Below are 421,167 nucleotides of genomic sequence, written 5' to 3'. Positions count from 1 at the left end.
ACCTGGGTTTTCTCCACAGAGAAGTCACTCCTCCTGGTTTCCTTACCTATATACAGTATACCATTTAATAGGAGCGCTACATGAAATAAGCACCTGCTGTAATACCTGTGTATAAACCCACTGACACAAAGAAAGTACAAACTGGTTTCCTCCCCTCACCTTGTCTTAAGATGAGAAATGTCTGAATTTTAGGCATTTATTGAAAATTTGTACATGTCATATAAATGGACTAGACTCCTTAAGCTGGTACAATGTTTCCACAAACTGTCTACTCTATAGAGGTCTGGCAGCCTCTGGAGTGCCTGCAGCCTGACCAAATTCTCTGCCATTGCCCACAAGGGATTAAGAAATGTGGCACATGGAAGATGGTGGGCAGACTCACAAACACTAGTTTAGGATGTTGCTTTCCTCTTCATCTTTTATTCCCATCAGTCCTAGGCCAGAGAGCGATCCATGAGTGCTGCAACAGACGAGGAATAAAGATAGTTTTTGTCGACAGAGTTGAATGAATGGTTATAGACTAAGGTAGAGGAAAAAGGTGTTTTTTTTTGATATGTGTATGTGCCATGGGGCAGGGGGCAGGCAGGTAGACAGCTTATGGAAAGCTGCCTGCTGAAAATGGTCCAATGGAAAGAATATTGACTAGTCCCAGATGCCTAGAATCAAATCATAGCTCTGCCACTTAACAGATGTGAGGCACATCTCAACTAAGGGTGAATGATCTCAAACTAAGACTCAGTTTCTTCAACTATAAAGAAATATTAAAATTACTATCTCACAGGGCTTTTGTGAGGACTACAGACAATAATGGCTAACATGTTAACATATATGGAGCACTTACTGCATGTCAAGCAGTTAGGACTCTGTATGTGTTCTCATTTAATCCTCCAAACAGCTAGTGTACCTTATATAGATACTGATATAGATACAATTGTTATGTCCACTTTTCAAATATAAAAACAGGCTTATAGGCATTATATAACTTGCTCAAGTCACACAACCATTAGATGACAAAACCAGGTAATAATGGCAGTCTGTCATCAGAATCCTTTTAAACTGCTATTAGAATTTTGTTTGCTTTATTTAAAACACTTTTGTAGCACCTATCATGTGCCAGGCACTGTTTGAAAAACTTTACAAGACGTTAACTTTTAATAATGTATGTTGTAAAACACCTAGCACAGTGCTTAGAATTCAGGAGTCATCTGGTACATATTAGTTCCCTGCCACCATGTAGTGAATATTCTTGGAATTGGGTTAGAGCGCTGAGGTGCTCTCCAAGGCAAAGGAGGCAGAAATGAGCAAAGACAAACACAGAATCTGTCTCCACCCGATGTCTGAACTTAAGCTAACAAGCCACAGGCCTTTTGGCTATGGAGGACTGGAGCTCTAAGTGCTGGAGAGTGGCTCTGGACCTAGAGACCATCAGAATTCAAATATTAATTGTGCACTTACTAGCTGGGTGACCGTAGGCAAGTGGCTTAATCTGAGCCTTTTTCTCATCTTGTTAAATGGAGATTCAACAACCTTAACCAAAACTGCATATAAAAGCACTTAGCAGTACTTGACACATTAAGGGTTTGATGAATTATAGCAATTATTAATATTTTCAGTATTAATTTTAGCAGTTACCAGAAGTATAAGGATTAAGAGCTGAGTCAGGCTCCCAGCACGAGGAAACCTTCTACTCTCCTTGCTACTCCTTCTTCCTGAGCCACTTTTACCCTTTCCCAAGTGTTATCTGCTGGCGTCATGGAGACAGCTGCACAGATGAGGCCCAGAGAAGTCAGTCACACAGCAAGCGTATAGTCTGGGGAAATACGTGCTCCTGCTGCTGGGTTTGATCATTATGGCTATGGAAATCAGAGTGCAACTTTTAAAACAAAGGAGTAACAGCAGGTTTTGTTACTACAGGATTTGCTATTTCCAGAGTTTTCTCCTGACTTGTCAAACATGCCTTAGGACCTCTGCCTCAGTCAGAACCTAAGCCTTTTTTGCTCCCTGACCCAATGCTCCCTCCTCTAAGCCCTCATCCCCTGAGAACACCCCAGCTACTTCTGGGAGAAGAAAGCTTTGGCCCTCTCTTGGCTAGTCTACCCACACGATGGGGACTACAAGCTAAGTACTCCACTTGGTACACGGAAACCCCTATTTTACCCCTACCTCCATACACTGGCTCTGAGAAGTTTTATCCAGGCAAGTTTGCCCCTCAGGGTCCAAGCTCTTAAACAAAAGCTTTCTTTTTTCTTTCTCTGGCAAGTTTTGGTCACTTTTAAACCTCTTGCTGTTAAGTCTACCCATAAGCCTGTTTGAAGTATATCAGTCTAAGATTTTTTTTTTTGCTGTAAAACCTAGTACTTATTTCTGTTTCTCAGAGACAGTAATTCTCTCAAGCTGCCCAGCAGGTAGCCTGTTTCACTAGTGGCCCTAATACAGGTTACAAGAATTTTATGACAGGAAGTTAACTTCTGATCCAGGCTTCAAGGCCTGAGGCATTCATGTTTTGCCACCTGGGACCTTGGGCCTGTGAAAGAATCCTAGAATGTCAGAATTTTAAGGGACTTTAGAAATAATACAATCCAGTGGTTTTCAAACTGTGCTTTTTTCAAAAAAAGCCCTCTTTCCCTCTTTCTCTCCTCCCCCAGCATACACATTCATTCATATATATACTCATCCATTTCAGAATTGCTCATCTTTATGCCTTAGTAAAGATTTAACATCAATTTTTCTTTTAAAGAAAGGGTTTTATAGTTTCAAGCATTTGAAAATGACTGATTTACTCCAAATCCCTCATTTTACCAAAGGGAAATTGAGATCCACAGTGGGAAAGTGGCTTGGCCACTACTTGTCAGCAGAGACAGGTGATACAGCTGGGACTGGACCCAGAGTCCTGCTCCAGTATTCCTCAGTCTTAGAAACAGCAAAACAGGCCCTATCTCTTAAAAGTTAACATAAATGGTAAAGGGGGCAAGGGCAGGGAAGGCAGGAACACACTCCTGATATGTGGGAAAGGTAGGTTATAGTCACATCTAAGCCTGGGCCTTGCCCTAGAACTTCTTGACCATTTTTACTCAAGTGCCTCTTGTTCCAGAGAGGCTGCAGAACCTAAGACCTCTGCCTTTAAACTGGGATGAGCTGTCTCCTTGAGGGACCACTAAGTGTAGTTATAAAAGCAAATACGAGTAACATGGGGATACAATACCTCTCTCTTAGAACTGTGAGAGTTAAGAGATGATTCATTTCAGTTTTCGTTTATGTGCCTGGACGTCAACAAAAGGCTTTTCTCCAAGAAAAGCTTAAGTCCAGAGAGTCCAGAGGTCAGAATCATGAAGGGGCAACCCTTTAGTCCTTACCTCTCAGTTCCTGGCAGCAGGATGAAGCAGAGGGTGCCTGAGCACAGGCTGTGGTAGAGCTTTCCTATCTTCCTGCCCCAGCGCCAGGCTGCTATCTTTGGGTGGTCCAAGTTCAGCATCTAGAATCAAAGCCAGGTGTTGACACTCAGTCAGAGTACCCACTGCTGACCTTTGGAGGGACTGCAACATTCCTCCTCAGGCTCCCGGGAAAGGCTCTGTACAAATCCTCAGTCTGAAGCCAGAGTCTATACTGCAGGGTTCCTTCTCCACTCCAGCATCCCCAGACCTCCAAGTCAGTTTAGGGTCCTGAGTTAGGGAAACCAAATCACTAAGGAGAGCTCTAGTCTGGCCTCTGACATTAAGTATCTCTGTGACCTGGGCAAAGTCACTCACCAGCTCTGGTGTCTATTCCTCATCTGCTAAGTGTGGGACATTAGACCACGGCAGGGCTTCCCAAACTTAAACCATTCACCTTCCATCTCCACCCTTCTGTTGCATATTCCCTAATGGTTTTCTTTAAAGTGAGTCAATTTCTTCCTTAGCTTCGTCTAAGTAATACTATCCATGAAATCACACGTTCAATGTGGTGGTTGCATACTTTAATGAATGTTAGAAAAACAAGTTCATAACAATAAAAGTGAAAAAAAGAGGTCCATCTATGACCACCAAAAATCATATTGTGTATGTATGTACTACACTTCAGGAAGCCCTAGATCACTAAAGACTTGTCCAGCTCTCCAACTTCCTGTATTAACCTCTCAAAGTCCCTTGGAGAGACACCTGGAAAACCTGACTTTAGCAAGTTTGGAGGGGGCAAAAGTATGAGAGATCTTGGAGAAAGAAAGGTGTGTCCAGGGCTGGAAGACACTGGAGAGTGAAGTAAGACTAGTGGCAGGGCAGGAAAAAAAAGACTGAAGGCTTAAGTGTCACTTGAGCAGGACTATCCTGTCTAATTTCCATAAACATCAGAAGGCCAACCACCAGAGCCAGCAAACCAAGGTAGCTAGCTACCTCTCCCCCCTAACCCCAGGATACATTTAATCACTCACCTGCACGGCCTCCTGCTCCGAGGGAGGAGGTATGACACGAAGCCCTGGGGGCCTCGATTCAGGAGGTAAGCCCCTGAGCCATGAATGGAGGTGCCTGGGGGTTAGGGCATGCCTGCCTTTCAGCTTCCAGTTCTTGCCTGTGAGAATGCCAAGGGCCCTATGGGCACTGCCAAAAGTTTTGAATCCTGAAAACAAGAATACCCCCTTCTGTTATTAAGGACCAAAACCAAAACCAAAAAACCTGATCACCATCCAAGCTGGAGCCCATCCAGAGCCAAGGGAGAAGGACAAAATCAGGAGATGTTGACCTGGTCCAGCCCAGGAGGGATTACTTGTTGAACATTTCCTTTCTCTGACCTCATGTTACCACCATGTCTAATCTCCTTTCCCAAGGCTATATTCAATGGCATAGACTTACTCAAGAAACAGTAGTTTTTCTGCTTTCCATTTTTAAGATCTTTAGGCAAGATCAGAGCTTCCAGGCCCAGGAAGAGGCTGGACTGTTGCAACAGGTGTTCCTTGAAGGTTTCACTCACTCCAGACAGGTATATAGTACCTCGGTTCTCAGAATCTTGTTCCAGCTCATTCACAAGGATGTCACAATCAAGGGTGAGCTCTGTCACAGGCCTCTGCACCTAACCAAGGAAAGATGGCATTAATGGTAGAAAAGTCACCACTTCAAACCCCAGGCCTGTTACATACTAGGAAGTAGCTTAATTCTGCAGCTTCCTTATCTATACAAGGAACCTAATGATAACTGCCCCAAAGGACTATGGTAGAAACTTAATAGATAAATAAATACAAAATGTAAATATTTTTGTGTAAATAATACTCTCTTCCCTTTCCTTCTCTCCCCCACCAACTGCCATCAGTTCTCTGCCTTCTATACCAATGAAATTCTGTTTAATTGCATAAGAAACATCAAAATACCATTTGATTCCCCTGAAAGCTAAAGGGCAACCACAAAAAAACCACCCTGAAAAACCATTTGGGGTCTAAGTAGTGATAATGAGTACATGGAAGATGTAGCCCAGGCTGATTTTGACAAAAATGAAAAGCTATCATGTCTTAGGTCACCACTATAAGAATGCCGGCCTTGGCTGAAGGCTTTCCATTACAGAAAATCTTGTTTCTTAAGCCTCTCGAGGGTGCTTGTCTAAGCTGTTATGTCTTAGGGTGCTGTAAATACAGGCTTGAGTAAATACAAGTACTGAAAATACAGGATTGAGTGAAGTGTACTACTTTATGCTTTCTCTGGAAACCCTACCTTGATGCAGGTACCTTCCACCAGGCTGCCATCCAAAGACTCTATGGCCAGCTGGGCACCTTCCAGGACTTCGTATTGTATACAGAGATGTGGCTGCAGAAAAATCAAGATTTCCTTACTTTTGCTTTCCAGGCTCAAACTGCCAGAGACGGGGCTAGGAACGGGGCCCACCTAAACTACAGTGGCCAGAGCCACCAGAATGGATGTTCTTGCTGTGCTGGGCTAGACAGTGATCACAGACCATCAATTTTAAGTGGAATCATCATGGTTTTCAGAAAATAATCTTGTGACTTAAAATTGAAGCCTTCTCTCCCTAGGTGGTATGGGGAAAGCACTAACAAATTCTTTACTACCCAACTTGCTGTTCATACCATTTATTATTATTATTATTTTGCGGTACGCGGGCCTCTCACTGTTGTGGCCTCTCCCGTTGCGGAGCACAGGCTCCAGACACGCAGGTAGCAGCCATGGCTCACGGGCCCAGCCACTCCACGGCATGTGGGATCTTCCCGGACCAGGGCACGAACCCGTGTCCCCTGCATCGGCAGGCGGACTCTCAACCACTGCACCACCAGAGAAGCCCCCATACCATTTATTATAAATCACTAAAGTTACCGCTGCAAGTCACAGGTAGAGATTCCCATTTGCCTTATTAGCTTAATTTTAGACAAGCAGCTTTCCTACAAGCTTGGGGAGGTTAAGTTCTTCCACTGGATTTGCATCTTCAAATTGACTTATTTTGCACTTGATTAACACCAGAGTATCTAAATCTATGTGATGGTCTGAGCCACAGCATCATCATGGAGATTAAAGTGCTCCCATAGAAAAGCTTCATTTTATTGGATTTGGCAATGATTCCTGAATATGACACCAAAGGCACAGGCAACAAAAAAAATATGAGAAGTTAAACTTTATCAAAATTAAAAAGTGTATCAAAGAACAACCATCAACAATGTCAAAAGGCAGCAGAACGAATGGGAGAAAATATTTGCAAATCACGTATCTACTGAAGGATTCATATCTAAAATATACAGAGAACTCCTAAAACTCAACACAAAAAAATCAACCCAATTAAAAAATAGGCAAAGGACTTGCATAGACATTTTTCCAAAGAAGATATACCAATGGCCAATAAGCATACAAAGAAATGCTCAACATCACTAATCATTAGGGAGCTGCAAGTCAAAACCGTGAGATACTATTGATACTTCACACCCATTAGGATGGCTACTATCTAAACAACCCTCCCCCCCCAAACCAAAAACAAACAAAAAAAACCAAGTGTCAGGGGAATTCCTGGCGGTCCAGTGGTTAGGACCCCCTAGCTTCCAATGCACGGGGCACGGGTTCATTCCCTGGTCGGGGAACTAAGATCCCACATGGGGCGCAGCCAAAAACAAACAAACAACAAAAAAGACCAAAAAAAAAAACCCAAGTGTCAGCTGGAATATGGAGAAGTTGGAACCCTTGGCATTGCGGGTGGGAATGTAAAATCGTGCAGCTGCTATAGAAAACAGTATGGCAGATCCTCAAAAAATGAAATGAATTATCATTTAACCCAGAAATTCCACATCTGTGTATATCGCCCAAAAGAACTGAAAACAGGGACTCGAACAAATACTTGTACATCCATGTTCATTTCATAGTAGCATTATTCAGAATGGCTAAAATGTGGAAACAATTCAAATGTTCATCGAGGGACGAATGGATAAACAAAATGTGGTATAATCATGCAATGGAATATAATTCAGCCTTGAAAAGAAATGAAATTCTGATACATACTACATCATGGGTGAACCCTGAAGACATTATGCTAAGTGAAATAAGCCAGACACAAAAGGACAAATATTGTAGGATTCCACTTATATGATATACATAGAGTAGTCAAATTTATAAGACAGGAAACACAATAGTAGTTAATAAGCCTGGGAGAAAGGGGACTGGGGAGTTACTGTTTAAAGGGTACAGAGTTTCAGTATGGGATGATGAAAAAGTTCTAGAGAGAATGTACTTAATAACACTGAACTATACATAAAAATGGTTTAAAAGGCAAATTTTATGTATACTTTACAAAAAGAAAGAAAGAAAAAAAAAGACAAGACGACTTACAGGAAGGAGTGACAGTTCCTTGAATACCCTTTCCCATCCCTCAGTCTATGTTCCCAGGGATGATCTTTTTATTTCTGTTTTTAGGTGTAGGAAAGACAATAAAAGATTTGGGGAAAGCACATTTTAAACATCTAGGATTCTGCAGTTAGATCGCTTTAGAGACTTTAATTTTTGCTTCACTTTAATAGTTACTAAACCTAATAGTTATTAGTTGTATTATTAGCTATTACACATAATAGTTTAATGCACCAGATTAATAGTTGCCTATATCAAAATTCTAAAGGTACAAAAAAATTTACAGTGAAAAGTCTTCCCCTAACCCCTGTTCCCAGTCACCTAGTTCCTCTCTCCCTGGAGGCCTTCATTGTTACCAGTTATTGTATATCATTCTACATATATTCTAAGTTTTTATTTTCAATTCTTTTCATGGCTTCCTGTCTCATAGTGCTTATAATGTTGTTATTGCTTCATATAGTAACTTTAGTCTTTATCTGACTTCCTGCTATGACCATGAAGATAGAGGCTTACTCTATCTATACAAAAGGAGGTATCTATACATCCTTTTAAAAAGTATGAATTTTTTAAACCATATACAAGTATTATTTCTTAAAAAGTAAAAATAATTAAACTCTTTATAGGGTTTTTATGTAAATAACAAACTAATAAACAAAACTTACTCCAAGAGATTGGAGAGCTAACAGCAACAACAAAAAAAAGCCCTACTCCTCTAGTATCTCAACCCAGCTATGAGCCTACTTTGGATTTAAGCCCTGCAGACTTCCCGGCACATGGAAGCTACTGCTGTTTTTGAAAGGGCATTTTATCATTTAAAGCTGAAGTCACAAGCATGAAGCCCATAAACTACATTAAACCACTAGACATATTTTTTGTCTGGCTTACATAATATTTAAGAAAATTGGAGCCAACAATATGAAAATTGGCAGATTTCTTGATTCTCAAAACAAAAAAATCAGACGATCTGGCAATATGGGGCACACATTCTTATGGGTCAACACTGTTCCCATGAGACAGAGCATGTCTCACATTCCAGTTGGTGACAATCAAGCTCAAATCACTAATACTTGAAGGACCCTAGAAGGCATCTGAATTTCCCACACTAGATTAGAAGGTCAAAATCTAAGTTTTCTTGTCTCATTACCTGATGGGATTCAAGAGTAAGAGTCACTGACAGGACTGGACCAAAACTCTCAAACAGCCTATTCAGAGCTCTAAGGTTACAATTTTTGCTAAATGGCCCAGCATAGACAGTTGACATCTCCATCCACTTGATCTTCATCTATAAGAAAAACAACAGAATAGTAAGGAGGTGGATGTGGAAAGAGAATTAAGTCAAATCTAAAGAAATCATGAGTCAAAACATGGGATAATTCCTTTCAAGGAATTTCTTAACACAAACACTTGCCAAATGTACAAGGATTTGTATACAGGGATTTCATTGCATCATTATTTGGAATAGCAAAAATTTATAAAGTGCAAATGCTGAAAATAGGTATATCATACAATGGAAAACTATGTAGCACAAGGGAAATAAGATTATATAGTGTTATGAACAGATGTGTAAGATATACTGTTAAAGGAATAAATAAAGTTGCAAAACAGTATATATAGTCTGATTCCCATTTTTATAAAAATGAAAATGGTAATATATTGATACATATAGAAAAAATTTAGAGAAGTATACAGTAAATTTAATGAAGCATGTATTACTTTCCTTAATGGGGAGAGATTATAATAGGTCAAATAAATCATCTAGCAGAACCCATTCACTTACTCTTTTGCTCATCTCCTCACTGAGGTTGGGTGGAAAGGGTTCAAGAGAGAACTGCACGATGCTGAAGGTAAACAGGGGGACTTCCACTCTAGCCTGCTCAAGAACCTGCAGAAAACAGCACAGCCTGGATGAAGCAGGAACCTAATAGTCTACTGTGGCTCATGGAGGTGAGCCACAGTAATATAAACAACGGTTGTCTTTTTACCCATATTAAAAAGCAATATGAGGCTGACTTCAAGGTCCAGAAGAAAATGGTGACACCACACAGTCTTGTAGAAAAACCATATAATCAGGAAAGAGAATAAATAGAATCACATATGACCCAGATCTTCAGCATTACTAAGAAGCAGGCTACTACAAGCTTCAAATTACCTCTAAGTAAAGAAACAAGTTAAATTCTGCAAGCCTATGAATAAAGAGAGGGAGAAGAGACACAAGAGACTCTGGGGGAAAAAAAAAAATCAAGGGGCATGGAAGACTTGGATGAAACAAACAAAATCAGCCCCAGCAAGAAAGTACAACAAAATGCCAAAATAATGAACACAGGTCACAACTTTAATAGTTCAGGCACTTAACTACAAGGAAGAGACTTGACAGCCTCAGAGAAGCAGTGCTTCTGGGGAAGAATCAGATATATAGAGAAGAGGCAATACCCTGCTGGAGACACTGCAGTGAAGGAAAAGAAGGAAATAAAGAAATCAGGAGGGAAATTAAGGATCCTGCGGGGGGAAAAAAAAATAAAACAAATACCAGTCCCTCCCAAGAGCATTATAAACTTATTTTTCCCAGCACATCTTTCTCAAAAAAACCCCAACACTTTAAAAAAAGAAAAAGAGAGCATGACATCAGCAAGATAGAGTACAAGGCAGCTTTAAGCCCTCAGTTTTCCATAGACACCGAGTTAACACTATATAGACCAGAATACCTTTGCAACAACTCTAGAGACCAGTTGAGAAGTTACAGCACCCAGAAACAACAACAACAACCAGAAGGGATTCCAGCAAAAGGGAAAGGAAAATATGTAGTTTTGTGTACCCATCCGTCCCTTCCCCTATCTGACCCAGCAGGGCTCAACACAGAGGAAGTTTCTCACACTGGAGATCTTCCCTCTGGACAGAAACAAGAGTGGACCATGCAGCCAATGTCATGGCTAGGCTGGGCACTGCCTGAGGGACTAGTTTCTGTCTCACCTGACTCAGAGCACTGATAGGACTGGCAGCCTTGTCTGGAAGCCACTGAAAACATATGCAATCACCACAGCACATTAGAGCTGCAGTTACAAAAGCAGATGTCAGGAGGAGCAACAGATTGCAAGCTCTGAGGAGAAACAGGGACAAGCTGCTCAGGGAATATGAGACAACTAAAAGCACCTGCACAAGCTCAGAGAAGACACATCCTCAAAGTATGTTCGAGAGGTCCTGAAACCTCAGGCTGAGCTGATTAGTGAAAGTCTTCCCTTCCACCATGCCAGGCACTAACAATTGGAGAGGTAGTTGACAAAAAAAAAAAAAAAAAAAAAGAACTAAAAGAGAACAAAGATAGACAGACAACTAATGAAATCAGGAAAATTATGCATGAACAAAATAAGTATTTCACTAAAGAGACAGCAACTATAAAACAGAACCAGACACACACTGTGGTGGCGGAGGCAATGGCGGTGGGGTGGAGCGGCCGGCCGAGCCCGGGCCAGCAGGGCCACGGGCTGCCAGTGTGCGGTGCCACCAATCCGCCTGCCTGCCCTCTCCTCGTGGAGTGGCGGTGGGGAGGCAAGAAACAGCTACTATTATATGTTGTAAAATGGATGTCTTCTAAAAATTTCCTGAGAAGATGGTGGAGTAGAAGGACACGCACTCATCCCTCTTGCAAGAGCACCGGAATCACAACTAACTGCTGAACAATCATTGATAGGAAGACACTGGAACTCACCAAAAAAAGATAACCCACATCCAAAGACAAAGGAGAAGCCACAATGAGATGGTAGGAGTGGCCCAATCACAATAAAATCAAATCCGATAACCACTGGGTGAGTGACTCACAAAATGGAGAACAATTATACCACAGAAGCCCACCCATGGGAGTGAAGGTTCTGAGCCCCATGTCATGCTTCCTAACCTGGGGGTCTGGAAACAGGAGAAGGAATTCCCACAGAATTAGACTTTGAAGGCTGGCGGGATTTGACTGCAGGATTTCGACAGGACTGGGGGAAACTGAGACTCCCCTCTTGGAGGGCACACACAAAGTAGTATGTGCATCAGGACCCGGGGAAAGGAGCAGTGACCCCATAGGAAAGTGAAACAGACCTACATGCTAGTGTTCAAGGGTCTCCTGCAGAGGTGGGGGGCGACTGTGGCTCACCCCAGGGACAAGGACACTGGCAGCAGAAGTTCAGGGAAGTACTTGTTGGCATTAGCCCTCCCAAGAGTCAGTCATTAGCCCCACCAAAGAGCCCAGGTAGGCTCCAGTGTTGGGTTGCCTCAGGCCAAGCAACCAACAGGGAGGGAACCCAGCCCCACCCATCAGCAGTCAAGTGGATTAAAGTTTTACTGAGCTCTGCCCACCAGAGCAACAGCCAGCTCTACCCACCACCAGTCCCTCCTGTCAGGAAGCTTGCACAAGCCTCTTAGATAGCCTCATCTACCAGGGGGCAGACAGCAGAAGCAAGAAGAAGTATAATCCTGCAGCCTGTGGAATGTAAAACACACTCACAGAAAGACAGACAAAATGAAAAGGCAGAGGACTTTTTACCAGATGAAGGAACAAGATAAAACCCCAGAAAAACAACTAAATGAAGTAGAGATAGGCAACCTTCCAAAAAAAGAATTCAGAATAGTGATAGTGAAGATGATTCAGAACCTTGGAAAAAGAATGGAGGCGAAGAGTAGATGCAAGAAATGTTTAACAAAGACCTAGAAGAATTAAAGGACAAACACCTAGAAGAATTAAAGAACAAACAAACAGAGATGAACAATACAATAATTGAAATGAAAAATACACTAGAAGGAATCAATAGCAGAACAACTGAGGCAGAAGAACGGATAAGTGACCTGGAAGACAGAAAGGTGGAATTCACTGCTGCAGAACAGAATAAAGGAAAAAAGAATGAAAAGAAATGAAGACAGCCTAAGAGACCTCTGGGACAACATTGAATGCACCAACATTAGCATTCTAGGGGACCCAGAAGGAAAAGAGAGAGGGAAAGGACCCAAGAAAATATTTGGAGAGATTATAGTTGAAAACTTCCCAAACATGGGAAATGAAATAGCCAGCCAAGTCCAGGAAGTGCAAAGAGTCCCAGGCAGGATAAACCCAAGGAGAAACACGCCGAGACACATAGTAATCAAATTGACAAAAATTAAAGACAGAGAAAAATTATTAAAAGTAACAAGGGAAAACCAACAAATAACATACAAAGGAATCCCCATAAGGTTAACAGCGGATTCCTTAGCAGAAACTCTACAAGCCAGAAGGGAATGGCATAATATATTTAAAGTGATGAAAGGGAAGAACCTACAACCAGGATTGCTCTACTCAGCAAGGATCTCGTTCAGATTGACGGAGAAATCAAAAGCTTTACAGACAAGCAAAAGCTAAAAGAATTCAGCACCACCAAACCAGCGCTACAACAAATGCTAAAGGAACTTCTCTAAGTGGGAAACACAGAAGAAAAGGACATACAAAAACAAACCCAAAATAATTCAGAAAATGGTAACAGGAACATATCGATAATTACCTTACATGTGAATGGATTAAATGCTCCAACCAAAAGACACAGGCTCACTGAATGGATACAAAAACAAGACCCATGTATATGCTGTCTAAAGAGACCCACATCAGACCTAGGGACACATACAGACTGAAAGTGAAGGGATGGAAAAAGATATTCCATGCAAATGGAAATCAAAAGAAAGCCGGAGTAGCAATATTCGTATCAGACAAAATAGACTTTAAAATAAAGAATGTTATAAGAGACAAGAAAAGACACTACATAATAATCAAGGGATCAATCCAAGAAGAAGATATAACAGTTATAAACATATATGCACCCAACATAGGAGCAACTCAATACATAAGGCAAATGCTAACAGCTATAAAAGAGGAAATGAACAGTAACACAATAACAGTGGGGGACTTTAACACCTCACTTACACCAATGGACAGATCATCCAGACAAAAGATTAGTAAGGAAACACAATCTTTAAATGACACAACAGACCAGATAGATTTAATTGATATTTATGGGACATTCCATCCGAAAACAGGAGATTACACTTTATTCAAGTGCACACGGGACATTCTCCAGGATAGATCACATTTTGGGTCACAAATCAAGCCTTGGTAAATTTAAGAAAATTGAAATCATATCAAGCATCTTTTCCGACCACAACGCTATGAGATTAAGAAATAAATTACAGGGAAAAAAACGTAAAAAACGCAAACATGTGGAGGCTAAACAATGCCTTACTAAATAACCAAGAGATCACTGAAGAAATCAGAGGAAATCAAAAAAATACCTAGAAACAAATGACAACAAAAACACGACGATCCAAAACCTATGGAATGCAGCAAAAGCAGATCTAAGAGGTAAGTTTATAGCAATACAAGCCTACCTCAAGAAACAAGAAAAACCTCAAATAAACAATCTAACCTTACACCTAAAGGAACTAGAGAAAGAAGAACAAACAAAACCTAAAGGTAGTAGAGGGAAAGAAATTGTAAAGATCAGAGCAGAAATAAATGAAAGAGAAACAAAGAAAACAATAGCAACAATCAATAAAACTAAAAGCTGTTTCTTTGAGAAGATAAACAAAATTGATAAACCTTTAGCCAGACTCATCAAGAAAAAGAGGAAGAGGACTCAAATCAATAACATTAGTAAGGAAAAAAGAGAAGTTACAACGGACACCCCAGACATACAAAGCATCGTAAGAGACAACTACAAGCAACTCTATGCCAATAAAATGGACAACCTGGAGGAAATGGACAAATTCTTAGAAACGTGTAGCCTTCCAAGACTGAACCAGGAAGAAATAGAAAAAATGAACAGACCGATCACAAGTAATGAAACTGAAACTGTGATTAAAAATCTTCCAACAAACAAAAGTCCAGGACCAGATGGCTTCACAGGTGAATTCTATCAAATATTTAGAGAAGACCTATCCTTCTCAAACTCTTCCAAAGAATTGCAGAGGAAGGAACACTCCCAAACTCATTCTACAAGGCCAACCATCACCCTGATACCAAAACCAGACAAAGATACTACAAAAAAAGAAAATTACAGACCAATATCACTGATGAATATAGATGCAAAAATCCTTAACAAAATACTAACAAACTGAATGCAACAACACATTAAAAGGATCATACACCATGATCAAGTGGGATTTATCCCAGGGATGCAAGGATTCTTCAATATATGCAACTCAGTCAATGTGATACAACATATTAACATATTGAAGAATGAAAACCATATGATCATCTCAATAGATGCAGAAAAAGCTTTTGACAAAATTCAACACCATTTATGATAAAAACTCTTCAGAAAGTGGGCACAGAGGGAACCTACCTCAACATAATAAAGGTCACATACAACAAACCCACAGCAAACATCTTTCTCAATGGTGAAAAACTGAAAGCATTTCCTCTAAGATCAGAAACAAGATAAGGATGTGCACTCTCGCCACTATTATTCAACATAGTTTTGGAAGTCCTAGCCACAGCAATCAGAGGAGAAAAAGAAAAAAAGGAATACAAATTGGAAAAGAAGAAGTAAAACTGTCACTGTTTCCAGATGACATGACACTCTACATAGATAATCCTAAAGATGCCACCAGAAAACTTCTAGAACTAATCAATGAATTTAGTAAAGTTGCAGGATACAAAATTAATGCACAGAAATCTCTTGCATTCCTATACACTAACAACGAAAAATCAGAAAGAGAAATTAACGAAACAATCCCATTCACCACTGCAACAAAAAGAATAAAATATCTTGGAATAAACCTACCTAGGGAGACAAAAGATCTGTATGCAGAAAACTATAAGACACTGATGAAAGAAATTAAAGATGATACCAACAGATGGAGAGATATACCATGTTCTTGCACTGGAACAATCAATATTGTGAAAATGACTATACTACCCAAAGCAATCTACAGATTCAATGCAATCCCTATCAAATTACCAATGGCATTTTTTATGGAACTAGAGCAAAAAACCTTAAAATTTGTACAGAGACACAAAAGATCCCAAATAGCCAAAGTAGTCTTGAGGGAAAAAAACGGAGCTGGAGGAATCAGACTCTGTGACTTCAGACTATACTACAAAGCTACAGTCATCGAGACAATATGGTAGTGGCACAAAAACAGACATACAGGTCAATGGAACAGGATAGAAAGCCCAGAGATAAACCCATGCACCTATGGTGAACTAACCTATGGCAAAGGAGGCAAGGATATACAATGGAGAAAAGACAGTCTCTTCAATAAGTGGTGCTGGGAAATCTGGACAGCTACATGTAAAAGAATAAATTAGAAAACTCCCTAACACCATACACAAAAATAAACTCAAAATGAATTAGAGACCTAAATGTAAGACCAGACACTATAAAACTCTTAGAGGAAAACATAGGTAGAACACTCTTTGACATAAATCACAGCAAGATCTTTTTTGATCCACCTCCTAGAGTAATGAAAGTAAAAACAAAAATAAACAAATGGGACCTAATGAGACTTAAAAGCTTTTGCACAGCAAAGGGAACTAGAAACAGGATGAAAAGACAGCCCTCAGAATGGGAGAAAATATTTGCAAATGAATCAATGGACAAAGGACTAATCTCCAAAATATATAAATAGCTCATGCAGCTCAATATTAAAAAAACAAATAATTCAATCAAAAAATGGGCAGAAGAACTAAATAGACACTTCTCCAAAGAAGACATACAGATGGCCAAGAGGCACATGAAAAGATGTTCAACATCACTAATTATTAGAGAAATGCAAATCAAAACTACAATGAGGTTATCACCTCACACTGGTTAGAATGGGCATCATCAGAAAATCTACAAACAACAAATGCTGGAGAGGGTGTGGAGAAAAGGGAACCCTCTTGCACTGTTGGTGGGAATGTAAATTGATACAGCCACTATGGAGAACAGTATGGAGGTTCCTTAAATAACTATGAATAGAATTGCCATATGACCCAGCAATCCCACTACTGGGCATATACCCAGAGAAAACCGTAGTTCAAAAAGACACATGCAACCCAGTGTTCATTGCAGCACTCTTTACAATAGCCAGGTCATGGAAGCAACCTAAATGCCCATCAACAGACGAATGGATAAAGAAGATGTGGTACATATATACAATGGAATGTTACTCAGCCATAAAAAGGAACGAAACTGGGTCATTTGTAGAGACGCAGATGGACCTAGAGACTGTCATACAGAGTGAAGTAAGTCTGAAAGAGAAAAACAAGTATCATATATTAACGCACGTATGTGGAATCTAGAAATACGGTACAGATGAAGCAGTTTGCAAGGCAGAAATAGAGGCACAGGTGTAGAGAACAAACGTATGGACACCAAGGGGGAAAAGCAGGTGGTGGGGATGTGGTGGTGGGATGAATTGGGGGAGCTGGGGATTGACATATATACAGTAATATGTATAAAATAGGTAACTTATATAAGAACCTGCTGTATAAAAAAATAAAATAAAATTCAAAGAAAAAAGAACCAAACAAATTCTGCAGCTGAAAAATACATTAAGTGAGTTGGAAAATTCACTAAAGGGGTTCAACATCAGACTTGATCAGGCAAACTTGAAAACAGATCTTTGAAGTCATTAAGTTAAAGCAAAAAAAAAAAAAAAAAAAGAAGAAGAAGAAAAGGAAACAGAGTCTAACAGCCCTTGGGACACCATCATTAGGACCAATTTACAAATTATAGGAGTCCCAGAAGAAAAGAGAAAGGAGCAGAGAGCTTATTTGAAGAAATAATGGCTGAAAACCCTCCATATCTGAGGAAAGAAATGAACATACAAATTCAATAAGCTGAAAGAACTCCAAGAAAGATAAATCCAAAGACACCCACAGAAAGACACATTACAATCAAATTGTTAAAAGTCAAAATTAGAGAATCTTGGAAGCAGCAAGGGAAAAGCAAATCATCACATACAAGGAAGCTTTCATAAGATTATCAGTGGATTTCTTAACAGAAACCTTGCAGGCCAGAAGAGAGTGGCATGAGATATTCAAACTGATAAAATAAAAAACCATCAACCGGGCTTCCCTGGTGGTGCAGTGGTTGAGAGTCCGCCTGCTGATGCAGGGGACACGGGTTCGTTCCCCGGTCCGGGAAGATCCCACATGCCGCGGAGCGGCTGGGCCTGTGAGCCATGGTCCCTGAGCCTGCACGTCCGGAGCCTGTGCTCCACAACAGGAGAGGCCACAACAGTGAGAGGCCCGCGTACCGCAAAAAAAAAAAACAACAAAACCATCAACCAAAAAAAAGAAAACAAAAACAAAAAACAACCATCAACCAAGAAAACCGTATCCAGCAAAACTATGCTTCAAAAATGCAGGGGAAAAAAAAGTTGAGAAAGTTTATTATCACTAGGCCTGCTCTTATAAGAAATGCTAAAGGGAGTCCTTCAAGACGAAAGGATACTAGACAACAACATGAAAAAGTTTTCCAGTTAAGGTAATACATGGACACATATAATAACCTGTATTAATGTAACTTTGGTGCATAAATTCACTTTTAATTCTTATTCAGAACTTAAATGACAAAAACATGAAAAAAATAACTATATGCCTATGTTAATGGGCATATAACATATAAAGATGCAATCTATGATATCAGTAACAAAGTCGAGGGGGTGGATCTTATAGGAGTACAGTTTTTGTATGCAATTAAACTGCTATCCATTTAAAATGGAATGTTATAATTTTAAGATGTTTTATGTAACTGCAATGATAACTGCAAAGGAAATATCTATAGAACATACACAAAAGGAAATGAGAAGGGTATCAAAGCACGTCTCTACCAAAAAAAAAAAAAAAATCAAAACTCAAAGGAAGACAGTAGAAAGGAGAGGAGGGACAAAAAGCTGTAAGACATACAGAAAACAACAAAATGGAAATAGTTCTTCCAATCTAGTGATTACTTTAAATAGCAAAATGTCAGCAAACTGAATTCAACAGCACATTAAAAGTATTATACACCATGACCAAGTGAGATGTATTCCTGGAATGCAAGGATGGTTCAATGTATGAAAACAATTCCATGTAATATACCACATTAACAGAATGAAAGACAAAACCACATGATCAATCAACTGATGCAGAAAAAGCATTTGACAAGATTCAAACTCTTTCGAGATAAAAACACTCAACAAACTAGAAATAGAAGGAAACTACTCCAACATAATAAAGGCCATATATGAAAAGCCCACAGCTAACATCACACTCAAAGGTGAAAGACTGAAAACTTTCTGTAAGATCAGGAACAAGGATGTCTGCTCTTGCCACTCTATTCAACACAGTATTGAGAGTTCTAACCAGAGTAATTAGGTAAGAAAAGGAAACAAAAGCCATCCAAATTGGAAAAGCTCTCTCTGTTCACATAGGACATGTAGAAAACCCTAACAATTCTACAAAAGCAATGTCAGGACTAAACAATGAGTTCAGCAAATTTGAAAGATTCAAAATCAACACACAAAAAATCAGTTGTGTTTCTACATACTAACAATGAACAATCAAAAAAGGAAATTAAAAAAAAAAATCTCATGTACAATAGCATCAAAAAAGAATAAGATACTTAGGAATAAACCGAACCAAGGAGGTGAAACATTTCTATGCTAAAAACTACAAAACAGGGCTTCCTTGGTGGCGCAGTGGTTGAGAGTCCACCTGCCGATGCAGGGGACATGGGTTCGTGTCCCAGTCCGGGAAGATCCCACGTGCCGCGGAGTGGCTGGGCCCGTGAGCCATGGCCACTGAGCCTGTGCGTCCGTAGCCTGTGCTCCGCAACGGGAGAGGCCACAACAGTGAGAGGCCCGCATACCGCAAAAAAACAAAAAACAAATAAAACCCTACAAAACAATGCTGAAAGAAATTTTAAAAGACACAAATAAAAGGAAACATTCCATGTTCAGGGACTGGAACACACTATTGTTGTCAACAGTATACAAAGCAACCTATGGATTCAATTCAATCCCTATTAAAATCCTAATGTCATTTTTTGCAGAAATAGAAGAAAATCATCCTAAAATTCATAAGGAATCTCAAAGGACTCTGAATAGCCAAAATAATCCTGAAAAAGAATGAAGTCAGATGACACAAACTTCTTGATTTCAAAACATATTAAAAACTACAGTAATCAAAACAGTGTGGTACTGGCATAAAGACAGACAAATAGACTAATGGAACAAAAGAGAGTTCAGAAATAAAGCTCTGTATATATGGTCAAGTGATCTTTGACAAGGGTGCCAAGAACATTCAATATGAAATGGATAGTTTCTTCAAAAAATGAGACTGGGAAGACTGGATATCCATATGCAAAAACGGGAAGTTGGAACCTTATGTCCTGGTAATGATTTCCAGGACATCTTGTTAAGGGAAAAAAGCCAACTGCAAAAGAGTTTATTTATATAGTATGTTAGCTTCTGTGTAAGAAAGAAAACGAAATAAAAAAGCATATATATATCTACTTTTCTTTACAAAAAATGGAACAAAGGAAGGATAAATCAGAAAACAACAATGTTATTTACTTACATGAGATAGGTGGAGGGTGGACTGGGTGAAATAGATATGAGAAGGAATGACACTTCTTTTAGTATACTTGTTTGTGTAGTTTTGCCTTTGGAAGCTTGTTAATGTTCTATAGATCCAAAAAATAAATCAACAAGGATGGAAGAGAGAAAAAAACCCTAAAACTAAAAGCAAATTGAAACAAATGAACCCAACTGTATTCTAAATGCATAAGAGCTAATCTGAAGGGGAGGAAAAAAGGAATCCAGGTAACTTATAAAGGGAGATACAAAGATGAAATGAGGAAAAGCAACGAAGAATCCTGTGCAAGGGCTGAAATTAGAGGTACTGGTATAGACACTTGATTTCTTAAATATTTATTTGTGTGTACATACAAATTTGTGTGTGTGTGTGCGCATATCCTACCTACATGCATATATTTCCTAACTGTCTGCTTTGAGGGTCTAGAAGCAAAGACATCCCAGTAAAAATATGCACATCCAGCATCCAGATCTTGGTTTCAAATACCAAGATGAACCTGACTTTCTTATTGTGCCAGTAGGAAGAAAATGCTCAAAAAAAATTATGGGTGCATGTCACAAGAACAGAGGGGCCAGCTTGAAGGGGCTACTGCTTACCAAATCTGAGAAATGTGTAAACCAAAACAATTTAGTACAATTATAAATTATAAACCACTAAAATAAACAGGAATCCGTGAGTCCACACGGAATGAATGAATGAATGAACAAATAAGGTAAAGGGAGGACTCTTGCTCATTACTGAGTAACAACTAGTTAATATGGAGGAAATATAGAGAGTTGGAAAACCATCATTGTACAATAAAAACTGGCTCACAGTAAAAACTGGTTCAGATGAGAATCATCAGTTTTTGCTAAATATAAGAGGAGGTGGGGATTTTGATGAAAAGCAGGATATTTGCTGTTCTTAAAGTGTATCCTCACATATTATTCAAAGCAAGGGGAAAAAACAGTAACTCTACAGTGGAGAAACTAGACAACACCTTGTTAAGGTCATCAAAATAAACAGAAGAGAGGGACAGACGGACAACATATGCCTCTTGTTGTGGCATAACCTGAATCTAATCATGAGGAAACCCAAAATGAAATTACCAATGTCATGAGACAAAGAAAGATTGAGGAATGGTTCCAGACTAAAGGAAACTAAAAACTGAAATGTCATATAGACATAGGAAGAGAGAGCGAGAAAGTGTAAAAAGTGCAGGAGCAACCCAGCACACACACAACTAATAAAGCAAATGAGGCAGAGTATTAACAGAAGATGAATCTAGATAGAAGGTATACAGATATTCCACCATTCATGCAAGTTTCCTGTAAGTTTGAAATTATTTCCAAATAAAATGCTTAAAAAAAATTACAGAGCCTCTGAACAAGATGACATAAGTCCATGCTTTGATGCATCCCTTCTGCTATACACATATAGCAATGAGAGGTAAAATATAAAAAATATATATATATATAGGAAAACCAAAAAAATATAGTCAGGCTAAAAACCAAGATAAACATCTCCATGAACCAGAAAAAAGAATAGAAATTCAAAGTGGTGTGCAAGGCCAAAGCCACAGGCCTGCTGGAATCCGGAAACAGACACTGGCAGCTGACAGTTCTGCTCCTATGGGGTAATTGAGACTAAAAGTGCTCCACACAAAATTTGAGATAGAAGCCAGACTGGCTAATGGTAGCTAAAGTTGCTGATGAAAAAAAGCTTGATACTTGCATGGGTTGCAAAGGGTTACATTACCCTCTACTCTGAATGCAACCTTCAAAGAGATACTGGGTCACTCACCTCTTTATTTGACAAGCACTTAATAGTTTGACAGTTTTTGGAAGAAGAAATTTCAGTAGCATCTGCCTCCCGAGTCAAGAAAAGCAGCTTCTGGCCCACTGAGTCCAAGCATTCTAAAACACTGTACAGAAGGAGAAGAGATCAGGTAGGAACAACAGTTTTCCCTAACCCAAGAATTACTTCTCTATACTTGCACTGTCTAACCTGGTAGCCATTAGCAACGTGTGGTTATTTAAATTAAAATAAAATAAAATAAAAATTCAGTTCCTTAATTGCACTAGTCACATGTACTATAAGGTCTACATGTATGGACCTTTTTGGACAGCAAAGATATAGAACATTTCCACCATTACAGAAATCATATTGAACATTGTTGTTCTACATTTAGGGAAAGGAAGGATAAACAAAAAATATACTCAAAACTCTTTACCAAAATTTAGGCTAGATTCTAAGGATCTGAAACGTTTACTATGGTATAGAGACAAACCTCTTCTGAGTCTGTTTTTTGTTTGTCTTTTTCCCAATCTGGGCAATACATCAAGGCTATAGCCGACTCTTCTAATCAAAATACTCACTAGTCTATCATCTCCCCTAATGCCACTTAGTTCAATGTATTTCAATGTCTTACTTTTTTTGTAAAGTGAGTTATTTTAAGACCAATCAACAGATTCAGAAAATTAGAAAAACAGATGCTATTTAGGGCAGTACGTGGTATTTTTCCATCCATGGTTTTTCTAATGGAAGAATGTTACTCATATTATTGGTAAATATTTCTCAATAGACTCAAAAGAGGAAAAAAATATTCCAGGTTTTGTTATTAAATAAGAAACCAGATACTCCATTTGTCTTTGCGACCATTTAGAACTGAAAAATATTACCTTGTGTTTAGCTGCTGCACTACTTCTGCTGTATTTCTCGGCTCTAGGCCTGCTGCTTCTAGTTCTTGGTGACTAGCTAGTGCCTCCAGATTTAGTTCTGCAATCTGAAGGAAAATAAAGTGGTAAAATCATTTAATATCTTGCAAAGTATTTGAGGCTAAAAAAAAAAGAAACCAAACAAACAAAAAAACACCCAAACCCCCCCAAAATCCAAGAAAAACCCACTCAAGTGGTGTGCTCTGTTTCTGTAGACAGTGACTTTGCTGTTGCCACAGTCCCAGGCTGGGTTCAATAGTTACCAGATGGTTTCTGGCTGCTTAGCCAAGAATGGCAATCTGTTACCAGCTGCTGATGTTGTGACATGAATATGGGAAAGGGCCAAGTAGGGCTAAGTGAAAAGCAATGGCAATTTTGGCTCATGATTCATTCCAAAGTCACTTAAAACTTACTTCTCTGCAAACATGCAACTTTTGGAAATTATAAAAGAATGGCTTTCATGGCAATATGAAAAAAAGACTTTATTGGACTAACACAAAATCATGAAAAGTATTCTAGTTTATTCTCTTTCCATAAAGTGGGAGCCCATTTGGGAGTTCTGATGTGTAGAGATACAGATATTTTTTTTTACTTAGAATCATTTTAGATTTGCAGAAAAACTACAAAGACAGTACAGAGTTCCCACATATATCCAACTGCCATTTTCAACTATTATTACTATCTTAATTAGTATGGTGTATTTGACACAATTAATGAACCACTATTGATATGTTATTTTTTTTCTTTTTAAAATTTTTTATTGGAGTATAGTTGATTTACAATGTTGTGTTAGTTTCTGCTGTACAGCAAAGCAAATCAGTTATACATATACATATATCCACTCTTTTTTAGATTCTTTTCTGGTATCTTATTATTAACTAAAGTCCATCCTTAATTCAGATTTCCTGAGATTTTACTCAAGTGAGATGCAATTTTTCCTGGAAATCAAGTGGCAGCATAACAAAATGTGACTGTTCTCAAAGTGTGGCTTGAGAACTCCTAGGGGTTCCAGAGACCCTTTCAGGGGGAAGTTTGCAAGGTCCTGTCTTCTCCAACTATATAACACAACAGATTGGACGTAAAAGCAGATATGAGAGAGTCACTAGTCTCCTTAACAGGAGCTTAGTAGCTAGACATTAAAGAGATTTGCAAAATATGTAAAACAATGACACTCTTCCCATTAATTTTTTTGAAAATGCTTTTTTCCATAAAAGTACATTTTTTATGTTAACATGTAATGATTTTTAAAAATATTTTCAACAAATTAGTAAATATAATTTTTCTCATATGTAATTTCTAATATGGTAAATATTGATAGATATGACCCACAAAAACAAAAGCTCTTTGAGGATAAATGGGTACTGAGACCAAGTTTTTAGAACCTCAGTGCAGTGGTTTAGAGCAGGGGTTGGCATATTACAGTCATTGGATCAAGTCCAGCCCAATGTCAGTTTTTTGTAAATAAAGTTTTACTGGCACACAGCTGTGTCCTTTTACTGACATACTGTTATAGCTGCTTTTGCACTACCAACAGCAAGTTGAGTAGCTGTGATAGAGACAGTATGGTCTGTAGAGCCTAAAATATTTACTGTTTGGCCTTTACAGAAAAGGTTTGCTAATTCCTCATGTAAAGCAAAGACAGGCTTTAGAATCTGACAGACCCTGGTTTGAATCCTGGTTCTGCCTCTAATTGTAGGACCCTCAATAAGTTATTAACCTTTCAAAACCTCTGAATGATCATATATATAATAATATCAATAGTTAACTTACAGAGTTGTTATAAGGATAAGATAATGTATATAAAGCATTTTAGAATAGTACACTTCGTAAGATCTCAGTGAATGTTGGCCATTACTCACAAGCCGCATAAGATATTTTACAATGTCTTTCTATCACCATGACACAAAATACTATTCTGGCTTTTTATTATTCTATATGGACTACCATTTATTTCATAATGGGGTCATGCTAGAAAATATCACAAAATGGGACAATCTAATAGGTTAGAATGTGTTTTATAACACAGTCTGTCAGAAACTACATCCTCTTCAATGCCTCCTTTATGTGCTGTTTTAATCCAGGCCCACTGAACTGCTTTTGAAACAATGATATGCTACTCACACCCCAAGAGAGCAAAAATCTATCTAGATTTTTATAATTATCACAATTATTAGCATCAGCTACAATGAATTAAAAGTGGCATGCGGGATCTTTAGTTCCTCAACCAGGGATCAAACCCGTGCGCCCTGCAGTGGAAGTACAGAGTCTTCACCACTGGACCACCAGGGAAGTCCCTCAGCTACAATGATTAACACCACATTATGGTGCTTAATATATTCATGGCACTGTGCTAAGAGCTTTATACTACATAATATCTCATTTACCCTCACCAATATCCCAGAGAAGTGTGCTACCATGTTACAGATCTGGAAACTAAAGTTGATCAGAGAAATTGCCCTAGATAGCATACAGCCAGACCTATTTAAAAACAAGGAAGTCCAACTTCAGAGACTACATATTTAACCACTACATGATGCTAGTGATACAGGTCTTAATTTCAAATACATGTTCACCTTGAATTACACTGCCATTTTTGTAAAGAAAGGTAACAGCAGGATATGGTGGTCTGTGACTCTGTTCTAGTCTCATAATTTTAAGGAAAGCAAAGGTACTAACCTTCTTTGGGCCATATTTGAGGAAATACCGAGCCAATTCAAGGGCTGTTCTAGCATCTTCTGTGGCATCATGACCAAACCTATCTGGACACTGTATATCCTTCCTGGAAAGTCAAGGTAAAATTGACATAACTGGGAGCATTTTTAATGATAGAGTCTTTCATACCAAATATTCTGGCTACATGTAGAATTTCAGCATTCTAGTAATTAGATTTGAGTCACAATCAAGATTCCTTTATTACTTAGTGCCAGGACCTGAAAGGTACTGAGGGTACAGAATGATCAGGAATGGCTTTGTTTACAGCGAGCATATCATCAAAGGCTACTCAATAAAAAGTCTCTGGTCCACTCCCCAACCAACACCTTGTCTCACTTTTTAGACGTAGCTGTTGTTTTAAAGTTACCTTCCAGAAATTTTCTATTATATACAAGTGTCTATTATATATTTAAAAATCCTTTGTTCTTTAAAATCTTAAAAAATACATATGTTTATGTCTATAGATATATCTAAATCTAATCTACATCAATCAATATCTCAGTATCTACGCATCTTGTTCTGCATCTCCATTTTGTTCTCAGTAGCATCTTAGAGGTCCCCTTATTAGCACATAAAGATCTAACAAAGTATTAGTCACGCAGATAACCATAATTTATTTAACTAGTCCTGTAGAATATCTGAATTCTTTTGGGCTATTTTAAATCATACTATAATGAATATCTTTGTACAATATGTGTTTGTACATGATACATTCAATATAGGAACGCTGTTTTGAAATTTTGGGTAACTTTTCTGCCTCTTCTCTGTCTAGTTCTATCCATCAACCTTCAGCTATGAATGCAACTCCTTTTTGTATTCCCACAGTTTTTTCATTTCTGAGTCATAATTCTCTCTGAAGTTAGGATCTCAGAATTCATAATAATATTTATAAACTAAGAAGGAAAGGAGAGAGGCTGAACGTTGCAATATGCATTAAATAAGATACAATATTCTAACTTATGTCCAGTCTATCAGGACAATATTATAATATGCAAACAAACCTACCCCAAAATAACTTTGGCTAAGAACTTGAGCTTAAATCTTCTGCCCTGCTCTCTGACATAAAGCAATGATGTATCAATAACATATGGATGTATCATCTGAGAAGGAAAGAGAATAGAATGAGTAGCATCCTATGCTGAAGGAAAAAACAGGTGGGTTGGGGGACAGAAGGCTTTAGATCTGAGATTAATGAAACAGGCACATATGCTAGATAAACTAAGTCCTAAATCAGATACTCACTTTCAGTGCTCTGAGATCTAAGTCTAAGGAGTGGCCCACTAACACAGCGTTGGGAGGAAGCAGTGCTTTTAACTGTCTCTGTACATCTTTGAGTTTGGTTGTCACTGGGTTAAGAATCTTCTTTGTGATTCCTGAGAAACTTTCAATAAAAAAAGAGAAATGGACAGACCAGGATATTAATAAGCTTTCCTCCCCCGAAAGTCATTTCAAAAAGAATATTTTAAAAAATAAAAAATTAATAAATGCTCAGTGTAACAAGGTTGAAAATCAAATAACAAAGAAGAAATTAAAAACTGCCAGGCTTCCCTGGTGGCACAGTGGTTGAGAGTCCGCCTGCCAATGCAGGGGACGGGTTCATGCCCCGGTCCGGGAAGATCCCACATGCCGTGGAGCGGCTGGGCCCGTGAGCCATGGCCGTTGAGCCTGCGCGTCCGTAGCCTGTGCTCCGCAACGGGAGAGGCCACAACAGTGAGAGGCCCACATACCGCAAAAAAAAATAAATAAAAATAAAAATAAATAACCTGCCCATAATCCCACCACCCAGAGATCATTTTTTACACTTTAGTAAATATTGTATCATATTTTTTGATACATATGTATTCATGTATATGTTTCATTTTTATAATCATGGGTATTCCCTGGCAGTCCAGTGGTTAGGACTCCATGCTTTCACTGCCATGGGCCTGGGTTCAATCCCTGGTCAGGAAACTAAGATCCCGCAAGCCACATGGTATGGCCCAAACAAAAGGAATCATAATGCCTATACTACTTTATAGTATGATCATAACATGTGCTATATATCATGAACAAGTTTTCACATCAATAAATCTATTTCAGCACATCCTTTTAAATGGTTAGTACTCCATTAGATGAATATAACATTCTAACCAACCCCCTACTTTCATTCATATTCCCATGTTTCTGCAACAGTATGACAAATACCCTTATACATACATCTTTGTCACATACGACTGTTCCTTAAAAATACTGTCTAATTGTCATGTCGGCCAACAGGAGTCTTTATCACCAACATGGCCTCTCTGTGCCTAAGTAAGCATGAATTGATAGGTGCAACTACAATGGGCAGCAACGGTAATGTTTCACTGGCTTTTCTTTGCCTAATTACTGTAGTGTGTACATTCTGAAATGACTTGCTAATCTTCGGAAAGACAGAGAAAATTTTTTGAGCTTCCAATTTCTGTTGTGGAAACACTTAGTTTTGTTTTGGTTTCTGAGGTCAAGGCAGATTAAGCTCTAAAATCATCTGACTGCCAGAAGATGATTTACAGATTTTTCAGATGGTGTCTCATCAGACAGCAAAGCTGTTTGGCAGTTACTAGGTAACGATTACAACTGTCAGATTCTATGACAAGGAAGATAATATTCTGGTGACCTAGGTCACAGGAAGATTAGAGAGCAAGAAAGGTAAGAGCATTATACACCAATATTGTGTAATTTCAGTATTAAAATTTCTAGTTGTGGCACCCCAGCCTTTTCTTTGATAATAAATAAGTAGATAATACCTAACTAAACAGAAGCTACAGGCTATTCCTGTTAAGTCTCATTCCACTCTAGCGAGCTGGAGGCAGGGTGAAAAATACCTGGTGAGGTAGTCCACAATCTTGTTGTCAGGTTTAACAAGTTCATCCATAACACAGCAGCCTCCTTCAGCAACCAGTGAGATGCGTGTTAGTTCTCGCCCCTTGGATGTCAGGCACTGAAAGACCAGGATGTAGATAGGCTGCTAACCCGTGGAAACTCTTGCTTCCTCTCATTATTCAAGACTACATCAACTGCCACCTACTCTAATCTACTCTGCGACAATGGCACAGCCTTTTGCTGACTAGAGAATCCAATATGAATGAAATTAAAGCTAAGCAGGCTGCTGAACATTACACTTAAAGTAACCAACACAGTACAATTTCTCTGGGAAGGATGTGCCCGAGAGGGACAGAAATAATAACATCAATTATAATTGTACTATTTACTGTGTACTACAACCCAGTATTATGCTAAGTACCAAAAAAATAATTTTTATTAGCACACTCTATTATCTAACACAATACTAAGCATTTTATATACCACCTCATAATAACCCCATGAAGTAGCCCCTAATATTATCCCTGCTTCACAGAGGGAGAATTAGGGAATTTGTCCAAGGTGACAGGCAAGGCCAGGATACACAACCTGATACGACAGACTCCAAATCCTTAGCTCTTAGCCACTCTGTTCAGTGTCGAGAAACTGTTACTTGAGTACTAAGTGAGAGGGGATACACTGCCTCTGAAAGGAGACTTACTAATTAGACAAAGTAAAACACAAGGGGAGCTTAAGCAGGAAAATCCTACTTCTGATCTTAAACGCGTAAAACTAAGCCAAACCAATGGTAATTCAGGCAAAGTCTTCAAGGCAATAACAACAAAACACTTGTTCAAAAGACAGAAGCAATCAACTTCTAGTAATATTCAAAAATTAGATTAAATATATCAACTAGTTAGAAAACTTATGTGATATTTATTTCTCATCCTGGAGTAAAGATCCAATTTTTCTAAAATGTAATTAAATGGGTCTACTTTCAGTTATTTAAACTGAATACTAGAACTGAACGCACTCAAGAAAACTAGACCCTAGCTTGCAACACTCCAGCTGAAAAATCAAAAGTAGTACTTACCATTTCACAGTCAAGCCCAAAGAGAGGACTATTGTTGGTTATAGAACCACAACATTTTATAGGCACAAAGTTTTCACAGTCAGGAAAACCTAGGAGGAAAAGGAATAAAATATTTGCCTTTAGAACTAGAAATGGTAAAAATTACTCCTGTATTTATCCAGGGGAAACTGAGATACCACATTTGTGGGGACCTTCTCTATGTTAGACACTTGAAATATAAAATTAAATAAGACAATTTCTGTCCTTAATTTCTTCTCCATCTACTCATTTTTACATTTTGGGAGAATAATGTAGGCTGCTGTTAGTGGAGATACTAGGGCCTAGACTTCCTTGCAGTTACCAAGTAACAATTTTTTCCTCCTTATTAGAAATTATAATTAAATTGTGGCTAAATCCAAAGTCACTGGACCTTTCCCATATAGGCACTAAGGAAGGATGAATAAAGTATGCAAATGACTGCATGTGGCATCTTTCTTTCCTAAATAAAACAAGAAAAAGTAGGAATGAGATTCCACCATAGCAGAGATCTAAAAGGATTTCATGGTAGGCAGAATGTTTAACATTCACCATATGCACTCTTGTACTCAACTCTACCCTTAAAATTTCTCCAAGATCTCTCTTTAGAAACGTGCCTCATTTTCTGGAATCATAGCCTGAAAATTCCCTACAGAGGCTCAGATATAGGCTTAAGGTATCCCTTCCATTGTGTACCCTAAGTCAGTAACCAGGCACATTCAGTTCAGAGGCCCAAAAGTGTCTGAATCATTGAAGATTCCTACCTTCAGACAGAGGCTGAAACAGTAAAGGTAATACCTAGATCTTATTTGACAAGAAACTGAGGGGAGTATGAAAAGCTTTGACCAGTTTCTATGTCACAGTACCCTGAAATTTCCAACTGATTACAATTAAAAGAACCAAAATACAGTCTAGACCAGAAAGGAGTACCCCCAAATCCTGGAGACATTATACTTGCTGCCCTCCTTATCTATATTATTAGTACCAATAATAACAAAGAATAACTTTTTAAAGCACTATGTGCCCCATGCTAAGCTCGTTTTGTACATTAAATCAATTAATCCTCATGGCAATACTATGATATATGAACTATTAACTCCCCAAAGACAGCCCAATTAAGAAACAGACAAAGGATCTGAAAAAATATACAAATGGCCAATAAGCATATAAAAAGATGCTCAATATCATCAGCCATCAGAGAAATGCAAACGAAAATCACAATGAGATACTACTTCACACACACTAGGATGGGTATAATCAAAAAGGCAGAGCATAGCAAGTGTTGGTAAGGATGTACAGAAATTGGAACCCTTATACATTGCTGGGGGGAATGTAAAATGGTGCACCTGCTTTGTAAAACAGTCTGATAGTTCCTTAAAGGTTAAACATAGAGTTACTATAGGATCTAGCAGTTCTACTCCTAGGTATATACTCAAGAAAAATGAAAACATATGTCCACACAAAAACTTGTATCTGAATATTCAAAGTAGCATTATTCATAACATCCCCGAGGTGGAAACAACCCAAATGTCATCAACTGATGACTGGATAAATAAAATGTATAACCATACATGGAATATCATTAGAATGAAAATAAATGAAGTAATGATACATGCTACAACACGGATGACCCTTGAAAATTTGATGCTAAGTGAAAGAAGCCAGTTACAAAAGACCACATATTGTATGATTCCATTTATATTCACATTAGGTAAATCTATTAACAGAAAGTAATTAGTAGTTGCCTAGGGCTAAAGGGCACTGGGGGGAAACAATAGTACAGGGTTTCTTTTGGGGTGATGAACATGTTCTAAATTGATTGTAGTGATGGTTGAAAAACTCTGTAAACATGCTAGAAACTACTGAAATTGTATACTTTAAATGGATGAACTGAATGGTAGGTTAATCATAACTCAATAGGGCTTTTTTTTTTTTTAAGGAATTTTAACATGACTGCTGTGATTAAGAGGTAATAAATCAAAGGATTTTTATTAAATTCTTGCTACATAACAGACCAAGGCTCTGAGCCTAGACTTGTCCTATTTATTAAAGAAAATGGGGGTGGGATGGGTGGGAGGAGGATTAGAAGTACCAGAGAAGTGTTAAAGTTTTAAAGACATATTGACTTCTTTTCAATATACTAAGGAATGAAAGAAAAATGAAAAAGGAATAATTTTCCCACAATATTTAAGGTCATGTTCATGTACTACCTAAAATCAATAATGGTACACATCCTACACTTTAGGAAACATTGCCCTGAAAGTATTTCCTCTTTAGTAGAAGATGGAATAAATCACTTGGAAAGCAGCCCATAAAAATGAACTTTCAACAGGAATATTTTTAAATAAACTGATAGATATTCTTCCATTGTTACCAACATCAGGTTAAATCTAAACCAACCTTGTAACGGAAAGTGATATGTTTTCATTTCCTCCTTTGTGAGAAGGCATCTGGTCAAGCTTACTTTCTTAGAGCCATACTTTTTAACGATGGGGTCATTCTGCAGGTTGATGCTGACTTCTGAGCTGGAAGAAGGTAAAGACCCTGAAACAAGGACAATCATACATATGTTAGAATCTGTGTTTAACAGCCCTCAGAGGACATGTCCTTTTAATGTTGTATAGGGTAAGCATGATGAAGATCAAAAGATTTTTAAGACCCAGCCCCAACTTTAAAGGAGCTTGCACTCTCATACACTTATAAAGAACACAAAGAGAAAATAAGTCTCAAATGGGTTATAATAATAAAAGCTATAAAAGGGAAAGGGAGAATATACTGGCTGAGATGGTTAGAGATGGTTCAAGAGAAGAAAAGATTAGCTGAGTCTTAAAGAAAAGGCAGAATTCAGATATTTGGTGTATTAGACCAGTCCGTTACAGTGTCTGCCACTCCTAATAGCCCATTCTAGCTAAATCTACTGCACCCCTAACCACCTGGCTCAAGCACCAGCAGGGGTGCTGGTTCTTTAAGTAGGGCTCGTTACTGATTGGATTAAGAGTGGGGACTTGGCTAAAGAGGGAGCTATCTATAAACTGACCGGTGACTTGATATTCCTTGTCAAGACATGCTCAAAAGGGACAAGGGTAATTAGCTAAGCTGATCAGATTGCTTGCTTCCAGAACTGAACTAGGAAATAAGGAGAACACACCGGTTAGAACAGAAAACAAAGAAGCTAAGATGCCATGAAAGGGATGGAGAACAGCTCTTCACCAGAGGCATTTAGATTCTTGATGACTTTCTAGTCCACATGTCCTTCAAATAATACCCTCTCACTTAAGGTGGCCTCAGTGAGTGCCTGGTCCTTGCAAACAAGAATGCCAAAGAATCAGAAGTAAGGAAAGAGGGCATCCCAGGTAAGATAGAAATGTACAAAGCAAACTTGGTATGGTAGTGACTAGACCAGTCGGGGAGAAAAAAAGGTCTTTGTAGAAGAGCAGTATAAGAAACAAGGTTGAAAGAGGAGGATAAAAGTGAATTGTAGACCACTGCTAATGCCAGGCTCAAGAGTTTGAATTTTAGTCCATCATTTCATATATAAGGTGGAGCAACAGAAAGTTCCTGAGAAGGGAAGTGGCATAACCAAACAGTACTTTAAGAAAGATCAACCTCAAAGATATGTGGAAAATGAAGTAGAGAGAGAAATGAGAAATGGCAAAAAAAAAAAAGAGTCTGGATTAAGATGATGGAGGGAGGAAAAAGGTTATAAGAAAGAAACATTACACAAGAAAAACTGGTAGAGGGACTTCCCTGTTGGCTCCCAATGCAGGGGTCGCAGGTTAAGACTGCACTCCCAATGTAGGGGGCCTGGGTTCGATCCCTGGTCAGGGAACTAGATCCCACATGCATGCCTCAACTAAGAGTTCTCATGCCACAACTAAGGAGCTCCCAAGCCACAACTAAAGGAGCCTACCTGCCACAACTAAGGAGCCCACAAACCGCAACTAAGACCCAGCGCAAACAAATAAATATTTTTTTTAAAAAAAGGAAAAACTGGTAGAGCATAGTGACAGAGTAATTCAGTTCAGTCAACAAAATATTTACTGAGTACTTATTATATGCCTGGTATTGCTCTAGCCAGTAGATTCCCCAATGAACAAAATCAACAAAATTCTCTTAAATTCTAGGTGATCTTAAATTCTAGTTGGGAAAATGGACAATAAACAAACAAATACATAATATAGCAGGTGAGGATAAGGACTATGGAGAAAAGTAAAGGAGAAAAAGGAGGAAAGGGAGTGCTGGGGCAGGAAAAGGGTTAATGTCATATATTTTATAACCAGGGAAGGTCTCTCTGATAAAGTAACATTTGAATAGGTTCTTAATAGCAAAGGGAATGAGCCATGAAGATTGGGTATGGGGAGCCAAAAGAAAAGTAATTCTAAAATTCAATACTGGTGGCTTAGAGAAAAACAGTACCAACAGAAAAGGGGATTTGAAGTTGGGAGTCTGTTATTTAGGGATGAGAAAAATGCTTTTATATATGCTATGATTGAGGGTACAGTGGAGTATCCAGGTAGCAACATCCAGCAGGCAGTTGAAAATGCAGGCCTGGAGTTTGGGATATCAAACCTAAAGACAGAGGAGTTATCCACAGAAGAGTGATGGATAAACTGGGGAAGAACAGATGAATATTTCAAAAGAGAACTGAAGAAAGATCAAAGTATATGGACTATATCTTGGGGACTTCGATATTTATTTAGGTTGGGAAAATGAAGCAAAATCCTTAGGAGGACAGAGAAGTAGCTATAACCCTCTAGCTCCTCAATGCTTACAGGATAAAATCCAAAGTCCTTAGCATAGCATTTACAGCCTGCAAGACAAAGCTTTAACCTACCCCTAAGCCTCATCTCTCACCACTACCCGCCCTCTTATTCCATCTCCACCCCCTAATCACCCTCAACAATCTATATTCTTCAGTCACATCAATTTCTTTTTTCTGATTACATCCTTTCTTTTACAGCTCAATGTCTTTACCTGAGTTTTGAATCTCATAATGACTACTCTGTAATTCACTCAAAGATGTTTAAAATACAGTGGATGTCAAATTAAACAAAGCTGCAGGTCCGATATAGACATCTATTAGAAGGAAAGGGGAACAATGGAAAGGTAGGAAGTTAGAAGCTTTTGAGACAGAAGATAACAGGAAACACAGTCATGGAGGATATGGAAAGGAATCACTAGTTATTCCTCACCACTTTTTCATGTCCCCTCAGTGCAACTATTCAATAATTTAATTATTTCTGAACAAACATACAAAAAGCATTATTGAACAATACTTACCTTACTATGTGCAATGAACTGTTAAGGTCTGTTCCATCACTCACCTCCTCTCCCCCCAAAAGAGAAGGTCAGCTATAACTTGCTAACAGGACACAACCCAGTTTGAAAAACACTGCTATCATGGATATTTATACTTTAGCTGGCCAGCATCCTAATCTGCCACTGTGAGTAGTATTAGTGAGTATCCCCTACATTAGTCAAAGGCAAGATCTTCCTTCCTATGTGTACACTTGTGGGTACAAAGACCCAGTGACAGTTTGAGTCCAGTGTCAGTGATATCCAGGGAGCAGACTTAGCTATCTAACCTAACCAAATGACTTCTGAGGCATGAACCCTGGTTATGTTTCCTGCTATCTAATCCGCCTTGGTACTTACCCATTTTTTCCTTAAAACACACACACACACACACACAAAATTGCTTTTCTGCTTAAGTTACTTATAGTCATACCTTCCATTCCTTTAGGCAGATCCCCAATTATTTGTTTCTTTTGCAGCCCAATGATATCAGCTAGGAAATCAGATGATGGGGGAGGCAAGCAGAACTTCTGAAAATACATAATAGGTTTTTACAAAAATGCTTGAAAACAGTTAAAATACTGTCACCTAGACTTTTATTGTCAGCTCAGTGCTATGAAAGATCTGGACCTTAATTGTTTGCATTGTAAAATGAGGACTGTTTCCTTAAGTTGTAAAAGTGACTAAATAAGTGAAGCCATATTTATCCTACCACAGTTTTCTTTGCTTCTCTAATTACACACTATACAAAAGAAACAAACATTACAAAAATGTATAACTTAGAAAAGCAAAGTTCCTTATATTTTTCAAAGCACTTTCATATCTATTACTTTAGTGGATAACATGCCAGGTAGATGACACAGAAAAGCAAAGAGATTGAGAGTTCAAGTCTCAGGCTCACCTGGGCTTCAATTCCAGCTGTAAATTCCACTTACTAGCTGTAACTTGGGTGCGTTACTCAGTTTCCTTATGTATAAAATGGGAATAAAAAAGTATCTCTTGGGGCTTCCCTGGTGCAGTGGTTGAGAGTCCGCCTGCCGATGCAGGGCACACGGGTTCGTGTCCCGGTCCGGGAAGATCCCACATGCCGCGGAGCGGCTGGGCCCATGAGCCATGGCCACTGAGCCTGCGCGTCCAGAGCCTGTGCTCCGCAACGGGAGAGGCCACAACAGTGAGAGGCCCGCGTACCGCAAAAAAAAAAAAAAAAAAAAAAAAAGTATCTCTTATAGGACTATTGTAAGAATTAAAGATGATGCATACAGTATGATTAATATAGGGCCTAGCACATAGGTAGTGTTCAATAAATGAAAGCAAAAAAAGAAAATGGAGACCCAAGGGGGTTAGGTTAGGGCTCACCAATTCAAATGCTCTCAGGGGTAAATGGATGAAACAGTCTGATAAAGAATGGAAGAGGCTATGGTAAAATGGAGAGCACATGCCTTTCTAAAGACAGCTGCTATTCAGCTCCAGATACTGTTTCAAGGGAAACTAATCTTGTGATGTTGTCAAGAGAAGCCAAAATATATAGGTTTTATGTAAATTTTACAATTTTTGAAAACACCAAAGCCCAAATAAAATGTGACAATATCAACTACAATCTGGGAACTAGACTGCAATCTGGGATTAAGGGTTTTGCCTAGATTACCAAAGAAAAAAATGAGAGAGAAATCTAATTTCAACAATCTAATCTCAGGTATCAAGCGTAATCTTTTTAGCTTTCTAAAACTTCTATTGCTTGTTCAATCAGGTTGCCAAGGAGCACAATTTGAGACATGTGCACTAATCTCTGAGTGTGAGGACCTGACTCAGGTCCGAATACAAAGTTTTCTTAACTTACGTGTCTGAATGCCTTTCGGAGAAGCCCAAACTCCAAATAGAACCTGTAAAAGTGTAGCTGACTCATTCCCTGCAGTATAACAACCACCACGTTGTTCAGGTGGTTTTGGTGAAAAAGTTGGCACCAGCTGTTGAAAAACAGAACCAACAAAGCTAAGACTGATACCGTCAAGTCAGTTACAGACATACAGAAGGGAAGTATGAAAAAAGCACTGAGCAACAGATATTGGAGTTTATCATCACTCACTGACTGCCTGGAAACGGAGAACAGCTATTACTGCACAGAATTCAAATAAAGATCTCCTGAGATTATTATTTATTCCATTCAAATCAAGTATAATACCAAGTGAAACAAAATGCATTCAAATCCAAAATCCTATTAAGATTTGCTTTAAATTGGAACTAATTAAGCTCAGTTTACAAAGGCATATCTTCAAGATCCAAATCTGCTCTACAGTCCTTCCTAAGCCAGTAACGTGACCGGCTTCCAGAAAGCCAGTTCAGATAAAGTGACAGAGCAATGATAGTATCTGTTAAGGCAGAAGCGGGCTTTTGAGGTTTGTAGCCACTCCACCCCCAGATGGAAGTGTACATATGAAAATCTCTCTACTGTGTATTGGTACATACAGAAATGCAATTTTCATTAGACATTTAATAATGGCATTGAGGATATCAGAACAGTAAAATTCTCTTTGCCCTTGATTTGTAAAAGAAGAAAAAAGACTGGGATTCTTAATACATGATTATGTTATTTCAATCAGGTCTCCACTGGAGGTTATAAACAAAATACCTATAGCAGCCAGACAGATACTGTAAATAAGGGAAGCAGGCCAGGTGGGACACTGAAGTGTACCTCTGTAATAGGAGGCCACTATTCAGCTTCAACAAATTGTTGCCATAGGGACAGCTGCCAGAGTTTTTCGAAGTAAAAAATATGGATATAAAGGGATTCCCAATTTAAATTGTTGGCAACTTTGTAAAAAAAAAATTTAGGACGTTCCGTGTGGCAAATAAAAAACGTCAGGTAGACATGGTCCTCTAGATACCAATATGAAACCTCAGGTCTATACCCACCATTTATGTTCTTCTCATACCTAGGTTTAGGAACACTGGATTTGCCCAGAACTGCATACTTCAGCAATTCACATAGCTGGCCATGAGTTATTTCACGGGTATCAGAAAGTAAAATGGTAGATAAGCAGGCTTTCTGCAAAGATAAATCAGAGTATAACAAATTATGATTATAAAGAACATCAAAAAAACACGGCAAATTTTTAAATATTCTAGTTTCTATTATTTTAGCATACTCTAAACATAAGGAGGGTTCTTACTAATTAGAAATGAAGGTCTAAAACAACAACCTGTGATATGACATTATTAATAGGATATTTAATAAACACCGATACAGAACCTTAATTATAGACACTTGGTTATGTGCTAGGGATAGCAGGATGAATAAAACATGACTCATGCTCTCAAGAAGTCCATTCTACTAGGGGGAAAAATGCAGAAACAGGTAATTCCAATATAATGTGGGTGCTACTATAAAGGTAAGGGAGCAAAAGAGGCTAACTAACTGCCTTGGGGATTGGAGAGTTTTGGAGATAGTATCACTGAGATGAAAATAATGGAGTTGAACCTTGAAAATAATGAGTCAGCCAGGTAGGAGGAAACACTGTGTCTAAACACTTAGTTTGGTTTGGCTGGAGTCAAGACTGCATGTTGCAGAGCAATAGAGATATGAGAGAAGAGAGAAGTGGGAGCCAGTTCATAGATGATCAATGTGGTCTAACCTAAGGAGTCAGACTTTAAGCCTCTCCTTAAAATAGCTTTGTACTTAGATATAGTTACTAAAGTAATTCATGCTTGTTAAGTCAGATAATAGAGAAGGGTAAAACAGATAAAACACAACAAATAAGTGAAAATAAGTCACCTGTATTTGTACAATTCAAGTAATACCACTTTCATTTTGGTCTGGGAGGCAGCAGAGTAATAGTGGTTAGGAGTTCAAGCCCTGGAGTCACGCTACCTGAGTTCAAATACCAAGCTCTACCATTTTTTTTTTAATTATTTGGCTGAGTTGGGTCTTAGTTGCAACATGCAGGATCTTCATTGCAGCATGTGGGATCTTTCATTTTGGCGCACGGGCTCAGTAGTTGCGGCACACAGGCTCTCTAGTGGCGGGCAGGCTCTAGAGTGCGCAGGCTCAGTAGCTGCAGTGCGTGGGCTTAGTTTACCTGCAGCATGTGGGATCTTAGTTCCTGGACCAGGTATCAAACCCACGTCCCTGCACTTGAAGGCGGATTCTTAACCACTGGACCACCAGGGAAGTCCCCCAAAGCTCTACCATCTTAAGTGCCTTAAGGTGTTAAGAGCTTAGGGGCAAGTGCCTTGATCTCTCTAAGACTAAGGTCTTTTCATTTATAGAATAACTACAATTCTACCTCATGAGATTACTGGGAAGAGCAATGAGGTACATTGTAAGTGCAATGTACTGAGGCCAGTGTCTGACATACCCTAAGATAAGTACTTAAACACCAGGTATTATTATTATTGCTATTTTCCCCTGTGACTGTTTAAAGCTAATGTTGAACACTTATTATTAGTCATTTACAGTTCTGAGCACTTTATATCTATTAAATCATTTAATTCTTAAGTCTTCTCAAGTGGGCACTACTGTTATCCCCATTTTACAGATAAAGAAATGGAGGAACAGATAAGTGGCAGAACCAAGACCAGAATGCAAGCTACAGATAAAGAAATGGAGGAACAGGGACTTCCCTGGTGGCACAGTGGTTAAGAATCCGCCTGCCAATGCAGGGGACACGGGTTCGAGCCCTGGTCCGGGAAGATCCCATGTGCCGCGGAGCAACTAAGCCCGTGCACCACAACTATCAAGCCTGCGAACCACAACTACTGAGCCCGTGCACCTAGAGCCCATGCTCTGCAACAAGAGAAGCCACCGCAATGAGAAGCCTGCACACCATAACAAAGAGTAGCCCCCGCTCGATGCAACTAGAGAAAGCCCGTGCGCAGCAATGAAGACCCAACGCAGCCAAAAATAAATAAAATAAATAATAAAAAATAAAATTAGAAAAAAGAAATGGAGGAACAGATAAATGGCAGAACCAAGACTAGAATGCAGGCTGCAAAGCCCAAACTCTTTTCATCTCTACTTTATACGTTTCCCAAGGGATTATACATTACATTGTTTTGTAACCAACTCCTGCCACCGAGAAAAAAAAAAAAGCTGGGGCATTCCCTAGCAGTCCAGTGGTTAGGACTAGGCGCTTTCACTGCCATGGCCCAGGTTCAATCCCTAGTCAGGGAACAGAGATCCCACAAGCTGCGTAGCATGGCCAAAAAAAAAATAATCTGTAAATATCTTTCCATATCTGTTAAACATAACAAAAGTCAATGTTAATAATAGTCCACTCTTTCAATTTACTTAAAACATAATTTATTTGAAAAAAATTCCCTATTGATGACACTGTTGTTGTTCTAAAAAATTATGAACAGTATTATGATAAGCATCCTTGTACACCTATTTTCTCAGGATAAATTCCTGGTCAAAATAAGCATGTATATCTTATATTCTGATAATATTGCTAACTCCTGAAAGAATATACCAATTTATATTTACCAAACAAAACTGTATGATATTGATAATGTATGAGTAAGGAATCTATATGGCAGTGAGTAATCATGGTTGCCAAACATGCAATGTCAGAGGCTGAGCAGGGTGAGGAGGGCATCCTATAGGGGAGAAAGCCCAGGACTAGGGGTAGGAACCCAGGATATATATGCAGGACAGTGGCCCAATGTGAAGTGTCAAAGCCTGAGCGGTATGAGGAGGGCATCCATGCAGTGGCAACTGGAGAGCAGTTAGGCTGGCATCAGATGTCAGAAATTGTTTACGGTAAGGAGGGCATCAATGCTGAAGGAAAAAGAGGGCTGTCACCGAATTCAAAGCCTGAAAAGGGTGCGGGTGTCCGTGTGAGAAGGATGAGGGTAGTAGCTTGTCACAGCAGCAATGAAGGCATTCAGATAGGAGAGTGACCTGGTATAAGACGCAGAATGACAAGGGCCCAAGCAGGGTAAGGAAGGTGTGAGGGTGTGGGGCAATGGCAGCAATGGGGGACTGATCAAATATATTGAAGATAATGGGAGTCAGGTTTCTCACTGTTATATAAGGAAGTTATAAATATGAAAAGGGAGAAAACTAGAATGAACCCTGTGGAATTGGATTGGAAGTAAAGATACTGATATGAATTCAGTTTTTCAATATGTATACAGAAAAATATTTAAATGTAAACATACGTATGTGTGTATAAACATATGCACACATATTACCTAGCTCTCTTTTTGGGAGTAGTGACATACCAATAGCAATAAACACATCTAACACCCAGATCTTGATTTCTAAATGTCACTCTCCACTAAAAGAACTAAGTCTCCTGGCAGAAGTAGCCGATTCCAGGGCTGGGGCAGGGAAAGCACAGAAGAGTCTGGAACATTTTTTTGTGCCAGAAAAATAAGGAAATGCTCAAGCATGATGGGGTCATGTTAAAGGGACACAGAAGCTAGCTTAATGGCCAAATCTGGGATATTTTGAGCAGCAAAATACAGTAATGGATTATAACTCAATGAATAAAATAGGTATCCACAAATTCATACTAATAAAAAAATGAATAAACTGCAAGTTTAATGAGGAAGCATCTTCCCACAAAACAACAGAGAAAAAGAGTAACTTTAGAGAAGTTTAGCACACACGTTCTTAATCAAGTTATCAAGGTTAACATCACCAGTAATGGGACAAATCAAACTTGTGTACAACCTGATAAAATACAAGAGAACAGAATATCACTTCTGTGATATTCCTGCCAAAGATGTATAATCTGAATCTAATTAATGAGGAAAAAAACAAACCTAACTTCTACAAAATAACTGGTCCAGGATTCTTCAAAGGTAGTAATGTCACAAATGTCAAAGAAAAGACTGAACAGTTGTTTGGACTGAAGGAGACATGACAACTAACTGTAACACGTGATTCTAGACTTGATCTTAATGCTAAAAAGGACATTATTAGAACAACTGGAGAAACTTGAATGGGGTCTGAGTATTAGATGGTAGCAATATATCCATGTTATTTCCTGATTTTGATGGTTGCATTTTAGTTATGTAGATTGTTTGTAGGAAATATGTAAACACTAAAATATGGGTGGGGGGAGGCATTCTGTTAGAAACTACAGTACTTTCAAATGTTGGCTGGGGGGTAGTTTTTGATACTGTCCTTGCAAATTTTCTTTAAGTTTGTTTCAAAATAAAGTGATGAGACTGTCAACTTCTTTTGACTTTCTACCACGTTAACCTTTAAAAAATTGCTTTGCCAATCGGATAGGCCAAAAAAAAGAAAAAGGAATCCCATTTAAAAAAGTTTTCATAGCACGAATTCCCTTCTATATAACTGATTTATCATTATCTATTGTTTATCTTCTTTCTCTCTCCACTAGTAAAGGTAGTAGTGATCTCTGTTTATTCACTGATGTATCCCAAGTGCCTAGGAAGACAATAGAAATCTAAAGGGATGAAAGGCATTATTTAGCTCTCAATAAATGACAGAGATGATCATCAATCTTATTCTCCTATGGGAATGTAAACTGCACGAGTGCAGGGGATTTTGTGCTTTTATGCACTGGGATACTTCCAGAAGCTAGAGCAATTCCTGGCATACAGAAGACTTCAATAAATATCTGTTGAACGAACATTCTTCTCGTGTGCCAGGCACAATACCTGTTTTAAACCGCCAACATCAGCCCTAAGGTATGTGGTATTGTATTATCATTTGGGAGCTCCAAACTGCCTCGGGCCGCCCATTCGGGATCCCCCGTTGCTCACCTTGGCCTCGGGCTGCTGCCTCTCCTCAAGATCCCAACGGTCTCTCATCACCTCTGACGCCCCGACCAGCTTATTCGGGACCCGCCCCCTCTTCCTGCCCTTCTTGGGGGTCCTCCCGGTCCTTTCCTTCTCTGGCTCCATGAACCTGTGGAGAAAGATCGGTTAGAGATGAGAAAACTACGACGCGCAGATGGCCCGGGCCGTCTCCTGAGTGGGGAGCACAAGGGTTTCGACAGCCTACAACCCTCCTCAGATCCTCTCCTTAATTCAGTTTACGAAGCGCTCCCCGTCCCCCTCGGAAAGGGAGGGTGCCAACGGTCTTCCCCGTTAACGCGGCAAAGAAAACCACGCCGCACCAACCCAAACGGTTTTACAGTTGACGCCGGAGGCCGGATTCGATACGCTTCCCCAACCGCAAACGCGCCTCCGCCTGTTGGAAAAGAGGGAAGGGGGGGCGCTGTCTAGCTGCTTCCCTGCCAAAACCACTCCCCACGCCCCAGATTCCCCGAAGACGCCGAAGAGAAGCAGGGCGGAAAACACCAACAAACGCCGCCGCGCCTCCGGCGGAGCCGACGGTGTAACGCCCTCCGCAGCGGCGCGCAGCTTTTGAATGGACCGGAAGAAGAAGTACAGCGACTTCCGGCAGTTGGGCTGTGAAGAGAAAGGAGCGTCGGGAATGGCAACCAAAAGGCTTGCACGGTACGCTAGGGGCTCCGGGCGGCGGGGGGGGGGGGGCGGGGGTCGGTCCTGGTCCGGCGCTGGCGTCCGCAGTGTCAGCCTCCGTTCTCTGCAGCTCGGGCGTGCCAACCTGTACTGGCCAGCCTAGCCTGAAAGGTCTCTGCCTGGACCTGTCTCGAGCCTCTGGCAGCCCTCTGCGCGAGCGTGGAAGGACCAAGGCTCTCGACTCTGTGCCCTTGAGCCACAGTCTGCCTATACCAGGCCTCGGGAAACTATTAAGAACGACCCTGGAGGGCCGTTCGGAGGTCGCAGGGAGCCCCGGCCGCACTCAACAAGCCGTTCACTCCACGACTTACTCGTGATCCCTTTAATTCACAATGTGAATCATTGTGGCCTTTTTCCTGATTCTTGGACACGCTGTTCACGTTTGTGATTAATAGAAGCAGTGTAATGCATTAGTGAATAGCATGGGTTTCACAGTTGGATGATCCTTGGTTCACAGACTAAATACGTGTTTTCTGGCAAATTACTGAGTTCGTTTTCTCATCCATTAAATATAGGTAGCAAAAGTGACTACTTTGTACAGTTGTTGAGGATGAAAGGAGATCACCATCTTAGTTCAGTGCCTACTATGTAGTGAGCAGTCAGTAGGTGTTACCCATTATTCTCAACTCCCCATCACAGGTCAAACAAAAAACTAGAACAGGAGGTGTCTACCTAGTTAAACTCTACTTAGCACAGTTTTGTCTCAGTTTTACCTCAGTAAGCATGTAAGCTGTTAGGGTAGGGGTTCCCTGGAGAAAGAGAACCAGGCATGGCTTTCTTAACATAAGAGAAGCCATTTTTGGCCGAAGCCATTTTGTAATCTAAGCCTGGACACAATGCTTGTCCTTGAAGAGGTCTCAGTAAGTAATGATCTTAAAGGAACAAAAGAATGCAGAAACGAACGACTGTTAGGCAAGAGAAGCAACAGTGGCAAAGATAATGTATTAGTTGTAAAGACCAATGGTTCTGGGAATTCCCTGGTGGTCCAGCGGTTAGGGCTTCACGCTTCCACTGCAGCCGGCACGAGTTCGATCCCTTGTTGAGTAACTAAGATCCTGCAAGACACGTGGTGCGACCAAAAAAAAAAAAAAAGACTCCTAGTTCTGTTTCAGTGGTAAAGATGAGCCTGAGGTGCTCAACCACCAGATCAGCTGGAACCCAAGGGATGATAATGTTGACCTTTTTTGACCCTCTTATATCAGCTAAAGCTTGGAATCTTTCATGAATATGCATGTACCCTTAGCTGAAAACTTCCCCAATTTTGCAGTTGGGAGAAACACTGCTTTGGAAAGGATCCCCGCTGTTCTACTTACTTGCTGCAAGTAATAAATCCTTCCCTCTCCTGCTCTTTTTTTTAATTAATTAATTTTATTTTATTATTTATTTTTGGCTGCGTTGGGTCTTCGTTGCTGCACGAGGGCTTTCTCTAGTTTCAGAGAGTGATTGCTACTCTTCATTGCGGTGCGCGGGCTTCTCATTGCTGTGGCTTGCCTTGGTTGCGGAGCACAGGCTTTAGGCGTGTGGGCTTCAGTAGTTATGGCACGCGGGCCCAGTAGTTGCGGCTCACCGGCTCTAGAGCACAGGCTCAGTAGTTGTGGCGCATGGGCTTAGTTGCTCCGCGGCATGTGGGATCTTCCCGGAGCAGGGTTCGAACCTGTGTCCCCTGCGCTGGCAGGCGGATTCTTAACCACTGAGCCACCAGGGAAGACCCCCTTCTCCCACTCTTTGCCTTGGTTGTGTCTTTTGGCTTGACAGCCACCAAGAGGGGAGCACAGTTTTCAGGTAACAAGCTCTTCCCTTTCTGTGGACTCAGCATGTTGCCCTTAAAGATCCTTTATCATATATTACCTTTCAGTAGTTTGCTATGGATATCTAGTTTCTTTACCCAGATATTTTAAGCTCCTAGAAGACTGGACCTGCCCTGTCTCCTCTCAGCTGTGCTGTACACATAGCAAGGGCTTGAAAAATGCAAAAGAAAAAATAACTTAGCTTTTCAATGCATCTTTAAAATCACTTGAGTTCCTCAGTATTACTGTAAAATAAGGGGAGCACAAAGAATTGGTCTAAGTTTGCAAATATGCACTTTGAGGCCCATGCAGGTAGAATGACTACTAAAGTCAAGAGTGCAAAGAACCAGTCTAGTTCAATTTCCTCTCAATCACAATACCTCAAACCATTAATAATGAGGGTTATACCATCAGTTAGCTTATATAGGCAGGAGTATGAATGAATTTGTTGAGCATACCTGGATTATTTTACATTTTTAGGCAGCTTGGATTAATTAGAAGAAAGTCAATTGCACCGCCAAATGGAAATCTAGGAAGAAGCAAATCTAGTAAGTAGTGTGCTTCATTTCTTTATTTTCTGTAGCCTTGCATTTTTAACACTGGTAAAAGATAAGGACACTCTGATCTTTTGCAGAGCAGTTGTTTGACTACTTAATTGTCATTGATTTTGAGTCGACTTGTTGGAATGATGGGAAACGCCACCGTAGCCAGGAAATAAGTAAGTCTGAACTTGACTGCAAATGGCCAAAGGTAACACTAGATAAGTTACTTTAAAGTTTATAGATATAAAACAGTTAACAGTTAAAGAAAACAAAATGATCTATGAATTGGTAATTTACTATAAAATCTGACTTGACAAAAAAACCCAAAAACCTAATACCTAATTGTGTCATCATATAAAATAATTGTTTTAGGATTATATACAAAATCTCAATTGCATAGAAGCTGAAAAGAACATAATGCCTTTGCAAAAAGAAGTATGTTTCAATTTTCATATGGTCTTCATATTTAATTATGGAAATATATTCAAGAGTTTTAAGTAGATATACCTGTAACTTGAATAGTTTGACTTATTCTTTGGCATAACTTTTTTTTTTTTTCTTCTTTGGCATAACTTTAACCATTACATTACACTGCTTTGGTCATTTTAATATGCTTTTACTAAAACAATGATTGTTTAATAATGAATGCTATATGATGGTAATATATATTTAATTTAGAGTGATTGCAGCATTAATTTATCAATTGTATATTCAAGTGTCAATTGATGATTCTTTCATGTAGTTGAATTTCCAGCTATATTGCTAAACACATCAACTGGAGAGATTGAATCTGAGTTCCATGCTTATGTTCATCCTCAGGAACATCCAATTCTTTCTGAATTTTGCATGGAACTAACAGGCATAAAGCAGGTATGCCCTTCTCTTTTCCTCATTTCTCTTCTCCTCCTCCCACCCCAACAAAAAAAAAGCAGGCGAGATGCATATATTAAAATTCAGAAATCAGTTTCAAAAAGAAAATAAAAGCTATATGCCATTTGGAATTAGATTTATTCACTGTTAGGAGATATAATGTCCCCTCCAGAATCTTGGAATCTTTAAAAATTAGAAAGAATTGGACTTTCCCGTGGTTAAGACGCTGTACTTCAAGGGCACAGGTTCGATCCCTGGTCAGGGAACTAAGATCCCACGTGGTGTGACCAAAAAAAAAAAAAAGAAAGAAAGAAAGAATAGTGTTATAAAGATGTATATCAATTTCCATACTTTATGGAAATTAAGTGACATCAAATTTCTGTTGATCAAGATATATTTATTGTATTTCTGTGTGATTTAGATTGATCAACCGAATTTTTCTTACCTTGCAGAATTCTAACCATTATATTATTTCTCTCCCATGTGTTTTAACATCTTTTCACTAGATGAACTCTTTGCCAGTTAGAATTTCTTCTTCTTTGTTGTATATCCCCCACACACTGCCTACTTATATGCTCAATAATTATGGAATTCAGTTGTTGAATTCAGATTTTATGACTCTATTCAGGCTCAAGTTGATGAAGGAGTCCCTCTGAAGATTTGCTTATCTCAGTTCTGTAAATGGATTCAGAAGATTCAGCAACAGAAGAAAATTACTTTTGCTACTAGGGTTTCAGATATTTCTACTTCTGAAGTAAAATTATGTGCATTTGTTACTTGGTCAGGTAAAAAAAAAAAAAAGTTGTATCAATCATAAATGAGTAGTGTTGCCACCGTATAATTCTTTATCTCTGGTAGGAATTATACTTGTTAGCTTCCTGGGCCACGAAAAGAAATCTAAGTGTCTAGCAGATGTTAACCAAGAAAAGTAAATTTATTCATATTTTAAATTTTTTAAATGCCTTAAAAATTTAAGCCCTAACTTTAAAGAATCTTTCTAGACTGCTCCTCTCTGTTCTCCTGAATCCAGGCAAAGACTGGTGAAAACTCTTAGCATGCTATTTTCTATAACTTTGAAAAAAAACAGTCCTTATTCAACTCACAACCTTTGCTTTTATACTTTCACACTTCTAATGTAGACATCAAGGAAAAAATGGGCCATTTAAAGTAGACCTTTTCTATGCCCATGTTAGAGCATTCCCGTTAATAGTCATTGATAGCAGTGCTGTGCCATTGATAGCATAGCACTGATAGTCTTGGGTCTGTATGATCAGGCCACTCAAGATGGCTGTTCTCTTGTTCTCTGTACATCCCCTGATTGACCAGTCCCTGCTTTACTTAACACCCTACTCATATGACTGACCTCCCCTCTTAATACATACTTGCCCCTGGCCCCAGCTAGTGATTGTTCTAATCTTTAGATCAGAATATCTCCACCATGATAGCTTATCAAAGGGGCATAAGGGCTTGCTCCTCAGCTGGTTTCCCTGGGAACTCATGAGCCAACCTGATGTCAATTCCCCCGGTAACACTTAGCAGAAGACTGCTGCCATCTGCTTCGCGTGGTGGAGTTTCGCTCCAAGACCTTGCTTCAGACATGTATGATCCCCCTGTTCATTAAATCCTTGATGTCTGTGTCACCGATTCAGGCTCTTCATTCTGTCTTGAGGTTGGGCAAGTACAGGGCTTGCAGGCCTGTGGGGTATAGCCCAAAAGGGTCCCTGTAAGATGTTTGGTTTCTCCATTACATTAATATTTTCTAGAATGTTGAAAGCAGATAATCTTTTCCATCTAGACCTTGTAATGTGACACCTTACTCTTCTTCTGAAGTATCTGTGTTTTAGTGTGTTTTTAAGAAATCATTTTGAAACTTAATTACCAACCTAATTTCTTAATAGTAAGTTTTGAATAATTGTTAGATATTACCAGGGCAATTAAATCTTACTCTTCTTTTATATATTATATAGTATGTTATATATACCATATGTAGTATATATTATATTTAAAATATAGTATACTATTATAATATATGCTTTCATATATTATTCTAAGTCCTGCTATTCTGTTTTATGTCATCTTTCACCATTTTATTTGTAAATGATAGCATAAGTAAAAACTGCTGGCATCATTGACTTTGTTCTATTTTAATATACTTAATGCAGACTGGGACTTGGGAGTTTGCCTGGAGTATGAGTGTAAAAGAAAACAGTTGTTAAAACCTGTGTTCCTTAATTCTTGGATTGATCTCAGAGTAACTTACAAGGTAAGGGTCAAAGATGGGGGCACGTTCACTTTCTTTCTATTAAAAAATGATTAAACTTTATCCCACGCATGGGTATGAGTTTCTACAAACAAAATATTTTGTTTTAAAACATTCACATAAATACTTTTCTTAAAGTATATAGAACAACACAAAAATAAGCACATTCCAAATCTAATAGAATAAAAATTATGAGAAGTAAATGGTTAATACCTAGCCCCTAAGGGACCTCCCTGGTGGTCCAGTGGTTAAGACTCCACACTCCCAATGCAGAGGGCCCAGGTTCGATCCCTGGTCAGGGAGCTAGATCCCACACGCCACAACTAAAGATCTCACGTGCTGCAACAAAGATCCCACAACTAAGACCCTGTGCAGCCAAATAAATATTAAAAAAAACTGTTTTAAAAAAATACATAGCCTTTCAAATAGTAATCATTTTTTAAGACATATTGTCTTTTATTTGACTAGATTTTCTACAGAAGAAAACCAAAAGGACTAAGTGGTGCCCTGCAGGAAGTGGGAATAGAATTCTTGGGACGAGAACATTTCGGTTAGTATAATTTAAAATTTTATTATGTAAGTCATTCTATTTTTATACAGTCTTTCATTTGAACCTCATTTTTTGATGATATCATTAACAAGGAATATGCTTCAGCCTGAAAAAAGCCCTAATCTATACAATTCAAATTGTTTCCAAGATTTTCAAATTACCACTTTCATAAAATATTGTGAGATAAAGACTGTCATGTAGTGGCTTTCTACTTGCTAAAAAGAATGAAAAGAATTAGCCAAATCAAATGGAGATTATAAACAAATGCCCAAATAATACAGTGGACTAGGGAAAGAACTGAGCAAGACTATTAGATTACTCATAAAACATGGTCCCTACAGAATGTTGGTCATATATTATTTTTTAATTTTAATTTTATTGGAATATAGTTGGTTTACAATGTTGTGTTAGTTTCAGGTGTACAACAAAGTGATTCATATATACATATACATATATTCATTCTTTTTTAGATACTTTTCTCATATAGGTTATCACAGAATATTGAGTAGAGTTCCCTGTGCTATACAGTGGGTCTTTGTTGGTTATCTATCTTATATATAGTAGTGTGTGTATGTTCATCCCAAGCTCCTGATTTATACCTCCCCCCAACGTTTCCCCTTTGGTAACCATAAGGTTTTTTCGATATCTGTAAGACTGTTTCTATTTTGTAAATAAGTTCATTTGTATCTTTTTTTAAAAATTAGATTCCACATATGACCAGTATCATATGATACTTTGTATTTTTCTGTCTGACATACTGCACTTAGTATGATAATCTCTAGGTCCATCCATGTTGTTTCAAATGGCATTATTTCATTCTTTTTTATGACTGAGTAATGTTCCACTGTATATATGTACCACGTCTTCTTTATGTATTCCTATGTTCATGGACATTTAGGTTGCTTCCATGTCTTGGTTACTGTAAACAGTGCTGCACTGAACATTGGGGTGCATGTATCTTTTCAGATTATGGTTTTCTCTGGATATATGCCCAGGAGTGGGATTGCTGGATCATATGGTAGTTCTATTTTTAGTTTTTTAAGGAACCTCCATACTGTTCTCCACAGTGGTTGTACCAATTTACATTCCCACCAACAGTGTAGGAGGGTTCCCTCTTCTCCACACCTTCTCCAGCATTTACTGTTTGTAGACTGTTTGATGATGGCCATTCTTACCGGTGTGAGATGATACCTCACTGTAGTTTTGACTTGCATTTCTCTGATAATTAGTGATGTTGAACATTTTTTCATGTGCTTTTTGCCATCTGTATGTCTTCTTTGGAGAAATGTCTATTTTGGTCTTCTGCCTATTTTTCATTTGGGTTGTTTGGGGTTTTTTTGACATAGAGCTGCTTGAGCTGTTCGTGTATTTTAGAGATTAATCCCTTGTAGGTCGCTTTGTTTGCAAATATTTTCTCCAATTCTGTGGGTTGTCTTTTTGTTTTGTTTATGGTTTCCTTTGCTGTGCAAAAGCTTTTGAGTTTAATTAGGTCCCAATTGTTTATTTTTGTTTTTATTTTCATTACTCTAGGAGGCAGATCAAAAAAAATATTGCTGCAATTTATGTCAAAGAGTGTTCTGCCTAGGTTTTCCTCTGTTTTATAGTATCCAGCCTTGCATTTAGATCTTTGATCCATTTTGAGTTTATTTTTGTATACGGTGTTAGAGAATGTCCTAATTTCATTCTTTTACATGTAGCTGTCCAGTTTTCCCAGCAGCACTTATTGAAGAGACTGTCTTTTCTCCATTGTATATTCTTGCCTCCTTTGTCATAGATTAATTGACCATAGATGCGTGAATTTATTTCTGGGCTTTCTATCCTGTTCCATTGATCTATGTATCTGCTTTTGTGCCGGTGTAATACTGTTTTGATTACTGTAGCTTTGTAGTATAGTCTGAAGTCAGGGAGCTTGATTCCTCCAGCTCCCTTTTTCTTTCTCAAGATTGCTTTGGCTATTCAGGGTCTTTTGTGTTTCCATACAAATTAAAATTTTTGTTCTAATTTTGTGAAAAATGCCATTGATAATTTGGTAGGGATTGCATTGAAACTGTAGCTTGCTTTGGGTAATATAGTCATTTTGACAATATTGATTCTTCCAATCCAAGGACACAGTATATCTTTCCATCTGTTTGTGTCGTCTTTGGTTTCCTTCATCAGTATCTTACAGTTTTCTGAGTACAGGTCTTTTGTCTCCTTGGGTAGCTTTATTCCTAGGTATTTTATTCTTTTTGATGCAATGGTAAATGGGATTGTTTCCTTAATTTCTCTTTCTGATCTTTCATTGTTAGTGTATAGGAATGCAAGAGATTTCTGTGCATTAATTTTGTATCCTGCATCTTTACCAAATTCATCAATGAGCTCTAGTAGTTTTCTGGTAGCAACTTTAGAATTTTCTATGCATAGTATCACATCATCTGCAAACAGTGTCAGTTTTACTTCTTCTTTTCCAATTTGGATTCCTTTTATTTCTTTTTCTTCTCTGATTGCCATGGCTAGGACTTCCAAAACTGTGTTGAATAGAAGTGGCGAGAGCCTTGCCTTGTTCCTGATCTTAGAGGGAATGCTTTCAGCTTTTCATCATTGAGAATGATGTTAGCTGTGGGTTTGTCATATATGGCCTTTATTATGTTGAGGTAAGTTCCCTCTATTCCCACTTTCTGGAGAGCTTTTATTATAAATGGATGTTAAATTTTGTCAAAAGCTTTTTCTGCATCTATTGAGATGATTCTATAGGGTTTTTTTTTTAACTTTTTATTTTATATTGGAGTATAGTTGATTAACAATGTTGTGTTAGTTTCAGGTGTACAGCAAAGTGATTCAGTTATACATATACATGTGTCTATTCTCTTTCATATCCTTTTCCCATTTAGGTTGTTACATAATATTGAGCAGAGTTCCCTGTGCTATGCAGTAGGTCCTTGTTGGTTATCCTTTTTAAATGTAGCAGTGTGTACATGTCAATTCCAAACTCCCTTACTATCCCTCTCCCCACTCACCCCTGCCAATCATAAGTTTGTTCTCTAAGTCTGTGAGTCTGTTTCTGTTTTGTAAATAAGTTCATTTGTATCATTTTTTTTTAGATTCCGCATATAAGTGGTATTTGATATTCATCTTTCTCTGACTTACTTCACTCAGTATGACCATCTCTAGGTCCATCTATGTTGCTGCAAATGGCATTATTTCATTCTCTTTAATGGCAGAGTAATATTCCATTGTATATATGTACCACATCTTCTTTATCCATTCTTCTGTCGATGGACATTTAGGCTGCTTCCATGTTTTGGAAACAACGCTGAACATTGGGGTGCATGTATCCTTTCAGACCATGTTTTTCTCCAGATACCTGCCAGGAGTGGGATTTCTCTATTTTTAGGTTTTTAAGGAACCTCCATACTGTTTTCCACAGTGGCTGCACCAATTTACATTCCCACCAACAGTGTAGGAGGTTTCCCTTCTCTCCACACCCTCTCCAGCATTTATTGTTTGTGGATTTTTTGATGATAGTCATTCTAACTGGTGTGAGGTGATATCTCATCGTAGTTTTTTTTTTTTTTTTGCGGTATGTGGGCCTCTCACTGTTGCGGCCTCTCCCGTTGCGTAGCACAGGCTCTGGACGCGCAGGCCCAGTGGCCATGGCTCACGGGCCCAGCCGCTGCGTGGCATGCGGGATCCTCCCAGACCAGGGCACGAACCCTTGTCCCCCGCATCGGCAGGCAGACTCTCAACCACTGCACCACCAGGGAAGCCCTCATCGTAGTTTTGACTTGGCATTTCTCTAATAATTAATGATGTTGAACATCTTTTCATGTGCCTTTTAGCCATCTGTATGTTTTCTTTGGGGAAATGTCTGTTTAGGTCTTCTGCCCCTTTTTTGATTGGGTTGTTTGTTTTGCTGATATTAAGCCACATGAGCTGTCTGTAAATTTTGGAGACTAATCCCTTCTCAGTCACATTGTTGGCAAATATTTTCTCCTAATCTGTGGGTTGTCTTTTCGTTTTGTTTATGGTTTCCTTTGCTGTGAAAAAGCTTTTGAGTTTAATTAGGTCCCATTTGTTTATTTTTGTTTTTATTTCCATCATTCTGGGAGACAGATCAAAAAAGATATTGCTGCGATTTATGTCAAAGAGTGTTGTGCCTGTGTTTTCCTCTAACAGTTTGATAGTGTCAGTCTCACATTTAGGTCTTTAATCTATTTTGAGTTTATTTTTGTGTATGGTGTTAAAGAATGATACTAGAGACAAATGAAAACAAAAGCACAACGATCCAAAACCTACAGAATGCAGCAAAAGCAGTTCTAAGAGGGAAGTTTATAGCAATACAATCTTACCTCAGGAACCTAAAGCAACTAGAGAAAGAAGAACAAACAAAACCTAAACTTAGTAGAAGGAAAGAATTCGTAAAGATCAGAGCAGAAATAAGTGAAATAGAGATGAAGAAAACAATAGCAAAGATCAGTGAAACTAAAAGCTAGTTCTCTGAGAAGATAGACAAAATTGATAAACGTTTAGCCAGATTCATCAAGAAAAGAAGGGAGAGGACTCAAATCAATAAAATTAGAAATGAAAAAGGAGAACTTAACAACTGACACCACAGAAGTACAAAGAATCATAAGAGACTAGCAACTGTATGCTGATAAAATGGACAACCTGTAAGAAATGGCCAAATTCTTAGGAAGGTACAACTTCTCAAGACTGAACCAGGAAGAAATAGAAGATATGAACAGACCAATCACAAGTAATGAAATTGAAACGGTGATTAAAAAAGTTCCAACAAACAAAAGTCCAGGACTAGATGGCTTCACAGGTAAATTCTATCAAACATTTAGAGAAGGGCTTCCCTGGTGGCGCAGTGGTTGAGAGTCCGCCTGCCGATGCAGGAGACACGGGTTCGTGCCCTGGTCCGGGAGGATCCCACATGCCGCAGAGCGGCTGGGCCCTTGAGCCATGGCCGCTGAGCCTGCGCGTCCGGAGCCTGTGCTCTGCAACGGGAGAGGCCACAGCAGTGAGGGGCCCGCGTACCGCAAAAAAAAAAAAAAACCATTTACAGAAGAGCTAACACCTATCCTTCTGAAACTGTTCCAAAAAATTGCAGAGGAAGGAAAACTCCCAAACTCATTCTGTGAGGCCACCATCACCCTGATACCAAAACCAGACAAAGATACCACAAAAAAAGAAAATTACAGGCCAGTACCAGTGGTGAATACCTGCTCGTGGGTCTCCTATGGGTGACTGCTCTTCACACACTCCCGAGACAGTGGGGGCAGGGCTTGGTGCCTGCTCTCGGATCTTGTATGGGCAGGTGGTCTCCACGCATTCCCGGGACAGCAGGGGCAGGTTTGGTGGCTTCTTGTGGATTTCCTAGGGGTGAGGGCTATCCGCGCGCTCCTGGGACAAAAGGGGCTGGGCCTGGCATCTGCTTGTAGGTCTCCTATGGGCAACCGCTCTCCGTGCACTCCCAGGACAGCGTGTGCAGGACTCGGTCATATATTTTCGAACTGTCTAACAAAATTTCACCTCCTCCCCTGTAAATGTGGGAAATCTTTCATTGGTAAGGCTGCCAGTAGCCTTACCAATGAAATTAGTAGATGATCAGAAAACCAACAGTATGTTCCAATTTCTGCTTAAGTGGTGGTATTTTTTTGCTATATTTCTTTACACTGGTACCACTAAATTCAGTGTTTGATATCTCTTTTCTCAGGGTTGGATGATTCTAGGAATACTGCCCTTCTTGCTTGGAAAATGATCAGGGATGGTTGCTTAATGAAAATTACAAGGTCCTTGAACAAGGTTAGTAGTGTCTTACCTCTTTATTCTGTTATTTCAAACTCCAGAAGTAATCATGGGCAAGTTGAAATGTAGATGTCATGTATGCTATCATTTATAAATCAATCAATGATGACATTTTTCTTTTTTGTCATACAATGCGTACTAAAGAAATTATGAATGCAGAATGTCTAAAGCTGTTGGATTTGTCTGTGAAATCATAGGTTCCCACTAAGAGGAATCCTAACATTTTCACCAGAAATTTGAATATGGATCAAGTTGAAGAAATATCAGCCTGCAACAGTAGCATTCATGATCCCAGCATATATGGTACGGAACCTAAAAATACAATAAAATCCTACGAGAAAGTGCAAATGAAGTCAGTTGATGTGAATTTTCCTATAAAGGTACAGCAAGATCATTTACAACTAAAGGGCAATGTAAAAGCAGGCTGTCAGAATGTCAAAAGCTGTTTATCTCTTTTTAATACTGAGTCCTGGACCTCTCTGGGGCAGTTACAGTCTTCCAGTTTGAATACACCTATGCAGAAGCAAATAAACCAACATCTTGCATTTAATACCAATTCTGAGTCTTCAACAGTTGGTTCAGAATTGATACTGGTTTCAACTACCATTTCATCTGTTAATAATGTTTCTGATATGGAAATGAGTTCTGCTCTTGACAGTTTACCTATGTTGGCTGATTGGGAGGATGTAGCTTTACTGCCATCATCTCAACCTGAGCAGAATATGTATTGTATGCCTCCTATTAGTGACTCAAACTTAGACACTTCATTTAATTCTGGAGAAAGATTAATGGTTTTAGAAAAATCTGAAATGTTAAGTCAAGAAAATTTTGGAGGCACAGAAGAAACTCCTCAAAAATCTGATACCTCTAAGTCTATTGTGTATAAGAGTCCACATACTACTATTTATAATATAAAAGAAGCCAAAGATCCAGGTTCAGATGCTTTTGACTTTAAGTTACCTGAATGTAAATCAAGTAGCTTCAACAGTGTTAGTGCCAATATGTCTCATCCTTTAGTTTTGGGGAAACTTCCTCTTCATTTAGGTGGTGCTAAGAGGAATCCATCCAGTCCCCTACCTTTCCCACCAGCAAAAAAACAGACCTTCACTATTCATGAAGAAAAGCCTACATCATCTAATGGCTCCCCAGGGGGAAGTTCTTCCAGGAAGGTTCTCCCTTCTATCTTAACTTCTACAGTTAATGTACAAGATCCTTGGAAGGGTGGGAAAATAACACCTCCTTTATGCAAGTGTGGCCGAAGATCTAAGAGACTTGTTGCTTCTAATAATGGACCGAACCATGGAAAAGTCTTCTATTGTTGTCCTATTGGGAAGTACCAAGAAAAGAGAAAATGTTGTGGTTATTTCAAATGGGAACAAACACTTCAAAAGGAGACAGCCAACAGCATAGTTCTGTCTCACTCCCCAGGGGGACACACTTTTAACTCTCCAGAAACAAGCCATATTTGTGACAGAAATGTAGATTTTTCTACTAAAAATTCATTGAGACTCAGACCTTCAATGAGGAATTGACTTTTTTTACATGTAAACTATGTTTTTACCTCAATGTGACTTTTACTACAGTAAAGAGAAAAAAATTTGTATAGGGCTACAAGTTGTGAGGACATAGTGTATCTGAGCTCTGTAAGCTACACTGGGGCTATTCAACACATTCTCACACATATACACACTGAAAATAGAAAAAAGAATTTCACAGGCTTCTAATTTCATTCACCATTTATCTGATTTGTCTTCTGTTCATGTATGAATCCTGATTGCCCCTTGAATTCCCACACATTATGAGTATTCTGATAATGTCTTATACTATTTTATTTATATTTCACATATTAACCCATGCCAAATTTATCATACTTTTTTGAAGAGCCACAAATGAAATACTTGGTAAACTGTATTTATTAGATTAAATGTAATAAGCAGCAATACTAGTATATGATATCCTTGTTTCTTTTTATTGAATTATAATTGCCATGCAATATTATATTGGTTTCAGGTGTACAACATATGATACCCTTCTTTTGCAGTTAGACCTTGAAACAAATTTTAAACTATTTTTAATTATTTGAATAAAAATGTGACCAATAAAAATCACTAGACTGTTTTCAGGTAGATGCTTTTGTACTTTGAGAATTATGATAATCTAACATTTTAAGTTTTTCTGAAAACTTTTATAACTTACTTAGTTTTATTTCAACCCTTGAAAATTGGTTCTGATTTGTATGTCAACATATCAGAAGAATTATTCAACTAAGGTTTGAAATCCAACAGGTCAGAGATTCGGTTCAGAAACGCTTCTGTACTGTATGTTTAAAAGTTCCATGGCAGCTGATGGTATTCTGTTTATATTGCCAAATTATAAGAACATTGACACTAATGCAGAGGAATTTACTGAATATTTTAGTTCAGAATTCAGCCTATGATGTTATAACCACAAGATATTTTAAATCAATTAGTTTATAAGCATACTGTCACATTTTGAAATCACCTTTTCATAATCTTGTGGTTTTACAGAGCCTTATTTTATAGATACCATGATAAGTAATGAATTTAAATTGTTTCCCATTCTTTCTTCCTCAGTTCATTTCTTATCTTCCCACTAATAGTCTTTGGCAGCTCTTGAGTAAATTCTACCTGTAGATATCAAGGGAAGAAAATTAGCCCAGAAGTTTTCATCTTTAGACAATTAGTAAAAGTCAATTATATAAAAGTTCTATTATGAACTCTAGGTGGAAGAATCAGGACACCCATTGGGGTGAGTTTTTGGTAACAACCAAAAAAGGGAGAGGGGTATTGTTGATATTTTTCTTGATATTTAGTACAGTAAGTCCCCTACACACGAACCTTCAATTTGTGAACTTTCAAAGATGCGAACATGCATCTGGTTCCAGCAAGGAACCCGAACCTGTGCCATCAGCATCAGGCGTGAGTGACATTGATGCTCGCCCTCTGCCTCCTATTGCTGACAATCCTTCAACTCTACCATCTCCCACCTCTTCTCCCTCCTCCAGTCAGTAACTCTTTTTGCCTATTCACTCGATGCCAGCCCCTGTATGCCAGCTGTTGTACTGTACTACTGTACTTTTCAAGGTACTGTACTTAAGATTAAAAATGTTTTCTTTATTTTTTGTATTGGTTTTTTATGTATTATTTGTGTGAAAAGTATTATAAACCTATTACAGTACAGTACTATATAGCCGATTGTGTTAGTTGGGTACCTAGGCTAACTTTGTTAGACTTAACGAAAAAACTAGACTTAATGAACATGCTCTCCAAACAGAACTTGTTCGAATATAGGGGACTTACTGTATTTACTATAAGTCAGGTAAGCCAAATGACCCAACAAATTAGTTTAAGGGTTTCATTTTAATCTCAAAGATTCTGATTCTTATCCGTGTCATTAGTTTAGTTTGGAATATTTGGTATAGCATGTTTGAGGAGAATGTTCATTAAAATGGAAAAAATAAACAGCTGAAAATTTCCAGAATACTAAGCAAATATTGTTCATAATCAGAATACCTACCTTCCTGGGATGTTTGTAAGGTGCTGTAGCTCTTTTTACATGCTCCTGAATCTCCTTCTTCAGTTGTTCTTGATCGTTTGACTTCTAATCAGGGTTCAGAACAATAAAAGCCTTTACTACCTAAAATAAATATTTGAACACCAGGAAGATGAGTTGTATATTCTTATGTTTTAGTGCGTCTTTTCTTTCTCTTAACTTGGGAATCTAATCTAAATACCTGATGCAGTGGGCCACAGGGTTTATTAGGGTCTGATCCCAGCTCTATGCCCTTAAGCCAGCCAGTTGACTCCCACACCTAGATTTTGTATCTAATACTAGAGCTTCTGGAACCCCTGCTTTGATTATGATCTATACGTGAACCTCATCTAACTACATCTTAAACTCTACTTTCTGACCTGTTTCTGATCATCTCTGCTCTTGACTTCGTGCCTCATCTTTTATCTCCTTCAAAAAAGTTTTCTTTTGGAAACTTGGTAATGCACTAAGCACAGTCTTTTATATAACAACCCAGCCTGATATAGTCTAGCTCATAGGTCACCACCCTCAGTGTGGCCCTAATAAACAGTATTCTCATGGGTTTGCCATATCCTTATTGAAGGGAATAGTTCACTGAGTGAGACCGTCCACTCTTTATTCCATAGACATTTCTGCTGATGCGAGACTATGAAGATTCCAGCAGTCACTTTGCTATTGCTCTGACCCATTTACCTGGCCTTCAGTGATAAGGGTAAAAGTGGTGATGGTCCTTGCTCTATAATTGGCAGAAGACAGGGAAGAATTCATCACTTCATGCTCACAAATCCTGTTCCCCAAAGTTCACCCTTCCTTGAAATGTTTTAGGAAATCCTGCCCAGAAATTTTGGACCTTTACCGGAGAAGACAGAGGCCGTTCCTCATGTGTAGTCCCCTTCAAGAGTGTATTGGAATTCTAAATGTTCTCTCCTGGGGCACTGCCAGCACTGCGATTTACTGCCTTCCCCAGAGGCAGAACTCTAGGTGAGTCAATTAGTATGCACCACCAAATCCAGAATACCAGCCTAGGGTTTGCCATGGAATGATGCTGCCTTGTGGGCATAGTTCAGGAGAGTCACCTGTAAATTTTATGATTAAATATTCAGCACTTAAGAGGCTTAAATCTTTTTGAATTCACAGATTCATGTATATAGCTTGAAGATAAGTTGGCAACATTACCTATCTACCTTGGTCTGGAAGTAAATAGTTGATCAAAAATGGATTATTTGAGAGACTAAGTCACTCAGGACAACTAGTTAGTGAGAAGTGAAGACTTGCAGTTATAAAATTTTCACATTTTGGTCATTGCTTACCAGTGTGCAGTTTTACAACATTTTATGAGCAAATATTTCTGTCTTTACCAAAACACCTTGAAAATTTCTAAATTACATGTGCCATGGAGCAGTTGTGTGTGTATGCATGTATATAATTTTATCCTATCCATTTTTTGACATTTCGTAGAATTTATTTGTATTTATGCCTGCTCTATTTCTTATCAACATTTTTATGAATAAAATAAATTATCCTTGCTATAAGTGAATTGTTCAAAGGCAAATTATTTTAAGAACTAGTGTCTAAATACTGGTTTGCATATTGATGACTTGTACACCTTGGGTAAAGTCTAATTTATCTTTATAAAAGTCTTTATAAACCATTACAGAAAATGATAAATTATTAAGGAACAATCTAACATGGTTAAGAGCATGAACTCTGAAGTCAGACAACCTGGGTTCAAGTCACACTTTGTAATCTCAGGCAAGTTAGGATACCTCTCTCTGCCTCAGTTTCCTTCTCTGTAAAAGGAATTTGTGAGGATTAAATAAGTTGACATAGGTATAGGCCTTATAACAACATCTGGAACATATTAAGTCATTAAAAATATTAGGTATTAGTTGTAGTAATTTCTTTTGCACAGAATTTCAGAAAAACTTTGAAGCCCACTTATGGATTTTAGGTTAAAAAAAATCTTGTACTTCTACTACTGAAACTAATACCTAATATTTTTAATGACTTAATATGTTCCAGATGTTGTTATAAGGCCTATACCTATGTCAACTTATTTAATCCTCACAAGCTTTCATTTTAAGAAATTAAAAATCATTTTTAATTCTATTCTCCAGAGAAAACCAGTAAAGTGGTATAAATTATTCCTGTTTTTTCCCAATACATTTATACTTAAAAATGGAACCATGCTATACATTACAGCTTTGAATCCTTCTCTCTCTCTTTTTTAAAATTTTTTTATTGAAGTGTAGTTGATTTACAATGTTGTGTTAGTTTCAGGTGTACAGCAAAGTGATTCATATTTTTATATATATATATATATATATATATATATATAGACTCATGAAACCCTACTGGTGGAGTTCAGAGAAAAGGGACAAACTTCAATAATCATTGAATCTGTTCCCTACTCTCATTACCCGGAATATTGGAGGCCCTGCCTGGCAAAGGGGGCCTGAAGAGTGGCATGGAACCTTTAAACCCAAACTACCACGTGATCAGCCCAACAGAAGTGAGCTTTGAGGACTCCTGTCTTATTCATAGTTTATTTCCTGAACCCTCTACTTACTGACCGAGCCAGACTACTTCTGGTTACTTAGTTCCTGTCTCAGACCTCGTTCCCACTCCTGATATCTGATGCCAGCCTATCCTCCTCAGCTACACCAAAGTCCATGTTGGTTTCCAGACCTTCTGGGTAAACACGTGAGCCTTCTAGCTGACTTCTGGCGCCCTGTCCTGGTGTGAGCCTGGGTTGCCGGCATTCACACCATCTTTGCCCCAGCGCTCCATGGAAAGGATTCAAATTCTTTATAGTATATATTTTCCGTCTCATTCTGTAGCAGTTCTCTCTGATCAGCATATTTCTATCTGACTTGCATATTTAGTAACATAGTGAATGAATCATTTGGATAATTCTGTTTCAATGAACTACTGTTTAGAAGTATGTTAGACTGCCAACAAACTATAAGATAGAGACGAATCAGTTCTCTTACCTCTCCTCTGATGGGGTCTGGACTGCTGACGACAGCTAACTCTGCAAGTGCAGAATGCTCAGTCAGGGCACTTTCTATCTCAAACGGTCCAATTCAGTAACTGGGAAACAAAACATATGGCAGGACTCTGTAAAGGTGAGCAAAAGGTTAACTCCAGAATACCTACAGTCTGTTAACACAAACATATCCACAGATGAAAATTACCCAGAGGATAATATGATATCATCCACTCTTGCAACAAACCAGAAATGTCCATCCTCATCCATATAGCCCCATCCCCAGTGATATAGAAATTGCCTCATAGAGTTGAAGCTGTTTCTGTAGGATTATCCTATAAAACTCATAATTAATATTATTTTGAATGTGACTCTTCTGTTCAGTTGGATTTTTAAATATTTAAGGAGAAAGAAAAGTTTGGTGTTTTTGAGAATCCTTAGAATGAAGAGGAGCAAGCATGGGAAATAGGGATGAAAGTCTAGCATTGAGCCAGCCCAATAATCAGAGAGGTAAACTGTAATTACAGAGACTAGGCATGCTGCCATCCTGAGAATTTTCTTAGATTGGTCACAAAGTAAATATTGCAGGTGCTCAGAGGAGAAGGCTAAATAAGTCTTTTGCTAATTGGTTAATATCTAAACACTTGCAGGAAAAAAGAGAAGTCAATACTCAGCGTTAAAAGAAAGTACCAAATGAGTCAACAGAGAGGGGTTTTTTGTGTGTTTGTTTTGTATTTGGTTTCGTTTTACACAAAAGTAGAGAATTGATTCTGTAGAAGGAAAGAAAAAGGAAGTATTTTTACATTATGTAAAATCCACTGACAATTAGAACCTGGGCCTTTGATTATACTGATGTAAACTTTTCTGTAATTTGTATACTGTAATTAGAGATGAAAGTTGTTTGCAAACAGTAAGGAGCTTGGGAGAAAGAAAATTACTTAAGCGCACTGCACCATTCTGTCTCTCTCACTCCTTGCATGAAGGGAAACCACTAATCAGATTTCAGGAAAATTATTGGGTGCTGATTTACAGCAGAGAGGATTAATGATATTAAGAGGGCTGTCTTCTTTCTAGGGCCCCCTTCCTCTTACCTTCACGGGCTTGGAGCAGTGATCTAGCCTGGGGGGACCAGCGTGCCCTTCTCTAATAAGCATTTGAGTATTTCTTCAGTTCCCTGTCTGAGGGATTACCGTTCAGGACAATGAATCTCTCAAGAAAAGGCCGAATACCTATCCTAGGTGTATTTTGTGGCAAATAGAGATCGTTACCAAGCACTTTTGAGAAATAAATAGAAAATGAGATGTTATTTAATAAGTCTCTTACCACATAATGTGTAAAAAGGCGAAATGGTCGGTTAGGTAGAACTCAAATGCCAATATCTCCTTGTCTAGCTGGGCCATTTACATCTAAAATCTAGAATGAAACAGAATAATTTATTTAAGGGAATTTTTATTTAATGCCACATCTGAAATCTTTGCACGTTTTGTTTTGTTTTGTTTTTGCCATTTAAGAATGCAGACTTCAGAAAATTTTTAAGTATACTTTAAATTCCTAAGAGAAATGTATTTATTTAAATTCTTACTGCAAAATATATTGTAAAATGCAGGTTAGCAAAATGTGAAAGAAAAATAAAATTTTTCTTTAATTCTATCATCCAGCAATAATCACATTTTGGTAATATCCTTTGAGATGATATAGACATAGAAAAAAATAGGATCACTTTATAATATTAGTGTTTTGCAACCTGCTTTTATCATTTAGCAATACATCTTAATTGTCTTTTCCTTTCAAATAAATATTTCATTACTGGTTTTCAAACTTTGTGAAACAAACAAAGTCTTACTTCAGAAGCCCAATATGAGTAAGTAGGAAAAGGGGAATGTTCTCTGGCTGAGACAGTGGTGGGTAATCCGAAGCCTTGCTCTCTTATCCTCTCGTTCTCTGGTACCTAATAGTAGCTAGCATCCTAAATAATAAATGCTAATGCTCTAACTACTTTATATGTACTATCTTCTTTTGTCCTTACAACAGCCATATCTGGTTAGGAGTATTATTCTCATTTTGTATATGAGGAAACTGCGGCGCAGAGAGTTTACGTAGCGCCGCAGTGCATGATTGAGCTGGAATTCAAATCTCAGCAATCACACTCTAGATCCTATGCTTTTCATCATTATACTTCTCTGTGGAATCTCTCCAGGGAGTTCAATCCATTTTCTAAAAATCCAAATAAGCATTTCTCAGATTGATTGCTCATCTCATATACCAGATTTTGCTCTTACTTTTAGCTGTTTCTAAATATGAAAACTCTACTCTGCTTTTATACACACCCTTCAAACCTGAGATGTAGCTTGTTGGAAAATAAGGGTATGATGTTTATCTGGCCCTTTCCAGAAGGAAAAGCGCTTATGTCCCTAACGAGAAACTTGAAAGGCATTCTAAATGATAAGAACTTATTTTTAAATTCTTGCAAATAAAAAGTATAAATTCCCACCCAGTCATCTAAAGAATTATTTGGTTTCAGGTATCAAGAAGAGATATGTTAAGAGTTCCAATTACTTAACACAGACTACTATTTAATAGATGGGAAAATAGATAAAATATTCTATCTCTGGGGAGAATCTAATTCCTCATTGTTCAAGGGGGTCCTAGAACGTTTAAACATGAAAATTATGAGCTTTGATCTTTGAAGTTGCAAAAATCTGATATCCAGCTGGATAGAGTACATCCCCGAATGTCAGAATGTCACTAAAGATGCTCTTAGCTAGGTAGGGAGGGGCCCAATAATAAAAGCCCATGGGAAAGAGTTAAAAATGAAGGTGGCTGCATGAGGGAAATGCAAAGCAAAACTACAATGAGATGCCATCTCACACCTATTAGTATGGCTACTATCAAAAAACCAAAATAACAAGTGTTGGCAAAGATGTGGAGGAATTAGAACCCTTGTGCACTATTGGTGGGAATGTAAAATGTGGAAAACAGTATGGCAGTTTCTCAGAAACTTAAAATTACTATATGTATAAATGATTCACTTTGCTGTACACCTGAAAGTAACATGACGTCGTAAATCAACTGTACTCCAATAAAAATTAAAAATAAAATAAAATTACCATATAATCCAGCAACTCCACTTCTGGGTATGTACTCAAAAGACTCAAAAGCAGGGTCTCAAAGAGATATTTGTATGTTCATGTTCATCACAGCATTATTCACAATAGCTAAAATATGGAAGCAACCCAAGCACTCATCAACAGATGAATGAACAAGCAAAATGTGGGGTGTGTGTGTGTGTGTATATATATATATATATATATATATATATATATATATATATATATATATATATATATATATATACAATGGAATATTCAGCCTTAAAAGAAAGGAAATTCTGACACATGCTACAACATTGATGAACTTTGTGGACATTATGCTAAATGTAATAAGCCATTTACAAAAAGACAAATACTGTATGATTCCACTTATACATAGTACTTAAAGAGTAGTCAAAATCATAGAGGCAGAAAGTAGAATGGTGATTGTGAGGGGCAGGTGGGAAGAGGAATTAAGGAGTCATTGTTCAATGGATATAGAGTTTCAGTTTTACAATATGAAAAGAATTATGGAGATGGATAGTGGTGACACCTGCACATTATTTAATGCGGTATTATTTAATACCACTGAATTGTGTACTTATAAATGGTAAAAATGGTAAACTTTAAGTTATCTGTCTTTTACCACAAAAAAAAGAAATCTGGATAAATAAGTGGAAGTGGAGATGCTCATGGGGGATGCATGGGGCCATGCATGGCTCATGGGGCCAATCCTCTTGGCCACACGATTTTTGCATTCAAAGATAGTTACTCCAATAAATCACTGGGCTTAAATGAGTGGGGAACTGGTGGTACACTGCAGTTGGGATGGCTGTGAGTATAGCTATGCCCGTGAGACTCTGATAGCCATGCATGTTGGGAATTGTCATCAAGAGAAAACATCTATGTGAAATGCCAATTTTTGATTACTCGTAATGCATATATGATAATGCTTAATTATCAGTATTTCTCTGACCTAAGGCAGCCTATTAACCAATGAACTATTGTTACGTCTTTTTACAGAATGTAACCAATGCTGCTCTACCATCTCTTCTTAGAAAAGTTTTTCAGAGGAAAGGAATTCCAGGGAGAGGTGAATAACAGTGCCTATCTTTTGGACCTTTATTATGTGCCAAGCGCTTTGCTATACTCTTTAGAAATATTACCTCATTAATCCTCACTAGAAACCTATGAAATCAGTTCTGTTATTATTAGGGTTACCAACCATCTTGATTTGCCCGTGACTAAGGCAGGGGGTGTATCCTCAGGATGTGCTACTTTCAGGGCTAAAACGAAATAAGTCCCAGGCAAACTGGGACAAGTTGTTCACCCTGGTCCCTGTTTTACAAATAAAGAAACAGACTTTAACAGCTTAACCAAAGATACTCAGCTAGTGAATAGCAGAGCCAGACCAAAACCATCAGGCAATCCTACCTTTAGACAAGGTTCCATAGCAAAGTGAAAGTGAGGGAAAGGAACCAGCATCTGGTTTATTCCATAAATAGTGACATCAGCAACCAATCTCATCTAAACTTTCTCAAACTTACCTGATTATAAGAATTACCTGAGGTGTTATTAAAACACAGAGTTCAGCATCCCACCCTAAGTTTATTGAATCAGGCTCTCTAGAGAAGGAGCCTGAGAATTTGTATTTTTGACAAGTACCCATGTAATTCTTTATGATCAGATAAACTTGGGAAACATTGGTCTCATCTATGACTAACCCTCAGTTAAGATTGATTCTGAGGTCTCTGTAAACTCATCCATATTGTGTTTTTGTTGCTATTGTTTTCTTTTAGGTATTAGTATAAGTTCCTTTGGCTATACTTAGCTTTGGCTGGGTTGATCCGAGAACAAGTCTAACCCTGTACAAAATGTGCTGATGGGATAATAAGATGCCCCCTAGGGATCAAGTGATGAAAATGGCAGTGGTTACATGACAGCCAGGAACTGGCCAGGCAGGCTTAGGAAGAGAGAGAGAACGCTGCAACCATTGTAAACTGTAGCCTCTTTTGACCTACTTGACCCTTTTAGGAGGTCTGGAGCTCCCTAACCAGAAGGGACAGTGTGGTGTCACAGTTAAGAGTATGGATACTGGAACCAGATTCTTTGGGATTGAATCTCAGCACTAGCAGCTACTAGCTGTGTGACCTTGGGTGAGTCTTTTAACATCTCTGGGCATCATCTGTAAAACGGTTCTAACATTGCCATGTCTCTCATAGGTTCCTTCTGGAAAATAATATTTATAAAATGCTTAGAACTATTTGGCATAAGAACTGCTTTTGAGAGAAAAAAGAGACAAATAAACTAACATTTCTAACCCATTTCCATCTTTATATGGAAGTTAAGATATCATAGAAGTAACATGATCATCACCAAAACTAGGAATGTAAGGGAGTAGAAGCGGGGTAGGTGGTAAACAGATTGGGTTGTTAAATATTTTCCTGGGAAGGGATGTACAAACCTTAACATCAAAAGCAGGAGAAGGCTTCCCATTGAGCCAGGCTTAATTTTCATTCCCTTAAAATTTCCACAGATTAGTACCTAGTTAAGAAGAAGAAAGAGTAAAGTAACATGGCAAATAACTTAAATTTATTCATTCATCCACCATGCATTCATTCAACAAATATTTATTCAGAACTTACTGTGAATCAGGCTCAAAATAAAACAAATTCTATGCTCTCATGAAGTATAGAGATAGACACTAAACAAATATAATAAAGTTATAACACTAAGTAAATTTATAATTGCTAAAATATCCACATTTATGAAAACATTTGTACTCAAATTCGCATGATACTTGTTATGCTGTTTCTATTTAATACGTCAATTTTTGTTTTTATTTTATTTTTGGTATTCTAATTTTTGACCAGGTACTACTTTCTCATGGTTCATAAATTGAAGCATTATAAAAAGACACACTGAAAAATTTCTTTCAGCCTTTCCCTTATCTGCTCCATTTTATCCCTCCCTTTCCTACATAATAACCACTTTTGTTATTATGTCATTCATTTCCTCTAGAATTTCTTCTTATTTCTACGAGCTCTTTAGATAAACCTTTTTAGAGTGTGCTTATCAAGGAGTTTTCCAGCAAACTTAATATTTCAAGTAACAAGGAGCTCAGCATTTTCTATTTTTAAAGTAGCCCTAAGAAATTTCCTCATTACATAAGGGGAGATCTTTTTGTAGATCTAGTATTTTTTAATTAAAAAAATTTTTAATGCCCTGGTCCTGATCAATTATATAGTGGCTTTCCTCAATGAATGGCTGTTTAAACTGTATCTGTTACAGAGCTTTTTTGCAACTATCTTCCCTCAAGTTTTTTTTTTTTTTTAACTGTTCTTCTAATCACGCCACTCCCTCCCTATCCCTCAACCACAAAGATATAATAAACACTTTGGTTTTTATTCATCTGACTGAATTGAGTCCAGCCCTGTCTTTTCAGTGAAGTCTGTATACCGTTTCAGTCTGTCCATATCCTTCGTGGATATCCAGACCTGTCCTGTTTCTCCATTGTTCAGTCACTTCAGAGTTGACTGACTCCCCAGCACTTACACAGTGCTTTAAGCTCTTGAACTTACAGTTTCTCAGAAGATAGATAACGAGTTAAATTTAGGAGGAAAATGGAGAAAAAAATAGAAATTAGGGTTATTTCTAGTGAAATTTCATACAAAATGTTTTCGTTTTTCCCCCAACTCCCTTCTCCAATACAAACTAAACAAAACATTCTACCATAAATTGACTCCCGAAACACCAGTTTTTATTTTTTTTCTTTTTCTCCCTTTTATTTGGGGCGGGGGTGGGGTGGGGGCGGGGGCGTGATTTGTTGCAGAGAAAAGCCATGCCATCCCTAGGGAAGGTACCACATAATATGTTAAATCAGTGATGAAAGGTTTACCAATTGTCTGGTTAAATTGTGGAGTATTTATACAATAGAACACTCTACAGTTGTTAAGAAAAAAGAAGCTCCTGGACTGTACTGTTCAATAGCACTTTTTGTTATGATAGACATTTCTATGCTGAGCTGTCCACTATTGTATCCTCTAGCCCTGTGTGGCTGTTGAGCACTTGAAGCATGACTAGTGCAACTGAGGCCCTGAGTTTTTTTCATTGAGATATAATTGACTTATAATGTTGTATTAGTTTTAGGTTTACAACGTTAATGATTTGATGTTTGTATATAGTGAACTGACCAGCACAAGTCTAGTTAACATCTCTTACCCTACGTATTTACAAGACTGTTTTTTCTTGTGATGAGAACTTTTAATATCTACTCCCTTAGCAACTTCAAATATGCAACACAGTAAGTCCCCTGCATACGAACCTTCAAACTGCAAACTTTCAAAGATGTGAATGTGTGTTTGCATGTCCAGTCACATAAGTTAGCTCATGTGTCTGGCATACATTGTCACGTGCGCTCATCCTCTACAAGTGGTTGTGCTTTTGTGTACTTTACTGTGCAGTACTGTATAGAGGACAGTAGTACAGTATCTTTATTTCAAGCTCAGGATGTCTGGAAGCAAGCGTAAAAGCAGTGGTGATGTAGCTGGTACTACTGTACTTTTCAAGGTACTGTACTGTAAGATTTAAAATGTTTTCTGTATTTTTTGTGTTTGTTTTTTATATATTATTTGTGTGAAAAGTATTATAAACATATTACAGTACAGTGCTATATAGCCAATTGTGTTAGTTGGGTACCTAGGCTAACTTCATTGGACTTAGAAACAAATTGGACTTACGAATGTGCTCTTGGAACGGAATTCATTCGTGTATGTGGGGGACTTACTGTACAGTATTATTAGCTATAGTCTGGAACTGAATTTTTAATTTAATTAAAATTTAAATACCTACATGTGGCTAGTGGTTACCAAATTGGACAGCACAGTTCCAGGATGTATTGTAGGTGAAGAAAGGAAGGTCAGAATTGTGTGCATATCATGTTCCCATTATAAAAGAGAGGGGGAGAACATATGCATATTGGCTTGTGCATGCATAGATCTCAGGGAGAGGGAGAACTGAGACTGAGGACAAGGTATGGAGGAAGACTTTCACTAATATATTCTTATATACCTATTGAATTTTATGTCATGTGAATTGTTTCCTGTTCAAAAATCAAATAAAGTCAATTAAAAGTAGTGATCAATCCACACTTTCAAATGGAATCAGTAATAAAGGACATTCATCTTTCCTGTTTGCTGGAATAGGGTTTTAAATAGGGGTGACATATATTTTCTCAGCTCAGGTAGCAGTCATCATACAAAGGATAAACACCTTCTTATCCATAACCACTGGGCTGAACCCTCCCTTTCCTCTCCTTGCTTGAGGGAAACCACCCTGGATATAGTAATTATCATTTACAGAATGTAAGCAAGAAGGAAGGGGAGAAGAGATTGCTAAACCCCAAACCTACTGGCCTGGAGCTATGTTTTTAGGCAGAGAGATCTTTTATTTTATAAAATAAAAATATTTTATAATATTTCTTATAATATTTCTTCTTCTTCCTCTCCCCTCCTCCCACTAAGTGCCCATTCACCAACCTTTCTTATCTGGTCTTATCATTCTGCACAAGTATTCTATCTGCAATTGGTGCTGAACAGAAGACTGTGATGGGAAACTTGCGAAGTGTCTGCAATTTAGAAGAAGTGGTCTTACCACAATTTTTAGTAAGTGCCTAAATGTCTGTGGTAGATACAGCACAACTTAAAACATTGTTTATTCTAACATAAACTCGCTCACACCTTTGCTTTGTATATCCTTTCAGGCTTATTGATTTTACAGACATGAAATACTTTAAATCATGTTGTCTACTCTGATTTCCGCAAGTTACTTTATTCACCAGTCCTGTCAGTGACAGTACTAATGCATTTCTAAATGTTGGCCTCTTTTGCTCTGCCTTACTTGTAAGATGGAAGTTGGCTCAAACCGTGGCAAATAACGTGCAAGTACACATGCTCCCTGGATCCGTGGAGAATAAACACTACTCCATGCAGATTTTGCCCAGCCTGTGTCTGAGGTATTCCACATGACATCCGAAGGGGTCAAATCCAGCCAGAACCTGGGTAAACAAAGAATAGACTTTATATATATATATATATATATATATATATATATATATATATATATATATATATATATATGAAAAGAAATTTAAGATACCAATAAAGGAATCATCACCTTTGTAGCACTGACACTTCAAGCTACAGTCCTGTGAGAGTACCTTCCGTTTATAGATAATCCTAAACCAAAACTGCTGTGGGTGTGTCCGGTCATTTTAGGAGATCCGCTTGTTCCGCTGGTGAAGAAAATGGCCATCGTCTCATTGTGTTTTGTCTTCACACAGGTGTTGTTGTCACTGGCATGTCTATGAAGAAAGAATTACAATGATTCTGCACATTAAACACAGCATCATATTTTTTGTTTTAGTTTTGATTTTTTCTTGGCTGCACCACACAGCATGAGGGATCTTGGTTCCCCGACCAGGGATCGAACCCATGCCCCCTGCAGTAGAAGCGCAGAGTCTTAACCACTGGACCACCAGGGAGGTCCCAAACACAGCGTCACAGACTGTTACCACAGAGAAGGATTTACTCAGACCTCTTCATCTCATTGATCAGGTCCCAGTGACTTAGGGTGAACTCCAAGGTAAAAGCCATCTCTCTCAGGACCTCCCTGGTTACACAGTGGTTAAGACCCTGTGCTCCCAGTGCAGGAGGCCCAGGTTCATCCCTGGTCAGGGAACTAGATGCCACATCCATGCTGCAACTAAGAGTTCACATGCCACAACTAAGGAGCACACTGCAACTAAGACCCAGCATGACCAAATAAATAAATATTAAAAAAAAAAAATAAGCCATCTCTCTCTGCATCTTTTAAGGTGCTTTCCAGAAGCAAACTAAACTTTGTTGTCAATAGCCCATTTATAACAAGTTGACTTCATAGCTTTGTACTGTATAAGGAAGAGTTGAAGCAGTTTAAAAACTCAAGAATTTTATCATACCTCCAACAGAAAGAGGATTCTATAATCTTATAATCATGGATATGTGAAGAAAAATGTGATTTTAAAAAAAATGGGTATGTTAATAGAAGTCATGGCTAATGGTATAAGGCAGGGATAATCAAGCTATAGCCCACAGGCCAAATATGGCCTGCCTTCTGTTTTTGCAGATAAAGTTTTATTGGAACACAACCATGTCCATTCTTTTACATATTGTCTGTGACTGCTTTCTACACTATGACAGCAAGGGTGAGTAGGTATGATAAGAGACTGCATGGCCTGCAAAGCCTGTATATTTACTATCCATCCCTTTTATAAAAAACATTTGCTGACCCCTCAAAAGGATGGTTTTTCTGTTTCTCAAAAAAGAGTCTACATAGTTCTGAATATAGTAAACAATAAGACTGAAGAGGATCTAAGTATCCACCTAGGGAAGGAAGGGCCTCAGTTAAAGAGAAAAAAAATTTTGGTTCCAAAGGATAATTGGGCTTTGATACATGTCATACATCAGGGCAGCTGAGAGGAGGTAAACTCTGCACATTTGAGTGTCTAAGAAGCATACAGAATTTTATTTGGGAATATTGAGCTGAGAATGAATGAATCAGAAATATCCAGCCATGAGAAATATAGAAAAGCTATTTTTAAATCCTAACAAAGATAAACCAAATGTTTAGGCTATAATTCCATAATTTTTTTCTTTAAAAAAAGTTAGTACTATAGCTGTGTACCTATCCTTCTATCATAGATATGGTTACTCTTGAAACCTAAGGCAGGTTTAGTGTACCAGTCCCTCAGAAGCATTATACATAGCAGTTAGGTATGTGGGCTCAGAAACCAGACTGCCTAAGTTTGAAACCCAGTTCTGCCAGAGCCTAGCATTTGACCTTATTCATCTGTATAATTATAGTTCCTACTCCCTAGGTTGTTGTGATATTTAAATGAGTTAATATATCTGAAGTGCTTGGATTCGTTTTTGGCACATAATCAGTGCCATATAAATGTTAGCTATTGTGCAATTATAACATTTTTATTAGAACAGAATTTGGCCTTTGATAACTCAATAAATGTTAACTATTTTAGAAGAGGTAGGAACAAGTCCATAGTTGCCAGCATGCTCCAAAATCACTGAGTAAAGGTAGGAAGCTCATTCCAGAAAGGGAATTTGCTGCCACCCTAAAGCTAAAATATAACCAATACTTGGCGAGATTTCCAAGTGACCCCAGGAAGCACCCCAGAGCAGGGCTTGAACGTCAGTATAATTCAGTTTTGTAATTGCATCCATTAAATATTCTTCATACTATAACCTGATAGAAATGTTACTGTCATCAAGGGAATGATGCAGCCTACAAAGAAGGATTGACTGTGATCAATTTCCCTGGGAGATAACAGCTCTGTGGTTGATGCTGTGATGCACCTCCTAGGTCCTGCTTCAGGATTTAAAACATACTCCCTCCAGGAGCTAGGATCCTTCTTTAGATACTACCTTGACTGAAGACAGCTGCCTTGCTCAAGGTCATGCCTCCTAAGGACAGCCCATACCCAGTTACTGATCAGCATAGGACCTCTTGCTTTAGCTGGGCAGAGCTTTGAAGGGCTATCCAAACTCCACAGATCTCAGTAGGCTGGCTGAGGGCTTTTTTGGAAGTACAATCCCACATCTTTCCCTTTCTTTCACAGGTGTTTAATGCAAGATAACTCCTCAGCAAACTTCTTACACAACTAATCTCTGTCTTAGGTTGTGCTTCCTTGAGATCCCAACCTATGAAAAACACTGCCAGCTCCTTATTGCCTCAGAGCTTTGCACTATAAGTGCAGGAATAATCACCAGTTGTTCCCTTTGTCAAGAGTCCAAGAATTTAATTAAATTTTTGTCTATCGTTTTAATTTTCATTTTTCTGGTCAGTCATGGATTGACTGTCTTATCAATGTTGCGTTTCTTCTTGGGAAGCTGTTCTACAACAATTATGGCTACTCACTTCATCATCTCCTTGAGGTTCTCCCATCCCTCTCTGGGGCTCTGAGACACAATTATCTTGGAGTGCAGATTTTCACATTTAGATGCAACACCATCTACTGCTGGAGCTAAAACATCATTGGTAATAATGCACTTTGATTTTGAAGATGGTAGTCGGTAGAGGATGTCTTTCTGGGTCATCTGAGTGGTTCCTGGATTAAAACTGTCCCTAAAGGAGAAGAAAAGAAAATGTTTAGAAAGGATTTCCTTCACCATGTTAGGGTAGTGTAGATAACTCATGTACATTCTGTATTTCTCAGAGTGAGTTAGTTGGTTTTCTAGGCAAGGTGTCTGTCTTCCTTTCATTATTATGCTTTTGCCTTTCAAGGGATCTCAAAGTCTATGACCCTTTTGACCTAACATGAAAGGGTATTAAATCCTGGATAATTATCTTCTATCTGGAGACCCTTCATAACATTCAGCTTGAAGAGGGTTTTGATTGAAAAGTAATATTACCCAACATTTATTTAGTACTTTGAGTGCCAGGTGCTGTTTACGTGTTTTGCATGTTTTAACATTTAATCCCTACCCAAAAACACAAAACTCAAAAGCTATTGTCAACTAAAAAGAAAATACACAACATAAAAGTTGAGAATTATGTTTTATTGGGAGGACTTTCTCAGGATGTTAGCCTGGGAGCAGCGTCTCAGATAGCTCTGAGGGACTGCTCCGAAGAGTGAAGGGAGAAGCCGGGATATATAGGGGTGGTTTTTACAACAAAAACCAGGTAGTTGGAACATCAAAAGATTACTGTTAATTAAAGAAAACCTGACATCTCAAGTTAATGAATTTAGTGCTTTTCTGTGTATGGGAAGATGCAAGAGTCTGGGCTCACTGAAATCATTCCTTTGATAGGCACCTCAACTGTCTAGGGCCAAGATCCTCTTCTTTCCCATCCTGAGTTCCTTCAGGGCATTACCATCAGGGGCAGCTACAGTGGCTGATGGCTTGATGGCCACAACATCCTTTGTTTGCTGATATAGCAGGTGGCATTCTTAGTCCACCCTATAAATAATATGCCCAAGATCACTGAAGTAGCAAGTGGCAGTGCATGGACTGAACCCTGCAGCCTGACTTCAGAGCTGTACATTTAACCACTTCGGTTCAGTGCCTCTTAAAACATACATGAATATTTTATGGTTTCTTTCCAAAGAGAAAGATTGAGGCATTTATCTCTTCTGTGCTTCTGCTCCCCACCTGCTGTAAATTACACTGTAAGGTGTATTGTAATGGTTAAGAGTGTGTCCTGGAGCCAGACACTCTTAGTGCTTGGCCTTGAGCAAGACTACTTCACCTCTGGGATTTTCAGGTTCTGCATCTGTAGAATGGGATTATAATAACACTACCTTCTTTATAGGATTATTAAGGACTAAATGAGTTAAAATGCATGTAGAGCTTAGAACAGTACTGAATAAAATTTAGCTATTATTTTCTCTAAGGATTAATGGACTTCCAAGAATATATCTATATCTGTATCATATTTCTATCTCTGTCTCTATCTGTGTTCCAGATTCCACCACTCAAATTCCAGACCTTCAAGTAGGGGTGGAAGGCATTTAGTTTATAATGATTTTTCCTCTTCCTAGTGACACAGCAGGCAAGGAATTTTGAAGAACATATATCTGGTCATTCCTGGACTCTTTATTTATTTAAAACTTTTTATTTATTTTTAAATTTTTGGCTCTGTTGGGTCTCCATTTCTGCGTGCGGGCTTTCTCTAGTTGCGGTGAGCGGGGGCTACTCTTCGTTGCAGTGCGTGGGCCTCTCATTGCAGTGGCTTCTCTTGTTGCGGAGCACAGGCTCTAGGCACCTCGGGCTTCAGTAGTTGTGGTACACAGACTCAATAGTTGTGGCTTGCGGGCTCTCGAGCGCAGGCTTGGTAGTTGTGGTGCACGGGCTTTGTTACTGTGTGGCATGTGGGATCTTCCCGGACCAGGGATCAAACTCATGTCCCCTGCACTGGCAGGAGGATTCTTAACCACTGAGCCACTGGGGAAGTCCCATTCTTGGACTCTTGACACTGGCTCATCTTTCCATTTTGGAAAGGACAAGTCCCTCCCATGGAGTCCTTCAAGAAACAGACAACCAGGACCAAAACATAAGGTTCTTTAGAATATCTTCCCTTTCTAATCAAAGCAATGCAGCAATTTTTATGAGGCTTTAACTCCAAGGTTATTCCTTAGAGATGTTGCACCTAGAGATAAGTAGTAAGCCTGCCATGGCCAACACTTTTCCATAATTTAAAGGCACTTACAACAAACCCACTGTTGACATTTCATGACCAAGGAGAAGTACTTTATTTAAACACATTACCCTTAGATAATTAAGTTCTGCCAATACATAATTCCTAAAATATCTTTAAAGGAATCTATTAACAGTGATCAGTCTTACCTATTAAACATCTTCCTATCCAAATTATCATTTGGGAAGCATTACACTGTTTACTTTAAATATAAAACAATCTTCTGGTATTGCTCTGAAGTGATGTCCCAGATGATTATGTAACAGGGAAGAGCCAATTCTGACTCCTTGTTGGATCTGTTTCTTTAACTTTTGCTTTTCGTTGCTTTTGTTATTATAATCACTGTCTATAGCTGTAAGCACACATAATGGCCTGCCACAGGGAACCCTGCCCCCCTGCCTGACTGTTAAACTAAAGTGCCTTTGTTCAGCGCACAGAGAGACACTCTGACCCTGCCCACCTGTGAATGGCTGCAGAAAAGAAGAAATTAACACATCCCCTCCCCAATGCAGGCCATTCGAGGAGATGTTTTGCAAGATAAATGGCCTTTTTACTTTACTTCCTCACCTCATCCCCCTCCCTGTTCTTTAAAAGAAACTGGCATCCAGACCCCAATAAGATGGTGTTTTGGGGACCATAGCCCGCCATATTCTCCATCTGCCAGCTTTCCGAAAAAAGTCTCTATTAGTTGCCTCAACACCTCGTCTCCTGATTTATTGGCCTGTCCTGCAGTGAGCAGAGAGAGCTTGGACTCAGTAACAATTATAAATACAATGGATACCTTTATTCATTAAAAAAGTATATTGAAGCCTACTATGTGGTGGACACTTTTCTAAGTGCTAAGGATACTGTAGAAAACAAAATGGACAGAGGTGCCTGCCCTCATTCTAGACAGACTGGAAACACATATACAATATCAGATGATAATAAATTTGTTAAAAAAAATAAAGAATGAGCACTTTGGGTGAAGGTGGGGGAGGAGCTGTTCTAGATAGGTTGGCTGGGGATGGCTTCTCTGAGGAGGATACCTACTAATATTTAAGTTTCATGTAAAAAAAAAAAGTTCAAAACTTCCAGAAATGAAATGCCCGTTTCTGCTTCACAGTTGTTATTTTGTATAAATGTATAGACATCATATATCTTTTCAAATTAGTGTTTTTATGTTCTTCAGGTAAATACCCAGAAGTGGAATAGTTGGGTCATATGGTAGTTCTAAATTTTTTGAAGGAATCTCCATACTGTTTTCCATAGTAACTGCACCAATTTACAGTATCACCAACAGTGTATGAGAGTTCCTTTTTCTCCACATCCTCTCCAACATTTGTTATTCCTTGTCTTGTTGATAATAGTCATTCTAATAGGTGTACAGTGATGTCTTACTGTTGTTTTGATTTTTTAAATTAGATTTTATCGGAGTATAGCTGCTTAACAATGTTGTGTTAGCTTCTACTGCACAGCAAAATGAATCAGCCATACATATACATATATCCTCTGCCTTTTGGATTTCCCTCCCATTTAGGACACCGCAGTGCATTAAGTAGAGTTCCCTGTGCTATACCGTATGTTCCCCTCATTGGCTCTTTTATACATAGTTATCAATAGTGTATGTGTGTCAGTCCCGATCTCCCCATTCCTCCCACCCCACCCCTTTCTCCCTTGGTATCCATACATTTGTTCTCTATGTCTCTATTTCTGCTTTGCAAATAAGGTCATCTATACCATTTTTGCTAGATTCCACATATATGCATTAATATAAGTAGGTGTCTGTGGCTTCATTCAGATGCAGCCCATCACTGTGTCTTTTCCCTGTTATGGTTGCCCTAGATGTAGTGCCATGCTGTGGTGTGGAGTGAGGGGGAGCTGGTCAGCTTGGGCTGGGGTGCACGGTGAGGTGGTCTCCCAAAACCTGATAGCCACCAGGGTAGACCTCTCTCTGCCCTGCCTGCGGGCAACCAGCCCCTGTGTGCTCCTCACAAGTGGAATCCAAGCTTCTCCAGGCTTTCTGTCTGTCCCAGTGGCTCTCCAAGCAGCCAGTGGGTCTTGTCTCCTCCACAGGTCCCCAGGGCTGAGCTGCCCAGTCTGTGGCTTGACCTACTCACTCCCTAGGGCAGGTGTCCACCCAAGGAATCTCCCTTTTCCTCTAAGTTCCCTCCCAGGGGCACAGGTCCCAACCCAATCCCTTTTTTTCCCATCCTACCCAACTGTGTGTGTGTCTTTCTTACAGCCTTAGTTGTACGGGAGTCCTTCTGTCAGTTTCCAATTAGTTTTCAGTGAGAATTGTTCCACAGGTAGATGTATTTTTGATGTGTTCAGGTGGGAGATTAGTGCCGGGTACACTTACTCCACCATCTTCAAGAAGTTCTCAACATTTCTTCTAAGGCAGGTGTAGTGGTGAGTTCCCTCAGCTTTAGTTTGCCTGGGAAAGCTTTTATTTCTCCTTTGTATCTGAAGGAAAACTTTGCTGGATAGAGTATTCTTGGCTGACAGCTTGTATCTTTAAATATTTTGAGTATGTCATTTCACTTTCCTCTGGCCTGTAGAGTTTCTGCTGAGAAATCTGCTGATAGTCTAGTGGGGGTTCCTTTTAGGTTACTGTCTTTTTTCCCTGGATGCCTTTAAAATTCTTTATCATTAACTTTTGACAGTTTTCTATAATGTGTTTTGGATAAGGTTTTTTTTTTGCATTGAGGTAAGTAGCTTCCTGGTAATCAACTTCCTGGACTTGTACGTAATTAAGGTAATTAGCTTCCTGGACTTGTAATACAGTTCCTTCCCCAGGTTTGGGAAGTTCTAGCTATTATTTCTTTAAATAAACTCTCTGTTCGCTTCTCGCTCTCATCTCCTTATGTTGCCTTCCTAATGGAATGAGATGGTTCTCTTAGAAATTATTCATTAAAGAAACAAACAACAACAACAAAAAACTTAATTTTCTCTCTTCTCCATCCTGGGTCATTTCTAGATTTCTGTACTCATGCTTGCTGATTCTTTCTTCCATATTGTCTGCTCTATTTTCAATGCTTTCTATTGTATTCTTTATATCATTTATTGAGTTCTTTGCCTCCAGAATTTCTATTTGTTTCCTTTTTAGAGGTTCAGTCTTTTCGTAAAATATTCCTCCTGCTCATTAATTTTATTCCTGAGCTCATTGAAATGACTTTCTGAGTTTTCTTATAGATCATTTTTTAAAAAAACATCTTTATTGGAGTATAATTGCTTTACAATGGTGTGTTAGTTTCTGCTTTATAACAAAGTGAATCAGTTATATGTATACATATGTCCCCATATCTCTTCCCTCTTGCGTCTCCCTCCCTCCCACCCTCCCTATCCCACCCCTCTAGGTGGTCACAAAGCACCAAGCTGATCTCCCTGTGCTATGTGGCTGCTTCCCACTAGCTATCTATTTTACGTTTGGTAGTGTATAGATGTCCATGTCACTCTCTCACTTTGTCCCAGCTTACCCTTCCCCCTCCCTGTGTCCTCAAGTCCATTCTCTAGTATGTCTGCATCTTTATTCCCGTCTTGCCCCTAGGCTCTTCATGACAATTTTTTTTTTTTAGATTCCATATATATGTGTTAGCATACGGTATTTGTTTTTCTCTTTCTGACTTACTTCACTCTGTATGACAGCTATTTTTAGTTCTCTATCAGATTGCAATCTTCCGTGAGTTTAAGTTTGGTTTCTAGAGAACTGTCACTTTCTTTCCTGATACCTTGCCACTGTGCTTTTTCACAGTGCCTGATGACTTGTTCCTCTGCCCACCCATTTGAAGGCGTGAACACCTTTCTTATTAGGTAAGATTTGTTTACTTTGATTCTAACGATTCAACAGGTTGGTAATTAGAGGACTTTCTTTTGTTTTCCAGTAGGTGGCACTATAGCACAAGTCTTTGGTTTCCCTAACCTGACCTGCCCGTGACTGTATTGTCGAATCAGTATTTTCCACCCTTCACCACCCCTGCCAGAGGTGTCACTGGAGCCCTCATTGTCTCTGCTTGTGCCTTTGGGGTCCTTGGTGCCTTGCTGCTGCCAGTGTTGCTGCTGTTGCTCAGGTCACCCCTGGGGCACCAGGATGGCAGGCACCTTGGCCACATCTGGGGTTGTTGGGCTTGTCAGGTTTGCGGGCACTACGGCCTTGGGCAGGGCAGCTGGAGTCTTGGGCACCACTGTGGCTGGTGGGGCCAGGGTTGCAGGCCCTGCTGCTGCTGCTGCTGCCTGGGTCCCTTTGGCTGCATGTGCTGCTTCCGCTGGGAAGCTGGAGTTGTGTGCACCACCTCCCCTGCTACCACTGGGTTCTTCATCCACTGATGGGCCAGAGGGCCAGGGTTACGGCACCCCCTCCACTGTTCCCTCGATTCCACCTCCTATGTGCCATTCCACCCACCTTCAGATGTACAGATGTGTGGATCTCTCTGGTGTTCCGGTGTACTGAGCAGAGGAACCTTTGTAGAGTTATATATGTTTTACTAGTTGTAAATTGAAGGGGAGAAACAAAGGAAACATCTCACATTGCCATGATGCTGACTTCCCCCACCTAGATGACTTTTAAAAATTTTTTATTGGAGTATAGTTGATTTTTAAGAACTGTTCCTATTTCAAAATTTTGTAAAACTTCTAGAAAGTTCTAGAGAGTGCACTGGGCTCTACACTGACTTTCTGAATGCCTTTGGGCAAATGACAATGTTCCTTTTCCCCCATCTATGAAAGCTTTGCCTTCCCTGTTTATAAAATGAGACTTCCCCTTCCTAATCATAAGGCTCTTGTGAAGATAAAATGAACAAATGAGTGAACGTTTATTATAATTCCAGAGGGACCACGTACATTATAGAAACTTCTTCAAGACCTGTAGGCTGAGATTGGGTGTTATACTAGCTTTTTGTGGTAAATATTACTTAAAGGAACCAATTCTTGGCAATTAATATTTTTTAATAATTATATACTGAGGGCTCTGTTGTAAAGGGATTTGGCCTACAATACATACAAAAGAGTTTGAAAACTAAGATGTGATATGAGCTTGTTGTTGGCACTGGGGACTGACTACAGAGCATATCTCTCTGAGAACTTGGAAATAACGGAAATAGATTGACTTCCAGGAGCTAAACTTTAAACTCAACATAAAATAGATCAGAACAGAGATATTCATAGTCAGTGTAAACAGACATAATGATTCACAGAGAAGCAAGATTAAACCATACCCTGATATATGATATATTAATATAGAATTGGTCTCGGAAAGGGATATTGCAGCCGCAGAACATAGAAAAAGGAGACTTACTAGGGCAAATCCCGACAGTACTCATCCAAGCCTGTCTAGAGGAGGAGTCTCTGTTAGGGGATTTCACTTACTATCGTCCCTGGAATGAGGTGGCCCCTAGCCAGTACCTACATTCACACTGGACGGTTTTGGTTTTCTCAAATCTACAAATTCTCTCTTGCCTTAGGACCTTTGTAGAAACTTTTCCATTTGCCTAGAATGCTCCCATTACCCATGCCTTCTCCCATTGGCTGACTCATCCCTCAGGTTTCAGCTTAAATATCCCCCTGACCTTCTCTCAGTCTATAGTGATACTGCTCTTATGCATTCTGATGGCTCCTGTGTTATTTCCTTTATAGCACTTGTCACACTATGTGTTTACGTGACTCATGACTCTCTTTCCCACTGGACCCTAAACCCCGCAGCTCCTAAAACATAGCAGGTGCCCAGTAAACACTTATTGCTTGAAAGGATTGTGGGTATGAAGGGATGGGTGGATGAACTGGGCTTTCAAACCCCAGTGCCAAGAAATTGAATTATGAAAGTTACTTGTTTTGTCCACTAAACAAACTTCTGGCTAAATTTTTTCTTCTCATGTAGGTCTGTTAACAGGGAGAGAGGGGGCTACTCATGCCAGTCTTTTGGCCCTTCAGGCAAATTAATAAGTTGGTAATATCATTTTATATACCTTGTATCATAAACATGGTAATGAGAGGCCTCCCTCAAGATGCAGAGCTCCACTCTCCACACACTAACATAAGCCAATTAGTGACCAGTGGCCAGATCTCCTCAGTTTACCAAGGTCTCGTCATTCTCTGGGCCCCCAGTAAGATAAAGGCTCACTTCCTCTAGCTCGGTGGTTCTCAAACTTGAACATGTATCAGAATCACCTGGAGGGCTTATTAAAACATAGATTTCTGGGTTTTGTATATCTCTACCCTAGTTTTAGATCCAGTAAATCTTGGGCAGAGCTGAAGAACTTACATTTCTCCAAGTTCCCAGTAATTCTGATTTCAAATGCTATATTTTAATATTATCCCTTTTAGTACTATGTACATTTTCTTTTTTGAAAGCACAGTAACAGTTATCTCACTACTCTCCCCTTTAGTAATGCATTTCCAAACATTTTAAGACTCCTCCTAAGACACTGTTCAATTATACATTTTTCTTTTTTTATTGCAAAAAATACCAACTGTGCAACAGAATTCATGTAGTGTATATCTACAATTTCCTTTAAAAAATATGAAAATAAGAATTATCCACCATCTAGCTTAAAAAAGAGAATTTAACAATATGTTTGATGCCCTCTGTGTGCTCTACCCCAAATTATCAGGTAGCCATGATCCAGAATATTGTGTTAACCATTCCTTTGCCTTTCTTTATCATATATGTATATAGCCCTATGTAATACATAAACAACTTGCAGATATTTAAATTAGCTAAGGCTTATTAAAAGGGAAAAATTATTAGGAAATTCCAACTATGAGCTCATTTCTTTTTTTGTTTTGTTTTGTTTTTGTTTTTGCGGTACACGGGCCTCTCACTGCTGTGGCCTCTCCTGTTGCGGAGCACAGGCTCTGGACGCGCAGGCTCAGCGGCCATGGCTCACGGGCCCAGCCGCTCTGTGGCATTCTCCCGGACCAGGGCCCAAACCCGCGTCCCCTGCATCGGCAGGCGGACTCTCAACCACTGCACCACCAGGGAAGCCCATGAGCTCATTTCTTATTCTGCCCTGAAGACTAGCACTATTAGTATATTAGATTTACCATTTATTGCCTCCCTCTCATTCTCTCTTCTAAGAGAATCTGCCTTCCTTCTGCCCACAGCCCCAGTAACCAAGCTTTATCAGTTGAAGCTGCCTCTGATAACTTCTGACTGGCCTAAGCCAAGCTGTGCCAATCAGATTCTGCCTTAAATTTTAAGAGACTGAGTGGATTAGTGGACACGACCTACAGTGTTAAGGCCTGAGACATTAGCCTGGAAAATCAAAGCCATGCACCAACCAAAATGAAGAGAAACAATGTGTTAGCAAGAAAGAAGAGGTCAAAGGAGCAGGTGATTGTTGTTTTTTTGGAGCAGGTGCTTGAGAAAGGCAGAGGCAAGGCAAGAGGCCCTGTGGCTTCAGAGCGAAAGAGACAGATAGAAGCTGCCTGACGAATAGCCTATTCTCTTGTAGAGGCCAGTTTTTCTTTCTGCAGTTTTTTCCCCTGTAAGATTCTCCAGTAGATGTTCGATAATTTTCCTTCATTATTGAATTAATATGAATGGATTTCTGGTCCTGGCAATCAAGTAGTCTGTTACTAAGACAGTGAGCTTAAGCAGCATTCATGAAAGCAGTCATTTTGTTAAAAAACCGTGCAAAAGAGGACTGTGCAACTCCAGTGTATAATTTATATGTACACATGAGATTAGAGCATATAGCTCTCCTCAAATGCCAATGATTATAATAAATTAAGAATGGTTACTTAACATAATGATTTATTATGATAATAAGGATGTTAATTCAACAAATATTTCACTGAGACTTACTGTATGCCAATCTTTGGATACATAGAGATGAATATATCAGTCATTGCGTTTTAGGAGCTTTCATAGTCCTATGAGAATGACAGATTTATAAACAAATAGTATCGCCAGACAATACTGTACAGGTTAAAATAGAAACACATGTGTATTTCTTTGGGGGATCCCAAAAAAGAAAGCATCTAGACTGGGACATCAGGGTGGGGCTGCTGAGAGGTGACATTAGAGCTGAGACTTTAAAGTCTAATAGAAGTTGTCCAGGTGGTTAGGTGTGAATGAAAGGCTTTCTAAGCATAGGAAATAGTGTGCACAAAGTCAAGGAGATGAGAAAGATCACAAACGTTATAGGAAACCATTTGACGTGGTTGGAGCAAAGAGTATGAGGGTGGGGAAATGAGAAAAATAAAGGGAAGATAGCTAGAGCCTTCCATGACACACCTAAGGAAGTTCAGATTTTATCTGGTGGGCAACAGGGAGTTATTAGATAATATCAAGCAGCAAAATAAAAGGATAAAAATATGTGCTCTAGAAAGAACACTGGCTATGAATTGGATTGAGGTGGGGTGTGGACACACACAAGACCAGAATTAGGGATTCTTTTGGGAAAATGCACTCAGGAGACGGTAAAGATATGAAGTAAGGCAATGGCAATGAAGTTGGAGAAGAGGAGGCATGTAGGAAGTCAAATTTACAAGTAGGAACTGATTAGGAAGGAGGAGTAGCAGATGCCTGGCTTAGGGCACCAGATTAATGGTAATTAACCAGGAGACAAATAAAGGTTTGAAACAAAAACTAGGGTGGGTTCCTTGAGTTTGGGACTGATTGAGTTACAGATGACCCTGGGTCCTATAGGAGGAGAAAAGCAGTAGGTATAAAGGCGTTCAGTTGTTGCTTGGCATTCACTTAAACTTGTTTCATTATGAAAAACCCAACTCATAGTTTAGGTTAAAAGACATGGCATGTTTCCAACACATTTCCAAGGTTCGTGAGAATAATACTATATTTTGTATAGTTCCTCAAATAATTTGCCAAAACAAATGTCTCGTGATGACTTACACGTTTTGGAAAATCTCTCATTAAATATGATCAGATCGCAAACACTACTAGCCTGTTTGCAGACAGGCTACATATGCAAGCTACCATTCGGGGATCCTGGGCAGAATCACAATTACTCGATCTCCCCTTTGCAGGGCACAGGCTTCTGTAAGTATATTTGCAAATTTCCTTGAAAAAGATCCCATTCTACAAACTCCATCTCACTTCTTCTCCATTTCCATTTATCTACCAGAAGGCTAGATTGGAAGGTCTCTTTCCAGCCTGCGGAAAGACAAATCAGTCATAGATTTAAAGGTGGTTGTGCAGCTAAATTCTGTTTCAGCTGACTTAGTGGTATATTTTCTCTGAAGAAAATTCACAGGTCATTAGTTAGGACATACTTGTAGTATTTGGGAATAACTCTGGAGTCCTTATTTCTAGATGTTGGGAGCCATGTCACTTCTTCCAGCATACATCATTTCTCATTTAGCCTTTTTCTTTCCATAAAGTTAGAATTCTTGCATCCCTCTGTATTTCTCTCAATGCCCTTTCTATGCCTCATTTCCTACCATTTCTTACTCTTGGATTCACTTTTCACTCTACTCCTTTTTGTTTTTTAAAAAATTAACCTATAATCGTACATTTTTGTAACCCAAGCTTTTTCGACCATGGAACTCTTAACATGTTGAACCAGATGTCCTGTGCATTACAGGATATTTAGCAGCACCCCTGGCCTCTACCCATTAGCACACACCCTCCCCCAAGTCATGGCAACAAAATTGTCTCCAGACATTGTCAACTGTCCCTTGGGGTAAAATCACTCACAGTTAAGAAACTGCAGTCTGACTGGCCCTTGCTCCAACCTTTTCCATATTGGTCCATTGGTCTAGGACATCTTTAGCAAAGTTGAAATACTCTGGAATCTCTAGTTTAAAGTCCTGCTTCATGGATTCATAGTTGGAGAAATCCTGAGGGATTACTGTTCTATAATCTTTATGCAATGCTCTCAAAGAAAAAGGAATTGCTAGGCACTGAAAATACTTGGCACGAAGTAATATCTGCATGGTGACAAGAGCTAGCCTCAGTCCTGCTGAATGTTTTAGCACTCAGGATTTCTACAGAGACCAACTCATCTGAAAGACAAGCAGAAAGACATGCATTTGTTTCTGGCTTGAAGGTAGCCATGTCTCCAAACAGCTAAGTTTTATTATTGTTAATCATCATAAAAGTACCATTTTCTGAGAACTCACTATGTTCCAAACACTTTGCTCAGTGTCTTACTTACATACAATTTATCATGAAATCTTCAGCGTAACCCTGTGAAGTGGATAAGATCGTCTGTTTGCAGATAGAGAAAATGATGAGTAAGAGGTTGTCTCAGTCACCTCTGGCTGCCATAACAAAATAACATACATTGTGTGGTTTAAACAACAGACATTTATTTCTCACAGTTTTGGAGGCTGGGAAGTCCTAGATAAAGCTGCCGGCTGATTCAGTTATCTGGTGAGGGCTCTGTTCCTGGCTTGCAGATTGTTGCCTTCTCTCTGTGTCCTCACATGGTAGAGAGAGAGCGAGCTCTGGTCTCTCTTCTTCTTGAAAGATACTAATCCCATCAGGGGCCTCACTGTCATGACCTCATCTAAACCTAATACCTTCCAAAGGCTCTATCCCCAAACACCATCACATTGGAGGTTAAGGCTTCAACATAAGAACTGGTTTGGAGTGAGGTACAAGCATTCGGTCTGTAACAGAGGCATTGGTTGGCTTTGAACCCAGAACTGTCTGGTCCCAGCCCATTCTTCTGACTACTAAGGCTATTGCCTCCCATATACATTTCTAAAGAAGTAAAGATCTGGGTTACCCAGTTACTCTCAGTGAAAGCAAAGGGTTAAGCTTTTAATCTAATATCTTACACCTACAGATTTCAAAAGGAGTGCAGAAATGTTTAGGAGAATTTTTCACAGTGGATAATCCATAGATGAAGAAACTGAGGTAGCTCAGTACCAACTATGCATGAAAGCACTGTCAAAGATCCTCTAGTTTATAGGGTACGGTTCCCATACTCCAAATAGGAGCCCACGCTATCTTTGAGTCCAGGCTTGGAGTTTCTTTACCAGAGATATAGTAATAGGGCTTTAGCCTTCAGGACTTTTGTCGGGGAGGCCTCTCTGGGCCACCCAGCCTTCCCGGCTTCTGTGGGAAATCATTTGATCACAATGGCATTTAGTTGGCTGAGGTCTCATAAATGAGGCTGTTTAAAAACACTGTTCTAGGGATTATAGGGTTTTCTCTTTTATACTTTCTGTAATCTTCTGAATTTCCTACAATGAAACACTACTCTCACAATCATTAAATCATCATTTTTAACTGCAATTCTAACTGTATGGTATGTAAGGCAGAGTATCTATGTGGAAGCATTTCTGTATTGATAAATTGCCAAACAATAATTAATAATGGACGCCAGCCATAAATTTTAGCCTAAATGGACCTGGCATTTGGGCAGCATTCTGTTGCACCCAATGCATGGGGAGACCTGGGTACTTCTTCTGACTCTCCAACCTATTTGTGTGAGGACCTGACAAGGCAGTGAGATTGAGCCCTCTGAGATCATCTGATTTGAGCCTACTCATTTTTCACCTGCAAAGAAAACACGGCCCCAGAGAGGGGAAGCAACTTGCTTTAATGTGATATGAGAGTTAGAACTAGACCGTTGGTCTTTGAATTTTCTCTTTACTATAGTTCAGTAGGATTTCATTAGAGTAGTGATTCTCAACCCTGGTTATATATTTGAGTCATGAGGAAAGCTTTATAAATGTACTGATGCTTGGGACATGAAGCAATTAAATCAGAATCTCTGGGGTTAGGGCCTGGGAATCACATTTTAAAAAATTTCCTCGGAGGATTCTAATGTGCAACCAAGGCAGAGAATCACTGATCTATAGGTTGTGATCCGTGAACAAGCAGCAACAGCGTCACCTGGAAACTTGTTAGAAATACCCATTTTCAGGCCCCAATTTTACATTTTACCAACGTAGAGACTAATAGAACCTCCCTCAGAGAGTCATCCCAAAGATTAAATGAGATAATGCATGCAAAGTGCTTATCATGGTGCCTAGCATATTACTATCCCTTAGAACAGCAGTCAGCAAACTTTTTCTGTACAGGGCCAGATAATAAATATTTTAGGCTTTGTGGGCCCTTTGATCTCTGTTGCAACAGCTCAGCTCCATTCTGGTTGAGATAGCAGCCACTGACAACACATAAATAAATAAACGTAACTGTGTTACTAAAAAAACGAATTATGGCTACTGAAACTTGAATTTCAGGTACTTTTCATGTGTCATGGATTGTTATTCCTCTTTTGATTTTTTCCAAATATTTAAAAATGCAAAAATCATTCTTGTTTCACTGGTTGTACAAAAGCAAGGGGAGGACTGGATTTAGCCCACGGGCCATAGTTTGCTAATCTTTGCACTAGAATGTAAAGTCTTTGAGGGTATGGGCGTTGTTTGTTACGTTCATGGGAATTATAATAGCATTTGGCCCATAGTAAGTGCTTAATAAATATTTGCTGAATCAGTAAATGACTTTTTCAGAAGGCAGAACTTTTGCACACAGTTTTTGGTTTTTTTTTCCAATAACTCAGAATTATAGCAGACCTGAGAAGTGCCTCTCCTGCTTTAACCAGAAATGTATGACTACTTGCACTGCTCATATGTGGCTAATTTAGATTAATTTAAATACTATTTAAAAATCAGTTCTTCAGCCACACCAGCTACATTTCAAGGGCTTAATAGCCACATGTGGCCAGTGGCTACCATATACAGGTCAGTGCAGTCACAAAACGTTTCTATCATTGCAGAAAATTCTTGTGGATAGTGCTAATCTATATTGATAACAGCTCAGAACTGGAGTGATATGAAACATTAATATACAGGAAAATTGAGAGGAAGCATTCCCAAGATAAGATTTTTCTAAAAGTTCAGGTTTAGTAAAGTATTACGCGTCACTGTTCTCTTATCTGAGGGCCGTGGGAGGAAAAGTGTTAACCAGAGATCCCTTGGCAGTTCTCTCAGGCTCTAGAAGAGGCTGCTCTTTAGAACAGAAATAAGCCCCTGAATCTTCAAGCATCATTCTTTTTGGCAGTGGGGGTTGAGTAAGAGGGACCACCCTTCTCTGCTCTTTGATGGCAAGTTACATCCTGCACATTCGGCAGGTCTCTCCCTTCTTAACAGAATTAACAACTTACTTCAGTGGGAAAGAGGAAGTTAAGTAGTCACCACTAAGATTTTAGTGTTGTAACTTTGTTTTTAATTTTGGGGCATAATATCTTCAAATGCTTCAAAAATCATACAAGGTACACAGTGAAAAATCTGCCTCCCACCCCCAGTCTCACAGCTGGTCAGTTTCATCCCACCCTCACTTCCTCAGAAAACTACTATTATTTCTATGTATCGTTTCAGGGTTTCTTTATGTGTATTCAAGTAAATGACTGTTAGTTTCTTTTTTCTCCACCACTTTTATATAACATGTAGCCTAAAATATACACTGTTTCGTCCATTAAATTTTTTTTTTCTAAGAATAAAACTTTGGATGGCTTTCCATATCAGTACACAGAGATCGTCCTCATTTTGCTTTCTTGTTTTGTTTTTTAAACAGCTGCATGGCATTCCATTGAACAGCTGTACCATAATATCTTAAGCCAGTCCCCTATCAATCATCATTTGAATTATTTCCATTATTTTGCAATTAAAGTGAAAATTTCAAACTATTTTCTCCACTGCATTCAGAATCCTTCAAACATACGTTGAAGAGAAAACTGACCAGTCATTTGGAGCTTAAAACGAGCCTAACCATTCTGTTCCACCTAAAAGAAAATCTCAACATCCTTGTCATCAAAACTGTTAAGACTGCCTTTTTCCCAACAAAGTTCTTTTCCTGTCTTTTCAGTGATTTTAGCATTTCATAACATACATTTTCCAGGCTTCTAATATTCTTTGTAGGTGAAAGAGCTGAGACAAGTTTGCCAGTGTAAGTCCAGATTTTTATACTGAGTCACAGAAAACTCTTCTAATAGAAACAGTACCACTACTGGTCAGATGGACTTTTGAATGTATTTAAGGTCTCACCTGAAATGCAACCTCTACATCCATCTAAACAGCAGTGCCAAGGGGGTGTTCACCTCCCCACATCTCCATAAATACTTTCCCCATCAAGTAATCCAAGTAATAGCAGTGGCTTGGCATATATGGCCTCAAAGCAAGACAAAGCCCCTACTATTCTCCCCAACCTAACAAGACCCTGATGTAAACTTCTATACAGAGTTTTTAGATCTACGCTTGACCACCTAATGGAGAAAAGTGGCTGCCCCCAGGTTATTTCCCTGAGTTTGCATGCATATGTTTCTCAAAGTTTCCTAGAGGTAGTTTGCATACTTTCTGGATGATGCAGAAGATGGATTCCTATTTGCCACTGAGCAGGGTAGGGAGTTAAGTAGACAGTACAGTGAAAAACTCAGTTGCTACTTGGACTCAAATGAATTTTTTTCTAAAACATTTTTTTTTTTGCGGTACACGGGCCTCTCACTGCTGTGGCCTCTCCCGTTGCGGAGCACAGGCTCCGGACGCGCAGGCTCAGCGGCCATGGCTCACGGGCCCAGCTGCTCCGTGGCATGTGGGATCTTCCCGGACTGGGGCACGAACCCGTGTCCCTTGCATCGGCAGGTGGACTCTCAACCACTGCGCCACCAGGGAAGCCCCTCTAAAACATTTTAACAAGTTAACATATGGACATAGTTTTTAAACAATTAAATAGCACAAAAAGCTTAAAATGAAAAAACTCAGCTGCTCTGTTTATAGGCTTTTGTGTGTACATACTCCTGGTTACTTACTAGATAGTATTATACAACAACTGAGAAATTCTGATAGCAACACCCCAGCCGCCCAAGATTTCATTGAGCGCATTCGATTTGTTGGTTTTGTTTGCTTGTTTGTTATCTTTGCTCAAAAGTACATGTGCCAGCCCAGAAAACCTTACATAGGAGACAAATAAGGTGATACTCGCTAAAGTGACAGATTCCGACACAGCTGGAGATGATGGCAGATCTGCTTCCTAGGAGAGCATCCCTGAAACTTGACCTCTCACATCTGCTTTGGTCCTGGTAGTAAGCAAAAGAAGAGGGAAAAGTAGTCTGACAGTTGGAAGAAGTAAGATATACCCAGAGTGCCTTGCCCGGATTGGTGGAGACATTCTGGAGGGAGGAGCAGAAGTTCTGGGCTAAATTTATGCTGGAAGTTTACACAATCCCCCAAGGTTATCCCTTTTATAGTTAATGATTTACATACACCATAAGCTTCTGGGGAGCTGGGAAAGTAATGTATTTATAGGAGGAAAAGTGTCCGTGAAGTTGCTGGAGAGGTTAGTCCGGTAAAGGGATTGAGGAAGTTTTCTCTCAGAAGGAGGAAAGAAAAAGGGGTGGAAGAAGACATAAAGCTGTTTTGAATGGAAAGGAAAGAAAGTAAGGTGTAGGTTGCTTTAGGTCTCAGTGAACCAGTTGCTGTATTTATCTTTTGGCCTGTTGAACTGGTCAGGACAAAGCATAAATGCTATCAGGTTGCTCTTCTGCTCACATCCTTCAGCACTTCCTAGTTTACTCCGGGTAAAAACTCAGGTCCTTACAAGAAACTGCATGATCTGGCACAATGTCACCTCTGACCCACTGCCCTCTCCTCTTCTCCCTTACTCTGCTGCAGCCACAACAGCCCCCTTTCTTTTCCTGCAACATACACATGTCCCGGCCTTGGGATCTTTGAACTTACAGTTCCCACTGCCTAGAACACTCTTCCCTGGGATATCCCCTTTACCAAATCCCTCATTGAATGAGATGTCCAATCAAAGAGGTCTTCCCTATCACATTTTCTAAAATAGCATCCCTCATGTTTGTCTCTTTAACCTGTTTTAACTTTTTACATCTCTTACTACCACCCTTATGAGTAAGCGTTTGTTTTGTTTGCGGACGTATCACTATTGCCTAGAACAGTTGTTGGCAAATTTTAGGCATTCAATAAATATTTGATGGGTAAATAAATAAATAAATGACTGAGTTACAAATGACAAAAACCCAAGTCAAATTCACTTAAACAAAATGAGGAATTTATTGGCCCCTTTTTAGTTCTAGGAGTTTTTTTGTTGTTGATTCCTTGGGATTGTCCATGTAGATAATTATATCATCTGCAAATAGGGACAGGCTTACTTCTTCCTTTTAGATCTATATGCCTTTTACTTCCTTTTCTTGCCTTACTAGACTGCCTAGAATTTCCAGCACTACATTGATTAAGTGTGTTGAGAGCAGACATCCCTGCCTTGTTCCTGATATTAGTGGGAAAACATTCAGTCTTTCATGTTCAACTTGATAAAGAGCATGTACAAAAAACTTGATCAAGTGTAGGAAGTTCTCCTACACCATTCCTATTTTCCAGAGAGTTTTTATCATGAGTAAGTCTTAAATTTTGGCAAATGCCTATTCTGCACCAATTAATACCATCATGTGATTTTTCTTCTTTAGCCTGTTAATAAGGTAGATTACATTGATTGATTTTCAAATATTGAACAGCCTTGCTTCCTTGGAATAAACCCCACTTGGTCCTGGTGTATAATTATTTTTATATATTGCTAAATTCTATAGGTTATTTTTCTTGCCAAAGTTTAGAACTTTTTAACCATTCTTTCTTGGAGTAATTTTGCAGCCCTGCCCTAGCTTTCTCAACTTCTGGGATTCTGATGATACAAATGTTACATTTTTTTCTTTTTTTTTTTGGTGATAGTCCCACAGGTCTCTGGGGCCCTGATATTTTTTTAATGATATAATTTTCAGGTGTACAGTATTATAGTTCAACATCTGTGTACACTACAGAGAGATCACTACCATAAGACTAGTTACCATCCATCAGCACACAGTTGACTCCTTTTGCATTTCACCCACCCTAAACCCCCTTACCCTCTGGTAACCACTATTTGGTTCTCTGCATCTATGAGTTTCTTTTCATTTATTTTATTTGTTTGTTTTATATTCCACATATGAGTGAAATCATATGGTATTTGTCTTTCTCTGTCTGCCTTATTTTACTTAGCATAATACCCTCAAGGTCAATCCATGTTGTCACAAATCGCAGGATTTCATTCCTTTTTATGGCTGAGTAGTATTCCATTTAAACACACACACACACACACACACACACACACACACACACACATATATATATATATTTTTTTACATCTTTATTGGTGTATAATTGCTTTACAATGGTGTGTTAGTTTCTGCTTTATAACAAAGTGAATCAGTTATACATATACATATGTTCCCATATCTCTTCCCTCTTGCGTCTCCCTCCCTCCCACCCTCCCTATCCCACCCCTCTAGGTGATCACAAAGCACCGAGCTGATCTCCCTGTGCTATGCGGCTGCTTCCCACTAGCTATTATACGTTTGGTAGTGTATATATGTCCATGCCACTCTCTCACTTTGTCACAGCTTACCCTTCCCCCTCCCCATATCCTCAAGTCCATTCTCTAGTAGGTCTGTCTTTATTCCTGTCTTACCCCTAGGTTCTTCATGACATTTTTTTTCCCTTAAATTCCATATATATGTGTTAGCGTACGGTATTTGTCTTTCTCTTTCTGACTTACTTCACTCTGTATGACAGACTCTAGGTCCATCCACCTCACTACAAATAACTCAATTTCGTTTCTTTTTATGGCTGAGTAATATTCTACTGTATATATGTGCCACATCTTCTTTATCCATTCATCTTATATGCACATATATATTTCCTTTTAAAACATGAATTGGTTCATACTACACATACCTCACTTTGACTTTTATCCCCAGTTTCCAATGTATCTTGTAAATCTTTCCATATTCACACACTAAGATATAATAAGGTATCTCTCAGGTCCTGGGAATCAGTAAATGGTGACTGGAGATACTTCAGGGCCAACTGACCAACACAAAAAGCCTGGGCCTTAAACTCAATTCTGGTTTGATAAAAATTACCCTCATCAAACCTTCCAATCAGCAACAGCTACAATGAAACAGCAGCAGCTAACATTTATTGAATATTTTTATCTGAGACTGGCATGAATTAGTCAATACTCACAATGACCTATAAGGTGTATATTATAGCTATTCCCATTTTACAGATGAGGAACACGAAGTTCAGAGCAGTTAACTTTCCCAAGGTCATAAGGCTAGCAAAGTAGTGGAGTTAGTATTTAAACCCAAGACTGTTGGACTTTCAAAGTGTGTTCCCAATCAGTTTGTCTCTCTGTTCATCTGTACACTGAATGCTGTATTCTAATTGACTTCCCTTCAATTAAAAAAAATATTTATTTGGCTGTGCCAGTTCTTAGTTGTGGCATGTGGGATCCTCGTTGTGGCATGCAGGATCTTTAGTTGCAGCACGTGGGATCTTTAGTTGCAGTATGCAGGATCTAATTCCCTGACCAGGGATTGAACCCAGGCCCCCTGCATTGGGAGCATGGAGTCAACTGCTGGACCACCAAGGAAGTTCCAACTTCCCTCCAATTTTTAATTTAAATACAAATTATTCAAACTGAATACTCATGTAGATCATTCTTATTTGGCCTCATCTGTGCTAAAAGATCCTCTATACCCGAGTTACCCTGGGCTCCTAAATATTGGGCTGGCCAAAAAGTTCGTTCAGGGTTTTCCGTAACATTTTACTTTGGCCAACCCAATACATACTATACCTACTCTGAATTTATACTTCTTGCATTAGTGTATTATTCAAGACTAGTGTTATGTATTGGTGGAATGTGCAGTTCATAGTATGATCGGAATTGCAAATGGAAACATTTCTAAGTTATAAAACTGCCTGAGATTCTACCATTAGGGATTCATTCTTAGGAGCATTGATTAAAGTGGAAGTAAGGGGCTTCCCTGGTGGTGCAGTGGTTAAGAATCTGCCTGTCAGCTCCATTTACAATAGCCAGGACATGGAAGCAACCTAAGTGTCCATTAACAGATGAATGGATAAAGAAGATGTGGCACATATATACAATGGAATATTACTCAACCATAAAAAGAAACGAAATTGAGTTATTTGTAGTGAGGTGGATGGACCTAGAGTCTGTCATACAGAGTGAAGTAAGTCAGAAAGAGAAAAACAAATACTGTATGCTAACACATGTATATGGAATCTGAGAAAAAAAAAAAAGGTCATGAAGAACCTAGGGGCAAGACAGGAATAAAGACACAGACCTACTGGAGAATGGACTTGAGGATACGGGGAGGGGGAAGGGTAAGCTGGGACAAAGTGAGAGAGTGGCATGGACATATATACACTACCAAACGTAAAATAGATAGCTAGTGGGAAACAGCCGCATAACACAGGGAGATCAGCTCAGTGCTTCGTGACTACCTAGGGGGGTGGGATAGGGAGGGTGGGAGGGAGGGAGATGCAAGAGATATGGGAACATATGTATATGTATAACTGATTCACTTTGTTATAAAGCAGAAACTAACACACCATTGTAAAGCAATTATACTCCAATAAAGATGTAAAAAAAAAAAAAAGAAAAAGAATCCGCCTGCCAATGCAGGGGACACGGGTTCAAGCCCTGGTCCGGGAAGATCCCACATACCACGGAGCAACTAAGCCCGTGCGCCACAACTACTGAGCCTGCGCTCTAGAACCTGTGAGCCACAACTACTGAGCCCACGTGCCACAACTACTGAGCCTGTGCTCCACAATAGGAAAGGCCACCACAATGAGAAGCACCACGTACCACAGCCAGGAGTAGTCCCCACTCGCTGCAACTAGAGAGAGCCCGTGTGCAGCAACGAAGACCCAATGCAGCCAAAAATAAAAATAAATTAAATAATAAAGTGGAAGTAAGAAGCAGGAGGGGGATCTAGAAATACTCAAAGAAGTAGAACTAAATAATAAAACAACTAAATTTAAATGTAGATTATTAAACAAAATCTCAAATGAGTAGGGAGAAAGTACCCATGAAACGTCAGGAAAAGTTTTAAGAAAGATTCATACATGTATAGGGTATAAAATTGGAGAAGAAAATTGGAGGAAAAAAAAGATTCATTCACTTTTGCCTTTAAGAACCTAGGTCCACAAAATGCAAAATTTGCCTTAGAGAAGCATACCTGTCAAAATTGAGACTCCAGCAATGGTGGGATGAAGCAAACTGGGGGAGGCCAGGATCAGGAGTTTTGAACACCCAGTAGGGCTGAGTGAAGAGACACATAGGAGCAAAGAGCCAGGCCAAATGTGGTTCTCCAGGGATAGACCCAAGTTCACATGCGTTCAAATTTAGGTTCCAGCCTGTGGGATGAGTCTGTTGGACATCTTTCTTAAGTAGCTTGCAGGTGTAACGAAAGTGCAAGTATGACACAAGCGCTGTCAGCTAAGGAGACAAATCCAGTGAAACACCTGGGGTGTCATTCAATCAAATATTGGCAGGAAAAAAAAAATACTGGCAGGAGCCAATTGGCAGAGGTAAGGGCATGTTATGTATTTTATCGTATTTTACTTTGCACTATTTTATTTTTTGATTTATTTCCCTTCTAGCTTCTTTCCTAAAAGGATTAAATTTAACTTTCAATACGTTACACATACAAAAGAAACATTGAAATAAGAGATTAAGAAATAAATAATGAATTTAGGAGACTGGATTGGGGAATGGATACTAGTGCCAAAAAAAAAAAAAAAAACTAGGCTTTGATGAGCCACAACTGTTTTCAAGTCCACATTGGTTGAACAGTAACTGTGAACTTAGCACTTGTCATGCCTGACCTTAATGAATTTTCCCAGTAGCCCATGATGTGGGTATTATCATTTCCATTAAAGTGTTTTTCCATTAAAGTCAATGAAGAAACTTGACTTAGGTAACTTGCTCGGACTTCCACAGCCTGGGCATGGCAGAACTGGGATTTGAACTTGATTTGACTTTAGAATTTGGGCTCTTAAATCTTACATGATACCGACTCTGAAGGTGGCAGGTGTTGAGCAATCAAGTCAGGAGGATACTGGGGTTCAGTATCAGAACATCTATTATCTAAAGATGCTGGGTATCAAGAGAATAAGGCAGGAAACCCTGGATGGATAGCGAGGTCAGAACATGAAGGGTATCTAAGAGTGTGGTGCTCAGGGCCAGAACGGATTCTGTACTGAACATACAAGTATAAGTTAAATGGTAGTAACTTTGAAGGTTAGGAAGATAAAGCAAAAGGAAATTTAGAATGTCTTACACCAACCCCTCACTTGTTGGACTGTAAGCCCTCCTGAATATGTGAAGCAAATAGGTTAGTTAGAATAAAAGGCAAATTCCTCAGAGCACCATTATACACTCCACAAGATGTCAAGTGCCACTTTCTATAATGTCAACATTTCTTCTTTAAAAAACACAAATACAGGAGTCAGAAGAGGGGTTTACAAGGCACATCATAGAGCCCGTAGTGTCCAGTGATAGATATTAGTCCACTGACCATGATTGGTGCCCTAAGGAGGTGAAAGTTCACATAAGCAGAAACTGTGTACAATTGTGTTTCCAGCATTGCCAAGGAAATCTCTCTCTAAATGAAATAATGAAGTCATAGTCATGAAGAAAAAAATGAAAAAGAATAAAGAAAAATCAAGAATAAACACAGGCTGAGTTATTTAGAGCTGGATTAAGGGCCTAGTTCAGAAGAAAGTGGAAGTGTCAATGTAAAGTTGCCACTGGATGAGGGGGAAATTTATATAATTCTGATATCTAGAGTGGGGGTTGGAAGTTTGCATATTTCTCTCACCTAATAGGGTTTCTCCCAATATAGCAAACGTGAAATACAACAGAGTTTGGTTTTCAAGTTTGCCTCCTGATTTGCACCTCCAGCATGTAGGACTCAAATATGCTTAGGGGTCAAACTACATATCTTAACTTTTATCTTATGCTAACTTCTAAGATCCTAACGACAGAGGGTAGTGTATGGGCAACTGAAATTCACCTAGTGAAAGAGAGGTTCTGGGGGAGACCAATGCTGTTTTCCAGCTTCTATGACATGGTTTAATGGGATCAGGACTGGGGCGTACTTTCCCTTTCAACAGCATGAGTCTTAACCTTTTTTGTTTATTGAACATTTTTTGGGTGGAATTCAATTCAAAAACATTTTCGAGCACCTACTATGGGCAAGGCATTATGCTAGGCACTGAGGATGAAAAGAAAAAAGTTTTCCAGCCAGCTCTCTCTATGCCTTCTGACACCACAGCAAGGCCAGTGTAACGAGACTGCCTTTCACAAGCAACTCAGGACCTCCAGAAATATATGCTATGCAGTCTCCACAGATGACACTCTGAAAAGTAAAGGCAGAAGCAAAGATGAAAGAAGAAATGAGATGGTGATAAGATTTTTGGAAATAATGGTAAATCTGGGGTTAGAATCAAAGATTATTGACTCTCAGGTCAGTGCCCCTTTTGCAGATCACCTCCTCTAGGATTCGTAGTAACTGAAATCTGGCAACAACTTTGTACCTGAGGAGTAGTTGGGGCTGAGTGTGGGGACCACTTACTCCTCCTGAACACATTCTTCAAGAGTGGCATCTTTTCAACGATATTTGAAAGACAATATATTAACATGATAGTTGCTGAGACTAGGGATAAACCCCCAGAGAAAGCAGTGTGACAAACCACCATTCTTGGTTGTAAGTCACATAGAAACATATTCTGGCAAATTTAGGCTGAAAAGGAATTTATTGGGAACTTTTGGGAAGCTGACAGAATTATAGGGTAGGCTGGGGGAACAGGTGCCAAGGATGGTTGCGGAATCTAGGAGGCTTGAACCGGCATCAACGTTCTGGAAAGTGCCACTACCGCCACTTTTGGAATGGCTGCAAAGCCGCTGATACTGGACGCGCAAAGCCGCCTCCACCTGCGGCAGGCAGGCCACTTCCCTAGAGAAACACTTTTTTCCGGCGGTGAGGTGAAAGCGAGTGCCTGTCAATCCTGGCGAGGGTCGGGCCTCACGCCACCTCTCGGCAGCCTGCCGCCCACCGGCTTTAGGACCCGGCGGAGCCGGAAATGAGGCTTGGAGGCGGGACTAGGTGAGGTCATCGCGCACACCTGACGTAATCAGCCCGCGCCAGCAAAAGTGAGGGCGCGAGGGCCGTGGAAAAGCCCGTTTCTTGCTTGCCTCAGCTCTCACGTACCATGGCATCCCCCGTGCAGCAGTCTCCTCAGCCTGGCGGCGGGAAGCGCAAAGGCAAGGCTCAGTACGTGCAGGCCAAACGGGCTCGGCGCTGCGATGGCGGCGGGCCCCGGCAGCTGGAGCCCGGGCTACAGGGCATTCTCATCACCTGTAACATGAACGAGCGCAAGTGCGTGGAGGAGGCCTACAGCCTACTCAACGAATACGGAGACGACATGTATGGTCCAGAAAAGGTACCAGCCCCGGGGAGGGCGGGCTTGAGGGAGGAGGGAAGGGTGGCAGGCCGGCTCCCTGTATACGCATGCGCGAGGTTGGCAGCTTGAGTGGCGGTGAGGGGGCGTGTCCTTGCCTCTGTGTCCTCTCCGCCCCCCGGCAAGGTCTCGGCTCCCGACCCCTACCCGGTCTTGTGCTTTAATGTTTGCACTTTGGGCTTTTTTCCCCCATCATTAATCACGGTTGCTCCCATGTATAGATTGCTTCCTGCGGTTCAGGCCTTGTTTCTGAAGCTCTTTCAGAAACATTTACTTCTCATCGTAGCTTTGTGAAGTGTTGCTCACCGGGACACTGAGGTTGAAGTAGGTTAGGTAGGTACTAGCTGGTCCAAGTTCACAAGGGCACACTTCATTCGTCCTTAAGGTTTTTGCCATACCTTACCACCATTTGAACATTATGGCCGTAGTACTGTGTTTGTCCTAAGCAATAACATCTCTAAAATAGTGTTTTTAGTACTTACTAGTGCTAGTTACTTCTCAAATGCATATAAAAATACATTTCAAGAAGTAAGAACTTTTTGAAACAATACCGTATAAAGTCTCATTGTCCCATTTTGGAAATAATTATATTATTGGCTTAGGATTTGGACCAGTACACACATGCACACCCCAAGGAATTAAGTGGAGGAGCATAGTACAGAGGGCATTTAAATTCACGTACTGTCATTTACTAGCTCAGGGGATAGGCATGTTATTAATTCTGCTGAGCTAGGTAAAAAAGAGAATAATGATAGGACTTAAGAAGGTTGGCTAAAATAATTGCATATGGGACTTCCCAGGTGGCGCAGTGGTTGAGAGTCCGCCTGCCGATGCAGGGGACACGGGTTCGTGCCGCGGTCCGGGAAGATCCCACGTGCCGCGGAGTGGCTGAGCTAGTGAGCCATGGCCGCTGAGCCTGTGCGTCCGGAGCCTGTGCTCTGCAACGGGAGAGGCCACAGCAGTGAGAGGCCCGCGTACCGCCAAAAAAAAAAAAAAAATTTCATATGTACATAAAATAACATCCTGGTATACAATAAAATCTCCATAAATGTGTAAAATTACCATTAGTGCCTGATTGGCAATCCCATTAGTGGAGCCGAGTGGGCAACAAGTGCATGTCTTGTCTACACCGACAGCTTGAGCAAGTTCTTGAACTATTTCAGTAGAACAGGAGTAAGGATTTTTAACTTCATAACTATTCGGTTCAGTCTCATGAAAGGAGAGTGTCATATCAGGTGCAGTCATATCTATTGATAGGATTAAGGTCCACCCTGAAATGATGCATCTGACGAGCACATTTCCCTCTGCCCCAGACTGTCAAGATGCTTTAGAAAACATTTTCAAATGATATGTACCACAGTCTGAGTGAACTTCCTTCTTCCTCCACATTTTGGAGGGAATGGTGTCTGAATAAAAAGCTTTATTGTCAATATTGAATCATCTGCCACTGGGGGTTTCACATGAGTAGTTAATTAAGAGCTTTTAACATAAGCTGTTGTGGCATTTCTGCTCATTAATTTTATGCAAACAGTTTGCAGACAAGGATCAGCAACCCTCTGGAAGTGAGGCAGAAGATGATGATGTGGAGGCCGCCTTGAAGAAAGAAGTTGGTGACATTAAGGCATCTACAGAGATGAGGCTGAGAAGATTCCAGTCAGTGGAGAGTGGAGCAAATAATGTCGTCTTCATCAGGACACTTGGGATAGGTGTGTCTGACTAATACGTTTTAAGATGATTGATCCTGTAATATCTGGACACCTGTCTCCGAGAACACTGCCTACAAAATGGCTTGATGGGCATGGCTCAGTTAATCATTTGATTGCATCCTCTCTACACTGTGTTAGCACTAGGCATATGGAGACGTAGAATGGGGTGGTGGACATAGGGCTTAGGAGTAGAAACCTGGCTTTGCCACTTTATCTGTATGTAACTTTAGGCAAAACAAGAATACACGGTTCTGTCTAAAAGGAGCAGCTGCTACTCAACCCCAGGCAGTTTGGAATGGCTCCAGTCATTTGGGAATGTAGTCTTAGGGGAGGCAGATCTTCTGATTTTTCAAAAGAAGTTGGAAATCTGGAGAAGTTTCTAGGTTTTTAAATGTAGCTAACTACTTTAAAAATATTGAAAACACTGAGCAGCCCAAAATAGACTCGTATATAGTCAGGATGCCTCCTGAGTACTACATTATGATCTTGTGCATTCATGGCTCTGGGGCTCCTCTGAGATCTGAAATCTAGACTTCTGTACAAACTTAGCTAATGGATTGATTAAATCTTTTTAAGTGACTTGCAGATTTTTGTTTTGTTTTTGTAAAAAAGCATGTACTATTTAATGTTTATTACTTCGATAGTTGCTGCTGATACAGGAAAACAACAGCATGGTGTTGCCATCAGGTAAATTAGACATCACAAATAAGTTAACTCCAGTGTCTTCAAGAACAATTGTTTTTGATAAAAGCAGAGTTAAAATATGAGATACAGTATTAATACTAGGCACCAAAGAAATATTAATTGGGAAAAATGGTTGGTTAAACTTGTTTAAAATTCATTATGATGATTTTTTCTACTCTACTGTCAATTTATGTCACTGCCAATGAAAATTCATTTTAGAGAGTTTGAAGAGTTTAAAATGAGAACTCTTAAACTTACCTGTTTGTTCTGTGCTGATTTTTTCTTTTTATTTTAGAACCTGAGAAATTGGTGCATCATATTCTCCAAGATATATACAAAACCAAGAAAAAGAAGACTCGGGTTATTCTACGAATGTTACCCATCTCAGGCACATGCAAGGCTTTCTTAGAAGATATGAAAAAATATGCAGAAACATTTTTGGAACCCTGGTTTAAAGCTCCAAACAAAGGGACATTTCAGATTGTATATAAATCTCGAAATAACAGTCACATGAATAGAGAAGAAGTTATCAAAGAATTGGCAGGTATGTTTCTCTTAGTGATTTTACAGAGGTGTGCCACGGTAAATACTTGTTTATAAGATTTCTTTTTTTTTGAGATTTAAGGCTTACATTTTTGAGTGTAGAACAAGTATATTAAAATGCTCTTAAATAATATCAAACCTAACTTTTCAATATGTTGGGTATGAGATTTTTTTTTGGTAGTTAGATACTAAAGTCTTTTCCAAATCAAGATTGAATTTTCTTTGGGGAAAAAAGTGCTGTTGTTAAATGTCTCAGGATTTTATTTGTATTTATTTATTGAAAGCATTCAGGGAATTTGATGGAAGTCCATGTAGAAGAGTAGAATTTGATGAGTGGACTAGTATATACATATTGTTTTAACAAATTCTAAATAGGAGGAGATGAAAGATTGTTTTTGTATCCGCCAAGCTTAAAGGTATCCTTCTTAGCCTGTTTTCCTGTTATTTTTGTTACAGGAATAGTAGGCAGCCTCAATTCGGAAAATAAAGTAGATCTTACCAATCCACAGTACACAGTGGTAGTAGAAATCATTAAAGCTGTCTGTTGCCTGAGTGTTGTGAAAGATTACACGTTGTTCAGAAAATACAATCTCCAGGAGGTGGTGAAGAGTGCCAAGGACTCGTCACAGCTTAATGCAAAGCAGGCAGCGCTAACAGGAAATGGGAAAGAAGCTAAATTGGAATCTGGTGACAAATCAAATCAAAAGGACGCAGCAGAAGGAAAAAATAACCAGCAGGTGGTACCAGAGGATAGTGAGGAGCTGGGTCAGACAGAACCAGTATCTGAGACACATGTGGTGAGCGAGGGGGCCGCTAAACCTGAACTTGGAAGTCAAGTCACAGAAGGATCTGAGTCACATGGAAATGACCTTTCATAGGAAAAGAGATCATTTGGTGTTGGAGGTGGATTTCTCAACTGCGGTCCTGTGAGATGTTGCTGGGATTCTATATAAAATTGTTACTAAAAATATTGTTTTTGAGTTTGTGTGCTGCATAATGCTGTACTCATAATAATTGAGCAGCCCCGTTAATAGCTTTGTTAGAGATCTTTCAGCCCTATATGGCAGTGTGCATTTGGTTGAGCTAGAAGAGGCTATGGATAAGTTGGTGAACACTACTGCACAGAGCGGAGGGTGGCGGGAGGATGATGTTGGCCTCTCCCTCTTGATTACCTTCCCCACTCCCCCACTTCTGCACTGCCAGCTGACTTACGGGAGTGAGCAAGCTCTGTGAATCAAAACTCAGAGGGAAATTTTCATTCTAAGGAAGAAATTTTTGCATTTTGCAGCTCAGCTGTCCCCTGCCACTTTGTTGTAAACATTGCAGAAACATGGGCCATATAGGTTAGAAGTGTATTGTTTTGTGAAGTTTTTGTACCTTTTGTGATTTTCTTGTTTAGTTTTTATGCCCCGCCCGCCTTTTTCTTTGGCTGCTCCGCGAGGCATGTGGGATCTTAGTTCGACAACCAAGGATCGAACCCGTGCTCCCTGCAGTGGAAGCTATGCCCATTTTTATGTTTTCGTAACATTTGTTACAACCAAATCTGATGGTGCATTGCTGCAATTTTTGGAGGCAAGGTGTGAGATAGAAGTGTTCATTCTAGGCATAAAATTACAGATATTTCTGATGAGGTTAGTTATGAAGAATTAGTCTTCTGAGCTATTACAGTATACTAGTGCAGCAAGGCATGCAAATTCTTTACAGTGTAAGCTACTTTACAATGTAAATGGACTTATTCAGGCTGTTCCATTCCATATCCTTTGTGAAATGCAACTTACAAACGGAACATTTGCTTCAGCAGTTGTAACTATAAATCATAGCTCCCTGACAAATAAAGACAATTATTTTAATGGCTTTGGAATATCAAGACAGTAAAGCTTTTGTTCAAAAAAATCATGTTCAGTGAAAAGGTTTAGGAAGCAAATTATGTAGTAGCAGAACTTTTTCCAGGAAAGAAAAATTCACATAGTTGGTAAGAATCTAACAGTACTAACATTAAAATGCTAGGTCAAGAAGCAGGTCAAGAAATTGAAAAGACTTTTCTCTCAATGTAATAAATTGACTTATGTCACATGATACTAAAGAGGTTTTGTTTAAAAGCAGCAGTTGCTGATGAATCAACAGATTTCATGAATATTTGTCATGCTATAGCAAGATTTGTAAATTATGAGGAAATTCAAGGAAACTTTCGCCTGCTAGGAGCCTCCCAAAACAATGGTCAGTATAAATTTAATAGGTCCTCATATCTGAAAAACAACAGTCTGCCATCTGTACTCCTGGTGCCCCATCAGTGGCTGGCTCCATGACAAGTTTTGCCTCATTTTAGTAAAAGAAAATCCTGACGTTGATGTTACAGCACACTGCTTTCTTCACAGAGAAGTGCTGATATTAAAAACTTGGAGATGAAATGAAGAAAGTTTTAAATAATGTTGCAAAAATGGTTAACTTAATTAAAGACCCATTTTATGCAAGAATGTTTAAAAAAAAAAAAAAACTAAAACCTGAACAAAGAGCACATAAATCTCCTACATACAGAAATCCAGTACTTACCAGAGGAAGAGTTCTCTACAGGATATGTGAGTTGAAAGGTGAATTACCAGTAAATTATAAGTACAATAAAATACTAGGCCAGATTTTGCTAAATGCTTTGAAGACGAAGAATGGCTACAGAAACTAGTCTATTTAGAAGACATTTTTTTCATTGCAAGAACAAATGAACAGTTTTCTGCAAGGGCCTGGAGAAAAATGTTTCTTCTTAAAAGTGACAGGAGTCTTAGATTAAAAGAAACTGACTCTTTGGAATAATTATGTTGCATAAGGCACTCTTGAAATGTTCCACAGCCACTTGGGTTTGAGAATGAAGAAAGCAACAAGTCTCAGGTCTTATTTAAACTCCTCTTGCAGAACTGCAAAACCAAATTAAATAACATTTCCCCTCCTTTTCCCAACACTGGTGTGTGACTGGGTGAGGAACCCTTCCCAAAAATCTCAGCCTGGGATTTCTTCACTGAGAGAAGAGGAAGAACTCAGAGTCCTCTTCTGACAGTTCTGGATTTCTGTGAAACAAGAGTATCTTTCAACTTAGTGCTCACACTCATATACATTGAGGATCCCCTTAATTTGAAAGTTTTTTCAAGGGTTCCTCCAGGGTAAAACTGAAAAAAGATGGAAGAGACAGACACCAAAGAGGGCTGCAAAATTAAATGTCCGGATTGAGAATACTAAGGGGTCATGAAATTAGCTTTTGGAGTTGGATTTTATTACGTTTTAACAAGTTCGGAAGTACTGTAAATGTTAAGTCTTCCTGCACCAATGGCTATGTTTGTTTATTGGCTAGTGAACATGGAAATATATTTTTATCCTCCTAGCTAGTGGTCCTGCTGGTAAAACGAAGGATTTTGGAGGAGCAAAGAGAATAGAAAGGGCCTTGCTGATGCAGATGAGGCTGGAACTTCCTTATATATCTTTAGATATTTAGAATGTTAACTCTTAATAAGTTGAAGTTATCTTGAAAGGATGATAGGAGCATTGTAACTATCATTGGGGGAACACGGATGATAGGATTTTGGTGCCTTCATCAGACTTTTTCCAAGACAAAGATACTTTTATTTTGATAGTACAAGACTCTGGGAATAAAATTGGCTGTGTGCTTATAGAACGTACAACCCTGTGGAACTGGGTTCCTTTTATTTTGTGAAAGCTGCTACTCTACAGAAGGATTTTGATTTAGTAGTTTGTTTTTAATCCTCTTTTGTATTTATTTTTATCAATATTTGGTAAGACCTTAGTGTGACAAAAGCTATTCTTCCCCAAATGTAAGGTAGTACGGTGTTCTGTTGGAATCTGAATTCAGTCATTGAAAAATTTGTTTTCAGGTTTACTAACTGTTTATTTTCACTGACATCTGAGCATGTTATTCTATAAATGACAAGATTCCAGGGTGGGAATTGAGTGCTTTTTGTCCTTTTAATTTTTATTTAAAAAAATTATGTCAGGGCTTCACCTGGTGGCACAGTGGTTGAGAGTCTGCCTGCCGATGCAGGGGACACGGGTTCGTGCCCCGGTCCAGGAAGATCCCACATGCCGCGGAGCAGCTGGGCCCGTGAGCCATGGCCGCTGAGCCTGCGCATCCGGAGCCTGTGCTCCGCAACGGGAGAGGCCACAACAGTGAGAGGCCCGCGTACCGCAAAAAAAAAAAAAAAAAATTATGTCAGTTAAACTCCAGTGTTGTGGTTTAGTAAAACTTGTTTTGCTCTGTGGAGGAAAGAGTGTTAAATTTGATATTTTAAAACATGTTTCCCTTTAGTTAAACATGGTTTCTAAATGTTATTTTTACTTGTATTTTGCTTTTGGTATGGCCAGATATTCAGCTTGTTTTTCAGTTTCTGATGTTTTCAGAAAAATCAAAATAAATCTGTTCCCTAAAGACTGGTGTTCTCTATCTCTCCTTTTTCTTTCTGCCTCTTAGTAAATCTCTTGCCTTATTGTCATAAAGTAGATGTATCATAAAAGATGTTTTTATGTCAAATTATGTATCAAAAGTCATGTACATTGTCCAAAAAGTAAAGATACAAAAATTTATTAATTGCTCTTGAATAACTAAAAACTCTTAAGCGTTTTGTATCTTATTCAAGCATTAGATATTTTACAGTGAGTTTGCTTCAAAATGTATAGTACAGTACTTAATTAAGTTCATTTAATTGGCTTTTGAATTCTGTACATTCCTCACTTTAACAGTAATATTTTAATTCACCTTAAAGAATTAGTAGCATATAAAGATTTTAAGCAGGAGAAATTCTGTCTTGAGCATTTCTGTTAGAATAGTTCTAATCTTTATTTTGAATTAATCAGGTAGTAGATAAATTCATTGTCTATTGTGCTTTTCTAATTAATCATTTGAGCCCTGCTGTTTTAAACACTACAAGTTGTTGTTTGGTCAGCGTAACAATTTTCTTCCCAAATATTTTTAGATTTTTACTTATTTATTTTTTGGCAAAGTACAAAACAAAAATTCAGTTGAATTTTTCAACCAGGAAAAATCTTAAGCATTTTAAGAGAGTAGTCACTGAATTATCAGGAAACAAGGACTAAAAGAAAGCAGCCCTGTTAACTACTTAATAACACAGTGTTCTTGTCAGGCTATGTTCAGCCCCATTCATGGTCTCTTAAAACGTTGCGTTTGATTTTCCCAGTGATCATCTTTGGGAGTTCTTTAACAAATTCCACCTAATCAACGGAAAAACATATTATGAGACACTTGATTCCATTTTTACTCTCCCAACTGTCAGTATAATAGGGGAGAGCTTTCATGAAACTCTATTGAGTTTCAGGGTCTGGGTGTTGTCTTAACTGAAGCTAATTGGATGTCTTGGTCACCAGAAACTGTTCCACTTATATATAAAGATGACAATGGAGCTCCATCATACTGGTTTTTAGTGCAAATTCACCTGTATGCTTTGACAGAAGAACAATCCCTTTATTCTATTGCTTTCCTCCAGTTCGAACCAGACCTGGGTCTCTACTGCCCCAGTGAAATGGAGGCCACAACTAAATGCAAAGAGAAACATCAAGTTAATTCTTGGCTTTTGACCTTTTAAGAGCTGGGTCCTGGAGGTTACCAAGGAGATTTTTAGAGATAATTTTGAGTTTATACAATTTTCCCCTTATGCCCTGACTTGACAGTAAACTATTTTTGTTCTCCCTCAGGATATGACTACTGTATTTTAAAATGTCCTCAAACATTTCTGAAAAGCAACTAGTCACTAATTTAGTGAATTGAATGGAGAAAATGTAACTAGTTCTTAGGTTGAAATTAACTACATTTTAGCTGAAATGATGCCAGTGGAAATGGAATTCTCATGTAGAGGATCAGTCAGTATCAACTAATAGGATTCTAGGACTAGAAGGAAATTGCAGTGCCATCTGTGTGTCTTTATACAGAATTATGCTTAAATCCCTCCTTTGAAGAAGAAGGTTTCAGGAAAGATTCCACAGTTTCTTTGGATAATATCTTCATCCGGAGCCTTAAATTTGGTCACTTGATACTTAAAGGCACATGCTTTGAATTTATGAGTGTGTAATGGCCCAAGAGTAGTATGATAGATAAGTTAGGTGCTGTCTTTAAAAACAATTTGCTGTCTTAAAAAAACAATTTTTTTTCCTCATATAGAATGGGACTGATTAGTCTGATAAGGATCCTTAGTATTTACTTAGTATTGCAGAGTTGACCAAAGATTCTAGTTCTTCAAACATTTGTAGTGTCCTAATATAAAATATTTTAAAGCAAAATTCTTAGGGCTAAAGTTGAAACAGTTGTCTTCTACTTATATAATGAGTTACTATAAAGTCAAAAGCTAATAAAATCTATATACTTACTAGTTTAGATCCTTATTTGGTAACACACACTTAACTTTTGCGCACAATACTTGCCTTTCTTGGATATTTGTAAGGTGCAGTTGATTTTTTTACATGATCCTGAAGTTCAAGAGTTAATTTCTCTGGGTTGGATGATTTAAAGGGTGCAGATAAGACAACAAAAGCTTTCACTACCTGCAGGAAAAAAAATCAATTTATATTGATAGATTTGCTTTTCAGACACATCAAGAATTTGGACCAATGCTGAACACTAACTGGTTCTTTATTGAACCAGTTAGATATTACCCACCCGGACTACCCTTTCCCCACTGAGCCTGGTTTAATTTCTTGCCCTTTCTGATTGGCACAAATTATTCCTTATTAAGAGGACATGTTTTATATAACTATGTAAAATTTCATTTTCTGTAGCTATATCATGACAATGAAATCCAAGACGCAGCTTTGACTGATTTTCCCAGTATTCAGTCTCATCTTCTGAAATATATTATCTGAGACTAGTGGTTCTCAAACTCGAGTGTGCATCAGAGCCACCTGGAGCATTGTTAAAACACAGATGGCTGGGCCCCATCCCAGTTTCTCATTTGTAGGTCAGGGAAGGGGCAGGGTATTAGAATTTGTATTTCTGCCAAATTCCTGCGTGCTACTGATGCTGCTGGTTTGAGGACCACACTTTGAAAATCACTCCTTTTGACTAAGAGTGCCATTAAGTGCACCTTGTAACTCCCCACTGGGGCTCTCTGGGGTCCTTCCCAGTGCACTGGAAAGATGAGCTACTCAATTCTGAACCTCTTCAACCCCTAACACCTCTGAGACTTATCCTGTGTGAGGAGGAGGCAGGAACACCAAGTAATAATAATTCCCCTTCAATCAAACGTAATTGGGCAATTTAGAAGTTTTGGGAAACACCATCACAATTTAGAGCATGGTGGGAGCACTTCAGGGGCTCAGCTGGCAGTCTTGGGGTTGAAGGGTTAAACTTAAGCTTTGTCCATTAAACATACCACCTGTCTGTCCGTAGCCCTCATACAGCATTAGCCCAGTTTGCACTTTCCACTGTTCCAGCACCTCTGGATTGAGTGGCTCCCCTCCCATCAGGCAATGCGGAAGCTTCTTGAATTTACATCTGAAGAGAGAGTTGCATGGGGTCTTTGGGGAGAGAAGTATGAGTGGCTTTCATTGCCAGATAACTAGGACATTAGCAACAAGCAAAGAGCTAGGAGAGGCAAGTCTTAGGAAAGTTCATTCAGTGAATATTTGTTGAGCACCTACTCTCTAACCAGACATTGTTCTAGGCACGTGGGGCATGTTATGATTAAAACAAAGATTCCTGGTGGAGTTTACACTTTAGCAGGTTATTCAAGAGAGGAAAAGGTTGGAGAAAATGCTAATAAGGATATTAAGCACTTATTATGAGCCAAGAAACATGGCAGCTAATATTAATTGAACATTTTTTATGTTCCAAGGGCTTTTAGAGCACTCTCATAATCTTCACAAACCCTATTTTTTAAATGAAGACATTGAGGCTGAAAAAAGTTAAAGAACTCTTCCAAGGCCTCCCAAATAATAAAGAACAGAGTTGAATAATCTGTACTCTGCACTTATCACTTGTCAAGTATCTCACTCACCACGCATGCTGCCGACATTGAATTCTTACCAGAACCTCGTGAGGTAGCTCTTAACTATCTCTTATGGATGGAGGTAAGGCAGGCTTAGCAAGGTCCACTGTTAGAAAGTAGCAGAGCCCTGCCTGTTTGACTTTGGAGGTTGAGCTTTTAACCAGTGTCTTACTACTCAGCTGCCCAACAGGACTCAGGTGAGAAAGCTTGGAACAGCCCGACCGATACAGTGAGCCCCAAAATGGGTATTAGGGTTTGGTAGGACATGAATTGTGTCTATTCCAAATAGAATAGCCCTTGAATTAATCTTGAAGTGTGAGCAAGATGTTCACATTCTGAGGGCCACAAGGAGTTGATCAGGAAAAGAGAAGATTCCTATCTGCTTTATTCTGTTTCTCATAGAATTCTCCCTCCTAGATGTCTACACCTTGGGGAAACAAAGGATGTCCTTTTTCTGTTTGTTTTGTTTTGGCTTTGAAGCATCCACGTTTAGGGGAGAAAGGGGTGACTGTGATGACTTAAATTGTTTCTCTCTTCCTTTCTCTTATGTATTGAATTCATATTAGTTAAATAAATATACTTCGTAACTTCACCTAATGTTCAGGTGATTTGGCTAAGTTGAATATAAGCTTCAAGTCATAAGACTTTATTAACTTCAAGACAGTATAAATGTAGTTGTGGGTTCTTTTAGGGTGGGGGTGATGGGAGTGCTGGGATTGTAGAGCTCTGGTTGTCTCTGGAAAAATGTTCAGTTGCCCTTAGAGGCTTTCCCAGGGATTCTTAAACTGGGGATGCGGGGGGTGGGTTGCCCCCCAGGAGACTCTAGGCAATGTCTGGAGACATTTTTGGTCATCATCACTGGTGGAAAGGGAAGTGCTACTGGTATATAGTAGGTAGAGGCCAGGTAGAATGCTGCTCAACATGCTACAAAGCACAGGACAGCACTCCATGACACAGAATTATTTGGTTCAAAATGTCAGTAGTGGCGAGACTGAGAAACTCTGGGCTATCCTGTGCCGAAAAGGGGAGATCTGTGATGCTGGATTATAACTTTTGTTTGTGGTTCAAGTGGAGATTTCTGCCCAAATACCTCTTAAGGTCTTTTAGCACAAGCATCCAGTACACAGTGGGAGCGCTGCACAGGGTCGTGATGGGATAAGTGGTAAGCGGCTGGATGATGGAGAAAGACACAGATGTCAGCAGTGGTTAATTAAACGTCATGACTGGAGGTGATGTCTACAACCTCTTATTCTCATCCATTAACATGTGCTCATCTCATGGTCATTCAGTAAGAAAGAAAATACAGTAATATGATAGTTTTAGGCCTTTCTGGGTGGGTAAATTTACTTGGCAAAAAGGAGAAGGAGCCAGACATGCTGCTGTGGGGATTGAATCAAGGTCAGTTCCTAAGTTCTTGCTTGATCAGTTGGTTAGATGGTATCATTTACTGAGCTAAGACATTAAGAGTTCTATTTTGTAGATGTTTCACTGGAGATATCTAAGTAGAGGTGCCAACTAGGCAATTGGATACACATGTTGGTAGTTCAGGGGAGAATTAAAAAAAACAGTTTTCCTGCCTACCTTCCACAGAGGGTGTACCCAATTCTGAGGCTGCTCTGAGAGTGCTGGACCATCTTGGGAGAGCCTCTGGTCCCACTGGCGAAATAAATGGCCATTGGTTCTTGAATTCCTGTCTCCACACAGCTGTGCTCTGCAGAGGTGGTCCTGCAAAGTATGGGCCCCAAGATGGTGGCTGAACATGGCAGACCAGTCTAGCTCTGATATTTCTTCTATGGTATTTTTGGAGTTATGACACTCCAAAGTTGTTGGTTTGAAGTGGGGATTCCCTTTATCTTGAAAAATACTCCCCAAATGTGTAAATTTCAATGTGAAATTCATGTGAGTTCAAAGTCCTCTGTCTTCTGTGAATTTTGTGGCATCTTTAAGGTTTCTTGGGGACTCAGCTGAATGTTGCAGAGTTGTTTAGGATAGGGGTCTTAGAAGTGGGGGAACTTGCTACCCAGGGGATGTGCAAGACAACTGGTATGGAGAAGAAAATAGGAGAACTTCAAATTATATGTATTTTAGAATTCATTCTTTAAAATGTTTATTTTTGATATTTGTGTGATGCACAAAAGTACACGAATATAATTTATAAATAAATAAACATGTATTAGGGGAGTGTGGTAAAAAATATTTTACTGAGGGATGTGCATATTCAATCTGAATAATACTACCTTAGGGAATTACTACACTGCTGAATGACTATTAACTTGAGAATAATCATACTAGTAATCATAATTACTATAATTCTTACAGAGTGATTACTCTGTGCCAGGCATTATGCTAAAAACGTCACATGCTTCATCACATTTGATTCTTCTACAACTCAGTTGTGTAGATACTATGCTATCCCTATTTTACGGATAAGTTACAGAATTTTAGAGATGTTACTTGACTTATCCAAAGGTACTCAGTTTATGAAAGACACAAGCAGCATTCTCTGGCAAGGCCTTGGGAGAGAATTTTGGGATTGATCAATAGGATTTGGTTTACATTAACTAGTAGGATAAAATTTTATTCCAACAAAGGAAACTGCCTTCCTTCAACAGAGTTTAGATGGCTTCCTTTTATAAGCTTCTCTGGAAGAATTTTTTTTTAAATGTAAGCTACTTAACAGCTCTTTGAAGGATAATACTATTAATTAACATTTTACTCCCTTTTTTTACAGTTTAGGAAGGACTTTCTCACATATTAGCTTATTTTATCCTCAAAACAACACGATATATGTGCAGTATAATTATCTCCATTCTACATATGAGGAAACCTGAGGTTAAGTGATCTGTTTGTTCATTCATTCCTCAGTAAGTATTTCTTAAGCACCAACTAAATGTAGGAACTGGGGATAGAGTGATCAATCAAACAGACAAACAGTGCCTTTGCCTTCTGGGAGGTTACAATTTAGGACAGGGGTTGGCAAATTTTTTTCTGTAAAGATCTAGACAGTAAATATCTTAGGCTTTGAGGGTCATAGAGTCTCTGCTGTAGCTACTCAACTCTGCTCTTGTAAGATGAGAGCAGCCATAGACAATGTGTACTCAAATGGGTGTGGCTGTGTTCCAATAAAACTTTATTTATAAAAGTGAGTACCGGGCTTCCCTGGTGGCACAGTGGTTGAGAGTCCACCTGCCGATGTGGGGGAAAACAGGTTCGTGCCTCGGTCTGGGAAGATCCCACATGCCGCAGAGCGGCTGGGTCCGTGAGCCATGGCCACTGAGCCTGCGCGTCCGGAGCCTGTGCTCTGCAACGGGAGAGGCCACAGCGGTGAGAGGCCCGCGTACCGCAAAAACAAAACAAAACAAAAAAGTGAGTACCAAGCCAGAATTGGCTCATGGGCCCTAATTTGTCAACCCCTACTGTAGAGGAGAAAAATAGACAGTAAATAAAGGAACAAATGAATGGATATGATATTTGGATAGTGATGAGTACCATGAAGAAAACAACAGGATGTGATAGAGTGGCTTGGAACTCTACTCTAGACAGGTTGGTCATGGACACCCTCACTGAGGATAAAACGTTAGAGTTGAAATCTGACAGGAAGGCGTCAACTGTGAAAAGGACTAAGGAAGAGCATTCCAGATGGAAGAAACAGCAGGTGCAAAGGCCCTGAGATGGGCCATGTTCCAGGAATAAAATGGTGACCAGAGGGAGTCAAGGCAGTGAGAGTGTTGGGAGTTAGGCAAGAGCCAAGCCAGGCAGGATACTCATCTCAGGCCCTGGTAGGAAGCATAGAAATGGAAGCAGAGCTACATCCCTTCCTTCTGTCCTTAAACACGTAAAAAAAAAAAAAAAATTATTTATTTATTTTTGGCTGTGTTGGGTCTTTGTTGCTGCGTGCGGGCTTTCTCTACTTGCAGCGAGCAGGGGCTACCCTTCGTTGCAGTGCATGGGCTTCTCACTGCGGTGACTTCTCTTGTTGCGGAGCACGGGCGCTAGGCATGGGGGCTTCAGTAGTTGTAGCATGTCGCTCAGTAGTTGTGGCTCGTGGGCTCTAGAGCACAGGCTCAGGAGTTGTGGTGCACAGACTTAGTTGCTCTGCGGCATGTGGGATCTTCCCGGAACAGGGCTTGAACCCATGTCCCCTGCATTGGGAGGCGGATTCTTAACCACTGCGCCACAAGGGAAGTCCCTTAAACACCTTTTATTAGGTGATTCTTTCCTGGGAAGAAGCCTAGATCAACCCATAGTATGCTGAGTCCTTGGAATCAAGGAGACTCTGAGATGTAGTTGTGACTGGTGTTATTCCTGGCACTGCAGATGAGGCAGGGAAAATACTCACTGAAATAACTCTTGGAAGCTGAGCCACCGATTCTGGCTGTGTGGAGACAACAGGAATTTGGTCTTCAAGCCGGGACACTCTGAAACAATGGACTCCACTGCTGGGATCACCTCCTCACTGACTACAGTGCACCTGGCTTTGGTTGCTTGCAGCCAATGGAGGATGTCTTTTGCTGTCAGCTGGGTTGTTCCTGGTGTGAAGACAAGCCCCGGGAAAGAGGGAGGGCCCTGAGTAGACTGTGGACTGTGGAAACTTGGACTTCGTGCCTGGGTGGCAAGGAGCTATGAAATCTAGCCTTCAGCTACCCTTGCCTTGGTCCCCAGGGACATCCCAGAGGACCCTGATCCCTGGGAGATCCTTAGAGCACTGGCTTCAGAGTCTGACAGTCCCTGGATCTGATCCTGTCCTTGCCACTTACTAGCTTTGTGACCTTGAGCATCTTACTTGATCTTTCTGTGTGTTCCTTTCCTTCTCTGTAAAATGGGGAAAATAATAGTGTCTGGTATAAAGTAGGCATTATAATGGTGGCCTATTATTATGTATCATTTTTGTGGAACATTTGAGTCATTATTATGTAACACTTAAATAGCATTTTACAGGTTATATCACACTTCATGAACATCATCTCATTCAATCCTCTGAATCAGTGGTCTCCAAAGTGAGTTTGGCAAGAGAATCCACTGGGGATGAGAGAAGAAATAAGAATTAAAAAAAAAATTATTTGAGATATTAGAATTCTGTTTATGGCTTTACCTCATTTTCGTATGTATTTTATAATATACATACTATATTAGCAGAGTAGAACAACTTAAATAACTATATCCAGATGGGAGTATATGTGTCCCAAATATTTTTATTGATAGACTGTGTAACCATAAAAGCTTGGAGACCACTGTTCTAAGCAACCATGTAGGTCCATGTAGTTGTTGCCATTTGATGGAATATGAGATTGGGTCGTAGCTGGCAAGTGGCAGAGTCAGCCCTCAAACCTGGGTCTCCCCGGTGGTCTGGCATCATCAAAGTTCGCCTACACTACTTCGGCAATGCTTAATTTATCCCACCTTCTCACTTCATTCTAAACACTGGCCTGAGATGGGCCTGATTTTAAAGTACTAGTTCCTTATGAGAAGAACATATATGGCAGAATTAGATGAAAAACAGAGGGAAGACGGTTTGCACTTTCTAAAGCAAATCAATGGAAAGAAAGTGGAATGTATGTAAAGCATTACAAACCGCCACTACCATTTATTGAGTACTTGATAAGTGCCTGCTGTCTCACTTAAAATTAATCCCAGCGTGTAGACGACAACCAGCCCAAGGGTTGCAAAGTGAGTAAGTGGCAGAACCAAGATTCAAAGATACACTTCCCAGACTCCAAAGACCTGTGTCATATACCAGACTCCTTATTTCTTGGTGAGTTTCCTAAAGTCAGCTAAATAGGGAGATGTGGAATTGAATTCCTAGGAAGGAAACTTTAATTACTGCATATATTTTATTTTATTTATTTATTTATTTTGCGGTACACGGGCCTTTCACTGTTGTGGCCTCTCCCGTTGCGGAGCACAGGCTCCGGACACACAGGCTCAGCGGCCATGGCTCACAGGCCCAGCCACTCCGCGGCATGTGGGATCTTCCCAGACCGGGACACGAACCCGTGTCCCCTGCATCGGCAGGCAGACTCTCAACCAGTGTGCCACCAGGGAAGCCCTACTGCATATATTTTAAAAACTCTTACATGTCATCCCCTCTTGAGAAAATGAATAAATATGTGATGATAAGGAAGTTAATCAAGAAAACATCTCTTATCATTCACTCAATATAAAAATATAAGATTATTTATTTTGCAAACCGCTTGTTCTTAGTGGCTCAGAAATTATTAGTACTCTTGGTGGATTTGTGATGTGAATGTATTCAATGGATAGGTTGGGGGTCAAGAGGACTAGTAATATCCACAGAAATTCACTCTTGCCTTTAAGAACTTTTGAAAACTGTTAAAAAACAAAAAACAGCAGGGCAGGAACCTAAATTCTGAGACCAAAGGTAAAAGTCAGATTTGGTGGTTCTCAGTGACAATGGGGGAATTTCCAAGAGGGGTGAAATGGTGCAGGGTGGTCAGAGGTGGTTTCTCTTGTTGGCTTCTGTGTCTCACTGATTTTTCATCTTCCACATCCTGCAGCACTTCTTTCTCCTGCTCTTCACCATCACCCTTCATGTCTGAAGTCCATAGTGTCAGATTATCACATAACGATTGCATGATACGTGTAGAGTCCTTGTAGCTTTCTTCAATCAGTGTATCCAGTTCTGCAGCTGCAGCATCAAAAGCTGCTTTTGCCAACCCGCAGGCATGGTCGGGGGAATTAAGAATTTCATAATAGAATACAGAAAAATTGAGAGCAAGACCTAAGTGAATGGGATGTGTTGGAAGTTCTGCCATTGCAATATCACTAGCAGCTTTGTAAGCCACTAGGCTGTTCTCTGCAGCCTCCTTCCTGTCGTCTCCTGTGGCAAATTCAGCCAGATACCTGCGGTAGTCCTCTTTGATTTTATAATTAGAAAACCTTGCCCAGAATGTCCAGAAAACAGATTAACTTCAGCTCAGTCTCAACCATTTGCCAATATTCTCCCATCATTTTAGTTTGTCTTCTCCTCCCTTTTTTTTTTCTTTCTGTTCAATGCTGCTGATTATTCCCCAGGAAGCTCTCCTAGGTCCAATCACATTTTTATATGCAACAGATAGGAGGTTTCTTTCTTCAGTTGTCAACTCCACATCCATCCCTGCTGCTTTCTTCATTGATTCCACCATTGTGTTGTGTCGCCCAGCCTGCTCGGCTAGCTTCACATGGTGCACCTCCCAATCATCCACAGCGGCGGCGGCTCCCGCGGGGTCTGCGGGCCTTGGATGGAAGGGGATAGCTTCTCCGACACTCTCCCACAATTTCTTTTATTTTGTTTGATTGTTTCCTTGGCTTTTCCTTGTTTTTTTCACGGCCCTCTTCACTAGAAAGGAGCTCTTTGGGTAGGGACATTTTGTCAATTACCATTTACTTCCCAGAACCAAAATAAGATCTGGAACATATTTGGTCAATGAGCGAATGCATGAATGAGTGAACACAGGGACGTGTATTCATTTTGTTACTCTCAGTGAAACATTTGTACCAGTGATTCCTGAACAATTGTGGGTCACATTTTCCTTGAGAGTAGTGTGGACATAAACACACGTGACTGTGCTGCAGACAGCATCAAATGCTCTATTTTCCTTATGAAAAATTGCACCTCAACCCATTAGCCTTAAATTGTCCAGGCTTCTTAGGCCAGAACATATGCATGCCTTTAAATGCTTTTGGGAAAAGGTGCGTGTGAAGTCGACTCAGCCCACAGAATACTTTTAACCCTGCAAAACAAAGGAAGCCTTTCCACTGCTCCTTGAGGGAGCCTACAGACTGGTTGAGACCCACAACCAAAATTATTTTAGAATAAGGTCCATACTGCTCTCTCTGACACCAGCAACATGCACCAGGGTATTGGGTTGCTATCCTCATGCCCACCGCCAATCTGGGGATGGTAGGTGGTCAGTTTGAAACACCACAGCCTTCTCTTACATCAAAGCAGCAAATTCTTGCTTTACCAAGTCTTCCTCTGGTTGTGAAGTGATGGAAGTTATTATTTGAAGGTAATAAAATTGGTTACTTGTGGGACTGATGGAAGTTATTTCATCCATCTGCCATCTCTAAAGCACTTTTCATGGAAAACAGCAGCCAAGGATACACGCAGTAAGTTAACAACAGGTATGTAGCTTCCTCTAGGTTTGCATTCTGACCCTGTCATGTGTATGTCACCAAATGCCAACTTTTAAAATAAGCTCTCACAATCAAGATGGTGATGCTAGAGAAATTGTCTGGTATAAACTGAATTTCACATATTTAAAAATGACCAGAAATGCTTTTTTTTAAATGAAGAAGATGAAAGAGAAATGGAAAACTAGTGTAAAGAATGTGAAAATTTGGTTTCACCGAAATATTTTCATGGTTAAACACAATCATCTGCCGTTTAGCATGTGTAAGTAGTAGTCTGTATTTATGCGGCCAGTGCTTACAGCAGTACAAATTATGCAAATACATGCATAAATTCTACGCTTCATTCAACACTCAAAAACCCCAAAGACTGGGCTTCCCTGGTGGCGCAGTGGTTGAGAGTCCGCCTGCTGATGCAGGGGACATGGGTTCGTGCCCCGGTCCGGGAGGATCCCACATGCTGTGGAGTGGCTGGGCCCGTGAGCCCTGGCCGCTGAGCCTGCGCGTCCGGAACCTGTACTCCGCGACGAGAGAGGCCACAGCGGTGAGAGGCCCGCGTACCGCAAAACAAAACAAAACAAAAAAAACCCCCAAAGATTTCTTTGTTTTCCAGTCCCTGGGTAAGACACGGCCTGGTAGAGGAAAGTCTTTGTTGGAGCGGTGCACCAGCTGAGTGACCACCTCGCTGAGAATTTCCCAGGACGTTCCCAGAACGGCCAGGAGGGGGCGCGCGGTCACGGCTAACGGGCACGGGGCGGTTTCCCTCCATGCAGTGCGCAGCGAAAGCCGGCAGGGGACGGGCGCACGTGTCTTCGCAGACCAAAGGCGCCTCAGGGCAGGGCGGGCCCGGTTCCCGCCCCACGGCCTCTGGCGGTGCTTCTGCAGTGAGAACCGCAGCTCCTTTTCCAAAGGTTCCGTGTCTGAAGGAGCGACTGCGGAGGCCCTGGACCAACCGCCGTGCGTAGAAACCTTCCTCAGCTGGCTGAGCGCTGAGCGGGGAGGTTTGTGCGGCTTCCCCGGGACCCTTGCGTGTTCCGCGCTGTTCCTGGTGTTTTATTCTTTATTTTCTTTAAGAATGTTTGAACAAGGCTTATTTTTTTACTTTTTTTTTTTTTTTTTGCGGTACGCAGGCCTCTCACTGCTGTGGCCTCTCGCGTTGCGGAGCACAGGCTCCAGACGCGCAGGCTCAGCGGCCATGGCTCACGTGCCCAGCCGCTCCGCGGCATGTGGGATCTTCCCGGACCGGGGCACGAACCCATGTCCCCTGCATCGGCAGGCGGACTCTCAACCACTGCGCCACCAGGGAAGCCCTGAACAAGGCTTATTGACTGAAGTATCCGTTGGTTGAGGGCTTGACGACTCTAAATCGGAGCTGCAGTGGCTTGTTTCCTTGTTTCTGTACAGATTCCAGGATGTTTCCAGGGAGAAATCCCAGCACGAGCTCAGAGGAAGGGGAGATTCCGTTGAATGGGACGTGAACACACTCAATACTCAATATCGGGACCTTCGAGGAGAATGAGCTGAGGACCCGCTTTCCGAGTCATGTTGGAACCAGAACTCCAGGTAAAAGGCGGAAACGCACTCCAGTGCATACATGCTTTCACTAATTTTTAATGGCTCAAGTTTTCCAACAGCGTTGAAGTAGCTGAAAACTATGGAGAACCTGACAAGTAAGTGTAATAAAACTTACGTTATTTTAAACTTAAATATTTCATATATACCCAAGCAGAATTTATTATAATTTTACTTTACTGTCTTTATTAAAAGCAAGGTCACTAATGTTTTAAGAATATACTTGTTAGCTTGTCTCCTTTTCAGTTGAGAGACTTTGCTGTGTTTTATAATTTTTCATGCTATGACGATCTTAAATAATTTTGAATGATTTCAGCTTACTAAAACCTCATACACAGGACCCCACTGTTACTTATTGTTAATTAAATGATCAAGACCACATTACAATTGGTTAATATGGCACTAAGCAAAATCTGTGCATGAGTTTTAGAAGCAGCAGCATGATGGTGTTTTTAAATATGTGAACATTGATGCTTACCTTCATACATTTCCAATTTCTATATTTTTCTTTTTTGCGTATTTTCTTTTTTTTGGTTAAATTAATTTTTATTTATTTTTGGCTGCGTTGGGTCTTCGTTGCAGTGCGCGGGCCTCTCATTGCAGTGGCTTCTCTTGTTGTGAAGCATGGGATCTAGGCACGTGGGCTTCAGTAGTTGCAGCACGTGGGCTCAGTAGTTGTGGCTCAGAGCGCAGGCTCAGTAGTTGTGGCGCACGGGCTTAGTTGCTCCGCAGTATGTGGGATCTTCCTGGACCAGGGCTCGAACCCGTGTTCCCTGCATTGGCAGGCGGATTCTTAACCACTGTGCCACCGGGGAAGTCCCTCTTTCTTGCGTATTTTCTAATTCAGATATTATATTCATATGTCTTCCTACATTTTACATTCATCACCCATACATTCAAGGCTTGTTTCATTTGCTGTAAGAAAGGAGATAGGCCTTGTACTGAGCATGTGGCTTTATTTAATATCAGAATTGGTTTTTATATATCTTTATTAACTTTCAACTGAGTTGAAAATATCATCCTGTAATGACAAGTTATTATCTATAATATATATAATCTAATCTCATTGCATCAGGATGATTTGATTTCATCATAGTGTATTTCTTCATTTGATATTTATGTGTATGTACTTATTGAATATATGTATATTAGACATGAGACTATCCCACCAGTTCATCGAATTTGAAAAAGGAGAGGTATTTTTTCTTCTTATATTCTCAATATTTTCCGGGTCTAACCTAACTTCCTAGTAACATTTAAAATTCCTTTTGAATTTTATTACATAAATAAGGGCCATATCTCCATCCATCATTAGCTATATGGTTGTGTATCAGCAGTATAATAACCTATAATTCCTCTTAACTCAGAAACATTCTGAGCTTTCAGTATACTCTTATGATCTCCTAAGAAGTAAATTAGTTATTGCATTAAACTTATCAAAATCTAAGTCACTTAGATAAAATATTCTTTTATTCTTTAAATTGATTTTATCACTTGCTGGAAAACATCATCTAGTAAATTATGAATTTGAATAATTCTTTTAAACCCTTCTGTTTTAGAAAAGACCATGGTGTGAAACTGTATCTTTGGGGTAACCAATTCTACTTATGTTCTGTCAGTGAGCCAAAGATGGCTCTGGTGTATTGGCGGGCTGGTATCCCCTGTTAGCTCAAAAGCCTCCTGGTGCTAAACTCAAATTTTTATACACTGAGTTTTTTAAAACATAGCCTCAGTAAGAGAGTTTTAGTCATTTACGTTGTTCCTGATTTTCATATCCCGTGAAACTGTGCCCAACATCTGCTAATTGTAGGTAAGTTCAACCCTGTAGCTCTGCAAGACCCCAAGCTACTGCTGCCCTTCTGAGTGCTCTGAGACTCCCAGCCTGGCTGCGCAGGGACCTAATTTAGGCACGTCAGCTTCCTTTCCAGTTCCCCTCTTCCCAGAGAGGTGCCTGGCCGCCTTCTGCTTCTGGGTAGTAGCCATGGGAAGGTCTCCTGCTGTGGTGGACTTCTCTTCATGCAAACCTTGTCAGAGTTGCCCACATGAAGCTTGTTGCATGTTACTGCCACCTCATGGTCACTTCTTTCTCCTTCAGCCTGAAACCCCTCAAACTCACTGTACATTCTGCCAATCTTTGAATATCTCTTTGAATTGGAAATATTTGATTCTGTTTGTTACTGCTGAAAGGTATTCATGGGGACAAAATAAAAACAAGGATTATTCAGAACTGAGCCAGTCACAATGAATCACTTGGCTATTTGTTCCTTTTTTGAAAATGTTCAGCCATGGTGTGAAATACACTCTCTAAAATCTCAATATTGTCTACCATCCATGGTGACCAACTTTACAGAGACACTTCAAAACCAGAAAACCACATAATTGTATAATACACAATATAATGTTATATGCATATATGTATTATTTTAACATAAAATAGGTAAAATGGATGTTTCTGTGAATTATATATTATTGTGTAGTACTTGATCTAATGTATCCATAATGGCAGCATAAATGCTAGTATTTAAATAAAACGGGTACAATGAGAGTAGTTGTGTCAATTACTAGTTACTAACTAATAGTAGGAGTAAATAGGCAATCACATGTAAAAAGATAAAACAATGATTATTAAAAACTTAATTTTATAATAGATTTATTTTTTGAATTTAAATTAAATTAAATTTTTCTTTTTGGCCGCATTGCATGGCATGTGGGATCTTAGTTCCCTGATCAGGGATCAAACCTGTGCCCCCTGCTGTGGAAGCGTGGAGTCCTAACCACTGGACTGTCAGGGAATTCCCTATAATAGGTTTAGATTTGCGAGAAAAAAAAAAAATTGTGAAGACAGTATTGAGAGTTTCCACATGCCTAAGACTCAGTTCGCCCTAATTGTGAATGTCATAACACTTGGTACCTTGTCACAATTAATATCCAAAATTGATACAATATTATTAACTAAAGTCCACATTTTACTTAGATTTGCTTGGGTGGGTTTTAACTTTTTCTGTTCCAGGACCCAGCCCAGCTGGCACATTGTATTTAGTCATCATGTCTCCTTAGGCTCCACTTGGCTGTGACAGTTTCTCAGACTTGGCATATTTTTCATAATCTGGAAAGTTTTGAGGAGTATTGTTCATGTATTTTGTATAACAGTCCTAGTTGGTATATATCTTATGATATTTCAGATGTTTAGACTGGGGTTATTTTCTGGAGCAAGGAGGGGTGAAGATCACGAGGCAAAATGTCATTCTTATCACTTCATCTCTAGGGTGTTTACTTTCGAGATGACTTGTTGATGTTGCCTTTAATCACCTGGCTGAGGCAGTGTTGGTCTGGTTTCTCCTCTGTCCACAGAGTACCTTCTCTTTGATTAAATCACTATGTGCACATCGTAAGGAGTGGGAAGTTATGTTTCTTGTCTTTGAGGACTGAGTATTTATGTAATCGTGCAGATTTTTTCTCTATGGAAAATGTTTATTTCTCTCCATATGGACTCCTTGAAATTTCTTTTATGTTTTCTAGAATAGTGCAGTACTTCTTTATATGTTTTCTTGCTCAAATAGTTCCAGCTTTAGCCATTGGGTTCTCTTTCAGGTAGCTCCAGTGTCCTGCTTGTGCACCCTGTCTTTGTTTTTTGTTGTTTTGTTTGTTGGTTTTTGAGAACTACCTTATTTCCTGGCACTAAGGAAAGTTGCGGTGCACTCACTTTGCATATCCTGCTTCAGTCTTAGTATCAGCCAGTTCTTCAAAGTGCCCTTGTTTCTCCTTTTGGAGAATGGTATTTAAAACCTATATCAGGGAGTTCAGTCTGCTCATCACTACTAAGGTGTTCTTGATTCTTCGCCAGCTCAGCAGACAGTGCAAAGAAGAGTGTGTCTATATACTAATCTGTGTATATACATGTAACAACCACTATCTGTATGGAACAAGTTGAATGCATATGATGGCAAACATGAATTCATACAGATGACTCCACCTGTAACCTATTACCGTATGGCTGATCCTAGCCTTTTCCATATAAGAGGGTGTGGAGACAAGGGAACCCTCTTACACTGTTGGTGGGAATTTAAACTGATACAGCCACTATGGAGAACAGTATGGTAGTTCCTTAAAAAACTACAAATAGAACTACCATATGACCTAGCAATCCCACTGCTGGGCATACACTCAGAGAAAACCATTATTCAAAAAGATACATGCACCCCAATATTCATTGCAGTACTATTTACAATAGCCAGGACATGGAAGCAACCTAAATGTCCATCGACAGAGGAATGGATAAAGAAGATGTGGTACATATATACAATGGAATATTACTCAGCCATAAAAAGTAATGAAATTGTGTCATTTGCAGAGATGTGGATGGACCTAGAGACTGTCATACAAAATGAAGTAAGTCAGAAAGAGAAAAACAAATATTGTATATTAACACATATATGTGGAATCTAGAAAAATGGTATAGATGATCTTATTTGCAAAGCAGAAATAGAGACAGATGTAGAGAACAAACGTATGGATACCAAGGAGGAAATGGGGGGCCTGGGATGAATTGGGAGATTGGGATTCACATACATACACTACTATTTATAAAACAGATAACTAATAAGAACCTATAGTATAGCACAGGGAACTTTACTCAGTGGTCTGTGGTGACCTAAATGGGAAGGAAATCCAGAAGAGAGGGGATATATGTATATGTATGGCTGATTTACTTTGCTGTGCAGCAGAAACTGACACAGCAGTGTAAAGCAACTATACTCCAATAAAAAAAATAAATAAAAGTTTAATTTGAAAAATGAACCAAATTACATTTGCAGTATAAAGCCGAAAGGTGGGGCTTGGTCAAGCCTTGCCCTGAGCTTTCAGTTCAAGGAGACAGATATTTAGGATTTCCTAGGTATCTTGTCTTGTCCATATAATTTCTTATATGCCCTTCATTCTTATGGAACCTGCAATTTTATGGGGAAAGAAACTTGAATATATATAATACAACAGTACACTCACTGAGAACATAGTGAAAAGATGCCTAGTTCCTTTGTTCTCCATTTCTTCATGCTTAAGTGTCTACAAAGAGTCTTGTCATTCAGGGCAGGTCTAAAATATAATGTATTAATAGACAATTTGAGGTAAATTTCACAGTAAAAATAAGTTTGACTCAGTAAGTCATGCATACAGTGAATGGTAGACCCACAAATAGTATTTCTTGGGCAGCTTTCAAGGGGCAAAAATCTTAGCTTTCAAATGAGGTAAGTTTGTATCTTCCCCAAATTCTACTTTAAAGACTTGATTTCACCTTACATTTACTTAGATCTTTCTAACTAGCTCCATGAGAGAAATTTGATGCACATTTTTTTTCCAGTGAAAGAAAATTATCTTCACTGAGTCATGCATGTAGTGAATTCTATAACAGAGTTGTAGCACTAGGTTTTCTAAGTCTCCATTGACCTGAAAAAGCCTCACTTTTCAGCAGGGAAAATCTGTACCTTCTTTTCTGGTTAGAGGGAAAGTTTTGTTTCTACATTAGATAAATAGTTGTTTGTGATAAGCTGCTTAAAAATAATTGTATGGTTTTTCTGGAAAGCTTTTTTTACTCAGAGTTTCATGCATACAGTGAATGTTAGGCCCAGAACACCAGTGTTTCCAAGATGGCTTTGAAGCTCAAAATCTTAGCTTTCAAGCCAGGTAAGGATGTATCTTCCCCAGTTCTGCATTAAAGATTTGACTGAACCATATATTTATGTAGATGTTTCTTACAAGCTACTTACTTAGCTTTTAGAGAAATAATCCATGGCATTTTTGGAGTTATAACCCTCAAAAATTGTTTGTTTAAATTGAGGATTCCCTTTATCTTGAAAAAGTCACCCCAAATGTGTAGATTTCAATTTGAAAATCACATGAGTTCAAAGTCTCTGTCTCTTTTCAATTTTGTGGCATCTTTATAGTTTCTTGGGAACTCTGTAGAATGTTGCAGAGTTTTCTTTGTTGTTGTTGTTGTTGCTGAGTTTTTAAGGACAGGAGGCTTAGAAGTGAGGGTGAGAAGGGCAACTGGGATGGGAAAGAAAATAGGAGAACTTCAAATTATCTGTACTTTTTATTCATTCTTTAAAATTATTTTTGATATTTGTATGATGCACATAAATACATATGTATAATTTATAAATAAATAAACGTGTATTGAGGAGTGTGTTAAAAAATATTGTACTGAGGGGTGTACGTATTCAATCGGGATACCGCTATCTTAGGGAATCACTTCACTGCTGAATGACTTTATTAACTTGAGAATAATATATAATAACTTGAAAACAAAACAAATGAACACACAAACAAAACAGAAACAGACTGATAGATACAGAGAACAAACTGGTGGTTGCCAGAGGGGATGAGGGTTGGTGAGGGATGAAAAAAACAGGTGAACAGAATTATAGGTACAAACTTCCAAATATAAAATAAGTCACAGGGATGTAATGTACAGATAGGAAATGTAGTCAAAATATTGTAACAACTTTGTATGGTGATGATGTTAACTGGTCTTATTATGTTGATCATTTTATCTTTTTTTTCATCTTATCATTTTTTAAAATTAATTATTTATTTGGCTGCGTTGGGTCTTCATTGCTGCGCGCGGGCTTTCTCTAGTTGGGGCGAGCGGGCGCTACTCTTTGTTGCGGTGTGTGGACTTCTCATCGCGGTGGCTTCTCTTGTTGCAGAGCACGGGCTCTAGGCACATGGGCTCAGTAGTTGTGACTCGCAGGCTCTAGAGCACAGGCTCAGTAGTTGTGGCCCATGGGCTTAGTTGCTCCATGGCATGTGGGATCTTCCCGGACCAGGGTTCGAACCTGTGTCCCCTGCACTGGCAGGTGGATTCTTAACCACTGCACCACCAGGGAAATCCTGATTTTTTAATAATGTATAAAAATATCAGTTCACTGTGGTACTAATATAATATTGTATGTTAATTACAAATCAATAATAAAATAAAATAAAATATCCACCAGAATGTGAATATACTGTGATATACTCATCTCCTGGAGTCCACTAAAATTCACCAGAGTTTTATGTTTGTCCTAGTCGAGAAACATAATCTGCTAATCAAATAGCAAAACTTTTTCACAATCTGGATTTATCACTGTTGAAGGGAATATCATTTTTAACTGACACATTCCAAATTTTTTTTTTGTATTTGAAGATTATTTATTTATTTACATCTTTATTGGAGTATAATTGCTTTGCAATGTTGTGTTAGTTTCTGCTGTACAACAAAGTGAATCAGCTATATGTATACATATATCCCCATATCCCCTCCCTCTTGAGCCTCCCTCCCACCCTCCCCAAAATTCTAAATCTAGCAGATTGATCATTCTGACACTTTATCTTTCTCCTATAGTGAGAATGATTTTGATCACATCTCCTTACTCAATGCCCATCCTTTGATCTCTTTACCTTCTCCAGGCTCCGGAATGAGTGATGTTGGGAACCCGTACTTTTAGGGAAAATCTATTATTTACCCAAAGTACAGAATCTGCTTCTCTTCTCTTCACTCCATCTCCTTCTCCATTTGGCTTGTATATAGTAATCACAATATAAGCCAGTATGTTTCAGACTGGCTTACTATAACTACAGGCATACTCATTTTATTGTTTCACTTTATTGAGCTTCACAGATATTGTGGTTTTTACAAATTGAGGGGTTTGGGCAACCCTGCGTTGTTAGATGATGGTTAGCATTTTTTAGCAATAAAGTATTTTTAAATTAAGGTATGTACTATTTGAAAGATGTATTGCTACTGCACACAATAGATTACAGTATAGTGTAAACATAACCTTTATATGCACTGGGAAACTGAGAAAAATTTGTGTGACTGTACTGCGATATTTGCTTTATTGCTGTGGTCTGGACTGAACCTGCAATATCTCCAAGATGTGCCCGCACAAGGAAATCACGGACTCTTGTTTTTTTCATGATCAGATAAAAATAGACTACCTCATTCTTCCTGTCTTTGTCTAGTTAAAGCCTTTAAGATGCCCCAGTAACCTTCAGAACCAAGAAGTAATGATTATCAAGTCCCTGTGACCCAGTAAATATTGTACATAACTTCCCTGGATAATCATTAGCTCTAGAGAATTCACAGACTAACTAACTCGTGTATGTGTTGATGGCATAAGTTGCCCTCGGATTGCTGCAATTATCTGTAGATAGAAGGAGGAACTTACCCTGAAAAAGGATAGTCACCTCACTTGCATTCAATATTATTTCAACCTCAGGTTCAAGTTGCGAAATATCAGAAGGGATGGTCATTATATCACATGATAAAAAGTTTGGACTTTATCTGGACAGTAATGAACTCAGTCAACAATTTATTTCTAAATAATTAGCTTGGTAACCGAGTGGTAAATGTATTAAAAGAGAATTTGAGAAATGCTTAGAAGAAGAATTCCTTCTTCTTGGAACCTGGTAACTTAGTGACTAAGTAAGGCAGATAGGGTTAAGGGCAAGGAGACACAGAAGTGTGATGTCTAGGTGTTTGACTAAGTAAACTGGGAGAGATGGTTGTAAGACTCTGAGAGGAATAAGTTTGGAGGCAGGAACACAGAATTCAATTGTGGTCATGATAATTTATCTATGCTGTCTATGAAATACTGAGGTTAGTGTATATTTAGTAATCAGCTGGATTTTTAAGTTTGAACTCTGGGGGAAGTAAAGATTTTAATGTGGTTAGGAAATTATTGAGAGAGAGAGAGAGGGAATAAATGGAATGAGAGAAACTGTTGGGTGTGCATGAGTCGTTGGAGAACAATACTTTAATAAAGAGGAAGAGAATCCTATAATCAATATTGAGAAAGAAGACTGAGAAAAGGCAGGATGTGATAACAGAAAGGTAGAAGAGAGCAGTGAAAGGGCTGATTAACATTGCTGTTTAATTTTAGCTACCCTTAATTAAAACTTCAGTCCACCAAAAGAGCCAGTCTGCCTACAAAAGGAGAGAGAGAAGGGAGGAGTGAGCAGGGCAGGGGCATTTGCTCAGAAGAGCAGGTATATTTTCAGACTCTAAGATCCAGCTTTTTGATGGAGTCATGACTTTTTTCAGTCATTCTTCTCTACCCACCCATGGGCGTCCACGTCCCTCCAGGGCCCAGGTACTCTGAAAAGAAGAGGGTCCTGGGAGAAGAGAAACAGAGACCCCTGGGGCTGTGAGCTGGATATAGAGCCTGTCCCACAATGGGTTTGCGAGGTCCCCAGATGTCCCAGCAAGCCCTGCAGAAGGTATGAGAGAATGTGATATCTGAAATGTGTAATGCAGAAAGGGCCCTACTAGGGTCTATCAGAACTAGGCTGATAGGATCTCTGCCATATTTTGATGCTACTATCTCCCCACACAGCTACCAGGACAGTTGAGTCAGGAGAAGATTATAGAGAACTCATACCAGCTCTTAAATGCCCTAGACCAGAAGTGACTTGTGTCACTTCCACCTGCAGTTCATTGTCCAAAAGTGGAATTCAATAGCCTCACCCTCACTATAGAAGAAGCTCGGACATGAGAGAGACGTGCACATGGAATCTTTAGAGAATTCTACTGTCTCTGAGGGACGAAGGGATAATAAACTCGCTCAGTGTCCCAGAGCTGGTAACGGATAAAAGCTAGACTGAAACCCAGGCTGCCCGGCCCCAGAGCCTGTCTTCTTGACCACAATGCTGGTATTACAGTTCCACACGGGAGATCTACTGAGATCCAGAGGGCATCTTGTGCACTTTCCGCCTGTCCCCTTTCTCTTCTCAAAAGTGACTGCCTCCTCTGCTTGAGTAACAGGGTGTTTTGTACTCCATAATCTTTAGCTCACTATGGCCAGTCAGTCAGCCCTGCCTTCTTACTTGCTCCTCTCCATAAAATAAGAGTCTGTCCTGAGCAAGGATTCACCATGAATGCATCGGCCAGAAAGAGCAAGACCCACCCCTCAGAAGCCTGGCTTGCCCCTCAGCCCTAGCAGGGGTGTTCTAGCTGTCTTCAGCAGTCTTTGGTGGTGGCTTTGAGCAGAGGTATCTTTCTTCCTGGTTCAGTGGAGGTTGGGAGGGAGAAGGTGCTGGGAAAGTTGCACCAGGATACTAGACATCCCCCTTCCCCTTACAACTCCACAAAATGGCTCTAGAAGAAAACGAACAGTACAAGCCACTACTTGTGACGATCTGGACTTATCCAATGCAACATCAATGTCAACCCAGTGTCTACATGCCTGGGCCAGGCACGCTGCAGACTTTACATTGTGCAAACCTTTCAGAGATCCCGTGGGACAAATCTTATTAACAACCATCCACTCGTCCACTTTTCAGATGAGAAGACAAAAGTTAGAAGAGGTAAATGGCTTGCCATGGGCCATCTTATAAGTGTCTGTGCCGGCACGTAAGCTCAAGACTTTGGGATTCCAAAGACCCTGCATCTTGCCAGTACACCACACTGTTTCTCTTAGAATTCCACGTTAGTACAAACAGCCACCATTGATTACGCCAAGCACTGTGTTATGTACATTTCATGAATTATTTCATCTAATACTAACAATGACAACAACAAAGAGCAACCATAGGAAATAGGTGTCACTGTTAGCACTCCCATCTCATAGATAAGGAAACTGAAGTGTAGAAAAAGGACATCCACGAAAGTCAAAGAGAGCGTAAGCGGCAGACCTAACGCTTAAACCCAAATCTCTCTGCCTCGGATCACAGGCTTTAACTACTAGGCAACGCTGCCACCTGACTGTCATTGAAACGAGAACATTGGAGACCTGGGACTGGGAGAGGGGAGCAGGTTAACTACAGAGAACTTGTGAAAGTGCTCCATTTGGCTGTATCTGTTCATTCACACTGCAAGGCCTCCCTACCATAACTGGAGATTACGTTATATAGTTTTTCTAACTGATTTTCTCTCCATGAGGGCTTGTGATTGCTTTCTGACCTGTTATACGTGAGCATCTCCTCCCCCTTCTGAATCATTCAATTCCTGCCAAGTTCTCCACCCCAGCTGTGGCCAGGAACCAGGTTCTGTTGTGTGCACAGAGAGAACTGAACTTCTGATCAGAGAGAACTGAACCCGCAAAGTCCCCATCCAAGACCTAACCCCAGTGTTTCCTAGACAGTACCAGGTAAGATGGAGGTGAATGACAGCTTCTTTCGTGGGGGGGTGTTTATATGTGTGTGTTTATCTGCCACAGGGCAGTAAAGTATATACTGAACTTAAAATCTGAAGACCCAATTTCAAATTCTGGCAGTGCCACTTACAGCCCTTGAGCATATCTTGTAACTTCTCTGACACTTCTTTTCCTTTACTACAAAATGAGGATGGTGATATCGAGAGAGAGAGGGCTGAATGGGAATATACATGTGATATGCCTAGCACCGTGGCCGGCACATGGGTGATTGATTTAATGTTAGACAGCTCTGAATGTGGTGGGCTGTGGGAGGAGGGTACCGAGAGGGGTAAAAAAGACCCAGAAGTTAGACACTGGAAAGAAAACTCCATTATGCAGAAGTTTGTTCACAGTATATAAGGTGAATGCCTTTTATTAAAAAATATCTTTTTAGGGCTTCCCTGGTGGCGCAGTGGTTGAGAGTCCACCTGCCGATGCAGGGGACACAGGTTCATGCCCCGGTCCGGGAAGATCCCACATGCCGTGGAGCAGCTGGTCCCGTGAGCCATGGCCTCTGAGCCTGTGCGTCCGGAGCCTGCGCTCCGCAACGGGAGAGGCCACAGCAGTGAGAGGCCCGCGTACCGCAAAAAAAAAAAAAGAAAAAAATATATATCTTTTTAATATTTAACATGGAAGGGGCTGGCCTCAGAATTTGCTGGGAGTTAGAAGGCATCTCAACATTTATTGAGCCCTTATTCTGTATCAGACTCAGTGCTGGCAAAGTGATTTATATTGACTGTCTTGCTAATCCTTGTGGAAGCCAGATAGTGGGTGTTACTACGATGCCCTCAAGTTTGGAGACATGAATGGTGGTCAAGATCACTCAGCTGGTACCCAGTGGAGCCCAACCTGGCTCTGTAGCTCTAGGATCCCCTATAACACGCTAAGGATGGTGCCTCATAAAATAAACAGCTTTTCAGTCCAAATGCTTGTGAAATCAAAGCTGTGTTGCAAGAACTCTTCAAGGCACTGTGCACCAGTCATATGGGATTAGGGTCCATATAATGACCTCGTTTTAACTTCATTACCTCTTTAAAGATTCTGTGTCCAAATACAGTCACATTCTGAGGTACTGAGGGTTAGGACTTCAACATATGAATTTTGAGGGGACACAATTCAGCCCATAATAAAGGATTAATTAATTTCCTCATTATTTCTCTTGGTGTTGTTTTGGTTTTTAGCCACTTATTAAGGGGTTGTTTGCACTGTCCTTGAGTATTTTAAGGAGGATCCTGCAGTGATGTAAACACCTGTGTATAAAAATAGCAACTGAGTCTGGTTTCTTGCTCTCAGTGAGTTCATGCCTGTGTAGAGAGGTATGTGTTAGAAAAAATAGCAGGAAAAGCAGGTTTTAGAACTAGCTCTGCTACTAAACTTGCCTTGAAACCTTGGGGAAATCCCTGTCCCTCTTGGGATGTTGGCCTAGAATGGGGGTTTTAAGCTCAAATGTCGACAAGAGCTGGATGGGTACAGTAAGTGCAGAAGCAAGTAGCTGTAACAACATAGGGAGTAGTGGAAACCCTGCTGAATTGGACAACAGTCCATTTAATTTTCAGCTCCAACCAGTTGGTGCCAGGTTGAAATAAAGGCCCAGTGTTGCCAGGCCTTCTGAGTTTTCAAGAGAAATCTTCAATTCACATTTTAAATGAAATCTCCCAAATTTTAAATATTGGCAATTCAAATTTTTTCCTCCAAAGGATGAGGGTCAAACGTCTGGGCCAGCTGATTATCTTAGGGTCTTTCTTCCCTTAAGTGCTCTGAACAAAAGACAGCACTGTTTATTGACAGGCACTAAAAAGGAAGGGGACATACTTCAGTTCATGTGGTCTAAGGATCCACACAGACAAGGAAACTCTAAGGGATGAAGCTTTCCCATTATCTGTCCTCTTTTCTGCAGACAGTAGCAGGGTTCCGAGGGCAGCATCAGAATTAATTGGGGTTTGGTTATTGCGTCTAAACAGGTTGAAAATAAATTGAGTCAAGTTTTATTGATCTCTCTTATGGGTCTATTGTCAAACAGTATTATCTTATTGCTGAAACGGGGAGGAGGCTTAACTGTTTGCAGTGATGAAGTGCTTGAACCTCAGAGCTATCTGTGAAGTGGCTTTCTTCTCACAGAACAGAAGTTCTAGCTTAAGCCAATTTTCACAATCAAACTTCAAGAAGCATCCTAATAAATGCGCGTTCTGCTCCCATGTTAGAAGCATTTGCTGGGATCTGGGGCGGCAAAGAAACTCTATTTCACAGGCCAAGTGATGGACTGGTAATAGCTACCTGGAATGCTGTCCTGGGGAAAACCCCGAGGCCAGATCCCAGGCCAGTAAGGAAGGTGCTGTGATATTAGCCTCCTCTGTCCTGAGTGTGCTGGTGCATGTTTGTCAATATTCTTAGAGTCTCAAGTGACAGAAACCCAATCTCAGGCAGGAAAAACTGTTGGCTCATAGAATTCAGGACAGGATATTACCAAGACAGGGGTAGAGATGCAGACGGGCCTCAGGAACAATAGTTCTGAACCAGAGACTTGCATGCCTCTGAGATACTCTCTGCCCCTTATTTCCATGTCTCTGAAATCTTCCTTGTTTTCTTCACTCATGCAGAGCAGTTATCTCCACATGACAGGAATTATAGCCACCGACAGTGTCCAAAGTGTGCGTTTCATGGCTCCCACCAAGGCGAGACTGCCTTATGTACCCTTTGGTAACAAGCACACACACAGATTTTGGAGAAGGATTATGATTAGCCCAGTTTGGATTAAAAAATCATGGGAAATGACTGCTCAGCTCTGGACCAGTCAACTTTGAACAGGGGGTGGAATCATCTAAAAATATGTTCGTTTCCATGAGAACCATACATTTGGGCTCGGTGGGAAGAGGGGTCTCCAGAGCAAGGATAACATGAGGTACAGGACCTTCAAAATGATGAGTTTCTACCAAAACGGGGTTGACCACATGGCTGCCATCCCAGGGGGTACAAAAAGAGAAGGAGACCCTCAGAAATATGTGCCAACCTTATCTGGTAGCTATAGCCCCTCCCCATCATTTTTGGCCTCATCTGGGAGGAGAAATCCCCACCTAAATCAGTAAGTTGTGCGTTCCAAATTCCAGTGAGCGGAAACAAAGTTATCACTCTAGCAGTTAACCAGGAATGTGCCTTCATTTTGTGGAAGAAGTTCCTGCTCTAATGACCGACGTATTAGCCGTCTCTTCTCAAGGCAGGTGGTGGCCTGAGAATTCTGTGCCTGCTTCCTGAGGACTGCTCCACCATGCGATGGCTGATGAAGTTCCGGGTCCTCTGGGACATCCACAGATCCCGCTGTGGCTTCTACCCTGCCCCTCAGTACCTGCGCTGCCAGTCTTTGTCGGGAGCTGGAGCCCCAAGATGGAATGACTATGATACACCTGAGGAATTTAACTTTGCAAGTGATGTACTGGACTACTGGACTCAAATGGAGAAGGTAAGGAGGCACCCATGCTGGGGGGTGAGAACAGGATTAACTTCTTGCTCCTAGTAGGTTGAGGGGCACAGAACTAAGAATGGCTTCTGGCTAAGCTTACAAGTATCATGAAAAGCTTATGTTTTGGGCTTCAATTCTCAGCCTGGACACTTACTCAATTCTCTGAGCCCCAGTGGTTTTATCTGTGAAATGGGGATAATCTCATTTAAGAAACAAGACAGCAGGTGAAAGTATCTGGTACACAGTCAGGTAACTGTGACCAAGTGTCAAGTTCTAATCACAGGTCAGCAAGCTGATGTTGGTCTGGATTCTCACCTTCAACTACTGGAACTGTGAGTCTAACTAGAATTCATCTCATCACACTTGGGCTTGACTTCAGCCTACACCGAGAGGGAGGGTACAGGCAACCTGACTGTGCACATGAACATCTGACCATGTAACAAAATCATGTCATCTATCTTCCTATGAGGATGGCAAGTACATCTGGAGTCTTCCCTATCAACTACCTACTTGAGCGTGTGGCTTTACGGTGTGTCCAGAGAATCCTGTCCCTGTGGTCTCTGCAGAAAAATGCACGTTCTTGGTTTGTCTTTTACCAAGAGACAGACCAAGAGGGGAGCAGTGGTGACACTAGGAGTTGGGGTAGACAGTGGGTGGTGTTCCAGCTACTAGGTCCCAGCTGGTAATGTCCACATTGTGAAAACCCACTGAACACTGTCTTTGTACAGAAGAAAGAATTCACCTGAGATGGAGTCAGAGAGTTGATGTATTTTTAATTTCCCATGAACATACATTCATATGTTAGTATTCAAAGCTTACATGCCTTTCATAGGGACTTTGTTCCTACCTCCATCTTTTTCCTTTTTCTGAATTTCCATAATAACTCCAGGGAAAATAGAGCCCTCAGTTATGGAGAGCCTTTTTTTTTTATGTGCCATGTCAAGTACTTTGCACTTAATATACTGTTTAGATGGACACTTTAATTATCCCCATTTTCCAGTTGAGGAAACTGAGGTTCCAAGGGGTCAAATAACCTGCAGAATTCACATACCTAATAAGTGAAGGAGCAGGACTTGGGTCCAGGCTGTCTGATTCTATAATCCACTGTTTAACCTGGTCTCACAATCTGATGATGTCCAAACAGCTCTGCCTTCAGACTACAAACTGACTTTCATCACTGCCCAGACCAAAACTCAGGTTAGACCTTTTGAATCATGAGAAATGGCTGGAGAGGCCATCACTTTTTTTTCTGTATTTGTCTTCATAAAGTCCTTATTAGTTCACACATCAACCCCTGGAGATTATCACCATGTAAATATTTGCCCACGGAATGCCGCGTCTTTGTTGGGTCATTGTCAGTTCCTCCATATCTCCAAACTTCTCCTACCCCCAGCATCTCCACCCCATTTACATTCATTCTCACAACAGTTCTGATCTGTCTGTTTCTACTTTTCCAATTGCCTTGATCGTGATCAGTGTCTCTCTAGTGACGTATGGTGTCTGACACCTAGCAATCCCTCAGTACCCCTTTGTGGGATACATTAATTTTGAAACTTGCCGTATGAGCACTGTATGGATTGATGTTGCTCCCATGGAAGACCTTCTAGAGGGCACGCCACCATAGTCCACTCTGGCTTTCTGGGCCTCCCCTTACAACTTAACAAGCGTCATTCAGAAACTGATCCGTAGCCTAATCAACAACACAACCCAAACCATAACAAATAGAATTGATTTTGACTCAATTTTCAACACATTTTACTTTTTAAAAATGTTAAGTTAGAAATCCAACATTTTAATGTAACTTTTTTTAGCATAAGCCAGGCAACATACGTCCAGGGGTGGAATATAGTCACTCATTCAGGCCACCAATTTACAACCCCTGACTATCCTTGGGAATTAAACCCTATATTACTCTAGGCTCCAAGGATACTACACTCCAACTGATTCATGGAGCAGCCTCCCAAATCTATTCATGAGAGGTCATGTTCATGTCCAAAATCATTCATTCTGTCTCTTTGATACTGCATTCATTCATTCAGTTAGGATTTAATGAGTACCTAACATGTGCCAAACACTATTCTAGATAAGATAGGGATAGAAAAGTAAGCAACGTACAACGCTCCATCTTTCCTCTTTTGATAGTGTGATTCTCCACTTCATGTCTCAGGAGAGATGAGTACAGCATCTGTGACATTGACTTCTGTTTGTTTGGGCAAAAATCATGACAGGAGCAAATTCTTCTTACCACCTTCTGATGTGATTTAGTAATAAATATTGCTCAATAAGTGTAGTGTCTGATATGTGTATTGTCGCACCAGCTTTTTTTTTTTTACTTCCATTTATATGGAATACTTTTTTCCATCCCCCGACTTTTTCAGTCTGTGTGTGACTTTAGATCTGAAGTGAGCCTCTTGTAGGCAGGATATAATGGGTCTTGTTTTTTTTTTTAATCCATTTAGCTACTCTATGTCTTTTGATTGGAATACTAATCCATTTATATTTAAGTAATTATTGCTAGGTATGTACTTATTGCCATTTTGCTGTTTTCTGGTTGTTTTGGTAGTTCCTGTTTTGTTCTTCTTTTTTTCCTCTCGTCCCTTGTGATTTGATGACCATGTTTAGTATTATGCTTGAATTTCTTTCACTCTTCTGTGTGTGTACCTATTATAGGTTTTTGGTTTGGGGTTGTCATGAGATACATATATATATATATATATTTTTTTTAAGTTGATGATCTCCTAAGGTCAAATGCATTCTAACCACCTTACATTTTTACTGTTCATCCCCATGTTTGTTGTTTTTGATGACATATTTTACATATTTTTCTTTTGCATATCCATTAACTACTTATTGTGGGTATAGATGATTTTATTTCTTTGCCTTTTAACATTCTTACATAAGTGGTTCCTGATCTTGGAGAAGTGGCCTAATGTAGGAGATGTCCTATGGACCCAGCAGCACACTCCCCTCTGGTCACCAGTGTTATATGCTCTAGGGTTATATGCTCTAGGGTCCCCCCCTCTGTGGGCTATGTGGGCCCTTCTGTTGTGGCATGGCCAACTACCGTGGGTGCACTGGTAGTCAAGGCTGGCCCCCAGACTGGTTGGCTGACATTTCCGGTCTCATGTAGTGGTTGCCAGCCTGTAGCCAGGGATGGTCCCTGATGTGGCTGGCCATGTGGCCTGGGATGTTCCAGGGCTGATCTTGGCTCACTGATGGGTGAAGCTGGATCCTGGGATAGCTGGCCATGGGGACTGGGGCACCTGGAGCTGGGGTTGGCCCACTGGTGATTGGGGTCATCTTTAGATTTAATTTAACCCTGAAATTCCTTATTTATATTCCAGAGTTGTTGTTTTTTATTTATTCATTCAGTACATATTTAACGAACATTTACTATGTACCAGGTGCTCTTCTAAGAGCTTTAATAAAGAATTTAAAAGTTATCACTATTTTTTTGTTATTGTTTTATTGAGATATAATTAAAGTATAATTATCACTGTTTTCCTAAAAAAGTAAAAACCAGCAGTTTTTCAGGTCAAACTCAGCACACTAGCATGCATATCAAAATATTTAGACATAAAATCTGGGGTTTTCATTGCAGAAAAGCTTTTAGTAAAGGATTTAATTTTTTTTAATAGGTTATTAAGATTTCTATTCATCAACTTTGGAAAGTTAAATTTCTTTAGCAATTTGTTCATTTCATTCAAAATGTCATAAAGTTATTTTTTGACATAAAGTTATTAATATTTTTATTATTGCTATTTTAATGTCTGTAAGATTTGTAATAATGTACACTTTTTATTCTTGATGTTTTTAATATGTTATTCTCTTTTTTTTTTCCTTGATAAGTCTTCCTAAGAGTTTACCAATTTTATAAATCTTTTCAAAACCAGTTTAGGTTTTACTGATATTCTCTCTTGTGTATTTGCTCTCCATTCCATTGATGCCTACTGTTATCTTTATTATTTCTTTCCTTGTACATTCCTTTGACTTAATTTGCTATTCTTTTTTCAGCTTCTTGAGATGGAAGTTTATGTCCATACTTTTAAGCCTTCCTTCTTTTCCAATATCTGTATTGAAAGTATAAATTTCCCACTAAGCACTCCTCTTAGGTACATTATACCAATTTTGATATGTCATATTTTATTATCATTAAGTTCAAAATATTTTTTATTTGCCTTTTGATTCTTCTCTGGCCCATAGATTACATAGAAATGTATCGGTGAGTTTCCTGATAGTTGAGGTGGGTTTCTCATTGTCTTCTTGTTAATGATTTCTAGCTTAATTCTATTGTGGTCAAAAAGTATACTCTGACTTTTGAAATTTCTGGAGGTTAGTAAACATTCCAAATGCAATGGAAGAGAATGTGAGTTATATCATTGTTGGGGAAAGTGTTTTATCTATGTCAATTAGGATTTAAATTCTATGAAATCTATCATATTCTATCATTAATTTACAGAAATTATAGAAATTCTACTTGTATTTCATTTTAATTAAAAAGAAGCAAGTCCTTTCTATAGGCAATAAATTCTTATGTGTTTTAACATTCAAAAAGAATCATCTCATTCATCAATCACATGATTAATTGATCTACTTTCCCGTTTTCCTTCTTTGAAGTATATTTTAGTTAGAGATTAACAAGGAGTAGCTATGTAGGTTTTTGTTTATTTAAATCAACTGTTTTGATCTATAATTTACCTAGAATACAATTCACACATTTTATGTGAAAGTTTAATAAGTTTTAGAACATTTCTACCACCTTAAAAATTTCCTTTTGTCCTTTCCTAGTCAATACCTTCCCATCCCCACCCTGAGCCCCAGGTAGACACTAATTTGCTGTCACTAGCCCTTATATTTCTCTTTCCTAGTGTTTCACAGAAATGGAATAATATAAGATGCAGTCTTTTGTGTCTGGTTTCTTTTACTCAGCATGTTTTTGAGATTCATTCATACTGTCTTGTGTATTACTTCTTCATTCCTTTTTATTGCTGACTTAGTGTTTTATTTTTTAGATCTATTTCTCAATTTCCATTGGCTTCAGACTTCACTGCATAAAACTGTAAATCTCATATCCAGTTTAAAGGTTGTGTTTTATCTTCTTGAAAACATGCTAATCTTAATATCACATTATCAGATTAATTCTGAGCCCCCCAAACCGTAAATCCTTAAGCAATATCTTCTTCAAGTTGCAAGAGTTAAGAGTCTAAACTTTTATCTGAATTAAAACAATTGTTTTCACCTTGATACGCCAAACTTTCTATCATTTTGTAAACTCATACAGAAATTATATAATCTGTTCCCCTTATATAGACAGTGCACAACTAGTCATTTATACTTGCTAACATTCCTTAATCTGTTGGAGAATAATTTTTTTCATAGCACTGATTTTTCCATAGATGTGACTATATGTATATACATATATCTGTGTGTGTGTATGTATGTATATATGTATATAATTCTTATCTCAGGTGAGACACACTCTTTTGTTCCAATCATATGAGGCAAAGATGGTACGATCATGTTTGCACATATGAGGGAAATAATTTCTGGAAGATTATACACCAAACAGTTATCAGTGTTGACCTTCAGGAAGTGACAATGTGTTGAGAAATTTGAAGAAATTTTTCTGTTCATAAGAAATTTTTCTGTTAGTAAGATTGTGCCTTGCGTGAACTTTTACTCTGAACATGCTTTGTTTGGGGAATTAAAAAAACTTTAAAAAATCGTTTTACTTGGGGAAAATAAAAGACTTGATTTAAACAAGAAAATGAAAATTGTCCATAAACATTTAAAACTGTTTACATACATGTGTATATATGTCTTGTTCACCATTGTATCCTTTTGGTCTAAGAACAGTACCTAAGAAATAATGAGAACTTGGCAAATATATATTGAATGAATGAATGGATACTATTATATAAGTTTGGATTTAATGTAAATGTGGTTTTCCTTTTCTAAATTGATGTTGTATTATAAGATTTTTATTGCAAAAATATTCTGAAAGTTTTTTGATTGGTTTTATCACATTCCATCACATGGAAGTAACAATTCTGTCGACAGCATATAGTTGAATTCTGAGTTTTTTATCCATTTTACCAATCTAGTTCTTTTGATTGGGGAATTTCATTCACTTACATTTAAAGTAATTACTGGGCTTCCCTGGTGGCACAGTGGTTGAGAGTGTGCCTGCCGATGCAGGGGACACGGGTTTGTGCCCTGGTCCGGGAAGATCCCACATGCCACAGAGCGGTTAGGCCCATGAGCCATGGCCGCTGAGCCTGCACATCCAGAGCCTGTGCTCCGCGACAGGAGAGGCCACAACAGTGAGAGGCCCGCGTACGGCAAAAAAAAAAAAAAAAAAAGTAATTACTGATAAGGATGACTGACTATTGTCATATTGTTAATTGATTCCTTGATGTCACAGCTTTTGTGTCCCTCAGTTCATCCCTTACTGCCTTCCTCTGTATTTAGTTGATTTTTTGTAGTGATATGTTTTGATTTTCTTTTCGTTTCCTTTTGGGAATATTCTGTAGATAATTTCTTTGTGATTACCGTGGGGATTACATATAACATTCCAAATTATAACACTTCATTTGAAACTAATAACAACATAACTTCATTCACATACAAAACCCTACTGTTTTCCAGTTGCCTTGCACCTTCCTATATTATGTTATTGATTTCACAAACTATATCTTTACATATTGTCTACCCATTAACATAGATTTATAATTATTTTTTATGCTTTTGTGGTTTCCATACAGTGAAAGAATAAAAAGTGAAGTTATGAACCAAAATTATAACAATACTGTTTTTATATTTGTCTTTGTATCTATCTTTATTAAAGAACTTTATACTTTTATATTTAAGTTACTCTCTAATGTCCTTTCATTTCAACTTAACTCCTTTTGGCATTTCTTGTAGGGAAAGTCTAAGGATAATGAACTCCCTCATTGTTGTTTTTTTTTTTTAATCTGAGAATGTCCTAATTTCTCCCTCATTTTTAAAAAACTATTTAATTTATATTGGAGTATAGCTGATTAACAATGTTGTGATAGTTTCATGTGCACAGTGAAGCAACTCAGCCATACATATTCTCCCTCATTTTTGACGGACAATTTTGCTAGATATAGAATTTTTGGTTGACAGTTTTTTTTTCTTTATCACTTTAAATATATAATTTCACTGCCTTCTGGTCTTCAATCCACTGGTAATCTTATTAAGAATTTCACCTGATGAGTCACTTTTCTCTTGCTGCTTTTAAGATGCTCTCTTTGTCTTTGTCACCTGTAGTTTGATTGTAATGTCTCTCTGTGGGTGTCTGGGTTTTCCTACTTGGAGTTCATTGAGCCTCTTGTATTTGTCTCTCCATGCCTTTCCTCAAATTTGAGAAGTTTTTAGCCATTATTACTTCAGATAAGTTCTATGCTCCATTTTCTCTCTTTTTTCTCCTTCTGATAGTCCCATAATGTGTATATTGGTCTATTTGATTGTGGCCCATAAGTTTCTTAGGCTCTGTTCATTTTTCTTCTTGTATTTTTCTTTTTGTTCTTCTGACTCATTAATTTTAGATGACTTGTCTTCAAGTGTACTGATTCTTTCTTCTGCCTACTGAAGTCTGCTGTTGAGTCCCTTTGTGAAGTTTTCAATTCAGTTATTATATTTCTCAGCTCCAAAATTTCTGTTTGGTTCTTTTTATAATTTGTATCTCTTTGTTGATATTCTCATTTTGTGCATATATTATTTTCCTGATTTGCTTTAGTTCTTTGTGTTTTCCTTTAGCTTTTTCAGTGTATTTAAGACAGTCATTTAAAAACCTTTGTCTAGTAACTGCAGCCTATGTCTCTTTAGGGTCAGTTTCTGGAGATTCATGTTGTTACTTTGAATAGGCTTCTTCTCTTTTTCTTTGTAGACCTTGTGATCTGTTGTTAAAAATTGCATATTTAAAAGAAATAGCTTCCTCTCTCAGTCTTTGCAGCCTGGATCCAAGCAGGGAAAGACCTTCAATAATCTGCTCAGTACGAAAACTTAAGGTCTTCTCTGGCATGTGTCTTTCCTGGTCCTGTCGATGTGTGTTTTTTTTTTTTTTTTTTTTTCGAGTTTTCGCTGCTCTTTAACATTTTAACTTTCTTAAAAGTCTGTTTCTTCTGGGAGACTTAAATGTTCTATTCTTTCTTTGTCTGTAGTCTCTAATCCCTAGGTAACCACAGGTCTACAATTTCCCCACACTGTGACATTTCCCACTGTTTTCAGATACCTCCAATATGCCGTCATACCCATCTGAGCTCCAGGTCAGTCAAGACAGAAACCAGTGCCTAAGGCCGCCTCCAGACAAGCTAGAACGTTGCACACAAGTTTCAGTCTTTTTCATCTATCCCAGGGGAGGGGCTGGGAATTGGGTGGCTTCCTCTGACTACACTGTACCACATCAGAGAGTGGGTGGTGCAAGAATAAGCAAAAACACCACAAAATTTCTTACCATTTTGATTATGACTTTTTATTGTTTGGGCATTTGTTGGTTGCTGTGGGTTTGTGACTCTTTTCTAAATTCCTACAAAGGCATCTTAGTCTATTGTTGTTTACTTGATGTTTTAGTGAGGGAAAAAGGCCCTGGAGCTTCCAAGACTGACTTCTTGCACCTCTAGAGGTACCTTAATTTAAAAAATAATTTCCTCAAATATTCAGGAATTAAATTATCCTCTTTTATTTTGTTGTAATAATAATAACAGTAATTTTATTGAGCACCTACTATATGCTAGACACTGTTATACACACTTGACCTTTTAAAATAATTAATTTGAACTTTACTACATTCTAGGTAGTATTATTATACCCTTTTCATAGGTGAGAAAACTGAGGCACAGAGAGTAACCTACTGTCCATGTGGAACTAAGGCAGACACATGGGGAATAAAATTGTAAGTCTTCAATAAGTAACATGAAGGCTCTTCATGGTTTTATGTGACTTAAGACGAGGGGGTTACAGCAGACCCGAAGACGTTGGCTGGATCACACCTCCCCCCAACTTCTCTTGGCGCTATAAATGCTTTAAAATGGGATCTCAGACCTTGAGCTACACTCACAGCGGAATGTGACTGTGGTAGTGGATTGGCCACATTAGTGCCCCTTTCCTTTGAATCAGGAAATAACATGTAGCATATGATCCTAACCAGGAAGGCAAGAGAGGTCCAAACCCAGCCCTGTGGTGGGTGAATAATCAAGGGGATGAAGTGAAGTGGAGTTTCAGAGAGATGACAGACTTAACCCGTCGTGCAGCCAACGTCTTCACACAGACCTGTGGCCTCCAGGAGGGAGACCATCTAGCCTTGATTCTGCCTCGAGTGCCTGAGTGGTGGCTGGTGATCGTGGCCTGCATCCGAACAGGTCAGTGACCCAAGCAGACCTTTGGGCTCACCTAGAGCCAGATTGTCCTGAAATATTAGGTGCTTTCTCTTCCCCCCAATTTTTCTTCTTCACAGTCTTTCTTTTTCTCAGACTCACTCAAATATTATTTTACTCCTTCTCATCCACTCTCTCCCTTATACTCACACCCTCTCAAACACAATGTCATAATTCTCGCTCTCTCTCTCTCTCTCTCTCTCACACACACACACACACACACTTTCTCTTACACGGTCTCAGACATTCTTGCTTCTTTATAAGATTCATCAATTGTTAACGTTTTCCCATATTCGAGCCCTCTCTCCCAGTGAGTCATTTAAGAATCAGTTGCAGACACTGTGACACCCATAAACACCAGATAAACACTGCAGCATGCATCTGCTAAGATCCAAGACATTTCCTTCACATGACCACAGTAGAGTTATCACACAAGAAGTTTAACACTGATGCAATAGAGTTACCCGATATACATCCATCGTCAAAATTCCTCGAATGTCCCAATAATGTCCTTTATAGCATTTATTTGGTTTAAATCAAAAATCTAATGCATTGCACATAGTTGTTATATCTCCCCCATCTCCTTTAATCTAGAATGTTTCTCTACATTCTACACTGTCTACATGATGCTGACAATTTTGAAGCGTCTAAGCCAGTTGTTTTGCAGAAGGCCCATCAAAATGTGTATTTCTGACTCCTTCTTCATGATTATCTTCAGATTAGACATTTCTAGCCCAGGCACTAGAAGGGCAACATTGTGTCTTCCTTGGTGCCTCACATTGGGGATATATAAAGTTGGTTTGCCCTAATATCATTGATATTATCACTTTAGAAAGGTAGTATCCACCTTTGTAAAGGTACCTTTTCCTTTTGTAGTTAGTAAGTAATCTGTCGTATAATATTTATGGGACTGTGTGAATATCCTGTTCCCCAACTGTCTTTCACCTTATGGTTTGACAATCCACTGATGATTCTTGACTGAATTGAATATTTTAATGGTGGTCTTTTATTAGGATTTTCTATTTATATCATTCCCTCTACATTTATTAGTTGGCATTCTTCTATAGAGATTTTCCTTTCCCTTTTAATTGCTTATCTGTGCATTAATCTATATAATCAGTATGGGACTCATGGATTCTTTTTCGAATCACTTCAGTTGTTCTATAATGCATGCTCATACAACAACATGTCGTGCTCTTGGTCACATATTCTCCGTCTCATGTTTTCTCACAAATAGTTGATTAATCCGTCAAGATCAAGAATTAACAGCAGTGGCTGAGGGAGTATAGAGAAGTCATGCCATCTGTATAGTGAAGAGATGGTCCATGAGAAACCCAAGACATGACTTGAGACCTCTGGGATAAGAAGAATTAAAGAGGAGTAGAAGCAAAGGACGGAAATTCCAAGAATGGTCATAGCACATGGAAATGCTTAGAGTCAGGAGTAGCCTATACGAAGAATGGTCATCTTGAAATAGAGAATAGAGTTGTGCGAGAGAAAGATGGAGAGTGAGCAGTGCCCTCAGAGTCAGGATGGGGAGTGTGGTGTTTTCCTGGAGACAGGGTCCAGGTGTTAGTGGGGAGAAGAAATGTGGAGGGGAAAAAGTCAGTGCTCTCTGGAACTAAGCAGGCTAATAATATGGAAGGTGGGTAGTAGGAAGATTCAGGACAGGGCATCTGGTGGAGAAATTAGAATGCAATAGGGGCACACAAGACTTGAGCTAATTGTTGGTGATGGAAGATGGAAGGGAAAGTAGAAAAGTTCAAAGGACATTGCAGTTAACTTTGGGTATGACGAACGAAGGAAAGAGAGGAAATTCAAGATGACACAAGGAATGATGACAACAGATGACAAGAGATTCACGATGACAGAGAAGGAAGTGAGAGGAGAAAAATGGGGGCAGGGAGGCAGAGTCAGGGACACTGTCCTACTTGTATCTTTCCCAGATCCTGTGTAAATTTGTATGGAGAAGGACTCACCTGTCTACTGGCTAGATCCATTTAGAGTAGAAATTATTAGGGCAGGCTTTTCAAATTTTAATGTGCATAGAAATCCCTTGGAGACCTTGTTAAAATGCAGATTCTGATTCAGTAAGTTTGGGGTGGGGGGTGAGATTCTGTGTCTTAGGGGGTGTTGATGCTGTGGACCATCCTTTGCATACCAAGAAGTTAAGGGATTTCTTTGCAGATAAACCAGATCTGATAGCCAAGGTTGTGAGGCTGTGAAAGAGATACCAGAACAGGCAGTTTCTTTCTCATCCCTAGGGATCGTCTTCATGCCAGGGACCACCCAGATGAAGGCCAAGGACATTCTGTACCGCCTACAAGTGTCTAAAGCCAAGGGCATCGTGACCACAGATACCCTTGCCCCAGAGGTGGATTCTGTGGCTTCTGAGTGTCCTGCTCTGAAAACCAAGCTCCTGGTGTCTGACCACAGCCGTAAAGGGTGGCTGGACTTCCGATCACTGATTAGGTGAGTTTCTGGTCTGATGAATGTGCTTTCTGAGGAATGGCAGGAGAAAGCCACTCACTGCCTAGTGCTGGTACAGAAGCAGCCAGTGGGAGGAAGCTCACCAGGTCTGAGCTTCTCTTCACAGCTATGTCACTGATTTGCTGTGCAACTCTGGGCTAGTTCCTACTCCTCTCTTGGCTGCAATTGTTTTATGTATAAAATGGGGAAATTGAACTTCTATGGCTCTCTCACTAAAATATAATCACCCCTGTGCAAAGGAGATGTGTAAAGTCAGAGGGTTATTGTGTTGCATGTTCCTTGTAGGTGGGGAATCTGAATATTATTTTTATGTAAATAATTAGCAACTAAAGAAGTTGAACAAAAGGTTCAGATGAATTTTTACAGTAAAACATGGTACTGAGGAAAAAATGACAGGCAGCTTTGGGAGCAAACACTTTCCATGTCCTAGGGGGTGGGTGTCTATAGGGACGCCTTGAAGGAAAAGTTAGGGAAGTGCTAAAGGTAAGAAAGACCCCTCCACCTCCAAAACTCTGATTCTGCAAGTCTTCAGGCATTTTTCATATCACACACAAACCATGCTGGATTTGTTTTCTTGAAGTAATTCCACAGTTTTTAAAGCTCTTTACTTCAACCCCCAAGGGCAAATATTACAGTGAAATCACATCTTATGCTAGATTCTAAAGTCAGAGAATTAGATTAAAATAGCTTAAACAAAGAATACTCATTAAAACTCGCCTAAATTTCCCAGACTCAGTATGGTATCATTTCTCCACAAGAGCCAGGGCTCCCTGCAGCACTGGGATTGCCTGCAGCCTCTCTGCCTGAGTACTGTAGGAAGCTTGCATTTACCATTGTAATAGGCCCAAGAAAGAGACTCTCGGCCAAGGAGAAGCTCCCCAAGAACCGAGGCCGACGGAGGGAGCTACGAATTCTACCTTCCCCCTGTAGCTCATGCTAGGGCAGATGTACATGTATACATTCCTTACACTGTCGTTCTCCCTAGCTTTCTCTTTCCCACCCTTCAACACCAAGTTTATGAGGTTAAATTCCCGTGAAGCTAGTCTGTGTAAAATACAAGGTTAGCAGTGTGACTAAAAGCATAGTATATGGATCGCACTGTCTGAGTTTGAATCCTGGCTCTGCAACTTGCTGGCTATATGTCTTCAGGTAAGTTACCTAACCTCTCTGAGCCTCAGTTCCCTCATCTACAAAATGGGCATAAAAGTAGTACTTACCTCTTAGGGTTGCTCTGAAGATTGAATGAGTTCTTATTTGTAAATCATTTAGAGCATTGTGTGGAATCATTGGAAATACTATTTCAATGTTTATTAAAGTAAAAATAATCCATCATATTTTCCCCACTTTTTAAAATGAAGAAATGTCAGTCCACCTATCCAAGTCACCCATAAACTTTGTTTGGTGCCTAATACTGGGAGTTGCAAACCCCAGTTTTCTGACTCCAAGACTCATATTGCTTCTTTTGCTTCCCCAGAGGATGGAAAAACAGGAAACATGACTTCTGTCCTTTTGTATTGAATCCCTTTGCAGATCAGAATCCCCAGTTCACACCTGTATTAAGTCAAAGACCCTGGACCCAATGGCCATCTTCTTCACCAGTGGGACCACAGGCTTCCCCAAGATGGCAAAGCACAGCCATGGACTTGCTTTGCGATCCTTCTTCCCTTCATGGTAGGAGAGAGGGCACCAGCTTAGAAGCTGGGCCACAGATCTGGGGTGAAGTGTGTTTGTATATGTGTATGTGCTGGGAAAGGAACTCTTGGTGGAATTGACCCCGTGCTGTATGCTTTCTGCTCTCTTTGGTTCAGACCCCTAAGGGTATGAGAAGTATAGGCTGACAGAGGCATCTGAATGACAAAGGAGGCACATTTGGGTCCTGCCTGAGCACCTTTACAGGAGGAATGGAGGAGATGTGGGTGGAAACAGCAGGCATTCTGCAAACCACACAAATGACAAGCCCCTGTGTCCCTGTCAGTAGTTCCAGGGTTTGGTGGGGAAAGATAAAATGCTCCAGCAATGTGACCTTACGTGACAGGTCCTCTCCTCTCCTTGATTGTGGACAAATCCGGCATAGAGTTTCCCAGTCATGAACTGTTAGGGAAAAATAATACCTGGAACTAAGCCACACCAAGCCACTGCCCTAACCTGGAACAAACATAGAGGCTGAAACTGGATTAACCATTTAATCAATTTTAAACCAAACTCTTCTCCCTTCTCTCCATCCCCCAACTAGTAATATTCAAACCAGACCACGTTCTATATACTTTGTACCTTATTAACCAGACCAGGGGGACAGAGAAGGCTTTTTGTAGATAGTTGGTATCTGTGCTAATGATAACAACTGAGTAGCAAAATCCTGGAGGAATGCGGGTGGAGAGAAGGGAAGGATAGTATAGTAGTCAGAATAGTATCTGAGGCTAACTGTATTTTGGAGTTAGCAGGAAATTACTGCAGCTGAAGACGTCTGATGTCCTCTGGTGCCTGTCAGACACAGGCTGGGTTCTGGCTTTCCTGGGGTCCCTGCTTGAACCATGGACAGCGGGGTCTACAGTCTTTGTCCATCATCTGCCCCAGTTTGACCCCAAGGTCATTGTACAGGTAAGAAGACGAACCTTTCGATATCAACAAACTCCCAGAAAAAACTCATTTCGAGTTCAAAAACTGGATCCAACTGAGAAAATACTTGATTAGCAAAGAAGCCTCTTAGTATAACTCTTAGCATAATATAACCCTGGCTCTGGGTTTCTCAAAGTGTGAAGCACTGAATCAATCATCGTATCAGAATTACATCAAGAGGTAACTTTGAAGAAAACACATATTCCAAACCTTTCCCTAGACCTATGGATCAGACTTTGTGGACCTGGGAACCAGAATATACGTTTTGAGAAATGAAAGTAAACAGAACAAGCTCAGGTCTCCTGGATCCTGGATCCTGGCTCTACCAGGGCCAGGTAGCTGGTGTGTGAATGTTGTATTTGTGTGGCTACTCAATTTAATGACATATTTAGAAACAAAGGCCTTGGAATATGACAGATCTAGTTTCGTATCCCATGATTGACATTTATTAGTGGTTTGCTTACCACTCTGAGCTTCAGTTTCCTTACCTGTAAAATGAGAGTCTTAATGGTTACTATTTCCACAAAATTGTTGGGAATATTAATGAGACGACATAGGAAAGGTGTGTAAAGTGCTTAGCCCTGAGACTAGCCCAGAGAGAACACTCAGTAAGTGGTAGCAGTTGCTGTTATGCATACACCATGATAATAACTGAGGTCACCTGCGTGAACTCCTTCAGCATATTTCTCTTCACTTAAAAATTGTCTTTGTGTCTCCGCTCACTCCCCTGCTTTCTGTCTCAGAGGCAGACCTGCCCCTTCACCTCTCAACGTCCAACTCCCTCCCGACACCTGCTGCCGATCCTGTTCTTTTCCCTGCCCTTGTGTTTGGAGCCCCTCTCTATTAATCTTTAACTCATTAAACCTTTTCTCCTGTATTTGAAATCTGTCATTTTTCATTGACTCTACTCCCTCAGTCCATAAACATATTCAAAGTTCCTCATCCTAAGAACACCTGCCCTTCACCCTGGTACACCTCGGACCAGCCCCGTCTCTCCTCCCTTAAGGTCAGATTGCTCCACAGAACATTCTCCACTTGCTACAGCTCCCGCCTGTTCCCCCAGCTCACCCCTGAACACCGTAGTCATCCAAGGCTCTGCCCTCAACTTTCCCTCCCCTCTAAGCAGCTTCCTGTACTTCCATTTCTCCAGCAGGTACGTCCACTCGGGTGGCTCTCAAAACTGTCCAGTCCTCCCTCCAGGCTAGTTTCCGCCTGTTTTTCTGCTGGTTGGTTAAGTTCATCTGCTCATCCCTCCAGCACCTGAAACTGTACCTCCCACTTCTCATTCCCTGCCCCTATGTCAACATCTGCCTCTCCGTCATTATTTTCTGCCTGCATCCTGCCAGTCTCTGAGGCATAGAACTGCACAAACCACAATGAATCCACCTCTCTCCTTCCCCCACCAGGTCTAATTCTTCTTCCCCTACAAGGGGTGTCCCCACAGTCTCAGTGTATTTTAAGCTTGAATTATTTCAAAGAACTGAGTCTACAAATTTACCCCAAACCCTGCATTTGAAAGTTCAGTTGTTTAATTTACTTTACAATTATTACTTTCGTGAATTTTTAAAAATAAACTTTTTAACTTACTTGGTTTCAGTCTCTCCTATTGAAGATGGGAGATAGTGACTAAAATGAAAAATGTTAAATTAAAAATTTACCATTCAAATTCACAAAACAAAACTTTCCCTTCATTCCCTCCCTACCCATCCCCTCAACTTAGACTTTCTTGTGTTGCTCCAATAGTACCTGACACATGCCATGTACGGAATTCATGCTCGATTTAGGTATACTGAAAGAATTAACAGATGAATAAATGGGCTCTCCTAGAGGAGAGGTCAGAATTAAAATGCTAATAACAAATCTATGTTTTAAATCTTAATTGCAAAAATAAAATTTTTTCTCTCCTAACTTTCTAGACATTATTCAAATACCCTATTACCCAATGCTTTGCTGCGCCCTCTGTATTTCGAATGATTCTGCAGCAGAATTCCACCAGGTATGGTAGATGTGGCTGCGGTTGGTAACAGGACTCTTCGGGTAGGATTTTAAGTAATCTGATGCACTGTGGTCTGACTGATTTTAGCTATGGTTCTTTGAGGATACTGTGTGTGTGTGTGGTGGGGGGTAAATGTTGGTGGTGATATTTAGCAGCTAATCTAATTGGTTCTTTAAACAGGATTCAGAGAACCAAACGAAACACTGAGTGAGCCTTGCATCATTGTGGGTTTTTACTTTTATAAACATTTTTGTTGTCAAGTAAACATACAGAAAACTATATAATATATACATTTACAGATTAATGAATTGTTGAAAATAAAACAGCTATGTAAGTGCTCACCGAAGGCCCAAAAATAGGACATGGCCAGTGTCCCTAGAGACCTCCTCATGCCTCTCCATCTCCACTGAAGGAATCCACTGTCTTGGCTTTTATGGTTCATTTCCTCATTTTCCCTCATAGTTTACACAGGAAATATCCCTAGACAAATTATTCTACTTTACTTGCTTTTGAACTTCATGCAATCATACATTATTCCATAATATCTGACTTCTTTTTTCAACATTATGTTTCTAAGAACTGTCCGTGTTGTTAAATAATGCTGGAGTTAATTTTCATTGCTGTATAACATTACATTTTATGAAAGTAGCACATTTTAACTCAGTTCTATTATTGGGCATTTGGGTAGTTTTCAGTTTGGGACTATTGATGATTAATGCTGCATTGAATTTTTGAACATGTACATAAACACGTAAACACACATTGCTGTAGATCTTCTCTGGGAGAGGAATTGCTAGGTCACACTGACATTGCACCCTACTACCTTATTTTCCAAAGTTTTGAACCAAGGTATGCTCATCCTAACCAAGGTAGCAGGGTAGGAGCATTTCCATTGTTCCACATCTCTGACAATATTTGTTTTTGTCCAAGTTTTAATTTTTGCCAATCTGATGGGCATGTAGTATCACACTGTCATTTTATTTTTGCATTTCCCCGTGTTTGTGGATTAATTTTTAGCTCACCTGAAATCTGCTCTTTGAACCTTATGGTTGTTTATGTATCTTTTAGCGACTCTGAAATTGAAATGGCTACCTCAGAATCAGAGCTAACATGTTTTAGACATAAGAGACTTAAAATACCAAGGAGTTCAATTTATGAAGATAACTGAAATACAGCTTGATTTTATTCATGAACCCTCAATCTGACAGAATTATGTTTCCAACTATATTTCAAAGCTCAAATTACAGCTACTTGTTGCCACGTTCTTGAGATGGTGAACAAAGCCCATACAAATCCAACCAGGGCATGAATATTGCCTCTATTGGAGACTCTGCCCATTTTATGTACTTTGGATAAAGCTCAAGAAGAATGAGGAACATACCCTCCATGAAGCCAGCCCTGCTGTCCGTCACTACAGGCTCTGTATATATGAGCAGAGGGTGACAAGGGATTCTGCCACCTCCCTCAGCCCTACAAGCTGGCTCAGCTCAGCCCCGGGCAAAGTGGTACTAAGACCCCAATCACTTCTACCCATTTCCTTCAGGGAATCCATCATTATTTTGTGATGGTTTTTGTATTATTTATGGAAATCTTCATGGGGAAAATAGATGAGAGGATTTACATCGCACAACATACCTAGCAAACTACTGCAAATATTCACAGCAGACTTTTCTGTTCTCTCCCAAATTCCTGCTCTCAGGGCTGTTACCTGTGATCCTTCTTCTCTTTACTTACATGAATCCTGGTCTTCCTTGATGTCCCGAGCAATTCATTTCTAACCCCTAATTTGCGTTCTCCAGCCAGAAACACAAAAGGCCTTCAGTTCACATAAGCCCACTCTTCCCAGAAGGCGGTACAGTTCTATTACCATCCTAGCATATCCTTGGGGTCTTATCCCTTAGCCGTTATGGTTTATAAAAATATCCCTCTTAGCCATGTAGAATGCTTAGAATGTGTTCCAAGCACACTTCTCCCTCTTGTTACATCAACATCCTTATTCAGTCCTGATCTCCCTGATTTAACCCATTAGCCTCACCACCACCACCACCTACCCCTGCCAGGTGAGTTAACAGGTACCAACAGGAAATGATTCCACTTGGACTTGACCACCAGGAAAATGCCCAGAAGGCAAGTAAGAAAGCGAAGAAGCAGAAGGATGAATGATCCAGATGACAATGCTCTGAGCTCTCCCTGGGCCTGGGGCAGAGCACCCAAGCCCAGTCTGCAGAGGCTCTGTTGACACCTTGCCTTCCCCTCAGTCTCAGGTTCCCCACCCTGGAGCACTGCTGTACCGGTGGGGAGGCCCTGCTGCCCGAGGAGCAAGAACTGTGGAGAAGACAGACAGGCGTTCTGCTCTACCAGGCCTACGGACAGTCAGAAACGGTAGGTGAAGGGTCCCTCTGGGCCAGTCAGGATGTGCTCGTCCATTGAGCCCAGCAGATGAGCTGAATCCTGCTATGAGTGTGTGCAGAGCACACAGCATTGCTCAAAGCCAGTGGGAGGCTCCAGAGCTCTAGGCTTATTTGTCCCAAATAAATTTGCAGAAAAGACAGTTGCAGCTCGTCAACTTGTCAAAAGACCCATGTGCTGAAAGCTATTGGACAAAAACTTAGAAAGGGGTCTAAGGACATGGTGCCACTGTACCTGTGATAATTAGTTATAATTAAGGGAGCCCAGGAGGGGCACTGGCATAGAAGGCACTCTCCAGAGACATGGAAGCCACCACTGCAAGTCCTGTCCACTTCACCGTCCCTTCCTAGGCAGCAACCACAGGAGCAGGCCGGAGCTAGCCCCGGAAGTTCACTAGTTCATTTCTGGGTGTTTATGAGGAGAGCACACAGCTTTGATGGTGAGAAACTAGCAGGAGGAGAGATCTTCTATATACATGCCACACACACACACACGCACAGACACACACACACAGACACACACAGACACACACACACACACACACACACAGTGTGATCCCAAAGAGGATCACTGACCAGTCAGGTGGGCAGGGCATTCAAAGAATAATGCATGTCTTGAAGCTCAAGGACTTTATCCATGATAGTGTGGGCAGGTATCTCACTTCTAACACATTTTCAATGCATTTCCAATGCTGGACAAGAGCCACTTTCCCCTACTTCCCTATCATCCCTTTAGCTGACAGAGGTATGATTGTCTTCTCAGGGCCTGTAGCAAAATAGCCGTTATAGTTCCAACTGACATACTTTTCTGACATTACTTTGCAAATAAATGATCAGTTACTGGGTCTGCTTCCAGGATTGAGAAATGTTAAGACTCTAGGACTGTCCTTGCTGGTTCAGTTTGCATTCAGACAGGGAGGGTGAGGTTAGAACTACATGCTACACCCATGACACTAGTCCCTTTGCATCAACTATTCATAACAACAGAATACTCCCCGATACCCGGATGGTGCTTTATTTCTCCAAACGTTTTCACACCTGTCCACTCATTTCTGTGACATTTTCCACGTGCCTGTAGTGTAAGCAGTGACATTGCAGAGGGGAAAGTACTTCCTCTCTCAGGAGCTCAGACCCCAGTTCCGATCTCAGCCTTGCCAGTTATGGGCTTCGAGACTGTAGACATATCACTGAATCTTGCAGAGTCTAGCTTCCCCATCTCCAAAATGGAAATATAATGCCAGTCTTGCCAGGTTATGATAAGGTAAAAGAAAGAAAGTATACAAAGCTCTGTCCACAGTGTCTAACCCCTATTGCAGCTATGGTTGTCACTGTTGTTTTTAGGTAGGTATTGTGTTTAGAGGCTGGGGGTGCAGACATAGATGGTACAATCTCTATTCTCTGAATGCTCATTATCTACTGAGGGAAACAGACAAGCAACAATAGAAGAGTGGGGGAAAATACCACAGAAAGAGAATCTCCCAACTTCCTTTGATTAGGGCCTGAATGATAGCTAGTAGTAGTTGTTTACTGAATACTTGGTGTGTGCCTGGCACACACTCACAAGCACTCTGAGCGATAATGTTATAATTACCCTCCTTTGACAGAGGAGGAGATCAAGGGGGATTACTTGGTACATAGCTAGTGAGTGGTGGAGTCAGGATTCAAACCTTGGTCTCTCTGTGTGTAAAGCGCTTAACTTTAGGAAAGTGATGATTTAGAGAACCATAAAGAAGGAATAAGGTTCATCAGGAAGACATGGAGGTAGGGGAACAACGTGAACAATCTGAATAATCTCAGCACAGCTCTGAGAAGCAGTTGAGGCAGCTACAAGTAAATGGTTGTGAAATATACTCATGGCCCTGCCCAGCAAAGGGACACATGCCTGGCATACAGTGGACACTCCACACCCTACGTTACATGCCCACAGCCGGGCTCACTCCTCTGCTTCTTCATGGCCTCTCCCACTGGACTCTGTAGCCCCAGCACCTGGCTGAGGCCCAGCCCATGTCAGGTGCAGTGAATGTCTGCTGACTAGAGTGGGGTCGATGGCTTCTAGCTTCTCCACGAGGGCTCTTTGCACAGCATCAAATGACATCTGTAAGCAAGGATGCTGTGTTTTTGTGATCAGCCTGGACGCTTCGCCAACCCCAGTTCTCTTCTTTTGTGAACAGGGAATAAGTTGTGGCACTCTCCGGGGGATGAAGATCAAGCCAGGTTCCATGGGGAAGGCCATCCCACCCTACGACGTTCAGGTCTGGTGGTAAAGACATTGGCAGACATTAGTGCTCGGCTGGGGTTGGACCATTGTGTGACACGAGGTGACAGAACCAGTCATGCCTCCCGGTTGCCCTTCCTCTTCTCCGTCTACTTTTCCTCCAGTTTCCTGGGGAGTTTTCAGTTGAGAACTGCAATGTCCTGGGCGTGAGCGCAGCTTGCCAGGACAGCCAGAGGCCTCATGCACCGAGCCTGGGAAAGAGTACTTGCAGTAGCACAGGCAGCTCTCTCCACTGCTGGTGCCTTTAGTTTTTCCTGATCCGTGTTTCTCGCTTGAAGACACATTTGTGATGTCTATATATGCATGAAACACATAGACCCGTGGCTTGGGTTCCACCATTTGCTGATTTCAAAGACTTTTGACAGTTTTATTCTATTTTCTTACAGGGCTCCTCTACCACAACCCCCTCCCCCAATAACCCCCACTGTGTCACATGAATGAGCCAGGCAGTGTTTGGGTGGGGCAGGAGTGTTGGGGATCCCTGCAGGGTGGGATTCACAGGTCTCTTGCTCCAGATCATTGATGACAAGGGCAACATCCTGCCGCCCAACACTGAAGGAAACATTGGCATCAGGATCAAGCCCACCAGGCCCATAGGCGTCTTCGTGTGCTATGAGGTAAGGACACCCCATCTGCCCCCACACGGCCCAAGAATCCTTGCAGGGAGCTGTGTAGGTGCCAAGGGACTGGACTCAACTCTGCATCTTGAGACTTCTTCCTTCTTCCTTTATTCACTCCAAGTCAATGAAACCTGTTCTAATTAATCTCAAAGCTCATAGTGTGTTCCCACATCCCTTTCTGTCATAACCCATCTGGCACTTATGGGCTGACTGTTGGGGTAGAAAACAGCCTGGCTTCAGAACCACCAGACTTGGGGTCCACTGATGTCTTGTGGTTAAGAATGCTGGCTTTGACTGGGTTCACATCATACCACCGCACTTACCAACAGGGTGCAAACAAATCTATTATACTCGCTGAACCTCCAGGGGTGCTATTCTCCCCACTTTAAAGAGGAAGAAACTGCAGATTGGAAGCTTAACGTGTCTTTCCCATGTCAAATAAATGGCAGGCCTAGGATTCAAAGTGGTGTGTTTTGGACCCCAAACTCTAAATGAGAAATCCAGGGACTACAGAAACCTACAATAGAGTATAAGGAAACCTGCTGTAACTCTTCATCAGACAAACCCTAGCTAGCAGTGCCCACTAAGAGGAAAACCTCAGCTTCCAAGATGGACTGTAGAAGGGTAGACAGACCCTGAAATTGATCTCAGACTCCATCTCCTTTCTACAAAGTCACAGCCACTGGTGTCACTGTTGTGCTCACACTGTGGCCTTGGGTGGGTGGGTGGGGCCCTGTCCCTCTGTGGTACTATTGTCCAGAAGCAATCATGCAAGCCTTAGCCTTAATTCTCAGTAGCACAGTGTAAAGGTTGGATAAAAGGGAAAATGAACACAGAGTAACAGGTATCTAGATCAGCAGTTCTTAATACTGCCTGCACGTTAGAATCATTTGAGGGATTCTGTTTTTTTAAATACTTGGATCCAACCACAGATTCTGGTTAAATTGAACTGGCATGGTCCAAAGCCATGACTTAAAAAAATTGTACATAACATATTTTATTTAGCAAAGATGTCTTGGCATATGGCCACACTGATTTCTCTCATTTCACACGTTCTCATGGAAATGAGACATGTCACTCTTCCATTGAGATTTGTTGGCTTGTATTCTGTTCTTTTATTTTCTTTTTATTGAGGCATGACCTAAACCTTGCTAATTAGGGTTTGTCTGATGAAGAGTTACAGCAGGTTTCCTTATACTCTATTGTAGGTTTATATATATATATGATATAAAATTTACCCTTTTCACCATTCCTGAGCATACCGTTCAGTAGCACTGAGTAAAATTTACAATATTGCACAACCGTCACCACCATGCATCTGCAGACAATTTCCTCCATCCCCAGAAGCAATTCTGTTCCCATTAGACAACAGCTGCCTAGTCCCCATCTCCCCGCAGCTGGTAACCTCTAATGGTACTTTTTGTCTTTAAGAACTTGCCTATTTTAGTTACCTCATATAAGTGGAATCATACAGCATTTGCCCTTTTGTGTCTGGCTTATTTCACTTAGCACCATGTTTTCAAGGTTCATCCATGTTTCAACAAACTGTCATCTTTTGAGACTGAATAATATTCCATTGTATGTATATACCAAGTTTTGATGGACATTTGGGTTGTTTCCACCTTTTGGCCTTTGTGAATAATGCTGCTATGAACACTGATTGTGCAAGTAACTGTTTGGGTCCCTGCTTTCCCTTCTTTTGGTTATATACCCAGAAATGGAATTGCTAGATCATATGGTAATTCTGTTTAACTTTTTGAGGAATTGCCATGCATGTTTTCCACATGCACAAGGCTTTTCATTTCCTCATATCCTTACACTCACTTGCTATTTTCAGTTTATTTTTAATAATGGCCATTCTAATGGGTTTGAAGTGGTAACTCATTGTGGTTTTGATTGACATTTCTCTAATGACTAGCATCTTTTCATGTTCGTATTGGCCATTTGTATATCTTCGGAGAATTGTCTATTCAAGTTCTTTGCCCATTTTTAATTGGGTTGTTCATTTTTCTGTTGTTGTTGTTTCTAAGTTGTAAGAGTTCTTTATGTAGGCTGGATATTAATACCGTATCAGATATGCAGATTATATGCTTTGCAAATATTTTCTCCCATTCAGTGGGTTGTCTTTTCACTTTCTTGATAGTATTCTATGACATACAAAGTTTTCAAATTTGGTGAACATTTTATGTATTCAATATTTGTCTTCTATTTCCTGTGCTTTTGATATCATATTCAATAAATCATTGTGAAATCCAAGGCAAGATTTTCCTCTGTGTTTTCTTCCAAGAGTTTTATAAGCTCAGCTCTTACATTTAAGTTTTTGATCCATTTTGAATTAATTTTTGTGTATGATATAAGGTAACTTCATTCTTTCGCATGTGGACATCCAAGGTTCCAAGCACCATTTGTTAAAAAGACTGTCTTTCCCACTGAATAGTCTTGGCACCCTTGCCTAAAATTAATTGACAGTATATGTGAGGGTTACTTTTTGGGTTCTCTATGCTCTTCAAGTGGTCTGTATGTCTCTTTTTATGAACGTATCACATTGTTTTGTTTGCTATAGCTTTGAAGTAAGTTTCTGAAATCAGGAGTTTAAGTCCTCCAACTTTTTTCTCCTTTCTAAAGGTTGTGTTTGCATTTTGGGATCCCTTGAGATTTTATGTGAATTTTAGGATGGGTTTTTCTATGTCTGAAAAAACACCATTGAAATTTTTATAGGGATTGCATTGAATCTGTAGATAATGTTGGGCAGCATTGTCACCTTAATATTGTCTCAAATCAATGAATATGGGATGCTTTTCCATTTATTTATGTCTTCTTTCTCTTTTTCAGCAGTGATTTTTAATCTTCAGTGTACAAGTCTTTCACCTTCTATACTAAATTTATCCTTAGTATTGTATTCTTATTGATGTTTTCTTAATTTTCTTTTTGGATTGTTAATTGTTAAAGTATAGAACTGCACCTTAAGTTTTGTGCATTGATTTTCTTTCCTATAACTTTGCTGAATTCCTTTATTAGCTCTAACAATTTGTGTGTGTGAGAGAAAGTTTTTTAGGGTTTTGTACATGTAAGATCATGTTATCTGTGAACAGATCTAGTTTTAATTCTGTTTCATTTTGGTGCCTCATTTCTTTTTCTTGCCTAATTGATCTGGGTAAACTTCCAATACTTTGTTGAGTAGAAATGGTGAGATCAGGCCCTCCTGTCTTGTTCCTGATCTTAAGAGAAAATCTTTCAGTCTTTTACCAGTGAGAATGATGTTAGCTAAGCTTTTTTGCCCACACACTTAACTTTTCCGAAGATATCTTTATATGGATTTGACACATGTCTAGAGTCTTTTCGTTTTAACCTGTAGGAATCCCTTTACCATATCTGCTAGGGCATGTCTAGTGGTAATGAACTCCCTCAGCTTTTATCTGAAAATATCTTAATTTCTCCCATTTTTAAGGAGCGTTTTGAAGGCAGGATAGAGAAGTCTTGACAGATAGGTTTTTTTCTTTCAACACTTTAAATATGTAATCCCACCACTTCTGGCCTTCAAGGTTTCCTGTGAGAATCAGCTGATAATCTTACTGAGGATCCTTGTATGTGATGAGTCACTTCTCTTGCTGTTTTCAAGATTCTATTTGGCTTCCAATATTGTGATTTTTATGTATCCTGGTGTGGGTCTCTTGGGATTATCTTATTGGATTTCTTTGAACTTCTTGTATTTGTAAATTCATGTGTTTCATTACATTTGAGAAGATTTTGCCCCTATATCTTCAAATACTATTCCTGTCCCTTTCTCTGTCTCATTTCCTTCTCTCATAATGCACATGTTTGTCTGCTCGATGGTGTCATGCAAGTCCATTAGGCTCTGTTTGCTTTTCTTCAGTTTTTTTCCTGTTTGCTCCTCAGACCCAATAACTTCTATTGTTCTGTCTTCAACTCTCTGATTCTTTCTTATTCCTGTTTTAAACTACTGCCAAACAGTTCAGTGAATTTTTTGTTTTAGTTATTGCCCTTTTCTAGAACGTCTGTTTGGTGCCTTTCCATAATTTCCATCTCTTTGTTGATATGCTCATTTTGTCCGCATGTCACTTTTCTGACTTCTTGTAGTGCTTTGTCCATTTCTTCCTTTACCTCTGTGACCGCATTTAACAAACTTGATTTAAACTGTTTGTCTAGTAAGTCTTATGTCTGGGCTTCCTCAGGGATGGTTTCTGTCAATTTCATTCCTTTGAATGAGGCATGATTTTTAAAACATATTTATTTATTTTTTACTTTTGGCTGTGTCGGGTCTTAGTTGTGATACACAGGATCATTGTTGTGGCATGCGGGATCTTTTGTTGCAGCATGTGAGCTTCTCTCTAGTTGTGGTGTGTGGATTTTCTCTCTCTAGTTATGGTGCACAGGCTCCAGAGTGTGTGGGCTCTGTAGTTTGCAGCATGAGGACTGCCTAGTTGAGGCAAACGTGCTCAGTAGTTGTGGTGCACGGGCTTAGCTGCCCCACAGCATGTGGGCTCTTAGTTCCCCGACCAAGGATCGAACCCGTTTCTCCTGCATTGGAAGGTGGATTCTTTACTACTGGACCACCAGGGAAGTCCTGAGGCATGATTTCTGTTTCATTGTATGTCTTGTAATTTTTAGTTGAATATTGGGCCTCTCACTATTACAATGTGGTAACTCTGGAAATCAGATTCTCCTGCTTCCCTGGGGGTTGGGGTGTCTGGGGTTTTGTTGTTGTTCTTGTTTTGTTTTGTTGACCGTTGAAGCCTATAACAGTATGTTTGTTTTGAGACGTTTCCAAACTCTTCTTGCAACGACAATTATTGGCCATGTGTGATCACACTGAAGTTTCTGATCATTTAGCTCATGTTCAGCTAATGTTTTGACAGAGATTTTCTTGAGTGTCAAGAGATCAAACAAACAAAAATACCAATAACAACAAAAAGGAGAGAACAACCAATGTACAAGTTAGGTCTGTGCTGGGCTACTCCTTCACCACTTAGCTCAGCTTGCTCTGAGCCTAGAGATCAGTCTGAGGTGAAACCTTAAGGTCTTCTTAGGACTCTTGTGAGCACACGTCTTGCTCAGGTATGCACATGGTTTTCTAAATACTGCCATGTGCACAGCTGTCTTGAATATCCTAATTTCTTGAAAGAATCTCACCCCAGCTTCTCCTCCAGACCTTGATGATCTATTGTATATCTCCACCCATAATTTCTTACCTTAGGCACCTTTTAGTTTTGTAGTCTTCCAGGTAGCTTCTATGAACAGTGCCTATTGCTCTTCCCACTTATATTCTGAGTTACATGAACTGCGTGCCTTGCACCAGTCCTCACATTATCCCCAGACAGTTTACAACAGGTGTGTACAATAATTTGCAAATGAGATCTTCTCTGCTCTCTCTGGTTGGAGCAGGGGGACTGGGAACTGGGCTGCCATCTGCTCAAGACCAAAACTGCCATGCAGGAGAAAGGCTGGAGTAAGGGTGAATAAAATGTCACAAAACTTTGTACCACTTTTAAGATGGCTTTTTCTTGATTGAGTATTTATAAGGTTGTTTTAAGCCTTTGACTCTTTCCCAGACGTTGTACATAGTCAATTCAACTTCTTGTACTTTTTTTTTAGTTTTTTTGGGGAAATGAGACCTTAAATCTTCCTCATTTGCCATGTTTTCTTGACATCACCCACCAGTAGCACTTTTTAAAAGTAGTCAAGGTGAAGAACTCAATTAGGTGCCTCTGTAGACTCTGACCCTCTCTGTGTAGTAGATGTGATACTATTCTCCTACCATTCAGGAGCTCTTCAATGGCTCTGAGATCTACTTCCAAGAAGTTCAGGCCCGGAGAGACAAAGGAATTCCTTCCCTGGGTGTGGGAGTCCCATCTGCAAGGTTCCAATCTCTGACCCTACCTCAGATGATTGACATCAAGAAATATCATTTCCTTCAGGGAAGACGTGTCCACAGGGATGTGTCAGGTCAACTGTATCAGAGTACACTGAGACAGACAGCAGTTCAAATGGTACATGAATTGGGGGTGGGACTTTTTCTGTACCCTTTGATGTGGTGTCTCCTAAATTTCAGTCATTCAAGTCCACGTCAACTATTTTCTGCCACATCCATGCACCATGTATATTATTACTTACATTATTTTTCACTTTAAATCAAATTACTTTAAAGCATTTGTTTAAAACAGAATTTGATCTGGTATCTCAAGTGGAAAACAGTATCTCTTGCCAAAAACCGGAGGCAATGGGCTTCCCTGTTGGCGTAGTGGTTTAGAGTCCGCCTGCCAATGCACGGGACACGGGTTCGATCCCTGGTACAGGAAGATCCCTCATGTTGCGGAGCAGCTAAACCTATGTCCCACAACTACTGAGCCTGCACTCTAGAGCCCGTGAGCCACAACTACTGAGCCCACGTGCCACAACTACTGAAGCTCGCACACCTAGAGCTTGTGCTCCAAAACAAGAGAAGCTGCCGCAATGAGAAGCCCGTGAACTGCAACAAAGAGTAGCCCCGCTCGCCGCAACTAGAGAAAGCCCGTGTGCAGCAATGAAGACCCAACCCAGCCAAAAATAAATAAATAAATAAATAAAAATTTTTTAAAAATTGTTCTTAAAATTGGTTTAACATTGTTCACTAATCGACCAGTAGCATGCATTGAGTGCTTGCATGTCATGAAAGTAGACTCAGAGAGATTATAAAAATTGCCCAGGTGCCAGGTAGAGCCAGAAGCAGGATTCAAACCCAGTTCTGAGCTCAGTGTTGTAGCTCATCATCTCTAAACTCACTGTGTTTGACAGAGTAGTGTCGTTCTCTTTGCAGAGTAACCCAGTGAAGACAGCCGAAGTGGAGTGTGGGGACTTTTACAACAGTGGGGACAGAGCAACTGTTGATGCAGAGGGCTACTTCTGGTTCCTGGGGAGAGCTGATGATGTCATCAATGCCTCCGGGTAGGTGTGGCTGACGCTGAACCAGAAGGTACCACCCTCACGAGCCTGGTGGGAGGTAGCATGCCCAGACATTCCTTCATGCCTTGGTGATGGACTCTCACCCTAACTCCGAACCAAAGTAAGACATCATGCAAGCTAAAGGCACTGGGAAGGAAGACTTGACTTTGGTCCCTATTTGTTGAGGGAGCTTATTCTGTGTGCTCCTGTAGTGAACCACATGTCACAGAAGCACATAACAACGGCAATAATAAAATTCACCTTTCTGGAATACGTATTATGTGACCGTACTCTCTGTAGAGCTTTATACGAACCACCTCCCAATGCTGTAAGGTAGATGTGATTATGCCCATTTTATTTTATTTTATTTTATTTTGTGGGGGGAGGGTATGTGTGTGGAGGCCCCAAGTGCGCGGCATGCAGGATCTCAGTTCCCCGAGCGGGGATTGAACCCGTGCTCCCTGCAGTGGGAGCACGTAGCCCTAACCACTGGATGGCCAGGGAATTCCCATGATTATGCCCATTTTACATGAGCAAACGGAGTCAGTGAGCAGTGAAAAACGTTGCCTGAAGTTTCAACGACAGTACATGGTGCAGCCCAGATTTGAACAAAGGCGGTCTGACTCCAAGTCTGTTGTTCCTAACTCTTACATGATTTATAAAGAAAAAAAATGACACGTTACACTAGAATAACATGTTTTCTTGGGAATTTCAGGAAAATTGAGTTTGTTGCTTTTAATTTCTAAAACCAGTGCTGATATAGTGAGGAACAGGCTGTAAAATTTGTACAAATGTTTAAGCTAAGGAGTTTTCATGCCAGGGGAAGCTGCTTGAGCTTGAGCCAAGCCCCAGAGCTCTGGGAGGATGAAGCATTCACCTCCTCTCTCACCTGGGGGGCACCTGAGCCTTGTATTTCTTAGCATGGAACGTTCAGGACTTCACATTTCAGTCCCATTACACAGGCCCTGGCGCCCTGTGACAGATACCCTCCGTGCCAGGGGAAGTTGTGTCTCTCCAAAAGATGCGATCTGAGGGCCTGGGTCACCCTCGCCCGGGAATTGGCTCAGAAGGAACCATTGGTCCTGCAGGTACCGCATTGGGCCGGCAGAAGTGGAGAACGCCCTGGCAGAGCACCCAGCGGTGGCTGAGTCCGCTGTGGTGAGCAGCCCGGACCCGATTCGAGGGGAGGTGAGGAACGGGACGTGGAGGTCATCGTGGCTGGGCGTGGGGCTGGGAAGGCAGGTGAGGGGAAAACTTCCCGGCCATACCTACCCAGCCTTGGACCTAGGATGAAGCGAGGGCATGGTTGGTGTGCATGTGCACTTACACGATGTGGTCAGCAGGGGGCACTGTGGCCTCATCTGTGACTGAAACGATGCTGATAGTGAATGCTGCTGCTGCTGCCATCTAGCAGTTAATCAGCTCTTACTGGGTGTCAGCTCATTTATCCCTCACAGAACACAATGAATTAAGGACTCTTTTAATACCTTTATGCAGAGAAGGAAACAGAGGCATAAAGAGGTTAAATAACTTGCCTGGATTACACAGCTAATAAGTGGTGGGAAATTGAGCACTCTGGCTCCAGAGCATGCATCCTTGATTCAACAAGTGTTTATTGAACACCTTCTATGTACAATCCGTGAGAAGTTAAATGAGGACATAAATAATAGTAGGAAACTAATAAATTACCAACGTTATTAAATGCCCACAAGGTCTTAACTATTATTAAATGCCCACAGAACTCTACCTAAAATAATAGTGAAAATGGTGATATTAACAATGATAGGAATACAAATACATTTAAACAGGCTTCACGGTTTTTTTTTGTTTGTTTTTTTTTTTGGCGGTACGCAGGCCTCTCACTGCCGTGGCCTCTCCCGTTGCGGAGCACAGGCTCCAGACGCGCAGGCTCAGCGGCCATGGCTCACGGGCCCAGCTGCTCCGCGGCATGTGGGATCCTCCCATAAGAGGGCACGAACCCGTGTCTCCTGCACCGGCAGGCGGACTCTCAACCACTGCACCACCAGGGAAGCCCTGGCTTCACGTTTTATGTGTATTATCTCATGGAATCTTTACGTGAACCTGATGAGGAATAAACCTGTCCTCTCCCCATTTTGCAGAGAAGGAGATCGAGATTAACATAGGTTAAGTAATGTTCCAAGGCAAAGAGTGGAAATTGGAAGCATTGAGATTTGAACCCGGGATTTCCAAAGGCTCTGCTGTCAGTTTGTTTTCCCATTAATTTAGTAAGCATTTACTCTTTATTTTTAAATTTCTATTTATTTATTTATTGGTCACGAGTGTGGCATGGCACGTGGGATCTTAGTTCCCTGACTAGGGATTGAACCCATGGCCCCTGTGGTGAGAGTGCAGAGTCTTAACCAGTCCCAGGCATTTACTCCTTAAACGGTAATTTGGTTGTCACTCGCCCCGAGCCTCCATTCTGGTTCTTCACTGCAGGTAGTGAAGGCTTTCATTGTCCTGACCCCAAACTTCCTGTCCCATGATCGAGACCAGCTCACCAAGGAGCTGCAGCAGCATGTGAAGTCAGTGACAGCCCCGTACAAGTACCCAAGGAAGGTGAGCGAGAGCAGATGGATGGGGTCTGGTCCCTGTGAGTGGTTCTGGGGGCTCCACTGCCTCAAGTCTCATACAGTGTCTGGGGTGAAGCCTAAGTAGCCAAGGGCACTAATATTTTTCTCTGCAGAAGAAGCATTTCAGCTTAGGGGTGTGAGGGAGCCCACTGAATCGGATGGAACCTCGATCCTGTGTCAGAAACTCATCCTTTGCTGGAGTGTCAGCCTAAAGAAAAAAATCAGACAGTTGCCCAAGGATATCCAGGAAGGTTATTTATAATCTTTCAAAATTTGAAAAAGACACCCAAACCAGCAACTTCCAAACTATTAAAAAACATTATTTGTCATGAGAAATACATTCTGTATTGCAACCCAACACACATATACATACATAGCAAACAACAAAGAACAAAATGATATTTACCCTAACAGCATGTAATACATTCTGATATTTTTTGTTCAACTTCATTTGTTTTAAATGCTGTGCACAAGCTATAAAACTGTGCAGCATAGAGAAATGATGAAATTACTCATGGAATTTAATATTATTCTGTAATTTAAACTGATAATGAAGATTTTTAACGTAAAATATCACAATAATATATTATTGAGATAAAAAAGCAGGCTAAGAAATAACATACGTAGTGCTATCTGATATGTTTAAAAACAAGTTAAAATTTCCTTCTTTTGTAGTAATACTTTGCTGCATTGTCTGAATGTTTACAATCAATACATATTATAAAGCTATATAGCTAACATTTATTGAGCATTTACTGTGTGTACCAGGCCCTGGACTCAATGCTTTGCATGCATTATTATTTCATTTAATCCTCTCCACAACCTGAGATAATCATCCCAGTCTACAGAGAGGAAACTGAGGCTTAGAGACTCAAAGTAAGTTGCCTGAGATTAGAGTAAATAGAAGCTGGAATTCAACCCCATGTGTATCTGACAACAGAGTTCATGCTGCTAACATTAGCATCTGATGCTTTATCGAGAGTACAGTAGAGGATGCGTACCAGTCAGGAAGGGCTACATGTTACTGTGGGTAACAAACAGTCCCAAAGTTGCAGTGGATTATAACAAGGACGGTGTCTTTCTTGCTCACGCCACTTGTCCACCATAGCTTTCCCGGAGCCTTTGCTCCACATCCCCTCATCCTGGGACCAGGATAAAGGAGCAGCCACCACGTAGGCACCTCCCAGAGCACTAGAAGAGATGGACAGAGGGGTGGCCTGTCTCAATGACTCCCACCTTTTCTGTTAAATGTGGCACACTTCACTCCTTCTCATATTTCACTGGTCAAAGTACATCAAAGGGCTGCATCCAACTTCAGGAGGTCAGAGGAGAATCTGACATAAATGGTGGACCCCATTAAGGCCCCCACATGGCGCCAGTCTGTCTGGGGGACTGTGAGAGGGCAAAGGAGGAGAGCTGAGGGTTGATAAAAAATGACGGGGGAGACTTAGTCAGAATGTGTTTGCTTTATCCTCAACCAGGTGGAGTTTGTCTCAGAGCTGCCCAAAACCATCACTGGCAAGATAAAAAGAAGTGAACTCCGGAAGAAGGAGTTTGGTCAGATGTAATTGGCAGTAAACTCAGAAACCACTGTGTGATGTTGGCCAAATGCCTGGCGGCCTCAGGTTCCTCACGATGGTGAGGGTGAGGAGAGGAACGCTGAGAGAGTTGACTTGAAAGAGCCAGGAGTGTCAACATTCCAGCATTTTTGTTCGTTTAAATTAATATCAATCACTATCCTTCCTCCAAGTTCCCTGTTCCTTTCAGATTGCCCAGCTGAGCGCTCAGAATGGGGCTGAAGCAAATTAAATACTGACTCAGCATCCACAGTGAGTCTGTTGTGCGTTTATTCTGGGAAAGATCCAGTGCTAAATGCTGTCCCTCGTAATTCCCCCAACCCCCATCAGAGACTGCCCCAGGGCCTGATTCTCCCTCCTGGTTCCAGAGACTCTGTGACCCAGTCGACGACCAGGACATAGAGGTCTAGGAGGAACAGTCCATGTGGCCCCCGGGGTCTGCTCCTGCCTGGCTTGCCTCTACCCAACTGGGGGTGAGGCGGGAGGCAGGGCAAGTGTGGTGTCTGGGGAATGGAGAAGAGGGGAGGGCAGCCCAGCCTGGTGACGACACTTGCCTGCCACACCATCCCTCACCTGCACCCTCCAGTGGACCCACTGCCTCTCGTCCCACCAATAATGCTGCTGCTGTTGCTGCTTGCAGGTCCCAGCCTGGACCAGTGCAGGTGAGTGAGTACCTGCCCTCTGGGGCCCCAGGAACCCTGCAGGACTCGTCCAGCCCTTCCCAGGGACCCAGGAGTCCTCCCCAGACACCTCTCCTTATACTGTGTAATGCCCTCTGCCATCCAGAGCCCTCTGACCCCCCTGGCCTTGGTCCTGTGAACTAACCCTTCACTCCATCCATCCTTCTGGCCTGAGATGGAACCACCAGAGGCTGGAAGGAGCAGAGGCAGAAGAGGCTGAGCCTGGGGGTGAGAGAAGCGCATATTGTCTCCTTCTCACCCATTCCTGGGGGGTCACCGAGAGGGAGATCCCCTCTGCAGCTGCCCTCTTCTGAGGTGCACAGATACACACACTCACAGGGTAATATACAGACATCACAAACACAGAGACGCACAGGTAAAGAATCACCCCCAGCCTCACCTGGGGACTCAGGTGTTGGGCTCATGGACAGCTCACACACAGACCAACGCAGGCAAGGACACCCTGGGGGGAACACACACACAAGTACACATACTCAGGGCCATGTGAGACAGCCCCCCAGGGCAGACCCACACACACCCCAAGGAGGCGCACACACGCGCGCGCGCACACACACACACACACACACACACACACACACATGTAGGCAGAGACATAGACACAGAACACAGCCACATACACACAGGCACAAAAAGAAGACAAACACACAGATACAATCAGGAACACCCAAAGGGACAGCAACTTCACACACAGCACAGTCACACACATATAAAACACAGACACAACTCCACGGACCCATATGCCCTGAGACACACACACACACGGATTTGCACAACCAGCGTACATTCATTCAGTGACAAAGGTGCAGACACAAATGCATACAGAGAAAAACAGAGAGACACTCAATGTCTCAGTGCTGTGCAGTGGGAAATTCACGTTCACAATCGAGATGCTCACAGACACAGAAACTCAGACACACAGGTTCATACATGCAGACTTACACAACCACAGTCACACGCACACATACTCCCAGACAGTTCTGGCACTCCAGTGGATACCTCCACAGGCAGTCGGGGTGAACAGACCCTGGCATTGAGGTAGAAGGTAGACGGGCTCCAGGCTCAGCAGCTGGAGCTTGTCTCCTGCTGACATTTCAAGGAAAAGATAAAGGCAGGAGCAGAGAGAAGCTCAGCTCTGCCTGAGTAAAAAGACTACCATATTTTTCATTCTTGAGGTCAAGGAGACCTCCTGGACTACACATGCACAAAACGGTTCCTCAGGGGTCAGAAAATGGAGGGGGCGCTAGCCCATAATATGTCCTGCCAACCTCTCAGAGACTCTCACGCTGGAATCTATCTTGGCTAAAAGATGCCTGTGCACGTTGGGTAGGACGCTGAGTCAGACCAAATATGGGCACAAAGCAAGATGAATCAAGGTGATTGGCTAGAGGGAACCCGGAGAACTGCAGCCATATAAGCAATTCAAGCCACCCCAAAAGCATGACTCTCTCTCTCTCTCTGAGCCCATCCGTGTGTCTTTCCGCATGGACTTTTCTTCTAAAAAACGCTTTATCTGCTTCACTAACTTCTGTCTCTTTGCTGAATTCTTTCTTCAAAGAAGACAAGGACTGAGGTCCTGTTTCAAGCCCACCGGCCCTCGTGGTCTAGTGGTTGGGATTCAGCACTTTCACTGCCACAGCCTGGGTTTGATTCCCGGTCAGGGAACTGAGATCCTGCTTCAAGCCGCCACACCCTCGAGATCAGCGTGACCTACCCCACCTAGGCTGTCATGGAAGCGGGTGTTTTCCTGGCTCTGAACCCAGTGCTAGGCACCTGTCCCATTGAGGGCCTTCCAGAGGGCTGTGCTTATGCTCTGAGACACCAGAGAATGGCCAGGGTAGGGTGGCTCTGGGAACAGGGCACAGGGGAAGGACTGGGCTATGATAGCATGCACTTAACGGGGTGTTGCATGGGGCCTAGCAGATCCCAAGGTCAAGCGAGGGAAAAAAGTGTGCCTCCCCAGGACCCGAGCTGTGTGTCAGAGTGAGCTGTGCCCTCTCCCACAATAACAACAGTGACAGTAAAGACATCATCAGGACCATTGTATGATAATATTATCATCACCACAGCAATGACTGACCATCAGCCCGAGGTGGAGGAGTGAGGTGTGACCATGGTCGCCTGGTTTGCTTCATCTTCTGAGCAGGGCTGACCCTGAGCAAAGGCAAAGATTCTCTCTGGCCCCTTCTCTCTCTGGAGGCCTCAGCTCCAGCTTCTTCCTCTCCCAACATTCCCCCCACTCCCACCCAGACCCAAGTCCCCCCTGACCCTTTTCTCAGCCTGGGTACAACACCTCTCCCTGACTCTCCATCTGTGCAATGGGGATAGAGATGGTATGGGCCATAAGAAGATGCCTGCAGAGTACAGTGCTTAGCACAGGCCGGTAACAGGAGGGGCCTTTAAAGCCTTCACAGCTTCTAAGGTGCCGGTTCTGGGAGGACAGTCGCCCCTGGGAGATGATGAAGCTGATGGGCACAGGCGCTCAGCACATGGCCTCCCTTTGTCCTCATGACAGTCTTTGGACACAGGACTGGACATTTCCATCTTAGGGAGGAAACCCACCCAGGGTCACACCGCTGGTAAGCAGCACAGCTGGGTCTCAAGCCCAAGGCTCCTGGCCCTGCCTTCAGGGGCCACGGAGGGCTCCTCCCCTGGATGGGAGGCTGAACCCGCTTTGGGGATGCTTCGTCTGCTGCACGAATGGTCTCACCCTTTCCAGGCCCCTTAACTCTGTTCACTTCTCCTTCTTTCCCTCATCCCTGCTTGAACTGTAACCAGGGTGACCCTGGCACTGTTCATGGAAGTCCCCAGTCCCTTACAGGCTGCGTCTGCCTCCCATTCACTTCGCGGCTAGTCTGACTTCCACCCCTTCTGTGCCTAGTCTGTCTCTTTATAACCACACAGCCCAAACGTGGGACTCTGTAGGCAGGCAACTGCATCTAAACAGATTTCAACACTATTGTTTAGTTATCCCTGTTTTTTGTTTTTGTTTTGCTTGGTTTTTTTAATCATTTCTTTGTATTTATGGTAAAAGACATTGATTTTCCATTACAGCAGTAATAGAATGTTTCCTGTTTACAATAAGTTTCCATAATAATAAAATCTATGGGGTTTAAAGCAATGATTTTAAAGCTGTCTTGGGCCTGAATGAGCTGGGAAACCACTGTGTCAATCACACATAAAAGCACCTTTAGGAAGTTCACCTCAGGACAGGGCCCAGAACAGACCATCACCAGTGGGCTTTGTCTAACTACCCGGGTCCCTGGGCCCCAGCCCACCTGCTTGGCTCTCCCCACCCAGCACTCCTGGTACTGCCAAGCTGTTTGGGTGCTGTCCTCAGATCCCCCAGAAAGGAAGCTGGTGAACTTTCTCCATTGAAATTCTCAATTTCTGAAGGTCCCTGGCAATCAATAATGAGAGTCAGACTGGATTTTTTCCCCCTGTTTAGGTTCATAAGCTAAAGCCCATGCTAACAGGTGATGTATCTAGCCCTGTTTCAGGTGTTAAAATGTCTACGCTAATTACGGATGATTTTGAGACCATACCCATACCATCTGTATGGTCACACAAAGTGGAATTCGCAAGCCAGAAGGAAACCTATTTTATTACCATATCATCATGACCACGTAATGCAGTTCAACTGTAACATCTTTCCCTTCGGGTTTTCTTCTTTGCTCATATTTTATTTGTCAGTGTACTTCTCAATTTCCAAACATGGGAAATTCTAGTTAGCTTTTCATCAGGACTCTTCTAGCACAATTGCATTACCAAAAATCATGCTCTGTGTGATTTCATTCCTCTGAAATATGTTGTAATTTGCTTTGTGGCCAAAATAAATAAGGTTAATTTTTGTAATTATACTATATGTGCCTGAAATTAATGTTTCCTCTGCAGTTGTTATGTGATATTGAGCGATATATGGATATAGCTATATGATTAAAATGGTTTGCTAGTAAGATCTTCTACACCTTACAGATGCTCTGTGGTGCTCATTGTATGACTTGTTGAGGGAGAGGTGTGAAAACCTCCCACTCTGCTTGTGTATTTGATTATTCTTGTATCTCTGTCATCAAATCGATTTCAGCCACTGCCCATGGGAAATCTTGGGAGTTCTCCAAGGAAGGAAGAAGCGTCCAGAAGTGGGGGACAGGGGACCTGTGTTCAGGAGGACGAGAAAACCTAAGGTCTGAGAAGTGTCCAGAGAGGACCCGGGGTTGGATGGCGAGCAATGAGGCAGCAGGTAGGGGAGCTACGTTCTAAAAATGGGCACGTGGGTGGTGGTGTCCACTGTGATGGACCTGGGGCAAAGGCAGGGGATTTGTTGAGACAGTGTATAAAGCATCTGCATTGCTATGGCATTGTCGAAACAGGAGAAGACTCGGAGGAACTGCAGATAGGGGCTGGATGGAGGGGTGAATCTGGATGAAATAAGGATTTTTTTTTTCCCAGCAACATATATATTTACCTTAGTAATTGGAGGCAAGAAATGTAAGTTGGCAGGATGTTTTTTCTATTTCATCTTTGGTGATGACACAACTAGTTGAAGTGATTGAGCTTTCTAAGAATGGTATTCATAGATGGGAGAGAATTTAGAAGTCATCTTATTGCTCTTTGGGCCTCTCACCGCCGTGGCCTCTCCCGCCGCGGAGCACAGGCTCCGGACGCGCAGGCCCAGCGGCCATGGCTCACCGGCCCAGCCGCTCCGCGGCATGTGGGATCCTCCCGGACCGGGGCACGAACCCGTGTCCCCTGCATCGGCAGGCGGACTCTCAACCACTGCGCCACCAGGGAAGCCCTCTTCTTCATTTTTGAAAACACTTTAAATAGGAATCCCATTGAAATAATGTTTCTTACGTTTAAAATTCTACTAACTAAAATTTGCTTTTTTTAGGCATAAAAGTAAAGATTAAAAGTCAATTACAGATAATATGTGTCTGCTGCTAGAACATTGAGATAATTCAGTTTTACTGGGTTTTCCTACTAATCTTAGAAATTATTTTATCTCTTTTTAGTTAATTTACAGCAAATATCAGAGAAGATCAATAATTTGGTGAAGGAAAACACAGAGCTTGTAGAAAATATATCCACTTTGGAACAGATGGTATCTTTGTCCTTTGTTATTTTTCATGATTTCACCTTCAATTCCTTCCACCTCTGGGAGTTCGGTTATTTTGCTCTCTTTTCATTCATACTACTGTCCTATTTCATATGTTCCATAAAGAGTCCAGATTCAAAGCAAGCTCCACAGACGTAAAGCACTGTTCTCTGTATTTGTGGAAGGAGTCACACACGAGAAGATAGTATTTATAACTCTGGTTCCTTTTGTACATATTTGCATAGGTGAATGACTCAAAGAAACATCTTCAAGAAACCACTAGACAGAATAAGATGCTCTTTGACGAAGCACTTAAATTTAAGGTAAAAATCCCTTCTCTGCCTAGATTACATTCTGAAAACAGAAGTAAGAATAATGAGTAATTATTATTGATTCAATATATTTTGTTGAAGGATAATATCAAAACAATTGAGAGGGCTAATGAATATCTGAATGACATCCTTCAAAGTACTTGTGCTAGGCTGCAATCTGTGAGGGGTCAGAATGTCAAGAATCCGGACTTGGTAAGAGTTTGGCTGCTAAGTTTACCATAGTTTGGCTTTTGAGGCTTTTGTACGTTGGGTGAATTGAATGCTCCACCTCCTCTTGCTGTTTGCCACAGTAGAGTGTGGGAGTCTGGGAGTTGAATCTCCTTCTGAACAATGATCTGGAATTTCATGTACTCACACCTCCATGACTTTTTCTATTTCAGAGACTAGAAAGTATGTTCTGTTTTCACTATGTAGGGAGTTTTCCCACCTTTCGGCACTGCCCTCCAAGATAAATAGACAATCCCAGGAAATATATGAGGTGAAGGAAGATATCTAGCCAAGTTGTACAGCCCATACCGCTCTTTATGCTGAACAGAGAATTTTCAACGTGAATTTGGGAAAGTTTTCTATCTTTATTTATTTAAAAAAAATTTTATCATCTTTATTGGAGTATAATTGCTTTACAATGGTGTGTTAGTTTCTGCTTTACAACAAAATGAATCAGTTATACATATACATATGTTCCCATATCTCTTCCCTCTTGCGTCTCCCTCCCTCCCACCCTCCCTATCCCACCCCTCTAGGTGTTCACAGAGCACCGAGCTGATCTCCCTGTGCTATGAAGCTGCTTCCCACTAGCTATCTACCTTACGTTTGTTAGTGTATATATGTCCATGCCTCTCTCTCGCTTTGTCACAGCTTACCCTTCCCCCTCCCCATATCCTCAAGTCCATTCTCTAGTAGGTCTGTGTCTTTTTTCCTGTCTTACCCCTAGGTTCTTCATGACATTTTTTCCCCTTAAATTCCATATATATATGTTAGCATACGGTATTTGTCTCTCTCTTTCTGACTTACATCACTCTGTATGACAGGCTCTAGGTCCATCCACCTCACTACAAATAACTCAATTTCGTTTCTTTTCATGGCTGAGTAATATTCCATTGTATATATGTGCCACGTCTTCTTTATCCATTCATCTGATGATGGACACTTAGGTTGTTTCCATCTCTGGGCTATTGTAAATTGAGCTGCAATGAACATTTTGGTACATGACTCTTTTTGAATTATGGTTTTCTCAGGGTATATGCCCAGTAGTGGGATTGCTGGGTCATATGGTAGTTCTATTTGTAGTATTTTAAGGAACCTCCATACTGTTCTCCACAGTGGCTGTATCAATTTACATTCCCACCAACAGTGCAAGAGGGTTCCCTTTTCTCCACACCCTCTCCAGCATTTATTGTTTCTAGATTTTTTGATGATGGCCATTCTGACTGGTGTGAGATGATATCTCATTGTAGTTTTGATTTGCATTTCTCTCATGATTAGTGATGTTGAGCATTCTTTCATGTGTTTATTGGCAGTCTGTATATCTTCTTTGCAGAAATGTCTATTTAGGTCTTCTGCCCATTTTTGGATTGGGTTGTTTGTTTTTTTGTTATTAAGCTGCATGAGCTGCTTATAAATTTTGGAGATTAATCCTTTGTCAGTTGCTTCATTTGCAAATATTTTCTCCCATTCTGAGGGTTGTCTTTTGGTCGTGTTTATGGTTTCCTTTGCTGTGCAAAAGCTTTGAAGTTTCATTAGGTCCCATCTGTTTATTTTTGTTTTTATTTCCATTTCTCTAGGAGGTGGGTCAAAAAGGGTCTTGCTGTGATTTATGTCATAGAGTGTCCTGCCTATGTTTTCCTCTAAGAGTTTGATATTTTCTGGCCTTACAAGTAGGTCTTTAATCCATTTTGAGCTTATTTTTGTGTATGGTGTTAGGGAGTGATTTAATCTCATACTTTTACATGTACCTGTCCAGTTTTCCCAGCACCACTTATGAAGAGGCTGTCCTTTCTCCACTGTACATTCCTGCCTCCTTTATCAAAGATAAGGTAACCATACATGTGTTTATCTCTGGGTTTATCTCTGGGCTTTTTATCCTGTTCCATTGATCTAGCTTTCTGTTTTTGTGCCGTACCATACTGTCTTGATTACTGTAGCTTTGTAGTAAGTCTGAAGTCAGGGATCCTGATTCCTCCAGCTCCGTTTTTCGTTCTCAAGATTGCTTTGGCTATTCAGGGTCTTCTGTGTTTCCATACAAATTGTGAAATTTTTTGTTCTAGTTCTGTGAAAAATGCCAGTGGTAGTTTGATAGGGATTGCATTGAATCTGTAGATTGCTTTGGGTAGTAGAGTCATTTTCACAATGTTGATTCTTCCAATCCAAGAACATGGTATATCTCTCCATCTATTTGTATCATCTTTAATTTCTTTCATCAGTGTCTTATAATTTTCTGCATACAGGTCTTTTGTCTCCTTAGGTAGGTTTATTCCTAGATATTTTATTCTTTTTGTTGCAATGGTAAATGGGAGTGTTTTCTTGATTTCACTTTTAGATTTTTCATCATTAGTGTATAGGAATGCCAGAGATTTCTGTGCATTAATTTTGTATCCTGCTACTTTACCAAATACATTGTTTAGCTCTAGTAGTTTTCCGGTAGAATCTTTAGGATTCTCTATGTATAGTATCATGTCATCTGCAAACAGTGACAGCTTCACCTCTTCTTTTCTGATTTGGATTCCTTTTATTTTCTTTTCTTCTCTGATTGCTGTGGCTAAAACTTCCAAAACTATGTTGAATAAGAGTGGTGAGAGTGGGCAACCTTGTCTTGTTCCTGATCTTAGTGGAAATGCTTTCAATTTTTCACCATTGAGGACGATGTTGGCTGTGGGTTTCTCATATATGGCCTTTATTATGTTGAGGAAAGTTCCCTCTATGCCTACTTTCTGCAGGGTTTTTATCATAAATGGGTGTTGAATTTTGTTGAAAGCTTTCTCTGCATCTATTGAGATGATCATATGGTTTTTCTCCTTCAATTTTTTAATATGGTGTATCATGTTGATTGATTTGCATATATTGAAGAATCCTTGCATTCCTGGAATCAACCCCACTTGATCATGGTGTATGATCAGTTTAATGTGCTGTTGGATTCTGTTTGCTAGTATTTTGTTGAGGATTTTTGCCTCTATGTTCATCAGTGATATTGGCCTGTAGTTTTCTTTCTTTGTGACATCCTTGTCTGGTTTTGGTATCAGGGTGATGGTGGCCTCGTAGAGTGAGTTTGGGAGTGTTCCTCCCTCTGCTGTATTTTGGAAGAGTTTGAGAAGGATACATGTTAGCTCTTCTCTAAATGATAGAATTCGCCTGTGAAGCCAGGTGGTCCTGGGCTTTTGTTTGTTGGAAGATTTTTGTTGTTGTTGTTGTTGGAAGATTTTTAATCACAGTTTCAATTTCAGTGCTTGTGATTGGTCTGTTCATATTTTCTATTTCTTCCTGATTCAGTCTTGGCAGGTTGTGCATTTCTAAGAATTTGTCCATTTCTTCCAGGTTGTCCATTTTATTGGCATAGAGTTGCTTGTAGTAATCTCTCATGATCTTTTGTATTTCTGCAGTGTCTGTTGTTACTTCTCCTTTTTCATTTCTAATTCTACTGATTTGAGTCTTCTCCCTTTTTTTCTTGATGCGTCTGGCTAATGGTTTATCAATTTTGTTTATCTTCTCAAAGAACCATCTTTTAGTTTTATTGATCTTTGCTATCGTTTCCTTCATTTCTTTTTCATTTATTTCTGATCTGATTTTTATGATTTCTTTCCTTCTGCTAACTTTGGGTTTTTTTTTTTTTGTTCTTCTTTCTATAATTGCTTTAGGTGCAAGGTTAGGTTGTTTTTTCAAGATGTTTCCTGTTTCTTAAGGTAGGACTGTATTGCTATAAACTTCCCTCTTAGAGCTGCTTTTGCTGCATCCCATAGATTTTGCGTTGTCGTGTCTCCATTGTCACTTGTTTCTAGGTATTTTTTAATTTCCTCTTTGATTTCTTCAGTGATCACTTCGTTATTAAGTAGTGTATTGTTTATCCTCCATGTGTTTGTATTTTTTACAGATCTTTTCCTGTAATTGATATCTAGTCTCATAGCGTTGTGGTCGGAAAAGATACTTGATACAATTTCAATTTTCTTAAATTTACCAAGGCTTGATTTGTGACCCAAGATATGATCTATCCTGGAGAATGTTCCATGAGCACTAGAGAAAAATGTGTATTCTGTTGTTTTTGGATGGAATGTCCTATAAATATCAATTAAGTCCATCTTGTTTAATGTATCATTTAAAGCTTGTGTTTCCTTATTTATTTTCATTTTGGATGATCTGTCCATTGGTGAAAGTGGGGTGTTAAAGTCCCCTACTATGAATGTGTTACTGTCGATTTTTCCTTTTATGGCTGTTAGTATTTGCCTTATGTATTGAGGTGCTCCTATGTTGGGTGCATAAATATTTACAATTGTTATATCTTCTTCTTGGATTGATCCCTTGATCATTACGTAGTGTCCTTCTTTGTCTCTTTTAATAGTCTTTATTTTAAAGTCTATTTTGTCTGATATGAGAATTGCTACTCCAGCTTTCTTTTGGTTTCCATTTGCATGGAATATCTTTTTCCATCCCCTTACTTTGTCTGTATGTGTCTCTAGGTCTGAAGTGTGTCTCTTGTAGACAGCAAATATATGGGTCTTGTTTTTGTATCCATTCAGCCAATCTGTGTCTTTTGATGGGAGCATTTAGTCCATTTACATTTAAGGTAATTATCGATATGTATGTTCCTATTCCCATTTTCTTAATTGTTTTGGGTTCGTTATTGTAGGTCTTTTCCTTCTCTTGTGTTTCTTGCCTAGAGAAGTTCCTTTAGCAGTTGTTGTAGAGCTGGTTTGGTGGTGCTGAACTCTCTCAGCTTTTGCTTGTCTGTAAAGGTTTTAATTTCTCCATCAAATCTGAATGAGATCCTTGCTGGGTAGAGTAATCTTGCTTGCAGGTTTTTCTCCTTCATCACTTTAAATATGTCCTGCCAGTCCCTTCTGGCTTGCAGAGTTTCTGCTGAAAGATCAGCTGTTAACCTTATGGGGATTCCATTGTGTGTTATTTGTTGTTTTTCCCTTGCTGCTTTTAATATTTTTTCTTTGTATTTAATTTTTGACAGTTTGGTTAGTGTCTTGGCATATTTCTCCTTGGATTTATCCTGTATGGGACTCTCTGTGCTTCCTGGACTTGATTAACTATTTCCTTCCCCATATTAGGGAAGTTTTCAACTACAATCTCTTCAAATATTTTCTCAGTTCCTTTCTTTTTCTCTTCTTCTTCTGGAACCCCTATAATTCGAATGTTGGTGCATTTAATGTTGTCCCAGAGGTCTCTGAGACTGTCCTCAGTTCTTTTCATTCTTTTTTCTTTATTCTGCTCTGCAGTAGTTATTTTCACTATTTTATCTTCCAGGTCACTTATCTGTTCTTCTGCCTCAGTTATTCTGCTATTGATCCCATCTAGAGTATTTTTCATTTCATTTATTGTGTTGTTCATCATTGTTTGTTTCATCTTTAGTTCTTCTAGGTCCTGGTTAAATGTTTCTTGCATTTTGTCTATTCTATTTCCAAGATTTTGGATCATCTTTACTATCATTATTCTGAATTGTTTTTCAGGTAGAGTGTCTATTTCTGCTTCATTTGTTAGGTCTGGTGGGTTTTTATCTTGCTCCTTCGTCTGCTGTATGTTTTTCTGTCTTCTCATTTTGCTTATCTTACTGTGTTTGGGGTTTCCTTTTTGCAGGCTGCAGGTTCGTAGTTCCCGCTGTTTTTGGTGTCTGTCCCCAGTGGCTAAGGTTGGTTCAGTGGGTTGTGTAGGCTTCCTGGTGGAGGGTACTAGTGCCTGTGTTCTGGTGGATGAGGCTGGATCTTGTCTTTCTGGTGCGCAGGTCCACGTCTGGTGGTGTGTTTTGGGGTGTCTGTGGACTTATTATGATTTTAGGCAGCCTCTCTGCTAATGGGTGGGGTTGTGTTCCTGTCTTGCTAGCTGTTTGGCATAGGATGTCCAGCACTGTAGCTTGCTGGTCGTTGAGTGAAGCTGGGTGCTGGTGTTGAGATGGAGATCTCTGGGAGATTTTTGCCGTTTGATATTATGTGGAGCTGGGAAGTCTCTTGTGGACCAGTGTCCTGAAGTTGGCTCTCCCACCTCAGAGGAACAGCACTGACTCCTGGCTGCAGCACCAAGAACCTTTCATCCACACGGCTCCTTAATTTGGGATGATTCGTTGTCTATTCATGTATTCCACAGATGCAGGGTACATCAAGTTGATTGTGGAGCTTTAATCCGCTGCTTCTGAGGCTGCTGGGAGAGATTTCCCTTTCTCTTCTTTGTTCTCACAGCTCCCAGGGGCTCAGGTTTGGATTTGGCCCCGCCTCTGCGTGTAGGTCGCGGGAGGGCGTCTGTTCTTCGCTCAGACAGGACGGGGTTAAAGGAGCCGCTGATTCGGGGGCTCTGGCTCACTCAGGCCGAGGGGAGGGAGGGGCACGGAGGGCGGGGCGGGCCTGCGGCCGCAGAGGCCGGAGTGACGTTGCACCAGCCTGAGGCGCGCTGCGTGACGTTGCACCAGCCTGAGGCGCGCCGTGCGTCCTCCAGGGGACGTTGTCCCTGGATCCCGGGACCGTGGCAGTGGCGGGCTGCACAGGCTCCCCGGAAGGGGGTGTGGAGAGTGACCTGTGCTCGCACTCAGGCTTCTTGGTCGCGGCAGCAGCGGCCTTAGCGTCTCATGCCCGTCTCTGGGGTCTGCGCTTTTAGCCGCGGCTCGCGCCCATCTCTGGAGCTCCTTTAAGCAGCGCTCTTAATCCCCTCTCCTCGCGCACTAGGAAACAAAGAGGGAAAAAGTCTCTTGCCTCTTCGGCAGGTCAAGACTTTTCCCCGGACTCCCTCCCGGCCAGCTGTGACGCACTAAGCCCCTGCAGGCTGTGTTCACGCCGCCAACCCCAGTCCTCTCCCTGCGCTCCGACTGAAGCCCGAGCCTCAGCTCCCAGCCTCGCCCGCCCCGGCAGGTGAGCAGACAAGCTTCTCGGGCTGGTGAGTGCTGGTCGGCCCTGATCCTCTGCGCGGGAATCTCTCCGCTTTGTCCCCTGCACCCCTGTTGCTGTGCTCTCTCCGCGGCTCCGAAGCTTTCCCCCTGCACCACCCGCAGTGTCCGCCCGCGAAGGGGCTTCCTAGTGTATGGTAACCTTTCCTCCTTCACAGCTCCCTCCCACTGGTGCAGGTCCCGTCTCTATCCTTTTGTCTCTGTTTATTCTTTTTTCTTTTGCCCTGCCCAGGTACGTGGTTTTTTTTTTTTTTTTTGCCATTTGGGAGGTCTGAGGTCTTCTGCCAGCGTTCAGTAGGTGTTCTGTAGGAGTTGTTCCACGTGTAGATGTATTTCTGGTGTATCTGTGGGGAGGAAGGTGATCTCCGTGCCTTACTCTTCCGCCATCTTCCTGGAAGCCTCTCGGGAAAGTTTTCTTTATATTCCATCAAGAACACCCACTTTTTTTGTGTGTGTGGCGGTACGCTGGCCTCTCACTGTTGTGGCCTCTCCCGTTGCGGAGCGCAGGCTCCAGACACGCAGGCTCAGCGGCCATGGCTCACGGGCCCAGCCGCTCCGCGGCATGTGGGATCTTCCTGGCCTGGGGCACAAGCCCCCGTCCCCTGCATCGGCAGGCGGACTCCCAACCACTACGCCACCAGGGAAGCCCAAGAACACCCACTTTTGAGCTGTTTGACATGAACTATTTTCCACCTTTGCTTTCTCCTTGTCATCCAGTCATCTCTTCCATTATGCAGTGAGCAAGATATTTGTTGAAGCTACGAAATATTTGTGCCTTAATGTCTTTCTTTGTTCTGCATTTCTTTATGGGCTTGATATTTTTCCTGGGCCCAACCTGGATCAACTACTATCACATGAAACTTAGGGGTCACCGTGGGATATGTTTGGTTGATGTTACACCTTTTGAGCATATCACCCAGTGTTTCCATTGAAATCTCAGTGCAGTTGTTGTTTCTATCCTATGTGCAGATATTGGAAAAAGAAAAATCTACAGAGGACTTGAAAGGTGCTATTTCAATGAACACCTCAGGAATTTTGGAGGTAAGCTACCTATATTTGCTGCAGGATTTCCATTGTACACATTAGCTTTTGCAAGGAACAACTTTTTCATGTCTTAGGAGGTTAAAATGATGATATCTACTTGGCATTTTTTTTCTTGGGAATTAAGTCATCAATGAGAATGTTTTGCTTTAGGTTGAAATTGCCCTCAATGAAGCTTGTGTCAATCATGCAGAAGTGAAACCTGAAGAACCGCATGAACAGGAGAATGTTCAGCTCAACATCAGGAAGGAACAGGTAACAAGTTTTACTCCCATAGACTGTTTAAATCAGAGAACTGAAAATCATTACTTCCTTTTCAATTTTTAAAAAACTTTTATTCTATATTGGAGTATAGTTGATTTAAAATGTTGTGTTAGTTTCAGGTGTACAGCAAAGTGATTCAGTTATACATATACATATATCTATTCTTTTTCAGATTCTTTTCCCATATAGGTAATTACAGAATACTGAGTAGATTTCCCTGTGCTATACAGTAGGTCCTTGTTGATTATTTATTTTATATATAGTAGTGTGTATATATTTAACCCCAAACTCCTAATTTAGCCCTCCCCACCCCTCACCTTTCCCCTTTGGTAATCATAAGTTTGTCTTCTATGTCTGTGATTCTGTTTTTGGTTTATAAATAAGTTCATATGTATCATTCTTTTAGGTTCAACATGTAAGCAATATCATATGATATTTGTCTTTCTCTGTCTGACTTACTTCACTTAGTACAATAATCTCTAGGTCCATCCATGTGGCTGAAAATGGCATTATTTAATTCTTTTTTATGGTTGAGTAATATTCCATTGTATACGTGTATCACCTCTTCTTTATCCATTCATCTGTCAGTGGGCATTTAGGTTGCTTCCTTGTCCTGGCTATTGTAAATAGTGCTGCAATGAACATTGGGGTGCATGTATCTTTTCAAATTATGGTTCTCTCTGGAGGGGATTGCTGGATCATATGGTAGCTCTATTTTTAGTTTTTTAAGGAACCTCCATACTGTTCTCCACAGTGGCTGTACCAATTTACATCCCCACCAACAGGGTAGGTTCCCTTTCTTCCACACCCTCTCTCCAGTATTTATTGTTTGTAGACTTTTTGATGATGGCCATTCTGACCAGTGTGAGGTGATACCTCATTGTAGATTTTATCTGCATTTCTCTAAGAATTAGAAACATTGAGCATCTTTTCATGTGCTTTTTGGCCATCTGTAGGTCTTCTTTGGAGAAATGTCTATTTAGCTCTTTCTCCATTTTTTTGATTGGGTTTTTTTTTTGATATTGAGTTGTATGAGCTGTTTATATATTTTGGAGATTAATCCATTGTTGGTTGCATTGTTTGCAAATATTTTCTCCCATTATGTAGGTTGTCTTTTCATTTTGTTTATGGTTTCCTTTGCTGTGCAAAAGCTTTTAAGTTTAGTTAGGTCTGAATTGTTTATTTTTGTTTTTATTTTCATTACTCTAGGAGGTGGATTGAAAAAGGTATTGCTGTGATTTATGTCAAAGAGTGTTCTGCCTATGTTTTCCTCTAAGAGTTTGTAGCATCTGGTCTTACATTTAGGTCTTTAATCCATTTTGAGTTTATTTTTGTGTATGGTGTTAGAGAACGTTCTAATTTCATTCTTTTACATTTAGCTGTCCAGTTTTCCCAGCCCTACTTATTGATGAGGCTGTCTTTTCTCCATTGTATACTCTTGTTTCCTTTGTCATAGATTAGTTGACCATAAGTGTGTGGGTTTAATCTCTGGATTTTCTGTCCTGTTCCATGGATCTATATTTCTATTTTTGTGCCAGTACCATACTCTTTTGATGATTGCAGATTTGTAGTACAGTCTGAAGTTCAGGGAACCTGATTCCTCCAGCTCCGTTTTTCTTTCTCAAGATTGCATTGGTTATTCAGAGTCTTTTGTGTTTCCATACAAATTGTAAAATTTTTTTCTACTTCTGTGAAAAATGCCATTGGTAATTTGATATATATTGCATTGAATCTGTAGATTTCTTTGGGTAGTATGGTCATTTTGGCAACATTGATTCTTCCAGTCCTAGAACATGGTATATCTTTCCATCTGTTCATGTCATCTTCAATTTCTTTCATCTGCATCTTTTAGTTTTTGGAGTGCAGTTGTTTTGCCTCCTTAGGTAGGCTTATTGCTAGGTATTTGATTCTTTCTGATGTGATTGTAAATGGGATTGTTTCCTTAATTTCTCTTTCTGATCTTTCATTTGTCAGTGTATAGAAATGCAACAGATTTCTGCATGTTAATTTTGTATCTTGCAACTTTACCAAATTCATTGATGAGCTCTAGTAGTTTTCTGGTGGTATCTTTAGGATTTTGTATATATAGTATCATGTCATCTACAGACAGTGACAATTTTACTTCTTCCTTTCCAATTTGGATTCCATTTATTTCTTTTTCTTCTCTGATTGCTGTGGCTAGGACTTCCAAAACTATGTTGAATAAAAGTGGCGAGAGTGGACGTCCTTGTCTTTTTCCTGACCTTAGAGGAAATGCTTTCAGCTTTTCACCATTGAGTATGATGTTAGCTGTGGGTTTGTCATGTATGGCCTTTTTTATGTTGAGGTAGATTCCCTCTATGCCTGCTTTCTGGAGAGTTGGTATCATAAATGGGTGTTGAAAGCTTTTTCTGAATCTATTGACATGATCATATGATTTTTATTCTTTAATTTGTTAATGTGGTGTATCATTCTGATTGATTTGTGTATATTGAAGAATCTTTACACCCTTGGGATAAATCCCACTTGATCATGGTGTATGACCTTTTTAATGTATTGTTGGATTCTGTTTGCTAGTATTTTGTTCAGGACTTTTGCGTCTGTGTTCATCAGTGATATTGGCCTGTAAATTTCTTTTTGTTGTTGTTGTATCTTTCTCTGGTTTTGGTTTCAGGGTGATGGTGAACTGAAACCAAACTGAAACCAAACTGAACTGAATGTGCTTGGGAGTGTTCCTTCATCTGCAAATTTTTGGAATAGTTTCAGAGTGATAGGCATTAACTCTTCTCTAAATGTTTGATAGAATTTGCCTGTGAAGCCATCTGGTTCTGGACTTTTGTTTGTTGGGAGTTTTTTAATCACAGTTTCAATTTCAATACTTGTGATTGCTCTTCATATTTTCTATTTCTTCCTGGTTTAGTCTTGGGAGATTGTACCTAAGAATTTGTCCCTTTCTTCTAGGTTGTCCATTTTATTGCTGTAGAGTTGCTTGTGCAATAGTAGTCTCTTATGATCTTTTGTATTCTATGGTGTCAGGCATAACTTGTTTTTTTTCTTTTCATTTCTAACCTTATTGATTTGAGCCCTCTCCCTTTTTCCTTAATGAATTTGGCCAAAAGTTTATCAATTTTGTTTATCTTTTCAAAGAACCAGCTTTTAGTTTCATAGACCTTTTCTATTGTTTTCTTCGTCTCTATTGCATTCATTTCTGCTCTGATCCTTATGATTTCTTTCCTTCTATTAACATTGGGTTTTGTTTCTTCTCCTTTCTCTAGTTGCTTTAGGCGTAAGGTTAGGTTTTTTATTTGAGCTTTTTCTTGTTTCCTGAAGTAAGACTGTATTACAATAAACTTCCTTCTTAGAACTGCTTTTGCTGTGTCCCATAGGTTTTGGATCGCCTTGTTTTCATTTTCATTTGTCTCTAGCTATTTTTTTATTCCATCTTTGATTTATTCAGTGATGCATTGGTTGTTTAGTAGCATATTGTTTAGATTCCGCATGCTTGTTTATTCCAGTTTTTTTTTTCTTGTAGTAGATTTCAAATCTCATAGCATTGTGGTCTGAAAAGATGCTTGTTATGATTTCAGTGTTCTTAAATTTACCAAGGCATGCATTATGGCCTGCATGTGATCTATCTTAGAGAATGCTCCATGTGCACCTGAAAAGAATGTGTATTCTGCTGTTTTCAGATGGAACACTCTGTAAATATTAATTAAGTCCATCTGGGTTAATGTGTCCTTTAAGGCCTGTGTTTCCTTATTGACTTTCTGTCTTGATGATCTGTCCATTGATGTAAGTGGGGTGTTCATGTCCCCCACAATTATTGTGTTACTGTTGATGTCCCTGGTCCATCACAGTGGACACCCGAACACCCTTCCCCTACGTGCTGCCCAATTGTGCACCATCCAACCCCAAGTCCTCTCTGGAACCTTCTCAGACCTTAGGTTTTCTTGTCCTCCTGAACACAGGTCCCCTGTCCCCCACTTCTGGACTCTTCTTCCTTCCTTGGAGAACTCCCAAGATTTCCCATGGGCAGTGGCCGAAATCGATTTGATGACAGAGATACAAGAATAATCAAATACACAAGCAGAGTGGGAGGTTTTCACACCTCTCCCTCAACAAGTCATACAATGAGCACCACAGAGCACCTGTAAGGTGTAGAAGATCTTACTAGCAAACCATTTTAATCATATAGCTATATCCATATATCGCTCAATATCACATAACAACTGCAGAGGAAACATTAATTTCAGGCACATATAGTATAATTACAAAAATTAACCTTATTTATTTTGGCCACAAAGCAAATTTCAACATATTTCAGAGGAATGAAATCACACAGAGCATGATTTTTGGTAATGCAATTGTGCTAGAAGAGTCCTGATGAAAAGCTAACTAGAATTTCCCATGTTTGGAAATTGAGAAGTACACTTACAAATAAAATATGAGCAAAGAAGAAAACCCGAAGGAAAGATGTTACAGTTGAACTGCATTACGTGGTCATGATGATATGGTAATAAAATAGGTTTCCTTCTGGCTTGCGAATTCCACTCTGTGTGACCAGATGGTATGGGTATGGTCTCAAAATCATCCCTAATTAACGTAGACAGTTTTGACATCTGAAACAGGGCTAGATACATCACCTGTTAGCATGGGCTTTAGCTTATGAACCTAAACAGGGGGAAAAAATCCAGTCTGACTCTCATTATTGATTGCCAGGGACCTCCAGAAATTGAGAATTTCAGTGGAGAAAGTTCACCAGCTTCCTTTCTGGGGGATCTGAGGACAGCACCCAAACAGTTTGGCAGTACCAGGAGTGCTGGGTGGGGAGAGCCAAGCAGGTGGGCTGGGGCCCAGGGAGCCAGGTAGTTAGACAAAGCCCACTGGTGATGGTCTGTTCTGGGCCCTGTCCTGAGGTGAACTTCCTAAATGTGCTTTTATGTGTGATTGACACAGTGGTTTCCCAGCTCATTCAGGCCCATGACAGCTTTAAAGTCATTGCTTTAAACCCCATAGATTTTATTATTATGAAAACTTACTGTAAACAGGAAACATTCTATTACTGCTGTAATGGAAAATCAATGTCTTTTACCATAAATACAAAGAAATGATTAAAAAAAGAAACCAAGCAAAACAAAAACAAAAAACAGGGATAACTAAACAATAGTGTTGAAATCTGTTTAGATGCAGTTACCTGCCTACAGAGTCCCACGTTTGGGCAGTGTGGTTATAAAGAGACAGACTAGGCACAGAAGGGGTGGAAGTCAGACTAGCCGCGAAGTGAATGGGAGGCAGACGCAGCCTGTAAGGGACTGGGGACTTCCATGAACGGTGCCAGGGTCACCCTGGTTACAGCTCAAGCAGGGATGAGGGAAAGAAGGAGAAGTGAACAGAGTTAAGGGGCCTGGAAAGGGTGAACCATTCGTGCAGCAGACGAAGCATCCCCAAAGCGGGTTCAGCCTCGCATCCAGGGGAGGAGCCCTCCGTGGCCCCTGAAGGCAGGGCCAGGAGCCTTGGGCTTGAGACCCAGCTGTGCTGCTTACCAGCGGTGTGACCCTGGGTGGGTTTCCTCCCTAAGATGGAAATGTCCAGTCCTGTGTCCAAAGACTGTCATGAGGACAAAGGGAGGCCATGTGCTGAGCGCCTGTGCCCATCAGCTTCACCATCTCCCAGGGGTGACTGTCCTCCCAGAACCGGCACCTTAGAAGCTGTGAAGGCTTTAAAGCCCCCTCCTGTTAGCAGCCTGTGCTAAGCACTGTACTCTGCAGGCATCTTCTTATGGCCCATACCATCTCTATCCCCATTGCACAGATGGAGAGTCAGGGAGAGGTGTTGTACCCAGGCTGAGAAAAGGGTCAGGGGGGACTTGGGTCTGGATGGGAGTGGGGGGAATGTTGGGAGGGGAAGAAGCTGGAGCTGAGGCCTCCAGAGAGAGAAGGGGCCAGAGAGAATTTTTGCCTTTGCTCAGGGTCAGCCCTGCTCAGAAGATGAAGCAAACCAGGCGACCATGGTCACACCTCACTCCTCCACCTCGGGCTGATGGTCAGTCATTGCTGTGGTGATGACAATATTATCATACAATGGTCCTGATGATGTCTTTACTGTCACTGTTGTTATTGTGGGAGAGGGCACAGCTCACTCTGACACACAGCACGGGTCCTGGGGAGGCACACTTTTTTCCCTCGCTTGACCTTGGGATCTGCTAGGCCCCATGCAACACCCCCACGTTAAGTGCATGCTATCATAGCCCAGTCCTTCCCCTGTGCCCTGTCCCCAGAGCCACCCTACCCTGGCCATTCTCTGGTGTCTCAGAGCATAAGCACAGCCCTCTGGGAGGCCCTCAATGGGACAGGTGCCTAGCACTGGGTTCAGAGCCAGGAAAACACCCGCTTCCATGACAGCCTAGGTGGGGTAGGTCATGCTGATCTCGAGGGTGTGGCGGCTTGAAGCAGGATCTCAGTTCCCTGACCGGGAATCAAACCCAGGCTGTGGCGGTGAAAGTGCTGAATCCCAACCACTAGACCACGAGGGCCGGTGGGATTGAAACAGGACCTCAGTCCTTGTCTTCTTTGAAGAAAGAATTCAGCAAAGAGACAGAAGTTAGTGAAGCAGATAAAGCGTTTTTTAGAAGAAAAGTCCATGCGGAAAGACACACGGATGGGCTCAGCGAGAGAGAGAGTCATGCTTTTGGGGTGGCTTGAATTGCTTATATGGCTGCAGTTCTCCGGGTGCCTCTAGCCAATCACCTTGATTCATCTTGCTTTGTGCCCATATTTGGTCTGACTCAGCGTCCTACCCAACGTGCACAGGCATCTTTTAGCCAAGATAGATTCCAGCGTGAGAGTCTCTGAGAGGTTGGCAGGACATATTATGGGCTAGCGCCCCCTCCATTTTCTGACCCCTGAGGAACCGTTTTGTGCATGTGTAGTCCAGGAGGTCTCCTTGACCTCAAGAATGAAAACTATGGTAGTCTTATCTTTTTGCTCAGGCAGAGCTGAGCTTCTCTCTGCTCCTGCCTTTATCTTTTCCTTGAAATGTCAGCAGGAGACAAGCTCCAGCTGCTGAGCCTGGAGCCCGTCTACCTTCTACCTCAATGCCAGGGTCTGTTCACCCCGACTGCCTGTGGAGGTATCCACTGGAGTGCCAGAACTGTCTGGGAGCATGTGTGTGTGCGACTGTGGTTGTATAAGTTTGCATGTTTGAACCTGTGTGTCTGAGTTTCTGTGTCTGTGAGCATCTCGATTGTGAACGTGAATTTCCCACTGCACAGCACTGAGACATTGAGTGTCTCTGTTTTTCTCTGTACGCATTTGTGTCTGCACCTTTGTCACTGAATGAATGTACGCTGGTTGTGCAAATCCGTGTGTGTGTGTGTCTCAGGGCATATGGGTCCGTGGAGTTGTGTCTGTGTTTTATATGTGTGTGACTGTGCTGTGTGTGAAGTTGCTGTCCCTTTGGGTGTTCCTGATTGTATCTGTGTGTTTGTCTTCTTTTTGTGCCTGTGTGTATGTGGCTGTGTTCTGTGTCTATGTCTCTGCCTACATGTGTGTGTGTGTGTGTGTGTGTGCGCGCGCGCACGCGTGTGTGTACCTCCTTGGGGTGTGTGTGGGTCTGCCCTGGGGGGCTGTCTCACATGGCCCTGAGTATGTGTACTTGTGTGTGTGTTCCCCCCAGGGTGTCCTTGCCTGCGTTGGTCTGTGTGTGAGCTGTCCATGAGCCCAACACCTGAGTCCTCAGGTGAGGCTGGGGGTGATTCTTTACCTGTGCGTCTCTGTGTTTGTGATGTCTGTATATTACCCTGTGAGTGTGTGTATCTGTGCACCTCAGAAGAGGGCAGCTGCAGAGGGGATCTCCCTCTCAGTGATCGCGCCCCCAGGAATGGGTGAGAAGGAGACAATATGCGCTTCTCTCACCCCCAGGCTCAGCCTCTTCTGCCTCTGCTCCTTCCAGCCTCTGGTGGTTCCATCTCAGGCCAGAAGGATGGATGGAGTGAAGGGTTAGTTCACAGGACCAAGGCCAGGGGGGTCAGAGGGCTCTGGATGGCAGAGGGCATTACACAGTATAAGGAGAGGTGTCTGGGGAGGACTCCTGGGTCCCTGGGAAGGGCTGGACGAGTCCTGCAGGGTTCCTGGGCCCCCAGAGGGCAGGTACTCACTCACCTGCACTGGTCCAGGCTGGGACCTGCAAGCAGCAACAGCAGCAGCATTATTGGTGGGACGAGAGGCAGTGGGTCCACTGGAGGGTGCAGGTGAGGGATGGTGTGGCAGGCAAGTGTCGTCACCAGGCTGGGCTGCCCTCCCCTCTTCTCCATTCCCCAGACACCACACTTGCCCTGCCTCCCGCTTCACCCCCAGTTGGGCAGAGGCAAGCCAGGCAGGAGCAGACCCCGGGGGCCACATGGACTGTTCCTCCTAGACCTCTATGTCCTGGTCGTCGACTGGGTCACAGAGTCTCCGGAACCAGGAGGGAGAATCAGGCCCTGGGGCAGTCTCTGATGGGGGTTGGGGGAATTACGAGGGACAGCATTTAGCACTGGATCTTTCCCAGAATAAATGCACAACAGACTCACTGTGGATGCTGAGTCAGTATTTAATTTGCTTCAGCCCCATTCTGAGCGCTCAGCTGGGCAATCTGAAAGGAACAGGGAACTTGGAGGAAGGATAGTGATTGATCTTAATTTAAAAGAACAAAAATGCTGGAATGTTGACACTCCTGGCTCTCTTTCAAGTCAACTCTCTCAGCGTTCCTCTCCTCACCCTCACCATCGTGAGGAACCTGAGGCCGCCAGGCATTTGGCCAACATCACACAGTGGTTTCTGAGTTTACTGCCAATTACATCTGACCAAACTCCTTCTTCCGGAGTTCACTTCTTTTTATCTTGCCAGTGATGGTTTTGGGCAGCTCCGAGACAAACTCCACCTGGTTGAGGATAAAGCAAACACATTCTGACTAAGTCCCCCCGTCATTTTCTATCAACCCTCAGCTCTCCTCCTTTGCCCTCTCACAGTCCCCCAGACAGGCTGGTGCCACGTGGGGGCCTTAATGGGGTCCACCATCTATGTCAGGTTCTCCTCTGACCTCCTGAAGTTGGATGCAGCCCTTTGATGTACTTTGACCAGTGAAATATGAGAAGGAGTGAAGTATGCCACATTTAACAGAAAAGGTGGGAGTCATTGAGACAGGCCACCCCTCTGTCCATCTCTTCTAGTGCTCTGGGAGGTACCTACATGGTGGCTGCTCCTTTATCCTGGTCCCAGGATGAGGGGATGTGGAGCAAAGGCTCCGGGAAAGCTATGGTGGACAAGTGGCGTGAGCAAGAAAGACACCGTCCTTGTTATAATCCACTGCAATTTTGGGACTGTTTGTTACCCACAGTAACATGTAGCCCTTCCTGACTGGTACGCATCCTCTACTCTACTCTCGAAAAAGCATCAGATGCTAATGTTAGCAGCATGAACTCTGTTGTCAGATACACATGGGGTTGAATTCCAGCTTCTATTTACTCTAATCTCAGGCAACTTACTTTGAGTCTCTAAGCCTCAGTTTCCTCTCTGTAGACTGGGATGATTATCTCAGGTTGTGGAGAGGATTAAATGAAATAATAATGCATGTAAAGCATTGAGTCCAGGGCCTGGTACACACAGTAAATGCTCAATAAATGTTAGCTATATAGCTTTATAATATGTATTGATTGTAAACATTCAGACAATGCAGCAAAGTATTACTACAAAAGAAGGAAATTTTAACTTGTTTTTAAACATATCAGATAGCACTACGTATGTTATTTCTTAGCCTGCTTTTTTATCTCAATAATATATTATTATGATACTTTATGTTAAAAATGCGTCATCAGTTTAAATTACAGAATAATATTAAATTCCATGAGTAATTTCATCATTTCTCTATTGCTGCACAGTTTTATAGCTTGTGCACAGCATTTAAAACAAATGAAGTTGAACAAAAAATATCAGAATGTATTACATGCTGTTAGGGTAAATATCATTTTGTTCTTTGTTGTTTGCTATGTGTGTATATGGGTGTTGGGTTGCAATACAGAATCTATTTCTCACGACAGAATGTTTTTTAATAGCTTGGAAATTGCTGGTTTGGGTGTCTTTTTCAAATTTTGAAAGATTATAAATAACCTTCCTGGATATCCTTGGGCAATTGTCTGATTTTTTTCTTTAGGCTGACACTCCAGCAAAGGATGAGTTCCTGACACAGGATCAAGGTTCCATCCGATTCAGTGGGCTCCCTCACACCCCTAAGCTGAAATGCTGCTTCTGCAGAGAAAAATATTAGTGCCCTTGGCTACTTAGGCTTCACCCCAGACACTGTATGAGACTTGAGGCAGTGGAGCCCCCAGAACCACTCACAGGGACCAGACCCCATCCATCTGCTCTCGCTCACCTTCCTTGGGTACTTGTACGGGGCTGTCACTGACTTCACATGCTGCTGCAGCTCCTTGGTGAGCTGGTCTCGATCATGGGACAGGAAGTTTGGGGTCAGGACAATGAAAGCCTTCACTACCTGCAGTGAAGAACCAGAGTGAAGGCTCAGAGAGAGGGACAACCAAAGTATAGTTTAATGAGTAAATGCCTGGGACTTCCTTGGCGGTCCAGTGCTTAAGACTCCACACTCCCACCACAGGGGCCGCAGGTTTGAGCCCTAGTCAGGGAACTAAGATCCTGCGTGCCATGCCACACTGCACGGCCAATAAATAAATAAATAAAAATTTAAAAATAATTTTCAGGGCTTTCCTGGTGGTGCAGTGGTTGAGAGTCCGCCTGCCGATGTAGAGGACACGGGTTCGTGCCCCGGTCTGGGAAGATCCCACATGCCGCAGAGCGGCTGGGCCCGTGAGCCGTGGCCGCTGAGCCTGCGCGTCTGGAGCCTGTGCTCCGCAATGGGAGAGGCCACAACAGTGAGAGGCCCGCGTTAAAAAAAATAATAATAATAATTTTCAGTTTTAAAATTTTTTAAATTTAAAAAAAATTTTTTAAATAAAATAAATGCTTACAATATTAATGGGAAAACAAACTGACAGCAGAGCCTTTGGAAATCCCAGGTTCAAATCTCAATGCTTCCTATTTCCACTCTTTGCTTTGGAACATTACTTAAGCTCTCTTAATCTCGATCTCCTTCTCTGCGAAATGGGGAGAGGACAGGTGCATTCCTCATCAGGTTCATGCAAAGATTCCATGAGATAATACACATAAAACGTGAAGCCAGTTTAAATGTATTTGTGTTCCTATTATTGTTATCATCACCATTTTCACTATTATTATAGGTAGAGTTCTGTGGGCATTTAATAATAGTTAAGACCTTGTGGGCATTTAATAACGTTGTTAATTTATTAGTTTCCTATTATTATTCATGTCCTCATTTAACTTCTCAGGGATTGTACATAGAAGGTGTTCAATAAACACTTGTTGAATCAAGGATGCATGCTCTGGAGCCAGAGTGCTCAATTTCCCACCACTTATTAGCTGTGTAATCCAGGCAAGTTATTTAACCTCTTTATGCCTCTGTTTCCTTCTCTGCATAAAGGTATTAAAAGAGTCCTTAATTCATTGTGTTCTGTGAGGGATAAATGAGCTGACACCCAGTAAGAGCTGATTAACTGCTAGATGGCAGCAGCAGCAGCATTCACTATCAGCATCGTTCCAGTCACAGATGAGGCCACAGTGCCCCCTGCTGACCACATCGTGTAACTGCACATGCACATCAACCATGCCCTCGCTTCACCCTAGGTCCAAGGCTGGGTAGGTATGGCCGGGAAGTTTTCCCCTCACCTGCCTTCCCAGCCCCACGCCCAGCCACGATGACCTCCACGTCCCGTTCCTCACCTCCCCTCGAATCGGGTCCGGGCTGCTCACCACAGCGGACTCAGCCACCGCTGGGTGCTCTGCCAGGGCGTTCTCCACTTCTGCCGGCCCAATGCGGTACCTGCAGGACCAATGGTTCCTTCTGAGCCAATTCCCGGGCGAGGGTGACCCAGTTCCTCAGATCGCATCTTTTGGAGAGACACAAGTTCCCTTGGCACGGAGGGTATCTGTCACAGGGCGCCAGGGCCTGTGTAATGGGACTGAAATGTGAAGTCCTGAACGTTCCATGCTAAGAAATACAAGGCTCAGGTGCCCCCCAGGTGAGATAGGAGGTGAATGCTTCATCCTCCCAGAGCTCTGGGGCTTGGCTCAAGCTCAAGCAGCTTCCCCTGGCATGAAAACTCCTTAGCTTAAACATTTGTACAAATTTTACAGCCTGTTCCTCACTATATCAGCATTGGTTTTAGAAATGAAAAACAACAAACACAATTTTCCTGAAATTCCCAAGAAAACATGTTTTTCTAGTGTAACGTGTCAATTTTTTTCTTTATAAATCATGTAAGAGTTAGGAACAACAGACTTGGAGTCAGACCGCCTTTGTTCAAATCTGGGCTGCACCATGTACTGTCTTTGAAACTTCAGGCAAAGTTTTTCACTGGTCACTGACTCCATTTGCTCATGTAAAATGGGCATAATCATGGGAATTCCCTGGCCATCCAGTGGTTAGGGCTACGTGCTCCCACTGCAGGGAGCACGGGTTCAATCCCCGCTCGGGGAACTGAGATCCTGCATGCCGCACACTTGGGGCCTCCACACACATACCCTCCCCCCACAAAATAAAATAAAATAAAATAAAATGGGCATAATCACATCTACCTTACAGCATTGGGAGGTGGTTCGTATAAAGCTCTACAGAGAGTATGGTCACATAATACGTATTCCAGAAGGGTGAATTTTATTATTGCCATTGTTATGTGCTTCTGTGACATGTGGTTCACTACAGGAGCACACAGAATAAGCTCCCTCAACAAATAGGGCCCAAAGTCAAGTCTTCCTTCCCAGTGCCTTTAGCTTGCATGATGTCTTACTTTGGTTCAGAGTTAGGCTGAGAGTCCATCACCAAGGCATGAAGGAATGTCTGGGCATGCTACCTCCCACCAGGCTCGTGAGGGTGGTACCTTCTGATTCAGCGTCAGCCACACCTACCCGGAGGCATTGATGACATCATCAGCTCTCCCCAGGAACCAGAAGTAGCCCTCTGCATCAACAGTTGCTCTGTCCCCACTGTTGTAAAAGTTCCCACACTCCACTTCGGCTGTCTTCACTGGGTTACTCTGCAAAGAGAACGACACTCCTCTGTCAAACACAGTGAGTTTAGAGATGATGAGCTACAACACTGAGCTCAGAACTGGGTTTGAATCCTGCTTCTGGCTCTACCTGGCACCTGGGCAATTTTTATAATCTCTCTGAGTCTACTTTCATGACATGCAAGCACTCAATGCATGCTACTGGTCGATTTGTGAACAATGTTAAACCAATTTTAAGAACAATTTTTAAAAAATTTTTATTTATTTATTTATTTATTTTTGGCTGGGTTGGGTCTTCATTGCTGCACACGGGCTTTCTCTAGTTGCGGCGAGCGGGGCTACTCTTTGTTGCAGTTCACGGGCTTCTCATTGCGGCAGCTTCTCTTGTTTTGGAGCACAAGCTCTAGGTGTGCGAGCTTCAGTAGTTGTGGCACGTGGGCTCAGTAGTTGTGGCTCACGGGCTCTAGAGTGCAGGCTCAGTAGTTGTGGGACATAGGTTTAGCTGCTCTGCAGCATGAGGGATCTTCCTGTACCAGGGATCGAACCCGTGTCCCGTGCATTGGCAGGCGGACTCTAAACCACTACGCCAACAGGGAAGCCCATTGCCTCCGGTTTTTGGCAAGAGATACTGTTTTCCACTTGAGATACCAGATCAAATTCTGTTTTAAACAAATGCTTTAAAGTAATTTGATTTAAAGTGAAAAATAATGTAAGTAATAATATACATGGTGCATGGATGTGGCAGAAAATAGTTGACGTGGACTTGAATGACTGAAATTTAGGAGACACCACATCAAAGGGTACAGAAAAAGTCCCACCCCCAATTCATGTACCATTTGAACTGCTGTCTGTCTCAGTGTACTCTGATACAGTTGACCTGATACATCCCTGTGGACACGTCTTCCCTGAAGGAAATGATATTTCTTGATGTCAATCATCTGAGGTAGGGTCAGAGATTGGAACCTTGCAGATGGGACTCCCACACCCAGGGAAGGAATTCCTTTGTCTCTCCGGGCCTGAACTTCTTGCAAGTAGATCTCAGAGCCATTGAAGAGCTCCTGAATGGTAGGAGAATAGTATCACATCTACCACACAGAGAGGGTCAGAGTCTACAGAGGCACCTAATTGAGTTCTTCACCTTGACTACTTTTAAAAAGTGCTACTGGTGGGTGATGTCAAGAAAACATGGCAAATGAGGAAGATTTAAGGTCTCATTTCCCCCAAAAAACCACAAAAAATGTACAAGAAGTTGAATTGACTATGTACAACGTCTGGGAAAGAGTCAAAGGCTTAAAACAACCTTATAAATACCCAATCAAGAAAAAGCCATCTTAAAAGTGGTACAAAGTTTTGTGACATTTTATTCACCCTTACTCCAGCCTTTCTCCTGCATGGCAGTTTTGGTCTTGAGCAGATGGCAGCCCAGTTCCCAGTCCCCCTGCTCCAACCAGAGAGAGCAGAGAAGATCTCATTTGCAAATTATTGTACACACCTGTTGTAAACTCTCTGGGGATAATGTGAGGACTGGTGCAAGGCACGCAGTTCATGTAACTCAGAATATAAGCGGGAAGAGCAATAGGCACTGTTCATAGAAGCTACCTGGAAGACTACAAAACTAAAAGGTGCCTAAGCTAAGAAATTATGGGTGGAGATATACAATAGATCATCAAGGTCTGGAGGAGAAGCTGGGGTGAGATTCTTTCAAGAAATTAGGATATTCAAGACAGCTGTGCACATGGCGGTATTTAGAAAACCACGCGCATACCTGAGCAAGACGTGTGCTCACAAGAGTCCTAAGAAGACCTTAAGGTTTCACCTCAGACTGATCTCTAGGCTCAGAGCAAGCTGAGCTAAGTGGTGAAGGAGTAGCCCAGCACAGACCTAACTTGTACATTGGTTGTTCTCTCCTTTTTGTTGTTATTGGTATTTTTGTTTGTTTGACATCTTGACACTCAAGAAAATCTCTGTCAAAACATTAGCTGAACATGAGCTAAATGATCAGACACTTCAGTGTGATCACACATGGCCAATAATTGTCATTGCAAGAAGAGTTTGGAAACGTCTCAAAACAAACATACTGTTATAGGCTTCAACAGTCAACAAAACAAAACAAGAACAACAACAAAACCCCAGACACCCCAACCCCCAGGGAAGCAGGAGAATCTGATTTCCAGAGTTACCACATTGTAATAGTGAGAGGCCCAATATTCAACGAAAAATTACAAGACATACAATGAAACAGAAATCATGCCTCAGGACTTCCCTGGTGGTCCAGTAGTAAAGAATCCACCTTCCAATGCAGGGGAAACGGGTTCGATCCTTGGTCGGGGAACTAAGAGCCCACATGCTGTGGGGCAGCTAAGCCCGTGCACCACAACTACTGAGCACGTTTGCCTCAACTAGGCAGTCCTCATGCTGCAAACTACAGAGCCCACACACTCTGGAGCCTGTGCACCATAACTAGAGAGAGAAAATCCACACGCCACAACTAGAAAGAAGCCCGCACACTGCAACAAAAGATCCCACATGCCACAACAATGATCCTGTGTATTTCACTAAGACCCTACACAGCCAAAAGTAAAAAATAGATAAATAAAATAAATAAATATTTAAAAACATCATGCCTCATTCAAAGGAATGAGATTAATTGACAGAAACCACCCCTGAGGAAGCCCAGACATAAGACTTACTAGACAAACAGTTTAAATCAAGTTTGTTAAATGTGGTCACAGAGGTAAAGGAAGAAATGGACAAAACACTACAAGAAGTCAGAAAAGTGACATGTGGACAAAATGAGAATATCAACAAAGAGATGGAAATTATGGAAAGGCACCAAACAGACGTTCTAGAAAAGGGCAATAACTAAAACAAAAAGTTCACTGAAGTGTTTGGCAGCAGTTTAAAATAGGAATAAGAAAGAATCAGAGAGTTGAAGACAGAACAATAGAAGTTATTGGGTCTGAGGAGCAAACAGGAAAAAAATTGAAAAGCAAACAGCGCCTAATGGACTTGCATGACACCATCGAGCAGACAAACATGTGCATTATGAGAGAAGGAAATGAGACATAGAAGGGGACAGGAATAGTATTTGAAGATATAGGGGCAAAATCTTCTCAAATGTAATGAAACACATGAATTTACAAATACAAGAAGTTCAAAGAAATCCAATAAGATAATCTCAAGAGACCCACACCAGGATACATAAAAATCACAATATTGGAAGCCAAATAGAATCTTGAAAACAGCAAGAGAAGTGACTCATCACATACAAGGATCCTCAGTAAGATTATCAGCTGATTCTCACAGGAAACCTTGAAGGCCAGAAGTGGTGGGATTACATATTTAAAGTGTTGAAAAAAAAAAACCTGTCAATCAAGACTTCTCTATCCTGCCTTCAAAACGCTCCTTAAAAATGAGGGAGAAATTAAGATATTTTCAGATAAAAGCTGAGGGCGTTCATTGCCACTAGACATGCCCTAGCAGATATGGTAAAGGGATTCCTACAGGTTAAAATGAAAAGACTCTAGACGTGTGTCAAATCCATATAAAGATATCTTTGGAAAAGTTAAGTGTGTGGGCAAATGTAAAAGCCAATATTACTGTAATTTTGATTTGTGACTCCACTTTTAATTTTCTATAGTATTTTTTTTAATTTATAAAAAATTCTAAGTCTATATTTTTGGGTACACAGTATACAAAGATATAATTTATGGAATCAGTATCAGAAAGAGGGGACAAAGCTCTATGGAAGTAGAGTTTCTTGTTTTTGTTTCTTTAATGCTTACATGTTTTTAATGAGGTAGCATTGGTTTATAACATCATATGTTTCATGCATACATTATAATTTGACTTCTTTATACACTACAGCACGCTCACCACAAAAACTCTAGTTTCCATCTTTTACCATACAGTTGACCCTCTTTACTCACTTTGCCCTCCAACCCCCATCCTCTCTGATAACCATTAATATGATCTCCATATCTATGCTTTTGTTTTGTTTGTTTGTTTTTTTAATATTCCACATATGAATGAAATCACAGGTATTTGAACTTCTCTGTTTTGTTGATGGTTTCATTTGTTGTGCAGAAGCTTTTTAGTTTGGTGTAGTTCCATTTGTTTACTTTTGTTTTTGTTGCCCTTACCCGAGGAGACATCGCCAAAAATATGTTGCTAAGACCAATGTCAAAGAGCACACTGTCTATGTTTTCTTCTAGGAGTTTTATGGTTTTAGGTCTTACATTCAAGTTTTTTAATCCATTTTGAGTTAATTTTTGTATATGACGTCAGATAGTGGTCTAGTTTCACTCTTTTGTCTGTGGCTGTCCAGCTTTCCCAACATCATTTATTAAAGAGACTTTCTTTTCTCCATTGTAGATTCTTGGCTCCCTTGTCATAAATTCGTTGTCCATATATGTGTGAGTTTATTTCTGGGCTCTCAAATATTTCCATTGATCTATGTGTCTGTTTTTCTGCCAAATTATTTTGAATAGTATAACTTTGTAGTATGATTTGAAATCAGCAAGTGTGATACCTCCCACTTTGTTCTATTTTCTCAGTGAGGATTGCTTTGGCTACTTGGGGTCTTTTGTGGTTCCAGACAAATGTAGAATTCTTTGTTCTATTTCTGTGAAAAATGTTATTGTGATTTTGATATGGATTGCACTGAAGTTGCAGATTACTTCAGGTAAAATGAACATTTTAACAATGTTATTCCTTCCAATGCATGAGTATGAACTAGTTTTCCATTTCTTTGCTTCTTCTTCAATTTCTTTCAACAATGTCTTATAGTTTTTAGTGTACAGGTCTTCCACCTCCTTAGTTAAATTTATTCCTAAGGATTTTATTCTACTTGTTGTGATTGTAAATGGGATTTTTTTCTTAATGTATTCTTCTGCTAGTTCATTGTTATTATATATAAATGCAACAGATTTTTGTATACTGATTTTGTACCCTGCAACTTTCCTCTTTTCATTTATTAGTTGCAATTGTTTTTGGTGGAGTCTTTAGGGTTTTCTACATATAAAATCATGTCATCTACAAATAAGGTGACAAGTAAAATTTGTCACCTTTCCAATTTGGATGACTTTTATTTCTTTTTCTTGCCTATCTGCTGTGATTAGAACTTCCAATACTATGTTGAATAAGAGGGGCGAGGATGCTCATCCTCATCTTCTTCCTGATTTTAGAGGGATGGCTTTCAGTGTCTCACTGTTGAGTATGGTTTTAGCTGTGGGTTTGTCATAAATGGGCTTTATTATGTTGAGGTATATTCCTTCCATACCCACTTTATTGAGAGTTATTTTTAATCATAAATGGATGTTAAACATTGTCAACTGATTTTTCTGCAACTGTAGAGATAATCATATGATTTTTATTCTTTGTTAATGTGGTGTATCACATTGCTTAATTTGCATATATTGAGCCATCCTTGGATCCCTGTAATAAGTCCCACTCCATCATGGTGTATAATCCTTTTAACATATTGTTGTATTAGGTTTGCTAATTTTTTTTTAAAATTATTTATTTTTGGCTGTGTTGGGTCTTTGTTTCTGTGCGAGGGCTTTCTCTAGTTGTGGCGAGCAGGGGCCACTCTTCATCACAGTGCACGGTCCTCTCACCGTTGCAGCCTCTCGTTGCAGAGCACAGGCTCCAGACGCGCAGGCTCAGTAGTTGTGGCTCACGGGACTAGTTGCTCCGCGGCATGTGGGATCCTCCCAGACCAGGGCTCGAACCCGTGTCCCCTGCATTGGCAGGCAGACTCTCAGCTACTGCACCACCAGGGAAGCCCAGTTTGCTAATATTTTGTTGATAACTTTTGCATCTATGTTCATCAGAGATACTGGCTTGCAATTTTATTTGTTGTGTGTGTTATCCTTGTCTGGTTTGGTATCAGTCTAATGTTGGCCTTGTAAAATGAGTTGGGAAACCATCCTTCCTCTTCAATTTTTTGGAATAGTTTGAATATGATAGGTATTAAATCTTCTTTGAATGTTTGGTAGAATTCACCAGTGCAGCCATCTGGCTTTTTGGGAGGTTTTCAATTACTGTTTCAATCTCCTTAATGTTGATCAGTCTATCCAGATTTTCTATTTCTTCATGATTCAATCTTAGAAGGTTGCATGATTCTAAGAATGTTTCCATTTATTCTAGGTTGTCCATTTTTTTTCATAATATTCTCATAATCTTTTGTATTTCTGTAGTATCCATTGTTACTACGCCTCTTTTGTTTTTTATTTTATCAGTGCCTTCTCTCTTTTTTCCTGTGAGTTGAGCTACGGGTTTGTCAATTTTGTTTATCTTTTCAAAGAACCAGCTCTTTCTTTCATTGATCTTTTCTATTGTCTTTTAAGTATCTATTGCATTTGTTTCTGCTCTTATTTTTAATATTTCCTTCCTTCTACTGTCTTTGGGCTTCACCTATTCTTTTTCTAGCTCCTTTAAGTATAAGGTTAAATAGTTTGAGACTTTTTTTGCTTCTTGACGTAGGCCTGTATCACTATAAACTTCCCTCTTAATACCAGTTTTGCTGCAACCCATAGATTTTGGTATGTTATACTTTTATTTTTAGTTGTCTTAAGGTATTTTTAATTTTTTCCTTTAAGTTCTCCCTTGACACAGTAGTTGTTCAGCACCATGTTGTTTAGTCTCCACATATCTGTGACTTTTCTAGCTTTCTTCTTGTAGTTGATTTCTAGTTTCATACCATTATATTCAGAAAAGATGCTTGAAAGGATTTCAGTCTTCTTAAATTTATTGAGACTTATTTTGTGTCCAAACACATGGCCTAACCTTGAGAATGTTCCATGTGCACTTAAGAAGAATGTGTAGTCTGCTGCTTTTGCATAGAATGTTCTATATACGTCTATTCAGTCCATTTGGTCTAATGTTTTATTTAAGGCCATTGTTTCCTTGTTGACTTTTTGTCTAAATGATCTACCCATTAACGTAAGTGGAGTGTTAAAGTCCCCTACTATTATTGTGCTGCCATCAATTTCTCCCTTTACGTCTGTTAATAATCGCTTTATATATTTTGGTACTCCTAGGTTAGGTGTATACAGTCGTTAGTTCCAGGAACCCCTGCAGATACCAAAATTTGAGGATGCTCAAGTCTCTTATAATTTGCATATAATGTACAAACAATTTCCTGTAAAGTTTATATCATCTCTAGGTTACTTATAATACCTAATACAATGTAAATGCTATGCAGATAGTTGCCGGCACACAACAAAGTTAGATTTGCTTTTTGCTTCTCTCTGGAATTGTGTTCTGAATTTTTTTTGATCTGCAGGTAGTTGAATCTGTGGATGTAAAACGTGCCGATCTGGAGGGTTGACTGTATATATATTAATAAATATCATATATTCTTGAAGGGTTATCTCCTTTATCATTATGTAATGTTCATCTTTTGCTCTTCTTACCTTTCTTGGCTTGAAGTCTTTTGTCTGTTATGAATATAGCTACACCCAGTTGTTTTGGCTGCCCTTTGCTTGCAGTATCATCTCGCATCCCTTCACTCAGAGCCTATTTTTTTTAGAGCTGAGATGAGTCTCCTGGAGGCAGAATATAGTTGGATCTTGTTTTTTAATCCATCCAGCCACTGTGTCTCTTTTGATGGGTGACCTTAATCCATTGGCATTTAGGGTGATCACTGATGATATATGAGGACTTAGTTCTGCCATTTTATCTTTTGTTTTCTGGTCGCTCTGTATTGCCACTTTTTTGTTGTTTGTTTGTTTTGGGTTTTTTTTGGGGTTTTGTTTTGTTTTGTTTTTTTCCTTGTGTTTCTTTCTGCCATTTTAGTTTGGTGGTTTTCTATGTTGTTTTTCTTCAGCTTATTCTTTTTTTATGTTTTGTTTTGTGGTTACCATGAGGTTTGTATAAAATGTCTCATAAATAAAACAGCCCTTTTTCTGTAGATAACATCTTATCTCATTTGCCTATACAGGTTCCATCGTTTTCCTGTTCCCCCTTTATATTTGGTGTGTGTGTGCCTCAAATTATCTTCTCTTATACTGTAAGTGTGTTACCAGATTGAAGTACCTTAGTTATTTTTACTGCTTTCCCCCCTTTTATGCTATAACTGTTTAACAACTTATACAGAGTTGCAATTTTCTGATTCTATCTATTTACTCAAAGTTTTGTGTACTTTTGTCTTTTCATTTTGGTAGAAGAGCTCCTTTCAACATTTCTTGTAAGGCAGGTTTAGTGGCGATGAACTCCCTCAACTTTTGTTTGTCAGGGAAAACCTTTATTTCTCCTTCATATCTGAAGGATAACTTTGCTGGTTAGAATAGTCTTGGCTGACAGGTTTTATCTTTCAACAATTTGAGTATGTCATTCCACTCTCTCCTGGCCTGTAGAGTTTCTGCTGAGAAATCTGCTGATAGGGTAATGCGGGTACCCTTGCAGGACAATGTCTTTTTTTCCCCACTGCCTTTAAAATTCTTTTTTTATCATTGATTTTGATAGCTTAATATAATGTGCCTTGAAGAAGGTCTTTTTGCACTGAGATAATTAGGTGTTCTGTTAGCTTGTGGAGTCATATATCCAGTTCCTTCTCCTGGTTTGGGGAGTTCTCAGCTATTATTTCTTATTTTTTATATGCTCTCTGATCTCATCTTCTCTCCTCCTTGTGGAATACCAAATATCCTTATGTTATGTTTTCTAATGAGTTTCTTCATTTTTTAAAACCTTATTTCTCTCTCCTACCTGAATCATTTCTAGATTTCTATCTTTGAGCTCACTAATTCTCCTTTCCATATGGTCTGCTCTATTTCCAGTGGTTTCTAGTACAGTCTTTATCTCATTTTATTGAGTTCTTCAGCTCCAGAATTCGTTTGTTTCTTTTTTAGGGTAACCAATCTCTTTTGTAAAGTATTCCTCTGTTCATCAACTTTACTCCTGAGCTCATTGAATTGCTTTTCTGAGTTTTCTTGTAGCTCAGTGAGTTTCTTCATGATACCTATTTTGAATTCTCCATTAGTTAAAGCATGCTCTTCTGTGATTTTCACTTTGGTTTCTGGAGAATTGTCATTTCTTTTTTGGTATACTGCATTGCTGTCATTTTTCATGGTGCTTGATGAAATGTTCCTGTGCCAGTGCATTTGAAGTATCCAACACCTTTCTTAATAGATAAAGTTTTGCTTACTTTGTTTCTAACAAACCAATAATTGGTAACTAGAGGTTTTTCCTTTGTTTTTAAGTAGGTGGCACTACAGCACAAGTGTTTTTTTTTTTTTAACGTGTTTATTGGAGTATAATTGCTTTACAATGTTGTGTTAGTTTCTGCTTTATAACAAAGTGAATCAGTTATACATATACATATGTTACCATATCTCTTCCCCCTTGCATCTCCTTCCCTATCCCACCCCTCTAGGTAGTCACAAACCATGGAGCTGATCTCTCTGTGCTATGCAGCTGCTTCCCACTAGTTATCTATTTTACGTTTGGTAGTGTATATATGTCCATGCCACTCTCTCGCCCTGTCACAGCTTACCCTTCCCCCTCCCCATATCCTCAAGTCCATTCTCTAGTAGGTCTGTGTCTTTATTCCCGTCCTACCCCTAGGTTCTTCATGACTTTTTTTTTCTTAGATTCCATATATATGTGTTAGCATATGGTATTTGTTTTTCTCTTCCTGACTTACTTCACTCTGTATGACAGACTCTAGGTCCATCCACCTCACTATGAATAACTCAATTTCGTCTCTTTTTATGGCTGAGTAATATTCCATTGTATATATGTGCCACATCTTCTTGTGTGTTTTTTTTTTTTTTTTTTTTTTTTTTTTTTTTTTTTTTTTTGCGGTACGTGGGCCTCTCACTGTTGTGGCCCCTCCTGTTGCGGAGCACAGGCTCCGGATGCGCAGGCTCAGCGGCCATGGCTCATGGGCCCAGCCGCTCCACGGCATGTGGGATCCTCCCAGACTGGGGCACAAACCCATGTTCCCTGCATCGGCAGGCGGACTCTCAACCACTGTGCCACCAGGGAATCCCAATGTGCCACATCTTCTTTATCCATTCATCTGTTGATGGACACTTAGGTTCCTTTCATGTCCAGGTTTTTGGTTCGTTTTTCCAGAGCTGCCTCTTGTGGTATTTGAGAATCTGCACTTTCCATCTTCCATTGTCTCTGTGGAAGGTGTGGCCCCATGCCCTCATAATTGCTTCTTGTGCTCCTGGGGTCACTGGTGCCTTGCTGTTGCTGGTGTCACTTCTGTTGCTGGCATCACCACCAGGAGCACTGGTATGGCAGAAGTTTCCGCTGTGTCTGGGGTTGCCTAGGTTGCAGCCACTGCTGCCCCGGTGGGGGTAGTTGGAGGGAGGGGTAGAAGCTGGGGTTAGAGGTTGTCATGTTCATGGGCACCACCACAAGCAGGGGTCTGGAGTTTCATGTGCTCCTGTGGCTGAAGAGACTGGGGTCATGGGGCTCACTTCTACTGCTGCCCAGTTCTCTGTGGCCATGGGCACTGCTGCAGCTGGAAGCCAGAGTCATGTGTGTCACCTTTGCTGCTGCTGCTGGATTCTCTGGGGCTGTGGCTCAGCCATGATAGCCAGGAGGCCAGTATCATGGGCACTGGTTCTGCCTCTTCTATGTGTTCCAACCCATCCACCTTCAGATTACAGATGTGTAGATCTCTCTTGTGTCCTGGTGTGTTGAGCAGAGGAACCGGTGTTGTGTTATGGATGTTTTACTAGTTGTAGGTTAAAGGAGAGAGACAAAGGGATTGTCTCACACCACCATAATGCTTAGAAGTATAGCTTTTGTATGTAATTGAAGTTAATTTGGTATCAATACAAATTAGATTGTTATAATTTTAGGATGTTATATGTAATCCCCATAGTAACCATGAAGAAAATATCTAAGGAATATAAACTAAAGGAAATTAGAAGAGAAGCAAAATATGTCACTAAAAAATATCAACTAAATAAGAAAGAAGACGGTAGTAGAGGAAATGAGGGGCAAAAAAGCATTAAGACATACAGAAGATGAATAGCAAAACGGCATATGTAAGTCTTTCCTTATCAATAATTACTTTAAATGTAAATGGGTGAAACTCTCCAATCCAAAGGCAGAGATTTGCAGAATAGATGATAAAACATGATCCAACTCTACACTGTCTATAAGAGACTCATTTCAGATTCAAAGACACAAGTAGGTTGAAAAGATGGAAAAAGACATTCCCTACAAATAGGAGACGAAAGGGTGGCTATCTAATAATATCAGACAAAATAAACTTGAAGTTGAATACTGGCACAAGTGACAATAAATGGACATTATATATTGAAAAAAAGATTAATTCACTGAGACTATATAACATTCAGAAACGTATATGCACCTAACAGCATAGTGCCAAAATATATGATGCAAACATAGACAGAATTAAAGGGAGAAATCAAAACTCCAAATTATATAAAATAAACATTGATGGAATTGAAGGGAGAATATACAGTTCTACAATAACACTTGGAGAGTTCAATATATTACTTTCAATAATGGATAGAACAACCAGAAAGAAGGTCAATAATGAAGTGGAGGACTTGACTAACACTACACACCAATTGGATCTGACCGATATACAAAATACCCTGCCTAAGAACAACAGAACACACATTTTTCTCCAATGTACACGGAACATTCTACAGGATGGGTCACATAATATGCCACAAAACAAAGATTAGTACATTTTAGAAGATTGAAATCATACAAGGTATCTTATCTGATCACATAGAATGAAATTAAAAATTAACAACAAAAAGAAAAGTGAGAAATTCACAAATATGTAGAAAATTAAGCAATACAGTCTTAAACAACCAATAAGTCAAAAATGAAATCACAGGGGAAATTAGAAATTACATGGAGATAAATAACAACCAAACTACAACAGACCAAAGCTTGTGATTGTAACAAAAGCAGTGTTGCTTAGGAATTTTAAACACCTACATTAGGAAAAAAAAAAAATCTCACGTCAATAACTTAACACTTTAAGTAACAAGAAAGAGGGGCGCAAACTAAATCCAAAGCTAGCAGAAGAAGGAAATAAGTTTGGAGCTAAAATAACAAAATAGCGAATAGGAAAACAATAGAGGGAACAAATAAAGCCAAAAGTTGGTTCTTTGATAAGATCAAAATTGACAAATGTTTAGCTATATTAAGAAAAAAAGAGATGATTCAAATTATTAAAATCGGAAATGCAAGAGGAGATATTACTAGCCATTTTACATTCCAAAAAAGAAAAGTTTGTAAGAGAACACTAAAACAATTATACACCAAAAGACAGGATAATCTAGATGAAAGAGGCAAATTTCTAGAAACACATAATCTACCAAAAATAAATCATGAAGAAATAAAAAATATGAATAGACCTATAACTAGTAAGGAGATTGAATCAGTAATCAACACTCTCATCCCCCCCCACCCTGAAAAGAAAGCCCCAGACATGACGCCTTCACTGATGAAAACTCCCGAACATTTAAAGAAGAATCAATACCAATTATTCTCAAGCTCTTCCAAAAAATTGAAGGGGAGAAACAAACTCCTTAACTCAATCTATGAGGTCAGCATTACTCTGACACCAAATCCAGACAAAGATACTACAAAAAAAGAACACTACAGACCCTTATGAATAATTGGGGCAAAATTCTCAGCAAAATGCTAGCAAACAGAATTCAGCAACATATTAAAAGGATTATATACCATGTCCAAGTGGGATTTATTCCTGGTTCAACATATGAAAATCAATCAATGTAATGAACCATGCTATAGAATGACAGTGGGGGCTGGGGGACCCCACATCTATTCAATTGATGCAGAGAAAGCATTTAACAAAATTCAGTACCCTTTCATGATAAAAACACGCAGTTTATTTAATAAATAGGAATAGGAATAGAAGGAAATAGAATAGAAGGAAACTAGGAATAGAAGGAAACATCCTCAACATGACAAAGGCCATATATTTAAAAAAAAAGCATAGCTAACATCATTCTCACTGGACTGAAAGATTTTCTCTTAAGATCAGGAACAAGACAGGAGAGCCTGATCTCACCATTTCTACTAAACAAAGTATTGGAAGTTTACCCAGGTCAGTTAGGCAAGAAAAAGAAATGAGGCACCAAAATGAAACAGAATTAAAACTAGATCTGTTCACAGATAACATGATCTTACATGTACAAAACCCTAAAAAACTTTCTCTCACACACACAAATTGTTAGAGCTAATAAAGGAATTCAGCAAAGTTATAGGAAAGAAAATCAATGCACAAAACTTAAGGTGCAGTTCTATACTTTAACAATTAACAATCCAAAAAGAAAAAACATCAATAAGAATACAATACTAAGGATAAATTTAGTATAGAAGGTGAAAGACTTGTACACTGAAGATTAAAAATCACTGCTGAAAAAGAGAAAGAAGACATAAATAAATGGAAAAGCATCCCGTATTCATTGATTTGAGACAATATTAAGGTGACAATGCTGCCCAACATTATCTACAGATTCAATGCAATCCCTATAAAAATTTCAATGGTGTTTTTTCAGACATAGAAAAACCCATCCTAAAATTCACATAAAATCTCAAGGGATCCCAAAATGCAAACACAACCTTTAGAAAGGAGAAAAAAGTTGGAGGACTTAAACTCCTGATTTCAGAAACTTACTTCAAAGCTATAGCAAACAAAACAATGTGATACGTTCATAAAAAGAGACATACAGACCACTGGAAGAGCATAGAGAACCCAAAAAGTAACTCTCACATATACTGTCAATTGATTTTAGGCAAGGGTGCCAAGACTATTCAGTGGGAAAGACAGTCTTTTTAACAAATGGTGCTCGGAAACGTGGATGACCACATGCAAAAGAATGAAGTTACCTTATATCATACACAAAAATTAATTCAAAATAGATCAAAAACTTAAATGTAAGAGCTGAGCTTATGAAACTCTTGGAAGAAAACACAGAGGAAAATCTTGCCTTGGATTTCACAATGATTTCTTGAATATGACACCAAAAGCACAGGAAATAAAAGAAAAATATTGAATACATAAAATGTTCACCAAATTTGAAAACTTTGTATGTCATAGGATACTATCAAGAAAGTGAAAAGACAACCCACTGAATGGGAGAAAATATTTGCAAAGCATATAATCTGCATATCTGATACGGTATTAATATCCAGGCTACATAAAGAACTCTTACAACTTAGAAACAACAACAACAGAAAAATGAACAACCCAATTAAAAATGGGCAAAGAACTTGAATAGACAATTCTCCGAAGATATACAAATGGCCAATAAGAACATGAAAAGATGCTAGTCATTAGAGAAATGTCAATCAAAACCACAATGAGTTACCACTTCAAACCCATTAGAATGGCCATTATTAAAAATAAACTGAAAATAGCAAGTGAGTGTAAGGATATGAGGAAATGAAAAGCCTTGTGCATGTGGAAAACATGCATGGCAATTCCTCAAAAAGTTAAACAGAATTACCATATGATCTAGCAATTCCATTTCTGGGTATATAACCAAAAGAAGGGAAAGCAGGGACCCAAACAGTTACTTGCACAATCAGTGTTCATAGCAGCATTATTCACAAAGGCCAAAAGGTGGAAACAACCCAATGTCCATCAAAACTTGGTATATACATACAATGGAATATTATTCAGTCTCAAAAGATGACAGTTTGCTGAAACATGGATGAACCTTGAAAACATGGTGCTAAGTGAAATAAGCCAGACACAAAAGGGCAAATGTTGTATGATTCCACTTATATGAGGTAACTAAAATAGGCAAGTTCTTAAAGACAAAAAGTACCATTAGAGGTTACCAGCTGCGGGGAGATGGGGACTAGGCAGCTGTTGTTTAATGGGAACAGAATTGCTTCTTGGGATGGAGGAAATTGTCTGCAGATGCATGGTGGTGACGGTTGTGCAATATTGTAAATTTTACTCAGTGCTACTGAACGGTATGCTCAGGAATGGTGAAAAGGGTAAATTTTATATCATATTTATATATAAACCTACAATAGAGTATAAGGAAACCTGCTGTAACTCTTCATCAGACAAACCCTAATTAGCAAGGTTTAGGTCATGCCTCAATAAAAAGAAAATAAAAGAACAGAATATAAGCCAACAAATCTCAATGGAAGAGTGACATGTCTCATTGCCATGAGAACGTGTGAAATGAGAGAAATCAGTGTGGCCATATGCCAAGACATCTTTGCTAAATAAAATATGTTATGTACAATTTTTTTAAGTCATGACTTTGGACCATGCCAGTTCAATTTAACCAGAATCTCTGTGGTTGGATCCAAGTATTTAAAAAAACAGAATCCCTCAAATGATTCTAACGTGCAGGCAGTATTAAGAACTGCTGATCTAGATACCTGTTACTCTGTGTTCATTTTCCCTTTTATCCAACCTTTACACTGTGCTACTGAGAATTAAGGCTAAGGCTTGCATGATTGCTTCTGGACAATAGTACCACAGAGGGACAGGCCCCCACCCACCCACCCAAGGCCACAGTGTGAGCACAACAGTGACACCAGTGGCTGTGACTTTGTAGAAAGGAGATGGAGTCTGAGATCAATTTCAGGGTCTGTCTACCCTTCTACGGTCCATCTTGGAAGCTGAGGTTTTCCTCTTAGTGGCCACTGCTAGCTAGGGTTTGTCTGATGAAGAGTTACAGCAGGTTTCCTTATACTCTATTGTAGGTTTCTGTAGTTCCTGGATTTCTCATTTAGAGTTTGGGGTCCAAAACACACCACTTTGAATCCTAGGCCTGCCATTTATTTGACATGGGAAAGACACGTTAAGCTTCTAATCTGCAGTTTCTTCCTCTTTAAAGCGGGGATAATAGCACCCCTGGAGGCTCAGGGAGTATAATAGATTTGTTTGCACCCTGTTGGTAAGTGCGGTGGTATGATGTGAACCCAGTCAAAGCCAGCACTCTTAACCACAAAACATCACTGGACCCCAAGTCTGGTGGTTCTGAAGCCAGGCTGTTTTCTACCCCAACAGTCAGCCCATAAGTGCCAGATGGGTTATGACAGAAAGGGATGTGGGAACACACTATGAGCTTTGAGATTAATTAGAACAGGTTTCATTGACTTGGAGTGAATAAAGGAAGAAGGAAAAGTCTCAACATGCAGAGTTCAGTCCAGTCCCTTATCACCTACACAGCTCCCTGCAAGGATTCTTGGGCCGTGTGGGGGCAGATGGGGTGTCCTTACCTCATAGCACATGAAGATGCCTATGGGCCTGGTGGGCTTGATCCTGATGCCAATGTTTCCTTCAGTGTTGGGCGGCAGGATGTTGCCCTTGTCATCAATGATCTGGAGCAAGAGACCTGTGAATCCCACCCTGCAGGGATCCCCAACACTCCTGCCCCACCCAAACACTGCCTGGCTCATTCATGTGACACAGTGGGGGTTATTGGGGGAGGGGGTTGTGGTAGAGGAGCCCTGTCAGAAAATAGAATAAAACTGTCAAAAGTCTTTGAAATCAGCAAATGGTAAAACCCAAGCCATGGGTCTATGTGTTTCATGCATATATAGACATCACAAATGTGTCTTCAAGCGAGAAAACACGGATCAGGAAAAACTAAAGGCACCAGCAGTGGAGAGAGCTGCCTGTGCTACTGCAAGTACTCTTTCCCAGGCTCGGTGCATGAGGCCTCTGGCTGTCCTGGCAAGCTGCGCTCACGCCCAGGACACTGCAGTTCTCAACTGAAAACTCCCCAGGAAACTGGAGGAAAAGTAGGCGGAGAAGAGGAAGGGCAAGCGGGAGGCATGACTGGTTCTGTCACCTCGTGTCACACAGTGGTCCAACCCCAGCCGAGCACTAACTGCTCTGTGCCAATGTCTTTACCACCAGACCTGAATGTCGTAGGGTGGGATGGCCTTCCCCAAGGAACCCGGCTTGATCTTCATCCCCCGGAGAGTGCCGCAAGTTGTTCCCTGTTCGCAAAGAAGAGAACGGGGGTTGGCCAAGACTCCAGGCTAATCACAAAGCAGCAAGAATCAAACACAGCATCCTTGCTTACAAATGTCATTTGATGCTGTGCAAAGAGCCCTCGTGGAGAAGCTAGAAGCCATCGACCCCACTCTAGTCAGCAGACATTCACTGCACCTGACATGGGCTGGGCCTGAGCCCGGTGCTGGGGCTACAGAGTCCAGTGGGAGAGGCCATGAAGAAACAGAGGAGTGAGCCCGGCTGTGGGCATGTAACGTAGGGTGTGGAGTGTCCACTGTATGCCAGACATGTGTCCCTTTGCTGGGCAGGGCCATGAGTATATTTCACAACCATTTACTTGTAGCTGCCTCAACTGCTTCTCAGAGCTGTGCTGAGATTATTCAGATTGTTCACGTTGTTCCCCTACCCCCATGTCTTCCTGATGAACCTTATTCCTTCTTAATGGTTCTCTAAATTATCACTTTCCTAAAGTTAAGCGCTTTACACACAGAGAGACCAAGGTTTGAATCCTGACTCCACCACTCACTAGCTATGTACCAAGTAATCCCCCTTGATCTCCTCCTCTGTCAAATGGGGGTAATTATAACATTATCGCTCAGAGTGCTTGTGAGTGTGTGCCAGGCACACACCAAGTATTCAGTAAACAACTATTACTAGCTATCATTCAGGCCCTAATCAAAGGAAGTTGGGAGATTCTCTTTCTGTGGTATTTTCCCCCACTCTTCTATTGTTGCTTGTCTGTTTCCCTCAGTAGATAATGAGCATTCAGAGAATAGAGATTGTCCCATCTATGTCTGCACCCCCAGCCTCTAAACACAATACCTACCTAAAAACAACAGTGACAACCATAGCTGCAATAGGGGTTAGACACTGTGCCCAGAGCTTTGTATACTTTCTTTCTTTTACCTTATCATAACCTGGCAAGACTGGCATTATATTTCCATTTTGGAGATGGGGAAGCTAGACTCTGCAAGATTCAGTGATATGCCAACAGTCTCGAAGCCTATAACTGGCAAGGCTGAGATCGGAACTGGGGTCTGAGCTCCTGAGAGAGGAAGTACTTTCCCCTCTGCAATGTCACTGCTCACACTCTAATGTGGAAAATGTTGCAGAAATGAGTGAATAGGTGTGAAAATGTTTGGAGAAATAAAGCACCATCCGGGTATCGGGGAGTATTCTGTTGTTACAGATAGTTAATGCAAAGGGACTGGCGTCATGGGTGTAGCGCATAGTTCTAACCTCACCCTTCTTGTCTGAATGCAAACTGTGGACCAGCAAGGACAGACCTAGAGTCTTAACAATTCTCAAGACTGGAAGCAGACCCAATAACTGATTATTTATTTATTAATTTATGCAAAATAATGTCAGACAAGTATGTCAATTGAGACTGAAGCAGCTATTTTGCTACAGGCCCTGAGAAGACAATCATACCTCTGTCAGGTAAAGGGATGATAGGGAAGTAGGGGAAAGTGGCTCTGTCCAGCATCGGAAATGCATTGAAAATGTGTTAGAAGTGAGATACCTGCCCACACTATCATGGATAAAGTCCTTGAGATTCAAGACATGCATGATTCTTTGAATGCCCCGCCCACCTGACTGGTCAGTGATCCTCTTTGGGATCACACTGTGTGTGTGTGTGTGTGTCTGTGTGTGTGTGTCTGTGCGTGTGTGTGTGTGTGTGTGTGTGTGTGTGTGTGTGGCGTGTATATAGAAGATCTCTCCTCCTGCTAGTTTCTCACCATCAAAGCTGTGTGCTCTCCTCATAAACACCCAGAAATGAACTAGTGAACTTCCGGGGCTAGCTCCGGCCTGTTCCTGTGGTTGCTGCCTAGGAAGGGACGGTGAAGTGGACAGGACTTGCAGTGGTGGCTTCCATGTCTCTGGAGAGTGCCTTCTATGCCAGTGCCCCTCCTGGGCTCCCTTAATTATAACTAATTATCACAGGTACAGTGGCACCATGTCCTTAGACCCCTTTCTAAGTTTTTGTCCAATAGTTTTCAGCACATGGGTCTTTTGACAAGTTGATGAGCTGCAACTGTCCTTTCTGCAAATTCATTTGGGACAAATAAGCCAGAGCTCTGGAGCCTCCCACTGGCTTTGAGCAATGCTGTGTGCTCTGCACACACTCATAGCAGGATTCAGCTCATCTGCTGGGCTCAGTGGACGAGCACATCATGACTGGCCCAGAGGGACCCTTCACCTACCGTTTCTGACTGTCCGTAGGCCTGGTAGAGCAGAACGCCTGTCTGTCTTCTCCACAGCTCTTGCTCCTCGGGCAGCAGGGCCTCCCCACCAGTACAGCAGTGCTCCAGGGTGGGGAACCTGAGGCTGAGGGGAAGGCAAGATGTCAACAGAGCCTCTGCAGACTGGGCTTGGGTGCTCTGCCCCAGGCCCAGGGAGAGCTCAGAGCATTGTCATCTGGATCATTCATCCTTCTGCTTCTTCGCTTTCTTACTTGCCTTCTGGGCATTTTCCTGGTGGTCAAGTCCAAGTGGAAGTCATTTCCTGTTGGTACCTGTTAACTCATCTGGCAGGGGTAGGTGGTGGTGGTGGTGAGGCTAATGGGTTAAATCAGGGAGATCAGGACTGAATAAGGATGTTGATGTAACAAGAGGGAGAAGTGTGCTTGGAACACATTCTAAGCATTCTACATGGCTAAGAGGGATATTTTTGTAAACCATAAGGGCTGAGGGATAAGACCCCAAGGATATGCTAGGATGGTAATAGAACTGTACCGCCTTCTGGGAAGAGTGGGCTTATGTGAACTGAAGGCCTTTTGTGTTTCTGGCTGGAGAACGCAAATTTGGGGTTAGAAATGAATTGCTCGGGACATCAAGGAAGACCGGGGTTCATGTAAGTGAAGAGAAGGAGGATCACAGGTAACTTCCCTGAGAGTAGGAATCTGGGAGAGAACAGAAAAGTCTGCTGTGAATATTTGCAGTAGTTTGCTAGGTACGTTGTGCGATGTAAATCCTCTCATCTATTTTCCCCATGAAGATTTCCATAAATAATACAAAAACCATCACAAAATAATGATGGATTCCCTGAAGGAAATGGGTAGAAGTGATTGGGGTCTTAGTACCACTTTGCCTGGGGCTGAACTGAGCCAGCTTGTAGGGCTGAGGGAGGTGGCAGAATCCCTTGTCACCCTCTGCTCATATATACAGAGCCTGTAGTGATGGACAGCAGGGCTGGCTTCATGGAGGGTATGTTCCTCATTCTTCTTGAGCTTTATCCAAAGTACATAAAATGGGCAGAGTCTCCAATAGAGGCAATATTCATGCCTTGGTTGAATTTGTATGGGGTTTGTTCACCATCTCAAGAACGTGGCAACAAGTAGCTGTAATATGAGCTTTGAAATACAGTTGGAAACATAATTCTGTCAGATTGAGGGTTCATGAATAAAATCAAGCTGTATTTCAGTTATCTTCATAAATTGAACTCCTTGGTATTTTAAGTCTTTTATGTCTAAAACATGTTAGCTCTGATTCTGAAGTAGCCATTTCAATTTCAGAGTCGCTAAAAGATACATAAACAACCATAAGGTTCAAAGAGCAGATTTCAGGTGAGCTAAAAATTAATCCACAAACACGGGGAAATGCAAAAATAAAATGACAGTGTGATACTACATGCCCATCAGATTGGCAAAAATTAAAACTTGGACAAAAACAAATATTGCCAGAGATGTGGAACAATGGGAATGCTCCTACCCTGCTACCTTGGTTAGGATGAGCATACCTTGGTTCAAAACTTTGGAAAATAAGGTAGTAGGGTGCAATGTCAGTGTGACCTAGCAATTCCTCTCCCAGAGAAGATCTACAGCAACGTGTGTTTACGTGTTTATGTACATGTTCAAAAATTCAATGCAGCATTAATCATCAGTAGTCCCAAACTGAAAACTACCCAAATGCCCAATAATAGAACTGAGTTAAAATGTGCTACTTTCATAAAATGTAATGTTATACAGCAATGAAAATTAACTCCAGCATTATTTAACAACACGGACAGTTCTTAGAAACATAATGTTGAAAAAAGAAGTCAGATATTATGGAATAATGTATGATTGCATGAAGTTCAAAAGCAAGTAAAGTAGAATAATTTGTCTAGGGATATTTCCTGTGTAAACTATGAGGGAAAATGAGGAAATGAACCATAAAAGCCAAGACAGTGGATTCCTTCAGTGGAGATGGAGAGGCATGAGGAGGTCTCTGGGGACACTGGCCATGTCCTATTTTTGGGCCTTCGGTGAGCAGTTACATAGCTGTTTTATTTTCAACAATTCATTAATCTGTAAATGTATATATTATATAGTTTTCTGTATGTTTATTTCATAACAAAATGTTTATAAAAGTAAAAACCCACAATGATGCAAGACTCACTCAGTGTTTCGTTTGGTTCCCTGAATCCTGTTTAAAGAACCAATTAGACTAGCTGCTAAATATCACCACCACCATTTACCCCCCACCACACACACACACACAGTATCCTCAAAGAACCATAGCTAAAATCAGTCAGACCACAGTGCATCAGATTACTTAAAATCCTACCCGAAGATTCCTGTTACCAACCGCAACCACATCTACCATACCTGGTGGAATTCTGCTGCAGAATCATTCGAAATACAGAGGGCGCAGCAAAGCATTGGGTAATAGGGTATTTGAATAAAGTCTAGAAAGTTAGGAGAGAAAAAATTTTATTTTTGCAATTAAGATTTAAAACATAGATTTGTTATTAGCATTTTAATTCTGACCTCTCCTCTAGGAGAGCCCATTTATTCATCTGTTAATTCTTTCAGTATACCTACATTGAGCATGAATTCCGTACATGGCATTTGTCAGGTACGACTGGAGCAACACAAGAAAGTCTAAGTTGAGGGGATGGGTAGGGAGGGAATGAAGGGAAAGTTTTGTTTTGTGAATTTGAATGGTAAATTTTTAATTTAACATTTTTCATTTTAGTCATCATCTCCCATCTTCAATAGGAGAGACTGAAACCAAGTAATTTAAAAAGTTTATTTTTAAAAATACACGAAAGTAATAATTGTAAAGTAAATTAAACAATTGAACTTTCAAATGCAGGGTTTGGGGTAAATTTGTAGACTCAGTTCTTTGAAATAATTCAAGCTTAAAATACACTGAGACTGTGGGGACACCCCTTGTAGGGGAAGGAGAATTAGACCTGGTGGGGGAAGGAGAGAGGTGGATTCATTGTGGTTTGTGCAGTTTTATGCCTCAGAGACCGGCAGGATGCAGGCAGAAAATAATGACGGAGAGGCAGATGTTGACATAGGGGCAGGGAATGAGAAGTGGGAGGTACAGTTTCAGGTGCTGGAGGGATGAGCAGATGAACTTAACCAACCAGCAGAAAAACAGGTGGAAACTAGCCTGGAGGGAGGACTGGACAGTTTTGGGAGCCACCCGAGTGGACGTACCTGCTGGAGAAATGGAAGTACAGGAAGCTGCTTAGAGGGGAGGGAAAGTTGAGGGCAGAGCCTTGGATGACTACGGTGTTCAGGGGTGAGCTGGGGGAACAGGCGGTAGCTGTAGCAAGTGGAGAATGTTCTGTGGAGCAATCTGACCTTAAGGGAGGAGAGACGGGGCTGGTCCGAGGTGTACCAGGGTGAAGGGCAGGTGTTCTTAGGATGAGGAACTTTGAATATGTTTATGGACTGAGGGAGTAGAGTCAATGAAAAGTGAGAGATTGCAAATACAGGAGAAAAGGTTTAATGAGTTAAAGATTAATAGAGAGGGGCTCCAAACACAAGGGCAGGGAAGAGAACAGGATCAGCAGCAGGTGTCGGGAGGGAGTTGGACGTTGAGAGGTGAAGGGGCAGGTCTGCCTCTGAGACAGAAAGCAGGGGAGTGAGCGGAGACACAAAGACAATTTTTAAGTGAAGAGAAATACGTTGAAGGAGTTCACGCAGGTGACCTCAGTTATTATCATGGTGTATGCACAACAGCAACTGCTACCACTTACTGAGTGTTCTCTCTGGGCTAGTCTCAGGGCTAAGCACTTTACACACCTTTCCTATGTCGTCTCATTAATATTCCCAACAATTTTGTGGAAATAGTAACCATTAAGACTCTCATTTTACAGATAAGGAAACTGAAGCTCAGAGTGGTAAGCAAACCACTAATAAATGTCAATCATGGGATACGAAACTAGATCTGTCATATTCCAAGGCCTTTGTTTCTAAATATGTCATTAAATTGAGTAGTCACACAAATACAACATTCACACACCAGCTACCTGGCCCTGGTAGAGCCAGGATCCAGGATCCAGGAGACCTGAGCTTGTTCTGTTTGCTTTCATTTCTCAAAATGTATATTCTGGTTCCCAGGTCCACAAAGTCTGATCCATAGGTCTAGGGAAAGGTTTGGAATATGTGTTTTCTTCAAAGTTACCTCTTGATGTAATTCTGATACGATGATTGATTCAGTGCTTCACACTTTGAGAAACCCAGAGCCAGGGTTATATTATGCTAAGAGGCTTCTTTGCTAATCAAGTATTTTCTCAGTTGGATCCAGTTTTTGAACTCGAAATGAGTTTTTTCTGGGAGTTTGTTGATATCGAAAGGTTCGTCTTCTTACCTGTACAATGACCTTGGGGTCAAACTGGGGCAGATGATGGACAAAGACTGTAGACCCCGCTGTCCATGGTTCAAGCAGGGACCCTCCAACAGCCAGAATCCAGCCTGTGTCTGACAGGCACCAGAGGACATCAGACGTCTTCAGCTGCAGTAATTTCCTGCTAACTCCAAAATACAGTTAGCCTCAGATACCATTCTGACTACTATACTATCCTTCCCTTCTCTCCACCCGCATTCCTCCAGGATTTTGCTACTCAGTTGTTATCATTAGCACAGATACCAACTATCTACAAAAAGCCTTCTCTGTCTCCCTGGTCTGGTTAATAAGGTACAAAGTATATAGAACGTGGTCTGGTTTGAATATTACTAGTTGGGGGATGGAGAGAAGGGAGAAGAGTTTGGTTTGAAATTGATTAAATGGTTAACCCAGCTTCAGCCTCTATGTTTGTTCCAGGTTAGGGCAGTGGCATGGTGTGGCTTAGTTCCAGGTATTATTTTTCCCTAGCAGTTCATGACTGGGAAACTCTATGCCGGAGTTGTCCACAATCAAGGAGAGGAGAGGACCTGTCACGTAAGGTCACATTGCTGGAGCATTTTATCTTTCGCCACCAAACCCTGGAACTACTGACAGGGACACAGGGGCTTGTCATTTGTGTGGTTTGCAGAATGTCTGCTGTTTCCACCCACATCTCCTCCATTCCTCCTGTAAAGGTGCTCAGGCAGGACCCAAATGTGCCTCCTTTGTCATTCAGATGCCTCTGTCAGCCTATACTTCTCATACCCTTAGGGGTCTGAACCAAAGAGAGCAGAAAGCATACAGCACGGGGTCAATTCCACCAAGAGTTCCTTTCCCAGCACATACACATACACATATACATACACACTTCACCCCAGATCTGTGGCCCAGCTTCTAAGCTGGTGCCCTCTCTCCTACCATGAAGGGAAGAAGGATCGCAAAGCAAGTCCATGGCTGTGCTTTGCCATCTTGGGGAAGCCTGTGGTCCCACTGGTGAAGAAGATGGCCATTGGGTCCAGGGTCTTTGACTTAATACAGGTGTGAACTGGGGATTCTGATCTGCAAAGGGATTCAATACAAAAGGACAGAAGTCATGTTTCCTGTTTTTCCATCCTCTGGGGAAGCAAAAGAAACAATTATGAGTCTTGAAGTCAGAAAACTGGGGTTTGCAACTCCCAGTATTAGGCACCAAACAAAGTTTATGGGTGACTTGGATAGGTGGGCTGACATTTCTTCATTTTAAAAAGTGGGGAAAATATGATGGATTATTTTTACTTTAATAAACATTGAAATAGTATTTCCAATGATTCCACACAATGCTCTAAATGATTTACAAATAAGAACTCATTCAATCTTCAGAGCAACCCTAAGAGGCAAGTACTGCTTTTATGCCCATTTTGTAGATGAGGGAACTGAGGCTCAGAGAGGTTAGGTAACTTACCTGAAGACATATAGCCAGCAAGTTGCAGAGCCAGGATTCAAACTCAGACAGTGTGATCCATATACTATGCTTTTAGTCACACTGCTAACCTTGTATTTTACACAGACTAGCTTCACGGGAATTTAACCTCATAAACTTGGTGTTGAAGGGTGGGAAAGAGAAAGCTAGGGAGAACGACAGTGTAAGGAATGTATACATGTACATCTGCCCTAGCATGAGCTACAGGGGGAAGGTAGAATTCGTAGCTCCCTCCGTCGGCCTCGGTTCTTGGGGAGCTTCTCCTTGGCTGAGAGCCTCTTTCTCGGGCCTATTACAATGGTAAATGCAAGCTTCCTACAGTACTCAGGCAGAGAGGCTGCAAGCAATCCCAGTGCTGCAGGGAGCCCTGGCTCTTGTGGAGAAATGATACCATACTGAGTCTGGGAAATTTAGGCGAGTTTTAATGAGTATTCTTTGTTTAAGCTATTTTAATCTAATTCTCCGACTTTAGAATCTAGCATAAGATGTGATTTCACTGTAATATTTGCCCTTGGGGGTTGAAGTAAAGAGCTTTAAAAACTGTGGAATTACTTCAAGAAAACAAATCCAGCATGGTTTGTGTGTGATATGAAAAATGCCTGAAGACTTGCAGAATCAGAGTTTTGGAGGTGGAGGGGTCTTTCTTACCTTTAGCACTTCCCTAACTTTTCCTTCAAGGCGTCCCTATAGACACCCACCCCCTAGGACATGGAAAGTGTTTGCTCCCAAAGCTGCCTGTCATTTTTTTCTCAGTCTCAAGTTTCACCTTAAAAATTCATCTGAACCTTTTGTTCAGCTTCTTTAATTGTTTATTATTTACATAAAAATAATATTTCAGATTCCCCACCTACAAGGAACATGCAACACAATAACCCTCTGACTTTACACATCTCCTTTGCACAGGGGTGATTATATTTTAGTGAGAGAGCCATAGAAGTTCAATTTCCCCATTTTATACATAAAACAATTGCAGCGAAGAGAGGAGTACGAACTAGCCCAGAGTTGCACAGCAAATCAGTGACATAGCTGTGAAGAGAAGCTCAGACCTGGTGAGTTTCCTCCCACTGGCTGCTTCTGTACCAGCACTAGGCAGTGAGTGGCTTTCTCCTGCCATTCCTCAGAAAGCACATTCATCAGACCAGAAACTCACCTAATCAGTGATCGGAAGTCCAGCCACCCTTTACGGCTGTGGTCAGACACCAGGAGCTTGGTTTTCAGAGCAGGACACTCAGAAGCCACAGAATCCACCTCTGGGGCAAGGGTATCTGTGGTCACGATGCCCTTGGCTTTAGACACTTGTAGGCGGTAGAGAATGTCCTTGGCCTTCATCTGGGTGGTCCCTGGCATGAAGACGATCCCTAGGGATGAGAAAGAAACTGCCTGTTCTGGTATCTCTTTCACAGCCTCACAACCTTGGCTATCAGATCTGGTTTATCTGCAAAGAAATCCCTTAACTTCTTGGTATGCAAAGGATGGTCCACAGCATCAACACCCCCTAAGACACAGAATCTCACCCCCCACCCCAAACTTACTGAATCAGAATCTGCATTTTAACAAGGTCTCCAAGGGATTTCTATGCACATTAAAATTGGAAAAGCCTGCCCTAATAATTTCTACTCTAAATGGATCTAGCCAGTAGACAGGTGAGTCCTTCTCCATACAAATTTACACAGGATCTGGGAAAGATACAAGTAGGACAGTGTCCCTGACTCTGCCTCCCTGCCCCCATTTTTCTCCTCTCACTTCCTTCTCTGTCATCGTGAATCTCTTGTCATCTGTTGTCATCATTCCTTGTGTCATCTTGAATCTCCTCTCTTTCCTTCGTTCGTCATACCCAAAGTTAACTGCAATGTCCTTTGAATTTTTCTACTTTCCCTTCCATCTTCCATCACCAACAATTAGCTCAAGTCTTTGTGTGCCCCTATTGCATTCTAATTTCTCCACCAGATGCCCTGTCCTGAATCTTCCTACTACCCACCTTCCATATTATTAGCCTGCTTAGTTCCAGAGGGCACTGACTTTTTCCCCTCCACATTTCTTCTCCCCACTAACACCTGGACCCTGTCTCCAGGAAAACACCACACTCCCCATCCTGACTCTGAGGGCACTGCTCACTCTCCATCTTTCTCTCGCACAACTCTATTCTCTATTTCAAGATGACCATTCTTCGTATAGGCTACTCCTGACTCTAAGCATTTCCATGTGCTATGACCATTCTTGGAATTTCCGTCCTTTGCTTCTACTCCTCTTTAATTCTTCTTATCCCAGAGGTCTCAAGTCATGTCTTGGGTTTCTCATGGACCATCTCTTCACTATACAGATGGCATGGCTTCTCTATACTCCCTCAGCCACTGCTGTTAATTCTTGATCTTGACGGATTAATCAACTATTTGTGAGAAAACATGAGACAGAGAATATGTGACCAAGAGCACGACATATTGTTGCATGAGCATGCATTATAGAACAACTGAAGTGATTCGAAAAAGAATCCATGAGTCCCACACTGATTATATAGATTAATGCATAGATAAGCAATTAAAAGGGAAAGGAAAATCTCTATAGAAGAATGCCAACTAATAAATATAGAGGGAATGATATAAATAGAAAATCCTAATAAAAGACCACCATTAAAATATTCAATTCAGTCAAGAATCATCAGTGGATTCTCAAACCATAAAGTGAAAGACAGTTGGGGAACAGGATATTCACACAGTCCCATAAATATTATACAACAGATTACTTACTAACTACAAAAGGAAAAGGTACCTCTACAAAGGTGGATACTACCTTTCTAAAGTGATAATATCAGTGGTATTAGGGCAAACCAACTTTATATATCCCCAATGTGATGCACCAGGGAAGACACAATGTTGCCCTTCTAGTGCCTGGGCTAAAAATGTCAAACCTGAAGATAATCATGAAGAAGGAGTCAGAAATACACATTTTGATGGACCTTCTGCAAAACAACTGGCTTAGACGCTTCAAAATTGTCATCGTCATGTAGACAGTGTAGAACGTAGAGAAACATTCTAGATTAAAGGAGACGGGGGAGATATAACAACTAAATGCAATGCATTGGATTTTTGATTTAAACCAAATAAATGCTATAAAGGACATTATTGGGAGAATCGAAGAATTTTGACGATGGATGTATATCAGGTAACTCTATTGCATCAGTGTTAAACTTCTTGTGTGATAACTCTACTGCGGTCATGTGAAGGAAATGTCTTGGATCTTAGCAGATGCATGCTGCAGTGTTTATCTGGTGTTTATGGGTGTCACAGTGTCTGCAACTGATTCTTAAATGACTCACTGGGAGAGAGGGCTCGAATATGGGAAAACGTTAACAATTGATGAATCTTATAAAGAAGCAAGAATGTCTGAGACCGTGTAAGAGAAAGTGTGTGTGTGTGTGTGTGTGTGAGAGAGAGAGAGAGAGCGAGAATTATGACATTGTGTTTGAGAGGGTGTGAGTATAAGGGAGAGAGTGGATGAGAAGGAGTAAAATAATATTTGAGTGAGTCTGAGAAAAAGAAAGACTGTTAAGAATAAAAATTGGGGGGAAGAGAAAACACCTAGTATTTCAGGACAAACTGGCTCTAGGTGAGCCCAAAGGTCTGCTTGGGTCACTGACCTGTTCGGATGCAGGCCACGATCACCAGCCACCACTCAGGCACTCGAGGCAGAATCAAGGCTAGATGGTCTCCCTCCTGGAGGCCACAGGTCTGTGTGAAGACGTTGGCTGCACGACGGGTTAGGTCTGTCATCTCTCTGAAACTCCACTTCACTTCATCCCCTTGATTATTCACCCACCACAGGGCTGGGTTTGGACCTCTCTTGCCTTCCTGGTTAGGATCATATGCTACATGTTATTTCCTGATTCAAAGGAAAGGGGCACTAATGTGGCCAATCCACTACCACAGTCACATTCCGCTGTGAGTGTAGCTCAAGGTCTGAGATCCCATTTTAAAGCATTTATAGCGCCAAGAGAAGTTGGGGGGAGGTGTGATCCAGCCAACGTCTTCGGGTCTACTGTAACCCCCTCGTCTTAAGTCACATAAAACCATGAAGAGCCTTCATGTTACTTATTGAAGACTTACAATTTTATTCCCCATGTGTCTGCCTTAGTTCCACATGGACAGTAGGTTACTCTCTGTGCCTCAGTTTTCTCACCTATGAAAAGGGTATAATAATGCTACCTAGAATGTAGTAAAGTTCAAATTAATTATTTTAAAAGGTCAAGTGTGTATAACAGTGCCTGGAATATAGTAGGTGCTCAATAAAATTACTGCTGTTATTGTTATTACAACAAAATAAAAGAGGATAATTTAATTCCTAAATATTTGGGGAAATTATTTTTTAAATTTAGGTACCTCAAGAGGTGCAAGAAGTCAGTCTTGGAAGCTCCAGGGCCTTTTTCCCTCACAAAAACATCAAGTAAACAACAATAGACTAAGATGCCTTTGTAGGAATTTAGAAAAGAGTCACAAACCCACAGCAACCAACAAATGCCCAAACAATAAAAAGTCATAACCAAAATGGTAAGAAATTTTGTGGTGATTTTGCTTATTCTTGCACCACCCGCTCTCTGATGTGGTACAGTGTAGTCAGAGGAAGCCACCCAATTCCCAGCCCCTCCCCTAGGATAGATGAAAAAGATTGAAACTTGTGTGCAACGTTCTGGCTAGTCTGGAGGCGGCCTTAGGCACTGGTTTCTGTCTTGACTGACCTGGAGCTCAGATGGGTATGATGGCATATTGGAGGTATCTTAAAACAGTGGCAAATGTCACAGTGTGTGGAAACTGTAGACCTGTGGTTACCTAGGGATTAGAGACTACAGACAAAAAAGAAGAGAATATTTAAGTCCCCCAGAAGCTGCAGACTTTTTTTTTTTTTTTTTTTTTTTTTTTGCGGTACATGTGCCTCTCACTGTTGTGGCCTCTCCCGTTGCAGAGCACAGGCTCTGGATGCGCAGGCTCAGCGGCCATGGCTCACGGGCCCAGCTGCTCCACGGCATGCGGGATCTTCCCGGACCGGGGCACGAACCCATGTTCCCTGCATCAGCAGGAGGACTCTCAACCACTGCGCCACCAGGGAAGCCCCCTAGGGAGACTTTTTTGCGGTACGCGGGCCTCTCACTGTTGTGGCCTCCTCCGCTGCAGAGCACAAGCTCCGGACGCGCAGGCTCAGCGGCCATGGCTCACGGGCCCAGCCGCTCCGAGGCATGTGGGATCTTCCCGGACCGGGGCACGAACCCGCGTCTGCTGCATCGGCAGGCGGACTCTCAACCCCTGCGCCACCAGGGAAGCCCGCCCTAGGGATACTTTTAAGAAAATTAAAACTTTAAACAGCAGCCAAACCTAGAAAAAAAAAAAAAAAAGCACATGCACAGGACCAGGAAAGACACATGCCAGAGAAGACCTTAAGTTTTCGTACTGAGCAGATTATTGAAGGTCTTTCCCTGCATGGAGCCAGGCTGCAAAGACTGAGAGAGGAGGCTATTTTTTTTTAAATATGCAATTTTTAACAACAGATCACAAGGTCTACAAAGAAAAAGAGAAGCAGCCTATTCGAAGTAACAACTTGAATCTCCAGGAACTGACCCTAAAGAGACATAGGCTGCAGTTACTAGACAAAGATTTTTTTTTAAAATTTTATTTATTTATTTCTGGCTGTGTTGGGTCTTCGTTTCTGTGCGTGGGCTTTCTCTAGTTGCAGCGAGCAGGGACCACTCTTTATCGTGGTGCATGGGCCTCTCACTGTCGTGGCATCTCTTGTTGCGGAGTACAAGCTCCAGACGTGCAGGCTCAGTAGTTGTGGCTCACGGGCCTAGTTGCTCCGTGGCATCTTCCCAGACCAGGACTCAAACCCGTGTCCCCTGCATTGGCAGGCAGATTCTCAACCACTGCGCCACCAGGGAAGCCCCCCGACAAAGATTTTTAAATGACTGTCTTAAATACACTGAAAAAGCTAAAGGAAAACACAAAGAACTAAAGCAAATCAGGAAAATAATATATGCACAAAATGAGAATATCAACAAAGAGATACAAATTACAAAAAGATCCAAACAGAAATTCTGAAGCTGAGAAATATAATAACTGAATTGAAAACTTCACAAAGGGACTCAACAGTAGACAGAGTAGGTAGAAGAAAGAATCAATAAACTTGAAGACAAGTCATCTAAAATTATTGAGTCAGAAGAGCAAAAAGAAAAATACAAGAAGAAAAATGAACAGAGCCTAAGAAACTTATGGGCCACAATCAAATAGACCAATATACACATTATGGGACTATCAGAAGGAGAAAAAAGAGAGAAAATGGAGCATAGAACTTATCTGAAGTAATAATGGCTAAAAACTTCTCAAATTTGAGGAAAGGCATGGAGAGACAAATACAAGAGGCTCAATGAACTCCAAGTAGGAAAACCCAGACACCCACAGAGAGACATCACAATCAAACTACAGGTGACAAAGACAAAGAGAGCATCTTAAAAGCAGCAAGAGAAAAGTGACTCATCAGGTGAAATTCTTAATAAGATTACCAGTGGACTGAAGACCAGAAGGCAGTGAGATTATATATTTAAAGTGATAAAGAAAAAAAAACTGTCAACCAAAAATTCTATATCTAGCAAAATTGTCCGTCAAAAATGAGGGAGAATATGTATGGCTGAGTTGCTTCACTGTGCACATGAAACTATCACAACATTGTTAATCAGCTATACTCCAATATAAATTAGTTTTTTAAAAATGAGGGAGAAATTAGGACATTCTCAGATTAAAAAAAAAAAACAACACTGAGGGAGTTCTTTATCCTTAGACTTTCCCTACAAGAAATGCTAAAAGGAGTTAAGTTGAAATGAAAGGACATTAGAGAGTAACTTAAATATAAAAGTATAAAGTTCTTTAATAAAGATAGATACAAAGACAAATATAAAAACAGTATTGTTATAATTTTGGTTCATAACTTCACTTTTTATTCTTTCACTGTATGGAAACCACAAAAGCATAAAAAGTAATTATAAATCTATGTTAATGGGTAGACAATATGTAAAGATATAGTTTGTGAAATCAATAACATAATATAGGAAGGTGCAAGGGAACCGGAAAACAGTAGGGTTTTGTATGTGAATGAAGTTAAGTTGTTATTAGTTTCAAATGAAGTGTTATAATTTGGAATGTTATATGTAATCCCCATGGTAATCACAAAGAAATTATCTACAGAATATTCCCAAAAGGAAACGAAAAGAAAATCAAAACATATCACTACAAAAAATCAACTAAATACAGAAGGCGGCAGTAAGGGATGAACTGAGGGACACAACTGTGACATCAAGGAATCAATTAACAATATGACAATAGTAAGTCATCCTTATCAGTAATTACTTTAAATGTAAGTGAATGAAATTCCCCAATCAAAAGAACTAGATTGGCAAAATGGATAAAAAACCCAGAATTCAACTATATGCTTTCGACAGAATTGTTACTTCCATGTGATGGAATATGATAAAACCTATCAAGAAAACTTTCAGAATATTTTTGCAGTAGCAATCTTATAATACAATATCAATTTAGAAAAGCAACACCATATTTACATTAAAACCAAATTTATATAATAGTATCCATTCATTCATTCAATATATATTTGCCAAATTCTCATTATTTCTTAGGCACTGTTCTTAGACCAAAAGGATACAATGGTGAACAAGACATACATATACACATGTATGTAAACAGTTTTAAATGTTTATGGACAACTTTCATTTTCTTGTTTAAATCAAGTCTTTTATTTTCCCCAAGTAAAACGATTTTTTAAAGTTTTTTTAATTCCCCAAACAAAGCATAAGAGTAAAAGTTCACGCAAGGCACAATCTTACTAACAGAAAAATTTCTTCTGAACAGAAAAATTTCTTCAAGTTTCTCATCACATTTTCACTCCCTGAAGGTCAACACTGATAATTGTTTGGTGTATAATCTACCAGAAATTATTTCCCACATATGTGCAAACATAATCCTACCATCTTTGCCTCATATGATTGGAACAAAAGAGTGTGTCTCACCTGAGATAAGAATTATATACATATATACATACATACACACACACAGATATATGTATATACATATAGTCATATCTATGGAAAAATCAGTGCTATGAAAAAAATTATTCTCCAACAGATTAAGGAATGTTAGCAAGTATAAATGACTAGTTGTGCACTGTCTATATAAGGGGAACAGACTATATAATATTTCTGTATGAGTTTACAAAATGATAGAAAGTTTGGCGTATCAAGGTAAAAATAATTTTTGTTTTTATTCAGACAAATGTTTAGACTCCTAACTCTTGCAACTTGAAGAAGATATTGCTTAAGCATTTATGGTTTGGGGTCTCAGAATTAATCTGATAATGTGATATTAAGATTAGCATGTTTTCAAAAGATAAAACACAACCTTTAAACTGGATATGAGATTTAAAGTTTTATGCAGTGAGGTTTGAAGCCAAAGGAAAATTGAGAAATAGATCTAAAAAATAAAACACTAAGTCAGCAATAAAAAGGAATGAAGAAGTAATACACAAGACAGTATGAATGAATCTCAAAAACATGCTGAGTAAAAGAAACCAGGCGCAAAAGAGTGCATCTTATATTATTCCATTTCTATGAAACCCTAGGAAAGAGAAATATAATGGCTAGTGACAGCAAATTAGTGTCTACCTGGGGCTCAGGGTGGGGATGGGTGGGTATTGACTAGGAAAGGACAAAAGGAAATTTTTGAGGTGATTGAAATGTTCTAAAATTTATTAAACTATCAGATAAAGTGTGCGAATTGTATTCTAGGTAAATTATAGATAAATACAGTTGATTTAAATAAACAAAAACCTACATAGCTACTCCTTGTTAATCTCTAACTAAAATATAAAGAAGGAAAATTGGAAAGGTAGATCAATTACTCATGTGATTGATGAATGAGATGATTCTTTCTGAATGTTAAAACACATAAGAATTTATGTGAATTTCCCTTATTTTTAATTAAAATGAAATACAAGTAGAATTTCTATAATTTCTGTAAATTAATGATAGAATATGATAGATTTCATAGAATTTAAATCCTAATTGACATAGATAAAACACTTTCCCCAACAATGATATAACTCACATTCTCTTCCATTGCATTTGTAATGTTTACTAACCTCCAGAAGTTTCAAAACTCAGAGTATACTTTTTGACCACAGTGGAATTAAGCTAGAAATCATTAACAAGAAGACAATGAGAAACCCACCTCAACTATCAGGAAACTCACCGATACATTTCTATGTAATCTATGGGCCAGAGAAGAATCAAAAGGCAAATAAAAAATATTTAGAACAGAATGGTAATAAAATATGACATATCAAAATTTGTATAATGTACCTAAGAGGAGTGCTAAGTGGGAAATTTATACTTTTAATGCATATATTGGAAAAGAAGGAAGGCTTAAAAGTAAGGACATAAGCTTCCATTTCAAGAAGCTAAAAAAAGAATAACAAATCAAGGGAGGATATAAGAAAAGAAATAATAAAGATAACAGTAGGCATCAATCAATGGAGAGCAAATACACAAGAGAGAATATCAGTAAAACCAAAACTGGTTCTGAAAAGATTTATAAAACTGGTTAACTCTTAGGAAGACTTATCAAGAAAAAAAAAGAGAATAACATATTAAAAATATCAAGAATAAAAAGTGTACATTATTACAGATCTTACAGACATTAAAATAGCAATAATAAAAATATTAATACCTTTATGTCAGAAAATAACTTTATGACATTTGGAATGAAATGAACAAATCGCTAAAAAAATTTAACTTTCCAAAGTTGATGAATAGAAATCTTAATAACCTATTAAAAAAAAATTAAATCCTTTACTAAAATCTTTTCTGCAATGAAAACCCCAGATTTTATGTCTAAATATTTCGATATGCATGCTAGTGTGCTGAGTTTGACCTGAAAAACTGCTGGTTTTTATTTTTTTAGGAAAACAGTGATAATTATACTTTAATTATATCTCAATAAAACAATAACAAAAAAATAGTGATAACTTTTAAATTCTTTATTAAAGCTCTTAGAAGAGCACCTGGTACATAGTAAATGTTTGTTGAATATGTACTGAATGAATAAATAAAAAACAACAACTCTGGAATGTAAATAAGGAATTTCAGGGTTAAATTAAATCTAAAGATGACCCCAATCACCAGTGGGCCAACCCCAGCTCCAGGTGCCCCAACCCCATGGCCGGCTATCCCAGGATCCAGCTTCACCCATCAGTGAGCCAAGATCAGCCCTGGAACATCCCAGGCCACATGGCCAGCCACATCAGGGACCATCCCTGGCTACAGGCTGGCAACCACTACGTGAGACAGGAAATGTCTGCCAACCAGTCTGGGGGCCAGCCTTGACTACCAGTGCACCCACGGTAGTTGGCCATGCCACAACAGAAGGGCCCACATAGCCCACAGAGGGGGGGACCCTAGAGCATATAACCCTAGAGCATATAACACCGGTGACCAGAGGGGAGTGTGCTGCTGGGTCCATAGGACATCTCCTACATTAGGCCACTTCTCCAAGATCAGGAACCACTTATGTAAGAATGTTAAAAGGCAAAGAAATAAAATCATCTATACCCACGATAAGTAGTTAATGGATATGCAAAAGAAAAATATGTAAAATATGTCATCAAAAACAACAAACATGGGGATGAACAGTAAAAATGTAGGGTGGTTAGAATGCATTTGACCTTAGGAGATCATCAACTTAAAAAAAAAACTAATATATGTATGTCATGACAACCCCAAACCAAAAACCTATAATAGGTACACACACAGACGAGTGAAAGAAATTCAAGCATAATACTAAACATGGTCATCAAATCACAAGGGACGAGAGGAAAAAAAGAAGAACAAAACAGGAACTACCAAAACAACCAGAAAACAACAAAATGACAATAACTACATACTTATCAAAAATTACCTTAAATATAAATGGATTAGTATTCCAATCAAAAGACATAGAGTAGCTGAATTGAAAAAAAAAGACCCATTATATCCTGTGAAGAGGCTCACTTCGGATCTAAAGTCATACACAGACTGAAAAAGTGAGGGGATGGAAAAAGTATTCCATATAAATGGAAGTGAGAAAAAAAAAAAGAAGCTGGTGTGCCAATACACATATCAGACGAAATAGACTTTAAAACAAAGATCGGGGCTTCCCTGGTGGCACAGTGGTTAAGAATCCACCTGCCAATGCAGGGGACATGGGTTCAAGCCCTGGTCCTAGAAGATCCCGCACGCTGCAGAGCAACTAAGCCTGGGCACCACAACTACTGAGCCTGCACTCTGCAGCCCACAAGCCACACCTACTGAAGTCTGTGCTCTTAGAGCCCATGCTCCACAACAAGAGAGGACACTGCAATGAGAAGCTCGCATACCACAACAAAGAGTAACCCCCATTCGCCACAAGTAGGGAAAGCCTGCGCGCAGCAAAAAAGACCGAACACAGCCAAAAATAAATAAATAAAATAAATTAAAAAAAATAGAAATAAAATAATAAAACAAAGAGCATAACGGGAGACAAAGAAGGACATTTCATAATAATAAAGGAATCAATCCAACAAGATATAACAATTGTAAATATATAGGCAGCCAACATAAGAGCACCTAATGCATAAAGCAAATACAGTTGACCCTTGAACAACACAGGTTTGAACTGTGTGGGTTCTGTTGCATTTCTATACACAAACAATTAACTATCACAAAGAAAAATTAAGAAAACAATCCCATTTACAATTGCATCAAAAAGAATAAAAGACCTAGGAATAATTCTAACCGAAGAGATAAAAAACTTGTATCCTGAAAACACATGTAAGGTACTCATTAAATCCTAACTGAATGAATGAATGCAGTATCAAAGAGACAGAATGAATGATTTTGGACATGAACGTGACCTCTCATGAATAGATTTGGGAGGCTGCTGCATGAATCAGTTGGAGTGTAGTATCCTTGGAGCCTAGAGTAATATAGGGTTTAATTCCCAAGGATAGTCAGGGGTTATAAATTGGTGGCCTGAATGAGTGACTATATTCCACCCCTGGACGTATGTTGCCTGGATTATGCTAAAAAAAGTTACATTAAAATGTTGGATTTCTAACTTAACATTTTTAACAAGTAAATTGTGTTGAAAATTGAGTCAAAATCAATTCTGTTTGTTATGGTTTGGGTTGTGTTGTTGATTAGGCTACGGATCAGTTTCTGAATGACGCTTTTTAAGTTGTAAGGGGAGGCCCAGAAAGCCAGAGTGGACTATGGTGGCGTGCCCTCTAGAAGGTCTTCCATGGGAGCAACATCAATCCATACAGTGCTCATACGGCAAGTTTCAAAATTAATGTATCCCACAAAGGGGTACTGAGGGATTGCTAGGTGTCAGACACCATACGTCACTGGAGAGACACTGATCACGATCAAGGCAATTGGAAAAGTGGAAACAGAGAGATCAGAACTGTTGTGAGAATGAATGTAAATGGGTGGAGATGCTGGGGGTAGGAGAAGTTTGGAGATATGGAGGAACTGACAATGACCCAACAAAGACGCGGCATTCCCTGGGCAAATATTTACATGGTGATAATCTCCAGGGGTTGATGTGTGAACTAATAAGGACTTTATGAAGACAAATACAGAAAAAAATGATGGCCTCTCCAGCCATTTCTCATGATTCAAAAGGTCTAACCAGAGTTTTGGTCTGGGCAGTGATGAAAGTCAGTTTGTAGTCTGAAGGCAGAGCTGTTTGGACGTCATCAGATTGTGAGACCAGGTTAAACAGTGGATTATAGAATCAGACAGCCTGGACCCAAATCCTGCTCCTTCACTTAATAGGTTTGTGAATTCTGCAGGTTATTTGACCCCTTGGAACCTCAGTTTCCTCAACTGGAAAATGGGGATAATTAAAGTGTCCATCTAATCAGTATATTAAGTGCAAAGTACTTGACATGGCCCATAAAAAAAAAAGGCTCTCCATAACTGAGGGCTCTATTTTCCCTGGAGTTATTATGGAAATTCAGAAAAAGGAAAAAGATGGAGGTAGGAAAAAAGTCGCTATGAAAGGCATGTAAGCTTTGAATACTAACATATGAATGTATGTTCATGGGAAATTAAAACTACATCAACTCTCTGACTCCATCTCAGGTGAATTCTTTCTTCTGTACAAAGACAGTGTTCAGTGGGTTTTCACAATGTGGACATTACCTGCTGGGACTTAGTAGCTGGAACACCACCCACTGTCTACCCCAACTCCTAGTGTCACCACTGCTCCCCTCTTGGTCTGTCTCTTGGTAAAAGACAAACCAAGAACGTGCATTTTTCTGCAGAGACCACAGGGACAGGATTCTCTGGACACACCCTAAAGCCACACGCTCAAGTAGGTAGTTGATAGGGAAGACTCCAGATGTACTTGCCATCCTCATAGGAAGATAGATGACATGATTTTGTTACATGGTCAGATGTTCATGTGCACAGTCAGGTTGCCTGTACCCTCCCTCTCGGTGTAGGCTGAAGTCAAGCCCAAGTGTGATGAGATGAATTCTAGTTAGACTCACAGTTCCAGTAGTTGAAGGTGAGAATCCAGACCAACATCAACTTGCTGACCTGTGATTAGAACTTGACACTTGGTCACAGTTACCTGACTGTGTACCAGATACTTTCACCTGCTGTCTTGTTTCTTAAATGAGATTATCCCCATTTCACAGATAAAACCACTGGGGCTCAGAGAATTGAGTAAGTGTCCAGGCTGAGAATTGAAGCCCAAAACATAAGCTTTTCATGATACTTGTAAGCTTAGCCAGAAGCCATTCTTAGTTCTGTGCCCCTCAACCTACTAGGAGCAAGAAGTTAATCCTGTTCTCACCCCCCAGCATGGGTGCCTCCTTACCTTCTCCATTTGAGTCCAGTAGTCCAGTACATCACTTGCAAAGTTAAATTCCTCAGGTGTATCACAGTCATTCCATCTTGGGGCTCCAGGTCCCGACAAAGACTGGCAGCGCAGGTACTGAGGGGCAGGGTAGAAGCCACAGCGGGATCTGTGGATGTCCCAGAGGACCCGGAACTTCATCAGCCATCGCATGGTGGAGCAGTCCTCAGGAAGCAGGCACAGAATTCTCAGGCCACCACCTGCCTTGAGAAGAGACGGCTAATACGTCGGTCATTAGAGCAGGAACTTCTTCCACAAAATGAAGGCACATTCCTGGTTAACTGCTAGAGTGATAACTTTGTTTCAGCTCACTGGAATTTGGAAGGCACAACTTACTGATTTAGGTGGGGATTTCTCTTCCCAGATGAGGCCAAAAATGATGGGGAGGGGCTATAGCTACCAGATAAGGTTGGCACATATTTCTGAGGGTCTCCTTCTCTTTTTGTACCCCCTGGGATGGCAGCCATGTGGTCATCCCCTTTCTGGTAGAAACTCATCATTTTGAAAGTCCTGTACCTCATGTTATCCTTGCTCTGGAGACCTCTCTTCCCACCGAGCCCAAATGTATGGTTCTCATGGACACTAACGTATTTTTAGATGATTCCACCCCCTGTTCAAAGTTGACTGGTCCAGAGCTGAGCAGTCATTTCCCATGATTTTTTAATCCAAACTGGGCTAATCATAATCCTTCTCCAAAATCTGTGTGTGTGCTTGTTACCAAAGGGTACATAAGGCTGTCTCGCCTTGGTGGAAGCCATGAAACGCACACTTTGGAAACTGTCGGTGGCTATAATTCCTGTCATGTGGAGATAACTGCTCTGCATGAGTGAAGAAAACAAGGAAGATTTCAGAGACATGGAAATAAGGGGCAGAGAGTATCTCAGAGGCATGCAAGTCTCTGGTTCAGAACTATTGTTCCTGAGGCCCGTCTGCATCTCTACCCCTGTCTTGGTAATATCCTGTCCTGAATTCTATGAGGCAACAGTTTTTCCTGCCTGAGATTGGGTTTCTGTCACTTGAGACTCTAAGAATATTGACAAACATGCACCAGCACACTCAGGACAGAGGAGGCTAATATCACAGCACCTTCCTTACTGGCCTGGGATCTGGGCTCGGGGTTTTCCCCAGGACAGCATTCCAGGTAGCCATTACCAATCCATCACTTGACCTGTGCAATAGAGTTTCTTTGCCGCCCCAGATCCCAGCAAATGCTTCTAACACGGGAGCAGAACGCTCATTTATTAGGACGCTTCTTGAAGTTTGACTGTGAAAATTGGCTTAAGCTAGAACTTCTGTTCTGTGAGAAGAAAGCCACTTCACAGATAGCTCTGAGGTTCAAGCACTTCATCACTGCAAACAATTAAGCCTCCTCCCCGTTTCAGCAATAAGATAATACTGTTTGACAATAGCCCCATAAGAGAGATCAATAAAACTTGACTCAATTTATTTTCAACCTGTTTAGACTCACAATAACCAAACCCCAATTAATTCTGATGCTGCCCTCGGAACCCTGCTACTGTCTGCAGAAAAGAGGACAGATATGGGAAAGCTTCATCCCTTAGAGTTTCCTTGTCTGTGTGGATCCTTAGACCACATGAACTGAAGTATGTCCCCTTCCTTTTTAGTGCCTGTCAATAAACAGTGCTGTCTTTTGTTCAGAGCACTTAAGGGAAGAAAGACCCTAAGATAATCAGCTGGCCCAGACGTTTGACCCTCATCCTTTGGAGGAAAAAATTTGAATTGCCAATATTTAAAATTTGGGAGATTTCATTTAAAATGTGAATTGAAGATTTTTCTTGAAAACACAGAAGGCCTGGCAACACTGGGCCTTTATTTCAACCTGGCACCAACTGGTTGGAGCTGAAAATTAAATGGAATGTTGTCCAATTCAGCAGGGTTTCCACTACTCCCTATGTTGTTACAGCTACTTGCTTCTGCCCTTACTGTACCCATCCAGCTCTTGTCGACATCTGAGCTTAAAACCCCCATTCCAGGCCAACATCCCAAGAGGGACAGGGATTTCCCCAAGGTTTCAAGGCAAGTTTAGTAGCAGAGCTAGTTCTAAAACCTGCTTTTCCTGCTATTTTTTCCAACACATACCTCTCTACACAGGCATGAGCTCACTGAGAGCAAGAAACCAGACTCAGTTGCTATTTTTATACACAGGTGTTTACATCACTGCAGGATCCTCCTTAAAATACTCAAGGACAGTGCAAACAACCCCTTAATAAGTGGCTAAAAACCAAAACAACACCAAGAGAAATAATGAGGAAATTAATTAATCCTTTATTATGGGCTGAATTGTGTCCCCTCAAAATTCATATGTTGAAGTCCTAACCCTCAGTACCTCAGAATGTGACTGTATTTGGACATAGAATCTTTAAAGAGGTAATGAAGTTAAAACGAGGTCATTATATGGACCCTAATCCCATATGACTGGTGCACAGTGCCTTGAAGAGTTCTTGCAACAGAGCTTTGATTTCACAGCATTTGGACTGAAAAGCTGTTTATTTTATGAGGCACCATCCTTAGCGTGTTACAGGGGATCCTAGAGTTACAGAGCCAGGTTGGGCTCCACTGGGTACCAGCTGAGTGATCTTGACCACCATTCATGTCTCCAAACTTGAGGGCATCGTAGGAACACCCACTATCTGGCTTCCACAAGGATTAGCAAGGTAGTCAATATAAATCACTTTGCCAGCACTGAGTCTGATACAGAATAAGGGCTCAGTAAATGTTGAGGTGTCTTCTAACTCCCAGCAAATTCTGAGGCCAGCCCCTTCCATGTTAAATATTAAAAAGATATTTTTTAATAAAAGGCATTCACCTTATATACTGTGAACAAACTTCTGCATAATGGAGTTTTCTTTCCAGTGTCTAACTTCTGGGTCTTTTTTGCCCCTCTCGGTACCCTCCTCCCACAGCCCACCACATTCAGAGCTGTCTAACATTGAATCAATCACCCACGTGCTGGCCACGGTGCTAGGCATATCACATGTATATTCCCATTGAGCCCTCTCTCTCTCGATATCACCATCCTCATTTTGCAGTAAAGGAAAAGAAGTGTCAGAGAAGTTACAAGATATGTTCAAGGGCTGTAAGTGGCACTGCCAGAATTTGAAATTGGGTCTTCAGATTTTAAGTTCAGTATATACTTTACTGCCCTGTGGCAGATAAACACACACATATAAACACCCCCCCACGAAAGAAGCTGTCATTCACCTCCATCTTACCTGGTACTGTCTAGGAAACACTGGGGTTAGGTCTTGGATGGGGACTTTGCGGGTTCAGTTCTCTCTGATCAGAAGTTCAGTTCTCTCTGTGCACACAACAGAACCTGGTTCCTGGCCACAGCTGGGGTGGAGAACTTGGCAGGAATTGAATGATTCAGAAGGGGGAGGAGATGCTCACGTATAACAGGTCAGAAAGCAATCACAAGCCCTCATGGAGAGAAAATCGGTTAGAAAAACTATATAACGTAATCTCCAGTTATTGTAGGGAGGCCTTGCAGTGTGAATGAACAGATACAGCCAAATGGAGCACTTTCACAAGTTCTCTGTAGCTAACCTGCTCCCCTCTCCCAGTCCCAGGTCTCCAATGTTCTCGTTTCAATGACAGTCAGGTGGCAGCGTTGCCTAGTAGTTAAAGCCTGTGATCCGAGGCAGAGAGATTTGGGTTTAAGCGTTAGGTCTGCCCCTTATGCTCTCTTTGACTTTCGTGGACCTCCTTTTTCTACACTTCAGTTTCCTTATCTATGAGATGGGAGTGCTAACAGTGACACCTATTTCCTATGGTTGCTCTTTGTTGTTGTCATTGTTAGTATTAGATGAAATAATTCATGAAACGTACATAACACAGTGCTTGGCGTAATCAATGTTGGCTGTTTGTACTAACGTGGAATTCTAAGAGAAACAGTGTGGTGTACTGGCAAGATGCAGGGTCTTTGGAATCCCAAAGTCTTGAGCTTAAGTGCTGGCACAGACACTTATAAGATGGCCCATGGCAAGCCATTTACCTCTTCTAACTTTTGTCTTCTCATCTGAAAAGTGGAGGAGTGGGTGGTTGTTAATAAGATTTGTCCCACGGGATCTCTGAAAGGTTTGCACAATGTAAAGTCTGCAGCGTGCCTGGCCCAGGCATGTAGACACTGGGTTGACATTGATGTTGCATTGGATAAGTCCAGATCGTCACAAGTAGTGGCTTGTACTGTTCGTTTTCTTCTAGAGCCATTTTGGGGAGTTGTAAGGGGAAGGGGGATGTCTAGTATCCTGGTGCAACTTTCCCAGCACCTTCTCCCTCCCAACCTCCATTGAACCAGGGAGAAAGATACCTCTGCTCAAAGCCACCACCAAAGACTGCTGGAGACAGCTAGAACACCCCTGCTAGGGCTGAGGGGCAAGCCAGGCTTCTGAGGGGTGGGTCTTGCTCTTTCTGGCCGATGCATTCATGGTGAATCCTTGCTCAGGACAGACTCTTATTTTATGGAGAGGAGCAAGTAAGAAGGCAGGGCTGACTGACTGGCCATAGTGAGCTAAAGATTATGGAGTACAAAACACCCTGTTACTCAAGCAGAGGAGGCAGTCACTTTTGAGAAGAGAATGGGGACAGGAGGAACAGTGCACGAGGTGCCCTCTGGATCTCAGTAGATCTCCCGTGTGGAACTGTAATACCAGCATTGTGGTCAAGAAGACAGGCTCTGGGGCCAGGCAGCCTGGGTTTCAGTCTAGCTTTTATCCGTTACCAGCTCTGGGACACTGAGAGAGTTTATTATCCCTTCGTCCCTCAGAGACAGTAGAATTCTCTAAAGATTCCATGTGCACGTCTCTCTCATGTCCAAGCTTCTTCTATAGTGAGGGTGAGGCTATTGAATTCCACTTTTGGACAATGAACTGCAGGTGGAAGTGACACAAGTCACTTCTGGTCTAGGTCATTTAAGAGCTGGTATGAGTTCTCTATAATCTTCTCCAGCTTCAATTGTCCTGGTAGCTGTGTGGGGAGATAGTAGCATCAAAATATGGCAGAGATCCTATCAGCCTAGTTCTGATAGACCCTAGTAGGGCCCTTTCTGCATTACACATTTCAGATATCACATTCTCTCATACCTTCTGCGGGGCTTGCTGGGACATCTGGACCTCCCAAACCCACTGTGGGACAGGCTCTATATCCAGCTCACAGCCCCAGGGGTCTCTGTTTCTCTTCTCCCAGGATCCTCTTCTTTTCAGAGTACCTGGGCCCTGGAGGGACGTGGATGATAGAATGGTGCCCATGGGTGGGTAGAGAAGAATGACTGAAAAAAGTCATGACTCCATCAAAAAGCTGGATCTTAGAGTCTGAAATTATACCTGCTCTTCTGAGCAAATGCCCCTGCCCTGCTCACTCCTCCCCTCTCTCTCTCCTTTTGTAGGCCGACTGGCTCTTTTGGTGGACTGAAGTTTTAATTAAGGGTAGCTAAAATTAAACAGCAAAGTTAATCAGCCCTTTCATTGCTCTCTTCTACCTTTCTGTTATCACATCCTGCCTCTTCTGAGTCTTCTTTCTCAATATTGATTATTGGATTCTCTTCCTCTTTATTCTATTAAAGTATTGTTTTTCTCCAAGGACTCATGCACACCCAACAGTTTCTCTCATTCCATTTATTCCCTCTCTCTCTCTCTCAATAATTTCCTAACCACATTAAAATCTTTACTTCCCCCAGAGTTCAAACTTAAATATCTAGCTGATTACTAAATATACTCTAACCTCAGTATTTCATAGACAGCATAGATAAATTATCATGACCATAATTGAATTCTGTGTTCCTGCCTCCAAACTTATTCCTCTCAGAGTCTTACAACCATCTCTCCCAGTTTACTTAGTCAAACACCTAGACATCACACTTCTGTGTCTCCTTGCCCTTAACCCTATCTGCCTTACTTAGTCACTAAGTTACCAGGTTCCAAGAAGAAGGAATTCTTCTTCTAAGCATTTCTCAAATTCTCCTTTAATACATTTACCACTCGGTTACCAAGCTAATCATTTAGAAATAAATTGTTGACTGAGTTCATTACTGTCCAGATAAAGTCCAAACTTTTTATCATGTGATATAATGACTACCTCTTCTGACATTGCACAACTTGAACCTGATATTGAGATAATATTGAATGCAAGTGAGGTGACTATTCTTTTTCAGGGTAAGTCCCTCCTTCTATCTACAGATAATTGTAGCACTAAGACCTGGAAGACCTGTCTCGGCCCCTAGAGATGGCAGACTGCTTTTCCCTGTGGACTGTCACTCTCCTTGCTAGCCCTGACTTCTAAAGATTGGTTAGTGCCAGTAGGTTCATGCTCCAACCAGGAAGGGAGAAGCAGAGTTCACATTGGCTTGAAGTACGTCCTGTCCTCTCACTTCCTTTAGCCCTTTCCTCCACCTGATTTCCCTCTTACTCTCAGTCTCTTTTAATGATTCCTCCTCATTTCCTTTACTCACACTCACTCCATGCATGATCTCATCCAGTATTGTAGCTTGAACCCCAGCTGCCTTGCCGATGACCGTACATGTGTCTCCAGCCTGGATCTCTCTCCTGCACCCTAATCAGCTTGACCTCTCTCCTCAGATGTCTAACAGGCCTGTCAAACATGCTTTGTCCAGAGCTGAGCACCTGATCTTCTCCCCCTCAGCGAAGCATCCCACTCCGCCTGCCCCCTTGGCCATCTCAGTGAATGTTACCTCTTACGCAGCTCTTTTTGAGTCACAGGGTCAGAAAAACAAAACCCTTTCCAGATCATTGAGTGGATAATATAAAAACTCAGAGTGGAACAGTAACTTGCTTAAGGCCACACAGAAAATCAGTCTCCGGCCTAGGCCTGGAACCCTAGCCTCCGGAAGGGTGGCTCATGCCCAGGCTGCTACTTACAGTGGATTCTCAGGCACAAAGACTGGAAATCAGAGGGCTCTACGCTGCTGAGACAGACTGTGTTCCAGGAACACCCACCAAAGGAAAAGCATCTCAGGCCACCTTGGCTCCTGTATCCTCGCGGATGGGGAAAGGACCCCTGATGCCACGGCGCTTCCCCGCCCGCTCCCCTGCACCCCGTGCCCACTCTTAGAGAGCTATTCCTTCGACGTGCTGGCCACCAGCCATGCAGCTGCTAAAAGAGCCCCGTGACAGGCAGGAATGGGGGCTCCCTAAAAACAGGTGTCTCTGTTGGAGGCTCACAGGCCGGGGGCAAGACGAGGGTGCCGGTTACCTGGCAGTGACTAATTGCTGAGGACACGAGTGACAGAGACCCACGTTAGGGGACATCTAGGGAAGCCAGAAGGGCTTAAAGATCCTAGAAGCCAGGGTCCAGGGTCTGGCGAGACAAGAGAAGAGATATATCTGGAGAGGATACCCGAAGCAATTTGCTTTTCTCTGGGCAACCCTAGAAATAATACGCTTGAGAAACCTGTTTATGTAGAGCAGCAGCTGTGTCCTGGGAAGAATTCCAGACACTTTCTGGAGAAATTCATAGAATTTCACCACCTAGCCCCTCCAGTCCTAAAGGTATCCATCCTTTCTTAAATACCCCTGCAAAAGGTATTTCTGAATGTCTCAAAATCACACAGTCATGAGACTCAACTGTCTTCTAGGAAGTTCTCCCCAATGTCTGCCCTAAATCCCTCTTGCTGTCACTGCTCTGTGCCCTCTCACTACCTACTGACAGAGAGGCTTCAGAGAACCAAGACCATGAGGACAGCTGTACAAATCCTTCCCTTCTTTCCAGTCACTCCCTTTATTTTGACCTATTTGCCACAAAGAGTAGGAGAATACCTAGAGTGGAGACCTAGATCTTGAAGAATAAGACACCTGAGTTGCTGTCCCTGCTAAGGCTCTGTTTAAGAAATAGTTGAAAACGCTTGGAAAGGGAGATGAGGCTTTCTGAAGGAATTTGACGGCAAGACATAAGAATTACCTCCTTGTCAGTTCTTGGAGTCTCTTGAGAATCTCAGGCTCTCTATGGGTCTACCAGGAACCCTGAAATGGTCAGCTGTTTCTCCTGTTGCTTCCTCTCCTTTTAAAGGCTCCCCACTCCGTCTTGGGTGTCTATCAGAGACATCAAGGCCTCTCACCTCTGTTTCATTTACTTCCGTGGGTTGAGGAGGGATTTCACCTTGTCCCATGCATTCCTCCTCACTGCTGCTCTGAGTGCCTTAATTAATTGCCTCTCTGCCTGAGATTGGATTTGTGCTTTCTTCTGTACCAGTCACCCCCTCTTCTGTGTACAAACACCCTCTGGTTCGTCAGCTCCAGTGGTTGGCAATCTCTTCATTCATGACTATGCAGTAGGATTCATGGTTAAGTATCGGGGGCCTGAAATTTGTCTAGATTTGAACTTGGCCTCCTCTATTACTGAATCGTGTGCTCTTGAAGAAGTTCTGTTGCCCTTGCCACGCCTCAAGCCTCAGTCTTCTCATCTGAAAATGGGGGATAATTCTAAAATACCTCTTAGACGTGTGAGGATTGAACATAATGCACGTCAAGCATCCAGCACATGAACATGTTTACAACATTTCTAGTATCAGAAATTGCTAACCTCAGCTGCTTCTGGAGAGGGGCACTAGTTTGACCTTGAAACAGGTCAAAGTGTCCTTTTTTTTTTTTTAAACTTATTCAAATTTGAATTTTTATTTACTTAAAAGTTTTCATAGTTAAAAACTAAACCAAATGCATAGCACATAGTAAGCACTTAGTAAATCACAGTGGGAGAGATTTGAAGAGGAGTCTTTGGACTTAAAATCACACAGCAGCCTGGGCAGGGGGCCTGGGGTCATTGACCTTCCTGCAGACCATGTGGATGCAAGAGATTTGAAGAATGAGTGTCCTGATCCTGGGAACAGTAGTTAGGGTCCCACGAATGGAAGGGAACCTAAGAAAAAGTCATTTGTCCTCCCAGAAATGGAGGCAAAAGGACCCACCCGATCATTTGGTTTAGACCTTCTGGAGCCAAGTTCCCCATGATAAGCCATGGAACACTGTCTTCCCTGGAAATATCTGTCCCTGTCAGTTAGCCAACAAATATTTATTGACTGCTGCTCTCAGATGGACACAGAGGTAACCAAGACAGCTCCCTCCCAGTGCGGAGGTGAGACAGCTAATAACATGTAAAATGATTAAGTTCATTTTAGATACTGTTAAGGATAGGTCAGAGGTCAGATAGGTCACACCTCTACTCATCACCTACCAGTGAATCCTAATTTCATGCAGAAGAAATGGCAAAGTATTTACCAAACCATCCAAGGCCCCACATGGTCTTCATACACACTCCCATCCTCTGGCTTTATGTTCTGTCCATTTACCACTCACTGCGGAAGAGCCCCACTGGCCTCCTGTTCCTTGAAGGCACGTTCTGCCTCAGGACCTTTGCATGTGCTGTTTCTTCTCAGACTACTTTTCTCTGGTATCTGTGGATAACCCCCTTCCTCCTTCAAATCTTTGGCAAAGATTTTTGTCACCTTCTTTGTTACCTTGACCGCCTACTTCAAATTTCCAGCCACTGGCTCTCCCTCCCCACATTTACACAGTACTATTTTTTCCTTAATACTCATTGCTTTCTATCACATTATAGAATTTACTTACACATTATTTTTTATCTGTCTCTTTCCTTTAGAATCTAAGCTACATGAAGACAGAGCTCTTTGCCGTGTTTTGTTCATTGATTTAGTTCAAGAACTCTGTAAAATATCTAGCACCGAGTAGGTGCTCAGTAAATATCTGGATTAGTAAATAAGGGCTATGAAGAAAAACACAGACTGACGTGTAGAAAAAAGTGTAGAAAAAAGACAACACATGCCTTGGGTAAAAGGCAGGGCTGGGGAAGAGGAGCAGCTCTAAGCTGGATTTAAGTTTTGATTTAGTTTGGACTAAACTTTTTTTTTTTGCGGTACGCGGGCCTCTCACTGTTGTGGCCTCTCCCATTGCGGAGCATAGGCTCCAGACGCACAGGCTCAGCGGCCATGGCTCACGGGCCCAGCCACTCCGCGGCATGTGGGGTCTTCCCGGACCGGGGCATGAACCTGTGTCCCCTGCATCGACAGGCGGACTCTCAACTACTGCGCCACCAGGGAAGCCCTGGACTAAACATTTTAGTACCTGAAAATGAGGCTTGAGAAGGAATAAAAAGATAAGGGATCTGCCTGAGGATATATAGTCCTTTGGGTGAGGAAGAGAGAGAAGACATAGTGGCACTGAATATTAGTGACAGGAGTAAAAAATAGAGCTATTTTCTGACAGTAGCCCATCAAGCCCAGCCCACTCAATGTCTCCATCATTTCTGCCACCATCGTGTTAGGTAGGGTATCCTGGGATCCCCCAAAAGTTCCTCACATGGGGATCCAGGGGAGCTTTGCAAAAGGAATGACTTTAAAAGCTGAGCCACGTGAGCGGCTAAGTTGAGCCCTCAGGCCAGGAAGAGGCAAAGTTGAAGAACAAGGGGAAGTTCGGTAGGAAAAGGACAGGGGCGGAGTCCAAGAAGGCAGAATGTTAAAGAGAAAAACCACAGGCCCCAAATGGTATCACTTGTGTTAAAGCCATGATACCAAACTTAGGTTTTAATACCTGACCAAATTGCAGTTTCAACCTTCACCAGAAACGTAATCTTAACCAACCCGTTTGGAATTTTCTTATTAGCACCAATGAGGTAATCCCCTGGGCATCTGCATGATAAAACCCTTGCCCTTGCCTTTCCTTCTCCACCAAAAGAAGATGCCCTGGCCTAAAAATAAGCCTTTCTTTTCTTTTGCTAATAGCTTCCTTTCTCCACCATTCTTCCTTAAAAACCTTCTATTTTGTGCAACCCCGGGAGCACCCTCCAGGTTGCTAGATGAGATACTGCCCTGTTCATAAATCATTGAATAAAGCCACTTAGATCTTCAAATGTACCTGGTTGAATTTTGTTTTTTAACAAGAATTCAGAAATCTTGTTTTCCCACTGGAAAGGTTGGAAGGGGTCTTGGTAGGGTCTCCAGCTCCTGACAGAAAAAGGGGTGGAGACCCAGGGAGGAGCTGCTATGCAAGTCCCCACTGGCCTTCAGTCTCTTTATCTGTTAAACGGAGATTATAATACTTCCTTCTTAGGAGATTATAATACTTTCTTTTTAGGAGATTATGATACTTTTCTTCTTTCTTACTTCTTATAATACTTTCTTCTTATAATTACTAGAATTAGATCGGATCAGTTTTCCCTAAAGTGGGTTTTGCAAGGTGATTTTAGATGAGCAGTTTTCATGTTCATGATTATTTTGATGAGCATTAGAAAAAGTTAACTGAACTACAGACTCCTCTTTCCATGCATATTATATTGCTTAGGGTTTAGATATTTTCTTTGCAAGGTGAGTTGATTTCCAGCACAGATGGTGTGTGGCTACAGCTACAGTCCTGATGGTAGAATGGGAATGAGCACAGTGTGGAATCAGTTGCCAATAAAGTGACAGCACTTGTCATTGCTTTCACTGCCAGTGACTTCTGGGTCTGCGTGTGCCGGGGGCTCCCTGTGGTAATGCAGCTGAGAGCTTTGCTTTTGACTTTTTGGAGCAGAACTGGGCTGAGGTGACTGTGGTGCAGTTGGCTGGGGAGGCCGGTGTGTTGTGGGGTGTGGAGGGCAGTCCTAAGGGGAGGGAAACTGGGCCTCCCCCCACCCCCAGCCCCCCACCCCCCGTCCTTGTTATCTTCGCCTCGTTCTGACTGAAGTCTGAAAAAAGGCCCCTAGGTGGAGAGCTCTGATTATAGCTGGAAAACAGGCTGGTTCAGCCCAGGGCAGGGAGTCCAGAGAACATCAGCCCTGCAGGCAAGGAAGCTGAGGCTTAGAGAAGAAAGCAGTGTAACCACAATGACAGAGATGGTAGGTGCCACTTCCGCAGGTGTCATTTCCATCCAAGCCCCTGGCTTTGGGGGAACTGACATTTTGGAGACTCACTAGGAATTCCAGCAGCACCCAACATAAGACAGCCTCAGCTCAAGAGCACTGGTGATGTTGAGCTGGACCTGCATGTTTTTCTTGCCTCTGGTGCCCCCTCCTGGTAGGTATTGGGCAAATCACCAAAGTCCTCTGAATTTCCACCTTTGTAATAAGGCGAATTTGCCCAGTCTAGGAATGCCATAAAGACAAAAGACATAAAGAACAAGTAAATCACTTTAACAAGTTTTTTTTTCTTTTTAAGAACTAGTGAAATTTTAGGAGGTACATTTCTCTTCCATAAACCTTCAGTGGCTCCCTTGCACTCACAGGAGAAAAACAAAATTCCTAAACCGCGCCATCCTGAATCAGTCTTGAAAAGTGACGCACATGTGGATGGTGGAGCTGGACCACCTGGCTTTTAATTCTGTCTCCGTGAGATACTGGCTGTGTGAACTTCAGCAAACTGCTTAACCTCTCTGTTCTATCCGTAAAATAAAGCATGTTGCCCACCATCCAGTTCTACAAGAATCAAGTCATTAGCCACTGCAGTTGCTGACCTATAGTACACACTGAAAGGAATTCAGAGCGAAGATCAGGAAGAGACATTAATAGCCAACAGGCCCTTAGATAGTTAGATATATTTCGGGAGAAATTTTTATGAACCCAGATCCTTGCATCTTCCCATACTTAGAAAAGCACTGAAATCATTAACTGGGATATCTGTTCCTCGTGACTAGCAGCAATCTTCTGCCGAGATATGCACTTGCGTGCACACACCCCTTCGCCAAAATCACACGCATACTGGCCTCCCCAACCTCTTCTGAGCAGTTCCTCTGAGCAACCTGAGAGACTGTCGCCTCGGCTATAGCCTCAGTAAGTTCCCAAATAAAACTGGAACTCAGGGCCTTCCCTGGTGGCACACTGGTTAAAAATCCACCTGCCAATGCAGGGGACACGGGTTCGAGCCCTGGTCCGGGAAGATCCCACATGCCGCGGAGCAACTAAGCCCGCGAGCCACAACTACTGAGCCCATGTGCCACAACTACTGAAGCCCATGCGCTTAGAGCCGGTGCTCCGCAACAAGAGAAACCACCACGGTGAGAAGCCCGTGCACCGCAACGAAGAGTAGCCCCGCTCACCGCAACTAGAGAAAGCCTGCACGCAGCAACGGAAGACCCAATGCAGCCAAAAATTAATTAATTAATTTCATAAAACAAAAATCAAGGAAAAACTGGAACTCACAGCTTTCATGTGCATTTTTATTTCAGTCAACATACCTATAAAACGAGGGTGTTATCGGTACCTGTCCAACAGGACAGTTGAGAGTTAAAAAATTTAGAATTGTGCTGACTGTGAACTGTTTTTAGAAACACAAAACCTGTCTTTCCCACCCCAAGGCCTTTGCACATCCTGTGTCCTTTGCTCAGGAAGCTCATCCCCAATTTCCTTACTTAGTTCACTTCCACTTTTCCTTTGATACCAGCTTACTGGGGGCTTCCTTATGGAAGTCTCCTCTGATACCCTGAGTCCCCCTCAGTCTCAATCAGTCCCCTCATCTGTGTTTTAACTGTACTCTTTGCTTCATGACATTTATCACAGTTGTGTCTTACTTGCCTTATTCTTTGATGAATAATATCAACCTCCCCGTTAGACTGTAAACTCCACAAGGGTAGTGTCATGGGCCAAATTATGTCCCGTCAAAATTTATATGTTGAAGTCCTAACCCCCAGTACCTCTGAATGTAGCTACATTCACAGACAGGGCCTAGAGAGATGATTAAGTTAAAATGAGGTCATAAGGATGGCCCCTAATTTAGTACGACTGGTGTTCTTATAAAAAGAGGAGATCAGGACATAGACATGCACAGAGAAGGGGCTATGTGAAGACCCAGGAGAACATAGCCATCTACAAACCAAACAGAGTGGCCTCAGAATGAAACCAACACTGCCAACGCCCCTGACCTGGGATTTACAGTCTCAAGAACTGAGGGAATAAGTCGCTTTTATTAAAGCTGCTCAGTCTGTGGTACTTTGTTATGGCAGCCTGAGCAGACTAATACAGGAAAGGACTGGTTGGCTTTGCTTATCACTGTGTTCTCTGAGCCTGGGACAGAGTAGGCACTCAATAAATATTGGTCAATGAGTGAATGGAAGTGCTAAGAGTTGGATAAGCAGCAGTAGGGTCAGTTTCCATCTGTTCTTTTCTGCATGGCTGGTCTCAGCGGCCCAGAGTCACCCCTCTCTGTTTCTGGGCTTCTGAGACATGGCTTCAGGTCCCTGTATCTTTCCTGGGTGAGACATAACACACTAGCATTTGGAGTTGATGTGTTGGTGTGTGGAGGAAGGACAAGACATGAGTCAGAGTATGGTATTGGGTGATTATTTCTTTAAAATAATTTTTTCATTAAAAGAGTTAAATATACTTACTGAGAAAATTTGGAAAATAGAGAAATGTAGAGGAAAGGAAAAATCTATCGTCCATTATTTTCAATACCCAGGAAAATTACTATTAACATTTTAGTGTATCTCCCTCCAGTCTTTTTTCCATCTATAGATTTTCCTTTACATTTCCAAGTGTGGTTCTCCACTATATATATATTATTTTTATACTGATTTAAAATTAATTTAGCTCAAGTTTTCCCCAACACGTATTTTTAATGACCACATAATATGTTATTGAGTTAACCTACCACAATTTAGTTAATCATTGCCCTATTAGTTAGGCATTAATTTTTTTCCCCATTTTTTTCCACTGTTTTAAACAATGCTACAGGAAACATCTCTTGAATACTTTCTTTTGTAGCGATTCCCAAAGATGGAGTTTCTGAATTAAAAGGTATGACCAGTTTTTATGGCACTGGATATGATTACCAAATAGCTTCATCAAAAGGGCCAAGTGGTTATACTCTCCCTGGCAGCGAGTGAGATCACAAGTGCCCCGACACTCTGGTGACCTGTCCTCTGGAGGGCCAGCTGAACGCTCTTAGGAAGTAAGACCAGGGGGCAGCTGCTGAGGATGTCTCCAAATATCCAGGGAAGTCAAGCCACCAAACACTTGCTAGACCAGGCAGTGGCCCTGAACTCTGGGTTCAGAAGAGAGCAGGGGCTTCCCTGGTGGCACAGTGGTTGAGAGTCCGCCTGCCGATGCAGGGGACACGGGTTCGTGCCCCGCTCCGGCGGGAAGATCCCACATGCCGCGGAGCGGCTGGGCCCGTGAGCCATGGCCGCTGAGCCTGCGCGTCCGGAGCCTGTGCTCTGCAACGGGAGAGGCCACAACAGTGAGAGGCCCGCGTACCGCAAAAAAAAAAAAAAAAGCAGCATCTCAGAAGAGAGCAGATGTTCTCTGCTCTCTTCCAGGGTCATCCAATGATTCTGGAGATGCTCATTTGGAAACTGAAAGCCTTTGATGTCTACAGGGTTGAAGGGATGATGCTCCAACCAGTGATCCCACCAGTTCCTTTTAGAAGCTTCAGAGGTCTATGGGGCCTTTTGGGGGCTGCCTCTTATCTCCCCACTCTTGTCTTCTCAATTTACTCCTTTGGATCTTGCCAGAAACCGTCTTTGGCAGTTCTGAAACAAAGCCCATCTAGTGACCATAAAACAAAAACACTTTGAAATTATCATAAACAATCATGAACATCTCCTCACAAGAATAAAAAAGTGTAATGAAATATAAAATATTTGCATAATATTACCCTGTGTGGCTATAATATTATTTATTTAAACACTTTCATGTTATTAGAAATTTGGATTCTTTTTCGTCTTTTCCCTTTCCTTTTCTTTTTCTTCTTTTTCTCTCTTTCTCTCTCTTCTTTTTTTTTTTAATATACAATGCTATAATATCATTTATATAACTAATTTCCCACTGTTAGAAATTCAGAGAGTACCTCCACCTTTTTCATCTGTTATAAACAACACTGTATTGAACATCTGTGCATTTGACAGTTTGTTTCCATAGGAAAATAAGTAGATTCCTTATACTGGGTATAAAGTTGAAATAGGCACATTAATTGACGTGTGCAATCTCAGCTATATGGAATGTATATGCTAATGAGGGGGGAATGAGCTTACCTGGTCAGTCCTACTGACCACTCAGCATTCACAGAGCAACTGTGGCCTGACAATCTCTATGAATTTTCAATGTTCCATGATTCTCATGAAGAGATTTAATATTTTTTTCTTAGTTAAAAATGACCCAGAAAGAAAACTAACAGCTGGTGCTAGTGATGAAAAGAAAAAGTTGAAGAAAACAAACGTTCTTTTTAGCAAATAACTTTACAACTTGACTCTCTCAATGTAATGATCACAGACCAGAGAGGTCCTGTATTTAAGCTCTATGAGGACAAGGGTCTTTGCTTTCCTGTCCAGTGCTGTATACTTAGTGGCATGAAGTAGGCACTCAGTGAATAAGGAATAAATTCTTCAGGGAAGTCAAGGATTTACTTTCACCTACAAAAGTGATTAGAAGAAAATACGTTTAAATTTTCACATTATCTCTGCTTGATGGAATTACGATGTTGCTATTGTCATTGTTTTGTAGGTAGATTTCTATGACTTTCAATAAAATACCATGAAAGAGTATTTCTGTTGTAATCACAGAAAAGCCACAGAATACATGTACAGCATTTCAAAAACAAACGGACTGACTTTTATCTGCTCCTTCCAGTATTGTTGCTGATTGATGGCTCAGTATATGCAGCAGATGGAGTTTCCGTAAAGCTCGGCTGCACGTTTCAGTCACCGGGGAGCTGACGCACATTCTCAGGAAGTTGGCTCTCACTGATGTGGAGCTCGAGGACCAGGAATGGTTGAAGCTTCCAAGGTGCTACTAATGAGCATCCAGGACCGAGAACCATGTCAGCAGAGTTTGTTTTTTTTTTTTGGTTTTTTTTTGCGGTACGCGGGCCTCTCACTGTTGTGGCCTCTCCTGTTGCGGAGCACAGGCTCCGGACATGCAGGCTCAGCGGCCATGGCTCACGGGCCCAGCCGCTCCACGGCATGTGGGATCTTCCTGGACCGGGGCACGAACCCGTGTGCCCTGCATCAGCAGGCGGACACTCCACCACTGCGCCACCAGGGAAGCCCTAAAAAGTCTATTTATTTGTCAACATTAAAAGACCGGAAGGTTTCTTTCCGTAAAAATCCAAGTTTTTTTAATTATAAAAATCAGAAGTTCTGGAAACACTGGCCCTCATTCACACATGGAAACGTGCGTTTGGAGTTTGGAGGAGTGGTGGTCCCTGCTGGGTGAGGCATGTGAGCTCCAGTTCAGCGCAGTCCTCAGCACTCCCTGCTGCCTCACACCAGCCTGTTTTAATCAATTACAGTGCTCTCTGGCCCCTGTACACAATCACGTTTGTGATTGTTGGGCAAAGGGGAAGTAAACAAAACGCCACATGGGGTTCAATTCCCTCCATCTCCCAAACCTTGTGGGTGCTGCCAAAGCTCGGGCAGGTTGTGTCAGCCCCAACTGGGAGTCTCAGCCCTGCTCACTGACCTGTCCGCATACAAGCCACACTGACCAGCCACCACTCTGGGAGCTGAGGAAGCAGCAGCATCATTCTGTCTCCAGGCTGCAGGCCACACGTGCCCCCCAGAACGTTCGCTGCCTTCCTGGACTGCTCCCCCAACTCCTCAAAGCTCCCCTTGACCTCTGCTCCCATGCCATTGACCCATCAGAAGGCAGGGACTGGGGGCCGGTGCCCAGCCTAGGCAGCGGTATTGGCAAAAAAGTAGAAACCATTGGTGAGGAATGTTGTTTGCTTGCTGTTGTTTTTCAAATTTAATTTTATTTTTACAACAGTTATTAAATTCACAGGGTTCAAAAATCAAAATATGAAAAGATATGCTTTGAGAAGTCTTCTTCCACCGTTGTGCCTATCCACCTGCTCCCCACTTCACCTGTCTCCATGAGTAACCAATATTATTAGTTTCTTGCAAATCCTTCCAGTGTTTCTTTAGGCAAATGTCAAGTATATTCTTTTCTCCATACCATCTTTTTAATGCATAAGATAGACTAAAATTTATACTGTTGTGTCCTCCCTTTTTAAAAATTGAGATATAATTCTCCTGCCATAAAATTCACCATCTTAAAGCACATAGTTCAAGGGTTTCTGGTATATTCACAGAGTTATATAACCATCCCTACCATCTAACTCCAGAACATTTTCATTATCCTAAAAGGAACTATCTCACAGATCAGTAGTCACACCCTATTCTCTCCTTACCAAGTCCCTGGCGACCACTAATCTACTTTCTGTATAGACTTGCCTATCCTGGATATTTGATATGAATAGAATTAGAATAGAATAGAATTAGAATAGAATATGTAGCCTTCTGTGTCTGGTTTCTTTCACTTAGCATAATGTTTTCAGGTTTATCCATGTTGCAGCATGTGTCAGTGTTACATTCTTTTTAATGGCTGAGTAATATTCCACTGTATGGGTAGACCACATTTTGTTTGTCCATTCATCCGCTGATGGACATTAGGGTTGCTTCCACTTCCATAATGTTGCTATATACATTTGTGTATAAGTGTTTGTGTGCACATATGTTTTCTGTTCTCTTGGATATACACCTAGGAGCATAATGCTAGGTCATACGATAACTCTATGTTTAACTTTTTGAGGAATTGCCGAACTGTTTTCCACGGCATCTGTACCATTTTACGTTCCCACCAGCAATGTATGAGGGTTCTAATTTCTCTACATCTTTGCTAACCTTTCTTAGCAAACACTTTTTTTTTTTTTAATCGGTATGCGGGCCTCTCACTGTTGTGGCCTCTGCCGTTGTGGAGCACAGGCTCTGGACGCGCAGGCTCAGCGGCCATGGCCCTCTGCAGCACGTGGGATCTTCCCAGACCTGGGCACAAACCCATGTCCCCTGCATAGGCAGGCAGACTCTCAACCACTGTGCCACCAGGGAAGCCCTAGCAAACACTTTTTGTTTGTTTTTGTTCATTTGTTTTATTTTGTTTATTTCTTTTATTTAACACTTTTTTGTTTCTGTTTTGTTTTTGTTTTTAACTGTGTCACTCTGTGTGAAGTGGTGTCTCATCGTGGTTGGGATTTTATTCCCCTAATGAATAAAGATGTCGAGCATTTGGCCATGTGTATATTGGCCATTTGTTTATATTCTTTAGAGAAGTGCCTATTTGAATCCTTAGCCAATATTTTAATTGGGTTATTTATCTTTTTATTGTTGAGTTTGAATTCTTTATATATTGCAGATATGTGCAACATATATATAGGTGTGTACATATATATGATTTATATATGTATATCAGATATGTGATTTGCAAGTATTTTCTCCCATTCTGTGGGCTATCTTTTCACTTTGATCTACAAATACTAGACATTTTCATGAAGTTTGATTTATTTATTGTCTTTCATTGCTTATGTTTTAGAAACCATTACCTAATTCAGGATATGCACTTATATTTTCTTCTAAGAATTTTATAGTTTTTGCTCCTTCATTTAGGTCATTGATCCATTTTTGAGTTAATTCTTGTATGCAGTGTGAGGTAGGGACCACATTCATTTTTTGCATGTGAATATCCAGTTGTGCCAGCACCATTAATTGGAAGGACAATTCTTTCCCCATTGAATTTTCTTGGCACCTTTGTTGAAAACCGATTGACCATAGATTTATGGGTATATTTCTGGATTCTTAAGTCTATCCCATTCATCCATGCCAATCTTTATGCCAGTACCACATTGCCTTTTTTTCTTTTTCCCACACAGTCTTGATTACTTTAACTTCGTAGTAGGCTTTGAAATGAGGAAGTGTGTATACACCAGTTTTGTATTCCTTTTTCAAGATTGTTTTGGTTATTATGGGTCCCTTGCATTTCCACATGACTCTATGGACAAGACTGTCTATTCTGCAAAGAAGTCTACTGGAATTTTTGTAAAGCTTACATTGAGTATGTAGATCACTTTGGGATGTATTGTCATTTTTTTGCAACTTTATAATTTCTGCCTTAATGGCAATTAAGGTTTTAAAAGTGCAGTTCTACTTATTCATACTATTCCTTTATAAAAGGCAGACATCAGGTAAGCTTTTAAATGCATGCATAATGTAGAGGCTATTATTTTCTGTCAGTTCTTTGTTCCTGAAAGTTAAACGTCAGATGTGTTTTAAACTTCTGTCAGAGTAGTCATGAAGGATATGTTACTTCATAATGAGGTAATATCTCAGGGGTGTGCTCACTGAGATACACCAAAAGCGTAACAAGTTTTTCTTTAATAACTATTTCCTGGATTACTCTAGCCTTTGGCTAGTTTCTAGAGTTCTGAAAAGTTGATTATGACCACTTTTCTAAGGTTTTTATTGCTGCTATTTTGGAGAAGAAAATTTTTAGAAAGTCCTTATTCCATCCTTTTTTCTGACTTAACCCTATCTGTTTGATTTTTTTCATTAGAAGAAGTCTTCTAAGGATGAGCCTAGTGTAGGCTCACTCTGCTTACACTCTGTAGACAGGAGAGGAGCTCCCTGACTCCATCTCTTATTTCTCATTTAATTCACACAGCTCCAAGTGGCATATGAGTCCCTTTTTATAGGTTAGAAAACTGAGATCCAAGGAGCCTAGGGATTTGCTCAAGGTCACACTTCGAGCGGATGAACCACATCTACTTGCTAGCAAAGCTTGCTTTTACATCTCAGTCATTCTCATACCACCTCCATGAATTTTACCATATCCACTAACAGTAGACTGTTATTACATCTACTCACAGCAGTACTTGTCTCATCTTTTTTTAAAAACAAGCTCTTCTTAAAATTAACATAAATAAATTTCTTTGAGATAAAGTTTATATTCTCCTACTACAAATAAAAAGTACCTTTAACATAGAATTCGGAGAGAGGCACAACAGACACATAAGGAAGGGAAAATGAAGAAGGAAGCAAATGCACAGAGACACCCGAAGAAATAGAGATCATCTGAATTCAATTCTGTGTATCTGCTGTGATCTGTGAAAAGCCTTGAGCCTTAGCCAAGCTCTCTCCTTATTTAAAAGGGATGTGCGTGACGTGAGGAAGGTACTGAAAACAGACTAGGAGTCATACAAAACTTTCTCCTTCACTTGCTCAGAATGATCGGAAGGGAATCAAAAGGGGCGTAACTCTCTCCCTGTGTGATCTGGGCTCAGGAATGTGAGACACACTAGCGACTGGGCAAGGGTGTCTAAGGCTCAAAGACTTGGTCATAATTGTTCTTCTAAGGTTAAATGCTAACAGTTTAAATTTTAGGACTTGAGAAACTCCCAAGTCAAAATGTCCACATGTCTTGTAGCCCTGAGTCTCACTGGGGTGCCCAAGCGTGGACGGAATCTGATGCTCAAGATGGACCCTGGGGGCTTCCCTGGTGGCACAGTGGTTGGGAGTCCGCCTGCCGGTGCGGGGGACGTGGGTTCGGGCCCCGGTCCAGGGGGATCCCACGTGCCGTGGAGCGGCTGGGCTCGTGCGCCGCAGCTGCTGAGCCTGTGCTCTGGAGCCCGCAAGCCGCAACTACTGAGCCCGCGTGCTACGACTGCTGGGGCCCGTGCGCCTAGGGCCCGTGCTCTGCGACGGGAGGGGCCGCCGCGGTGGGAAGCCTGCGCACCGCAATGAAGAGTAGCCCCTGCTCACCACAACTAGAGAAAGCCCACACACAACAACGAAAAACCGATGTTGCCAAAAATAAATAAATAAATAAATAAATTAAAAAAAAAAAAAAAAGATGGACCCTGGGACACAGTGAGCTTCACTCTTTCCAGCTGACTCCACACGTCCAGCACATCATGGGCAAAGTTGAAGTACTCAGGCACTGGCTGTCTGCCCAGGCTGATGATTTCCCAGGTGGCCACAATCTTCTGAGGGACAGGTAGAGGTGGCAGCTGCCCATGAGACACACAGATACCCCAGGCATTTCTCAGAGCCTGGAGGACCAGTCCTCTGAGCCATAGCCTCGTGTTGCCTCCTGCCTATCACCAAAGAGGAGAGAGAGCATCGTCGTGAATTCTGGGCTTCAGGGAGACTCTGAGGTTGGAGAGAAGCTTGTGGTCAGCCCTAGGGTGAGCACAGCACATATCGGCTTGCAGAGCAGAGTCCTGGGCTTTAGTCTGAGTTGCATGGTGTGATTTTGATCATTTCTCCTCCCTGGACATGAGGTCTAGCCCTTCCACCTCTGCTGCCCGTGGATCTCTGTGGATCTGAGCGCAGGAACTCAGAGCCTGCTTCCCAAGGCTCAGTCCTTCAAAGCGAATCCCTCCAAAAGCCTTTAGCGAATCCTGAACTGGCCTGACAATGCGAAAGAGGACTCCAGGGCAGCACTCTCCAGAAGAAATGTGATGCGAACCACACGTACTCGTGTAATACACAATTCTCTGCTAGTTTCATTCAAAAAAGTAAAAAGAAACAGGTGAAATTCACTATAATGCATTTTATTTAACTAGCTATATCCTATAATTTCAACATGTAATCAATATCAGAAATTATTAGAGAAATTATTTTACATTTTTTGTTGTTGTTGTTCTTAATTCTTTGAAATCCAATGTGCGTTTTACACTTACAGACACACTTCAGTTTAGACCAGCCCCATTCAAATGCTCAAGAGCTCCACGTGGCTAGTGGCTACTGTATTGGACAGAGAAGTTATAGTGCCCGGCTCTTCAGAGTGTGGCCTAGGGACCAAGGACCTCAGCGTCACCTGGGAACAGGTTACAAAGGCAGAACTGTAGACCCCACCCTCGACCTGTGGAATTAGAATCTGCATTTTAACAGGAACTCCGGGTGAGTCGAGCACGTTCAAGTTTGAGAAGCGAAGCAGTGGCCTCGGGACTGTCTCCCCAGTTTCTTTCCGCCAAGTTCCTCTTGGTAATAATAATAATAGAATATGGGAGTAATAAATGCCATGGACTAAATGTCTGTGTCCCCCCGAAATTCGTACGTTAAATCCTAACCCCCAATGCAATAGTGTGAGGAGGCTGGACTGCTGGTGGGTGATTAGGTCATGAGGGTGGAGTCCTTATGAAAGAGACCCCAGAGAGCTCCCTGTTGCTGCTTCTTGCTGAGGATACAGCTCTGAACCAGGAAGCACGCCCTCACCAGACACCAATCTGCCCACGGTGCCTTGATCTTGCACTTCCCAGCCTCTAGAACTGTGAGAAACAAATGTTGTTTAAACCACCCAGTATACGGTATTTTTGTTCTAGCAGCCCAAACAGACGAAGACAATAATCAACAATAATAATGTGTCATGGTAACGGGAAAAGCAATAATAACTGTCATCTACTGAAGGCTTACTGTGTATTAAGCATTTGAAAAGTGCTTTATATTTCCTTAAATCCTCATAACAACTGTATGATGTGTTATATTCTCTATTTTATACATAAAGAGAGGCTTGGAGGGGAAAAGTGACTTCCAGGTCTCACCTCCCAGAAAGCTAGACCCCAGCTTCTGCTGTGGCCACCAGCCCTGCAACAGGGGTCGGCGTGTGAGGCAGGACTTCCTTTCCCTCACCTCCCTCCAGCCCCTCACCTCTCCTGAACTCTGCCCCAAGCCCTTTCCTCTGCCTTTCACTCCTGGATTCTGGGGGCCCCTTGACAGCAGATAATTAGAATCCCAGGCCTCCTTCCCAAGTGCGCAGCGCCATTTCAGGCCCTGTCCTCTTCAGGCTTAATCAGGAAAGGCCTCAGGGGCAACTGACACCCCCTGCTGAAGGATTTCTCTCCACAGTGCCTTGTTCTTGAACCCAGGAAGTGAGAAGACTTCTAGGTTTTGCTTCAGCTGAATGCAGGCCTTAATGCCTGTAAACATTCGGGCTCCTGGGAACGCCGGTAAAGGCAATTTGCTGACTCAGTCTCCCTCGGGAACTTTGGCCCCGAACGCAGCCAAGAGAAGGCAGCGCCCGAAGCCAGCAGGGGCCACGTGGCTTCAGCTGGTCAGCACACTTGAGCCAGCGGGCACGGCCCCGCCACCTGGGAGATAGTACTCCAGCCCCAGCGCCTGCTGGGTGTCCGGACCTAGGGGATATTTTCCCTGAAAATTCAGGTCATCATCTAATCCAAAAAGAGAACAGGAACTTTATTATATTGTAGCAGAAAGGAGACAACAGTGACAATAATATCAATCAAATCACGTCCCCTTTCTGCGCAAAACCCTCTAGAGACAGGAAGTAGATTGGCAGTTGGCTGGAGCAAATGGGCACAGGGATCTCTTTGTTGGAAATGTTCTAAATTTGGAGTGTGGTCAGAGCTGCACAACTCTGTAAACTTACTAAAAGAAATTAATAGGGATACAAATAATTGTACACTTGAAACGAGTGAATTTTTGGTACGTAAATTATCCTTAAATAAAGCTACTATAAAGAACAAAGCCTCCTCTGGCTCCTTGTGTCGCTCAAAGGCAAAGTCTGGAAAACAGCTCTCACCTGGCTCGCTGGGCTGCAGCCACAGTGGTCTCCCTGTGGCTTTGAAGTCCTGGCTTGGGGTGGGGTTGTTGGTAAAGTGCTTCTCTGAGAACAAAAACTACACAAGTGACTTGTAGTGTTTGCCAGTATCTACGGTTAAAAGTTCCCACCATGGCCAGTTTTGATTCCCACCAGTTTCAACTTATCAAAGTTTAACAACCGGCCTGCAAAGTTTCTGAATATTAAGAGGCTCTCAGGTGGCCCTTCAGGCCGGCTCCAGCCAGCACGGATTCAGGCCTTCTTGCGGGCTCCTCCGCCAGGACGCTCCATCCACATGGCTCACTGCCTTGCCACCCACAGGGCTCAGCTCATGGACCTTCAACCAACTGCCTCATCGAAAGTGGAACCCTCTCCCATCTGACATTTCCTGCCCGCCATTCTCTGCTTGACCTTCCTCCCCAGGATTTATCACTTTCTAACAGTCAGTATGTTTTCTTTTACTTTTTATAAATTTATCTTATTTATTTATTTTTGGCTGCGTCGGGTCTTCGCGTGGCTTTCTCCAGTTGCGGCGAGCGGGGGCTACTCTTCCTCGTGGTGTGCGGTCTTCTCATTGCGGTGGCTTCTCTTGTCGTGGAACACGGGCTCTAGGCGTGCGGGCTCCAGTAGCTGTGGCTCGCGGGCTCTAGAGCGCAGGCTCAGTAGTTGTGGCGCATGGGCTTAGTTGCCCCGTGGCATGTGGGATCTTCCCGGACCAGGGCTCGAACCCGTGTCCCCTGCATTGGCAGGTGGATCCTTAACCACTGTGTCACCAGGGAAGCCCTCAGTATATTTTAAAATATGTTTTTATTTTTTCCAGCTTTATCGAGTGATGGCTGACAAATGCAGTTGTATATACTTAAGGTGTACGTTGTGCTGGTTTGATACATGTGCACATGGTGTAAATGATTACTGGGACAGGGTTTCCTGCCTTACAGGTACTATGCTACTCACTTTGCATGTATCATCTCGTCTAACAGTCCTCCTAGGTGTTGTATGCCATTTTACTGGGGAGGAAACTGAGCTTAGAAAGCATAAGTGACATGCCTGAGGCCACACAGCTGCTTAGGAACAGAGCTGGCATCCGAATTCCAATCTGTAGGCACCTTTGCTGCCACACCCAGGACCCCATAGTGTGTTTTGTTTCTGGCCCTTCTTGTGATCTCCAGCCCTCCTCCCCCCACTCAGCATGGGCAGGGCAAGGCCCCCTCTTACTCAATAATGGCCTATTCTTCTCCAGGGCCAGAACCCCAGAACTCAGAACATTGCTGCTGAGGATGTTCTGGCCTCAGTGTGTCCAGGAAGGGACTCCACTTCTGCCTCTAGATTTACACCCAGCTGCCTTCGGGTCCTGCTCTGGTCGCAAAGGGAAGCCAGAAGCCTGCTCTTCAGGCGTGAACTTCCCTCCTCAAGGGCCACAGAGTGTGCTGCCCTGGCCCTGGCTTGGCCCCAGTGGGCCTGAGAAAAACCAGGCTTCCTGCAGGTATGAGCTTGAGTGAAAATGGCAATTCTGACTGAAGGGCCCTGCCCTGGCAGCCTTCCTTCTGCCAAGAAGGTTATAAATTTAAGTGTGAATTTCAGCATAAACGGCTACACATTAGGATCACCAAGGGGGCTTAAAAAAAAAAAAAGAAAAAGATGCCCAGACTCACCAGACCCTAGATCAATGAAATTGAATCCAATGTGTTTGGAGATTGAAATGCACAATCATGATTGAGAACCACTGAAACAGACCATGGGGTTTGTGTGACAATTAAATTAGGTTATTTGTTCATTCATTAATTCGACATACATTGAGCTCCAGATCTGGGCCGGGCACCATTCTAGGAGGAGGGGAAACAGCCCTGAACAAAGGCTCTTATATTAAAAAGTTAGAGATATAATAAACAAGATGCACTCAGAAATAATAATACAAAATTGGAAGCAAGCAGGGGTAATGTGACTGACAGTGCTCAAAGCTGAGGTTGGGGAGACAGAGTGGCCTGGAGAGACCCCTCTGAGCTGCTGGTGTTTGTACCGGGACACTTCAGAAAAGGCTGAATGAAGATAAGGGTAAGGGGTTCCAGGCAGAGGCAAAGGCCCTGAGGCAGGATGTGCTTGAGGAGAGGAAAGGAGACCAGCATGCCTGGTGCCCTGTGAGTGGGGGGAGAGAATGGAGTGCCAGCGTCAGAGGGGAAAAGGGCTGTGGAGGCCAGAGCTGGCCAGAGAGAACACACACAGGGTTGGGTTGTCTGAGACGACAAGCCATGGACCTTTTAGTAAGACAGCAATGTGATCTACATTATGTTTAAAAAGAAAATTGCTAACTGCCGTGTGAGGACTGGATTGGGGAAGCAAAGAGAATAAGTAGAGGGATCAGAAAGGAGGCTACTGCTGCAGCTGGACGAGGGCCGGCGGCGCTGGGACAGGGGCCCTGTCTATGGAACGCTGGTGGAGACAGCGCACACTCAGTGGTCAGTGTACTGGTTGGCAGGTAGGAAGCCCCTCCGTGTTAGCTCTTCTTATTCTCAGTCTTATTAATAAAAGTCTCCCATCACAGCACTCCCCTGGAGTAGGGGGTGGGGGGAGGATTCTGGAATCTGTGGGACTGGGGCAGACGGTGCCTGAGGAGACACAGAGGGGCAGCAAGGGATGCCCGGCCAGAAGGGCAGGTACAGGGGGAACTGAGGTCCACAGGCCCAGAGAACAAAGGGGCCCAGGTGGGGCTGAGGGAACAGTGCCAGGGGTTGAGCCAGGATGTGGTCCGGAGTTTGACAGGAGCCCTGTGATGAGGTAGGACGGCGCTGTGGCCACAGTCAGTTTCAGGAGAGAGTGCAGGAGGGAGAGAGAGACAGAGACAGAGACAGAGAGATTACTCTCCCTGCCACCCTGCATCTACAACCTGCTCCCAGAAAGGCAAATATTTCACTTCTTTGCTCCCTTCAGTAAAATGTCAGCTTCTGAGTGAGGCTTTCTACGTGACCCTATTTAAAATGTCAATACCCCCCTCACCTTATCCCTTTCAAATTTTCTCTGATTTACTTTTTCTCCTTAGCACTTAGCAGCATGTGACATACTCAGTATTCTTTCTATCTCATTCACTTGTTCCCTCTTCTAGAATATAAGCTCCATGGATGCAAGAACTATTGTCTGTTTTGTTCACTTCTGTACCTAGAATGGTACTTAGCACACATGGAGACCTTAAAAAATGTTTGATGAATGAACAAACGAACGAATGAGTGATTGAGTGGATGAATGAATGAGCAGGAGTTGGGAAGACTGAAGTGGGCATAGTCTGACGGTGGAGGGCTTTCTGCACAGCTCAGGGGGCTCGAGCTCCATCCCGTGAGACCTGGGGCTCTGAAAGCGTTTCCAGCCAGCAGGAAACCTGGCTCTTCCCTCTCGGGGGGTCTCGCACTTCTCCCTCCCCATGAATTGACCAGGCGTCCCTGGGAATCCTGTGTCAAAGACCTGTGAGGGGAGAGCGTGGTAGGGCAGCCTCCACTGCCTGGGCTGCTCTCAGATGCTGGGTCACCCGCTGGGCTGGGGGGAGGGCACGGCAGCACAGGTCTCCTGAGTTGGAGATGAGACCCCAGGCCCAGGCTTCCCGTCCCTCTGCCAAGTGTTATCCAGATCTCTCAGAGAGGGTCTAACGACCTCAGGTCTTGAGGTTTCTTTCCGAAAGGCCTATTGGCACGTTTGCAAATCCCTCCCGCCCCTGCCAAACAAGAGATTCTGTGTGTCAAGGGGTTTGGAAGGGGTCGCCGATAGTCAGTTGCGGGAAGGTTCTGGGTGGCCCTCACTGCCTTATGTTCACATAACTGAGAAGTGGTTATTCTAGTGATTTTCTGTAAAATAAAGTTAACTCTCTAGTACTTTGATGTCTCCATCTAGGCAAAGAACTTACGTTCACATAACTGAGGAGTGGTTATTCTAGTGATTTTCTGTAAAATAAAATTAACTCTCTAGTACTTTGATGCCTCCATCTAGGCAAAGAACTTTTAGATGACTCTTTCTTTTGCAAATAAATGATTCAATGAACAAATAAACAGGTGCCAACCGGAGAATGGCACTCGCCACCCAGTTCCACAAAAATTACGTCATTAGTCACTGCGGCGGCTGACCTTAAACGCACCCTGAAAGGAGTTCAGGGCAAAGATGAGGAATGAGGCCCTCTGTGGTCTGGGAAAACCGGCAGAACAGGACTTAGATATTTTCAGGAGAAATTTTTATGGACACAATTTCTTGCATCTTCCCATACTTAGAAAAGCACTAAAACCAATAACTAGGGCTTTGGTTCCTTGCCGAGATGTGTGTTTGATTGCATGTACTCCTTCACCAAAATGACGTATATACTGACCTCCCCCCTTACATCTTCTGAGCAGTTTCTCAGAGCCATCTGAGAGGCTGTCCCCCTAGGCTATAGTCCTCAACAAGACATTGAATAAGCTCAACTCACAGCTCTTATGCTGTGCGTTTTCTCCCAAGTCAACAAAGGTGAATTAATACTAGAAACAAAAGTTCCATCTAATAGTCATTGTGCTGTACCAGACTTACCCAGGGCTAACGAGTGTCATGTTACCTGGTGGGCCGTGGGGCTCAGCAGTAGTGAGCCCTTTGGCTGAAATGCAGATGTGAATCATATATATGCACCACTTGTCTTTCCCGAAAGCCAGGCTCTCCACCGACTTCATCCTTATCTCAGCTCTCTCTGTATTGATTTTATCTGACCGTGTGGTTCTCAGCATACAGGCTGCAGGACAGAATTACCTGGAAGGCTTAAGAGACATGACAATCAATGACAATACGTGGATCTCAACTGGATTCTGATTTAAACAAACTTAAAACTTATGAAATAATCAGAGGAGTTTACTGTCTGGATATTTGATGATATGGGAAATTGTAGTTAATTTTGTTAAGTGTGATAATGGTGCTGTGGTTATGTTTTATTATAAAATCTTCATCTTTCAGAGACTCATAATGAAATATTGATGGATGAAATAATATGATGCCTGGGACTGGCTTCAAAAATAATCCAGGGCAGGGAGTCGATGGGAGTATAAAAGAAATAAGATTGGTGATGACAATAACAGAGGTTGAGTGATGAGCTACCTTGGGGGTATGTTATACCATATACCATTCTATTTTTGTGTATGTTCAAAATATTCCAAATAGAAAGTTAAAAAAAAGAATCATCTGGAGAGCTTTTAAAACCTACAGATATCTAGACCCCACCTTGAGCAACTTTTTTTTAACAGATCTTTGTTAGAGTATAATTGCTTCACAATACTGAGTGAATTTCTGTTGTACAACAAAGTGAATCAGCCATATGCACACATACATCCCCATATCCCCTCCCTCTTGCGCCTCCCTCCCACCCTCCCTATCCCACCCCTCTAGGTCATGGCAAAGCACGGAGCTGATCTCCCTGTGCTATGTGCTGCTTCCCACTAGCTAACTATTTTACATTCGGTAGTGTACATATGTCGATGCTACTCTCACTTTGCCCCAGCTTCCCCCTCCCACCATGTGTCCTTAAGTCCATCCTCTATGTCTACATCTTTATTCCTGCCCTGCCCCTAGGTTCACCAGAACCATTTTTTTTTTAGATTCCATATATATGCGTTAGCATACAGTATTTGTTTTTCTCTTTCTGACTTACTTCACTCTGTAAGACAGACTCTAGGTCCATCCACCTCACTTCAAATAACTCAATTTTGTTTCTTTTTATGGCGGAGTAATATTCCTTTGTATATATGTGCCACATCTTCTTTATCCATTCATCTGTCAATGGACACTTAGGTTGCTTCCATGTCCTGGCTATTGTACATAGAGCTGCTTTGAACATTGTGGTACATGACTCTTTTTGAATTATGGTTTTCTAAGGGTATATGCCCAGTAGTGGGATACCACTTACTGGGTCATATGGTAATTCTATTTTTCACTTTTTAAGGAACCTCCATACTGTTCTCCATAGTGGCTGTATCAATTTACATTCCCACCAACAGTGCAGGAGGGTTCCCTTTTCACCACACCCTCTCCAGCATTTATTGTTGCTAGATTTTTTGATAATGGCCATTCTGATCAGTGGGATACCTCACTGTAGTTTTGATTTACATTTCTCTAATAATTAGTGATGTTGAGCGTCTTTTCATGTGCCTCTTGGCCATCTGTATGTCTTCTTTAATTTTGAATTAATAGTCTAGGGTGAGAGGAGCATCAGTATTGCCTTAAAATCTCCCCAGAGAATTTTAATGTGAATCCAAGTTAAAGAAGCACTAATAAAGCACAAGTTCCTTATGAATCCTCACAGCTACTCTGGGATACAGGACACTCACCCATCCTGCAGAGGGAGGTGCAGTGCTTTGATAGTGGACTTTGCAACTCTGAGGATCTGTGACCACTTCCAAAGTCCAGAATATGAGGGACGGGCATGAGGGCAGTGTGCTATTGTGCTTTAGACCTGAGGGTAGCAAACTTTTCCTGCAGAGGGCCAGATAATAAATATTTTTGGCTTTGCTGGCCACATAGGGTCTCTGTTGCAACTACTTCACCCAGCGGTTGTGGTGAATGCAGCCATAGACGATAGTGACGGAACGGGCGTGGCTGTGATCCTCTAACACTGTGTTTATAAGAAGAGGCAGCAGGCCATAGTTTGCGACCCCTGGTTTAGACCCATAGGCATGGGGCTCAGATATAGCTGAGCTCAAGTCTCGCTCCTTCTTCTTGGATGGGTCCCCACCTTGTAAGGTGGGCATCAGAATTGGACCTACCTCACAGACGTGCTGTGCGGGTTAATGAGATGATGAGTTTAAGCTCAAATACCAGCTTACTACGTAGTGACTGATTTATTACTGTGGGCGGGCATGGGACTGGGGACTGGGTCTGCAGTGGTGCGCAAAAAGAGACAGGGCTGGGGTTTCAGTACAGAGAAGGGACAGAAGGTAGGACCCCTTTCTCAGGACCCCAGAAGCATCAAAGCTCTTGCCACTCCTTCCCGTTCTCCTCCCTCCTGTCAGGAAGGCACACTTTTATCTCCTTTGGGGAAGGTAACTGTTCCTTCTGTCAACATGTTCTTCCAAACCTAGAGTTTATAGCATAAACCTTTGAGTAGTCAAAAACCCTTTTCTTTCTGAAAAGCCCAGTTCTTGCAATTGGAGCTCTGGCTTGCAAGTGTCTTGTCCCTGCTGAGTTTCAAAGGCCTGTTTTGCAGCCCTAAACCAAAATCCGATTCTGTTCTCTCTTGCCAGCCTCGGTCCTCCCCGCTGAGACAGGATGTGATTGAATGGCGGATACCAGGGGTGGTGGTTGGGCGGAAGCCTCAGTTAGTGTCTCAAAACACTGTTCACTACATCAGTTTTGCAGGGGGACACTAGAGAGGCAGTACGTTATTGTGGTTAAGGGCATGGATTCTGTAGCTAGATTGCCTTGTTTAAAATCCTGACTCTGTCACTTATTAGCTGTGTGGCCTTGGGCAAGTCACTTAACCTCTATGTGCCTCATTTTATACTCACTAAATGGGGATGACAATATTACCATACTTACCTTGTAGAGTTGTCATAAGAGAGGTGATGACATGGAATGCATTAAAACAGCACCTGGTACATGACAAGTATGTTAGTTACAGGTATTTATAAAATTTAGCACTTGAGAATTGGTCACAATTCTTTATATATTAGACCAAAAAATAACAATAGAAGATCTACTTTTAAAAAATCCTCAGATAGTGTGCCAAACATGTTTCCCAGGGAAATGTCAAGTATCTATTCGTTCATGTTCATTTTCCTATCATAAATGCCAGGTGCTAGGGATACAGCGCTCAACGAAGGAATTCAGGTCCTTATACGTTTAATCTGAACTTGCTATATGTCTTCTTATTTAAAACACTTGGGTAGTCTGTATGCTACACAGGAAAATGGCTCTATGCTTGTGGAGAACATGCAAAGAACATGACAGTGATCCTATGCTTTAAATTATTAGGGAAAACCTATGTTATCAGGGAGAGTGGAACTTACAGAGCGGCAGCTGCTGACCCAAACCATTCTAACAGATAAGAATTGTAAAAAAAGATAAATAAATAAAAAGAAAAGAATGAGAAAAAAAGAGGAAAGGAAATCATGTTATAGATCTAATATGTACTCTTATCAGAAGGTATCTGGGGTATATTTCATCTCATTGAGTAAGACAATCGGAACAATGAACAGTACACATACCTAATTCCACTTATGTTTACATATGTACATTCAAATATACATTCATACGGGCATTTTCAACATCAGTAAAGATTCATTCCAAACTGTTAAGAGTCACTTTCTCAGGGGTGGTGTTATGGGAGAAATTTTTATTTTTTACTTAACATTTTTTTATTGTATTGCTTGGAATTTTTACAAGTGTGCATTATAGTGATTACTTTTTTTTTTTTTGTGGTACGCGGGCCTCCCACCATTGTGGCCTCTCCCGTTGCGGAGCACAGGCTCCGGACACGCAGGCTCAGCGGCCATGGCTCACGGGCCCAGCCGCTCCGTGGCATGTGGGATCTTCCCGGACCGGGGCACGAACCCGCATCCCTTGCCTTGGCAGGTGGACTCTCAACCACTGCGCCACCAGGGAAGCCCCTATGGTGATTACTTTTAAAAGAAATATTTACACTTGAGAAAATTTGCTCAAAAATCCAATGGGGTACACTGTCAAGTAGTGAGCTGCCCATCAAAAGAGGTATTCAAGCAGGAGCTGGAGGAGCATGAAGCAGAGGCTGTGATAGGGATTGGACCAGTCATCTCTGAGACCCAGAGGCTCACCCTGGGATTCTGGACTGGGTTTCATATCCGAAAAATTCTCACTTAGTGTCCGGGGAGCCACTGGGCTTGAGTGGCTGGCATGTGATTTGGCTTTCTGCTGCTGCAAGTGGGACCATGCTCCTCTGAACTAACCCTGCGCCGTTTCCGTGGGCCCTGAGGTTAACCTGACGCTTTGCCTCTCCTTTGCCAGCTTGCTTTGCTGAGCTGTGGGCACTGCTAGCAGGGGCAGTGGGACATGCTCAGGCTATGTTCTCCACATCAGGACTGACCTGGCAGGGAAGGAGATGGGGAGGGAGTGATGACATGGGGCCCCACCACCTGTGTTGATAAGGGTTCTTGTTCTTGTTCCTGTCGCTGCAGGACAGCAATGGAGCTGCTCTGGATGTCTCTGCTGCTGGTGGCCTCTTGTGTCGGCCCTGTCCAGGGCTCACCAGAGGTGGACGTCAAGGAAGCTAGCATCAACATGTCCCAGCCCTTGCACATCCTGGTGGAGAAAAACCTGATGGTGCTAACACCTGCCGGCCTGACCCAGATGCTGAATGAGACCCGCTTCTTGATGGTGCTCTTCCGTGAGTGTCCCTCACTCCTGGGCAGTGGGTGATGGGTGGGCTGAGACCTGCCCCCTTTCTCCTGGCAGCAAGAGGAGTTTTATTTATTTATTTATTTATTTTTGGCTGCACTAGGTCTTCGTTGCTGTGCGCGGACTTTAGTTGCGGCAAGCAGGGGTTACTCTTCGTTGTGGTGTGCGGGCTTCTCGTTGTGGTGGCTTCTCTTGTTGCAGAGCACGGGCTCTAGGCGCGCGGGCTTCAGTCATTGTGGCACGTGGACTCAGTAGTAGTGGCTCGGAGGCTCTAGAGCACAGTCTCAGTAGTTGTGGCGCATGGGCTTAGTTGCTCCATGGCAGGTGGGATCTTCCCGGACCAGGGCTTGAACCTGTGTCCCCTGCACTGGCAGGCGGATTCTTAACCACTGTGCCACCAGGGAAGTCCCCAGAGGAGTTTTAAATATTGCTAAACACATGAGAACACGTTTTAATAATAATTTTAAAAATAATATATATAATGTCATCCTCAATTTACAGATGAGAATACTGAGGTCCAGGGAAATTAAGCAATTTGCAAGATACTATGTTGCCACTCTTGTCTTGATTTGTATCTGGCTCCTCTGTCCCACTGAAGGCAAGAAGCCAGGATTTACCCTCAGGTGTCTTTACTATTCTGAACCTCAGTTTTCTCCTCTGTAAAATGGGCGTGAACATAAGGGCCACACTGGATGATTGTGAAGACTAAATAAGATCACGTGTTAAGTTGCTGGGACACAGTTATGGGCACGCTCTTGAGAAAGACTTTTAGATCATCACCTCTACTGTCTGAAGTTTGCATGCCCACGCTTATTCTTTAGGCTTTGCATCAGCCCGCATTTTGATAGAGAGAACAGACTTCTTTTTCCTGAGACGTTGGCACAGACCTGTCTGTGCCTTGGGACAGGGTAGAAGGGGTTTTCCTAACAGTCACATAGTGAGCACTTACTGTGGGCCAGGCACTGTCCTTATAGCCCAGTAAATGTCATATAATCCTCACAGTGACCCAGTGTGGCGCCACTATTTGTCTCCCTATTTCGGGACATTTCACAATTGAAATTGAATTTACATCTGCTCTTGAAAAAACAAAAGTTCTGGAAGCACTGGCTTACATTCCTGCAATGTGACAGTTGGCTGGCGCTGAATAACGATTTCCCGTTTTGATCAGAAAACATACTTGTCAGTTTACCACATCTTGGCTGGATAAGCCAATCCCACACAGTCACACCCCTGCCTCACTCCTCTAGTATCTGAGTTTGTGTCCCCTGCCTGAAATTCAGGCCTCCCAGCTCCTTGCTCAATCTTTGTCTCTTCTCATTTGATACATTCTCTCCGAGTGACGCCCCTTCAGTGGGGGAGTCGGGTAAGTGACAGTATCAGCAGTTACCATGGATCCCAGTGCTTCCTCAGCTGGCTTGTGCAGCTACTTCATAGCAACATAGAACAAAAACATTCTTGTTGTGCCCTGAACCTTGGTAGTTCACAGAAGGGAAAATCTAATTGGGTCATTTTGCCTCCATCCAATGTGGAGCATGGCTGTCGTGTAAAGTTCCATCAAAATAGTTCCAAGCCTCTGACTTCCATCCAGCTCAGGCTGTTAATGGTTTGTTTCCTTCAAAGTGTCAGGATGCATGCCTAATTTTACTTCAAGCCCACGGAGCAAAACCTAGGGGAGATCCAGTTTGGGCCACTTTCTTTACACGAGCCTGTGAGCAGGACATGATTTCCACTTTGCTGAACTACTCCTCCAGCTGGTTCCCTGCATCCCTCATCCACACCAAGGCTTGGGCCACTACTTGAACGTTTGTTTTATGGTTGCTTTCTCAGAAGAACTGAGAACTCTGCAGCTGCTCTACCTGCTGTGGATTACGAGTTAATGGTTTGCACAGGTCAGACATCTAAGCCATCTTCTCTTTTTTGCTGCAGCCTTAAACCCTGAATGCTAGACCCTCAGACCCTCAGAAGGATTTAGAGCCACATACTTTGCACGACACAACACACATCGCGACACTCATTTACCTTCCAGAATGGCACAGCAGGTCGCCAAGCCTGGGTAACCTATCCTGTCCGTGTGAGAATGCAAGCTCTGCCCGTGACTACTCTGTTTATTTTTAATGAACTTATTTATTTGTTTTTATTTTTGGCTGTGTTGGGTTTTCATTGCTGAACGTGGGCTTTTTCTAGTTGCGGTGAGCGGGGGCTACTCTTCATTGCAGGGCGCGGGCTTCTCTTGTTACGGAGCACGGGCTCTAGGTGAGGGGCTTCGGTAGTTGTGGCTCACAGGCTCTAGAGCGCAGCCTCAGTAGCCGTGGCACATGGGCTTAGCTGTTCCGTGGCATGTGGGATCTTCCCGGACCAGGGATCGAACCCATGTCTGCTGCATTGGCAGGCAGATTCTTAACCACTGTGCCACCAGGGAAGTCCTGACTACTGTGTTTTAATCAGGGCAGCAGGGCAAGTTCATGGCTCTTTGGGGTGTTAACTGTTGTCTTGTAACTTAGGGACTGGATTGACATCGAACCTGGGGCTACAAAGGAAGTTAATCCATTTTATATACTTTAATTGCACTTGATCACACCCAATTTGAATAGTTTAAATTTAAAGCCTTCCCACCAGCAGGTATTTCAAAGCGGTGACCACCAGCAGAGATGCTATCTAAAAGACACTCCAACTCATTTCATTTGAGTATTTGATGCCTTCAAATACACAGTTTAAATCAAAATGAATTCTCAAAAGCTGGCAGACCCTTTCAAGTCACCTCTGGAAAAATGAATGACTTGGGGCAAGCATTATAAAAGCTTTTTTTCCAGGAGTAAATGGCTTTTTACAAATAGGTCTTTCCAATATTGTCTCCAGGGAAATACTGCCCTGGTAACTCTCAAATCCTTAGCTGCTGCCCACTTTCTCATCTCTCCAAGGACCCCAGGCTCAAGAGCCAACACCCAGGGTGATCTTTGCTCTTGGATATCCCTCGCACATCTCAATGCCACGTGTGTCCAAAATAGACCTCAGCATCTTTGATTTGCTCCAACGACAAGCTTCTGCTCACGTCCTGTCTTGACTGACAGCACTGTTATCCACATGTCAAAGTCAGAAATCCAAGATCATTCTTAACTCCTTTCTACTCTCGTCTCTAATCGTCACCAAATCCTGTTGAAACCACTTCCTGAAGCCCTCTGCAATCACTATTTCTCCCCATCCCCCTGCCATGGCCTTAGTTCTGGCCTCACCATTCCCTACCACGAACCACTGAAGCATCTTCTAGATGGTCTCCCTTCCCCCTCCAGTGCCGTCTCTACAGTGTACCCAGAGACATTTTGTTTTCTAAAATGCAAATCTGATTGGGTCACTCCCTGATTAAAAACCCCCAAAGATTCTCTAAGTCCCCAAACTCCTTAACATGGCTAAAATGTCCTCTGCTTGACCTAACCAGGCCTCCTTCTCCACTCCACTTGAACTCTGTGCTCTGCACTCTGAGTGTGGCCACCAGGTAGGTCACCCTGGCATTGGCCTCCTGGCCTTTACACTTGCAGTTTCCTCCACTTGTAGTGTTCTTCCTGAACTTCTTCACCTGGATTGTGAGGTTTAAGTTCATGGAATTGCTCTGTCAAGAGGCTGTGTCCACCTTACTCCCACCTAGGCCCTCCCACACTCACTCAGCCCTCTGCACACTCCTTTTCATAGCATTTGCCACACTGTATTGAAAATGCTTTTTTTTTTTTCTTTGCGGTATGCGGGCCTCTCACTGCCGTGGCCTCTCCCGTTGCAGAGCACAGTCTCCGGGTGCGCAGGCTCAGCGGCCATGGCTCACGGGCCCAGCCGCTCCGCAGCATGTGGGATCCTCCCAGACCGGGGCACGAACCCGTGTCCCCTGCATCGGCAGGCGGACTCTCAACCACTGCGCCACCAGGGAAGCCCTTATTCATCTCTTCACTGCTAACATCTGGGATTGTGCTTGGAGCGTGGCAGGCCTGAGGAGATGCTGAATGAATAAATGAGCTTTCCTTTGGCCCACGATGTTCCCCATGAATGAGACAGGAGAAAAGGGAAGGCTACGTTTAGCAGAGAGAGGTCAAAATGAGACTTAACAAGAGCTGCTTCTGGGTTCATTAATTAGTAATTAGTAATCATCCCTAAAGCAGAGGTGGCAAGATTGTGCCCTGGGAGCAGGTTAGATGATGATGTAGATGGTGAATGAGAATGATAATGAGGACCACAGTGGTGATGATGGGGACGACCATTTACTGAGACCTGTATTCCAGGCACAGGGCTTGGTCTCATTGTCCCTGTCTTACATTTCAGAGCAGGTCTAACACTCAATCCATCTTAAACTGTGCTGATAATTGAGACATTCATTCATGCACTCAACATTTATTGAATACTTATTACATACCAGATATATTCTAGGCACTGAGCGGTGAACAAAGCAGACAGACATCCTTGCTTTATGGAACTTTTATCCCAGAGAGGGGAGACTCAAGATAAACTGGTAAAGAAGTAAAAAAGGTAGCATATCTTCAGGGTAAAAGTACTATGGAGAAAAAGCAGAACTCTTAGGGAGTGCAAGGAGTGGGTGGAGGTACGGCTGTTGTTGTGGCCAGGGTGGCCAGGGAAGGCTTTCCTGAGAAGGTGACAACTGAACAAAGACCTGAAGGCAGTAAAGCAGCAACCTCCAGGAGAGCATTTCAGGCAGAGGGAGTAGCAAGTGCAAAGGCCCTGAGGTGGGAATCTGCGGGGTGGCTAAGCTGAGTTGTTGAAAAGTAGTGGGAAATAAGATCAGAAGAGTGAGGAGCAGAGTCTTTAGGGGCTTGTAGGTCACTGCAATGGTCAGAGAAATTTGTTGGCTGGCCCTTGAGGAACTAGAAGGGGTTGGAGACCACCCTGAAGTCCTTATCACTTGTGAGCACATCTGTACACTATAAATCACCCTATGGAATGGAGAGAAGGTTATTCTCAGAATCCTTTTCCATGCTTGATCTTGAACTTGTTCTAAAGTGGGGTTTCTCGTCCTCAGCACTATTGATATTTTGGCTGGCTAATGCCCCCCCTTTTTTTAAACATCTTTATTGACGTATAATTGCTTTACAATGTTGTGTTAGTTTCTGCTGTATAACAAAGTGAATCAGCTATACGTATACATATGTCCTCATATCCCCTGCCTCTTGCATCTCCCTCCCACCCTCCCTATCCCACCCCTCTAGGTGGTCACAAAACACCGAGCTGATCTCTCTATGCTATGCAGCTGCTTCCCACTAGCTATCTGTTTTACATTTGGTAGTGTATATATGTCAATGCTACTCTCTCACTTCGACCCAGCTTACCCTTCCCCCTCCCTGTGTCCTCGAATCCATTCTCTACATCTGCGTCTTTATTCCTTTCCTGCCCCTACGTTCATCAGAACCATTTTTTTTTTTTTTAGATTCCATATGTATGTGTTAGCATACAGTATTTGTTTTTCTCTTTCTGACTTACTTCACTCAGTTTGACAGACTCTAGGTCCATCCACCTCACTACAAATAGCTCAATTTCGTTTCTTTTTATGGCTGAGTAATATTCCATTGTATATATGTGCCACATCTCCTTTATCCATTCATCTGTTGATGGACACTTAGGTTGCTTCCAGGTCTACTGTAAATAGTGCTGCAATAAACATTGTGGTACATGTCTCTTTTTGACTTATGGTTTTCTCAGGGTATATGCCCAGTAGTGGATTGCTGGGTCATATGGTAGTTCTCTTTTTAGTTTTTTTAAGGAACCTCCATACTGTTCTCCATAGTGGCTGTATCAATTTACATTCCCATCAACAGTGCAAGAGGGTTCCCTTTTCTCCACACCCTCTCTAGCATTTATTGTTTGTAGATTTTTTGAAGATGGCTATTCTGACCAGTGTGAGGTGATACCTCATTGTGGTTTTGATTTGCATTTCTCTAATGATTAATGATGTTGAGCATCCTTCCATGTGTTTGTTGGCAATCTGTATATCTTCTTTGGAGAAATGTCTATTTAGGTTGTCCGCCCATTTTTGGATTGGGTTTTTTTTTTTTTTTTTATATTGAGCTGCATGAGCTGCTTGTATATTTTAGAGATTAATCCTTTGTCAGTTGCTTCATTTGCAAATATTTTCTCCCACTGTGAGGGTTGTCTTTTCGTCTTGTTTATGGTTTCCTTTGCTGTGCAAAAGCTTTTAAGTTTCATTAGGTCCCATTTGTTTATTTTGGTTTTTATTTCCATTTCTCTAGGAGGTGGGTCAAAAAGGATCTTGCTGTGATTTATGTCATAGAGTGTTCTGCCTATGTTTTCCTCTAAGAGTTTTATAGTGTCTGGCCTTACATTTAGGCCTTTAATCCATTTTGAGTTTATTTCTGTGTATGGTGTTAGGGAGTGTTCTAATTTCATTCTTTTATATGTAGCTGTCCTGTTTTCCCAGCACCACTTATTGAAGAGGCTGTCTTTTCTCCGTTGTATATTCTTGCCTCCTTTGTCAAAGATAAGGTGACCATATGTGCGTGGGTTTATCTGTATAGGAATGCAAGAGATTTCTGAGTATTAATTTTGTATCCTGCTACTTTACCTAATTCATTGATTACCTCTAGTGGTTTTCTGTAATCCTAAAGTAGCATCTTTAGGATTCTCTATGTATAGTATCATGTCATCTGCAAACAGTGACAGTTTTACTTCTTCTTTTCTGATTTGGATTCCTTTTACTTCTTTTTCTTCTCTGATTGCCGTGGCTAGAACTTCCAAAACTATGTTGAATAATAGTGGTGAGGGTGGGCAACCTTGTCTTGTTCCCCATCTTACAGGAAATGGTTTCAGTTTTTCACCACTGAGAACCGATGTTGGCTGTAGGTTTGTCATATATGACCTTTATTATGTTGAGGTAGGTTCCCTCTGTGCCTACTTTCTGGAGAGTTTTTATCATAAATAGGTGTTGAATTTTGTTGAAAGCTTTTTTTGCATCTATTGAGATGATCATAGGTTTTTTTAAAATTTTTTATTTGTTTATTTTTATATTTATTTTAGGCTGTGTTGGGTCTTCGTTTCTGTGCGAGGGCTTTCTCTAGTTGCGGCAAGCGGGGGCCGCTCTTCATCGTGGTGCACGGGCCTCTCACTCTCGCGGCCTCTCTTGTTGTGGAGCACAGGCTCCAGACGCGCAGGCTCAGTAGTTGTGGCTCACGGGCCTAGTTGCTCTGTGGCATGTGGGATCTTCCCAGACCAGGGCTCGAACCCGTGTCCCCTGCATTGGCAGGCGGATTCTCAACCACTCTGCCACCAGGGAAGCCCCTGATCATAGGTTTTTATCCTTCAGTTTGTTAATATGGTGTATCTCATTGATTGATTTGCATATATTGAAGAATTCTTGCATTCATCACAGTTTCACTTTCAGTGCTTGTGACTGGTCTGTTCATATTTTCTATTTCTTCCTGGTTCAGTCTTGGAAGGTTGTACTTTTCTAAGAATTTGTCCATTTCTTCCAAGTTGTCCATTTTATTGGCATGTAGTTGCTTGTTGTAATCTCTTATGATCCTTTGTATTTCTGCAGTGTCAGTTGTTACTTCTCCTTTTTCATTTCTAATTCTGTTGATCTGAGTCTTCTCCCTTTTTTTCTGGCTAATGGTTTATCAATTTTGTTTATCTTCTCAAAGAACCAGCTTTTAGTTTTATTGATCTTTACTATTATTTTCTTCATTTCTTTTTCATTTCTTTCTGATCTGATCTTTATGATTTCTTTCCTTCTGCTAACTTTGGGGATTTTTTGTTCTTCTTTCTCTAATTGCTTTAGGTGTAAGGTTAGGCTGTTTATTTGAGATTTTTCTTGTTTCTTGAGGTAGGATTGTATTGCTATAAACTTCCTCTTAGAACTGCTTTTGCTACATCCCGTAGGTTTTGGGATGTTGTGTTTTCATTGTCATTTATTTATAGGTATTTTAAAATTTCTTCTTTGATTTCTTCAGTGATCTCTTGGTTATTTAGTAGCATATTGTTTAGCCTCTAAGTCTTTGTATCTTTTACAGTTTTTTCCCTGTAATTGATATCTAGTCTCACAGTGTTGTTGGAAAAGATACTTGATACGATTTCAATTTTCTTAAATTTACCGAGGCTTGATTTGTGACCCAAGATATGATCTATCCTGGAGAATGTTCCATGAGCACTTGAGAAGAAAGTGTATTCTGTTGTTTTTGGATGGAATGTCCTATAAATATCAATGAAGTCCATCTTGTTTAATGTATCATTTAAAGCTTGTGTTTCCTTATTTATTTTCATTTTGGGTGATCTGTCCATTGGTGAAGGTGGGGTGTTAAAGACCCCTATGATTACTGTGTTACTGTCGATTTCCCCTTTCATGGCTCTTAGCATTTGCCTTATGTATTGAGGTGCTCCTATGTTGGGTGCATAAATATTTACAATTGTTATATCTTCTTCTTGGATCGATCCCTTGATCATTATGTAGTGTCCTTCTTTGTCTCTTGCAATAGTCTTTATTTTAAAGTCTATTTTGTCTGATATGAGTATCGCTACTCCAGCTTTCTTTTGATTTCCATTTGCATGGAATATCTTTTTCCATGCCCTCACTTTCAGTCTGTATGTGTCCCTAGGTCTGAAGTGGGTCTCTTCCAGACAGCATGTATATGGGTCTTGTTTTTGTATCCATTCAGCTAGTCTGTGTCTTTTGGTTGGAGCATTTAATCCATTTACATTTAAGGTAATTATTGATATGTATGTTCCTATCACCATTTTCTTAATTATTTTTTGGTTTTTTTTTTTTTTTGTAGATCTTTTCTTTCTCTTGTGTTTCCTGCCTAGAGAAATTTCTTTAGCATTTGTTGTAAAGCTGGTTTGGTGGTACTGAATTCTCTTAACTTTTGATGTCTGTAAAGGTTTTAATTTCTCCGTTGAATCTGAATGAGATCCTTGCTGGGTAGAGTAATCTTGGTTGTAGGTCTTTCCCTTTCATCACTTTAAATATGTCCTGCCACTCCCTTTTGGCTTGAAGAGTTTCTGTTGAAAGATCAGCTGTTAACCTTATGGTGATTCCCTTGTATGTTATTTGTTACTTTTCCCTTGCTTCTTTTAATATTTTTTCTTTGTATTTAATTTTTGATAGTTTGATTAATATGTGTCTTTGTGTGTTTCTCTTTGGATTTATCCTGTATGGGACTCTCTGCTTCCTGGACTTGATTGACTATTTCCTTTCCCATGTTAGGGAATTTTTCAACTATAATTTCTTCAAATATTTTCTCAGAGCCTTTCTTTTTCTCTTCTTCTTCTGGGACCCCTATTATATGAATGTTGGTGCGTTTAATGTTGTCCCAGATGTCCCTGAGACTGTCCTCAATTCTTTTCATTATTTTCTCTTTATTCTGCTCTGTGGTAGTTATTTCCACTATTTTATCTTCCAGATCACTTATCCATTCTTCTGCCTCAGTTTTTCTGCTATTGATTCCTTCTAGTGAATTTTAAATTTCATTTATTGTGTTGTTCATCATTGTTCGTTTGCTCTTTAGTTCTTCTAGGTCCTTGTTAAACGTTTCTTGTATTTTCTCCATTCTATTTCCAGGATTTTGGATCATCTTTACTATCATTATTCTGAATTCTTTTTCAGGTAGACTGTCTTTCCTCTTCATTTGTCTGGTCTGGTGGGGTTTTACCTTGCTCCTTCATCTGCTGCATGTTTCTCTGTCTTCTCATTTTGTTTAACTTACTGTGTTTAGGGTCTCCTTTTCACAGGCTGCAGGTTCGTAGTTCCCATTGTTTTTGGTGTCTGCCCCCAGTGGGTGAGGTTGGTTCAGTGGCTTGTGTAGGCTTCCTGGTAGAGGGGACTTGTGCCTGTGTTCTGGTGGCTGGGGCTAGATCTTGTCCTTCTGGTGGGCAGGGCGACACCTGGTGGTGTGTTTTGGGGTGTCTGTGAACTTAGTATGACTTTAGGCAGCTCTCTGCTAATGGGTGGGGTTGTGTTCCCATCTTGCTAGTTGTTTGTCATGGGGCGTCCAGCACCGGAGCTTGCTGGCTGTTGGGTGGAGCTGGGTCTTAGTGTTAAGACAGAGATCTCTGACAGAGCTCTCGCCGATTGATATTACATGAGGCTGTGAGGTCTCTGGTGGCCCAGTGTCCTGGACTCGGCTCTCCCACCTCAGAGGCTCAGGCTTGACACCCGGCCGGAGCACCAAGACCCTGCCTGGCTGGCTAATTCTTTGCTGTGTGTGTGTGTGTGTGTGTGTGTGTGTGTGATGTGAGGAGGGTGTCCCTGCACTGTAGGGTATTTAGTAGCATCCCTTGCCTTTACTCACTAGATGCCAGTAGAATTCCAGATGTGACAACAAGTAATGTCTCCAGATATGGCCAAAGATGCCCTGTTGAGAACCACAGTCTAAAGACATGCAGACTCCAGCTCCCTGTGCTGGGAGCTAATCTCCAGTCCCTACACTCACAGCTCCCCCATCCATCAGTCCCTACCGTGACCCACATTGGCTGCTCAGAAAAGGGAGACTGGGGTCATCTACTAAAGACCCAGGCAAACATTGATCTAGGTCCGTTAGCCATTAACACATTTGCACACCAAGCAGACAGTCAGAGAGCCACTGACAACTCTAATGCGACCCTGGGTCCCATTTGTTTACCCCAAAACCCACGGGAGAGCCACACAATAGGCCTCAGCCTTGTGTTGGATGACTTGGTGCTGGTCACCATTGTCTTCCTTCCCCCAGAACCAGAAGATCTGCTGAAGATCCTGATATCTCCATAGGACTCTCCCTCCCCAGAGAGCATCTGGTCAGAGCAAGACCAAGGATTTCCCCCATGTCATCATAATAGTTAAAGTTTATTGGGCACTTCTGTGCCCGAGCTTTGCTTACCTTGTCTTACTATGTAGGCTCATTCTCAGGTATGGGAGCTATTACCACCCCCATTCTATAGATGAGGAAACTGAAGTGCAGAGATGTTTAAAAAACGCCTTGCCTGGACCACCGGTGCTGTAAGCCACCATAACTGTCTCTGTTTTATGAGACAACCTAAGGAATTCATGTTAATTGAGTACCCACTATATGCCAGAAGATGAACCTTAGGTGGAGTTAGAACCTGAGGAGGGCTATACCTATAGGAGCTCTCAGCCTCCCAGCGAAAGGCTCCCTGCCTGTCCACTGTCCACTGGGCACTGCTTTGCCCAGGTTCCAATGAATGTACAGCTGAGTTGTGTCTCCATGCCTCATGATACAGGCACCAAGACCTGAGGGGTGTATGCATCCATTTCACCTTTACACACTCAGGATTCAAGGCTCCAACGCCCTAAAGGCAAATTTTAAAAAGACAGAAACTAGTAGATAGGACTGTAAATTGTAAAGAGTGGATTTGGCTCTCCAGAGTCTATCTGCTTTGATGAGAACCACTCAGAGCAGGGGAGATGGGAAACCCACCCCTCCAGGAAAAGAGGAACATTTTTCAGACCAGCTTACCTATGAGGTCAGTTAGAGCGTGGATCTCGGAGTCAGTCAGCCATGGAGCTGCCCTCAGCCTAATGCTTACTAGCTGTGAAACCTCTGGGCTTCCGTTTCCTTGTCTAACATTCCTCACCTGTAACAGCAGATGACTCATAGGGTTGTTCTGAGGATTCACCAAGATAATGCGTGTAACACTTAGCAAAGCACTTGGCATAGTAAGTGTTCAATAAACATTGTTATCTTGTTATCATTACTACCATCATCATCACCATCATCATCCTTCTGGTTGCTCAGGTCAAAAGGTCAGAGTCGTCCTTGATTTCTTTCATTTACACTCCACCTCCAATCCATCAGTAAATCCTGTCAACTCTTCCAAGATCCCTCTAGGCTCTGACCATTTCTCACCGCTCGCCTGGTTCAAGCCATTATCTCTCACCTGGATTATTCCAGTGGCTCCAGCTAGTCTCCTTTTTTCTCTTTGGTCTAATCTCCATATAACGTTCAGAACAATCCAGTAAGTCATCACATCTAACTCAGCTCCAAACCCTCCAGTAATTTCCACAACCCTTGGAGGAAAGGCCAAAGTTTATTCTACACGGCCTGTGTCACCTGACCTCACCCCAGCTCACTCTGTTCCAGACCCAATGGATTTCTCGTCATCCCTCAAACATGTTGCACGTGCTCCCACCTCAGGGCCTTTGCACGTATGGCTCCTTTGTCTGGAACTCTGTCCCTCCTGTAAGCAAGCACACAGCTTGCTCCCTTAGCTTCTTCAGTCTTTATTAAACGTTCCTTCTCAGTGAGGCCTCCTTTCGCCTCTCTACTTAAACTCCATTCCCCTGACACTCCCAACTTCCACCTCTGCTTCTTTTTTCTCCATAGCACTTAGCATCTAACATAGAATATAGTCTGCTTCTTTATTTTGTTTATTTTCTGCCTTCTCCAATGAGAGCAGTCATTTTTATCAATCTGTTTGTTGTTAAGTCCCCGATACCTAAAACATTTCCTGGCACATGGAAGGTTCTAAAAAAGATTTGTCAGATGAATGAGTGAATGAATCCCATTACTGTTAGGTCCCATCCATCCAGCTCTCAGATCCCAGCTGTCACAACCTCTATCTCTCACTTCCATTTTGGACACTGAAGACCACTGGGCTGTGTGTGGAACCTCAAAAACTCCACTGTTTAGACAAGTGTTTCCCTTGCCCCAAGCTCGTACCCTTAGAAACTCTGACTTGGATGCTCTGTCAATTAGCAGCCCTGAGCCAGGCACTGCCGAGTCCACGAGGGAGGCAGAGGAGAAGCCTGCAGGCCGGAGTGGCTGGCAACAGGCCAGCACCTGCTGGTGGTGATTGATGGGGGTATCGAAGGCGATGATGGTGACAAAGCAGGCAGTGGAAAGGCATCGATCTACAAGAGAGGCAAAAATTCCCACTTCCTGTCCCTTGATTGGGAGCTTAATGAAAACGATCTTTCACTTTCGGGATCCATCACTGGAGCAGGTGTGCTGACTGGCAATAGGGCGTATGCCAGCTGTCCCAGGCCTAGCCTTCTGGGTTTTGCTTTACAAAAGCCCTCTCTGTTGGACTTGGAACTTGCCCATAGCATTGGAAGTGATTTGCACTTTTTCCAAATGCTCCAGATGGACAAGGGAGTTTGAAAAAGATAAACTGTTCTGGCTTGAAAGGGAATTAATGACCCCCTGCCCTGGCTCGGCCCACCTGCTGCAGACACCAGTCGGTGAGGGACCAGCGAGGGGCCTGCAGTTTCACAATCCTCTCAGGAGGAAGGGAGGCAAAACTGCCTGCCTTTTAGCCCCTACCCCACCGCCCCCATTTAGGCCAGGAAGACCTCTCCTGCTGCTGGGATCACGTGTCAGGCCCCTGAGGCTCTTTCCAGAAAAGGGCTCCTCACTCCAAATGCCACCCCGCTGCCCAGCAATATGATACTGTCAGGTCTCTTCAACACCCCAGACCAAGGGGATGGGCTGAGTGCGTAGGAGGTCATCATAGCCTCCCTCCATCCTTACCCTTCCCACATCTGGCCTTCTTTCCACCAGAGAGTCCCCTGCTGTATTACACGCAGATACAGGGCAACTGGAGGGGCCCAAACTGGCCTGTTAGGTCCAGGAATTTCCACTAGATGGCTCTCTCTCTCTCTCTCTCTCCCCCCCTTCCTCCTTCCCTCCCTCCCTCTCCCTCCCTCCCTCTCTCTCCCTCTCCCCCTTCTCTCTCTCCCCTCTTCTCCCTCCCTCCCTCCCTCATTCCCTCCCTCTCTCTCTCTTTCTCTCCCCCTCACTATAATTTCTGATAGAAATTTTACAATAATAATGGTGCTAGTAAGAATGCATTATGTACTGACCAAGTTCTAGGCATTGTGCTAAGGGTTGGACATGCCCAGTGGAGGTTAGAGAGCAAGCACTCCGGAGCCAGAGCGGGTGGGTCCCATCCTGCTATACCTCCTGCTGCCATGGGGCCTTGGGCAAGTAGGTGTCATTTCAATTGTGCAACAGTTTCCTCATCTATAACACTGAGATAATAATAGCAGTACCTATCCCATATGGTACTAGGAGGATTAAATGGCTTAATCCATGTAAAACTCTTAGAAAGTAATAAGCACAATACAACTGATTGTAAAATAAATCTTTTGACAACTTCACAAGGTAGCCACTATTTCCCCACTTTATCTATGAGGAAATTGGAGCTTCAATAGATTAAGTTGCCCAAGGTTGTATTGTTTCCAGTGTTACCCAACCCAAAGAAACCTGTGTCTCCCAAACTGACCAATTTCCTGAACCGTGTGTCTCACATCTTGTCACATTTCTGAATCTACCCATTAGCAGTGGGGCACCAGAAAAGCCCCGGAGCTAAGCAGGCCAGACAAAACCTCCTCCTTGGGAGACAGGGATGCAGGAAAAGCTCTAGTGAGTTCTGTCTTCATACTGCCTCTTTCAGACAACCCATCCTCAGAGCAATCCAGGGACTTAGCTGAGGAGCTGGGCAAAGCCGTGGAGATCATGGGCAAAGGCAAGAACGGGATTGGCTTTGGCAAAGTGGACATCACAGTTGAGAAGGAACTTCAGAAGGAGTTTGATGTCAAGAAGGCCCCAGAGTTGAAGCTGTTTTTTGAGGGCAATAGATCGGAGCCCATCAGCTGCAAAGGTAATGGTACTTCTGTGTCAATCAAGGTAACGCTAACTATGGAAACACAAACATCTGCATTTCAGTGGCTTAGCAGAATTACAAGTTTATTTCTCGCTTGCACGGAGCCCAGTTAGCAGCCAGAGGGTGGAGATGAGGGGACTCTGTTCCCCACAGTCTTTCAAGGACCCAGCTCCCTTCCAGCCTGTGACGTTGTCCTCCCCTAGGACCCCCGAGCTTCCTGCCCTTCCCTCTGTATCTGGCCAGCTATTGGTGCCGAGAGGCAAAGGGGCGCCACCAGTGGTGTCCGTGGCCCAGGCCTGGAGATGGCGAATATCGCTCCACCCAACAGAAAGGCTGGGAAATACGGCCCTGCTCTATGTCTAAAGGAAGTAAAAGATTTCGGTGCACGTGTAGCTGCCTCCACCACAGCTTGCATCTCAGCTGGTGGGCTCTGGAGGCACCATGAGGTGGGATAGGGATGCACATGGCTTATAAACTATAGAGACCAGAGAGTGAGGTCCCCACTCACCTATCTCCCCACTCCCACCGCACTCTTCCACTTTAGAATGATTTTGACAGGGTCCCAGGCCGAGGAAGCACTGGTTGCTCGAAACGGAGACTGGGAGTTGCTAGAACAAGACGGGCTTGAGACAGGGTGACTACCAAACCCTCCCGCCTCTATCGCCCTCCATTCAGTTAACTCATTCATCTACTTGTTCTACACTCTTATTTAGAACCTACCGTGTGTCATATCCTGATGTTGTGGAAATTTGAAGAGTTTTGTGCTTCCGTGTGACACATAGCAGGTCCTAAGTTTAAAGAGTGTCAAATATATGGTTGCATGAACGTATGCACAGTGGATGGATAGATGGATGGAGGGAATAAAACTAATGAACACAGAAGTGCCCAGCACAGCCCTTACTATGTTAGTAGAATGTTCCCATCGTGTATGTTGCATGATTGAATCTCAGAACATTGAGTTTGTATTTTTCAGGGCCTGGCGTTTAGCAGGTTTGCAATAAGCCTGTTGGAGAGTTGTTATAAGAGCCAAAGGGACGGGGGGAGAGGGCCACCATGTGCAGGGGCTGCAGGATGCCTTGCAGTTCTCAGAATGGACACAAAGGGGGTGTGAGACACACAGGCCAGACTCGCTGAAGAGCCAGCCTCAGGGCAGGTTGCATAAAAGACTTGGAGCCTTGAGGCTCCCAGCTGGTTTCTATGAGGCTGGTGTGTGCAAGGGGAAGAGAAAGAGATGGGGAGAGAGGGCAGGAGTGAGAGAAGGGACAAAAACTGCTGCTTCCTATGCACCGAGTGACAACCCTCAATGGCCACCCACTGACCCTAAGCGAGGAGCCCTTTGTGATGTGTTGGTTTGGGGGAGGGCTGTGAAGAAACCAGAAGCCCCAAGTTACTTTGTCAAAGTCCATATCTCCTCATGGAGTGGCTCAGGCTCTGGGATGCCTTCGCCTCCTGAAGGACAGGTGAGGTCCAACTCCACTTAGAGGTAAGAAGGTGACGGCATAGCGACTTCCAGACTGTCTGAGCTCCCTTTGTGCTGGGAGCCAGGCCTGGAACCTCCTCTGCCATTCAGGAAGCTTCACTATCACCTCCTCCAGGAAGTCTCCCCTGACTGCCTGGGTCGGGGTGCCTGCACCGTTCCTGTGGTCCCACAGCACCTGTGCTTCCCCCTCAAAGATCTCATCTCACAGAATTGTATCTCTTCCTCACTGTCTACTCAACTGACAGCACAGGGCAGAGGCCAATCTCACCTCATTTCCTGGGGTCTCCTAAAAGGCTGCCAGAGCTGGTGGACACCTCGGCTTCAAATCCTCACTACATACCTGAGGAACAATCACTTCCTCCTGTTGAATTCTGATTTTCTCATCTGTAAAGTAGGGATGGTAAAGGCATCTACCTCCAAGGGTTCCTAGGAAGAAAGAATAAGTCTGCACATGTCTGAAGCATTTACTGTGTTCCAGGCACTGTTCTAGTCCCTTCTCAGATGTCATAACACAGTACAGGAGGTGCTTTTACAGATGGGGAAACTGAGGTGCAGAGAGTGGAATAACTCTCAAGGCTCCCCAGCTAAGTAGCAGTGGGATCCACAAATATTTTCTCTAAAGGACCAGAAAGTAAATATTTTAGGCCTGACAAACCAATCTCTGTTGAAACTATTTAACTCTGCTGATGCCGTGAGAAAGGAGCCATACACAAACAAATGGGCGAGGCTGTGTCCCTATAAAACTTTATTTATAAAATCAGTTGGCAGATCAGGTTTGGTCCATGGGCTACAGTTGACTGATCCCTGCTGTACACTGTGCTGTCCTCTAAGTAAACGGCAGATGTGGTTATTATTATCCTCAAACTATTAGTTTCCTGACCCTAGTCTAGTGCCTGGAACACTTAGGTTTTTAATGCATATGTTGAGTTTGAATGGGGTGGAATTGCAAGGGCCCCACAATTAAGGAGCCAGCCCATATTTGTACTGGGCTTGACCATCCCCTTCTTCCTCAGTATTACCCCCAGCCATGGAAAGAGGCAGTGGGATGCCGGGACGGAGCCAGAGCCCAGAGTTTAGGACGAGCGCTAGCTGTGAGAGCTTGAAGCAGCCTCTATTTCTCACTTCCTAAAAAGAATGACTAATGCCAGTTCTGCCACTTGACAGGACTTCCTGAGCTAAGGGAGCGGCAGTACTTCACTGGCCTCTTGCACTGTAACTTTTATGAAAACTTCCCTCAGAGGCAGGTGGGGTTTAGTCGTTGTTGTTTCAAGTCCAGGTTCTCCTCTGGTCTCCAAGGACTGATGGTGGGAGACTTGACCTTGGCCATCTCCCTGGAGGGAGGGGGACTCAGGCTGCCTCCAGGCCTTCAATTAATGCGGCATTCACAGCTTGTGCCTGGAAATATGCAGCGGAGCTCTGGCCCCAGTCAATCATTGACACGGCATTCATACCTCGGTTGTCGCTGTGTCCTCAGGCTCAGAGCCGAGCACCAGGAGAGGGACCTGCCTAGTGGGGACAGTGCCCGATTGGCAGGAACTCAGAAACAAGCTGTTTGCCAAGTTCAGAGCTATCTCGGTCCTATGGGGTCCAGAAGGGCAAATGGAGCTCATCCATCCCAGAGAAGAGGGTCCAAGATCAAGTCCCCTCAAACCGAGTTATCTAATGATTCATTCCCCTCATCCATTCATCCCATAACTATTTCCTGAGCACCTACTGTGAGCCAGACACTACAGGATGTAGGGGAGGAAAATGTTTCCTTTCTTCCCTTCTAGGTTCTTTGGCTGGTCTAATAATTAAATTGACATAAGAAAGAGTAAAAGAAGAAAAACAAATTTAATTTGATAACGTACAGGAGTCCCAAAGATACGAGGCTCAAAAAAGTGACCAAAACAGGCAACTTTTAGACAAAGAAACAATAAAGTTGTGAAGAATTGACAAGGCAAAGGTGTTTGGGCTTGGGGTAGCAAATTAGTGAGGAAGTAACAAGGTTTTTTTATACAACCTTCTTGACCTTAAATCCCTATGTCTGGTGATAAGGATGTAGTCTACCGTCCTGGTATAGGGAGGGTACCTCTACATGGGAGATTTATTTCCTGCTTTCGAAGGGACAATGGAGGGTCAGACATCCTTCTTGCACAGGCTATTTCTCAAGTAACTTTAATTCAAAATAATATGCCAAAGTAGTAGAATTTGAGGTGGCATATTCTGTTCCCCCTCAGGAGCTACTGAGAAAGTTAGGAAAAAAATCATAGCTTCAGAAACAGACTCAGTGAAGAAAATACAACAGGTCATAAAATAGAGAATGATTGAGGGGAGAGTAAGAAAAGACCAAACTGAGAATTAAATAAGCAGGGTGAGATGCCCTTGAGAGCTGAGAGGAAAGGACAGCCCGGGCAGAGGGACTGGTGGATACCAAGCCCAGTGTGCTGGATGAAAAGGATATGGCTGGAGTGCGGACAGAAGGAGAGAGTAGCACAAAGGGAAATCAGAGCAGTGGTTCTGAGGACCTGTAATTCAAACCCATTTGGAAGGGTTTTATTCACCTTTTTTTGGTATTTTCAGAATTTCTAAACCAATTCCTTTCAGGTCATTTAAGACATAACTTTTTCAGGCAAAGCCTTTAAGAGAAAGTTTGTTTTCATGATATGTGTCTCTTTCTTCCTAAAAGATGGCTTGGACGACTGTGAAAATAGAAACTCAGCCTTGGGGCTGGTGTCCAGGAGGAGGGAGTGACTGCAGTGGGTGGAGAGCCATGGTCTGAGGGTGGCATGAAGCCTCCCCCGCCCCCTCTGTCCCTTGAGACCACCACATCATCCTCTTACCAACTTTTAGAGGCCTGATTCACTGTGGCTTTTTAAATGGTCTAGTCTGTATCTACTAAAGCTGGACACAGCGTCCCCATGACTAGAAATTCTTCTCCTGGGCATGTACCCAACAGAAGTGCATACAATGTGCCCCTAGAGACATGCACAAGAATTAATTCTTAATAGCCCCGAACTATAAACAAACCAAATGCCCATTAACAGGGAATGGCTAAATAAGTTGTGGAATATTCACACAATGGAATGCTACACAGCAGGGGGAACGAATCTACAGGTGCAACATGGAGGAATCTCACACGTATAGTGAAGCCCGATCCTAAACACATACTGTATGACTCAATAGAAAGTTCAAGAGCAGGTTAGAAGTTAGGATAATGGTTTCCTCTAGGTGAGGGTTGGGTAGTGGCTGGGAGGGGGCACCATGGAGATTTCCGAGGGGCTCATAACGTTCAATTTCTTTATCTGGGTGATATTTATACATGTGTGTTCATTTTATGAAAATTCATCAAACTATATATTATAATTTGTATACCTTTATGCATGTAAACATACTGCATTATAAATTTTTAAAAGGCCTAATGTTCTTAGGAAAAGTAGGCAAACATACTGAAAATAGTGTCCTTTCCAGTCGATTTAGCAACTCAGTGTGCATTCCTCAAGCCCCAGGCAGCAATTTGTCCTGCCACAGGGCCTTTGCACAGGCTGTTTTCTCCGCCTTTCCTTTTCCAGTTGCTTCCTGTTAACTCCTATGTATCCTTCAGTTTTCAGCTCATAAGTGATTTCCTCCAGGAAGCTCTCCTTGACTTCACAGTCTAGGTCGTGTATCTTTTATATAGGTTCATAGAACTTTGCTTTTGAATACTTACTTGGGGTGTGATTTTACCCTTGTTTGTGCAGTTATTGGATAGTTGTCCTCCTCAACAGAATGAGAGCTGCATAGTCTCGTTTCTGCTCACCATTTTATCCCCAGGACCAAGCACAGCATTCAGTAACGTAATAGGCACCCAATGCATATTTATCAAATGAATGAACGAGTGAAGGAGTGAAGAATAAAGGCCTTTGTATTGGCTTTTTTGGCCAACCCAATATGTTGTCCAAAGCTACTCACAACAAACATTGCTTTAGCTCATAAACTCATTTTAAATGATCCATTATATTCTATAGCAGGCCTTGACAGAAAATAATATTTTACATTACCTGCCACCATATGAAACTGATGATCCTAGCAAACACAAGTCCATTTGTAGCCTTGAGTACATTCTGGCACACCATTATGTCTCCCCAGATATGGTACATGTGTCCCGATTTTAGATGCCTTTTGTGTGCTTGGCACTTCCCATATGATAGCTGAGAAATGGAAGTCAGGGTGTATGACCTCATGGACATCTAGGTCTCAGCTAAGGAACTGGAGACACAGGGAGATAATGGAATTCTCCCAAGGGTGCAGAGCTAGCTGGCCTTTTTAATTACATTTTAAAACTATATGTTTTAAAAAAATAAATCCATCCTCCTGTCACTTTGAAGGGTGAATAAGAAAACACAGCTGGGCATGCTTCCTCCCGGGTTTGATTCCCAGCTTCGCTAGCGGAGTGGCCAATGGCAAAGTTGAACCTCAATTTCCTCATCTGCAAGATTGGGAGAATATGTATCCCATAGGGTTATTGTGGGGATGTAAGACATGCAAAATGCTCAGCCCGGTGCCCGGTCCTTGGTAGGTGCTCAGTCAAGTTTAGCTGCTGTTGTTAATGTTCACGTTTTGGGGCTCAGGTGGGGAGGAGAGGAGAAACTGACCTTGGACTTCAAGGGGTGGGAATCCAAGACAAGAGGTTTCTACTCATTTAACTTGGGGAAGACAGGACTTGCTCCAGTTCAAGAGGAAACTTCTGTGGGATCCATTTAATTGTATGTCTCTCTCCAGGAGTGGTTGAATCTACTGCCTTGGTTGTTTGGTTGAGAAGACAAATTAGCCAGAAAGCATTTTTGTTCTCTGACACCAGTGAGATAGCAGAGTTTGTGAATTCCAGGCCCTTGGTCATCATCGGCTTCTTCCAGGTACTGCATTCAAGAGGTGGGAGGTGGCTTCTCAACTGATGGGGAGTCCTGTGTCTGAGAGGGTGGGTAGGGTGAGGAGAGGGTGGGTAGGGTGAGGAGAGGTCTCTCATTTAGGTTAATTCCATGCCCATTCTTCCTTTTTCAATGAACTGGTTTTCTGGGGGAACTGCAGGATAAAAAATAAAGAAGAAACGGAAGCTGAAATGGTAAGAGAAGCTAACTACAAAGGTGGACAGTAATGGGAAGAGAGGAGAGGAGATTGACATATATTGAAGTGGTTTTGATAGTATAACTGATCTTTTTTGGGGTTCATTTAGAATATCACTGAATGATAAATGATTTGCAAATTGCTCTTGCTTTTGGAGAATGAGTTTCTTATACATCTTAACTCATTTCCTATAACTTTGATGACTCCTCCCCTTCTCTGAGTAGAAGTCAGAACTTTGGGATTATATTTATACAAGGGGAGAGTTTGTACCTTTTTCTCTCCCATCCTACATTTTGACATCGTTTTTGGCCCCAATTTTCTTTCAAGCTAAAGAAGAAGGCTGAAACTACAACCATATCGTGATATCAAGTTCATATTTGGTACCACATGTGGTCAAATCAATAGCCTCTTCTGAAAGCAATTAAGGAATAAATGTTAAAAAGTCTTAACACCTGTGTTAGAACAGCCTTCACTCTACTACTTGGGAAAGGTCAAGTTTATCGATTCTCTCCATTCATCTCTGTGGATTTGCCTATTTTGGGCTTAGTCATAGCCATCGAAGTATTCTGGGTATGAAACATCCATGAAAGTGGATTTAGGTGGCCCAGCAAAACCACAGAGCTTGGAAAGGTGAAGAGATGAATTAGTCACTATTTTCACCCTGTCCTTAAAAAATCCAGGCATTTTGCTTCCTACCAAAGCCTCATCAGACATCTCTCCCCAAACAGGATTTAGAGGAAGAAGTAGCAGAGTTGTTCTATGATGTGATCAAAGACTTCCCAGAACTAACGTTTGGAGTGATTTTGATTAGAAATGCCATTGGGCGTTTCCACGTCACCCTTGACAGTGTTCTGGTGTTCAGAAAGGTAGGACTTTGGTCTTATTGCTAGTGAGGGGGCTCTAGTTCAAAATAATGAACTATGTGTGTATGTATGGGTTTTGGGTATAAATTCTGGTTCTGCACTTGTGAACTAAGGGGCATTGGACTAGTCAGTTTCTGGGAAGTCAGAGTCTCCTGTTGTCTCTCTGGCCTTTCTAGCCATTTTCCATTGGGAGTTCCTCCTTTCCTTAACCAGTAAATGACATTAATTAAGGCTCAATCTTCTGCCTCGAGTTTTCCTCTGGTCCATCTCCCTTTCCCCATCACCCATGACGTCTCCAGCCAGACTTCTCTGATCTCCAGACCTTTATATCCATCACTAGATGTCTCAACATGGCCATGCCTAAAGTCATAATCTCCCCTCCAGATCCTCTTCTAGTGTTTTTTGTCTATTAATGAATGGTGTCACCATCTCTCCCAGCTCCTCTGTAAGCAAAGCCACAACACCTAGGCATCATTCTAACACCTCCCTCAAAACCAATCCATCAGCCCAATCCCATTGATTTCTAAATCCAAAATATCCTGTGAATCTATCCATTTCTTTCTACTGCTACCATCCTAGATCAAGTGACCATTCATATTCCATAGCCTAATACAACGTACATCCAACTGGTCTACCACATTTTATCTTGTCCTCTAAAGAAAAATCTTTCCGAAATTAAAATCTGATGGTCGCTTTCCTCCTTCCAACTGAAAGCCCTTTAACTGATTCCTATAATTTTTAGGATAAAGATAAGTCCCTGATGAGGCCCACGAAGCCTTCCACAGTCTAACCTCTATTACAAACCTTCCTCCTCTTTCCCTCTGGGATCTAGATCTGAGCTGTCCAATATGGCAGCCACTACTCACATGTGACTGTTTACATTAAAATTAAATTAAAATTTTAGTTCTTCAATCAAGCTAGCTATTACCGGGTGGATTGTGGCTACTGTATTCAATAGCATTTCCAGATTTACAGAGCATTTCCATCATCACAGAAAATTCTATTGAACGGTGTTACTCTAGACACTGTGGTCTGGTTCCTGGAACATGCATTACTCCCTCGCCACGCAAAGCTAAATCCTTACAATAACCACATTGCTTATAGACATGGCTCAGAGAGGTTAGGTTACTTGCCTAAGGCCACACAGGAAGTAGGTGGAGTGATATCCAGATGCTGGTTGACTCTCAGAGAGGTCTTCTCATAGAGAAGACTGTGAGCCATTGTGTTTTACTTAGGCCCATGGAAGTCATTGAAAGATTCTAAGTTGGAGAATAAAATAAGGTGATTTGTGCTTTGAATGAACATAGAGTCCAGAAATAGATCCAAATGCATATGGAAATTTAGTATATGATAAAGATGATATTTTAGACCAGTAGGGAAAATAGTATACAATATGCTAGTCATGTTATTCAATGACTAGCATTGGGTAGCCATTTGAAAGAAGAAAACTAAAGCTAAATCTATATATCACTCCTTCCACCAAATTAAATTCCAGATTGATCCCTGATTTAAAAATATAACAATAAAACTGTGGAAAGACCAGAAGATGCCATGGGAGAGACTGCTTTCTAACCTTGGAGGGAGGGGGAAAGCCCCTTTATAAAGCATGACAGAAACCCCAGAAAGTATGAAAAGAAATACTGATAACTTTGGATCATACAAAAATTTTAAAATTCTGCAGAATAAACCCAATCACAAAATCAAAAACCAAATAGCAAACTTGGAAATGCATTTAGGAGAGATTTGGTCTCTGTTAATGGTCAAGAACATGGGCACTAGATTCAGATTGCCTGGCTTGGAATCTTGGCTTCACCTCTTACTACCTTAGCAACCCTGGGCAAGTCACTTCACTTCTCTGTGCCTCAATTTCCTCAACTGTAAAATGGGCAAAATAATAGTATATAGCACAATGAGATGTTATGAAGATTAAATGAGTTAATACGTATAACATATTTAGAACCGTGGCTGGTATAACATGAGCTCTCCATAAGTCTAATTAGGATTATTAAACTCTTGTTACGGCCAGGAAAGAGTATAGGCTTTATCCAGGGGACAATAGGGCCTATGAAGTGTTTAAGCAGGAGTTGCATTTTAACAACATCACTCTGGCTGAAGTGTAGGAGATAGATGGAAGGGAAGCAGGGGGAGAAATTGGAAGACCATTAGGAGACTTTTGCAGGAGTCCGAGGATTAGGTTTGGACTAGAGGGTGGAATTGGCATAGATGAAGAGAAGGAGATGGAGGAGAGAGAAATAAGGAGATAGCTGCTGCTTTCTCCTTCCCCCACAGACTTTGATCCTGGGCTACAGAGAATTATGTCATTTCCTGTGCTAATCCAGGTCCTTCTGAGAAGCAGTCATCAGGCAGGATTAATCATGCAAAAGACTAGGGGAAAGGCCTTTGAAGGAAAATAGAGAGGGAGCTGGGGGAAACTTATCAGACCATGAGGTACCAATAGATCTGACCCTTTGGAAGGAAGGAAGGTGGGATGGAAGAGTCCTTGACTGCAGCGTACTTCTAAGAAAGTTCATCAAAGTCCCCTATAAGAGAAGCCCTGTATCTCCCAGAAATGGGCTTGCCTTAGTATCCCTGACAAATTCATTGGTTAGGAGCAGTGTGTGAGAAACTGCTCAGCAACGGCACAAATACGTTGATGGATTTCAGAGCAAGACCGCTGGTGCCGTCCGTCAAGTATCCTCCCTGTGTCTGTAGGCTGGAGGATTTCATGGCTTCCACATACCCGTATTCCACCCTCAGGCTAATCTCCCAGCCATCCATATTTATTAAGCATCTAGATTATGTATTACACCTGTTACCATGGTGTTTTCCTTTTATCCAAGGGGAAGATTGTGCTATTACATTTGTTAAGTGCCTACATCATGGATGCTACTGCCCTCTAATGGTTTTCTTCGTTTGTCTAAGGGAAAAATCGTGAACCGCCAGGAGCTTATCGATGACAATGCCAACAAACATATCCTCAATCAACTTATAAAACAGCACCTCACAGATTTTGTTATTGAATACAACACTGAGGTCAGTGAGCAAAGGGTCCCGGGAGAAGGGTAGCTGGGGCAGCTGTGTGCAAGGAATGACCTGTTTTCCTTTTAATTTCAGAATAAGGATCTGCTTTATGAATTGCACATCCTGAATCACATGTTGCTCTTCGTCTCCAAAAGCTCCAAGTCATTTTGTGTGACAATGCAGCATTATAAATTGGCATCGAAGGAATTCCAAAACAAGGTTTGCGGAAGTTGCCACTGCTCCTTGGGGCTCTTTATTTAGGAATCCAAGACCTATAGACCCTAATGCGATCCATCTGCCTTACCGATTATAAATTAATCCAGGGAGGATTGGTGTATTCATTTGCATACCAATCTCCTGATTTGCATTCTTCTTCCTGCCCAGTGTCTCTTTCTTTCTCACCAAACCTTTGCTCCTCCTTCCCTCATCATTTTGAGAAGTCTACTATGGGAACATGACTGGTCTGGCTGCTTTTTCAATGGATCATGCTCCACTAAGAGTAGGTGACTGCAGTGTGGCTAGCATTTGGCTTGGAGGTGAGGGGAAGGAAAGACCACTCCTGCCTGAGGTCAAGGAGTGTGAAAAGCCTGAAGGTGAGAAGCAGCACAGACAAGCAGTTGCTGAAGTTCAGGCTTCAGCATTAACAGACCTGGGTTCAAATTCTCTTCCTCTTACAAGTGATTTTGTCTTAGATGAGTTTAACCTCTCAGTCTCAGTCACCTCCCGTGTAAAATGGGGAGTTATAGCAAGAATTAGAAGTGCTATATGTAAAGCAATGAGCAAATGTACAATGAACAGTGCTTATTTTTTTGGTTATTATTATCATTAGAAACACTTCAGGGGACTTCCCTGGCGGTCCAGTGGTTAAGACTTCGCCTTCCAGTGCAGGGGGTGCGGGTTTGATCCCTGGTCGGGGAGCTAAGATCCCACATGCCTCTGGGCCAAAAAACCAAAACATAAAACAGAAGCAATATTGTAACAAATTCAATAAAGACTTTAAAAATGGTCCACATCAAAAAAAATCTTAAAAAAAAAGAAACACATCAGTTTTTCCTAAGTATTATACCTATATTTATAGAGTTAGCACCATCTGGACTCTGGGAGCTATTTACTTCACTTTTCTCTTTATTTTTATAAGAAGTAAGGTAATGGTAGGTTCTCTTTCTCTTGAAGAAAATTATTCTGAAATTTAAGCAAAACAATTAAAAACTTTGAAACCCCAAATAAATACAGAATAAAGCCACTAGGCACGAGCATATTTAACGTCTGCTACATCCCACCTCATTTTTCTCCAGGAAAGTTATTCTAATTACAGAAACACCTCTTGTAAATACGTTTCCTGGTTTATTCAATTTTAAACTTTAAGAATTTTGATGTAATTAAATTGATTACAATCTGATTGCTTCCACGCTATTTCTATTATAATAGTCAATGCTTAGCCATAATTCTTCTAGATTATTTTTTTTAAATTAACTCTTTAATCTAGGTGGAACTTATTTTGGCATATATCATGGGTTTAGGTTGTAGATTGCCTTTACCCCAGTTAGCAAACTTCTAGAATGCCATTTATTGATCGTGCTCCATTTTCGTGCCAAAGATAAACAGTTGGATGAATATTATTCCAACAGGTCATACCCCCATATCTTATCTTGTTCACCTCTAACAAATGTTTATTGAAAGTATACATGGTTGGTTTTAATATGTCTGCTTTGTTTTTCACAATCTCCCTAGCACCTGGAAGAGTGTCTGGCACATAGTAGGGCTCTTAATATTTTGACAGATGAATGACCTGAGAGTATCCAAATCCAGGGTCTGCAGGAGACTCTGACTGGTCTCCTTCTTCCATGCTTGTTTCTTCTCTACAACCAGAGTGGTCTTTTAAAAATTATCACCATGTCACACTCTGGCTTTTATCCTCAGTGACCTCCCGTCTCATTCAGATTAATGCCTGGCTCCTTACTGGAGCTCTGAGCTCATCTCTCACCATCTTCCATGACTCTCTCTGGCACTGCAGCCACACTGGCCTTGTCTCTCTATTCTATAACGTTCTATGTGTCCCCCCTCCCCACACCCAGGCCTTTTCAGTGGCAGTTTCCACTGCCTAAATAAATGTTCCCCTGACTTGTTACTCATCACCCAGGTCCCAGCTCAAATGTCACCTCCTCAGATACTCCTCCTGGCCTTCCTACCTAATACTGAGCCTCTGTCTCACCCCATCTGTACAGCCACTCTCTCACAGTGCCCTGTTCCATCATCTGGTTGGCACTCACTCATTGCTATCTGATTGACTAATTTCTTTACTCATTTCTTGCCTGTCTTCTCCACTAGAACATGAGTTCCATGAGGGCATGGATTTTGTCTGCCTTATATCCCCAGTGCTTAGCAAAATGCCTAGTAGCCACTCCACAAATAGGTGTTGAATGCATGATTGAATGAGGTCGTGGGTTTCCTAGATAGAAGAATAATTTAGAATAATAATGAGGTGAAACGTTCCGAGCATTTTATACCGCCCAGTCACTGAACTAAGCCTTTTATACACAGCGTCCTGTTTCATTCTCACAGCAACCCTATAATGTGGGTACTATTATAATCACCACTTTACAGAAAACGTAACTGAGGCACAGAGAGGGGAAGTTACTGTTTTGCCCAAGGAACTGGGATGAAAGCTCAGGACCTCCTGACTTCCTGCGGTTGTGTGAATGGTGTCCTGCACAAGGATGGTGAAACCAGGACGACAGCTGATGCCTGTCTGTGCAGCGAGACACAGGGCTGCACCTGCCTGATGAAAAGGAGCTTTTGTCCTGGCTTTCAGAAGTGCTCCATAGACTGTGCTATTTGCTTTCCATTAGTGCCCCCCCCCCCCCAAACAGATTCCCAACAGTTTCTCTCCCTCGGTAAGGGGGTCGTTACCTTTTTCATGCCTCCAATCCAGAGAGACACAGGTTTCGTTTGGTTTGGCAGATCCTTTTCATCCTTGTGGATGCAGACGAGCCCAGAAATGGACGTGTCTTGGAATACTTCCGGATCGCAGAGGCTGATATCCCATGTGTCCAAATCCTAAACTTAAGCTCTGATGCAAGGTACAAAATGCCTTTCGAGGAAATAACCTATGAAAACCTCAAGAAATTCGGCCAGAGCTTCCTGAATAGGAAGGCCAAGGTAAGCTCACCCTCGGACAAGGTTTATCCAGAGCCTCAAAATAATTCTTTTTCTGTAGTTCTGATGGCTTTAGTCATCTGAATGGGGAGGCAGAAGAAAGGTCAACCTCATGGTTCTTGTGAGGAAATACCCCCATCTCCCCACCTCGAATCAATTTAACCTTTGATCTGTCCTGACCTTATAATTCCACCATTAATTCTTTATTCTTAAAGTAAAGGCATTTTCTTTGTAGGAATCTCCAAATGAAATGCAGGCACTCCCAGGGCTGGCATCCTCTGAAAGTAGGTTCTTCTCCTTCTTTCAGACTCTAATGTGAAAGATTTACTTGGCCCCAGGGTAGATGCTTGCTTGGGGGAGAAGATGGGGTGGAAGACTGCTTCATGTATGAAGCAGTCAGGGTTTAACCTCAAAGGCTTTAGGGACCAGGGAGGAGCGGCTGCAAAAGGATGGCTACATAACACTATGTAGCCCCATGACATAACCACCTGCTGTTTATTTAGCTCTTGCTATATCCTCAACCACCCTGCTGAGTTATGTCCTTCTGAGTTAGGTGACCATATTATTTATTTTCCAAATGGGGACACTTTTGAGAGTAATGGAAGCAATTTTAAAAAGTGTTCTGAAATGGCAGGAATAAATTGGGACTCTCCAGGCAAACCAGAATGTATGGTCACCTTACCTTGGAGGGCTCCCACTACCTTCTGTCCATCCCCCCACAGACACTGCTTCCCCTCAGCCTTCTCTGATGAAAGCTGGTTTTTGTCTAACGGACAACATTATCACAGGCCAGTTGGTAAGGTTGGTGTCCTCCATGCCACTTCCAAACCATTTCTCCTCCTCTGCCTTCAGAAAGTCCAGATTCTTTGGATTCCACGCCTTTGGACTTTAGGCCACCTGCTCCTGATTCCCGTTGCTGTTCTGATCGCTTCCCTTTCGCTCTCTGAGGACTTAACCTCCTCGTCCCAGACCTGCCCTCGACCCCTACTCTGCCCTCATTTACAGAGATGTCAGTATCCAAAGCCCTGGTCTTTTCTCCGGTAATGGTGTGTCCATGCCCTCTCAGCCACCTGCTCTTATGGCCATACTCTAGAGGTGGCAGCCCCTCTGCAAGCCTGATTTCACACTTCCCGTCCTCTTAGTTCCTTTCTCTAGTAGCCACATTGCTACAATCCCTAACCCTTTTCATGGCCTCCAGTCTCCTGATCCTGTTTCACCATCCCTTTATTGCCCTCCTTCATGAACTTGGATTCCACGGTTCACCGCTCTGATGATGATTCCCTTAACTCTTCAATCCCTTCCACCTTCCACCTCCTCTACACCCTGTAGTATTTACCAGGCAAAATCACCACTCCTGTTGAACCCAAACTTAACTTCCCTACTGCTTCCAGACCAATCCTGGAGAAAAAGGACCTCACCACGAGGCAGCCTGGCTTCCTGGAATCACAAACCAAATATCCTGTTGGCTCTTAGAAATGCCCTGACATTTCTATATAAATTTCTCTTTGTTCATTCTCTTAATCTCGGAGTCTGTTTCTCCTCCAACCCCATTCCTACTTGCAGTCTGAACTGAGTACTGTAATCATATATCATTAAGAAAACAGAAGGCTTCAGACAGGAGCCCCTCATTTTCTATCACCACATCTACAAACCTCCCTGGAGCTCTGCCTGTCCTCTTTCTCTCCCTCTGGTTATATCTCAGGAGGCGTCTATCTTCCTCTCAAGGGCCAGCACATCCTCTTGTGTTCTTGGAATGAGGACGGGCATCCTTCGCATGACCTATAATATGTCACGTGCCTGATCTGGCCCATTTCTAATTCTCCATTCCCCGTCTCTCATATCCAGTCCCCACACTTTTTACGCTCCCTCACAAAGAATTTTCAGGTCCTTTCCAGAGATTGGGGTGGGGATGAGGGAAGCTATAGTGGGAGACGAGGCTGGTGAGCTGGGCAAAGGCCAGACAGCAAGGACTTGTAAGCATATTAAGGATTTGGTAGCCTAAGAGCAGTGGGAAGCCAGATTTGTCTGGTGAAGGTAGAATCCACTTGTAGGAGAATAAAGGTGTGGTGAGGGTTAGGAGGAAATGCAGAGAGAACAGCAGGAGGCTATCACAGTGACCTAGACGAGAGATGCAAGCTACCTGGCCAAGGGTAGCAGCAGTGCAGGCAGAGATGAGGGTGTGAATTCAAGAGATATTCAGAAAATAATGGTTGCAGAGAAAAATATATGTTCTGAGATTTTCACCACTTTCTTCAAAGAGAAGCAAGAGCTGGGTTCATTCTTTCATTCATTCACAGAACGTTGACTGAGGTCTCATGGTGTGCTGGTACTCAATTGTACTTAATGATGGGGGAAGAAAAAGTCCCTTGTGACTTTCCATTCATTGAGATAGTGATACATTAATCAAATAACCAGAAAAATAAATGTAAATGATAAATAAGTGATGCAGGAAAAGTACCAAGTATTATGAGAATTTATGAAAGCAGGGCCTGACCTTGTCTGGGGTAGAGTCAGGGAAGTCCTCCTCTGAGATCATTCTGCAAGATAAATCTGAGTTAGAGATAAATCTGATAGAGAAGGGAGTGTGGGTATGAGGAAGTGGGTGGAAGGCTAGCCCTTTGGGTGAACAAACCAGCATGGCTGAAGAAAGCAAGCAAGGGAAGAATGGCAATGAGCTTGGAGAAGGTGTCAAGAAACGAAGTGTGACAAATATTTTATAGGTCACATAAAATGATCTTAGTGTGATTCTTGGGGTAGCTGGGGGTGGCTATATTTTTGGGAGAAGGGACACAAACTAGTTTAGTTGTTAATGATGTGAAACGCACCCTCATCTAAGAATTCTAACAATCATGTATTTGAAATGCTAGAATCCACCCCGGTTTGGAGCCCTGCCGCCTCATCAGCCCTCTGATTCCAGTGCCCCGGACAATCTAGGCTGCACATCTAGCTCATGATCTATCTCAGCATTTCCAACTCTTTCCCAAGGCAGTTGTAAGAACAGGAGAAAGTCTTCCATTGTTTCCAGTCAGGGTGGGGAGCCCCAAATGCCAATCCCTTTCTGGAGACCGTTAAAATCTCTCAAATTTGCTTTCTAGAAACATCAAGCCAGTGAAGAAATTCCAAAATATTGGGACCAGGGGCCGGTTAAGCAGCTTGTTGGGAAGAACTTCAATGTCATTGTCTTTGACAAGGAAAGGGACGTATTTGTGATGTTCTGTAAGTATCTCTGCAGAGGCCATTGGAGGCAGTGGCTTCAACATTACTTTTCAGTGTAGCTCCTGAATTCTTGGGTACCAGAATCTCCAAAACCTATCAAAGCACCATGCCAAGAATGATCTTCAGACATCCAAAGAGTTTAGATCAAGATGCTATCAGTGTCTTTATTCCTGTCCTGCCCCTAGGTTCTTCAGAACCATTTTTTTTTTTTTTTTTTTAAATTCCATGGGAAGCAGCTACGTAGCACAGGGAGATCAGCTCGGTGCTTTGGGCCCCCCTAGAGTGCTGGGATAGGGAGGGTGGGAGGGAGACCCAAGAGGGAGGAGATATGGGGATTTATGTGTATGTATAGCTGATTCATTGTGTTATAAAGCAGAAACTAACACACCATTGTAAAGCAATTATACTCCAATAAAGATGTTAAAAAAAAAAAGATGCTATCAGCTACAAAGCAACTCTCCCCCCAAATCAAATTCTTGGAATGTGTGGAATACCTTCTCATAATCAGGCCTGCTCCTGTTTGTAACAACAGTAATGCTGATGGCTGATTGAATGCTAGATAAACCAGGCCTGTGTATCTCATTTAACCCTCACACCTTACTTTTGAAAGTGGCTACTTTATTGCTCCCACCTTACAGATGAGTAAACAGAGTCCCAGGGAAGTAAAGAAACTTTACTAGAGTCAGGCAGCTAGTATGTGAACTTCATTAAGTAAGGGATTGGAACCTAGTCAGCCTGAATCCAGTGCCTACTCTAGTAACTGCTGTACCAGTGACCAGTGTAAGTTAAGTAACTTCTCAGATGGCCCACACTTAACATACCTGAGTTGGTGCAGCCAAACTGAAGACCCACATCATGCATGTAAAAGACTTGCAACAGTGTCTGGCATCTTGTATGCATTTGATAAAGGACAGGTATTATTGCTATTATTTTCCCTGTTGTTATAATTATTTCCAGTGCTCAGCCAGGAACTACTGCCCTTCCCTCACTGTTTCCGATTTGCATGTGAGAGCCAAAGCCAGGGACCTTCTCTTCCACCCTGAGACACAGAGAAGGGTGGTAATGCAGTGACTTCAGACATCTCTTTTACTTAACAGGAGGAGCTACCATCTATTGTGCACTTATGAGTTTGCAGTTTATACACCTGCTCTCATTTCCTCCTCTAAACAAGCCTCTTAGGAAGGTCCAGTGGATTTCCCCATGATACAGATCAGGGAACCAAGCCTCAGAGAAGTTAATTACCTTACCCCAGGTCACATAGCAAGTAAATGGCAAGGCAAAAAGTTCAAATCCGGCTCCGATGCCATCATTGCCTGGAGGGTGAAACAAGGGCTGGATTACATCACGCAGGCCTTTCAAAATCTCATTAAAATGGACGTTCATCCACAGAGCCAGGTGTTTAAAGTCTGCATGGCTGAATTACCATGACCTGCTGCCTTTAAGTGAGAGGCTAGGGAGGACTCTCTGTACTCACGGACACTGGGAGTCGTGAGAATGCCCACTTAGTTCTGGTAAAAAGCAAAAGCAGCTTCATTTTCTTGGAAGCAGGGCTGTCAGATTGGCTCCCTGGGACCGCCGCCATTAGGCCCCCTCGTGTTCCAACCTAGGGCCCATTGGGCTCCCAGGGAGATTCGGGGATTCAGCTGGGAGAGCAGATGGTCACAGAAGCCCTTGGTGTGTAAATGGGCTGAGCATCCAAATGTAATAACCGGGGCCTTTGACGCCACGCCTCCCACAGAGCCAGCAATTTTAATGGAACAGGCAGGCAAGGTTGTTTCCCTTCCACGTTGGAGCTGGTCCCAGATTTTTCTCCATAGGTCCCCGTGACTGGGCCACACACAAGAGCTCAAGGGGGAAGTCCAGTGTCCCCTTCCCGGGGGTAGTTGTACCTGTCACAACCTCATGTTCACTTCCTGGGTGCGTTCTCCTCCACGGGACTGAAAGGCAGTGTGATACCATGGTCACAGCTCAAAACAACCTGTCTGCAAACCCCACTTCCTCTGCTTAATTAGCTAAGTGACCTTGAGCTGTGAGCTTAACCTCTGTTGGAAAACTCTCATGCTATCTCACACACACACACACACACACACACACACACACACACACACACACACACACACACACACACACACACACACCCCTTCTGGCAGAACATGAGGAATCATCTATCATAAATGTTTTTCTTGGTTTTCCTCTTCAGCTGGAGTGGAAAGGAAAATTTTCAGAGAACAGTAGAAAATGTCCCAACATGTGAAAAGTTTTAGTGTCTGAATGGAAGGGGGCTAGGTTATTATGTTTTTCTAATTTAGTTCATGATGATAAGGTACTATGGTTGAAATGTAAAGTAACCTAACATACTATTAGAAGAGAGGGGGCTGCAATTTGCATGGCAACAGACCATTAGTGGAACGCAGTGACCGTGTCTACGTGGGAGTGTGGCTTTCAGGGTCTTTATTAGTGTGAGCCTGAGTGACGGCCCTTCTCTTCCAGATGCACCCTGGTCCCCAAAGTGCAGAGCGCTGTTCCCAGTGTTAGAAGAGCTGGGTAGAAAGTATCAAAACCACTCCACAGTCACCATCGCCAAGATCGACATCACAGCAAATGACGTTCAGCTGACGCACCTGGACCGGTACCCCATCTTCAGGCTCTTCCCCGCTGACTCTCAACAAGTGAGGGGCTCTTGGGAGTCACATAACTGGAAATGTTACACTATTGTCGTGGACTCAGTCTCTGCCTGTCTCCAGCTCTGCCTTGCACCAAATCAGCTTCATTCTCAGCTCCAGCCCTTACTATCTTCTCATATTCAAGTTAGAGAGTGTTTTCCATTAGCTTTCACAAAAGTCCCAAGACTCAGTCTGATTGGGTCCCCCCTGACCCAGTCATTGTGGTCAAGGCGATGTGGGTGTTTTGATGGTCAGGCCTAGGTCAAGTGGTTCCCTATGGTATTAGGGCTGAGCCTGATTCAGACTATATGGAATAGGTCGGGGGAGTCACCGTGTGAGTATTGGGGGTGGAGTGCTATCCGAAGAAGAAAGAATGTGTAATAGAGACAATTAAGTATTTTACACTTTGGTATTAGAGTCATCAAACATCACCAGTGTTCATGCGACACATTCTTCATGCCACTTTGGCATGTGGGGAAGACTGTCAATCAAAGAATCACAAGCCAAAGTCCCTGCTCCTAAGAAGAGTATAACTGAGTGTGGAGGAAAAGTCAGGATATGGGCTCATCTCCAAATGCAACTGGAATTGGATAGGGCACATACTGGAGGACAGATGTGGCTGGAAGTCTTCATGCAGCCATGAGACTTTGAAGAACGGTGGGGATTTAAATCAGAAGGGTGTGAAGTATAGGTAGGAAGTATAACATGAACAAGGGCATAGGCAGAAGGCCGGCCGCAGAAAGGTGAAAGAGATGTCATCCTCCTGCTGCAAAAGATGTACGTGCCTAGATTGAAAGGGTGGACCTGGCACAGATCTTCAGTTATCTGAAAAGGAGTTTGGACAGCCAGAGGGCAGTAAGCAGTTTCCTAATCTTCTTAAAGACTGCAAGAGGAAAGGAAGCTAGTGATGGCTAAGCAAGAACAGAGGCCAGACACTTCGTAAAATAACTCTCCTCATTCTTTAGTAATAATAATAATAGCAAATATATATAGTGCAGGCTATAAGTCGGGCATTGTTTTAAGGGCTTTTCGTATAGTAACTCATTAAATCCTTATAACAGCACCATGAGGTAGGGACTGTTATTATCTTCATATTACAGTTAAGGAAACTGAGTCATAGAGAGGTGAAGCCACCAGACTACACTGCTAAGTGATGAAGCCAGGGGTTGAGCCCCAATAGCGTGGCTCCAAAATTCTTGCTCTGAACCACTGCATCGCAGCCCTGTGATGGAGGACGTTTCATTATGCTTATGTTAGAACCACGGTCATGGAGGCTCAGAGCAGTTAAGGAACTTGCTTACTGCACTTAGGTTGTTAGGAATTTGACTCTGGATTTCCCTGTGCAGCAATCCCTGAGTATTTTGCAAGAAGGGGCTACCATTTCGACCCTGCTCCATTTTCTTCCTAGGCTGTACTATATAAGGGCGAACATACCCTGAAGGGCTTTTCTGACTTCCTGGAAAGTCAAATCGAGATCCAGACAGAGGACGAAGATGAGGTAAGGCGAAACAGCAGTACCCTAGATTATTGTGTCCCACACAGAACCATCAGGAACTCAATGGACTAGGAAAGAGGGTACCAAGATTTCCATAATCTTGTGCACTTTGGAGAGAATGGAGGATGACTTTATTTCAAGGACACCTACTACCAGAAAGGTGGAGTTGAGAAACACTGAGAAGGGCAAACTCTCTGAAGTCTCACACAGCTCCTAAGGCTGCTTCCCTGGGTCCACTGTTCCTGACTGGGTAACCTCATGTCTTGGTGGGCTCTTGCCCTCCGCCATCATTCTACAATCTCCATTCTCTCCTAATTCTGTTCATGCCTCAGTGAGGCCATCTGCTGGAAGGTGTCATCTGTATTAGTTAGGACCCTTTCAGTTGCAGATGTCAGAAACCACAGTACTCTTTGGCATAAGCAGCAATGGGAATTTATCCCCTGTAACTGGGAGAACGTCAGATGTGGGTGGACCCTGAAGCTCAGAGTTGTTTTCTGTCTCCCCATCTCTGTTTTCCTCTGTGTTGGCTTCATTCCCAAGTAGGCATTTCCCCACAGAGGGGCAATGACTGCTCCACAGTTCTCAGCTAACACCCTCTCAGCTTGGAAAGAAAGTACCTACTCTTTAGTCCTAGCAAATGTCCGGGAATGGATCTCAGTAGCCAGGCCTGGGACAGCCGCCACTGTGGGCACAGAGCAGAGAAAGGCAGCTTGGCAATTACAATAATTATCACATAATTCTTGCCTCTTGTTTCTTTTTCCACCTTCTTCCCTCTGTCCCTCCCACTCTTCTTTTCTTGAATAGCTACTGTCTGTTGAGCAAAGTGAAGTGACAGAAAAGGAGGTATTAGTTGAGGAAAAGGAGGTACCTTTTACGAAGAAAGAGCTACCAGAACAGAAGTTGCCTGAGCTGGAGAACTTGACCAAGCGGGAAGGGCCAGCTGGGCAGAAAGAAATGGCTGAGGAGGAGGAAAAGGTAGCTGAGCCAGAGGGACCTCCAGGACAGGAGAAGAAGCCAAGAGTGAAGGAAGAACTGTAGCCTCTCCAAAACCAGGAGAGAGCGTGCCCATTTCCCAGGTCCTGGCATCATTTTGTGAGTGGATCTACTCCAAATAAAATTATATATAATTGTGGTAGGTGGGTGGAGGCTGGATAATAAAAGCCCCTCAATGTCTTTGGCCCTGTTTTATTCATTACCTCTTTTTCCTGGCTGGTGCTGCCTTAGAAGAGTTGTTTGGCCTGGAGTTCACATAGGGCTGCAAGGGAAGCCATAAGAGCAACATTTAATGAGTGTTTACAACACGGTGGGCATTTGCTTCGTTCTCACAACCTCACTGGGAGCTAGGTTTCATCATCCCCATTTTACGGATGAGGAAACCGAGGCAAAGACACGTTAAGCAACCAGGCAGGATCACGCAGCTAGTAAGCCCTTGAAATACGACCCTAGGCAATTTCACTCCACAGACCGTGCATTTAACCACTATGCACACACCACCACCATCAGTTGGGGTCCCCAGAGGGTGGCTGATGCTTTCAAAGAGGTGGACTGATGTTTTTACGTTTCATTTTAGCACAGTAAGAAAGAGATTCAACTCCAGATCTGTCCCCAGTCTTTCACATCTCAAAAATGACCCACTCACTTAAACAGTCATATCCTGGGCCAACCCTCAAGGTCCCTCTTTCCTTTTATTACCATAAAGGTAACTCTACCTAAACACATGACTCCTCCCACTGCCCTCCATCTCCACCCACCAGTCTCAGCCACAGAAGTCTTCTAATTGGTCCCTCTACTGCCACTCTGCACCTCCGTGCCCCACACACGTTACACAAAATCCATATTCCCTAAAGATGCTAAAGTGATCTTTTAAAAAGCCATAGCCGTGAGGCTCACAGTACTGCCTTGTTTTTCTAGCTTCTAGTGGCTGCCTGCATTCATGGTTCCTTCTTCAAAGAACTCTGACCTTTTGCTTCCATCCTCACGTCTCCTACTTCCTCCAATTCTTCTTGCATCTCTCTCATAAGTGCCACTGAGATAGCACTGGGCTTGCCCAGGTAACCTCATCTCAAGATACTGAACTTAATCATGCCCACAAAGTCCTTTTTGCCACGTAAGGTAACATTCACAGGTTCTGGGGATTAGGACGTAGACATGTTAGGAGGTCATTCAGACTCATGCCGCTGGTGTGTAACATTCATTTCAGTCAGGTGATAATAAACCTTCTCTTGGGAAAAGGAGGGCATAATATTTTAGGGACCAAGGTCTGCACACGCCATCTGGGCCTCTCCACGCTCTACCCGTCATGTAACACAAAGGCTGATTGTGCCTCCGGAGCTGGTGTCCCTGTCTCTCTTCCCCCAAACCCAGCCTGTCCACAACCAGACCAAGCAGGGAACAGCCTGGGGCCCTGGAACTCACCTGAACCAGTTGCCCCGACAGGGGCAGGTATTAGTATTCAGGACACGATGCGAGGCTCACCTGCTTCAGTCTTAAAGCCACGTGGCTGCCAGTGGCTTTAAGCAGGAGGGGTCCACGGGGGCTGCTCGAACTAAATTACATGGAACAGAGCCCCTGACTGGCCACAAGCCAGAAAACGGGTGTGCTACCTGCAGGCTCCCCAGATGCAACTGGGACCTTAGGAAGTAGGGGCTCAGATTGGGGTAAACAGTATGGGTAGGTGGCGCAGGTGATGACCCTCTGTTGGGAGGTCATCAGAGCATACAGGGAGAGAACGGCCCTTTGCAGAAAGATATCATCTCCATCATGACAGGAGAGGGGATGTGGGAGATGAGTCCAGAGGCAGGTAGATGGAGAAGACGTAGGAGGCATGGCTTAGTTACTCCAGTGAAGTATGCCATGACGTCATTAAGTGTGTGGGACTGGGGAGAGGGTAGGAAGAAGCAAGAGTGGAAAAATAGCCAATTAGAGAAATATCACAAGATGATCCAGCTGTGCTGAGTGAGGATGATGCTTATTGTTTTAAAATGTAGGTTTGATTATCATTCAGGTGTGGCAAGGCCAACAGATGAGATAACTGTCATCGAAAAGACAGTTTATTATACTCACAGATCCCAAGAGTAGGGTACACACCACGCCATGGGTGGGGCGCACAGGGAAGTACCGGCTTGGTCAGGAGGCAGAGAAAGCAAGGGGAAATTTTAGCTATAATTTGAAACTGTAGCCTTCATTGTGGTTTCCATAGGAAGGAACAGAAGAGGCAAGGTAAGCAGGTGTAGGATTGGCTAGTTTGAATAGTTTCAGCAGCCTCTGGGACTTGGGAGTTGTCCCTAGTTGTCTGGCACCTGGCCCTGGGATGATTAGGGCAGGGAAAATGTGGCCCTGAGTGTGAGCCTGATAGAGGAGGGGTTGGGGGATGGGCTCTGGACTGGCAGTTGTGCACAGGAAAGTCATGCTCTCAGGGATATGATATTCCTAGAGATGGCAAGGGTACACATCGTGAGATATTCCTTGCTATCTCTAGGCGTTAGTTTGCCTTCCGTGGGGTAGTCCCTCCAAAGTCAGCAAAGTCTCAAGGTGTAAAAGCATCAAATACAGAAACTAGAATTATGTGGTTATTAGACTTATGAATAGTCTCCAGCCCAAACTCCCCATGTTCCTGTCCAGGATCTCTGCTCAAACAACTCCAAGAGCCACCTGGAGCGCCATCTTTAATCCTTGAGAGACACCCAAACTCGGATTTTGACAGAGCCTCATGTGCACCAACCAGAAATGCTATTCACCATCCAGGATGGAGAAAAAGAATATTAAGAACTTTTATTTTCTTCTTAAGCTATAGAAAAGAGAGGGAAAAAAAGACATATTCTTCTGGGGGAAAAAAAGGAAAAGGATACAAACAGCCAGTTCAGAAAAGAATAATAGTAAACAAATGAAAAGATAATAACGTCCCTTTTCATCGAAGAACTGCCAAAGTAAATAACAATGAGATATTTCTCACTTTTCGACAAGGATGAAAGTTAGTGCTCAGGGTGGGTGAGTACTGTGGTGGGATTGTAAACTCATTTTTAAAGATCTCTCTGGGGTGTTTTTTGGGAAGAGGTATCAAAATTCTTAAAACTGTGCCACCTCTTTGACCCAGTAATGTCACACCTATGAAATTCCCCTGAGGAGGTGAGTGTGACGCTGCCGATGGTCGCCCAACCACTAAACCAGGCGGAAGAAGAAAGCCCTGAAAAAGTAAGTGCTGTGGGCCATTGTCATATTTCCTGCGCAGCCTGAGTTCACACACATCTGATTTTTCTCAGTATGGGATTTCCGTCGACATGGAATTAGGTCCGGAGACACGGGGTTGGACCCAGCCAGGCTCTGTCATTTTCTACCCCGTGTCTGTACACCAGCAAAGCAGCATCGGCAGTGACTTCCACAGATGGTATCACTGCTACATGCCTTTACTTGCATCATCTCCTTTAATCACCGTAACAACTCTAGGAGAGGGGTATTGTCATTTTATAGATGACGAAAATGACCTCAGGAAGGAAAGAAATGAGCCTACTGGCACACAGCAATGGCTGATGAGGATTCAGATGGACTGACTCCAAAGTTAGTTTGTTCAATCACAAAGTTATCCACCTCCCAAGGAACCTTCCTTTGTGGGAATTCAGATTTCTTCATTCATAAAGTGAGTCTGGTCCAACGATGTCTGAGTTATCTTCTGGCTCTGACCTTCAGCCGTTCTCAGCTCCTTTCCTGCTCCCATCTGGACCCCCGGGGAGCTGGCTTAGCCCATGAGGATGCAGTGTGCTTTGGAACCGGAGTGACCACAGGTACGTGTCCCAGTATGGGCAATGAACACTCTTTTCTCCTGGAGCAGCCTGGCTTCAGATTCTGACCTCTGCTGGCTCCACCTCGTCCTTTTGAGTGACCAAGAACAAGCCCAGTAACCTGGCACTGTTTTCCCAGTTAATTTCTAACTAAGGAATCTCTTGATTCCAAAAGGTGCAAAACAGAGGGCTTGTAACTGTGGGCACAAGTGTGACCCCCAATGTCAATCATTTGGGGTCTCTACCAATTAGGAAAAAGAATAACAACCACCTCACAGCCTAGGAAAGGAAAACACTGTGCCAAAGGGAGAAAGTATTCCACCCCCCAGGAAAACAATCAAGAAATAGAACCAGAGAATAACTGGTGGAGAGAGTGCCAGTGGCGGGCAGACGTGTGTATATATATATATATATATATAGAAGGCACACACTTGTAAACGGATTAATTCTACCTTTCTGGCTTCAGGTAAGGCTATCTGCAGCTCTCACTTCTCCTAGCCACCTCTCCCCATCTGGTCTTCTGCTGATTTCCATTCTGTTTGAGGGAGGGGGGAGCAGAAATGAGGAGATTGGACACTTGGGTCAGACCTAGGTTGAGTCCTCACTCTGCTGACCATTGGCTTCGTGAGCTTTGGTAAGTCAATCCCCCTCTCTTTCAGCCTGTGCTTCCCTAATAACAATTTTTTCATTCATTCAATTCCTATTAGTGAAGTGGCTACTATGTGCCAGGCAGTGGGGTATACAGCAGTGAACAAGAATATCTGCTCTGAGCCTGCTTTGCACATCTCATCTCAGTTAATCCCTGGACCACAATAGGCAGGCGGTTATTAGCCAAACTATAGGTCACAACCTATTAGTGGATCATGAAACCATTTGTGGATTACATTCAGAATTTTATTTTAATTAAATACAATAGAATATGTCATCAAGGAATGCACACCGTAATGGTAAGAATTGTTTTATAAAACATTCGTTTCACATGTGCATGTGCGTGTGTGTGTGTGTGTGTGTGTGTGTACAAGGAGCTGTACTGGGTCATGGCATAAACTAATTTCCTTATAGCAGATCATTGTCTCAAAGGCTTGCAAAACACTTTTCTAGGTCACAGGTTCTTTGACGACAGGGGACTTCTTCACAGTGAGCCCGATGCAGTGTCGTCACTCAATTTGTGCAAGCACTGATCTCTATTTCATAGATGAGGAAACTAAGTCTTAGCGAATTGAAATACATCGCCCAGTGTTACACTATGAGTTTACCAATCATAGTGATTGGTAAAATAGGGATTTGAATCCTGGTTGCAGGCTCCAGATCCCACATATTTAACCACCATGCTACGCTATTTTGCGGCTGTAAAAATTGGGGTAATAGTAGATTATTTTGCCAGGTGGGTGAAATAATAAGTGAGCACTCTGGAAACATTAAAATACATTACGAAGGTTAATCACCTCTCAAGTTGCTTATCTCAAGCCACTTCTTTACAATATGTGAGCTGCATGAAGTCAGGGACTTTGTCTGTCACCTTGGTGCATAGTTCCCTGTTTGGCACATAGTAACTACTCAATAAATGTTTGTTGAATGAATAAACGTATCTGGGCAAGTTCAAAGTTTCCCATCAGGGGATTAGGAGTTGGCTGTTAAGACCCAAAGCTGCCTCCAGTAAGATGGTGAGTCCAGAACACTCCCCCGTCTTGCTGGTTCCTGCTCCAGATGAGAGATTTGGTTCTTCCAAATGCGCTGAAACTGGGGAAGCTGATGCTGGGATGTGAGTGGGAGTTAAGAGTAGAGCCACAGAGAGGAAAACCCCACCAAAGCAAGGGCCACAGCAATACACACTTTTTGTGGTTCACATAAATGGCATCTCCTGGACTTACGCAGTGCACAACCAAAGTACTCCTCCCAACTGTGGGGCTGGAAGTTAAATCATGTGTTTATCCCATCCGTCTCTGTTCACAGGACTTCAGGTGTCAAGGACAAGTTGGAAACCCCAAGAGGCCAAACTTTCCTTGCCTTTGGGAAAGTCTCCCCAGACCAGAAGTAGCTGAGAAGAGCAGAAAAGATGAAGTGGCTCTTCTCTTCGACCTTAATGTGGATGGTAGTGGTGGTGACCTCTTGGGTCGTCATAGCTGCAGTCTCTGACACCTCGGCAGCGAGTAAGTGCTGTGTGTGTACAGTGAGCAGTGCCCATGTTAGCAGAGGCGGTTTCGATCCCTCTCCTATTATGCTTGGGATCTGTACAGTCTTTATTCTAAATTCATTTCTTACTCTATAATGTACATAGGACTCACCCAGGAATTTTACTAAAATGCAGATTCTGATTCAGTAAGTCCAGAGTGGGGCCTGAGACTCTGCATTCTAACAAGCTCCCAGATAATGCTGCTGCTGTGGTCCTTGGATCACATATTGAGAGACTAAAGTCTAGAACATCACTAAGGCCCCCGGCACTTCACTGGAAGGTCAAGAACATATTCAACCACACAGGAGATTTGAACACACCCAGGTGGCTCCCAAATACCTCCCGTTTAACACTTAAGTGACCATTCCATTGGGTTGCACATTGCTCCAGCTTGTCCTTGGAGAAGGGAGCTGGCCACCACCCCACAATCCCCAGCTGGGGTACTTTGGGACAGAGAGGAAATACCATCGTGTTGTCGTGGTTAAGAGCCCACACTCTATGGTCCTGCCACCTCGGTTTGTGTCCTAACTCTGCTGCTCACCAGTGGAGCAAGTGGCTTAAAACTTCTGAATCTTGTTTGCTCACCTTTAAAATAAGGGCAAAAGTCATTCCCCAGGGCCATTGGAGAGGATTCAATGAGCTAATGAATAGAAAGTGCCTATCCCGGCGTCTGGCATATACTAGGTGCTTAATAAACAACGGCTCACTATCTTTACTGTTACCGCGTTGGCCAGAAGGTTCGTTTGGATTTCTCCATACGATCTTATTATTATTGTCACAGAGGAACAAAGTGTGACTGCCACCGCCAGATAGAGAGAGGAAGCAGGGAAGGAGATCTGAGCAAAAGGCATAGAATGTACCAAGTCGGGGAAGGGGTGACAGGGTCACCTAAGTGCTACCAAAGGTCAAGAACTCTGCATTATTCCTCTGGAGGTGGAAAGGTGGACATTTGAAAAGAAGACACAGCTTGAAGGCAATGCTTAGACACCATCAGGGGAGTTTGGTTTGTTTCTTTCGAAGGTGGTCGGCTATGAGCTAAGTCTTAAAGAACGTGGGTACCCTAAGGGACACGGGAAGAGTCTCTGGGTGACCAGTGGCCTAGCGGCCTCCACTCTGAGTCTGGTCTCTTCTGTCCGCAGGAAGCTGCTCTGAATGTCACAGCAATGCCACCTGCTCGGAGGATGGGGCTGCCACTACGTGCTCCTGCCAGGCGGGCTTCACTGGCGACGGCCTCGAGTGCGAGGACCTGGACGAATGCGCCACTCCTGGGACACACAACTGCTCCGCCCCCAGCAGCTGCGTGAACGCCCCAGGTTCCTACACGTGCGTCTGCCCCGAAGGCTTCCGCCTGAGCTCCGAGCTCGGCTGCACGGACGTGGATGAGTGTGCAGAGCCGGGGCTCAGCCACTGCCACACCCTGGCCTCCTGCGTCAACAGCGAGGGCAACTACTCGTGCGTGTGCCCCGCGGGCTACTGGGGGGACGGGAGGCACTGTGAGTGCTCCCCGGGCTCCTGCGGGCCTGGCCTGGACTGCGTGCACGAGGGCGACACGCTCGTGTGCGCCGACCCGTGCCAGGCCCACCGTATCCTGGACGAGTACTGGCGCAGCGCCCAGTACGGCGCGGGCTACGCCTGTGACTCCGACGTGGCCGGCTGGTACCGCTTCGTGGGCCAGGGCGGCGTGCGCCTGGCCGAGACCTGCGTGCCCGTCCTGCGCTGCAACACGGCCGCCCCCATGTGGCTCAATGGCACGCACCCGTCGAGCAGCGAGGGCATCGTGAGCCGCAGGGCCTGCGCGCACTGGAGCGGCCACTGCTGCCTGTGGGACACGCTCGTCCAGGTGAAGGCCTGTGCCGGCGGCTACTATGTCTACAACCTGACGGCGCCCCCCGAGTGCCATCTGGCTTACTGCACAGGTGAGTGGGTGACTCCCTGCCACCGCCAGCGGGCCGCGTGGGCGCCCCGAGGGACTGGAGCGCATCTTTGTTGATTGTCTGTCTATAACCCTGCAGACCCTGGCTCCGTGGAGGGGACGTGTGAGGAGTGCAGTGTAGATGAGGACTGCAAATCGGATAATGGCAGATGGCACTGCCAGTGCAAACAGGACCTCAGCATCACTGGTGAGGCCAGCGGGGAGGAGGGGAGGTGCTGAGAAATGTCAGCGACCAGGGGAGGGACACATTCCTGTGTGGGAACTGGGGGCCTGTGGGGATGATCCAGGGAATGCTTATTACCCAATCTGAGTGGAAAGCCGGTCCGGTAACATCCATTTAATCCAGCAAGAAGCTCTCTGGGCTCCCAGAGCTTGGGCAACAACCTCACCCCCAGCCTTCTTTCTGAGGCCCCCTGCACCACAGTGGATACGCAGGTGGCTGCCACCTGTTCGCCCGAGGCTACCTGAACCATATTCCTGCAGCACAAGAATGCAGGCGTGGCCCGCAGTCTGCAGTTTCTTGGGCCCGGCCCTCCACTGACCAGCTGAGGACCCTGAGCTGGGCCCTGGCCATCTCTAAACCTGTTTCCCCATATGTATAATGCCTGAAGCAGGCTAGTATTTCCCAAATTCCAGTCCTGATTTTAGTCACATCCTTCTTTTAAGTAAACTTGGGACATTGAAGTTCACTGCTGTGTCTGTCTGTGGGAAGTAACACTTACCCCTACGTAGACGGTAACAGTAAAAATACGATGAAAGAAAGTTATTCAATTTCAGCAGCTGTGTAAATGCTTCAATTTAAAAAGTCCAACCGTATTTTGTTATGTGCTGCAAATACTTAGCCAGAGGTCTGCGCTCTGTTGTTTCAAAGGAAAATTACCAAGTGTAGGGCACTGAAAACATTAGCAGCTATTGAGGACTGTCTCCTTGATGTAGAAAGGATGGAAAGAAATTGCAGTTAACTTATTAGCTTTTTTTGTTTGCTTGTTGTGTTGTTTTGTTTTCTTTTCCTGGGATTCAATGTTATTTAATGCCTGGGCAGTGAACGACCCAAAGATAATACTGTTCTTTGTATACAACCTACTCTTAGGGTAACATGGTCTGGTGGTTGGTCGCGTGGCTCCATCCAGTGAGCTGGGAATCCAGTCTCATGTCTCCATCTCTCTCAGAAGGGAGACCACAGCGGCAGACCGAAGCGAGTCTGAGTACCCCCAGCTGGTGGCCAACCTGGCTAGCTGGGCCTGGGCCCTGGGGATGTACCGTACCCTGAATTGGGTACGGTACCCAGACCTCCCTCCAATCCTGCCTTCTCTAATCATTTCAGATCTCTCCCTCCTGGAGCGCAGGCTGGAATGTGGGGTCAATGACATTAAGCTGTCCCTGGGCAAGTGCCAGGTCCAGAGCCTGGGCTTTGAGAAGGTCTTCATGTACCTGCGGGACAGCCAGTGCTCGGGCTTCACTGAGAGGGGCGACCGGGACTGGATGTCCGTGGTGACCCCAGCCAGGGATGGGCCCTGTGGGACGGTGATGACGGTACGTTCTGGCCAACGTGGGACAGGGTCAGAGCACTGCCTGGTTCAAGCCTAGCCCTACCACTTGCTAGCTGTGTGAGTTTGGGTGACTTAGTTAACCTAGCTGTGCCTCAGCTTCCTCAGCTGTAACATGGAGTAATAATAGTACCTTCTGCATAGGGTTAAGAGGGTTAAAGGAGTTAATGTGTGTGAAATGATTAGGACGGTGACTGGCACATAATAAGTGCTCGGTAAATGTTAGCTGCAAATAAGAGGATGATCCATAGTGATAGGTCCCCATTTTACAGATGGGAAAGGTAAGGCCCAGACAGTGCAATGACTATTCTAAGCCAGTAGGTATCAGCGCTGAGTTCAGAAGCAGATCTGTTTGTCTCTGGCCATCCTGGGAGGCAGGGTCTGCATCACTGATGTTTGTAGACCCAGGACCTCAGCTATAGAAGCCTCCTCCAAAGGGACCCAGAGGTAAACACTTGTGTGAGTGGGCTCTGCTTCCTCCCCTCTCCCTCATCCCCCAAAAGAAAAAGAAAGAGGACAAAAGAAACAAGGAAAAAATTGTCATTTGCCAGATATGGTTTTTTGAAGTTCCACCATTAATGATGACTCGGTACGTGGTTTTCAGTCTTTGTAGTGTTTGCGAGAGGAAGCATGGGGTGATGGGAAGAGTCCAGGCTTGTTAGAGCCCCTGGACCAGGGGCAAGTCACGCAGTTCCCATGAACTTCTGTCTCCTTTCAAGAGGCAGGGAGGTGCTTGCCTTGCCTCTTAGGGTCATTGCATGGTCAGTGCAATGATGCAATATGAGCGTTTAGCTGGGGCGAGGGAGGGGGCTAGCACATGAGTCGTGCTCACGGAAACTGGGAGGGCAGTTTCAACACCTTTGGCTCTGAATCTTACTCAGATTCTATGCCCCTTTTCCACCCTCCCTCCCCCCACCTCCCCACCCTAACACAGAGGAATGAAACTCATGCCACATACAGCAACACTCTCTACCTGGCAGATGAGCTCATCATCCGTGACCGCAACATCAAAATCAACTTCGCGTGCTCCTATCCCCTGGACATGAAAGTCAGCCTGAAGACCTCCCTGCAGCCAATGGTCAGGTGCGGCCAGAGAGGGTCCCCAACGTCCCTGGCCGGCTCCACCCCACAACCCCTTAGGCACCAGGCCCTTAGCTTCCCTGTCAACTGCCGCCCATAAGAAGCTGGGTGGAGGGAGGTGGCTGGGAGGTAGTGTTGGACTCCATAAGGAGCCCCTAAGGAGCCCAGCTAGGAAGTCTGGGGGCTGCTTTCAAATCCTGGCTCCATCCCACAGATGGCTTTGGGAAGTTGATGGCCCACTCCGAGTGTCAGTCTTCTCATATGTGAAATGGGTTTGGCAATGCTCGACTTTCTTAGAAGCACAAAAGTGCTCTGCAGAGGTGAAACCGATGTTAGGGTCCCTGGCTTATCAGAGGGGTAGGGTGGTTGGACCAGAGGAAAGGAGGGAGAGGTCTCAGTTCAGACCTGCTATGGGACTGGGCAAATTGTACCCCATATCTGGACCTCAGTTTCTTTCTCTGTAAATGGAAGGAGTTTGAATAAAGAGGGGTTTACAATTTATGCTTCTTGGAGTGTGAGGGTCTTTAACGAGGTGATTTAGGGGTGGGAACCAGAAAACTTCCACCCACGTTGAGGGCCACATGAGGTTTTATTTTTTTCCTATTTTTTAAATTGAAGTATAGTTGATTTACAATGTTGTGTCCATTATGTTTATCATAGGATATTGAATACAGTTCCCTGTGCTCTACAGTAGGACCTTGTTGTTTATCCATTCTGTATATAAAGCTTACATCTGCTAACCCCAACCTCCCACTCCATCCCTCCCCAACCCCCTCACAAGTCTGTTCTCTATGTCCGTGAGTCTTGGCAACCACAAGTCTGTTCTCTATGTCCGTGAGTCTGTTTCTGTTTCATAGATAGGTTCATTTGTGTCATATTTTAGATTCCACATATAAGTGATATCATATGGTATTTGTCTTTCTCCTTCTGACTTACTTCACTTAGTATGATAATCTGTAGTTGCATCCATATTGCTGCAAATGGCATTATTTCCTCCTTTTTTATAGCTGAGTAGTATTCCTTTGTATATATATGTACCACATCTTTATCAGTTTTATTATTTAAAAAAATAAAAGGATCCTGTTGCTGAATAAACTTGAAAATCTCTGAATAGGATGAATCACAAGCCAATGAAGCTGATACTGGAAAAAAATAATAGTTGTAATAATAACAAGTGTTTACTGAGAGCTGACCATATGTCAGGCATTGTGCTAAGTGCTCTCCATGGAACATCTCATTGAAAGCTTAGCGCACCCCAGGAGGTGTAAGTATTATTATTATTCCCATTATACAGATATGGAAATTGAAGGTCAAAGAAGGTTTAGTAAATTGTCCAAAGTTGTAGAGGCTAGTAAATGACAGAGCTGGGATTCAAACCCAGGCCGTCAGGCATAGAGTCCCCACTCTACCATGACCTTTTCTTTGAAGCTTGCCCACGGTCACATGTTCCCCGGGCCAACCAGACTTGGGGAAGGACACTGGGCACTGATGAGGGTGCTTGGCTGACTTGAAGGAAGACAGTTACTCATTGTCTGCCTTTGTGTGGAGCATCACCTGGCCAAGCAGTGCCCTGGAGCAACGTGGCCATGTCCCAGGCCTGGTAGGTTGCAGGGAACAACACATCTGTATGCAGATCTCTCTCTGGCTTGAGCTAGAAATCTCATTCCAGTCTAACCAAGTCCAAACCAATAACCCCATTCTCACCTCTGAAATGGACTTCCACATGACTATTCCTCATGTACCCCATTTCCTCGGGCATCAGTCTTTCAGTGTCCTTTGTAGGATAATCCCATGGAGTCTACATCAGTGTGGCTGTTTTTAATGTCATTTAAAATAACCCATTTTACAACCCCCAATCTTCTGCTGTAGGTGGAGCCATAACTCTGACTAAGGCCTGTAGGACTCATAGCCCATCTTTTTAAACTGTTCTGGATTAAGACCAAAAACGGAATCTCGGTGATTCCCTAGAGAAAGTGCTCGCGGCCCTTCTTGAACGCAGGGGCCACACCTGAGGGGGTGGACATGTTACAGAAAATACGGTCTGTGGATCAGAAGCGGCAGCATCACCCGGGAGCTCGTTAGAAAAGCAGAACCCTGAGCCCCACCCCAAACCTACAGAACCAGAACCGGCATTTCACCAAGATCCCTAAGTGACCTGTGTGTAGTTTACAGAGCAATGGTTGGTGGGTTCCAGTCCTATTGCTGGATAAAAATGCAAGTAACTGGCAGGACCTGCTTAGGAATGCAGACCAGAAGGGATGACCTGTTTGTTGTTGTTCTCAGCTCTGGTTCTCTCACCAGCCCCTCTCCTCCCGCAGCGCACTAAACATCAGCATGGGTGGGACCGGAACGTTCACCGTGTGGATGGCGCTCTTCCAGAGCCCTGCCTACGTGCAGCCCTACCAAGGCTCGTCCGTGACCCTGTCCACCGAGGCGTTTCTCTATGTGGGCACCATGCTGGATGGGGGCGACTTGTCCCGGTTTGCACTGCTGATGACCAACTGCTATGCCACACCCAGCAGCAATGCCACAGACCCCTTGAAGTACTTCATCATCCAGGACAGGTAAGGCCCATGGATGGAATTTGGGAGCAGGGAGGGTCTTTGGACTTGGATGGGTACAAAGTACATTTTTATATTCATTCACCTCTAGCTGAAGTTTAGCATTGCCATTCCTTATGATATAGGCAAGAAACCACAGAAATATTAGCAGGACATATGAAAACATTTGCAGACATCATGCTTTTTAGTTACTATAGTATTAGAACTTCTACTAGATATTATTTGACGTAATATCAAATCCATGCACTTGTAAATATATATACATTTATATAATAGATATGTAAATGTATAATGCATGTATCAAAAGTTTTAATATTTTAAGAGCTATGTTTAATTGGTTTTCTTTATAATCTTATGTAATTTAGTTTATGCATTTAAGGCATTATTTTTGAGGAGGGAAGCATGGGCTTCACCAGATGGTGGAGGGGGTCCAGGACTCAGAAAAGGATGAGAAACCTGATGGAGAGGCAGGCCCCAGGCAGGAGCAGGCTGGCACTTGGCTGGGAGGAGTGCAGTGAAGGTACAGTTAGCCAAGGGCCAACTGAAACAGGCAGGACACAGATGGGCTGCTTTTGGCTCAAGTGCATTAGAGAACCATGAACCACACTGTGAGAAAGTAGCTCACAGTTTCATTCATAAATTGAACAGATATTTTTGGAAGTTTACGTGTGCCAGGCTGTGTGAATAACAGTGAATACAAGGGACAAAAATCTCTGCCCCCATATAGCTGATATTCTAAGCAGGGAGACCAACAATTAAACAAAAGTGACATCCATGGCATGCATATTAATGATGAAGGGGCTATGGAAAAAAAAACCTAAGCAGGAAAAGGGGAGGGCATTTGCCATTTTAATAGAACAATCAGAGAGAGCACTCCCAGGAGACCCTGACCTATTTCTGTTTCAGTTCTCTTAGAATCTGCATGGTCAAATCAAGGGGGGAAGTCTCAGTCGGGTGCTCATCTGAGGCTCACACTTCTGTTATTTGCTAATCTCCCTTTGCAACGAAAAGAAAGGAGAGTAGAAGTCTGTTTGGGGCCTTTTCCAGTCAACAGTGTCTAAGTAAAATGTAATAGCACTGTTTTACTTTATATTTATTAGTATGGTCATGTTTTATATATGGCAACTAATACCGGTTTGCTATTTGTGGTTGTGATCTTCTAAAAAATAGATGTATTTCAGTAAAACGGTGTGTAGATTTAAAGAAAAATAGTAATAATACTATAATAATGTCAAATAATAATACAGATATTGGGAAACAGGAAAGCATTCATGGAGACGGTTTCTGGATAAGGCAAAAAAAGAACTGAAATTTGGAAAATGCTGGCATGACCTCGATTGGGGCATCATGGACACTTGGGGTTCATATCTTGATTTTGCTATTTCTTAGTTTGAGACACCAGTCAGCTCATCTCTCTGGATATTCATGTTCTCATATGTGAAATAGGCATAAATAAAACCTACCATGCAGGGATTTTTTAAGCTTTTTTTTTTTTTGTCTGAGTATAAAGGTAGAGCATGTACATTGTGGGAAGCTTGGAAAGTTTTGAAAAAGAAGCATGAAGAAATGCTGGCTGTGGCCCTGTGTTTCTGCCACGGCATGGGTGGGAGCTGGGCTGAGGACCGCCAGTCTGTGAGAGGCTCAGAATATCACGGGGTGTGTAAAGAGGAGACAAGTTGGGGAGACCATGGGCAGCTAGAGGAGACACGTAGGTGCCTTGCTTGGGTTGGGTGCCTGGGGCTGCCGAGGGCAGTGCTGGGTGCCACTCTCTCTGCCTTTCATGAGGTGGGTCCCCTTAACCTCAGGGCTTTTATTTTGCCAAGCGAAGTCGGATCTGAATTGTAGGGGACACAGAGCAGAGTGAACACCACCCCCAGAAGTTCCTTTCTCGCTTCTCCTATGCAATCATCCTTCAGCCCCTTTTCTAAATCCATTTTGAGCAGATCGTGTGAAAGGGCAGACAGGGTACCTGATCTGCCTGCCGAGAGTACTGCTCCAGCCCAGCACCCGTGGGAGTCTCCGAACGTGCGGTTTTGAGTTTCTATCCATGTGTTCGGGTGCGTTGTGTATGTGTGTAGATGAGCACACACACTCCCATTTGGTCAGTGGCTCTCAGTGCTCAGACGTTTCCACTGTTAAAATTAACACCAGGCACCAGTGAACAGCCAATAAATGGTAGGTAATGATTCCTGCATGCCATTTCCTGGGAAATCAGGAAGTGCTGACTTTAGGATGGTTGCAGCTCTGTACCGATGACATTTTTACTTTAGAATCATATATATGTATCACCTATTGTACGTCACATGCTGTAATAAGTACTTTGTAATTTTAACTCATTTAATCCTTGCAACTATCTTATGGTGTGGGCTACAATGATTATTCCTCCTACGTAGATAGGGAAACAAGCTCAGAAAGGTTAAGTAAATGGCCCACGGTCACACAGCTAATAAGTGGTGGAGTGAGATTTAAATCCAGGAAGTCTGGCCCCAGAGTGTTTGCTTAACCAACCATGTTATATGACGTAAACTTCCCAGATGTCCACTCACGGAGGACTCAACCATCCAAGTGGAGGAGAATGGGGAGTCCCCTCAGGGGCGCTTTTCTGTCCAGATGTTCCGTTTTGCTGGAAACTATGACCTGGTCTACCTGCACTGTGAAGTGTACCTCTGTGACACCGTGAATGAAAAGTGCAAACCTGTGAGTCACCTCCCCTCCCTCAGCCTGCTCGCCACGTCCTCCGCCACGCCCAGCTCCCATAACCGAAGACATTTGGCCACAGGTTCAAAGAAAACATATAGACATGTTTCTGTTTTAGTACAGGGGTAGACAGAGCAATAAGATGAGGCTGCTGTAGCCGGGCAGGAGACCTAGGCTGTGGGGAAGTCAGGTGGGGTCAGGGCAGTGCAACAGGACCTCTGGCTTACCTGCAAGCTTGTGTTCTAATAACAGAAACTGACATTTTTAAGCACTGAGTGCGACTTATGTGTGTAAACTTTTTAATACTTCACAGCGGCTCTGGGAAGGAGGTATTTTACCAGTCCCTTTTTCTATATGGGGAGAGAGGCGCAGAGGCTCAGTGACTTTCCTAAGATCATACATCTAACATATGGGAGAGCTGGGACATGAGCCCACGTATACCGATCTCCTAACAACCCCTGCCTCTACCATCCTCAAGTCCCAGCCTGAGGCAGGAGGTTGCTCCTGTGAAGGGTGTAGCCCACTCCCCCTGTCAGGGCCACATTCAGTCTCCCTTGTGGAAAGGTTTCTTTGTCACCCTCTCCCTGCAGACCTGCTCCGAGACCAGATTCCGCAGGGGGGGCTTCATAGACCAAACCCGTGTCCTAAACTTGGGTCCCATCACACGGAAAGGTAAGAGGGCCCCTCCCTTCCCCACATTCCTGGCAAGAAATGTTCTCTGGAGGTGAGGAGGGGTGACAGAACCTGGCACTTGGGGTCTTACTGGGGTCTGAAGAACTGGAGCAAGTAAATCCTGCGAGGCGAGGTAGACTATAAGCTGCCTTCCTCTTGCCGGTTCTCATTCATTCATTCATTGCACAGCTGGCTTCTCATGCCTGCCTTGTGCCAGGCCTTGTGCTAGTGGCTAGGGTCTCAGGATGAGCAGCAACAGGTACGAGGCTGGCTCATGTGGCACTTACGGACCAGGAGGGGAGACATCATTCAAATAATCATGTATCTCTGCAGTTGCGATAAGTGCAGTCACGAAAATGGATCAGGAACTCTGAGCTCTTACGGCAGGGGGAGCAGACCTAGTGAGGAGGGTTGGGGAAGAACGGAGCTGAGGTTTGGAAATTGAGAAGGGATTAACTAAGAGGGGTCAGGAGAAGCAGAGGAGAGGGAGGAATCCCAGGGAGAGAGTAGAGCATGGGCAAAGAGCCTGTGGCAGGAGGGAGCCTACCGTGCTAGAGTAACTGGGATAAAGCCAGGCAGGCTGGAAGGAGGAGGGTGAGCTGATGCAGGTTGGGGACCGAACCATGTGAGTCCTTAAAGTACTTCTTCTCTTTCTTCCCCTCCCCCTCCCCCTCCCCTCCCCCTCCCCTCCCCTCCCCCTCCCCTCCCCTCCCCCTCCCCCTCCCCCTCCCCCTCCTCCCCCTCCCCCTCCTTTTAATTGAAATATAATTGACATGTGGTTCTTGCTAAGGTTTTGGGCCTTTCTCTTGAAAGTAGCTGGCAGCCCCTGAGGGGTCCAAAGCAGGGGAGTGACATGATCAGATTGGGATTTCAAAAAGACCACTCTAGCTGCAAGGAAGAGCAGATGGAAGGGGCTTCACCCAGGCTTCCCCTGCACTGATCCTTCTGTTTCCTCCCACAGGGAGCCAGGCCACAGTCTCAAGGGCTGCTCCCAGTAGCTCGGGTAAGTTCAGGTCCTCTTTGCACAGGGACTTGCACCAGAACCTTCCTCTGGGGCTTTTATCTGTGGGCCCAGGGTATGCTGGAGTACCTGGCCTGCTCGAGCTGAGCTCTGAAGAGGTGAGGGCACTTACGGAAAGTCTTGGACCTGGGGCTGCACACATAGCCATGCTGTCCCACAACAGTGTGCATGGACGCAGGCACGCACAGACAGGTGCACAAGAACAGACATCACCCAGACGTTCACACACACACGAGGTCACGTGCACTTATTCACATTCACACACAGAGGTGCATGACAGCTGTAGCTGCATGTGTGCATATCTGTATATACAGACACATACTCGCTTGTTACACACCTGTACACAGTGAACAAGCACCCACTCTAGATCTGAACCGTGGGCACTTCCTGAAGCCTCAAGGCTCATCTCTGCCACCTTTTTCAGGATGCCTAGTGCCGGGATGAACACAGCAGAAAAACAAGAAACGCTGTTTTTCTGCTTCTCTGCTCCTCTGACCACAAAGGCCGGGGACCGGTAGCATTTTCACGGCCCTTGATTTTTATGGCCACTGAATTGACTGAAAATCTGGACGAAAAGTGAATCCGTGTAACTCGTGTCCTGCTTGGCTCCTGGCACCTAGATCCGAGCAGGTTGTTACACCAACCTAGTATTTGACCTGAGCTAGTTCATCTCAGTATCAGTGAGCTCAGAGCTGGAGAGTCAAGGTATCCCCAAGAGGCTTACCCTTTGCGAATATCCCTCAAGGGCACCAAGGTTGAGTAAGTGCCCTTTTGAGGGGATACCAAGGCTAGTGCCTGCGGAAAGCCTGCCCTTTTCAGATTGGCCCACCTGGGAGGGCACCTTTTTCTAATTGGTTTTCAGGACAGATAAAGAGAAAGCTTCCTTTTTCTAACTGATCAGCCCAGAGAGGGTGTCCTTTCCTATTGGTCAGTTTAGAGGAAGCAGTTCATGTTAGTTTTGCACATAAACTGTGCACATCAGTGCTAGCAGCAGCCCTGTAATTACTTTCCTTTCAGGGCTCCTGAAGGTCTGGTTGCCTCTGCTTCTGTCGGCCACCTTGACCCAGATGTCTCAGTGATCCGTGGCTGGAAACCCTGTGCTCTGTGGCTACCAACTCGCTTCCTACTGACTGGTGAGGCGATGCAGGCTAGCACTCTACTCACAGAGAAAGGAGGCCACATTTCAGTCACTCTGCTCCTGTTTTCTCCCCTTTAATCCTTGCTACCAAAAAACAGCTTGTGTCTTTAAATGCTGCCTTCTCTCAAAATGGGACTTGTGATATGTCTGTACATGAGGCCCCTATCTCCTTAAATAGTGTTACAAAATAATAATTTTGAAAAGTTCAGTCTGTGAGTCATTTATTCACTCAATAAGTATTTATTGGGCACCTGCTCTATGTAGGCACTGTCCGTGGTGCTACGGATCCTATGATGAGAAAAACCAGACTCCATCCCTGCCGTCATGGACTTCATGGTCTGGTCACTGAGACTGGGTCCAACTCTAGTTCTGTGAGCTTAAATAAAATACACAATGTCTCTGAGCTTCATCCATCTATCTATCCATTCAGTCAGTCAGTCAAGAAATATTTGCTGATCACTTACTATGCGCCAGGCACTGTGCTAGCTGCTGGGGATACAGCAGAGAACAAGCCCTGCCCTCCTGGAGCTTAAGGTTTGGCAGGGGAAAAAGAACTTGAACAAGTAATGATAAGTGTGTCAGGCACTGCAGAAATGGAGGGTATAACAGGGGGCTGCTGCTTCTGCATAATGGGGATAATAGTGATACCCTCACAGGGTTCATTCAGTTTTCCAGAAAAATTTCTTTGAGCACCTAATATATGCCAGGCACTGTGCTAGGTGCTGGGGAAAGACAGACGTGAATAAGATAGACACAGCCCCTGCCTTCTGGAGTCTCACAATCCTTATAGGTGACGTACCTGGCACGTCGTCGGGACCCCTCCATCCTTTGCACTTCTCCCTCGCAATGTAGAAGATGTAGACCTGTTTACAGGGACTAGGCAGCAGAAGCAGAAGGCGGACCACTAACCCCATTGAGGGGGGATGCTTTGCAAGGGGGGCCTTCAGGAGGCTCCTTGCACACACAGCCAGAGGCTGCCCAGGAGACCTGGATATCCCAAGGGGCTCTGGACTTCTTTGACCAGTGGACCAAAGGAAGCTGATGCCGATGGGAAACGTCCGCCTTGATGCCAGCTGCTTACCTGGATGGACCCCAGCCATGGCATTCAGGAGAGACCAAGGCCCTGACCCATTATTAGAACCTCTGATCCCAGGGAAAACCACACGTGTGTATCAGCAAACTGGGGACTGTGGGGACAGCATATCTCAAGTTAAGAAACCTCTTATCACACGCAGACATGCACTGAATCCCCATGCCTGCTGCCTTTATGTAAGAGCTTTACGTGGGAGGACGTCCATGGTCAGATGGGCCTGGCTAGACATGTGCAGAATCATCTATACTTTGATTCAGGTACAAGAGAACATAAAGAAAAACAAAAACAAGGGCCAAAGGCAAGAGCCAGGAGGAAAAAGCACATCAGAATCTATCCTTTTGTCCCTCTGTTCCTTTCCTTTTCCTTTCCTTTATTTTTCTTTCTTTTTTTTTGCGGTACGCGAGCCTCTCACTGTTGTGGCCTCTCCCGTTGCGGAGCACAGGCTCCGGACGTGCAGGCTCAGCGGCCACGGCTGATGGACCCAGCCGCTCCACGGCATCTGAGATCTTCCCGGACCGGGGCACGAACCCGTGTCCCCTGCATCGGCAGGCGGACTCTCAACCACTGCGCCACCAGGGAAGCCCTTTCTTTCCTTTTTTGCTTGCTATCAGATAGTTATTCAACTCAATATTCAACAGAGATTTTGAGCATAAATTCAAGGCCGGACGCTTTTATAGGCAGCAGGGAAACTGACAGTGATCAAAACAGAGCCCTTGCTGGTAAGGAGCTTATGTTTAAAAGGGGGAAACATGTAAACAATAGCTCTGTGATATGTCAGGTGGTAACAAGCACTCAGAAGGGAGGGGGTGGGAAATGAGGGTAATAAGGCAATGAGGGTGTTATTTTACATAGGATGCTTGAGGAAGGTCTCTCTGATAAGCCGAAACTGAGAGAAGTAAGAAAATGAACCAGGGAGATATCTGAGGAAGAACATTACAGGCAGTGGGCCAGCAAGTGCAGAGGCCCTGAGGTGGGAACTTGTGTCTTTCCACCAAGCTCTCAGTGAGACTTGGGCACCATAAGTGTGAGGCATTACACACAGGAAAGGGTCTTGAGCATACATACCGTGATTTCTGTCCATTTGTTTACCCAGCAAGTACTTACTAGATGCTGATTAGAACTGCCAAGACAGGATCCAAGTCCACAAAGATCTTAGGGCCTTCAGAGGGAGACAGATACGTTAGTGGGTAATTGAGTGTGACCGTAATCAGCCCAGAGAGGCCTAGTAGCACAGAAGAGTAGCACAAGCAAGTCTGGGGAATTTAGGGAGGACTTCCTGGAAGAGGCAAACCTGAATGCTAAGCAGTAGGAGGCTGGGCACAGAGTAATCCAGGCAGAGGGAATAGCACATGGAAAGGTGTGGAGGGGGAAGAGTTCAGAGAACCACAAATAGGCTGGCGCATAGAGCATGTGGGGAAAATCTGTACATGAGATGGGAGCTGTGAACAGGGGTCAGATCCCAGGAAGCCTAGTGTGTGTGGGGTAGGACATATTGCTGAGAGGTGACACTGTGGCCTCTGGCTGCAGGGAGATAACAGAATCAAAGGGGACAAGAACGAAAGCAGGGAGACCCATTAGGCAGCTGTTAAAATCACCCTCCTAAGAGATGATGGTGGCCTGAATTAAGACTGATGACGTGGGGATGAGGAGGAAGGACAGGTTCAGGAATATCTGAAAGATTGATGATTATTGGAAACGTGAGGCTGAGGGAGAAAGGAAGGAGCCAGATTTCCAGCTCGGGTGACCAGGTGAGCAGTGGTACCATTGGTTAAGATAGGTTATACAACGAGTAGGGTGAGATCTCTGGGAATTGATGAGTTAGGATTTGGACCTGCTAAGGTTCACGGTGCCTCGAGCATCTCAGTCCAAGTGGAGAAGTCCAGCAAGCATCTGGGTAGGCGGATCTGAAGTTCAAGGGAGTGGTCAGGGAGGGAGATAGAGATTTGGAACTCACCAGCCTGTGGATGGTACTTGAAACCATGAGATAACTTGACACCTCCCAGGGAAAGTCCGTGGAGTGACAAGAAAAATGGGACCTACCAGCATTTTCAAGGACAGCTGGAGGAAGAGAATAATTATGATGACAATGATAATGATAATGATAGAGCACGAGTATCCAGAGAGGTAGAGGAGAATCAAGAAAACAAGTGGCACAGGGGAGTCAAGGAAATACAGAGCGCCTGAAGAAAGCAGTGAAAAATCCATTGACAAGAGGCCAGAAAAAATGCCCAGTGGACTTGCTTAAGAGGTGACCTGAGCAGGGCAACCTTAGCCATATGCCTCAGATTGAAATGGAGAAGTCAGAGACGGATGGAGGAACTGACTTTGAAAAGAAGAAAGATCACCTTATCAGAAGTTGGGGAGGGACTGGAAAATGGGGGTAGATATTTATATGTTTCTAGGGGAAACACAAAGTTGAGTGAGGTCAAGTGTGATGACTTAAATTTTCTTGAGGTAGAATGCAAGACACCTGCTGAGAATGGAGGAAGTGGGGAGAGTAGGTGAGTAGTGATGGCTGCAAAGACTGTTTAAAAGGATGGAGGAGGTTGAGAGTGGCCATAGGGGAGACTAGGGGGGGTACCTGGCCAACATGAATGGATCAGTGGGCTATTTTGTGGGCTCAGATGAATTTCTGAATCCGGCATTTGTAGTTGTTATAAATTTCACATTTAGGGGATTCTTCTCCAAATGCACTAGGAGTAGAGAAGGTGGCTTGTACCATCTCTTCCTTGTCCATGTTGAGGTTTTCCTGAAAGGTGTTACCAACGCCAAGACCCCCCATGCTCCCCGACCCTGTAGCCTTGCCTCCTTAAAGAGGCCCAGAGTAACAGAAAAGGCAATGGCTATTTATTCTGCTAAAGCTGTGACCCTTTTGTTAATTCTGTAATATCTACCTTGCCACAAAAGCCAGGTCCAAGCCTGGAATTTAAAAGTCCAAGGTCTTCAGCTTCCTCTCAGTTTTCTACCTTCCAATCTCTAGGGTAACCCACATGCCAAAAGGTTCTTCTGATGCTTATTTTGTCCGAGGGCAGGGGCTATCCTTTGCTAGCCCGCGATTCACACATCTCCACATTGGCCCTTCCCAGACTCCTCAGCACCGAGCATCTGAAGTTGGGTAGATTCTATGGGCCAAAAATCAGAAACACCCATCCCCCCCTTCCTTCCTTACTCCCTTGCTCTAACTGACTTCAAGCTGAGTGGCATCCAGACAAAAGCAGAAGTGTTTTAAGGTGATTAGCTAGGAACACAAGGTACAATTGAAAATCCCTTGAGCAAACAAGCGTGTGTTTGATTTCTCTCCACTTCCCTTTGGATGTTAATCCTTTAATATCCAAATCCTTCCTTTTGATTAGCATTTGGTTTCTGGTGATAAATATGGTACCAGCTTCATTGGTTTATCGTGAGGATTATATGTGAGAAGTAATGGGTGCAAAGCACTCGGAGGGGCCCAGTGTGTTCAGCCTTCAGTACGTGCTGCTCCTGTTTATAGAGAAGCATTTGCATGAAGGAGGGACAGCTGGGGGGATGGGGGGAGAACAAAGGGGCCTTCCTTCACCATCCTTTGTGGTAAATTGTTTATCTTACCTGCACCCAACCAGCCCAGTGTATGCCTGGTAGGCTAACTCCAGTCACACCTCTGTACCAATCGTGGAGAGCCACATGGGTGGGAAACTGCAATAAAAGGAAGGTCCACAGCAGGCTTGCGTTCCCATGGCCAGAGAAGGAGGAGGAACGCTCTGTGTTCTCACTTCCAGGTAAGTCCTGCTTCAAGCCCCAGCAGTCTTTCTCCTGATCCTGGGGGCCTCCCCCAACCCTTGACTCACTGGAATTGCTAGGGCTGCTTGTTTCTGGAAGCTTTCAGAACCCAGCAAGGAGTTTGCACCCTGGCCCTTGTCGAGGGCTCCAGATATGACTCTATGTCCAGTTCAGCCATGACTCCAGGCACCTGCTGGCTGCTCCAGGGCTAAAGGTGCCCCTCACCCTTGTCCCTGGACACCCCACCGAGAAGACAGGCCTCTACTTGGGATTTTTTTTTTTTAATATTTATTTATTTGGTTGCACTGGGTCTTAGTTGCAGCAGGTGGGCTCCTTAGTTGCGTCTCATGGGCTCCTTTGTTGTGGCATGCGAACTCTTAGTTGCAGCATGCATGTGGGATCTAGTTCCCTGACCAGGGATCGAACCCAGGCCCTCTGCATTGGGGGCGTGGAGTCTCATCCACTGTACCACCTGGGAAGTCCCTCTACTTGGGATTTTATCTCTAAGAATTACCAGTCCCGGGCGCTCTCTCATAACAGATTCACGCTATCCCTTCCAGAAACAGACCTCTATCTTCAACTGAAGTCTTACAGAGGCTGTACGAAGTTATCCAAAGATTTTTCCATTTGAGGAGAGTTTCCCAGAAGAGGAAGTGTTATTTATTTGAGTGCTGACAGGCTCTTCACAGCTCTTTGTTTCTATCCACTCCCTCCCCATTTATTATTCATTCATCCCTCAAACCCCTATCGAGCAACTCTTGTGCGTCAGACACTGTGCCAGGAGCGAGACTGGGCTCAGTCTGACATGGTCTCACAGACATCTACACACACAGAGGACACTTTGGGCTCCTTAGCACAGTGCCTGATGCACAGAACTGAGAAAGGGAAGCCGTTACTTTTGTCGGTAGGTATTCATAGCACCGTCACCCACCCCCCTCCATCCAGTCTCCAAGAGCCACTACCTTGACCTGAGTAGGAACTACCCTGAGACCTTCTAGGACATTCTGCAGTCCTGGCTGGCTCTAAGCTTGCCTTTTGTTCTCTTGCTGTCAATCTCACCCACTTGGCAAGTCTCCTGTTCCTGTTATACTACCTCCTTTCTTCAAGTCATACCTGCTTTAAAGCAATACAGCCCTTCATGAAGGAAGCCATCGGTTCATTTCTAAGAATATGGGCCTGAGCAAGCTATTTCACTTCCAGCACAGTGCTTACACACAGGAGGGGCTCAATAAGTATTTCTGGGATTAACTTACTCTGAGTCTCAGCTTCTTCATCTGTAAAATGGGAGGAATAATAATACTTTCCCTGGAGGGTGGTTTGGTGCCTTAAATGAGCTAAGGTATGCAAGGGGCTTAGTACACGTGCTAACTGATGTGAGTTCCCTTCTTACCCTTGCATGCACCCAAGGGAACAACCTCTGTCTCCTTGATCGTATCTGGGTCTCTCCCTCCCGCAACGCCCCCCGCTGCATGGATAATCTGCGGGCCACTGAGTGACCGCATGTCTCAGTTCATGGGAAGGATGGCTCCTGTCCTGTGGCTGGCCCTGGCCTCCTGCATTCTGACCCTGGCATCTACAGAACAGCAAGGTGAGTGCTCTGCTCACCTGGCATCTCAGACGCCCTGCAATACCTGGAGAGTGAGCAGGGAAGTGCAGAGAAGGTGCTTCGGGGTCACTGAGGAGACAGGGGCATGACTAAAGCAAAGGTTCAGAAGCCGAAAGTCGAGGGAAACAAGATGAGAGAAGCTGGAATCAGTCACAGTCTCTCAGAGAGCCAAATCAGAAACTCTCCCTCAAGGACAGTGGAAGCCAGTTAACATAACTTCCCGTGCCCGGATGTGGGGGCGATCAGAGAGCCCGGGGTTCACGAGGACACGAATCACCCAGGCACTCTGTGCCTTGTTTTGGCAAGTGCCTCTCCTTCGTCTGAGTCAGTTTGCTCATCTGTAAAATGAAAGGACTAGGCTTAGTGATCTCTCTGTGGTCCTTCCAAAGAGCCATGGATTGGGCATCTTAGATGCTTGTAGGAAGGGTTCTCAGGCTCAACACAAGGGTGAACATTTCTGCCCGTGTCACCTGTGGAGGGGGCTAGAGGGACTCAGCTCATGGCCTCCCTTGGGAAAATACAGTGTGTGCAGGAAAGAATCCAAGAATAACAAGTGCAGTGACTCCTTTCCTTAAAACAAGCATGTGCATAAGCAAGGCTTGAAAATGTCTTTTCTAAAAATTCCCTCTAATGTGACCCCAGCTTTGTGGGGATGGACAGAGCCTTAGCAATCAGCGCATCGGTGCTGGGCACACAGTCACCCATTAAGTAGCTTGTGCATCAGGGAAAAAAAAAAAGGGATGTGATGTGACCCTGGTAGGATATACTTAATTCACCATTAAGGCACTCACACTGTTCAACATATCAGAACTAGAGGAGAGAATTAGCTTAGACTACCAGGCCCCAGGTGCTGTGCGTGGCATTTTGCACCTACTATCTCATTTAACCAGCCAACAATCCTTTAAAGCTTTATTTTCCCAAATGGGGCATGCCTATCCCGAAATGACTGTGAGGGTGCAGAAATTCTTAAAGAATTTTTGGGGACTTCCCTGGTGATCCAGTAATTAAAATTCTGAGCTTCCACTGCAGGGGCCACGGGTTGGATCCCCGGTCAGGGAACTAAGATCCTGCATGTTGAGGGGCACAGCCAAAAAAAAATTTTTTTGATAGCTATATATACTTTTCTTCATGGGTATTAAACAAAATAACTAGTACATCATACCTATGGTATCACAGCTATTATTCCTTAGGATGAAACGAATTTATAAAGAGAGTCATTGAAAGAAACACATGAAATAAGTAATAGGACAGGTGGACACACGTGTGGCAAACGTCATGACCTGAGGCATGGGAATGGATGAAGTTTGGGCATCATTAGCTCACAGGTGTTGTTTTGCAGAAGGGTCTCAGGGGAGTTAAACCATCTGCCAAGGTCACCCAGTCAGCAGGCACAGAGCTGGGTTTAAACCCAGACTGAGCAGCCTGTTGGCTTCCTCCGCCCCCCACCCCACCCCTGCTTTACTTGTCTGCCTCTTCACGCATCACAGTCCCTGAATCTGTTAAAAGCCATGAGATCAGCAATCAGAAATGGTCCTGTTAGCCCAGTGGGGGGTAATTTTGCTTCTCAGGGGACAATTGACAATGCCTGGAGACAGCTTCGGGGAGGAGTACTCCTGGCATCTAGTAAGAAAAGCTCAGGGACGCTGCTAAACATCCTACAGTGCCCAGGACAGCCCCCAGCACAGAATTATCCAGCCCAAGCATCCACAGTGCTGAGGTTAAGAAACCTTGTCTTAGATCTTCCTCTACTGATAATGGACAAATGTCTATGATATATTAAGGAAAAAATGCAAGTGGAAATGGACATATATACACTACCAAATGTAAAATAGATAGCTAGTGGGAGGCAGCTGCATAGCACAGGGAGATCAGCTCAGTGCTTTGTGACCACCTAGAGGGGTGGGATAGGGAGGGTGGGAGGGAGACGCAAGAGGGAAGAGATATGGGAACATATGTACATGTATAGCTGATTCACTTTGTTATACAGCAGAAACTAACACACCATTGTAAAGCAATTATACTCCAATAAAAATGTTGAAAGAAGGAAAGAAAGAAAGAAAGAAAGAAAGAAAGAAAGAAAAAGAAAGAAAGAGATGCAAGTGGAAAAAAATAAGCTCTACAACATTAAACCCATTTTTATTTAAAAAGAACTGTATTTTAAACATATGCATAGAAAGGGTCTAAAGACTGTACAACAAATTTATGGTTACTTCTGGGAATGCAATGGACTCTGACAAGTTTCATTTCTACTTTATTCATTTTAATGACCCCGATGTTCTTAATGCCTGTAATGTACCACACAAAGGCCTCAGGATTATTCTGACCCCAAGGTGATGAGGGCTGGTGGTCAATGAATGGATCATGTTCTGCTTGTCCTCATTGGGGCCCCCAGCATTTCCAAAACAAAGTGTGTCGGGGATAAAAACGCTGTAGGCTCTGGGGTTTCTCTGTAAACCTAAGCATACTGTTACTCTTCAGGTTACAGAAACCCCACCAGTGCCAGTTCCTACAAGCAGGGCTTGGAGTGTGGAGCCCCTGGCACCCCAGAGGCGCAGCTCTGTTTTGACCCCTGCCAGAATTACACCCTACTGGATGAGCCCTCCCGAAGCACAGAGAACACGGGAGAAGACGAGAAATGTGACAGTGACAAGCACGGCTGGTACCGATTTGTGGGAGACGGAGGAGTGAGGATGCCGGAGGACTGCGTCCCCGTGCACCACTGCCAGACGGCTGCTCCCGTGTGGCTGAATGGTACCCACCCCACCGTCGGGGAGGGCATCGTTAACCGTATCGCCTGTGCCCATTGGAGTGGCAACTGCTGCCTCTGGAAGACGGAGGTGCTGGTGAAGGCTTGCCCGGGCCAGTACCACGTGTACCGGTTGGAGGGCATCCCGAAGTGTGATCTGAGATATTGCACAGGTGAGGGGAACAGGGCTACCCGGTGAAGTGCCCAGGGTCAGTAGAGAGAGTGGAGCAGGTCAGGAGGAGACTCAGCAGAACAGCCTCGACTCAGTGCCTGTCAGTTATTGCCCAATGGGAATGTTGCCCAAGGGCTGCCAGACCTTCCAGCATTTCAAGTAAAGCCAGAAATTCAGATCTGAAGGTGAAATCTCCCGGTACGTCTATCCACGTGTGTGGCATGATATTAAGAACTCAGACTCATTGAGGTTTAGGTTTCACTTGGGCAGTTTAATTTAACTCTCTGAGTTTGGGTTTTCTGAGCTGAAAAAAACGGACAATGGCAAAAATGACAGCAACACAGCATGCATTACAGTGCCTCTGCTCCTGTTCTAAACACTTGAAACCATTCATTCCTTTAGTCCTCTCCTCAACTTCATGAGACATGCACTATATAGTTAGTTCAGATGAGGGGTCTGGGGCACAGAGAGGTTCGGCAGTTCTCCCAACATCACAGAGCTGGAATTGTGGCAGAGCCAGGTTTGAGCCTAGCACCCCAGCTGCACGATCCAAATGCTCAACTGCTGTGCTACCCCCACCCCCATGTGGTCACCGCGTGAAATGAACGAGCTAATGCATGGAAAGTACTGGGAACAGCGTCTGCCTTGTAGTAAGAGCACTAGGATGCACCTCCGAGGTTCTCACCTCACTGGATTAGGAGTCGGGAAATTCGAGTTTGAGGCTTGACCCTTCCACCAAGCGTGGCACAAGTCTTCCGTGCCCTGTAGAATGACAAGGTTGGCCTTGGTGGCCTCAGGTCCACCCTGCTCTGCATCTTATCCTCTTCCTCTGCACCTTACCCCAGACCCCGCCACCACGCAGCACAACTGTGAGAGGACCTGCCGCTCCAAGGAGGAGTGTCGCTTCGTCAGCGGCACCTGGGACTGCTTCTGCAGACAGGACCTCAATATCTCCGGTGAGCGCTGGGATTGGGCTGGCCTAGTGGGCAGGGCAGGAGGGAGGGAACTTCAGAGGGTCTGGACAAGGTGTGGACCAGAGTCAGTAGGGATGGAACTGAGGTCAGGGGATGAGAGTGCATGAAGCCAGTGAGTTTGCAAGGATTGGGGGCAGGGATGGAGCACGTTTCCAGGTCAGCCACTGGACCGTGGCCTCAGGAATGAGTGGGCTTGACCCATGAGGACAAAGGAAGAGAACTCTGCAGGTGTGGAAGTTGTGTCCAAATATCTGCAGAGTCTATACATGAGGAACAGGGGCAGAATCCTGTGCCAGTCCTGGATTGGCCAGGTGGGGCCTGGGGCCTGGGACAAGCCACCTACACTCTCTGAGCCTTAATGTCCTCATCTGTAAAATGGGGATGAGATAATAATAAAAAATACCCACAATGCAGGGATTTTATGAGACTTCAATCAGAGCAGTCCAAATGGGCAGGCTCTGGAGGTGATGTTTTGTTCATCCCAGTAAGTAAGCAAACACAGTCAGGTGACCCACGGGTAGACATGCCACAGATGAGCCCTAAGCCCTGGGTGGGGATTGGATGAGCTTCCCGCTGAGATGATCTCCTTCCCTCCGAGACTCTAACAAGGGCCTCCGACGCTTGCTTTGGGCACAGGCCTGCTTTCCTGTGAGCACACTCCCAGTCGCTGCAGACGAGAGAGTGTTCTAAGCAGAGGGGCAAGAAGGAGCCCGAGTTCCTCATCTCTGGCGACAGGGGTGTCCTTCTACTCCAGATGCAGGGAGGGCACGTTTCACAGGGGAGACTTAGTTCCTGCCTTCAGGGAGACAGAGAGGAGGGTCACAGTGTCCCTCTTGCATCAGCTGTACCTTAAGTAACTTTAATTCAAAATAATCAATGTACCATTAAGCATATTTTGGGGTGACCTGCTCTGGGGCTCAACAGGAACCAGACACGAGAACCTTCATCAAGCCTGCACACAAAATGCTTGGAAAGCTTGGACCAGGGGCATCTCTGCCAACTTCGCCTACCACAAGCCTGGGTGTGAATCCCACGTGGGTCCCAGGCCCCCTCCAGTCTCCCCAGCCTCCCGTGGGCAAGGTGGCTTTGCCAAAGGGCAGAAAGTGTGAGCTCTGCCCGCTACTTCCAGGCTTCTGCCCACTCTACCTCCCTCCCTCTCCCAACTTTCCAGATGTGCACAGTTTGCAGCCCCAGCTGGACTGTCAGGCCAAGGAGATCAAAGTGTCCCTGGACAAGTGTCTGCTGGAAGGCCTGGGTTTCGGGGACGAGGTCCATGCCTACCTTCAGGACCAGAACTGGAACTGCAGCAGCATGATGCGAAGAGAGGAGAACAACTGGATATCGGTGACCAGCCCCGCAAAGGCTGGTGCCTGCGGAAACATTCTGGAGGTGAGTGGTGTTTATCCCACTGCTGCCAGAGTGCGGGAGCTGGGCTGGTGGGGCCTGTCTCAGTAACTGGGAGCCCTTGGACAAGTCGCTTAGCCTCCATGGGCCTCTAGAGGTATGTGAGCTTACACACGTTTGTCCAGGAGAGAGCTGAGAATAGGTTTGATCTTAAGCTCAGCAAATGTAAGTTCTGATTATGATTATTTCACTTAGGGATGAGGTGGGAAAGGTTCACAGAGGACCAGGCATGGTGGTTCCTGACTGTTCCCAAGGGTCAGCAATTTATTGTTGTAGTTTTTGATCTGGGGTCCTCAGTCCCCTTCCCGTAAAGTGTCAGTGCCACAGCGGGAGGAGGCCCATTGCCTCCTTGAGGTCAGAGGGCAGGGTGTCAGCTTGACTGACAGCATCAACTCTGGAGTCACACAGACCTGAATCCCAGATACACTTGTACCCTCATCCACATAAACATACGTGTGGTCTTGTTTTTATGCCAAAGAGAAACCAAACCCATGCCATCTACAAAAACACCCTCTTCTTGGTCAACGATTTCATCATCAGAGACACCATCCTCAGCATCAACTTCCAGTGTGCCTACCCGCTGGACATGAAAGTCAGCCTCCAAACTGCCCTGAAGCCCATCGTAAGGTATGGCACTGACCCTTACTTACCCTTTGACCCGTAACCCTGACTGACTTCACGACATCTTAGGACGTCCACAGGATCCGCCCGCCTCCTCCAGGAGCTTCCGTTCATTCGCTTGTCCACTCCACAAATATTTGTTGATTATGTATGGGGATGTTTGGCATGAACAAGGCAGGCATCGAATATTTTGTGGATATTAAAGATTATTACTATGAAACAATACAACAACATGAAACAGTGTTAATTAAATACGCTAAGGAAGGGCTTCCCTGGTGGCGCAGTGGTTGAGAGTCCGCCTGCCGATGCGGGGCACACGGGTTCGTGCCCCGGTCCGGGAAGATCCCACATGCCGCGGAGCGGCTGGGCCCGTGAGCCATGGCCGCTGAGCCTGCGCGTCCGGAGCCTGTGCTCCGCAACGGGAGAGGCCACAACAGTAAGAGGCCCGCGTACCGCAAAAAAAAAACCAAAAAACAAAAAAAAAACGCTAAGGAACAAAAATGCACAGCAATTTCATTTATCTTGAGGAAGAAAGGCATTAACAACTAACTATATCAAAAATTATTTACAAGTGAGATGCACGCAGTGTGGGGTAGGCTCGGAGTGCTGTGGGATCAGGGAGCGAGAGTCCCTGACCTAATCTTGGTTGGGGAGCACAGTTGGGGGCAGGAAGGCTTCCCTGCAAATGTGGGATTTAAGCCAGATCAGCTTTGATTGGATAAACAGCGCCTGTAACTCACCAGAAATAGAACCAAATAGCAATTTGGATGGAATTCAATTTGGGCAGGGGCTTTTGTCTTTTGTTCACTGCTGTATGGCTGTGCCTGGAATGGGCCCTGTTGAAGGAATTCCTCAGCATTCCTAGACTTGCTGGGGGTCCTTCTGGGGGTATCAGAAACCCAAGGTGCCCTTCCCATTCCCTTATTGCCTCCTGGGCTCACAGAATGGCAGAGTTAGGATTAGAAATCTTCTGGTTCAATTTCTAGATTTCAGTCTGTAATGTGTTGGGGCCCAAGGTTCATAAAAAATAAACATTAAAGCCATTTTATTTATCTTGTTAAAATTGGTGTTTCATTGAAGATTATGGGGTGCAGGGAAGAGGTCTGCTGCTAGAAACTGTGAGCCCACAGAACTGGTTCCAAGCCCTATTCTACAGGTTAGAAGACGGAGGTGTTCTTTGAGTGAAGGAGGTATGTCTGCTCTCTCTTGCAGGGAGAATTTGTAGGAATCCTGGAGCCAGACTCATGTGTTTGTCAAGTTTAGAAGGTAGTAAATGCTTGATTTAAATAACTGATTGAATAGTTCATTTAGGAATCAAAGATATGCCTCTGCCTTCATCACCCAACACAAGTGTGGGACTTGATTGATTTTGTTCTCACTGGTCAAAACCTGAAGTTTCCATTCTTGTGGTTTCTCTGTTTTCAGTTCCCTGAACATCAGTGTGGACGGGGAGGGAGAGTTCACTGTCAGGATGGCCCTCTTCCAAGACCAGAACTACACATCTCCTTATGAAGGGTCTGCAGTCGTGCTGTCTGTTGAATCCATGCTCTATGTGGGCGCCATCTTGGAGAGAGGGGACACGTCCCGATTTAACCTGGTGTTGAGGAACTGCTATGCCACGCCCACTGGAGACATGAATGACCCTGTGAGATATTTCATCATCAGAAACAGGTACCGGACAATCTGGGGTTATCTTTTGGCCTAAATGAGGTTTGGGGTGGAGAAGAATGATCACCTCATCCCTGTCTGGCAGTTGGGTAACTTGGCTTGCCTCTTTTGGAAAATAATTTGGTATTACATATGATGACCATACCCTGTGACCCAGAAATATCACTCCTGAGATTGTAGCCTTAAAGGATTAATACAAAATAGGTGGGCAGGGTAAAGAAATGCCAATTATTTTTCATTTCAGTACCTTTTATAACGTTGGCGATAGGTTCATAATTCAAAAACAGGGGACTTTTATACAGATGTTAACGCTAACTGAACAACATGAAAATAGTGTAACTGTTATGGGACAAAATATTATTGAATATTGTTAACTAGCAAAAACAAAGGGAAATGCATATCTATAGATCATGATTCAAACCGTGGTAATAATACTAGTTAACATTTACCATAGAGTTTAGCTGTATGCCAAGCACTGTACTAGGCAGAATATAAGGATTATCTCATTAAATGCTCACATCAACCCTAGGAAGTGCATATTCCTGTCCCTACTTTACAGATAAGAAAAGTGAGGTTCAGTAAAGTAATCGGCTCACGATCGCTTAACTAGAAAGTGGGTTGGGTTGGAATTTGAAATCAGTCTGTCTCGTTCCAGGGACTGTGCCCCCCCCCCCAACTTAACCGTGTGGGCTTATGGGTAACATTGTGGAGGAAACCTGGAGGAATAAAAGTCTGTGTTATAGGTTGGAGAAAACACTTGGCGGGAGGTGGGGAGGCTCTTTAATTCTCTCCGATGCTATTTTTATACTGGGTACAAATTAAAGATGCAGCCAAGGGCCTCAGGCCCCCTGAGTTGCTCTAGAAGTTAAATCCCTGTGCCTGTCACCCTCCCAGCTGCCCAAATAAACGTGATTCCACTATCTACGTGGAAGAGAATGGGGTGTCATCGGAAAGCCGGTTCTCAGTTCAGATGTTCATGTTTGCTGGAAATTATGACCTAGTTTTCCTGCATTGTGAGATTTCTCTCTGCAATTCCCTTAAAGAGCAGTGCCAGCCGGTGAGTATCTCTTTGGACTGAACAGCTATTCAGTGCCTGACATGGGGCCTGGTACCTCCATATATATTTATTGGAATTATGGATGGATTGAAAGACAGGAGGGAGGAAAGGAGAGAGGAAGGGAGAAAGGGAAAGGAAGTTAGATGGATGAAGAGATGGAAAGATGGATGGATGGGTGGATGGATGGAAGGGAGGGAAGGAGAAAAAGAGGAAGAGAGGGACAAAAGAAGGATGAATGGATGTACTTTAAGCCTCCAAAAGCCCACAGGTAAGCAATCCTTGTGTCCCCAGGAAGTATATCAGATGAAAGAGCCTGTCCTCTAGGTTTCCTTGGCCCAGGACATTTTAAATGATTTTAATAATAGTTGACTTCTTTTAGTGCTTACTCTGTGTCAAGCACTGTACTAAAACTTTTATATGCCTTATCTAATTTAATTCTCACAGCAACCCTTTAAGTAGATTCTTTTAGCAACCCCATTGTACCTATGAGGAAACTGAGCTCAGAGAGGTCCCTTGCCCAAGGGCCACACAGCTAGAAAGTATCAGAGCTGGGGTATGCCCTGGCTGAGGTGTAACCACAGTGCCCATGCTCTTAACCCAGAGTTAGCACTGGCTGCTAAGAGGTGGCATTTCTTGAGTGCTTGCTATGTGCCTGTGTGCTGCAGACATACTTCCTTTTAACCTTCACAACCAGGAAGATACTATTTAATAATAGTAGACAGGTATAGTCATCTGTCCCAAATGAAACAGCTAAAAGAGGAGAAGAGATTCAAACCCAGGTTCATTTGACATGACAGTGAGAATTCTCTAGAGAAAACCAGACATCAGAATTAGGATCATAGAGGGGGTGGGGCTCCATGCTTGGGCCGGAGCTGCCCATTGCAGAAGCAGCCTGGAGAGGAACGTGCCTTTACATTTTGACATAATGAGAATTCTCCATCCCCACAGTCTTGCTCGAGAAATCAACTCCGCAGTGAAGGAGTGGCTATTGACCCAGCCCGTGTTTTAGATCTGGGACCCATCACTCGCAGAGGTAAGAAGTGGCCACGTCCTAGTGATAACACCAGCTGGCCAGGTGCTGACAGTTAACTGTAGATGCCTGGGGTCACCAACCTAACACCCCAGGGCTTTTTCTGCTTCCTCAGTGCCCCCCACTGGTGAATACATCTTTCCAGGAGATGCTTTGGGTAATGATAATCGCTTTTGCCACATGTGCTGTGCGCTAGAGATCAGGCTAAGCTCTCAGCATGCACTGACTCACTTAATCCTCCCCAGATGCTTCCATTTTACAGGTGAGAAACTGAAGCTCAGAGAGATTAAGTGACTCACCCAAGATCACCCACTCACGAGCAGCTGGAGTTAGCGCTGAACCCAGCTCGGTCTGATTCCAAAGCGTGTGTCCTTTGCCTTTTCCCTCCTGCCAGGTCCCCATAACTCAGTCTAAGTCCTAGACCAACTTTGTTTTCTGAGGAATGACTGTGTTTCTCAAAATCCAGTTACAGTGTTCTGGGGCATGACATAGGAGAAGCTTTCCAAGTGCTCCTCAAATTTTCATCCCTCCATCCCGTGGGTTAGCAGTACCTGTGGTAGTTAGTCATGGTTTTTATTCACACTGGAATGGCAGAATCAAGAAATCCAAGAACGTGAAAACATTTTTTTTTGTCCTAGAGAAATTAGGATGCAGTAACACTAATAACAGTAATAATAGTAACGGTAATAATAATACTTTGTACCTGGCACCATACCAAACACATTTATATGCATTGTCACATGAAATGTTCACAACAGGCTAAGGACGTAAGCGCTATTACCACTTCCATTCTCCAGATGAGTAAACAGGCTGTCTCCTGAAGAAGGCTCTGCCTGGAATTGTCCTGTCCTTTTATTGCCTCATGTGTTGTCATAGGGTAGCTAGGGGAGGGGGGAGGAGGTGCTAGGAACTTCCACTTTGCAACCAGACAGACTGGGGTTCAAATCCAAGCTCTTCCGCTTACTGGCAGACATTGCTGAGCCTCAGTCTTCTCATCTGTCAAATGGGGATGAGAACAGTTTCCTCACAAATCTGTCAGGAGGATTAAGTTTCACATGCATGATAATAGATGCTTCCACAATGTGGATTGTCCGTGACTGTGATGGCCAGGTCCAGGAGGTCTTGGAGCAACTATGGCTACAGTGCCACAGTCAGTGGAGCATGACTATGGAAACCCTCACCTTCTGCTCTTGTCTCCAGGTGCCCAGTCTCTTGGTGTCATGAGTGGAACCACCAGCACTGCAGGTACATCATTTTCTCCTGCCTTTCCCACAGCCCTCCCTCCCAACTCTCCCTCTTTTTAATTCAGTGAATATTTAGCTATAGCCTCTTCTACGTGCCAGGCCCTGTGCCGAGAACTGTGGACCGTGATATAAATCAGACCCCAGACTGGCTCTAGAGATGAGCTCTCACAGTGCAGCAGGAGAGCCAGTCATTAGACAGGAAATGTTTGTTGAGCACCTACTGTGTGCTAGGCTTTGCTCTAGGCAGTGAAGTTATAATGGTGAACGATATAGGCCAGATGCCTGTCCTCATGGAGATTGTGTTCCAGTTGAGAAATAGATAACAAAAAGTTAACAACGTAGTTTAGAAACAGAGGAGAGTGATGTGATAGAAAATTACCAGCATGGGTTAGGGTTAAATAACCGCCTTAGATAACACAGAAGTTTATTTCTCTCACACGTAAATGAAGTCCACAAGGCAAGCAATCCAGGGCTAACAGGGCAGCACCATGAGGTCGTCAAGGATCCAGACTCACTTCCTATGGATAAGGGAAGGCTAGCTCCTAATAAAGAGAGGCAGGCTCTGAGGGCATTGGTTCCGGGCGACCAGAAGAATCACAATCCTTAGGAGCCTCTATCCAGATGATCTCATCCCATGTTGCTCAGTCCCCAGGTTTTTCCAGCCAGAGCGCTGACATCGTAGCAAAGCTGCCTAGACAGACCATTCAACCATCATTTAAGCTTGGCAACTATATTGAGTCCAAATTTGCTCTTCAACTGTATCCACTCTCCTATTGGCTGTAGATAAGGGCTTCTTACAAGCTAACTAACTACCAAAGAGACCCTCTGGCTCCCTCACTTGGCCCTAACAATTAAAACTCCTCAGTTACTCATCCTTCTGCAGTAGGGCATTACTATAAAGCAGTAATAATTAACCAATTCCAGTTCCCCTGTACTTGAAGGCCTGAATCATTGTACTGGCCAGAGAATTCCCCCCTCAACAGGGACTTTCTCTTGAGTCACTAATTGGTGAACATTTTAGCAATTATTTTGCTACCTTATGATGGGAACTACTCATGCCACACATATTAGTTGGGATTGGGTTCTAAAAAAAAAAAAGAATCCAGCCTCCTTCCATCTCACCCCTCTACCATCTTTAGGTGTGGCCATCACCTTCATGGTCCAAGATGGCAGCCAGAGCACCAATCTTTATATCTAGGCCAGGATTGAGGGAACTTGGAAGAAGTCAATGACTTTTAAGGAACAATCCTGGAAGCTGACACCTTATACCTCCACTTACATCTCATTGGCCAGTGCTTAGTCACATGGCCACACCTAGCTGCAAAGGAAGTTGGGAAATGTAGTCTTTATCCTGGGTGGCCATGTGCCCAACCAATGTGTGATGGTTCTGTTACCAAGATAGGAAGGAAAATGAATATCAGAATGGATAAATGGTCAGAAAATTTTTCAGAGGAGGTGATATTTGAACTAAATGAGAAAAAGGAGACAGGTGTGCAAATATTAGCAGAATAAGCCCTGTAGGCCAAATGAACGCCAGTTGCAAAAATGAGATAGGCATATAAGCAGATAAATCACAAGCAAGTAGGTAGTGCAGAAGGGGCACACAGAAGAGTAATTAACTGTACTGGATAAGGTCAGGAGAGAATTTCTGCATGTGTTAACATCGGAAAGGGCTTTTGATGGATGAATTGGAGCTCAATAGGAAGACAAATCTAAGAAATGTATTTTGGCCCAAAGGGAAAGCAATGCTATTAAGATTTCACTATCCCCCAAAATGGCCTATGCTGGTGAACCCAGACATGAAAAAGTTCTACCCATCCTCAAATCTCCAACTAGATAACAGTCTAAAAGTTTCCAGATAATCTCAAGTTGTCCTCTCCATGCTCAGTGCTAACATTCAGACAACACTCAGAAAAGCAGTGCTCATTGGAGAGGGGGGTTAGAGCTCAGAGCAAAAGCAGCTTGAGAGCAGGGACCTCAACCTCGTTCATTTCTTCCAGTCCTTCAGGTTAGCACAGTGCCGGGAGCAGCCTGGCTTCCCAGTAGCCTTTGCCAAATTGACTAATTTCTCGGTGGGTAGTGGATTCTGGAGCCTTCTGAAAATGGAGGGAGTTACTGTGACCTGGTAGCAGAGACCCACAAGAGGGCACCTATGGTTTCATTGCTTGCTATCTCCCACAAGCATTTTTGATGTTTTAGAATTCATAAAACATCAACCTATGTTTCGTAATTATAAGCTGGTTGTCATATACTAATATGTTTCTGAAAATTATGATATTCTTCTCCCCCTCCCTCCTAAGGACATCAGCAAGTTACTCTGAAATTTAGGGGATAGAGAGCCGTTATCATCTGGTATTGGGTGGAGGGGGCGGTGCATGCCTCTCCCAGGTCCTCAAATATGAGGCAGCTATGATCCAGGATCCAAGCCCTTCTTTAACCCTGAGTATACAGTAATGTTTAGAAGAGATATGAATCCAACCTCCCAGATCTTAGAGTCTGATTTTCAAAATCAATACTTACATGGTGTTTACCATGTGCCAGGCACTGTTCTAAATGCTTGCTATGAGTTCACTCACTTGCCTTACAAAAATCTCATGCAGTAATAGCTGCTAGTAATGTTTCTATTTTGCATACAGGGAAATTCAGGTTTGGAGAGCTTCAATAACTTGCCTGGGTCTGCACAGCTAGCTGCAGAGCTAGGATTCTAAGCTAAGTAGTCAAGCAACAGAAGTAGTGCTTTTTAACCTCCCTGTCCTTCGGCCTCTTCAGTATTAGTCATAGTAAGTAACGCTAGCTGCTGTAACAAACAATCTCCATCTTTCTGTGCTTTTATACAACAGTTTATTTCCCATTAAATCGCTGGAGGATGCAGTTCAGTGCCTTTGCAGTCATTAGGAACTCAGGTTCTTACCTTCTGGTAACTTCTGGCAACTCTACTGTCCCCCACAAGTCCTCTCCTGGATCCTCTGCTTCTGGTCCCTAGATGATGGATGAGGGAGCAGGGAGAATTATGTAGGAGGTTTTAAGGACCGGGCCTAGAAGCAGCTTCTACCCACATTCCACTGGCTAGATTCAGTCATATGGTCCCACCTACCTGCAAAGGAGGTGGGGAAAAGTGCCTTCCAGCATGCTCAGAGGAAAATGAAGTTTATTTGGTGGTGGTGAGACAGCTTTGCCTCTACCACATGGCCCTGTGCCACCTCCCAGGGGCTATAACCCAAAATAAATATTAAGGATACTCTGCCTTTGTCATCCTTGTAAGACAGAAGATAGGGATGCCACCTCATTTTGGCTGCTGAATTCCAAAGCCCACCTGACAGTCCTCTCTTGCGTTTCAGTGTTCCTGGTGGCCTGGCCCATGCTTCTCCTGCCTGTCCTCCTGGCTGGGCTGTTCTGAGAGCTCAGCTGGCATCTGGCCTTGAAGCTCGTGTTCTTCCCTCTGGCGATGGCTTCCAGTCACCCTTCAGCTCTGCTGATTCTCTCACCAAATCACATAGACAGTCTCCAGGCCTGACTACGTTTTGAGAAAAAGAAGAGTTTCGCTTGTTTAACACTCGCAGTGCCTTTGTATTCCTTTTTTTCTCAGGTGGGTGCCCTGCCACCTGGCCTGGCCTGACTTCCTCATTCATTAGCAGGATCCTGAAAGCAAATTTGCGATGTGCTTCTGTGGCTACAAGTATAGCACACGTTCATAACTTCAGGGAAGAGGGGCTATGTCAATGGGGGGAAGGGGCGAGGGAATTGCTTGTAAAAAGATGCCTCCCACAGACTTCCCAGACACCCCCTGTTCTGACTGCCAGTAAATTGAACAGACCAATGTTTGCTTTCACCCCACTTCCTCTGGTGTACTTCCATCCCGGTTTCAACAATATGCATGGGAACATGTTGTAAAGGGGCCACTTTTGGAGACCTTGTTCTGGGGAAGACTGGTGCCCATTGCTCCCCTGTCCCCCACCACACTGCAGACATGCTTTGACATGCCTAAAACTACACAAACCCCTACCCCTGGGACCTGGATGCTAGAGGAAATGCTCAGTTTGGGTGCAGAGATGCTGTCACCCCAGAGCACACCTCTAGCTGTAAATAGTGATGCCCTTGCTCTGAAGGGTTAAGCAGGGAGTCCCAGTATAAAATGATGCATCCGTTCTGCCATGGGGATGTAGCAGCAGAGCCTGGGGGATGGGTGAAGTCCCTTTCTGGAAACCTTGAATGAACCCTCACAAAGACTCCATGAAGATGCCACAGATAGAGAATGCCATGCATGAGGCCTCTCCAAGCCAGCCTCAGGGAAAGTGACAGGATCAGGGCTAGGCGACCAGAGGCAGAGCCTATTCATCTGCCAGGAGGAGACTTTCCAAAGTGCCACGTTGTTCAGAGATGGTATGGTTGCAAGAAAGAGAAACTCACTCCAATGGACTCAGGCCAAAGGGGAATTAATTATAAGGATATAGGAGCACCAAGTCCAAGGACAGAAGATACAGCCGACTGCACAAGGAGAAGCACGAGAAACTGAAGTTTGTCTGTCTCTCCACCTGTCACTCTTCCTAGAACCTTGCAGCCCTTACATCTGCTTATCTTTGTGTGTTCCCTTCATTTCCCCCCTCTCTCTGTGAAACTAGCTTTACCCGTTCATTCATCATCCTTGATTAAATATGGACGTTGCAGCTTCGTATCACTTCTTAATTCAGAGACCACAGAGACCAACTGGCATCTTGGTATTCCACATCCAAATTGCACCCGGGGAATCTGATTTCCCTGTGGGTATGAATGCTTCCCCTGGTCCAATCATCGAGGGCAGGCGAGCGGGCTCATCTAGCACAGAGCCAGTGGGGACGACCTGAGGGGGCAGGTCTCAGATAAATGGCGGTGTTCCTTGGACAGATATCCCAAAAGACCACTATGATAGTGGCTTCTTTGAAAGGGGGTTTCCCAGGAGGAATTGCTTTCTGTTTCCCGGTAAGTTAGAGGATTCACAACTACTGTATTCCAAGGGAGGTGTCATGCTAGGAATGGACCTGAAAGGAGGTCAGAGGTCCTAATCTTTCCCCTCTCTGAGGCTCATCTTCTCCCTTCTGTAGAAAAAAGGGGCTTGGCTAGAGCCAGATTCACAACATCTATAGTGGAGCTATTTCTTTAAGTACAAGTCTACATGAACATCCAATATCTAGAGATTAAAAGCAAATAGACTCTTGTTGATGTCAGGTAGGGGGCTTACATCTTCCGTTCTGTGCTGCCCTCCTCAAACCCCCAAAGCAACTCCATGATAACCCACAGGGTTACCAAGGGCAAAATTTTGGAATTCCCTGGAACATACAACCTCTAATATCCCTTCCGGTGTGAAGCACATGGGATTCCACTTAACTAGACTGACGCCCTTTGTCTATCTGTGTGTCTAACATCTATTTATATATCATCTATCTAGCTAGCTAGCTATCCATCTAGCTCCTAGTCTCTCTTTCCCTCTCCATCTGTCTGCTATCATCAAGGTAGTTACAGCTTTTTGTCTTCTATGAATGGGCATCCCTCCAAGCAACAGCCACCGAATAGTCAGTCTACTTCGTTCATTCGATCAACACTAATCTGCGGAGCAGTTGTTATGTCCCCGGTCCAAGGGCCTGGGTAAAATAATGAAGGAAACACAGTCCCTGCCCCTAAGACGCTGACAATCTGGTGGAACACACACATGCACAGAGGCGTGCACGGGCAGATCACATCCACACACACTTTCCCACGGACCCTCAGTCCCAGAACTCACACCCATACCAACATACACACTTGCAACAGATATACGTGTCAACTTCACGTGCTCAAAGATACATGTCACACACAGAGCTCCTCACCTGGGCCCTCAAGCTCAGTCACCTACATGTTTATTGCCATGAATAACTTAGTAACAGCTAACATTTTAACATGTCCTGTGCATCACTCTAGATGCACTGTGGACACTGTATCATTCCACCCTCACGTTAGGTACTGAAGATATGTACTTTTATGGCCCCCAGTTTAGAGATGAGTCAACCAAGGCTTAAAGAACTACTCGCCCAAGAGCTTATAGCTTTCAAATTCTGTATTCAGGGTTTAAACCCAGGTAGCCTGAACTTGGGGCATTTGCTCTTGACTGGACACTCTATGCTGCCTCTCTTTATATACAAAGCACACACACACACACAGAGGTACTCATATATTCACACATGTACCACTATATATACATGCATCCATTCGTGTGCATAGAGGCACATGGGAACGTGTGGACGCATTTGCCTACACAGAGACCCTCACACATACACAGACATGAACGTTAATGGACACACAGATGCTAATGTGCACACTGACTTGTGCGTGGTCATGTAGATGCAGACACACACACCTTAGTACAGAAAAAAATAAAACAAGAAACATATCCTATGCTACACACACACACAAGCACACATAGGTACATGTGCATACAGGACCCGGATCCAACTCCCCAGGAGCCAGGACTCCAACCATGTCTCCTCTCTCATTAGTTTTCCTCTCCTCCATCCCCAGTCCTGCCCAGCTGGGCACTGAGACAAGAAGTCCAACCTGGGTCACAGTGAAAATAGGCTCTAGACTCAGCATCTGGAGTAGAAAGATGATGGAGACAGTGAGAAGGAACCTGACCCGTATCAGGAACACTGATGTCTCTGTCCTGGCGGGGCGTGGGGTACCTCCTCGTGGCAGTGGTGGAGGATGCAGAGAAGAACTGGGCAGCCCTGCCCTCTAGGACCTTAGAGTCGACTTGGGAAAGCAGGGCATACAGACTCCATGCAGCCAAAGCCAGGCAGTGGAAGACTGACACAGACACTGCTGCAAGATGGGGAGAAAGGAGAGCTCAACTCAGCCTGGAAGAAGAAGGAAGTATCCCAGCCCAGAGAGTTTAGTCCCTTCATTTTCCAGTTGGAAACTGAGGTTCCCAAAAGAGAAGTCACATGTCCATTCTTAACTCTATAAGGGACACTAGAAGACGTGTTGTGACCAGCTGGGCATGAGGGGCAGGGGGAAAGTGGTCCCCTGAAGGAAATTGGAATGAGGACCCTAAAGGATAAATTCCACCCAACCTAAGTCATTTCATAATCTCTCCAAACCCCCTCCTTCTTCTTCCACCTCTTTCTCTTACAAAGGGCTGGAAATCACCCTCTTCTTTCCCTTCCTCATCACAGTAGATTCTCCCTTCTAAGGAGAGAATCTTAGAAGGTTCTGTGATCTTCTGTGACTTTTCTTCAATTCCATTGACGCTGATCTCTTCTAAGTCACCGTCCTCTCATACCTCTATAATAGCTTCCCAACTGGTCTGTCTTTAGCCTCACCCTCCCAATCCACTCTCTACACTGCAGCTAGTCAGCATATAAAGCCATTCACTTCTCTCTTGAAACCTCTTCAGCAGCTCTTTACCTTCTACGGAATGAGGTCAGCGTCCTAGCTGGCAGACAAAGTTCCCACCGCCTGAGCCCTGGCGGTCTCTTCAGCCTCAGATCTTATACGTATCCCCTATACACCCCTGTTCTGGCTTCTCTGAATTTTCCACCTGTTCCATTTCACCTGTGCTGCTTTTTTCATGTGCTGGTCTTGCTGCCTGGAAGGCCCCTCCCATGCTGGGGATGTGACCCTAATTAACTTTAGGGTCATTTCTCCTGGAAAGCCTTCCTGTCCCTGCTCCCCAGTCTAGAGCTGATGACACTCCATTCTGTGAGCCCTTCTCTCCAGAACCTCATTCTCCTGTGCATTACCTGCATCTGAAGTGATCTGTTTATACTCATCCCACATCCTCCACCCTAGACTGTTGGTTCCTCAAGGACAGGGGTTTTGCCATAGTCACACATTACTGGCTATAAATGAAGACACAGGCTGCATCATGCTGTCATCTTCCAGGAGAGGAAGAAAGAGCTTAATATCAAAAATAAAGAAGAATTTCTCACTGGGATAATTATGAAAGCGCCAACTCAGAATGGGAACAGGAATTCTGGGCTCGACCCCAAACGTGCCCTGCATCCCAGTGTCAGTCAATCTTAGCAAGGATCGCTTTTCTTTCCCTTTAGTTCCCATCTTCTGTGACTTCAGAGGAGGTTGCTTGGAAATCTGAGTATTTTTTTTTCTTTTTTTTCTCATTGAGGAGGGCTCTTAGGAAACTGATAGAGCGGTTATTAGTGGAGAGCAAATTGAGAGAGCTGAAGAGTGATTATAACTTAACAGCGGGGGGAAAAACACACACAAGAAAAACCCCATAAAAACCAAGCACGTAAGAGATTGGGAGACTAAGTCCAGAACTGAACACACATAGCAGCTGTAAGGGTGGAAAAATAATTTTCCCTCTATTCTTATAGGTAGAGGCTGAGACACACACCCCCACCCCCCGCACCAGATACACACACACACCCCATAATAAAAGATTAACAGGAGAAAAACAAACATAAGTTTAATAACATGTCTACCTCCTGTATACATGGGAGATGCCCAGGAAAACCGACGCGCAGAGTGCACCGGGCCAGGAATCAAGAAATTCAGATTTCAGACTGACTTCTGCTGATGTGAGTTCAAGGATGCCACTTAACTTCCCTTGGGCCCTCTGTAAATTAAGAAAATAATACCTCTTCCACTGCACTTAATGATCTATGACTCTGCTTTCGACAGGCTGTGGCTGTCGCATGTTCTGGCCCCAGCATAGCCCTCTCTATCCAACCTGGGGCTGTCTCAAGACACATTCCCAGTGGTAAACTTGGCCTCAGAACCCTCTGGTTGGCTTGGAACCTGGGAGAGCACCTCTCTGGTCCTGAAATGCAAGGGGGGGAGGCAGTTCAGAACTCGGAGATTACGTGTGAGAAAATATTCCCTCCCTTGATTCCTTCAAGTTCTTTCTGAAGAGACCAGTGGGCCAGCTCCTGTGCTGGTCTTTCTTCGCTCTCTGGGGACTCACTGGAACTGGTTTACCTTTTCAAGTGTCCCCTCCAGTTGGAACTTCTCAGGTGGCACATAGGGCCGCCTCAAAATAGTCGTGGCTGTGTTGCATTGTGTGTGCAGCTGTAATGAAAAGGGGATGTCACTTTATCGCCACAGAATGCTTTCACTATATTTTATTGGTGTATAATACACGTATCACGCACATATCTCACTTATACACCTTGATAAATGTTAACAAAATGAGCCCTCCAATGTAAGTAGTACCCAGCTCAAGAAATAGTAGCCCCCTTCCTGCCCCTCCAGTTATTGCATCTCCCAGATGCAACACCTGTCCCAGCTTCCAGCACCACAGAGTAACTCTGTCTTTGAACTTTATCTAAGAGGAGTCACACCATGTCTATCTTTTGAGCCTGGCTTCTTCTGATCAGCACTGTCTTTGTGAACTTGATCCATGTTGTGTTTAATTATAGTTGGATCATCCTACTTGCCGACATGATTCTGTAGGAAGAATACAACCTAAATTATTCATCACTTCTACTATTGAGGACATGTGGATTGTTTCCAGGTATCAGCTGTTGCGAAGGGTGCTACTTTCTTGTTCCTGGCTTTGGGTGAGCACAGGTACCCGTCTCTGGTGAAGTGTGCATATTCAGCGATAGTAGCTACTACCAAGCACTTTTCCAAGGTGATGGCACTTATACGTGACATGCTTTTTTTTAACATCCCAAGATTCTTTATCTTCCAGTATCTATTGACTACTGACTCCACTTCCTCGAGCACCCCAAGACCTTTGCCTCCCTCAGGGCCTTTGCACATACTATTCTCTTGGCCTGTTAGTCTTTCCAGGTGAAGGATGGACAAGTGCTCATCCTATACGCCCCTTTCAAGCAGGCCTGTGCCTGTTATGCTCACCACTTCATGCATAGCATCTAGCCCAGCCTGGTAAATAGCCAGCCCTAAACAAATGTTAGTTCATATTGCTGTTGTTGCAGTAAATAGTCTCCTTCCAAAAAGAAAAAACAACCACCACAAAAAGAGTTTCTCTTTCCCAAATTCTATGATTCCGGGAAGTCAGATTTCCTGACTCATTCTGCTGTGTGCTGATCCGTATGTTACCCCCAAGGGGTCTAAATCTCCCCACAGGAGAGGGGCCGTTAGCAGGTGTGTGTGTGGGGGGGGTCTCCCCAGGCCCCCAGGGGAGCAGCGATCTCCCTGGGGCTGCGCAGTCCCTGCTCTCTACAGAATGGCCAATAGAGGGCACTGTGGGAACATAACCAAAAGAAGGAGGGAGGCGGTGGTCAGAATGAGAAAGACAGAGCCGGAAGGGACCTTCATTTTGCAGACCCAAACCTTCATTTTACAGATGAGCAAACAGATGCCCAGACAGGAGACGTGACTCGCCCAAGGTCACACTGGTACTGCTCGGCGAGCGGAGATGACTCTTCACCCCTTGGCGTCCTCCGCTCTGCGTGGGAGCTGCCAGCCCCGAAGGAGCCGGTTGCCCGCGGGCGCTGCAGCCTTGAGCCGCCAAGGCCGCCGTTTGCCAAGCCCCTCACTGCCCCGAGTTTTCTCCTTCTTTGCTCCTGTTCCATCGGAGAAAGGATCTAGATTTTGGAGGTAGGACAAAGCACACAATGCCCCTTTGATTCCACAATGATCTCTGAGGAAGTATTCTACTTTTCTTAATAACAGCTACCAATTACTGGGAACTTCCTGGTGCCAACTATCATGCATTACCAGACTTAATCCTCAAACCAGGAATGCTTTGAGGGTTCAATTTTTCCCTCCCTTCTGGGAGTCCTTTCCTGATGATCACCCGATTGAAAGAGACCTTCCCCCCCACCCATTGCCTCTCTATCACGGCACCTGGTTTATTCCTTCACAGCTCTTATAATTATAACAATTTTGGTTATCTACCTGTCTGCTTACTTATCGCCTGCATCAACTCCTCTCCTCCTCCCAGTAGACTCTGAACTCAGTGAAAGAAAAATTCTGGAGCTAGACAGACCTGAGTTCAAGTCTCAGCTCGTCCATTTACTAGCGTTATGACAACCTCGTGTTAGTCACTAAAACTGTCTGAGGCTGCATTTCCCTTTATAAAAATAGGGATTCATGCTTGTATTTTACAGGTATATGGATGGCTGTGCCAGTCATTTGTTGATTAGATCTCCTCTCCAATATCATCATTGTGGTCATCCACCCTATATTTGATTACCCTCCATGATGGAGAACTCACTATAAGGCGGCCCAGATAAGGCAGCATATCTGGGCATTCCAAGGTCAGTCATAAGATATATGACTTTGGAAAACTCAGAAATCTTTTCTGAGCCTCAATTTCTTATTCTGTAAAGCGGGGATGGTGATGATAAAACCCATTTCCCAGGGATGCTATGAGGATGCAATGAGATTGTGTGTTGTGTATAAGGGTCTGGCATATGGTAGGTGCTTACCAAATGTTAGTTTCCTCACCTCGTTTCTTAGAAAGGGGGAAATGATTCTAAAAAGCACATTTTATGATATCTGAAGTTGTTATAATTGATGGCATGACATAGTTTGTAGGCACCATTCTTTTATTCTTGGTGATACATATAATGATGTGTTTTATAATCAAAGTCATCTTAGATTCAATGAGATGTGACAGTAGGTTCCAGGGACAATATTCAAGTTCAGGTTTGCCTGACTCCCAAGGCCCATTTCTGGGGAGGAGAGTCAGGTAACGGTGGACACAGTTGAGAAGAGAACAGACAGTAGAAGTGTGTTCCAACTAAGACTTATCTGAGCCTGGCTGTCCAGAACGCCACCACTGCTCAGCTGGTAATTGAATTTGGAAATGTTTTACCATGTAGGTCTGTCTGAATAAGACTCTTCATAACCACTGGTGAACTGGCTCCCCTGCAACTCCAGCCCCATCCCCAGCCAAGCCAAACAAAACTTAAAAACTGCTAGGGGGGACTTCCCTGGTGGCGCAGTGGTTGAGAGTCCGCCTGCCGATGCAAGGGACGTGGGTTCGTGCCCCGGTCTGGGAAGATCCCACATGCCGCGGAGCGGCCAGGCCAATGAGTCATGGCCGCTGAGCCTGTGCATCCGGAGCCTGTGCTCTGCAACGGGAGAGGCCACAACAGTGAGAGGCCCACGTATTGCAAAAAACAAACAAACAAAGAAAACTGCTAAGGGTCATATTAATATGCTGCGCTTATGTGTGTGGGGCAAGGAGAATCTGGGGCAGAATTAAACAAAGATGTCCATCATCTGCTACTGTCAATGGATAAGTCTGGAGATCGTACCTGTGGCTGTTTGAAAGGACACAACATTTGCTGAGTTTCTACTGATTTCAAGGCCTTGGGCTAGGCATTTTGACAAAGGCAAACAAATTAGCTCCTCACTACAACCTCATGAGGCAGGTATTATTTGTGTAGCTCATCTGCATACAAGGAAAATATAGACAAGGTTAAGAAACTTGTCCAAGATCAGGCAGCTAGAAAGAGGCAGAGCAGGGACTGGAATCCAGGTTACTTGGGCACAGAACGGCAAGGAAATTGTTGAAATTGCTAGTTATAAACCTTGAATGAGCCAACTCTCATCCTGTTTCTTGGTTCACAGGGATCCCAAAATTCTGACTTTGTTATCTTTGCAACATGTACTCTGTATTCAAGAAAAATCAGACAAAGGGATATGAACTCCAATATACAAGCATTCATCTACCTTGCACTCTTCCAAGAGTGGTCTCTTTGTTGGGTGGACTTTGTAGCAGAATGCACCGGCGTGGCCCAAGTTCCTTATTCCTTTGGGCCCCAGTTACCACATCTAAGGGAGGATGATAACCCTTCCTCTGTTGGAGACAAGAGCCTGATAAGATGCTCTGAAGGGCCAGGAGCAATGGTCAAAGGAGAACCGGTCGGCATTGCCCCAGCCGGGGAGCCAAAATTTTGGGCACGTGGATTTCCAGACTCAAATGGAACAGAAAAGAAGAGAAAATTGGAATATTTGAAGCCAAGGAGGTAATATTCCAGGGTCCACACTGTCAGTCATTACGTCATTTGCCTTTCTGACCCTCATTGCTTCTGTTCCCTCAGTTTCTCTGCTCCACTAACGATGGGCCAGTCACTGAACCTGGACTTCAACTACTTTATTCCAGCCTTTCTCAAGCTCAGCACTCTTTACCATTTTGAAGTTAAACCAACTGGGGTTCAGAGAGGTTAAATTACTTGCACAGAGCCGAGCAGTTTGAAACAAGTCTGACTCCCAAACCCAAGTTTTTCTACTACAGTATACTTTTCTATCCACTGGAGCATGGGGCAGGCAGATGGACGTCGTGGGCATGAGTGACAAGCTGTTAGGAACAAGAAGTAAGGTCATTGGGACAACCGTTTCAAAGAGCCTTGGTTAATGGAACAAAGATTTCCCCCAGACACAACACCTGATATCAGCACATTCCGTGGTTACTTCCTGGTATGCAGTTCCCAGGTCTCAGCCCCTGGGAGGCAGAGGGCACATGGTCTAACCCTGAACTGAACAGAAGAACTAAGACAGGGACAATCCTGTTAACAACAGACACATAGTGTTTATCATGTTGCAGGCACCGCCCTAAGCACCAGAGCATATTAAGTCTTTTAATCCTAGCGAGGAAAGTACCATTGCATTCTCCTGTAAGATGGGAAACCGAGTCACAGAGACGTTAGACAACTGCCGAGTCCCACGGTTAGCAGACAGCAGAAGCAGGATTTGAATCCAGGCATCTGGGCGGTAGAGCCTGCATCATTGGACCATCGTGTGTGTCTGAGCCCATCTGCTTTTGGCCCCATGGCTTCTCTGCTCCCAGAGGCTCGGCTTCCTGGTTTGAAGCGTTTGTTTTGTGCCTGGAGCAGAGACAGCCAGTTCTGCTCTCACTGATAGCCACTGGAGTCCAGCCGATAGACTACCAGTGGGCTGTCAACAGGGAGGCTTTAAACTCATGCAGAAAAACCCTACAGGATAGATTCATGGGATGGCTGCCTACATTCTGGGTGGGTCTACTTCCTAGTAGCCTCTGGGATTTTTGTCTATCCCCCAAACTTCCCCTTGTCTTGCTGTTACCCTCAAATGTGTTTATTTCACTGTGACCTAGAAAAGTCCTCACCCTCCGCAGCCAGAGTGGTGAATCATATTGTGGCTTTTCGCCTCCCGTTGGCACTAGACAGACACATCACCACGGATAAGAGCCTCTTCTTACACCTCTTGGAACTCACTACTATTATGGCCTGTTCCGAACTATGATGATTTATGTGTCTCTCTCTACTTCTCTAACTTGTGAACTTCTAGAGAGAATGAACCATCTTATTCACCCGACGCACCTAGTGTAGACCCTGGCACTTAAAGATACTTTATAAATATTTGTTGAAAGCATAGGTGGGTGGATGGGTGGTTGGATGGATGGATGGATAGATAGAGGGATGAATATACAAGGGAACTCTCAGTGAGACCACTTTTCATCACCACCCCCATCAGTTCCTATTCAGACAGATGTAATAGCTTCCTAAAGGGCTCTTCACCTCCACTTTGGCCCCCCTAAAATCTGTTATTCATACTGCAGCCAAAGGAATGCTGTAAAGATGCAGATGTGATCAGCCTTGACTCACCTCTGTCTAAAATAGGCCAATGACTTCCCACTGCCCTTAGAATAAAATCCAAATTCCTTCCCAGGGCCTGTGTCGACCAACAAGCTGTGGTGTCTGCTGACCACTCCATCCTCGTCCCGTGTCAGCCCCCTCCTCGCTGATGATGTTTGGACACTCAGCCATCTTTCATTTCCTAGAATGAGCCCAGCTCTTTCCTGCCTCAGGGCCTGTGTCTGAACTTGCTGTTCTCTGTGTCTGGAATGCACTTCCTCTGACTTTTTGCATAACTGGCCCCTTTTCTTTAAGGTCTCAGCTTCAAAATAAATTCTTGGGGAAAATTTCTCTGCCTCCCTCATCTGAGTTACACCCGCTATATCTTCTTTATGGCACTCATGTGGTATATCCACTTTCATTATAGTACTTTGTTGAACATTTTCAGCATTATTTATTAATGTCTATCTTCTTAGCTAAACTGTAAGCTCTAAGAGGGCAAGGAGAGCAGGGACCACACCTGTCTTATTCACTACTCTACCCTTAGTACTTAGCAGATTGTAGGTACCCAAAAAATATATATATATATATATTTTTTCTCAGTACGCGGGCCTCTCACTGCTGTGGCCTCTCCCGTTGCGGAGCACAGGCTCCGGACGCGCAGGCTCAGCGGCCATGGCTCCGTGGCACGTGGGATCTTCCCGGACCGGGGCACGAACCCGCGTCCCCCGCATCAGCAGGCGGACTCTCAACCACTGCGCCACCAGGGAAGCCCTCAAAATATTTTTAATAGGTGTTGTGGGTGAATGGATAGACAGGCACAGGATATGTTCTGACATTTCATCAGACTGAGGACACTTGGAGGACTGAATGAGGGTAACAACCAGGCCTCTTTCCTTTTTCCTGGACATAACTGATAAGCAAGTTTCGGTTCAGAATCATGAAATCTGATAACCTTGGAGCTGAATGGGACCTCTTCGATCATTGAGAATCAACAAGCTGATAAATGGAAAATCAACTTCATTTTAAATTTGCAGAGATGGAGCCCCAAAGTGAAAGTCACCTGCCGGAGGTTACTGTAGTTGGGTGGGACCGCTAGTTACCTGAGCAATAGCATTCTTTCTTCATCCTTATAAGCAGAACCCAGATTTTGTTGTTGGCGGTGATAAGCCCAGCTTAAAAATTAATAAATAAATAAAGAATAAATACTACATCTATCAGCCTCATTTTCAGGGAGGGATGGTCGTGTAACTGTTCTGGCCAATGATGTAAGCAGACATTGTTAGATGCGGTTTCTAGAAAATCTTCTTAAAAGAGGGCTTGACTTAGCAGGCATACCCTTTGCCTTCCCCCCCTTCCTTCTTCTGGAACACAAGCACGAAGGCCGGCGCTGAGGGGACTATTCTGTGCCCAGGAGGCAATCTCAATGACAGAAGCCACAAGTTAGAGGGAGTAGAACAGAAAGTTAGGAGTCTGGGATATTGATGACATCCAGAACCTACCACATTAGCCCCGGATCACTGACCTCTGTGTGTTTTATGTCACGAGACAAAAATAGACCCCTATTTTGTATGAGCCATTGTTATCTGGATTTTCCATTATATGCAGCCAACCTAATCCATAACTGATATGGTCACTGATAGAGCTAGTGGCACGGCCGGGATTTGAAACCAGGGATCCTGACTCCACGCCAAACGCCACTTACATAAGGATAGTAGGTAATCCAGTGCATCTAACCACATGGGCATGATAAGAAAATGCTGTCCTAGAGATACTGCTGTAACGCAGCCATTCTCAAACTGTGGCCCCTAGGCCGGCAGCATCACCTGGGAACTCGATTGAAATGCAAATTCTCAGGCCCCACCCCAGACCTACTGAATCAGAAACTCTGGGATGAGGCCCCGTGAGCTGCATTTTCACAAGCCTTCCAAATGCATTCTAATGCATGCTAAAGTTTGGGAACCACTACTGAGCTACTACTGTGTGTTACCTATGGGAAGCATGAATAAAGCAAGTCATCTGGTGCAGAGGTCACTCCTAGCGCAGAAAGAAGGGAGCTGTCTCCAAGTTCAGGGATACGTGGGCTCTCACAGATAGAGTAGGCAGTTATTCTCGTGTTTTTATCCACTTGCTACTCAGGGTGTGGTCTACAGATCAACAGCGCTAGCTTCTCCTGGGAGTTTGTTGGAACTGCAGAATCTCAGGCTCCACCAGACCGACTGAATCAAAATTTGCACTTTAATAAGATCCCACCTGTGGTGGAGCACACAGAGGTTACAGTTTGAGTGCCCAACTCGCTCAGCGAGGTCTGGGGCTGGGGATGAGGTGGCCCAGGCCCTGACCCCTAGAAGCACATGCAGATGTTTGGGGGGAGATGGCAGCCACGCCTGGTGCCAAAGGAGATGGGGACACAACGCTGACCATCAGTGTAGCTGCCACACGGCGCCTATTGCCCACCCACCCACCTACCATCCTCTCTATCTTGCTATCTCTGCTTTCCCCTAACATTCCCCCAACATCTTCCTCTCCATCCCCAGCCTAATGCTTAAGAGAGTCCTAGAGTCAGATCTGCCTTGATTCAACTTTACAACTTTGAGCTGTTTAATCTCTCTGAGTTTTGGTACCAACTTCATGGAGCTGTCAGGGAGATTAAACGAGTTAATACTTCTAAAACACCTAGACCAGCGCTTCACAATCCTGGATCACCTGAGGAGCTTTAAAAACATGCTGACGATGGGCTTCCCTGGTGGCGCAGTGGTTGAGAGTCCGCCTGCCGATGCAGGGGATGCGGGTTTGTGCCCCGGTCCAGGAAGATCCCACATGCTGCGGAGCGGCTGGGCCTGTGAGCCATGGCCGCTGAGCCTGCGCGTCCAGAGCCTGTGCTCCGCAGCGGGAGAGGCCACAGCAGTGAGAGGCCCGCGTACTGCAAAATAAACAAAACAAAACAAATAAAAACATGCTGATGGCTGGGCACCCTAGACCAAGTCACTAAGAATCTTCAGGGAAAAGGGCCCATCATTCATATTAAAACAGATGAAGAACAAGCCTCCGCAGGTTTCTCTAACGTGCGGCCAGGAGGGAGAACCACTGACCTACAGCAGCACCAGGCCCACAGCAAATACTCCAGAAATGCCACTGTTGCTATTCACACCCACCCCCAGACTGCGTTCACCCCAAGGTTTAATCCTTTGCCTCAAATGACCTGCCCCTCCTGGACTGCCTGACACACAGTGTTCCTTCAAGATTCTGCAAGCGTCTCACCACCTTCAGGAAGCCTTTCCTGATTCCTCCAAAGGGTACGGACCACCTTCTCCCCCGGGCTGCAGTGTAAGCAAGTTGATAATAAAAATACTGACAACGCTTTTATAGGGTATTAATTTATCCTGGGCATTGTGCTGGGTCGTGTGTACATTCTCCTTGTCATTTCTCACAACTCTAGGAAGGTTCTGTTGAAAGCCCCAGTATGTGGATGAGGAGACAAGGATCCAGAAGGGTACAGTCACGAGCCTAGGAGCGCCTGCTGGTACCTTGGGCAGGTGGTATTTGCACTCGGGTGTGGGCTCAAACCCCTGCACCGCACTGCCCGTGTCTGCCTGTCTGTCTCCTGTTACAGCCTCTTAAACTTTTCAAGGACAAGGATTGTGTGCAATTTATCATTGTATTTCTAACACCTGGGATATGTTAGGCACATAATAAATGATTTAATTAATGAACTGTCAGGGTAGGGTGTGATATATATCTGCCCCCTGCATGCTGCTTCACCCACATCGGGGACGAGAAAGTATAGAGCTTGAACCCAACAACCCTGGCTGTGGTCTCACTGGGATCAAAGACCGCCTACAGCTCTCCGCCGTGATGGTGACCTTGGTGAGTCACCTCACCTCTCTAAGCACTAGCTCCTCGTCTGTTGCTGGAGACAGCGAATGTGGCCTCTTCACGTGACTGGGTTACACACGTGAGGCGCCTAGCACGATGCCGGGTATCCGGCCAGGGCTCAGTCGGTGTGAGCAGCTATTGGCGTCTCCTTTCATCCTCACAACAACTGGTTTAGGAGGATAGTGTTACCACTTCTTTAGCTGAGGAGGCCGCGTCTCAGAGAAGTTGCCACTTGCCAGAAGTTGCAAAGAAAGTGGCAGAGCAGGGGCTGGAGCCCAGATGGGCCTGACAGTACGTCTGAGCTCCTGTCTAGGCTCGCTCAGGCAGACAAAATGGCCTAGTGGCCTTGAGCTCTCCCCTGGAGGAGGCTGCAGGCTGGGAGCGGCAGGGAGAAGAGCTTGCACGAGCAAGAGGCTGCCTCAAGCATCGTGGCTCCGAGGTTTCATGCTCTCCTGTCCCTGCACCTCTGTATGTGCCCAGAAGAGAGGCGGCCCCAAGGCCTGCCGGGGTGACGGCTGGTGGGCAGAGAGCAGGGAGCGGCCAGTGGGGGTTGGGCCAAGTGCAGGGAGAGGACAGATGGCGAGGACAGGACGAGAGGAGGGGGAAGGGTGGGGGAGCACGGTGGAGGGGAGGGGGACGGCGGCAGCACAGGACGATTGTCAAGAGCAGATGGAAAGGTGACTAGGACAGTGTGGGGGGCGGGGAGCCATGGGGGCTGAGGAGAGGGAGGGGTGGCCTGGGAAGAAGAGGGGAGGAGGCTAAAGAAGGTCTCCTTGTGCTGGTGAGCTGATCTCTCCTGAGTGGAAGAACCGTTGCCATGACAACGCTGAGAGCCAGATCGATGCTGGGCGCTGGATGGAGCTCTCAGTCACTGCCAACTCCCTCCCCCTCTTTCACCCCTGAAGTGGGGAGTGTGGGGAGAGGGTGGAGGATCGTTCCTCACTCCCCAGAGCTTCCTGGAGTGATGACAGGGGTCCCCAGAGCCCCACAGCTGAGTACTGCACATCCTGCCCCAGAGATTGGGCCAAGGGCGGGATAGGAGGGGCTCCTTCTGCTTCCCTCCCAGCTCCTTTGATGATGGGGTGAGAAGGGAGCACAGGGTTCCCTGAGAGCTGGGGGAGCCTCCTGGCTGCTGTCATTAGGGATCAAGGGTACAGAAGCCAAGTGTCACCTCCTCCCCTCAATCTTGCCAAGGAACCTGCAGAGGGAATCCCGAGGCATGGGTTCAAATCCCTTTCCAGGACTCCTCTTCAAAATGTGGCAAATGGCAGCAGAGACTAGATTTTCTCTGAGGCTCCTTCCAGCTCTAAAAGCCAGGACTTTTTTCTTGTTGGCTTTCTGGGGTGGGGTCACCTTCTGGCATGACTGAAAAACCCCATGGGGTCCCCTCCTGCCTCTCAATACAGGCCTTTCCACTGAGCAGGCAAGAAGGTCTGAAAGGCCATTAGAGGGTCCACTCCTTCGAACTGTTACAAAAATGCAAGTTCTCCGGGCAGGGCCATGTGCTGGCTTCTTACCAGGCTCAGGCCTGGAGCTCCCAGACCTCAGGTGAAACGCTCAGTCCCCACTCACTGGCTCTTTGAACCTGGCAAGTTACACAACTTCTCTGCGACTGTTTCCTCCTCCAAAAAGCACTGTTCGGGGAAATAATAATACAAGGGGGTATGGTGAGTATGGGTAAAGTGAGATGATAGAAATTAAAGTATATTTAAAAGTAGAAATCATTATGTAAGTAGTTTAAATTATCATCAGTCATACCTGAGTGAGGCAGCCTGATAGAAAGAGGTTTTGGTGAGTGTGGTGACCTGGGAACAGCCTTGAGCAGTGCCAGGCCCTCTGCTATCCCATGTGATCTCAACAACTCTGCTGGTCATGGTATTCCCATTTTTCAGTTAAAGAAACTGAGTCTCAGAGAGGTTAAGTATATTGCCAAGGTCACACCAAACGTCAAGGACCGTTCTGGGATTTGAATTCAGGACTCTCTGACTCCAGAGTCCTCAGTGGAAGTACAGTTGTTGAGCTGAGTCTCCTGTCCAAGAAGGGCCAGGCTCGGGAGCTACCTTGGCGTAAAGACATAAGAGGTTTTGGCAAGAAAGGCAATGAAGCTGGTGAGAGACTGAAGATCGCTTCTACCCACGCCCCCTGTGGGGTCCCGGAAGGAGAATTCCTGAATGAGTACAAGTTCAGGGGGATGCGTCAGGGGTGAGCAGGTTGTCATTGATTTCAGCCAGGAAGGAAGATAGAAACCAAGGAGGGAAGGAGGGGGAAAGGAAGGGAACGAAGAAGGGAGGGAAGGAATGGTGAGCAAGAAATCCTGGCTCCAAAGTAATGAAGTTCTCCTTTCTCTAGTCCAGGGGTGACAGGATTTCACCAAAGGTCCCACCTGGACAGTCCAGAGAAGCCCCGCCCAGGCACTTCCAACTTCACCAAAGTCTGGCTTCCTGGGAGTGCAGGGGGCAGGGAGGGGGAACATTTTCGAGCAAAGCAAGAAGCTGACACAGAGTCCAGCTTTCCAGGAGAGAGGGACAGGGGAGGATGACATGAGCACAGGTGCCCTGCGCAGCTAGGAGATTTCAAGAAACTCCCAGACACCAGATGCCAGTGCGGCTCCCCAGCATCAGGACCAGAACCAGGGGCTGGGAGGCCGTGGGTGGGAGCCAGGCCTGCAGGGAGGGACGAGGGGCGTCAGGGAGAGGGCAGCAACTGAGGAGAAGGCGGCAAGGTCTGCTAACTAGCAACAGCCTACGGAGGCCAGCCTTCTGCTATCTGTTTTGGTTTGGAAACTGCTTTTTTTTTTTTTTTTTTTTTTTTTTGCGGTACGCGGGCCTCTCACTGTTGTGGCCTCTCCCATTGTGGAGCACAGGCTCCAGACGCGCAGGCTCAGTGGCCATGGCTCACGGGCCCAGCCACTCCGCGGCACGTGGGATCTTCCCAGACCGGGGCACGAACCCGTGTCCCCTGCATCGGCAGGTGGACTCTCAACCACTGCGCCACCAGGGAAGCCCTGCTTTTTTTAAAGGAGTAAGTTTTGCTTTTACTTGGAAAATGAGCAGATTTGTCTGCACACAGCAGTCAGTTGGTCATTTTGCCTCTTAACTGCATGGTCTCTGCTGTCAGGTTATCCTGGCTTCTGTTCCTGTCCAGCTCCCTGTGAGCTGTACAACCTCCAAGTATCAGTGTCTTTTTCTGAAAACGAGGATGGGGATGACTAGCCCGGAGGGTGGCTGTAGAGATTAAATGAGATGATGTGTGAATGGGAGCTTAAAGGACTCCTGTCTTCTAATTCCTGATGTGCAAAGGGGCTAAGTGGGATTTCTCCTAGGAACTCAGGGTCCGGGGCAGGGAATGGAATGGGGTCTGGGGGCCTGAAGAGGTCACATCACCGAGGGTGTGAGGAAGCGAGTGTGTGAGGCCACAGGGCCAACATGGGGTCCCGCAGGAGCAGAACATTTCGTTTCCACTGGGTGAGACACCATTAAACCCATTTCACAGATGAGGGGCGGAGGCTTACAGAGGGGTTGATACTTATCCAAGTTCACTTGGTCACTGAGTTCCACCAAGTGGTAGAAACAGAAGGTAAGTCCAGGTGTTTCTTTCTGCTTTCAAAGCTCAGGCCTTTGTTATACTGTCCCCTGAGAGGGTAGCATTGAAGGCAGGCAGCCCTGGGTGCCAGCTTCACCTTTGCTGCCGTAGGCAGGGGTCTTTGCCTCAGTTTCCTCATCTGTAAAGTGAGGGTTATCTATGCTGATGTATTAAGAGAGCCCAGCAATTTCAGTACATGATGATGTGTTGGGAAGACTGTTCTGAGAGCCAGGAGTCCTGGGCTCCAGTCTTGCCTCTGCCTCACCTTGCTGTGTGACCTTGGGCAAATCCCAGCCTCTCTGGGCTTTCGAGCATTAGAATTCCCAGGGAAACTTTAAACACACAAGCAACTCAGCCTCTCCTCTAGAGATTCTGATTCAGTTCATCTGGAGGCCTACACACCCAGAGCTGTGGCTATGCACCCAGGGTTAAGATGACAACAGTGGTTCTCAAATGTAGTCCCTGAACCAGCAACATCACTGGGGAAATGCAAAATCTCGGCCCATGGGGACTGGCTGAATCAGAAACTTTGGAGGTGGAGCCCAGCGGTCTGTTTTTTGGGGGTTGTTTTTAACATCTTTATTGGAGTATAACTGCTTTACCTTGTTGTGTTAGTTTCTGCTGTATATCAAAGTGAATATATGTATACATATATCCCCATATCCCCTCCCTCTTGTGCCTCCCTCCCACTCTCCCTATCCCACCCCTCTAGGTGGTCACAGAGCACCGAGCTGATCTCCCTGTGCTATGCGGCTGCTTCCCACTAGCTATCTATTTTACGTTTGGTAGTATATATATGTCCATGCCACTCTCTCACTTCATCCCAGCTTACCCTTCCCCCTCCCCTCGTCCTCAAGTCCATTCTCTACATCTACGTCTTTATTCCTGTCCTACCCCTAGGTTCTTACAAAGCCCTCAAGGTGATTCTGATGTGCTTTCAAGTTTGAGAACCTCGGGGCTATAGGATCCAGCCCTAAGATCCTCTTCTTTTTAGGTTGTGTGCATCAGAGGAACAAGATGAAGGAACTGGGTAAGAGCAGGAGAAAGCGTGGGTACGATAGGGGGGAAAAATGGAGGGATGGGAGAAGAGACCCAGAGAATCAAGAGGCGACCTCAGCCTCGTCCCTGGGTCTGTTGGCATCGCAGCCATGAAATCTGCTGAAAAATTTAAAAGGCTCCAAGGACGTGCTTCTCAGAACAGAGTGTGCCGTGTGGGTGATAGAAGCCACAGGAGGAAGATGCTTGTCTTCCCGGAAAGTCAATTTACCGGAAGATGTTTTAGGGGAAAAAAAGTTAAATTATTTCATCAATGAGTAACTGAAAACATGGCTATTAGATTTAAGCAAACAGATATATTATGGTACAGAATACACTTCTAAGATAAAAGAAAAGCTCAGAAACATTTTGCATTTGGGAGCTTGAGACCCCAGTCTCAGACCCTAGGAGGTCAGTTCTCCTTTCCTTGCCCTTTGGACAACTGCGGTAGAAAACAGCCATTAATGAATGAATTCATGGATTGACTGATTAGAAAAATGACTGAGTCCCTACCTTGTCCTAAGCACTCTACTAGGCACCAGGGGTGTCCCAGTAACAAAAATAGGCAGAGTTTCTCTCCTGGAAAAGCTTATGTGTAATGAGGGTGGGAGAGGTGGACAGACTCCAACAATAATCCAATTATCACACAAATAGATACATAATTACAAACTGGGATAAATGTTTTGAGCAAAATAAAAAAGAGGCAAAGGCAAAGGGAGCGTGTGACAAGGGAGCAAAGCTACAGGAAAGGCTTCTCCCAGGAAGTAACACTGGACCAGGGCCCTGGAACCAAGAGTGGGAAAGGAAACACCAAGAGGTGTTTCCAGGAGGTCTGGAAACAGCACACCAAGTCTTTGGCTTCTCCACCTGGAGCTTTCTCCTTCATCTATTTAACCCCTAGATCAAGCCCGGCCCCCTCCAGGAAACATTTCCTGACCCTGACCAACTCTGACCACTCCGGCCATGCCCTGAATTTCTACGCCCCATTCTTCCAGCACCGACTGTGATCTTATTTCCTGGCATTCAGATCCCACTTTCATGACCTTCTCTATACCCAGGTAATACCCATCTAGAGTTGCCTTAAATAAAAGGTAAATAAAAGTAATCGCTATGACTCTTCCTTTGTGATAAAGGGAGACTGGCCAATTTCAGAAGGATGTTAAAGACATATCAGCACTAACTGAGACATCCTTCTTGGCACATCAGAAAGACCAACGAAGACATGTGAGGGGACATATGGTCACTCTGTGATTCACTAGTTGTCCATGTAGCTCCCGAGACAACTTCCTGTCCCATTAACGGTACAAACATTGCATATATGTTTTGTTTGTATTTTTCATGTTTTGCTTTCAGGAGGATATTAGGGATCTCTAACAAAACTGTGAAATCCTCAAGGATAAGGTCTCTCTTACATATCCAACACTTACCTGCAGTAAGTGTTCAAATGCTTCTTGATTCAGAGGAAACTTTTTTGACTTGCCGTGACCCAAAAGAGCTGAGATTTGTCGTGTCCTTAATGTCCTCCGTGAACTGTGCGAAATGCTTTACATCTCTTGCCTCTTTTTATTCTCACAGTAACCCTGGGACAGAGGTCGTGCTGTCATCTCAGTTTTACAGAAGAAACTGAGGTTCAAGAGATGGAAGGAAATGACTTGATTAGCCTCATCCACGAAGAGGCAGAGCTCAGTCTGGACCCAGGCCTGGCCCGAAGTGCTCCGGGCCATGCCAGTCAGCTAGACCATGTGTGCATAACAGGGTCGTTCAGGCCTGAATCACAGACACATGTTCTGATTAACAGTCTCACTTTTGCAGAGGGCCCCCTTCCCATAGGATTCTTATGAAAATACAATGAGAACACAGATGTGTAAAAGGGTGAAAGGAAAGACATGGTGCCAAGACTGCAGACAGCTGGTTAACATAGCAGATCCACGTGAAACTCTCCTTAGCTGCCTTGCTCTTCCCTGCTTCCCCACTGCCTGCACGCAGCTCTCAGACTCACGCCTTTCGTGTACCGCCATGACGATCTTCACCATATAGATGACCTGCACTCATTAATATTAAATAATTGAACTTTACTTAGCATGCATTTATGTGGTTCAAAATGCAGAAGTTATAAAAGGGTATACAGCAAAAACTCTCCCAACCACCCTGTCAATCAGGTCCCTTTCCCAGAGATGGCCACCATTGCTACAGTCTGTATGTTTGTGTCCTCCTAAAATTCATATGTTGGAATCCTAACCCCCATGTCATGGGTTAAAAGGGGGGGCCTTCAGGAAGTAATTAGGTCGTGAGGGTGGGGCCCCCATGGATGGGATTAGTGCCCTTATAAAACAGACCCCAGAGAGTTCTGTTTCCCCCTCCATCACATGAAGACACATGGAAAAGGCTTCAGCTGTGAACCATGAAGAGGGTTTTCTCCAGAATGTGGCCATGCCGGTACTTTGATCTTGGACTTCTCAACCTCCAGAACTGTGAGAAATAAATTTCTGTTGTTTGTAATCCATCCAGTCTATGGTATTTTGTTACAGCAGCCTGAGCAGACTAAGACAACCATTATTAACTGCTTGTGTCCTTCCAGAGAAAGTGTACTCATATATAAGCAAATACACACACACACACACACACACACACACACACACACACACACACCCTTTTAAACACAAAGAAAACATATCAGACATAACGTTGTGCCACTTGCCTTTATAACTTAACAATACACCTTAGAGCTCGTTCTATATCAGAATATAAAATCTTCTTCACTTTTAAAGTCTGCTTTGTATTCACTTGCCCCATTCTTCAACCAATTGATGGACGTTTAGGTGGTTCCTATTCTTTTTATATTGCAAACAATACAGCATGAGTAATCCTCCCGTTATACTATTAGTGAAATAACGTCTTTCTCTCAATCAACTGTTTCTTAAAACTTTGCTTCTGTACTAAGCGATATCTATGAAATCACAGGTTTGATGGACTAAATGTATATTTTTCAAATTTACATTAATATAAATAGATAAGAAATCCATAACTGTTGAAATGAAAATGCTTGCCTGTGTATCACCTATATTCATTTTGCTTAGCCCTTGTACCATGCATCTGCTATTTAGGGAAACACCGGCTTCCAGACATTCCAAACTTCTTGGCCAAGATATACCTTCTGCCTCCCTCTCCACATTCATTTCTCCAATATCCTACGCTCCAGGCTTTTGGACTCATGTGCTCTTTTAGGCTTGTGCCTAGGTTGATCATGCCTGGATCATGATGATCATGCCTGGATCATCATGATCATACGTGCTCCCCAGTACATGTACCGCTGCCTGGAATAATATCTGCACCCTGCCCCTGGAGCACTCCCATTCTTCCTTCAAGTCACAGTCCAAGTCTTCCCCCTCCAGGAAGCTCTCTCTGCCTTCTTCATCCAAAACTTGCATCCACACATCTTGTGCACGCTTCTACTCTAGCAGTCAGTGCACATAGCTAGCATGGCAGAGTGATTAAGAAAGTAGGGCCTGAATTGTGTAGCTCTGGGTTCAAATCCCAGCTCTACCACTTATTATCTCTTGGTGGGGGGGGGCTCAATTTTCCCATCTGCAAAATGGTGATAATCATAACATCTACCTCCTTGTTATAGTGAAGATTAAAAGATGTGTTTAGCGGGTTAGGTGTTCACTGTAGCTCTTGCCTTTACAGCTGTTTCCCCCACTACATTACTAGCTCCTTTGAGCTTCTGAGCTCTCTATTTGCAATCCTGTCAGGCTTACCTTCGAAACAGATCTCATTTCCGAGCGCACTGCAACTCATCCACAGTGCCAGCTGAGCAACCATCCTCTCGCACCTGGACGTTAGCCTCCTGCCGGCCTCCGTGTTCTGTGCCCAATTCCTTCAGTTTGTGCTTTACAGCCGCCAGAGGGATCCTTCAAGACAGAAGTCAGATCGGCTCTTATCCTGCTCTCAACCGTCTAGTGGTTTCCAATCACTGTTAATGTAAAATCCACAGTACTTTACTAGGGCAAAAGTGGCCCACGTGAACTGGCCATGCCTTCCTCTTCCTCTCGCCCCCTTCTCTGGCCACACTGGCCTCCTTGCTCCTCTGGCTCACGGACCAAGAGCTTTGCACTGGCCGGTTGGGCCTGCGGTCTGCTCTTCCTGCAGGGAGCCGCATGGCTGGCTCCTTCCTGTCATTCAGGCTGCTGCCTTCCCGGCCCCCATCCAAAATGACCGTCACCATCCCTCTCAAGTCCTCTGTTCAAAGCATCACGGCTTCCTAACGTGATGTCTAAATTTGTCAGTCTGTCTGTCCCACTGAATGCATGTTCTGTAAGGTCAGGGGATTGATTTTATTCACTGCTCTCTCCACAGTCCCCACGCCAGTGCCTGGCACATAGTAGACGCTCAATAAATATTTGCAGAATGAGTGGATGAATGAAGGACTGCAGGGCCTAGTACTGGGCCAGGGACATTTTTGAGCAAATGTTTAGGGAGGAACAGAGAGAGGGAGAGAGAGAAGAAAGCAAGGAATGAAGGAAGGACAGAAAGAAGTCCAGAGCATTCTTTTTAGTTGCCGTGTCTCTTTAGTGAGGTATAATTTACACACCATAAAATTTACCCATTGCAAGTGTACAGTTCAGTAAGTTTTAGCAAATTTCCACAGTTAGGAAACCATCCCCACAATCCAGTTTTAGAATTCTTTTATCACTCTCCTTGCCCATTTGCTGCCAGGCCCTACTCACAGCTCCAGTCCCAAGCGACCACTGAACAGCTTCCTCACTCTCTAATTTTGCCTTTTCTAGAAATTTCATATAAATGGAATCATACATTATGTAGTCTTTTCTGTCTGGCTTTTTCCACAATGTTTCGTAATTATTTTTAGGTTCACCCATGTCAGGCACGCGTCAGTAGTTTTTTCCTTCTCATTCTGGAGTAGCATTCTAGTGCATGTTTGTGCCACATTTTATGTATCCATTTGCCAGTTGATGGACGTTTGTAGGGTTTCCAGTTTTAGGCTGTTTTGAAGAATGTGGGCATGATTTTCATGCGCAGGTTTTGGTGTGGACGTCTATTTCCAAATGTCTGGGGTAGACACCTAAAAGTGAAATTGCTGAGCCATACGATAAGCCTGTGAGTCCAAAGACACGGCTTCCTTTTGGAGTCTCCACCTAGGCTTGTAAGAAAATGCCCCAAACATGGTAGAGAAAAATGCATATAAAACTAGTTTGAGCTGCAAGCTCAGCTCCAAGTCCTAAGTGCATGGCCAATTCATTGCGCCTGTGCTTGAGTCCCATTTGTAGCTGCCTTTGATGTATTGTCTGTGGGGAGATGGTGAAATGTGCCAGCCTTCAGACTAACAACTGAGCCTCATTTTTCACCCGGTGATTCTAAAGAATTCTCTTCTTGGCAGAGGCTTGAGAGAAGAACAGTTGATGAAATTGATTGGGGCAGAATCATGTGGGAAGGAGTCACACTTTCTTTACCACTGAGAGGTCCAAGCAAGAGGTGAAGTGATCACAGACAACCACAGCTGTGCAGACGTATCTCTGGTCCCTGTGAGATTTTGGCCCCTTCCAAGTGTCCTGGACACCCTGTCACCATTCCCAGCTGTGGAGGCCTTGAAACCTGGGCTCCAGCACCGAGATCTCAGGTCCTGCCAGGTGCATCCTGCCACATCCTTGCTTCAGGTTTTAAACTTCATAACTACAATGACGAGGCTGCAGGTGGAATTTACAGAAAGCTTTGAGGCGTTCACCTCCTGCCTTGCCACCTGACGCTGTGCTTTGCTCTGCTGTGCTTCAGTTTCAAAGACTTCACCCAGTGAGGGAGTCAACCTTCAGGTGGAAACCTCACGGGCTGGACCATGTCAGCTTCCATCCCACCCATGAGAAAATGAAAAGCTCCCGGCTCCTCTCCTTAGAGATCTTTTGTAGCATGAAATCAGAGTTCATCCTAGGATACAATTTTGGCTTCAAAAGTTAATTTCTGATGTTCCCGATTGAACAATGCCCATTCAAAAGACGAAGAAGAAAGAAAAGCAGACCAAAAGCAGAGGTTCACAGAGCTTTGGATAAGCAAATATCCTTTCTGATGGGTTCCAGTCTCCCTGCAAAGAGAGGACACTGAGAAAAATGATAAGTCAGGGGAGTCAAGATTTCATAGGAATTTTTGTTGTTTGTTTGTTTGATGTAACAGGTTCTGTCTGAGAAAAAGGGAATTCAGGCTACCTTGCAGGGCAGATAGGTTGAGAGGTCAGCAACCCCAAGGCAATCCACGTGCAGGAGTTGATTAACGTGGAAGAAAGATGTGGGGATCTCATGGGCCTCAAGGCTGGGGTCTGAGCCCTGAGGAGAGAGATGCCGAAGGAGCATCTCTGAGGCTCAAGCGGCCCTGACATGACAGCTTTGGAGACCAGGGGACAAAGTGGGGCACGTGCAGGGGGAGGGCAGCATTTGACTCATGTCAGCACAGCACACAGTGTGGCTTCTGCTCAGGAAAGACTGGGAATGTGGCCCCTCACGTGGGGCAGACTGCAGGCCCTGGGCTGGCCACCTGGGTTCACACCCTGGCTCTGTTTCTTTCTAACAAACTTTGGGCAAGTTGCTTCTCCTGTGTGAGCCTTGTTTTCCTCATCTGTAAAATGGGTATATTAATAGTGAAAACCTCCTAAGTCTGCCATGAGAAATAAGTAAGTTCTCACATGCAGAATGCTTATCCGGGTATACAGAGAGGGTTTGCTCAATGTTGGCTGGTTTTTTGATGTTGCTGTTGTTAAAGAATTCCAGCTTTCAGGAGCACTTGGCGACACCACCCTAACATATACATCAATGGTGTCAAGGTGGTTCCAGCAGGAGCTGGCGAGAGGTGGCCACTAGAGAGGGGCTGGGGCAAACACACCCTGAGCAAATCATTTCAGAGCTCACGTGAAACCCCTTTGGGACTCGTAGCAAAACCTGGGTGAGACCTCACCTGGGACGGCAGAGCCCAAAGGCCTTTATTACACAGATGGGGTAACAGCCAGTGAAATAGATATCACCACTGTCAGTAACGACCTCAAATCCTCAGCTTTGGGGACCTCTCCGGGTTACCCAAAGAAGAGACTGGCAGAAACATAGAGGAAATAGCTGCTGAGTAGCTAACAACTGAGAGCACAGCCATCCACGCTCCCTGGGTTCCAATTCTAGATCTGCCACTTCCTATCTATGCGTTTTCAGCAAGTTAAATTTCTCTGTGCCTCAGTTTTCTCAACTGCAAAGTGGGAATAAAAATAATAGTCCACATTTCATAAGGTGTTTGTTGGGCTTTAAAGGGATCATTAAAATAAAGCACTTCACATGGTATGGTGCCCAGTAAACATTAGTGAGCCAAGCTAGCAGATGAGAAGGAAGAGGGTCCCATGCGCAAAAGCCCAGAGGTGCAGAGAGAACAGAGCTGCAGGAGACAAGCTCTGAGCCTGTCCTAGGCTTCTCTTCACAAGGGAAGTGACGATGAGTAGGAGAAGAATTTGGGGGGCATCGGTCAATGACCTTGTTTGTGTCTGTGTCTCACCATCTAAACTGAGCCCTTTGAGGGCAGGGACCTTGTTTCCTCATCTTTGTTCCCGTAGCACCTCCCACTGCGCCGAGCAGGCAGTGGGTGCTAAGCTGGCATTCTCAAGATGTTGAAAGCCCTGGAGAAAAGCTCCAGGCCGGGATTCTGGTCCCACGTTGGCCTTTACTGATTTTCACTGGGACTGTGGCCAGGTCATACCATTGATGTCCAGGTTTTGCTGGACAAACAGAGATCATGGAAGGGATTTTATTTTATTTTTTAAAAAATTTTTATCATCCAAAACTAGTTTATTATTCACTTCATCAACTCTTCCTGCCAAATAAAGGACCCCAAAGCTCTCACCATGACTATTTCCCAGACTGATAAACAGAGGTCAGACAGAAACGTAGAAAGCAGGGCATGCTCTGGGCTATGGTGTCAGATGCAGCACAAAGGATGCTGATCACCTTCAAGTTAAACAGCCTCCCGAGACTCCACAATTTCCTCCCTCCCAGCCCCAATCCCCTGCAAGAGAATCAATGCTTTCACTTTGTTTTAGCTGAAATTCACATTTAAATCCCCATTACCTCATAAAATACGTCTCATGCATTCACACAGATTTACCAAATGTATTACTGTCTTTTGCATTTTTTTTTCTGTAAAGATCTATCTGAATCCAATATTGCTCCATCACCATTAAGGTACCTCATTTAAAGGTTATCCCCATAGGAACATTCCTAAGTGCCTGTAATTTCATCCCCACTGTCAGCTGGAGAACTCTAAAAACAAATGAGAGCTACAATTTAGTGAGCACCTACTATGTGCCATACATCTCACACAATGATAAATTATATAATTAAGTTATAAGTTTGGTTGCTAAAACAGAGTCCCCCATTTCTCTCTCATTTAACGGTCGAGGAGTAGGCTGTCCAGGGTTGGGATGGGAGCTCCAGGATGTCAGAATTCCCAGGTTCCTTCTATCTTGTTGCTCTGCCATCTTTAGGTGTTGCCCTCATTCACCTCGTCCAAGATGGTGTGCTGCTACATTCCAGCCAGCTAGGAAGAGGACTAGAGAAAAAGAATGCCCCTTTCCTTTAAGGACATGAACTTATAGACGGCATAGCTGCTCATTTCCCATTAGCCAGAACTTAGTCAATGACTACACCCAACTGCAAGGGAGGCTGGAAACTGTAATCTTTAATCCAGGTGGGATAGACCCAATGAGAAATCAGAGGTTCTAATTCCATCGCAGAAGATAACGAATGGTGGTACTGGGTACCACCAGTAATATGTGTCATATCAGGTGATTCTAAATGAAACCAGGCCCCAAGATTTTTGAACCTATGATAAGAAAAGGCTGAAAATGAAATGCTCTGAGAGAGGTGGAGCCTCACCTGGACTGGGATGTGCATGCGTCATTTCCAACTTTGCTTAATATAAAATAACCCAAAGGACGGGATGTAGGATAGTCCCACATGTGTGGCAGGGACAGGTTACAGCCCTGGGGGTGGGGAGGCGCTGTGGAGCTTCCCCTGAAAAGAAGGGGTGCTCCTGCAGTCAGCCCTCCTGGAGGGTGGCCAGCCCTGGAGCAGGAAATGAGGATTCTGAAAACAGACCTTAAATGAGCTGGATGGAAAGTGGTCTCTCCTCTGTGAACTGGGGGTCAGCTGGGTCTGGACACCACCGTGTAGAGATGCCAGAGTATTTCTGGTGAGGGAAGGGAGGGACTTGGGCCCAGTCATGGTGAAGCCATACTGAGAGGGACACCCAGAGCCAGGCAGTCCAGAGAAGCGGAGGACACATCTGGACCTGTTCGGTCCTAATTATTCTGTATTTTCTTTCTTCTCAACTAGCCCCAAGCTGTCATAAAAGCTTGTGAATAGCTAATCCTGGTCTCTCTTCTATTGGGGAAATGAAGGCAAAGTACCCGCTCCACGCTTAGGAAGAAGTAGACGTGTCACTCTGGCCTTCCTTCAGACCCTGACAAATATGTCACATTCCTTGCTGCCCCAGGCCTTTGCACACACCTTCTCTCAGCCTGGAATGCCTGCCTCTGCCCCCTTTGCCTGTACACTCGTGCTCACTCTGACCTATCATCTAGAATATCACTTCCTCAAGAAAACCCTCCCAGACTCTCCTAACCCTCACCCCCCAGACCCAGTAGATTCTTCCTATGCTCTCTCATAATCCCTGAATTATCATAGGCATGGTTTGTAATTACGTATTTATTCATGGGATTGCTTGATCAGAATCTTTCTCCCCTACTAGACAATAAATACCACAAGGGCAGGAACCACGTTCAATTTTTCTCACTCTTCAATTTCGAGCATCTAGGACAGTACCTGGAACGTAGTAGGTGCTCGATAAATATGTGTTGAATGAATGAACAAGAATGGTGTCCCATCACTGAGGCCAGAGTACACGGGGCTCAGCAGCAGAGGACAGTTTTGGCCACCAGAGTACTGACCCTTAAGGGGCTTTGGCATGGCAACATGAGGGAGAGACAGGAGAAACCCTGCCGGTTCAGAGGGTCCCCTAAGAGCTTCTCACAAATATCTGAGGAGACACATTTGGGACATGAGGGGCTTAACCTGGTTCAGAAATGTTTGAAAACCACTCAAGGACATACAGTAAGTAAATGCAGTCTGGATTCAAACTCACGTCTGGGCATCTCCAAAGATCACCCTCATTCTACAAGTCCAGTTTGTTACCCAGAGAAACAAAAGCAAATGGGAAAAAAAATACAAAGCCAACTCATGAAATGACTCAATGACAAATGTTTTCAGCTCACGGCTGCTCCAGGAGGCCTTTTCTTCTGCAGGAATGTCTCTGTGGCTGAGTACTCCCAGCCTAGTCTCCCAGACGCTCTACCATTTAAGCTTGACACTGACGACTTTTCATAAAGTGTGGTTTCTGTTATGCCCTTAACGTGGCAAGCATACTTTGGGATCCTGTTCTCTGAATACACAGTAGTTTACACCTATGACCCTTAAGGGTAGCATCCCAAACAGAACATGCTGAAATAGACGCAGCCTTTCCAAAGGGCAGTTTGGGTTTGTGTATGCAAAGCTTCTGAAACGTGCATCTAATTCATCCAGCATTTCTGCTTCAGGGGGTTTATCTCAAGAACTAAATCAGACAGATGTGTAAAGCTGTCATGTCAAGGATTTTTTATTAGCAGAGATATTTGCAATAGCAAAAATATGGAAACACCCAAATATCCAATAATAGGGATTGGTAAAATAATTGGAGATACAGCTATACAATGATATACGATGTAGTGATTAAAAATGGCAGGGGCTTCCCTGGTGGCGCAGTGGTTGAGAGTCCGCCTGCCGATGCAGCGGACACGGGTTTGTGCCCCGGTCCGGGAAGATCCCACATGCCGCGGAGCGGCTGGTCCTGTGAGCCATGGCTGCTGAGCCTGCGCGTCTGGAGCCTGTGCTCCGCCACGGGAGAGGCCACAGCAGTGAGAGGCCCGCGTAACGCAAAAAAAAAAAAAAAAAAAAAAATGACAATGAAGATTTTTATTGATGATAAAAAACATTCACAATGAGAAAAAGTATGTTCAGAAGCAATTCGTATAGTACGATTTCATTTCTGTTAAAATATGGTTTTATTTGTTCATTCAACAAAATGTATTGATTGGTTGCTATGAGCTGGGGATATAGCAGTGAACAAAATAAAGACTCTCTATCAGGAAACCACCAATCCATTGACCATTCTCTGCTGGTGATCACTGAAGTCAAACTCTGAGCCTCCATTTCCTCATCTATCAAGAAAGAATAATAACAGTTATCCACAGAGATGTGGGAAGGTTAAACATGTGTGAATATAAGGGCTCAAGAAATATAAGATAGTGTATTTATCACGCCAAAATCTACTCCTCCCTACTACTCCCCTTTACCAGGGATTATTGTGATCTTATGTAAAACCCTGGGGCTGCATCTCAAGTTCTAGTCTCAACACAACTATCAAATATCTGTACAGCCCAGGATAAATTGCTACACTCAATCATTTCAGCCATTTGGTTAGTCTGTCATTCAGCAAACACTTATTGAGCACCTACTATGTGTCCTCCTATAGCCTATAAGTTTATACACCCTCTGGTTCCACACCCACCCCTCTGCCCTCTGCTCCCATGACTGGCCTCCCAACACTGGCCTTCTTGAAGTTCTTCAAACATGCCAAGTTTGTTCCCATTTCAGGGCCTGCCATTTCCTCTGCCTGGAATGTTCTTCCTTCTATATGTCAGGACTGACTCCTTCTATCTTCCCAGTCTCAGTTTGAATATCTCCTCTCAGAAGAGTCCTCAGCCCCCTAGGGCATCCTAGACCCCCTGCTCACTACTCGACTCTATTGTCTTCATAGCATTTACCACTATCTTAGGATCAAATTAATTTTCTTGTTTATTATCTGTCTTCCTCAATACCATGTAAGCTCCAGGAAAGCAGACACCTACTTTGTCTAGTTCATTGCTATACTCCAGCTCTTAAAACTGTACCTGTCACATAGTAGATGTTTAATAAATTATGTCAGAGGCAAAAATGAAAGGACGGGCCTGGCCCCTTGTAAGGCAGAGGACACAACAGTGAACAAGGCACATGTAATCTCTTATAGTTATCACCTTGTGATGCCTAGTTTCTCAGTCCTCCAAAAGGGAACTCTTTTTGCCCCTTTCTTTCCTGAGAATCTTCATAGTTATGAAACCAGCATTCACTTTAATATGCACAACCCCCATCAGATTCTTTCTCCAAGACTATCCTCTGCCAAAGTGCTGAGTAATTATCCGTTAGGAGCTACAATGGCTCCAAATTTTGATTAAGCATTTTCCTGGCTTTTAAAATTCCAGGCCAGACTATTAGGCTGTGTTCTGCTACGGCATTGCCCAGTGCAGGGATCGACTGAGACAGACTTTGTCCCCCTCTTACTTTGCAGTTATTTCCTTGAGTATTTTGATCTGGATGAGAAGTATGACATTATTGATTTGCTCTGCTCCACACACCGACTGCCTCTTCTGCAAGAGCAGGAATCTTTATGGCTTCAATAATTTCCCGGAGTGCAGAGAACGAGAACTCTTTATATTTTTGCTTGGCACTCTGCAATTCTGTAAATTTTTTATAGACTCTGAGGTTAAGTTTTGTCCTTTGCTCTCGGGCTCATTGGGATGTCTGCTTGTGCTCTGTGAAAGAACCTGACCCTTTTGTACCCAGTCATGTCACACCCCATCCTTATCATCAGAGAGGGAAGGACAGAAGAAGAGAGAAAGAGAAATAGAATAGAATTCTAGAGCTCTTTAAGTTCTGTACTTCTTTTTACTTAAAAAAAAAAAAGCAGCTCAGAAAGGTTTAGTGACTTACCTAAAATAACCCTTATTAGTAGGAAATAATAAGTGGGAAGCACTCTTCTGCTTTTGGGACCATCTGTGGTGCTCTTCACCAGTATTTTGTTTCTCTTCCCCCTGAGCACAAAATAGCGTTCTGCTTCTCTGTCTCCATAAGGCCCTTTGACGTGCAGAGGCCAATACAATGCACGTGGAAGTGAGCTGTGCCACTTCAGGTGGACGCCGTCCAGAGCTTCAAGAGCCATGACCCACTGTGGCTTCCCCACCTCCAGATGCTGGAGGCTGCATCTACCTGCATCCTTACATGAGCTCAAGCTCATCAAACAAGGAAAAGTCCAGTTCATTAGGAAAATACTTAGATCTCTTCACAACTTGACCCTAAGCTTCCTTTCCAGCCTCAAATCTCCAAACCCCTTCCTGAGACACTCTTCTTCCTCGTCATTAACCCCTTTCCCCGCACACGTTTATTAATTCTTTGTTTGCACAGTCATGCATTCAACAAATGCTTATCGGGTTTCTGGAATGTTCAAAACATGCTGCGGACTTCAGTGTATCAAACTATTGCATGTACTTCTTTATTCTTGTTTCAAGATCCAGGTTGAAATCCTTTCCACTAGGAAGGCTCGTCTGACACCACTTTTTTCCAAAGCTATTTCGCCTCGTCTTTCTCTGGGTGTTGATGACATGTTGTAGGTCTTTCTTTTACCTACTGTGCGTGTGGTACTACAATTACTGGTTCACATATTTATCTCCCGCACTAGACTGTGAACTCTTTGAGGGCAGGGATCACACCACAGTCATCTCTGGAGTTCTAATGCCTGGCTCATCGTCTATGCTCAATAAATATCTAATGAGAGGAGGGATGGATGGTGATTCGATCTCACTATTCTGATTCTGCTTCCAACATCCCAGCATCTTAGCTCTCCAAGGGGGAAAATGGCACTCAGGGTCCCAGAAATCTGGTTGAGCTGGAAATGGGGGTGAGTGTCTGATTTATAAACATACTGGGTGGGTTGGTGAGGATGGATAGATGTTTAACGTCTCTGCACCTACCCGGATGAGAAGCAGCAGAGAGAGACCCCAAGGATGTGCTAATACGTCTGCATGGTAGAGGGCCACCCAAGACTGGCTTGTTTCGGGGAGCAAATGCCACTTAATGAGCAGGAATCACTCTCTTAGGGGCCCCAGAACATAATTATGCCAGTGGGGATGTCCTCCTTTTCTGCTTGTATTTCAAACAAAATAAATCATGAACTACCCCCCTGAGCCCAAAGCTTGGATCCCAATGGTGGAGCATAAGAAGACGCAGGCTGTACAGCAAGGCTTGTCATTTCTGCAACATCAGCACCATTGATCTTTGGAAGTAACCCCAAGTCAGCTGAGCCTTCAGACAGCCAACGCCCCTCACTTACCCTCCTCCCCATGCTGTGTCTGCACGGATCCTGGGCTTTCTGTGCTGGTTTCCTCAACCACATTTGACATAATCCATATTTTCCACTTTAAATATTTATAGCAAACTTGGAGGGAAAACATTCTCTTTTCAACAGGCCTTCTAATTTCATTCAACAGTGAAGGTCAGAGCCATGAATGCTCTGCAGAGGAATTTCTCTCCTGATTTTCAATCTACGGCAAGCAGAATGGAGAGCAGGAAACAAAATTCTTTTACCCAGTTTCACCCTCCATGCTCTCCACTACCAACCATCTGAAGGCTCCTGTTAAGCGGAAAAACAGCTGAGAAATCACCTTTTCATAGATTCATAGTGTTTTTCAGATTATAAAAATGCATATCCCTTGCAATAATTTCAGGATATAGAAAAAGTATATAGAAGAAAATAAAGGCCACCTTTAATCCACCACACAGAAATAATCATTATTAACAATTTGATGTCAAATCTTTTAGATCTTCTTCCAAAAAAAGGATTATATTACTTCTTACTAAAATGGGATTGTATTATGCAAACTATTTTGCAAACTTCTTTTTTCTAATTATAATTATAGTGTGGAGATCTTTCTTGTGTGGGAGTATGTGTATGTGTTTGTCTAATGCACATAATTTTTAATGGCTGTATAATATTCCATTGTAAAAAAGTACCAGAAATAAGTAATTAAGCAATCCCCTATCACTGGGCACTTAGGTTGTTTCCACTTATTCATTATTATTTAAAAAAATAATTTAAAGATGTGGTGATTATCCCTCCACAGAAAGATGAGTGTCCTCCTCTTACTATTTCTTTCATATAAATTTCTTGATGTGAAACTGTTGTTTCAGGGGATATGGGTCTTTTAAAGACTTCGACTCACATTACCAAAAAAAAAAAAAAAAAAGGAAAAGAAAGGACCAATTTGCTTTCACAAGCAGTGCACGACCCTGCCTATTTCCTTACAAACTTATCAGTTTTGTGTACGAGCCATCTTTATATTTTTGACAATCTGATGGCAGAAAAAAATGGTGATCACATTACTGTCATTTTTAATACATTTCATTTATATTAAGTTTAAATGTTCATTAAACACATTTTTTATGAATTTGTATATTAGGTATCTTGCTCATTTCTTCCCATTGGAGTAACTTGATATACTGTCATTTTAAATGTTACAGATTGTATGCTGCAAGTACTCTTCTTAATGGGCCTTTTGTCCTTTAACTTTGTTCTCCTTTGCTGTGCAGAGTTTAACTTGTGTGTAACAAAGTCCATCAGCGTTTTTTTGTTGTTGTTTTTGCGGTACGCTGGCCTCTCACTGTTGTGGCCTCTTCCCGTTGAGAAGCACAGGCTCCGGACGCGCAGGCTCAGTGGCCATGGCTCATGGGCCCAGCCGCTCGGCGGCATGTGGGATCTTCCCAGACCGGGGCACGAACCCATGTTCCCTGCATCAGCAGGCGGACTCTCAACCACTGTGCCACCAGGGAAGCCCTTTTCTTTTTTTTTTTTTAATTTATTTTATTCAAATATAGTTGATTCACCTCTTCTGCTGTACAGCAAAGTGATTCAGTTATACATACATATACATTCTTTTTCATATTCTTTTCCATTATGGTTTATCACAAGGTATTAAATATAGTTCCCTGTGCTATACAGTAGGACCTTGTTGTTTATCCATTCTACATATAATACTATGCATCTGCTAATCCCAAACTCCCACTCCATCCTTCTCCCACTCCTCTTCCCTCCTGGCAACCACAAGTTTGTTCTCTGCGTCTGTGAGTCTGTTTCATAGATAAGTTCATTTGTGTAATATTTTAGATTCCACAAATAAGTGATATCATATGGTATTTGTCTTTTCTTTCTGACTTACTTCACTTAGTATGATAATCTCTAGTTGCGTCCACATTACGCAAATGGCATTATTTCATTCTTTTTTATGGCTGAGTAGTAGTCCATTGTATATATGCACCACATCGTCTTTATCCATTCATCTGTTGATGGACATATCAGTGGTTTTTTCTTGATGGTTTCTGGTGTTGATTTCAAAGTTTAAAAGGCCTTCCCCGCTCCTGAGACAATAGAGCTTTCACCTATCTATTTCTATGGAAATTTTGTGGTTATTTGCTTATTTTTATATAAGTATTTAAACAATGTGAAATTTATTTTGGTATAAGGTATGAGGTAAGGATCTAACTTATTTTTTCCCATAAAGTTAATTCATTTTACAATTAACTCTTCCCTCTGATTTGAAATACATTTATAATATATAAACTACTTACATATTTGTGTTAGGTAGACACACTTTGTTAGAAGAAATCCTTTCACTGTTCTTCTTTTTTCAGAAAATCCTTGAATTGTTTTCAGTTATTTATTCTTCCAGATGAGCTTATTCTTTTGTCAAGTAATAATAAAAATTCTGCTAATATTTTAATTAATATCACATAATGTTTATATAATTTGGGCTAAATTGGCATGTATCTAATACTGAAAACATAGATCCCATTTATTTATCTCTTATACCCTTCAATAAAGATTAGCAGTTTCACACGACATAGAATAACACATTTCTTATTAAATTTATATCTAGATATTTTATGTTTGTGCTCAGAATTTTATTATAATTTTATTATTAATTTTTACTGATTTATAGAAAAGCTACTGGGAATTTTAGAGTATATTTTATACCTGTAATTGTTTTTGAAGGTGGTTATTTGGTGGTTAAAACCATGTCATTGTACTTCATAGTTGCAATTGTATTACAAATAGACATAAATCATGCCAACTCTTCTGGAAACCCCACTAGTAAAAGAATGGTTGTGTGGCTTGGAAAGTTCACCAAGGCTAGTTGTATTAATCATGGTTTTTATTTTCTGTATTTATTATGCTTTGACATTTAGCGGGCTTGTTGACTTGGGAAAGACTGCCCCTCCCGGAGCTAGCTGATTCCTGGAGACAGCAAGCTGCTTTCCTGGGAGCACTTCTCATACGCAAACTACCCACCCTCCAACCGCCTCCTCTATTGCATTCTTATACTTATGCCCATATTCTCCTGTCTTAATCACCCCACAGCCAGGTACTAGACAACTCAGGCCATGCTTTCCTCCTGCTCCGCTGCCTCCTGACCAACCCTGGTACTACCCCACGTGGCCCTGCATAGGGTGGCAGACCCCCTGCTCCCGGAGACTGTGAGTAACAAACTGTCTTTTCAATCTGTTCAATATGTTTCAATCTGTTCAATCTCCTGATCTGTTGGCCTTGCCGTACTTGAATAGTAAAAGATTTTACTGAATAGTCTGATCCTGGAGCAAGATGCTAGGTTTTAGAGTCACACAGTCCTAGGGCTGAATTAAACTTCCTGGCTCGCTAGTGGGGTGACCTTAGACGAGTATCTCACTCCTCCAATACTCCAACTCTCTCCACAAGATGGAGGTTCTTGGAAACGGGATGACTCACTGAAGTTCACCCAGGCAGTTGGTGGCTGAACAGGGACTCAAACCCACTTGAGCTGGAATCCAGACCCATGCCCCTGTCACTAGGTTACATTGTACTTCATCTCACTGTGATGTGTGCCCGTCTTGCAGGGCTCAGCCACCTTTCTGAGCCCTTGATACCATCATCCGTATCTAAGACAAGAGTCTAAGACGCAGAAGAGAAGGAGAAGATGCAGGGGCATCTTTCCACTAGCTGAAGCCTACCATGCCCATTAATAGAAGGCCCTGGTAAGTTGTAGTCTTACTGATTGAGTGGGGCTACTCTGAGGTCAAGACATGCTTTACACGCCCAACACATCATGAGACACACCGGCAGCACCTTGAACAAGCAGGGAGGCAACAGCGAGAGAGGTAGCCTGGATTAAAACGTTCACTCTGTGGTAAAGGAGCACCTCCAAGGACCCACAGCCTCGCCTCAGCTCTTGTGAAATGTACACAAAAGGAAGAACTGTGCAGGTTCTTCTTCTTTTTATACACTTACTACTTATTCAGAGCTTACTTTCTGCTGAGACAATGCTAAGGAATTCATAATCACAAATTCACATAAACCTCACAACAGTCCTGTGAGGAAGAAACGGTCATCATCTCCATTTTACCAATTAGGAAACTAGGATTCAGAGAAGAGAGTCTAACTCGAGTCATATATCTCAGAAGTGGCAGAGTCAGGATTTGAACCGACGCTTGCCTGGTTTTTAAACACTTTGCTCTACTGTCTTTCTTCTGATGTTCTGGTTCCCATTCACATCCTGGCACTGATATGTCAGCATGTGAACTGGCTATTTGTTGGTGATCTTATTGCTCCAATGATGAGTCGCTGATGAACATTCGTAACAGTGCAGGTGGCGTGATCAGAAGTTTTACAGAGACTTCACGTTGCACGCATTTTAGGCTTTAACTGTTACTGTCAGTTGCCTTCCTGCTTGTCAGGGTGGCTGCTGACGTCTTGTGGTGTGTCCCATGATGCCCTGGGTAGGTAAAGCATGCCTTGACCTCCGAGCTGCCCCACTCCAATACATAAGAGCTGATGTCGCTTTTAAGGAGACATCTAACAACGTCCAATGAGTTCTGCAGATGAAATCCTCCCACACCCACACATCCCCTATAAAATAACCGACAGAGGACACACACTGGATGTTGGCCAGTGAGGGAAATACATGTTTGGGCAGAAACATGTTGGCAAACGATCTACAACTGAGTGTTCCTCTTTGGTATTTAGGCAGCAGGTGTTCACTGGGGTTCAGCTGGGGCCTTTCACTAGAGGAGCAACTCTCATCGGCCAGCTCAGTGCTGCCTCAGTTTACCCACTCACAGCCATTGTCTGTGGGAGGCGCTGAGGTCAGGAGGGCCGTCATGGGTTCAGATATTCCCAGCCCTAGGAAGCTCCACTTCCCAAGCACTGCGTCGGCTGCCCCGACACGTCTAGAGCACATGGTCCACCCAGGGAGGCTGCAGGAGTGGTACCTGGGACTGAGCAGGAACAGAAAATCCCTCTTCTGAAATGTTATGCATTAATGTGAGAACGACATCTGGCCTGGAAGCCGAGGACCCAAAGCCTTTGGTTGGTGTGTGACCTCAGGGAGCCCAGGGCTGCTTGGGGTGGGTGAGGCTTACTCATCATAGACATGGCCACAAAAGGACATTGTTCTCTGCTACGAACACCAGGTCACGGAACCTGCAGAGCATATGGTGAAACAGATTAAGAGGCCAGGAAAGATTTTCTGTGCCAAGACATCAGCCTAATTTACATGGGTTAGCACCTATGAATGAAGTCATTTCCCCTCAGTCAAAGGCTGAGGAGCTTGAAGACCAGAGCAGGAACCAGGGCAAGATATCAGGAGAAGGGGCGAGTTACATCTCCCAGCGGGAGATCCCCTCCCCTGGGCTTGAGCCTTCTCTTCTCTGCAGCCCTGAATTTCTGCCTAGTGACTGAAGTTTCCCTTAATCTTTCCCACACTTTTGTCTTTCCCAGCTAAGACTTGAGCAGCCTAATAGAGCGTGACTGGGTCTTTCCCCTCTTTTTTTTTATACCAGGAAGAGGTTTATAGAACTAGCTGGAGGAGACCTGATGAGAGTTTGGGGATTCACCTGCGGGGTCGCTGAGCACCTGCTACGGGCTAGCGTAACTTAAGGCATTTTGCATATATTTGCTCACTTCATTCTCACAGCAAACCTGCGAAGGAGGTGCCATCCCCGTTCTCTAGCTCCAGGTCCTTTCAACTAGGCTGAAGATGAGGATGCCAACTGGCACTGACCCCTGACGCTACGGCGGACGCTATTGTAAAAGTTCTTCCTACTTTAACTCATTTAATCCTCACGACAACCTCATGAGTGTTAAAATTATGACGATTATTATGAGGTATCACTAGTGTCACTTGACCGATGAGGACACCGAGGCACAGATGGGTTAAATATGGTCACACAGCTGGTAACTGGAAAAGGCAGGAGTCAAGCTCAGGGGATTTACTTCAGGGACTTGCTAATTATTGCATACCTGCTGGCCACCCGTTTTTATAAATAAAGTTTACTGGGACACAGCCACGCCCATTTGTTTACTTACTGTCTGTGGCTACTTTCCTGTTATAACAGCAGAGTTGAGTAGTTGAAACAGAGATCACATGGCCTGCAAAACCTAAATCCTTATCACCTGGCCCTTTACAGAAAGTTTGCTGACCCCTGGTCTAGCACCAGCAGGAGATGGCACCTGGCACTCCCTGAGCGAGCCGAATGCCACCTCCATCAGCGTGTCTTTCCAAAGCCCAGGTGGGGTGGCGGAAAACCTTCAGGCCTTGGTATCAAATACATCTGCGCTGAAATCCCCACTCTGATGTATCGTCTCGCAGCACCTTCAGTTCATCTGTAAACTTAAGGATGACCATTTCTTTCCTGGGGTTGGGGGGTGTCCCTGTGTGTGGAGGCCATTATACAAAATACCATAAAACAGTAGGTACACAACAAGTGCCCAGAAATCATGAATGGCGCAGGTGAAGTGGGAGCCTCCCTTCACCTCCTCTGCATCCCAGCAGAAGTGTCAGCTCCATCCTCCGCCATCCATGGAGGAATAACCCCTGTATGCCATTGACGCGCAAAACACTTCCTATCTATTTCGCATTTGCAAGCAATCATCGATATGCTGCTTTAGCTTGGCAGATGCAAAGAGAATGCTCGGATCTCCAGCTCGGCCAGCTGCTCCCTGGTGGGCAAGGAGGAGGGGGGATAAGGAGAGTGAGGAGGAGGGGGAGGGGAAGGGCAGGGGAGGGGGAGGCAGAGGAGGAAGAGTGAGGAAAGGAAATGGAGCCAGGGCCCGGGGCCTCTGTCACCCCACTGACCTCCTCAGTGTCCTAGCGGCCCCACTTCCAACTTGAACAAAGGGCCTTTTAGAACATGGAGGTGGAGTTCCAAGACTCCCAGAGCTGATTGCTTCCAGAGAATGCTTTAATAATGGAAGCTCTGTACAGGAGAAGAAGACTGGAACCTGCCTTCCGCAACCTCTCTCTGGAACTGTTGGCGTGAGAGACAACTGGGGGCGCCTTATCAGACTGACTTCCCTGAACAACTTCCCAGGGGCGCCCCCAGGAGCCCAGCATCACTAAATAGTAGTAGCCACCATGCATTGAGCACTTACCGTTTAATACCACAATAACTCCATGACGAAGGTACTGCCATCTCCGCTTTACAAATGAGGATGCTGAGGCATGAAACATAGAAGATCCAGCACTGGGAGAGAATACAGTCCCGTTGTTTCAAGTCCCCCAGTCTGACAATTTGTTATAGCAGCCACAGAAAACTAATACAAGGGCTTCACACATGGTCGGGCATGTGGTAGGCAAGGCCATTAAATCTCACCACACCCAACCAACTCAGATCAATTGGTAATGCCTGAAAGTACTGAGTCTGGACTCCTCAGGAAGGAAGAGTACAATTGATTAGTGATGTCTGCCATAGGTAAGGAAACAAGGACTGTTGGCATGAATACTATGTATTTCTATTTCCTATAAGAATGCAAAATAGGGCTTCCCTGGTGGCGCAGTGGTTGAGAGTCCGCCTGCTGATGCAGGGGACACGGGTTCGTGCCCTGGTCCAGGAAGATCCCACATGCCACGGAGCGGCTGGGCCCGTGAGCCATGGCTGCTTAGCCTGCGCGTCCGGAACCTGTGCTCCACAACGGGAGAGGCCACAACAGTGAGAGGCCCGCGTACAGCAAAAAAAAAAAATAATAATAAGTTGAGAGTTATATTTTATTCCACGGGAATTTTTAGGACTTCGAGCCTGGGAGGCAGGGTTTCAGAAAACTCTGAGAAACTGCTCTGAGGAGGTGAGGGGGGAGCCAGGTTATATAGACGTTTTACAGCAAAGGGCAGGTAGCCGAGAACATCAAAAGATTATTGTTAATTAAAGAAAACCAGATATCCCAAGTTAAGGAATTTAACACTTTCCTATCAGTGGGAAGATGTAAGAGTCTGGGCTCACTGAAATCATGCCTTTGATATGCATCTCAGCTATCTGGGGTCAGTATCTTGTATTTTCACATCCTGAGTTTCTTTTATTTTTATAAATTTGTTTATTTATTTTTGGCTGTGTTGGGTCTTTGTTGCTGCTTGTGGGCTTTCTCTAGTTGCGGTGAGCGGGGGCTACTCTTCGTTGTGGTGTGAGGGCTTCTCATTGCAGTGGCTTCTCTGGTTGCAGAGCACAGGCTCTAGGCGTGTGGGCTTCAGTAGTTGTGGCACATGGGCTCAGTAGTTGTGGCTCATGAGCTCTAGAGTGCAGGCTCAGTAATTGTGGCGCACGGGCTTAGTTGCTCCGCAGCATGTGGGATCTTCCCGGACCAGGGCTCGAACCCGTGTCCCCTGCATTGGTAGGCCGATTCTTAACCACTGCGCCACCAGGGAAGCCCACATCCTGAGTTTCTTCAGGGCTCACCATAGGGAGTGGCTGCCGTCTGATGGCTGCTAGATGGCAGGTATTCTTTCCTTCCTGAGTTCCCTCAGGACTCACCACCTCACACTGGAGGGCTGCAGTTGCTGATGACTGTGACAACCTTTGTTTACTGATATGGCAGGAAATATTCCCTTTCTCAAATGTAATGTTTTGTGTCCAGACTTAGTCCGCTTCTTCTGGTATTTGTTCTCAGAATACTCATTCTTTCGTCACATTGATCACGAATGTAATTATAACGCTTTTCGTATAATTAACTGATTGCCATTACATCCCCTTGCTAAATTGTAACCATCATGAAGGCAGGGACAAGGTTTATTTCCTCCTTTGCTGTATCCTCCAGAATCCAGCATGCAGATGTTCAATAAATAGTGGAATGATTTAGGACTCTTGGGGTTGCAAGCAACAGAAACTCACTATATTATTTAGAATATAACTTCAGCTGCTGTACCAGAGAGCCAGAGTACCAGAGCCTCAATAAAACAAAAATTTCTTTCTCTGACATGTAATAGTCTTGGTGTAAGCATTCCTGGGCTGACATGGCAGCTCCATGATGTTACATACCCAGGCTCGTTTGGTCTTGTTGCTCTACCATCCCTTGAGTGCTGCCCTCATCTTTATGATGCAAGGGAGCTTATGGGCACATCAACATTCCTGTAAGCAGGAAGGGAGAAAAGTAAAATGGGCAGGTGAAGATTTATCCCTTTTGTTCAGGGATACAACCCAGAAGTTGTATTCTGCTTGCATCCATTGGCCAGAGCGTTGTCATGTCATCACCCAGTTGTAAGGAGGCAGGCAGAAATATGGTCTTTAATTTGGGCGGCCACATGGACAGCCAAAAATCAGGGGTCATAAAGAGTAAAGCCAGAAAGAATATTAGGAGAAAATTATCACTACCTTGAACAAGAGTGGGCAATTTATTGCTTCACATAATCCCTAAAACATGGTTAATAATCAAACCTCATGAAAGGCAAGGACACTCCGGGCCTCAGAACAAGGAGAACTAGGACAGATTCTCCCTCCATCTTCAATTCAGCTCTCTTTGCCCGTCACCTCTTTCTCGATGTGATAGCCCCTGAATTATACATTTTACAATGCTCACAGTTGGAAAGAGACTGGTTCTCTGTAACAGCTCCTGGGGAAGTCCAATGCCCACTTTGAATTAAGCAATTGTGGTCAAGGAGACAGGGTGCTGTAAGAACATTCTACTAAAACTAAGTGGGTAAACACAGATGCCTCCTACATGATGTAAAGACAGATAAAGTAGATGAATAAGTGACTTTGCACGTCCTTACCTATCATCTTGCATTTCTGGCTAATAATCACGTGTCAATATCTTGAAGGCTAAAGCCTCCATGTGATCCCATTCCTATTTTCCCAGAGGCTGAAATCATTCCATGAACATTTGTCGAAGCAGAGTCAAAGAATCAACACTTGACATTAATGTCAGACAATACCGTAAAAATGATCAGGGGACTAAATACATAGTGAGGCACAAGAGTGGGAAAACTTAGCACCTGTGCAATGGAAAAGGTAACAGTGCACTTGGAAAAGCCCCAAGGCTGTGGTTGCTGAGTTTGTTCTTTGTGTCCCGCTGATAGGAGGTCCTCGGGGTACAATAAGGGCAGCACGTGCTAATTGAGGCCAGAAATCGTGCTCATCACCAGAATGTTTCTGTTATCCTTTAAATCTAAATGAGACCCAGTGGGGTAAGTTTGGAACATGATTATCAGGGATTTTGCAAGGTGGCTTATTAACATAATTCCCCTAATTAGGAACCAAAGAAGCTCTTGTTGAAAATTTTCCACTAAATATTACAGGGCCATAATTCCTGCATCACTAGGTGCCTAGCTCTGAATTCTAATTGTAAACCTTCCCCTATGATCTGTGAAGGGCTCAGTTCTAGAGGGATTTCTTTCATTTAATAAACAGTTATTGAGCTCCTACATGTTTAGTACTAGGTTAGGTACAGAGACAAGAGATAGTCCCTGACCTCAGGAAGCTCACAATCTAATAGGTGGGACAGAGAAATAGACAGGTAATTGCAATTCAAAGGATATATGGTGTGTGTGCATGTAAGGGGATGGGGGTAGAGACAGAGGGAGGGAGGGAGGGAAAGAGAGAGAGAGAATATGAATATGAAAAAGATGCTTTGGAAAAACCTAACAGCTTCTCAGCTTGGTGGAGGGAACTGAGGTGGGGAACAAGGGTAGGGAAAGCTTTCTGAACTAGGCAGTCCATTAGCTATTTTGACGATCATTATGTGCAAATAAGAAGAAAGGTATTTCTGGTTGGGGAACAACACATACAAAGGCTTAGAGACATGAAGGACAATGTCAGGTCCAGGGATTTGCAGGTAGGCAGTTCAGCAAGTCCAGAACGTAGAGCAAAACAAGAAGTGGAGACAGACATGTCTGTATTGGTGGGTGAGGGTCAGATCACTACGCACCTTGGAAACCATGGTAAGGAAGTGTTTTCAAGGGCTAAGAGGGAGAGGGAGAGGTGGAAGAGAATAATGGTCAAAAACACTTTATGTATGATGCCTAGAGGGTTATATCCTCCCAGCAAAGCCCCTTCCTCTCACTCTAAAAACCTGTCAATCCTCCCTCCCATCCCCGCCATCTTAACATGGCCGTAGTCCACAGCGCTGGTTACAATTGGCCTCACAGCTGATTGGTCTGGAGGAAGATCACGTGATTCGAGCCAGACCAATCCGGCATCAGGAAAGTTCTCAAGTTGGGTGTAAAATGCTGTATACATTTTAGGGGAACCAAGCAGTCCTTAACTTTTCTCAGGTTATCAGAGGATTCCTCAAACCTCTCATTTACTGTGGCCCAAACTAGGGGGTAGGGGTGGGAGTAGGGGTGAGGAACCACACAAGGCACCCAGGCCCACCATTCTGCAACTTGCTTGAGAATGGTTTTAAAAAGCTTAAACTACTCCCGTGCCCTCTGCTCCAAATTTTTCTTCTGGCCTTTTCATTATTTCGGACCCAAGCCCACCTCACTTATTTCTGTCTGACATGATACAGTGCCTATCTTGTGAGACATGGTGAAATGGACTATGACAAATACATTGCTTAAGCAAGGAAAGTTGACAGGAATATAAATACAGGGCATGATACCTAAAGCCCCACACATCCCAATGGCCTCATTTATTAAAATATTGCCATGCTAAATTTACAGAGTGCTCGTCTCTACATGGGTTCTCATAAAATACCACTTACTCTATTGCTCACGTCCAAACCCTCCCCAGTTTCACTATGGGGGGGAACTTTCTCTATGTAAACGTCAAGGTCTCACTAGAATCCACCAGGGACTCAGCATTAGATGTTCAGGGTAGGCTTTAGATTTGGATTAAAGTGACGATATGGGGCTTCCCTGGTGGCAGAGTGGTTGAGAGTCCGCCTGCCAATGCAGGGGACACGGGTTCGAGCCCTGGTCTGGGAAGATCCCACATGCCACAGAGCAACTGGGCCCGTGAGCCACAACTACTGAGCCTGCGCATCTGGAGCCTGTGCTCTGCAACAAGAGAGGCCACGATAGTGAGAGGCCCGTGCACCGCGATGAAGAGTGGCCTCCGCTTGCCACAACTAGAGAAAGCTCTCGCACAGAAACGAAGACCCAACACGGCCAAAAATAAATAAATAAATTAATTAATTAAAAAAAAAAAGTGACGATATGAAGCTCTGGCCAAGGTTAGAAGGAAAGTTAAATGGGAATTTCTGGAGGAATCGTGGTCTCCGGGTCATTCCCATCACTAGCCACTCATCTAATCAGTCCTGAGTCAGACCCCGAATCAACAACGTTCACTTATCTAATTAATACTTAATGAACATCTGCTATGTTCTGAGTATGGCCGGACAGAATGAATTGGCCACAGCCCTTGCCTTTTAAGAACTCACACTAGAATGAGGGAACTGAATACACAAATATATAGTTTTGACACGTTGTGATAAGTGGTGTAAGCGATTGGAAAGGCAAATAACCAGAACATTTGAGAGTCTATGATGAGCCGGGCACGGCGCTGTCTTCATGCCACCGTCTTGTATTTACATATGTATCTCCACTTTACAATTATGGAAAATGAAGCTCACAGAGGGGAAGGGACTTGCCTGAGTCAAACAGTGAGAGATTTTTTTAATTGAAGTATAGTTGATTTACAATGTGTTAATTTCTGCTGTACAGCAACATGATTCAGTTTTATGTGTGTCTATATATATTCTTTTTCATATTCTTTTCCATTATGGTTTATCACAGTATATTGAGTATAGTTCTCTGCTACACAGTAGGACCTTATTGTTTATCCATTCTATATGTAATAGTTTACATCTGCTAACCCCAAACTCCCAATCCATCCCTCCCCCCACTGCCCCTCCCCCTTGGCAACAATAAGTTTGTTCTCTATATCTCTGAGTTTGTTTCTGTTTCATAGATAGTTTCACTTGTGTCATATTTTAGATTCCACACATGTGATATCACATATTTGTCTTTCTCTTTCTGACTTACTTCACTTAGTATGATAATCTCTAGTTCTATCCATGTTGCTGCAAATGGCATGATTTCATTCTTTTTTATGGCTGAGTAGTATTCCATTGTATATATGTACCACGTTTCCTTTACCCATTCATCTGTCGATGGACATTTAGGTTGTTTCTATGTCTTGGCTATTGTAAATAGTGCTGCTGTGAACATAGAGGTGCATGTATCATTTTGAATTATAGTTTTGTCTGGATATATGCCCAGGAGTGGGATTGCTGGATCATACGGTAATTCTATTTTTAGTTTTCTGAGGAACCTTCACAGTGTTCTCCATAGTGGCTGCACCAACTTACATTCCCACCAACAGTGTAGGAGGGTTCCTTTTTCTCCACACCCTCTCCAACATTTGTTATTTGTAGACTTTTTAATGATGGCCATTCTGGCTGGTGTGAGGTGATACCTCATTGTAGTTTGTTTTTTTTGTTTTGTTTTTTTTCTTTTTGCGGTACGCGGGCCTCTCACTGTTGTGGCCTCTCCCGTTGCAGAGCACAGGCTCCGGACGCGCAGGCCCAGCGGCCATGGCTCACGGGCCCAGCCGCTCCGCGGCATGTGGGATCCTCCCGGACCGGGGCACGAACCCGTGTCCCCTGCATCGGCAGGCGGACTCTCAACCACTGCGCCACCAGGGAAGCCCCCTCACTGTAGTTTTGATTTGCACTTCTCTAATAATTAGCAATGTTGAGCATCTTTCCATGTGCCTATTGGCCATCAAACAGTGAGAGATCTGAATCCAGGTCTGTCTGAATCTAAAGACTGTGCTTTATTCTCTGGTTCCTGTTTTACTGTGGCCTTCAAGACGGGCATGGGCTTCCATGCAGGGTCGGCACTGGGAAGCTGATACACTTCAAGATCCCCCTACTTACCTGCTTCAACTCCTTATTCCTACTCTTCCCCTTCCCTAGACACACACTTGAAGAAATGCTTGCGTTGCCCTCGGTCCATGCTGCTGGAACTCTTTTGGTCATTGCCTGCCTATCACCCATTCCCTTTTCTTCTTTTAGTGGAACCCTGGTATCCCTTTCCCTCTTTCCATCCACATGCTCAGATGGAGCTGATCCCACTCCCATGACCCAACCCTAGGCAAGCACAGCCACAGTGACTGATTCAGGGATGGGCATGTGGTCCAACCCAGCCCAACTGGAATGAACGTGGGGCCTTCTGCTGGAATTGCCGGGCAAGAGCTGCTCTCTGTTGGCTGGGGTTGCTAAGGAGGAGAAGTGTAAGCCTGAAGCTGTCCTTGGCCATTTCTGCCTCTCTTTGGGGGGAACTTGGCGTAGAACAAAGTCAACAAAGAGAAAACTGAGCCAAGGAATGGAAAGAACCTGGTTCTGACACCCTTTTCAGTTCATTTTCAGTACTGGATACAGCCATGAACCAAACCTGCACTACCACAGACTGTCAATACAGGAGGCAGTAAATGCCCTTTTTAGCTTAAGCTAACTTGAATTCGGTTTCTGTTATTTCAGTCAAAAGAGTCCTAATTAGTACATCCACCAGTCTTATCCCTGAGCTCCTAGAGGCTGGAGCTGAGACTTGGGTAAGCCTAAAATCCCCTCCAGCTCGCCAGCTCTCCATTCAGGCAGCAAAGCAAAGAATTCACTTGGTCTCAGACCCAGAATCCTCTCTGTCAATTCACTCTATCACCTTCCTCAGTGAAACTCAAAGAAAAAGTTGAGAGATGTGTCTCCTTGTATGACTTGAAGAAAAGACTACCTCACAAAACTAGGTATTTTGTAAACTATTCTCCAATATGAGTTCTTAGGAGAAAGGCGTATCGTGGACAGCTAAGTACCTGACCTTGTAATAAATAAAACTCCCTCTCATTATAGTACTAAATAAATAAAAGTGGATATGAAATTATATGTGAAGTATGATTAAACCATGAGAAGATACATAAGGGGAAAATGGCTTAAAACGTGCTGCTGGGCTTCCCTGGTGGCGCAGTGGTTGAGAGTCCGCCTGCCGATGCAGGGGACACAGGTTCGTGCCCCGGTCCGGGAGGATCCCACATGCCGCGGAGCGGCTGGGCCCGTGAGCCATGGCTGCTGAGCCTGCGTGTCCGGAGCCTGTGCTCCGCGACGAGAGAGGCCACAACAGTGAGAGGCCCACGTACGGCAAAAACAAAAAACAAAAAAAAACGTAATGCTAACTAAAAAAAAAAAAAAAAGAAAACTGATGAAGATTTATCACAGGCCACCATTTAAGTATATTAAAATCACATACACATAGAAAACAACCCTGAACATTTTACAGGTAAACATGCATTAGAGACATATATCAAAAACATTAGAGCAGGTGCCTGTGAGGGAGGGGATGGGAAGAGGGACTGGGAAAGAACAGGGTGGAGGCGATAAGTAAAATGAGAGGGGCATTGCATAGACCAATGATGACCCCAGAAGTAGGAGTAACTCAGGTCTTTGCATCTGAGATTATACACACTAGAAAGAAGGAAAAGAAGGAAAGAAGGAAGGAAGGAAACTAGGAGGAAACAGTCGAAAATATTAACAATCATTGTATAGTCAGGGAGCATTTGGCTACCAGGAAGAGAAACTCACTCAAAGAAACTAAATTAAAAGAGGGCTGGTCTTATGGACACAACTGTAGACAACTCAGGCTGACCTCAAAGAGCTGTAATCTTGGCGACTGTCTCCGCTAGCTCTTTATCAGAACTACATGCTCCCTCAAATCTGCCTCACTCCCTGCAGAACAGCTCTTTGTGCTTTCATCTCCTTCCACAAGATCCATCGTGGAGGCCCCAATGGTCCAGGTACCTTGGCTGTTCTGCAACCCTCCTTTTCCCAGCTAACCGTCTCTGTGACTCTATTCTAAATTTGCGATGGACAGATGTGAATGGCCTAGCTTGAGTCACCTATTTACCCCTGGTTTAAACACTGCTGGTGATAGTGAAAGGGAGTGAGGTGGATGAAAGGGAAATGAAAATGGGGCTGGAGGCTAAGACAGTTGGGGGAGAAGAACAGTATAGCTTGTACAGACTGTCCCTCAGTGCTGGGATTATGAACAGTTACTTTCTTTATAACGTTAGCATGGTCCAATTTTCCTAAAATGCGTGAGTTGGAGATAGAATGACTAGTGTTTAAAGGTACAAGCTCGGAAGTCAGACAAAACTGGCTTCAAATCCTTGCTTTTCCACCTCCTAGCCATGTGACACGAGCAACTGCCTTCACCTCTCTGAGCCCCTCTTTCCTCCTCTGGAATGCAGGTGGGGTGGTGGCTTTCTCATAAGCTCTTATAAGCAGTAAATGAAACAACGTAACTAAAGCATTGAGCACAGTGTCTCATTCATAGTAATCACTCAAGAAATGTTATTCTACATTATGTTTAGCATACGTGATTTTTAGAATTAAAAATTCTTTTTTTTTTTTTTTTGCGGTATGCGGTCCTCTCACTGTTGTGGCCTCTCCCGTTGCAGAGCACAGGCTCCGGACACGCAGGCTCAGCGGCCATGGCTCACGGGCCCAGCCGCTCCGCGGCATGTGGGATCTTCCCGGACCGGGGCACGAACCCTTGTTCCCTGCATCGGCAGGCGGACTCTCAACCACTGCGCCACCAGGGAAGCCCTAGAATTAAAAATTCTTAACCAAAACAAACAAAAACCCTCATGTCATATGTCAGTTATCATTGAACTCTGTTGCTACTCTTGTTCTCTCACTCTCTTCCTGCTTGGAATACGGAATTTACCTGTGCCGGAAATGGCTGTTGGAAATCTTCACCGTATACCATGTCCCCCTCCCCCCATGCACATAATCAATGAATTAAGTTCCCTCTTCCTAGCAGCCCTCATTTACTCACCCTAATTGATCATTAAAAGGCATGCTCCGGGGGTCCCTGGGCTCATATGTTCATTGACTGCACACCCACTTCATGGGGAAGTCCCCAGTTCCCCAAGTGTGAGCAGACTCTGCTCCCTCCTGCGCCCACAGTGCATTCTGGGAGCCTTCAGAGGAGAGAAGGTTGGCAGGTGGTGCATCTGATCAATTAATTAGGAGCATATTGAGAGGTTTGACTCCAAGCCTAGCTAATCGCATAATTAAATCTCCACCCATCCTCCATCCCAGTTCCCAATTCAAAAGGCTCTCCCGGCCTGCCATCCTGCTTGTTGCTGGGGAGATATGAGCCCTGCTCTGGTCTGTCCTCGGCCGGGGCAGCCCCTCCCCCTCCGCCTGCTGCTCGTTTCTGAGGCTGAAAAAACGGACTAGGAAAATGTTTTTGAGCACCTGGGAATGAAAGTGGACCAACTTCCTCAAAAGGTTGTGTGAGGATTGCAGAAAATAATAGTGAAAAGGAGCTTTTGCAAGGGGAAAAACCTCAACCTGGTTCGATAAGCAAAGCCTGTCGATCTAGTCCTCGGAGGTCGTTGTGCCAGACATGGCTTGTTCTCCGTCTCCTGCCCATATCTGTTCTCCTCCACTTTACATAGAAACCCTGCTTTTGTTCATGGCATCCACGCGTGCAACCCAAATAAAATGTCTTTCCCAGGCTCTCCTGAGTGAGGAGCGGCCCCAGGACAGTGAGATGTTGGGAGTAGGCATCAGAGAGAGTCACCCTGTACAAATAATAAGGGGAGCCACAGAGGAGGGAGCTTTTGCCTCAGGTCCGTCACCTCCTTTTTGCTCTCTTGATGATAGATGCAATGCCCGGCAGTGGGGCGACCATTCTGCAGCCATGAAGAAAAAATGCCGACCTCTAAGGACGACTGAGATGAAAAACGGAGGGAGTCTGGGTCTCTAATGGCGCTGTGAACAGCCATAACAGCTGGGGCTGCCTCTCAGGATTTGTTGCTATGTGAGACTATAAAGTTCTATTTGGTAAAAACCACTGTGGGCAGCTATTACCTGCATCTGAACAAACTCCTGACGGATACAGATGCCGACATGAGCCTAATGTATAGTCGTAACAGTAGCGAGAATGACAAAATACAATGAGCATATGCTGTAGACAGGATTCTCAGGAGGACTGAATGAGATAAAGTGGTTAAAACTCTTAGTACAATGACAGGCACATGACAAACATTCATGTACTTTGGTTTTTATTAGGATTTGAGGTTGGGAGGGTTTATAAGACTTATCAAGAAGTCTTTGATAAGACTTACCAAGAAGTTGGAAGAGAAATCAATACCAAGATTTGGGAACCACAAAAGAAGCGATTACACTGATCTCATGCTCAGGAACTTTCCCCATTAGCCAGTGTCCTGGACCTGCCTCTCACAAGATGTGTGAGCTCAGGCAAATTACTTAAGCTCTTGGAATCTCAGTTTCCTCTTCTGCAAAATGGGGAAATTATGAGGATTAAATAAGATATGCCCGTTGGTTAGCACTTGGGGTTAATTTCACTTGGAGGTGGGCAGGAATCTCAAAGGAAGAGAATCTCTCAGGCCATTGAGAAAGGTAGCAAGACAACCTCCCAGTCTTCAGCAAAGGTGTTTTCCAGCAGACCCCATGAAAAGCAAGAGGAAGCACTCAACATGTTCCTCGCTTTGATAAATATCTCTCAGAGAGGCAGTAAATTACCGAAGCCTTGTTTCAGCTAAATCAAACATACTGCAGATTCCATTGACATTTAATACTGATATTATAGCCCCCAGGAATAACAAGTGAAAGTAATTAAGTTTAATGATTGCAACGAACCCAATACGCTTGACTGCAGTGTGTACACCTAATTATCTTCCTTCTTTTGTTGTGTGTGCGTGGTATAACTAAGGCCTATTTGTTTAAAAAGGGCACTAATTTTAACATGCAATAGGAAAAGTTGCATCTGCAGCACCTTTCTGAAGGGCTCGCTCGAAACCCTAAGTGAGGAGAAGGTAGCTTGGCTTGTCAAAGTGGCAAAGGAGGGATGATGTAATGCTCAGGTCTCTAAACTGCAGGACAAAACCCACTTTCCCAGCAGCAGAGGAGGAAGCCAAGGAGGCCCAAGCCTCTAGGGTACCCCATCTTCTCCTCACCAAGGTAAAGGAAAAACAGAGGGGTGTAGAGGCTAGAGGCATACCCTGGGGGAGGAAACGGTAAGGTCTGACTATGGTCCTCAGGCACTGAGTCTGCTCTGCTCACCTGGAGAGATGCTCCAGTGGTAGATGAATCATTGGCCTCAATGCCCCAACACCTCGCTGTATCCAGGCTCTTTGCCGTATGACTTTCACTTCTTTCCATTAAAAAGACAGAATATATTTCCCTACCCCTTGACTTTGAGTCCGAACACGTGACTTGCTTTGGCTAACAGAATAATGTGGAAGTGACAGGCTGCCAGCTACAAGCCTAGGGCTTAAGAGACCTTAAACATTTCTATTTACCATCTTGTGTTTCTGCCATTGCCATGTGACCATGCTTGGATGAGCCTGCTGGTCCCAGGTGGAGAAGGAGAGACACATGGCAGACGCACTGAGTCAAGCCCAGCCTAGATCAGCTGGACCCCAGCCCAGCCACAAATATGAAAGCTAAATAAATGCTTAGTGCTGATTTATTTATTAAGTGCCACTGGGATTTTGGTTTTTTTTAGTGGAGTATAAGTGCTTTGGTATAACAATGAAAACCTTGAAATGCTTTGAGAATTTGGGGACAATAAGCAATTTTCTGGGAAACAGCTTCCCAGGTTTCAGGGGATTTTGAAAACTGTGTCCGATTCGAGGGGAATTAGAAACCACCTGCAACAGTTAACCGCACCTCCCTGCACACAACCACAAGCTGAAAACTCCCAAGGCCTTCTTGGCTCTTCTCTCCTACAGCCACTGTCTTCTCCCAGCTCCACATTCGGTGACATCACATTAGTAACTTCAAATTGGCCATGGTGGGAGTATTTATACCATATACATTGGTGAAAGCTACCAACCAGGGTTTTTCCCCCCAGAGAGCCAGCTTAGCATACCCGTGCCTCAGGCAATCTGTTGATCAAGTCATCTTGCCGCTTGGGCAGCAGCAGTGTCTCTTGGAAGTAGCCCCTTCCTCCTAATCCTTGATTCCACTGTCCGTGCACCAGGGGCAGCCTGGAGCTGAGGAGCATATGTCAGAGTCAAATGACCTCTGTTCAAATCCCAGCTCTGCTACTTAGCAGTTGTCTGATCCTAGTTAGTTCCTGAAACATTTAATCCTCATTCTCCACGTGTGTAAAATGGAAATAATCAAACAGTATTTAACTCTTAGGGTTACTAGGAGAGTTCAGTGAGATAATTCAGGCAAAGCAGGCAGCACTGCTTACGACACCTCCTAACCACATAAGAAGTGACAGCAATCGTTACTTGGTTCACGCTCACACCATCTTTTGCCGTGTTTATTTGCAACGCCTTCCAGGTGACTTCTCACTTGTTGGTCTTGCCCTCTTTCACTCCATTCTCCCCAAAGCAGACAGAGCAAACTTTCCAAAACACAAATATGATTGTGTCACTCCTTGCTCAAAATCTTCCAGTCACTCCCTTTGCCTTCAGGAGACAGCCCCAATCAACAAACAGGGAATGTGGAGCTTGGAGAGGTTAAGAAATCTGTTCAAGGTCATACACGCAGTAAATAACATAAGATTGGAGTCCAGGCTCTGGATCTCCACGTTCTGGCCTCTTAACCACTATGCTATACCGAGGGTGAAAGGATAGGTGGTTAGGAGGGATAGTTGGATGAACAGATGGAATAACAAAAGGAGAGAAAGATTGGGGGATGGATGGAAGTCTAGAAAGGATGGCAGATTCTGGAATGAAAGGAATGGATGGATGGATGGATGGAAGAGTAGAAGACAGAAGGATAAAGATAGAAGGATGAACTGAAGGATGGAAGAATGTAGGGATTCTCCTAAGTTGCTTTCTCTCCTTCCCTCTGGCCTGGCCTTTCCTAGCAAGGCCTTCTCTCCATGGACACCTACCTGGGACATCTACTGAGAATGTAGCAAGTCCTTTGAACCCTTCCACTTCCTGGCTCCCGAGTTCTCTTTTCCTCCTGCCAGCTCAATTCATCCCTAAACAAGTCTCCCTTGGTGATCAGTTTCCAGTGAACTAACCACTTCTGTCTTCTTTTTTTTTTTTTTTTTTTTTTTTCTTTTTGCCGTACGTGGGCCTCTCACTGCCGTGGCCTCTCCCGTTGTGGAGCACAGGCTCCGGACACGCAGGCTCAGCGGCCATGGCTCACGGGCCCAGCTGCTCTGCGGCATGTGGGATCTTCCCGGACCGGGGCACGAACCCGTGTCCCCTGAATCGGCAGGCGGACTCTCAACCACTGTGCCACCAGGGAAGCCCAATTCTGTCTTCTTCCAGAAGCTCAGGCTGTCCCATGACCAGGGACCAAATTTATCTTAATAGTTAATATACACTAGGCACTTACTGTATGCTAGATATATAACTATCTCATTTAATCTTCACGATTCCCTTACAAGGTAGGTACTGTTATTTTCTCCATTCCATGAAGATTAAGAAACAGAGTCACAGAGACCTTAAATAATTTGCCTAAAGTGGCACCACTACAAAGTGGTGGATCCAGGATTAAACTCAGGCAGTTAGACCCCAGGGCCCATAATCATAATGACCGCACTGTGCTGCTATGTCTCCTTAGCTACCTCAGCTGTTAGCGCCATTCTCCATATTTGGATGGACAAGCTCTTATCAGTCCATGAGGGCGAGATTCACATTGTCTCTTGTGACCTTACCTAAGGCATTTCTCAGACATCTGCCAATTTATACAGTCATAAACAGCTATAGAGTACAGGTTACAGAATATACCACCATTACCAAACCAGAGCAATGTGGGCCGAAGACACTTCCCACATGGGATGAAAGGGCCTCTGACATCTTGCCTGAGAAAAATACTCCTGTAGGAGGCATGGCCTAGTTGGGACAAAAGACCCACAGTGGTTTCAGAATCTGACAAGCCTGGATTCTAGCCCCTACCCGCCGTTCAGTTAAGCTGTGTGACCTTGGGCAGCTTACATTTCTGAGTGTTCGTTTTCTTATCTGCGAAACAGGGAGAATACTAGCAGCTAGTATGAATAGTTGTAAGAATTAAATAAGATCATGTGTACAAAAGGCTCGACATGACAAAAAATACACAAATGACAGCTCTCGTGCTGGAGGTTGTCATATTCTGACTGCAACTTCTCTCTGCGCAGATAATCTGCCTGGAACTTTTCTAAACTGTGGTAGATTGTAGAATAATACCTCTCTACCACGAAGACACGTGATACAGTATAAACACTACCTGCGAAGAAAGGCTTTGTTTCTTCAAAGTGTGTTTTTTAAACAAAGTGAAACAGCTCAATCAACTTTGACCAAGGGCCCAAGGCCCTCACCTCCCTGCTCGTTTTCTCGTCCCCAAAGGCCTCACCTCTTGGCAGAGAATCTGTTGGATGAGCTCCTCTTCCGGTTTGATTATCTTTCCCTGGTTCACTGACAGGGCTCAATGCAATTTAATTCCATTGGGAGGAAGTGGTTCAGAAATCAAGGTCATTTAATTTCTGAAATGTAAGTAAAGGGTTGCCTTTCCTAGGTGATCTTTCTGCCAGTTTTTCCCCTTAAAACGAAAAGTACAGTGGTTAATACAATGGCTTCAAGGTCATGTTAGAGCACCTTTGCAAATAAGGGAAGAATTCTTCCTACAGGATTTTAATTAGGTCGAGTACAACTAATTCTTCCTTTGCTACTTATTCCATTTCCTTTCCTTTCTGTAATTACTGCCAGTGTAACGCTGCTCACACACACACATGGGGCTGAGGAAAGCCGTGCGATTATCCTTTATTTCTCCTTCATGCAAGAAGGGTGGGTTTTATCCACTGCCTTCAGTCTTTGTAAATCTGAGGACTATGGTCCTAACAGCCTTATACACGTGGGTGTCAGCATCATTATAAGAAGTGAGGGGGTTTCAAATGTGACGCTAACACCGGGACACACAGGTCTCCCCTTCACCTGGTCTACAGAAAATGATTAGGCATCAGCACAAAGAAAATCAACGTGTGTGCACGTTGGCGATCCATAAACATGTGTCACCTGCCTGTCAAGGGCTTAGAGGGGTGTTAGGTACACGGGAGTCAGGGTTGCAAAGGACACGAAGGAGCTTAGGTTTGGTGAGACTGACGATTAGCAGGTACAATAAATCAGCAATACACTGCTTGGCTCTAGAACGGCAAAGGCACTGTGCAGCGGTGGTGACGGGGTGCAGGGAAGCAACCAGAAGGCTCCACAGAGGAGGTGAGGCTTCAGTTGACGGCACAAGTAGGATTCAGATCATTCACTCACTTAAATATTTCCTCAGTGCCTAATATATGCCAGGCATTGTGTAAGTACTGTCCTCACTTCAGTCCTGAGGGGCAGGTGCTGTCCTTACACCCACTTCACAGATAAGGAAACTAAGGCTCAGGTTCATTAAGCAAAGTGCTCAGAGACGCATTAGAGTGGCAGAACTGCGATTCAAACCCAAGTTTCTCTGACTCCAGACTTCAAGACAAAAAGGGAGAGAAGAATGAAACTCATGGGGAAGAGAGAGATCATACAGGTTGTCTGGACAGGGAAGAGAGCTGGAACGGAACCTTTAAGCGCCCATAAGCCAGGTTCTGTGGTAAGTGTGTCACCTCAGATACCTGTAACACCATTTTATGTTTAGCATAGCACTTTTCAGTACCTGTTGTTTTCTTGCTTTGTTTGTTTTTTATCAGGCTCCTCCTCTCTCTAGAACGTGAACTTCAAGACAGGAAGGCCATATCTCGCTTGATTACTGCAGACTACTCGGTACCTAGTTCCCTGACTGGCACATAGTAGGTGATCAACGAGTATGTGTGGAATGACAGATTAAATCTCATTTCCCAGGAGCCAAGGGGAGGAGGTGCTACACTGCAAACTCCAACAAGGTACTCTGCATTCCTATCTGATGCCCCACTGTATCACCAGCACCTAGGACAGCACCCACGGCAGAAGGCAGCTACTCAAGGACTGTTGAATGAAGGAGAGACGGAAAGAGGGAGAGAGAGAAGGAGAGGAAGAAGAAAAAGAAGGAGGAGGAGGGAGAGAGGGAGGGAGGAAGGATCAGCTAGAGCAAGACACATACATTTAGTAGAACGCAGATTCGAGTTCAGCTAAATTGTTGCTCCCCCTCACTGACGGACAAAGCCACCTTGCTAGAGACTGAGTCAAAGAAAACTCACTGCTCTGAATGCATTCTCAGAAAGACCCAGACACCTGGCTGGTCCACATCCCTGAGGACTCTGTGCATACCATCCTCACCTGAACCAAAAGGGAAAGTGCTCTCTAGACCTTGCAGATCTCACCACCAACTTGGATTCTCTTTTCATTAATTTGTGTTTTCCTAAGGAATATTTATTCATGTAGTTTCTGTTTAGGCAGTTATTGAAATTATGTCTAATTATGTAATGATGGTAAATAATAATAATCACCTAGCTGCAACATGCTCTGCTTCTGTTATGGGTAAGGATTTTATGCAATTTACTAAGAAATTTTCTAAGGTAGGAAGGCTGATTAGGAAGAAGAGATGGTCATTTTGAATATTTGTTGAGTTATCACTATCCCTACCTAACTGTTATGCAGGAAAGGTCCTATATCTTTTTTTATCCAGCCCTAGGGCTGTACTCTTTGAATATTAATACCACAATTACTATTAATAATAGCTACTCTTAATTCAGCAGTTACAATGTGTCAGATCGACTTTAAATACAAATTAAAATTCAATGCAAACTTATGTGCCTTCAAAGACCAAGAAAGTACGGTAAATGACTGAAGCAGGTTGGGTTGGGGATCAACAGGGAGCAGTGGGGTCTGCTGTGAACTGCAGCTCGCTTGCCCTAAAGGAGACAGCCAACACTCAGCTTCAGCTGGGTATTGTCATTTGGAGATGTGGGAGTGGTGATGCCAATTCTTCTGACCTTTCAGGAGAAGCCAGAAATATGGATTTTCATGTGAAATCCCTAGACTTTTCCACTACTGTGTGTGCCAACAGTCTGTGTGCTGCCCATTAATAATTCCTCAACCTCAGGCATTTTCCATCCGAAGCTTCTGGAAGCAGGGGCTGTGTCGACTTCGTTGATTGTGGCATGGGAGAAGGGAAGGAAAAACTGCATTGAGCTAACGTGGAGGCTGTAAGAGGCCATTTCTCATTTTTATTTAAAATCTCATGGAGGTAATTTCAGAGAACAATGAAATATCAGAAGTCTGGTCAGAGAGGAGAGGCGGGTAAAAGGGGTGGATATAATTACTGGCAGTACTGATAAGGAGAGCCAGAAACAGACAAGCCAGAGGCATGAAGTCCTTCTCCAAGGTCCGCACATGCCCCTGGGGCTGGCCAAGGCAGGGATCTGCACAGAAGGGGTGCCAGGCTGCCCAAGTCAGAGCCCCCCAGGACCAATAGGGACAAAAAGAGGCTGATCCTGGCTCTTAAGTAACAGGGGGGAACAGGGCATCCATGGTCTTCCCACCTCTGTTTAACTGTCATAACTCAGGGAAGTCTTACGTTCATGTTCCAGGGGCTTGATATTCCCTCCCCATAATATCCTTGGACTTCCCCTTTGTGACATTCATTATGCATGTGGTTATCTGTTTATATCAGATCTACTTTCCCTCATGAATATGAGAGTAGGGATTTTATCTGTCCTGTTTATCACTATATCTTTAGGACCCACAGAGCTTGACACATAGTAGGGGATCAACAAATAATGACTTAAAAATAAACAAGTGAATGAATAATCGTTTGACCTTAGGCATGGGTTACTTAATTGCACGGGTTCGTCAATAACGTGAAACAGGGAGAAGAATAGTGCCTCTTAGAATCACGGTCTTCTTTGTGCCAGTACCCACAGAAAATGTATACACTGTGTGTTTCATCTGCTTTCCACAACAGGCATATTAGATCAGTAGGCTTTTTATCCCAAATTCGTACTAAGGAAACCCAGGCTTACAGCAGCTAAATGACTTGCCCAAAGTCACACAGCTAGGAAGTGACACTATGGAGATTCCAGTCTGAGTTGTTCTGAATCTTTATCTGCTTCCCTACAGGAATTTAGAAAGTGAGAATGTCATTTTAGCAAACCGGTGGGAGCCAAAGCAAACCTCATAAAGAGATGCATTTGTTCTGGTCTTGAAGGGTGAATGAGGATCTAAAACGCAGAGGAAACAGGGAAAGCGTTCGAGGTGGAAGGAGTGACTTGGGCAAGAGCCTAAAAATATCAGATCCATTCAAGGAATGGTGGGTGATCACTTTAGATAAAGGGGAGTCCTGAGTGAGGCTGAATCCACATTGTGAAAACTCTGAATTCACTCATCCTCTCAGCAATGATTTAGTGAGTGCCTGACTCGGTGCAGCTCCGTGCCGGGTGATGCAGGGAAGGAGCCACGCACCCTGGCTTCCTGTCCCCACGGAGCTCGCAGTCTGGCGCTCGGCTACACTGACTCCATAGCGCCATGGCAAGGACCAAATGAAGAAGTAGGCAAGAAATTACTTTGAAGAGCTAAGCTTTGCTATTTAAATTCTCTCCTCTGTTCTGCTATGTCAGTTAGATGCTTCGTTGCGATTAAGTGAAAACTCCAGTTGAAACTGGCTTTCGCAGAAAGAGACTTCATTGACTCTGGTAAGAGGAAAGCTGGAGAGTAATATGGCCCTGCTGGTTCCAGGGGCTTTATCAAGAAAGCAGAACAAGTTCACCACGACTCTCTGCTCACCTCTCCTCTGTGTGAGGGCTTCATTCTCAGCCAGCCTGGCTCCTCTCAACAGCTCAAGACCTCATACCTCACTTTCACATCCCACTGAGTTGAAGCTTCTCTTTCCCAGTAGCTGAACCTGAGTTCAACTCTCATTGGCCAGAAAGTGATCACGTGCTCATCTTAGAACCAATCACTATACTCATAGGGACGGGATATGCTAATTGGTTTACACTAATTGAGACCTCCTTCTTCTCCACCAACCAAGCGAAAAACATAGGCTAAGAGTTAAAGAAAAGTGGTTTTACAAAGAAAATCCTGGGCATAATTTTACCAGAAGAATGGTAAATTCTGGGAATCAAAAAGCATAGCAGTGCATTATTACCAGCGTGGGGGTTGTGATCTTAAGAAACCTCACATTATCAAAAATCACATTATAAATACACCATTACACTTGCCAAGCCAAAGTTGTTGGGGGCTTTTGGCAGAAATTTCAATAACAAGGTTTTCTTTTTTAAGATAGATCTGTTATTTTGTCACTGCAAGCTATAAAACTGACGAGACATGGCTGAGTACATCCTTAGCAGCACTTGAGATCAGACCCGAATCAGTGAGCTTCCAGAGTGGTCGTTCTGAAACCACGGGAGTGGTGGCTGCACGTTAAATCACCAGGAGAGCTTTTAAAAATGCTGCTGCCCAAGCCTCACCCACAGTGAGTCTCATTTAATTTGTCTTCAGTGTGGTCTGCCAGTGGATATTATTAAAAATAGTAGTTCTCAATTGTGGTCACAATTAGAGCCGCCTGGAGAGTTTAAGTCCCAAAGTCTAAGCTAAAACCCAGACCAATTACGTCGGAATTCATGAAGGTGAGACCTAGACATCAGTATACATTGACGTTCCCACGAGCATCGTTGTCGGTAGCAACCAAAAGGAGCGTAAAGAACACGTTCCCAGCAAGCGGACAACAGCTCCATAAAGAAGCTGGGCATTCCTTTGCAACGTATAAGATGATTTTTCTTCTTAAGTCCATGCTTCTGATTCCCAATTTTGTTCCCATTATGTGCAATAGAGGTCTGAGTTAGGCAAGCCATGTCCATTAACTTAATTGATGGCATCAGATCCATTTCCTGCTATAAAAGCTTGTGTGGTGGGGGCTTCCCTGGTGGCGCAGTGGTTGAGCGTCCGCCTGCCGATGCCGGGGACGCGGGTTCGTGCCCCGGTCCGGGAAGATCCCACATGCCGCGGAGCGGCTGGGCCCGTGAGCCATGGCCGCTGAGCCTGCGCGTCCGGAGCCTGTGCTCCGCAACGGGAGAGGCCACAACGGTGAGAGGCCCGCGTACACCAAAGAAAAAAAAAAAAACAAAAAACTTGTGTGGTGGAAGTTGCCAGGATCAGAGCTATTTTCATGGCTTACACATGAGACTCACAAGCCACCATCATTGTCAACGATCTGAGTTAAGGATTTGCATTGAGCTAATATTTAATAAGGGCTTAGTTTGTGACAGGCACTGTTTTAAGCAGTTAACATAGACATGACTTATTTAATCTTCAGAAAACCCTGTGCTATCATTATCCCAGTTTTACAGACGAGGAAATCCAGACACAGAGAGGTTCAGTGGCTGGCCCAAGATCCCATGGCTACCAAGTGGTTGGGCCAATATTTGAATCTTAGCAGCCTGGATCCAAGGTCTATACTCTTGACCTCTATGTTACAGGAAGGCTGGCTGGAACTTAAAAGGAATGTTCCATACCTCTTACTGTATTGCCACCCTAGTGAGCACATGCGCAGCTTGAAGGGACTCTCCCCTGTGTTCTCATTAGAGACAGTGGCTGGTGGCCTCTGGACTGCTGGCCTTTCAGATCAGGTCCGCAGGGTTCCTTCTTTTATCCACTGGCTCAAATGATTTGATGAAGGTTAAAAGATGCTGCAGGGGAAGGAGGCAGGAGATAGGTGATGGGAGTTCACCACTCTCATCCTCAATGTCTTCGCTCAAGGAGAATGTTCTCTCCGCACCTCTTTCCCTAGTTAATTCTAACTTGGCCTTCAGGACTCAGGTCAGGATTAGTATCCCCTCTGAGAAATTTCTCCCGATCAACTCCTTCTCACTCCCAGGTTTTCCTTCTCTCTCAAAGGAAGTGTGGAGAAAACAATTCTCAGATTAAGAGTTGAGATTCGGGGAGAGGTCTGCCTTTGTTTAGCAAAACCACCTTGATGAACAATCTTGGTTGTGGAAGGATGGCTCTTAGACTCTGGAAAGATTAAGACATCCATGAAAAACTGAACGTCTCTGTATAACAATGCAAGAGGAATTTGGAAGCTGCTGGGCAAGATGAGTAGTGAGGATGTGAGGAGATTCTTGGAGGTGAAAGACAATATCATGCCTGCAGGACAGGAAACTTGAAGAATGACATTGGCCCGTGAGAATTCCCCTCATGCTCTGGCAGGTCTGGCAAAGGGACCTTACAATAAGGATGTCCTCTTAAGCCATTGGCTGTGTTATAATTGAACCCCTTTTACTGCCTCTCTCTACCCACTCACCCACATCCCAAAATACATTAAGTGAATCTTGACTATCCCTTGGTTGACTGACATTTTGGAGCGGTCAGGGAAAGTAGATTTGTCGAATATTTGGGCTGATGTGGAGAAGAGCACAGTCACAGAAAGCAAAAGACAAATGCACCTAACAGTAAGGGAGGATAGAGCTGGAGACAGGAGCATAAGCCATAAAGTTTAGGAAAATCTTGGGGAAGACTAATCCAATAGCATGAGATGCAGTCAGGGATATGAGCCAATGTTATTTAATTCTCAAAAGATAAGGCAAGCTCTGCTATTATTTTAGGGACGCAAGGTTTCTCTTAAGGTTGGATTCTTCAAAGGCACTCACCTTTCCTTTGCAAATTGCCAACATTATACAAGAAATTTTAACAAGCAACTTCTTTAATAATCTTGATTCTGGCCATGCTGAACCATTTTAAACTCTACAGACACTTCACATTTTTATTCCTCTGCAGATTTTTATACATGTTTCTCCATCTGCCTGAAACATACTTGCCCATAATCTTTGCCTATTTTAATTCCTGCTATTCTTTCAGATCTCAACCTTAGCTGTCACTTCCTGTGATGTATTAGTGAGGGTGTTTTCGACTGCCAGGAAAAAACAACATTTAACTCAAAATGACTTAAACAACAGGATATTTACTGTTAAATTAGATGCCTCTCGTGTATCATTCTGTTGCTCTCAGTGCATTGTGTTCTTCATGCCAGTGGGCCAGCAGCCAAAGAAAAGAGTGACAGTGCCAGTGAGGTTAATTGATTATTAGTACATGAAAAACTAGGGGTGCAACTACCCAGTGGGGGCAGGGAGAATCCACCGGCTTATCTTTTGGTGCTTCTATTCCCTGAGATCATAGAAAATTTGCAGTTTCAGGAAACATGGCCCCAAAAGGGCAAGGCAACAAGGGCTCAGGGTAATCCAGCATGGTAGTGAAAGGTGAAGATGATAGATATGAATCAGGAGCTCACAATCAGCTGCAACAGCAGGGATCATAGTTGCAAAAACCCCCTTGCCTTGAGTCTTTGCAGCTACCACCTTGAAGAGGACTCTGTGATGAATCAGACTTGTACCTCTTCTCTCAGGGAAGAAGTAAGGGTATATTGTTTTCAAAAGGGGAGGTCAAGAGGGGATCTGATTGATGCAAGGCATGGACGATATTAGATACCATATCACCATATCCTTCTATCACCGCTGAGATTCCATCAGAATTAGGTACAATCTGACTGTACCTCAACTCATCCTTGCACCTGGACCACACATTTCTCATCTCCTTCCCAAGGTTTCCCTGTTAATGCTAAGCTGTTGGACACTGTTGAACCTGGCTGGTACCCATGCATGCAAAACTCAAAAGTCTGAGGCAATTAAAACACCATAGGCAAATCTTTGATCAACAGGAGGTGAGAGTTGGTGCATAAACTATCCACCCTCTCCCCCTGATGCACTGTCCCAAGATGCAGTTTACATGGCTTCCTAGAGGACTGTCACACTCAGTGGCAGCCAACTTGATAATGCTTCCTCATACTGGCCCTTCCTCCTTCCTGCCTTCATTCTCTCTGTCCCTCACACGTGCTCCCTGATACTGTATCCTCTACTGAGGTGCATATCAGCATTTTGTCCCAGGATCTGCCTTTTTGAGCAAACCAAAGATAACAATCACCCATAACAAAAAGTACGGAGGCAGGAAGTTCCAGAGTTCAGAAGGATGTGTGCCCTGGTTATTTTTCCAGTCTTCCTTTTTCAGTGCCTTGGGTTTTGTCTTCACACTTATCCTTTCATGGTTTTAATAGGGCTGCAGTAACTCCAAGTACCAGGACCTCAAACAAAAATGTTCACATTCTGAAAGAGGGGAAGAGAGCATAACTTGTCCTTTCTGGATAGGAGTTAAGTCTCCTAGAAGCTCCCCAGGCTTCTGGGAGATACCTTCTCACATCTTCTTGCCAGAACTGCATCCCATTCCCATTCCTAACTGGCATGAGGAACTGACTTTCTTAGTCCAATCATGATTCATCCCTTGGGATTGGAGAAGACCCATCCTCCCCTAAGTTGCGTTCCTGAACTAATCAAGAAAGAAGTGAGGGATTAATAGCGGTGGGCACAGTGGTAACTATGTCAGACACTTATTAGCTAACCCAGGAGCCATGTTCAACACTCCTTCACCTTTGCCCGTCTCCCACTATAGAGGCTAAAGAAGCAACATATTGACTTTCAGCTTCCTTTGCAGCTAGGGAGCCACGTCATCTGTTTTTAGACATGTGTATGTAAGGGAAAGCTTTGTAGGGGGCTTCTTCTAGGTCCTCCTTGATAAAAGTATATTGACACGAAAAGAGCTTTCTCTCTCTCTCTTGCTCCCTCTTGGGTCACCTCTCTGATTCATTTCTTTACCCCTGATCATGTGAAGATATGATTCCCAGAGCTTTGGAAGCCATCTTGCAACCATGGGGCAATAAACCTAAGTACGAAAGACTAACAAACTAATAAAGGTAGAGTAGAATGATGGAAAGAACTTAGTTCCTTAACTACATCCTTGAGCCACTAATGCAGCCCTGGGATTGCTTTTCTCTGGATTTTTTTACGTTATATCAGATTACTGTCTTTCTTATTTAGCCATTATTATTTAAGTATTACGTTACATGCAGCTAAAAGCCCTTCTAACTGATAAATCAACCAACATTTCTAGGAGGTATCCCTGGACCCTACAGACTATATTAGCTATCCCTTTCCCCTAACAGCCAAGGCTTCCTGCTATCATGGCTATTACTGCAGCATGCTTTCATTGTTCAGTTAAACAGAGATTCCTTTGAATCGTCTGAATTCTGCAAGGAAAAGCTGAGCCACTGCCACAGAGAGTGTAATACAGGATTCCTGCACAGGGCAGTGGGCTGGGCTAAGCACCTCCACAGTCTCTTACAACTTTGAAATCTATGACCCCAATTCCTTTAATATAAATGTCCCTTTTCCACGTATAAAAGGCTTTTTTCCTTCCATTATGTCATAGCAAATTGCTAGGCAACACAAGAATAAAACTTGGGTAAGTGTTCTATTCTGTTTGTACTGTGGGGAACTATCAAGCTAAATTTCCACTTTTGCAGATCATTTGGGGGATTATTTGTTATTCTGAACAGGCCTGTCCCCATTCTCCTTCAGCAGTATGGAGAATGGATACGAAAAAAAATGTGCGTGAATGTTTCTTTCTTTTTGAAATGATATTAATAAAGTATTTCCTGTGGTTACGGCTAATAAGTCACTTGTTTCCTAATGTTTCTGTATCAATATGCTCTTCAAGGAAGCTTAAACCCCAGACCTCTATACGTAGTGTGGTATTTGTGGAGTTCATTACAGTCTATAATTAACAGGGGGATTGCCTTTGGGGAAGAACAGAGAATTGAAGATTAAAAACCTGACCAAATATTTACCTGCAAACAGAAACCTTTTATAAGGAGCAAGGACATTGTAAATTTATAAATGTTCAGAAAATGTTCCCAATATTTTGTCTGTCTTCACTGAGTGATTTCTTGGTGGTCGACCAGAGAGCAGAGCAGAGAATGACACTGACTGTCCTCCAACTCTATGCCGGGTACTCGATGAGTCACTTTATAGGTATTATCTAATTAAATGATTTTTGTCATTTAAAAATACTCTTTACAATTACATAAGTAATACACACTTGTAAAATTTGTCAGCAATTCAGGGACATAAAGATGAAAAAGTGAAAGTTCCCCTTCACTCCCTTTACCCCTCAATTTCCCTTACATTCCTGGAAATAATTACCATTCCCTTTGGTGTATATCCAACCCGACTTTATTTTTTCTATGCCTTTTCATAAATGCACATATTCTTACATGAATATATAAACAAGCCATACTTCATGTATTCTAGGATGCACTTTTTTCAAGTTTAAAATCTCTGCAATACGAACGCATCTTACAATTAAAGGCATTCTACAGTGGCCAATTTCTCTCTTTCTCAGTGGCACATAAAATAATGGTGCATCCTGAAATAAGTGGCATTTTGGAGTAACAAAATACAGTAGATACAGCGCTTACACAATTATATAGATGTATGACTGTGTGAATTGCTATGGACAGCTTTCAGTACACATGGGTCTGCCTCATTCATTTTAATGTCTGTGTGAGCTGCCATTGTATGAATGTACCTGCATTTATTTAGCCATATACCTTGTAGATGGACCTTCAGATTATTTCCAAGTCCTCCTGGTGGAAAACAGTGCTGCACTGACCATCCTTGCCCCCAACTCTTTGGATCCATGTAATAAATAGTTTTTTACAAAGAGATTCCTATCTCATGAGTTTTCATAGTTACCCTACATGGTAGGAAAAACTTAGTTATTCAGAACTCAATGAGACACATGTTCAAGTCCTGGCTCCAGAGATGCTGTGTTGGACAACTCAAGGGAGTTCAAACTGTCATTTGGGTCAGGGGTCAGCAAACTTTTCTGTAAAGAGCCAGATGGAATGAACACCTGAGATGTGTGTATGTATGACTCAGTTTCTTCACCAAGAAAATAAATCTGTGTTAACAGTGTTTGTGAGAATTAATACCATGCGGCAAGTAAAGCATTTACAAGTGCTTGGTAAATGCTATAGCTATTAAAAAATTTTATTCTTTTACTGATGAGGAAATTCATAGTTATTAATTCACAGAGGCAGGACACAAACCAGGTGAGTCTGACTCCAAAATTTGTGCCTCTCCTATAGCACCTACTGCCTCAAAAGGAAGAATCTATTGCAGAGAGAAACTGAACTCAGGGGAGCTGAAAGACTTTTATAAAGTCCTACTATGTCACTGTCAGACATAGTGGACTTTGGCTCTTCGAGTGTCCAGCAAATACACTCCCCACCTGAGAAGGCAGCTTCTGTGAGACCCAGCCCTCTGGGCTTGCTGACATCCCCAACCAGTGGATTGTCCTGTTAGTTACGCCAATTTAATATGATCACAGTTCTATTTCCTGGATGGAAATGCAACCACAGAGGTGTTGATAAAGCTGTCATAGCAAGATGGAGATAGTAAGTCTCATTAATATTAAGAAAAGAATAAACCCATAAATAAGACATTATCAAGTGAAATAAGATAGTCTCTCCTCCAACTTCTAACAAATCTCATGTGCAAAACCATGTAATTTCCCCAGGCATCCTCCCTACGAGACAGATGTATAGAATATGAATTGTGCGGGGAGGGAAATTGATATGCAGAACAGGAGTTGGCAAAATAATTAGAGCCGGGAGGCTCCCTGAGTCTCGTGGTTTATTTCAGAAGTCACCAAATGTACAATCCCGGGGTCCAGACCAGATGGGTATGTAACATATCAGTCCTTGAAAAAGCCTGGAGATGATGGAGAGGTGATGGTACTGGCTGCTGAGGGCGAAAGCAGTGCCAGGCCTGACACACTGAACAGGTAAGGGCCACCCCCCCAGGTGGGGAAGGGCAGGGGCTGCCCCTTTGGTGGCACAGCACTGCCTAGTACAGTCGCATATGCTCCTTACCCACTCTGCCCGCTAAGGTCCCAAGCTTCTGCGTCCCTCTCAATCGTCCCAACCATTTCTCCTGGCTGAGGCTAAGTCCAAAATGCAAGTTGTATTAAGTGCCTAAAACCTTATCAACTAAGAACCACTTGCAGACAGGGACCAGTTGGATCTGTATCCCCAGAGGGCCCCCAGCTCAACACCTGGCTGTGGTAGGGAGTCTAGAGATGCTTATTGATTGGAATTGACTAAAGCCACCAACAAAATACCCCGATGGAATAGGAGAGAAAGGCAGGAGTGAGGGGAAGAGAAGAGAAGGAAGACAGGAAGGAGGGAGGTAGAGAAAGTGGTGAAGATGCTGGAATGTGAATTGAGCAGATTGAGGCAGAAAAGGAGCAGAGAGACGAGGGAAGAGAGAGGACGAGACCGACGTAGAGCAGCGACAGAAGGCAGAGGAGGCAAAGGGGAGTGGAACGCGAGCTGAGCGGACAGGGCAGGGAGATGGGCAGACAGAGAGAAGAAGCAGGTGGGGGCACAGGGGAGGCAGTGAGACAGGCAGAAAAAGACACACGGGACAAACACACTGAAAGAAAGATGGGCACAGAGATGGTCAGACCCCCGCAGACTGAAACAGGGCACAAAGATGGAAAGAACGTAGACAAAGCCTGAGGAGGGACAGAGATACAGGGCAGAGCCAAAGGCTTTCCTGGTCCCCCAGGGGAATCCACACTCCCCTCAGTTTATCTTCCTACTGAGCTAATTCCTTGATAAAGAAAGGGAAGAAGAAAAAATGTCTTTCTGGAAGAAAAGATTCTGAAAACCCATTACTTGGGAGGTGAAAAATGTCCTTCGTCTCCAGGCATTCTGCCAGTTCTAAGGTGGCGCTGCATCTCAGCTTTTACCTATAAAAAAGCTGCATCTGGGCTTGCATCTCAGCCCCAGAGAGCCTGGGCGGCGGGGGGCTGACCCCTCTGGACTCCAGGCTGCTCGATGTGGTAAGTTGTGACCAGGAACCCACTCTATCTACCCTCATGGAATTCTTGACAGGATCAGCTCAAATAGCACTGTGAAAGCCTTCCAAAAAGTACATCACCCGCTGAGATCACCCAGTAATGAAGGTGAGAAGTTAGTTTGTTTCGGTTGACTCCTATAGTCATTCACATCCCTCCCTCCCTCCCCACTCCCTCCCCTCCCCCTCCCTTACTGTGCTTCTCTTTCCCATCTACTCCCCCACACTGCACGTCTGCTTTATATTCCAAAGAGACCTTGACTTCAGCCCTCAGGCCATGAAATATTCAATCCACTTGGACACTTTTTAATGAATCTGGGGTTTGATTCACGCCATTGCGCCTTGACGCCTGCCTCTGTAACCCCTTCCTGGGACCGACTAGTCGGCTTTGAGCACTGCCCTGGAGATGGAGACAAGACCTCCTCTCCTCTCCCGGAACTGGTTTGCTGAGGCATCTGCAAGCATTCTCTTTGCCATCCCGCCATGCGTGCCCGGAAGAGGCAACAAGGCGACGAGATCTCTGTCTTACGCAAGAGTCAAAGGTGACTTTTAAAGGATGAGAAAAGAAAAATGCAAACCAAAAGCTACTAACAGCTCAGGCGGCAAATATCCAGGTGATTAACAGGCTGGCTGGATCAAGGATACAGATGTTTCATCCGAATTCCACGTTGTCCTCACCTGACTTTCTCCAGCAACCCCACCTCCCATACAGACTCAATGATCACAAGATGCATTTGCACTTATTGACATTTTGCTCTTTAAAAAAAAAAAAAGTGGGCTTTTCATTGCTATTACTATATTGCGCTAGTGGGTTTTGTCTGACAGGTTGAGTCATAATAAAATTAAACAGATTGATGCATTTAAGACTTTTAGCACAGTGTCAGGCACATGTTAAGTGCTGGACAAATAACCAGTATTTTGATTAATTTTAGTCATAGTCATTGTCACCGTATTCATCTTGGGGACAGGCCTGGCGTTCCCTTCTGCCTGCAACAGGTCACACCATATCTGGCACTGACGTGGTTCTTAGTAAAATTTGCCAAGGAGCTGTTTGGACAGTGAGCATAGGCTTCCCAAACAGTCTGTGCATCCCAACGTGGTCTCCCTTCTTCCCTAAACTCCTATCCAGTCATACAACAAATAGTTACCAGGCACCTGCCGAATGCCACACATCATAGTAGGTGCTGGGGATTCCAGATGAGCAAGATAGAAAGGGTTCTTACCTTCAAACTTGTTAAGCCACAGGACTTCCCATCCATGTCAGTGACAATGACACATCTTTATACAGCACGGGGCACAGCCAGATACTCTTCTCAGATCCTTACCGGCACTGACACACTTAATCCTCACCATTGGTCTTTGGGGGAGGGACTTCTACAACTCTCATTTTATATTTTATGTATCTATAGACTGAGGCCCAGAGAGGTCGATTAATCTACTGAAAGCACACAGAAATAAGCAGCAGAGCTGGGATTTAAAAGCAGGCAGTCTGGCTCCAGAGTCCACACAGCTAAACCACAGTGGTGCTGCACCATTCAGTTCATGGTGCTACATTCTGTGAGCGACTGTTTCCATTTGTTTCTGCAAATAGATTAGAATATCCTTAAACTCCGTGGAGACAGGAAGCAGATTAGTGGTTGACAAGGGCTAGGAAGAGGGGGAGCGAAGAGTGATCACTAAGGGGTATGGAGTCTCCATTTGGGATCATATAAAAGTTCTAGAACTAGATAGTGATGATGGTTGCCCAATATTGTGAATGTACTTAATACCATCGACGTATACATTTTTAAATGGTTAAAATGGTCAATTTTATCTTATGGGAATTTTATCCCTTAAAAATTTTCTTTAATCCTTAAGTGTAGGGTTGTCTTATATCTTTCATATCCCCACAATGACTAGAATGTAATAGTTCTTAGCAAACACTTCATGATCGGCTGAGTGATTGCCAGTGGTCTTAGAAGTGGAGTTTGTTTTGTTTTTATTATCATCACTCTTGTGATTATTATAAACAGAGCCCTTTTGGAGCCCAGAAGGTTCCTGTCCATCTATGAGCAATGGGACCACAGACTGTGCTGATTCCGAGGGTGAGGGGACAGGTGTTCAGCATCAGGTGCTGGGCTAGGCCGCGCAAGGTGCTTCCCCAGAATAGGCGATACACAGGGGCGAGTCAGCATCAAGACGGGGTTGAGAAGGCAAAGTTCAGAACCAGAGGAACAGCTCAGGCTTGAGGTCTGAGGGACAAATCAGGGCTAAAAATAGAAAACAACCTCAGGGTCAGGAAGTGAGAGAATCGGAAGCCTTTTGGGAAGAAGAATACAACAATAATATAAAAATAACAGTAATAGTGAATCAAACCCTTAGATAATGCTTTCCACGTGCCAGATACTGACTCAAGGGTTTTCACATATTAATTCATTTATTCTGGATTATTATTGTCATTACCCCCATTTTATAGGTAAAGAAACTAAGGCACAGAGAAGTTAAGTGACTTGCCCAAAGTCACACAGCTAGCGAGTGGCAGACTCTGTATTCTAAGCCAAGTGGTCAGGAGCTCTGGATTGACTCAACCATAGGAGTTAAGGAGTGAATTTGGAGTTAAGATTCTGGTCCTGCTGAGAGCTAACTGCTGGCCTGAGGAGAGGAAGGGCCCCTGGAGCTTGAGGTTTAAGGATGCAGACGAAATGCAGTCCTCAGGGCCCTGGACTCACAAAGGAATAAGTCAGTTCCCAACACCTAGAGGTAGAGAGGTGTAACGGTTAGGAACACAGATTCCGGCCTAGAAGCTGGGCCTTGGACTCCAGCTCTGCCCCTTAGCAGCTGTAAAACCTCAGGCAGATTCCTTGATCTCTCTCTGCCTCAGTTTCCTCATCTAAAACGGAGATATGATCCTTCCTAACTGTGAATTATTATAGAGTTACTGTCAGGAGTACATGACTTGATTTTTGTAAAGCGTTGAGAACAGCGCCTGGCATAGAGGAGGCAGAATGCGAATGCTAGATAAAATAAACTCAGTCAAGCAGGAGCCACAACGCCATGTACCTTGGGTGGGGGGGACTTGGAGAAGCAGCAACCAGATGGAGAGCTCCCTGCACACGTTGCCTTTAACAAAGGAAACCGAACGCTTGGCTGAAAAAGAACTGGTGGCTGGTGTCACACTGAAACTTACCCTTATGTCTTGAGCCACCATGCTGTTCGTGTGCCCACAGTTCCTGCACGCCTCCTCCTGTTTCCACCCGTGGCAGGAAGGGAGGGGCTGCAGGTCCTCCTGCCTCAAGCTGCCCACGTGGTGATATTTAATTAATCTATTCATTTGATCTACTGGTTTGCTCAGTGGCTCCCTTTCCTTGATGCTCCCTGAGGTTTGAATACAGTAAAATTCAGCCCTAATTAAAACTGTTGAGATGCCAGCAGTCTCTGTTAATGAAACATCAGAATGAGACTGGATTTCTTTTTTTTTTAACAGGCTTTTCTTAAAATCTTTGAGAGGGGGGATAGAATGAGCCCAGGTAGGAAAGAACAAAGTTAACAAACTCCCTCTTGTCTCCAAGTGTGTGAGGGTGGCCTTTCTAAGTGTCTCTTCTGGTCTGGGACTGGAAGCCAGTCCTTTGAGCAGAAAGAGTCCTAGAGTCTGTGTCCAGAGATCTCCTGAAACCTCCCATTTGGGACCTAGATCTCAGTAATTTTCTCCCCTCTTAGAGACTCCGTTTTTCCATCTGCAAAATGGGGATGCCAGACCAGCTTTAGTAGTCTATGGTTTGAGAACATTAAGTTGTCAAGTCCTTGTATTCTTGAGCCTGGCAGGACAGAGTCGCAGGACCATCTTCCACCCCCGTCTCTCCCCTCCCCTCATCATCCTGAGAAAATGGCCACAAGCAGTGTTTTCCACTCAAGTCACTGGGCTTTGAGTGATACAAGCTTCCCACAGTCACCAGGAACTGGACTAGAGATTGGACTCCTAATTCTAAGCAGCACTGCAAATCTAACTGAGAGGGCCAGGATTCTCCACATTGGGTGGAACCAGTCAGACCCAGCCAGATTCCCTCTCCTGGGGGAGTTTTAGCTGTTCCTCTCCCCAAGCAGAGTAGAGAAGCAGCAGTGTGGGCACTGGCCAGGCAAACCTGGGTGTAAAACCCTCCTGGTACCTCCTCCATGCCACGTAGCAGCATGTGGTGTACACTCTCTGGGCCTCGGTTTCATGATATGTAAATGAGGATAATAAGAATAATTCCCTTCTTTTTTTTTTTTTTTTTTTTTTTGCGGTACACGGGCCTCTCACCGCTGTGGCCTCTCCCGTTGCGGAGCACAGGCTCCGGACACGCAGGCTCAGCGGCCGTGGCTCATGGGCCCAGCCGCTCTGCGGCATGTGGGATCTTCCCGGACCGGGGCACGAACCCGTGTCCCCTGCATCAGCAGGCGGACTCTCAACCACTGCGCCACAAGGGAAGCCCTAATTCCCTTCTTTATCTCATTAGATAACTACGTCAATTACATGGCACGGGACTTGACACATATTAGCCCCTAGTTATAGGTAGCTGGTAGCTGTGGTTACCATTGATGGCAGCAGATAAAAAACAGGAGAGAGAGAGAGAGAGAGAGAGAGAGAGAGAGAGAGGGAGAGAGAGGGAGAAGGCAAAAGCAGAAGAGACACAGAGATGGCAAATCACAGAATGTGTGCATGGTGGAGTGCCCTTACACGCGCTCTCGGCCCACGTGCTCCAGGGGGACTCCACCCCTTTTCCAGGAACAAGCATGTGGCTCAGGCCCAAGGCAATCGGAGCCTCACATTCTCCTGGCCACTGTGACTGGTCCAGAGGAGAGCACGCAATCAAAGTCAGCCCATGCCTGGTTGCACTCTGCCGTACCCGAGACACAGAGTTCAGTTGATTCTCCAGGGTCCATGAGAAATCAACTCCCACTGACCCTTTTGTGACTTTCGGGGACTCTCGTAAATTTGCTGGGCAGGTCATGGGAAAGGACCACATCACAGAGCAAGTGGCTTTCCACCAGACGGTCACCTTGCCTGAAACTTACTCTTCCTCTCTTGTTTGTCACTCCCCACCTCCCTGGAACAACCCAGGTGCTTCCAAGAATAAACTTCAGTCCCGAACACCCACCAAAATGTTTTCCCAACAAAGGGAGCTTTCTATTCCAAAGAGCAATTCTGGCTGAACCAAGTGTCCTCTGTCTGTCTGCGTAAGTCAATTACCAGGTAAGCCCTCCATCAGCAGAGGACATTATCATAAGCGTTCCTGGGCAGGAGATAAGATCGATATCCTCTCCCCCTCATTTTGCTGGGTTGTTGCTCCCACCCCTGGTATCAACATCCCAGGCAGACCGAGCAAAAGACTTTCCACCTTAGTTCCCAGAGGAGAGAGATTGTGATGCACAGCCATCTCATTTTTACTTTTTAACGTTTTTACTGGAGTATAATTGCTTTACAATGTGGTGTGTTAGTTTCTGCTTTATAACAAAGTGAATCAGTTATACATATACATATGTCCCCATATCTCTTCCCTCTTGCGTCTCCCTCCCACCCTCCCTATCCCACCCCTCTAGGTGGTCACAAAGCACCGAGCTGATCTCCCTGTGCTATGCGGCTGCTTCCCACTAGGTATCTATTTGACGTTTGGTAGTGTATATATGTCCATCTCATTGGACTTAGGGTTTGCAGGTCCCACTGCCACCAGAATTGCCAAGGTTAACCTTGAGAACTGGAATTAATAACACAGCAATGGCCTTGCACCCACCACGGGTTCCCCCTGTTAGTTAATAGAATGATTCATTTGAATTGCTTTCCCCTTCATTGATGGTGAGGGGCCCACTCCTCCCACTGCTATAGCCCTTCCCTCTCTAGGAAAAGACAAGTGAGGCTTATTGAATTCGAATACATCATCCTGGCAGTGGGCATCAACAGAGAGAGACAGACGTGAGAACTGAACACGGAGCCCCATATCCACCCCTCACGGCCCCCCCTTCCTCCTCCTCTACTCAGCAGATCTACTCAGCACCCCCTAGGGAAGCCGAGAGTTCATTATGAACACTAGCGAAGGGTCAATAAATCCACGGCTGAGATTTCAGTCACCTACTGTGGCTGTCCTCACCACCAGCAAAGTAGTTGCATGGCCCCAGCCTCGTTTGTGGGGTGGGGATTGGTGGCAGGGAGCTCAGAGGAGCTCTAGAGCCAGAATGATCTTTTCCTAAAGCAAATTTGATCGTGTAAAACCTCTCCACCTCACTTAAAACTCTTCAGTGGCTCCCTATTGCCTCCAGGATAAAGACCAAAGCATTTAATGTCGCTCACAAGGTTCTGCAGGGTCTGGTCTCTGCTGACGTGTCTGACATTACATATCCACGCCTGCCCCCTCCCATTCGCAGCCTCTCCAGTCACACTGAGAGACTTTCAGGCTGTCAGTGGCTTAGGGGACCTCCAGAGCTCAGGTCAAACCTAAGTTCCTCGTTCTGGAATAGATCCTGCTTTAATACAGTCTTCTAACCCCTCACACCTGCCCTCCGCCGCACTTGTTACACCTCGTGCTTTTGCATTTCCCTGTCTAAAGACTGGGTTGATGCTTTGTCTTCCCACTGGTGTGTAACTCTATGTTCTGTTCACCAAGCTTCTACCACAAGGCCTGGCACACAAAAGGAACTCAGTAGATCTTTGCTGAATGAATGTAGTTATAAGGTAGGGTACGTTCCAAGAGCCGGAATCTGGAAGTGGCGCTAAAAGAGCGTGTGCAACAAGGTGGGAGAAGAGGCAAGAGAGGTGAACGGAGGAGATCACGGGACAGTCATCATTCAGCACCGACTGTGCGCCAGGCACTGTTCTACGCGCTGAGGATACAGCAGTGAGTAAGGTGGACAACACGCTCTAAGTTTCTGGAGCTTACATTTGAGGTCATCCCCCTCTTATGTTGCAGGATATTGATCCTGGCAGTATCTCCAGTTGTAGTGTTATTCTAAGTTGTGACAAGAATAAATTGCACACATAACCAGGGGTAAAGGACCTCCCATGGGCCACCTCCAGAGCTGGGGTCTCATCCACGGGGAGGCCAGTTAAGTACTTCAACACACCCCCAAAATAAATCCCCTCCACCACCTGTTGATAAGAAGTGGGTGGCTTCTTCTCGATTTTGTGGAGGCTTAGGGAAGGCGGATTGCGTTGCACACCGTAGGATTGCTTCCCCCTTGCACACCCCAAGGCCCTCACCCCTACCGGCCACTTCACCTCTCTTCTCTCCCTCTCACGCCGCCTCTCAAAATTCTTTCTGCTCTGAGCAATTCAGCCTTCATCTTCAGCTTGCAAATTTTCCTAATAGTGACCATCTGCCGTTCTTCAAACCTGCCCCTTGGTCTATGCTCCCGTATACGCACTGATCTAATTTGCTTGCTCTCCTATGGACAGTTAGAATCCACCAGTGCACCACAGCCCACTGGCGGTCACACATGGGGCCTTGCTCCACAGGCTAAGGATTTCGGCCTCTGTCTAGAGGGCCATGTGTAACACAGGAGGTTTCTGGTAGGGGCGTGACCCTGGGCAGACTTCCCCACAGCACCGGAGGCTTCACCTCAGCTGCCAGGAAGAATCCAGATGCAGCTGTGGGCTCCCTTCTTCTGGCATTAATTGAGGCTTCACCCAGGGCCCAGCTGCAGAGAAGCCCATGTGGTGCAGCACAGACGGGGAGCAGCTGCATAGGCGGCTCTAGGCTCAGCAGGCCTGCCCCACCCCAGGGGTCTTGCTGCTGGAAGCAGAGCTAGGGTGGCCTTGGGGAGAGGGCATCTCTGAAGTGGAAGGGAAATGCTTCAGCTTC

The 421,167-nt window shown here is 43.0% G+C and overlaps 10 protein-coding genes and 1 pseudogene across 29 annotated transcripts; 6 read left to right on the top strand and 5 right to left on the bottom strand.

The window, feature by feature from the left end:
* Positions 1-204: 204 nt before the first annotated feature.
* On the bottom strand, positions 205-43,161 carry REXO5 (RNA exonuclease 5). 2 transcript variants are annotated; one of them, XM_079946042.1, is made up of 20 exons: positions 43,084-43,161; positions 42,724-42,868; positions 37,920-38,032; positions 36,827-36,953; positions 35,423-35,519; positions 32,095-32,238; positions 29,680-29,768; positions 28,610-28,725; positions 27,009-27,147; positions 26,772-26,866; positions 25,731-25,833; positions 23,019-23,122; positions 22,141-22,261; positions 9,571-9,675; positions 8,938-9,075; positions 5,670-5,762; positions 4,821-5,037; positions 4,403-4,587; positions 3,354-3,472; positions 205-460 (listed from the first exon to the last, which is right to left on the bottom strand). In XM_079946042.1, exons 2-20 carry the CDS (start codon positions 42,862-42,864, stop codon positions 388-390), a joined length of 2,319 nt encoding a protein of 772 aa, XP_079802168.1. In that variant the 5' UTR covers positions 42,865-42,868; positions 43,084-43,161; the 3' UTR covers positions 205-387. The 2 variants fall into 2 exon arrangements, with proteins under 2 accessions (XP_079802168.1, XP_079802169.1); XM_079946043.1 differs by lacking the exons at positions 205-460; positions 43,084-43,161 and adding an exon at positions 502-1,853.
* A 146-nt stretch (positions 43,162-43,307) lies between these two features.
* ERI2 (ERI1 exoribonuclease family member 2) lies at positions 43,308-79,897 on the top strand. 11 transcript variants are annotated; one of them, XR_013831697.1, is made up of 14 exons: positions 43,308-43,422; positions 45,714-45,781; positions 45,868-45,951; positions 46,518-46,645; positions 47,274-47,430; positions 48,808-48,908; positions 49,374-49,455; positions 55,154-55,242; positions 55,443-55,548; positions 59,623-59,778; positions 65,899-65,968; positions 66,910-67,031; positions 70,445-70,538; positions 79,859-79,897. XR_013831697.1 is itself a non-coding variant. In XM_079946050.1 (10 exons), exons 1-10 carry the CDS (start codon positions 43,334-43,336, stop codon positions 59,712-59,714), a joined length of 996 nt encoding a protein of 331 aa, XP_079802176.1. In that variant the 5' UTR covers positions 43,308-43,333; the 3' UTR covers positions 59,715-60,437. The 11 variants fall into 11 exon arrangements, 8 of the variants coding, with proteins under 8 accessions (XP_079802176.1, XP_079802177.1, XP_079802171.1 ...); XR_013831696.1 differs by lacking the exon at positions 55,443-55,548; XR_013831698.1 differs by lacking the exons at positions 65,899-65,968; positions 66,910-67,031; positions 70,445-70,538; positions 79,859-79,897 and adding an exon at positions 59,935-60,437.
* On the bottom strand, positions 57,500-86,096 carry ACSM3 (acyl-CoA synthetase medium chain family member 3). The gene is given in 23 exon segments (XM_079946062.1): positions 57,500-57,893; positions 58,783-58,866; positions 58,870-58,902; positions 61,791-61,883; positions 61,887-61,890; positions 61,995-62,064; positions 62,067-62,088; positions 62,092-62,121; positions 63,110-63,151; positions 63,155-63,199; positions 67,340-67,371; positions 67,374-67,419; positions 68,335-68,451; positions 70,413-70,418; positions 70,421-70,501; positions 70,774-70,930; positions 71,093-71,236; positions 73,846-74,046; positions 85,004-85,035; positions 85,039-85,144; positions 85,146-85,180; positions 85,184-85,216; positions 85,798-86,096. Coding segments are annotated over 23 exon segments (1,698 nt in total). The 5' UTR covers positions 85,999-86,096; the 3' UTR covers positions 57,500-57,809.
* An 11,317-nt stretch (positions 86,097-97,413) lies between these two features.
* On the top strand, positions 97,414-106,327 carry THUMPD1 (THUMP domain 1 NAT10 acetyltransferase adaptor). Its single transcript, XM_079946074.1, has 4 exons — positions 97,414-99,381; positions 100,931-101,105; positions 102,085-102,333; positions 102,789-106,327. The coding sequence occupies exons 1-4, from the start codon at positions 99,151-99,153 to the stop codon at positions 103,208-103,210; spliced, it is 1,077 nt and encodes a 358-aa protein (XP_079802200.1). The 5' UTR covers positions 97,414-99,150; the 3' UTR covers positions 103,211-106,327.
* A 1,150-nt stretch (positions 106,328-107,477) lies between these two features.
* Positions 107,478-115,101, bottom strand: LOC307198500 (acyl-coenzyme A synthetase ACSM4, mitochondrial-like; the record flags this gene model as incomplete). The annotated part of the gene is made up of 10 exons (XM_079945466.1): positions 107,478-107,558; positions 108,762-108,877; positions 108,963-108,967; positions 109,006-109,063; positions 109,712-109,830; positions 111,414-111,493; positions 111,772-111,775; positions 111,905-112,048; positions 114,663-114,928; positions 115,081-115,101. 10 exons carry the CDS (start codon positions 115,099-115,101, stop codon positions 107,478-107,480), a joined length of 894 nt encoding a protein of 297 aa, XP_079801592.1.
* Positions 115,102-116,709: 1,608 nt separating this feature from the next.
* LOC307198499 (14-3-3 protein epsilon-like) lies at positions 116,710-119,997 on the bottom strand (annotated as a pseudogene). The gene is made up of 2 exons: positions 119,945-119,997; positions 116,710-117,556 (listed from the first exon to the last, which is right to left on the bottom strand). The product of its transcript is annotated as a 14-3-3 protein epsilon-like (transcript).
* LOC307198813 (acyl-coenzyme A synthetase ACSM1, mitochondrial) lies at positions 119,016-167,646 on the top strand. 6 transcript variants are annotated; one of them, XM_079946053.1, is made up of 15 exons: positions 119,016-119,410; positions 119,858-120,016; positions 134,393-134,650; positions 143,823-144,033; positions 146,313-146,520; positions 148,069-148,209; positions 148,977-149,136; positions 151,071-151,150; positions 153,409-153,532; positions 155,730-155,810; positions 156,349-156,450; positions 163,268-163,395; positions 164,481-164,580; positions 165,853-165,972; positions 167,468-167,646. In XM_079946053.1, exons 2-15 carry the CDS (start codon positions 119,996-119,998, stop codon positions 167,552-167,554), a joined length of 1,821 nt encoding a protein of 606 aa, XP_079802179.1. In that variant the 5' UTR covers positions 119,016-119,410; positions 119,858-119,995; the 3' UTR covers positions 167,555-167,646. The 6 variants fall into 6 exon arrangements, with proteins under 6 accessions (XP_079802179.1, XP_079802181.1, XP_079802178.1 ...); XM_079946055.1 differs by having other exon boundaries at positions 119,016-119,454; positions 134,408-134,650; XM_079946052.1 differs by having other exon boundaries at positions 119,016-119,454.
* Positions 167,647-173,599: 5,953 nt separating this feature from the next.
* PDILT (protein disulfide isomerase like, testis expressed) lies at positions 173,600-304,642 on the top strand. 3 transcript variants are annotated; one of them, XM_079946059.1, is made up of 15 exons: positions 173,600-173,679; positions 180,596-180,740; positions 181,745-181,816; positions 181,970-182,071; positions 267,689-267,897; positions 282,297-282,503; positions 288,727-288,860; positions 289,797-289,934; positions 292,854-292,964; positions 293,046-293,171; positions 295,914-296,111; positions 299,204-299,324; positions 301,815-301,993; positions 303,396-303,485; positions 304,287-304,642. In XM_079946059.1, exons 4-15 carry the CDS (start codon positions 182,031-182,033, stop codon positions 304,518-304,520), a joined length of 1,788 nt encoding a protein of 595 aa, XP_079802185.1. In that variant the 5' UTR covers positions 173,600-173,679; positions 180,596-180,740; positions 181,745-181,816; positions 181,970-182,030; the 3' UTR covers positions 304,521-304,642. The 3 variants fall into 3 exon arrangements, with proteins under 3 accessions (XP_079802185.1, XP_079802186.1, XP_079802187.1); XM_079946060.1 differs by having other exon boundaries at positions 180,596-180,765; XM_079946061.1 differs by lacking the exon at positions 173,600-173,679 and having other exon boundaries at positions 180,321-180,740.
* On the bottom strand, positions 190,114-234,462 carry LOC307198830 (acyl-coenzyme A synthetase ACSM1, mitochondrial-like). The gene is made up of 13 exons (XM_079946099.1): positions 234,174-234,462; positions 223,862-224,072; positions 221,378-221,585; positions 219,687-219,827; positions 218,754-218,913; positions 216,752-216,831; positions 214,368-214,491; positions 212,067-212,147; positions 211,422-211,523; positions 195,094-195,221; positions 193,909-194,008; positions 192,470-192,589; positions 190,114-190,978 (listed from the first exon to the last, which is right to left on the bottom strand). Exons 1-13 carry the CDS (start codon positions 234,363-234,365, stop codon positions 190,892-190,894), a joined length of 1,734 nt encoding a protein of 577 aa, XP_079802225.1. The 5' UTR covers positions 234,366-234,462; the 3' UTR covers positions 190,114-190,891.
* A 5,704-nt stretch (positions 304,643-310,346) lies between the features above and the next one.
* UMOD (uromodulin) lies at positions 310,347-323,251 on the top strand (the record flags this gene model as incomplete). Its single annotated transcript, XM_079945465.1, has 10 exons — positions 310,347-310,407; positions 311,570-312,346; positions 312,443-312,550; positions 313,688-313,896; positions 314,845-314,993; positions 317,309-317,554; positions 320,086-320,248; positions 320,839-320,920; positions 321,882-321,923; positions 322,959-323,251. 10 exons carry the CDS (start codon positions 310,347-310,349, stop codon positions 323,018-323,020), a joined length of 1,899 nt encoding a protein of 632 aa, XP_079801591.1. The 3' UTR covers positions 323,021-323,251.
* A 6,177-nt stretch (positions 323,252-329,428) lies between these two features.
* Positions 329,429-344,078, top strand: GP2 (glycoprotein 2; the record flags this gene model as incomplete). The annotated part of the gene is made up of 10 exons (XM_079944935.1): positions 329,429-329,516; positions 332,013-332,453; positions 333,298-333,408; positions 334,598-334,815; positions 335,309-335,457; positions 336,877-337,122; positions 338,014-338,176; positions 339,125-339,209; positions 340,407-340,451; positions 343,789-344,078. The coding sequence occupies 10 exons, from the start codon at positions 329,429-329,431 to the stop codon at positions 343,845-343,847; spliced, it is 1,605 nt and encodes a 534-aa protein (XP_079801061.1). The 3' UTR covers positions 343,848-344,078.
* Positions 344,079-421,167: the final 77,089 nt, after the last annotated feature.

This window comes from Stenella coeruleoalba, assembly GCF_951394435.1.
Source record: "Stenella coeruleoalba genome assembly, chromosome: 15".
Lineage (NCBI taxonomy): Eukaryota > Metazoa > Chordata > Mammalia > Artiodactyla > Delphinidae > Stenella > Stenella coeruleoalba.
Note: the sequence above shows the minus strand (reverse complement) of the source record. Positions and strands in the feature narration are given on the sequence as shown.

What these genes read in the sequence shown, in the direction of transcription:
- REXO5 (XM_079946042.1), bottom strand. Translation starts at nt 42,864, where the DNA reads ATGGAGCCAGAGAAGGAAAGGACCGGGAGGACCCCCAAGAAGGGCAGG. An exon ending in TCCAGTGTTCCTAAACCTAG is followed by an intron (nt 36,954 to 37,919) that starts GTATGAGAAGAA and finishes GTTTTTCAACAG; the next exon opens with CTGGTGCCAACTTTTTCACC. An exon ending in TTAGCCAAAGTTATTTTGGG is followed by an intron (nt 25,834 to 26,771) that starts GTAGGTTTGTTT and finishes TTGACTTTCCAG; the next exon opens with GAAGGATATACAGTGTCCAG.
- ERI2 (XM_079946044.1), top strand. Translation starts at nt 43,334, where the DNA reads ATGGACCGGAAGAAGAAGTACAGCGACTTCCGGCAGTTGGGCTGTGAA. An exon ending in AACTAACAGGCATAAAGCAG is followed by an intron (nt 46,646 to 47,273) that starts GTATGCCCTTCT and finishes GACTCTATTCAG; the next exon opens with GCTCAAGTTGATGAAGGAGT. An exon ending in CTTGGGACGAGAACATTTCG is followed by an intron (nt 49,456 to 55,153) that starts GTTAGTATAATT and finishes CTCTTTTCTCAG; the next exon opens with GGTTGGATGATTCTAGGAAT.
- THUMPD1 (XM_079946074.1), top strand. Translation starts at nt 99,151, where the DNA reads ATGGCATCCCCCGTGCAGCAGTCTCCTCAGCCTGGCGGCGGGAAGCGC. An exon ending in CATCAGGACACTTGGGATAG is followed by an intron (nt 101,106 to 102,084) that starts GTGTGTCTGACT and finishes TTTTTATTTTAG; the next exon opens with AACCTGAGAAATTGGTGCAT. An exon ending in AGTTATCAAAGAATTGGCAG is followed by an intron (nt 102,334 to 102,788) that starts GTATGTTTCTCT and finishes TTTTTGTTACAG; the next exon opens with GAATAGTAGGCAGCCTCAAT.
- LOC307198813 (XM_079946053.1), top strand. Translation starts at nt 119,996, where the DNA reads ATGTTGGAACCAGAACTCCAG. An exon ending in TGTTGGAACCAGAACTCCAG is followed by an intron (nt 120,017 to 134,392) that starts GTAAAAGGCGGA and finishes CCGACGTATTAG; the next exon opens with CCGTCTCTTCTCAAGGCAGG. An exon ending in TCCCACCCTACGACGTTCAG is followed by an intron (nt 155,811 to 156,348) that starts GTCTGGTGGTAA and finishes CTCTTGCTCCAG; the next exon opens with ATCATTGATGACAAGGGCAA.
- PDILT (XM_079946059.1), top strand. Translation starts at nt 182,031, where the DNA reads ATGAACAGGAGAATGTTCAGCTCAACATCAGGAAGGAACAG. An exon ending in GTGTTCTGGTGTTCAGAAAG is followed by an intron (nt 289,935 to 292,853) that starts GTAGGACTTTGG and finishes CGTTTGTCTAAG; the next exon opens with GGAAAAATCGTGAACCGCCA. An exon ending in TCCTGAATAGGAAGGCCAAG is followed by an intron (nt 296,112 to 299,203) that starts GTAAGCTCACCC and finishes TTTGCTTTCTAG; the next exon opens with AAACATCAAGCCAGTGAAGA.
- LOC307198830 (XM_079946099.1), bottom strand. Translation starts at nt 234,365, where the DNA reads ATGCGATGGCTGATGAAGTTCCGGGTCCTCTGGGACATCCACAGATCC. An exon ending in ACCCCAAGGTCATTGTACAG is followed by an intron (nt 216,832 to 218,753) that starts GTAAGAAGACGA and finishes CTAACTTTCTAG; the next exon opens with ACTTTATTCAAATACCCTAT. An exon ending in CGTACAAGTACCCAAGGAAG is followed by an intron (nt 190,979 to 192,469) that starts GTGAGCGAGAGC and finishes ATCCTCAACCAG; the next exon opens with GTGGAGTTTGTCTCGGAGCT.